The following is a 527,236-nucleotide window of genomic DNA, read 5'->3' on the forward strand; positions in this document are numbered from 1 at the left end:
CCTCCCAGTGCCTCATTTTAAGAAAACCATAAAGCTTAATTTTGAACACCCGGTATATCTAGCCTGTATTGTTTCTTAAAATAAAATTTGGGATGATCTGTCGCAGGTTCGTTATAAACGTGTAAGCACGGGTCCATCTTCGGAGTTCGGTTGGGACACCTTGTTTTCCTTAAGGAGATTCTTGGTGTTCGGCTGAGACACCTTCGTTTGCTTTGGAGCTCCAACGCGGCAACCACTACGCTGGTTGTTTACGATATGCGAATCACCGCGTATGAAGACTCACGACGCCACCTACAAGAAGAACGATGTGGTGTAGTAGCCGAGATCGCGAGCCAGCGTCTTCATGTTTTGTTTCCCACGCGACGTCATCCTTTTACACAAGGCGCGCATCTGCTCCCGTTTCTCTAATCACGCGAGCTGGCGTTGGCCGCTGACGTCACGCTCCCCCATTTCGCAGCCGCTGCTCGAGGTTTCGCCCCGCTCCGCGAGCACGGCCACTCAGATAAACGGATCCGGCGGCTTTGAGCCTCCTATGCTTAATGTACGACAATACAACTGCGAAATTACAATGAAAAACTTGTAGCATACGAACGGTACTGTGCTCGTACTGGATATTGTCAACGTGTAACTACAGTGTAACTGGGATCACAATTGGTGCTACTAAGCTTGTGAGCGAGCTAGCTTTACTTCTACATGGCTGTTACCACTGGTACTCGCGAAAAATAATTTTGAAGAATGCTGGTGGCCATATTTTTTGCGACAGGGCCATCCCCTTGTCAGCGAGGGGGCGATGCAGAAATCTGAGGGGGGGGGGGGGGGGGGTCAGGACATCCGGACATCCCCCCTGGATCCGCGCCTGCCACGTGATCAAACATGGCAGCGCCCATGGGAGCGCCGGGAAAAGGGTCAATACCATGGTCAATACGCAGCAGCCGCCGGAGTAAAGCCCCCCTCCCTCCCCACCCCCTGGTGCCTTGCGCGCGGCGTAAGACGGCGCGCTTTTCCTCCCCACTTTCCTCCCTTGCGCGTATCCTTGCGCACCGACGAAGAGCTAGACATGAGCGCTTGTTGCTCTCACATGAGCTGAATGGACTCCGTGCGTCCGAAACGCCTGAAATTTGGCTGCTAGCGTTCGTGAAGCTGTTGAATTTTGCGGGGACCTGTTGAAATCGTATGTTGTGACTACAGTGCTTGTGAGAACCGCATAAATAGTACTGGCCAAAGTTGGCATGGGGTAGACAAATGTGAGCAAAAACCCTGCGCGCCTCGCCGCCGGTGGCGGAAGCACAATGTAGAGTGTATTAGAAATAGTTCTAGTACACTCTAGTAATCGCTTGAATGAGCTCAACGCCGCGACCGAGAGAGTACATTAGATAAGCAAGCTACTAAGTGATTAAAAAAAAAAAAAAACTGTAACCACATTTCCAGCGTACCACCGTATCCTACCACCTGCTAATCTAAACTCAAACTTCGGTGTAACGGAGCGGCTTTTGGTTTGAATCTAGCGTGAGAGCAGCGCCGCTGCACTGATTGCACGACCACGAACTACAGGCAGGTACGACATTCATCCAGTTCTGCCGGATTGGCCGGAGGCTATACATCTTCAGCCAGCCGGGCAGCCAGTTTAGCGACTCCGCGATTCGCGAGCGCCGTCCTGGCGCTGCTCATCCTGTCACCACTGGGCGGCGATGGCGGAAGGAGGTATTACGTTCCTTTACCTTTCGCTTTACTCTTTGCTAGATATGAATGATTCTTAACTATCTTCGTGGCTCTGAGAGGCGCTTGTCGTGAAAGTTCCACAGAGCGCGGGTTTGAAGCTGCACGCGAATGGGCGTCAGCTACTGCGGTCAAGCAAGCGTAACTTGATTCGCTTCATGTTTTCTTTCTTGGTTTGCTTTCCCGTGTTGTTTACTCAACTTAACAGCACGGTAAACCCAGCGCAGAAGTCAGTAGTGACTTTAATCGTTATTTTTAATTAATGATGCTGTGCAACAGTTTCCTTAATTCGTTGGGATGCAAGGCCTGTCAGTTTCTGTGGATGCACAAGGGTCCGCCTCTTTAGTGGGCCAAGTCTGTTAAATGTGTTAAATGTGTTAATCAGTGTGCAGATTTTACTCATTACTTTCAAAGCACATTGACTGAGAGACAGAAATCATATACAATCCTCCATTCGGTGGAGAATGTATTGAAGAAGGTTGAAGTTTCACATTAGTGGAGCTGCAAAGGCGGGCGTTGCCGAGTGCCTATATATATGCTCTTGCTTATGTAAACGTTAAATTATTAAGTACGTTTCATGTAACTAGTGTCTCTGAGGAAGCGCTACATATGCTGTTGTCTCCATGTATGACGTCATAGGACATAGAGACACCTGTACAATCCATAACACAGTTACTTGTTGCAGTATTCGTCCCCTTAAAAAGCTCTACATGCTACCAAATAAAGTTTTTAAAATATGAGAACCCTCAGCTCTATTTCATTTAGATAACATGTGTGACAAGTACACCACTCACAAGTCTTGTGAATGTGCTCGGATTGCTTTGGTAAGAAGAAATATGAACTCTTGTTAAATTTATACAGCTCACACAGCAATATTCAGTGTGCCACCAGTAAGGGAAGTTTCCAGTAGTGACGATTTTGCAAAGGATGTTCATCTGCTGCATTTATAGAGGATCCCATATAATTTAACTTTTTGAAAAGCTAGCCATTCGTGCAGGTTGCACTGTTCCATTGCCTACAATACTAGGTGAATAATTATAGTTCTATATGCACACTATACAGCTACAAACGGCACATTGTAGCCTGACAGCCTGCCCTCTTTGTTATAAAATAAATATATATATATCAAATGATACCTCTAGTACTGTGGCAGAAAAGTTCACTCAAGGTTAGGGGTTAATCCATGGTTTTGTAGAACCTTTAAAGATAAAAGCACACATACTAATGACAACATGCTTTAATTGTTTTGACTTTATTTTATTGAACACCGCAGTGTAATTTGCTAGGTATGTAAAAAGAGTACTGCAGCACAAAACTGCTGTTCTCTGCATTGAACAGAAGTCTGTTCAGAGTTTTTGTTAACATGTTGTATGAGTGCATAGTGTTTTGGCATGAAGAATTCCACGTTTCAGTTAATACATTACTATGACAGTGTTGTCTAGGGACAGTTGCGTTTAGTCTAGTGGGATATAATTTCTGACAGTAAAAAGGTGTACACACTGGTAGTATGGTGAAAAACAATTTGCATTTACACTTACGTGTTTTTGCTGCTGGTGTCTGTTTCAGTTTGAGCAAAATAGAAGCTTTGATATGATTTGAGATCCCTAACGAACCAAACTGAAGCATACTATGCAATAAATAAACAAATGCTAAAGTAATGAATTGCACAGGAATATTGCAAATACTAATTTGGGAATGTTCTTCGTGACAATTAAGGCATATTAGTGATAGTAAGCCTAAAACTTGCTGCTATCAAAGCCGATGTTGGATGTGGTGCCTATAGTCGGGAGTCAAGCACATGTATATGAGCAATGCAGTGGCTAATGATGTTGTGTTTCAATAATTGACGCTGAAATTGCAAGGGTTGCACTTCGCTCTGATCATATTGAAAAACTGTCCTTGCTAACAGCTAGACTAGTGTATACTTGCCGCTTAACTAGAGACTTATTCTTTATATACACTACTATGCTTTGGTGACTGTTTTGCTCAAGTTTGCTTGGCGAATTCCTGTTAGCGTTTTCTTGTTGTATATTGAGCATAAAACTAAACATAATTAACATCAGCTTAAGTGCATGCTAGAGTGCACCCCCCTTTTACATTCATAACAGACAAATGTCTAAAAATATTTAAATATTTATCAAAAATCTTAAAATTTTAAAAAGCCTTGTATAATATTATGATGAAGTGCCTCAAGTTTTCTTCATTGTTTCTAGTCAGCTTTGTTAGCATTGCATTATCTGGACCCGCCGGGGTGGCTTAGTGGCTATGGTGTTGCGCTGCTAAGCATGAGGTTGCGGGATGAAATCCTGGCACAGCTGCCACATTTCGATGGAGGTGAAATGTAAAAATGCTTGTGTGCTGTGCACTGGGTGCATGGTAAAGATCCCCAGGTGGTCAAAATTTCCGCATTCTCCCACTGCGGCGTGCCTCATAATCATATCCTGGTTTTGGCATGTAAAAACCCAGAATTAAATTTTTGAAAAGTTATCTGTTAGCCGTCAGTTACAATTGCTATTGCTTGTACAATTGTCATATCCTTTTCAGAGGTGGCCAAACTCCAGCGCCATTTGTCCCTACTACGTGAAGAGTACGTTAAGCTGCAGGCACGCTATGCAGACGTTGAGAGGAAATACAATGTGGCCGTGGCAGCATCCGGCAATGCAGGCTCGGACAGCTTTGTCTCTCGCCTGCTCAAAACCGTGGCGAGTCTGTTTGACCAGGAGCTTTACAGGTAAGCGCCATAGACATTATCTTTTGTAATATGCTTTGCACAATTGTGGCACCTCAACCTATACAAGTAGGCTACAATTTTAGTACAAAGTTGCCACACCTTTATATTGATGCAGAGAGAGTCTAGTGATGTTTCGGCAATTGACACTGTATATGTAGGGTTGTTCGCTTTTAGGTTTTATATTTTTTTAATTCGGGGGGTAAAAGTCGAGTGTTATTTTTCAAGCTGATAATCAGGGAGAAATAGGGTTTTTTGTGGAACCATTCCGAAATTCGGGTTTTTACAGGTTAAATTGACAAACGTACTAAGTAATGCATGGCATTCTTTCTTTTTCATCGGAGGGTATCATGAGCTCCTTAACGCTAACGCGTTAAAACTAGGGTTGTGTTTCAAGCTTGTAATTGGGGGGACATCAGGGTTTTCTAGCAAATACTCCTACGTTCGGCGTTTCTTTGGAAATTAAGAAGTACGTGTAGACTGCTTATAATGTAAGTCATCGGATTCGCGAATATCCGCACTATAAGCGGTACCACACTATAACCAAAATAACTATTTTATTGCTATAATGGACACTCCAGGCGCATTTCTGCTGTCACTGTCACCGCGCTCTGGGTCCTCTATTCGCTTACTAAATAAATTAACAAGCATGGTGTCATGCGTGCAGCAAACATGAACACATCTCGCTCGTTGACCGTGTGGGAATCCTCGGGTCCCATAACCGCCGCACGGGCAGCGAACGTCGCGTCAAGCGCATGCGTGCCAGGGAGAGTTGGGAGAGGGGAAACTTTCCTTCCGCGGGCGGCGCGCGGGAATCGCAAGCGCTATCAGCGCCACCGGGTGGGTCACGTGAGATCCCGCTGATATCGCCCAGGTGGTCTCTGGGGTCTCCAGCAAGCGGCGACGGCGGAAGTCTCCGCCGCCGCTCCCGTATTCCCGCACGTGGTTAGTCAACCACGTTCTTGCCGCGGTAAACGCCCCCCCCCCCCCCCCCCCCCCCCCGTATTCCCCAGTTGGTAAGTCGAAAGCCCTTCTTTACCTAGTGTATTATTCTCTTCGAGGGAACCCTCAGCGATGTCAACTATATAGCTAGCTGGCCTGCTCGAAGTGTTAGTTGCAGTCGTAATAAATGCTTTCCGAGTGTACACGTGGTTGTCGTCTATTGTTTCCTCGAGCTTGTACCGGACCGCGGTTGATGCGCAGGCATGCGCCAACCGCGGGGCTCGGTGTGTCGAGGCAGAGGGCCGTTGGCATTCCCCCCATATCCCGACAACCGCCGAAATGAACTGTCAAAACGCTCGAGGGACGAAGCGCGGTGAACAAATTGACCTTCATGCTATCATGCCTCTCGCTTCAACGTGAACTATAAGCGGCGAAAACATGGCGCGCGACGAACTTTCCCCGTCGCAGATTGCTTTCAAGATAGGGCCAAGGCGATCGTATCACCGAAGTGGATCGTCGCAGATTACGTCCTGTTTCGTTCCACTGAAACCGCTCCGCATTGCTTTGCTGGTGAAAATCCTCTCCTTCTGTTTGCGCCAGTCCCGAACGCAAGTTTCGGATTCTCCGAACGCCCGTGATGCGGCCCGATTTCCGTCCGTCTCCGCACACATGATCACTTTCCTTTTAAATGCGGCATCGTGATGAATTCGGTACTTCATGCTGATAGAGCAGACGCAGAGAACGTGAAGACAGACAGTAGAATATTGCCTAAGCATGTGTACTGAAGCACATGGAGGAAGTTACAGTAGCTAGACTCGACACGCGTGCGAGGCGGCCATTTTGAAATGCCAACTGCTATATGGTAACGCAGATTTAGGGTCGTACTCGATTCGAACGCGCACGCAATTTTTTCACCTGTTTTATCGGAAAAAACGTGCACGTTAGATTCCAGTAAATACGGTATTTGTGGCTTGAGGGGAGCGTTTGCCGTCTAGGTTGACTGCCGAACTTCCAGGCAGCCGCACTGTAACCGGTATTTCGTGTCCCACAACTGCACTATAAGCGATACGCGTATACATAGAGTGCTGTGGGAAAATTAACGGGGGTCTGAAAAGACTGTATTATATCCGGTCCTGCACTATAAGTGGTTGCATTATAAGTGGTCTATATTGTAATAATGGACAGTAAAGAACATTGATAACTTCTAGGAAATGAAATATTTTATTCAAGAAAAGCTGGTCATCGATTTTTTACACTGCCGGCCTCCGTAGAATGACACGGTGAGTTACTAACACAGTTAGGCGTGCTCATTGGGCGGTTGTTTGAGTTCCGTTTAGCATCCACAGTGCTGCACGCAGCTTATTAAATAAACTATAGGTCACTGGATTCCACTTCAGCCAACAGGATCTAACTTCATTGTCCCGAGGCAGAGTAACTAGCGCGTGTGCACTGTAAACTCCGTGCAGCGTAAAAAAAGAAAAAGAAAAAGAAAGAAAAAAAAGTTGGGGGGGGGGGGGGGTATGTGGTTTTGGAATTCGGAAAGAAATCGGGTTTAGCCCTATTCTCCTGAAACATGTTTGAGGTGTAAAGATTGGGTACAATCGAGTTTTACCCAAAACGAACAACCCTATGTATATGTTATGTGGCAAATATCCTGTTGTTCAGTAGACTTGAGAGAATCGTTTCTTGTGGCATGGCATAGGCTAAGGTTTGTGCAAGGAATCTGGGCACTTATCACAACATGACTTGCAAGTAGAGTGGCATTTCATATGCTGAGGCACATCAGATATGTAAGCCTAGGTCTACGAGTCGGAATTCTTCTATGGAGGCAGCTGATTGGTGTAAAATTCTGCAGTTTACTTGCATACTGTCAAATGTTTGCCCATTTGAACCCATCAGATTTGTATATTACAAGCACGGTGGAAGAATATTTAGGTGTTGACACTGCGGCGGAGCGAGCGTCCAGATTATGTTCGGCCGCGCGCGGGCGCACAGAGTAGCTCTGCTGCGAGCAGATAGATGGCGCCGCGGCCAGCAGTCCCAGCTTAGCGGCGCCGGCGGCTGGATTCCTCCGCTCAATTTTCGTTCATAGTGGAGTGAGTAAATCTCAAAGCGCGAAAAAAAAATTGTTATTTCACATTAAAGTGATAAGTGTACCAGGCTTCGCTAACATGGAGCTTCCTTGTGCAGGGCGTGGATGACGTAAACACGGATCAATCGCGCAGCACTCAAAGCTCACTGAAGTTACCCTCGCGCGCACAATTTGTTTCGTCCGGTCTAGCCGTTCATCCAAGCATAAAAAAATGAAAGTGTTAGCCCACGTACTACCCCTCGATCAGAAGAAAATAGTGACTGCACCAGAAAATGTATTTCATGCTTATCGCTGCTTCCATTCACACTCAGAAAACCGTTCAATCATCGTTGCGCGTATTCAATGTGGCCACAATATAAATTAAGAAATGAAACGGCGCAAGCTTGCGATATGCAATGCACTAGAGCAAAGTGGCTGTTCATGGCTAGAACTTGAGATGAGAATGCACATCAGCTATGTAAAAACTCTTTCAAATGGGAATGTATTAGGCGGGACGAAGGCAGGCGTCTATCTTGAATTGGAGCATCACTACCACAGTTTACTGATGAAAACCTGAGCAAATGCCTTTTTTATTCCAATTTCACTTAACATAGACCGTGTATATTATTCATTGGGCTTTCGTCCATTGAGGACTGAGTTGCTCTTGCAAGATCTAAAAAAAGAGGTGACTTTCTTTTTTCTTAAATTGCATATGAGAATGTGCCAATGTAAGCGTGTTTGACAATGCATGCTACATCCTGTTCACAAATACACCCACCACACCACCACAGACCACCACATACCATAGACCTTTTTTTGTGCATAGACACAATATGAAAAAAAAAACTTCTGCATGAAGCAGCTCGATAATTTTAATAGGTGATAACCATCCCAGAAGCTTGTGGTCTTATACACTGCCACAATGGAAAAATGTTGTATAAAAACATGCAAGCGTGTAATATACACCGCACGCGCATTGTAAAAAAACAATTCAGTAGCCAGGATGGAACAAATTTGAAAATCAGGCACACATCTGCACAGAAAACAGCAGTATATTACAGGGTGCCCAAATATTTCAAAATATGCAAATGTCACGTAGCTGGACAGAACCATAGTAATGTTGTTGCCGTCCCTTGGAGAGACTCAGTTATTTTTTACATTCCGCCTAATTAGATTATTAGTCTTATTTATTGATGAACTTCCTAATTATTTTAATTAGATTAAAAGTGTCAATGAGAAAATGGTAGAGCAACATGAAAGACTCCCGATACAGCTTTCTATTGCTCAATACGCGCTACGTAGAAGTGTTTTTCCGAGCATGAAAGAAGCTCACGAATACACGCAAAGTGCCTCGAGCGGCCAGTCGCGCGGCAATATTGCTGTATTCGCGGGTTTCGTTCACGCTCGGAAAACACTTTTATGGATCACGTATTGAGCAACAGAAAGGTATAATGGGAGTTTTCCATGCTGCTGTACAATTCTCTCGTTCACACTTTTTATCCAATTATAGCATTAAAAAGTTGATCAATCAATTATGAAAATAATTATGTAATTAAGCGGAATAAAAAATAATCTGAGTATCTCCAAGCGACGGCAGACAACATTACCTTGGTTCTGTCCAGCTACGTGACATTTACATATTTTCAAATCTTGGTGCATGATAGTAAACCACCCAGTATATATCTTGTACATATGCAGCAAAATTTGCACAAACTACTGTGGCACACAGAAGGTTCTCTCTTCCGCAGCGGCTTTCGAGGTTTATTTTACCGTGTGAGGTTCTTTGGACAGTTTGGAAATAAGGCGGGAATCCTTTTATCGAGCGCTCCGCGTAATATGCCATCGATATCGTATCCTCTGAAAAATGGCTGGTGCAGACATGGTCGGTAGGCGTTAGAGTTCGGTCTGCCCTCAGATTTGCACGGCGCCACTGCTCTAGACGACCCCTGTCGGACGGCGCTTTGAATAAAGGCACATGCTCCGCACAAGTCAGGTATCCAGAATTGCAGTTCGGAACGAAGCACTTTCTAGCCATTTCAAACGCCCCTCAGAAGGCCGCTGCCACCTTCATCGAGGGCCCGTGGCGACAATACCCAAGCACAAGCTCATGAAACGAACGCGAACAAAAATCGTGCCTTCAAAACAGTGCAACCGCACATGCAAGCAGAAAGACGAAGCAGCGGCAGGACGCGCCTTGCCGCCGAAGCTGGGACCGCATACCGCAGCGCCCTCTACTACGGCGCCGAACCAGCTGCAACCAAGCCGAACATAATCTGGACGCGAGCGAGCGGCGCTTTCGCGCGCGTTGGGGGGAGAGTGTCAGCACCTCTCCTTATTCTTACACCGTGATTACAAGAAAGAGTCTGAGGGAAAGACAGTGACCCAAATTAAAGGCCTTGGTTTATTTACTCTGGTGGGAAATTTATTGTGAGCTTTTCATTTTTCTGAAAGCATTATTATTGTAACAGTGTTTCTTTTTTAACCTTAGCCTTTAGGACTAGACAAAAAAGTTATTGGTAAGAAATAATGTGGCATGGCAAAGGCTTTATTGTGCATGATGGGGTTGCCATGCACGGTGTCAAGATATTTATTGGAAATCCCTAAAAGATCCTTCACACAGTCGCATGTGCCTGTTTGTCAAGTTGAGTTGCAGATGAAGTGGCAAAATTCTGCACATGAAGGGCCGACTGTAAAAAGCACTGAGTTGTGTTTTTTTTTTTTTTTTTTTTCAGTGACCTGACAGTTCAACTGAATGGCAAGTCAGTACGAGCTCACAAGTTTGTCTTGTCTTGCCGGAGCCAAACATGGGGAGTGGGAAACCTGGCAGATGTTGACGCACTGGACTTGACAGGTTAGCTTTGTCTCTGTGTCCAGAACCATCTATCATTGCTCTGTGCGCACATTCCTAGTGTGGGTCCTGCTCAGCTCTGCTTCAGTATAAGAATGCAGGAAAGGCTTCTCTTCAAAAATCGTGATGTGCCTACTCCTTGTCCCCTTCCTGTGCTTCAAGAAATAGTTCCTTTATAGGTTGCACTGGCATGATGAGGAAGGGAAGTGAAGGTGAAGTACTTCATACGTAATGAGCACACCATGCTCGCGCATCACATGCAAAGCAGCCAAGATCCGCAGCTTTTAGGACGACGAAGACAACTTGCAGTGCAAACAGGTAGTAATAAAGGATTAGGTGAGGGGCCTCCCCGAACTTCTCTCCAGAGTACCCCCTCGGTCCATTTTTATCCCTCCCTGACATTCCCTCCCCTCCCCTACATTCCCTCCCCTCCCCCAGTGTAGATGCACATCAGCCAAGAAGAATGTGCACCATCGAAGGCTATATGGACTGGCTAATTCTTTCACACTAAAATTTTGGGGTCGCACTTGGCAAACGCAATATTCCCCCGGCAGAGTAAGGAGTTTCACAACACTGCTGCACCTGAGCAGTGTTGGGAACATGGATAACTAGGAGATGGAAGGCTAGGGAGAATTGGTACATTAATTCACTGATGCATGCACTTTCCTTTGATCAGCATTTGCCTTTGCATTCTTGGCCTGTCACCGACTTTCCTGATATTATATGATCTGTTGTACTGCCTTTCTGTTTTGTGTACAATGTCTGAGTAACACTGTGGCCAATGCTGAAGCCTCTTTTGCTGACATTCCAGACATCCAGCCAGATGTCGGCTTGGTATTGCTGCGCTGGGTTTACACCGACCAAATGGAGTCTGGGCTTCAGGACAGCTTTCTGCTGGATTTGATGAAGACTGCCAAACGGTTCTCTCTCGACAGCCTTTTGAGCAGGTGCTGATTTTACACAATGTTATTTGTCTGCCTCAGGCACAGAATTAGCCTTCACCAACCTGCATGGTGTGCTAATTTAGCTTGTCTTTTTTTTATGTAGTTTTATTTGCATGAAAAAGCTGTACCAAGGAGCATAGTGTGTTTCTCCTAATGCATTCTGTCATCCTTGAAGCCATTCTAGCTTTTACAAAACTGATCTAGCACAAATATCACTTTAATATTTGCTTTTTTGGGCTATTACATACATGCTGTAGTTTTCGTCTGGTCTTAAGGTAATTGTTTACCATTACAAACTATGTTTAGCCGACTTATGCTAATGTTATTTGTTCCTATTGTTACATAGTGACTTATAAGATGGCAGTGAATACAATAAACTGCTCGACGCCATTCCCACATACTGTGCACCAGGTTTTCAGGCCATTGCTGTTCTTTCCTTGGTTACAACAATGAAGATTTCTTCTACATTTACCAGCGAAAAGATCAGTGATTAGCTCAAATTCTTGGTCTTTATCTTGTGCAAATTAATTTTTCAGGTGCGAAGAAGCCCTCATGTCATCTGTGAATGTCAAGAACTGTGTGAGATACTATCAGCTGGCTGATGAAATTGGTGCTCATAACTTGCAGCATCACTGTTCTGAACTCATTTCTAATCATTGGGTTAGTAAACATCTCTGTTTTCTGCTGAAGAGTTAAAACGCTCTTCCATTCTTTCATCCCAATCTCTCACCTTCATCTAAGCACCTGTATAATGCTAGCAGAAACCTTGTTTGCAATGGCAAGCATACGCAGGCATCCCATGTTGTAATACAGTCGAACCCACTTATAACAATCCCAGATATAATGATCTGTCAGTTGTAACGACCACATTTCAGTGCATTTACGATTTTCCGATCGTGTGTATGCAACCTTTTGTTCGACTGTATACACCACTACTGTATGTAAAGTATGAAATGAACTTCACCAATTAGCCCAAGTTTCTTTACTATGTATTACTATATATTACTATATACACCATAAGGGAACTTTTTGTAATGGGAGTTCTTGCTCTTCGTAGTGCATTTGGGTTGAATAAAATGTTGATTCCGAAAATGTAATAACCTTTTTTATGCATTGCATCTTATTTGGAACAGCGACATGAAATTAATGTGCCAACTACAGTAAGCGTCCAATTTTTCGGTCTCCCTAGGGGCTGTGAAAACCTCCAAAAAATCGGGCAGTCCGAAAAAAACGAATGCATGCCTTTTACTGCCCCTAAGGCTCATATCGCCACAGGCACGTCCGAAATAGTTCTGAAGGCCTGCCAGTACACTTATTAGGCATATCGTAGCTCGTACTGTGATAGGAGACGACGGGTGCATGCGTGTATACTGAAAGAATACGTACCATATCCCGTGCTAATTGCCCCTTCCCGCCCTTGGTATGCTTCACCGCAATACTTCGTGTGTGCTTCACTGCGTAACACTGCTGAATTGAGGTGAAGCTGACTTTTGGAAATCGGCATTATGCAGCGCGATGTGCTTTCCAAGCTTCCGAGAGATTGGCCAGGATTACAAAGGCGGAGTCGGTGCCATTGCTAATAGCGGCGAATTGTTTCGATGAAAAACATTGCACCGAACAGAAGGAAGCTTGGTAGCGAACGTCAAATTAGCTAGGCCTAGTGTTGCCGCAGTGTTGGATACCGCTGCCAGCGAATATGCATGCGAGAGTGCAGGTTCGTGGAGGCGAGATAATCAATATGGCAGCAGTGGTGGCTATGATTAATGCCGTTTCGAACCTGAGGTCATGGCAAAAAGTCCAGAAAATTGGACGGCGAAGGTTTGTTGCATCCGAAATTTCAGATGTTTTTATACGTTTACTCCACAGGGGTACGTGGTGGTGCGATGAAGGCATCCGAATTATCGGGCATGTCCGAAAAATCGGTCGTTGACTGTAATTGCTGAACATATATTATGAATGACCCTGTAATTGAAGCGAGGATCATGTGAACTTAAACTGCAATCTATGGATCATGTGAGCTGCTTACATAAAAACACGCCAATGTATGTGTTCGCTTTCGGATAGACTGTGAATGCTTCATTCTACCATAATAGATCACTATGTTTAGATAAGCGAAGGCTACCACTGCAACTTCAGTTCATGCTGTCCACCCTTGCACATGTTACCTTAGGAGTGAAGAAAGTGCCCAAATTTTGATAAAGCTGTAAACAATTTGTATAGCCCTCCACAGGTAAAATAGGCATCCTGAGGGGATTTCTTTCCTTTTGCATTTTTGAAATTGTGCTATCCTCTATTTTGTGAAGTTTCTCTTGTGAGTAGCGCATCAAGATTCATGACTATTTTTCCCGTTCCTCTTTGTGTAGAATGACTTTGGAAGTGAAGATTTTGCCCACATGAGTGCACCTCTTCTGTACACCATGTTTAAGGCGAAGACACGCTACCCCCTGCACACTGCTATTAGAACTCATCGAGAGGATGTTGTTTTCCTGTACCTCATTGAATTTGATTCATTGGTAAGTCATTTAGCTGCCACACATTGTGCAACATGAATTTCGGCAAGCTTGCTTGTCTGGGAAATGTTGCCAACTGGCCAGAGTGTAGTGCTTGGGGTTAGCGTAGTTTAGAGTTCTAATGGTTATCTGATTTGCATGCTGGGGCTCCAATGTAGTCTGTTGTATATACATCTATAAAAGGAGCTTTTCCTCTTGCAGTACTCAAGTATTGATTATGCATAAAAGTATGTGTGTGCAGGCTGGGGCATCAAGAGTGCCCTTAAGCTGCATATACCATGGGAATTTGGGGCACTGCACTTCATCACATGACTTTTTGTCTTGTTCATTGCTTATGATATGGACAAAGGCTAATTCTGTGAGCCATTGAATAAGTAATTGTTTATTATTGTACTTAAAAACAGTATGAATGCTTTCTTTGTGTGGCTGCTTTCTTCTAAGTGTCATTTATGGGGAAGAAAAAAGAAGTAATAAACAGATTTTAAGTAAAAGCAAACATTGTCACCTTGCACGTATGGGTAGCTGAAATAACAGGCAGCTATGTGGGTTTGAAGGGCCACATTGATTGGCAGTGCAACGACAAGCTTCTTACCTTTACGCAAGGCTGTAGGTTCCATTCCCAGCGTTAGTGGCTGCCTTCTGGTTGGAGGTGAAATGCCGAAAAGCTTTGCATCCCTGTCTCCATCACCACCATTCCAGATAATGCAAGCTTCAAAACAGCCATGCACAATGTACTATGTTAAACTTTATTGGCATATTTGTTATTTGTAATTATTTCTGTAATTACCACCCAATGATAAGTTCCAAGCCGTTTGAATTTAGAAGAAAGCTGAAGGGGGGACTACATTACATCTTCTTCAACCACTTAGTTGTGGCTTTTTTCTATTTCTTTTTTATAATTTTTGCCTTTTGTTAATTACACCGCTATATGAATAAGAATGTTATGGTGCTCTATATTGCATGCACTTCTAAAATGTGCTTATACTTATTGCAACTATTTCTTGTACATAGTGGATGTAATTCCTATTTGTTGTTTCCAGCTTAATGATGTGTTTTATCTTTTGCGTGTATTCATATCTGCTTCATGTTTTTGACATATTTGTCTTTAGCTCATATATTGTTTATAAAATGAAGTGCTCAACTAATAGTATGATTGCTTATGTTTTACTCCTTTCACATTATACTGCTATTTACATTATTACATATCCTTTGTACAGGAGGGCCTATTACTGTCATTGTCTTTGGGACCTCCTCCAGTATATTACTATATATTCTAACATACAAGTTGTGTTAATAAAATTCATTCTGATCCTAATGCCTTCAGGCCTGGAAAGTACCTAAATAAATAAACCAAGCTTTTGAAGCACACTAAATCCTAGGCAGCTAAATTATTACAGAATCTGTCCTAGCATCTGGCCTGCTTTAGGACATTGAAACCCATCAATCAATCTTGACCTCTGCTCACCCAGCTGCCTGGCAAGCTGAATGAACTTGATGACACCGGTCAGCTGCCCCTGGACCTGGCCTTGTCTTCTCGTCAGGAGAGCATTGCCAGCACACTGCTCAACCATCGAGCTGATGTGAATGCCACAGACTTCAAGGGTCACACTCTGCTGCACAAGGCCATCGAAAGGGGTGTGTGTACTGCGGCATGGGCTTGGAATGCGCTGTTGCCTAAGCTGTGGAAGTACTGAGGCTGGAGGGAAAGAATGCGCTGCAGCTGAAGGGAAATAGCAGTTGAACATACCCTTCAAGTTCCATTAAATTCTGTATTCTGTCCGTTAAAACTTTATTGTGAGCATAGCTTTTTTTTTTCACCATATTTAAAAACGGCAGCTGTGAAAATGTTTTCGTTTTATTTACGGGTTAGTGTCAGCTTTGTGCCTGCAACTTATACAATACCGGATTTATTTAAATATAAGGCGAGGTTCTTTCCCAGGCTCCTTAGCCTTAAAGTCTTGTATAGATTTATAAGCAAGAAAAAGTAAAAGTAGAGTGTGGGCTCTAGTGCCATAAAAGGAGTACTGAAACAAAAATTTGAAGTCGAGATAATTTGTAGGGTGTACAGTATTTTCAAGTGCAGTTGCTTGGCTTTGTGCTTCTGACACACTCTAGATTTTACACTATTGCTGTTAACTGTGCATGAAACAGATTCACAGTAGTTTAGCATAATATTCATTGTGCCAACAGAACTGTTTATTTTATCTATGTAGATTTAGTTTTGTAGTAAATGTGTAAGGTGGTCTCAGCGCAGAGTATGGTAGGGAAAATTTTGATGCCATGTGCAGGAGACGAGTTCTCGGCCCTGTTCTTGGTGGAGCACAATGCCTCGGTGGACCTGGCTGTGCCTTTGAAGAAAGAGACTGCCCTGCACATGGTTGCTGGATTTGGAGGCAGCCGCGAGTCGGCGGAAGGCATGGTTCGTGTGGCTGCCTGCCTTCTGAAGCATGGTGCAGACGTCAATGCCCAAGACAGCAATGGAAAGTGAGGAGAACCTGCATTTGGGACTTTGGAGTCTTCAAATTTATGATGACTGTGGGTGCTGGTAACCCACTCATGCAGTTAAAGGAAAAGCAATTTTAAAGAATCTAGCCAATCTTCTATTTTCTTCTGTCATTTGGAAAGCACAGAAAATTAATTTTATTACTGATATTTATGTCCTTTCACCATTTTAAGCAGTCATTTAAGTGTCATGGACCATGGAGATGGTTATACTATGCCCACTTTGTGTCTTAGTGAACTGTGTATAGTATCTATGAGCATGGGATTGTCAACATTTTGACCCCTAGGCCAAGCTCTTTATCTTTGATATTGACAATGTGACTGCAAGCAAGTTGTATTTAGCCAGTTTTTAAGCTTATAATAAATTCGAACACTGCACTGAAGCAGAATTAAATTTAAAGATATGAATTTTTTAAGCCTAAAGACACCTTTTCTTTCAAGAAAGTTATTGCCTGTGAGAATTGGAAAGGTTTCTTTTTCTGAGCAGTGTTAATAATAAATTCTGCCTCTACCGTGGAGTGGCATGTTGCTGAGAAGGGTTGCTTTTCAGCATAGACACATAATTGACATTGTACTAATGTTCTTCATGCAGTACCCCTCTTCACCGAAGCATAGAGGCCAGGAATATGGGCGTTTTCTGCCTGCTGCTTGAAAGTGGAGCTGTGAACCTGGAACTGAGAAACAACGAACAACACACACCGCTTGGCTTTGCGCTTCACTTTGGTGATGGCCCGTATGACAAGGAGAGCTTTGCTGGCCGGTTAGCAGAACGCGGAGCTAGCCTTGATGCTGTGAGCAAAATAACAGGTGACTTGGAGTTGTTTGCATTTCTTGCTTGTATTATATTTTAGTCCTCATTTCAAGTCTCCCAAACCAAACCGTGCAGATCATTAATATCTTGTGTGTTCTGATAATATTAGCCAACATGTGTTTGTTGGCAGAAGCTTTTCTTTGTTATAAGGGCACTAAAGATGTACATACATTCCTTTCAAAGGTATTTTCAAGTGTCCTCAGTGGAGAGGTGGACCATGCAGGAGGGCTGACAAAATTTCTTTTATCTTTTTCCTCTTTGTACAGCATCTATCAACCCAGTAATCCTGCTAGTGTGCCACAATTATATTATTATCCAATGCAAGCTTGTGGAAAATGTGTACCTTTTACGTCGTTACCATTGCAGCAGAAAAAAAATTAAATATTGATGTATTAGTCTGCCCATTGCCTAGTGGCCTTAGACCCCACCGTGCTGCTAAAAGCCAAGTGCTATAAGCCGTCTCCTGTGTTGCAAAATCAGTCCATCCCGTCCTCCTCACTTGGCATGGCGTAATTCTCAACGTGAGGGTTATCTCGTGTAAATTCTCTTTGGGAATTTGCTGCATGCCTCTGAACTTCTTTTCCTGCTCAGTGGCTCCTCTTTTTCCATGGGGTGGACCTTTAAGAACCCTAAGTGGTCACATTTAATATAGAGCCATCCATTACAGAATCTCCCATAGCCCGTGTTGCTTTTGGTCGTTAAAACCCATAAATAAAATAATTTCTTATTCCACATGTAGTGTGAGGAAGCGTTGTGGGGAATAAAAATAGAATAAAAAAATATTGCAGGTTGATTTGGTAGCACTGGGGTTTCAAGGCAATGTGGCGGGAGTCCACTACACTGGGCTGATATCACCTCAGTTTTTCATGGCATTCAAACTGCAGTCCCTGTGATGTTGCTTTAACTTATAATTTGACTTTGTATAAATATTGTTCTAGAATCGTTGTTAGTTTTGAGCTGGTTGCATTATGCGATGGCAGTTATTTATGCTGTAGCAGCCTTGACTTTATTCAGTAATTGGGCCAGCATCTATCCACTAAAAAAATGTGTGAGAGAGAAAATGTTCAGTACTCCTGTAAAGACAGTTGCATTACCTGTGATTTATTTTGTAATCAGTCACTGATGCTGTTACGTTGGCTGCTTGCATCTATTGCAGGGGACTCTCAACTGCATCTAGTAGCTCGTGCTGGCAATGAAGATGCTGGCATCTTTCTTGCCAAACGAGGAGCGCAATGTAATATAAGCAATAATAAGGTGAGTAGAAATAAAATGCGCTCATTAAGCTTTGAGCCACTCCATGCACATGAGAATGCTGGCCCAAATAGTGCTGTGCTTGTGTCGATGTAATGCAATTTTGTTACATGGAAATTGCAGTTTAAAAAGCACACTTCGCACTCTATTTGGCATAAACCCATTTTTCTGTTTACTGCACTGTGCTTCACCACCACATACAGGAGTAATGGCAAGAAGTCAACCCTGAAGCTCACAATGCGCTGTAAGTGAACTTCTATGCAGACACAAGAGGCAGAATAATGCTGTGATGTGAAACGGACCAAGGGCCCAAGTTTTCGTTAGTTTGCATCAGTCATAGTTGGTGAGAAACTAATTAAAACAGATTCATAGGTCAGACACGCTCATTTACTAGCTATTTCTTGCAACAGCTTGTTTAACTTCTCAGCTGACCTTGATGCGCACACAGCCATCATGTCGTTTTAAATCATCATAAAGCTTTTCATTATTTTTGTAGTTGTTAAAACCACTAAAACTTTGTCCCTGTATTATATGTGTGGTCTCACTATATTTGTTAAGAGCAGGGAGTGGTAAGCAGTCACATATTCTGGTTGGCTAATTCCATCAGTAATTCTTTATTTTTCATGATTTTTGGGCACATTCAATTCCGTTGCTTCTGACTGCACCGCTAATAAAGTGGCATGTTGTGCCATGCAGGGAGAGACTCCACTGCACGCCGCATGCCAGGCTGGTTTGGCACGACTAGTGCAAGCTCTTTTGGAGCATGGTGCTGACCCAAACAAGCAGACACTGGGCTCTGCAACTGATGATGATGATGCCCGCTACCTTGAAACACCGCTACATCGTGCAGTGATCAACAAGCACGTTGAAGCGGTCCGTAGCATCCTTCGTCATAAAGGTACGAAATAGCGGGGCATGTTGGAAGAAACTCCCTTTTACAAGTAGGTTCTGCATGCTGTCCTTTCTTGTGCTTCTGCCTCTTAGCACTTGTGTTTGTTTGCACATCCACAGGCAAGAACTAAAGTTTAGCTGCTTTACTACACATAGACAGCAAAGTGCAGCATTTAGTTGCTAAGTCTAGGTGGCAGCGAAGGTCTTTTCATCATTGTTGTGTCACATAAAGTTTTGTTAGTGAGTGAACATGGTTATAGAAGGTGGGTACTCATATGTTAGTGCCCCGCAAGTTGCAAGTCCATTAACCTTCCAAACTTGAAAGTAATTTCCAACCAACGTGCCATGCACAACTCTTGAAATTTTTGTGAGTTTCCAAACACATGCATTTGTCAATGTTTAATGGGCTCCTTATATGTTTTTTTTTGTCTGCTTAAACACCTAAAGAGTCATTTATGTGGGCAGTGTTCCTTCAATCAACAGTTATCAGGTATCTTTACAGTCCTTAAAATGCCAGGTATTTAGTTTATTGCTCTCAGCAGATCTTAAACTGAATGGCCAGATTCTGTATTAACCTAACATGGTAGCGTGTCTTTACTTCAGGCAAAGTTGTTTATATTATGCAATTGTAAAGCTTTTCAATGTTTGCACGCAGACTTGGCAGTGAAGACACCCGGTGCAGGGCTGCTGATAGCCAATTTGAACCTGAAGAACTCCAAAGATGAGACAGCACTGAGCCTGTCCCTTGAGCTGGGCCTTCATGACATGGCTCGCGAGTTACTTGCTACGGGAGCTAGCTTGGATGTGGTGGATGCCGAGGGCCTCTCTCTGCTGCATCGTGCCATTTTGCACCAGGACACGGCAGGCGCCATATTTCTCTTGGACCAGGTGCGTTGCACATTTGGAAAAAAGTGAACCCCAGGTGGTCAAAGTTAATCCGTAGTCCCCCAGTATGGCCTGCCTAATAATCACGTCATGGTTTGGTGTGTAAAACTCCAGAATTTTTAAACCTTTTGAAGGATGGTAGTGTAACACTTGGGTGTGTAGGCACTTACTGGGCCCTGCACTGCTGGTCAGTAGTACTGAAAGTTGGGCTAGTTAGTGTGGGTTTACTTCTGGTATAAAATTAAATTTATTTCTGGTATAATGGAGGTGCACAAAGTAAACATTATGTAATGGACACGAACATCAGCACTTGCCTACGTTTATCCACATCCACAGTGGGTGTGCTAGCAGCACATCAGTTTAGCCTTCAGATGCCACCTTATGGCAAAGCGTGATGCCTTGCTGTGAAGCTGTATCTTGAGCCTAAATTTGTTCATTGACAGCACACTATTTGTGGGTGTTCTGGCCACGACGCAAGTCACACTGTGTGGCAACAGTGCAGCAACGAAGTCAGTGATGACTTAGCATACAGAATAAGGTAGTGTCTGGAGCTTTACTTAGTGACTTGGTTTACATTGTGAGGGTTGCGTGCTGCTCTTTACACTGGCTAGACGTGCGAATTTTGTCCCAGGTTGTTCTTGTGAGTTGCAAAATATGGTTATACTATGCTCAAAGATCAAATATAGTGTTTATAGCACAGCCAATTTTTAAAGTTTCTACACTCTTTGCCACTCTCACAAAAGCATTCTCTAACAGAAGCAATATGGTTATTCTTTTGCCACAGTAAAATGAGTGTTCTGCCTGCTGGTGTAGGTTTCATCCTTAGGAGCAGGAAAGGTGTTTAAATGTAAAAATGCTTTGCAAACATTTAAGAGTGCTCAGCCAGCAGCAGAACTTCTAAATACATGGAAAGTTAGGGCTGTCCACCGTAGCCAATGCAATAACAGCTGCATATTCTTATGTTGTCCACCATGTCACTTTGTATTCTTTAATTGTTTACTGAACTCACTGAGAGGACCTCTGTTGAATCATTATATGACAAGAAGTCTTGTTAAAAATTAAAGGAAGGTGAACATGGTATTGAGATTATGTAAATAGTGTCACGTAGTAGTGACGCTGAAGGAAACAGTCGTAAAACTGTGTACGACGAAACTGGTTGTTTATTGGGCGAACCTGTGCCCACAAAAGCAAGGTACACTCAAAGCACAACGATAGCGGCGAACACAGTCGGCGATCGTCGAAAATCCGATCAGCGGCGAAACGCGTCGGCTTTTATACCTGAGTCATCGAAGGTTCCAGATTAATCCCTGATGCCCGCGTGTCTTCCAGAAAGTTCTAGACAATTCGCGTCGGTCATACAATCAGATAACATAAGCGTCGGTGAAAACGGGCAACGGAAAGAAGCATCCCTAACGTTCTAGAAACTTCCAATACAGGCGCGTCCTGCGCCGAGCGATAACGTTTAAAATTTGTTAGCCGGTGGAAAGCGGCCACCGGTGAAAGATAAACATGTATACGTGTCAATAGTAATTTTTAAGACCATATTGAATATGAATCGAATAGTAGTGCCAAAAGCGAATCAAATCTATTATTGAATACTTTTCAAATACCTTATTTGCAAAATTATAAGGCATCGCCAAATCTAGTGCGAACCCAGTTTTAACAAGCATAATGTAAAAAAAAGAAAAAAGAAAACGGAATGCGTTTACAACATCTGTAAGACCAATATTAGAGTATGCCTGCCGAGTATGAGATCCATCAGAAACCACTTTGATTTATCAAGTAGAATGTATTCAAAGCAGAACCCCCCCTTCCATTGCTGTAATGCCCAAAGTCGATGCCCAGTCATTCTGGAATAAGAAAAAAAAAATGAAAGAAAGAAAATAAAAGTGCACCTTAAGTAATATGCACCCGATTTATAAAAAGAAAATGTAGCATGTCCTCACGTTCACGATCAGAAAAAAAAACGAGACATGCAGAATTCATCTTCACAGACGGGAAAATTTCCTTTTAAATTAGATTTCATAACGATAGCGGTGTACTTTTGTCGCCATTTGCGCTTCATTGGCCACGGATACCAAGCATACAAGGCAGCATTCTTGAGCAATCACTATGGAGATACGACCAAATATCATGACTTGGCAGAATTTGAATGTGAATCCTTGTGGTTTAACTGCAAACGTCTGGCTCCCAGAGCAGCAACGCAGCGTGCTCACTCCCTTCCCATTCTTTATGTCCACTGTGGCAGGGTGAAAGTAGCTTCATTCTTGCTTCAGTTTCATGATTGCGTTTGCATAGCTGGCAATGTGATATAGTCAAACTATTAGAAAAATATTCACATTTGCAAATAGTGATTATTCATTCAAGGACTGAATCAAATAGGACAGTATTCAATTAATTATTTGAAAGTTTCAAATATTTTTACACCCCTGCATAGTATAGGTATACATATTACAACCTGAGGTATTGCCATTGTAAGAAATCCTGAACTGAGGAAATAGATATTGCATAAGTGTAATTCTTAGCGAATGTGCACATTTATGCTGTCCTATGACTGTCAGGGGAAAGTCATAATAACAAACTTTCGATTTTAACCTGTTCAAGTCAATTTAGGTAAATCGACCTTGTTGTGCATGTTTACTAGGGTAGGGGCGCGTAGCTGCAGCATGCAGGTACATGTGTTCCCTTCACAGCAGTGCACAAAAATGCAGGTCCTATCGGCTCTGATAAGGAATCTAAAGTGCAGGGGAACTGTAAGGAAGATTAGGACCCAGCTCAAAAGGGTAAGGCACATGCAAAAGCAGTGTGCAGAGCTGCTGCATTGGTTGCTTTGGTGTCTGTCACGTGAAAATGAGCACAGATAAATCTCAGTGGACCGTTAGAAGGTGCGACAAAGAACTAGATGGGATAGACACCTTGTCTAGCAAGTGTTTCTGGTATGTTGCTTGTTGCCTCATGGGGAGATGTGTATCATTCAGACATTTTGTCATCTGCTCATATTGTAGTTGTTTCGTTGTGCTACTGTTGCTGGATATGTGCTGACCGGCTGAACTATTAGTCCACTATGCAAAACAAACATCATGTTGAGCCTTCTGCTACAGGCTCTCTGATAGCCCTGTCTATCAAACAACTCTTAGTCTTAGCTGTAGTAGTGGCAAAACCACAGCGTTAGTACAGTACATTTGTTACACTACATTTTCCTCAGTGCTTTACAGTGGTGGAACAGCCATTTGACCTCTTGGCACAGATCGTGGCACAGGCAAAAAACTGATTTGGTATAGCAATAAGCACTTTTGGCACAGTGTCAGACATACATCTATGCACAATATGGTCTCATCTATAACTGAAATATTCAGCAAATATAGTAGAGTCTGCCTTATGCATAGCATTGCGGCATTTTTAATAAAAATTACCAGTCTAGTTTCACAAAAATGTTTAATATAATTGGTCTCCCGGTGTGCATTTTGCGCTATAAAGCCACTTCTACAATTTCGATTTGTAGCAGGTGTTTGCACGTTCACCGCACTTCAAACGAAAAAACAAAACAAAATTAGATTGCAGCACAAGGACATGTAAGGCAAACCGCACACTATAGGATGTTCATGGCTAAACCGAAATTGCAGTGAAAACATCCAGTGGCTTGTTTACTTCTAACGTACGAAGTATCTCCTGCATAACAGTGCATTGGGTCATATATAAGGTTTTTAAATTAAAACCGCAGGATCTGCCTTTCTGATCATGGAAGTGTTGCAACAAATGTCCGCACTAAATGGAAATCATTAGCCAGCTCCTCTTCTTTCTAGCCAGCAGTTGAGTGTGCATAATACAAGGCATCTTTAAGGTGGCTCTGTCAACAACTATGCTATACAATGTGCAACCAAACATTATCTGTAACTGTTCTTTGATCCAACAGCCTCCTTGAGCGAACTCCTCGTTATAGTAGTTCGATGAATGCAAAATTGCACCACAAACACGGTAAACAAGACGGCACAGCGGCAGAACTATAAAACCTCTGTCAGAGAGCAATGCAATAAAAGAGCGAAAAAAAAGTAAATGCAGGACCGATGACATCGACTTTAACTGTGGCTATGGTTGCTTGGCTTGGTACACCTCCACGATGACGATGATAGCACTCTTTAGGTTTTGGTTTCAGTTTTACTAGCGAGGCAGCTTTTATGTTTCTCTGGTGCAGGCTTGGCATAATTTTGTGCTGAAATGTCGTTTTGGAGCAGGATGGTGCAAGGGCCTGCCCTCAGTGCAATTTGGCACAATTGGTGCAGCTGTTCCACCACTGTAGCTTATAAAACGTGCTGTCCAGTTTGTGTCATGTTGCCATGTACCAGCTGTGTTTGTGGTTATTCTTCATGTTTTCTCAACAGCATTACTTGGTATCTGCGCAGGGTGCTGACCTCAACCTGCGCACTCAGGACGGGGAGAGCCCCCTTCAGCTCGCCATCAAGCGTCACCTACCGGCAGTGGTCAAGGCTTTGTGTGAGCGAGGTGCTGATATGACAATAACAGACGAAGCCAGTAGCTGCAAGAGTGCTCTCTGGCTTGCCTTAGAAGGTGGCCAGGAAGACGTTGCTTCCGTCCTTGTGAGTACTGCTTAGTCCACAACTGGCACGCATTTTTCTGTTACAGCAAGCACACTGAAGTGGCTGTGCTGAATAAGCTAATAAGTTTGATTCAATTTGCTTTGGGTGTATTACATACAGACAGAAAACTTCAGTGCCTGCCCTGGGCATGAGATTAAAACATGTGCCACATCCACGGCTGTATTCCAATTCTCATTCCAATGAAGACAATTGTTGAAGAGTGCTGTTTGATTGATGCAGAGGAATCAGTGGGGCCCATTCACATGTTACAATAAGTGCAAAAAATCACAGCATATCCACGAAGTGAATGATTATGAGTGGGCGAAGTACCGGGGGATCATTCGGGTAAACCACAGCTACGGACGAGAAAGAAAGAGAGCACGCGTCGGGAACGAGAGAAAGAGAACGCGCGTCGGGAACGAACACCCTTGTGCACCGCAGTGCACCTAGCTACGGACGAGAGAGAAAAACACCGGAAGCGTTCTCCGGAAGCTGGAAGCTGGCTTCTGGAAGCGGAACCGGAAGTGGAAACGGAAGTGGAAGTGGAACCGGAAGCGGAACCAGAAGTGGAAACGGAAGTCGGCTTCCGGTTATACCATACATATACATATATATGTATATATGCGTATACATACATACATACACAGCGGTCTCCATGCCAACCAGAGCTACGAACTTACGCCATCTAGTGAACACTTCATAAAACTACAGGTGGCTACCACTTACGCCATCTATTGAGCAATTCATAAACTAGAGGTGGCTACATACTACTACTACTACTACAGCGGAGGGAACGACCCACACCCTAAGGAGCTTCGCCCCTAAAAACAAGCTTTACGAACATCTATTGCTTTTATGCAGTCAAAACAATTCCATCATTATTTTCACTCTTGTAGCTCTTGCACAAACTATAACAAATGTGCTTTCTGATGCCGGTGCAACACTTGTTGCAGAAGTTGATCAGCTTTGCAAGTGCGCTTAACAGTGACCATACTTATAGGTCACAACATGCATAACTTCTATTGATAGTGAGTACATTGACACATTCATGTCTGAATTGAACTTACTCCTGTGCTCTTGCTGCTTATGTAGACAGACTGTGCTCCAAAGGTTCCCAAACTGTTCAGATTAACAGTGTGTACACATTAGCAGAGATAACCAGTGCAATGTAGCCTAAAGGGAGAAATTTTTCCATATCTTGATTGTATACAGGTTAATAACTGCAATTCTTGTGAGTTACTTTTTATTCAGCAGCATTATTTGATCTCTTGTAACTATTTTAGGTCCAGTATGGCTGTGATACTGACTGCTGGTCGGAGGGCCCTGGGGGTTGCTACCAAACATTACTGCACAGGGCCATTGATGAAAACAATGACTCTGTGGCCTGCTTCCTGGTTAGGAGGTGTGTCTTCTGGCTATGCTGCCATCCTCTGCCTGCTTTTTCATTTAGACAGACTGCACCTTTGCTGGCTTATTTCTTCTATCCCAGTCACACTGATCACTGTCTATAGCGATCAAGCCCGGTCTGGATTGAATTTCTTGACAGCTGTTGGCTCCCTTATGACTGAAACTTGCACAAAGGAGGCAGTTAAGGTTGGGAAATTTGATCCCGATTTGGCTGTATGCTATCAAAAGTGTCCTGTGTGACCAGGCTATAACACTCAATAAGCAGGCAAGGTATTTCATTTTGTATCCAAGATTGCATTTGTCTGATTGTTAGTGCTTCATGTATAGGCTTAGTTTGCTGTTCATTTGCCCATTTTTTGCGCGTTTTGGTTCTAACAGTGCATAAGCATTGTTTAAATTTGCTTATAATTCTGCATGATAAGGTCACATGAAGTAGTACAGTCGACCCTTGATAATTTGAACTCGAAGGGGCCTGAAAATTTGAGTTAAACAGAAGGTCACTGAATGGTGGACTTACTTGCAGCGCTGCGTTAGTCAGCACATTGTGCGCTGAGCTAACACGCGAATGACGAGTTTCGGAAGTGTAGCTTCATGCTCCTGGCTTCACGGGAGCATGAAGCCACATTTCTTGGCGAAATTTTTGCTAATTTGAAGCCGCACCTCAAGGCAAACTTTGCATATAATCTGCAGCCCAACTTCCATTTAATAAGATTTGGTACAGGTTATATGTGGCAAAACATGGTACTTGCAATGGGATATAGGAGCAGCAGCCACTGCGTGGCCGAATCACCGGGTTGGAGAGAGAGAAAAAAACTTTTATTGATTCCTTCATGGGGTCAAATGTGGCCAAAGAGGGGGGAGACAGCCCCTCTCGCCCCCTCCCTTAGACGGCGGCCAGTCCTTCTAGTCTAGCGGCATCCACGGCCATCTTGACGACCCAGAGCTGATGCTCCGGGTCGCTGCTGGAGCGCAGCTGCGTAAGTTGGTGCACTGCCAAGAGCACAGTCACCAGCGTGGTATGTTCAAATAACTGTCGCACACGCTTACACGTTCGAATTACCAGCTATTTTCACACATTGAAATACACACAATTTTGACAGGACCACAGCGTGTGTTCAAGTAAACAGGAAGTTCGAATTAAGCGGGTTTTAATTAGCGAAATTCGACTGTGTCTGTATTTCTTTGTTGCAGAAATACACAAGTAAGTAGACAGAAGCAAAAAGTGCTTTAAGCACCTACAAAGGCTTCTGCAGCCATATTTTGCGACAAATACACATTTTTCACACAAAACACATGATGCATTGTAGAACAACATGAAAGATAAAGTGACATGTTGGTACTTATATAAAACAGTTAAGAATAGACACTTTTTATACAGTAGCAAAGAAAAACACAATGCACTCACACCTACAGGTGATAACAACAGTATATCTTCAATATAAATTCCGAGAAATAGTGCCTAGTGTTATAAATGTTCGCACAATTTGAGGCCTGCAAAGCAATGTTTAGTGCACTGGTGACTGCTGCTGCAGCTTTATGGCACTGCATGCAGACTTCTGTCTGGATTTGCTTCCTCTACAAATTGGAAGCACTCCTTGTTCGCTACTTAATGCCTGATGTATTACGCTTTCCTTGTGTGAAAAATTATTGCAGACATTTTGGCACAACATGTAAGCTTTTTCCATGACCTTTTCAGTGGGTGTGACCTTAACAGTCCTAGAAGACCTGGGCCTCATGGTGAAGGTGACGAAGAAGCATTTGATGGGCAAACCCCACTTCATCTCTCTTGTGCATGGAGCCTGGAGCCAGTGGTTCAAACACTGATTGAGCACAACGCAGACGTAAACGCTCAGGTCAGTGAAACTGGTTGAATAAAGCGCCTAAGACATTGCATGAAACCACATAATGTTCCTGATGATGAAACTACGAATTGGAGCTGCAAATACTTTGTTTGCTGTATTGGTTGGATTATTAAGCTCCGCATGACATTAGTGACTGTTGGCCTAAGTGGGAACACATTTAGATGCACATTATCTTGAAAAATCTGTGCAGCACATGTTGGTGTTTGTTCACAAGTTCAATATGTGTTTAATCTGTGTTCAGTTGAGCTGATAAAAGCTCAAATTCTTATAACTTTCATTTTATGGAATTGTTTTTCAATGGTGTAGCCAGTGATGTTACAGTTTTTGTGAAACTGCCATAACAATAATTTGTGCTTGAGAAAAATTTAAGCTCAAATCAGCAGTGATAGAAGAAAATTGATAAAGGGACATTTATGAATGACCTTAGACTTTGCCTTGTGTGTTTAGTAAAAGCGTTATTTTTATCCTGTCTGTGCACCTGCTCATGTGTTTGAATTTGTCTCTAGGACTCGGAAGGTAGAACACCACTGCATGTTGCCATCAGCAACCAAAACTCTGTTATCATTTCACTGCTTCTGGCTCACCCAGCCATTAATCTAAGTTTGCGGGACAAGCAAGGTTTGACGCCATTTGCTATGGCCATGACCACACGTAACAACAAAGCAGCGGAGACCATTATTGCCCGAGAACCGACTGCACCTGAACAGGCAAGTGACAACCTTTTGATGAAACAGTGCTGTATCGCAAAACACTTCTGCGATTTCATGTAACTACAAGGCGTTTTGGTCACGCTGCTGTGCTGTAGGACCAAGGTTCGATCCCATCATTGAGCAGTAATTAGTTCCTTTATGTATAAACCATTCGGCAAGACAGCAGCACCCAGCTACGATCACGAAAGTCCGAGAATGCTCACAAAGAAAGCTTGATTTTGAAACCGTGGATATAAGATTAAGGCAATAACAGGCTGGAGAGATAACAGGCCGCAAACCTGTTCCTTGTGTAAAGAAATTGTAATAGAGAGAGATAATACGAGCTTTTATATGTTCGTGCGTCCGTGCATGTATACGTTACATTACTTGTAATGTTGTTAAAACTTAAAGTATATTTTTAGTTGCAATGCAGGCATGGGGGCAGGGGGCGCAAGTAGCAACAATTATAGAGAAAGCGTTATGCTTACTGGAATTGAAGGAATTCTGGGAGTGGGAATGGTCCAACTCACCATTTCAAGGAGTCTAAAGTGGAATTAATGTAGATTTCCACTCTCTGGAATGGTGTGGGATTGGAATGGAGGGTCCCACTCCGCAACTCTGCTTTTCATTGGGTCGTAAAATATGTTCCGTGTATTGTGTGTATTACAATATATTATATTTCACAATATATATTACACATTTTGTCATTCTCAACATTCGATAAGAGGAACAGGTTCATAAAGTTATCCGTGCGTGTCTTAAAGGGAGGCCGCACTGGTATGGTGCTTCTTTTTGCAATAGAAAGTGCAAGAATTTGTGTGATCTCTAGTACTCTTGATAACAAAGAATACAGCACGCAATACTGAAAATATATAAAAGGACATTTATTGCTCATTCTATGCAAGAATGTTGGCTAGCCAAATTACCTGCTAGGAATAGTTTCTTGATAAGACAAGCTGAGGAATTAAGGAAGTGTGACTCATCAAGCAAGTATACCAAGTGAATAATTAGACATTCACGAGTGCAGTCCCGAGAACAGAAGCTACCTGAGCTCGCATGTTCATCCATGCCAGTGTTGCACTTCTACGCCAAAAGGGAAGCCTTTCATAGGTCAGTCCCACAGAATGCATCAACAAGTGTGCTTTCATTCTGCATGTACCGACATCCCACAACCAAGGAGAAGGAAGAAATTGTATTTGCACCTGAGTTATCCATGCCGTCAGGTGGCACCTAACATCAGAACACACACACCATCTCCTGTTGCGGCTGAGCTACATCAGACTCCCATTATTGCATGTGTTGTCATGCGGTGAAGCCAAACGTCAGGGGATGTGAGAGCTGTGCTGGGAAGGCGAGAGTCAAATGTCCCCACGAATTCAGTCAATGCTACGTCATCTATTTACCACATGCTTATTAACAATAACAGGGTTATATTGTACTGAACAAATTCTGTGTGAATTTGTTGGTTAATGAAAAATCGGCAGTTATATAGATTCTATAACCAGCTGTGCTTTCCTGTGCAACTTTTTCTTTTTCCCCTACTCATCACTGGTGCTCATATTAGTGTTCATCTGTGGATGATGGCTTAGTTTCTTTTTTGCCTTGTTTCAGTATGACAATCGAGGCCGTAACTTCCTCCATGTTGCCATCCAAAAGAGCGACATTGAAAGTGTGCTCTTCCTTCTGAGCATACATGTCAACATCCACTCGAGGACGCAAGACGCTTCACAGCTCACGCCACTTCACTTGGCCGTTGAAGCAGGTTCCGAAATGATTGTGCGCAACCTGGTAATGTACTGCTATGCTTTATTGCAAATGTCATTAGAGTTGGGATAATGGGTAACTGCCAAGGACAATAACATTTAGGAGTGGCCATATGTACACAAGCTTCGCAGTGATGGAGTTTATATTCTTAGAATAAATTGCCATCTCAGATATTGCTTGCAGTAGCATTTATCTTTTATTAATGTGCATTTATCACGCACATTCATCATCAGCCTATATTTATGTCCACTGCAGCGTGAAGGTCTCTCCCTGCTATCTCCAAATACCCCTGTTTTGCGTCAGTCACACACATTAGGACAGTGCTATATAGAATTCCATGAACAATTTTTGGGGGGATAGTATTATAATACCAATTTGGGGGGATAGTATTTTAATTTTTGTTATCCAGCGGCTGTGATTATACTGTTATTAACTATGTTGGAGCTTGATTGAAATTCGGACCTATAATGTCAAATCAGAATGCACTATCCTGAATTCCATTCAGCTGTTGTAATCACATGTGCCATGTGCTCGTGTTTTCTTAGTACTAGTAATACATCCTGAAGATGTTACTAGTAAAAGATCCTGAGGATGTTACTAGTAATAGATCCTGAGGATATATATATATACACGAGGTGCGACACAAAAAAAACGAGACTGGTCCAATAAATCAGTTCTTCGTGACATTATCACCTTAAAAGTAGTCCCCTTCAGCATTCACACACTTCTGCATTCGGTGCTGCCATTGCTGGTAACTGTTCTGGAATGAGGTTTTTGGAAGGCCCTTCAGGAGATTCTCCATTTTTGCCTGAACCTCTTCAACTGAGGTAAAATGGGTTCCATTTAAGCAAGATTTAACTTTACGAAATAAAAACAAAAAAAAAGGCACATGGAGCCAAATCAGGTGAATAAGGAGGATGCCCCATCACAGTAATGTTTTTGCTGGTCAGAAACTGCTTGACAGATAGGGCTGTGTGAGCGGGTGCATTGTCCTGGTGCAACAGCCATCCATCACTCCAGAGCTGTGGCCTTTTTCCCCCAATTTTTTCACGGTCTTTTTAGTACTTCAATGCAGTAGTGTTGATTAACAGTCGGACCGCTGGTAACCCACTCCAATCATTACAATTCCATTAATGTCGAAGAAGACAATTAACATTGCCTTGAATTTTGATTTTGACATGCATGCTTTTTTGGGTCTTGGGGATCCTGGAGACTTCTACTGCATCGACTGGCGCTTACTTTCTGGGTCATAGGTAAAAATCCTTGTCTCATCGCATGTTACATTAGATTCCAACAAATTTGGCTCGATTGCAATGCAACCTAGCATGTCCACACACACGTCTTTACGGCACTGTTTTTGGTCATCGGACAGAACTTTTGCAACAAGCTTTGCACAATTCTTCCTCACGTGCAATTCGTCAGTTAAAAGGCGTCGAACAGCTTCCCCATCCAAGTTAACCAACTCCGCCACCACACGAACGCCTAATCTTCGGTCACCATGGATCATGTCATGAACTTTGGTAATGTTTTGGTCTGTAATCGCTGACCTTGGGCACCCAGCACACGTTCATCATCTTCCACACTGTCCCTTCCCCGTGAAAACCGATTATGCCATTCAAACACACGTGCACAAGACAAAGTTTCATCTCCATAAGCCTCGGTTAACATTTGAAATGTTTCCATGGCTGATTTCTTAAGTTTCACAAGAAACTTGATGTTGATTCGCTGTGAAGTTTTTACATTAGACGTTTTTCCGGCAGAATGCAGTTGCACGTGTTCACTCAGTGACGCAGCACTCCCAACTGGCGTGATCGGTTAAGTCGAAACTGGCCGCATGAATAGAGGAGGTGTTTGGGATGACGTCAGCAAAACAGTTGTTGCCAACTCCACTCTTTTTTTCAAGCTACACACTTAGTCTCGTTTTTTCTTTTTTTGTGTCGCACCTTGACAGTTCTTGTGTTTAACTTTGTCTCCCTTTTTTCTTTTTCCTTTTTTTTTTGTAGATTCTGGCTGGGGCCAATGTCAATGACTTGACCTTGCAGAAGCAGACTGCATTGCATCTGGCTGCAGCTAAAGATCACAGTGCAATATGCAGCGTACTGATTGAAAATAATATTAATTACGATTTAGCTGACAGCGGCATCAATAATGGTGATTATCTTCTCTTTATAAACTGTGGTTTTGCAGTCTGTACTTTGTGTGATGGTTACTTGTTTTCATGTATGGTATTTATTCGAATATAAGGCGAGGCTTTTCCCAGAATCTTTAGCCTCGAACCCCCGCCTTATACGCAAATTATGCCTTTAGGTGTGGCTTCACGGCAGCTTGACGTTCGCCTTATAGTATGGCTTTACGGCAGCGCGCGCCGCTATGCCGTGAAGCCACATTATAAGGCAATATTCGCTTTGCCGTGAAGCAACACCTAAAGGTAAAAATTCATATAACCCGCACTCAACGTGTTGGAGCTCCCTTCCCCCATATTTCATGGTTGCCATTTTGCATTTTGGCTGTGTTAGTAATTCAATATTTCGAGCAATCCCTGCCGAGTCTGAATAATCCGTCAGCCACTCTATATCGCCTTATATTAGTGTGCATACTTAAGTTTTTTTTTCTTGGACCCTCCAACTGGCACCCCCGCCTTATAATCGTGACCGCCTTATAATCGAATAAATACAGTAGTCATCATAGAACTCGTATATAAAAGGATTCTTAATCAAACAGTTGAACTAAAGGTACTGTTTTATGTTCTTAGAACCCTTAAGCGCAACATGATGTGTGTCCTGTTGCAGTAGTGTGTGCCCTTGAGGGAGAGAACCTATGATTAAGGTCCAGACAGGATAATGACAGATTGTCCATTGTGCTATAGTATTCTAACAGGTCTGCTAATCACTCCCCTGAAAGGCCAGATAAGCATTTGCCGAGGCAGCTCCATTTATGGAGATGAAACTGTGTAGGCGCACAGTGTGATGGTGAACCAGGCTGTTGGACCACCTTGCACTGTTGCCCCCCTTCACCTTTCCAATGCATAAGGAATGTTCTAGAATGTGGTGACCTTGACCACATCGAGTTCACCACACCCTTAAGTAAAAAAAATTGATACATTGCCTCAGGCTTTTGTTTTATAGGGTACATGTCAATGTTTTGTACTGAAGATATCGTGCTGCTTTAATACGTTTAATGAACTGGCCCACAAACTCGCGCTTGGTGAAGATATTGGGCTGTACACCTTGGGCCTTGACAGCATAATATTGCAAGTGTTCTGTATTGCTGCATGAATCATTACTGAAAAATTGCAATATTTCAACCTTTCAGCTCTTCATGTCGCATGCCTGAAAGGGCACTTGGCAACATGCAGGGTGCTACTCACTGAGAGCCGAATAAATGCTGAAGCAGTAAACATGAGGCAAGTGTTTCCATGGAGCCCTATTTTCTTGTACCTTGTTCAGAGTTCAACACTGAAAAATTGTATCATGCTCTTTCCCAACTCCAAAGCTGGGAGATACAGCAGTGCTGCCATCACATTTCTTGCAGACAAAAAGAAAAGTTGTAGCTCTGCTGTAATGAAGTTTTCACAAAAGGCAAGATTGGTGGAAGTGGCTGCATTTTAAGAAGTTACCTAGCAAGGATTCCTGATCAAATCGACGAACTGCGAACGTCTTCAGTGTCAACATTATTGTCTGCTCTTTTTGCCTGTACCATGATTCTTTGTTTGCAAGCATGCAGATTGTCTGTACAGATTTGGGCACAACCAATTTCAACCACAGGCTATAAAGAAAAAGGAAAAAACAAAACAAAAAAACTCTACAATCTTATTCATCGTAGGATTTGATGCTGGGTTTACTGCATGTCAGCGAGGCACAGTACTGCATAGCATAGTTGTATTCCCGAGTCTTGCACTACGATTGAGAAAAAAATGTCACTGCCATTATCATGCAACCTCTGCCCTAGTGCACTGAATAAGAAACATAACTGAGAAAAACTAAACTTCGTTAGTGCACTTCCCTTGATTATCATGCAACACATTGCTCACATGAGCATTGCCCAATGCCGTCTTTGTCCAGGCATGTGTTTGTGGCCCTTGCTGTCATTTAGAAAAATGTCTCCACAGAGAGGGTAACCAAAAACAGCTAAGTCAAAACATGTGAACAAACAATTGAAATGTTTACCCTTTCAGCGTCACTGACATACTAGAACATTCTCGCGTTCTGTCCTGCTGTGTTTCTTTTGACATTCCTTTTGTGTGATAGGACTGTTGGGACCACACCAAGAGAGCATTTGCCCTAATCTGGGTCATTCTATTTCATTTTTGCCCAACAAAAAAAATCGTTGTGTTCATTTTATAGTATCCTAGAAGAAAGCTCACTGCTGGGGGTGCGTCACCTCTGAAGAAAACCCAACACTGATAGGGTTTAAGGCTGTATCTGTCACTTAATGGACTGCGAATTGCACGGGACTGCATGTTGTTTATACTTTTTTTGTATTGTAACAGTTTGTTTATGGTGCGTGACAGTCCTTCCCATGTTGTCCTTGCAGAGGCCAAAATCCACTGCATGTGCTCTGTCAGCATGGCAAAGAGAATGCAGCGGCCATTTTCGAGCTTTTCCTGGAATGCATGCCTCAGTACCCCATCAACAAACCTGACATTGAAGGGAACTCCCGTAAGTCACATTTTGCATTTGCACTTGTGTGTTACTCAATTCGCCTGGGTCTCTGAAAATGTATCAACAGATTCTACAAAGATGCATTCTTTCTTTAGTGTATATTTGGCCACAGAGTTCAATGCATGACAGATGTGCACCATCAGTATCTTTCCTACATGTTACCGCACACATGTTCGCCATGTAAACATGTACAGTGGAATCTCGATGATACGAATCTCACGGGGTCACGAAAAATATTCGTATTAGCCGAAATTCGTATCATCGAAACACAATTAAAACTAGCTAAATTAAAGAGTCGGAGGTGAACTCACTCAGGCACATGCACGTAAAAAGCATTTGCAGTATAGATCATTTATAACGTAACTGTTTATAGTGCAGAACTGGCTACAACGCGACCTTTTCCAACTGCTGTTTACCCTCCCATAGAACTCCATGTATACACATACCGCTTACAGTGCAGCCGCGTGAGACGAAATACTGGTTATAATGCGGCTTCCGCTGGAAAATCTCGCCGACAAGGGCGGTAGCGAGCACGCTTCTCAACGAGGTGCGCCCACCGACGGGAGAGGAGATCAACGTAGGCGATGCGGAGGAGGAGCATGAGACGTGGAGCATGAGTAATGGCGCAAGGGTAACTGGCCACGCAATCTCCCGCGCGATAGGCGCAAAGCAGGAAGGCAGCGCAGGTGGGAGGGAAGGAGGGGGGGGGGGGGCTTCTACTCTGCCAACAAATGCGTTCTTGTACTTTGCGCTTGTGCCGGCTGTCGGGTTGTCGCGCGCACCGTATCTTGAAAGCGATCTCCACACGGCTCTGACGTTTGTATGGGCTGTGCTTACGCCACTCAGTTTCCGTTGAAGCGATAGACCGCACGAACCTTCGCTCGCTGCCCTTCGCTCGCTGCGGTGGCCGCGCTTCCCCACGAAGCGCAAAAGCAAGAAAAGCGCCTCTCTTCGCGCATAGTCGCGGCCTCCGCGCTGTCCAGCGCCGCGTCCGCGCCTCTGCACCAAAAGAGAAAGGGAGAAAGCGCGTGACTGCGCGCTGTTCTCTTTCGTGGCCGTCGGATGGGGCGGCGTTTATTCGTATCAACCGAGGCGGGTCGAAAATCGATTCTTAACAACCGTTCTCTAGCACGTTGCAAAGTAATGGGGCTCGGCCGGGACCACAGAAAAATTCGTATCATCCAGAAATTCATATTAGCCGTGATCGTATCATCGTGATTCCACTGTATGTGGCACAGTATACTAATGTCCCATTTTATCGATATACTATTACTGATGCAGTATTAAACTTTTTTCTTGTATGTGAAACTACTAAGACAGCATAAACAAAAATTACACGTTAAATTTAGCAAAATTTGCATAATTAGTTTAAAGAACAATTAAGGGGTTCTAAAATTTTTGCAATGGCTGAACTTGTACTGATTACAGTGGGTAAATGTTAAGGCACCTTTTTTCGTTGTCTTTTTCTTTTTTTTACATTAGTAGTCAGAAACAAAGTTTTATGGTGAAGTTCATAGCCATTTGGCCCACAATTTTCAGTAGCTTCTCTTCTGGTAGCTAGATATAAACATGTTTTTTTTGTTACAGCCATTTAACTGGTCATAAAAATAAGAACTGACAGGCATCTGCTGCCATTGTATCCTAATTTAGCTCTCTCCATTTGTGCATAAGTCATGAATATGCATCAGCATGCTTAGGTATGTCTGCTTAGTTTCCTTCTCACCAATCTCGCCTTCAAGCTTTGCCTACAAAGAAAACCTTCGAAAATTCAGCCGGAGTCTTGAAAAGCCAAAGGCTGTTTTGTATGTGCCACTTGCATGAATGCAGTCTGTGGCAAGTGAGGATTCAAATACCCGAGTAATGTCTTCTGGTATACTTACCAGACTGGCAGACACATAATATTGCTGTTACTTCAGCCTTGTGTGTCTGTGCCTGGCTTTATATTGCAACTCCAAAGAACAGAGAAATCATGCAAGAGTTTGTTAGTTACTTTGTTGAACACAGCTGATATTGGTGGCGCTTCTTAGGAAAAGCTGACTCTGTGGTCTTTTCGACATTGATTGACGGTTGCCGAAACATGCAACACTTTGTACGCTAATCTACTGTCTTCCACAACGCCACAGTTATGGGAGCTGCAGTCTTTATGAGACTTGTGTTGCTGTTGTTTGCCTTAGTAGTTACTGTTTCTTACTTTGTCACTCTGCTTGCTAGCCGTGCCACATGAATGCGGCAGTGGCACATTGCATCACATTTCTAACACACCACATCTATGTAATTGGCAGCGATGTACTAGGAAGGCAAAGCGCATGAATACACCGGGCAAGGGTAGAACAAGGGTAATCGGCATGTGCAATGCATGTAAACACTCGTGCATCACATCGACGCGGAGAAAAGTGGTGACAGTCACTGGCATGTGCTCTCCTCTACTCACCAGCAAGATGGTACTCATCAGAAGCAGGTTCAAGCTTGTTTTGGATGCCATCACATCACAGGTGATGGCGCGCCATGTTGCATGCTATTACTTTAATGGGCCAAGAAATGTGATAATCGACTGCTGCAGTCCCGTAAACACAGATAGTAAGTACTGTGGCTTCTGTTAAATGTAGGGTGGTGCTGATTGTTGATAATGTCCCAAGGGATTCAGTGTATAGCCATTGGTATACTTGTTCCCATTGAAGATGCACAAACTGGGATCTTGGAAAGGCGCAGGAAGGATAAGCAACTTTTTGAAGGAAATTGTTGGGTCCCTGTTAGGAATAATGTGCCATATGTTCATGGCATTGTCTAGCTTCTGTGTTGGCTTATATTCACCAGGTTCCAAGTATGTCATGTGACCCTTTTAAAGTTTGATTTAGATTTTAGTGAATGAAAAATGACGATGAACAAGATTCAGAACTGCAAATGGCATACAGTTGTCTGTTCACGTAAGTTGGGACAGCCTGTATAAATATCCAAGTAGTGACTCTTTACTACTGTTCTTGTAGCTAACGTGCAACATAAAAGGTATTAAGGTATTCAGCAGAAAGTTTCTGGACTTGAATTACAGATGTGCTTGCCATGGGTGTTTGAAATGTTAACCCTGAACTAATGTAAAAAAAGCTTCTATATTATTTTTTTTTTCGACAGCCTAGTTTCTTCTAAGCCTCTTCTAAGTGCCAACCAAAGACGAGTGCTGTGACCAATGGCCCTATTACGGCAAGAGGGCGTCAGTGTTTACTATCATACATGAAGAAACAAATGAGTATTATCATCAGAGCCTGTAATGTGACTTGGTTCTTTATTAAAACAGCTCATTCATCTTGCAAAAGTCAAAGTGCCATGGTCCGACTACTTTCTGCAGCTCTGCTGCTGGCATACATGCAAGGCAACGGCAACCTGTGCCGGTCGCTCGTACGAGCAGGTTCCTGCTTGGGTGCTTGCAACCAGGCAGGTGTCAACATCTTCAACTACCAGGTGGCCACCAAGCAGCTTCTTGTGCGGCTTCTAGGCAAGTTCAGGCTATATTATCAATTCATGGGAGTGACAGCTGCAGCTGTTATTCCTTTTTTATATATCTTTGGTTGGCAGCGCGACGCTCTACATGGGAAGTAAGAGAAGTGACAGGAAAGAGCACTGACTTAGTTTTTATTGCACACATACCACGCTATGGTACAACAGAAAGTGTAGCTAGGCGACACATGTTCGGAGCTTTGCTTCCAGCAAACATACTGATCATCATGTGTCTAAATACTGCACTTCATCACACAGTGACAATTAAAGGGCGCTTACACAGCGCTCTCCAGAATTGCATGTGCTTCAATAATCTAGTTTGTTTGCTGTTGTGGTAACTGATAATTTGTGTGACTTCAAGTAAAGGTCTGCAATGATGGTTTCTGCAATGGATTCTAAGATGACCAGAAACGGAGTTAAAAACATGATTATTGAGCTCCATTAATTGACCACTCAGACAGCGTGCCATCTGACCAACGTATTTGCGGTTGCAGGAAAGAGGAACGTTGTAAACACCTACTGCACATGCGACAAAGTGGTTCCTATGCTTAGTTCTGCAGCTGCTTTTTCTTTTCTATCGCAGTTAACTATAGCAGGTGCCGAAAACACGACGCCAGCACGCCAACCAACTTTCTTGAGATTATGGGACAATGTGTGGATGTAAGGGATGACAATGACTCTCTTTCTGGGTATGGTAGATTCAGGGCTGCTAGTTTTATCTTGCTTTTGCAAGCTTCCCGCTACTGACATCAGCAGACTGCCTAGGTACCCCAATTGCTGAAGCCTCTGGGCCTGTTTTCCGAAGCTATTTTCCTATTAAATGGTGGCATGACCTTGAAAGAGCATTTTTGAAGCTAGGATAACGATTCCTCCTTTGATGAGCTTAATTGGGCCGAGTTAGGTGTTGAGAGAGGTTTGTTAGCACTGGGTTCATAAGTCCAGCGCAGATGTATCTCTTACTTCCCACGTAGATCATCGCGCTGGTAACCAAAGATGCAAAATTACCAACATGCCCGTTAAGCCACCCTTGCAAAATGCATTTTTTATAGTATATGTGTGCAACTTTCTTTGTCTAGCTTGATGCCAAACCCTGAGTGAAGCAGTGCTATGGAAACTCCCTTGCTGCACTTAATGAAGTAGCCCTGCTGTATTCTGAGGAGCACAGAAGAATAGTATTGTAATTGTAACGGAGTATTGTAACAATGCCGTTGCTGTCATGGGCAGCTGAATGTGGCCACTAAATGTCACACACATAGGTACACAGGGAAAACACAGGGAAGGTGGGAGATGGAAATTCAAGACCGATGTGCAAAACAATAACAAGGTGAAAGCAGGAGCCAATGTTTTGACAAGTGGTCTTGTCTTTTTCAAAGCGACATATGCTCTTCTATGTGCCGAGGAGAGCATTGAAAAGACTCGCCTTGAACATGTCTGTACTTACTGTACTTACTTGCACCAAGTGGTGAAATCTACTGTGGTTGTCATTATGGCCAAACTGTAGCTTTTGGATGTAGAAGCTTATTGATCTGTCTGGTCACATAATGCTGTCTTTGTTACATATGTTTAAGCAGACAAGGGAATTCTATTCTCAACTGATTGGCAAAAGCACTTCAGTCATATTGGTTGCACCACATAGTGGCAGTCACATATTTGTGGTTTGTTCAGTAAAAGTGCACTTTTGTCAAGTGTCATAATAAAATGGAGTATTCTACTGGCTTTATTAGACAGTAGAATACAATTCGTTGTTTACAGTAATAATTAGCAATTCCCTCTTGCTGCATCGTCACCTCCGAATGACAATACGTATGTGTTTCACAGGCCTGCTTCGTGACACCAGTGTTTCTTCTGATAAGAAAGACACATTTCTTTGCAACCTGTTTCACTATGCAACAGCTTGTTTTTCAATTGCACGACACCTGAGCAGTTGCTTTTGCATGTTCCCATAGATTTCCTGCCAAAGGAGCCTCCCTGGTCCGATGGGGACGTGTGCCTGGAGTGTGGCAACAAGTTTGGCATTAAAACAAGGAAGCACCACTGGTGAGTACCTTGACCTGAGGTTTTCATGCGCCATCTCCCAATTGCATTGGATGCTACAAGGTATGCTTTGAGCACTTAAGGCTTCATTCCTGAAAGCGGTGCTCATACTCCATAGTTATCGTTATACCTCATTACTATAATGGGGCACATTGCTTTATTTTATTCCATTTTTTTAATTGGGCATTCAGGCTTTCGTTTAAAAAAAATTTTAGACAGTGTTTTGTACCTGCTGAAAACTCTCTGCAGCCATGCAGCCAAAACTAGAGTTGAGGCAGGACATCTAAGAGCAGTGCTTGGTATTTGCGATAACCCGCCGTGTTCGCTGTAGCACTGCCAAGCATGAGGTCATGGCTTCAATCCTCATCCATGGCGGCCTTACTTTGATGGGGGCAAAATGCAAGAACGTTCATGTACCATGCATTGGGTGCACGTTAAAGAACTCCAGGTGGTGAAAAGAAATCCGTAGTACTCCACTAGGCATGCTTCATAATCCCTTCAGGTGCCGTTTAATCCTGTCCATTGAAACTTTAGTTTTTACCTCACTTGCATGTTCAGAATCTTGAAAAGCGTACAGCTGCAGAAGGGATTAAAAATTTTCAATCCTTCAGCGAGTTTTGTCAAGTTTACAGAAATTGGACTCCATATGACAGCTCTCTACAGGAACATCAGATATGAGAATGTTAACTATTTCATGTTTACTCTTAGAAAGCACACATCTAGCCATGTGACAAATTTTCTTATGTAAAACATTTTGAAAAACAGTAAAAGGAGTGAACCCACTACGTGTCTACATACTGACATCATGAAAACATCCAGTTTATTTTACTAACATAATATACAGATATTACGAAAACTGGCAACACAGGTCTGTTTAGAAGTGTTTCACGATGTGATAATTTATCAGAATTTGATGCACTATCTTGGCGTCCACAATTATGCACAGTGCCTGATGGGTCTAAATCAAATCATGGTTTTGGCATGTAAAACCTCGGAGTTTAATTACTTGTATAGGGTCAGACTCTCCATAGTGATGGCATTCTGCTGCGTTGCGGAATGCCACAGGCTTGATTCCTAGACATGGCAGATGACAGATGGTATTCGCGACTCCAGCAATTCATGCGACACCTAGCGGCGAGCGCCGGAAACCTCGTACGGAGGTCGGAGCGTCGGAGCAGACGCTCCGTCCGTAGCCTTCGCACTGCGATCGGGTGCGCGTCAACCATCAACGAAACTCCACACGGCCGTGGAATTATGCTGCGCTTTGCAGTTTTGCGGCGTCGAAGAGCCACATGGATTGCGAATCTTATCATAAGCTGCGACAATGGCAATTGTTATGTTCGCAACGTCTTGCTCGAGAAAGTTTTTTTCTTTTTTTTTTTTCAGCCGAGTTTCGGTTTGTTGTTTGTGTGAAGAGAACGCGATACTGTTGCTTGTACTATGTTTGCAGTAAAGCGCTATAGCGAACTTCAGGAAGTTTGCGTTGAGGTTGTTACTGCCATCGTGATAACATTCAGCGTATTGCTGCAACATGCAGTTTCATGTGATAGCCGGCGTGGTAATGCAGTTTATGATGCAAATGTCGCCGCGGTACTCAAGCTTTCCTTCATTAAAGCTGTTATATCGGATACATGCGGCGCACAACGTGGAACTACCGAGTATGGTACATCAGCGAAAATCGTTACATCGGAGTTTCAGATACTCCCGGGTAACGTCGGTAAATCGTTCTATGTAAACACATGTACGCGCCAGCGCGTAGAATAACTATGGGATGACATAGCGGTACGCCTTCCTTGCGACCTGGACACGCTACCCGTGTAACTAGTGCAAATTAGTCTGCGCTCATTTTAAAATGCGTAATTATCAAAGCAATTGTATCACTTATCAGTGTCTGAAGGAAATTGGTAGTTCAGAGGCGAACACAGTTTTGGCCACTTAAAGTGCAGGCTACGTAAATTATAGAATAACATGAAAAATTAATTAGATTCCTAATGCAGTAGCTTAGTTAACATTAATTTACACAGATGCATTTGTTTTATTTCATTAGTACACAGCAGCCATAAGCGACGTGTTCGTAGACAGCGGGGAGTAATCAATCATGGTCAGGCCTCGCAGCACAAGCCATACATGTACATGGTGTGCAAATGTGTTTTTATTGTAGTAAGCAGATCTTTCAGTTTCTTATTTATCGTTTTGTTCTCTACAAGAGAAAAAATGGTTCGCCACAGATTCGTAGTGCATGCTGGCGATAAAGTGCAAAGCTTGATTTTAGGTTCGCTTGCTCTCTGGACTGAAGAGAGCATGCAGAGTTTGTGCCTTCGCCGAACGAAAATGTGACAACAACAATGAGAAAGTGCGCTCCGGCTGCGCATTTATCCGCATTTACAGCGGCAACAGCTGATCGAGCAAGTCGGTGCGCTGCTGCGGGCCATGTTAAACGTACCAAACTGAGCAGGTTGTAATATTTCGGCAATCCTGGCGAGGCCAGCGTGACGTATTCAACTTCGCTGGCCGCTGTCTCGCACGCTCGAAACACCGGACTATCTATCCACGCCTTAACAGTGACTCAAAGCAGCAGAAACGTGCTTGTACTTTTCCGGCCATCCAACAGTGCACGAGCACTTCGGTTCCACGACCAATGGGTTCAAGAATCAGAATCTCGTGCGGGTCCGCTGTCACGCCAGATGTTTGCACACATCGTGCGACCACTTCATCCTCATTACCCACTGTGCCTCTCTCAGATCGGCTAAAATGATTTGGCCGGCGTAAGCTACTCGCTTTCCTTCCACAAAACAGCGCAAACCGGCATCACACTGCACGAAAATCATCAAACTACAGTGTACTGTACATCCAACACAGCGGTTGTGGCGACGGGGGGACCTCCGTATAGCCGCCATGTTGCACAGTGTAGCCAGACGCGGCCAGTTTTCGCAGCGCCCCCTGCAGTTCATTTGAGTTGCGAATAAGTTAATCTGGTGCCTCTCGTAGCCAGTGAGTTGCTTTGCAATGTTAAGAACAATAATTTAAATTTTCAAATTTTAATAGGGACATAAACGCCATTATTCCTTGCAAAATGTTTCAAGACCTTTTCAAATGAACGCTAAGCTGGATTTACAGGTCTGGAGTACCTAAACATCTGTATTACTGCGAGTAGTCATGGCAAGCTGAAAATGCTAGGACTAGAGATGGGCTTGAACTTCCCGTTCTTGCTCCTTCTGACGTCATGAGCTTTGGGCAGTGTTTGCTCAATACTAGTTCCAAGATTAACTGTAAACATGATCACATTGTATCCCGACTTTCAACCTAGTGAATTTTAATGTTTTTTTCTTAACATAATCAGCCCAAGTATGTCTGAATACATTGAAATCAGTAATGTATGTACAGGTGACAATTTTGTAGGATCTGAGAGTATTTGCCAATTTGCATTCTAGGGTCCTCTGACAAAAGCAAGCACCTGGTGGTGTCAAGACATCCTTTCATGCTCGTGTGCCTGCCAATACACAATACCTTCATCATCACAATACCTTGCTTCATCAAAGAGCACAGGAATGCAGTTTGGCACACACTTGCAAATCCCGCAAAATATTGTCCCCACCTCTGATAACATGCCAGCACTTCAGGTGCATAATTTGAAAAATAACTTCGCTTTTCATTTGCTCTGCTCATAACCAACCTTAGCTGCCAAATAAATGCAAATGCTTCACCAGTATAAACTTGATGTTGCTCTTTAGTGTCACCAGACAATCCCTTTGACAACTTGATTCACCCACCAACCTGTTTGATTGTAGTGCACTGTTGTTTGCACAACAAAACAGCTGTTAAATGATTAAAAATGCATAGCATATACAGCGGAGTAACCAGCCTCAGTACTTCTACTCTTGTCCACTCGTATATTATGCACTGTTGTATCTTTTCACTGAGCTGAACACTTTTTCTGTTCCAGTCGTCACTGTGGGCGAATTCTGTGTGCCAAGTGTTCGGAGAAAGACATTCCAATTCTTAAGTTCAACCTCAACAAACCGGTGCGTGTATGCGGGGTGTGCTTCGACGTGCTGACATTGGGTGCATCAGCCACCTGACAGCCGGCGAGGGAGACTGTTCGTCAGGCTGTCACAACATTCAAGCCTAGACGGTGGTTCCGTTAGAGAAAAAAAGTCCCGTCGTTGCTCAGTTTAACAGAAGTCACATTCTATTTTTTTGTCCTGGAATAGAGGGCATGTTAAATACTATGCTAAACCATTTGTACAAAGATGTATGCATATAATATGCCCGTTTCTTCTCCGAGGGGCCCCTGGAACTCCCAGTTTTCTGTAACCCATTATTTATACAACTATGCTTTGGCCCCTTCTAGATCGCTCTATAGGAGGGGAAGATGATCACATGGGTCTCCCAATTGTACATGGGACAAAAGAAATAAAAGCGTGTTTTTGTATCTAGGAAGGTTGCATGTTTCGCTGTCGACTCTTGCTAAAATGAACACCCATTTACTCAGTGAGAGTCAGGTGATGCTTCTGTTGATTGGAAACGGCCTCCAATTCTAAGCAGACAAGCTGTTCGAAGAATAAGTCCACTCATCATAAAACCACATCCGACACAAAAAATACCTTAGTTGTATTCATTACATGCCAATATTGGCAAGAAAGATTTAAGGTTCACTCCATCATATCCAATAATTCGTAACGTTGAGGTTCAATATGTAGAAACATCGTGAGCATAAAAATGTCACTTTATTTACACAACTCTGCATTATGATCAAACATGCACACATGCAACATATGTCCTTTCAACTTGCATTGTATGTACATGCAGGATGTGCCTCAGAAATCTGTTCATTAATAACAAAGCTAACTGGATGAAATTTTATTGTATAGAGCTTAATCTGCCATTTTTTAATGTTCTTGGTTTATCAATCTCTTTCCTGTGGCCCCAGAAAGCGTGAAAGGTATGGTCTCTTGAGCAAGTTTTGAGCTTCATATCTTGACTTATAAAATAGTCTACATTGTTCCACACAGAGGACAGATTGCAAGGAAAGTAGTTTCCAAAAATTTGCATGCATTTGATAAACGAAAAAGATACTGTATTCGAAAATTGGAGATCAACCTCACAAAGTCCATCGCATCATTTTTTTTATGCGTAAAAAACCGATTTAAGTGCTGGAAGCCAGCCCATACTAGCGTTGTTATGCTGGAGGGAGCTTTCAGTGCAGGAAATCAATTACTAGGTAATCATCATTTTACTGTTTTCTTCGTAGCAATATATTCTCCAATGCCTGAAATAAACAAACGAGTTGCTTTAAATTTATCTGATATGAAGTCGTGTTTGGGTTTTGGGGTTTAAATTATACAATGCATAAATTTCATCCAGTTAACTTTATTATTAAAGTAGATTTAGATTTCTGAGGAGCATCTCGCCTTCATTATGTTAAAAACGCTTCACTTCTGCAAGGCAATTAATAAATATAGTACATCATGGCAGCTAATTTGTAGCAAAAAAAAAAAACTATGCAGTGTGACACCTTAGAGCACCATCTGCACAATACTGCAATTAACAAACTACTGAATTAGCAATTGTTGTGGTGTGCTTTGTACATTGAAGCTTAGCCACATAACACACAGCTCAGGGCATAGGTGCATTTCTGCAGATCCAAATAAATTGAAGGCACAAAGAAGCTTCAACTAATGCACACTTCTGAAAGTTTGGACTCTGCAACACCTTTCATGCAGCAACAAAAAATAAATTGAAGGCACAAAGGAGCTTCAACTAATGCACACTTCTGAAAGTTTGGACTCTGCAACACCTTTCATGCAGCAACAAAAAATAAATTGAAGGTACAAAGGAGCTTCAACTAATGCACACTTCTGAAAGTTTGGACTCTGCAACACCTTTCATGCAGCAACAAAAAATAAATTGAAGGCACAAAGGAGCTTCAACTAATGCACACTTTTGAAAGTTTGGACTCTGCAACACCTTTCATGCAGCAACAAAATAATGACAAAACAAACAAGAGGGGAAAAAAATAGCACTGCAGGCTAAGTAAGGCCCAGGTTACCAACTATTGCTGCATTCTTGTTTTTTATAAAATCTAACAATCTTATCGCGCATCTAAAACATCTTGAAATACACCTTTGAAAGTGTGAGTGTAAACATGTTTTTCAAGTACAGTACTCAAATTGGTCAGTGCAGAGTGGAGGCATTGTAGCATTTTTGTTGATCTTAAAATTAAAAAAAAGTCATTCAAGGCCACGACCATTATTCCCTACCCAAAAGATTGTAGATACTATGATAAAAAATTTCAGTGAACTTGATTAGCTTTGTACATTTGGCTTCAAGACCGAACAGAAACATCAACACAATCGCCGTCTTCGATGCCCAGATCCTCTGGCGTGCTTCTCAAATCTACTTTTTCACCATCAAACTTGTACACAAGCTTGGAGAAAGGAAGCCCAAGTTTCTGTGCAAACACTCTGGCTCCTACTTGCAAAGGCTCATCCTGCAGAAGACAAAATCATCATAGTTGATAAAAGTGCCTGCACTTGAGAGAGAATGTTGATGGTAGACATGGCACAATACTCGCAACAGAACTCCAATCACCAATATCTAAAGTGCAGAAAAGCACTACTTGTCAAAACACTGTAACCTTCGGGGAGCTGTGGCTTCTAGTGGTCAGAATTGATGGGAAGACACAGGACCCTCGAAGCGAAATAGGCGAGATGGATCACATTAACTTTTCCGCGCGTGGTATTGAGGTGTTGTTGCTGGAATTAAATGCGTCAAAGGCTTGTGGCCCCGACGGCTTGCCAAACAGACTTTTCCAACTCTGTGCAACATCAGTCGCGCCATATTTAAAGATAATTTATGACAAATCTCTAGAACAGTCCTGTCTTCCGGTCGAGTGGAAAGTTGGGAGCGTTGTGCCGATCTATAAGTCAGGCGCACGCAGTGAAGTAGCGAATTACCGGCCAGTGTCCTTGACATGTGTTTCTTGCAAGATTTTAGAGCATATTTTGTATACTACAGTTGTAGCGCATATTAATAAACATTAATTGTTTAATCCAGCTCAGCACTGGTTTCGGAAAGGCCTTTCCTGCGTTACACAATTAACAGAATTTACACACGACATAGCAGAATCCCTCGATCATCGACTCTCAGTAGACTGTGCTTTCTTGGACTTCCAGAAGGCATTTGACACTGTACCTCATGCTTCCTTAATTGAAAAACTTGGAGCTTATAATATACATCCGCAGGTTATATCTTGGATAAGATCATATCTCGCATCACGAAAGCAGTTTGTCATTGTTAACGGGGCTCAATCTCAGATCGGGAGTGTCACGTCCGGTGTACCCCAAGGATCTGTGCTGGGACCACTGTTATTTCTATTATATATAAATGATATAACTGATGGTATCCAGTCTCAGATGCATTTATTTGCCGATGACTGCGTGCTATACAGGGAAGTAAAATGCATTGATGATGTTGCTGTTCTCCAACAAGATCTAGAGAAAATCAACGAGTGGTGTACAAAGTGGCATATGAAGTTAAATGCAAAAAAAACTGTGTACATGACATTTACCAGAAAAAAATATCCACACACGAGCAGTTATAATCTGAACAGCGTACCTTTAAAACAAGTATCAGATTACAAATACCTAGGTGTTTATTTTACATCTTTTCTAAGGTGGCAGAGACACGTTGATTACGTTGCAGCCAAAGCTGGGAAAGTGTTGGGCTTTTTGCGTCGCAACGCCAAAACTTCTCCCGTACCTACTAAAGAATTATTGTACAAAACCAATGTTAGACCACTGCTTGAATATGCCTGCACAGTCTGGGATCCCCCAGCAAAGCGAGATATTGATAAATTGGAAAGCATTCAAAACTTGGCTGCTCGGTTTGTGTCAGGAAATTACTGCAGGACTATTGGGGCGGAAAGTATAAAGGAAACACTGAATTGGGAGCATTTAGATAATCGTCGACGTAAGATGCGATTGAAATTCTTTCATGCTGTTTACCATGGTTGTGTCGGGATTGAAAATACAAAATATTTGCTTGCACCTCACTATGTCTCAGACAGAGTTGATCATATGTTCAAGGTACGGGAAATCGCATGCAAGACTGATTTATTTCGATTGTCTTTTTTTCCTAGAACAATCCGCGAATGGAACCAATTGCCGTCAAACATTGCCTCTTATGTCTAATGATGTTTTCTTTTCTATGTTAGCATAACCGCACTCAAGTTTGTTTCAATGACATCTGTATTTTTGTGACTGATTGTGATTAGTGGTTATTTTTATTAGTTGTGTGACTGACACTGTATGTATTTTTTTTTATCTTTTATGTATACCCTCCCCCACTGTAATGCCTGTTAAGGCGCTGTGGGTAATAAAATAAATAAATAAAAAAAACCTCATAGGCAAGTCTGGGCCACCTACAAAGCGTGAACAGCTGGTCCCTCAGTGAACTAAGCCCATGTATTCTGTGCCTCGCTGAGCCCAAAATTTGTACACCTCCTTGAAATTTTAAAAACCCTTGATTTTGAAAAGAAAGATTCAAGAGCCCTTGAAAACTGTGGTCGGGGACAACTTTTGAACATTCATAGCAGCAAACTCTGCATGGGGGCTATGTCATGCACACTGTCTATCAGGAAACAATCCCACACATTTTATTTTGAAAGTGTGACTAAACGATCGCAATGTGGTGGTTTGCCCACAGACACCAATGACAGGCTTGATTAAATCAACGCTGCCATCGTGGAGCCAGATCAAGCAACCAAGCTCTGCCACCATTTTATTGTTTTGCTAGCTGGTTCATACCAAAGCCATCATATGGCTCCATTTTAAAGCCATAGGCTCTAGAAATGCCTGGCAGAAAGCAGGTTCTAGCCATTTCACTTTAACATGATGAGCATCTTTGGTTGAAGGCAAACACTGCTACAAAGCGATTTACATCATTGCAATGCAGGGTTCGTACAGGTCTCGCAAACAGAAATTCAAGGATATTTAAGTACTTTCAAGGCCCTGCCAAAGCTTTTTCAAGGGTGCAGAGCAGCATCCCATCTAGCAATTTTTACTATAACAATGTTTCCAAGACACTATAGCTAGACTTCGACATAATGAAGTTCGTAAAATTGGCACTTCGTCATATTGAAATTGGACATTTTATGCGAATAAGTAGAGTTGCTGAGATATTTTTCTTGCATGGAAGGGGCCGTAAAGCTTTTCGCATTATCGGACAACCTGAAAAAGAAACTTTCATGAGGAAAAAAGTTTTTTTTATTTGAGAGTCTGCGACCAAATATCGCTTTCATGCCGTGCCGATGCCTTTACATCGATGGTATAAAACGAAGCTTTCGCATCCACTCCGCCACCGCGGCTGATAGCGTCGCCCGTAGTGAGATGAATTTGTACCCACCACAGATTAACTTCAAAGACAAGGCGCAAGGGTCGCTTGAATAAGCAAGAGCGAGCCGCCGCACCCGCTTTTGTGCCATGCACCCAATGCAGCAGAATTTCGCCGCATCGCCAGCCTCGCGCGCCTTTCTCCTGTATCCCTTCCACTCTTCCGAAATACAAGTCCAACAGTGCCGCCGCCGACGACGAAGGGGTGGAATGGAGACGGGAGTGAGCGCGATAGGGTGTGAATGTGACGAAGGCGTGCCGCGCGAGTCAAAGGTGAGTATGGTGAAGGTGTGTGGCACGCAGGTGTGTGCAATGTCTCATTCCCCCCCCCTCCCCCCTTTTTTATTGTACCATTGTTTCTAAAATATAAATGGCAAGTTTGATGGATCCACGTTGATCCATCATAAAAAGCTGGTCACAAAATTGGTCTTGGACTGCATTACTCAAGAAATTCAAGGGTTTTCAAGGGGAAAAAAGAATTACAGGACTTTCAAGGACCTTGAAAACATACTTTTCAATTTCAAGGGTTTCAAGGACCTAAGCACACCTTTGTGAAAGTAAACTTAAGATAGTGACTTTAATACCCTCTTTACACGGGCACTCTCAACTGCCATTGAGCTAATGGCAGTTGATGTCAATGGCACCTTACCGAATTTACACGGCAACTCCAACTGTCATTGACATCTCAACTATCGGCCTCAACGGAGGTCGAGGGTCTCAGTTGACAGTCCCTGAACGGAGACGGGAAGATGGCAGCCTCCGTGGATGAAAACGTGCTACCCGCAGCTGCCGATGCTGCGAAGCGTTTCGTGTGGACAAGGTCCATGACGGACATGTTGCTACACGTGTCTCGCCAACTAAAAAATCTAACGGCTCCGACTGGATCGTCTAGATTCACGTTGAAATTTTTTCCATTAGGTATGTTTTGCAGTCTAAGAAAGAGAAATGTTGCAGCGCAATAATAAATCAAACAGATTTTAAAGATAACCATGCAAAAGTAGCGAGGAAATATGCAATAATTTATCGCAAATTACTCTCGATTCAGCGCGCTCACGTGATAGCAAAATTTAACCCAAAAGTCCGTGTAAGCGCAGTTAACAGTCATTCACTTCAATGCCAGTTTGAAAGTTCAACTGTCGTTGATTTCGATGGTCGTTCAGGGTGACCGTGTAAAGAGGGTATAAGAGCTTAAATGTGTATCCAAACCAGCAGCTGCTTAGCAGCAAGAAATTGTAGCTATAAAGCAAATTTCACTACTTTTCAGTGTATTAGTTGTTCGGTCTCACACGTGCTCTTGGAACAAAGGAACAACATAGTGCAAACAATCAAAAGGGCATTTATTGCACCTTTCATAAACTAATACCTGCTAGCTGAATTACTACGCCGATGGATGCGCGACAAATTAAGGAGGACAGACTCACCACGACTAGATAGAGAGCGAAACCAACGCCTAGTCGTTCGCGCGTACGGTCACGCCACGTGTTCGAACAATCGTGTTCGTCTATCCCGGTGCCCCACTCCCGACGCCTTGCGAGACAGTCTCGCAGAGTGCATCGGCGCACGCGCGGGAAAGGTCCGCACTGCTCGCCGACCCCATGCCAAAGAGCCGCAGACAAAGAGCCCTTTTGCCCCCAAGTAACCCCACCCCGCCATTAGGTGGCGTTAGCAGCGCAACACCCGCGCAATCTCTCGCAATATGCCACAACCACACCGACCGCTGCCGCCGTAAAGCCACGCAGCGAAGCCGGATTACAGGAGATGGGAGCCATTCAGGGAAAATAAACATCAGAGGGCGCGCGAGAGTTGCACATCGCCACATAGTACGAACAAGGTTTGTTTCACCCTCGTATTTTGGCCTTCTGCATCCTTTAATTTTGAGACAACCGTTCTGCATGAATCGTGACTGAACCACTACAGCAGAGTTCTGTTAATTCGATCCCGACCGAAGGTCTCAGCCAGCACCCATACAATACTATGGGTCCAAACTTCCATTATTTCAATCTCAAAATTGGCCTTTGCCGGATAACTCGAACTTCACTTGTCAGCTTCGCCGCAATACAGCCGTGTTATGTGGTGAAGCATATCAAGAATGGAAAGGGGTCACTGTCACAGGACATAGTACAAGTTTCTTAATTATACAGGTGCGCACGCGCCATCTCTGGACACAGTACGAGCACCTAGATGCCTAATAAGCATACTGGCAGTCCAGAGCTGTTTCCGATGTTGCTGTGGCCATTTGAGTGTTTTCCCCGCCATGCATGCCTCGTATAGGAGACCATTAACAAGGCCTAGTACACGTTCGTTAATTATGCACGTGCAAAGGCGCTGTTCACTGAAAAGCAAAGAAGTACGATCTGTGTTTTGGGAAAGCTAGAGAAAAGGAAGGTGATTAGATGAAAAAGCTCCAAAAGTCGAGGGTATGTGTAGCGGCACGCCCTAAGCGTGCTCCTGATTGCAGCACCAGCACGTGTTGCGCAAGACACGCGAAATAAAGACAGATTGCACCTCTGCATTCGTTGCGTGCTGACGTGCATTCCGCCGCTCGTATACACACGGCTGTCTATAGGCGACGTATATCGCGACCACTATAGCTTGGTGACCTGGACATACGCAAGTGCTGGGTCGGCAAACAACGGTACTCAACAGCGACCGCAGTCAACGGTGAGCAACGAGAACCATTTCCTCGCCATTGACATGGAAGCAGTCGCCTACCTCGATGACTTACTTGTGGCTAGCTCATCACCTGAACAGCATGCCGTTCATCTGCGATTGCTTTTTACACGACTCCAGGAACACGGCTTGACCATTAACACAGCAAAGTGTGTTTTCGGCGTCAACAGTATCGAATTTCTCGGCCACCTCGTCACACCTGAAGGAGTCCAGCCCCTGCCGCAAGAGATGGCTGGATGTCTTCGCATCGCACAAAGACGTGACATGATGAAGCAAGGTCTCTGCTTACGACGACATCGTAGTTGGACGGTTGTCGTGTGGGCGTTCGTCTGCGACCAACGCCCACACGACACAGGTGCCGAAGCCGCTCGATGTAGTCAGGCGGTGACAGGCGGGGTGACAGGCAGGCAGGGTGACAGGCAGTCAGGGGTGACAGTCAGGCAGGCGGTGACAGGGCGAAGGGAGGTGCCATACACTGATTCAGCTGCAGTGCACCCGAGGTCTTCTTTAATCGCCGAGCGAATTTCGAGAAGCTCGTCAACCCATGAAGTTCGGGCGTTACGAGCGATGAGTGCAGTGGGGGTCTTTCCAAAACTCTGAATGCCTGCCGGTAAGCTTATTAGGCAATTGGACATGGCGCATGTGCATGTAAAAATTAAGGAACACTTGCTATGTCCCGTAACAGTGGCCCCTTTCCTTAATTGGTATGCTTCACCACATAACACATCTGTGATGCGGAGAAGCTAACTTTAAAAGCAAATACTGTTAAGCGAATCAACCGCACGTTTTAACGCCTTTATCTACCTTTTTTTTAATTCAAAGCACCGGATAATTGGACCTCTTTCGTCAGTCCTGTCAGCATCGATTTAACAGAAATCGACTGTACAATCATCAGACTTCTCAAAAAGAAGAGTGCGTCAGAAAAAAAATGCATAATGTAAATTCAAGGAGCATTAAATCTTGTACTCTAGTGTCGCAAAATATGATGTAATTATTACTTGGCAGGCGTCGCATGTTCAAACCTATTCTGGTGACGTGTTCCTGCAACCAACAGCCACAGCGCACTGCTTGCACTGAGAAAAGTATGTTGCAGACTGTAAACAGAAAGATGCATAAATAATATGCGATTTGATGCAACCGTATGTCCACAAGTTGTAGTTGTAATATATATGATGTAGTTATTCCGCAGAAAGTATCACAGATCGAAAACAGCTGCATTGCAAAACGCTGAGACAACCGCGCTACATGGGTAGCTTCCACAGCATTGCCGACTAAGTAGAAAACTGAGAATATTGCAGGCAATATCAGACGGTAAGCCCTTCTAGCTACCACCACAACACAATGTATAGCACACAATAGCACAGCTGCAGTAAAATGATGGGCAATCTGCTTTGTTCTTGGTTAAATCACCTAGTTCAGACCTCCACAAACAGTTACAAATTATGATGCACTGACAATAAATGCATCAAGGTTACATAATTTTATTCCAAAGTGCTGTCGACTCTATTGAAAGGAGGTCAAGGTGGTAGGATGATCCTTGTGCATTTTCTAGTGAGTTCTTGTAATTGCGAAGAAAATGAATTTCGTCATTGTTTACAATCAGCCACGTTGAGTTGTTTAATAAAATGATCTTGAATCACTGTTCCAAACCACAAGCACAAGTCAATTATTGATACGAGAGCATCAAATGGCCTATTGACCGACAAAGCCAGCGTATGTAGTAGCGAAACAGCACCTAAATTCCCACTGGCTGCGACACCACGTCACGTGTGCGCCTCGACGGAGCAGAGCAGATGAAAGGGACCACCTGCTGCAGCACCAAGTGTGGCGTGAGGGGAGAGGGCATCGCCACGACACCACATCACCCTCGCTCTCGGAAGCCTGTGTTATCCGCTCATTCCTTGTTCGCGTGAGCTCTCGCCTGTGTTCTAACTTCGCCTCGGTAATCCCTATAAAGGAATTAATGTATAAAAAACAGAATAACTTCGAAAAGAAAAACGTTGGCAATAGTGAGTCTCGAACCTACAACACCACGCTCAGAAGCCAAGATTCTTACCCACTGGGCTAAACCAGTGCTTCCCAAATAGCAGGCCTGTGCACTCTGCTTTATGACATCATGCTAGTTGGACCGAAATTTCCATTGCCAAGCCCAGCGTGGCGAAAGCAGTGACGTCAAAATCACTGCGGCTTACTCAGGAAAGTATCCATTATATTTTAGGCAGTCGAGCAAGGCAGCATGACACCGCGAATCGGAGTGCACCAGCCCTGTGATAACTAAGAGGCGTTGGCCAAGCGTTACAACGTGCTTGCTTGCCCGCGAGGCGTTCATATCTCGAAGGACCACTCAATGGCGTTAAATTGGTCATTAATGCTTTCGCATTCACAACTCAAAAGAGGTGCTTAGGTGTCCTCGGCTTTTTAGCTGCAGGCATTACCAGAAAGGAAAGACTTATTGTAGCGAAAGCTACACTGGCCGCATTCTCGCCATTTCGCTGTGGCCGGTGACAGCACCGCGAGCTTAGCCGTTGCCTAGCAACTGCCGCAGCTGGCAGCGTTTCTTTCTCTATGGTCTGACCACCCCGCGGCGTCTTACCAGCGCCTGACCGCGCTGCAAGCGTCTGTTATGAGTCTTTGGCCCGGCGAACTGCTTCACTGGCGAGGGTCCGGAATGCCAGGCGCGCGAAGCTAGCGTCGGAGACTGAGGAAGAGCTAGCCGTTCAGCTCGCAAAACGCTTGGACTTGTCGGCTTATAATTTATACCTGGCTTATATCGATGAGTGTATGCCTAAGTATAATAATTACAGCTAAATCAAAGGCTAACCAAGTGAAACCAAGACTTAACCAGGCTAAACCAAGCTTTCGGTTTGCATATCCAGGGTTAGCTGAGCTAAGCCGCAGCCAATTTTTCCTTCACTATTGCTGACAGAAGATGACGCATGAAACATCCCGTCAAACACGGTTGTGCCTTTTGTAAAGTGGTCATGTGCAGCACTACTCTGCCGTCCCAAGTGAGCTGGAGTCGCATTGGGTAAGCAGAGGTTCAAATGACTCGCAGCTCAATGTTTTAAGCGCGAAGCACTTTAGGGGACCGGGCTGTGGTCGGCGTCCATCACGTGTGATCAGTCGTGATCACGCTCAAAAACAAGCGCTCAAAACAGGATCAAAATAAGTGCAGAATTGATCAAAACCGGTTCAAAATAAACTAACAGGATTCAGAATAATTAAAAAAACAGGAATAATGAAGCATTAAAGTGCACTTATTAACAGATATTCGTCAAGATCGCTTCAAACTATCATCAGCAAAGGCTTTGGCTCCATGTGCACGGTTTCCCACCAGTTGTGCCTTAGCACAGGTGTAAAACGGATGATGGATTGCTAAACACAAGATAAAACAAGATAAACACAAGGAAAACACCGACGCATCACTGCTTCGCACTTCCCCAGATTTCACGCTAGTGGAGCTGCATTAGCGCTGGATTTGAAGTACACAAATGCAGGATGCAGTATTTTCTTCTGTAAATTTCCTTCTCATGATCAGGGTCCTCCGTGAATAATTGACCTAGATAAACATACTTCTCTACACACTATAGAGGTTGACTGGCGATCCTGAATTCTGGTTCCCTTGCCAGGCTATTGAACATTATCTTTGTCTTCTGCATATTAGTCTTCAACCCCACTCTTACACTTTCTCGGTAAGATCCTCAATCATTTGGTGTAATTCGTCCCCATTGTTTTCTTTCTTGCCACTACTGGACTAAACTAGTAAAAGAAATTGCTTACAGAAATGTGTACACCGTTACTGGATGGGACAAAAACTAAATGATAACATTGCCATAGAGGTGTATGTGGTTAAACAATGCAACAGACAAAGGCTTACACAGGATAAGCAATGAGTATAACATGGCACTTGTCTTGGGCAATCTTTTGCTCTTTACCTATCTGATGCACTGTTCAACCTTGATAAATGAAAACCAGCTCTCAGTTCAACTGCACAGATTAGTGACATGACATGTGTCTATAGAAAATTTTGCACCAGTGACGTAGAGGAGAAATGCACATCGCAGAGTTTTTTCATTATGATCTTTTTAGGCGTTAAATGCACAACTTCAGGGAAACCGCAAGTCTGATAAAAAGTCTATCTTCTGAAAATTCTAACACAAAAGAATATTTTTCACAAATTGTAGGATAAGAATTGTAGTATGACTACTGTATTTACTCATATAATGAGCATACTTTAAAAAGTTGTGAAATGATGGGGGTACATTTAATATGCAGGATAAATTTTATGGGAACTTTTTCAAAAGAGCAGAAGTTGAAAAGCAAGACAGTAATGATTAAAAAATTTAGCAAGTGGTGGTATACACATCCCCTAGTACTATTTGCAAACAGTGACAGCTTTCCAGTGTTTAGCTTTTGGAAAGCATAACATGTCCAATTCATAGCAAACAGCTTATGATGCTGCTTCCACCAGTAGCGCAGGCAGACTTCATCAACATCGAAACGCCTTCTGGCCGCGATTCTCATGCTCCACCCCATACTCCACAGCCTTTGACTGACTGTATAACTGGAATTGTGGCCCGTCGCCCACAGAAAAATCCAAGACAGGCAGAAAAGCATGCAACAGACAATGCTGCCCTGCCAGGAAACGATTGCCTTTTGAAGCAAAAAAAAAAAAAAAAAAAATTTAAAGCATGCTCCCACACTGTAGGAATATGTGTTGGAATAGGAATAGGTGAAAGAACGTCTGTCCTGTTCACTTTGTCTCTTCCCTCCCGTAATTCCGCTCAACGACACTACATGATGCACCTACTGGTCCAACAGTCTACGCTTCTGAATAGGTATAAGTTAAGCTTTGATGAGCCAGCAAGGCAAAACGGCACATCAAAAGAGGAAATGTGTGGCGGGCAGACGAAAGTGTCCCGTAACAACAATCTGCCACAGTGGCATGCCCTGCTGAGCAAAGGCAAGTTTTATTCAGGGGCAATATTCTCGAGTGATCACTTTCAGCGATACTACCACCTTTACAAGTTTGCAAGACTTGGAACCGAATGCGTTGAAGGAGACATCTAAAAGTGCTCCTGACATTGTGCAAAGATAGCGAGCTTGGCACAGTGGAAGAAATGCCGTCAGCCATGTATGCAGACACATCTGGTGCGAAGTCGAGCAAAACCTCACAAGAGTGATCATGTCCCTGATAGTGACGTATACTTGGCAAGACAGCCAACGGTGACCACTGCAACCACCGCAAATCGCGGAGAGGTAGGCAAAGAAAGCCTCACTTTAAAATAGGGCTAACATATGGCTTATGGTTCACTCGCTAATAGCTGCGCAACTGTCTATGCATCGCTTTGATGGGCTGTCGCACTGGCACCGTGAGATAACTCCTGGTGGCATGAACTACCATCACCAGCCAGAGTGAGTGAACCAGGAAACTACAGCACAGCAATTTGTTTACGATACTGCACGCGACCAAAGTCGGACATGCAATTATTACGAAGGGGGAAAAAAATTCTAATTTTAAAAGGCAAAGTTGGGGGTGCATATATTACACAAGTAAATATGGTATAACACAATCGAACCTTATAAAACCTTAGCCATGGGATTAGAGTTGTGTGTTTTAGCATAACTTCATTCACAATCAGCCAGAGATATCTACCAAATGTTATCTTTTCACATGTGATGGAGTGTGCATATGCACAAACTAGGATAATAAGACCACGCATCACACTCTGTGCCTTAACGCCCTCCCTCTATTGTGGCACCTTACACTTGATCATCTGACCCACTAGCACACCTCAACAGCTTAGCACCATCGCAGAGTGGAACAAATTACCGGATAGAGTTGTCAGCGAGCGTAACCCCATTATCCTTAAACAGCTGCTTACTGATTACCTCAAACTCTAACCTTATAATGACCGTACTGTGTTTTCCTTCTTTTACAATTGCCGTTTCATATTGGGATTTTTATGTTGATTTGATTTCGCATTGTATTCAGTGAGCCGCCAAGTTTTTATTTTTTTCGTTGTTTTCTTTTTCTTTTTTAGTTGCGTACTTAAACGAAATCAACAGGCTGTAGGAAATTGTAGCCATGTCTTTATTCCTATTCCTACCTTCTGTAACCCCCCCCCCCCCCCACTCCCCTTATGTAATACCCCGACAGGGGTCCTTAAGGGAATATAAATGATGATGATGATGTTCGTATAGAGGTTGGCCTTACTGCACAGCATAGACACCTAGTGGTTAAGTTTCACTGTCTCATGTTATATTCGAAACCATGCTCTAAATATAACATCAGGTGCATTCTTAGGATGGCAATTATACAAAGAAAATAACTATGTTACATTTATGCATTGGGTACCTGGTGCGTTATGAAAATCATTGAGCAACCACAGATTTTAATACATATTATCAGATTAAATCATTCGTCAAATTTGCAAGGAAACTTGGATGAGTAAGCGATGTCTAAACGAAGATTTCTTGCAGCCGCGTACATTTTCTTACATAGGCGTAACACTTGCAGAGTATAATACGTGTGTATTATACTCTGTGTATTAGTCACAAGCACTTACCAGAGCTGTTTGAATGTTTTCTGTGCTGCGTTTGTTGGCGCACTGGAACTTCAATGTGATCATCTTCTTTGCTTTGCTTGAAGGCTCCCCCCCATACTTCCTGACGATGCATTCTGCAGACATCCAGAGTGACAGTACTTCAACATATTGCTTTTTTTTTTTTTAGATGGCAGCTCTTCAAACAAACACAGCCACAACTTTAGAGCTGCAAAGTGCTGCAAGCAATCCCACTCCCTCGTATAAAACCTGTCTCAGAAAAGCACCTTTATGTTTAAAAATATACGAAGGACTGGACCACTTAAAATCCAGCCTGCACAATCCTCTATCGCTCCTCTTTCTCTGGGATTGTGTGTGCAAGGTGGGAACTGATAGTGTGGCACTTTCCTTAGGCTTTCAAGCCAACGCCCCCTGGTAATATTATGATGCCAATCATAATAAATCTTTACCAAGCAGCATCACAGCTTCCACTCTAAAGCTACTTGCTAGAGCACAAGCAGTAATTAAGAAAGAAGGAAGAACAGCTACAACGTTGGAACTAACCTAGGATATCCACTGCTGACAAAGCGAGGCTCTGTGGTGTGTCCTCGGGCTGCACAGGTTGCTCCTTTGCAAGGAGCATCACTTGAGATATTCCCACACTGTACTCTTGAGCCAGCTTCTCCAAGATCTCAGCAAAGGGTGTATGCTGTTTGGAACAATGGACACCAAATACTGCTTTACACTGGTCACACAAGACCACAACCCATAACATGGTACATTCCCCTCCCTCCCTCTTACTCATAACAAAAAGGCAACTATAAATACTAATTAATTTTTTTTTATGGTCCAGTCTTAATGAGATGGATATAAGTAAGCTCCAATGAATATGGTAAGTTCATTTTTTTCTACTGTTTTCCATTACCTAATGCCTACCCTCCATATTTATTCTGACAGTAGATATACTTTCATTGGCCATTGTTTAAACTTATACTTTTGTTACTGTATTTCCTATTATATTTTCTTTAACTTTTCAATAATTAGCTGATGTTCAATGTCTTCATGCCGCCCACCTTATATAGTTTTTTCAGGCACTTAAGGAGAAAATAACATTGTACAAATGAAAAAGTAAAATAATGTGTAAAAGAAGTTAACAGCAGTGCCTGTAAATTTACACTTGCTGCCAACTGTAAGCAATTTCAACACTACACTCGATTAACTGCTGCAGCCCTACTTGAAACTTAACTATGCCCAGACACTTCTAGTAAGAAAGGCAAAAAGCAAGGGTATAAAGAAAACTTACTATAGTTCCCAATTTGAATGTGCCATGTGAAATCCCACTCACATGTAAAAAAATACACAGATAAACCTGACAAATGTATTAAATGACTGCACTGGTGAATATCAACTACCACCAACAATAAAGGTGCCCATTCACCAGTGCACTGATGAATACTGGTTTGCATGCGTAATCACAACTGCACGTGAGCTGCTCAAAGTGTACCATGTCCAATAAAGCAGCTACATTAGTAATACTGCTGTTTCCCTGGCGCTATCAAGATAAGCTTTTTAAGGCTGTTCTTAAAGTGTCACTAAGTGAACTATTGAGTGTAGCTGGATTTGTAGGTCACATTTGTGAAACTTCAAATGGGTTGTTGTCTTGACCTGAGCAGAAATTTGGTACACCAGGAAGGACGTGAAACAAACAAACAATAGAAAAGGCAGTGATGTCACACTGAATTTATGACATCAGTTCATCATTACATCAAAGGGTTGGGCAGGATCTGGTGTAAGCTGACAAGTAAAACACGATGACAAATCATGCAGGAAGCTCCACCGTGTACAATTGAGTTCAGCATCAAATGGAAGTCTCATACATTTATCAGGGGTGGGACTGCCCAAAGTCATTTTGGAGCAATTTTTGGAGCAAGTAAAATTGCATTTTGGAGCAGTTTGTAGCAGGCCAATCTGAATTTTGGCGGAATAATGGAATGTGGCAGCACGCTTCAAAATCCAGATAAAACAGAGAATAAACCAACACAAAGCGCGTAGTAGAAGCACGCTATGTAGCTATAGCGCACTAGAATATGGAAGAATGTGTCGAGTGGCGTCACGGCGTATGTTTTCCTGTAAAGCCGAAAACATTGGTGGTACTACAGTCGAACTATATATTCCCGCGCCGACGCTCATGATGATAGCGGAAATTGTTCTCAAATTATGCGGTCCAATCGACGCGCTTACATAATTTCTGGGTTACCATATGTCACCGCAGACCCAGAGAGCGGCAATCAACCCTGGACCGGTATAATGTAAAACTATTCCAATGTGTCTTTATTACGATAGCAATTATATGGACACTCCAGGCGCATTTCAGCAGTCGTCGCCGTGATGTTCCATATAAAGTCCAGGGGCGATAACATCGTCACCGCATGCCGTATGCTGTATGTGCGAGTGAAAGCGTGCAAGGGTCTGGTGCTCACCCTTGCACTACCCAGTTTCAGTTTTACCCCCAGGTCAACGAGTGAGACGTGTTCATGTTTACCTGTGCGCGCGTGACACCATGCATGCTTGTTAATTTAGTAAGCGAATGTTTACAAGTTTATACGGCCGATAAAACTATTATCCTTACTTCGTATGGCTGTCTACTACTTTGCTATCGCAATTGATGCTTCGCCTTTCAGGCCAAAACTGTGACTTTTTATTCCAAATCTGCCTTTAGCCCTTCACGATATGTCAAATGGCTCAGGCCTAGCCCATGTGGGCATAAAAACAGATAGGAATATTTTTACGGTATACCTGCCCTGGGGACAGATACACCCGCCCGCTGAACCCGCTGCAGCGTGCGCCTCCCTAATATCTAGTTCGCTCGTAGTGCCCTGAGCCCGCATTTTGTTATTTTTCCCTCAATTAGCGCCGCTCGGTCCACTCAACCGTATTCTAGAATACTCTAAATACAGCCACCCTGGCCGTTCCGACAGCAGTGACAACAGCCGAGAGTGGCCGCGCACGTGCCAGCCACTTGCCGGAAGCGCCGAAAAGTTCAGTGTTATAAGAGCGAAAATCACGAGAAACTGCGGGAGGCGCCGCCACGCGGTCTGCGGAGTGTGAACAACAGCACTCTTTTTCAGAGACCGAATCCGCTCGCTGTTTGCAGCCACTACCGGAGCACACGTACATGCCGAAGCCGTTCTGGCATAGCGTGGCGCAATTTCGGTCAATTTTCCGTTTGGCGCAGTTATCTGCATTTGTATCAAAATGACGCAATTGGCACAGGAGTCTCACCCCTGATTTATGTGTATGAAGCATTCTCTTTAACATATATTTCAACACTCCATAACCTCATGGAAGTCCCCTATTTCTTCTTAAATATGTTTAAACTGTGCCTAGAAGGTATCTTTTGTGATAACGGCACACATACCATTCCTTTGTAGATTTTACAGTTGCACAGCACTCACAAATGGTGTAATTAAAGACTGTTCTAGGGCTATGCTGTCCAGAAAACTACAACTAAAACCACAAGAATGCTTTAGCACAAGATTATCAGCTAAACTGTCACCCAGGAGTCACAGATCAGCAGAACAAGGTCCTACAGTATTACTAGTTGGCAGAGTTACATCGAGATTGAGTACACAAATTGCTCAATGAAGGCAGCTTACAGGTGCTATGGAGTATCTCAACATCCTGGACTGGCACTGTACCATGAAGACCAGGTCGTCGTCTTCTTCGTCTACCGGCAGGGAAGGACATTTGTCCAAACACACCACGCTGTCGGATGAGTCGTCGGACAGAAACTCCTCGCAACCGATGCTCTCCAGCATCTCGAGTTTCCTGCAATAAGCAAATGTGCACAGCACAGTGAAGTGTACTGCACAGGCATGAGGTGCCTTCGTATTGTGCATGGAAATATTGGGTGCACTATATCCTCCAGAGACCCCTTCCACGTTATATTGCACAATGCCTTCAACCCTTCTAAAAATAAATACTGTAGTGATTGTGTAACATATTCGTCTTAGAGGTGATGCCAGATGTACACGTAACTGTGTGGAAACGGTTTAGTCATTTCTGCTGCCAGCTTTCGAGAAAATCTACACTAATTTGATCTATATTGTGTCATCACAGGCGACGAAAAGCACCCGTGAAGCGTGCTTTGCATACCTGCCAACCTGTGAAACAATAAGATGGTACAGCGGCAGAATATTGGAATCTCCACCACTGTGAAATGCAACAACAGAGCGAAAACAGCAAATGGAGGAGTGATGGCATTGACTATATCCGCGGCTATGGCCGCTCGATTCAACTCCATTATGATAAGAATGATAGCATGCTTTAGGTTTTTGGTTTCAGTTTTACTAGTGAGGCAGCTCTTATGCTTCTATGACACAGGATGGCGCAAAGGCCTGCTCTCAGTGCAAAGGGTGCAGCTGTTCCACTACTGTTACTTTGCCCACGCGCATAGAAGTGTTGCTTCTGCCATCTGATAGTGGTACTTAAACCCTTAAGCGCTTTATTATTCTGACTAAAAGTGACCTTATTTTGCCTCTTTTTGTTAGGGTATATGTATTTCCCAGCTGCCCTTTTTGCTCAGTACCTCTAAACCATTGTCAATCAATTTACTTCAACTTCATATTTGAAAACCTAATTGAATTCTTCATTAAGCAATAATAATATATATATATATATATATATATATATATATATTACAGTGGAACCTCGTTGCTACGATTCTGCGTAATATGTTTTTCGGGATCATACGTTCTTTTTTTTTTCTTTCCCCTATAATACGATTTGGTTGGATGATACATTGGATGATACGGTTTATTTTCCGGTTTCCGTGATGATCATATCAACAAGGTTCCACTGTATATATGTATATATATATATATATATATATATATATATATATCATTGCTACTAGTAACGATATGGCTGTAAACGAGAAAAAGGCTGTATTTTACGATGCTTCAAAATCAGCTATTCTGTGAAGCGAAGTTTCACACCAAAAAGCTTTCCACCCATTGTTCCACTGCTAAGGCCGATCATGAAGTGCGTAAAATTTCATGAACCATGGAACAGTGCACAGAACTTTGGCACAGGGCTTAGCACCAAGTCCTAGTTTCCTTTCAAAACGTCCCGCTAAAAGTCGGCCAAAGAGTGCAATTTCATAAATGTGATCTTTGAGCACTGACAAAGTGCTGCCACCTATATGTAGCAGACAAAAAATTAAGTGAATGCGCACCGTTCGTCCAGATTGCTTTGAAAACGGAAATACTTTCGTGGACAAGCTGAGCTTGCCCTAAAGCAAGGTTTTCCAGTATTGCATCGACCGCCAAACGCGCTTAAGAAGTCAAAGAAAAATATGTTTTTCATGTTCATAACATATCAGTTAGTACTGAATTGAAAGGCAGTTATGTCCCCGAGGTGTCCCCAGGTTGAAGGAGGATGTGCGTCAAGCCCTGTGTAATGTTTTGCTGCCATATCTGCGTGGGAGACCACACTAGTCCAGTAGTACTGGACAGCTATGGCAAAGTGAAATGTATGTAGTCTGCAGTCTTTTTCCAAGTAGCAGTAAGAACATTAATTTAAAAGCATACAGCAGTCAAGAGGTGGGAGTGAAGTCACTTTCCAGCAAAATGATCTTAGCCAGGCCAAGTATGCATGAAGAGGTGGCCCTGCGACCTCCCTTCGTCCCAGACCTCTCCCCGTGCAATGAGGTGTTGAAGCTCCTTTATACGCTGCAACATGGAGCACTCCTACACAAAGCACAGCCAAATGGAGATTCTGTCTCCAGCCGCAAGTAAGCCTGCTACAATTTATTACAACCATTCTATGTTCAAGTGAATAGCAGCCCCTAATTATTATGGACCCATCGAAAGCTTTTACAACCAGCTGCCCTGACTGATGCTAACCATCCTCATTACATTACAGACTTGAAACTGGCCAGAATGCGAAGCTGATTAGCCTACCCACATAAGAGAACACAAATAAGCGGGTGGCTGACATGGCCAAGTGCAACGACCTAACTGAAGGTATCAGCCTCAACTATAGATGGTGCATAAGATAAGAGTATATAACAGCCTGTTCTTCAAAACTTAATCAAAGTGAACTGCGTACAAGGAATTTTAAATATCTCATGCAGTGGTCAGTTGAAGGGGTCGAGCACATAAAACGATTTCAGGAAATATAAGTGATACTAAATTAATAATGGGAAATTTTGAAATTATGTTTTGTAAATTTGACTAAGTACTGTGTGGGCTTGCCTTTTTACAAGCAATGACACTGGAACCGTTAGAAGCCAAGCACTAGACATTGGTGGCGACATACAGTTATCACTGATCAGGTCCCTTCAAATCACCAGCCATAAAACAAAGCTCGGTGCTTGACACCATTTTCCGACAGAAATGCATGTCCGTGGAAAATGTCCCTACGGTGATGAACTACAGACACCCCCATGCAATAATTTCAGCTTTCCACAAGTAAAAACGTCTGAGCTAGCTATCTGATGGTTCAAAACAGTAGCCTGAGAAAGCAGGCGATGGATCACATACTATTTTATGCACAGCAAGCAACGCCACAAAACACACAGCTTCCGCAACACTTCACACAGTATATGAAACTAGCTACTGCAGGGAACAGACACTGCAGAGAGCAGCAAAAGGATGAGAGGAGAAAACAAGTTTATCTGCAGAGTTTCTCTGCAATTCACGTTAAAAATGGCAGATACAAGTAAGCAATTGTGGTGTCTGCTGCTTTCATCGGCGCATTTTCTACACTAGTAAGTCACAATAGAGGGTTAATATAGGTAATAGGAAGGGGAGAGATGAGAATATTCAATGTTCCAGATAAGAATTGAATACCTCTATTGCAAAGCAAAGTATTCAATTTAAGAATTGTATATTCAAATATGACCAAGTATACAGGGTTACAACTATTCTTGCAGTGCGCCTGACATAAAGAACAATTTATGCATCTGGTCCATCAGCCATTTCAAATGCCCACTATAAGCCAATTGGGTACTCTCAGACCTTTTTCACTTTTTGCTCATTACAAACTTCACAGCCAAACAGACTTCCAAGCAGCACTGCAGGTAATCAAGGAGAAAAACAAAAAGGGAAAAAAATTGGTCAACTTTGCTTTTTATGTTTCTTTTCCGTCTCTAGATGCAAAAAAATCATTTGGTATTCAACTCTATATTCAAAGTGTGTGCTTTTAAAATATTGATATATGGCAAGAATGTTGCATTTAACATACTTTCCCCAAAAATGATAGATGAACCTTACCTTATCTTAGCACAAAGAACTATAAAGGTATTTGAGATGTAATTTTTTCTTGGTAAAATTTGCAGTTGAACTGAAAAAAAAAAAATATACATATATACTGTAAAAGAAAAATTCTTACTTCAACATTTCTTGTGTTTCTTCTGAGGGTGTGACAATCGTTTCATCAGCAGTAGCAGACTTTCCTCTTCGCCTGCAACGCTTCCTTGGACTGCTTCGTGGTGTGCTGCCTTGGGATCTGCGAATGAGACCAGTTGAGGAGTTTAGCATGACGTAGGTTGCTGCACTATGTGCATAAGCATGTTTTAAATAGACTTTGCATTTCAAAAAAGATGGGTGTAAAACTCTATGACATCGCAAGTGCTTCTCACATTTAAAGGGTAGTTATGACAAATTTTGTTAAGCAGTAGCATAAAGAAAAAAAAAACGCTCAACCTTGCACTCGGCCGCGCAACGCTTGAAACAGCGAAGTTGGGCGATCGTAGCCCAGCATTTTCGGAAGTGCGCGCGAACTTTTCATCTTATTACTCATGATGATGATAATTTCTTTTTGTGCGTCTCGGACTTACTGCCATCACTGCGCGTTGCATAGCGCAGCTTGCAACACCGACACCGCGTTCCAGGAGACCCGCTCCGTGAATGCATCTCTCTCTCGCTCTCATAACGCGCAAAACCTCTCCACCTCGCAGAGCAAGAGCGTACGAATGCGCCAGCTGTGGACAAAGACAACAACGCTTGAACGCAATCTAATGGTTTGCATAAATGCATGTTCTGCAAGCGTGGCTGTATAGCCTAGTGGCTACGACGCTCGCTTTGGGACCGGCGGTGCGCAGGTTCTAATCCTGTCTCGGCAAGAAAGTTCATTTTCTTTTCTTTCTTGGTAGTTTCTTGCTATGCACCACAAATTACGGCTGGTTTAAGCAGCTTTGCTGTTAAAAAAGCTCTTGAAAACAGGGGCATGCATGGCACGAAAGTAATTATTTGACAGTCAGAGGTTTCTTTTTGTGTTGTTATGCAAGAACTGGCAATGAACAGATTCATAAAGTGAAGGGTGAATTCAATGAACCTTACACACAGCAACCCCCTTATTTACAAACATGTAGGGGTGTACGAATATACTTTTAACTAACTTGTGCACATCCCGGCTCTTGCCATCTAGTAGTGGCGTGTGTAAGTACGCAGCGCTGATACTCATACAAAATTCACTGATGCTCATATGCAGCATTGGGGCACCGAGCACGATTGCTTCTCTGTTGGAAATTTTTTTCTCCAAATATTGGGCTGCCAAGTTGGGGGTGCGGCCCTTACACCAAGTCTATATGGTAGTTTCTAATTATTTCAAATTGCCAACGGTGCACAATCAAGCATAAAATGAGAGCAAAATTTCATCTCAGCAGCTATAGTAAGCATAAAATACAATATGTTACGAAGTGGAGCCTGCTATGTCGCTGAGGGAGCTAGACTTGGCTAAACTGCCACATTTCACAAACATCTATGATTCCTGAGCATGCGAAAAAGCTGCTTAACTGCTAATGCACCATTTATGCTTTTTATAAACAATGGTTCATAATGTGCAGTGTAAAGACAGACACTTGCTAATGTTGTGAACATACTAGAATGTGAAGATTGTTTTCTATTAATAGTGATAACATAACTTCATTATTCAAGAAATATTCAATTAAATTACCTTGCTATGCAGTATCATTTGATGTTCTACAAAGCATTAGCAGATGCACCAAAGTGTTTGTGCAAGGCGAGCAATTGTGAATGTGGGACATCAGAAGACTGCAGGGAAACAATGACAATGGTGACAATACTAGCATGACGGCAACAGCGTGGCGACCGATTTTTGTGCCCTCCAGCAAAGAAACATTACCTTTTTTTTTTTGCTGCCACGAGTGGCCCTGAAAGCTGTACTAGGTTGCATAGCGTCTACGTAGAGCTAGGTACTACGGGGAAAGGATTGGGGAATGTGAACTGATCCCAAAGGCAGTGCAGTCTAACACAATATCTCAAAGTGCTAGCTGGCGCGAGGGAAGATTGGAAGAAACTAGCAGAAACTAGCACGCTGTTACTTTTAATAAATAAATATTCAACTTCTTGCTATACGATATGACGCATGCAAACAACAGTGGTAAGGTTGGCTATTATTCGCACCTTCCTCTCCATCGTTCGTGCCCTAAAGGAAACTGGCTCACGCACACGTGCTTGTGCTATGCAACGTGATGCATGCACTAGTCATCTTGAAGGAGCTAGTTGGCTGTGCCATGACAGATGCATGTGTGTGTGGCTTAATGGTTCGAGCATTTGGGTGTTGTGCTGGGAGTCTGTGGTTTTATTCCAGCATAAGGGAACATTTTTTTATTGAAGATGCCTAAGACAATGCGAGACAGGAACCTACCTACCTACCGCAGGGTGCCTGGAATTTTGAAAAAAATGCTCCACATTAAATGTGCCTTCTGGCTCCATTGCTCTGCACTGTTACAAGGTGTACCTGCAATTAGCGAACTAGCCCAAATTTGCTCACTGCATAAATTAGTGTCACGAATTAGAGGTGAATAAGAAAAGAAGTACTTACAGAACTATACAGTCGTTATCATCATCTGGACACTGCTCAGACACAGCATTTGCCTTTGTTGTGCTTATGGGTGCACTGGTACGGTTGCCTTGAAACAGATAAATAGGGTTTGTGTGAAACAAGTCCTGTTACTGAATACACTACATGGTTAAAAATCGCATGCAATTCCCGTTTGAATATCCAAAGCCAGCTGCAAGATAACACGCTAAATAAACGTTGACCTGGGCAGGAAATTACAGCGATAGCGGGAAACAGAGACATACTAAAACAAGTGGCAAAATAACTGATCTTATGCGCGTATGTACGTACATATACCTCGAAAGTATGGCGTAATAGCGTTCACATTCAGACATTTCCAGCCGCATTCGTAATGTCTCAACTGCTAAGGTGTATACTTACATGCAGACTCCTGTATCTCATTTTGCATGGCCAATAGCACATCCTTATTGAAGATATTTGACCCAAAAAGATCTCTCTTTTCCATGACAACGTTCTTTATGTCACGAAGGTGGCCTTTCGGCTTGTCCGGCTGTTCTTCTTTGAAGTCAAAGGCGCGTTCGTTCGGAGGGGCAGTTTGCTTTGGCATTTTCCTCTTGCGAGCTAGAACAAAAATCACAGGTGCAATTAACCGACAACGGGAAACGTCTGCCACAAGCGCGCGAAACGGTGCACGGTTGACTGGACCGACCGCATAAACAGCGCGCGCAACTGCTTAATTCAAAACTGTGATGCTCATAACTTACGCATGGTATCAGTTCCGTTGTCTTGATATCGCGCTGATAGTGAGGAAGGGATATCAGTATCTCAGTCAATAATGGCTTTGCATTTACACCAGTTAATGGACGAGAGACGCTACGCTAACCCAACGCACACATATGACCCGCGACGCTGGCCGCGGACGCTGGTCATAGAATAAAGACGCTGGTAACAGACGCTTCCCAGAACGAATACTCCACATACTACCAATGGGCTTCCTCGGAGGATCAGTTGGTGCATTAGCGCCACTACGAACGCTAACGGCGCTATCATCGCATTCGATATAATTTATTAAAATAGTGCGGTAGGAACAAACAATTAAATAAATGCATTATTTGTGCTCATAATCTTAATAAAGCAGTAATAATAACATTTTAAATTTGTACAGATGCAAAACATTTCTGACCACGGGAGCGTTTTTCCACGGAGTCCGAATACTTTCGCTTGCTTTCGGTTATGTTGTGCTCTCAAGGAACAGGAGGCGAGGGAAACGCACGACCACGACCACCGCACCAGCAGCACAGCCTGTAGCACAGCTAACGTTTCGCAGAGCCAGGAAAGCAATGGCCACGCCACTATGGCGCGTAGTGCTAGCTCGAGCTCCAGCTGTGAAGTGAGAAATGTGTGTCGTGGAGGAGTTTCGGTAGCAGATCATCGCTACGAGTGAATCATGACTGCCAGCAGCATGCAATTGAACCGGGAAACGCTGCCCCTCGAAGAGGATGAACTCGCAAGACTGTCCCGGAAGACTCCGACGGAGATCATTCACAGCGGACACTTTATGGTATCCGACATCGACGATACTGACAACACGGACGAGGTGGCTCGCGCCAGTGAGTCGGACTGCGCAACCGAAGTGCCCAACTCGCTGGCTACCCCTCTAAATGAAGTCGACGAAGAAATTACGTTCGACACTGACGAGGTAATGGAAGTGGACAAACATTTCAAGCCCCCATGCCATATAGCCATCGACGGTTCGCTAACCAAGCTCTTCGAGTGCATGACTCTGGCCTACAGGTAAACACGTGAGTCGCGCGTCGCTCTGCTTTGAGCACTGCTCGTGACTTCGAGATCATCGACACGCCACGACCCGCCGTCGTTTCTGTCGGAAGCGTGTGCTCGGGTTGTTCGCGGAGCGCTTCCTCAAGCACAGATTTCGGTGCACATTTTCTGCAGGCTGCACACCGCAGTCTTGCTTGCATGGTCCTGTTTCTGATCCGCATAATCGATGAAGATTGATGACAGTACTTGGTTTCAGTTTCACGCAAAGCCGTGGCCCTGTAAAACGAACTAGGGAACGGCGCGTGAAATTATTCATAAGCTGAAAGAAAGGAAAGGTGTTGCTGGCGACCCCGCTGTTGTCAGGCGTGCTTTTTCAACGGCGCGTCGCGTGTTGACATCAGCGAAATGGCGCATATCGGCTCGTATGTTGCCCTTGATTACAAAGAAAGTTGCTTCGACGCGATAACCCATTAATAGGCATAGACTTAGCGGTGTAGCAGCGCGACATGACGACTCGCCCTTGAATTGTATGGGAATCTGTTCTAGTAAAGCTTCACCTTCGCGATTCCACATTCACTAATGGAAGTGCGCTGAAGAAAAATTGCCGCGACTTCTATTGTCCGTTGCTGTTGTCTTCCATATCACGTTGCTTTTGATGCACCCCTGTGCCAAGTATGAGCGAGTTAGATGTAATCTTTTGATCTGAAAGCGATTCACATCCCTGAGCTCAACGAAAACTGGGTTTCTTCAGCACCTAAGGCTACTCGTGCTGAAGCTTTGCCGTAAGATTGCCTCATAAAGCTGTCATGATAACGAGTATTTACGCAGTGTGTAGAGACCGCAGTAGAATGGTGCAATACATACTTTATGCATAGGAGAACTGTCGTGTTGACCTCAGTGTTACTTTAAATAAATTATCAAATGTTACAGTATTGCACATAATATAGCCTTGTGCACATGCTAACTACTTAAATTAGGCTGTGCATTTGCATTAATGTTGATCCTTCGGTAAATTCGCAATGACCAAATTCTGTCGCAGTACAATTTAACTTACTGCAGGATTTTTGAAAGCCCTGAAACCCCTTGTGACATGTTTAACCTCAGCAGGTGGGAGCAAGAAAGTCTGAAAACATTATTTTAAGCAGCACTGGTTCATGTCAGGATTGTTGGTTCTTCTGGGGAATGAAAGGCAGTGAAAATGTGATAGCAGGATTGGTTTCGCTGAACAAGTCATGTGAGGCTAGGCTCTGCATAGCAATTTGTCATCTAGCATGTATTTGTTGAGACGACACCATTGAAACAGACTAATTCTCTCTGAAATAGAGACCTGAGAGAGAAGGAAATACAGGGGGGGTTAAACTGCATCTGGGGCTTTGTTGTATAGAATCTTGCACCCATAAACCTCAGTGCTAAATGCGCATTTGAAATGAAGGACATCTTAAATTGGTTTAAGCATATGTAAGCGCAACGAGCCCAAAAGCTGTACAGCTTTAGAAAACAGGTCTTCTCTTAAGCATTGCAGTCTTTCTAGCCTCTTTTTTTCTGCTTGCTGTTGATATTGTTACGGTAGGAAAGCAGACAATGTCGACGACAGAGAAGAGAACGAAGTGCTGTGATGGGTGTACCATCAACGTGGACGTCAAGAAGGTTATGTCTCGTAAACAGCGTCAAAGGAGGATTTTGCGGCGAATTCGACATTGCAGCACTACCCCGAGGTGCCGCATTGCCTAATTTTCCGGCTGGGATGATCCTGGGTAGGTCGGCGAGGGCGAGCGGTGAAGCTGGGGTGCACGTGGCTGGCGACAGTTGAGGCGAGGGCGAGCAAGTATAGCAGCGAGGAAGAGGTAGCGTCGTCGGAAGCGTCGTAGAAGCGACGGGGTGAGGAACTACGGGGCGAACTTGAATTCCAGAATGTGTTTCGAGGCGGGGACGGCCAACGGCTACGGCAGTGACGGGAAACGTGACCGATTCGGCTGCAGCAGAAGCAGATCGGCCTGTCATCAGGTGTACGCCAGTCCAATGGATTTCGCGCACTGTAGGGATAACGGGCACTGTAGGGTGAACTATGATAGGACCGAGGCACAGGTGCAGGGCCGGCGTCAGGACGACTCAAGGAGCAGGCGCTGGGGAGACCCATATTAGCGATTTTCTGGCTAACCACGGACTGGATCAGCGATATCGTCTCAGTAGTATTGGTCAAAGACATCTGTTAAGGCGAGACAGGAAACGCTGCTTCGAGTTCGCGGCGCACAATGCGGGTCACATTTTCACTTGGTGGTGGCAAGCTAGATTGGTCGGTTGGTTCGGTGCAAGAAGAGGTCACTGCAGTATTTGGAAGCTGTGTAAACTGATTATGTATACGGCGGCTCTTCGCCTGCTCGAAACAGCGGCATTCCTTCATGATGGCGTTTACAGTCGATAAGTTTCTAAAGACCAGAAGGTTGAATGCGTCGTCCGCGATGCCCTTGATAATGTGCCCAACCTTGTCTGCCTTTGGCATTGACGTGTCGATTTTATGACGGAGGGGCGAGGACGTCCTGAATGTAAGCGACATATGACTCGGTGGCAGTTAGGGCACGCGTGGCAAGTTATTGCTTGGCGGCTAGCTGTCGACTGGTTGGATTGCCAAAAACGTCGGACAGCTTCTCTTTAAACAACTCCTAGCTGGTGAGCTCTTCCTCGTGCGTGTAATACCATGTTCGCGGTGTTCCGTCGAGGTAGAACACGACATTGGCCAGCATTATGGTCGGATCCCACCTGCTCACCTTGCCGACGTGCTCATACATCTTCAACCATTCTTCTACGTCAACACTATTGAGGCCGTTGAACTTGCTGGGGTCTTGCGGCTGAGGTAGAGCGACGCACTGGGTCTGCGTAGGCGACGATGCAGTTGCAGACGCGGTGCCTGCCGCTGGATGCATGTTCCCAGGCTGGGCGAGACTTCCGCTGTGGAGCACCGTGGCGAAGACGCGTACCCAGCACCTCTCACCAAAAATGTCACGGGTATAAACTATTTACAAGGTCTATTCACAGGAGATAGATAAACAGCAGCTGAGAATACAGAGAGGCTGTTTCCATGAACAGCACTTCATTCTCTTCTCCATCGTCGACATTGTCTGCTTTCCTACCGTAACAATATTTAGTTATATATCAAGCTATGACCAGCGCACATTTCAAAATATGAATGTAAATGTGATGGTGCACACAAAGCACTGACTTCCAACAGTGACTTTATTACAATGCAACACATATACGCAAAATAGTGCATCTTGGAGCACCCATGCAGTAAGTCTGCTGCCTCAGGGCAAAACATTACTGAAAAATCTGTATTCGAATGAACAGAATCTGTATTTGAAATCAGTGCTTCACCCTTCTACCAAAAGTATGAATTACCAACACAGTTAATAAAGTTATATCTAGAGTGAGAAATAGGGGATTTCTCTGATCTGACACCCAAACAGTTCTTTCATCTGAACAAAACAGATTTCTAAATAAAATAACATGTTTAATTTTTTTAGATTATTTACAACGTTCCTGAGGTTTTATTTGAATTGCTTCTCTCTTGAACTAGTAATTTTAACTACTGTCACACGTCATGTTTATTTAAATGTATATTATCCAGGAACACAATAACTACGTACAAGAAAACCTGAAATTATTTTGTATTGGTATGCTGCCATTTCAAAACCATGTCTGTATTTCTTGGATGGAAAGGGATTGTTTAGTAGTTGGAGAAGAATTCAAATGTCCCTTATTGATTTTCCTAGCAAGACCATGCCACCACCCTGTGACTTCACTAATTTCTCTGCATTTGTCATGCATTTTGGTAACTTATATGCAAGAAAAGCTCACAGAAGTTGTAAATTTAAGTATTAATTTCTTTTTAATAGCAACTTATAATTGCTCATTCAAATTCTTAGTAAACAATTTTACCTAGCAGTCATTGCTTGATGTCACAGACAGCTGATGCAAAATTGTCAAAGTAATGTCATCACCACTGTTCTTTTATATTTATTTTTTTGTGTCCTGTATGGCATACCAGGCCTTCAGTCACAATAGTCCTGTCCTGTGTACGATTCCATGCCAGTTTACTTTAAATTAATACATATTTTTTGGTAAACTCCTTTAAAAGTTAATTTGTTTGTAAATTGTCATTTGCACATTTGCTTTTACAGCATTAACATAGCACAAATTGTAGGAAAGGGCATTATTCTACTCAAAGCAGTGGCAGTGACTTCCCACGGGCATGCATTAACTTTTCTAGTTTAGCTTATGACATGCATTATGAATAGCTACATTCCTGTGTCAGTGTTTCTCGCACTCTGACTTGCTCACAATATAGAGTTCTTTTCTTGGATGGGGGGGGGGGCAATAACTGTTGTGTGCATTGAATGCAAAAGTGAGTGCATGTTCTCATAGATTTATTTTGTAAAAGCTACTTGCTCTTCTTGGCATGAAGGTTGCCCTCAAGGTTTCTGATTTATGCAGCCACAGTTAAAATATGCAAGGCATGCCAAAGGGTCACAATGAATCCACAGTGTAGCACTCGGGCTTGTCGCATTATCTCATTTTTTTTTTTTTTTTTTTTTGTACAAGGACATGCAGTGGCTATCATAGCAATATGCAGCGAAATGAACGCCGAGTATTCCTACTTGACAAAGATTTCTTGTTTGCTTAGATATATCGTCTTATTTGCTGAGATCAGTCTGGAGGTGGCAGCACCAGTGCTTCATTGGATAGGGAGGCTGACTGCGTACATGGCAATGTACGGCATGTACGGTGGTGCTCCGGTAATATTGATACGGGCCGTTGTGATGGTCAGCTATTCTAATCCTTGAGTCACGCCATAATGTCCTGCATCCTTGAATTTCAAAATTTTTTTTACAAAAATTACTTTTGACACTGATTGCTACTTGATGTAGGCAATATTGTGGGCTCATTGGAGGGATGCTTGTGGCATATTAAGGAAGCAGATCATCATAATTTTCAATGAGCTGTATTAAAATGGATGTGCAGATGTTAGGCAGCATCTGCAATTAATGGTTTATGAAGAAAGCTGTCTACTACTGTAGCATGTTTCCCCACAACCTTCTTTAAATGGCTGGTTGTTAAAAGCCTGACCTGCAATAACATGACATGTTGCTCTTTTGCTCTTGATATATTTCTTCAATCGGGTCACTTTGCAGATGGAGTGGTTTCTTACTGTAAAAGCACCTCAAGCAAATTGAAATGGTTTTGTTCATTTTGAAGGCTCTGTAAAGGCAGACCTCGTATGGTCTGACCAGGCTTCAGGAGGAGGGAAGGACAATACGCATTAATGGAGATCATAGCAGCAGCCCTTCCCCTGCTGTTCATTCTCCAACAAAGACAAAAACAGTGCATGTCGTATGTGCTCTCCTAAGCTCTCTCTCTCTCTCTCAAGACTAAGAAAGGGAAACAAATCAAGGATGTGGCAAGGAGAACTGACATACTTGTTGAGGTACATCTTGTATCCCCAAATCTCATTCTCTAGAGATTGGATTAGGCGGATAGTAAGGGGAACTAAAATTTGTGTTGAGGTGCATCCTGTATCCACAGATCTCATTCTTTGTTGCTAAGTCTACTGCCTGAAGGAATAAAAGAAGGCAAAACGACGTGACAGACCAATCTGTGTGTTTACGTACAACAATGACATGTACTGAGGATGTATTGAACATTCCAAGGTTTGGGGACGTGGCATGATGCCATGAATGTTGTTTAAAATGCAGTAGAAAATATGGAGAGATTTTATTTAGAAAGGCAGAAGGCAACAGATATGGGCATGGCTTGACAAGTTGTCGAAATTAGTCTGGTCTCATGGCAGACATTGTCCACTGATAACCAGTTTGTGTAATACTAATCAGCTGCAACAGGCAATTGCAGCTGATTAAGTAGAGTTCATCAGAGTGCCTGTTAGTATACTATGTTACAAAATATAAAAACCACACGAAAAAGAGAGAAAAGGAAATGGGGGGGGACTCGGTTTTCAACCTTAGTTACAAGTTACAAGTCCATATTTTGTCTCACTGCCTTCTTTGTCTCTCTCATATTTTTTAAAGCTTCCAAGGCTTAATTAATTTTCTTACATTGAGGCATTTTTGAAGAACAGAGCTTGCTTTAGAAATATGAACACTGAAGTAGTAGGATGTCAGCAACTGAAATGGCAATGAAGAACTGCAGAAATAGTGTGTCTAGTCATCATCTCAAGTCTGTATAACTGCAGAAGGAAAGCTTCTGTTGGAAAGGGAGTCTAAGTAAGAATGTGGGCTGAGGGTATCTGCAATAATGATTGATTTAGAATTGTGTGAAAAATTTGATGCTGCAGCAGTGAGTCTTTATTCCTAAATCATCATTGTACACAGCTGTGTTGACGAAGTGACCTTTTTACATCTCTTTTAGACTAATGGCTGGGATCATTCAGCAGCTTAGCACCATTAGAATTGTGTTGTGTGCTACACAGTTGCATCAGTTAACAAACTTATGTAAACTGCCACTGTTTGATGGTAGTGTTGGGTTAGTGTCATTGACACATTGTGACCATAACCTGAAACACAATATTTGTGCTGAATGTGCAAGGACTTGCAGAATGGTGTTGAAAACTATAACATATTTCTTTTATAGCCATTTGGAAAGCCCATACATTAGTTATACAGGGGTCATCTCAGTGAATTACTAACATTTTGTTTCTACCTCTGTCTTGGTGATACAAAATGAAGTTTTACAATTTTGCATGAATGATTCAATTGAATTTTGGTGTATTGACGTTCAAATAAGCACTAACTATAATATAGCACTCATTAAGAGCCGAGAGCATTTAGTCTCACGTCGATTTCATTTATTCATTGCATGTTGCTCCTTTTATTGGTATCTGCACATGTTTATTACAGCATGTGCAATCTTTTATTTTAAAAAAGTAAAAATTCAAGCTCTTATTGCGATGCATTTTTTTGCTTAGTGGCAAGCTGACATCGCCTAAGTGGAAAACATTCAAGGGACTGAAGTTGCGCCTGAAGGACAAGATTCGCCTGAACAACATCATCTGGCGAGCTTGGCACATGCAGTGTGAGTTGTCCTGTTTGCTAGGGCTAAAGATGCATCGCTTGTGTGATTCTCTTTCTGTACTTTTTTTTTCTACCACATAAAGTCAAAATGAACTAATAAATTGCTGGTAAAATGCACCAGATGACTGCAGTATTGATGTTTGAAGTATATTTTTCGATGCGTTCGAAGAGGCAGAAAAAAAAAAAAACACTCTGCCCTCTTTGGCTACATGACTTCGCAGCACAGATGCGCTTCACCAACATTTCATACAATAAAAAGAACTGATAAATCTTGTAAACACTTGCATGCAAGATGTAATGCCAGCCAAACCACACACCCGTCATAGTGGTTTTAGTGTTGGGCTGCTAAATCTAAGGTCGCGGTATTGAATCCCAGCTGCCGCGGCTACATTTCGAAAGGGGTGAAATGCAAAATACCCGTGTACTGGGCATTGGGTGCACGTTCAAGAACCCTAGGTGGTCAAAATTAATATGGAGCCCCCCACTACAGCATACCTCATAATCATATCTTTGTTTTGGCATGTAAAACCCCAGAATTTCATTAATTTAATATAAAACACACTCAAAAACAATTACAAACTTACAATTTCGTGCACTTTCACAGTGTACACAACTGACAACAAAACCCACATAGCAGTGCAGTAGCACTGTGTCCTTTCAATAAATGGTTGTAGTGTGCAAGGCAAAAAATTCAGTCTGATGAACAAAGAATGTGCTATAGGTACAAAGGTAGGAAAGGAAAAGGTGTGGGTTTGTCAAAGGCCAGTCATCATTGCAACATTGGTCTGAAACAGGCCTTTGTACCTTCCTGAAGTCTTCTCAGTTGAAAGTAAATTAGCCGTGTACCAAAGCTTTAGCGCTAGTATAATACTGCTATTAGCCTCTTGCTGTACTGTCTGAACTGCTCAGATGAACTCTTAAGGAGACTCGAAAGTGGGCACACAAAGACACTGTGCACGCAACACACATGTGTGCTCTCTCTCTCTCACTGCTACGCACCAGCTTAGAAAAAAAAAAACAGTATACATGGTTTCCCAATTAACATTAGCCAAGCTGTTAATAATAAAAACTGGTACAATATATGATTATGAGACCTACAGCGTTTGGTCATCATTCCTCTTCCGCTACCACAAAAATTTCTTGTGTAATGATTGGCTGGCTAAGTACAAAAACTAAAATAAAAAGTAATTAAATTCTGGGGTATTGGGTATTGCATGCCAAAACCACCATGTACTTATGAGGCTCACCCTAGTGGGGGACTCGGGATTAATTACCTGGGTTTCTCCAGCGTTCACCTAAAATTTATTTATATATTTATTTATTCATTTATTTATTTATTTATTTATTTATTTATTTATTTATACTGTCGATCCCATCAGGGATAACAGGAAGGGCATGTACACCCGTGAGCAAAAGTACATAGACCAGGGGTTGAGCGATAAAGCCGATTTTTTCCTCTGCCTGTTAACGCAACTTGAAATTGAGAACTGCTGTCCAAACTTGGCATTGTGAACTTTTCAGTGTACTGCGAACTTTTCAGTTTATGCTTGGTAATTAAAAAGAAATTCAGTTTTTTCAGCGACCCTGTGGTCCGTATACTTTTGCTCACGGGTGTACAATAATAATTAGCACAAATTTGATTACGCACAATACATAGGCAATTAGCAAAGGCAATAGACTTGAGAATAAACAATAGGTAAATAAGTAAACAGTTAGCATAAATAAACAATGGTACTCAGTAATGACAAGGTACTACAAGGTATTAAAGTTAGGTTTACACAAGAGGTAATAAAATACGATAGATTTCAAGTGTCAGTAAATCAATTGGGATTATGTATCCAATATAATGAAATAAAATGGCGCATAAATAAACGGTAACACAGGTAGGTCATTATTGTGAAGCATGTAATTCGCTTTCGGGACTAATGTTAATCAAGTAGGTAAGGTTGGGCTGTTTGTAAAAGTAGGGTCTGGCTTGTTCTATTCACGCGTCATTAAAGGGGAAAAAACTAATGCTTATGACTTTCTGTATGAACTGGGTGTTCGTTTAATGATAGTGAGTGTTTATGTCTGGTAGGTCATGTTTGTGTCATATATAAATATTTTATCTTAAGTACACAAGCGCTTCTTGCATATCACCCCCAATGAAATGTGGCCGCTGCAGCCGGGATAACACTCACCACCTTGAGCTCAGCAGTGCATACCTGATAACTTGACTGTGTTGAAGTTTTCATAGCTTGTGAATTTGGGCTTATTCTACAATTTGACGTATTTCGCATAAAGTTTACCAAATAGTAGATTCTGTTCACGAAGACAGCTTTAATGGTGATGAAGTGGCACAAGGTTGAAAAAAAAATTATGCAAGAAATAAATTGAAATGGTATTTGTGCTGTGCATGCTTCAAACAAGTTTATTCAGACATCTGTAGCTAATGAAATCGGTAACAGCAGAGTTGTTGAAAAAGTCACTTCTTTCTAAAAATACTGTGTTTCTTTTCAGTCTCTGCTGTTCTAAATTAGTTGCTTCTAGTGCGCTGCATCTAAATGTAAATAATTGTTAATTAAATGTTTATGTATGCCACAGAAGGTATGTGCTCAAGGCAAATGTTTGAGAAAAAATGTGCGCAACACCCCGGTTTGTCATGTCCGCGGAAATTTTATTACCTTTAAGGTTCACAGATTGGCAGGTACAGCAGTGCAATGCCATTGCCACTAAGCTACCACGGTGGGTTCAGAATTTAAAAATTAGCTTAATTTTTTTTTTTTTAATGGGGGCAATAATTTCTAATGGGGAGGATGTTATTGCGTCCTAAAACATCCGATTCAGTTGTTTTCAGTGCACTATGTCCTCATAATTATTTTTTCCGAGCTTTACTCAAAGCAAGTTAAATACGAAAAGTGCTGCATGTTTATGCGCTCGTGTGCCATTACACCAGTGGCCCCAGAAGTGATTCAAAGGAACTCCACTCATTGCCTGTCGTCTTGTCAACTGTCTGGAAGCGGCAGGCTGTTTGCGTTGGCTTCTGCTGATTGTGAGGTACGTGTTGCGTTCCATGATCGCAGCCTACACGATGACCAGGCATTTGTGAAGTAAGGCAATGAGCGAAGTTAGGTCCTTCGAATCACATTTGGGGCCACTGCTGTCGTGGTGCACTATGAGGAAAGTGCAGAAAAAATAATTATGCAGGACAGAGTAAACACTTAAAAGGACTGAAGAGGATGTTTACTAATTAATAACATCATTCCTATTACAAGTGATGTGCCTAATTAAAAAAAATTCAAAAGTCAAATAACCAATGTTATATAGTTCAATGTACAACTTAAGTTTGTGAGTGGTGGCGCTGGCTAACACTCCCAGGGTTAATTCTAGTTGTAAGACATAAATACTCCACCCGCCGTGGTTGCTCAGTGGCTATGGTGTTGGGCTGCTGAGCACGAGGTCGCGGGATCGAATCCCGGCCACGGCGGCCGCATTTCGATGGGGCCGAAATGCGAAAACACCCGTGTACTTAGATTTAGGTGCACGTTAAAGAACCCCAGGTGGTCCAAATTTTCGGAGTCCCCCACTACGGCGTGCCTCATAATCAGAACTTGTTTTGGCACGTAAAACCCTATAATTTCATTTTAAAGCAGATGGAAAAATGGCACCGCGGTAGCTCAATGGTGAGAGCATCGCACGCGTAATGCGATGACGTGGGTTCGTTCACCACCTGCGACCAGTTGTTTTTTTCATCCATTTTCATTAATTTATCATTTCTTTAATTCATTAGTAAGTACAAGTAATTTTGTCTATGTTGTCCTTGGTGTCACTGTTTGTTGGCTTCTTGTGATATGATTGATAAAAATCGGGCCCCGCGGTTCCCATTCTTCTCGTTCATTACATAATGAGGGCTCGAATCCGGCAACATTGATTATGCCTTCAGTTAGCATATGTGGGTTTATTGACCAGTTGCCTTCACCCAAAAAGATCACGTACTCATGATGCCTGCGGCAGAAAGGATGTTCCACATCCGCCGCCGAGGTTTGTGAGTGGTGGTGCTGGCTAACACTCCCAGGGTTAATTCTCGTTGTAAGACATAAATACCCCAGAAAGTGGATGGAAAAACGGCAATGTGGTAGCTTAATGGTAAGAGCATCGCCTGCGTAATGCGAAGACGTGGGTTCATTCCTCACCTGCAGCCAATTGTATTTTCATTGTCATTTTCATTAATTTATCATTTCTTTAATTCAATTAGTAAGTACAAGTAATATCTCCTATGTTGTCCTTGGTGTCACTGCTGGTTGGCTTCTTGTGATATGATTGATAAAAATCGGGCCCCTCGATTCCCGTTCTTCTTGGTCTACCAATTTAGATGGCACATGTTTATGCACAACACATCTCTTTGTCAGCGTCGATAAATCGAAAGAAAGGAAATGTAGTTACATTCACCTGGGGTAATGAGCTGTTTGAAAAGTTGTGATTTTCACTTAAACATGAAATCAGGAAAGGCATTGCAACTATGTTTGTTTGCGAATTTTCTTCCTCCTTCCTTTATGCCCCTCGGGTAGCAAAAGCGGTGTAGTCATGAAAGTATGTCTTGTGAACTAACATTGACACTTTGGACACTGTGGACTCCCATCTCATGTCCAGGCTGTACAAGTCCTGTCATTGTGATGCAGTTTTGTCATGTAGAAAGGTAATGTGTAACGTGAATGATATGTTTACAGTGCTGCATCAAGGACGCATACAAATAGGATACCTTGTTCGGGTAGTCTAAGCTGAAGAGGAGGCTGTGTGATCACATAGTCTCCTGAATGTTTTACTATAATACTTGGTCCTAGGAACCACTTCCAATTTAGGTACCCAGGTGGTAGATGCATCATGACATCATGAAACTCTGGCTCACTTTGCTTCTGCAATTGCTGCGATTGCCACATGCATGTGAAGCTAGAAGAAACAAGCACAGCACTTGCTTATTTATTTATTTATTTATTTATTTATTTATTTATTTATTTATTTATTTATTTATTTATTAGGACATCGTACTCAGCCTTATTACTGTACAACATAAGCGAATTTTGCTCTGTTTCATGATGTCATGATAATGTATGACACCAGGTCCAGCATTTAAAGACAGACGTTAAGTATCAATTTAACATATCTCCATAACTGCTACCCCACCTTCACAATTGCTGAGTGTAATTCTTTTGTAATATGTGGTGCATGTGGCAGAGTTTCTACAACTTCAAAAATATGTGTCGGCACTCCTTTAAGGTACACAGCTGATGACAACATAAATAAAGGCAGATATTTATTCTGTTTCAATCATTGTGATCCGTAAGGTCAGGCTTAGAGCAAGGTGCACAAAAAATGCTTTGAAATGACCTCTTAAAAAAGATATTATTATGAGGAAACTGCATCATTATTTTGCATGCAGACACTTGTCACAGTATGTTAAGCCTCTGGTCAAATTCTTCTTCATCCAGTTGTGGCCAGAAGAAGTCCTTATGTGTGCCAATTTGCATCACCACTTGAAGGAGACACTCACAACAAACCTGAGGCAAGTGCCTTTTTTATATTTACATTTTGTGGCAGTACCCACTCGCTCAGTGCTACTATGGCTGCTGCTTGTGCAAAACTGTAGGCAGTCATAACCTAAGCCTAATGGATGTTATGTCTCATAAGGAATGGCGTCATTGCAGCGAACATTTTTTCTTAATAGTTGTACTTACCTTGTATCTGTGAGAGTCATGCATAAAAATATGTAGGTAGGTGTCTGTGTTTGACAAAGCGTGCAAAGCTTGATTCCTGTGTAATCCAATTTCCGAGAAGGTCAAATAAGTGCACAATTAGGTTTATACATTATAGTCAGTGTTACAGGTACATTACTTGTGACATAATCTCTTGATTTTTCTTGTTAAGGTTGAGCAAATTTTCACATGCGTTATGAGAGATATGACCTTCTCTAAGCAATGTCTTTGCTTCAGAATTGGCCATATAGGTTGGTTGGTAATAAGCCCAACACATTCACATTTAAGTTTTTTTTTTCTTTCTTTCTTTCTTCATAGGCACGTGTCACCTTGTATATTCATCCGCAACGAGCTAAGCACTTACCATAACAGTTGTAAGCGTATGTCATCTGAGCGTGAACCTTGTATTCACATTTGTCTTTTCCGTTGTCGCTTTATGGCATTTGTTTTGTTTATTCTGGCTACACTTCTTGTTCCAAGTTTATGGCCCTCGTGATGGTTGTCGTCGCCACTCGCGTTGCCTATTCTGATAGCAGGGGACACTTGTGTCGTTCAATCGTGTGCCTAGACTTATCTTGCTTTTCTAGTCCTTTTTATTCATTTTTCCTGATAACTCTTTGCCGCTGTTTCCTTCTGGGCTCTGCATGAACGTGATGTTTCCAATCTGCTCCCGCATATGGTAAATGCTTCCACAAATAACGCCTTTACTCCGCACCAAATTCTGCCTGTGACTGGCCCATCTTGGCTTGGGTCATTGTGACACCCTTCCTGATCCTGGAACGTTGCTGCACTTGTGATGCGTGAGCTTGCGAACGTGGAAATGTACACTACCTGTGTACCAGTGCATTTTGACAACAACCAGCAGTTTTTGCATAACATTTGTTTTCATAGGCAAACAAATAAAAGGGCTGGCAGTATGGGTCAGTGGGACAGCATTTCATAGCTGCTTCCTGGAATGACCTATTGGAATGAGCCATGCCTTAGTTTTGCATGTATCTTTGGGCTGAGATCTTCTGCAAGACAAAGGGTTGCAGATCCGTTGATCAATGGGGAAAAAGGTTGTATTGCTGCCTCTAACCCCTTTGAGGCATACATTTTCATGACAGTTTTGCAGTTCTTTTCTAATGTTGGAAAGCAGCATGCACTTCCTGGAAAGCACTTTTTGTTCTTTTCTTTATAGCATTATGGCATGCCTCAGTTAGTGAGTTTACATGTATGTCCTGGTGATGTGAAAGATTGCATGTACGTATAAAGGGATTTTGCAGTTTATTTTCAAACCTCAGAATGTTTGAAGTGTGCACATACGACATACGTGCTTTCTTAAGGTGGTTTATCAATCATTTCACAAGAACCCTCTTGATACTAATTCTGGCACACTTTTTGAGGAATCTGGCTTTGACTAGTTATGACACAAAATTGCTTGAAGCATTGATTAGGATTAAGATTGATAGATGGCTAGTGACAGTCAGATTCCTTTGTACAAGAAGTTTGTTACATTATGCACAACAACGATTTGTATAATGCAGAGCCTGTCATGCCTATAATGCACCCAAGCATGAACCTAAAGAAGGCATGAAAAGTGCAACACAGACCTGCTCTCTTATTTGAACTGCTCTTGCTCCAGGCCATTGTCATGGAGGGCAAGTACTGGAAGCGCAACTTCAGCAACATCACCGCCGAGTACAAGAAGTGGAGAATGTTCTTCTGCAAAAAGAACTCGCGGTTTAGGACTGTGGATGACTCCAGCACTGTGAGTAATGTCATATTGAGTAATTCGTGTTCAGCAAGTGTAAAGTCAGAAGCTTGCACAGCTTTGCTTCTATTTTCTGATAGCTACAAAAATTAAAAGGCCTGCTGTGAAAGATTTTATTGCATCAGAAGCTACATCTTTTACTCTGATCATTTCACTTGTGCGATATTCTAAATCATACCATAAATAATATTGTTTGTCCACATCATGCCTTCAAACGCACACACTGGGAACGTTTCATATAGCAAAAAATAAAGAGAGTATTCTATATGTAGAATTCTTGCTTGAAAATTGTGACAGTATGAGCGATGTTGTACTGTTATAGCTGGGGCTTCTGCGCATAGACTGCGCATCAGTCTTGCAGTTCTCTTGCAGATAAGTTCATTTATGGGGAAATATTGCAGTCATACAACAGCATAGTTCTTTGTCATAGTTATGCCATGTAAGAATTTTGCTCCTGTACATTTTTTTATATATTAATGTGGCCAAATGGGTGATCGCAGAATCCTGTAGACTTGGACCTTCGTTGGCTGTCTCATGGCGGTTCAATGGACGAGGACTTCTTTATGGACCTTTCAGAGAGCCTCTTAGCAGCTTAAATCAGCCATTCGACTTCCCAAACCCTAGGGAAATAGGTAAGCTTGTGTTCCTTTCGTGAAATAGGTCTTGTTCACGCGGTCAACTGCAGGCTGCCTACAGCACCATCTGCTTTAGCATTCGGCATCGGCACACATCAAGCTGTTTGTGTGGCTGTCTGCGATGTGTGTGGTGCATAGCAGTTATGTGCTGCAGGTGCTTACATGCCCATTGTTACAAAACACGAGCGTATGACAGTAGTTTCACAGTACTTATAGATTTTTTTGCAACATTATTTGGGAATTTTGAATGCTCTATGAACTCACATACTTCAAATGGTGAGAATGATGTCCACCCATATTTAAATTTAATGGCTTTACAAAAAGTTCGTCATTGTATTAAGGGAATTCGTGTACTAGCTGTACTTAAGACAAATTCATTTCAGCAATTAATCTACTTGTTCACTCCCTTCGTGCTGAATCTGAACAGTTGCTGATGTTCTGTACATTTTGCAACCAGGTTCATGTAATTTCAGTGCGCTCACATACCAACTGATCACTTTGTTAGTGGCAGTTAGCCTGTGGAAATATTTCTTGAAGAAGAAACAAATATTAAATTATTTACAAGATATAAATAAAACATTTTCAATATAGTTTCCAAACACTATTTGGGGCTTTCAACAAGTTTCTGAGCATCAAGGATGGATTTATGTTATATTGATTAGATCTTAACATACACAAGATTGCTTGAAGTTGTCGAAGCAAGTGAGCAGCAAATACTGAATCACGTCCTTTTTTTTTTTTTTTTTTTTTTCCACTGCACTGGCCAGCCGCTGACTCTTTAGGTACTATGTCAGAACTTAAAAACACTAAATACACTCAAATGAAACTAAAACACCAGTGATAAAACAAATGTCGGAATGCCCTGGACACTACATCAAATTGTATTGTTGCACTGTTTAATTCTTTCTCAGATATTTTTTTTTTCTTTATTCTTGTGGTGTTATGGCATTAACTATGGTTTCAACTGGTAATTGTGCACTTATGCTTGCCCCTCTGACAGCTACAAGGGCTGGCATAGCTGATTTCATCCAGCCAGGCCTTATCCAGCTGCAGCCAGCATTTGATGACTTTATGGACACGCTGGAACCTCTGTCTGGTGAGCGCCCAACTTAAATGAATCTTCTAGAAGGGCTTTGATTACTTCTGCCTTCTTTGCTCTTTCCTTTTCAACATTTAGGTCCCAGCTCCCCCTCTTTCATTTTAGTCGAAGCCCCTACTTTATATGAAATTAGAGGCTGTTTTTCTTTGCCCAGTACAAAATTATGGTTCAATATTACAGCTGCTTGTGTCTTGTGCCACAGTCTTGTGTCGGAAGTTGTCTGGTCTCAGGCGGGCCCATGGGACAAAGGAACAACAACACAGCAGTGGAAACAAAAGGGCATTTATTGCACCTTCTAAAAATAAGCAAGCTAACTAGCACATACGGGCGACCAGAAAAGCACCCACGGGTCAGCCCTGCAATGCATGCATGCGGTCCATTTGCATGTGCCAAGTTCCTGCAGCCAAATAGGAGAAGTTCCTTTTGCACCCAAGCATCCCAGCTGTCAGGTGGCGTTAGCAATGGAACACTTGCGCCATCTCTCGTACTGCTGTGCAACTGCCGACTATCGGCGCTGCACCTGCTATGCGGGGAAGCCGAATTCCTGGAGATGCGAGAGCTATGCAGGAAAGACAATGTCGAGTCAAGTATCCCCACATAGTCAAGTGTCACAAGTCTAGCATCTGTCAGAAAAATGTGCCCAGATTTGCAGAAAAAGTTCATATGGTCATCTAAAGAATAATTACTGTTAACACTTTTTCATTCACAGACTTTTATACTTCGTTTATTCTTAAGGTCAGGAATATTTCACTCTCGAGTAATAACTCTGCAAGTTAACTTTTGCTACACGTATAAACTGGCTGATTTTTATGACACAGGCGAGAATGGTTCCCTGGATAAACTTTTGACAGGCTGTAGGCAAATTGCAAGAATCATGAAAATGGGGTTTGCATGAAAACTAAGTTGTTTACATTGTGAAGCTGCCTTTGATATGTAATTCGATTTTTGTCAGTTTGCAAGCATATTATGAATACCTCTTCTTCTTGTAGATTACTTCAACTCAAAGCTTCCAACACTGCCGGAAGAAAGCTCTCTCAGCTCTGAAGGTGCTCCTGTTCAGGTTAGCACTTCCTTACTTATACAATCAAACCCACTTGTAAAGATGTCAGTTTTAACAGTATATTAGGTATAGCACTAAGGAGCTTTAGATTAGGGGGCCCCAATGCTTGCGTCCCCCTAATCTAAAACTCTTTAATGAGCAGTTGGTGCACCATCAACTTTTGTATGTGTTCTATGGTAAAATAAACCACTCACTATAATGCTCCCATGTCGCGTTATCGGTTACAACAATTAAATCTTTCTGCAGAGTGTGTGCTTCGAAAGGAAAAAGAATGCAAAATCCTCTGGGGGTGGGTGAACGAGCAGTGTTGCCACATCCTCTGTACTGTGCACCCTGCACGGCATGCCTTAGTCGCCCCCTCTTCCGTCACCTTTCCATCCTCATAAGGGAGACAGACCGGAGAGGGGCGACTAAGGCACGCAGTGCGGGTTGCTTGGCACAAATGTCAGGTGTGCAGCACAAGGGTGGGGAAGTGGCAAAGCTGCTCGCTTCATTTCTTTTTTTCCTCTTAGATTTTGCTTTCCGTTTCTTTTTGGCGCAGACACCCATAAGCCAGATTTAACTGTCATAGCCAATAATGCGGCTTGGGAACATTGAGGTAAGCAGATTATTTTACCATAGAATGTACACAGAAGTTTGGGGTGGGGAAGTTGCTCATTGTTACATTCAAGTATATTATTAAAATCTGTACTAATGCTTTAAGTGGGTTTGACTGTGCTTTCTGTCTAAATAAAATGTTTGGATGTTTGTCCCCTCTGTTTTTTTCCTGCAACCCAATTATAACAATTATCACTTATAACAGTGGGATTTTCTTGGCACTTTAATATTGTTATAAGTGGCTTCGGCTGTAAATATTTTGACTTGTTCAAATAAGTTTGCTGTGAACTGGCATCAGTTCAGCGCTGCTTAATGCAGCTGTGCTATCAATTCTTTGTGTAGGGGGGGGGGGCTAATTCGATCTTGACGTGTGATAAGGTTAATTAATTCGAATAAGAAATAATTAGTTGCAGTGATTCTCACAAACACTTGGGCCAGACCTTATGTGCAAGCATTATTCAGGGGCGGGACTCTTGCGCCAATTGCGCCATTTTCATACAAATGCAGATTCCTGCGCCAAACTGCGCCACACACGGAAAATTGACCAAAATTGCGCCACGCTGCGCCAGAATGGCTTCGGCATATGTGCTCCGGCAGTGCCCGCCGCGGACAGCGAGTGGATTCGTTCTCCGAAAAAGAGTGCAGCCGATCACATTCCGCAGACCTGCGCGACGGCTTCTCCTTCATAGTTTCTCGTGATTTTCGCGCTTAGAACATTGGACTTTGCGGCGCTTACGGCAAGTGGCCAGTGCCCGCGTGGCCACTCCCGGCTGTTCTTACTGCTGTCGGAATGGCCAGGGCGGCTGCATTTACAGAGTGTACTAGAATACGGTTGATTGGGCAGAGCGGCGCGGCGCTTCCTAGCTGAGGCGCAGAACAACGAATAGTAGGCTGAGGGCACTGCGAGCGAACTAGATATTATAGGGAGGCGCAGTGGGTTCAGCGGGTGGGTGTCTCTATCCACAGGGCCAGTATACCGTAAAAATATTCCAATCTGTTTTTAAGCCCATATGGGCGAGGCCTGAACCATTTTGACACATCGCAAAGTGCTAATGGCGGATTCGGAATAAAATGTCGCAGTTTCGCCCGAAAGGCGAAGCATCAATTGCGATAGTACATTAGTACACAGCTATACGTAGTAAGGATAGTAGTTTTATCGGCCGTGTAAACTTGTAAACAATGGATGGGCGAATAGTGAATTTGAGGTTCGAAGCGAATTCGAAGCGAATAGTGTTTTCATCGAATAATTTCGAGTCGAATAGTTCAAATAGTATGTATCACTTATTACAGTAAAACCTAATTAATTCTAATTTCACGGGACCAAAAAAAAAAAGGTCCGAATTAAACGAATGCCGAATTATCAGGGTATCCAGAAAATAATAATCAAAAGTCTATACTTCAGCACGATTTTATTAGTGGAATGGGTGAGCAAGTCCTTTTGCTATTTTGCACAAAAGCAGTGCGGACGCTGCAATTCTCATCATCTCGTGCCTGATTGGCTCTCGCAGCAGCGGTCGAGGCTTCGAGACTTCCTTCGCAGTCCGGCGCGCCTTCAGTTGCGACACTGCTTTGCACTACCGCGTGCACATCCCGATTATTTTTTCGCCAGTAAGCTGATCGCCAACAGATCGCACGTCCATCGCGATGTAGCCGGTGTTCTTCATCCTCTACAGATTTGCACCGAGTCAAACCGAAACAACTGTTCGTCGCAACCGTGGCCGCTACCGACGCGATTATGAACGGCGAATTTGCGGTGCTTAAGGCACGCGGCCGACGCACACACCGAGTCAAATCGAAACTACTGTTCGCTGCAACAACTGCAGACGAAATCGCAGTCGCTATCTATGTGATCATGGATGGCGACTGCGCAGCTTTTTAACCACGTGGCCAACATGCGTATTGAGTCAAAATGAAACTACTTTTTGCTGCAACCGCTGTGGAAGAAGGCCGCTATCAATGTAATCATGGATGGCGACTATGAAATCCCGTGGCCAATGCGTTGTTATGCACGGCGGTAAATGCAATAAACGCACAAATAGGCACGAAGTATTCCGTCGTCGCTGTCATTCACGTACGATTTCCACTGATGACTATGGCGATGCATACTCCGCCGCTTCGTTTTGGCTGTACGCTAGCACCGTTTCTGCTCTGTTGCGTTGCACATTTCCGGCTCTTTAATGCAAAAACATATAACCTTCGAGATTGATGTTTTTCTACCGACTGTCCGTGGCTTCTGGCTGCCTATTCGGGAGTGACGAATTACTTGAAAATATCCAATACCTGAATTTGAATGGTAGCAAATAATGAATATAGAATAATTCGATTGAATATTCGACAATACCGAATATTCGCTCATCCCTACTAAATTAACAAGCATGGTGTCACAAGTGCACAAGCAAACGTGGACACATCGCAGTCGATGACCGCGGAAACTCGCTGTATAAACGCTGGAGTGAGGAAGCGTGGCAGCAGCAGCGAGCTAACTAAGCGGCGAAAACACAGCGCGCACGAAGCTATGAGCACTCGCACTCTGGGTCCATTGCAGACCACTTTCAAGATAGGGCCCGTGCTGCCGCGCCATACGCAGCAGCTCCCCTCCCTCCCTCCATTCCCCACGCTGTGCCTTGTGCGCGATCGAAGGCACGTGCACTTCCTCCCTTGAGTGAGCCGCCATCATTGGCTCACCCTCATACGATTTCACTCACACATATAGCATATGGCGCGCGGCGACCGTGTTACCGCCCCTGGACTTCATACGGAACATGACGGCGACGACAATGACAGAGATGCACCTGAAGTGTCCATGATTGCTATCGCAATAAGGAGATTGGAATAGTTTTATGTTATACCAGCCCAGGGTTGATTGCGGCTTTCTGGGTCTGCGGTGACATATCGTGACCCAGAAATTATGTTAGCGCATCGATGTTAGAAATTATGTTAGCGATTATGTTAGCGCACCATTCACTACAGGTCCACTGCATTTGCTGAAAAGCTCTGGGTAACAGAGGAAACGACATGCATCATAGTGAAAACTCGCAAAGGTGGCATTTATTGATCCTTGTACACAATGCCAGCTGTTCGAAATACAGGGAATACTTCGTCGATGAATCACTCTGGAATCAGAGGATGTTCGACTTATTACACACGGATACCTTGTGAATGCTTCTTGCCCATGTCGTACTCCAATGCCCAAGTCGTCCAGAGCTTACATGCTGTAAATGTAAGCATGTTCACAGGATTATGTTCACCTATGCAGCTGCTGGGCTCCAAAGCTAAGCAGGAAGTATAGGAGCACTTGTGCCATCTCTTGTAATAGCTGCTTAAATGGCAACACTGGCTCCTGCCAATGCGTATGTGCCATGCGGGGAAGCCTAACCAAGAGACAGGAGAGTCGTGCAGGGAAGACCAATGTCAAAGAAATGCAAGAGAGTCGAGCATCTCTGCAAGACTTACCACAAAATGAGACTTCATTCAGACCACATGTTTTTATATTCACTTTAGCATTGAGACACACTATGCTCCTGCCCAAAATGCAGTTTACCTCAAATAAGTATAATTTTTTCCTGCATAAGCATGCACCTGCAAGTTGAGGCTCAAGTCTATGTACAACACATGCAGTGTCTCCCTAAATGGTAGGCTGTATAGCTAGGTCATGAAGAGCTTTTCGTAATGGTACACAGCTGTTATGGATTATTTCTCCACTCAGTGTGCCCACGAGATATGGGGCCATGTCATGCCATAATACTCCATCCATGGGAAATGTGCCTACAGCTGCTCAACCTGCAACTCCCCTTGAACTGCCATCCAACTAATTGAACTTAGCGTTCGTGGCAGTTAAGCTGTGCTAAAGAATATTGATGAAACTAAGTCTAGTAGCCCCAATAAAATTTATCCTTGGATATTGAAGCTATGCACTCATTCCATTTCACTATATCTAATATTCCAAAGATAGTTACATACTGGTCAGTTGCCACAGGACTAGAATGTAGCTAATGTAGTACCACTTCATAAAGGAGGTGCGAAAAAAAAGATGTTTGGACTATAGACCTATTTCGCTTTCATCAATTTCATCTAAATTCATAGAGTACATATTACATTTTATGCAAGGCCATAAGGAACCAGTTAATGGACAATGTGTTCTTAACAAACATTTAATTTCTTGTTTATATTAGTGACATTAATGTAGGCATTAGCTCCAACACATGTCTCTTTGTGGTTGACTACATTTTATGTAAAAAAAAAATAAATAGGGAACATGATGTCACCCAACTCCAGGCTAATCTGCAATGTATTCAGGAGTACAGGTTTTTGGGCTATTTTGTTTGATACAGTTATTGGGATCATAACGCTTAACTAGCACTGACAAGGAAGAATGACAAGCATGTGTGCCAACTTTCGACTGATTTTTATTTTCAGAATTGACATACAGTAAAACCCTGTTAACTTCAAGTTGTAAAAACTGCAAAAAATTTTGAGACAAGCGGAGATTCTAGATAAGTGAATTCACGAAAATATAAGCCCCTGGCCACAATAGACCACACAGAACCTTTTGAAATAGGCACCAGTAGTAGTTAAATTTCAGAAGTTCAATATTCCAAGAGCTATGTTTTAGGTAAATCACTTTTGTGAGATAAATGTGCATGTCGGGCATTTGCGGGCAACGCACAGACGAGGATCGCTGGGCTAGCACAGTAATGGTATACTGTAATCACAAGGTCGCTATCGCCAAAGAAGCCCTCTACGACAACTTCAGAGGCAGTGGTTTTCCGTGTGAAGCTCGCGGTGGTGTGCTCAGAACATGCGTGTTGCGGGCCACGTTCACTGCGGATCTAGGTACAGCTTGCCCTCGATGCCAGGCCCTGGAAGAGACCATCAAGCACGTGGTCCTTGAATGTCCTGGCTTGCATCCCACTGTAGCCTGCACCCAGGGCCCTGCAACGGATAATTGCAGTGATACGATTGTGATGGCGCTCTGCTTCCATGGCACCGGTGAGCCTCCCCGCTGGGATGCAGGGAATCTAAGAAGAGGCGGCTGGAACACTTGTGGAGTGATCAAGCACTGCAGCAGCCGTGGTTTGTGAAAAGTGTGCATCGGCATCGGAAAAGGCATCACTACTTAATCGCGCAACTGAACTTGTTACTCAAGAAAATGCCAAAAACATACCAAACATTCAGCACAGCTGCATCACGAAAGGAGTCAATATAGTTGATTTTCGAGCTGTTTATTGTTGACAGAAGAAACTTGTGATGGTTGCCTGTTTGGTAGTGTTGCTTTGTGTGATGAAAGTGTTATCAAGCTGCCCCACACTTGATGCGAGTTGTTCATCACTGCCACTGCCCTCAACTTTCTTTCTGAGCAGCCGTAACAAATTCCCTGTCTCGGCTAATGTAGCGCGCAATTCCGCAAACATAAAAATGCATAGCATGGCAAATAAGCAAACTGACGACATTTCGCACACACGTAAGCATGCGCATTGTGGAGGTCACTCATACCTTTTTGCACTTATCGTGCTTCATCAGGGGTCAGAGCCACGCTGTGCCTGCATTATCAACGAGATTGCAGCTGGCCGTGTATGATGAATAACAGTGGTGTAGAATAATGCAGAATTCAGCTACAAGCTTGCTGGTCCTGTCGCTTTTTGGCGATATTGCAGCTGTGCACAAAGTATGGAAACCTTTCGGTAGTGACTTTTTCCCAACATTTTCACTAGTCAAGATTTCAAGACATCCGGATTATGGCACAAAAGCATGGAGCTAATACCGAGCCAGGAAAAAATTTTGACTTAACTGATATTTCTAGATTTGAGAGTTCGAGTTTACGAGTGTTTACTGTATTTATATTCGACATAAGCGACACCAAATAGCAACAAACGAAAAGAGACAGTGCAAATCATCGCACACACAAATCAGCAGAGTCGAGATGGGCCATTTCGCTCCTACTCAGAGCTACAGACGGGGCACTGACACAGCTAGCACCCGCTCTTGCAGTCAAGCTTGCTGTCACAATTTCTCACATATCTTTATCCGCACTTCTGTAAAACACTCAGCATTCCTTAAACAATGATTCACAAACACTATCACACAATGCACTGATAAATGCTCATCTCGATACCAGTTCAACTTTTGCTTATGCTCCCTTAATCTGTCATTTAGGCATCTCGCAGTTTGCATGTTCAGTATGAATGACCCTTTTATGGTCAAAAGCTCGAACAAAGTAGTGAAGTTCCTGAGAACCAATCTGGACAAACAGTTGTCGGCCTGCCCCTTCGATGTCAAGGACTTGTATTATTCTATGCCTCAAGATGCCCTAATGTGATGCATTGAAAAATGGCAACGTCGCATTTCAATCTCAGACAGACCTGTCGACCAGCGAGTTCCTAGAGCTTCTAGTGTTTTATCTAATATCAACCTATGTTGATTGTGAGGGGTTTGTTTACCTTCAAATAGAAGGTGTTTGTGTTCGGCCATGCTTGGTGTCTTTCTTGAGCGATCTGATTCTCACCCACCATGACAGACGTCTTAAAAGAAAACATGGAAGCATGAAAAAGTTTTTTTTTTAATTTTAGGTACATGGGTGATTACCTTGTGTTGTATGAATTTAACACAAATAACACTCAGACAGTGACTGATGTGATCGCCTTGTTTTATGATTGTCTTGACAGTCTGGTCTTTATACATGAGCTCCCTTTTAATAAAGCTTATCTAATTTCTAGATATCAGACTTTTCCTCTCAGCTAATGATGTATGTTGAGGATATCACCCTCGGGCAAAGAAGGCTGCTCCTACCGCTCAGCTTCGTCACATTCAAAGGTGGTGAAGCAAGCAATCCCAAGAATGCCTATGCACTCTGGTAATCGTGCCCTCCTGTGATGTCCGGGAGCTTTGCGAAGCAAAAACAGCGTCTCTTAGACACAAAGTACTCTAACCACCTTCTTGTCTCGGTGGCAAAAAATGTTCCGGAAAGGTTAAGAAAACCGAATGGCACATGCGAGCACAATAACGGAAATAGAAAAGAAAAAAAAAGAACAAAAAAAAAATGTCACAGTTTCACCCGAAAGGTGAAGCATCAATTGCAATAGCAAATTCGTAGAGAGCTATACGGAGTAAGGATAGTAGTTTTATCAGCTGTATAAACTTGGACATGCAGCAGCACCAGCAACACACAGAACTGTTGTCAACGCCGTCAGCGTTTTGCTCGCGTTCGCACCGAATGCACGCGGCGTTGGTGACTGTTGCCGGTGCCTCTGGGTTCAGCTCGGAGATTTTCGACGAGATCAGAACGGGACGCTCGTCGAGAAGTGTCCGAAGTCTTTGCCACCTTCTCCCTTCGCAACGTTTTATTGCGATAGCAATTATATGGACACTCAAAGCAGATTTCTGCCATCGTCGTGAGGTTCCGTATGACGTCAAACGGCGATGAAATCCTCACCGCGCACTGTATGCTTTATGTGCAAGTGAAAGCTCACGAGGTACGCGCGCTATCACGGGGAGGGAACGCACGGCGGTGAGCAAACGCACGTTCTGCGCTGTGCTCCCTGAAGGGCTGCAGAATTAAGCGTCTCTTTCCTCCTTTACAATCACCATATATATAGAGCAAACGCAACTTCTTCCGTCACGCGAAAGGCCATGGGGGGATGGGAGGGAGGGAGGGGAGGCAACGTTTAGCTGCTGCACCAAATGCGTATTTATATGAAAATGTTGCAAGGCGAGAAGGTGGTAAAGACTTCGGACGCTGCTCGACGAGTGTCCCGTTCTGATCTCGTCGAAAACCTCTGAGCCGCCCCCAGAGGCATCGGCAACAGTCACCAACGCCGACGGCGTCGACAACTGTTCGGCACGTTGCAAATGTCCAAGTTTATACAGCTGATAAAAATACTATCCTTACTAGAAGCCCCAGTCTCCTTTCGTGCCCTGCGCACAAGGTGTGGTTTATCGCATTCCGTTCTCATATGGGAAAGTATACATAGGAACCACGAGATGCCTAAACAACAGATGAGGAGAGCGTAAGCAAAAGTTATAGATATCATATAGTACATTTGTCATTGAACTGTGATGATTGTAGTTGTGAATCATTGTTTGACAGATGTTGTGTGTTGTACAGAGGTGCGGGTAAAGATGTGCTTTAAATTGTGGAAGCTAGCTTGATCGCAAACGCGGGTGCTAGTGTCTGTAGCTCTGAGTCGAAGCGAAATGGTCGGCCTATGTCGACTCTACTGGTCTGCATGGGCAGTGATTTGCACGGTCTGTTTCCGTTTGTTGCTATCTGGTGTTATTATGTCAGATATAAACATGTAACTTTCATTTGAAGGTTAGAACACGTCCTTGTTCTTTCTTGTCCACATCACTTAAGCGCTATGGTCTCAATAACTAGAACATGTTCTGTACATGGTGTTCCAAATGAAAAATGGAATTAAATACAGAGAAGTGTGTACATGTATACATGTGTGTTATACTAAAAGGAGAAAACAGTACATTATACTATATAGGGACTGGCATTTTAAGTAAGAAATTCACACACAAGTATTTAGGTGTGCTGTTGTCGGATGATTGTTCTTGGAATGCACATTTAGACCATGTGGTTGCTAAATAAAGCAGGTGCACATTCGATTATATTCAAAGGAATTTAATATCTGCTAACTGAAACCTTTGATGACTGAAATCTTTGAAGCATGTCGCATCTAACATGTAATAGACCTAGTTTGGAATATGCTTGTACTCATTGGGATCCATCTCAAATATGCCTTATTGATAAACTTGAAAAATTCAAAACATAGCACCCAGGTTCATCTTTGGTATGTATGGAAGAAACTGCAGTTGTACTTGGGTGAAACAAGTTAAATTCGAAACCACTTTTGTTTCCTAGAAAAAAATTGCGCTTAAAATTATAATACCAAATATTTATAAGCAGACAACTGGAATTGATGTGACAGTTACTTAATATCGCCAAATCATATATCTGTGCATACTGATCACATGTGCAAAATTAGGGAATACTAGACCAAGACAAACTTGTCTGGCATTTTTTTCCTCCCTTGTAAAAAACTACCGCACAGTGAAATCGACTGTCATTTGAGCAAGTGTGCAGTGTGAATCAGAATGCCTTTTTTTTTTTTCAAGCTTGTAACCCCCTTGCTGTAACGCCTTCGGGCAAAGCAAGGAAATGTCTTAAAAATAAAGTTTCAATCCAAAAAGATGGATGGTATGAAAATATCAATAAATTACAAGTGCCATAAATTGAAACAAGTGTTTCTTTTCAGCATGGTTTGCATAAAATTGCTACTATGCACAATTCCTTTTGACTGTAAAAAAATGCATATTTTTTTTTTTTTTTCATTTTTGTTTGCAGTCATTTGGAATGCAGCAGCAGCAGCGGCCCTCATCTGTGTATAGTGCCACCTCCCGACAGCAGCCTGTTGTATCCAATCATCAGCTGCAACAGCCACCCCCACCCGCAAGTGTACAGCCACAGGCACCACAGCAGTCGCCGCAGATGCAGCCACTGCAGGGCCAGGCTGCTCCCTTTGCCCCTGCACTGCCATCTCAGCAGCCAACAACAGCAGTGAGCAGCATCGAAGGACTCATGGCATCAGCTGCACAGCAGCAGCAACAGCAGCAACAGCAGCAGCAACAGCAGCAACAGCAGTCTTCGCCATCCACTGCTGTGCTGGGCGAATATGAATTCCTGAGGCAAGCACCGGCAGAACCTATGATTCTAACTGTGGAACAGGCAGCAGCAGCACCACCGCAGCAGGCACAGGCAAACCCACCAGGATTTGCAGCCCAACAGACAGCACAGGCAAGAACTGGGTCTTGTTTGTGGTGATTTGTGATGCAATCCACGTGGAGGTAGCAGCTTTTGACTGGAAGTTCTGGCTGATCATGGGGTAAATGTCTGGATTCACAGTTTGGCAGAGGACACAAGCGAGATCTTGGTCATGTTCGGAAAAGCATACCACTCATTTACCTGACCTTAAAAGGGGCACAGCTCACATTGGGGAAACCTGGCTTGCCAGCAGTGGCAAGGGCAGAATTTGCAGCTTTGCACATGGCAAAGAATAGAAGAAATTAGTCTGAAAAAAGAGAAATACGCACTGGCTGCTGGTCATTGTGGTATCTGAAAATGCATGTCATGCATGAAAGAAATTGGTAAAGCACTTCTCAGAAGCAAGCTTCTAATTATTTTTTGTTAAGAAGTATTCACTCTGCTAAGCTTTGAACACGAGCCCAGTTGCAATGTTCAGGAGCACAGTTACATGCTCGAGCTGTAGGGTGATCGATAAAATAAATAGTTGCTCGCACTTTGTGTTGGTAGCCATAATATAAATGCAGCTAGTAAGTGCGAGTTCTATACAATGTGCCAAAGCTGACAGCCATGTCACCTTAAAAAATAATGGTCTGTGACAGCCTCCCCGTGCTTAAAAATGCAGTAATAGTTTGTCAAAAATAGTCACAACAAGATAGTTCAGGTTGCAGTCGTAAAAAAAGGTTGTACAGCATTTAAGCCCTTTGTCTGCTTTGAGCACTTTGCTTTTTAACACGCATTCTTAAGCCTAAGATAAGTGTTGTGTATTGTTGGGAGGACATTCTGCACAGCTCTGGTCAAGCACCGTCATCTGTAACCTTCACAAAGATTTTGCTAGAATGTACAGAATTCTACTTTTGTCTGCAGAGCGAGAGACATTTATTATGATAGAAAAGCTGAAAGGTCGGCCTGAATCGAGGTTCTGACCTGCTACTCAGCTTTGGGGAATGGAGACGGGAGTAAGAAGAGACTGAGGCGGAGAGGTGTTGATGATGAGGGTGAAGATGGTGGTGAAATTTGTCTGGAGCTTACCTTGGAAGCTTCCCAAGGTTGGGAGCTGTTGTGGCACTCATGTATACAATAGCACCTTCTTACAAGTTCTGCTTTTCAATGCAATACAGTTCAACCTCAACATACCTAAGTCTGTAAAATTGGCAATTTGCTTCGTTATATTGAAATTTGGTTTTATTGAAATTCGATCTTTTATGCCAATAAGTACAGTCTTCGGTGGACTTTTCCTACGCAGAAAGGGCCACAACATTTTCTGAAATATCGGGCAATTGGAAATAGCAGCTTTGAGTTAGAAAAAAAAAGTCATTTTGTATAATTTGAGTTGGCGACAAAGGATGTAGTTTCATGCTCTGTCGACGATATCTTCACATCGGCAGTACAAAACGAAGCCAGCCATGCTTTTTAAGAAGGATTTCTGTGCAAAATATAAGAGGCACAGTTCTCTAGAGGCACATATTAAGCCTGATTTTGTACATATAATGATGCATAGATTGTTTACACATTTTCAACCATGTTATGCAATTGTTGCTGCACTAAACACTGAATTTTATCTGTCTGGTTGTGCATAACATTGCACTAGCTCTCCTTGTCACTGCTTCATGTTTTGAGCTTAATTATAAATTTCTTCCCCCTTTCCAGCTTCCCTTGGCGATAGCTCCTAGGCCACCGTTAGCCGCCATGGCTTTTGGAGCATGAGGTACCACAGTACGTGCCTAAACAACCATTGCGGCCTCCTCCGAAGCTGATGCCGCGTCCCCCCAACAGTCCATTTCAGCCAACACCTACTGAGCTGCAAGTGTTCCCACGAGCGCCCACATCCACTGTGCCGCATGCTAGCTTGAATGGCCTGCGGCAAGGTGCCAGACTGGTTGTTGAGCACCATGCAGGTGACAAGGTTGTGCAGGGGGGTGCCACAGCCAAGCGGCCGTTGTACCCTGTATCACAAGAAACTACGGAGAGCATGGAAAGCCAGTACAGCAGCAGCAGCAGCAGCAGCAGTAGCCTCATGGGCCAATTGACAGGTGGTTTCATGCCAGCTGAGAGCACAGTCCCTGCTGCTGGCAAGAACATTAACTTCGCCATGCCAAAGGTTGCTACGGTGGGTATTATGTGGCCCCTCTGATCTGAGTGTTCCATAGAAACTCTGTAGAGATTTAATTAGCCTGTTTCAACTGGCTCCATGGTGGCATGATGTAGCTACACCTTTATTGCAATGCGGTGTAATTGAGAAATGCATAAAGAGTTGTCGTTTACACAGCCCTGCTGGATTGCACGTTGCTCAGTGAATTAAATTCATAAGCATGTTATCTTCGGCCTGTCGTCATGACACCCTGTGTTGTTAGCTTGGCAACGTCCCTTTTGCATCTAGATTAAGTTGACAGGTGTTATTAGTGGGGCAGCTTGTATGCCTCTCACCATCTTCTGATGCCTGTACATTTGTTTATGCCACAACATACAGTATAGACCACTTATAACGTAACTCAAGCGTTTTGACAGTTCGTTTCTGCGGTCAACGAGCGAGATGTGTTCATGTTTGCTTGTGCGCGCATGACACCGTGCTTGTTAATTCATTTAGTAAGCAAATACGGAACCTAGAGCACGGTGACAGGGACGGTGGAAATGTGCCTGGAGTGTCCATTATCGCAATAAAATAGTCGTTTTGGTTATAGTGCAGTACCGCTTATAGTGCTGATATTCACGACTCCGGCAACTTACGTTATAAGCGGTCTACACTGTATTCTGAAGGTCAAGGCGCTTGTCTGTAGGAAGTCTATAAATTGTCTGTAGGCAAAATGAAGAATCTATAAAGAGGCAAAGTAGCTTAAAGACGCACCACAGTACGGTTTGTCTGAGCGTTGTTCTCTGTTCTTCTAGTAGGCACACATATTGAAAAGTCCGACAAACAAAAATGTCCATTTGCACCATTGATCATGTGCATAAATAACAGTCATTTGCAGAAGTACGTAGTTAATTAACTGAAGCTTTTGCTTAGGTAGTGCTCATAAAGGAAAAAAAAAAATTCGGCAGAGACACTTAAGACATGCTTATGTGTGGGAATGCGAGAGTATTGTAGTGGCTTTGGTGAAATGTTTTTGCTTATGTATTCATCTGCATGTTGTCTTGCAGATTGTAAATTTGCATGGCGTTCCTTTTTAGACATGAAGGCAGTGGTATACCTCATTTTTACAGTCATGATTTGACGTAGAGAGTGTTGTCGTTGTTTCCTGTCATATATGTGGCTCCTACCCACTATGGGGAATTAGCCAAGAAATGGGTTTACAGAGCGCAGCGGTGCCATTTCGTATTGAAGGATCGTTAACGCATGATAGAAGGCGATGACGACAGTGACCCGCACACCATCAAAAGTGCTGCGTGAGCTTTTGCCTATTGGGAAGACACGATGCTGTGTTGTGTCAGACACCGAGAAATTTGACGTCAATTCAAGAATTTATTGACATGTTTTACTCTTTGCGCCGTCAGCCATTTTTGGTACCATGTTTTCATCATGCGGCCACCGGACTTTTGCGAAATACGGCATATAACGCTTTCGCATTAATAACAATACAATATTACTTAATGGATTTTGTTACACTTAGGTAGTTTTGACTTGAAGTATAGTTAAATAGTCAAAATTGTCCCATAAGAACTTTGTTATGTGTTGTGCTGAGCAAAGCCTACACCTAAATGTTTCTACCACTGTCATTAGTAAATTCAGTTTATCTTTACACTGTGTACTTTGATTTCATAAGTTACATTTTGCTGATGTTAGTGGCATGAAAAAAACAGTTGTGCTACTTATTTGCTACAGATGCACAAAATAACTCTTGTGTTAATCCTATCTGTTACAAACAAGTACCTAATATTGAATAGTTTTGTCGTGGGCCTTATTTTGAGTAAACCAATAACATTGTGTGACACCATACCACTGTTACAGCACTTGTTTGCACATTGCCGTAGTTGCAAAAACTTAGATTAAGATTAACACTGTGGCATCAGTGTCCACTCTGAGATGTGAAATAACCGTTAGCAATAAATAATTCCCGCCATGCTTTCACTGATTGCAACAGTGGTGGTCTTTATTTTCATTCTGCTATAACAACCTTTATTTCCCCTCGTGAATGAGCCAGAAACAGAAGCATAATTGGCAAGGGCATGAATTTGATCATACAGCCATTTGCTTGAGAATAAGGGGGGTATAAAAACAGTAACCTTCCATTAATTTGACTCCGGTTATTTTGATTTTTCGGTTAATTCGATCCCGATCCCCTGCGGGCCCCTGTGCATTTCTATGAGACCAGAATTTGCTTCGATCCTAGAGTTGGCCTTCGCTGGATATTTCAAACTTGGGCAGTCAGCACACACGTGCCCAGCTTTTCTGATGACCCCAATAGCGACCCCATTAGTGGCAGCATCTGTCTCAGCGGAGCTTAGGAGACAGACACAACTAATCTCAAGCCAAAACCCCTATTTTTTTGCATGCCATAGGAATATTTTCACGTACAGTCGAATCTCGATAATTCAAACTCGAAGGGGCTCGAAAATTTGTTCGAAATAAAGGAAGGACATATTTTTCCAACACCATAGCGTGATGCACGCACGGTGTGAGTCGTGAAATATCGTGGCGCGCAAGCACATAAAAAGCGCAACTGCCAATGCCGGCCAAAGCTCGGTTCCCGATAACGGCAGAAAAACTTCAGGGAGCGAACGGCGCTGTCATGGCGAAGGGCGCGAGCGCGCGGGGACCGTGGAATGGGAGGGAGGAGGGCGGCAGGGAAGCGAATTTGGCCTCAGCAACTCCGCCGCTTCGGTGACTCCCCTCGCCCTCTCTCCCAACTCCCTCTCAGCTCCCTCACCTTTGACGGTCTCCGCGCGCGCGCACCACTGTGCCGGCGCCGACCTGGCGCCAGCATAGCTCGCTCCCTGAAGTTTCGTTTTCTGCCGTTATCGGGAAGCGAGCGTTTGCCAGACTGGGCCTCCGCCGCTGCACTAAGGGGTCTCTCCAAAGCTTTTGCTCTATGGCGGTGTCGGAGCTATGCCGGTCGGAGGCGCCGCCGCGTTATTTGGCGCGCTGCTGAGAGCATTGTCGGTCGGTGGTATGTTCGAATTAACCGTAGCAAATGCTTTCGCGTTCGAATTACCGAGTGTTTTCGCCCATTGAAATACACATAACTTTAACGGGACCACAGCGTCAGTTCAAATAAACTGGCAGTTCGAATTAAGCGTGTTCGAATTAACGAGATTCGACTGTAATAACTATGCTCACAATGTCTGATTACGGTATTTACCCGATTATAATGCACGCCTTTTTTAAATTTATTATTATGAGAAATTTGACCAGAAATTGCCTGAGCAGAGCAATTGAATACAAAACCAAAACTGTGTTTGTATGCTTTTCCACATAATAAGAATATATTGCGGCGGAGGTGGCTTTAGGAAACCGGTGCACTTGTGCACACATATCCCTTGTCCTTTTTTTTTTCTTTTTAAACAGGCACACATTTGATTTCTACTTGCTTAGGAGCTTTAATGTCCTGTCTACATTAGCTTTCTCCTTTGTACACACAGAAAGTGGGCGCGCACTTGATATGGGGGCGTGTCATATTCGGGCAAATACTGTCATATGAATAAGCGATGTGTCTTGGTGTTCTTTTTCTGGATCTTATTTAATTAAACTGCCAGACAATTCAGTCATTTTTATTGATTCCATCAAGATCAAATTAACAAAAGTCAACTGTATAAACTTTGTTTCTCCCTTCTAGCAACCAAAGAGCCGGACCAGGTCTCGCAGCATGTCCACACCACAGAGCAACACTAAAATGTCCACTGCAGCAGCTGCCGCCCCGGTTGCCAAGCAGGCTTCGTCCTTAAATCAGCTGCCTCAAGTCAACTCACCACCACAGATGTTGACACCCAAGCTTTCATTGTCGGTATCTTCATTGCCAGGATCCATGCCATCAAACTCAGTATCTCCACCCTTGCAGCAGAGTGCTGTACTCACTCAGCTGTTAACATCAGGTAAGCCTTGTATTTACGAGGTTGCTCAGCAGGAGCATACAATGTTCACTAAAACCTTTTTCCTTGTACCCATGACTATATTAAAGCACACAACTTCAGTTCTGAGGTCAAAGAGTGCAGCAGTCCAGAAATCTTTAATATCCATGACATTTTCTCAATTAAAAGTAGCCAATGTCTCATTCCCAGCCTTTTGACTACGCTGAAAATAGCTGACAGTCTGAAGTCATGTGCTTGAACTAGGCAGAACTCTGCGACACTGCATAGGATGGCATGTGCCTTACTTGTCTTTGTGATCTTGTGGTACAACTGTGCGTGCTGGTGTACTCATTTTTCCACAACTTCGTCTTATCTGCTATAAGGCTGGAATGGAACAAGAGAATAAAGTGTTACAGTCAATCCTGTGCTGCATGTTGCTGTCAACAGATGTCTAAGTGACAAGTTCTATCACATTGGACAAAACTTGTATTGAAAAAACGCTAAACCTTGCACTCGGCCGCGCAACGCTTGAAACAGCGAAGCTGGGCGATCGTAGCCCAGCATTTTCGGAAGTGCGCGCGAACTTTTCATCTTATTACTCATGATGATGATAATTTCTTTTCGCGCGTCTCTGACTTACGGTCCGTCACTGCGGGTTGCATAGCTCTGCTTGCAACACCAACACCGCGTTCCAGGAGACCCGCTCCGTGAATGCGTCTCTCTCTTTCATAGCGCGCAAAACCTATTCACCTCGCAGAGCACGAGCGTACGAACTCACCAGCTGTGGATGAAGAAGACAGCACTCGAACGCAATCATATGGTTCGCATAAATGCATGCCCTACAGGCGTGGCTGTATAGCCTAGTGGTTACGATGCTTGCTTTGGGACTGGGGTTTCGCGAGTTCGAATCCCGCCTCGGCAAGAAAGTTTTTTTTTTTTTTCTTTTCTTGGTAGTTTCTTGCTACGCACCACAAATTACGTCTGGCTTAAACAGCTTCGCTGTTAAAAACTTGATGCCCAGAAGTGACCTAGCCTGGAACGATTTTGTATGCCTGGCATTGAACACTACCAGGGTTGAGTCCATAGGTAACGATAGCTTTCATTGTCATCTGATACCAGTGTAGGCTGCACTTAGTAGCATTGACAAAAGTAGCAGCTCTTCCTGTTCTTAAGGTTTGTAGAATTTTCCTAGCTGACACACATGGCGCACCAGTTAGGAAGCCACCACAACAGGCATGTTGGGCTAGCACAGTTGATAGAGTAATGTGTGACCACAAAATATCACAGCACTCCTCAAAGAAAACTAAAACAGACAATCACCCCAAAAGGTACTTGAACTAGGGTTTCATTCTAACTTTTGTGGTTGTTGTCTTTGTTATTCATCATTACCTTGTCATCATCATTACCATGTTAACTCATTTCGTACCGCTACCATTGGGTATCGTTAGCCCGTTATGGATGGTTTGAAACGGCGCTTTCGAGACCTTCCGCGCCGCTCACGGACACACTGCGCTGTCAGGTGTGAAGGAGGAGAACTATATTTTAGTTTTCTAAGCAGTTTGCTTTTTTCCTGTGAGGCAGTGATTTTTTAACGCGCTCCGAAGTTTCACGATCGTCAAAGTAGAAAGCAAAAATGGCCACCTCAGGGAGCAGTGCACGTGCTTTGAAAGATCGCAGATCTCGTGATTCTGCTTTGTCTGCGACTGATTTTATTGATGGATCGAGCAGCAGCGAGTATGAGGATTCTGCTTTTTCGTCGGACTTTGAGAGCGATGACTACGCAAACCAGCCAGGAACATCGGCAGCCGCAGACCGGCACATCCAACTGTATGCTTGCAGTTAAATTTTTGTAGCGGAATACCTTTTCAATGAAAATTTTTTCGGAGATAGTGCTTATTAGTCAGCAATAAATTTTGTGTTTGTAATTTTTTTTTTCACATTTTTTTCTTACTAGATACAAGCGTGTCTTTATAAACTTTGTTCAGTTTTATCCCACAATCTTGATTTTGGCAATTTATATCTTTTTTTATGACATACATATCGTTAATAAATCTTTTATGCGTGAAAAGTGCATTCATTCTACTTTTTCTTTATGTATTAGATAAAATATTGAGTGCAGTAGTTCCTTCAGAAAAAAAATCTGGCTTAACCTACAAAAAACACATCTTTTCCCCATTGTAGGGAAAGAGTTCAGGGGATCTTTGTTAACTGTGCTGAAGAAGGGGCACACAAGCCAGTGTAGTATGTAATCAAATTTTAAGCTTGGGATTTTTGCAGTGATGAACTATCTAGACAGATAGTGGAGCAAGCTACTGAGATAAGTCGGCATGCATCGCTTACTGCTGTCTTTATGTGCTTGCATAGGCAATGGCTTTTCATGGGAAGCTCAAGCAGCTGGTGGAAGCCCCACTGCAAACAGCACAGGGGGAGCCCCAAGTCCTTCCACAGTCACCATCATCAACTCTGTGGCACCATCGCTACCTGCAACAATCACACAGCCACAGACCTTTGTCATCTCTCCAGTCACACTCTCTCAGGCAAGTTTCATGCATGGTGCTAGAATGGTGACACTCGCCACATGTCTTTGGTTATATCCAGCAATCACAGTCCAGTCCAGTATATCTAGTCACAATGCAGTCACCATTACTGCATTCATTGTTTGAAGCTAAGCGTGCAGTTGCAGGTACTGTTGAACACAGTAGACATCCGTTAATGTGATTTTCGGTTAATTTGATCCCGATCGAAGGTCCTGGCAGGCACCCATACATTTCTATGCGCCCAAAAACTTCCATTATTTCGATCTCAGAATTGGCCTTCACCGGGTAACTTAAACTTGACTGCTCAGATTCAATGCAATATGGTCGTGTTATGGGGTGAAGCATACCAAAAATGGAAAGGGGCCACTGTCACGAGACATAGTATACATTCCTTAATTATACACTCGTGTACAGTCGCCGGTCACAGTATGAGCACTTAGACACCTAGGTCTAGTATGCGTTCCCTAATTATACGTGCGCGCATGCATCGTGCATCGAGAAGTGGAGAAAAATTATTTGGTGTTTCGGTAAAGCTAGCAAAAAGTAATGCGGTAAGAGGAAAAACTCTGAAAGTCCAGGGGACGTTTAGGGCCAACAAAAGAGCGCAAGTTTATCTCAAACTCTGAAGGCCTTCCAGTAAACTGATTAGGCGTCTCGGTGCTAGTACTGTGGCTGTGGAGGGCGCATGTGCGTGTGTAAAATAAAGAACACGTGCTATGCCCTGCAACAGGGGTACATTTTCTTGCTTAATGTTTCACCTCATAACGCGGCTGTATTGCGGCAAAGCTAACTTTAAAGGCAAATACTGCCAACTGAATCAACAACGTGTTCTTTCTGTCTTTTGTTAAATTCGATCCACCGGATAATTTGACCAGTTTCGTCGGTCCCGTCAGGGTCAATGTAACGGAAATCGACGGTAGCAGATTTTAAGCAGCATACACCGAAAGGCTGTATGAACTGCTGCAACGAGGCGTGCTAGAGGACAATTGAGGCAACATTGTGGCGAAGAAAGAGGCTCAAGGTGTGCGTGGGACTAACTGGAGCCAGCAAGGTAGTGTTCGGACCCGGGTCTACCTACAAGGCTGAACAGCAGAGTTGCTTTTTTGTGCTTGACAGCATGCTTTGTATGTCATGAACACATGCATTTGTCAATTGCTGTGAATGCTGACACTAGATGCTAAATTGAGGCATGCCCATTGGCTTGTAGCCATTGCTCAATAAGCCGAGCAGGCTAGTCTAAAAAAAAACTAGGTGTTTACAGGTTAATAACTGACTTTGTGTTTAAAATTACCACATTAATAAGCTTTAAAAAGCTACCTTATGCTGGGGTGCAGCAGAATGTCAAGTTTTGTCAGACATCTGATGCAGTGCAAAGAAGATATATACAGGTCTTTAAAAGACTGCAAGAACAAAGAGTGCATGTGAGCTGAGTTATCCAATGGGCGGAAAAGGTAAATATAAAAAAAATCTTGACCAGAATTAAAGCATTTGACGCCAGCTTCATGCAGTTGTTGAAAGTAGTACAGCACTGGAACCGGGTGACTCAGTATAAGTGTATGTGAGCGCATTAGTGGCTGAGCAGCATTCTCTTTAGTGTAGTGCATGTAAATGATGTAAACAGTTATGAAATTTTTTTAGGACTACTGGATGCAGAATTTTTCTGATGCCATTGAACATGGGAGCTTGAAGTTGATTGAATCTCTTGCTTAGAATTTGTGTGGGCATGTGTAGGTAGTGTGCATTTGGCATCTGCTAGTTTTTGTAACCATTCCTACTGGATTGTGTCTGGTGGTAAAGTGGCAGTGTATAATAAACAAAGCCACCTTTTATAAATGTAGTCTTTTCTGGCTGCACTTAGCAACAGGGTTCATATGACAAGGCCAGAGATGGCTGAAAGTGCAGCAATGCCTGTGTTATTATTAAAAGGGCCCTGAGTATGCCATGTTTGTACCAGACCACACACAAGGAGAAATGTTCTTTTGATGCTGGCAGCACAAAGGATCTATCTAGCCTGGGAGCGACCAATTATGAGCAGCCAAAGGCATATTTAGTCTAATTGTTGGTACCTTATGTTAGGTGGCTTGGTTTTGCTTACAATACACAGTTGAAGGCCTGTGAATCTGCTCTGAAACTGCAAGCTGCAACATTTTAATAATCATATCTTACCATCTCCCTTTCATTTATTTTTTTCCAGATCTCAAGTACAAACAACCTACAGCGCAACCTGATTGTTGGCTCAGCATCCATTATGCCATCATCCATGCCCATAATTCCTTCAAAACAGCTCAGTCCAAGTAAGTAAATGACAATGCCCTGCAGATGTCGTGGACAGTGATGTCCTTAAGGTGTAAGCTTTTAATCATTTCAATTCGGGCGGAGGGGGGCATCACACGAACCTACCATGGTTTCGTGGAACCACGAACCTACAACAACCAGCAAAGGACGCTGAACCCGGCAGTGACAAGGTGGCCATTCGTTACCGACAGAGCTGATCACATTCTGCCTGTGCTGCGCTGACGATTGCATGGAGCGGTGTATGATGCACGATCATCAAGTAGCATGATGTACGACCCTTGCTTTTGTCTATCATGCAGATTGGCCTTAAGAAGCTGATGATAACCCACAGAAACCACCGGCCATAAAGATGGAAAAACACGTCTGCTTTCTGGAAGAAAACTAAAGCAAAACTTTCTAAGCAATAAAAGATTGCAATTGCGCACAGTATGACCCACTATTACACTGGAAACCTGACTGATATTCACCATAACGTAACTTTACTGTTTATTCAGTGTCAAAAGGAAAAAGGCAGTTGATTCTGTTCGACATTCTGTCATTAAAAATTATCTTCCAGGACTTTGTATGTGGACTAGTTATCAGTGCTGGCATACTAATTTGTTCTCTTTAATAAGAGTAGACCAAACTATCATCTTGATTCCTACGTACGTATGTTACTGATAACTAGCAACATTCTTGTTAGGTAATGTGAGCAGACTCCTGATCATGTGCACCAGCATTTTTTTTTTTTTCACATAATTTTAAGCATAAAAACTTTGTGTTAGATTTTATGATATTCAATTTTTTTTTTTCTTGATTCGATTAAGCATTTTATTTAGTTTTCACACACCTCTACTAGTAATAAACTATGCAAAACCCAGATCTGTTGTGTGTTGTGGGAAACAAGTAATAATAAAGGCTTTCGCTTTCCTACATGTCATGCATCTCTCGTAGCGCACTAGTAGTATAAACCTTTTCATCAAGCGAATAGAGCACCTTCTCTGTGGTCCGTGTGGTGATTCGTGTACTGAGCATGAGCATACAAAGGCACGTGCTGCACCCGCTGCAGTGCTTTTGAAAGAGGCTCATGCGTGTTCACAACAAACGAAAGGGCATTCCAGGGAGCTCTCTCCGGAAAAGTTTATATAATGTATTTTGTTTTTTTAGTAAAGTCATCTTGTGTTAGTAATTCAACTTATGCAAATTATGAAACTCTGTTTGAATTCTTTTTACTTGAATAAAATGTGATCTAGTAATGAAAATTATCACTCGGCATTCCAGCTGTTCCAGCAGCAGTTGTGCCACAAGCCAAGACTGCAGATGTCCCTGTGAGTCTTTACTAAATTGAAATCACTAAAAGGGTTTTAGTGTAAATTCCGATTGAAATCTTAGGCACATAGATTGAACTTCAGGTTTACTTAGTTTGATCAAAGGTTCATTCTAATTAAGTTTGAAAGTGCTGTAAATGTAATGTTATGGTAGCACATGTTGCTTCCACTTTCGGCTTTTGGCACGAAGGCTTCTTCATACTGTCCAGCTTACTTTGTTGCACCAACCATGAAGCTCGTAAAATAGCTTTGTACGGACATTTTGCATTGCACAAATGTGTCAGCTTAGTAAACCACTATGCACAATGTTGAGTACTCTTTGCAGCAACAGCCCAGTGTTTCACGATCTCAGTGCTTGCCAGCCTTAAAAAATTGGTCCTTAGAAAATGTTGGAAAAAGTATGAGTTTTAGGGCATCATAGAACTCTTCGTGCAGCAAGTTTGGTAGCATAAAAATAAGGGCTTTTTGAACTTAATTTTACCTTTGTTCACAGGCACCCTCAGTGTCTGCGAGTCCAGCAAAGCCATTTAGGCCCAAGTCTGATGAGGAGCGCTTTCAGTACAAGGAGCACCGGAGGGTGTGCCACATCAATGCAGAGCAGAAACGACGGTTCAACATCAAGGTAAGACTTGTAAAATCTGCAATGTGTGATTTGCAATGATACTATGTATGTGATGTGAGACTAGCAATGGGTGACTTGGCTTACTTGCGCAAAGTATAATGTCACATATAGAACTGCGCTCTGAAGATGATATGCAACCTGTCTTCTTTCTTCCCAATTTCACACTACAAAGTACACTCGAACCTCGTTATAACGAAATTGAAGGGGAGCCAAAATTGCTTCATTATGTTCGTTACTTTGTTATATCCATTATTGCCATTTACTGCAATATATGGCTAATGGGGTGCATAGTCGTGAACGTGGATATAAGCAGACAGCTTTGTGGCCCGCGGACCTGCTAGACAGCCATGCATGCAATGAAATTTGAATAAAACAACAAAAAAATATTCGGCGTGTGCTACACACGACTTAGCACCTGACGCGACAACCTTTAGAGAGATGCGTGCCTTCTGTTCCATTGTGATGGTCTTTAGCGTCCGCTTTCCACTTGGCTCGTCGCGGTCGAGCAGCACGTGGTACACAACACAGCACTCCGCTGTGTGATCGACGAGGCAAGCGAACTTAGTCGCAAAGTTCGCCGCACCCTTCGAGATTGCACCAATGCCAATGCGATCTCGGAGGCCACCCCCAGCTTCCAGGCGGCACGACGCACCGCAGGGAAAGGGAGAAGTGAACACACAGCCTAGGCGTAACCCACAAGATTGCGCCGGGGAGGTCTCTGAGGCCAGGCCCAGCTGCGGCTGCTTGCACGGTGCGCCGTGGAGAAAGAAGTTAATGCACTAACTAATCTTTCGCACCGCGGCGTGTAGCCGTGCAGCATGGTGCAACTCGTGCAGGCTTGTGCATGACTCCCCAAGATTGCGCTGGGTAGATCTCGGAGGTCACGCCCAGCTGCGCATACCTGCTCATTGTGCTGCGCATAAGTCAGTACCCTAATCTTTAGCAATGCCATGCGTGGCCGCGCAGCATGGCACAGCTAGCGCAGCCAACCACGTGCAAGAGAGAGAGAGGTTAGTGGAAAGTGAGCTGCAGCTTGTGTGCAGGCGCGCAGCTACGCGTGGCGGGCAGAAAGACCAGTGTTGCTCGACGACGTATTTGACGCGGGGACGCGATAAGTTTGAACTGCCGCGGCGAACGAGTGCCGAACCCCACGGAAAGCGATGCACTCCGCACGCAACAGTCAGGTACTTTTTTGGTTTCGGAGATGAATTTAGTTCATTATATCCTTTGGCAGAACATTTCACTTTGTTAAAACGAGGTTTTGAATACATGGATCTGTATGGGGATTTCAAGGGATATTTCATTTACTTCGTTATATCCATTATTTCGTTATATCCCGTTTCATTGTAACAAGGTTCGAGTGTATTGCAGTTATCACAGTGTGTTGGATCTGCTTTCTGTTTTTGTTTCCTGAGGGCCGCATGGCCTCTGTGAAAAGTTCTTTGTCGACACAATACCAAATCATGACTTTAGTTGCGAACTCTCAAATCTTTTACGATCCCTTTCCTGTAAAAACGTTGGTTGGCAACTGTAGATCTTTGCATGCAAGGTCAGCCTTCAATGTAGCGAAATTTCGATGTAATGAAGTAACGTGCCAATTTTACTGACTTTATTATGTCGAGGTTCTACCGTATTCTGCCCTGCTTGCGAATAGAAAGAAGCAGATGCACTGAAGGAGCCTTGTAGCTTCTATTAGCTGTGTGTTAGAAGTTGAAGGTCACACAGCAAATGTTGTGGGAGTGGGAGGGAGAGTGGCAGATTCAAAGCATAGATGAATTCTTTGTAAGCATACACTCAGCCACATGGGATGGTGATGTGATTGCAAGCAAATGCAGAAATGCTTTTGGAACTTAAAAAAAGTTTTATCTGTTTTTACGTCGTGCAAATGGGGTAACTGGCAGCTCTCATCATAATGGCACATTCATGGTTTGTCACATGAATGTTAAGCAAACACTACTCATTCCAGAATGGATTTGAATCCCTGCGGCATCTGCTGCCATCTCTCAGCCAGAACCCGGACTCAAAGGTCAGCAAAGCACAGATGCTGCAACAAGGTAACCACAGTTGGGTTGCTTTATGTCAGGTGTTTCAGTGATGATGCTTTTTCATTAATAAAGAATAGAATTTGAGAATAAATGTATTTTATTGGGCAAATTTGCACTATTGGCCAACATCAGAAATTGGGTTATAATCACCAACACGCTCTCTAATTAACAAAACTTCACAAATAACTTATGAATCTGGCAACTTCAGTTTAGATGTTACAGTTGCAAAATTGAATGCAATCAGTGCTCTCTACATGTCCAGTTGGTAGGAATCCTGAAAATTTCACCATTGTCATAGCAACTGTTCCCAAAATTGCAGCAAGATGCACTGGCATCTTATACATCATTTTCCTGCAGAGCCATCGCGCACTGCAGCACAAAACTTTGTGAAACACCCGTGAATCACATTGCTGATTTTGGGAATGAGTGTCTTGAAGCTTTTGCTACTCTTGGGGTTTCCTAGTGGAGCCATTGTGGTAGCTTGGTGGCCATGTGCTGATGAGCATGAGGTCATACGTTTGACTCCCGGGAATCGGAATTGGGCTGGAGTGCAAAAGTTGCTTGTGAATCGAGCCTTGAGTGTATGTTAAGGAACCCCATGCAGTCAAAAATTAATTCAGAGCCAGTCACTATGGTGTGTCTAATCACAGATGTTGCTGTGGGATGTTAAGCTTTATCAATAATCCATTCAGTTAGAAAAACTGCAAGGAAACAAGAGTGTCTGAGCAGTGACCTTAGCTAATGAAACATTTATTCGTGAAACAACGAAGCATAATTATCACATTATATTTATAAATCTCAGTCAAAGGAATTATCACATTGTCCTGATTTCCCTATATAATAATTGGGGACAGTTATTGCTGTAAATTTCTTTATGTCACTGTTCAAATTCTGAGTATACAAAGGAAATGTTGCTCTGTGCATTTTATGCAGCTGGGGAGTACATCCGAACGCTAAAAAATGAGCGTCAGCAGCAGCAGGAAGAAGCAGACAGGTTAAAGAAGCAGATAGAATCCTACAACCAGGCAATCAGGTAAATGCTCAGCTTAATTTCTTTTCCAGCTCTATTATATCATTGCTACTTTCTTACTTGCAGGAGGAATCAGGTGCGAATTGCCCATTTGTGCAAAATAAAATGCAAATTTTATTTTCTTGAAATTTCACCTTTTGATAATGAGCTTTTTCCACTGAAGATTGTGTGCTATCCTTCCTAGTGCATTTACAAAGCAGAATCATTTAATTCCTACAAAATACTCTAAATTTATACTTGTGCATTTGTGTGAATAGCTTTATTGTCTAAATCTTGCAAGCTTTGCATTAAACAGACCTTTAAAATTTGTTTCATCTCGCATTCTCACACGCACAGAGGCTAATTTTATAATTGTTAAATTTTTCATCACATGGCAGCTTGTACCAGAACCAGCTTCCTGCAACGGGTGTTCCATTGCCATGTCAAAGGACAAATCATCTGAAGGAGAGCTTTGAAGAATATGTGCGGACCAGGACGCTTCAGAATTGGAAGTTTTGGATCGTATCCTTTGTTATAAGGGCATGATAGGCCTTGCATGCGTTGAGTTTCCCTTCCAGTGTATCAGAAGGAAATAACATTTAGCTGAAAAGAGGTGGGTGGGGAGAGTGGAGTGAGTGGGGTACTATGAATGCGTTTTTTGAGAATGGTACAGGCTGAGACAGTGTAGGGGTGTGAGTTTATATAAGAGAAACTCCGGCTCTGATGCGTGTCTTGGGTAAAGCCTGACAGTGTCGTATCAGGTTTTCCAGCCCTGTAAAATGAATGCAGCTCAACAAAGAACTATAAGCCTTCTGTCAATGTTCTGTCAGTTCTGGGGAAATCCACTTATTCACCAAAGCAGTGCTTCTGCCATGTTACATGAGAATTTGCTGTTCTTTGATGTTCAAAATGATCTGGGCAACAAAAGGAACACTGACCTTGACATTTCGGCTTTCTTTCTTTCGTTCTTCTTTTTACCCTGCACAGAGTGCCATAAATGATGTTCTTAACCATGAAGCTCAGTGGCAAATTTCTGAGCATGCTTTTAAGTTTTCTTCAAGTTTTATTATATTTTTTTTTTGCTCAGTTTTTTTTTATTGAGCACAACGCATACATTTAGGATGAGCATAAAGGCACTTGTGAAGTCTGTTTGTCTTAACTGAAGTTATACTTACGTGACATGCACTGCCATCTGTAGGAAACCAATGCCATCCTCGACAAGTCACACTGGTGCACATTAGGGCACCCTGAGGCAATGATGATTGAATCAAATGCCGCATTAAGGCGCCCTGGTGCACACTGGTGCAATTTGTCGAGGATGCCATAAGCAAAGGTCCCAAAACTGTTAAGCTTGTCACAGAACTCAGCAGAGTGCATTTTTAGTCAAAAGCATGTGTGTATGTCTTTTGCCACGATGTGTGAATATAGTGTCTGTGCTTGCTCATCCCATCTGTGTGTCACACTTCCATGACTCAATACTGCCACGCACAGTTCAGCCTTCTTCTGGAGCCCTTGTTGGAGTCATACAACCAGACCGTCTCCAAGGCCGGGTTTGATGAAATGTGCAAGACAGTGCTTGTTTGGGTCGAACAAAACTGTTCTCTCAGGGCCCTGAGGCCAGGTAAGTTTTGCTCGCTACACGCCTACGTTTCATATCTCCCTGGTCATTCCTGTTGCGCAATGTCAGCTACTTTACGATGGGACAAACCATCAGTGACTGGAATGTTACCTTCTACAGTGACCTGTTCTAGTCCATAATCTGCTGTGTGAGTTCTGGTATTATCGGCTCTATGGAATATGGTGTGCATGGAAAGCGTGCTAACAAGCGTCCTTGATGTTGAGATTAACCTCATTATTCATAAACTTTTTGAATCTCTTCCTCCACTCTCTTAAATGTCAACCAGTGCTGCTTCTTGAGTGAAGCAGGTGTTAAGCTTCAACAGTTCCTAGCCATTTCCTACAGGGAACACTTGCTTGATAAACGCCTCTCAAATGATTGAATTAGTAACAGGGTTCATACAGCTCCCTAAGATCCTTGAAAACCTTCGAATTTGTAAAAATAGATTCATGGGCCCTTAAAGCTCCTTTAAAGTAAACCTGCTCCGTGAATTCTTTGAAAACTGGGTTTGGGGGCAACTTTTGAACATTCAAACTAACAAACTTCATATCGTGGCTATGCCATGAACACTGTCTATTGGGAAACAATCCTAGCTATTTTCTCTTCAAAGTGTCGCTAAGCGATGCATTGTGGCGTGGCCACAGGCACCAGTGACAGGCATTGCCATCATAGAGCTAGAAGAAGCCAAATCAAGCGACCAAGCTGTCTTACTATTTCTGTTGTTTTTCTAGTTGGTTCATATTGCAGCCATCATGGCTCCGTTTTCAAGCCCTAGGTTCTAGAAATGCCTGGCAGAAACCAAGTTTTATCCATTTGGCTCTAACTCTTTCATTACCGCTATAAATGCGTTCATTTTCGGTGCTGTTATTGTTTTAACATTGTATTTCAAGACGTAGTAGTCATAAGGTATATTTCAATAAATAAAATTATAGCCTGATCACTGTTGCTTTGAATAGATGTATAGCAGTATTAATTGCCCAAATAATTTTTGAGAATTCTTATCTGAAACTTGTGGGGTCTCACACGTGCTCTTGGGACAAAGGAACGACAACACAGTAGTACAAACACTCAAAGGGCATTTATTGCACCTTTCATACACTAATGCCTGCCAGTCGAATTACGACGCCGATGGGCGCATGTCGCACACCTCGTGAACGAGGCGCCAACGCCGGGCCAAATTCCAAAGCCGACTTATCAGCTTCCGAAAACAATCCCACGAAAGCAAGGACAATTAGTAAGGGGCCCTCTGGTGCGCCAGCGAATGCCGGTTGTGGTCCAAATACCGAGTCAGAGCCCAGAGTTCTCAAAACACAACAAAATATATTCTTCCAAACAAGGCTGTTACATACACACGTGCACGCTTAGGCTAGATACTTCACAATGCAATTCAGATGGGTATTCACAAAACAAAGTAAAATAATAAACGACAAGCACTGAATTCAACACGTAAAATACGACATGAACAGGAACACTAAGTGGCCAATCGTATTCACCTGTACTGGTCTTGAGCCAGACGATCTCGGCATAGCTCGAGAGCAAATCTCAAAGAAGGAGCTTCTTCCTGAAATGCGGACGCTCGAAGAACTTGTTGATTAGCTTGCTGGGGAATCCCCTTCTTCCGCAAACGGTTGGTCTTCACGTCACATCTCTTCACCGGCGCGGTCTGATCCCCCTTCCGATTCTCGTCCGGCACTTTTATTCCCTTCGCCGGTGGTTCTGGAAACTTCGGTCGGAGTTGTGATTCCGTAGCATGAACAAAGCCCGAGAATCTTTAGCCATTTCTCGCACATTCGACCACGGCCGTGGTCGTGACGGGTGGTGACTCATATGTAGGCGTGCGCTCACGCTGTAGTACTCCCTCTCTCAACTCGCCGGGTGAGAGGGTGTGTCAGCGTGCGCGCTCTCTCTCTCTCTCTTCTCTCGTTACCATATAGACTCCGTCGGTCGCGTCGGCTGTCTGCGGCGTATGCTCTCTCTCTCGCTCTGTCGAAGCTGCCGTGAGGCCGGCGTGCTTCTTTCGCTGGCTTGCGTGACATGCGGCGCGCGCTTAGATTATGCGCTCTTTTGTGACAGCGCGAGACAAACCAAGGATGTCCGACTCACCGCGACGGGATAGCGAGCGAATATGTTACGCACCATGCTAGACACAACCACCTAGTCGTTCACGTGTATGGTCATGTGAACCACACGCGTTCGAACAATCCGTGTTCGTCCATTCCGTGTTCATTCATTCCGGTGTCATGCTCCGAAGCCTTCTTGGGACGGTCCCGCGAAGCGGGTGGGCGCACGTGCGATGCGTCCGCGCTGCCCGATGACCCACCGTCCAAGGGGAAGCGCCTTCTCCCTCTTGCGCCCAAGTAACCCCGCCGTTAGATGGCGTTGGCCGCACAACACTAGCGCCATCTCCCCTAATACGCCGCAACCACATTGACAGCCGCCGCTGTAAAGCCATGCAGCGAAGCCAGATTACTGGAGACGGGAGCCATGCGGGGAAAACAACATCAGGGGACGTGTGAGAGTCGCGCATCCCCACAAACTTCAAAAAAGCACCTCAAGGAACACAAGTGAAAGTACCAATTTACTCAGAGTAAAAAAATATATATATATTGAAATATACAAAATATACACCTGGTTCATAGTTCCCAACTTTTGTAAGTCAGATCACGCAAAAATTTATTGTGAAGATTTACTCATTCTTTAGGCTCGCGAAGCAATAGTTGTCAGGTCAGGGAGTATGCAGAAACCTCCTCATACTCGATTATTGCGTGCGATCAGCTTTTCTGTGGAAGCGAGGTGGTCTAGTGGGCATTCAACTCCGCATGCTTTGTTCAGTTCCTGTACAGTGTTGTACAGTAATGAATAAGGGCACTTCCACAGGCGTTGTTTAGACAGCTAGTCATGCTTCGGTCAAAGGTCGGTCTGAAATCAACTGCATGCTCTTGCGTGATTGAAAGCCCCCACATGACGGGAAGGATTGCTTGTATTCATTTGTACATACACTGCCAAAATGTTGCACTTGATATTAGTCAAACAGAATTATCAAAATAGCACCCACTTATAAGCATCTACCGTTGTTCGAGACATCATTACGACAGCCTATACGTCAGAACAGAAAACCTATAACCCCGGAGAAGCTTCTGTGTCTTCACTGCTGCTTTCATTCAAAAATTATGTTGCCGAGTCAACCAAAGCACGAATTGCGTCTTTTTATTGAAGTGCTAGGAGCACTGAAGGCTAGTTTCGATGATACTTCCAGTTGATTTATTTTTTCCCAACTCCCCAATGTGCCAAAATTTGTCAAATAGGACAAATAGTTAAAGTTCAGTTGTCATTTCAGACTGTGCATAATGTTGCAAGTACACCAATTCCAGCGTAAATTTTGAACAATGTGTAGAAAAACTCTATCAAATTGATCGATTTGTATAGGCATGGTAACGAAAAAGTTAATGTGACGTGTATCTTTTTCTGAAGCTGGACACTACTAACCATCATGCTAGAAGGCAATTGCCATCATTACAATGGGGAAGTCAACTTTGAAAAGCCACGTGAAGAGCTTGAAGCATGTGCCCAACTCCACAGCTGCTTAGCTGCAAGAAATTTGTAGCTAATAAGGAGATTTCACTAAATTTCATTTTTTCTGTACGAATAATGTTTGTTTCCCCTTCCTTGAATGTTCAACCAAATATTCTGTATGAACTCTGTAGTAAGTACTACCTGCAAGGAGCACCACTTTGTTTTTCTGTCTGTGTACAGATTTGAGAGTTGCCTTTATGATTCAATTGAACGCTATCATTGTTTGCAGAGTAATATGCCCTGTAAAGCTTTGGTTTGGGCTAGTTCATTATGAGACTATAGACAGAGCCACACTTTAATACAGGGACATACAAAAAAGAACGCATAGATTGCATTCTGCATCAGCACTTGTACAACTCAGGCTTCTATACATTGACACATGCGTGTAATATCTTTCACAATTAGGCACCAGAGCAACTGAGAAGCTTGTAAATGATAAACAACTGCTTTCACTTATCTGGGGCATCCTGGCATTGACAGTAATGAAACAAGGGAACAGCATTTTAGCAGATGCACATAGAGTGTTGTGTTCGCTGAAGAAGAAAAGCGTGATACGGTATTACAGCACCACACATAGTTTTAAAGGGATGGCAACATTGTGAGACTGGCTAAATAATAAATCTGAACAAAGTCATAAATAGGCTGCCTAAAAGCAAGCGATTCTTATTTAATAATCTGGAAATTATAGAGCAGAAGTTATTTGCTCTGTGCATTCGCTCTGAAAATGGTGTTATCTGAAACAACCACCACTATCTTGCAGTAGGAGACTCCTATAAATATTTCTACCTCTTATATATTCAAAAGAATAAAATATTTGATGACTTCCAGTAGTAAATTCTCTGACAGAATGTGAATTGAATAGCAAGGACTATTCATTTCATATTCAAAATTTCGTATATTCACGCACCTTTTATTTTATTTTCATTAGGTGTACTGGATTCATTGAGGTACCTCAGCAAATCTACAAACATCCTTTCTGACCCAAGTCGGCTACCAGAAGAAGCCACACAGGCAGTCACCAAGAAGGAGTCAGTGCCACAGTGAGTGAAAATTTGATGTGATATGATGTGATATGAATGTGATATGAACCAGTGGTGACCTGCAGAAACCTCACTGAGGCTAAGATTTTCTTGGTGAAAGGGTTGAACATACTGGTGAGCCATTGAGAAAAGCTCTTTTCTTTAGGTGGCAACTGCTATTACAAAGGTTTGCCCCCCATCCTCCTCTTTTGTCTGCAGGAGCACTGCTCCTTATAGGTGCCAACAAGGCAGTGAGAATGTATATGTACTAGGTAACTCTTGACCTGCATATCCAATGCTCTTCCCGTGCTTGTCAGCTTTCACAAGCTGAATACTAATAATGATAGTGTTCATTTGCTTGTTTTACACCTGGTCTGTATTCATATTCCACTTACTACTAATAATAATAAAATAATAATAATAATAATATACTGTATTCTAAATCGCGCTTCTTTGACACTGCGGGGCCCGGTTGGTCATTAGTAGCAGTATTTTCACTCAAGCTTCCATGCTGACGGATGTTTTTTTTTTTCTTTACGTTTTTGTGTGTCTGTACAAGGTTCAAGTTCTCAACACAGCGTCAAAAAGAAAGGTAGCAGTTCCTGTGAACCCACCGACTGGCAGTGCAAGTAGCAGTCTACAGCAGTCACCCGCTTGTCTATGATTGGGGTCCTTGCTGGGGAACTTAAAGCAGTGGCCTCCTCCTTCAGCTGAGATGTGCTACCTTTCTGCAGTGGCAAAGATAAGTCACTGCAGCTACCTTCAGCCACTTGGGCCACTGTGTGGCTATATTGTATTGTGTGAATTCCGAGAGTGCCCATTCTTTGTGGAGGCAGCTTGCAATGTAAGATTATGTGATTGTGAGAGAGTATCTCTCAACATTCGTGCCTTTTGTCTGTTGCCTTCTGTTCTATTTTGTTGACTTACCTCCTTCCTTTTGTTTGCCCACACATGTGACTCCTTTTTTTTTTTTTTTCTTTGTACACAATGTCATCAACATCATTCGAAGGTGTGGCTTTGTTATATAACTTCTTGCATGAATGATGTGTGTCTTGCTCTCTCTTCATTTTCTTCATTTTCTTCTGACTTTTCAACTTTGCTGTCAACAATACTTTCAAATTTCTTTATTTCTTTATTTCACAGCTCCGACGTGTGTGCAACTGCTCACATTATATAAGTTGTGCAAGGAAAGTAATAGATCCTGGCAGGATTTTACTGTGCACTGCAAAACTTGCTCTCTGATTTTAGCTTCAGTCTAAACTGTGCTGGCAGTCAAATCTAGGGACTGCAGAAGCACATTACTTGGTACGTGACACCACATTCTGTGTTCGTACAGATGCTGGACAAGCATGATTTTAATCCAGGAGAGTTGAGTCCTTTACTGATAGTGTTTTGCTAGCAAAAGCTGCTTATACAGTTTAAAAAACTATTTTTGTACTGTGCTTGCACCAGTTGCAGGAGTGCCCATTTATTTGTCAAATTTGTTCTGCAGATTTGCTAGAACAATGTGGTGTATGTAACATTAAATTTCAGAAGATTCGCGATCAGCTTGGTAGAAAAATTAAAGTGAGTAAGGTGTTGTTGCGTCTAGCATGTATACTTGTGAGGCAAACTGTACATACCTTTTTACTTATGCCTATGAATATGCTATATGTTTCATTTTCTGTAGCTTTGTGCTGCGATTATTTTTCTGCATTAGAACCTGGAGCTGCAGATGCTACTGTAGATATTACACTGGCATAATACTTGTAAGAGGTAGTTAACAGATGCTTCTATGTACATCAGACTTCCATTAATTTGACCACTGCGAGATATACCGTATATACTCGCACAATGAACGCACCCCCCACTTTTCGAATCAAAAAGTGTATTTTTTCTTTCCCTCGCACCCCAAACTTGCTGCCATGAGGGTCGTGTGCTTTGCCCGCTGAACACCGAACCTCATGTAAACTGTGCTGTACACAGCATGGCCTTCGAGATTTTATGCGCTGCCAATCTCAGAGGCCACTTTTGAAAGTTTCCTAGTAAAGTCCCTATATAAGAAAAGTACCGCCATCCTTTGATCAACGCCGCTTCTCTCTCTCTCCTGTATCTCCGATTGGACGATGATAGCGCGCGCTTTTCACTTGTTTATATTTTGTTTTTTTCCGCCTCAGAACCATGTTGAAAGTCCTCTGCGCAGCCGCAGTCGCCGGCGGCGGCGGCGGCGCACGCCCAGCCTTAAAGCTTCAACGTAGACTTTCTAGGTGCGCCACCGTCGACTTGGCTTTCGCAAGCAAAAAGTAAAGAAAAAAGCAAGCGCTTTAGAAGAGGAGGCGGCGGAGGAAAGAGTAGATGGTGGTACTTTTCTTATATAGGGACTTTATTTCCTAGTGCTACCTAGCGCCGCCTGTGGAAAGCCAGTATTCCTCCATGCTTATGTTTCCTTCCTCAATGGCTCCTTGTTTTCTTTGTCAGTTCAGTCACCCCGTTCGTGATGTTCACACATGTGTAAAGTGATCAGGCTGCCTGCATTTATCACGTGCCGCAAGGGGGCAATATGCAAGCTATATATACTGTTTGCTTCAAGCTCAAAGCTGTGGAATGTGCTTTGGAGAATGGCAACCACGCAGCAAGAAGGCACTTTGGCATCGATGAAGTACGCATCCGCTACTAGAGACAGCAACACAAAAAGCTTTTTGAACACATAATATGATCCGACGTCCAAACCGACATGCGGCATACGACGATTCAGGACACATGGGACGTGCATTCAAATGAGCGAGCGGTACATAATACCGCTCTCACATGGCCACTTTCGATCGCGATCAAGCCTGATCCGGATAGAAATTCTAGACCGCGATTGGCTACCTCTTGCAGTTCGCTCATAGGAGCCAATCGTGACCGCAAAATCAATCTCAATTGAAAGTGCACCATGTGACACCCGTATTCATCATCATGATCATCAGCTTGTATGCACTGAAGGCTTCATACCCTGGCCAAGTACAAAACGAACAACTCTGCGCAATGCTGCTTCGCTTTGCACGAACATGTCAATTAAATCATGCCTGCCCGAGCGACAAACACTTCCCAACGGCACGTCATCCACTGATGGCTCCTCCACTGACAGCCAGCAGCCAGTGATAAGGCCGGTAGGCCTAGTTTGGCAGACGCCCCAGCTGCCGGTGCTTGCAATCCAGCTGATCTAGCCTGAGCTCATCAAAGTACGCTTCTTTTTGCCAGTTTCCCGCATAATTAAATGCAATTGGCTTACTCAATTCCGTCAATGCAAAAAGCAAACGTGCAAGCCAATTAAGTAGCCTTGCTCAGACAGTCCTTGTGAGCCGTCCACCTCCGAAATTTCCTCGCATTGCGGCTGCCGATCTTGCCAGTGGCTTAGTACTAAGTGCTAATTTGCAGAACAGGTGCACTTTTGAGATAATTTTATTCAATTAGTAAATTATTTCGTGTCAGAAACAAATTATAGCCTAATTTTGTAACACCATAAGCGACAATACAAGTGAACGTCTCGACCGGAGTGATCAGAGCGACGAGAAACTGGCCCACCGGTGCCACCTCTTTGGAGGGAACAATTGAGAATGTCACAAGCCAGCCGCGCTGTCATTGACTGCGACCAAACCACAGTGCACGCCAGGCGTTCCATCTGGCAGTACGGCATGGCAGAAAGCCTCGGATCCACTGCCATTCCGGCTTATCGGATGCCAAATCGTAACCATGTGTCTCCTACTTTAGAGGTGTCCACGGAGAAAAAATCACTCAAAATTTTACCACATAATGAAAGCAACCCAGCCTTGCGTAAATTTCTCGGAAAAAAGGTATGTTCAATATGAGAGTAAATACGGTATATAGAATTGGTTTGAATTTTCCTAAGTTAAAAAAAGGGGGAAGCATTTTACATGCATGAGTGGCTTTTGAACACAGTTAAGGGACTGGTCAAATTAGTCTATATCAAATTATTGGAAGTCAGCTGTACACCATTTCACAACAGAGCTCCCATGCACTTTATCTTGTACTACCTCTTTGCAGGCCATTGGATCTTGCTGTGCTTTCGCAGCTCCTGGTCTTATTGATGTAATTGTGTTTGCTCCCACCACGCACTTTCACACCAGGGAACTTCATACTCATTTTTCACTTTCATTCTTCATTGCTGTAATCCCACATTGCTCAAATTACTACATCATCATGCACTTTAAACTAGTCCCATGAAGCAGCTTAACAGCTTGCTTAAAGCTTAAGTTAAAAGCAGCATCCAGTACTTGGGGCTAACCTGTCAGTAACATTTATTGAATTCTCCTTATCTTCCTTGTCTGACTCAAAAAAAGTGCAGTAAGCAGTTGACCTCCTTATTTTGTCCAGTCTTCGCATGAAGAAAAAAATATATATAATGCTGGCATTTCCTCTCAGCCTGTTTTTGTTTGGTACTGTTTGTTTTAATCTCAAGCTCTCTTCTGTTCTTCAGAAACATTTGTCACAGCATTTGAGCGGCAATGGAACCTCGTTCTGAATATCCTCTTTAATAATCATGTTGATACTGTCAGTCTCATCACTACTCCAGGCTGTCTTTTGTAAATGCCTTTTTGTTTCATTTGTCCAGCCAGAGGCAGAACTTCTAGCTTCCATCTTCAAGAAAAGCTTTTCATTTCACTGCAAACAGCAGTTGATGAGCTGTGAAATTGACTTAACGTGTACATTCCTTTGTCTGTTCACAAGTCACCACTTGTGCCACCTTGCCGGGGCTCATGACATCAGAGGCATACCGCTTAGAGCTGTGCCAATTCTTTTGGGTGCACAGAACAATGCACAGTAGCCGAAGGAAGGAAATGGCTCTGGCAGGTCAGGCGTGAGATAGCAAGGAACAGCTAAGTAACGTATGCATGCTCCTAAACAACGCCAGGCAGAAGGTGATGCCACTGCAGAAACTCGAAAAGGAGTGACAGTCTTGAGCCTGCAAGTTATGAGCTAGCTTCAGCATGTCTACCTAGGGGACTAATTTAAAGATTGCAGGAGTTCCTTGTAGCTTGGAGATCCGAGGCATTTTCAAGCATGAATGGGCAACTGTGCTGTTCGTGCCGGCTTCCGTTAATTCGACCTTGATAGATCGAATGGGTTAATTTAATCTGATTATCCAGTGGGTTGAATTAAAAGAAAGATAAAAAAGATGTCCAAACACACGGTTGCTTTATATGGCAGTACTTACCCAGTTCTAATGCACCTCTGACTATCATGCATAGCTGCCTGGCAGTTGTGGCTTGAAAGTAGCAAGCACAATGTGCGCTGAAATCCAACATGCACCCGATTTTATAACAAGATAAAAATCATGCGGCTGATTCTGGCAATCGAGAGAAACTGGAACCTGCAGAGTTTGCATTCACAGAATTAAAATTTATTCGCATTCAATGTCTATCATCGTCACTCTGAGGCAGCTCTTTATCACTCTCGCCCTACGAACAGTCCACTGCATTTGATATTCTACATTTTCTTGAACAACTCTGTAACCATCGCAAACAGGATGGCGTTCCGTGCCTAGGCTAACCACTTCGCCAGTTCATCATGCGACGCACAGCAAGACACTGACATGCCAAAAACATGACGGTGATCTGTTGCCTAGTTTAGCACGTAAAATAGCTTCTCTTCTGTATGAGCTTTGGTAATGAAACCAGTGCATCGCCGCCACCTACCTACTTGGAAACTCATTCTGTTTGCCACCTTGTGATTACTATGATGATACCGCTGATAGCGGCAAAAGGTTGTAGTCAACTCCGCAAAAGTGGGCGATTTTCGGATGCATTAGCCTTGGTGCACTTTAAAATGAGGTGAATTCATTGTGGTAAATCATTAATTGGGGTAAATGGAGTAAATCATGCATTGTGAGCTGGTGTGTTCACCTAAAACTCTGTGGAAGGCAGGCCAAAAATTGGCATTTTCAGTGGGAGATTGGCAGGAGATAGCATGTCTTCAACACATTCAATGTCCCCTAGTGCTGCTAAAGCAGATGCTGCAGCCAATGTGGTCACGCTTTGTGTTGCCATTGGTGTCAGGCATGTGCGTGCTGACCAGTGAAGCAAGTATTATCCAGAGAAGGCCAATTTCAGGAGCGAAAAGTAGTGGCCCATAGTATGGGCGCCAACCGTGACTTTCGGTTTGAATTGAATTAAAGGGCCCCTCACCAGGGCCACGTAGGAAATGTTGGTTATATGCTTGAAGTTGTTATGTGCAGTCTAAGGGGTGTTCTACTGCAAGAATTTTTTAATTAGTCCATTCATAGCAGAGATAGAAATACTTGAAGTGCCAGGAATCCATGATTTCAGGAAGCAAGCGTCACCGCCAACATACACGCTCTCTCCACTTGCTTCGTCTAGCCTCCGCAAGCGAAATTCCTTGCGTGTGTACTAGAGCACTGCACAGACCAATTTTTTCAGCTTGGGCCCGGCCCGGGCCCATTTTCACGTTGGGCTGCCCGCCCGAGCCCGACCAAAAGTTTCATGGCGAGACCCGGGCCCAGGCCATAACCTACGTTACCCGCCTGGCCCGGCCCGCCACCCCTTTGCCTTAGGCCTAAACCCGGCTTGAAACCGGCCCGCACCAGGACCGAGACCGAAAAATACATGTTTTTCAGAGTTGGGACGCGCGATGATAACTCGCTGCTCGTTACATGTACACCACCAGAAAGTCCGAGCTCGGCCTGGGCTTTCGGGTCAGCTTGAGCCCATGCAGTGCTCTACTGCGGATACTCCCATACCAGAGCCAGAGGGTCACGTGACAAATATGTCACGGGTCCCACCTTCCTATTTTGTCCCTTTCTCACATTTTTGCTCAGTGGTGCACTTCCGGCAATGGTCTCGCGCGCTATCGGTTTCACTTGTCTTGTTTCTCACAACAGACGATTTTGTGTGCTCTGCACAAAAACACCTGATTATCAGTATAAGTCGGTGCCACAATCACGAGCACTGAAGCAGACGTGAGAGGATGAAAGAGCATGATCACAGCGCTGGAACACGGTAGAAAATGACATAGTTTCGTTCTCTGTGCATGCGACTGCACAGCGTACAAAACCGAAGTACTATCGTGAGCAATATGAGCGGGAACATAGGAGCGCGTGTCTGATAGCCTCGAACCCTGCTATGCGTCATATTCAGCAGCCGCCGTCGGAAACTAAGTGGAAAGGAGGTCACTGTTCTAATAACTGTTGGTACTCCCACCATGGGTATGTTTACACAAAGTGCGTAACTTCACATCACCAGCACACAGTGATAACTGTTTGGTATTGCGGTTATTGGTAACTGTGCGCCGAAGCATGGCCAAAAGTAGCACTGTTTCGATGCGTAAGAAACTCGTCGCGTCGCATGATATAAAATAATTAGTTTAAAATACGAGCCAAGATAAAAACATCCCATCATACGGTTGCTCGAAGAATGAAAAAAAAAAAAAGCGTGAAAGGAAAAACAAAGAACTTATCCTGCAAGTCACTGCGACACATAACCGTCTTGTCAGCTGTCAGCGGACAGTGAAACACCGTAAGCTGCCAATTTTGACAAACGCAGGCGCGGTGGGAGTGCCATCAGTTAGAAGAATAGTGCTCCCCCTTTCCCCTCTGTTTTCGACAGCGCCATCGCCATATCGCTCAAGCTTGGTTTCGAGGCTATTTGGCACACGTCCGCGTGTTCCCGCTCATATTGCTCACGATAGTACATCTCTTTTGCTACTGTACAAAGTAAAACAAAAGTATACAGACATTCCCGTTTGTATGTTTTATTATTCCTCCAAACTTTCATTCATCTATAGAAGCAACAGATTAAACAAAAAATTGATGTTGCCTTCAAGAATTCTCGAAGTCACGTGTGACTGTGAGTGACTTCACTGCAAGGCGCACTTGTGCGATTGACGTCGACTCTTCAGCTGCGAGCGCGGCGCCTGCAAAGACAAAGGCAAATGATGTTTAGTTTGAAATCTTCTGAGGCGCATAGGGATGTAATACTTAGCAGGCACAATCGTTAGCGGGCATTGTATGCACTGCACTTAACAGCTCAAAATGGCCAAACCTGGTGAGGGGCCCTTTAAGTGAAAAACCGAATTAACCAGAGTCGAATTGACGGAAGTCTGCTGTATTGTCTGCATACTTGTTCCGAGTTTCAGACTTGTTGTTTCTCAGAAACTGGGATAGGGGAATAAAAATATCAGTGGAAACTTTTTTCTTTCATTTTTTAGGCATTGTTATCATACAAGGGGTCACGTATAAGAAGTCCACTTCCAGGCATCAATACTGAATCAGGCTTATGGTTCTGTTATGGTATTGAATGCATCTTTTCATGAGACAGTAAAGTTCTAAACTTGTTTACCTTTAAAACAAGCATATTGTAGTTGTACTTCTGTTTTATCCTACTTTCTGGCTTTCCTAGAAGACATTTTATTTGATGCATGTTAAAGATGAGCGAGCAAAATAGTACCTACCAAAATGTCGTACAGTGTAGACCGCTTATAACGTAAGTCGCCAGAGTCGCGAATATCCGCACTATAAGCGGTACCGCACTATAACCAAAGCAATAATTTTCAAGGCCCGCACATATACAAAACATGTGCACCGAGCCGCCACGCGTATGCGACAGTCGAGGAATGCGGCTAGAACATTTGCATTCAATTTATAGTCGAATCTCGTTTAATTCGAACCAAATCACGCGGCGGCGCCTCCGACCGGCATTGCTCCAGCACCGCCATAGAGTAAAAGCTCAGGAGAGACCCCCCAATGTCGCGCGCGAACAAAAAAAAAATAAAAGAAAAATGCGGCGGAAATTTTACCCTCTCTCAAATGGCAAGGTTGCCGATTCTGCATTGCGCCGGAACATGCGTGTACGTGCCGACGTCTCAGCCACACTACCGTAGCCACGCGTAAAAAATGGCAGTGAAGCCTTCTTTCTCCTTTACGCTTCCTCTACTTTTTAGTCGCATGTTGACCTTGCACGCTGCGGCTACAGCGCAGAGGGAAGCAGTGGCGCTGTCCCAGGCCGGCCAACGAAGCTGCCCACGCCGGCAAACGCCTGCTTCCCGATAACGGCAGAAAACGAAACTTCGGGGAGCTGCACCGGGCCGGCTGGAGCGGCGGCACCTGTGGGCGCGCACGGTGACAGTCAAAAGTGAGGGAGCTACGAGAGAGGGCGAGGGGAGCCACCGAAGCGGCGGAGCTGCCGAGGCGAAAACCGCTTCCCCGCTGCCCTCCTCCCTCACATTCCACGGTCTCCGCGTGCGCCCTTCGCCGTGCCGTGTCGGCGCCGTCCGTTCCCTCCCTGAAGTTTCGTTTACTGCCATTATTGTGAAGCGAGCCGTGGCCGGCGTTGGCAGTTTCGTGGCCCTCGCTCGCTATGCGCGCCGTGATATTTTCTCGCACTCAAGGTTCTGGTTTCAGCCTCACTGGCTGTTCGTTCGCACCACGTGCCCTTCTCCTCCACTTCGTCTCTCTTTCTTCCTCGAGCACTCCTTGGGGCGCCCATTTGAGGGGAGCGTTCGCCGTCTCCGCTGACTTCCGTACTCCCAGGCAGCCGAACTGTAACCGGTATTTCGTTTCCCGCAACTGCACTATAAGCGATACGTGTATACATGGAGTGCTATGGGAAAATTAAAGGGAGTCTGGAAAGACCGCAATATATCCGGTCCTGCACCATAAGCGGTTACGTTATAAGTGGTCTATACTGTAACTGTGTTTTATACTGCAGTGCTTTTATGGGCTGAAACATGCGAGGTGCCATTTGGATGCTCTGAGTTTCGCTTTGTTATGTTTAAAATAACGAACCACCTTGTTTTTGTGGAGTATGATCTTAAGAGATGTTTAGAGTCTTACCACTGATTGTGCTCAGTAGTACCATGAGTGCCATGTTGTTATTGCTCTAGTAAGCCCATTTTGTGTAAACGCAGTTTGTTAAAAATTTTGAACCCCAGCATTAGCACTCCATTTAACGCTTCTATTTAGCAACGTTTCTGCTTCTGTATTCTAAATACCGTATAAAATCGTGTAAGGCCCGCATTTTTTTTTTTTCTTTTTTCTACAATTTTGACGAGGTGTGGCCTTTACACCCGAACCTTTTGGTCATAATGGTGCTGGTTCGGCCGGTGACCTGTGCACACTCCGGCTCTTGCCATCTAGTAGCGGCATGCGGAAGTACGCAGTACACGAGAATTCGCCGATGCTCGCGCGCAGCATAGGGGTACCGAATGCAATTGCTTCTTCTTTGCAAATTTTTTTCGCCATATTTCGGGCTGTGAAGTTGGGGGTGTGGCCCTTACACGAGTCTATACGGTAACTTCGATAATGATTACGGAAGCAGCTTTAGACTCCTGTTTTACGAGCCAGTGAAAACGTTTCAAGTCTGCACTTGACTTTTTACAAATTAAGGTGCAATATTCTCTCCTTTGTAACAGAAAATGCTTGTTTTCGTGGTTAATTTAAGTCATGCCAAGCAGTGTTGGGAGCAGCTATAACTTTTTCGAAGATGAAAACTGTGTGTGTGTGCGAGTGTGTACAAGGTCATGTTCTGTCCCCCCCCCCCCCCTCTTTTCCTTTTTTTTTTTCTAGTAGCCATGATTTCATGTGATTTCATCATTTAGCAAATAGCTTCTTTGTCATTTGTTGGAATTTCTGCAGACTTTGCAAGAACTGTTTCTTCAGGGCCTTGATCAGTTTTTTATAAATGGCTTGCGCTTAAAGTAAAAGTAATTGTGACCGCCAAAATAATGTGCTATAAACGCACTGACAACTGACATGCTGGGCTAATCCAAACATCTGCAAACATGGTACAGGAATCTGCTAGTGCTGCTAGCTGTCACATTGGTGGCTTCACGTCAGAGCTGGCCACAAACTCTGCAGTTTTGTAAAGTAAATATTTAGCCAAGTAACCTGGTTACCAGCTACTTTGGGACATTTAATGAAATCCTCAGTCCTTCACTCGGAGTCACAACTAGGCTTAAGCACTGACGCTGTCAATGCTTTACACTTTCCTTTCTTTCGGAGACAGTTTGCTGAATTTCGAGGTAAATGTCTGTTAAGTCTAGTCACTAAATTGTGCCTGACATAGTGTCTTTCTTTATATATATATACTTAGTAGAGCCTTAGATGAAATACAGCAGCATGAATAATGTCAGACGTGCAATTCTACATGATAATAGAAAAGTGCGTGTGTGCCAAACTTAATTTTTTGTCTTAAAGAAAGCAAAATCTGCCTTGGTTTGCAAAAAAGCACAACTGTTGCCCCAATGTATTTAATTAAATGCCTGCTTCTGAGCACAGTGATGTGTTCGGTGATCTGTATATGTCCTGCCTTGTGTTGTCTCTGCCAATAAAGTGCAGACCCAGTTTTTACTCTGCATTCTCATTACATGCATGTGCACACCACTAGACTGCACATATCACTGTTCAATTGAGGCATGGCCTTATATTGGCAAAACATGCTGACATTGTATGGAGCTCAACATAAGTCAGAAAAAGTTTTTTTTTGGGGGGGGGGGTGGGGGGGGGGGGGGGGGGGGGGGGCTACTCAATGCACAATGAATACTAATACATTTGAACCTATATATAACTAATACATTTATAGTGGAAGTAAGTTTAAAATGTTCCTCACAGAGGTGTGCACGGGCTCCTAGTGGCTCGAATGCCTTTACCTGACCCGGCCCGTGGACAAGGCACAAGCCATTGTATTTTATTGTCGGGCCGGCTGGGCCACATGCAGAGTCCGACTCAAGTGATAACTTATAATGTAGTTGTATGTGTTTTGCAAATATAGTAGGCTTTGTGTGTGCATTTAACTAGCTTATTTTTCAACGTAGTAAAGAAAATTTTATTAAACCTAGAAAAACAATATTTTCTCACCGCAACAAAGCCCTGACAGTGGCGGGCTGGGCTCGGGCCTCGTTTTTTTTATGTCGAGCCAGACTGGGTGGGCTTCTTGTGCTTTAGCGTGAGGCTTGGCTGGGCTTTCGAAGTAAATATTGTGACGGGGGTGTCAAATAGATAAAAGTGGGACAGGATTCATAAACAGGGACTGTTGACAGAAATGGCCAAGATGGCTGAACACGCGCAGCGTCCCTCGGCGATGGTCGTCTTCTTCCTTAATGCAAGGAGGCGGCCCGTAACATCTAACCGTCCCGGCGGGCTGAGTGCCGTCTCGGGGCAGGCTAATTGCACGAGGAGGCGACAGAAAAGTACAGCTTCAGTCGGGATACGGGCACGACGTCACGAGATGGCAGGGTAGATGGTGAATAACTGTTCAGTGGGGTGATCTCATAGTTCCATCACTAAATTGCCGTAAAACCTTGTAAGGTCCGGTGTAACGCGATACTAAGAGCTTTTCGGAGAGAACGTCGCGACGAAGAGTCCAGAGAAGCACAAGAGATCCCGGAGAAAAGCAGAGGTGCCAGTGGCTACGGTCATAACAGTCCTTTTAGCATAATTGCGAGTCGGATAGTCGCTCATGAGCGATCTGACGTGCCAGATGGGCGGTAGCATCACGGGCATACTCTGTGGTATGTTGTACAACAGTAGGTAGTAGCATGTCAAAAGGCAATGCAGGGTGGTGACCATACAGGAGGTAAAATGGCGAAAAACTGGCAGTGTCGTGACGGGAGGAGTTGTATGCAAACGTGACATATGGCAAAGCTCTGTCCAAGTCCCGATAATCGTCACACACGTACATCGACAGCATATCTATCGGTTAAGGTGCGGTTCAGCCTTTCGGTGAGCCTGTTGGTCTGCGGGTGGTACGCAGTAGAGAGCTTGTGCTCCACAGAACAGGAACGAAGGAGGTCATCGACAACTTTCAACAAGTAGCGGCCTCGGTCTGTGAGCAGTTGCCGAGGGGCACCATGACGAAGGATGACGTCATGAAGGAAGAAATCGGCGACGTCAGTGACGCCACTAGTCGGCAAAACTCGCGTGATGGCAAAACGCGTAGCGTAGTCGGTCGCAACGGCGATCCACTTGTTCCCTGAAGCAGACGTAAGAAATGGACCAAGGAGGTCAAGACCGATGCGGTAGAATGGCTCCTGGGGTATGTCAATAGGATGCAGAAGGCCTGCAGGCAACCCCGAGGGCCGTTTACGTCGCTGACAAAGGTCACACGCAGCAACGAGCCGCACCTGATCGTATGTGCGGGATATGCCAAGATGGCCAGCGGTCGGAGCATCGTGGAGTTCTTTGAGAACAGTAGCACGAAGATCCTTGGGGAGAACAAGCAGAAGCTCTAGGCCATCGGGAGTGGTACTACAACGGTAAAGAATATCGTCGTGAAGCTCAAACAGACGAAGCGATGGGTCGTGCTGACGAGAATGGAGGCGGCCAATTATAGATTGTAACGTGTCGTCACTTTGCTGTTCAGCGCATATGTTGGCCAGATCTGCAATAGCCATGACGAAGTCGCTGGTATCACGTTCAGCGGTGTCGGGAAGGTCGACAGGGTAGCATGATAAACAGTCAACATCTTGGTGCATCTGGCCAGATTTGTAGAGCACGTCAAAGGTGTACTCCTGTAGTTGTAACGCGCAGCGACCAAGCCTTCCTGTAGGATCCTTCAGCGACGAGAGCCAGCAAAGGGCATGGTGGTCCGTGACGACGGAAAACGTTCGGCCGTACAAATAAGGGCGGAATTTTGCCACAGCCCAGACCAAAGCGAGGCATTCGCGCCCAGTTATCGAATAATTCCGCTTCGACGACGAGAGAAGGCGGTTGGCATAGGCAATGACACGGTCCTGGTCGTTCTGGTGTTGGGCGAGTACTGCACCTATGCCGTGGCCACTAGCATCTGTGCGAACTTCTGTAGGGGCCGACAGGTCATAATGCGCCAAAATGGGTGGTGAAGTCAGTAAACTGACCAAGGTGGTGAATGCAGCAGCTTGTGCATGACCCCAGGAAAAAGAGATGTCCTTCTTGAGTAGGTCAGTAAGCGGCCGGGCAATGTCGGCAAAATTCCTGACAAAGCGGCGGAAGTAGGAACACAGGCCGACAGACAAAACTCCGTACATCGGTAACTAAGCGAGGAACAGGAAAGTCTCGGACGGCACGCACCTTGTCGGGGTCAGGTTGGACACCACTAGCACTAACAAGGTGACCGAGAACGGTGATGTGATGTCGAGCGAAACGACACTTGGAGGAGTTAAGTTGCAGACCAGAGCGGCGAAACACTTCGAGAATGGCTGACAGGCGGGCTAGGTAGTCCTGAAAAGTAGGCGAAAAGACAATCACGTCATCTAGATAGCATAAACACGTAGACCACTTAAAGCCCCGAAGGAGAGAATCCATCATTCGCTCGAAGGTTGCGGGGGCATTACACAATCCAAAAGGCATAACCTTGAATTGGTAAAGTCCATCTGGCGTGATGAACGCAGTCTTTTCGCGGTTCATGGCAGCAACGGTAATCTGCCAGTATCCGGATCGGTACGTGGCGCCATGGAGGCAGTCTAAGGCGTCATCGATTCGGGGCAGGGGGTATACGTCCTTGCGTGTGATGTTGTTCAAGTGTCGGTAGTCAACACAAAAGCGCCAGCTGCCGTCTTTCTTCTTTACTAGTACCACAGGGGACGCCCACTGACTGGAAGAAGGTACAATAACGCCTTTTGTGAGCATTTTGTCAACTTCGCCCAACAGACGTTTGGCTCAGAGGATGATCGTCGAAGTCGAAAATATCGTGGTAAGTCTCCAGGAGGCGGCGAAGGTCAGTAGCTTGATCAGAAGGAAGGTCAGTAGAGATCATTCCGACAAAGACATCGCGCTGTGAACTGCTTGTGGTGCAAATGAAGGACGAACTGGAGGGACTGGCTGGATCCAACGTGCAAATTTCGCAGTCTTCGGCAGCAGTGAGGGCGGCAAGTGACATGCCTGCCGGAATCAGTTGAGGAGAGGCGCTGAAGTTTAAAATACGAATAGCGATGCGATTGCCGATGACAGTCACGAGGGTGTTAGGCACGGCGATGTTCTTGGCGAGCAGAACGTCTGTTACCGGGGATAGCACGTAATTGCCATCAGCGACAGGAGGGATCGAGACCATGGCAATATACATGGCGGCTTGCAGGGGCATGCGCACATAGTCGAGAGAGTAGAGGCGGGCCGAAGGCGTGGTTTGGGCATCGGCTAGGTGAGGTAGTTCGAGCTGCAGGAGGCCAGTTGCACAGTCAGTTAGAGCAGAATGAGTTGCGAGAAAGTCCAGACCAAGTATAACGTCGTACGGACATTGCTCAAGAACGGCAAATAAAACAGAAGTTGAGTGATTGGCAATGGTGATGCGGGCGGTGCACATGCCAAGGATGGTGGGAGTTCCTCCATCGGCCATGCTTACAACGTGTGGAAAAAGCAGGTGTGACCACCTTCTTTAGGCGACGGCGAAGACCAGAGCTCATGACAGAAATAGAAGCCTCGGTGTCGACAAGTGCAGAAATCGTCACGCCATCAACGTCAACGTCCAACACACAGCGTCGAGTCGGCAAAGTAACTAGAGGGTTTTGAGGCATAGTCGTAGATGCAGCGTTACCTCCGGGCGCTGCATCGTTTAGTTTTCCAGAGTGAAAGAGCCACAGTTGCTCGGCAATGGGGCGCGGCGAGGTGGCAGAGAGCGGGAGGACGAACGGCGGTACGGTTGCGACTGGTGACCTCTAGGTGACAGCGAGCAGCTGGACCATGTCGTGGCAGCGTCAGGATTGTAGGGGTATGCCGCAAATAGTGGCTCAAAAGAGCTGCGATCAAGGCGGCGAGCATTGCCAAAAGATGGAGTACGTTGCGGGAACGACCTGCGGTTGTTGCAGTAGCGAGCAACGTGCCCGACATTCGGCTGAAGGTGGCGAAAGGTTAGATTACGGCCGCTCTTCACATGAAGACGTTGCAGTGGTGTTGGGAAGCCGGGCGAATGGTCGTTCAATACAGCAGCTCTTAGCCTGCTCGAAGCGTACACTCCTCGATCATGGCATTGATGGTAGCACAATTTCTGCACATGAGCAAATTGAATGTGTCGTCCACTAACCCTTTCAGGACGCGGCCAACCTTGTCAGACTCTGGCATGTTACTGTCAGCTTTACGGCATAGCGCCAGCACATCCTGTATGTACGACAAATATGATTACGTGGACGTCTGGGCACGAGTTGATGGCTGTTGCTTCGCAGCGATTTTTCGACTGGAGGCCTTACCGAACAGTTCATGGAGCTTTTGTTTGAATGTATCCCAGCTCCCAAAGTCGGCCTCGTGATTGTCATACTACAACTTCGCCGTTCCACTAAGATAAAACACCACATTAGCCAGCATGACTGTCAGGTCCCAGTGGGTGGAATCGCTCATCCATTCGTATAGCGTGAGCCATTCCTCAACATCGATACCGTCACTCCCGTTGAACGTTCCAGGGTCTCGGGGTTGGACTACAGCAATCAGTGTTCGCGGCGCAGAAGCAGATTCCGGTTGGTATGCCATGGTGGTCGCACCGCAGCGCCAACCGCTTCAGAGCTCCGTCGTCTGGCGAGAATACCCCACACCTTCCACTAATGTGTGACGGGGTGTCAAATAGATAAAAGCGGGACAAGATTTATAAACGGGGACTGTTGACAGAGATGGCCAAGATGGCTGAACACACGCAGCATCCCCCGGCGATCGTCGTCTTCTTCCTTAATGCAAGGAGGCGGCCCGTAACAATATTGATGCAAACAGGCCCGCTTCGGGCACGGACTCGGAAATGCGGCCCATGCACAGCTCTGGTTCCTCATCAATGTCAGCATGTAATGAATATATGCTTATAAGAAATACTGGATATAGTACTATAAAAAAGAGCCACATTGGTAAAACATTACAAAAGAAGATTACTTGGATCAGAAAAAAAAAAACGTGGAGTATTTCAATAAAGTCATTTTGTTTTAATTGTCTGTTGTTGTGTCTAATTCAATTACGATATTCTGGAAAAGCAAGTAGCAGAGGTGTGTGCAAAACAGAAGTAGCTCTACTATGAAAGCCAAGTCTGGTGAGTACATGTTTCTTTCACTTAGCAGGCCATAATGAAAAATTTGCTGCAGAAGACATGTATAATAATAATGTATAAGCAATGTTGCAATAGCATTTCAGCATTGCAGTGCATTGTGGTATTTTGCAGGGCTATTTGGTGCATATCGACAGGTTCAGGCAGCATAATGTTACACAGGAACGACGGAAAGTAATATGAGTATCGCACGGCCATTTTTGATCGAGCTTGATACGGATTGAAATTCTCAACAGCGATTGGCTCCCTCCTGCAGCTTCCGCAGAGGAGCCAATCGCAATTGAGAAATTTGATCCCGATCAGAAGTGTGCCTTGTGACACCCACATATCTGAGGACACCGCCATCATGCTTCTCTCGTCCCTGTATAACATTGTGATGGCCATGCCTGTTGGCGAATTACGACCAGATCTACAACATTTAGGGCGATTCTGGCGCTCCAAAGATTATTCATTACCTATGGCAGTGAATAGGGCATGACTTATGCTTAGGTGCATCGCATATCTTACCAATTTCAGATTTCGTATACATCTGGCGAATATGTGATTGATTGTTCCTCCAGTTATTATTAATGCATTAGCATTCTTAGTGTACTTCACACACTTTCCGGTGGCTAGCTATCTATGTATAATTGTATATATTTATGAATGTTTGCATGTAACCGTTTTCCCACCTACCTGGGTCACTGGGTAGACCATGCTCGATTGGCTATAGCGCATCGAGTGGCTGTGCTGAGGGAACAGGGTTCAAAACCAACTTTCGGACCAACTTGGGTCATAGAGTAAGTGGGAATGCTGCCGATCTTCAATGAACCTCTTTGCAAACATGGGTAGCTGTAGATGCGGGACTGGTTTCATATCACGGTTCAGTGAAATTCTTTGACGCCGACTTGAAACACAGGGAATGTGCCACTGGTCATCAAGGAACCTCTGATACCAACTTGGGTCGCTGGGTATGTGCCAATAGGTGTGTGCCGCTCTACAATGACGAAAGAATCCCTTAAATTTATCCGATGCTGAGCAGAATCAAACCCACATCACAAGGGTTCCTCAAGGACAGCCAACTGTAGCAGACAGTGCCGCAAGTGCACCGTGTATGTGACTGGGTGTGCGGAAAGCGAGGGAACAAATTATTCTCGGCGTTCGTACACACCGGTGTGCCATGCTTCTTATCTCTCTTGTTCCCGGCAGTGCCACTAGTAGGCGCAGTGTATTTGGAAAGAAGTGCATGAGAGGAGCCCGGCTGCCGCATGACGCGTTTCTCGGCGTTTGGATGCACCTGTTGCACCAGCGCGCCATGGATTTTGAACGCCATACCATAGAATATAGAGCCAACTTGCCATACGCAGGCTTCACGGCGGCGATGCTAGATGGCGCCGAGTGTTTTTGGGAAGCTCCATGGAGGAGCTCGTCCTGAAAGCTTCCGTTTGTGTTTCTTTCTTTTTTTTTCTTTTTTTTTTCTTTCTGAAACATAATTTTAAGAACGTTGGTCTGAAGGTTCAACTTGCATCACAAAAGAAAGAAATTCATATTTTGTGATGCTGCTTTTAAAGCTCAACGAATCATTACTGAGTTGGACACCTAAAAATTCTGGTTTAAAAGCGGGAAACTTGATGCATAGCCTATAAGTAGCATTTGTGATGCACTTGAGTGAGTTTTCAGTTTAACATAGCCCAGCCATAGCCTCCTATATAATATAGGAGGCTATGGCCCAGCAAACCGACGAAGTAGAACTTATTTTTTTTTTTTTTTTCACAAATGTACTCATGGCCAGAAATAAAGATGAACGGGTTGCTATAACTTTCCTTGAGGCAGGATTGTGGGCATTACATGGTTAATGTGGCCTATTACAACAATTTGTAAACTTAACAGTATTTTTCCTTTTTTTTTTCTTTTTGCTGCAATGCAATTGTGGAGATCTAATAAAATGCCCATTTTGCAGCCGTTGGTTTATTAGAAACCAGCTAATGAGATTCTCGCCGCGTATTTTACGTTAGTGCAACAATTCATAGTCTGTACAATATATATTGAAATTAATAATCTTGACAGAGGGCCTACGATTACTTCATGCTCCTACCATGTAGGTTTAAGATATAAGAAAAAACGTGAAATCACCGCTATCAGCGTAATTAAATGGCAGGGCAGTGACCTTTGCTTACTCGCGCATTACTTCTGTTTGCTTCTGTTATCAGACGCGCCGGACGCTTTAGTTTCGGTTCATGGGCGTTACACGCTTCTTACAAAACCAACTGTTGCAGCGCGTATATTCGCTGTAGGGTCTTGCATTTGACAGCGTAGTTTCAACTAAAGCCCCTGAAAGTTGCATTTATTAGTGGGTGTTGCTGCTAACCATACAGTTAATATAACTCTATGCTGCCAACCGTCAGTTACACGTCAGTACATCGTCAGATGCGAAAGTATTTTTGAGTGATGATGATAGTGTTTGGAAGAAGCCTGACATCTGCCGCCGACATGCACAACTCCCACATTCACCTGACCAAAAACACTCGTGTGTTTAGTCATGTGACCAACCAGCATGGCTAGCATTTTGGAGTACGGTGGTAGTGGTTGCGCATTCCTTTCGTTCAAATGACTGGAAGAAGCCTCGGTATGGAGCTACCATAAGAACGGAAGTGGGCCATGGGTGCGAGAGACTCGAAGCCTTGTTCAATTACCAATGAAGATGCTTCCAAAAGAGGTAATAGTTCGTCTGCGACGGGGCCCATCGGCGTTAAGCCTAAATAGCTTGTCGAAAACGACCGTGATTTTATGTAATAATGTGTGAAAAGTGACCTGCGAGCAAGCAACATCGTTTTTCCTAGTGGCGAATCATCAGGGACAGTCGTACATTTACGCTGGAGTTGACATATGTTTTCCGGCTGCAATAGTGCTACTGTTATCTCGCACGATTGTTTACTCGTTCATTCAGACCGTCCACCTTTTTCGTTTTGTTTTAGTCCCTCTGGTTACGCTCATTATTATTAGCGAGTAGATTGGGGACCGAACACCGGCGTACTTACCAGTGTTTTGACGCGATTTGCTAGAATCGACTATCTCCGGGGCAGCAGACGTGCGCCTGGTTCCGTCAGCTGTTCCACCTTGACGTCTATTAATGGTTAAATCGCTATGAGTAGCTAGGTTTACTTGCTTCATAAACGTATTCTTTCGACTACTGATGATGCACCCGACACCTTCGCAGATAAGCTGTTTTTGCCGGAAGTTAAGGTATTCGCCAACTCAGTTTCGTGCATATTACGCGCGTTCTACGCACGGAAGAAGCCTTGGTTATTAAGCGTTCATCCCATAGTGGTACTGGCGAAATGTCCGTCTGTTTACAGCGCTGAAAGTGCCAACTATTAAAAAAAAACAAAAAAAAAACATTTGGCATTTGGTAGGCGTTACTTGTGTGTTTAGTCAAGAACGAACTGCAACTTTAACGCTTTTATTCTCCGTAGAGTGTATGCTGCCAGAACGGTGGTTTTCTTGAATTTGTCAAATTTATCGTGATTTGCTCAGCTTATTCTTGCTGATAACTGGACATCTAGCAATATATTTAAGTTGTTACGTGTTATCACTGTCATGTGTTCGTATCTGTATGCACCGTTTGCGATTTTGTTTGTCTTCACTGCATTTGCTCTGCAGTGGCCAAAAACAATGTGGTTATGTTGTGCCTTGTGTTCTATTTGCGCTTCCGCTGTGAACAGCATTATTATGCCAAATTTTTGTTCAAGCAGAACTGTTACTCGCAGCAGGGCCAGTGTGCTTGTGAATTAAAATTATGTTCATGAAAAAACAATAGTTTGCGTTGGTCACTACATTCCTACAGCCACTAAACGAGTTCAAGAAGGCGATTTTGGCCTTTTGTGTCTGGATTCGGTACACATTCAGCCATTTTCCTATGGTAGCTGTCACAGTGTTGCAGAATTGCAGTGATATCCTAATCAATTTTTTCGAAGATGGGTGTTTCGTGCAAAAAAAAAATCGGAAGTGTGCACCATTTGCAGTAACACCAGACGGACGATGCACATTTTTATTGTAGGACAAAACAGTGGCACTGTCTGTGATCAGGCTCCTTATTTTGCCCTTTCTAAAGATGTCTTGCCCTGCTGGGCAGACAGTGCCACCGATTCTCTCACTGAGAAAAAATTTCTTCAATCCAGTACAACTGTGCACAACGTGTACTTCCGATTTCATTGTAATCATCATCAGCCCATTTCTTAAACTGCCAGACCAGCTGCAGAGGAAGGTGTCTTCCAGAGATCTCAACCCCTACCTTGTGCTAGCTGATTCCAAGTTATGCTTGCAAATTTCCAAATTTTATCACAGCACCTAATTCTCTGGTGCCCTTGACTGCGCTTACATTCCCTTGCACCCTGTCTGTAAATCTAATATACCACTGGTTATATCTGCCCTATGCATTACTTCTAATTTATTCTCAGCTAAATTGTGAACAAATAGGCCATGCCTCCACAGCATACACAGTATGTGACATCATTGAACAGTTGAAAAGGGTGTCATTGTGTGAAAATTGTGCATCAGAACAGGGTCGATTAAAGGAACACTAAAGGAAAATATTAAGTCGAGCTAGATTGAAAGACTAGGCCTCTGTATAAATGAGTTTACCAGTCGTAGCGAGAATAGAGCTTTTGTAAGCAAGGAAATGAGTAAATCGGAGTGGCGGTACTACGATATCTCAGATCTGAGGTCAGAACTGGCTGACTCGCAGAGTGTGGCAGAGAAGGGGGTCACATGGGGATTACTTCAACTCATCCGTTTTGGCACAGGCTTTTCAAATTGAGGAAGAGCAGTGGGACCTTTGGTTAAAATTTTCTACGCAAGTCATATATTGGTACACAGAAAATGGTGATAAGACTTCTAGACAAATCGTCTGTCAATCTAACTTGGCCTAATAGTTTCCTTTAGTGCCCCTTAAGACACACAATGTGCTTGCTTGTCATATCATTGCCACAAAAAAATTGCTCTTCAAATACCTTGTAGTGTCTTTGCCTTCTTTGACCGGCTACGAAGGAGCTGACATTACTAAAACTGTCTGACCAGCTGTGCCTTGTGTGCATGGCATGGTGGGTTCCTTAAACTTCAATCGGTCGCTTTCTAATAAGTGGCTCATTTTCTCGTTATTGGCTTTTCAATATCACCCTGCTTTTATCTTGCTAAAATCTTATAATTCATTTATAGCTAAATTTTATATGGATTTTCACCACTTTGAACAACAGCATGCCAAGCTTTTACCATGTTCTTCATTGTATACTTGTGGACAGTTTTCTGGCAGTGGAAGGAAAGCTATATAAACAAAGCTTTTGTACATGTATTACTCACATAGCCCAGCAGTGTGTGACAGTGCTTTCTGTTTAGGTTTATTGAAGCAGATACTGAATCGGCATAGCTTGCAACTTGTGTTGGTTTCACATTTGCCAAAAACTTGGGAAGAGCAAAGCAGAAAAAAAAAAATCCTAAATTGAACACTTAGTGGTGTATTTTTATGTCAGGTCCCATAATCCGCAATATAAGCACTGTAGTAAATATTTCATTTTGTTCTCCAGCTTGAACGCGATTGAGGCTTTGGGATTATTTTCAGGAGTGCTGTCAGGTTTGTGCTTATTGCTTCTGTAGAATTTCCTCATATCCACAGAAAGTTGTCTGCGAGTATAGATATCAGAGTTAAAACAGCATGAAAGAAAGGGACAAAGCAAGAACACAAATGATGAAGTGCTGACTTGCAATGAACATTTATTGCATGCTGTTCATGGAATATGCATTGTAAAGATAGAAAAAGCAAGCGGAAAGGAATCTACATGTCACTAATCCAGCGAAATATGCGGTGGTTATATGGGAGCAAGACATTGCGACGTTTTGACACTTGCTGTGGCTCATTTGGTCACCTCCTATGCTGTTATTCGTTGTGAAGGTCGATGTAGCAGCATAGCAGATGACTGAGCAAGCCGGAGCGAGTGCCAAAATGTCTTGATGACCTGCTCCCTGGTTTACCACCTTTTGCGTCATGAAGTCACGACACAGTGGAAACTAAAACGAAACTAACTGTAGAAAAGTCATTATATTAAATTATTTGGGGTGCTCTTAGGCTCGCGAGCATTTTTTCTAAGGTTTAGAAGTGCCGGGCCTTCATTTGATGCAAAAAATGGGGTCAAAAATATCTCAGTACATCGACTATAAGTATAACTCGCCTGCTTTATTGACACACCTCACAGCATTGGGTGTTACAGTTGAGCACTAATGTGCGCTTATGATACAAATAAGCCTTTCTTTGATTGCGCTCAAGGTTTTGCTTGCTTTGAGCTCCTTTGAGGTATTAATTTTTTATTTTCTTTGTGAGAGCTATTTGAACTTGAAATGTTTTTCACAGCATATCTTTTTCTTCATTCCAATGGGATAACATTGCCTCAGTTACTTTCACAGCGCTAAATCTGTGTCAAATGTCTGAAAGAAGGCTGGCATGTATACGTAACATGGTTTTTAAGTGCTTCAAGGTGTGCCTATACACTCGTAATTTAGGACTGTCTTTTCAGCTTGTTGCATTTCCTTTAGGCGCAGATGCTTTCGCCAAGCATACTGAAGAGAAAGGATCCAAAGAACACAAGGGGTTCACAAAGCAGTTGTTGCTTTGGTAAAGACAATGCCCCATGTTGAAACGTTGGCTATAGCCTGAGGGTTCCCTTGTTTGCCCTAACATTATTGATCAAGTAAAGGAGTTACTGAAAAAAAAAAATCTCATGCTCTTAAATCTTACAATAAAAATGTCATGGCTGTTAGGTTTGAAATTTGCATGATCAAATTGTTGTCCCCTGCTATTTTTAGCGAAGGTTCATTGCATCAGCCATCCATCTTCATGGGGGAATGCATGGTTATGATAATGTAGAAATTTTATTACAGTGCTATTTCTTTCTGTGTTTCTTCAGTGGTTTGAGTGGCACTCTTCTTGCTTCTGAGTTATCACCATTATCAGCCAGTCTTGAATGGTTTGACAAGAAAGCAATAGAATCTAGTGGAACAAATCCTTACATTACAGTGTGTAGGAGTGTTGCAAAAGCACTATCCAACTTTTGCTAATCAAAATTGGAAATTTTGACATGTATAAGTGCATCAAATGTGGTAAATCAATGGGGAGTTCTACATGGACCTGTACGAGCATTTATCAGATATCTTTGTTTTGAGTCAACTTATATCTTCAGTGGTTTGAGTGGCACTCTTCTTGCTTCTGTGTTATCACCAATATCGGCCAGTCTTGTATGGTGGCTGACAAGAAAAGAATAGAATCTAGTGGAACAAATCCTTACATTACACTGTGTTAGGAGTGTTGCAAAGGCACTATCAACTTTCACTAATCTGAATCCTGAATTTTGACAGGTATAAGTGCATCACAGGTGGTAAATCAATGGGGAGTTCTACATGGACCTGTACGAGCATTATTTCAAATATCTTTGTTCAGATTTAATGTTTGTTGATTCAGTGGCTCTCGATTACCTTTATTGCCTTCATTGTTCAACTTCTGTATCTTGTACAAATCAGTAGCTGGAGCAGTATTTTGATTTATCATCACAGCAGGGTTTTAAGCCCATAAGCTGTCTTGACGAGCTTGGCTAGTTATGAGCGATTGTTACTTTTTGGCTTTATGACAAGAGTACTTCTCGTAGTAGGCATTCTATTATCATCAATTTTGTTAAACTAGATTTTCTACACTATTTGTAGACATACTTCTGAGTTCTAACCATGTTTAACTCTTTCCACACCATGGGGAAAATAAGTGTTTTTTGTATGTTATGGCAGATGTATTTTTCTGAAGGAATTACTGTACTCAATATTTAATGTAATACATATACAGAAAGCAAAATGAATGCACTTTTTACCCATAAAAGTTTTTTTAAAGAGATGCATGTCATAAAAAAGATATAAACTGTTAAAATCAAGATTGTGTGATAAAATTGAACAACGTTTGTAAAGTCACGTTTGTATCTACTAAGAAAAAAATTTTACGAAAATTATGAGATATGCAAAATGTATTGCCATCTATTAGGCGCTATTTCCGGAAAAAAGAAAAAAAAACATTTTCATTGAACAGGTATTTCGCTACAAATTTTTAACTGCAAGCACTACAGTTAGGTGTACTGGCCTGCGGCCGCCGATATTCCGGGCTGGTTTCTGTCGTCGTCGCTTTCAGACTCAAAGTCCGACGAAAAGTCAGTGTCCTCTGACTCGCCGCATTTCGATCTATCGATAAGATCAGCCTCAGAGGCAGCGGGATCGCGATATCTACGATCTCCCAAAGCGCGTACGCTGTTTCCGGAGCCGGACATTTTTTTTGTTCTGCTTTGACGATTGCAAAACTTTGGAACGCGTTTAAAGATCGCCGCCTCGCGGGAAAAAAACGAACTGCTTAGAAAACTAAAATATAGTTCTCCTCCTTCATGTCCGATAGCACAGTATGACCATGAGCGGTGCGGAAGATCTCAAAAGTGGCGTTTCAAACCATCGATAACCATGCCCAATGGGCGCGGTACGGAACGAGTTAAAGCATATTTCGGAAAATAATTCATTATTGTAGATTTTGCAGGAAAAGAAAGCTCTTAACCCTTTAATGACAGCACATATACATATATGTATATGTATATATAGGCTGATGATGATACCTACCTCCAAAAAAATTTCATTTTCTATCTAAGTGTGCAAAACACATCTAGAATAATCATAATCAAAGAAAATAAATATTTTACGGAAACTTTTTCTGCAATAGGGAGGAAAGACCAGACAAAGCTGGAAGTGGGCTTCACCCCAAGTCACCTATGGCTCCATTTGGAATTCATACAGACAGTTCTCGTCATATGTGAACCATAGGTTTACGATTAATTTGCTTTACAGCACGTGTGGGACACCACTGTAGCTGGAGATATTGCATCGGTCTGTTTCTTCTGAGCGTGCCTTTCAAAATAAAGCAAGTCACGTGCCGCACCTTAGCCTGTGTTCCTGCTCTAATGCACGTTGCCTGTTATTCAGTGTTGACCGAAGACATTTTACCAGAAAATTTGTAGTGAGTACCGAAACTGCAAGAAAATTTTTTTTCTTGTTTGTTGCCTGTAGGCGATACTCGCCATTAAATGGTTAAGGGAATAAAGAAATCACAGCCATATCACTGAGCTGAGCCAAGACATTTCGCTTTTTTTTTTTTTTATGGAGTTTAGTTTTGTTTAAGTGTAAGGAGAGTAAGACAGAGCTGCCAGGCTGGTGTCATTCGTGCATTCTTTCTATTGACACGCAGTGACTGAATCTGAGTTGAAGCGGCTAAGGGATGCCTTCAAGAGGGCATCAAACCTTAGTGGCATCATCACAAGGCAAGCGTTCATCAAGGAAGTGCTTGGTGAATTCGTACCTCTCAAGCTAGCCGAGGTAAGCAAGCCTTTTCAAAAGTGCCCACTTTTTTAAACTGTTTTTCATGTTCACTAGACATTTTGTTCATCTTGGAATAAGCTATGCAAATACCGTGAGGATTTATATGAGGGCCTTGCTTTTAAAGCTTATTTTACTTGTGAGGATAAATTTTAAAAGGCTCAATTTGAATATGTAACATTTTAGAGCGCAGCTCTTAGGCGCCCATTCCTGTGGCGAGTGTCGGCGTAACCGAAGGAACGAGTATAGCAAAAGATGAAAGCAAATGCGGAGCGCTGTGGGTGATGAAAGATGCGTGGAGGAGGAGGGTATAACAAAAGGGGTGAGAAGAAAAGCGTAGTGCGGTGACGATAGCTACAAGATGGCGCCAGTGTAGCGTGCGTAGTCTGGGAGGTCTGTCGGCGGCGGCTGCTGTTAATCGCACTCACGCGTCACCTGCACGCTGGCTTTTGCGATCTCCAGATTAGCGAGGCAGTCGCTCGATACTTCGCGTTTGCAGATTGCCGCCCGAGACGGACTGTCCGTGCCAGCCCATATATCTCGAAATGAAAACACTTATAGAGCTGTGCTCTAATTTTACATTAAGGAGTATTGTAATTGTTGGTGGATTTTTTTAGTACTGCATTATTCTCGTGTAAGGGCCACACTTTTTTTTTTTTGCAATTTTGACAAGTGCTGCGGCTTTTACACAGATCCAGGGACTATTTCGGTATCCCCGTGATTTTCTTTACCAGAAAGTAAATGCTATTGTTATAATAAATTTGTTTGTTCCAATGCACCCCTCTTTCTGTATGGACCACCAGTATATGCATTTTTTGTCCATGCCGACGTTGTGACCAGCTGCACGTCTGCTGTGTTGCTCAGCATATGCCAAAGCCTTCAGCTTGACTGAAGCACCACACGCTGTCAGATGCTTTCTTCCAGCGGCTTTAAGTGGGCCAGCTGACTAGCAGACTAGCTTTAAGCGGGCCATGCAGTTCTTTTCCTTTTTACCTTTTTGAATTTTAGGTGTGAAAGTAGTGGGTGCAGCAGCTCTTGCATGAGTATACGAGGTGTGTTCAAAAAGAAACCGAACTTTTCCTATAACACCTTTACTGCTTATGGTATACAACATTTTAAGTGCTGTCCCCTTCAAAGTAGTCCCCTCTACTGGCAATGCATTCTTCCCATCTTTTCTTCCATTTTTGTTAAGCCTCCCGGAACGCACTTTCCCGAATGGCGCGCAGGTCTCTTCTCGCATTGTCCTGGATCTCCTCTACGGTTTGGAAATGACGTCATTTCAAGGTGGTTTTCAGCTTGGGGAATAGAAAAAAGTCTGCTGGGGCTAGGTCGGGAGAATATGGTGGGTGGGGCACAACAGGAGTGTGGTGTTTCGCTGAGTAGCTGCGGACAAGGAGGGACGCGTGATTCCTTGGTAAACTTTTTTGTTTACCGTCTGGCCATGTGGTACAAATTCCTGATGAACAATGCCTTTGCAGTCAAAAAAACACAACCAACATCACCTTCATTTTTGACCGACTCATGCGTGCTTTTTTGGGACGAGGAAAACCTTTGGCCACCCACTGCGATGACTGCACTTTCGTTTCAACATCATAGCCATGAACCCATGTCTCATCGCCTGTTATGATGTTCTTAAGAAAGTTTTCATCATCATTGGTAGCGGCGAGCAGTTCCTGGCTGATTTCAACACGGGTCTGCTTCTGTTTGTCAGTCAGCAAACGCAGCACGAATTTTGTACTGACACGACGCATCCCAAGTTTGTCACTCAAAATTTCATGACATGATCCGACGCTGATACCCACTTCGTCAGCGACTTCTCGAACAGTCAAATGACGATTTCCATGAATCACAGTTCGAACTCTCTCGACGTGGTCATCATCTGTGGATGTGGAATGTCGTCCAGGCTTGGAATCGTCACCGACCGACATTCTTCCGTCTTCAAAACTCTTGAACCAATCGTAGCACTGCGTGCGACTCATACTGTCCTCCCCGTATGCTTGGCTAAGCAACTGAAATGTCTCTGTGAAAGTTTTCCCAAATTTGTAGCAGAACCTCACACACACACACTGTTCTTCCAATTCCTTCATTGTCACTTTGGCAGCAATCCGAAGAACAGCTTGTTCATGTGCTCACTTCAGCGGCTGTAGCTCGCCAACTAACGGTCGGAGCGAAACGCGGCAAATGGCAGCTTGTTGTCTAAACCTGCCCGCTACATGCGCTCAGTAGCCGCAATGCCGGTTCGTGCGCTATTTCAAAAGTCGGATTTCTTTTTGAGCACACCTCGAATGTGGTATGTTGTTCTTAGTGCACTTGTAAAACTTGGATACGAAACTGCAATTTATAGTGTAGGTAGTGAAGCAAAAGTGAAAGTACTACCTGTCTAGTCCAGCTTCACCACAACAAGCTTTTAGAATAAAATTTCCTGGGAGTAAATCTTATTCGGTATCAGTAATAGAAGCAGAGCTATCACTTGTCCAAATTGAACGAGTCGTTATATTTGTAGTAATGAGAAAATGCAGAAAACTACATGTGTAAGAAAGAGTAATAATTGGCATGTATTCAAATGTATTCTATATGGGAAACATTGTTCTGGAACGATGTGCAACACTGCATGTTAGTCAGTGTATCAAATGTCATCGAAAGGAGCTTGGTATAAACACACAATGCGCTTATACACACTTATATGGAAATTTCATACAGGCATTTTTATTCTTTGGAAAAAACAACCATTCATGATGTATGGGTTGAATACTGCAGAGACACTGGCTGTAAACCATCCACTACAGCTTTGGGTGGAGTTGTGGTTTACTTAGTACAATAGGCATCTCTATTATTCTAGAACATCAGACATAATGAAAATTGTGTGACTAGATCATAGTCTCAATTCTCTGAGAAATACAGGCTGTTACAAAATGGCTTAAGTACCAGAACGGCATTATCACAATGGTTGTAAAACAGATGTGCCATATTTACACATTTGGTTAGACTTTTACTTTCTTTGATTTGATCTGGCTGTTTTTACTGTGTCTGGCATGTACCACGTTGCATGAACTTTTCTTCCTTTTTCTGTATACAGGCCTTGTCTTATTGCTGTTGTCAGCCCACTTATTCATTGCTTTGTCCTGCCTATGCGCAAATTCCTACGGTTTACCGAGTGTCGCCTTATCTTGTTTGCAGTGGACGTAATCTTGCATGTCTTTGTTACTGCACATTCTTTGTGAAACAAGAACTGTTGCATACACTGGGAGATTGTGTCATTCTTAGAATTATTTTGACCTTCTCTTATTTTTTGTGGTATGTACTTACAGCCATTGTCCCTGTAACCTCCGGTAAGGTTCATAAAAGGTGAAAAACAAACATATATGTTGGAGATAATGAAGTAACATGGTATATAGTAATGTGCTAGCATACCTGCCAACTCTCCCGAATTTTTTGTAAAGTCTACGAATTCGTGCTCGTTTTACGATTTTATGAAAGTTGCATCGAATTTTATGAAAAGTACTGTTCGTCACAAGTTTCAGTTCTAAGTCTTCGAAAATATCAGACATCTTCATACGGGGGGGGGGGGGTGAAAGGGCATCAGGGAAAAACTAGCTACGGGGTTTATTCAGACAACTTTCTACACCAGGTAAAATCTGCAACATTAACGTTGCTGCAAAAGTCACTAGTATATCATAAACAATGCACTGCTTGTCAGTTCAATGCTGTTAAAAGTGTTTGTGGTGACTTGGTGTGCTGCGTCCAAAGGTAAACTATTGTAACAAAAAGCGTATGTATCCAACAAAAGGTATGCGCCCAAGGCCCCCCAGACAAATAAAAAGAAAATCCAAATACCCTCCCAGGTCGTTTTTGCGTGATTTTACAAATTTCAAAGTTCACAGGTTGGCAGGTATGGTTTGAATGAAGATATCTCTGCTGCACTATATAGTTCTAGATCTTAGCTTTCAGCACAACAAAGATCAAGACAAGTATTTGTCTTTGTTGTGCTGTAAGCTAAGCTAACATGTACTTCTTGTGCTAGCTTACTAAAGAATGTGTACTACTTAATAGCCTTAGCAACTGTTGTAGTAAGCTTTAACGGAAGAAAATTTTATTTAGAAACCTCCAGGATGCCTGATATCTTCCTTGCTACAGTCTCTGCTTCATTTTAGATGGCTTTGCCAAAACTGCTGTTTTATTGCCACATGTGTATCGTCTGGCTGATATACCTTATAGACTCGTGTAAGGGCAGCTCTTCTTTCTCACAATTTTGTGCGGCATTGGTGCATTGAATGCTTCTCCGTTAGAATTTTTTTTCGCTATATTTTGGGCTACCAAGTTAGGGGTGCGGCTCTTACACGAGTCTATACGGTAGTTCCAACATACAAAGAAAAATGTATTGAGCATCCCGTTTCCTATTTTCTTAACGAATTTGTGTTGTCTTTCTTACATACTTGTCGCTGCAGTTGTGCTCTTGTTCAGCTGAATCATGGCATTTAAAGTCATTATTTATTCTGAGGTTCCTTTTAATTGTGAGCAGCATACCCTCTATAGTGACTGTGGTGTTCTGCTTCTGAGCTTGAGGCTGTGGGGTCGAATCTTGGCCATGGTGGCCAAATTTTCATGGGAGCTGTACCTAAAAGCACTCGTGTGCCCTGATTTATGTGCAAAAGCTCCAGAGTGCCAAAACTAATTGGGTACCATTCACTACAGTGAGCATGTTACCCTGCAATGAAGCTTGCGATGTTAAGTATCAGCAATAATTATATTAAAAACAGCATAATTTACTCTCATTATGAGCATGTAATAACTAAAAACAGATAGCTAGACAGTGTTTTTAAAGCAGTCACACGGTACAGATGACATCTAAGTGGAATGACCACCTCCAAGCAAACATTGAGAGCAGCATTCCAGGCAAGTTGGTAGTCCATTACTAAAGTAATATTTTGCGCTTAGTGTGTTTGTTCTTGTCTGCCGTCCATGTCCTTTTGTTGCGCAATAATACTTTAGTAAAGCAAACATTGTGTGTGTGCTCATAATTCTGATGGCCCACAGCAGGGCTATGCTATGCTATACTATTGCTGTTGCCCATATCAAAAGATAATTGAAGTGTTAAGGGATTCTTCGTGCAGTTTTGTGCAGTGGTACTATGGTTGGTTGGTTGAAAAACTGCATGGTACTACGAGTCTGCCTTAAATAGAGATGATTCAAATACAGATGGTGTGGTATTTGGTCTGCTCCGTTGACTGTGTGCACGTGTTTCACCTACAAGGAAGAAGCTTTGTAACCTTGTATACCCAGACTTATGAAGGGTTTTGTCACCTTTGACTGGTTCATTTTGTGACGGCATCCTGAGCTGCAGACGTTTCTGTCAAATGTGACTGAAAGCAGTTGGTGTTTCTAGGCTTTTATTTGTGCAGTCATTCTTTCAGTGCATAGATGAGGAGCTTTCCAACCCTTCACTGAGGTTCCGCATTGATTCTTATCTGTGTCCAGCACATCTTCCAGGCATGTGGTGGCACGAGCAAGGGCATCACCTTCAAGGACCTCCTCTGTGGCCTGGTGCTGCTCACACGAGGCACCCGCGAGGAGCGCATCCGATGTGTGTATCACTGCACCACTTCCCACCAAATTTCTAAGCCTTTCTTATTTTTTTCTCTCCTTGCTCACCTTCTTTTCATAGTTTACCCATCTGACCTCCTGTATTCAACCTCTCTGATATCACTGCTTCGTTCTGCTCATTCCTTCTTTCATTGTGCTTCATCTGTGTATTGTTTTATGACCCACACACTTAGTGCTGTTCTGCTGGACTAACATGCTTGCTAGCTTTTTGTTCCATTCTTTTTCTTTCCAGTCCCATGAACAGTGCTTTTCTCTCCGCTCTTTAGGCTGGAGACCTTTTTACCACTGTCACGGTCGATGCCTCTCGGGATGCAGCACTGCTACTTTCTGTTCAGACTTTCCAGACATTTCTTGTGTTAAGTGGCTTAGCTTAGCAGCACTTAATGGGGCCTTCATTTAATGTGAATTATCTTGGCACAACATTCCTGGTGCATGTCAAAGCGGTAGGGAGAAGCATGCTGGCTGCACATCCTTTCTCACCTGATCGTTTTGTGGAAAGATAGGCACAAAGATTTGAGTGCTTGCTGGAAAGGTGGCAGTGTGTACATGGTTCTTGGCCCTCCCTCCCCCCTTCCCTTTCTCTCTGTTGTGTTTGCAGTTATTTTCAACCTGTATGCAAACGAAGGAGGTACACACATCCACAAAAATGACATGATCAAGCTGGTGCTTGCCTGCGATGGCGGTTTCATTCCAGAGGCGGTGGCTGACTGCTTTCTAGAGGTGTGGCACCCGTTTCTCTTCTACTCTAGTGTGTTGTGGCTCGTGGCAAAGGTTTTGGGGGGATAGTTGAGTGTTGTCGCATCGTGACAGTTTTCCTCAGTGTAAAGTTTGAACTTGAATGTTTTCTCTGTGTTGTACACTTCATGCAGTGCAGGGTTCTGACAAGCACACATAAGAGCTTGAGAGATGATTTGAAATTTGTGCATAATGTATTGCTATGTGTGGGCTTCTGCGCATTTTTTTTTTTCTTGATCAACCACGATATTGGCAGGTTTTAAATAAGCACTACAGGTTAGGGGGGCTTGCTAACCATGTGATTGCACTGTTACATCGCTGAGCAATAAATTGAACTTAGAATAGTTTCAGAATAGTTATTGCATAATGAACAGTAGTTTTCACAATTACAGTCAGCGTCCGATTATTCGGACTCCCTAGGGGCCGCGAAAACGATCGAAAAATTGGGCAGTTTGAAAAAAATGAATGCATGCCCTTTACTGCCCCCAAGGGCTCAAGTCCCCATAGGCACACCCGAAGTAGCTCCAAAGGCCTGCCAGTACACTTATTAGGCGTATCGGTGCTTGTACTGTAATAGGAGACGGGAGGTGCATGCGGGTGTAATTAAGGAATACATATTGTGTACCGTGACAATTGCCCCATCCCACTGTTGTCATGCTTCACTGCAATACTTTGGTATTCACTGCGTAACACTGCCTGTATCAAGGCGAAGCTGACTTTCGGGAACCAGCATTATGCAACGCGTCGTGCTTTTCAAGCTTCCAAGACATTGGCAAGGATTACAAAGGTGGAGTCGGTGCCATTGCTAACAGTGGCGAATTGTTTCAATAAAAGACATGGCACCGAACAGAAAGAAGCTTGGTAGCGAACGTCGAAGTAGCTAGGCCTAGCGTTGGAATGTGGCTACAGCTACCAGTGGATATGCGTGCAAGAGCGCCGGTTCGAGGAGGCGAGATAATAAAAGGCAGCGGTGGGGGCTACAATTAATGTCGTGTCGTGCCTGCAATCATAGCAAAAAGTCCGGAAAATCGGACTGCAAAGGTTTTTTTTTTTTGCGTCTGAAATTTCAGACTTAAGCATTGACTCTATAGGGTACGTGGCGGTGCCGCGAAGGCATCTGAATTATTGGGCATGTCCAAAAAATTGGTCGTTGACTGTAATATAAAATAGTGTTCAAATTGTAGTTTTAAATGTTAGCAAGTATCTGTCATTACATTGTGCATTATAAGGCATTGTTCATTAAAAGCACAAATGAAATATTTGGAACAAATAAGCAGTTTGTTTGCTTGCGCAGGGCTCCTCAGAGAGTGTGTATGATCGCTGTATAGCTGATAAAGTCTGGCTCCGAGTGATATATCTTGCTTCACTTCATAAGTTCTCATGTATTATGCCTTATGTGCCCGTGGAGACGAAATTTGTCATACTTTTGCTCCAGCATTGTGTCACTGCGCACAGTTGATGCTTTGAAATGTCCAAGAACTTGTCTAAAAATCTTTGTATTTATGAATAATGACTGTTCGATTCAAAGACCGAATCGAATAAGACAGTATACAATTTTCTTAAATGTTTTCGATATTCACACACCCCTAATGATGACACTTCATGCTGAATTTCAGCAGCTAATACAGTAATATAGCCACAGTGGCACTTTGCCATCCATTTCTTTTTTACATCTTTAGTACATATTTCTTTTTATGTTTTGGGATTATGAACAAATTTGCCCATGAACAGCTTCTTGTATATTTGACAAGGTCTTTTTTAGAAACCTATATTAAACTTTTTGTCTACGTGATCTGCTCTTTGCTGACAAGCAAAGCTTGTCGAGCAAGTTGCAGCTTGCAGCAAAGTTTATAATGTCCCTTCCATTTTGTCCTATCAGGGATGCTTACCTGTGACAAAGTGCAGGGTTGTGCTGTGTTATGTATTTCTTTGTAAATTCCCTTTTTCTCTCTTATCCAGAGTGAGAAAGTGACCTTTGAGGAGTTCCAGGAATGGCTCGAACAGCACCCAGACGCCACCTCGCTCACAAGATGGCTTCTAAACGAGCCGTCATCTGTGACCCTGTCAAACGATCTGGAGACACCCACCTTCTACCAGACACTGGCTGGAGTTACTCATTGTGAGTTTGTGCATGACAGGGACCGCTTTAATGCGCCGAACAAAACAGCAAACCTGGCCTTCCCAGGTTTGCTATTTATTTGAAAAACTCCGCACTGCACGAAGGCGTACGGTGCGGGGTGTTTTTTAAGTCGGCATTGGTTGTGCTTCGTCAATTTGCCTCACTTCCTGTGAAATGTGTTTGAAGTTCTTGCGCCCTGCTGTGCAGTGGAAGAGACGGACATCATAGAGCTGGAGAAGCGCTACTGGCAGCTCAAGACTCAATCTCGGACAGGACGCTTTGACCTTGAAATGTTGGGGCCACTCATTTCACCACCCGTGCCTCCTGTTCTTTGCCAAGGTACCTGCTTGCTTGTCTGAGTATTCATTTTGTGCTGTGCCATAAGTTTGAATACTACGTAGCAGTCCACTTGCAACACTATTCACTGAAACCAGAAAAACTTAAGTTTTGAGTTTTGTTGAGAGTCATTTGCTGTAGCTGTATATGTGACACTGTTGTAATTAATTCACAGTGTAAGTTGCACCAGTCTATTTTTTTTAATATGCGACTAAAAGAGTATTTTTACTGTCCTCATGAGCAAGATGAAATTTTTTGTAATGCAGTAATGGAAATGCTGCACCAAACTGCGCCATGAAGGAATTGCTGCACCAAATCGTTGTTTATCGCATGTATTGTGCCACGCCTGCGCTGACACTCACGTTCTCTGAATATTCGAGCATTAAAAGAAAAAAAAACACATTCAACTTAGTCATTGTGGAGAAATCCAAATGATTGGAGCAGATGGGAAAAAAATATGTTGGTGCAGATATTGCAATAGGACGGACCGACACTTCGTCTAGGTGCCTGAAATGCCCCCTCTCCCTCTTTATTTAAAAATTTGTTTCTCTCTCTCTTTCTCGCATTTATTGACGCCAATTTGTTAATGTGTGCACTTCTGTGGCACACAATTTCTCACAGCAAGTGTCAGATATTTGCGGTCGCTTCATGATCCATTAGTGGTATCTACACATCTTTTGATTAGTGTTTTACATCTGCTGTGTTTAGAGATAGAGTTTAGAGATAATTATTTTATATAATTATGGTGACTCACAACTGTGACGGCACAGCTGCTCAATGCGCCTTTGCGTACGACACACTTTATTACGACTAGGCAGCCCGGATATCGGGGGGGAAAATGCGGAAACGGGACAAGGAAGTAGACACGGACGCACAAGCTACAGAACACACACTAATCTATCTATGATGTATGCCTGCGAGGATAACAACAAAAATAGTGTACTTGAATTGGGCTGCTTTAGATATAAACTTGTGGACACAAAACTGCGAATGAGACGCAGTCTCTTGATGACTCGTGCGTCTTATGGTGGTAGAGGAAATGTAATAATACAAAATAAATTTTTGGCAGTGATGTGTCGGGACATGAGATTAGCAGATGAAGCGCTTTAACGGATGAAGTGTATAGCAGATGAAAAGGATAACAAAGCCAATGACAGCTTGGACAAATGATCTCTTTACTGAAATGCAGAACTGTGAATTCAAGTTAAATCTGCATTTATCTTCATCTTTTTATATAATCATCAGAAAATGGAAAGCAAGTTGAAGAAAAAGTTGCATCATAGTATAATACATAATGAATGCAATTTTTCAGAGAGTACCAACTCGTACAACGTCATTTACCGTTAACAACACGCGTAGCTTCCTCTTTGCAGTTGCTGCTTCAAAGCATTGTTCCCTTTTCCTGCTCCAAAAGCATACATTTCTGCTCTGAACTGCAATTTTTTCTGCTCCGAAAACTGCTCCACAAGACCAAGTACCACTTCCATCACTGTACTAATGTCAAGATACCCGTCGTGGTGGAGTAGTGCCTTTGCGCTGCTATGCACGAGGTTGCAAGTTTGATTTCCGGCCACAGTGGCCACATTTCGATGGGGGTGAAATGCAAAAATGCCCGTGTACCGTGCATTGGATGTATGTCAAAGAACCCGGTGGTCAAAATTAATTTGTGTGCCCTACTACGGCATCCCTTATAATCATATTGGGGTTTTGTGACTTACACTGCAGAATTAAATTTTTCATTTCATTTTTTTTATTTCATTTTAATACCTTAAAGACCCCTTGACAGGGGTATTACATAAGGGGTGGCAAATTTTTGTAGTCTAGATCTACTCTAGTAATTTTTAAGTATAGTCAAGCCTACATATAACGGCCCCACTTTAGACGAACTTTCACTTAAAACGAATGAAACCCGCGCGACCGTCAAAATGTACATTATTTCAGTGGCACAAAATCGCACATACAATGAATGTCTTTGAGCCCTGCCGATCGGTTACAGCAAACAGGCGGCGCAAACCTGGTGCCGCGATGCGAGATATGACGACGGCCTCCGACCACTTTGCACGCGCCGACTGTTTTCCCGAGCCTCCTCGCTGGCGAACTAAGCGTTCCCTCTCAAGCGAGCTACCCTCTCTCCGAAGGCACACCCTCTCCCAGCCGACATGTGCCGTCTCCGTGCCGCCCGAGCGACCACGCGTGCCCGCCGGGCAGCAAGGCTTCGGGGGGGAGCCGCGTTGGTTTCGGAACTATGTGCCCCTGCGCTACACGCACAATGCGAAGGTGTGAATGACCCGCAATTTATTGGCTGAGTGGTTGGGCGAGTTTGACCACAAACATGCAGAGGCATGGCAGGCGCGTGCTGCTCGTGCTTAACTGCTCAGCGCACCACATTCTAACTTCTCTGACGGCAGTGACACGACTTTTCCTACCCCCCAATACGACTTCGAAAGTGCAGTAGCTTGATTTAGGCATAATCATCATCATCATCATCAGCCTATATTTTATGTCCACTGCAGGACGAAGGCCTCTCCCTGCGATCTCCAATTACCCCTGTCTTGCGCTAGCGTATTCCAACTTGCGCCTGCAAATTTCCTAACTTCATCATCCCATCTGGTTTTCTGCCGACCTCGACTTGCCTTTAAATACTTGCCTTTAAAGCATCGTATAGGTGCTGCATTGTGGAGCGCTTGCTCATCGCTGTTGACCGCCCGGCCGCCAGCTTGCCACTCTGAGTTTCTTTGTATTCAGCCATTGAGATGGTGAAGGCGGCCTGGGCGCAGGTGACGGCCGCTTGCGTGCGGAACTGTTTCCGCAGTGCCGACTTCGTCGACGTAGTATCTGATGGCGAGTTTGACGCTTCCGAAGAGGATCAGTCCGCTGGCAATTGGTGGCAGCGACTTCGACATGGAGGGCCATGACATTGGCTGGAATGATTTTATTTCTGCTGATGAAGACACTGACATTGCGGAGCCGTGCATGGATGAGGCATCATTCTTGAAGTTTGGACCGAGAGCGACATGGGGGGGGGGGAATTGGATTACAATGAAACTTCAGAGCCAGCACTCGTAAACGTGCGTGTAGCAATGGGCTCATAGAAGGTCTCAGGCAACTTGTCTATGTCAAGGGCCTCGGTGAAGAGCACGCTTTTGCTTCAATATTTTAAGTTGGGGACCGCCCTCATCGGATGTGCACTGCAGAAACAGACTAGCATCACGGACTTTTTTGCAAAAAAACATTTTTAAATTTGTTTTGACTAGCACTTTTTTTTTTTTAGCTGTAGTCCACTTATTACGAACTTCGGGATATAACGAACGGACACCGCTGACGCTCAGGTTCATTATAAGCGAGCTCCACCGTATTCATTTCAAGGCACAAATGCCATTTTCAAAATAGGAGAAAGAGTAAGGGAGTATTAATCACTTTTCTGGTTTACCTCAAGTTATTTTCTGTCAAAACACATTGGACTAGTTTTACATTTCAGATTTTCAGATTCACATTTATTTCAGTAGACTGCACGAACTATTACATACAGTAGGAGGTTCCATGGTTCATTATGGTGGCAAACGGGCACAATCACAGTGTGCTTTGTGATCGTCCCCACAAGGTGCCTCGTGATCGTCCCTGTCTCCTTTTCTTGTCAGTGTTCTCTGGTGTTGTTTACCACTTGCGTTTTGTTCTTCTTGGGCTCTGAAGAGAGCCAGCAAAGTATTAATGAAATGATAAAACTGTGTTTGTGCACGTGAGTATAGGCACTGGCGAGCATGCGATTAATGTAGAAAAAATTGTGGGCTTTTGCGTGCCAGAACCATGATATGATTATGAGGCACTAATATTGTAGAAAGCCCACAAGTTATGCAAAAAAATGACAGCCTGTGCCATTTAAGAACGTCCACACTTACAATTTCATTCAGCAATAAAAGCATCCAGGACTGTATCTGATAAGCTATTAACTTGTGTGCGAAACCAGTTGGAGCTTTTTTTGTTTCATTTTGCCCAGTATTCAGATCTTGTTCATAAGTGCTTGAGAGAGTGTCAATCCAGATGTACGATAAACAAAACATAACAAGAGGGACCTCTAAACACAGACTGGTGCTAGAGCTAGTCAATTGCAAGAATGGCATATACTGGAATAGGTCTTATGAAAGTATTGGCACAGTTCTATAGTGCACAAAGTAAGATCTTGCTGGTCTTAAAATGGAATTCTTGATCATGCCTAGGTTTGGGTGATTGCATAAGCATGTCTTGTTCCAGGGATCTTCAATGCCTTTGACGAGAACAGGGACAACCACATCGACTTCAAGGAAATGGCCTGCGGGGTTTCTGCATGCTGCAGGGGACCACTCACCGAGCGGCAGAAATGTAAGCTGTGATGTCAGTTTTCTTTGAAACTGTAAACTCGGTGGTTAAAAACCTAGACAGCAATGTCTTCTACTATATGATACCACAGTAGAGCATTTTAAAAACCAGCCTGTCTGTCTGGCTTTTTGTGCATGAATAAAATATATAGAGGCAAGCATTCTAGCAATGTGGGCTTCATTTTCTAGCATAAGCTGCCCTTAATTGCTGGGGCTTCTTTTTTCAATTTCACCTTCCTTTTTTTATAGAGTGAGTGTTACTATTATTCTGATTTGGCCTTTTCTGTTGCAAGAAAAATATGCTTTTAAAAATGGGATTTTATATTTTTTTGTTATGGGGGGGGGGGGGGGGGAGGTTGACAATCACACAAGCAACTAAGGCTTCTTGTGTCTCTTTTTTTCCCTCATGCAAAACATAGTTACCTTAAAGCAACTGCTTTGAAAATTTTATCCACTTGCAACGTAAGAAATAGGAATGTGACTAACTTTGCCTATGCCAGGCTGCAAGGCAATTTGGCGGGCAACAGTAAAATGAATTGAATTGTCTTGTCAGCCAACCAGTCGTTTACGCATTCGGTGCGCGTTAAAAACACATAAGGTGGTCATAAATAATCTAGATTCCCCCACTACAACGTGCCTCATAATCAGGTCATGGTTCTGGCACGTCATGGTTCTGGCACCCCAGAATGTAATTTTTTTTATAAGAAAACCAAGATACGAATTCTCTGGAGATAGTCACTCTTCACAAGGAAGTGTCTCAAGCAATCAACGAAATGCCATGTAGCTTAGCATGCACCTTCTATACGTCATTGCTTTTCCATCGTACATTGCAGCAAAGCACATCTCAGTAACTGTAACCCAGCCACCCGGTGTGCAACTTCTTTTTGGCTTTGATGCAAAGCCTAATTGTCAAAAGTGCATATTCAGTGGCTCGCAGCACAGTAGTGTTACAATGCCTGATGTAGTAGTAGGCTAAAGGACTGTCTGTTAGTTCACGATGAAATGGTGTGGCTGACTTCTCGGTTCCTGATGTTGCACAGCTTGAGCGGTGGTTGCAGAAGTGGTAGTGGCATGATGGTAGCTTGCTGGCTAATTTTATTTACTTATTGTTATTTACTTAACGTATATAAAGCAAACATACAAAAATATACAAGGGGAAAAAAAAAAGCGAGAGTCAACAAGATAAGTGGGTGGTTGTAACCAGTGGGAATTTCTAGGCAGGGCATTCCAATCGTTGATTTTTTTTTTAATAAATGAGTATTTAAAAAGGTTTGCTCGTGGAAATATTGGTTTTATATACTGGCTGTGTTTGAGGCGCGATATTCGCGATGTGTCCTTAATAATATAGTCACGCGGTTGTATTCTTAGTTTCCGGTAGTAAAACTGGCGAAAGAAATTTAATCTGCCAGTTTTTCTTCGATCAGTTAGTGGTTCCAAGTTTGCGGTTTCCAGCATACTGGTTGGGGATTGACGTCGTTTGAAGCATTTATAAATGAAGCGAGTGGCTAACCTCCAATTTTTTTCTAGTTTTTCAATACCTACCATTGTGTGAGGATCCCAAATGATACTTGAATATTCTATGAGAGGTTTAACGTACGTTTTATATAAGCTTTCAATCTTAATGAGGATGTGGAGTCACCTAATTTAAATTTCAGAAATCGTAATCTTTTTAGGTGAGAACTGTGAGCCTATCGTTGAATGGCCTGTCACCAGGCTTCATTGAAAATTTTGGTTATACTCTGGAATAAATAAAGTCTCGTGCATTGTATGACAAGAATATTTAGAGAAGGTTAGCACAGTCAATCACATGCCTATGCTACCCGTTCCTGCTGGAAGTGGAGCACACTCTGGAGGTACCATGACAACGAGGAATGGCTCTGTGTTGTGCAATAATTGTTGTGCAGGGGAGATAAGACTTCATTTTTCTTTTTTATGCTTTGCAGTCTGTTTCAAGGTGTTTGACCAAGACATGGATGGCATGCTGTCACGGGAAGAAGTGGGCAGCATGCTGAATCTGCTGATGGTGCTACACCAGGAGGAAAGAAGTGATGAGGTGAGCACTCGGTTCTCTGTCATTGCAGTCTATAGTTATTATTGCAAGCTATGTGAAAGGCAGGGGACCCAACTTTAGCATTGCTGCTCCTTTGGTCTGTGTCTGCAGTGCACAGGTGAGCATGACTTTGTTTTAAGCTAGTCGGTGAACCACTGCTGTATGATTAGTCCTAGGCTGTGTGCTGTAATCCGAGTACAATTGTCAGTGGAATTGGGGGTATTAACATGCTGTCACAGCCGCTGAGCACTGTATATAAATTTATAATCTTCTCAGCTTTCATGCTAATAAACATAAAGGTTCCATGCAGTGCTTTGGAAGCTTTCAGTCATTGTTCAGTTGTACTATTTGCTAACGCTGATGCAGACAATGGCATCACCAGCATGTTGCTAAGTGCATACACATTTTCTCAATTTCCAAGCAGCTTTTACCTTTTCCGTGCCTAACTTTCTTTTCATCAAAATTTTTTATCATGGTTGATTTATTGTGAGCATTGCAATATCAGCAGTTTATTTGTCATTTACTGTTGTCTGTTACCATCATGAATTTGAGTTGCAGATTGGTGGGGCCACAAGAACAGTGTACAGTCAAACGCCTTTATAACGAAGTGCTCGGGACCTCCAAAATCCTTCGTTAGACAAATTGCTTCGTTATAAAGGTCACGCACTGTATCGCTCACAAAAGTGTAAGCTAAGCGCGTTCAACAAAAGAACACCGTTATTTACTATGAATGCAACTGAGACTTAGTGAAATAGGTCGCTATTTTCTCTGGGCACAATTTGATATAATGTGCGACTGCAGCCAACCTTACTGCACCGAGGTTCACAGCATGGTCTCAGGCGAAACACAACATCTACGTAAAAAAAAGCTGCAGATCTTCGAAAGTCAGTATCGCCTTTCTCGGCCATCAAAAATCGTGGTTCGCTTACAGAATTTTCTTCACTGTCGCCTTCGTTGATATTAGCGTCCTTTCCGCCTTAGATTGCTTTCAAGACTTCGTCTTCGTCGGTCATCAGTTACGCTTACATCATCACGTCGTCATCAACTGCGACATATTGGTTAGCCGTCACGAACCTGTTGCGTTAAAATAGGGGAGTGCGAATACAAAATAGATTTCAAATCGAATATCGAACATTGGAAAATGTAATAAAACTTAATGCTTAAAATATTGGGCAAGAAAATGCACTACTGCACATGCTCGGGGGTCTCCTAACATTGCATAGCAAGAATGTAGCAAGCTATCAGTAACTTAGGTTCATAGAAATCAAGATATACAGTACTGTCTACTCTTATTAAAGGATCCCTCACCAGGTCTGGGCATTTTTAGCTGACAAGCACAGTGCATACAATGTCCGCTAACGATCGTGTTTGCAAAGTATTACACCACTATGCACCGCGAAAACAGCTGAAATTTCATACCAACTGCCGTGCACACTTCTCCTCACGGGGGCCGCGTTCCCAGCCGAAGAGTCTGCGTCATTCAAACAAGTGCGCCTACATAGTTCGTAATGCTCTGACGTCGCTCACAGTGACAGCTGACTTTGAGAATTATTCAAGGCAGCAGCAGTTATTTGTTTGCTCTGCTGCTTCAGTAGACGAAGTAAAGTTTAGAGAAATTAAAAAGCATACAAACCGAATGTGTGCATGCCTTTGTTTTACTTTTGCCGTAGCCAGAAAGATGTACTTCTGTTTCGTCTGCTTGTTCCCGCGTCGTGCAGTCGCGTGCAGAAAACGAAACTTGTCATTTTCTACCATGTTCCAGCGCGCGATCATGCTCTATGATCTTGTCGTGTCTACCTCTGTGTAGACTAAGCCTCTGGTACCGCAGAGTCATCCCAGATGACTGTGTGGGATGACTCAATTTTGAGGCATGGGGACTCCAAAACAGCTAACAGCATAAGTGTTGCATTATCCATGAGTGTGCATGTCTTTGGATCAAGCCACCACGAACAAATAGCCACTATTTGTCCTCCCTTACGCTGGTTTTGTATGCCACGATTCTGCATTGCCGAATACTCAATATTGGATTGCTTTGGATTATGTCTGGAACGTTGTGGTACAGTGGAATCTCGTTGATACCATCGTCAGGGGAATCGGGGGAAAAAAGCGTATCATCCGAAAATCGTATCATCCAACGTATTCTTTAACCAAATCGTATTATTGGGAAAAGGGGAAAAAACGTACCTCGAAAAACGTATTACGCAGAATCGTATCAACGAGGTTCCACTGTATTGCAACATCTCAATGTTGTCTTCCAGAATACAGTAGAACTTCGTGGATACGATCCCATTATGTACAATTCCCCGGTGCCACCGTTTGCGAACGACAACACATAAAATGACCTAATAGAGTATCGCTTTTTTACTGGTTCATACGTTCCCAGAAAACACGATTTTCGGCACCAAAGTTCAGCACATCTACAAAATGAGATCGTATGATATATTTTTCGGCTGCCAATCTCATGTAAATGAGAGAAGGTGCGAGGCACACACGATCGAGAACAGTTGCTGCTCGCTGCAGCAGCTTCCCCGTAATACTCGCCCGCCTGTCTCCGTGAAAATGCCAGTGCACACTCGGCTTCCTATTCCAGTCCCAGCAAATCTTCACCTGGGTTGTCGCACGCCACATTCACAGCTATCGCTATTAACCCTATTGCGATAAGCATCTTAACCTATCTGTTTCGGTGCCTGAGGTGTAATGCCATTGGAAGCATACGGCATGCTTTCAATAGGTGATAACCCAAACTTGTTGTCATTCCTTGCTGCAGGAGGCGCGAAGTAAGCATCATGTTTTGCTCTGGCAGAATTGTAGGCATCATATTCCGGTATGGCCCACCAGCGTGATTTGGTACGGCCTCCTGTTGCTGTCCACAATAAGGAAGTGACAACTTACGTCACATGACGGGTCACTCAGGCCCCATCAGCTCGATGCGTGTGGTGTCTTGTGCCGCAACAATTAGTGCTGAATGGGAATTTTTTAATTTTTCCGCTGAGGTGCCCTGCTTGAAGAAGCTGCTGACCCAGCCCGAATACAAGGACCGCAAACCTAAGTTAGTCGAAGCAGCAAAAAGGAGAACCGTGTGTCTCAGCCTCAGGTCCCACCAGCTTGGCATGCATCAGTGTCTCGTGCTGCAACGATTCGAGCAACGCTTCGCATTACTTGGGTGTCAACTATAGTCAAGGCCGGATTTTTCGTACTCCCTAGGGGCTGCGAAAACGTTCAAAAAATTGGGCAGTCTGAAAAAGATGTGCATGCCTTTTTCTGCCCCCAAGGGCTCAAATCGCCACAAGCACGTCCGAAATAGCTCTAAAGGCCTACCATTATACTCATGAGGTGTTCGTACTATGATAGGAGAAAGTGGGTGCGTGAGTGTACAATTAACCCTGTGAGTTACTTTTCCGTATATATACGGTGGCGGTTTTATGTCCCGCAAGGTCTTTACCGTACGGGTACGGTTTCAACCCCTCATTTGAAATTTTGCGCCATAATGACAATGCATGCTCACTGGGAGTTGCTGCCACTCTTGAGGCTTACAAGAAGCATTTGAAAATTGTGCTACCTTCTTGCAGAGATAAGCAGAACTGATTTCTAGCTTCACCGCGTCGCGCAGTCTGCAGCAATGCCCTTATGTGGTTTCGGTTGCACCGCATGATCGCAACGGAGGCATTCGAAACATGTTTATCTTTGTCGGCACTCCCTTGCAGGGGTGGCCGAAGTTGATTTCTACCTTTATTAGCACTGCTCTTAGCTTGTTTATCACCAACGCTCACGAGGTATTCTTGCTCTTTTTGTTTACTGAGTTTTCATCGAGTTCTTCAGATGCACGGCAAAGCGGCGATGCGGCCGAATGCACTGCCCGTTCTCTTGACACCGAACGAGATGACTCTTCCAACTCTGATTTTACTTCATTCACCGAGTCTGAATCAGAAGACAGCTTTTCTTCAGAAGAGGACAGCTCATCTTCGGACGACGAAATGCAGTCAACCAATTCGACCTCCGACCTCAGCACAGCCGCAACATCCCGAAAGCGGGCAAGATGCAACAACGCCCAGTGGGACACTGGTGATTTTTCGCCATCTCTTTTCACCTTTGACGGCTCGCAATCAGGGCAGGTTGCGGCCTCTCTGCTCCTGCCAGAAGTAAGCGATTTGGATTATTTCCAACTGTCTTTCGATGAACAACTTGTGTCGCTCATCGTCACGGAAACAAACAAGTACGGGAGTGAAAAAGTAGGCGCATGTCACTCCAAGATAAACTCCTGGCCGTCCGGAGAGCTCACAACATCTGGAAAGCCTTTGGCCTACCGGTGCCTACGTGGGCGGAGCCACCGACTTAGCCTGGGGGCTTTTGCCCTCGGGCCCTAGTTTCTCTGGACCAAAATAAAGTTCTTGCCATGCCATGCCATGTCACTCCGGCGCATCACGGCTCCGAGCCTGGGCAGTCCTGGACCTCCTGGAGCTTTACTGCTTCTTGGCAATAGTGCTGCTTATGGGCCTGGTGCGGAAGAATGCCCTGCAGGACTGTTGGTTGACGGACCCAATGCTAGTGACCCCATTTTTTTTTTTTTCGGATTTTGTTTTGTGAACCACTTTGTTCTTCTGCTGTGCGTCCTGCACTTCAGTTCGATAACGGAGCAATCCGATCGCCTAGGTGCCATCAGACCGGTTATGGAGGCCATTCAGGAAAAATTTTCCAGACTTTTTCTTCCATACCAAGATTTATGCATAGACGAATCTCTGATGCCTTGGAGAGGCCACCTTTCATTCCAGCAGTACATACCATCCAAAAGACACCAGTTCGGAGTGAAGATGTTCATGATGTGTGACGTGAAAACCAGGTATGTACTGAAGTTTCTAGTTTATACAGGATCTACAGTTAGCCTGGCCAAAAGAAAGGAGCTTGGTTATGCGGCTCTGTTGTTGCTGACCTTCTGGCAGACTTTCTTAGAAAAGGACACTCTCTGTTTGTGGACAATCGGTACACAAGCCCAGTGCTCTTTGAATTTCTGCAGAGCAGCAGAACAAATGTATGCAGAACTGTGCTAATTAACAGGAAGGGCCTACCCTCTTTCAAAAAGATGAAGAAAGGTAAAATACAAAGCTTCGACACAAACACTGTGCTTTCCTTGAAATGGTGTGACAAGCGCAAAGTCACTATGTTGACATCAATGCATGGACCGCAGATGCAAGATTCTGATAAGGTGGACCAAGCAACCGGAGAAGAAAAGGAAAACCCTGCATGCGTACTTGAATACACGAAGAAAATGGGACTCGTCGGCAGAGTAGACATGGGGCTGAGCTTTAGCGAAAGCATCAGGAAAACTCTGAAGTGGAACAAAAAGTTTGTTCCCCTGCTGGACATGACACTGCTGAAGGCATTTATTCTCTACCATGAGAGAACTGTCATCCCGGCGAAGCTTGCTGTGTTCAGAAAGAGTCATGACCCAAATATTGGAACTGTACAAGACCCAGATCCAACGACCAAGGCGCGTAAACGAACCACAGACAACCCACTGCAACTGACGGCGCACCACTTCCCAGAGAGGGTGCCTCAGACCTCTGCCCAAGGCAGCCGCATGCAGAGGAAATGTCGTGTGTGCCAACAAAAGTCGTCGCTCCAAGAGGAGAACAGACACGCATTTTATGTCTGCAGACTGCATAAGGCGCTGTGCGTAGACTCGTGTTTCAAGGAATACCACACTCTGAAATACTATTGAACATTTTGCAATTCTGAGTGATGCTGACACCAAAATACTGTTCCTGATTTTTTTTTTACAATTTTTTCCCGATTTTACACATTTTGTACATTCAAAATCTGCAATAAAGTAATTTGACCATCTGGGAAAGTTTCTTTTTTCAAAAAAAATTCCACCCTCAAAGAGTTAAGGGAAACATACCCTTGGTAATGCTTCATGTATGCTTCACCGCATAACACAGCTGTATTAAGGCGAAGCTGACTTTGGGGAACCGGCATTATGCAATGCGCCTTGCTTTCTGAGCTTCGAAGCCATTGGTGAGGATAACAAAAACGGAGTCGGTGCCATTGCTAATAGCGGCAAGTTGTTTCAATGAAAAACATGGCACCAAACAAAAGGAAGCTTGGTAGCGAACGTCAAAGCAGGTAAGCCTAGCATTACCACGATGGTGGCTACGGCTGCCAACAGATTTGTGTGCGAGGGCGCCGGTTCGAGGTGGCAAGATAATCGAAATGGCAGCAGCGGTGGCTTTGAATAATGCCGTTTGGGACCTGCGGTCCTAGCAGAAATTCCGGAAAATTGGACGACGAAGGCTTTTTGCGTCTGAAATTTCCGACGTTTTATACATTGACTCCATGGAGTAGGTGCGGTGCCACGAAGGCGTCCGAATTATCGGGCATGTCCGAAAAATAGGGTGTCGGAAAAATCGGATGTTGACTGTACAGTTGTCTGTCAATTTTTTTAGTGACTTTGGATCGCACATTTTCCCAGTAGGTACATTTTTTCTCGCGTGTTTTTTTTTTTTTTTTTTCCAGAACGTAGGAACCAGGTTTTACTCTATTGATGTGCCATTGTGTGCCTCCCTTGCCCTCATTGGTGAAAAGCCATGTGTGCTATGCATTGTGCAACCCATTGTTTAAATAACTGATGAACACCAAATTGACGTCATTTTAATGCATACCTCAAACCATACATCTCTGTATGATCAATTGGTACCATTCCACGAGTAAATTATCTGGATTTTTATATTGAGTGCCATGTTGGTATGGTTTCACTGTATTCGGTAGATAGCATGATTCTATCTTCAGGTGGAAACAGGTTAGTACATAGTTATGAGCCCTTTCGCATCTTACTTCAAAGAAGTAGGATTTCTTATAGTAATTTTCAATTGCACCTTGGCCATTTTCAGCTAAGATTTGTCAAAGTAAGTCTTTGATGTTTCTGTAATATAGTAAAAAGGTTTCGTTTTTCTAAGTGCTTTTTCCAATACAGAGTACTGCAGCATCACATACCTGATTGTTTCCAGCTATTCCAGATGCAAATGACTCCTGCAAAGCCAGATGTGGAGCCACTGATTGATGAAATATTTGACAAGCACGACCCTGGAAAGGTTTGTTTTTTGCAGCCTGAAATGCTATAGCCACTTTTTTTTTTGCCCATTTGGTTATGCATTGAACACTGTTTCTTTGTCAGCTTCCTTTTGGCAGTCATGTATTCTTATTTACTTAACTCTTTCCGCACCGCGCCCATTGGGCATCGTTAGCCCGATGGTTTGAAACGCCACTTTGGAGATCTTCCGTGCCGCTCATGGAAATACTGCGCTATCGGACGTAAAGGAGGAGAACTATATTTTAGTTTTCTAAGCAGTTCGCTTTTTTCCCGCGAGGTGGTGATTTTTAAACGTGCTCCGAAGTGTCACGATCGTCAAAGGAGAATGAAAAAATGGCCGCCCGCTATCGATGGCTTGAAACACCCCTTCAAACACTGCTTTCGAGACCTTCCGCGCTGCTCATGGACACACTGTGTCATCGGACATGAAAGAGGCGAAACTATATATATTTTTTTTCTAAGCAGTTCGTTTTTTTCGCGCCAGGCGGTGATTTTTAAACGTGCTCCGAAGTTTCGCGATCATCGAAGCAGAATGCAAAAATCCCTGGCTCCAGGAACGGCGCGTGTGCCTCCAGGAGATCGCAGATATCGTGATTCCGCTGCCTCTGCTACTGTTCTTATCGATACATCGAATAGCAGCAAATCGGAGGACGCTGACTTTTCCTCAGACTTTGAGTCTGAACACGACGACGACGCAAACCAGCCCGGAACATCGGCGGCCGCAGGCCGGCACGCCCAACTATAGTGCTTGCAGTTAAAATTTTGTAGCGAAATACCTGTTCAATTAATTTTTTTTTTTTTCAGAGATAGTGCCTAATAAACGGCAATACATTTTGCATATCTCATAATTTTCGTACCATTTTTTTCTTGGTAGATACAAGTGTGTCTTTACAAACATTGTTCAATTTTATCACACAATGTTGATTTTAACAATTTATATATTTTTTATGACATACATCTCGTTAATAAAACTTTTATGCGTTAAAGTGCATTCATTTTGCTTTCTGTTTATGTGTTACATTAAATATTGAGTGCAGTAGTTTTTTCAGAAAAAGACATCTGTCGTAGCGTACAAAAAACTTTTTTTCCCCATGGTAGAAAGAGTTAATGATGCGTTATAGCTAAGACCTGTCTTGCAGCATACTTGAGTTATTAGTACATAGTATGAGAACACTGCCATGCAATTCATGAGTAAGCTTCCTAACTTTTTTGTGTATATCGTACTTAAAAAATATGTTTCGCTATGTGATGCAGCTTCGTTTTGCTAGATTTTTGCTCACTTTGCGCTCTTTGGCCATATTTGGCCCTTATGCCAATAAACATTAATCAATCCACTTTATATGTGAGGTGCTGATTTTTTGTGTGTGCACGTGCATCTTTGTGCACTTCAACAGACTGGATTCATTACCTTGGACGAGTACCTCGTATGGACTGTTGGCAACAACCTCACTATCAGCCTGCTCAACCTAATGTTTCAAGTGAGTTCAGTCAGATGGCTTTTTTTCTTAAAAACTTGTGTTCAGTTCGACCGCATTAATAGGATATCGAAGAGTTGCATTCATCACTTACATATGTGTACTTTCGGTCACCTCCCAGGTGTGCCATGTTGTATTCGGGCTGCGACCATCTTCAAGGGAGGAAGAAGGCGACATCATCAGGTATACCCATATTGTTGGTAGAGATGCGGATTGGACTTGCAGAATACTATAACCATAAAAAGGCTCACACATGGCAGTTGGCAGAAACGCCATTTTCATTTTATTGTGACCTGGCAGGTTCATGTTACCAGACTTCTTTTTCGCCCATGGGAACTTAGCTCAACTTTGCAGATCGCAGAAGCAGATTACTGCGGAGCACTTCATCACTTGCATTTTTAATTTTAGGATTTTTTATCAGAGCCCTGAGAGAAAATAATGTTTTAGGAACTTGGCCTTGAGCATTCCATCCCAAATAAGCTCGCCATGTGCAGCTGTTACAGGTGGCAAAATGTCAGCTGTGATATCTGGGATAGTTTTCTTGGGAACCAAATGGAAGTTGTATGCTGCTTTTTCCTGCATAGAGATCAGTTTAATTTGTTGACCTCTTGCCTTTTAAAAGCACTCCATCACACGTGCAGTTGCCTTTCTTGCTTATTCTTTTTTATGAATAATATACACTCCTGCATTACTGGCTCACTACTGCTTGCAGTGGAAGTGAAAATAATTTACATTTACAAGCACCGGTTCACAACAACAACACGTACTCTTGTATCTGTCCCATTGTGTTTCAAGTTAGTTTCTGCTGTTTTCTGTAATGCCATTTCTTGCATTTTCAGGAGTTGGCTCAGAAGGGAAGAACGAAGAGGTCTAAAGCCCGGCCAAATGCTCTACCTCATTTCAATGGATTGGTGGAAGTCGTGGAACGACTATGTTGACTGCAAGGTAAGTGTTAATCAGGAGTGGAATTCCTGCTCCATTTGCGCCATTCTGCTCCATTTGAGTTTTCGTGCGCCACCCTGCTCCATCGCCTGCCAATTTCACCAAAAATTAAAGCCTGCACCACACTGCGCCATGCAGGAAATTTTACTACAAATAAGGGCACTTGGGCGAGTTATGGTTTCAGTTACTAGGCAAGCTTGTCTTCTCTCTGGCTAGCGCTATTTAGTCTGCCTACCATTTGGCTGTAGCAATTTGTTTTCATACAAAATGTGAAGTTCGTGGCGACTATCATTGTGCGCCGGGAAGTTCAAGGCCTGAAAAAGGGCATACAGTAAATACTATTCTCCTTTATTTAGTATAACTGCAACTAAGCAGGTGGTCTTGAAAGTGTAAGGGTCGCTTTGAGCAACGTTCTATAAACGTTAGTTGTGAGCACACCAGTTAGCTTGAAGCCAGCCATGCGTCATCGGAAGTGGTCAGAAGCGAGCGGTAGGCCTTTAGCCTTGTCTCTGTACTTGCACGTTTTCGTTACTAGCCGTTGCCGGTATCATGAAGTAGGATAAAGAGGTGTATCGGCTCTGCTTGTAGAGTGCGCGCATAAGAGTTACGGCATTCTAGGGTTTAAGAGGAAGCTTTAGCTCGACGAATCCTATCTAAATACATGGGAAAGAAGAAATCATTTTTCTCAGCAACCACTGCACCAAATTTGATGAGATTTGTTGCATTTAAAAGATAAAGGTAAAATTTAGCAACTCTTTGAAGCTTATTTCCGATTTAGGCCCTAGATTTTTTTCTAAACATTGTCTAACATAGGAACTTTTTAGAAAACGATTCTATGAAGTTTATGACTTTGTAACTCAGCAATGGAAAACGATATCACAATTCTGAAATTTAACTAATAGTACATCTGAAGCGGACAAAATTGATGTATAATACATTGCTATGCAATATACTGTTGTTATGCGAGTGTTACTTTTGCGAAACCCTTGTAAACAATGTAACAAATTCACGTAAGTCATAAATTAATATATAAAATTTGTCCGCTTTGGATGCTCTAACGGTTGCAGTTTATAGAACTATGATATTTGTTTTTGGTGCAGAGCTACAAATTTGGTAAATGTTGTGCTTCTATTTTTTTCGAGCCTACCAATTTTTGAAAATCGCTTTTAAAAGTTTCAGGCTTAAAATCTAAATTTCGCTTCCAACAGTCACTAGAGCTTAAGTTTCTTTTGCAAATGCAACAAATTTCATTAAAATCAGCCCAGTGCCTAGCACATGTGTTCCTTATGTAATAAAATGGTCCAAGGCTATTGAGCCCTTTTTTTTTTTTTTTTTGTTACAATGTTATCAGGTTCAATGTTTTAAGATATGATACATGCTCCTCTAATGCAAAATAAAGTCTGATATGCCCCTTCTGTCTCTTCTGAAACGGTATTTTATTTGCTCCCAGGAGTGCTCCGAGGCACACTGTATCAGTTCCACCCCTGGGTAATGAATCTGCGTGTCTTTCTTTTTGGCTCTCCTTTAGCTGTGATAACAACAAAAAGATCTCAGCCTATAACTGCAGAACAAACACGTTTTACTACTCTTTTTTCCCCAAATCAATTCGACAATGGAATACTTTATCAAATGATATAGTAAATGTGTCAAATAACGAATTATTCTATTCTATGCTGTGATGGTGCTCTTGTAAAACAAATGTGTTTGCTATATATCTTGAAAACCTGTTTGTTTGACATTACTTGTGTCTCTCTCTAAATACTATTGTAGTGCTTCTGTTTGTGAGTATATCTGTGCAAAAGCTTTTCTGTATTACTGGTTATGTTTTGTTCCCCCCTACGTAATGCCTTTATGGCGATGTAGGTACTCTGTAAATAAATAAATAAATAAAATTGGCCCTGGCTGCATTCCAGAATCTATACCTATTGAATATTCATTTTATAGGAGCTTACTTTTCTGTTCTCAACTATGCAAAAAATTTTTGCTTGCTGTAGTGGCGTAGCGACTACAGAGTTCTGTTTGTTAGCACGAGGTCATAGGTTCAATTTCTGGCCATGTCATCTCTATTTTAATATAGGTGCTATGCAAGAATGCTCACATACTATAATTTCAGTGTGGCACATTAAACACCAGGTACTCAGAACTAATCTGTAGTCCTCCTCTACCATGTGAACTGGCTGTAAAGCATAGAGAGGTCTGGTCATCTTTCTGTGCTTCTTGCACATTCTGCATTGAATTTCACCCGCCGCAGTGGCTCAGTCAGCTAAGGCGTTGCGCTGCTGAGCACGAGATCGCGGGATCGAATCCCAGCCGCGGCGGCCGCATTTCGATGGAGGCAAAATGCAACAACGCTTGTGTGCTTGTGTTGTAGTGCACGTTAAAGAACCCCTGGTGATCAAAATTAATCCGGAGCTCTCCACTACGGCGTGCCTCGTAATCATAACAGGTTTTGGCACGTAAAACCCCTTAAAGAAGAAAAAAAGAAGCCATTGTATTTCAGTTCCTCTCCTGCTTGTGACTCTGATACTAAACTTCGACACCTTCACGTACACAGCATGTAAAGTGGATAAATGTAAACGGGCTCACGAAGTTGGCAGTTGCAGGCGGCAGGGAGTAGCACCACATCCTGCGGTGTCAGCGGGGTCAAGGTGACAAGTCGTCTGCAGCGTAAGGTGGAGTCGAGTGTTGCCCGGTCAGCGACTGATGATGGAAGCGTGGTGCTGGCCAGTGTCACCAGCCTCGCCACTGACAGCCACCATCTGCTTGACCCCGTGACTGCATTTGATCCCACTGCCAACTGCCCCAGCGTGCCAGGCTCACCCAAGTGCCCCCGGTTGTCCTCTGCTCTCCAGGTGTGTCACCGTGTCGGGAAAACCCAGTGCCCACCAAGGCACTGGCTCCCTGTCACACCTGGTAATTGGACCAATGATGTGCTAGGACACTGGGTCACTGGTTGCTGGCATGTAGGAGACTGGGGCAGTGCTTACTGGCCATAAATCTGGCTGTCAAACACTTTAAAGAGTGTCCAAAGTGTGCATAAATTCATAAGTATATAATAAGAAGTGATCATCACCAAAAATGTGTTAATAAAGGTAATGGGAAAAAGTCACTTGTAGCAGAACTCAAATTCAGCTCTTTTCATGTAACCAAATGGCCAAACTATAGCAAGGAGGCCACTTGCCAAATTTTTGGAGAACAGGGCAAATTATTAAATTTTTTTTTAATGAGAACATATTCCATAAAAATGTGATTATGTTTAGCACTGGGGCTCACTTGATGTTGGCTTGACTGATTATGAGTTTCCTTGGGAGTTTACCGCTAAAAGACCGTTCAATTTGTCATTAAATGCTCATTGATGGCTGTAACAAAACCAACAACTGAAAGTTGTCTCCCATTTTATGATGGGCATAATTTTTGTGCTGAAGACTGACAGAATATGTCAACTGACCATTGCCCACGTGATCTCTTGGAGATGGGCTACTGAATATAAATTTTTTACCAATAAGATGAGCACCTAGATTTCAGCACTTTCATTCATATGCCAGAGCACAGTTTTGAATTGCAAATCTACACAGTCCAGCACTAACCACTTACCTGCATGTAAATTTAGTGTTGCCATCCTTGGGAATGTTAGGCCCAGTTTGTTATTGATTTTGAGCAGCAGAAAAGCAGTTTGTGTGAATAAAGATTTTTAAGTTTCGTTAATAATGATTCGATGTCAACCATCGTTATGTTGCAAGAGCCACAGAAAAATGCAGGAAGTGGTATTTAATTTGATTTTTGAAGTTATCACTGGAGCACTCCTATCTGTAAGGTTGTCCTGCATTTCTTGTGGGATTGAAATCTTTAAACCCACAAGTGTCATACCCTGTCACAGCACAAGCAATACTTATAGTGACAGGCATCTTTTTCTTAAATGCAGTGTCCAGAGTCATCATGTCCATCATCGTTAAACCCATCTCCAAGTGTGTCTAGAAAAGTGGTTCCTGCGTTTGTGCAGCGACCACCATCAATTGACAATACTGGCCTTGTTGCCCCCAACATCATTAAGGTAAGTGCAAAAACTGTGAATGGCCCTCATTTGACTGTTAACTGTTGGTAATTTTGTAATCCCTAATCTTTTTTACTGGTTTCTTGATGACCTTTTGCTAGCCATTTCCACTTCCACAATGACATCTTCTTTGGCAGGAGGTACAGCCATGACGCTGGGATCAAGTGAAAACATGTTACATAGTTGTATAGTAGAACCCCACTGTTACGTTCCCCGGAGCCTGCATTTTCCCAGCTGTTACGTCGTTTTTGGCCGGTCCCGGCCCAGCTCCCATGGAACCCAATGCAGTGGCAACCCTGCTGTTGCGTCGCAACTGTGAGACCGTTCCCGCATAATACATTGCGAACTGCCACCCTGCGCCGGCCCGAGCAGCCATTTTGACTTTTCATGTCGCTTGGCTTGGTGGCTTGACGATGGCATTGGCCGTCCAAAGTGGCAGGGGCGACACCTATGACGTATATTTTCGGTTTCTGCCAGCATAAGTATGGCCTTTGAGATCCATATTTGCTATCTAAAGATGGGTGTCTATGACGCGTTGTGGCCCTAAAATTAGTTTTGGTGCATAGATGTCCCGCATAAAGTCCAAGCGCAATAATGCCGTCACCGCGCGCCGGATGCTGTATGTGCGAGTGAAAGCGTGCGAGGGGAGCCGATGACCGTGTCTTGATCTTGCGCGCGCTGGAAAGAAAAGCAGGAAGGGAGTGCGCCTTCTTTCGTTGCGCTCGAGGCATCAGCAAGGGGGGAGGGAGGGATAGCGAGCAGCGTTGTACTCTAGCATCAACTGCGTACTCCGCGGCGGCGCGCGGGCCGTATCTTGAAAGCGATCTGTGTTGGGGGCAGAATCTAGGCAGTGTAGGTGCGGCGGCGGCTCGTAGCTTTGTGCGTGCTGTGTGTTCTCGGCGCTCAATTTGCATTGAAGCGATAGACAACAGCACAAAGGTCTCTTCGCTCGCTTCTGCAGCGGCGCTTCCTCACGCCAGTGTTTGACAACGCGTGTCCGCGCTCATCGAGTGTGATGTGTTCGTGTTTGCCTGTGGGCGCTGGCACCATGCTTGTTAATATAGTTCATAATTGAATGTTTACGAGTTTATACGGACGATAAACCTACTATCCTCACTTTGTATAGCTGTCTACTAATTTGCTATCGCAATCGATGCTTCGGTTTTCGAGCGAAACTACGACTTTTTTTCGCACGTAAGAATTAAAATAATGTTGTGTGCAGTTCAACACTACTCCCATTTCTCAAGTTTTCCTGTTTCCTGGCTCTGTTTTATTGCGATAGCAATTATATGGACACTCCAAAGCAGATTTCTGCCGTCGGCGTCGCCGTCGCCGTCGCCGTGAGGTTCCGTATGACGTCAATGGAGATGAAAGGCGACGTTTTGCTGCAGCACCAAGTGCCTATTTATATCAGAGGCTCCGGCAACAGTCACCAACGCCACACGCGTTTTGTGCGAACGCGTTCATAATGCCGACGGCGTCGACAACAGTTCTGCGTGTTGCCGGTGCTGCTGCATGTCCAAGTTTATACAGCTGATAAAGCTACTATCATTACTCCGTATAGCTCTCTAGAAATTTGCTATCGCAATTGATGCTTCACCTTTCAGGTGAAACTGCGACAACTTTTTTTTTATGGTCTCATGAAAAACGTATCAGCGGGGTTCTACTGTAACAAGAAGTGTGAATGTAACTTTGAGGTCATTGAGAAAAGTTTTAAGTGACCTGTTAGGTTCAGTGCTTTACTAATGTTCTTGGCTGCATTTCACACTGCTGTGTCATTTTTAAGTGTTGCATTTTAGCTTTGTGAGCTAAAAGTTTGACAGAGGTGCACACAGCCAGTTGTTGCCATTACGCACCATGCTGTGCTATTTGCCTTGTGGGTATTGAGGTGCCTTCTCGTGCCTTGTCCCCCAGCTCGCGCGTTGTGCTTAGCTCGATCTCCGGGAATCGACCCATCTCCACAGCCTGCAGTTGACGGAACCATGCTGAAGGTAGTATGACAAATTGGAGGTGGGCTGGTTGTTTTATTACAACAGTAAAACCTAGTTAATTCGGAAACTCAGATAATTAGAACTCGTCCTCTGGTACCGGCAGGCGCATGCATTATTTAATGCAATCCAGCTCTCGTTAATTCTGAAGGCTCTTGGAGCTTGGCGAGCGCTGAGCGCCGCTAATGTGTGACGCAAAAGAGTAAAGACAGCACTAGCGTCCAACTGAAACGAAGCGCTGCAGTCCGCATCGCATAGTCATCACCGGAAATCATACATAAATGACAGCAATGCCAGAATGCTTCGTTCCTATTTCTGCCTTTAAGGCCTTCATTTTTGCGTCTATCGCCGTGCATAACACTGTGTTGGCCGCGTGCCTTCATAACTGCGTAGGCATCATCCATGATCGCGTCAATAGCGGCGGCAGTTTCGTCCGCACTGGTTGTTCAAACAGTAGTTTCATTTTGACTCGATGCGCGCGTTGGCCGCATGCCTTCACAGCTGTGTAGTCGCCATTCATGATCACGTCGATTAGCCGCTGTGGTATTGTCCGCAATTGAGGCAAACGGTAGTTTCGTTTTGACTCGGTGCAAAGCTGTTGAGAATGAAGAGTACTGGCTACATCGTGATGGACGGCAATCTGTTGGCGACCAGCTCACTGGTAAAAAGATAATTGGGATGTGTGTGCTGTAGTGAAAAGCGTGTCGCAGATGAAGGCGCATTCCTCAGCCGTGCTGCGAAGGAAGTCGCGAGGCCATCGTCGCTGCGAGAGCGAATCAGTCACGAGATGATGATAATTGCAGCTTCCACACTGCTTTTAATCAAAAGAGAAACAGGATTCGCTCATTCGATCAGTAAATAAAAGGTGTTAGCATAGTAAGCATTTGTTTATTGTTTTCTTAATACCCTTGATAATTCAACATTTGGTAATTCGGACATTTTTTTCTGGGCGGGGGGGGGGGGACTTTGAAATCCGAATTAACAAGGTTTTACTGTACATCTAATTGACAGGCAAGGGTTGTGCACAAAGAAAGCACAGATTAGGCAAGAACAATGACAATTGAACAGTTGTTTACAGTCTGTCAGCCAACTAGCAAGTTGAAACACGATAACTCAAGAGCACAAAGTAGACAAAATATTTATATTGCTCCTTGCGCTTTCTTTATGTATGTGTTCTCTTTACTAAATGAACATTAAATCATTAAATGAAATTTTGTGAGCCGATGTAGTTCCCTTAAAGATTACTTTCACCTTGTGTGTTGTCAGGGTTGCTGCAGCCATTGAATGTTCATATTTACAGTGAGTCATTGTGGTTGCAGATGAGAGTACTGTATAATGTGACAGATTACAATTACTGTTTCTCGTGCAAGCTTTTGTCTCATGTGGCTAAAAGTGATTCTCATGTCATTAACATATGCTCCCACCACCTGTGTGCAGGCGGCCGTCCTGACTGGTGAAGGTGGGCGTCTTGTACGGCCACTGACCCGTGGCCGGGACTTTGAGGCAGTGCCAGAGGCAATTTGGCGGGCGCTGTTCCAGTGGTATGGGGGCTCACCTGCATTGCCTAGACAGTTCATCCGCAGCGGCAGCACTGGTGCCACACCAGAGCTGGAGCTGTACCCACTGTGCCTACGACTGTGGCGCCACCAGCCTGCACAGTCTGGCCCTCGACAGCCGAACAGCAGCAGCTGGACATCTGTAGTTGGGAGTGTGGCGTCTGCCTATGGTGAGCCGCACTCCACACTGAAGTTTGTGCGCACACAGAGATCATGAGGTAAACCTACCAGGTTTACCTTGCAAGCTGCTGATCAATTTCTAAACCACTGGCACTGGTGCTCGTACGCACCAGTGCCAAGCAATTATAATGAAGAATATTTATATAGCCAACCATTGTTAATTACCAATATTCGCGGTTGATATATTACATTTCGTTATTTCGTGAACGTAGTCGCTTTGAAAGCCCTACTTGCGGTTACGTTTAGGGCTGCACTTCAACTAGTTCAGATATAGTGGGGGGTAGCATAAAGAAAATAACTTCCTGGCACCATCAATCATTAATTTTGTTCGTGTGTTGGGAAGTGGATCAACTAAAACTAGCCTGATTTCGCGGCCAGCCAAAACTCAACACAAGTAAAAGTTGGAACACTTTTGGTTTATTCACACATTCGGTACTGGAAAAACACTGACCTCCACGCAGTGCAAAAGTGACAATCTACTGAATCAATTTTCATTCACAACGGAAATTTGTACATAATGAGTAAAAATAGATTCCAGAAGATCCAAACCAATGCGAAAATTATTAACCACCACGGCTGCGTCTTTCTTTCTTTTCTTTATTTTACCCTTGGCTGTGCATGTCGACAAAGAGTGAACAAAAGCCCTTAATTACAAGTATTTCACCGGCAACAGATGGGCTGCCGTCATCACGAATGAGTCGAGCGACACTGCTCTTATGCGAGTCCACTCAGGCTTGCACAGAACTGGTTTACTCATGCAAAATGAATACCTGCTCGGAAAATAGAGTGAAATACTCGTGCTTACCCGTGGTCATTAGGGAACCTGAAAAACTTCGCAGAACTGGAATTCCCGGCGTTCGAACACCACAGAGCCGCATAACACATGTGATGCCCCGATTTAGCCATCTTCGTCTAATGCTTGGTTGACCTGGTTTCCTGCGTTTTCTGTTTGTTGCACTCCTGATCAAGCTTCTCTGTCTTATCTTTCCCATCTTCACACTTGGGAAAACAACCGAAGCAGACGACCAAGCGCGATCTGACTTGTGATATCGCTGAGCGAGTGGCAAGGGTGAGCGGAGGCAAGCTCGACGGACGCACTATGGTTCGTCCGATTTAAAAGTCACAAAAAAAAAATAAGAAAAATAACTAAGATGTCCGGCAACCGCTAGGAGCGCGCATGTTCCTTGAAACCGAAACTAGCTTTACTTTCCGGGGGCTGGCGACAACGGCATCCTTAAACTAAGCAAGGCCGTGAGCCAATTTCTCCACCAGGCCCCACTTCTCTGCGAAACGCCCTCATGACGGTCAATGCACGCGCCGCGTCGGATATGCAAGGGAGAAATTATCCACTTTCGCGTCGTCATCATGGACGCTGTGGAAGCGCCAGAAGCTAGGGGAGCAGGAAACACGTCATGGCCGCCATATTTTTGACGTACGTATCGGTGGCGACTTCAGTCCGTGAAAGATTTGTGCGCTGCACTTTCCATCTGTGGTCTATGCACACGGCAGTTTGTCAATTCCACATTTGCACGCCGAAGAATTAAGTAAGTACTGTGCGCTAACATTTTCGCATATGGTAAGTCACTACGGCTTAAACTGTCGGCCATTACATCAAGTTCAATGGTGACAAGGTGGAGGATTCATTGTGGCTTTATTTAAACCGGAATTGCTTATTAAGTGGGTAGATATTAATAAGGTTTTACTGTGCACTGGTCTGAGCAGAACAGACTGTTGTAAATGCACTGTTAAAAATGTCTGACATCTGTGCATACCAAAACAGTCCTTGCAGCCCGCTGGGAGGACTTTGTTATAGCAAGCTGCAAGGTCTATGCACTGGTGGATCAGCATGATTTTTTTGCTCGCAGTAGGTGGTGTGGCCCCAGGCCAGCCCAGTACAAGTCCAAAGAGGTACCTGGCTTACCAAGCATCCTTTAGCAGGACGTCCACATTGCGGCAGGTGTTCGACTTCCTCTGCACCAGGCTGCGGCTGAGGCCAGAGGACACACGCCTCTGGCAACTGCAGGATGAGGTGAGCTGTCATGTTTATTTCTTTTTCTTCTTAGCTTTAGCTTGCATCACTCATCTGTCACTTTACGTACAAGCAGCTTTTTCATGTCACACAGCTGACAAGTAGGGCATATGTCATAGCCTCATATCTTGTGAACGAGAAGAAATGGAACCTCATATCTTCTGTGCTTTTTACTTGTCTGACGTTTCCATGCCACATTGATCCCTTTTCCACTTCTAATTCTTCTATGGTCGCAAAAGTAACCCGGTTATCTGGCATGCTACTGTACTTGCATGTTCCTAAAATGATTCACAAGCTTTATGTTGGAAAAAAAAAAGTTATGTAACATATTTCTTCACTAAAAATTACTGTGCTCATACAGTAGACACTTGTGAGTTACCTCCTTTCATTTAATAATTTTATTTTGGATAGTTTGCACATTCTAAGACATCAAATGGCCTTTTTCTTGTGTTGATGGTTTTAACTTTTAACCTACCTTGTTCTTCCTCCTGCACACAAGAATAACCTGACTCCTCTTGAAGAAGAAGGCTTTACGTTGGAGCAGCTTGGTATTGACGATGGCGAGCAAATTCTTATTGAAGGTGAGCTTACATTTTACAAAATTCTTATGCTTTGGCTTAGGAGTGTCCATCGGTCGAGGAGTTGCATCACCTTTAATGGTGACTACTGCCTTATGAAACAGGCCAGCAGTCTTTGAAACCAGGAAAGGCATGGGGGAATTGAAATAGTGTAATTGTCAAGGAACACAAATTTTGTTTTACTTGTTTTACAAAAAAAAGTTAAATAAAAAATGTCACCAATGGTGATTGAATCTATAACATGTTAAGGAACCGTATGTTAGTTAGCAGGCTACTTATTTCTCCAGCCTCTTGGTCAAATGGTTTTATTTACCTTACCTTTTTTTTTATGCATTAGCATTAGGGGTGTCAAAGCAGAAAAAAGTGTATGTGTGTGAAATGTGTGAAGCCAGTCACGTGGTAGAGGTAGAGAGGGGATGGGAGAGCTTACAAGAGCTTACCAATGGGATAGCTTAGAAGAGCGTGGGTGGTCTAGGAGCCAGTTTGAGCTGTGAGGAAAGGAGAGAGAGCAGTGCAGCTGGGAACGGGTGCTCGAGACAGAGAAAGGGCAGCGCCGTCGCCTCAGTATGCTCCGCACCACCATAAGTTGCATTTTGCACCTCAGAGAAGCAGGATGTGTATCGAGTGAGCTAAAATGATCTTCAAAGCTAATAAAATGTTGCAGTTTCACCCGAAAGGCGAAGCATCAATTGCGATAGCAAATTAGTAGAGAGCTATACGGAGTAAGGGTAGTACTTTTATCAGCTGTATAAGCTTGGACATTCAGCAGCACCAGCAACGCGCAGAACTGTTGTCGACGCCGTCGGCGTTTTGCTCGCGTTCGCACCAAACGCGGGCGGCGTTGGTGACTGCTGCCGGTGCCTCTGGGGGTGGCTCAGAGGTTTTCAACGAGATCAGAACAGGACACTCGTCAAGCAGCGTCGGAAGTCTTTACCACCTTCTCGCCTCGAAACGTTTTTATATAAATACGCATTTGATGCCGCAGCTAAACGTCGCCTCCCCTGCATACGGTCCCGTTCCCCCACGGCCTTTCGCGCGACAGACGAAGTTGCATTTGCTCTATATATACTATATGGGGATTGTAAGGAGGAAAGAGATGCTTAATTCTGCAGCCCTTCAGGAAACACGGCGCACAACGTGTGTTCGCTCCCCATGATAGCGCGCGTCCCTCGCGCGCTTTCACTCGCACATACAGCATATGGCATGCGGCGAAGATTTCATCGCCATTGACGTCATACGGAACCTGAGGGTGACGCTGACAGCAGAAATACGCTTTGAGTGTCCATATACAGTCGAATCTCGATAATTCGAACTCGAAGGGGCCCGAAAATTTGTTCGAATTAAAAGAAGGACCTGTTTTTGAAGTATTCGAGCACCATAGCACAATGCACGAACGGTGCGAGTCGTGAAATATCGTGGCATGCAAGCGCTTAGCGAGCGTAGCCCACGCCGACCAACGCTCGGTTCCCTATAACGGCAGAGAACTAAACTTCTGGGAGTGGACGGCGCCGGCGCGCCCACGCGGCGACCGTCGAAGGTGAGGGAGGAGGGCGGCAGGGAAGCGGATTTGGCTTCGGCAACTGCTTTAGTGGCAGTGGCTTCAGTGGCTCTCGCAGTTTCCTCACCTTCGACTGTCTCCGCGCGCGCCCGCCGCCGGTACAGCCGGCCCGGCGCAGATTAGCCCGCTCCCTGAGTTATCGGTAAGCGAGCGTTTGCTGGCGTGGGTGCCGGCGCCGCCGGTCCGGCCAGGCCCGGTGCCAGCTTAGCCCCCTCTCTGAACTTTCGTTTTCTGCCATTATCGGGAAGTGAGCGTTTGGCGGCGTGGGGCAGTTTCATTAGCCGGACTGGACCTCCGCCGCTGCATTAAGGGGTCTCTCCTATGCTTTTGCTCTATGGCGGTGTCGGAGCAATGTTGGTCGGAGGCGCTGCTGCGTTATTTGGCACGCTGCTGAGAGCATTGTCTGTCCGTGGTATGTACGAATTAACCGTAGCAAATGCTCTCACGTTCAAATTACCCAGCGTTTTTGCCCATTGAAATACACATAACTTTGTTGGGACCACGGCGTCAGTTCGAATAAACCGGCAGTTCAAATTAACGAGAATCGACTGTAATTGCTATCGCAATAAAAGTTTGACATAATGCCTAACACATTTCTCTCGCATTTAATGCTAAATAAAAATCCACTGTATTATTTATTTTAATTTTTTTTATATCAGTGAGAAATAAAGACCAGACATGGCCAGAAGAAATGTCCTGCATAATCAACTCCAAGGTGGACCAAAAGAACCAAGGTAAGCAGTTTTTTTAATGCACTGTTTAGGAAGCCAGTGCGGTAAACAAATTTACCATCTTTCCTCTTATACTATGGAATTTTTACAGGTGTCATTTCATCAGATCATTGAAATGCACCTAGTGTAAAATTGGACTGCTTGGATCACTATCGCCATTTAAAAGCTACAATTGGAGTGTACCTGACACATAGAATACATTCGTGTTGTGAGTGAAAGTTTAATTTTGTAAATTGTGGGACAGTTTTGTTTTATCTTGCGCCTTCGCATCTCAAAATGAATTTTGCTTTGCCTGTGTTACTACCGTATTTATTCGAATATAAGGCGAAGTTTTTTCCCAGAATATTTAGCCTCGAAGTCACCCCCCCTCCCTGCCATATACACGAATTGTGCCTTCAGCTATGGCTTCACTGCAGCGTGAATTTCGCCATGTTGTGTGGCTTCACGGCAGTGTGACTTTTGCCTTTTTTTGGCTTTGACTTTTGGCTTTACAGCAGTGCACGGCGCGATGCCATGAAGCCACACTATATGACAATATTTTTTTCTTGGTTCCTCCAACTGGCACCCTCGCCTTATAATTGTGACCACCTTATAATCTAATAAATACGGTAGTTCTTGAACAAGTTAAACTGCTTTTCACTACCTTGGTCTATTAGTTCGAGAACACGGTGGGGGCATATTGCTATGATGTCTGCTGTCTGCAGTTCGGCATTGTGCGTGTCGATGCATTTTCCTGCTCAGTAGCTACTGTCATCAGCAGCAATCTTTATCGTAATTTTGTTACAGGCCCCACAGAGAAAGGTGCCACAGGCTTGAACAACCTTGGCAACACATGCTTCATGAACGCTGCCCTTCAGTGTGTCAGTAACACACGGCCACTCACTCAGTATTTCATCAACGAAAAACACCTTTATGAACTAAACAGGTTAGTGGCTGCGTTATAACTCTACGTTTAGGCTGCAGGGACACATACCTAGGTAAAGTCGATGGCATGCAAGGGTGTTTATTTTAAGAGTCTAAAAAATTATGGGGTTTAACTTGCCAAAACCATGATCTGATTATGAGGCACGCGGTAATGGGGGACTCCAGAAATTTGGACCCCCTGGGGTTCTTTAACGTGCACCTAAATCTAAGTACACAGGTGTTTTCGCATTTCACCCCCATCGAAATGCGGCCGCTGTGGCCGGGATTCGATCCCGCGACCTCGTGCTCAGCAGCCCAACACCATAGCCACTGAGCAACCACGGCGGGTATATTAAGAGTATAACCCCAGTGTCTTCAAACGTTCCATTCGACGTCTATGGGCAGTGCTGCACTTTAACATGGTCGCTGTGCTTAAAGGGACACTAAAGAGAAACCGGAAGTTGAGCTTAGATGGTAGATTATCCTATCACGATCACAGACATACCATTCTTACTGCGAACAGAGGTTTAATAATCGATAAAATAGCAAAAAACTGAAGGATAGGTACTGACGCCCCTTGGAATTTCCCGCACTACACGATCGTGACGTCGGAGATCACAAACGCAGCCCGGCCGTGATTGGTCGAGAGCGATTTATCGCTGTTAGTACGCAAAATGAAATACACCTTAAACGTACATAAACAGCATTTGCCAACTTTTTAAACCGTTTCAAGCAAGGACTTATAAGTTTAGCGCAAAATAAATAAGCAATAAGAAAAAATGGCGTGGCGCTACATGCGGTCGTGATAGTTCCGTGGTTTCGTTTTTGCTCCATGCATCATAGCGCGCGCTTGTTCCGCTCTACAGTGTAGTGTTGCAGTGTTTGGTTGCGTGTTGCGTGGCTCGAAAAACGTTGACTTCGCGGGAAACAGCCAGAAAATGCCTCGTGTGTGTAGTGTTGAGGGCTGTATCAAGGGCGCAAGGCATTTGTTCAGGGGCAGCGGCAGTGTTGACCCGACTGTGTCCTTACATGTGGTGCCGCACGATGAGCCCCGGCGTTCGCAATGGCTCAGTGCTCTGCCGATGATAAAACGGCAAAAGAGCCAGGGAAACCGATGGTATGCTCTCTGCATTTCTCGCCCACGGATTATGTATATAATCCTGCTTTCGGAAAGTATCTTGGCGTGCCCCAGAGGCCAGTCCTTTCTCGAGCAGCTGTTTCATCAATGTTGCTTTCATCAAATCCCCTACTGATGCCCCTGCAGCAGCAAACTGGGGGCTCGGTGAGTGCTGAATGTTATTAAAAAATGACACGAAAAAACCATACCGAGCACGCGCGCAAGTTTCTTCGCTTGTTCTGTCGGTAACATCGTCGCCTGGCGGACCGTCTGCCTCATCTTCCGTCGACGAAAACGAGGCTACGCTTTTCGTCGACGCGGCCGGCTGCTCACCGCCATCGTACGCGGAAACACCTACCGCGCGAGCACGGAGGTTCATGTCGTGCTGCGTTTCACTGAAGTCGCTCAAGTGCAGTCCTGCTTCCCTGGCGAGCTCTTCGTTGCAAGGTTCAGCATCAGCAACGGTATTCATCGCGGCCACAGAACACCTTAGCAAAAGTCACAGCGAACGCAAACGCAGCGGCCATACAGCCTATGATGGAGCGAGCGCCTCGGCCGTTTACGCAAGCGGTGACGTATCATGGCGCCCTCTGATTCGCTGACAAGAATTAAATCCGTGACGACACTGCTTCGGCGCCGAATCTGGGGTGAGAAAAATTGAGGAAGAGATATTTGGTCTTTGTTTACGAATTCCTCCGCTATTAACTCATATTTTTGCACCCAACAAAAACTGCATGCATTTCTGAAGGTCCCTCTTTTAGTCCAGCTGAACTTCCTGTTTCTCTTTAGTGTCCCTTTAAGCTGGGCCCGTTGGCTATTCCCCGAGCTGAAATTTAATGAGCAGGCAGTCTCAGCATCTGCTCAAAGTAATGTAGTGGGATGCATTTCTTTTAGCAAATACCCATTGGGAGTTGCTGAGAAATGTTGAAGCACAGTGATTTTGAAGAGAGACTCTGCATAAGGTCCATTTAGGAATACGAGCAAAATGCTGGTTGCTCAGATGTCGTCTGTTCCAATTACCTTTTCTGATGCTTTTCATTCTTCTACTCTTCGTTTTTTTAATTCTAGAATGAACCCTTTAGGAATGAAAGGCCACATTGCCAAACGATATGGTGACCTTGTCCATGACTTGTGGAGCGGAACGTCGAAAACTGTTGCACCTCTCAAGCTAAGGGTAAGCACAGACATCCCTATGCTTTTGGTAGTGACATGCTGGGAGAAACTCGCTTCTGAGACAATAAAATAATTAGTGCATTATTTGCTATCAATTAGCTCGCTGTTCTATGCAGAAGACAAACATGGAAGGTCTCCATAAATGTTTACTCCTGATAACAAAACAATGTTAGATACAGTAAATGAAGCATACGTTATACCACATATGCCTCTACTCATTAAGTTTTGAATCTCACATAAACATTTAATACAGGTAATACACTTCCAACATTTAAATCACTTGAACATGTGCACCTCTTGTAACATGCAAAATATCAAGCGGGTATTCAATCTCTTGCCGCACATTCTGCAAAGTGTCTGGTGTGATTGTGCCAGTGGCATCTCTGATGTGTTGTTGCAATGTCACAATATCAGGAACTGTTCTTTTGTACACAATATCTTTCACATACCCCCAAAGAAAGAAATCTAAGGAGGTAATGTCAGGTGATCTCAGGGGCCATGGAATTGGGCCGTTTCTTCCAATCCACCTGTTGGGGAAGGCTTCATTTAGAAAATCTCGAACTTCTAGAGCCCAATGGGGCGGAGCGCCATCTTGCTGATGATAGTGTCTTGCATATCCTGTAGCTGGGGAACGGCATAATTCACCAACATGTCTAAGTAAACATATCCACTTACATTGTCCTCGTCCAAATTGTTAATCATGTTTTTTGCTAATTTTTCACGTTTTTGGCAATCATCTGGTTGTAATGCCTGAACAACTTGGACCTTGTACGCATACAATTTAAGACGTTTGCGAACCACTTTATGCACTGTACTCTTTGGCACTTGACGCTCCCGCGAAGCTTGTTTAGTCGATTTCTGTGGGGACCTCATGAGTGCAGTATGAACTGCCTGCACAGTCTCCTCCGAAACAGATGGTCTGCTGCTGCTTGTCCGTTTCTGAACCAACCCCGTTGCTAACAAAGTTTTCATCCATGTTCTGATTAACTTGAGATCAAGTGCTATCTTTCTATAATGGAACCTAAACTTTCGCTGCACAGTAATCGGCCATTTGGTTTCTTCTAGCCGCACAACACATTGAGCTTTCTCCTGGGGGCAAGCCATTTTTACGATATTGCTCACAAAGCACTACTTGTGGCAAAAGTGTTGAATGAGACACAGCTGTACAGAAACTTCATGGGTTCCCTTGTAGATCTGTAATAAAAAAAGAAATGTTACCATCATAAATAAAATTAATATTTAATCTTGAAATCAGGGTAAACATTTATGGACACCCCGTATATCTAAGCATTATAATACAGTTCTCTCAGTTTTATAAGTCACAAACTTGTGTTCAGTGACGGTTCAATATGGTATTGCTTCGTGTGATGACACATTGACTGCATTGTCTTGAAGCATTTCTAAACTAAATGCTACATATTATAAGTGTGTCACTTATAAAATTGATAGCTGGCAGTTAATTAGCATGTCTAATAGAGCAGATAAAGCAAAGCTCACTGTCTCACTAGAAAGGCTGACTTAGTTTTGCGAAGAACTTGTGCTTACTCATTTAATTATGTGTCCTTGTCTCTATTATTGGATTCTAAAATAAGCAGTCAATTAAGAACCCATACCTGCCGTGGTGGCTTAACGGCTATAGCATTCCACTGCTAAGCAAGAGGTTGCGGGGTCAAATCCCAGCCGCAGCAGCCGCATTTTGATGAGGGCAAAATGCAAAAACACTCGTGTGTCATGCATAGTGTTTCGCAATGTCCTCCCAATTAGGTGATCAACAATTTTAAGTCTTCCTCATTGGGTGGGGTAAAGGTCTGCATTAGTTCTGGCATTTTGCTTTCTTTTTAATATAAAGCAGTGTGTTATAACTTTGTGTTTAGCTTGTCTGTGAGAACTTGCCACTGGGTAAGCCTCTGTGATCATTGTTAGTGCTTAGATCATAAAATGTATTCTGCTTCCTTTCCAGTGGACAATTGGGAAATATGCACCTAGGTTCAATGGCTTTCAGCAGCATGACTCTCAGGAACTGCTGGCATTTCTCCTTGATGGTCTACATGAGGATCTGAATAGGTGGGTTCAGCACTTTCGAAGCACAGTAGCAAATGTGCATGACCTCTGCTGTAGCTAGTCTTGGAAAGTTTAAACGGCCTTCTAGTCCAAGAAACAAACACTGAAACACATTGATATTGCTGGCCGTGCTTCCTAGTGCAGTGTTGCAACCTCTTTGTAAGATTTGGGAGCCGTGGTCTCTGGGGTCTGGCGTCACACTGAGGGTCGCGCTCTAGCCTAAGCCACCAGTAACTCTCGAAAAGGGTAGCTGGCTTAAGCTACTGAGGCATCCACAGAGGCTAAGCTGACCCATGTTGTCGTCCAAACTTGCATGTCGAGAGTTGCTTTCATGCTGGTGAGTGCAAGAAGACGGGTTTACAGTCAACAATCGATTTTCCGTACGCCTGATTTTTCACACATGCCCGATAACTCGATGCCTTCGCGGCACCACCACGTACCCCATATAGTCAATGTATAAGAATGCCTGAAATATTGGGCACAAAAAACCTTCGCCGTCCGAATTTCCAGACTTCTTGCCATGACTGCAGGTCCGAAACGGCGTTAATCGAAGCCAACACCGCCGCCATTTTAATTTTCTCGCTGCCTCAAACCGGTGCTCTTGCAAGCAGAGCTGCTGGCAGCCATAGCCACCACTGTAGCAAAGCAAGGCCTAGCTACTTCTACGTTCGCTAACAAGCTCCTTGCAGTTCGGTGCCATGCTTTTCATTAAAACTATGCACCGCAGTTAGCAATGGCGCCTGTATTTGCATTCGAAGGCAGACTTGCACAAATACAAAGGCATACTAGTACTGGACAAAGTAGAGCACAATATAATAACTCCTACCACGCAGCTACATGGTCCTCATAGCATAAGTTACTTGATTCTGGAGGAGCGCGCTAAATCATAATGGGATAGCACACACCACACATAGAGAATGTCTCTTCAAAACCCTCAGTCTTCCTTGGATCGCTCGCTTAGGAAATGGGTCATGTCATCATCGGCCAATGTTCGCAGTATGCCGCTCACAATGTCGCTGGACCACCCTGCCGGATTCCACCTCTGACGTTGCACCTTTGCTCACACATATGACGCAATGGTGAGGTAATCCAGAGACAGCAGTCAATGCCGTTCTCTAGGTTGGACTTTGGCTCCCTTGCAGCAGCTAGCTGAGCCAGGCACTGATGGTCGTTACCCCTTTCACAGAATAGGGCATTTGCAGACACCTCAAACAGATGTTATCCTCACTGGTTGACCTGTCAGCAGTCCCATGACCCTTGCATTTTGTCTTTGGCTAATGCGCCAAACGAAACACTGTATGTAAACAACAAAATTGTCATGCAGATGCATTAGTTGCAACTAATAGTTCACATTGCACACTTTGCCTGTTAAATCTGTGCATTTGTGTTTGCTTTCTTCAAAACAGCATTCTTTTTTTGTCTCTAAGGTAATTCAGGTACATGTGCCTTAATTATTGCAAAGGTTGTCTTTTCTTAACTTGGAATCAAGATACTAACATCGGCATGTACTAAAGCAATTGACATGAAACATTTAGCTTGTATTGGAATGTCCAAAGTAATGTGAATAATATTTTTCATTAGTGAATCATTTTACTGTAGCGTGAGCTACTGCACCGTACAAGGTGTGTAGTGCTTTCGAATGCCAGGCCACTTTCCTTACCTTTCTTCTTTCCCTTGCTTTTTTTTGTGCTGAACAGGGTACAAGAAAAGCCATACGTCGAACTGAAAGACAGTGCAGGGCGACCTGACGATGAGGTTGCTCGCGAGGCGTGGGAAAACCACGCTCTGCGCAACCGATCCGTGGTGGTGGACTTGTTCCATGGCCAGCTGCAGTCTACGGTAACCTGCAAGGTGTGCGGCCACACAAGTGTCCGTTTCGACCCTTTCAACTTCCTCTCACTGCCACTGCCCATGGAGAGCTGTGTACACGTTGAGGTGGTCGTAGTGCGGCTAGATGGCAGCATGCCGATCAGGTATGAGGACCTTTCCTCTTATGCTACCCTTCGCACTTCTTTGCACATTTACCAGCACTGTCTATGATTATTTACACTCACAGCAGTTTTTCTGTGTGCGTTGTGTCTGATATTGCTACAAGTACATCACAGAGGCTGTCAACTAAACATGCAGCAGCACTTCCCCACATGTGTTATTTGACACCCTGGCTTGTTACATTCTACTGATGCTTTTAAGTGCGAAGCACTTTAGGGGCCTGGGCTGTTGCCGTGTAATGCTGTGGTCACGCGCAAAAACAGGGTCAAAACAAGTGCAGAATTGATCAAAACCGGTTGAAGATAAACTAATATGATTCAGAATAATTTAAAAGATAGGAATCATCAAGCATTAAGCGCATTAATTAGCAGAAACTCGTGAAAATCGTTAAAATCTTGTAATGTGATCTCATGTCGTCGTGGTCACGCGCAAGAACAAGTTCTCAAAACAGGGTCAGAACAAGTGCTGAATTGATCAAAACCGGTTCAAAATAAACTAACATGATTCAGAATAATTTAAAAGATAAGAATACTCATTAAATATTTGAATTAATTAGAAGCAATTTTAACGAATTTCAGTTCACTGTCATCAGCAAAGCCTTTGGCTCCATGTGCGTGGCGGTTTCCCACCAGTTGTGCCTTAGCACAAGTGTCAAAACGGTTTATGGGTTGCTAAACACAAGATAAACACAGGATAAAACAAGGTAAACACTAGGAAAACACAAGGGAAACACTGGCGAATCACTGCTTCGCACTTCCCCAGCTTTCACATTGAGTGGAAGTGCATTACCACCGAGTTTACAAAGGCCACTCTCCCGGACCGGTACCCAATTTTTTTAGTCTAGCAATAGCTGTGAAATGCCAGCAGACAGAAATCTGGTTTTTGCTAATAAAGTCGAGCGTTTCATTCACTCAAACCCTTCACCTGACACATTCAGAGCACCAGGTCAGCACGTAACCAGGCTTGCAGTATTCCTTTGCATTTCAGTGCACTTTTAGTTAGGGCTGCCAGCAGGTATTAATTGGGTAATGATTAGAATAAATATGTGTATTTTAATATTGTCCTATTCAATTCGGGTTCTTGCTCATGAGTTCTTTCTTCAGCTCAGTTTACTTCTCACTTTTGCAACTTTATTATGTGCTTGAAGTTGTGCCAAATCCAACATTCGTTATTTTATAACTCCTTCACACGGCAATCTCATGCTAGAGTGGCACCATTATTCAGTTACGAACGTTGTATAATTGGACGCACTTTTCAAGATTGCTGCTTTATGATGCCTTAGAACAGCAATTCTGCTGATAAATTTCATGTGGAAATTATAGTATGGAGCACTTTCCAAACTTTTTCTGACAGTTTTATTACCAAAAAAAAGCATTTATGCAGCTGGTGGCACATCGCCCTCGTTTATAAGCTGAACCAAGCCAGTGCTTGTAGCACCACCAATCATTCCCATGTTCAGCATTGCTAATAAACTTGGATAGACACTAATGGCACATTTCCCTTTGTGTAAATTTACCGAAACTCTATGCTATTTACTAGCCTTGTGCAAACAGTGATTTGGGACAAATATTTCCGAATCGAATATCAAACAGCTGTTGTTGAAAACTCATATGCACAGGAACTACAGTCATATGCATGATATACAATGAAATCTCGTTGATACGATCTTCACGGGAGCCGGAAAATAAAATGTATCATCCAAAAATCGTATTATTCGAAAATAATCGCGTATAAGAAAAACAAATCATATGTAAGAAAAAAAAACGTGTTATCCCAAAAAACGTATTATGCAGAATCGTATCAACGAGATGCCCATGTATCAGTTGTAACGATGAGCTGATGAGTATCAACTTATGCATTAGGGCTATGAGAAAAAAAAAAACATATTTGACAGTATTTTATTCACCGCATATCGAATATAAAGATAAAACTTTTGCCATCTGGACGGCGTTTTCCATGCAGAATAATTGTGACATTTGCGTTGCGAAGTTCTCCTTAAACGAACAATGTCTAGACGGGGCCAAAAGTTTGCCTACGCAAGTTCGTATCTGCCGCCATTACCGTGCAGCCCGTCCCGCCCACGCACCGGTTGCAAAAGCCATGGAGAGCATCGCAAGTTGGCACCAGCCACTTCGCATTTGCGTCGCCCGCAATCGTGCTCTACTAAGCTATGAAACTGCTCCAAGCATGAAGAGAAAGAGAAAAAAAAAAGGAATAAACGAAGCGGCGCCTGCCCTTTCTACACCCTCAGCAAGCACGGAAATGCGCCGCATAAGCAGCCCCGAAGCAGTGGACAACCCAGTTAGTTCTAAGATGGTGCCGACAAAGAGCAAAACTGTGTCGCTTGAGACGAAGCTGCAAATTTTGCTAGACTCAAAAGAAGTACAAGCCTGTGCAGGAGTTCTGCGATCATGACAGCTGCGACCAGGGGCCATGCCGATCAACGGGAAAAGCCTGGCTTTGTGTGCCAGGGCGAACCCCCCCCCATGATAGTGAAACCAACCTGGTGGAAACCGCTGACCTTACCGAGCTTTGGGAGCAGGTCGCTACTGACGATGAAACAGGTGGTGCTACAATGGAGTTGTTTCTGAGTGCAGATAGTGCTGCCTCGTTCTCCGAAGAGATATCTGACGAGGCGATCACTGTGGTGACAGACAATGGCGTTGTGTAATGGAGGCAACAATAGCAGCAGTAGTGACGACAAGATTGACCATGGCCACTCCTCGACACCGACCTTGATCAAGTCGCTCATTGATTTTATGCATGCTAAATTTTTGCCGCTAGTGTTCGCGCAGCAACTAAACACAATGCACACTGTGATAGTGAACCTGAAACTTCTGCGAAAGCAAGTGCATATTTCTGACTTACTTTAGCGTTCCTAACGATTGACACACTGTTTAGAGGTATAAATAAATGTTTTACGTCTATTTTTAGCGCAAGTGGCAAATTTGGTTTTGGGGCTTCGAAGGTATGTTTATGGCAGTCCAGATATAGCGATGATCGGTTATAACGATTGGATTTTGCATCCTTCATGATGTCATTATAAGTGGACTGCACTGTACTACATATTGGAATTAATTATTTGTTCTGTAGAAGAATGGGACCAAAATTTAGTGCAGTAGAACTCCTTAACTAAATGTAAAAGATACAAACAGGTTAATGAATAGCAAACCATGATGCAACTGCCTTTGTGCATGTAAGAAGTTAATGAGAACACATTTTTCCTTTGTAGGTATTGTAGCAATTGCTACATTTGGGTGGATGTCTCATTTTCCCTTTAATTACTTCTCTCCACCTAGCAGGTTTCCGCTGAACTATTACATAAAACACTTGCCTTTGCTTCGAGTTGTTAACAAATTCGACTTCGCCCTGCCATCTGCTAGCCGGCTGGTTAGCTCAGATGGTAGAGCAGCAGCCCCGGAAAGGCAGTGGTCCCGGGTTCGAGTCCCGGACCAGGACGAATTTTTCAACTGCGAGGCTTTTCTTTCGAGGAATCCATATGGGTTTCCTTTTTAGCAATTGCTACATTTGGGTGGATGTCTCATTTTCCCTTTAATTACTTCTCTCCACCTAGCGGATTTCCGCTGAACTATTACATCAAACAGAAGTAAAACAATGCATGAAGTGTAAATGTAGAATGTTGCAATCACTAGAGGAAGCGTAAAGGTAATGCTGTACCAATGCATTTATTCTGATTAGACGTCTCAGTTGCACTTATCAGACATCTCAGTGTTCCTACTGTGACTTGAGATGGCGCGTGCACATGTTTTTAAGGAACGCATATTAGGCCCCATTACACTGCACCTTCCCACTTTTGGTATTCTTCACTGCACGTCAGCTATGCTTCGCCGCATAACACAGCTGTATTGTGGCGAAGCTAATTATAGGGAACCGATCTTTATACTTTGAATTTTCTTTCGGACCGAATATCGAATAGCACAATGTACGGAACTACTATTCGAAATTAATATTCGAAGCTACCGTTCATGCTATACGACACTACCACTGTCTTGTAGTAAACGTTGCTATGATGTCAAGAGGCTGAAGCGGGTGAAGGGCTATGGGATAAGACTTCATGTGTTGGTTCTGAACATCGCGTGCAGGTATGGTCTGCAGCTGAACCCGGATGAACGGTACCTTTCGGTGAAGCAGCAGTTGGCTCCCCTTTGTGGGCTGGCCCCACAACAGCTGCTGCTGGCAGAGGTGTGGGGAGCCGTGGTGCGTGCCCTGCTGCCGGATGAGCGTCGAGTGCAGGCCATGGCAGGTGGAGTGGGACTGTACGCTTACCAGGTGGCACCACCTCTGGAGAGCTCGGGCTTCAGTGATGATGGCAGCACATCCACTGTTGCACCTCACGTTCGTGAACCCCAGACACTCACCCAGATCCAAAGGATGGTGGTTACCTGTGAGTGGGATCTCGGCTTTTCCATTTGCGATGGTAATAGAAATAAAGACCATCAAGCTAAAATCACACCAACAGCCACTGTTAAGGCAGAGAGTCGGACTAGATGGAATTTAGACAAAGACCTGTTCCATCGCGTAAGAAAAAGTGCTCTACCTTTTCTGTCATCCTTCTGTCTTAGCACCTCTTTTCATTTTTCTTACACGTTACAACATGTTTTTGTTCAACGGCCACTCTACAGTCATTTCAAATTTTACAGTCATTTCAAATTTCACCTGAAACTGACGTTCCTTGGATCAATGAGCTATTGTAAATTGCGACTAATGTTGCACCAAACAGCTGCCATAGCTCTTGAAGTTGGTGAGCAACGGACTGGTGTTGTGTTCATATGGTATAAAATGGACATACTGACCCAGAATGAGGCTGCACTGAAGCTACATCAGGAATGCATTTTGTTTAGTCAATGTAGTGCTACTAGAAAATGGTGTTGCGTTCTCATTCCTAGTGTTTAAAGGGACGCTATAGCAAAACAATAAATCAACTTAGACTGATAAAGTATTCTTAAAACTCTGCTGTCGTTAATTACACTGCAATAGGTCAATTATTGCAAGAGAAAATGAAGCTCAAAGTTATTTTTTTTTTAATTTGACACGGAAACCCATACGTTGGCACTTTAATGTGACGTCACAACTTCTTAAGTAATTTTTCGTATTTTGGCCGCGTTGGCTCAGTAAAAGTTCGCGAAACTTGCCATATTCAGTCTTGGGCTCCGTTAGAACACAATGTAGGCAATCTTTACCACTAAAGAATTAACTGAGATCTAGAAGACGCTGTCAAAATCCATGACATCACAGTGAGCTGGTGCGGGAACTTCAAGGTGGCGTTGCCATTCGCCTCTGTGTTTTTTGTTTCTTTCTGGCTTACCAAGCAGCTTCTTGCGGTAAGAGTGGTATTTTCGGTATTGTGGGAGGGTAATCTACTGATAAAGAAGAAATTATTTTTCCCTTTAGTGTCCCTTAAAAGAAGCACAGGTGAGGAGTTGTGGAGATGCGCAACTCTCGTGCCTCCCCTGATGTTGTTTTCCCCGCATGGCTCCCGTTTCCTGTAATCCGGCTTCGCCCCGTGGCTTTACGGCCGCGGCGATCGGGGTTATTGCGGCGCATTACGAGAGATGGTGCTAGTGTTGTGCGGCTAGCTCCACCTAACGCCGGGGTTACTTGGGCGTTAAAGGGAGAAGGCGCATCGCATCCTCTTTGGCGTGGGGTTGGCGACCAGGCGCGGACATGTCACGCGTGCGCCAGCCCACCTCGCGGGACCGCCTCGAAGGCTTAAGAGTTCGACAGCGGAATAGATTAACATGGATCGTTCGAACACGCCACTGTTCGCGTGACCGTACACGTGAATGACTAGGTGTTGGTGTCTAGCATGCGGGCAAACATAATCACTCGCTATCCGGTCGCGGTGATTCGGACCTCCTCGATTTGTCGCATGCCCATCGGCGTAGTAATTAGGCTAGCAGGCATTAGTGTATGAAAGGTTGTAAGCTTCGGGGGTCGTGGTCTCGGAGTCTGGCATCAACTGTGGGTCGCTCTCTAGCCTATGTTGCCAGTGCATCTCGTAACGAGTAGCTGGCCTACGCTACCAGTGCGTCACACGGAAGCTTAGCGGGTCCACGCTGTCGTCTGAGCAGACTTGATGAGAGTTGCTTTGTTCTTCAAGAGTACGAGCCTCTAGAGGTAGGTAAACAGTACCAGAGGTATATTTACATAAGCGAGGCAAACTTATTTACAAAACAAGGAAATGCATGTGCTGGCCGGAGCACGAAGCGCTGTACGTTGTAGCATGTCAGCGCTACTACATCTGAGCAGACTGTTCTAGGCGAGCACTTCAGATGAGCCGCAAAAGTCTGCTTAAATGCGCTCTGTCCTCCCTAGATCCCTAGGCCAGGGAAACCTGCGGGCACACCTTCCTCCAACCGGAGCGTCCAAAGTCGCCGAAGGCTCCGCCTTGAGGATGATGGTGCGCATAAACACTCTGGCGCCTTTATTCCCTGAACACATTTCGAAAGGTAGCCTTTGGCACACAGGGCTTACTGTCACAGAGAACAGAGGGGATGCTCATAGACGGGAGGTGTCATGCTTGACCCTATCTGCATAGTCTTGACTCCTGAGATGGCCCAGCAATTAACTGCTTCGTTTGTCGAACAGCCATGGTGGCTAGCAGCACCCATAACGAAACGGCGTAGAACGCACTTTCTTAAGAGTTTCTCGGTTCCATCGTCAAGGTCGGCGATGAAGTGGCATCCAGCAACCACATATTTGTCGAAACGTATCTCACCATGGTGTCGCCACTGGTCTTTTCCCGGGGGACGTATTTTGAACTCCAGGAGACGATTCGTCGCAGGAAAGCAGAGGACGGTTGAAGGTCGCTCCCCTGCTAGCCGTTCGTAACAAGGTGCATTAAATGCCCATTTGATTGTTTGCACTACTGTGTTGTCGTTCCTTTGACCCAAGAGCACGTCTGGAGACCCCACAGAGTGCAACCCTAACTGAAATGCAAAAGAGAGTAGGGAGTAGCAGGAATCTTCAGCCTAGCTTTGCCTAGTGTTGAGGCTCTAGGGTGTCCAAATAACATAGCACTTGACTATTTTTTCTTTTTACTCCAATCACCTGGTGCTCCTTTCTGGTGGTCATTCCCGCCGCCAATAATGTTCATTGCTTATGCTAATGGTGTGGGGTTTCACTTTAACGGGCCCTAGCAATACATTTTATAAAAGTCAAATAACGCATTTGAAGTTAGAATACACTATTTTAAAAAATACTTTGCAGCAATGCGTACTTCAGTGCGTTCAGCAAAAGCGGAGTTATTGGCAATCAAAGATCGCCTTTGATCCTCTTTGCGGTGCTTCCATTCCTTCAATTCCTTGCATTGCGAATGCTATGGGGTGGTGCGGGGTAGTGCTCACAATGCTCCGACTGCTGAACATCACCATGGCCCCCAGTTCAAATGTGATTTTGAATGTTCATGTAGACGCCACTACTTCCGATTTTAGCACTTACAATGTGCCAAACTCGGACGCTATCCTTTAACTTAAAGTTGAGTTCTCGGTGTCTCATCCTTTGCTGTGCTGCAGTATACTAGATAGCTATGCCTGACGGTGTTTTCTCGCACAGAGTGGCATGAGTAGCACATTTCCTTTCACACTTATCTCTTTGGTAATCGCACAATTTTAGAGGGTTGAGCCAAACGTAGTCTTTATGTTCGCTCATGCGCCGGCAGTGCACACATCGGCTAAACGATGGATGTTGCACTCCGGACTTGCGTTGAAAGGATTCCTAACACGACAAGCTTCAGTTGACATGCTTTGAAGGTGTGCAACTCGGGAAGCAGACGACCTGTTCTAGCCAGATGTTGGCGCTCAGGCCAACTCACACACGCACCTGGAACCATGTCACTCAGAGACGAATTGGAACACCCGGTTTTCCTCGGCAAGCCGCAACGAGCTACAGCAAGCAGGCTCGTCGCAGCACCCCGTGGTGGCCACGTTATCTACGCTGCGCCCCTACATGCCACTGTAGTGGCTAACTGTAGTTTATATAGCCAGTATAGCGCAACGTTTGCTATGTGCACAACAGGGCTAGAGTGTGTGCTCGTGTTCATGTGCTCCAGTCTGGCCGTGCTACGTTGTGCAGACAGTCTTTGTCCTATACCAGCTTGATCGATGAGTAGCAGCCACATTCAAATTGTGCATTTTGAAACGCTCTCAGTAGCTGTACACGAAGCGATGTCTACCAAGGCATCTAGCCAGGAGAGGCCAGGAGTGAGCACACGCTGGCAACCGTACATGTGGTCTAAGTGTTGCGTGGTTCAAGGCTAGTTGAGTGTTCAAAACCAATTGAAATTAGCAAGACCCAAAAAAGCAATGTGGTCAAAGTTTCATTCCTACATGAGTGAGCACGGCCGAGCGAAAACAGACGGTAGTCGGTTTCTTCTGGAATTACATGATTTTTATTGAAGTTTGAAACGCAGATTATTGCTTACGTCAGCCTGTTTAGTAAGCTGCATCAATAAATATACACAGTAACAGTAGCAACAAGCGCACTGATCCAAACACCCTTGATAGATGTCAGCTGTCACTCAATAGCAGCCATCTATGGAAATCTTGCATATAACGACATATGCAAGGCGCCGGCAGTTTCAAAATGGATGAGGAGCAGCCCTCTGTTTGAAAGAGGGTGTTTAAGAAAACGGTAACCTTGCACTGCACATGCTAGCTCCACTCACCACACTCAACTGCATAACTTAGCTGAGATGTTCACAGCAGCATATACTAGCCATGGAATGGTTTTCTTGCCAAGCACGAGGGGGGGGGTTCAGGCCCCCTTTAATCATAGTACACATCTGCATGCATCATTAATAGGAGTAAGGCCATACCCTTTTTGACAACTGATGACCTTTAATGGCCAGCGTAATGGCAAAACACTGTAAAATTGGCACTTGTATTACCACGAAAACAAGCTTATTTTCTCATCTGTGAAGTGAATAACAAAGGGGGCAGCATTTGTGCACAAAAAGAAAAAAAATTGTCACAACTAACAGTGGGAAATTCAAGAAAAGTTGCTGAATGGTTTTAAGTCAGTTTCATGAGCAGGGGACGTATTCTGGTTCAGTCACATTTGGGGATATTACTGTCGCATTTAGTGAAGAGTGATTGGATAAGTAGGCTGCCAAAATGTCTGCCACACAAGTGAGGTCTCGCACTGGGGGCTTTGTCACACAAAAGTGAAAGTATCTCCAAAAATGATAATCAAGATTACTGTCCCAGCACTGTGTTCTGTGCACTGTGTTCGACTTATCTTGATGTTTAGGCATTTTTTGGCTGAAAATGGTAACATAAGTTACATAAGCTACCCCTTTACCTTAATGTAGTGGTGCAACATCTTTGCTTTCAACAATGGTCTCAATCAGGTTCATGCGATGCTGCAATGTCACCATCACAAAATACAGTCGAATCTCGTTAATTCGAACACTCTTAATTTGAACTTCCGGTTTATTCAAACTGACCCTGTGGTCCCGTCATAGTTTTGTGTATTCCAATGGGCAAAAACGCCCGGTAATTCGAACGCGCAAGCATTTGCCAGTGGTTAATTCAAACATGCCGCACTCTGACAATGCTCTCGGCAGCACGCCAAATCACGCGGTGGCGCCTCGAACTAGCATTGCTCTGACCCCTTAACGCCGAGCGAGAATTAAAAAAAAAAATGCGGCGGGAATTTCACCCTCTCTCTGGCAAGGTCACCGTTCCTGTGTTGCGCTGGAACATGAGTGTACATGCCTACATCTCAGCCACGCGTAGAAAATGGCAGTGAACCCTTCTCTCTGCTTCATCTATTTTCTGGTCACGTGTTGACCTTGAACCAGCAGCGGAGGCCCAGTCCGGCAAACTGCCCACGCCAGCAAACGCTCTCGTCCCGATAACGGCAGAAAACGAAACTTCAAGGAGCGGCTAAGCTGGTGCTGGAGACAGTCGAAGGTGAGGGAGTTACCAGGGAGGGTGAGGGGAGCCACTGAAGCGGCAGAGTTGCTGAGGCCAAATTCCTTCCGCCCTCCTCGCACATCCTTCGACGGTCTCCGCGCACGCCTGCCCAGCACCAGCTTAGCCCGCTCCCTGAAGTTTTGTTTTCTGCCATTATTGGGAAGCGAGCGTAGTCAGGTGTTAGGCAGTTTCGTGGTCCTCGCTTGCTGCGTGCTTGCGCGTCGCAATATTCACGACTCACACCGTTCATGGATCGTGCTATGGTGCACGAATACTTCAAGAATAAGTCCTTTTAATTCGAATTATCAAGATTCGACTGTACTATCCTGTGGCAATGCACAAGAGGGGCTGAGAAGAATTGTAGAATGGAAGGCTGCAGGAAATTTCGACTTGTTCTCCTGAAGAAACTTCTGGTTTAATTGTGTGGCATTGTTCTACAAATTCATTTCAAACACCAGACTCTGCATGCTGTGGACAAAATTTTGTATCCATAACAAGAGTGCTTGAAGATTACATGTGCCTTCTTGATAATTTTTTCATAAGCAGAATTGTGTGGAAGCTTAAGAATGGCATCAGTTACACTGAAGTTGTGGGGTCTTAGGGTCTCGCAGAAGTACCGACCACCGTGGGTTCGAGCTTAGTGAGCCACAGGGCTGCATTAGCCATCGCCTCCAGCACCTCTGCGTGCGAGCTCAGGCCGCAAGGGGCTACCGAGCGACGCACGCAAGGATACAATATTGCCCTTAGATAACGGAACTCGTTTATTGTCTCCGGTGACACCAGCACTGCACAAACGCCCTGGCGGTGGGGAACCAAAGGTGTCCCATCCCGCACCAAGGGTGAAAATACAGACACGGGCGCCTATAGCACGTCGCTGCAAGAGCACAGGCTCAAGCTGGGACACGCCGCTGGGAAAAGTCCCGGCGGCTATGCTACTTGCTCTGGGGATAACCAGTGGGCCAACTCGCGAGAGCTCGGGCAATCTCCTTCGGCTTGGGCCTTCGGCAAGTGCAGCTCGGCATGGTATGACCTTGCGCGAGCATTTGGCACCGCTCTTCGGCTTAGCATCAGTAAAGGATCAGCATAAGCTCAACGCACAGGCAAAGGCTCCGTGCTGCGAGCTCAATTCCTAGTTGCAAAGACGAGAAGAAAGCATGTACGTACCTTGCGCTGGTCCCGGAGATAAGCGAGCCATATGCTCAGCAGTCAGCAGCCGAACACATCCGCTTCATCACGTCAGCGCTACTACTGAAACCAGTTGCGAGCAAACAGGAGCGGCTTGGAGACGGCAGAGCAGGTGAAGCCCGCGCAATGGTGCCGGCGCATACCTCCATCTCCACAAAGTGCAGATGGTCTTCACAGTAAATCTTTTTTAGTTTTAACACAACATTGCACTGCCAGACACAAGTGTAGCACATCACACAGCAGGACACAGCTTTCAGTGGAGCGTGACTTGTAAACTTTGGAGCTGCTTAGCGTGACTCATTTGCTTGCATGTTGATGGCAGGAAGTCAGCTTCACTGTATTTACATGAATGAGTCTGGCAGGGCTACTAAGGACGGGATCTGAGGTGTTTGCAAGTATGATACAGCCGTCGAACTGAAATTTTGGGGAAAAGTTGTTGATGGTACAGTAAAGCCTCATTATTTCAACCCTCATTAATTCAGAAAATTGGATAATTTGGACTTGCCTTCCGATCCCGGCAAGTGCATGGATTATTTAATGGCATCAATCTTTTTAATTTGCATGTATTTGGCATCACACTGGTTAATAGGGATGACCCTCAAAATGCTCTGAGCGTGGAGTGCTGCATTAGAGCAATAGCGGCGCCAACGTTTTACGGAAACTAAGCAGTGGGGTCCACATTGCCATATTCATTCATTGAATGAATGTGAAGCTGTGGTTGTCACTGCCATCCCACCATTGTGACAAAAAAAAAACAAGAAAAAAAAATATTCGGTCATTGAACACAAGGGTTGGCAAACCTTTGTTTCCCTATGTAGTTCCCATATTGCTTTCTGTGTGTTGGTGGCGATGCTTGCCACTTCCAGCTCTAGTAGCTGACAGTATGTTATTTTCCCCAGCTCACTGAGGGCCTTCTGCATGCTGTACTGCAGGTGCCAATGGGCCGCACAGCAGCAAGCCTGTGGTGAACGGCACTGTCCCGTCAGGAGATGGCCTGGGGCTGTGTGGGTCGCCCATGGACATAGGCAATGCATTGGCGGGTGCCGGGGAGGCCCCCTCTGCCTCTTGCCAGGTGACCACCATGGGGTTGTTTTGCTGCAGCAGACTGGGTGGCAGCCGGTGTGGGCCCCGGGCCGTAAGCAGGGTCGTAAGTGCCGACACCACAACAAGGCCGGACTCTCTCTTGTGTGTGCGTGCGCCTCTGCGCTCAGCCTTGTCCTTGAGCACACCTTCCTTGCATACATGCCTTCAGGTTGTGCGTGTGTAGTACCAGCGCCTCCACTTTCACCTTTTTGTGGTCATCAGTTTTTCGGCATTGTCACCCGCTGCCCCCCACTTGCTGCTGTTGCTGCTGCTCGTCTCTTTTTTGTTTATTTTCTTCCTTGCCTTTTGTGCCGCCGCTGCTGTTGTTGCTGCCTGTTCTTTGACACTGTGGCATCTCCAAGCCATACTCAGTCCAGTTATGCAAGTTCTGAAAGTTATACATTGGTTGTTAGCAATCTTCCTGAGGAACCCATGAAATTTCTTGTGTAGGCTTTCAGCCTTCTGATCTATTGTGATTTTGCCGGGAGTTCGAAAAAGAAAAGTTTTAATTGTACATCATGGATTTGAATTTTTTGACTGAGAAAAATTGCCTTTTGAGTGAGAGCTTGCATTGACATACAACAGGATGCATTGACATACTACCACAACCTGTAGCAACTAGGAGCACATATGCCTGCTGCCATGGACACAGTGTATGAGAGCACAGCTAAACTCACACTTGTCAATTAGACAACTAGATAGCATATTTGCACAATTCAAGCTTGCGCATTTTTTCAAACAATAGTATATGCATTATTCATGCAAACATACTATGAAGAAACAGTGTTAACAGCATCACAGACTGGGCTGGTATAGCGTATAACTATTACAATCTGTTTTTATTCCAAATCGGCCATTAGCCCTCCGTTATAGGTCAAATTGGCTCTAGCTCTGCCCATATGGGCAGCCGCCACGCCCATAGAGTTTCCCACTATATCCTAGATGGAAAACCGGCACTGCTGCGCTGAGGTATCCATGCCGGTATATTGTGACTTCAGATTGGCAACGTTCTCGGAGAGCCAGAAAGCCTTGAAGACATGCCTCACTAGCACCGTTCCGTCTGTCACAATGACTCATTTCCTGCTAAAACAGCACGTAAAAAACTGCTTTATATTACAGAAAAACATGTTTTGTTTAATTTTAAGGACTTACTATTGGATGTACAATTATATGAAACGTAAAAAGTATCAGTTGGCTGCTAAAGTTGGAGGGCAGATAAGATTTTTGCTCGCTTCGGAACAACTTGTCGTCTGTTCTTGCCTTTCTTAGCTTGATTCTGCATTGTAGGTGAGTAAACTTTCTTGAGAGATGTAATATGCATGAATGAAAGCGTTTTATGTAGATTTTATTTTAAGAACGGGTTATTTTTGTAGCCATATCCACGTTTTAGACGAAGCTTCATACAATGCCAGCCAACACAAGCCTCACAGACACATATGCCGTCATTCTCATGACGACACATCGCCCTTTAAGAAACTCGCATAGACGGTGGCGCCAGATTACCCTCTAGGTGTTATAGTGAGAAACTCTATGGCCATGCCCATATGGACAGAGCTGGAGCTGATTGCGCTTTATTGCACTTAATTTTTCTGACCATGAAAGTCTAGAGAACGTATCAATTGGCAGTGCATTAGAATTGTGCAAATATACACCATATTTCTGCACCACAAGCACTGAAGGTGCACAAACGCATCAATTACTTGCAACACTGAATAAGACACTAAATATTTATCATCTAAAGCCAAATAAATTTTTGCTGATGCTGTTCCATGTGTGTTGCATTCTCTTATTGCTCGTCACATCACTGCCCAGTTCGAAATAAGATGTTTTGATGACATCTGCATTGTAAACTACCACAACATGCACTCCTGCAGAGTTTAAGTGCCGTCATGCTTTGCTAATAACTATTACAGTGGAATCTCGATGATACGAATCTCACGGGGTCACGAAAAATATTCGTATTAGCCGAAATTCGTATCATCGAAACACAATTAAAACTAGCTAACTTAAGGGGGGACGCAGGGATCAGATCGCGAAAATTGCGAGAAAAATAGATTTTTGAAAACCACGCGTTTGGGTATCTGCAACGCCTAATCTACGCTGCATCAAAATGGTTTGGCTGAAAACGCACTAAAAGTGCCCGAAAAAGTTTAATTCGTTACTGCGAAGGGCGAGAAAACAGTTTTAAATCGCGCAAAATCACCGCAGTTCACGGAGCCATATCTCGTATTTCCCACCACCGAGTGCCACCATCTTGGTATCGTTCGAAAGCTCAAAGTTTCGCCGTTCCACTTCTCAATTCGTCCGTCGTCGCCATCTTGTAACAAACGCAAAAGAAGCGCGGGTCTGCGATAGGTAGTCACACGGACCTCCGATGAAAGCGGGCCTCCGATTGGCTGCCGTGCTAAAAGGCGTCTCTCCAGTGGTTGCTGCCCTGGCAGGGGCAAGATGGCAACCTTAGTTGTCTGCTTCGTAAACCACGCCGGCGTCTTCACTTGACACACAGAATTCGGATTACTGAGAGCTCCCAGGTTAGTTACGGAGCGACAATGGCGAATAAACTTTGGACGAAGCGGAAGCGCTCCTACGGCAAGAAAAATACGGCGATTAGCGGGAGAAGCGGAGGAGCTCCAGACTGAACGAGCGCAGCCTTGCACCGTGGATTACGTGCCGGAGGCTCCCGCGCCTCGGCGTACGGCCGCGCGAATCAGCGGAGATCGTATCTCGGTAGATATAGCTCACTGCGACTAGGCAAAATGGTGCAAACTCAAAGAACGCGGCCCGAAGCACGGCAGCCACTCCGTCCGATGGCACGCGGAAAAGGAGGAAAAGCACAAAAGCAACAAAAGCGCCACCGCTTCGAACTCTTCGTGCCCAGTCGCGGCCTCCGCGTTGTCCGGCGTCGCGTCCGCGCCTCCGCAGCAAAAGAGAAAGGGAGAAAGCACGTGACTGCGCGCTGTTCTGTTTTGCGGCCGTCGGTGGGGCGGCGTTTATTCGTATCAACCGACGTGGGTCGAAAATCGATTCGTAACAACCGTTTTCTAACACGTTGCAAAGTAATGGGGCTCGGCTGGGACCGCAGAAAAATTTTTATCATCCGGAAATTCGTATTAGCCGTGATCGTATCATCGAGATTCCACTGTATAATATACTATATACTGGGTGCATGAGACATTTGAGGAAACAACTTCGGATTTCCATAGGCACCATTGTTTTGAATATCTGTCCAGATACCTAATTTTGTTGCAGTCAATGCCAATGTCACTTACCTAGCATATTTGTTACAAGCTAGGACTCCAGTCTAAAACAAGAAATTAAAAGGCATGCAGTTGTCATCTTAGCCAATGGTGACATCGGCTTGGAGATAACCATTGAGTTCGGTTGGGTCACTTGGGATGGGATGGGGGGGGGGGGGGGGTGGTCGGGTCTTTCATTTTCATAGTTGTGAAAGAGGTTGTGGCTTCTAACATTGGCACGTAATCCATGGCAAAAATATACAGACACTTCCGGTGGCCAAATATAATAATGAATTCAGAGCTTGTTCAGCAGGTACAGGCTATCACAAGTGACGACACAAAATAAACAGGGCCACTACCAAGCACCTCCAGGTTTCAGAGTCAACAATCAAGTTCGCTGTACACAGAGACGTTAGGTGTCTGTCCCACGTGATGGAATGCAGACTGCCATAGCACATGCCTTTAGCCCTGGCATGGGATCTTGCCTTGACGTGTGTGGTGCTTCTGTATTCACTTAGTATCAATAAATTTTTGTGGGTTATATTCTTCAGTGTTTGGTATGGAAAATGTGATGGGGATTATTTTCTTAGTTCTTTCTTATTCCCCAGTAGCTAACGCTGCTCTAGCCACAAGTTCAGTCTTTCACTCATGCCTGCCCCCAACTGATGGCTGGTCATCTGTCATTCGCATACCAGGGACAGATGGTGGGGAACGAAGGCCCACCTGAGCGACCAGACACCCCAGGTTCAACATCATCGGGAAGTGCTCTTGCCTCGTGGAATGGGGCATACCCAGAGATGCCATCTGGCATGAGCTCCAGCCTCACAAGCAATTGCTCTGCAGCTGACTTGTCTGACCTGCCTCGGCGGCATTTCGTTGTGGCTTACCACCGTAAAATGGTGAGTTGCTGTGCTGATGAACAGCGCTTATAGTTCGAACCTGTCTTGCAGCAAAGGCACATAGCTCTGCAATATAGATGCAAGGAATTTTATTGTTTCTAGTTTCGTGTGAGCATGAAAAAAAAAATTTGTTATTCTGGGATCTACTTTTTTGAAAACGCATCCTCTAGCACAACTTTTCTAGAAAGTAGAAGATATGTTCCCTTTACAATGCAAGTTTTGGCACCTCACATGGTAGTGAAAGTGTTGTGCTGGTTAAATTTTGCTTCGCCCTTTTTTTCTTCTTTCTCCACATGAAAAGGTAATAGGTGTCGTACTATGCTCTGTTGGCTGCTTTTAATAAACTCAAGCATAAATTAAAGCTGAGAATGTATGGCTGTTGCAGGGTAAATTCATTTGCATGTGATAGCTAGTTAGTGAAATCTCTATGTAACGATCTTTGGGGACCGCGGTAAATGGTTTGTTATTATGAAAAGTCGTTATAGTGAAACCCCCAAAATTAACCATTCCTCCCATTAACCCATCAGTTCATAAGTTTTCACCATATGAGCTATCCACGAAGACGTCGCTGTTGGCTCTCAGCCCACACTGTTGCTATTTGCCATAGATTTCGACCCCACACACCACCGAAGCACCGTGTAATAAGAGTGATGCGCTCAAAACAGACGCTAATGCCGAGAAAACTACAGACAAAAAAAACATGTACGTACCCTGCACTGGTCCCGGAGATCAGAGAGCCACGCCCAGCCGTCAACAGCCGAACGCGGCCGATCGTGACGTCAGCGCCCCGCCCTCACCGCAAACCACCGCGACTGGAGCGCCACCGCTGAACCGGTTGGGAGCGGACGGGGAAAGGCGAGGGGACGGCAGAACAGGTGAAGCCCGAGCAATGGTTCCAGCACCTCCCTCAATCCCCACAAGGATCGGCACAAAGTACTGCGCTCCCCGCACGGGCAAAGGCACCGTGCGCAGCTCAAGTCCCAGTCACAAAGGTGTCAGCGGACGTCAGAAAAGCATGTACGTACCGTGCGCTGGTCCCGGAGATAAGAGAGCCATGCCCAGCTGTCAACAGCCGAACGCGGTCGATCGTGACGTCAGCGCGCCGCCCCACCGCAAACCACCACGAGGGGAGCGCCACCACTGAAACTGGTTGGGAGCAGACTGGGATAAGCGCGGGACGGCAGAACAGGTGAAGCCTGCGCAATGGCGCCGGTGCATACCTCAATCCCCACACACTATAATGACTTTTCAGAAAAACGAACCATTTACCGCGGTTCGCTGAAGTTATATCGAGATTTCACTGCATTTGCCCGATTCTGACACACTTTCCAAATCAAACATGTGCTCGCTTTCTGTGGATTCATAGTAGAAAACTAATGTACAAGCATGGCCGCTGGATGAAAAAAAAAAAAAAAAAGTGCAGCCTGCCGCGTGCATCGAACATGATGTCATCCACCGCAGCGCCACCAGTCGGGGGCTGTTGTCTGGGACCGGCATAGAAAATGTGTAACGCGCTTGGAACACCGTCGCACGTGGAAGCGGATGCACATGAAAGCCAACGCATCCCACCCCCGTCAGCTAGCGCCATTCGGCCCGGCCAAGCGCCCGAGAATGCAACTACAGCTGTGACATTCGCTTCCATTGCAGCCCACCTGACACGGCAGGCCGCACTTTTTTTTTTTTTTAATCCAGCGGTCGTGGTAGAAGTGACGTTTCTTAGCAAGAAAAATGGCCAAATGTCTAATATGTGTTGCACAAGAGGTCTGTTTCATAAAGCCAGCTTTGCCACAATACAGCTATGTTATGTGTTAAAGCATATGAGTGCTGGAAGATAGTTTTAGTTTGGTATCCGATTGTATTGCGCAGGCAATTTTCGGCCCAATTTTCTTTGTTAGAATAAATTTTTCGCATTTGAATGGAGTAAGTGCCATAATCACACATGATGAGCTACCGTTATTGCTTGAAAATTTTCCTAGGGCAGGCTGAAAATAGCATTTTCAATGCGAGATGACGTGTGTTCAGTGGATTCGCTGTCTCGTAAGCTCCGCCGAGGCATGCTGCCACTAAAGGGGTGGGGTCGCTATTGAGGTCACCATATTGGTCAGGTGCAGGGCAAGTTTAAATTATCCGACAAAGGCCAGTTTTAGGACAGAAGTAATGAAACCTTGGGCCCCTAGAAATGCATGGGCGCTAACCGGGACTTTTAGTCAGGATTGAATTCACCGGAGTCGAAATAATGGAAGTCGAAAGTATATAGATATTGCTGTGTAGCTTAAAAAAGTGTTAGTCTATCATGGAAGACCTGAGGTATGACTGTCTTGAGTCTTTATCACTGTCAGAACAATAGGTAATTTTCATTCATAGCTGTCTTTATGTTCTGACCTCCTTGAGTGCATGTGGCTATCAGCCACTTGACCAAAGGCTTCTGGTGCCTTCAGAGCTAACTAAATGCACGGTCTCCCATTTACAGATGAGACAGGACGTGTACTTCCTGTCATCCCAAAAGACACGGCCAACACTCTTTGGTCTGCCGCTGGTGTTACCTTGTCACGACGGCACAAGTCGGCAGGACCTGTACAGGCTTGTATGGACACAGGTGGCACGACTGGTCTCTCCACTGCCGCCATCCGAGACCACTGTGCCCAACCATGCCCAGGACTGGTGAGCACTGGCTTCACACAAGGCTCACTGTAGCATTAGGCACATTCTTATCTCCATAGTGCTGCTGTTCAAACATCTGATACCTCTTGTCACATGGGAAGCTGAGTGTGAGGTAGTCAGCTTTTTCCTGGCATCGATAGGTTGGCACAATCGGAGTGTACTCGCACATACTCGCTCACCAATATTTTTGCAGGCTGTTGACGTACTCACCCTCGTCGGTACTCACTCACATTCTTACCCACACCCACTTATACTCACCAACATTCACTCGCGCCCATATAATCTTTTCCATTAACACTTAAAGGGACACTAAAGGCAAATATTATTTCAACGTGGACTGTTAAAATATGGTACCAGAAACCTCGAAACGCTTGTTTCGTGCCAAGAAAAGACTTATTTTAAGAGAAAATTGCGTCTGAAGCGTCCGCGTGCGTACCTCTAACGCAATTCAAATCCGCGCGCCGGAGCGAGGAGTGGTGACGTCATGGCCATATCGTGAGGTTGTGCCACCGGTGAGTAAAACGGCACCCGCCCGCAGATGGTGCTACGGCCTCCCTTTTTTTTTTTTCCTCTCTTTTTTTAGAGCGCAAACGCGCGGCCAGAAACAGAGCCACGACAGAGCCGACGGCAGTGCGCGAAAGCGGAAGTATGGTGGCTAGCCACCATTGGGCGGAAGGTAAAGCGCACGCCGAATTGTCAACACGGTGGTCGTCGACGCTCGTCGCAAAGGACCAACTAGTTGCCGATCCTGACAACAACACATTGGCTTGCGATGTTGGGCTTGATTTTAGTGATTTAAGCTCCGATGAGCGTGACATGCTGCTGAGGGCTCGCGCTGCCGGCGTCGTTGCCTACTACAACGGCGGCCTCGACATCGGCTCTTCCGAGCGCGAAAGCCGCAAGGACTCCTGCAGTGCTACGTCGGGCGACGAAGCTGGTCACCGTCTGAACGTGCCATCGCGACTCTCAATCTGCTAGCAAATTCAAGTGCAAGTTTAGCGAGCCAGCAACACCAGCGCAGTCACGGAAGAAGGAAAAGATTTTCCCCCATGAGCGCAGTATTACGCGATAACGAAACTTCTGAAACTCGAAAGCAAGCGCGGCGCAGAGTCGTGCGAAAACGAAAACCTTTTGACTGCCCGCATCGTTATCAAGTGAAACACCAAAAAGGTATTTTTTTTTTTTTAAGAATCTAAGAGAAGTAGACAAGTAGCATTTTCTTCTGTCTTATAATCCAACGAAACAATCTTTTTAATATGAGTGGTTGAGTACTAGTGACATATTTTTTTTTTTAGGAGTGCCTTCGTCATCGGGTAAGTACCGGAATGTCCCTGGGGAGTCTCTTATCATGTCCTACATTTACCTCAATTTCTCGATTACTGAAGCTCTGTTCGCGATTATATTGACGCCTTAGACGTTCTAGAGCATTGCTCTATCACTTTAGCTTGACTTTTTATTTCACTTTAGTGTTCCTTTAATTGCACTCACTCACGCTCATACTCGCATCCACTCACACTCGCTGACAGTAGCAGATGTTCATATAGAGACACCGATGGAGCTTTCGGACTCCAAAAATTTGGACTTGTTAGATATTCCAGATTTAACAAATGCACCGTCAGAGTTCCCATGGAGCTAATGCATTTTCGGGACCAATTTTTCGGTCGTATTTAGGCCCTGAAGTTCGATTTTCCTATCTAAATTGCTCGTTCCGAGCTGCGCTACCCGATCTTGGAGGCTGCCGTGGATTTTCTGCTGGCTTGGCCAGGCTTGGCTTCCAGTAGCACGCTCTATAGCCGCAACGATTGGAAGGCGCTTGCTATGAATAGAGAGAGCGTGTGCCATCCCCTCATATCGGAGGCCATGCGCACTCTTCCTAAGCTGACAAAACGCTCTAGTGGACGACACTTTTTCTTGTTTCATTTTTTGGTCAGCACTATCTTCATAATCACTGAGTGTGGGATCAGCTTTTTAAAGTTTCGGTTGCTATTTTGCACGTGGTGTCTACAGAGCAGGTGTGTCTCAGAGACGTCGCATCTTTGTGTGTGTTCATGCGGCTTTGCACTTGTGTGATCGGCACTACATCCTGTGCCTTCGCGAGAGCCAAGTAACGGGCAGCAGGGAGGCGCTGTAACGGGGCTCGTTTCTTCGATCGCCAGTTGGCGGTGACACTCTTGTCGATTGTATACGGAGACGACGTCAGTCCTGCACATATCCAAGCAAATCTCATCCCCTTCAAGCGTAGTATGAGGCAGGGCATTATTAGAGATTTTTTATGCCACTCTAAGCCTAATTAATTTTATTTTTTTGTGTGAATAAGTTTTTCGGACTGTTCGATCTTTCGGACTATCTTTCGGTCCCCACGAGGTCCGGAAAATCGGTCGGCGACTGTGCTCACATTGACTTAAGATCACCATCAGTGACTTTCGCTTGTACTAACGTGAGTGAGTATGCCGACCTATAGATGCTGACATTACAGTAGGCACACACAAGCATAGCATCAAGTAACAGCACTTTGTGGGGTTTGGGAATTGACTTTGAGGGGTCTGGGAGTTGACTTTGAGGAATTTATGAAGTTGGATGCGCCACTCAAGGTTACCACCAGGCAAGTGGTTCACCCATGCTTGACACCGGCGCCCAAGTTCTTTGTAAGTGCAGTCCAGCGAACAGAAGCATGTCTGAGCAATTGTATTCTCCCTCGCTGGTGCCACAATTCGAAGCCGTACAGGGAACCTTCAGATAGTTGGTCCCACAGAGCACACTGACGAGTGCATTGTTGGTCCACGCATTGCCGTCTGCAAACCAAACACCAGAAGTCTGTTCTTCTCATGCTACAGTATTCATGCCATCAGGTAGCGATCGCATCGAAACACTCGCGCCTTCTCTTGTAGCTTTATACAGACTCCCATCATCACTTCTGTGTTATGCGGGGAAGCCGAACATCCACAAAGATGTGAGAACCGTACGGTGAAAGCGAACGTCAGGGTACGTGAGAGAGTTGAACATCTGCACAACCTACATTGTCTCCTTTTCATGCAACATTGCAGTTTTACCATTTTAGTGCACGATAAACCCCTTTCAGGTGCTGTGTACACAGTTGTGTACATCAAGATAGTGCATCAACAGCAAAAGCATTGGTGAAAGTAATTATATGTCAAATGTGTCGCATACATCTTGACACTCTTCTGATTGAGATTGTGCTGCAAGTTTGAATAATGGGGGCAAAATGTTTTAGTAAAATGATTTGGAAGGTAGATTTGGTTGTGTGTTTATGCTTGGTGCGAGTATGTCATTGTTTGTAGTGCATTCACTTCTTTCATTGTTTTTCACAGTGTGTAGCACGAGACATAATTTTTAAGTGCCGGGATAGGTGCTTTTCAAGCCTACTTGACATGAAATAGTTGATGTTCTCATATCTAATATTCCTGTAGTGAGTTTTCGCATGGATTTTACATTCTATAAACTTAACAAAGCACACCAAGAAACTGAAAATTCCTAATATATTCTGTAGCTGTACGCTTTTTATGATTCTGAAAATGCAAAAAATGTGGTGAAAGTAATTGGTCAATCAACAAAGTTGATTGGGGCTTACAAATGCGAAAAATGTGGATTTGCCAGATATTGGCCGTGAGATCGAGCGGAGTCGCGTGTCAAGCCACACGGCGATTCTGCCACGCGTTCAAGCGATGAAGTAGTCACAATAACTTGCTGCTTTAACTTCACTGTACAGAAATACACGCATTTTTATAACCAGTGCAAGAATAGAATAATGTTGGGTCCCACAACAGCAGCGCCAACCGCTTAGTGATATCGCTAGTGTGACCACGTCTACATTTCAATATGCTTTATAGATGTCTGAGGTAGTCCTGTGGAAACAATGTTTTTATTCGTAACATGGATTTAAAAAAATTTTCACACAAAACACTGGCCGTAGTGACCTGCTGTTTAAGACATAATGTGACTGAGCATAAGGACTTGAGTTCATTTCCCAGATGCAGCAGCTGCATTTCATGGGGGGTGGAATGCAAGAACACTAATAAATATCAAGCATTAGTTGCATGGTAAAGAACTCCAGGTGATCGAAATTGATCTGGAGCCCTCCAATTCAGTCTCTCTCGTACAGTGCAGTCCACTTAGAACGAGACCACACATAACGATATATTGGTTATAACGATGAGTCGACATAACAGTGTCAACTTATGCATTAGGGCTATGAGAAAAAAACCCACATATAACGATATGTTATTCACTGCATAGCGGATATAACGATCGAAATTTTGCTTTTGGGCAGCGTTTATCATGCAGAATAATCATGAAATTTGTGTTCCTAAGTTGCCGGGGGGGCGAAAGTTTGCCTACGCGAATGCTTATCTGCCGCCATTACCGCGCAGCACATCCCGCCCGCGCGCTGATTGCGAACGGAAGCCACGGAGAACATAGCAAGCTGGCGCAGCGTGCACGAGATGGCGCCAGCTGCTTCGCATCCGCGTGAGTCGCTGGCTGTCGTGCGAGCATCCAGAGAGGAGGGGAAGAAAGCGATAAGTGAGCGGCGCCTGCGCAGCCTACGCTCTCAGCAAGCGCGGAAATGTGCCGGGGAAGCAGCAGGGAGGTGCACCGACGAAGTGCAAAGCTGTATCTCTCAAGACGAAGCTGCAAATTTTGCAAGACTCGAAGAAGTACGAGCTCGCGCAGTCGATGATATTGACGATTATGAAAACCGGGAGCACCACGATTGTGAAGGCTAGAAGCAGTGGCCATGGCGATCAACGGAAAAAAACGGGCCTCGTGCGCCAGGACCAAACCCCCATGGGCTAAACCAACACGGTGGAAGCCGCCGGCATTACCGAACTCTGGGAGCACGTCTCTGCTGACGATGAAATGGGGGGTGCTTCGATGGAGGAGTTTCCAAATGGAGATAGTGCTGCTTCTTTCTGCAAAGAGATCTCTGAAGGGGGCAATCATTGTTGCTACAGACGGCAGCATTGTGCTACGGAGGCAACGACAAAAGAGGCAGTGACAACGAGATTGACAAGAGCCCGTCTTTGACACCGACCCCGATGTTCACCCTAAGTGCACTGTTTTCAATCGAGTCGCTCATTGATTTCATGCACGCTAAATTACAGCCGCCAGTGTTCGCGCAGCAGCTGGACGCTACTCCGTATGGACGCTATGCACACGGCGGTTGCGAATCCGAAACGTCTGCGAAAGCAAGTGCAGCTTTCTATTTCAGCGCACCTAACGATTGAGACGCTATTTAGAGGTATAAATAAATGTTTTAGTTTTCACAGCCTACTTTCTACAACGTCGATTTTTTATCGGAACTGGCAAATTCGGTTTTGGTGTGGCAAATGGATACTCGGCCTTTCTTTTTTTTTAATGGTAGTCCAGATATAGCGATGATCGGTTATAACGATCGGATTTTTCGTTCTTGATATCGTTATAAGTGGACTGCTCTGTAGTTACCATGTTACTTTGGGTCTAACGATGTCAGTCATATTCATTCATAAAAAATGCTTTTTCTATGCAGCTAGCAGATTCTGATATCATCATTCTGATGTTCTTTTTCCCTTTTTAAGTGATGATAGCCTTGGATATGAATACCCGTTCACGTTGAAGGCAGTTCATAAAGATGGATTCATGTGTGCCTGGTGTCCTTGGTACAAGTGAGTGTGCTAAGTCCTTCTTTCTAGCCTAAAATTTAAATTTCAGAACATACTACAAGCTTCATGTAATTTTGCATGGCATGCAATAGATAATATTATGTTCACACTGTTTAAGAAATCACTACTTCATTTGTCAGTCACGTCGCCTATGTTGTAGCACTGTTTCATATGTAAATCAAGTGCTCCATTTTCAGTGCAAAATACATATTTTAGTGAAATTTCTTTGCAGATTTTGTCGTGGCTGCCCAATAGACTGTGATGATGCAGACTTCAACTTCAGCTCTCTGTACCTCTCCATTGACTGGGACCCAACTGCATTGCACCTGAGGTACCAAGCTTCTCAGGAGAGGGTAAGTTCATTCGACACAGCTTATTGAGGATTGCACATCAGCCTTGTGAGCACACATGCAGGACATGTTCATATGCCTAAAAGGAGGGAGTAAGCTCCTTTGTTCCCATCTTTCTTGTCTGTTCATTGATTTCTCATCCAGAGTAGTCTGACTAACCTGTGGCTAGATATTTGCAGTTCATATTAAGGATAGCACCTTTCCCCCTGAATGTTCCTTCTGTTGATAGCCCTCCTGTCAGCTTCACTCCATCTTCGTCACCAAAGGAAAACAAATGTCGCAGTTTCGCCCGAAAGGCAAAGCATCGATTGCAATAGCAAATTAGTGGACAGCTATACGAAGTAAGGATAGTAGTTTTATTGGCTGTATAAACTTGTAAACATAGGCACACTAACTAAATGGTGTCACGCGCACAAGCAAACATGAACACATCTCACTCGATGACCGCGGAAACTTGCTGTCAGAACACAGGAGTGATTCTGCGCGCCAACAGCAGTGAGTGAATGGAGCTTTGCATCAACGTGATCTTAGCCCCAAAAACACAGGGAGGGCGGAGTCCACTGCCGCCGCCACCGCAGATGGCTTTCAAGATACAGCCGCGCAGGCGGGCGCTCGAGGCGCAGAACGGTGCCTCCATCGGAATGCGGCCGCTGCGGCCGGGATTCGATCCCACGACCTCGTGCTCAGCAGCACAACGCCTTTCCTAACTGAGCCACCGTGGCGGGTACTAAAATTGTCCAAGGGCAGGATTCGAACACAGGAACTCTAGCAGAGAGGCCCAGTGTTTAAACCATTACGCCACGGACGCATGCCACGGAAGTTTGCATTTATTGTCTCAATATTCCTTCGTGGTAGCAGTGAATTCGAACCTCGATGTAACGAACACGGATATAACTAAGTAAACAAAATGTGTCTCGTCGATATCAACATATAGCAAATACAGTCGAGCCCGACTGTATCGAACCCGTTTATATCAAATTATCCCGTATATCGAACAATTTCTAAACACGGTAAATTTACATTGAGAATATATAGCAAAAGTTACTGTTACATCGAACGAAAATAGCAACGACAACCGATATATCAAACTCCATGTGCCTCAAAAGTGCCCCAGCAAGTTGGCTTTCCCTCGCGGTGGCGGGGAAAACTGCCGGCGCCACCCTAGAAAAAGTGGTTTAGACCCGGCTGTGCACGGGCGAACACCCCCCTGCAAAAAATTATCCTGGCCTGCTCGCAGCGCTTACAGCCAATCGGAGGCCGTCGTGCTTTCTCCGAGGCGCAGAGGCGGTACAAGTGAGCGCCATTTTTTCTTTCTTCATGCTTGTGTGCCTGTTGCTGCCTCTTTTCCTTGAGTGTTGGCGCTCTGTGAACTTTCTTGGCGCGCTGTCGTCATGGCTTGTGCAAAGAGGCAGAATTTGCCGTTCGCCGTGAAACTCGAAATCATAAATCGAAGTCGAGCACGCTGAGAAGAAGTCCGACGTTGCCGCCGCGTACAAGATTCCAAGGAGCACCTTGAGTACTATCCTGAAGAACAAGGCAGACATCAGGGCCAAGTCGGACAAAAGGCCAGGTGCCCGTGGTGCCCGACGTGTGCGTACTGCTGTGTACGAAGATGTCGAAGCGGCCGTTTACAAATGGTTTGTGGACGTTCGGTCGCAAAACATCCCGGTGTCCGGCCCTATGATCGAGCAGAAAGCCAAGGACCTTGCTTTCTTGCTAGAAGGTTGCTAGAAGGTTGCGGCCTCAGCTGCTCAGACTCGTTGGACAACGTGGAGGCGTGCGCGCTGTCGCAGGCAGCGAAGTCGTTGAAACAGAAGAAAATCCAGGACTATTTTGTTCCAAAGTAGGGCACGCAAGTAAGCCACCATATTAATAGAGTACTTTTCTTATTGGTATGTGCCTTTGCGTCATCAAATCCTATAGCGGGCCTATATCGAATTATGCTATATATCGAACTAATAAACGTTCTTTGGCGAGTTCGATATACCCGGGTTCGACTGTATATTCTTACAACGAATATCAGATATAACGAAGGTATTTCCGTGGCAAGTGCAACTTTGTTAAAATGAGGTTTGGCTGTGTTGAATATCTAGGTTTAGCTGTATAAGCATATATTCGTAACATGCTTATATTCATTTCGTATTTACTTCATTACATACATGATCATTACATTGAGGTTCTACTGTAATTGGACAAAGGCTGACATCACTTGTGACAGGTGTATGTGGACCATCCAAGTGTGGAGCGCACACGACAGCAGAAAGTGGAGCCCATCAGTGTGCACGACTGCTTGGCGGCTTTCACCAAAGAAGAGCAACTGGGTGACCGTGAGAAGTACTACTGCTCACGTTGCAAACAGCACCAGCTGGCCACCAAGAAGCTGCAGATATACCGGCTGCCTCCCATCTTGGTAAGCATCCTGAACAGCATGTTAGACTCTCGTTGCATGGCTCAGACACCTCTCTGCATCACAGAATCTTGAAAGCTAGCAAACAAGCTTGCATTTGGTGGTGTTATCAAAATTTGTTTAACATTCTTGCGAAAAAATTGACTTGTTAAGGTTTGTTCACACTAAGAACAAAATGACAGCATGGGCCTGTGAACTGGGTCTCCAATTTTCGCCAGCCTTGTATTGTCCATGTAAACCGATTTTCAACATTGCTCGAAGTCATATTGCATTTGGAACCTTTAGCAAAAGCTCTCAGAACTACTGCTAGTGTAGTTGAAAATATTAGTCTGGCAGTAGGTGCAAGTTGGAAACAGCTAGCACAAGACAGGGGTAATTGGAGATCGCTGCGAGAGGCCTTCGTCCTGCAGTGGACATAAATATCGGCTGATGATGATGATGGTTTCTTAACCCTTTCGGCCCTGAATTTTCTCCTTTAGGCGGATATTTTTTCGCTTTACATATTTAATGTGAAAAAGCTCACAGAAGAACGATACAATAAGAAAATTTTTAATTTAAAGTTTTAGTGAAGTTACGGATACGGTGCCAAATGACGCCACCAGGGCTCAAAGGTTGTGAATCAACACGTGATGAATTTTTTTGAAAACGTACAGCTTTCTTATATTTTATGTTGCAGGGGCCGAAAAAGTTGGATTTTATTACTGTCAAATGTTACGCTGCCTCTTGTAATGTTCAAACAATCAAATATAACTGTAGCAAATAAAAATAAGCTTATCACAGGTGCTGAGACCTCCTGTTCTTTGTCGCAGTTCGCACTCAGGCCCGGAAGGGTCAAGCTCCTATGCAAGCTATGAGTTAAGTCTTAAACATAGAAACACTTGCCACTGTAAACATGAAACTTCACTACACAACTACCACGGCCATCGCCATCATGCGGGGCCCTGTTTGAATCAGCTGTTGCCTCTTGTGAATGTTTACTGCCAATGAACAGCTTGCAATTTTGCTGTCTTGTGGCAGCAAACCATGATCAACCCTGCCTTGTGAATCCAGCTTGAGGGACTTGTACAGTAGAACCCCGCTGATACGTTTTTCACGGGACCTTTAAAAAAAAAAACGTAAAAGCCGGGAGACGCAAGAGCTGAGAAATAGGAAAAATTGAGCAATACGAGTACTGGTTGAACTGCACATATTATTTTAATTCTTACGTGTGAAAAAAGTCGCCCACAAGCCAAAGCATTATTGTAATAGCAAATTACTAGACAGCTATACAATGTAAGGATAGTAGTTTTATCATCCGTATAAACTTGTAAACATTCGCTTATTAACTATATTAACAAGCATGGTGTCAGCGGCCACAGGCAAACATGAACACATCACACTCGCTATCAAAACACTGGCGTGAGGAAGCAGCGAGCGAAGTGACCTTTGTGCTATTGTCTATTGCTTCTACGCAAACTGAGCGCCGAGAACACACAGCATGCACAAAGCTACGAGCTGCCGATGCAACTACACTGCCTAGACTCTGCCCCCAACACAGATCACTTTCTTGTCAAGATACGGCCCGCGCGCCGCCGTGCAGTACGCAGTTGATGCTAGAGTACAACGCCGCTCGCTATCCCTTCCTCCCCCCTCGCTCCCTCGCCGATGCCTCGAGCGCAACGGAAGAAAGCACACTCCCTTCCTGCTTTTCTTTGCTGCGCGCGCGAGATCTAGACGCGGTCGTCGGCTCCTCTCGCACGCTTTCACTCGCACATACAGCATACGGCGCGCGGTGACGGCATTATCGCGCTTGGACTTTATGCGGAACATCTATGCACCAAAAGTAATTTTAAGGCCACAACGCATCGTAGACACCATCTTTAGATAGCAAATACGGATCTCAAAGGCCATATTTTTGCTGGCGGAAACCGAAAATACATCATAGGGTGTCGCCCCAGGCACTTTGGGCAGCCAATGCCATCGTCAAGCCACCAAGCCAAACGACATGAAAAGTCAAGATGGCCGCTTGGGCCAGCACGGGGTGGCAGTTCACAACGTATGCTGCGAGAACGGTCCCACAGTTGCGACGCAACAGCGGGGTTACCCATGCATTCATTGGGTTCTATGGGAGCTGTGCCGGGACCGGCCGAAAACGATGTAACAGCCAGGAAAACGCAGCACCTGGGAACGTAACAGCGGGGTTCTGCTGTATTAAAACTTGAAATGTCTTGTTTGCTTCACTTTAATCAGCTACTATCTTTTTTATTGTGTCACTACCATCATTATCAGATGACAACATTCAGCTGTCGTGGTTTGTCCATACTGCTTTTCAGTGGTGTAAAACTGAAAACCCATCTGAACTGGTATACTCATATTATAAATTTGAAACTGACAATTGGCTGGAGCAACCAGTGCTGAGCCTTGCACTCTGCTGGTAAGCAGAGATAGTGCCTCTTTTTCTCTATGCAACCTCTCTCTGTATTGAACCAGGTGCAAGAAAATGCATTTGTGGACTGGAACATCTTTTGTCAGTGTTTTCACATCAGCATTGTTGGCTGTACTGACAAAATAGAAAGTGAGTCAATAGAACTATGTCAGCTATTGTGCACTGCTATAGCAAGGAATCAGGCTGTAACGCATGTCATGTGAAGGTATCACTGCAAGTGACGGACCAAGAATGTTCCTTTTTACTGCAGATCATCCACCTGAAGCGATTCCAACTGCTCAATGGCAAGTGGGTCAAGTCACAGAAGATTGTGCGCTTCCCTTTCAAAGATTTCGACCCGACCGACTACCTGTCACCTGTGCCACGCAAGGCAGCACTCAGTTTCCGACGCTACCAGCACACTGCACAGCAGAAGGCCTCCTCCCCTCTTCTAGTCAAGCGGCTGGCCCCCGAGCTACCGTCGCGGTCCAGCATATCCAGCCCGGTCCGCAGCAGGCCCGATGTTGCTGAACTTCGATCAACGTCAGCATTCTCTGCAGCCTCTCAGTCACAGGCAGCAACTGTGGCAGCAGTTGGCTCATCACCTCGTAATGGTGTACCACTGTCCAACGGCGACGTCGACGCTGGCGGTGGTGGTGAGCCTCAAGACCATCACAAGCATCGGCTGCATCCAGGCTACAGCCCACTCGACCTTAAGTACCAGATGTACGCCCTAGCAGTGAGTATTACTTTCCCGTTCCCCTTAGTTGTTCTGAATAATTGTTTTCTGATCATTTAATCATTTAATTTCATTACATGCCGTACTTACTCAGTCTTTGTGTTCTCTTGTGTATAATTTGGAGATACTTTTGTTATATCTTTACCAAATTTGATGAAACTGCACAGATTGTTTAGTTTTTCGTACTGATTTGAAATAAGATTTGAAATAAATGATTTTTCTTGTGGGTCAGTTTGTACAGGAAATCAATAAAAACTGCCACTCCATTTTTATTTCAGACAATAGGAAGACACTGCTCAGCAGAAAGCTAATATTATTAGATGGGTAATGTAGGATTCAGGGGTCAGAGCCTGGCATTACTAAGAGGGTTGCTTTCTAGCCTACGCCACCGGGGCGTCTCGTAAGGGGTAGCTGGCCTATGCTCCCGGGACGTCACATGGAGGCTTAGCGGGCCCAAGCTGTCGTCCGAGCAGACTTGACGAGGGTTCCCTCTTTTGTGACGAATACGAGGTCGAAAGGTAGGGGAAACAGAACAGGGGGTTTATTTTCATAGGAGAGGCAAACTTATTTACAAAGCAAGGAGATACACATAGTGGCTGGAGCACGGAGCTCAGTACATCGTAGCATGTCAGCGCTACTACATTTGAGCAGACTACAGTCGCCAACGGATTTTTCAGACTCCAAAATTCGGATTCGTTGGATATTCCGAACTTCATAAATGCACCGTCAGGGTTCCCATAGAGCTAATGCATAATCGCGACCAATTTTTCGGTCGAATTTAGACCCCAAAGTTCGATTTGCCGGACTAAATCGCTCATTCCGAACCATGCTACCCGATCTTGGAGGCCAATATTGGAGCATCCTCCAGTCTCTGAGACCACGCCCGCTCTTCCTTAGCTGACCAATACTAAATCGCTCATTCCGAACCATGCTACCCGATCTTGGAGGCCAATATTGGAGCATCCTCCGGTCTCTGAGACCACGCCCGCTCTTACTTAGCTGACAATACGCTCCAGGGGACGGCAATTCTTCTTTTTTCTTTCTTTTTTTCGGTCAGCACTATCATCATAATCACTTAATGCGGGATCAGTGTTTTTTTTTAAGTTTCGGTTGCTGTTTTGCACTGTGTCCTCGGAGCAGGGCCGGTATTTTGTAGGGATGCCTTTCCGGATGCTAATGCCTTTTTGCGCTTGGTCAGTGGTCAGAGCGCAGTCCGCTCACGTTATCAATAGGATCAGCCGGCTGTGAGCGGTGAATAATAAGATTGGTATAGAAAAAGTGTCTAAAACGGCGAACACGAGGTGCGCTTGATCCAAAGAACCTCCATTACCCATGTCCGAGTGTCAAAAAGCACATCACAGCGCGTAACAGCAACGCGCGAACTGCGCAATACATACGCAAGCAGCCTTTAGCCACCCAACCTCTGAGAACGGGCAGCGCGCCTAAGCTTTCTCACTTGAATCTCGGAGGCCGTAGCTTGCCGCCTTTCTCCTATTTGTAGATAGGGTAGGTGCCGATAGCGTGCGCACTGACGTATACGTTGGCGGAATTAAAAAAAAAAAAAAAAAAAAAAACGCGGAGCACCGCAAATGCGCGGCGCAGTCCGCATCGCCGTGGCCCTCAGCGACAATCGTACGCGGCACGTGACTGACAGCAACGCCGAAGCGCCTCGTGCCTAATTGTGCCTTTAAAGCCTTTATTCTTGCGTTTATCGCCGCGCGTAACACCGCGTTGGCGGCTAGCCGCGTGCCTCCGTAAGTGCGTAGTCGCTATCTCTGATCGCGTCGATAACCACCGCAGTTTCGTCCGCAGCGGTTGCGGCAAATAGTAGTTTCGTTTTCACTCGATGCGCGCGTCGGCTGCGTGCCTTCACAACTGCGTCGTCGCCTCCCATGGCAGCGTCGGTAGCGACCGCAGTTTTGTCCGCACTTCTTGCAGCGAATTGTAGTTTCGTTTTGCCTTGGTGCGTAATGCATCGCTACAAAATCCTGGCCCAGGTTTGTCTCGGACACGTCGCATCTTAGTGTGTGTTTGTGCGACTTTGCATTTGTGTGATCGGCGCCACCTCCTGTGCCTTTGCAAGAGCTAAGTGGTGCGAAGCAACAGGGCTCGTTTCTTCGATCTCCATGGCGATCTCTGCCAGCCGAGATCGCCAATGCGGTGACGCTCTCGTAGACTGTACGGAGGCGACGTCAGTCTTGCGCTAATGCAAGCGAATCCTATCGCCTCCAAGTGTAGTTTGAGGCAGGGCATTATTAAAGATTTTTGTATGCCACTCTTAGCCTTTTTTATTTATTTTCTTTTTATTTATTATTTTTTTAAAGGGTGAACGAGTTTTGCGGACTGTTCGATTTTTCGGACTATTTTTCGGACCCCGCGAGGTCTGGAAGATCGGTCGGCAACTGTACATCATTCGGGGAGAGCACCAGCTACATCTTAGAGCAGATGGGAGAGCAGTCCAGATGAGCCGCAAAATTCCGCTTAAATGCCTTTGGTCCTCTCAAGATCGCTAGGCCAGGAAAACCTGCGGTCACACCTTCCGCCAACAGGAGTGTCCAAAGTTGATGAAGGCTCCGCCTTGAGGACGAGGGTGCACATAGACACTCCGGTGACTGTTTCCTAAACACACTTGGAAAAGTAGCCTCGGGCACACACGGCTTACTGTCAGAGAATGGAAGGGTGACGCTCGTAGGGAGGTTTCACGCTTGACCCAATCTGAGGCGACTTGGTTCCTGGGATGGCCCAGCCATCAGCGGGGGTGTCTAACGACCTTGGTGGCTAGCAGCGGCCGCAACGAAACAGCATCGAACGCACTTTCCCAGGCATTCCTTGGTCCCAGCATCGTGGCCGGCTGCTGAGTGACATCCAGCAACCACATATTCAACGAAGTGTGTCTCTATGGTGTAGCCATTGGCCTTTCCCGTGGGACGTCTTTTCAGCTTCACAAAGCAATTCGTCACAGGAAATCGGAAGTGGCTGGAAGTTTGCCACACCTGCTGGCCGATCATAACTGTACATACTTGAATATGCAATAAATGCAGTGCTGGAAGCATTTTCCAAATGAAATCATAATTAGTAAATGAATTATTACTAATAAAAGCAACACTAGAACCTTCCTGCTTCATGCAAATTTCTGGTCATTATTTTGTAGGGTTGATTAGTTCTCTGGAATAAAAAGGCACTACATCAACAGCACTATAATCATGTAATCAGGGAATTCATTGCCTTTTGGTTGCCATAGTGCCAGCTTGCCGGAAAACAGGAATTGGTTCTTTGAAGGGACTATGCTAACAAATTGAGGAACTTTGCACACCATGTATGGATATGAAACGAATTTTTATCAATGCCAGCAGTCATTTGTGGATCATACGAGCAGTTGCATTAGCGGATGCCAGTGCTACAGTCTAAACAGAACAGGAAGCCTTAGTAGCCTCTCAAAGTGCACTTGCAAGTGCATGGTTGGTCCATACACCAATGTCCCCAGATCGAAAGAGGAGGAAGGAGAAATTTATCGCACCTGAGATATTCATGCTGTCAGGTGGCACCAGCAGCATAGAGTTCGGGCATTTCTTATCGCAGCTGTACAAATACAATATTTGTTCTGCCATCACGCCTGTGTAATGTAGAGTGAATGCATTGAGTGTCACTGGAGATTCAAGCGTCTCTGTGAACTTTGCAGCGACGCAGTGATCTTATATGCAGGGAATCCCTCTTTTAAGGAGCTTTCGGCAAAAATTTGAGTGAATTGTTTTTTATTTTGCTTTTGATCATTACACTAATGTTGTTTTATGATGTGTGTGTGTGTGTGTGTGTGTGTGTGTGTGTGTGTGTGTGTGTGTGTGTGTGTGTGTGTGTGTGTGTGTGTGTGTGTGTGTGTGTGCCCGTGCAACCAGTATGGTCAGGCTTTTGTGTTTAACTTTCAATTCGCCCTCCTTTTACTGCCACCTAGTTTTTAAGTGTTTGTTGTAACAGTACAGTGCTTTTGAAAATGTTCGTTTTATGTTGATGCAGTTTCAATTGGCAGGGTTGGAAAATTGTAAATGCAGGGAAATGTGGTCATTATAACCAATAAGTCATAAATCTGAAATCATTAGAAATGGGTTCAACTGTATGATGACACTTTCGTAACGTTGCATACGTATACCTGGAACACAAATTTAATTTTGTTATGCCTTCTCTGCTGTTCTGTCTTACAGTGCCATACAGGCATTCTGGGAGGAGGGCATTATGTCTCTTATGCTTGTAATCCAAACAACAAGTGGTACTGTTACAATGACAGCAGTTGCAAGGTGAGTTGGTTCATCTTCATGCATGCATGTGCATGCAGCTGGCCACAAAAGTTCATGGGAACCTGTCGTGTTTACGTAGCGTGATGTCGTGGAATCAAATCCGCACCGCAGTGCCCGCATATCAATGGGGGCAAAGCAAGAATGCCTGTGTGCTGTGTATTCGCTGCACGCAGAACCCCAGGTGGTTAAAATTCATCTGGAACCCCCCACTACTGCATGTCTTATAACCCCATAAAAAAAAAAGCTCAATTTGCACAAACCTTGGTTACATAGCTTCAAATTCAGTCTCAATCAATGCTATAGCTTTTGATTAACCTTCTGATTTGTGGGGTCTCACACGGGCTCTTGGGACAAAGGAACGACAACACAGTAGTGAAAACAGTCAAAAGGGCATTTATTGCACCTTTCATACACTAATGCATGCAAACCGAATTACAACGCATAGAACATTTACATGGGTGCGCGACAAATCAAGGAAGTCCGACTCACTGTGACCGGATAGCGAGCGAATATGTTCGCCCCATGCTATGACACCATCTCCTAGTCGTTCACGTGTTCGTCCATACCACTGCCCTGCTCCTAGCAACACGAGACGGTCTCGCGAAGCGTGGATCGGCGCACGCGCGGTACGTCCACATCGCTCACCGACCCCCAACACGAAGAGGAACAGCCTTCTTCCTTTTGCGCCCGCGTCAAATGTCCACACTTTGACCGTCAGCGACCTCGCCCCCAAAGATCGCTGCAGTTAGTTTTCCCGGCGGGGACTGGGCGACCGCTCGGGAGAACACCGCTGGGGTGGAGGTGAAAATCGTCTCGGAGACGGCGATCACGACTGCCGTCCGGCAGGTGGTGGCAAGCGCTGCTGAGAGAGGTAGTCCTGAATGTCCCAGAGTCGCTGGCCTTTTCAGGGCGGTGGCGAGTATGCGGAAAAGCCGCGAAGCCCAAGGCACCGGTATGGGTACTGGCGGTACAGGTGGTCAGCTTCAAAGCAGTGGAAGCACAGAGGCCGGTGATCGGGTGTGTGCCAAACATCCGACTTCCAAGGAGGTGGGCGTCTGTCGTCGACGTAGTGAACCGCTTGCTCCGAACAATGGGAAAATGGAGCAGCATGAGCAAAGGGTGGCGGCGTGTACCCACCGTCTTCTTACAGTCAAATCTCGTTAATTCGAACACGCTTAATTCGAACTGCCAGTTTATTCGAACTGACGCTCTGGCCCCGTCAAAGTTATGTCTATTTCAATGGGCGAAAACGCTCGGTAATTCGAACGTGAGAAGCATTTGCTACGGTTAATTCGTAACATACCACGGACCGACAATACTCTCAGCAGCGCGCCAAATAACGCGGTGGCGCCTCTGACCGGCATTGCTCCGACACCGCCATAGAGCAAAAGCTTAGGAGAGACCCCTTAATGCAGTGGCGGAGGCTCAGTCCAGCCAACGAAACTGCCCACGCCGGCAGATGCTCTCTTCCCGATAATGGCAGAAAACGAAACTTCAGGCGAGCTAATCTGCGCCGAGCCGGCTGTACCGCCGGTGGGCACGCACGGAGACAGTCGAAGGTAAGGGAGCTGCGAGGGAGTTGAGAGAAGGCGAGGGGAGCCACCGAAGCGACGGAGTTGGCGAGATCAAATTCACTTCCCTGCCGCCCTCCACTCTCACCTTCGACGGTCGTCACGCGTGCCCGCTTGTCGCCATGGCGGCGCCGTCCGCTCCCTAAAGTTTCGTTTTCTATTGTTATCGGGAACCGAGCGTAGGCCGGCGTGGGCGGTTGCGCTCGCTATTCGCTTGCGCGCCGCGATATTACACTCGCACCGTTCGTGCTTCGTGCTATGGTGCTCTAATACTTCAAAAATATGTCCTTCCTTTAATTCGAACTTTTAATTTGAACAAATTTTCGGTCCCCTTGGAGTTCGAATTATCGAGATTCAACTGTACAATATCGGCTGCGCCGACTGAAGTGACACCGTAGGAGGAGCACGAATGAACAGCGGCGGAGAGGAAGCAGGGCGCTTTAAGGCTTCCCCGTAGGTCGCGCGGTGGTAGTCAGGAGGTACTGCCGCAGCGTTATCAGGAGGCAAGGTGTCACGGAGCGCCTGGTGCAGTTCGTCCTTGATAATACTTGCTATGGAGCTTACCTTAAGGTGCGGTGTTACGGCGGCCTTTTGCAACTCTTCACGCACTACAGAGCGGATGAGTTCTCGCAGACAGTCACCGTTGCTTCCTATGGCCATGAAAATGTCAGCAGCAGACATGCTGTTCGCTTGCCGCTCATACTGGTTCGACCGATGCAGAAGCATCTTTTCCATGGTCACGGCCTCGAACAAGAACTCCGTGACCGTCTTCGGAAGGCTCTGTACGAGGCCAGAGTTGCTCCTTGACCCCGCGCATCAGATGACGTAACTTCTTCTCCTCCGTCATACTTGGAACCGCTCATCTGAAGAGGCGCGTCATGTCCTCGATATACGTGGTCACAGTTTCGTTTGGCAACTGGACGCGGGCCTGAATCGCTCGTTCCTGGTGATCAGCACTGGTGTAGGTCTCCAAAAGCTGACGACAAAACTTGCGCCACAACGTCAGTTGCTCCTCGCGGTTCTGAAACCACATACGTGCGCCATCCTCCAGGTAGAAGTAGACGTGTCCGAGTTTTTCTGTGTCATTCCATTCATTCACGGAGGCCACGCGCTCAAAGTCGACCATCCAGTCTTCAACGTCTTTGAACACTGTGACATGAAACGTCGTCGGGACCCATGGGCTCTTAAGCGTGTACTGGTTCGACATCGTGCTTCCCATACTGGTTGGGGTGGTTTGAACGGAAGCACTTGTCGTACCAGTTGATGTGGTGGAAACCGTAGCGTCGACGACTTCTGGGGACAGTCCCCTGATCCTGCGGTTGGCCCAATGCACCAGAGTGTTGACATGCACTGGATTCGTAGGGCGGATCCTTGGAGGGGTCTGCAACATCCGTGAGGACGTGTACCCCGCACCTCCACCAGTTTGTCACGAGCCTTCAGCTGCTCTACGGTTTAATAAACCGTAGAGCAGCTGGCTCCTGGAAAACCTGTCCATTGGGGCTGGCTCTCGAGCAGAAAAGAGGCACGCGGTCTTCTTTGTTCTCTTGGGCTCGGCCCACTCTTGCACTCGACCCACTACCTTCAGGTAGCAATATTCTCCACAAAATATCATCTTAAATGTAGAATAAGGCAAGGGGCTATAAAATATGAGGGGGAGGTGCATTGATCTGTAGATAGACTAAAAACACCTAAAGTTTATTTTGGTCGTATAAGACAACAAAAGGTTTCCTAAAAAAGCCTTCAGTACCCAAGCATAATACAGGAAGCAGATTTAACATGCCAAACCCAGAGGGAAATTTTAACAGCGAAGCTGTTTAAGCCAGCCGTAATTTATGGTTCATGGTGCGTATCAAGAAACTATTATCAAGAAACTATGAAGAAATAAACTTCTTGCCAAGGTGGGATTCGAACCCGCATAGCCCCGTTCCCAAGGCAAGCGTCGTAACCACTAGGCTATACAGCCACGCTTGCAGAACATGCATTTATGCGAACCATATGATTGTGTTTGAGCGTCGTCGTCTTCGTCCACAGCTGGCGCGTTCGCACGCTCGTGCTTTGCGAGGTGAAGAGGTTTTGCGCGCTATGAGAGCAAGAGAGAGAGAGAGACGCATTCACGGAGCCAATCTGCTGGAACACGTTGTCGGCATTGGAACGCGGCATTGGAGCGCGCACTTCCAGGAAATGCTGGGCTACAATCGCCCAGCTTCGCTGTTTCAAGCATTGTGCAGCCGAGTGCAAGGTTATGCGTTTTTATTTCGGCGGGATCTTGCAACGTGTGTATATATGTACAGTCGTCAAAAGTTTGTGTTCTGCGGTTCCCGTGGTGCCCCTGATATGATGCATGGGGGTGGACTGACATAGGGCGCCCTGTCAACAGGAATGCGACCAGTGCATTGCAGCCTGACAACAGTCAGTGTCTGGTGCTACCAGCGCACCAGGGCCTTCTCAACGGCACCGCCAAGGATTGAGCGTCGTATTATCTTCCGCGCTGTGAAAAGCGGTTGCAGCATTCGAGATTTAGCACATTGAAAGTCAATGGAGGGTCAAGACCATAGTATACTGACTCTAGAGGAAACGCTTGGTAAAAAAATTCACCGACGATTATGACACTCCCTAATACGAAATTTGAGCGCAGCTCTATATGTGTTTTCATTTCGGATATATTGGCTGGCGCAGACAATCTTTCTTGTGCGGCACATTGTAAACAGAGCGAAGTGTGACGCAACTGTCTCGCTAATCTGGAGATTGCAAGAGCCGGCATGTGGGGTAAGCGCGTGGGTGAGGCGTGGGAGCGATTCACAGCACCCACCACTGAGACCTCCCAGACGACACACGCTACTGTGGCGCCATCTATTTCATTGTTGCTGCAATACGCTTTCCTGCTCGTGTTTTTCATCTCCCCCTGCCCTCCGCATTGGCTTTCACCTTTCACTGTACGCGTTCACTCAGATACGAGGTACGACACCTAGGCATGCTGACGCTCACTGCAGGAACGGTCACCTAAGAGCTGCAATCTAAATAGTGGCAACCGCAATGACGCCACCATGTTGCTACCTCTCATTTTTGTAATTCTAAAGATAATCAAATATGATGCCAAAACAAGCATTTACACATAGCACGTATTGTATGGATAATGTGTAAAGCTCATTACGTATATTTTTGAGAATGATCCGATGGCTATATTATAAAATAAGTAAAATGTACAGTGCGTGAAAGGCCGCATTTGAAGGCACCTGAACTAGATGATGCCACCTTGCTGAGGGAGGCTCGCGATCGTGTTGATTGCACGTCCTGTCTGAATCGCATCTTGTCGTCTGTGCCTGCGTGCCTGCACAACGTAGCAACATGGTGGCACCCTTGAGGTGACTGATTACAACGCATGGGCTCTGTAGAGAGATTTGCCTCTATAGAGTTGGTGATATATTAGAAAGTCTTAGTGTAACGTTAGCATAATAGCAGGGTTAAGGGAAATAACATTACCGTTCTGCAAACGAACTTTGCAAAAAGAGAGTTTTAGTATAGCTTATAGCATAGTTCACGTGCAGGTCATTGTTCGATTACACTTTGTTTCGCTTACTTAGTGCACCTAAAAGTGATTTTATCTATTCGTCAAGCTTTATCTGTGTGTCCGAAAAGCGCGAGAGGCAGCGCGAGAGGCAGCGCAATGAAAGCAGGGAGCGCATTGTATTTGTGCTTTACATGTCTGCCGATTCGCGGTGAAGTCAATACAAACAGTACAAGCTGTCAACAATGGCCTCCCAATTTCGGAGGCTATATGCTGTCACGCCTATTTTCCTACTTTGCCAATAGGTGGCACCGTCATCCCGGGCGTTTCTCTCATTGGGCCTAAAGGTGTTTGAAACAAGAAGCAGTCTCGAAAACTTCGCAAGGTTATCCATAATACTCTGTCGTCAAAGCGACCCGAGACTAAGCGAAAGCTAAACTGTTTACACAGTCATTTGCTACGGATGAAGTGAATTCTAGAAATTCAGTTCGAACAGGGTTTACATAAACTACGCAAAGACTAACATTAAATCTGAGAAATAGCGTATGTGCACTAAATGCTATGTCATTTAGTGTTCTGCGCATTCGCATTTCGATCCTGCTATTCCGCTAAGCCCACTATTACACTAACCTAAAGCTCTCTTAACTGTATTGCCAGGATTTTGAAAAATTATTAACGGGCTTGGTCATATATTATCAAGATTCTACTTATGATACTTGGCTCTATGAACCACTTTCGGTACCCAACATATAGTGCCTAGATTATATTGACTAGACTAGTGTGCCGAATGCTGGGCATCTAATGGGGGATGGTGGCACTGCCGATGATACCTGGAGACCACCCATGTTGCGTGCCACAGCAACAAAACATACAATCATTCGCTAGTGCAAAAAAGACATTGTTTAATTTTATTGTATAACCCCCAAATTATATGAAAAAACAAGAATTGAAGCCATGCTTTGTGCAAGGGCACATTGTTCCAAAGCGAGCAGTGAGAAGACCCACTTGGTGTGCTTCCTTTGCCATTGCCGGCGGCCTCTGGTGCCACCGCGGCGACGCCTGCGCTCAGCACACTAGTGGCATATTCTAGGCACTATACCCAGCAGCACCATGATGTCGCAGTATATTAACTCACTTCGTTCATGTGATCGCTGTGTCTGCCATGCGTAAGCACATTAAAGAGAAACGTGCCCCCCATATGCAGCCCTCATTTTTTCAACGAGTGTCATACAAAGCCTTAATGCTACAGGGCGTCGGGAAGTTTTGCTGTGTATCACATGTGATAATGTCCGTGATGCCATCTCCCATATTTCGAGACCAACTTAAGTGTGAAATATAAATGATCTATTAAGTGATTTTGAACTTTCATACTTGCTAAGAGTAATCCTTTTGCATGCAAGAAATGTGTGCAACTATTTCTAAAACTCCACATCTTCGAAAAATGTCTGCTCCACTAACATGTAAATTGCAAATCTTGCTACAGTGTTCGGCGATTAATACCTGTGTCACATGGGCACATTTGGAAGGACTTCCGGTCGACGGCCTTCGAAATGCCACAACTCTATCGACTCAAAGGAGTTGTCATGCTGCTACACGGCACTTTTGAAAGGCCGTTGAGTGGTTCAGGCATTTCTTGCAAAATTGTGTGGCGCTACGGATCTTTATTTTCGTTTTCATGTCGCCAAAAGTTAAACAACATTAAAACCACTTAAAAGCACTCTAATTTCTTTTATGTTTGTTTATATGGCGAAATGGCGGCGATACGACGGCCGCCGGCAGCACATGGAGTAGAGGGAGACTGTACTAGACAACATCGAGGAAGGAATGAAGGAGTGCTCCGCGCTGCGGCGTTGGTGGGCGCTACAATTTGTTCTTTCTAACCATGTTCTTTCTAACCAAAGCGCATGTTCGGGCTGTTTCCGCTTCCGTTGCTCAAAGACCATCGAGATTTCGATGGAGTTGTAGGGTGCTCCGTTGACTCGATAGACTATTGACTCGGCGGCCTTCGAAACCGCCTGTGTAGCAGCTCAAAATTGACCTTTGAGTCAACTGACTATCGGTTGGAAAGCCTTCCAAATGCCCATATGACACGGGTATAAAACACAGTAATAGGACTTCATGGCAGCCAGTACTTCTTACGCCACCAAACGGGGCTGGGGATACCGAGCTTATGCATTGTGGTATACTATGAAAGCGAAGGCCCTTGTGTCACATTGTGACTGCATTTGGCCCACCAGTGGTGCAAAAAGCACTGGATGCCATGCAGGCCAGTTATCGCGCGTTAATCACTAATCGCTGTACATCAGCTGTGTTACCTTTTCCTTGAAGAACTGTTTTTGTCTGATTTTCTTATGGAGTACTATTTCATACACGCACACCTGTTGTTTGACTTGTGTGGCTTGCAGACTGACTGGAGGTTGTAAATTATGTACAGTTACTGCTGGGGATCCTAGAAATACTTTATGGTTTACCCCAGTTGCGTGTCTTCTTTTGCCTTGCAGGAAGTTCAACTGGATCAAATAGACTCGGACTCTGCGTACATGCTATTCTACGAGCGAGAAGGCATCAACTACGAGGCATACATGCCAAACACTGAGGGCAAAGTGCCTGACGCGAGAGACATTGACGACGAGTTTGAAAATGACTTCCGCAAAATGTGTGTCTTGCAGTAGGCACTACATCAGCAAGGCTTTATTTCCCCACCCCTTTGCTCCCAGGCCCACTTAAGTGTCGTGGAACTCTCGCAAAGGTCAAAGACTTTCTTAAAGTACCGTGTTCAGGTGTGCCATTCCTGTGAAGGAGACGCACTTGTAACAGGCTCGGATGCGAAGAGCCTTCCAATTTCTTGCATGTTGTGTCTGGCTCAATTTGTATCTTTGAGGAGTAGTGACACTATTGCGTTTTAAACAATAGTTGTGCTATTCCAACACCAGCTGCCCTTCCCAGTTTTCTAAATGCCTTTAAACTCTCTGGACCTCTGCAATATGTGTGCATCAATATATTTTTTTTTTTTTCCTTTTCTTCTGTACAAAGATATGAACATAGAATGTAGTAGAATGCTTGCAGCTGTGCTGGTTCATAAAGCTGACAGGAGTGTGTTGTGGTTGCGGACTTAACTCGTGGAAGGATTTGCCTGTACATTGTGCGTTGGATGGACAAAAGGACTCTTTTTTTTTTTTTTTTTTGTGCACCTTCCCCCTTCCAATAAGCCATCGCAGTCAGTGTGAATGCAAAGGTACAATTTGTGCTGCACAAGGAGGAAATTGCTGGCACGAAAGTCATGCTAGTTGTGTGCTAGGTCATTTTTCTAATCAAAAAGAGTCAGTTTTCAGGTGTTTTTACATTTTTTTTTTTTTAGAAAGTAGCAATGGCAAGGTTTAATATAAAGAGAAACGAATGCTTAATAAATGTACATATATACATATATACTACTATGAAGATTATACATAAATATGCATATCTGTGCTGCCTGTTTTGAAAAGCGAGCCAAGGAAGTGCCCATTGATGTGATATGGCAGACCTTCTGTTTTATTGCGGCTTTAATTCATCCATTGCTTGGAAAAGGCTGTGCAGGTATAGTCTGTTGTGAGTGATGGAAAAAGTATTAAAAATACTCGTTGCCATGGAGAAGGTGTTTTGATTCTCTTTATTTCTGCATGAGAATGACTAGAGGAGAGTAGTTGCAATTTTTCCTCGTCTGAGCACACTTAGTTCTTTTTTTTGTTGTTGTTACAAGAGGAAATGAATGTCAACAATGTGTTCAACTTTGTTTCTTGGAAGACATGACAATGACACAGGGTGGGTGCAGTAGTAGATGTGTGAAGCTGAAATGCTAGCAGAGGACAGCTGCCATTCAGTGTATGCAAACTGAACTTTAAAATTTTGTTTAATTGCTCAAGGACCTTATAGTAATGCATTTGCAGCTCCCACACCAAATTCCTGAAGTTAAATATACAACAGGCTGCCTTATAAGGCAGCAGCTATTGCACTAAAACTATTGCTGTCCTTCGCCCCTGCTAGGTACAGGGAAACAGTGTACAAATGGACTGTATGCAGCAATCTCTACACAGCATTCTGTTTCTCACATCTGCAAGCACTACAATGGAAAGCTCTGTCAAGATCCTGTGAATAGACTGCTCCCAAAACAAGTAACATGTACACACTTGCACACACACATCCCACAATAGACAATCTTCTGTTACATACTTGATGTGCGGTACATCCCGGGTAAAACAGACTGGGTAACATTTGAACAAGTCTCGTGACTGAGCAGCAGAGTGAGGCAAACTAAGAGAAAGACACCATTGGGCGTTATGCATGAACTTTGGTTGCTTTAGGATGTATGTGTCTGGAAATTTTTCTATGTAACATGCAACATGACAACAGTACAGTTTGCTAAGTACGCTTGAAAGACGTGCAACCTCCCCAACAGCACAACCCAACCCAAAAAATTGGATTACTGGCCAATATGGCTATTTGCTGTATGAAAACTAACTCGCTCAATAGTTATGTGCATTTCACATAGGACCATGTCAACCCCTATACATAAAGTGTTTGAGCGTCTCATATAAAATACAGAAAATAGGACAAGTTAGATTCAGCAAAAATGACCCTTTGGCTTTGGCACTATTTGAATGGGCATGGTGAGGCATTACATGGTAATTAAGTGTAATCTATGGTTATTATGCAGCCTGTATTGGGGCTGAACTTTGACATGACCATAGCACAATGAAGTCAAGCACAACTTAAAAAACCTGGCCAGAATCAAATACAGAACTTAATTGTACAATAATAGCTAACTCAAGTGGTTGTGCATTAGTACTGCAGTTACATGAATATAACAGCCTTTGTATGTGTGTGTGTACTTACTGAGCTGAGAAAGCACGGCTGTGCAACTAGCACTACTAAATGCAGTGAGCTCAACCACCAGGCAAATGAGTTTTGCAGAAACGAAAACCTCACACTTTCTAAAGGCAATTGCACACTTGCATAGATGCAAGTGCACAAAAGCGAAGACCCACTCAGAGCAGTCCAATAGCTTAATGCACGCTTGTTATTGGCGTAGCCAGGGGGGGGGGGGGGGTCCAACCCCCCTCATTGCCATGTGTCATGTTTTGTCAAAATGTGTTATGCAAGTGGTGATCTATTGTCACAATGTAGCTCCGGTACAGCAAATATCACGCAGTGGTAAAACATTAATTTTAGTTAAAAGCTCAACTACAGCAATGCAACCAACTGCAATAATTTTTTTAATCTTCGGAAGTTGTCAAATGACCCCCCTCGTATTCACGGCTGTCTTATATTCATGCAAATACAGTACATTTAAACCTCAATATAATGAAGTCAGTAAAATCGGCAACATGCTTCGTTATACTGAAAATTGACCTTTTAAACGACTAAGTACAGTCGCCGATGGATTTTTATTACACTGAAGCGGTTGTGAAATTTCATGCCATGTCGAGGATATCTTCACATCGGTCGGCACTACGAAGTGAAGCCAGCTACGCCTTTGCTCCGTGGCTGATAGCGTTGTCTGCAGTGGAATGACACTATTGTGAGAAGCGGCAGCAGTGGGAAGCTAATGCTTCACCTTCGCCTCACTTCAAGAAATCCTAAACTCAAGATTACGCAACCTCCAGTATATGATGACACGCCATCTCGGCACGCCCACTTTTCTCACATGGGGCAGATTACCTCTAAAACGGCATCTGGGTTGCGTTTGAACAGCCCCTCATGCGGGCTTGGGCGCATTACCGTTACCTTGCTCGCACGCAAAGAAGGCACTCGTCAAAACACCATTCTACTCGGCTCACCCACGCACACTTAACTTGCACTTAAAGCATACAGCGCAGGATGCGATAGGATCTAATAGCAGTTGGACTTATACGAAACATGACACTGCTACGCTTCAGTGGTCGCTCTTGATTGCATGCCACGCAATTTGAGACATGCGTTCGCAAACAGCCGGTTGTAATTTGATCATCTGCGTCCCTGTGAGTTTCCATTTATTGTCTCTGTATTCCTTGGTATTCCTTCGCAGCGACATTGAAATTTCATTATAATGAAATTGTGTATAAACACACTTCATTATATTGAGATTCTAACTACATAGTGTTCTATGGGAAAAAAAACTTACACAAAGTTAAATACTTCATTATATCAAGGTTTGACTATTTCACAATATACACTGCAGAATATGGCCTACATGAAAATATGCATATGGTCTACAAAATTTGCACAACAAAGCCAAAGAACTCATTCCGCTGACTTAATAGACAGAAGTCTGGCTGATAACGTGTACAAGGAAACCTCAACAAATATGCTCCTAGCAGGAACCATTCTTGGGAGTGGGTGCAATCACAGTAGTCGTACACTGAAATAAGGCCACTGCACATATTGTAACTGTTCACTAAAACATTGTAAAATGTGTTTTTTTTTTCTTTTTTTCTTTTTTGCTTTTGCTGCACATATGATGTGCAGACATGCACAACTTTCTATGTACACAGTCAAGCACTCCACTGGATACACAATAACTGGAAATTTTGCTTTAGTTGCACAAGTGTCTCAAATATATTAGATGCTATATCACGTGGAATGGAGTGCGGCTGCTCTGAAACATCACCCAACAAATTCTCCTACAGGCATATAGATGTGAAAGAAGCAGTGCCACAGAGGTGGCTCCCCCAGTTAGTATCATCACAATGGCCTCACCAGCTAGCAGTAAAGTCAAGTTGCTGCTAACCATCATCAAAAAGTAGCACAGGTCCAAAAATACAGAGGAAGGAGTGTAAAACAAGGTTACAAATAAAAGTGATTGCACCATTGTAAAAAGTGTTAAAATATGCCAACACTTCCCAAACAACCTTGGTATGAATTGTTGACAGCTGTATATTCAAATGTCGGAAACTGATCTAATACACTTGTTTGTTCAACATAAACCTACACAATTCAATTTACAGCTGTTCATTACCAGTACACAACAGAATTCTCTTGCCACTGTCATTCAGTTAAGGTATCATGGCTGCGTAAGTGCTTGTCACTAGTTCTCTGGAAAACAACAATGTCCAGGGCTTAAACCTCTGCTGAAGTACTGGCAGTGCTCAGTTTCGTGTCCATTCACCTGACCCCCTCGCGTGCACCGTGCTTGTAGTGTGTTTATGGCAGCAGATGGAATGAAACCAGAAGCACCATATTTGTTTGGTTTTGCCCAAGCAACCTGTTCCTGGAAGCCTGCTTCCAAAAATAATTTAGCAAAAGGACAATTGCCACATATGGAAGCTATCTTCACCATACCTGCAGACACATGTACAGCTGCTGACTTTTTTTGTTTTCTTTCCCTTTTTTTATTGTGTGATGCCACGGAAGATCCAAATTTTTACACAGCCTAAGCATGCCACTGGCAAAGAAAATTTGCGCTCTGCACTTTAGAGGTGCATGCAGAGAGCTTTCCAGTTCTAGGATGCAGTTCGTGGCTTAATACTTATTATGCAAGCACCTGTACATGCAGCAAATTTTTGCTCTGCATTACCATGCGCCGTTCAATTTCCTCTCTCACTGTTTGTGCAAGCAGGCTCCAAGGTTGCACACCACACTGCTTCCACTTCCTTCCTTTCAATAGTAAGTAAATATTAAAATGCAGCAAAGCTCTGGAAGCATCCGGCTGTCAAAATCACGGAGAAAGTCTCTGCCTATGGTAGCTGAGCAGGCGGCATTCGGGCATTTCGTTAGGCTCCTTGCTGCCACCTCGGTGAGCACACTGGTAGTCTGGAAGCTCCATCAGCACCAGAGAGATGGTGACAAGGGGGTCTTCGAACGTCAATGCCCTGAGCACAGGTTAGATCGACCTGTGCGAGAAGGCCAAAAAGTCAACATCAAACAGTCTTTGAAGTTGAAGGCAAGGCAGTTTGTAAGACAAACAGCTTTCAGCACTTTTGAGGATAGCACAGGCGTAACAGATTTAGTAGCTTTTAGCAAGTGTTGGGCTAGACGCTTTGGCCAGCAGTTCTCAATGATACAATTGAGAAACACTACACAAGTAAAAGAGGAGGTCCCTTGTCTGCCTCGCTGTCCCGTATTAAGTTTGCACTTGTTATTCCACGCTAGAAGAGGAGGCAGAGGAACGAAAGGAAGTGCTTGAAGTATGACCAGAAAATAGCTGCTACAGCCATTATTGTAAATTGGATTCAAAATTGAATAGTTCAACAAAACATTAATAATCACCCTACTTGCTAAGGAATGCACAAGCAGTAAATGGGTGTCCGAAATCCTTTTGCCAGAACTGATAATCAAACTTGGCATCTGCTGCATTGAAGGCTTAAATTTAAGGAAAGTACATGAGTGTCATCTTCCTTTTTACAGCTCTGGACATTTTCCAAATGAGTAGGAACAATAATCGATGACTTGATGTACTTGCTGTACACACACGTTGGGACTTGATGTACACATTGGTTGTACTTGGCAACAAACTTGATCTGGCACACATTTCAAGTTATCAGGTCTGTAGAACTACACAATACTCGCTGCTGCAACTAGCCTGCCTTCAGTGTGGTAGACACAGCTGGAATGCCACTGCCATCTGGGCCTGACCACTGCAGGTTTGTTATTGTACATACTATTTTAATATAATAATTTGTGAGAGAAAAGACAAACACATTGGTTAAGGCAGAAAGCTGGGCGAGTTAGTTGCACTGAGCGGCATGTTTACAGCATGCTTATCGGACTTAATTTTCATGTTGTGTTCTACATTTAGAGCAGTAAAGATGTCACACAAGAGGAGGAAACCTGCAAAAAAAATAAAAATTTATTGCAGCATATTTAGGAAGAACAACAGAACGGGTGCCAGGGGAAGGAAAGCAAAGCCAAGGGTGGTAGAGGTTCAGGTGTAGCAATGCAGTTGTGGGCATAGGTTGTATTCAGCTGATGCAGGAGAGTTAACTGGAAATCACAAGAAAAAGCCTTCATACTGCAGTGGACTAGAGAAGTGTTTTAAAGCCTTTTCAATGCACACCATTTTTTTTTTTTTTTTTTTTTTTTTTTTATGGCTTGCATGCAAGTGCACGGCACATGACTTGCACTTATATGGATACATGCACGTTCCAGTCTAACAAAGGTTTCTGGAATGAGTCGGTATCCAGGACGCTATGGTATCAGATTGTGTGCTCCACACAGAAGCTTGATACACTGAAATGTAAGCATGCCACAGTGCATTGTGTAAAGCAGTCACTGCAAACATCCACTAAACAAGCAGCGGCAAAACGCGCAGAGCAAAATCTTCTAGTTTGAGAGCACAAAGCAAAAGCAAAGCATTTGGAATTCCAAGGTGAAGCGGAGCATGAACTTGAAGCAGAATCAATATTCTTCAATGCAGGAAAACTCGCTGTATAGTTTCATTCACGTGGCCAATGCCAGTACCTCCGCTTGCTCAGTGGTGCAAAGGTCTTAGTTTTTTTTATCAATGCAGTTGGGAGTGCACTTTCAGCAAAACCTGTCTTTCTGACTTGGTGTTCCAGAAACATTTCAGAGTCTAATGAGAGTGTAGTTTCTAAAGTGCAAGGATTCCAACATGTCTAGTGACATCATGCCCACCTCCATAGTTATTCCATTGTAGGAAAGGCACATTTCTCAAGAAATTGCAGCAAAGAAATTTAGTTGCCGATACCTACTTGAATGTCATGAATCAAATGCATACATGACTACCCCAATATACTTATAATGGTGCTGTATGCACACAAATTAACTTTTCAATGTTGGTACCTGCAACCTAAATTGTTTTTGTATTTACAGGCAGCACATTTGCAGGCTTTTTGCAAAATTTGAAGTTATGTAGCAAAGTAACATAGTTGTAGACAGAAAGTATAGTAGGTGAACTTCAAAATAAATGTAGCTGGCTGCGTTACAGCTTCTGTAATGCAGCCAGCCAGCCAAGTAAGACAAAGAGCAAAGTTTTATCATAGGAAGGACAGAGAGGTCAGCCCGAGGTACATTCCTATAGGCCGGATACTCTGCATGTACTAGGGGTAGGGAACTGCCAGCCAGGCAATTATAGGGCACAACTTCATTGCCTCGGCAGATCACTTTCTACCATTATCAACGAATTATTTTTGGCTACTGCAAACCACTGTCAATTTCCTCACTTGACGATGATACCTTTTCAATGTCCTGTACTAGAAGGCCAGTAGCCACATGTTACCCCTACTCACTCACTTTGCGCTGCTTTTCCAGTTGCGGGTGTTGTAGATTTCATCCTCAGAGGAAGTGTCATCATGGTACTCTGCCGCCTTGAGCAACTTGCTGTGCACACCGCCACCAGAGGCACTGTTGCTGGCACTTTTGCGCCTCTTCTGTTGTCCTATCCCATCGTCATCGTCGTCATCGTCAAACAATGTTCCCCCATTGCTTTGCACAGGCATGAAGCCTGCTCTCTCAGGCTGTCGCTGGCTCATCACCACAGTGTACAGACACAGGGCACTCACCATCAGCAGCAGCACCAGAGAACCTGCGCAAACAGAGACAACATGGAAAACCATTCATCACGTGGGGGCTGTCTTGAAATGTATGCTGAGACAAACTGCAGCCTGCCTTTAAACCTGTCAAGTGCTACTTTTCTCTTTCTCTGCTTCTTCTATGCCACTACAGAGTTCGGCCAAATGCCATCCTTTGGTAATGTGCTAAAGCTGACAGTGCAAAAAGAGAATTCGGAAATGAAAGCACTGTCCAAGTCTGTCATCATGCTGTTAATTGTGATTAAGTTGCACCACATAGCTACAACTTGTATCTCGTTAAAACTATGTATGCCTTAACATAGAGGTCTGCTACCACTAAACACTAGTTTGGATGAGAAACTAATTACACAGAAACTAATCCTAATCTAGAATAATTTAATTAAAAAATGTACTATTCTTTAGCGAGCAGAAAAGCATAACATGCAAGAACCCTTACTCACCTGTAAGAACAACAAATACATGTTTTGGTAGGCCAGCAATCACAATGTTCTCTTGCAGAAGGAACTCAACCGTTGTGCTACGACCAGCATAAACTTCCACAATCTGCAAAGCATAAAGCAAGAAGCAGGGTTCTGCATCATGATGCATTCATAGTTCTTGCATAAACCTCTCACTGGAGAAAAGCTGTTTTTTTTATCCACTTTAATTTTCGTAAACATTATCATATCTACATTTCAATTAGAACCCTGTAATAATCTCCCCTATGCTTTCCTTGGCTTCATTAACTGTTTGCTTCATGTGGTTGTGTCTAACAAAAAATCCAGCCCCTCGGTTCCCCTTCTTCTGGTAATCACACAATAAGAGCTACAGGGCCCACAGCGTCATACTAGTGCAACTGTATGTAATATAGAGAGCACATGAGTCCCTTGAACACTGTTAATTATGCCAAGCATGCATATCTCTCTTTCCAAACTCTGCCACTCTTCACTATTTCCTATGCTGATTAAATTTAGCGGTAGTGTCACAGCAACACTAAGAGCAGCTACACATGCTGACAAGGTGGTCCATTTGCAGTCTATTGTCTTGCAGACAACACTCAGCGAGTTAATATCCAATATTAACACAGCAGCTGTTTGTGCAGGACTTGTGAAAGCTGTTTCCACACAGCCAGAATTCCCCCTGGCATTTTGAATTTTCATTGATATTGCTTTTGTCACGAACCACTTGGGGAAGTCAGCGTTCGCGACTAGCAGTGAGAGCAACGATAAAGCAGCGAGAGGCAGCACAGCCGATCGAGCACCGAAACAAGGTTGTTGTTGTTGTTTTGTCCTGAGTGGGGTTGTGGCGCATACCCACAGTGGGGGATTGGCCATGAATCGGGTGGTTATATTCGGTGCATAACACTGTATGCTATATATAGTGTACTGTGAAATGAGGAGCAGTGGGGATGTGGCTATGAGAAAAAGAATGACGACGAGAGAGATAGACCAAAACAAGGTCTATCTCTCTCGTCGTCGTTCTTTTTCTCATAGCCACATCCCCACTGCTCCTCATTTCACAGTACACTATATATAGCATACAGTGTTCCAACACAGCAGACTGGTGCATGTCAGCTTTCTTCAATTATCCACACTGTGATAATTGCAAGTATATATGCTCACAGCACAACACCATCAAAATTTCTGAAAAATGTACAGAGAACAAATATTGAGGGCTTGCTCTGCACTGGAAGAGCTGCAGCTGCACACATCAGGCTTAGGATTAAGTAAGCAAAGGGCCAAGCAGACAACATGCCCTGCACCTCGAGGCTGAATTGAAAGGCATGTAGAATGAGCTGCACCAGCACCCTTGGCATTAGGTCCATTCAGTTTGCCTGCACCACTGTGAATTAGTTCATGGTAGGGCACAAGAAGTTCAGAAATTGTGCAGCTCAATTTCAGTGGTGTAGCCACAACACAGCGCTCAAAGCAAATGCCGAGATGCAGATGTGGTGCAGGCGTTCTGTTTTGTCCACCTAAAGTGCGCTGTCCGCAACAGTTTGAAAAGCTCCGAACCACAAGTATGGTCGGTTTTCCGAGGTATAAGCACACCCCACGTCGCGTAGACACAGCAGACGTGCGTAGGTGGGGATTCAACAGTGCCTACGTGCTGCATCGTCTGCTGCACTGCTGCTTCACACCTGCACACCCACACCAAGTTGGCACCATCAGCTGGGAAGGTGCAGAAAAATAATGAATCCACCCTGCACCTTCCTGCATCTTTTGAAACGAACGGTGTAGTTTAGAGGGTACCATTGCTGCACCGCTAAAATGAATGGCAGGGTAGACCACCTCGTGAACTGGTTCAGATGGTGCGAGCAAACCGAATAAACCAATTGTCTGTCGGCATCAGCAACACATGAACTCCTCTGTCTTCCGTGTCATGTACCACCCATGAAGTAACTAAAGCAAAGGTGCAAAAAAAAAGTGTGTGTGTGTGTGTGTGTGGGAAGGGGGGGGGAGGAGCAGGGAGAGCACCAAAAATGGCTTACAGGTTGAGTTCCAGCCATATGTGAGGTATGTGAGACCCGTGCTCATTAGAAAAAAAGAGGGCACCACATTCGCTGATTCTGAAACACCTCTAAGCATGAGGATATAGATGTGAAGCACCCAAAATGCCCTTGCCTTGGTCATGGTGTAGAAGTCGGGGGCGCTGATCACCACCTGGTAGCTTCCCTCTCCCAATGGAACCCAGAACTCGCCTAGCTTGGTACTTGGCCTATGCAGAGGCTGCCCCTCAATGCTGATGTTAGCACCAGAAACGGGATCGCGGCTCTTGGTACGCACGTAACCTACCAGCCCTTGCGTGGCCTGCAACCAAAAAGTCAGAAGAGCAACAAGAACATTTCCCTCTATCCTCTGCCCAGGCACTGTCAAGGAGTATGGACAAATAAGAAAATGCAAGCAGGAGACAGTATTGCTCTTCTGGTAGTATTTTTTTTTTTTTTTCATTTCTCAAGTGACACAGCAGGTGGAAAACATTTGCCTACAAGCTAAAATGCATCACAATGCAGCAGCACACAAATTACCTAAGACAAAAAAAAAAAGTGAAAACTTGCTTAGCATAGCATTCGGGGACAGAATAATTTGTATACTAGAAGAAAACAGAAACAGAGCATGAGTTGCACATGACATCTAAACTGCCATTGTTCTTAACAGTGATGTAATGTGTTGTTACACAATAGCTTGTCTCCATATATATATATATATATATATATATATATATATATATATATATCAAGACAATTCACTCGAACTTTTTTTTTTTTTTAAATGACAGTTCTTTGATTAGGGTATCTGCAAGAAGTTCTGTCTGTTCTACCATACTGACAGAGATCCGCCACTGAAAATTCCCATGGGTTCCAGAGCATTACCATTTTATCTGACCTGATGCAATTATCCTGATTAAGCACAAAGTATTAAATGGGCTGGAATAGAACATTCAAATTTGCATGAACTAGAACACACTCTTTTTTTATCCTTCTACATTCACCAATGTGCAAGACTGATGTGATTTATTCTTGCATAAAAAGGATCATCTACATAATAAAAAAAGGTGAACCATGTCTAATGCTACGTTAGGATGGATAGTTGGGCGTGTTGGTTAAGCATGATCTGAAGTGAAGGCGGGAAAACGACAACGGACGAAGAGAGGGCACACACACACACACAGGGCGCCCTTTGTGTGTGTGTGTGCTCTCTCTTCGTCCGTCGTCGTTTTCCCGCCTTCACTTTAGATCATGTCTAATGCATATTTAGGAAGTGCTGGCACATCAATGTCATATAACGAACTCAAGTATAGTAGCACACAAAATGCTGGCATTACAGTCTGAATTGATAGCACCCCCTGATTCAGTTATACCAATAGTTCTAACAAAATTTATATGCAAGGTACTTTCACAAGTTGATCTGCCAATTGTAGCACCTAGTTACTGACCTGGAGCAGGTAGTTGAGTATTGACTGCTTGTTCTGAACCCAGAGAGCAGAAAACTCGCTAATGTTAGGTGCTGGACAGCAGGAAATGAAGGCTGCTGTCTCATAGGTTCCAGTCTCTCTGTAGCTGAAGTCCTACGAGGAAATAACGAGAAGTTAACAATGATAAATGTAGGAGCAGCTTGTGCAATGCCTTCTTGCCTACAAGGGCTATGATGACATTATTCTCACATGAAAAACACCAGAAAAAAATAAAGGAAATGTAGGGCTCTTATTAAGCCTTGATAAGATGTTTTATATTAAGGCAATACAACATGAGAGCCAGATTTGTTCTAAAAAAAAAGGAAAAAGTGATGCATTTGATGCGTACTCACCATCACAGAACCATTCAGGTGTCCTAGGTCAGCTGAATCGGACAAAATTCCATCAGATGAGTTGTCTGCAAGTGTGAGTGCATGTTTACAACAGTTGCTGCAGCCAGACCACACACGTAGAAAAGAGCAATGACTTGAACATTCATCTCATGACATTCAGCGCAAAAAGACAAGAATAAAATCAACAATGAACAATGTGCATGCAAGTGAAGTAAGTATGGAGCATTTTTCTGAAGCCTTCAAACAAACTGTCTCTTGTAACCTAAGAACATAAACAATGAATTAAGCAAAATAGTGATTCTTTTACTAAAATTTCATTCCTTCCTTGTCATCTCTTAAAGCAAGTGGCAGATTCTAGCAATAATGGTAACACAGTGGTGTGCTTTCCAACCAAAATGAAGGACAGAGAGAATAAAACCTGGACAGAATCATAACCTCAGCCCTGATGCCTTTCCACACACCAAAGATACTGAACAAACTCTCCCTTGTTTTCTGTAAAAATTAACCAACCATATATTGAGACACTTAGCTGATTGCTGAACCATGTCAGTATTCTAGTGCTGAAGTCATGCTTGTAGACTAGACAAAAGTAAGAGCAAGCATTCCTGTACACTCACAGCTCTTTTTCCCACAGGCAAAGGCCCCGTTAAGCATGTCATCATTGTGATACGCATAAGTCTTGGCCAATTTTCTGAGCACTGCCATGTCGATGGCACCAGCACCTCTGGGCAGTGCTAGTGCCAAGCCACCAGTCAACATGTGGAGCGAAGTGACAAAGTGGTACCGTTGTGTCCACTGTTGCACAGCTCGAACCTCCGGACGTGAACTGCTTCCTTGAATGAAAATAGAAAATGGAAGATTTGAACTTTGCTGCCTTGTTTGCCAAATTCAGTGTTTTCATAAAGGTGCCAAGAAAAATGCGCTCCACAAATTAAAATAAAAAATACAACAGAACAGACAAAAATAAAAATGGAGGGGGGGGGGGGGGGGGCGTGGCGTGAAGTACTCCGAAGCATTACTACCACTGCATTTTACAAAATTTAACATATTTGTAGCGCAAATCAGAAAACCGTAGATCAACAAATAAAGAAAGACATAATACTAAGTGTGCCAACTGTTAGTGCAGTGCTGCACCAGCAGTAGCTCCACCGGCTACTAGCACCACCTACTGCTGCGAGCAGGAGGGGAGTCATGAGAGCAGGGCTAGGGCATTCTTGGATCAAGGAATAAACCATCTGTTATGTGTTCGCTGTTGAGCTTGGGTCTCAACTCTAATAGTAGGTGGTGCTACTGCTGATGCACTAAGTATACTAGGTACACTGCTGGTACACTAAGTGCACTAAGAAACCACAAGGGTTCTTTGTTGACTAAGGTACTGTGGCACTAGTGATAGAGGAACTGCCTTGGACTGTCGCCAGTGCATGCACATGCTTAATATACTCAAGCTTTCAGTTTTAAACTGAAAAAAATGTCAAAGGAAAATATTACTGCCAGCTGGAACCGAAGACTATGTTTCTGTGGACCAAATATGTAGACCTACTACTGACAAAGGATGTTCAGCATCCCAGAAAACAACACAATAATTAAAACAAGACAGGTGGCTGCACCAACCCCTCGTCTCATCAGAGACAGTTACGACTCCTGGCTAAGACTGGCTAACTGTTTAGTATTTAAAAAGTTATTACATTGCATTCAAAGACAAATGAAAACTCTAAACGGCACCTTTTGTATACTTTTTCTGAGTAAAAATAGATCAAACACCAGCAGTACGTGAAGACACTGCTAAATTTTTACATCACAGTGACATCATCAAGCCACAGTCGGGGCAAGAAACTCAAATGGAGGATCTTGGCCTTCATTTTTCCACTAACAAGTCATCTTTACCAAAGAAATATAGTAATGGTTAAAAAAAGTTGCAGTGGCTTAGCTCGGCTATGCCAGGATATACGTAGCGTTAGCAAAGCTTCAGCTGATTATTCTTAGCTTATTCTTAAGATTATTCTTATGAGTCAAGCTTCTACGTTCTTGTGCGCTGTTGAGCAGCATTTGCGCTCTCCTTCTCCATGGCTATACCACACTGGCAAACGCCAGTCAAAAGCGCAGCGGCTCCAGCTGCAAAAACGCGCCCGTGTTCTTGCGTTGTAGAGCAGGTTAAAGAACCCCAGGTGGTCAAAATTAGTCCGGAGCCTTCCACTACGGCGTGCCTCATAATCAGAACTAGTTTTGGCACGTAAAACCCCAGAAAGAGGAAGAAGACCTGTAGCGAAGCCAGGTATCGGTTTCTCCGAGCTTATAGGAAAGGACGTTACCCAATACAGCCATGTGCTTGGCGGCTGCGCGTGATAATACAGGGTGTTCAAAACTAAGCTTTATGGTTTTCTTAAAGTTAGGCACTGAGAGGCACGCGAAGACCACCTGTGCAAATAAGTTATATGGCTAGGGGGGGGGGGGGCACAAAGTGAGATGATAATTATCGCTGTGAGCAGCCCAATTAACTAAAATTGAACAATTCTTTTTTGTTAACGGCAGTAAGTGGGTATGTTTGTATTGAAAACTTAGCGACAGTCGAGTTTCTACACAGTATCAGTCGGAAGAATTATTCTAACGTGTCCGTGCTCCGACATATCAGACTCCAAATTTCAATTGTCGTACTGCGCAGAATAATCGAGAATAAAGACGCGACAATTCTCATGAATTCCCGTGAATGATCATGAAGCTCAGTGACCACTTCTGTGGAGGGATGGCGGGGACATCTTCTCTCTTGAGTCGTGGTGGTGTGTTGACTAGAGGAACGTTCTTGAATACGGGTGTAACGGTCCGCTCCAACGCAGCAGCCACTACGCTGGTTGTTTATGATATGCGAATCACCGCGTATGAAGACTCACGACGCCACCTACAAGAATAACGATGTGGTGTAGTAGGCGAGAGTGCGAGCCAGCGTCTTCATGTTTTGTTTCCCACGCGACGTCATCCTTTTACACAAGGCGCGCATCTGCTCCCGTTTCTCTAACCACGCGACGCCATCCTAGGCCCGCGCGCTGGCGTTGGCCGCTGACGTCACTTCGCAGCCGCGGCTCGAGGCTTCGCCCCGCTCCGTGAGAACGCCCACTCAGATAAACGGATCCAGTGGGCTTGAGCCTCCTATGCTTAATGTACGACAATAAAACTGCGAAGTTACAATGAAAAACTTGTAGCGTACGAACGGTACTGTGCTCGAACTGGATATTGTCAACGTGTAACTGTGATCCCAATGAGTGCTACAGTTAAAAAAAGTTGCCTATGCATAGTTCTTAGTTTAGCTGTTAGTTGTTGTTTTTTATATATGAACACTTCAGCAAGAGATCTCTGTCATTAAGCAGGTTGGTCGCGGAACCGATGACAGCTAATGAGGCAACCGATGACACCCCAGGGGGAAACTAAGTTAATCAGGCGCGAAGGCGCTCGAGCGGACCTCGGAGTCTTTGGCAAAAGGGACGTCCCCTCGTTCATTTGACGCCACCGACGAGACGAGTAAGGCCCGGCAGGCGCCAGGAGGTCCAAGGTGTTGATGAGAAAAAATAGCTACGCCAACTTCGCTACACCACACTCCTACGGAATACAACTAAGCTTGTGAGCGAGCTAGCTTTACTTCTACATGGCTGATGCCAGACGGCGACTGCACAGCGAGCGCGCACCGGCGCCAGTGCGTCTACCACGGCTACGACGTCACTCCTCTGGAATGCGCAGACCGGCGGCAGTGAGTCACGCGCTGCGGCGGCGGAGTGCGCGAGAGGTGCCGGCTCCGGTGGCTCCAGTGCGCAAGCCGTGTGACATCACTGATCCTTGCGCATGCGCAGCACGGCTCTTGATGTGCTGCGCGAAACGGGCTTGGCTAGGCCAGTGTAGCTAACGCTACAAAATAGAAAATGAAGCTGTCGGACCAGCCTGATTTCCTGCTAACAATAGTGTTCCTTCAGCATGCTACTTCAGGGCCTACTGTCTTGTAGGTTTAGTTGCTGGCATTAACAGATACAGCAAATGAGAAAAAACAGCTTTTATAAAAGACAAGCATATATTCTCATTAGCAAAAAAATATATACTACCGTATAAACCAGAATATAGGTCGAAATATTTTCATGAAAAAAACAAGCTAAAGTCACCCCTCGTCTTATATACCGATCTTTGCCAAATGCTAATCGTCTTCTGGCAACCTGTGTTTACACAGGCATTTTTTCTTCTTCTCGCTGTGTCCTCTGTGTGTTCCTGCATCCATAGAGTTTCTCACTATATAGTGAGAAACTCTATGCCTAAATCAGATCTATTCGGACTTTTCCATTCCGATCAACGTCGCGTATGATTTGTTAAGCAGTATTTGTACTTTTTCGCCCGTTGAAGGACAAGTAGCGGCACGAGGAGGCAGTTCTCAGCTGCATTTAAGACAAAGGTTGTTGACTTCATCAAGTGAACAGCAACATAGCCAGCTCAGCGCCAGTTTGGCATTTGGGAAAAAAGCGTGCAGTATTGCAGAGCACAGAAAGGAAAGCTGCTGAAGTACAACCTGTGCAAAACGTCATTTCGAGGGTGTACTGCCTCTTATCCATAGCTTTAAGACACACTTGCGGACTTTGTGCTGCTAAGACACACTGTGGGAGGTGGCCAGTGGCAAACGGTTGTCTTCTGATGACAGTGCTGCTACTTCCGACAAATGAGACTGCAGCTCCGATAGTGGGTGAGCAGTGCCGTGTCGAAAAAAAAATGAGTTTTGGCGGTTTTTGGTTGTTTTCTTTTTTTCTTCCTCTTTTTTCCACCTAAACATAGGGGGTCGACCTATATTCCCACTCGACCTAGGTATAATCCGGTTTATACAGTATATACTCCATTAGCTGAAAAGCACCAAGTTTACAAGCACCAAGCTTGCTACATGAAACGATGCTCACCTTCTTTACTCTGGCATGTCTTATTATTACCTTTGCATCTGTTCTTTCTTCACTATAAAATTCGCTTACCGCAGTCCTACAACCAGAGACACACGAACTCAGTGAATTATTTGGCAACAACTGACTTACCATCAAACATATAGAACAAATTGCTGCCACTAGGGGTGGCTTCATTTGCATCACATTTTCCAACAGACGAGTTGGTGATGCCATCAGGATCAAGTATTGGGGCGATGTGAATTCTGGCAGAAGCCATAATCTGCAATGAAATAAGAGCAAACAGGCATTACTTCCGAAGATGGCTACCATAGATGATACATATCTGTGTTATTTGCAAGTCCTGTCTACTTACTCAGATGCCATAATCACTGACTCTGTTGGCAAAGAAAGAATTGTTATTTTGTTACCATTGGCAACCATTATTATGTGCCAAAAAATTTAATGACCTCAATCAGGCCTTCTAGTGCACAAGCACAAAATGGAAAATCACAAAGAAATCAGAAAATTATGTACAGCCCTATCTACCAATCAGTAGCCTATTCTCTTTGGTGCTGCAATGAAGTAAACTGTGGGAGATCGTCAGGAAACAAGGTGGCAAAGGCCATATTAACACGATAGCATTAAAGGCCCCGTGTCGGCGTCACCGCAGTAGCCGGTGTAGGCGTCCCGGGAGCGAAAATGGTCGTGTATATTCTAAACGGCACTTAAGTTCTTAAAGGGAAAATGAGACATCCACCCAAATGTAGCAATTGGTACAAAGGAAAGGAAACCCATACGGATTCCTCGAAAGAAAAGCCTCGCAGTTGAAGAAAAATTCGTCCTGGTCTGGGACTCGAACCCGGGACCACCGTCTTTCCGGGGCAGCCGCTTACGTTGTCTTAGATTCTTTACAAAGTTATTCCTCAGAATTTTGAGAATGACAGCCCACAAACAAATGTCATGAAACAAAACACCAACGGCACATGCTTTTTATGTTAAATCTTCTCAGACCGAAATATTAAAAGTGTGAAACAATAACAGAAGATCGGCCCACACAAGAGGCCGCGTTTATACCAGAAAGCTCTCCTTCGTGCATAGCGTGCGCTGCCAGCGTTTCGCGGTAAACATTACGGTTACATAAGCTGCAGTTGCCGGGTAGCATGAGAAGCAGTCAGGGATCTTTGATTGCTATCGTGTTGCGCTCTTAAAGGCGAAGCTTAAGCAACCTCCAAATGTTTTGATGTTGGTAGACAGCAGAGAATTGTGCAATGGGATCATTTGATAAACGAGATGTCCACATCAACTCTGTTCTACCGTGACATTATCACGCTTATGCTGCTTAACTCCACTCCACTAGCTGTTGTGTTCTTTTTGATCTACCTATTAAAATGGAACCACAATGATGACCGTTACATAATTAGGTTTCACTACAGTGCCATAGGTTCAGGGTGTATAGTTGTTGCCATGTCTGTTGCCATATCTATCTAAATAACATTTCAAAAATATTTTGCATGTATTACTGCTTTGTTATCAAAATTTTCAGTAGGACATTTTACGATGCATTTTAACGATGCATTTTATAGTTTGCATTATAAAATAAAGAAATTGCGTAAGAACATATAAAAAAGTGCACCACGAACAAGTATTCAAAAGGACAGGGGCAAGTCAAAAGAGTTGAGTGAAATAACTGCTCTTTGTCCTGTTTTTCACAGTCCAGTTCTTGTCTTCTACACATAATTTTAACACAACACTCACAATAACATAACAGCGGGCCCCACAACACAACTCCTGTACATAAAGCAGTGACATCTCCTATCCTCTTTCTGATCTCCAAAGTGATGCTCTTGTTTTCTTTTCATGCACACTTGACCTGTCAACAGTGGAACCATTACATAAACACACATAAATAAGACAACAAGCTGACATGTGCCCATATATTGTGAGCCGACAGTGGCACAGGGACAGTGATCAACAGAAAAGCTAACAGAAAAAGAAGTGTGCCCCTTTCTTTCTTATTAAAAAAACACAATTTTTGACAAGACAGCAGCGGGAATGGAGAATATATCATTCTTCAATGGATGCCACAGCATTTGTAGGATGCAGGGACCTTGATGGTCTTCTTCTGAAGTTTGTTAGGAGGCAGTGCATACCTGCGTGATGAGGCTGTTGTGCTTGTAGCGGGTGGCCAGTGTGTGGGCCAAGTGGAGGAGCATCTCGGAGGCAGCCAGCTGGAAGCCCCCGGCCAGGCCGGCCTGCAGCCGTATCTCGGGGACGCCCGGCCGGTGCACCCGGGGGGTAGCACCCAGCACCAGGGCAGGCAGGTCCCGCCCGCCTGCACTGCTGCCCAGGCTGCAGGCAATGGTACATGTTCAAAGGCAGCTCGGTCATGCAATTTTTGATGAACTAATAATGCACTTTGTGGTGCACTCAGTGACACATTTCACAAGTGAAAAAAAAAAAAAAATATGGTGATCTCTTTGTAGAAAAAGCTTCAAAAGTTACACTGCCTCTGCCCCCTCCCCCTGCCCCTTCCTTTTTTTTTCTATTTTTGGGAGACAACAATTTTCAAGGCTACAAGAAAAGAAAAAAAAAAAAAAAGCTGCTAGCCTAATGTCCTGAAACAAGAGAGGGCTGAGGAAAGTCATACAAGTACAATGGTTATCACTGAATTTGCAATAGCACAAGCCAAAGAGGAGCACAAATGAAAGTATTGAAACTGCAGTACATTGGAATTATGCGATGCTGAATTTTCTCTGGTATACTTTATTTTGTGACCATAACCTCTATGAGTAACTGCTTGGTTCACAAACAGTGACTGGCCATCATATCTATGCTTTTGATGGCACAGTAAGCAGATAAAAAGAAGTCTTAGCTTACTCATTTGCACAAGGTTCACGTTAACATGGTTGACATGGCTGCAGAATACCTTTCATAGGCACACTTGGAAGGTGTCATGGTACCCTATGCAAATTCTGATGATGATGATGATTATTATTGTTGTTGTTTATTGGCGCAAGGGCCATATGCAAATTCTCATTCAGTCTAATATTCTGAATGCGAAATTGTGATCAAACATGCAGTACAAATATCAGGTGCATTAGGTGTTAGAGGACATAATGATGACTTCAGGAATATAGCAACATTTTAGGCAAGTTTCAATATATTCGTTCCGAATATTTTAGTGTTGCTTTTCCTGCATTTTTATGTACATTAAATAAAATCATCATCAGCTTCAATTATTGACTCAGTTCAGCTTTGATAATGGCTATATACTTGGATCAGATAGTGCGTGTTGTTGTTGAGCAATTGTTACACAATAGTAGCCTTTAGCAAGTTTTGTAATTGTGTGGCTATTTATTAGCATACCTCTCAGTGACGCTTGTCACACATAGCGGTATACAGGTTTAGATAATCATAACTAGGACGCTACACTGAAGATGACGTGGCCGCAGATGTTCACAACCAGACATTCTTGGGTCATGCAGGAGCTGTCGGAGCAAGCAAATCCATTACTTAGGAGTGGCGCCTAATGAAATCGTGCACAGGGAGCTTGACTGTTCATTCTGCCACTTGAAATCGTTTTGCAATGCCCATAATCAGTTTTATTGCAATATCAATTATATATGGGCACCCCAAGTGCATTTTTGCCGTGGACATGGACGTCGCTGTGAGGTTTCGTATAAAGTTTAAACACAGTAACGTCGTCTGCCGTGCGCCATACGCTGTATGTTCGAGTGAATGCTTGCGACAGTAAGTCGACGATTGGGGCTCAATCTCATACGCACATGGGAGAAAGGCGGGGCGGAAGCACGCTACTTCTGTCACGCGCGAGGCACATGGGGGGGGGGGGGGGGGTTTACTCCGGCAAGTAGGGGAATGTATGGCTTCATCTTCAGCATCAGACAAAAAGCTGATAACCTGAAATAAGTGTGCTAGATAGGTGACAGAGGGGTTGGTGTGGACGAAGTGCCTAGAGAGATAGAATGAGAATACCAATGTCTACAGCGATTCGAAGCCATGACCTCAAATACTTCATGCATCCGGTAAAAACATAGAAACGTAGAAACATATCAACATTTGGTGACGCATGCGTCAGTAAGCCATCAATTTCTTTATCTACAAAAGAACTCGATTATCTTCATTCGCATCGAACACAAACACATTTACCTACCTGCCTAACAATCAGTGTGGCTCCTTCAATCATCGCCTCCTTGCTTTCCTTTCTGCTTCCATTTCAGACAAGTTCAGAGGAACACACACTGTCACATGAACAGCGGCACAGATTCAGCCAGGGCTAATCATGCACTAGCTACAACACAGCGTGCCGCAATAGGTACTTTGTTATCAATTGGCTGCATGCACGGATCCAGGCGGGGGGGATGTCCAGATGTTCTGAACCCCCCCCCCTCATTAACATTTGTGTTTGCAGCCACAGCATACTGCACGTGAAAAATTCATTCAATCCTTCTTCCCAACTGCTACTGTTATTTTGCTCTGGAGAAACAATAAAGGTTTAACGATTATTGAAGAGAAACAGCCAGCACTTAGAAAACTCGTTATCATCATCCATCTCAAAGTCAGACCCCCCCCATGAAAAAGACCTGTATCCCTTCCCGAGTGGCGGCGACTGCATAAAAGGTGCCTCAAGCACAGTATCAAAATTGTTGCGCGAGCGTTGCTTGCGTGAGCTGAGCCGCGCACCATCAAAATTGAAGGACGCTTAAGCTTCGCCTTTAAGAGTGAACGCAATAGTATTCAAAGATACCTGGCTGCTTATCAGGCTATTTTCTCGTATATTCAAATTACAATGCGACGCTATCATGTCTGTAGGTTGTAGTTACGTCGTACTTTCGGATTTTTCTGACAGATTTTACTTTGAGAAATTCAATTTTTTTTCACTAACCCCTTGCGTCACGCGGAGGGCCTGTGTGGTCGGGGTGGTTCGGGATGAATTTCTCCGCCACGGATGCCGATGCTTACGCCGACACCGACGCCAGATTTTCTGCGACACGGGGCCCTTAACGCTATCGCGTTAAAATGGTTCTTGCTGTTTTTAGAGCGCAGCTGTTAGGCGCTCGTTTCTGCAGCGAGCGTCGGTGTGCCTCGGTGTTGTTGTACCTCGTAACCAAGCGAACGAGCCCAGTGAACACGGAGCGCAGCGGGAGCGGAGGGGAGACGGCCTGAGCATGCGCTAAGTTGTCGGCGGCCACGGCATCCGCCGCTGCGTGGGCGATCTCATCTGCGCTTCCGCGGGGGGGGTGACAGGGTAGCGTGAGGTGGGGAGGGCTACTGAGGCTACGCTCGTCCGCGATACTTGCGGACTGTGAGTGTGTGAGTGTCGCCACTGACACTGGTGGCACAATTTCCCTGCGACGAAGTGCCGCTCTCGTCGTTGGTGGAACGAAAGCATGCGAACAAATGTGTAGTGCCGCGCAAGACGGGCTGTGCGGCGACGATGGCTACGATATGGCACCAGAGTAGCGCGCGTCGTCTGTATAAGGAATCAAAGCGCTGCATTAGCAGAGGTCTGTCTGCGGCGGCTGCTGTGAATCACACCCACGCGTCACCCATGCGCTGCCTTCCGCGATCTCTCGATTAGCGAGGCAGTTGCGCCACACTTCGCTCAATGTGCCGCACGAGACAGATTGTCCGCGCAGCTACCCCACTCTTCCTAATATAAACCACGTGCCTATATAATCATAATACAAAATGTTGACACGCGAAATGAAAACGTGCAGAGCTGCGCTCAAATTTCACATTAGGGAATATAGTAATCATCGGTGCATTTTTTGCTCAAATTCGGAGACAACAGTTTGGTTTCAGTACAACATTAGGTTGCAAAAGCTACAGCAAAACTGTCTCAAACCGGTTGTCTTGCATTCAAAAGGGACACCAATTCATTTTCTGGTAACTGTTCCCCATCTCACACATTACCATTGAGTCACCAAGCTATTTCATACTAGCTGTGTAATGAAGAAGAACAGGGAGCAAGCAGTAGCAGGTAGAGTGTACTAGAATACGGTTGAGTGGGATGAGCGGCTGGGGCCGCGCATGCTTTGCAGTGAGGCGCCCGACGTGGAAAAATACTGTGGCAGCGCTGCGATCGACGTGGATTGGGCCGAATCTAGATCGCGCCGTTGGAAACTGCTGCTGATACTGCTCGGCAGAGTCATTCGTACTACTTTGCATGCTGGTATGTGTGTTCAGACCTCTCAAATGGTGTTAACAATTGCATATGACATATATTTATGCTTTAAGAATAAATTCCTTTCATTCTCTTCATCTTGCTTAATTTTTAAGGCCTCTCAGTGATTGCGCGTGCATTGCGGCCGCAGTGTCGGCTTTCATTTTACTATGTTACTGTACGGTTCCCTTTGGAGAACAAATATTTTTCTAGTACTTCAAGCAGCATGCACCTGTCGTGTGTATTGTTGCACATATTGTTTCTTATCAGTAGGTCTTGTGAAACGCAGATGAAGAAACATATGTAACCTTCCTGCTTGCCACTTTAAACAAGTAAAGCATATCTGCCCCATCCGGCGCCTTGTACTCACATTTACGGGAAGTATTGTTATAGATAAAAAAGAGAGTTAACTGCAGCGCAACATTCCATTCAAGTTTCCACCTTCCTCGCATAATAGAATGCAGAGTGTAATTGGTACGGGGTCATATATTGCGGTCGTACCTCGAACGCCGAAAACGGTTTTAGTTACACATTCTATATGCTAATCTTTGGCCATAAGCCGTACGTGGCATATTTTTTTCCAGTCGATATTACAAAAACTAAAGAAAAGAAGGAAAGCCTGTGCAGTAGCCTAATTAGTGGCTATACATATAGTGGATACGGCTTACCGCTGCTAAACTAGAGCTCACGGGTTCAATCCAGGTCGCGGAATTCGATGGGAACAAAATGGAAAAAGACTCGTGTACTTCTATTTAGGTGCACATTAAAGAACCCTAGGTGGTGAAAACTAAACCGGGTGCCTCATAATCATATCATGGTTTTGCCATGTAAAACCGAAGAATTTGTTTAAAATAAAAAAAAAGCTGGCGGCTGCGTTCTTCGGCTTTTTCTAAGGGTGTAAACAAAAATTATTCTCAAGTCTGATTACCGAGAAAAACATGTTACGCTTATCCTATATTTCATACATAAATGCAATGCCGTTCCAAAATGTATGAGAAAATGTATATATATATATATATATATATATATATATATATATATATATATATATATATATGTATGCAAGATGGTTCTGCCTGCTATGAATATTATTTCTGCGAATGAGAGCTTTATGTGCAGTATTCACTAATAAGTGTGTTTGTTACTATAAACAGGTGCGCTTATTCCGGTCGGGAGTTCTCACTTTTTCAATTAGTGCATTTAGAATATTTGTTATTTTTTCCCCTTACACATACACTTTCAAAATTTATTTAAGGTTGCCTGTGGCAGATATCACAATTCTAGTTAATGAGCTGGTCTACTCGAAGAGGCGGACATTACTTGCACAAAAAATTGAAATGCATAATCGGCTAATTAACAAAAATTTACAAATTAAGTTTTTAACTAATTACCTGATGGCCCATATTGCAATTTACAAATTGTAGCTGTGGAGTTCGTGAGGCGGATTGACTTAGAATTAATTCTCAGGATGACACCAGTTTCGAGATATTAATTCCCGAACTTTGCGGAGAAATACATTGGCGTTACAGTTAAATTTGTGCTTCAACGCAAAAAGCGACGTTTTGTTAAGAACCTAACTGAAACGCCAATGCATTTCTCCGCAAAGTTCTGGAATTATTATCTTGAAACTGGTGTCATCCCAAGAATTCGTTCCAAGTGGATCGGCCTTGTGAACTCCACGGCTACAATTTGTAAATTGCAATATGGGCCATTAGGTAATTAGTTAAAAACTGAATTAGTGAATTTCTGTTAATTATTCGATTCTGCATTTCAATTTTTTGTGAAAGTAATGTCCGCCTCTTCGAGTAGACCAGCTCATGAACTAGAATTGTGCTATCTGCTGCAGGCAACCTTTAGGAATTTTTGAAAGTGTTCGCTGAAACACACTGTATATCATAAATATATATCAGTCTATGTACCCTTTGATTTAATTGCCTAGAAATACATTCGCCATTCCTCGCGCCACGCAGTTAATAAGCCTGGTTTATTTCACTCTAATATTGTTTTCTTCGATCATTGTCCCTGCTCAATATCCACCAACAAGAAGCGCGCGTAAAATGACACGATATCAACAAAAAAATTGTCGCAGTTTCACCCAAAAGGCGAAGCATCGATTGCGATAGCAAATTAGTAGAGAGCTATACGGAGTAAGGATAGTAGTTTTATCAGCCGTATAAACTTGGACATGCAGCAGCACCAGCACCGCGCAGAACTGTTGTCGACGCCGTCGGCGTTTTGCCCGCGTTCGCACCGAACGCGCGCGGCGTTGGTGACTGTTGCCGGTGCCTCTGGAGGCTGCTCGGAGGTTTTCGACGAGATCAGAATGGGACACTCGTCGAGCAGCGCCGGAAATCTTACCCACCTTCTCGCCTCGCAACGTTTTTATATAAATACGCATTTGGTGCCGCAGCTAAACGTCCCCTCCCCTCCCTCCCTCCCGTCCCCCGCGGCCTTTCGCGCGACGGAAGAAGTGGCGTTTGCTCTCTATATATGGTGATTGTAAAGGAGGAAAGAGACGCTTAATTCTGCAGCCCTTCAGGGAGCACGGCGCAGAACGCGCGTTTGCTCTCCGACGTGCGTTCGCTCCCCGTGTAGGCGCGCGTCACTCGCGCCCTTTCACTCGCACATACAGCGTCCTGAGCGCGGCGACGATTTCATCGCCGTTGACGTCATACGGAACCTCACGGCGACGGCGACGCCGACGGCATAAATCCGCTTTGGAGTGTCCATATAATTGCTATCGCAATAATAAAATGTTCTTACGTAGCTTCATGTTGCAGAGATACCAGTTACTTCTAAGACAGCGGTAAAAACAGCTTTACTTGGCTAAAACTACATTTGGTACCGGCCGTCAAGTGTCATGGGCGCACCAAAGCAACTAAAACTAAAGTCCCTATATAAGAAAAGTACCGCCATCCTTTGATAAACGCCGCTTCTCTCTCTCCTGTATCTCCGATTGGATGATGATAGCGCGCGCTTTTCACTTCTTTATATTTTCTTTTTTTCCGCCTCAGAGCCATGTTGAAAGTCCTCTGCGCAGCCGCAGTCGCCGCCGGCGGCGCGCGCCCGGCCACGGCCCGGCCTGAAAGCTTCAACGTGGACTTTCTAGGTGCGCCACCGTCGACTTGGCTTTCGCAAGCAAAAAGTAAAGAAAAAAGCAAGCGCTTTAGGAGAGGAGGCGGCGGAGGAAAGAGTAGATGGCGGTACTTTTCTTATATAGGGACTTTAACTAAAACATACAAAAATGTACTGCACAGACGTTCTGCGAGAAAAACTGGGCGTCCGCCAGTGTCCGCGTAGCGAACGCGCGCTCGCTATAGCAGACGGCGCGCTTGACAACGACAGCAAAATTGAAGACGTCGCGTTGTGTAATCTATGCCTCAAATATATATGTTTGGCAAAGGTGTAAACATAAATTTGCAGTGGAAATAAAGCACTATTTTAAGCAATCGGCCTCGGCGCCCGCAAGCGAAAGTACGTAGAATATGCCGCGGAGCGCGTCTCCGCCCCACCCCAGTTCGCTCGCAGCGCCCTCGCACAATTTTTCCACACGCAGCGCCTCAGCGGCAGAGCGCCGTTCATAGAGAAAGAAATTCAACAAGAGGGGACACTCGGCAAAAACTGGCAACAGCAAATTTATGCCTAACGTTAGCTGCCGCGAGCATCGAAAAAAAGAAAGTGAAATTAAGTTAACAGACATTGATTTCTTTTTTAAACTCTTTGCCGCGAAAACTAAAACGTTTTGCGTATAAATGAACTTAAACTTTGCGACTCATGTTTCTTGCCTTACCTAGCGACAGGCCAATGATGCGCCAGATGCATGCGTCATCCGCCAGACACTCCGCCGAGCCGAAGACAGCGAGGACGGCTGCGCGCGCGTATGAGCGCTCGCGCGCGGCGACCCGTCTGTCTCCCTTTCTTTTCTTTTCTTTCTTTTTTTTTTTTTTTTTTTTTTATGGTACGTTCAGCTGAGCCACCCTGGCACCGTGGCAGTGCAGCGGAAATTACGCCAAACACCGCCCGAGTTTCCCGTTTCGCTCCTGCCAGGCGTACGTGCGCCACTACACGCGTGGCGCCCCGACGAACGTGCGACACCGCGCGAGTGCACTGAAAACGGCACGAGTGCCGTCAGCCGAAGGTACCATAAATGTAACCTGGTTTATTGGGTTCTCGGCGTATTATGTTCCTTCTGCACTGGGACAAGACACCACTGCACTATTGGACTACGGCAAGGTGAGAAATCTTGTTTCACAGTCTACGACGAAGTTAGGCTTACGGCACGGGACTGAGGACGCAGTTAGCGAAATACAGCTCGGCCACCCTGGCGCAGTTAATTTGAGTGAATTGTGCTGGGACGTGTTTCCGACGCTTCCTAGGGGATTATTGTAACTTATTTCGGTTTTTGATGCACACTGGCCGCACAGGGTGCTGTATCGCAGTTAGCGAGGACTAACTTGGCCGTGGTGCGTAGTCTAGTGCCATAGAGTTTCGTGGGAAACTATGTCTAGTGCATCTTGCCAGGAGAAGTTTGTGCCGCTTTCTCTGACGCCAGACATTACTGAAAAGTAGAGTGTACTAAACAATGGTTCTAGTACACTCTACTGAAAAGTAATGTCTGCTTTTTGGGGTACTTTTGAGGCACGCTGGCCGCGCAGCGCGCTGTGACGAAATTAGCGATAAGCAGCTCGGCCGTGGTGATAAAGTTTGGCGTGTAATGAATCTGAGGGACAAGTTTGTGGCGTTTTTTGTGGCCCCACAACATATACCTTCTTTCGGTACTCACGCCTGTTGAAAACGCGAGGGGCGATTGCCAAGAGTGATAACATATGGGAGTGTGTTGCTGGCGCGGGATGAACGCGCAAAAGATAACGCCGAGGAACACATCAGAAACTTGTCATTCGAAAATTCTGTCTTCTAAAGGACTGAAAACAGGCTTTGTACCCACGCATTTGTCTTGAGTGCGAATAGAAGGTATTCTGCGAATGTCTAGCATGGTCCGGCTGGGAGCCTCTGTTGCGTCCGTCACTGTGTATGTAGCGGAGGCGTTGATGTAGCGTACTGTCGCGTCGCCCGTGGCCAACGCGTCGCCCGTGGCCAAGTTTTGGAAACGCGAAGTGGCCCGTGTATTTGTGCTGCCAAAGTGCAGGAAATAATGCCCGGAAATGGGGGAACGCTTGGAAATCGGATGTTTTCATATTTTATGGTATTGTTTGGGATGAGTCGGGTACTTTCTACGCCATGTATGTAAAAGCGAATTGCTTTTGTCTGTAATGCCGCCCATTCACCGCTTTCGCACGTTCCGCCTCTACACGCAGTATTCCTATGTCCATAAATACCAAAATGACACATGCAATTGTAACATGCTGTTACGTGCTTGTAAATGTAACATGCTTGTAATTTACTTTTTTTCTTTAGCTGGTGGTCCGGTGGAGCTTCATACGGGAACTACTGCTTACCTGGGGTCACAACGTTGGATGAACGCACAAAGCGCGGAACGAGCTTTTAAATAGAGCAAAATAAATATTTCCACATTTCACAAAAGGTCTTGCGTCTACTTTGTCAAATTGCACGTGGCACAGATTCGATGGGACTTAACGAGATCATTCGCCATCATTTTTACTAAATAATAAACCGATTCCGCACGAAGAGCAGAAAAAAAAAAAAAAATGCGCAGCCGGCGTGCTAGCTTGCGTTCAAAATGCGCGCGCCCAAAACCGAAACCGGAAGTGATTTATGCCGACCACTTGGCTGCCGCCGGGCTCTATGGGAGTGTCCGCTCTTGAATTCCTTTCTCTATGGCCGTTCGGCTTTATTCTATGGTTCGGCCCACTCGACCATTATTGTCTAGTCTAGTACGCTCTAATAGTGGGGCGCTATCATCGATGTGGGGCGCGAGCACAGAACCCGAGCTGTTGGCGCTGAGACCGCTGCTCTCTTGCGACTGTGCTGGTTTTTCGCCTGCCGCCATCCCCTTATTAAAAGCGGTGGAAGTGCTGGGTACCCTCTTCAAACCTGGAGCTCCGAAGCAGGACGTTGCCCACCACCGCTCCGACAAGGCCTGATGACGCCACCCAGCAAGGCGCAGCCCAATCTCCGTCGGTCATTGTGTCAAACGTGCTGCACCAGCGCGATCCCGCTTTCTTTAGCGGCATCGATGACCATGACGTAGAAGAAAGGCTGTCGTCGTTTGAAAGGGTGAGCGCGCTAAAGTGGGACGACGCTACGAAACTACGCAACGTCCTGTTCTGCATGAGAACGATTTTGTGCGCGACGGCGACTGCTTCGAGCGACGAAACGGGCCGTCGCGCGAACAGATCGCTCGTTCTTGTCGCTCGATCGCTTGGTTCTGGAAATCTAGCATTCGTCGCCGGGAAGTGCTATGAGAGCGCGAAGCCGGAACTGGATACATACATACGCTGCCATACATCAGTGAAGTACTACCGGTTGTCGCACGGAACAAGCAAACGACTAAATTTTGATACGTGCGAGGGTAAGAACGTACCTAGTGCAAGACTTTTAAAAATATTTATGCTGCTCTTTACACTAAAACACATCAACTTAAATTAAGAAAGCACGCGTCACGCCAGTCTCGGCGAGTATTTGCTGCCCTCATACCGGCAACACCGGGGAGACGTCACTCAAAGTCGTCGCTCGCATGCGGTACGACTTGTAGGCGACGAGCGAAGGCGAGACATCTCCATCGCGTCGCTTGTCGCTGTCGCGAAAAAGATCGCGTGCATGCGGTTTATACAGTCGGCTAAAGCCCGGGATACATGGAGCGAACTTTCTCGACGAACTTCACGCGTCAATGTTCGCTGTGTCGCGATACATGCGGCGAACGCCGCCGCGCGTTGGCCGCCGTGCTGGCGGCGGTCCCGGCCGCCCGCTTCGAACTGAATTTGGCGTTGTCCTTGTAGAATTCACTTCGTTGGTAGCAAATGACTGCGTAAACGGCTTTCGCTTAGTCTCAGGCCGCTTCGACGACAGAGTATTATGGATAACCTTGAGTAGTTTTCGAGATCGCTTCTCGTTTCGAACGCGTCTAAGCCTAGCGAAAGATGGATGGATGGATGAGGCTGAACCCTTTAAACCGGGCGGTGGCATACGCCACCTAGCCATGACTATTAACATATTTTGTACTTTGTGGCGGGTGAAATTTCACCCCTGCCTTGATTTTATCCACCAATCAGATAACCTCTGTTTGGTTATTTCTACCCGCTTAAAGTCTATTTTGCCTTCACTGTCCCTAAACCCCAATGCTTTGAAAAAATCAGCCCCGTTGCCTTGCACTGTAGGGTTAAGCCCTTTACAGAAAAGTATGAGGTGTTCAGCCGTTTCCTCTTCTTCTCCACACGCACAGCACAACGTGTCTATACCTTGGTACTTGACTTGGTACATCTTAGACCGCAATACTCCCGTCCTGGCTTCAAACAACAAAGAGCTTCCCCTAGAATTATCGTAGATATTTTCTTTGGCAATTTCTTGCTTGAAAGTTCGGTATGTTCCCAGTGCTGATTTCGTCTGCATCCCTGTTTTCCACAGACCCCTCTCTGTTTCCTTAACCTTTTTCTTAACCGCTGTTTCCTGGTTTGCACCCCTACTGCAGTCCAAATATTTGATTGACAGTCTTCTGGTCAGCTTCCTCCATTTTGTATCAACATTCCTCATGTACAAATAACTGAAAACTCTCCTTGCCCACCGCTTTTCTGCCATTTCTCTCAATCGCTCCTCAAATTCTATCTTGCTGCTGGCTTCCCTGCCCTCGAATGACGTCCATCCCATGTCACCCTGTACCCCCTGATTTGGTGTATTTCCGTGTGCTCCCAGAGCCAGTCTACCTACCCTTCGCTGCTTAACTTCCAACCTTGCTCGAACCTCTGATCTCATGCTCAGGACCGCATTGCCGAAAGTCAAACTAGGGACCATCACCCCTTTCCAAATCCCTCTCACCACTTCGTACCTATTGTAATTCCACAGTGCCCTATTTTTCATCACAGCTGCATTTCTGCTACCTTTAGCCGTCACATATTTTTCATGTTCCGTTAGGTACTCAGCCCCATTGTTTATCCGCACTCCAAGATATTTGTACCTATCCACCACCTCCAGCGTAACCTCCTGTATTCTATGCTCGCTGCCCTGATTATCATTAAAAGTCATGACTGCAGATTTTTCTTTACTAAACTTCAAACCTAAGCTATCTCCCTCTTTACCACAGATGTCCATTAATCTCTGCAAGTCTTGCTTGCTGTCAGCCATAAGTACAATGTCATCCGCATACATCAGTCCTGGTAATGACTGTTTAATCCATTCTCCTTGCTTGAAATAGGAAAGGTTGAAGCCAAGTCCGCTCCTCTCTAATTTTTTCTCTAATCCTTGTAAATACAGCATGAACAACAGAGGTGACAGAGGGCACCCCTGCCTAAGCCCCTGCTGGCATCGGAAATATCCGATGCCAGCGCCATCTATCGGGGAAGTCGGGAGATAGGCATGACGACAGCATGTGGCCTCTGAGATCAGAAGATTTCTGTTGAAGGTTGTTGTAGAGAGCTTGCACTGCTTGTCTGTTTCCTCGCAGATCAGCGGATATGGGATGTACAAATACAACGCGATTCCTGAGAGATCATACTAGGAACTATTCAATCGGTGCAGAGACATGCAGACACGGCAACACCAACGCGATTGCAGACGACGCAAAAAGGCGTGCGCGCGCGAAACACCAGCATGCATTGCGACCGGAACTAGTGCCTCCTGATTGGCTGTCGTCCACCGCTGCGCGCTAGACGCTTCCGGCGGCGGCGTTCGCCCGACGAAAATGTTTGGACAGGCAGATCGGCTGCGGACAGCAAATTTCTTGACGCCGGCCGTCGGACGTTCGCCGCCCGACGAAGTTCTTCGCTCGGACGCCGGTTATTCGCTCCATGTATCCCGGCCTTAAATCGAAGGGGGGGGGGGGGGGGGGTCTCTAGTGATTCGAGTAAAGGCGGAGGGGGAAATAAAGAGGGAGAGAAAAAGCGGCTGATAGCTTGTTTTACACATTGTTTTATACAAACGGGCGAAATAATTATTAAGAGTGGTCCTTTCTTTTCCTTCTTTTCCTTTTTGCTCAATTTATGACATAGACAATCCGCACGCTCTGCCAGTGTGCTCGACGGTATCTGACGTAAAACACCTCACAGTGAAACGAAGCGTAGGCACTTCTAATCTATGTAATATATTATTCACGAAACCAATATTTTATACAATATTGACATTAAGGTGGCGGTCCCACTCCGGCGGCACGAGCCCCCCGTTTTCAGTACTTTTGGAGTAACCGTCGCGGCTCTTCTACTTAGGGTATAAAGTTGTGGTATATACCATAAAAAGCTTAATTCTTGTAGATTCCAACTATATATAATATAAGGAAATTGACTCATATGATTTAGAAATAAATGTTCAAGAACAAGCATGAGATATATGGTTTTTGCGAACAGTGTCTCAGTTGTGACCATATTTAGAAGCAACTACCGCACTTACGGCATTGCGGCTTGCTCTGTAGCTTTAGGACATATTTATCTAGTTCCTAGATGTATCAAAATAATTTAGAATTTTTACTTTTTGGATAACTTGCTTTTGAAAATTGCCAAATATCGCAATCTTCTGTTGTAAACAGCCCGGCAACTACATGCTCAAGGAAGCTAAATTTTGGATAAAGTAGAGTTCAAGGAATTTCAATTTAGGACGCAAAATTTCATTCATGTACCTTTATTAGTTTTAAACCGCAGCTTCGTAGCTTTAGTACCTTCCCGCAAAAATGGCCAAAAATAAAACCAGAATTCTAAATATTGCTTAATTTCGGCCACATTATTAGGAAAACTAATAAAGTTACATGAATGAAATTTTGCATCCTAAATGGAAATTCTTTGAACTCTACTTTATCCAAAATTTAGCTTCCTTGAGCATGTAGTTGCCGGGCTGTTTACAACAGAAGATTGCAATATTTGGCAATTTTCAAAAGCAAATTGTCCAAAAAATAAAAATTCAAAATTATTTTTCTACGTCTAGGAACTAGATAAATATGTCCTAAAGCTACAGAGCAAGCCGCAATGCAGTAAGTGCGGTAGTTTATCCTAAATATGGTCACAACTGAGACACAGTCCGCAGAAACCATGTATATCTCATGCTTGTTCTTGAACATTTATTTCTAAATCACATCAATCAATTTCTTTATATTATATATAGTTGGAATCTACAAGAATTAAGCTTTTTATGGTTTATACAACAACTTCATATCTTAAGTAGAAGAGCCGCCACGGTTGCTCCAAAAGTACTGAAAACGGGGGGCTCGTGCCGCCGGAGTGGGACCGCCACCTTAAGGACAAAGGTAGCGTTTCTAAACAGTCTCGATGGCCTACTGCGACGGAGACTGTGTAAAACTAAGTAAATGTAAATAAGTAAACGCAACTGCGCGCGAGTCTAGTGAGGGGGGGGGGGGGTCTGAGACTGCTTGCCTTTGAGACCCCGAGACCCCCCCTGACTTTAAGCACTCGTTTTACCTAACAGACGTCGCAAACCTCTTGTTTCATAACCATGAGTCTGACTTCGCCACTTGGACTACTTTCAAGACGAGCTTCGCAGAAGTGTTCGGTCGCCCCGCAGTGCGCAAGCTTCGTTCTGAACAGCGTCTATGCGGGCGTGTGCAGCAGCAGGGAGATAACTTCACAAGCGAAGACGTCATTAACTTGTGCAAGCGCGTGAATCCTTCAATAGACAGGATTAAGTACATCATGAAAGGCATAGACGACACCTTTCAGATGTTGCTGGCTAAGGACCCGAGCACCGTGTCTGAACTCGTGAGCTTGTGCCAGAGCTTCGACGACGCCAACAGACAATTCCCTCCCTGCATTGACCATCGGCGGCAACCACACTGCACTCCTGTCACAGATCAAGGAACTTGTGCATGAGGAAGTCGCTTGACAACTGTCTTTTTTTCCAGCCATGCAAGTGCCTCCCCGCCCTATGTGACTCCGACCATCCGACAGGTGATACAGGAGCAGGTCACCGAGGCTTTGCCGTCTGCTGCTAGCCGACTCCTGTTATCGCGCCGCCATCATTTGCGGTGCCGTCTGCCTCTCCGCCGGCTCCTGTCGCCGCGTCTCTGGCATATGCAAATGCTGCCATGAAGTCACGTGCTCTGCCAGTACATCCATGGTACGCCGCTTTTCGGGGCGCAGCGCAGTACGCGAATCCTTGGCGCACTGCAGACAACCGCCCGATCTACTACTCTTGCGGGATTCCAGGTCATGTTGCGCGCTGCTGCCGCCCGCACTTCGCGGCGACCACTAGTGCACTGATTACTCCGTCCGACCTCCCTATCGCACACAGCTAGAACGAGGACCTGAAGCATACTCCCATGATCCCTAGCCCACTTCCGATGAATGTACATCATCATCAGCAGCAGACTATATTCATGTCCCACTGCAGGACAAAGGCCTCTCCCTCCGATCTCCAATTACCCCTGTCTTGCGCTAGCTGATTCCAACTTGCGCCTGCAAATTTCCTAACTTCATTACCCCACCTAGTTTTCTACCGTCCTCGACTGCGCTTCCCTTCTCTTGGTATCCATTCTGTAACTCTAATGGTCCACCGGTTATCCATCCTACGCATTACATGGCCTGCCCAGCTCCATTTTTCCCTCTTAATGTCAACTAGAATATTGGCTATCCCCGTTTGCTCTCTGATCCACACCGCTCTCTTAATGTTAGGCCTAACATTTTTCGTTCCATCGCTCTTTGTGCGGTCCTTAACTTGTTCTCGAGCTTCTTTGTTAACCTGCAAGTTTCTGCCCCATATGTTAGCACCAGTAGAATGCAATAATTGCACTTTTCTTTTCAACGACATCGTCGGTGTGTGTGTGTGTGTGTGTGTGTGTGTGCGTGTGCGTGTGCGTGTGTGTGTGTGTGTGCAGTCGTGATCGAAAGCTTAGAGACCACGGCACCAGCAAAAAATTTAAATATATTCAAGCACAGATCCGCGGCGTGGAATTGGTTGAATACATTGTATTGGTGAAACACGTGCGCTCTTGATTTCAGCCGGAATGCCCAGGCTGCAAAACAAAAATAAAAAATCGCGGAACCTTTGGTGCCCAAACTTTTGATCGCGACTGTACATACAACCTTTGCTTCTCGTCGCTCACCCTCACCGCGCCGCCGTTCTCTTTCGCGTCGCCGGTCGGGTGCTCAAGGCGGAAAACTGACTGCCACAACTTCTGAAGCACGATCTGCGCCGTCGTCCACCTGTCTAAGTCCTCGCTTGTCCCCCGACAATGTTATTGAAGTATTTGTTGAAGGCGTTTGAACTCTTGCGCTTGTGGACGCTGGCGCCACTATTTCTGTAATGAGCCATGAGTTTTGCTGCTCCATCCGTAAAGTGACGACGCCACCTTCAGGGTTTTCTCTCCATACTGCGAGCACTTTGACTTATTATGACAACCTACTTCTCCTAGAGGTTCCTACAAAGAATGACTAATGTCGAAAAATTAAGCACAAGAAATGACAAAGAGATAAGGAAGGGGAGACATGAGCACTACGATTCTCTTCCTTACATCCTTGTCTTTGTGCTAAATTTTTTGACACTAATCAATACCAACTAGCTCAATTCGCACTTATTAAAAAAAGACTTTCCCACCAAATGTTACAGGTAGCACAATGACTTTCCCATATGAAATTTCAAATAATTCTGGCTTTAGTAGTTCGTTATAAATACCACCCTGAAGGTGCTATATGTGCATAGTTTCAATGTTCTATTAGAAGCCACTTGCCTGTAGAGGTAGGTGGTGTTGGGATACTTGTGGGCAATGTATCTGAGCAGCTGCAGGGCCTCAGTGTAGCTGTGGTACTTGCGCTCGTATGTGTCCGGCTCAAGTACCAGCACGAGGCTGGTCCCCTCGCCCGCCAACACCGTCACCCGCTCCACCCTCATCTCAAACTCACTAGCAGACGCTGCAAAAAACAGAGGCGCCAATCAGGACGATGCACCAAGCAAACATGCTTTGAGATAAGCTCATGCCACAGGCAACTACCCAGAGCAAGCAAGCTGAGGAACAAGGTGGCAAGTGTTGTGAATCAAGGTCACAAACTAGGCTTATCGCACAGTCAGGCTAGCTGAAAATGACTATAAATACAAAACACGCAGGACCACTGGGATCACTAAGTTTTGGCTTAACAGAAAATTTGGCTAATTAAGAGCACTTTTTTCAACTGTGGGAAACGCAGTGCTCAGTATGCTGATGACTCATGCTTTATCGCATTTACAGCAAAGTTCAGAGTTAAACTGAAATCAAAAGCCTGTTTTTAACATATAGCGTACAGGCCATTTCAATCGAGCCATTTTCTCTGATATCACTAAGAAAGGCAGCCAGAAGTGTTGCAATGAAAGCCCAAAGTTGTATGTAATCTTCAAGTATCACGTGCGACATGTGAGTCTCAGGAGTCAAAGGTAAAACTCATTGTAACTTCCAAGTGAAATTAAGAGTATAATGCAAGTCCACATTTAAAAATGCTACTTTGTGCATGGCTACAAGATTGTAAACCGACAGAGCAGCTCAATGCTGTGGAAAATGCAGCTTACTAGGAACACAGGTTAATCTTTAAAAGGCTTTTCTGAAATATCAACTCATTCAGGAAGATGGCATTTAGAGCACGCCAATTTTATGCAATGGTTCTTGCAGTGGTCTTTGCAATGGTCTTTTCTAGGCAATGGTCTTTGAAACCTATGACATAGCAACATGTAACAAGCGTGCTCATTTCACGCAGCATCATGCCAGCATTCATGCAGTAGAATTTCATGCACATACCACAGCGTGCTAGCTACTCTACACCCCCCCAGCTAGGGTTAGATTTATCAGTAAATTTCAAATAGTTCTGAACAAGATCTCCTACACAAATGACAAAACAGCAACTAGTTATTGCTAGTGGTTACACAGAGAGACTACACATAGGCTGAAATGTAGATTTTACTTACTTTCAACATCACCACCAGTGCTGCATGTTTTGAGAGATGGAGCACTCTTTTTAGAAATTGCTAAAAACGCTCTTAGACTGTGCTCAAACAAGCATATCACAGTACATCACTCAAAGGCAAGTGTTTTGTGTGTACACGTCTTTGTGTAGCTGGAGTAATTCTAAAGACTCTCGTCATGTGCAGTACTGCATAGATGAGTTCCTTTTAAAAATAAGTATGAAGTTACAAGTACCTCTAATCTTTCTTGGGAAACACACATTAATTACATTGTAAACGATGTTAACCTAGCCTTTGGTTATATCAAACAAAACTTCTCTATGATCCCATCAAAGCTTGGACTTTTACTATATAACGCACTTGTTCACTCCAAGTTGGAGTATGCAAACTGTGTTCGAGATTCACATCATGATTATCTCACCAAAAGTCTTGAATCAGTTCAATCGTGGTGCACACTTTATTTTAGCAGACTACCACCTCATGTCTAGTGTCTCAACTATGATACTAAACCTGAACGTTCCACTGCTCTCACTTCGAAGAAAAGCGTAACCACCTGCCTTTATTCTTTAAAATATATCATCAGAACCAGGAACAGAAAACTGTACTTCTTTCAGAGCCATTTTATACTTCTCGCGCAGATCATCAATACAAAATTGGCGTTCCCTTTTATAAGACAAACAAGTTCTTTTACTCAGTTGTTCCTCAGCCAAATCAAGATTGGAACTCTTCGCCCACTTCCATACTGTCAGCAAACCAGCTTGATGGATTTAAAATTGCACTTGACGAATATATGTTGTAATATATGTTTATACTTTGTTACCTATTTATTACTGGACATGAATGCGCATGTTGCAATGTATTTTTACTAATGCATCGAATGTATATGTTGAAATGTATATGTCTTTTGTTCATGCATAAAATACGAATTTCCTGTTATATCTGTACATGTTGCCTAAAACCCTTCTGTTAGCCCTATGGGCCTTGAAGGTATTTCAAGAAATAAATAAATAAGTTGTAAACTAATGCAAAAGTGCGATACAGTGTAGACCACTTATAACGTAACCGCTTATAGTGCAGGACCGGATATAATACGGTCTTTTCAGACTCACATTAATTTTCTGATAGCACTCCATGTATACGCATACCGCTTACAGTGCAGCTGCGTGAGATGAAATACCGGTTATAATGCGGCTTCCGCGAGAAAATCTCGCCGACAAGGGCGGTAGCGAGCACGCTTCTCAATGAGGTGAGCCCACCGATGGGAGAAGAGATCAACGAGGGCGATGCGGAGGAGGAGCATGAAAGGAGGACCATGAGACGTGGAGCATGAGTCCAAGGGCGATAAAATCGTCGCCGCGCGCCGTATGAGCGAGTGAAAGCGCGCGCCTTCACGGAGAACAAACGCACAGCGGAGAGCAAACGCAACTTCCATCGCGTGAAACGCCGTGGGGGTATGGGAGGGGGGGCGACGCTGTGCTGTGGCACCAAATGCGTATCTTGTATGCATATCTTGTATAATCTCAAATGCGTATCTTGTATAATCTCGCACGCGAAACGAGCAAAGCGGGAAGGCAGCACGGGAGGGAGGGGGGGGCGGCTTCTACTCTGCCAATAAATGCGGTGGCACCTGTGCCGGCTGTCGGTGTTGTCGCGCGAATCGTATCTTGAAAGCGATCTCCACACAGCTCTGACCTTTGTATGCGCTGTGCTTACACCGCTCAGTGTCCGTTGAAGCGATAGACCACACGAACCTTCGCTCGCTGCGGCGGCCACGTTTCCTCACGCCCGCGTTTTGACAGTGGTTGTCTGCGGTCATCTAGTCTATTCATGTTTGCTTGTGCCTGTTGACACCCCGCTTGTTAATTCAGTTAGTAAGCGAATGTGTCAAGTTTATGCAGCCGATAAAACTACTATCCCTACTCCTTATAGCTCTCTACTAATTTGCTATCACAATTGATGCTTCGCCTTTCGGGCGAAACTGAGACATATTTTTAAAATTATTACTTTGTCTGCTTCATGCGAAGATCGTGGGTACTTGGACATTAACCTTTCAACGTTCGTAAATTTAAACGGATGAAAAGCTCCCAGTCGCACGCTTCGATTCTCGGATACGCGCGGCTGCTTGGTCTACATGTTTTGTATACGTGCAGGGCTTGAAAAATTGTTGTTTTGGTTATAGTGCGGTACCGCTTATAGTGCAGATATTCACGACTCCGGCGACTTACGTTATAAGCGGTCTACACTGTATTTCAGTAGTTTGGCATTGCATAAAATAATAAATTCACTTTTGTAAACACATACAGAGGAATCTCATTGATACGATTCTGCATAATACGTTTTTCCGGATAATAAGTTTTTTTTCCTTTTCCTGATAATACGAGTTGGTTGGATAATACGATTTTTTGGATGATACGCATTGTTTTCCGGTTCCCATGAAGATCGAATCAACGATATTCCACTGTAATCACAAAGAGAAGTCACAGTCGGAAAAGTTAAAGAAAACATACACATGAGTTAGAAAGATATGTTTTCATTCCTGTCAACCACATACACAAATTTAACAGAACAATAAGGTGTACCTGAGATGCAGTTTGGCCAATCATTACATAAAAGGCATCTGATGTGCATGTAGTGTTTTTGGAATGAGCTGATGATGATAATAAGCATGCAGATGATCACATAAACACAGATGCATGTACGAAGAACCTATGATTTATTGCTAAGAAAATAAATTATGTCAATGGCATAAAAACAAGTATAACATGATGAGTTGCTATAATGTGGACAGAAGACGCGTGCAAGCGGCAGCTAAGACCACGAATAGAGTCCATTCTTTCGAGTGGAGCGCTTGCAGTCCGCAAAATATGCAGACTTGGAGAACTGAAAAAACAGAAAAGGGCGCCCCACACTTGCAAAGACGTATGCAACTGTGGACGCAACAAGGCAACGCAAAGCCACAAATGAGACAACAGCCAGGAAGGCTGACTGTTTCAGCAATTCTGTAAAAAGGTGTCCCAACTATTAAAGCAATGCATAAAACTTGCAGGTCAAGGTTGCACAAATGACAGTATACTGATAGAAAAAGAAAGAAAGAAAAGCAATGATGAAGCGAAAGAAAAATAATGTGTTACACTTCACATTTGCGGCAGCATGAAGTGCTATGTCAAGCTTTAAGTGCTAGTCTTATTCACTTCGCTAACAATATGCATTTGTGAACAGCAAAAGCATCAGGCCATTCTAGCACCTGATGGTATGTTAAAGCTCTGCCAACAAATGACTGACACAGTCTGACATTAGTCTGAGTGTCAAATGGTAATTACAAAACAAGTTAATGCCAATGACTTTAATGTCAGACAGAGTAATGCAGTGTCTCTGAAACTTATGCTGACGAATCAACCAAATGCCAATGAAATAGAATGACCAAACAGGGCAAACAGTCAGTTAGTTGTTCTATGCCTTTTTCTTTCTCCCCAGAGGCAATTAGCCTCAATTTAAGCACAATGCATGGCTGTTCCTGAAGAATGAACCAAGAATCGAAGCACATACCACACAATATTGTAGGTCAGGCCACCTGTGTAACAATTTCAAGACACAAACAGAACACCGCGTTACATTTATATTGCCTTGCTGTCTTTTACATGTGACACTAAGAAAGGGGCAGATCACTGACAGCAGAGCAGCATATTTGATGTCAACAGCTGTCTCTACACTCTGTCCAATATCTTGTGATGCACTCTGTTTCTTTTTCTTAGGTTGGCCAAAAAGAAAGGACACATTAAACCCGGTGTTTCATCATATATGGTGGCTAAGAGAATAATACTGGTCATACTGTGCTTACCTGTGAGCACCACCTTTCCAGGAGGTACAGCAAGACAGAAAGCACCGCTGGTCGTTTCGATAGGACGTTTGCTTGTATGTACGCCGACTGTTGCCTTCGTGAGTGTTGTTCCATACTCATCGGTAACACTGCCATGGATGCCTGGCATTAGCAAAACAAGAAAGAAAAAGAGACGACATTGTATCAGTAATCCTGAAAAGGCTGAAAAGGAAGCACAAAGTTCTTATATTCTGAAAACAATGAGCCAAACAGTCCTTCAGTGCCAATCCAGTAACAATGTGGTGTCTGCAAGAAAGATATTTTTTTGGTGACACCCGTGACACTACTTCAAATGAGGACACTGTTATTGATTACATAGCTTTTTCTATGTCACCCAGTCAGCCACCCATTATTTTCTAACCTTCTTTGTTCTCCTATTATTTCTGTTGGCACACTTTGGCATACCATCATTGTTAATTTGTTGGTGTTCTAGTCCTAGAAAGGCTTACTTTCCCAATTTGCTTCATTAATAAAACAAAAACAAGACAGATGCGCTCGTCACACTTCTGACTTGCTTGTGCTTCTTTAAAAAACAGGATCCCTGTACAGTGAACCAGTTAATTTGTGTTTTTTTTTTCAGTTAATTCGATCCTGACTGCATTTCGATCACAAAATTGGCCTTCGCCGAAGAATTCGAACTTGACTGTTCAGCTTCGCCGCAATACTGCCGGGTTATGCAGTGAAGCATACCAAAAATGGAAAGGGGCCACTGTCACGGGGCATACTACACGTTTCTTAATTATACAGGCGCGCACACGCCGTCTCCAGTCACAGAACGAGCACATAGACGCTTAATAAGCATACTGGAAGCCATTCAGAGCTGTTTCTGACGTTGCTGTGCCAATTTGAGCCCTCATTTTGCCCGCCATGCATGTCTCGTATTGAGACCATTAACTGGGCCTAGTACGCGTTCCTTAATTACACGTGCACGCACACGCCCTGCACCCAGAAGAGGAGAAAAACCATCTGTGTTTTGGGAAAGCTAGCAAAAAGAAAAGTGGTAAGATGAAAAAAAAAATCTGATAGTTGAGGGGACGTCTAAAGCCAAACCGAAGCTGGGGTCTATCTAAATCTCTGAAGGCCTGCCAGTAAACTTACTACGTGTCTCGGTGCTCGTACTGCGACTGGAGACGACGCATGTACGTTTGTAAATTAAGGAACACGTGTTATGTCCCATAACAGTGGCACCTTCTTCCGCTTGGTACGGTTGACCGCACAACACTACTGTATTGCGGCGAAGCGAACTTTAAATCTGAATACTGCCAAGTAAATCAATGGTGTGCTTCGGCGTTTCTTTCTGCCTTTTGTTTAATTCAACCTGCCGGATAATTCTACCAGTTGCGCCGGTCCCTTTAGAATCGAATTAACAAAAGTCGACTGTATATGTCTTGGAATAAACTGTGTGACTGCCGTAATGTAAAGGTGACTTTCCCTTGACTTTATTATTTTTAATAGCTAAGCTGTTTAAGCCAGCCGTAATTTGTGGTGCGTATCAAGAAACTACCAAGAAAAAAAGAAAATAAGCTTTATTGCCGAGGCAGGATTCAAACTCTCGTACCCCCGGTCCTAAGGTGAGCGTCGTAACCACTAGGCTATACAGCCACGCTTGCAGAACATGCATTTATGCGAACCATATGATTGAGTTCGAGCGTCGTCGTCCACAGCTGCCGCATTTGCACGCTCGTGCTCTGCGAGGGGAAGAGGTTTTGCGCGCTATGAGAGCGAGAAAGAGACGCATTCACGGAACGGGTTTCCTGGAACGCGGTGTTGGCATTGGAACGCAGTGTCGGTGTTGCAAGCTGCGCTATGCAACGCGCAGTGACGGCCCTAAGTCCGAGACGCCCGAAAAGAAATTATCATCATCATGAGTAATAAGATGAAAAGTTTGCGCGCACTTCCGGAATATGCTGGGCTACGATCGCCTAGCTTCGCTGTTTCAAGCGTTGCGCGGCCGAGTGCAAGGTTAAGCGTTTTGCGATAGCAATTATATGGACACTCCAGGTGCATTTCTGTAGTCGCCGTGAGGGTCTGCATAAAGTCCAGAGGCGATAAAATCGTCACCGCACGTCGTATGGTCCATGTGCAAGTGAAGGCGTGCGAGGGTGAGCCAGCGATCGCGGATCCCGGCGCACGCAAGGGCGGGAAGGAAGCGCGCCGTCTTCTAGTCGCACACAACGCTCCGGAGGGAGGGAGGGAGGGTAGGGTGGCGGGATTACTTCACGCCACTCGAACGACCGCGCGCACCCGCCGGGCCGCAAGGCTCCGGGTGGTGGGTAGGGAGGGGGGGAGGCCGCGTACTACGCCGCGCGCTTCCGCCCGGGCGGCTGTATCTTGAAAGCCATCTGCGGTGGGGACAGAGTCCTTCCTGCCTGCGCTGTGTTTTAAGTGCGCGTTGATGCGAGCGCCGGCACGAAGCTCAATTCGCTCGCTGCTGCTGCCGCGCTTACTGACTACCGCGTTTTGATAGCGAGTTTCCGCGGTCATCGAGTGAGATGCGTTCATGTTTGCTAACGCGTGCATGACACCATGCTTGTTGATTTAGTTAGTATGCCTATGTTTACAAGTTTATACGGCCGATAAAACTACTATCCTTACTTCATATAGATGTCCACTAGTTTGCTATTGCAATCGATGCTTTGCCTTTCGGGGGAAACTGCGACTTTTTCTTATCATTCATTGCTCACAAGCAGCTGACCCTGCTGATAACAAAGACAGGGCACCATTCGCCCCACTGACAAAGTATTTCGAAAAGGAAAGGAATTAGAATACAGTAGTTAAATTATACTGCACCGAAAACCAAATGGAAAAAAGCGGGCATGTTAGCTCTCGGTCGTGCAAAGCTAAGGCACAGCGAAAGTGTCAATCCTCAACGTTCTGGGCCAGGAGGCATGAGCCTACCAGGAGGCCCGGACTTGGGCTTTAGTTCCTTCGGGGCTAATAAATGTTATTTCTCTCTCTCTCTCTCTCAAGTCTTACTGGCTCCTACTGCTAGGTCTTAACTTGGTTTAACTTCACTACGCATGTAGGGAAGGTATTCTCGAGCGATCATTTTCGGAGGTACCTTTGTTTTCGCGACATTTCGCATGACACCGCTGAACGCATCGGCGCCTACGAACAATGTTCCTGGCATGCCACAAACGCAGGCAAGCAGGCAGGAGCCGTGTCTGTGTCGGGCAAAGCGAGCGCGCACCTGCGCTGGCGGTTACTAGGCAACGCGAGGTGACATAATCGCTACTGTTTCGGTGCATGCGCGGCAAGGCAACGCGGGGGGCGTCGGCAGCAGCTCTGCGCATTGCCTCGTTGGTGCTGCTACAATTTCTTTCTCTATCTCGCTCTCATTTTCTCTTTCCCTCTCCCGAACATTGCACGCGCTGCGTGCATGCTCTCCCTCCCCCTCCTTAACGTCCCACGTCAACTACGTGTGCACGGCACGAAGATGCGAGGCACACGCCGCTCCACAAGGTGGTTGCTAGGCAACGCAGTGACGTCATAGCTAGGCGACGTTTTGCGACAGCAGGCGCCGCTTTTTACGGTTACCTAGAACAGCTTCGCTGTTAAAAGTGCACCGTGCCAACTCCAGTGCAGAGAGAAGTAAATTACTCACTTGTCTTTGCAGCCTCCAGGAATTCAAGAAGTGGGTGCAGTGTGTGCATCCAAAGTTTGGGAATTTCCTTTCTGGCAGGGAAGTCGCAGCAATCCAGAAGCACAGATGCCTGCATGACAAGGGAATTCATTAGCAGATGTTTACAAAGGCAGTCACGCAAACAATAAAATAAGACGTCTCTCTCAATAAATTTTCATGTTACTTATCAAAGACAGAATGGGAAGTGTGTAGATTTGAACTATAAGAATGTAAGCCAAAATGTAGTTGCAATATGTAGACCAATGTCTCGTTACAACACACTGTTCAGACACTCACACCAAAAAATAAGAACTTCTACCATCACCACAGAGGGAATTCCTGAAGAGTATTAAAGCATTCCCAGGAATTAGAATTAGCTTCTGCTGAATGGCTGGAGTGTTGAATGGCTGAAGCAGCAGAAATGGACAAGTTAGCTAAATTGCTATGGGAAGCACCAATGCACTGGGTATTAATGGCAGTGACACATTCTATGGCCCCTCCAATATAGGCCAACAAAACGCCACACTCCTGCAACTTCTGAGCAAACTTCTAAAAGAGAATGTGCCACTGAAAAGTAGGCTCACCGCAGGTAAGCTGGAGCTACAGTCATAAAACTGTTTTCAGAATTGATTTGCTTGCTTGTAAAGAACTGGACATTTAAAACTCATTCTGTTAACAAGCTCTATAGTTATGAAATGCTTCTTGACCTCAATGCAAGACAGCCAACTGTCCACAGAAGGAATGTACTGCAGATGATAAATAACCACAGTAATACAGTAAAACCCCACTGTTACGATCGCAGATGCTGCGTTTTCCCGGCTGTTACGTTGTTTTTGGCCAGTCCTGGCAAAGCTCCCATAGGACCCAATGCATTGGTAACCCCGCTGTTGCGTCGCAACTGTGGGACCATTACCGCATCATGCATTGCGAACTGCCACCCAGCACCGACCCGATCGGCCATGTTCACTTTTTATGTCACTTGGCTTGATGGCTTGACAATGGGATTGGTCGCCCAAAGCGCCGAGGACGACACCAATGACGTATTTTCGGTTTCCGCCAGCAAAAGCATGGCCTTTGATATCCATATTTGCTATATAAAGATGGTGTCTACGACGCGTTTGGGCCATAAAATTGGCTTTGGCGCAATCCAAGGGGGATAACGTCTTCGGCTTTCGGGCGAAACGACGACTTTTTGGCAAACGTAAGAATTCAAATAAAATTGTGTGCAGTTCACCACCACTACTCTCATTTCTCAATTTTTCCTGTTTCACGGCTCTTGCGTTTCCCGGCTCATATGCTTTTTTTTTTTTTTTTTCGATCCCGTGAAATATGTATCAGCAGGGTTCTACTGTATAGAATGTACTATTGGTATGTTCGCATTTTTGTCATATATAAATTACACCCACCACTTCGACTGCATCAGCCTATCAGGCAGCTCTCTTTAGAGATTCTACTTGTAGGAATGGGAGCAATAATATGTAAGTGGCCACAGTATGGTAGCTATTACTGCCAAGCATCAGATATCACAACCATAACTATTATAACTACCAAGAAGTGTCTCTCAACAGTCAGAAGTACCCGACGAAGTTGACACAAAAGCATAATGAACTATAATTAAGAAAAGCTCACATCCACTCGAAAGTAGCTCTAAGCCGCTTGCTTATGTTCCCACATTTTTAGTGTCAGGAGGTCAGAGTGTGCAAACCTACCCAACAAATTTCAGTTCGCTTTGCAAGGCCTGATTCTGCAATGTATGTCCTTCTCAACCTCAGTGGCCATGATCCTAGCTTTCAAAACACTCTACCGCCAGAGATGCTGAGTCAGATGCTTTTTATTCCCTGGCACACTCCATATAACCTACATTTCCTTGTCACTACTAGCTAGCTATCTAGCTGTTAGTTTGGTATACAAGTTTAATACACACTTTTGCATCAACATGTGTCGTTTACTTTGTTCCTGCGAGCACAGCTTACAGTAACTGGCTAGCAACATTGTGCATCTGCAATCATAGTGTAGGGGGTGCTCACTACAAGGCAACTGCAGCCAACAAGTTCAGGTCTCACACTAAGACTCTGCACACAGCAACACAATCCAAATAAATAAGGTCCCATATTATTTTCTTGCTATTGTTATAACGTTGGCAAAGCCATACTGTATCTTAGACAAGAGCCACTAATTAAAACTGGCACAAGGCAGTATCGTAACAGCCATTATGTCACATGGAGATGATAATACAACCACCAAAAAATGTGGTATGTTCTGTGTAGTACAAAATCCGATTTACCATTAGAGTGCCATGCTTGGTGTAGGCATAATGGAGCAAAGAGCCATCTTGAACAGGTCTCAGCTCTTTTCCACACTTGGACAGAGGTATGTACTTGTGGAAGCCAGCTATGAGGCCATCCATAGTCATGTTGTCCAGCAGGCCACTATTTGTATCATTAGCGCAATTCTGCACATCACATCAATATAAACTGGTTACTTCACAGTTGCAACAATTAGTGAAACCCCACTGCTAAAAAACTGGCTATGCACTATGTACGCTTGGTGACTCCTCTCTAAAGCAATGGTGCTGAAATTATGAAAGACAAAATTATCAAATTACCAGGACCAGTGCTCATCCTGTCTTCTTCCTCTCTCATTCGTGTTTTTAGCAGTTTTCTTTGATGGGCATTACATTCATAAGTATGTAGTACTGTGTTTATGAACGGCTGCAAAAAAAAAAAAAAGTCTTTCCCTGCCAAGTGAAACAATAAACTGTACTTCTTGCAGAAAAAAAAAGTTGCACAAAGCCACATGTTATTCCAGTAATTTTTTTTTTCTTCTCACATTTACCCCTACATGCCTGCCAATAGTACACGACAAAAAGACAGACAGTTTGCATACAGCGTTTCTTTCTTTCTTTTTTAATCTACAATGCTTCAAAACACAAAGTATAACAGTACAGGAAGTCTTCCACATTGGAATGAATGTAGTTTATTTCTTTCTATAATTCGCTGCCCAATCATGCAATTTGTACATCATGTTCAGGTAAGATTTTCTGCTTTTCTTCTGACTATTATGAACATTCTCTATCACTTAGTCAAGCTCCTTCTGAGATGGCTATCTATCTGCCTGTTGTTGGCCCAGCGTTATCTCCCCATGCTGTTCCAACACCACCAAAGCAAATATTTTGGGGCTCACCTGACACCAACACCTCCTGTGTCGAGGACAAGACCTGCCACATAGTGTGACACGTCCAGACCCTCTTTGACGGCTTCCACAATGGGGAACTGGCCATTGAACTCGCTGCCGAAGTGGTCCTCCATATTTAGCTCTTCCGAGAGTTGAGAGTCGCATATGCCCTCCTCGGAGTGGCTAAAACCTGCCTTGTCCACCGAGGGGACGATGTGCACCACCACTTTCTCCAGCAGGTCAACTATGCGCTGAGATCTCAACTTGTAGCCTGCACAAAACAAGCGCAACTGTGAGTACAGAGCCTTTCGTCAACCTGGATGGATAGCGGAAGCACCACAAGATAAGGCACACTTAGCTGCTAAGTTTTCAATAACAGGGTTTAAAAGCCAGAAAAATTGACACTTGTATAATGGACAGTGATCATGTGCCACAGCATTGAAAGTGGTCAAAATCGTCAACCCAGAGTAAGACACTATAAGATAACGCCTCCTAAATTCTGCTATGTCATGATGGATAAAACATTATGAAATACACAATAAAATTACAAAATAAATTGTCACAACCCTCCTTTTTCCTTGTGTCTTTACAATGCCACAGACCTTTCAATTTCACTGCATGAACAGTACAAAAGAAATATGGACAGTAGCATTGTCTGGAATATTTTATCTGACAGCTAATTAAGTCGGAGCATATCAGCTGGGCTATGAACTAACTGTGAAAGGGCGTGCTTGCAACATTGATCCAATAGGACAGGCAAAAGTGAGCTTTCGGGAAAGCGAGCCAAAAAATGCCTAATTAAAATTGCACCAACATGGATGTTTATGTAATGCACAATAATGAGCAAAGCACAGAGCTGACATGATGATGTGCTCCATTTTTTTTTTTTTTTTAAGCTCCCAAGACACTTTACGACAGGACAGAATCTGTCACTACGTCCTGGGGGAGAGGGTGGTTGGCCACATGGAATTAGCACAAGATGTTACCTGTGACAAGGTGCCTGGCCAGGCGAATCAACATCTCTCTTCCCGCAGGGCGTCCTCCATTCAGGCCTCCAATGAGGACAACTTCTGGCTTCATTTTTTTGCTCTAGAGTGTAGATCATGGAGGAGAAAAAAAAGAAATTGAAATATGGAAAAGAAGAAAGAAAGCGAACTAGATTCTTCACATTGTGCCCACTTTCCCTTTTCATATGGCATAAATTAGCATAAATTCCGAGAACGGGACAGTATGTTCAACAAGTTAGTACGTACGCATTGCACAGTGCACAAGCAATGGGACAAGGAATCGTGAAAGAATGTCCATGAAAAAAAATTGCACGACGATAATCCCTAATGCGAAATTTGAGCGCAGCTCTATACGTGTTTTCATTCCGCGACATATTGGCTGGCGCAGACAATATGTCTTGTGCGGCACATAGCAAACGGAGTGAAGTGTGGTGCGATTGCTTCGCTAATCGGGTGATCGCGAGAGGCAGCGTGTGGGTGAGGCGTTGGAGTGATTCACAGCAGCAGCCACAGACAGACCTCCGCTCATGCAGCACTTTGTTTTCATATATAGCATCGGTGGCAGGCTCGTCGCATGCCATCGGTGACCAGACGATGACACGCTACTCTGGCGCCATCTCATAGCAGTCGTTGCTGCAGAGCCTGTCTTGCGCGGCACTACGCTTTTCTTCTCGTGCTTTTGCCATACCCTCCTCCTCCGCCGCCTTCCTCCTGTGCTCTCTTCGCTATCGCGGTCTTTCATCCCCTGCTGCACTCCGCGTTTGCTCTTTCATCTTTCGCTGTGCTCATTCGCTTGGTTACGCCGAGGGACGCCAATGCTAAACGCAGAAACAGGAGCCTAAAAGCTGCACTCTAAAAAAGCAACACCTGTTCGGTCTGCGCTTTCAATGCCATCTTTTCTGAGCTACAACACTGTGAATGTTTGTAACTCTGAAAGGGATAAACCAGTAGATAACTGCTAACATTGCTAACACAAACATAACTGCTAACACTGCTTTTAACATGACACATCTTGTCAAAATTGGGAGAATTTCCCCTTTCTTGGACTTTTGATAAGCTCACTGACTGCACTTGTTTGTCTGCAGATGAAGCTTACAATGAAAGCAATATCAATCATGTCGCTTCATAAACATGCGTATCCACTCTATGATAGGGACCATACAATTAGAGTTAAAACAGCAAACATTTGTACAGATCCATGGAGTGAAATGTTTATGTGGATTGGGCTTTGGAGCACTATCTCTATACTAATTTAGTGCTTTCCACTAGAACTAATGCTGCAGCCCAGTTTATCGAAAACACAATACACAGAAACTGTCACTAACACGATGCACCACAACTCCACAATAAAATCTCTATCTACACAAAATATTAAAGAGAAAGTAGACAGATGGAACCAAGCAAAGGGCTTATGCTTTAGTGGAGTATGCTATACTCTATAAGTATAAGCAACACTTCTGCAGCTCGTAATGAACACAGGCCACAATTGATGAATGATAACTGCAGCCATGAGGAATAATCAGGTTGTCTTACCGGCACCGTGATTCGCAGAATTGGAGGGCAGTTTCACCAGGTGGGCCAAAGCTGTCCTTGACCTCAACAATGTCGGAGTAGTTTTGGCGCAGCTGCATCAACAGGTTGGTAAGTTCATCAGCACCCAGATACTTGGGTTCTCCATTTTCACCAATAAGGAAGTCGTGCTCCCGTGACCACTTGGCGTAGCGGCGGTCAACGGTGAAATTTACCCACGTTGCATTGCCTTCCACAACAGTTACCCGTTGTACTGGCAGAGGAAAACTGAAAAGAAAGAAGAGTAAAGTGTAGATTTACCAAGAGCACCATGCAACTAACTGCTGTCCCAAAAAAGAATTCGACTCAATATATTGAGTAATTGTGCATTTGTGGAACCTCAGTGGCACACTAACACAAGGTTAATCAGCTGCCAGATATAAAACCAGATCACCCCTATCAGGTCACAGACAGCACTCACTAATCATGCAGAAATTTTGTGTTCACAAGAACTTACATTATGAAAACTTCAATCAAGTGTTTGCTGATCACACAAGATTTAATATTGCCACAAAAAGATTATAGACAGCCTCCTCAGTTCTTTATTGAGTTGCACAAATTAATGCCAATGTTCATAGATGCACAATATGCAATCTCAAAGGAATAACTCACATGCAGCATCATGTACTTCCTGTGTACATGTATCAGCAATGAGTTCATGTGAAAACCTATGGGAAGTATACATTGTACACAGATGAACCCATGAATTTCTTTATAAATGCTATGGCTAAACAGCTAAATTTTATGCCAAAAGGAATTAAAATTTTGCTAACTATGCATTTTTACCTCTTTTGTGTACAGCTATGAGGACATTACGGCATTCAAGCAAATTCGATTCAATGGCAGATACTGCCATAGAAAACACATTGTGTTTTGCCATTACAATTAAAAATGGCACCGCCAGTCCGTTGCAGTGAAATTAATATTTTTTTTTTCTTTCTGGTGTCAGCACAGATGATGCATACTTCTGTTATACAGTGGAATCTCGTTGACACGATCTTCATGGCAACCGGGAAATAAAATGTATCATCCGAAAATCGTATTATCCATATACATTGCTCCTATAAGACGCTGGCCGGGAAATGAAAAAAAAAAAAACGTATTAACCTGAAAAACGTATTATGCAGAATCGTATCAACAAGATTCCACTGTAGTATGAATGAAACAGCCAAGTAATGCACCCAAACGTGGCACAAAACTACTTGCTAGCGCAGAAACTGAGCATAAAACAAAAACAAGAGAGTCGACTGGACAAGCACCATGAAATGCCACATCTGTGCAAAATTTTGGTAAAAATGAGCAATCTATCCAGCTGGAAGAGTGATGTATACCTGGTGTTTCTATTGGCACAACATTCAGTATGCATTAAAATTATTTATTAAATTATGGGGTTTTATGTGCCAAAACCACGATCTGATTATGAGGCACGCCGTAGTGGGGGACTCAGGAAAATTTCGGCCACCTGGGGTTCTTTAACGTGCACTGTAAATCGGTATGCATTAAAAGGATAGTATGCATTAAAAGCATTATGTGAAAAGGCCCCTCCACTAGACAGGCAACCATACCCATCAACGTAAGCTCGGACAGAGTAGGTCGCAGGCATGAGGAGACGCCAGAAGTCTCCGTCCACAGCCGAGTGTACGTCATGATAAATGCCAAGAACGTGGACTGTGGCATTGGGCACTGGCAGCCCATCCTCGTCCTTGACGAATCCCTTCACACCCTGGTGAACCTGCAAGCATTTTGCCAAGAACAGCGCGATGTACAAGCTCCACACAATCTCCTGCAAAACATGGCATCATAATGCAGAGGGCCGAGCATGTGAGTGGCTCACTAATTGACATACTGTGAAGGCAGCTTATAATAACTCCCCAATAGCCTACCATATGTAGCATTGCCACAATACAGTGGAATCGCATTGATACGATCTTCACGAGAACCAGAAAATAAAGTGTATCATCTGAAAATTGTATTATCCAACGTATAATCAGGAAAATAAAAAGGAACATACTACATATCCTGAAAAACGTATTATAGAGAATTATATCAACGACATTCCACTGTAACTATTACGCATTATGCATTTCAATGCCATTACCCTACCTGCCAACCTGATAGCTCTAGAATTTGTAACAATCCATGGACAAAACACAGGAAATTGGGAGGGGTGAATATCACGCTTCCTTTGTTTTAGTCTCAACTGAGGACACATCTATTGCGTGATACATAAGCACTTAACTGACGATGATTTACTCCTAGACACCACACACAAGCTGCAGCAAGCTTTGAAAAGCACGAACTGACAAGTGACTCGCTGTTTTTAGATCACAGTGACTTTTTTAACAGCATTGCTGTTGCATTATTTCACCCACTCCAGGAAATTGTTAGAACTAATCTTGCTCCAGCCAGGTACTCCTCTGGTGTTCATTCACAATCAGAAGACTTCCAAGGGTATGGTCACAGACCGATCACTGAAACTTTACCGTGAGCAGAATTTATTTTTCGCAGAACTTAATGAAACAATCGTATAATTGTAAAACAAGCCAGAATTATTAAATTTACAAAGAATTTTGGAGAGTTGGCAGGTATGCATTACGTGTGACGGACAAGTTTTCGATAGACTTGTGTGGATACCAGGCTCTTTCTTTCTTAAGTGAAGCTGAATAATTTCAAAGTGAATAGCTTGGCAGCAGTTCAAGGGGTGAAAATGCTTCATTTCACAGAAGCGCTTTATTTGCAAGGTACTCTTAGTAATCCATATATTACCATGTAGAATTGCTATTCGTTCCACATGTGTGGGTGAGGAAGGGGAAATGACTTTGTCCTCTAGAAACATTCATAGTCAGTTAGTCTAACCTAAGAATGCAGTAGAAAGTTCACCTTGAAGGCAATTTGTATGCACATGCACATATGCTATGCTGATGTACGAAATATTCATACAGCCAAGTCTGTTTGTTGTAATTTTAAAAATTTTATGTTGTAGTACTCTCATCATCATCAAGCTACTGTTTCTGTGCAAGACATCCTCTTTATCAGATTTTTTTTGTGCCACGAAAACAGGGTCACTGATTAAACTGTATGTGAAGCAAGTAGTAATAATCGCATTGCTGTGATGGCTAGTGTTTTATCTAGAATGCATGATGATGCGCTAGAAATAGAGACTACATGTAAGTCACTTGACTTTATTGCAATGGCTAACAACTAAAGTTTTCTTCAATAAACAGTTAATGCTTCTTCAGTTCATTGTCATTTGCTACCTTCCTGCTAGCATTCCATTGTGTCTACATGACCATAATTGGTCCTGTATTACAAAAAATTTAACAGTTCAAGTCAGAGTGCCTACTGCCATATGGCACAAACATGTACTACATATCCCCAATTAACCAAAAAACGGTAAGGCAAAATAAAAAATAAAAACTGCATGATCAAAGCATCTTTGTATAGCATCAGGACTATATACTATAAGTGTAAAGGTTTGATAACAATTTGCCCAAGTAGCCATCAAATCATATATTTAAAGCAGCCATTGACTTACCTTTTCCATGAAGGCCACAAGTGCATGCTTGTGTTCATCCCAATATTTTGGCAACTCAGATGCAACTGGGTACTTATAGCAGCCCATTTCAATTGTTAACTCATAACTGTTGCTGTGCAGATAGTTGAAGTCTTGCATTCCACCTGTATACAACAATGAGACCGTCAAATGGTTGTCACACTGTATTTGGCACCTTTTAAAGGGACTCTAAAGGCAAATACTAAGTCAACGTGGACTGTTTAAATACCATTGCAGAAACCTCACAACGCTTGTTTTGTGCCAAGACTTAGTTTACGAGAAAATTGCATATGAAGGGTCCGAATACCTTCATCGCAATTCAAATCTCCCGCCACCCAATCTGGGGGGGCGGGTTGACATTGCATATGCCATCACCACCCTTTGCTGTCGTCGGTGAGTAAAACAGCGCTCGACAGATGGCGGTATGGCTTTTTGCACGAAATGCACAAGCAGGGAAACCAGCGGTGGATTCGCTGCTGCAGCTGCTTTTAGTCAAGTGGCATAAACCGTTCGGGCATCCCGCGACATCACATGGAAGTGGAATTCTCTGCGACTTGCAGTTTGTGCGAGTTTCGTGAGCCAGCAAAACCAGCACAGCACTACGTGATAACGAAACTACTGAAACTCTAAAGCGCGGGGAGCGCAGAGTCGAGCGATAATGAGATCTTTCGACCACCCGCATCGTTGTCAAGGGTTCTTTTTTCTAGAAATGAAATGAAACTGGACAAGTAGCATTTTCTTTCGTCTTGTAATGCAATACAATGATGTTTTTATAACAAGCGGTTGAGTACTAGTGACAGAATTTAAATTAGAAGTGCCTTCGTCATCGGGCAATGTCCCGGGGGAATCTCTAATCGTGTCCTGCATTTACCTCAATTTCTCTATTACTAAGGCTCTGTTCGCGATAATATTGACGCCTTAGAGATTATCGAGCACTAATCTATCACTTTAGCTTGACTTAATATTTGCCTTTAGTGCCCTCTAAGAAAAGGAGTATTACAACTGCAGCATTTTACAGAACATACTGGTCACAAGGAAAATCTAGAAGGGTACACTCTACATTATCGCTCCAGTAAGCTTGTAAGCCTGCACACAAAATTGTAGTGTCACACTAGCATATACTTTCACTCATGCACAAATGCTTTAAATGCATAGTTACATACATTGAGAAAATACAGGAATGATGAAAATGCAGAGGACAGCGCATAATCTATAAAATTTACTCAATAAGAAAAAGCATGTCTCACCATAGACATTGTACCATGCTGCTCCGTTTGTGATTCCATCCTTGAATGCATCATCCATGGGTCCTCTTGGACAAGGCTTTCCTAGACTCATGGTTGGATGAGCCTGAAGAAATCACAAAAGCACCCAAAAATTGTCGGACCCAGCAACAGATTCTTATTCTGAACTTGGAAGCAATGAATCGCTGTACTGCTATCATTCCAAAAAACTGAAAGTTCCAATGCAAATGTAGTTGTATGCACACAAGCAATAAGTATTGTTGAAATAAATAGAAACATGGCTCCGAAGCTATAGCACCAGCACAAACTGTATTAGCCAGCAATATAATTTTTAAGATATTAATTGTAAGTGGCATGAAAAGTTGAGATGCTTGTTCATAGTGTCTTGCAGATCTAATATTTGTGCAGAACATCTTAGGCATTAAGAATAGCTTCTCAAACTGGTATTTGTCATCGCGCTTTGCAAAAAAAAAAGGGACTACGAAAGGGATCCAACAGTAATAGAAACCAATAAATTCAGAAATAGAACTGAGATATGAACTGCCAAAAGAACATTATTACATACTTTAGTTTATATTAAATGTAAAGACAAAGGAAGTAAAGTCGGCAAGGCTGAGCCAACACATAGTTGATAATGTCCTCTAATAAAGAACCACAATTCCCATAAATTCTCTGGTTTCAATTCTTTTGGACGTCATCTGTAGAATTCCCTCAACGAGCGCCTTATTTCCTTTGATTCGTCTGGTATATTGTTAGAAAAGATTAATCAAACAGTCATCTTCTGAGAGCTCCTGGTCAGTGGTGGCACAAACACACTCCCAAATGAGAAACAACAAGCACGCACCCGGGCGTAGACACGAGCCAGGTACCGGAAGAGGGAGTCATCCGGTGTGGCACTGTAGATGCGCTCCACTTTCTCTTTGTTGCCATCATAAGGGTAGTTGGCGACCAGAGCACCTCCGTGCAGGCTGCCCGACAGCACTATGGGCCGCGCCACTATGAAGTTAATCATGGCCCTTGTCTCGGGCTCTCGTGGGTTATGTGCCTTTTCAGGCTGATATTGGTCAGGGAAGTTGCGGTTCAGGTCAACCTTGTGAGCATTGAATCGGCCCACTACACTGCTGTAGTCACCTGAAAGCAAACAACATTTCACATTGTGGGAATCCTCGGGTCCCATAACCGCCGCACGGGCAGCGAACGTCGCGTCAAGCGCATGCGTGCCAGGGAGAGTTGGGAGAGGGGAAACTTTCCTTCCGCGGGCGGCGCACGGGAATCGCAAGCGCTATCAGCGCCACCGGGTGGGTCACGTGAGATCTCGCTGATATTGCCCGGGTCTCTTTTTGGTCCCCAGCAAGCGGCGACGGCGGAAGTCTCCGCCGTCGCTCCCGTATTCCCGCACGTGGTTAGTCAACCACGTTCTTGCCGCGGCAAACGCCGCGGCCCCCCCGTATTCCCCAGTTGGTAAGTCGGAAGCCCTTCTTTACCTAGTGTATTATTCTCTTCGAGGGAACCCTCAGCGATGTCAACTATAGCTAGCTGGCCTGCTCGAAGTGTTAGTTGCAGTCGTAATAAATGCTTTCCGAGTGTACACGTGGTTGTCGTCTATTGTTTTCTCGAGCTTGTACCGGACCGCGGTTGATGCGCAGGCATGCGCCAACCGCGGGGCTCGGTGTGTCGAGGCACAGGGCCGTGGGCGATCCCCACCATATCCCGACAACATTGGTGTCATGTGTAGCACATGCATACACATGTAGAATTGGCAAAGGAAAATTACTACACACAGTCATTGCACCATGCAGTAATTCACCAAGCAGTTATTGCTATGTGATTCTGGTCTGTGATACCACTAAGCTGACAGCAAATAACATGCAACACAACCTTAACTGTGCCACTTGCTCTACCAACAGCTCACATCTCAAATGTAAATAAGTGCCGGTAGTTTGTTAACTTTCATCATTTTATTTTCCACTTAATATATTCACATGTCCTCTAAGACATCAAATTTCTTTCTGCTGCCTTTTTAATTGTCTGCATGCATAAAGCCCAATAAGTTTAATCAATGGCTTGGTTGGCTACGCAATGCTTACATCAGTGACCATGAATTCGTCTTTTCTTTTTCTGGTCAATATGCCTGTATATGACTTCATAAGAGATCAAGAATCATGTGTGAAATAAAGAGCATTGAGTTTACACCATACTAATAAAATGCTTAAGTTTCTCTGAACTTTACACATTTGTGTGGGCAAATGCATCAGGGCTTCCCAATTTAGAGCAAAAAGCTTTTCAACTACAATGTCAAGCTTGTCCTAGGAATGTCTGAGCTTTATTAAATGAGAATCAATAGTAGCAGTAGTAGTTGTAAGAGTGGATGAACAACTACTGAAACATTTGATGAAGGTTCCTTACCGGGGTTGGCCCTTTCATAGCCATCAGGGTTCATTGAGGCCATTAGGAAGATGCGTGTGTTGTTCACAAGAGTTGTCAAGCGGTGAGACTTGCCATACTGCTCACAGAGGAGCTGTGCCAACAGCAGAACAGCTTCACGACCAACCACCTCATTGCCATGAATATTCGCAATATACTTGAACTCTGGTTCACCTGTCATTCAGATAAAAAGTAATATTAACTTTTAGGTATTCAGAAAGAGAGAAGAAGAGGTATGGCAGGGAGGTTTATAAGAGTCAGTATCCAGTTTGTTACTGTTGCTCTGAGGGTAACAAACCCCCAGAAAAGAGTTTGAGAAAATAGTGCAAAGAGAAAGCAGAAGTACATGTTTTAAAGTGATATAAGCAATTGCAGACTACATGTATAAAGTGATGCAGTGAGCCAGTCACACTGCTGTAGATAACTATAAAAGGGCTCTATTATAGATTAAAAACATGCAATGTAATTGGTGGACTTTGACTTAATCTAGGATTCAAATTAAAGATTTTGAAGCAAACACTTCACAAGGCAGTTCATAAATTACGCAAATGCCTAACCAAAAAAGCTCTACAAACACAATTTTCTGCTTGCCAGACCTGCCTTAAGCAACACCGTCGCAGTAGTATTCAAGGCAGGCTTCTTCTGCAAGGTCGTCTCTAACTTGTGCTTAAACCACTACTGTGATTCACTCAGTAATGACACTATGCTTAACAGTGTGTGTCCAGAGTATCTTCAACATCATTGGAACGTCTCTTTTCCATTAAAACAAAGAACAAAAGTCTGAGCCTGTCCCTACCAGTGTTGTCCTGTTTATGCTTCTGAAGCCCTCACTACATTGATGCTGTTTTGAGCATTAGTTACAGTCTTCTAAAGCTGCACAAGGTATTAGGAGTTCAATAGCCTCTGCTATACACAGCTTGCCTCACTGGCCAGACATCACAGCGTGCTTCTGACACAGTGATGCGTGACACCTGCCAATTTAACAAGTTGTAGGCTTGAGCAAGTTGGTAACGCATGGTGATTTAAGGTGTATCTCAATGACGGGCCAAATTCTACAGACGAGCATGATGTGTATGACTCTTAAAGGGGCCCTAAACCACTTTTTATCGAAGCCGAGAAATGCATTTGAAGTTAAAATAGATTATTTTGGAAATACTTTGCCGCAAAAAGTACTTGGAGGCGTTCAGCAGAAGCAGAGTTATTGGCAACTAAACATCCTCTGCACGGTGCTTTCGCTCCTTCTTCGAAGACTTGCACTGCGAAGGCTACGGCAGAAAGAACCTGCCCACAACACTCCGCCTACTGAACGCCACCGTGGCGCGCAGGTTAATTTTGAATTTGGATGTTCACATAGACGCCACTACTTCCCGATTTTGACGCCTACGACACTCCAAATGCAGTTGTCCTCAGTGAGCCGCAGTGCACTCGGCTAGCAGAAGTGTCGCAGCACCTCGCAGCCACTGCAGTAGCTACACTACGTAGCAGACCGCAGCTACAGTAACTGCAACTGTAGTGTGTATGCACAGCACTTGCTTTGAAAGGGCTTGAGTGCACGCTTGCGGCCCAATGCTCCAGTCTAGCCGTGCTACACGGTGCGGACTAGCTTTGTCCTGCAGCTTGACCGACGAGTGGTAGCTACATCCAAATTGCACATTTTGAAGCACTATCAACAGCTCAATACAAAGCGGTGTCTGCCAAGGCATCTAGCCAAGAGTGGCCAGGAGTGAGCACTTGCTGGCAAGCGTGCATGTGGTCTGACCTTAAGTTTCGCGTGATTCAAGGCTAGTTGAGTGTTAAAAAATTGGTTGAAATTAGCGAGACCCAACGGCTACGACACCAATAAAGAGGGTGGCCAAAGTTTAATTCCTACGCGGGCAGCCGCGGCCGAACCTGAAGAGATAATAATCGGCTTCTTCCGGAAGTACATGATTATTATGAAAATTCGAAAGCAGATTTTCGCTTACTTCAGCCTGTATATTAAACTGCATCAATAAATATAGACAGTAACAGTAGGAAGAAGTGCACTGATCCAAACAATCTTCTTGATTGATGTCAGCTATTGGCCAATAGCAGCCGCGTATGGGAACCTGCTATATTACGAAATAAAGCGTCCAGAAAAGAGTGAGGAGCAAGCTTCTGTTAAAAAGAAATTGTGTGAGAAAAAGGTGACTTCGCACTCCACTGAGCTCCATGCGCCATGCACGACTGCAAAACTTTGCTGAGATGTTCACAGCAGCATACGCTATCTGCAGACTGTGTTCTTTCACCAAGCCCAAGGTGTGGTTCAGGACCCCTTTATTGTGCCGTCAGCAGTTTCTCTACTTCACCCTTGTGTGCACAGCGACTGGCATGCACTGAGCCACGCAATGCTCGCTTGCGGAATTCAGTCGGTCATGGGAATCCAGCATTAAATAGGTTAACTTCACATCAAATCATGAGAACATTTGCAGAAGACACAATTTTCAAGTTTAGCCACAGGCTGGGTACATGCTACCAGCAAGTGGTCAGAAAAGCCAAACCACACTGGAAAGTTATTTCAGCTTTTAAATAATTTTCCTAGGATGTGCCAGAGGTAACAAAAAGAAATAATTTATACCTGGTTCATGATGACCAGGATTGTCACTAATCTCAAGGAAGTAGAGGTCTCTGTCCTCCACAGATTTGCCAATGCTGAAGAGTCGAGTGATGGTGGGACATTTCTTGGTAACGTTTGTGAAGATGGCAACCAGTTCCTCGTGGCTGTGGTGCTTGAACTCGGGTTTGGTGGGAAACACAAAGTCTGTATCGAGAGGAGCATGCTGTTTGGGCTGAAATTTAAAGACATTTATGCTTAATACCAATGCATATTGACTTCATTACAGCTTGATTTCAAGCACAAATCTAATTAACTATGTTCAACTTTCTTAATTACACTGCAAGCAGGAATACAATCAAAACAATGTTTGCTTGTCTTTTTTTGTTAACTAAAAAGCTGCAAAAATGAGCACATATATTACAAAAAAGATAAATAAAACATAAGAACAAAGCAATCCATGATGAAATAGTACCATTCATTTTCAGGTAATGCACAATTTCTCCCGATTTTTGCTCCCCAAGCTGAACTAGGCCAGATCTCTTCCCACAAAGCTGTCTTACAGAAAATATTACAATCAAGTGGGAAGTGAAAGAGTAAGCAAATCTCAAATCGAGGCTCTTGGGGACGGCCTTCCCCCATTCCTTAAAAGCACCAAAACTTGAGAATGACACACTTTTTTTATGCCCTACTTCGATCTTCTTACCACCATTAAGCTGCAAAAGGCTTTCGGTGAGCTCCCCCGAATTGAATAAGCCATAGCCGTTTTTTTGTTTTTTTTCCCTGTCGTTGAAAAGTGCCATGATATTTGATAATACTTGCTTAAAAAAAATTTGCTCAGATATGTGTCCTCAATGAGGCAGTACAATGGCATAAATGTCTAATAATTACAGGAAAATCCAACCTAAAACATGAGATTTAGCAGCTATGGAAAGACCACCTGCAAGCTGTTGGGTGATTAAAAGCCTCTTGTTAGCAGTTACCATGTACGTAAGCAAAAATTTGACAGCATTGAATAGAAAAAAAAAAGAAAGACACACAAAAGCTGCAAAAGACTTTTTAGAGCACCATTTTGAAACTTGTTTGTGAGTATGAAATATGTTATGCATTGCAAAAGATGCTCACTATTAAATTAAATTGTGGGGTTTAAGATCCCAAATGCTCACTATTGTCATTGACTTTACTTTAAAGACATAACCGGAGAAAGCATCAACTCAAGAATGGTTTGTAGAATGAACTAGCTCGGCAACTATTCACTATGATGTTGGCGTCCTCGACCACCACCACCACCACAAATTGTCAAGAACATGAAACCTAGAAACAAAGGGCCCCATTCATATGATGTACCTGCTTAGCACAATGCCACGTTATCTGTGCCGAGAAGAGATATCCTTTTTCCACACAGCACTATCTGCTGTCACCAGACAGATGTTCATACCCCCACGCAGCTGGTGATAAGTAAGGGTTTCCCACTAAAGTGTTAAAAATATCCCATCAGCACATCTGTGCTGGACAGCAGACATGGCTTATCAAGTAGCAAATATTTCTGCCTCAGATAATTCATTCACTCACAGTGCTCCATTTCCAAGTAAGCAGTGTCTCTGCAAATGCAAGTCACTTTCTTATGCATTCCACATAGGAACAGTTCTGTCATGATACACACTTCTGAACATTTAGCTCCAAACAAGTAATCAAAGCTTGCTTTCTGTAAAAAGCGTCTTTTTGCAAAACTGCAGTTAATACCATCTAAGGATTTTTAAGGTTTCAGGATTTAAGCTGTAGTAAAAAAAGGGGTGCTCAAGCAATCCCACAAGGTGTTGAAATGCAGAAAAAAAAGCTTCACAATGAGCAGCATTAAACATGTTACTATTTTTTAGTTGCCATGAATAACAATGGAAGAAAAAATTTAATGAAAATATGCTAGCAACAATAAAGGCTACAGAAATATACTGTGCAGTGTAGCTAATCTCAGAGCTATCAGTGGTTACATACACTGCTCTGACTACTAGTGCTACAGAAGCACTGCGTGTGCTACAAAGGGTGCTCACCGGTTTGGAGGTGGATGGCACCGGTGTGAGAATGACATCTACCCATGTCGCAGCTCCAGTCATCACAGTGATATTGTGCCTCACAGTGCTCTCATACCTGAATATAAACAGTAACATAACATTTACTGCATCATTTTCAGATTTACTACTCAAGGTTAAAACAAAAAAAGCAACTGGCTCTTGGTACTCACAAGGCACAAAAGCTTTTAGTAGAGACACACTTGACAAATAGTACCTTGCAGACTTGCAAGCTTCATTAACTAGCATGCATACATCTAAGGGCATGCATAATTAAACTGTGCATGTAATGCACTTACTAGTACTTACTGACAACAGTGCTTTTACTTTAGCTAACCAACATTGCTTTTACTTAAAATTGCAATTAAAAACTTGCTTGCTGCATTCATGGATGCATTGTCATCATGCTGTTTAAAGGAACTGACAATCGATTTTTATGGACCCAGTTTTTTATGGCGCAACAAAAAGCTCACCCTTGGTAGTGTTTACACTTGCAGCGGTTACTTCCAAAAGCGCATGGATATTTTGTAAGCAGAATATTTCGATCTGAGCAGGCTCTAAAAAATTCAGAGTCCCTCCTCCAGCAACGCTGAGAATTGATAGTGATGCCGATAGCCCACTTCGCAAATTGTAAAAGCCGCCCATCGGCCTGCTTTCACTGGAGGGAGTGCAACTGTGGTTAACCACCTATAGTCACCTTTCCAAACACTTTTAAAGGTAAATAGACTGGCACAATAAGATTGCGTTGCTGCATAGACCTTTCTTATAGTTGTACCGCGTTTTTTCCCAAGTACACGCCTACGTCATGGCTGGCTGGCCCCCGGCATCGTTATTCTGTCATTTATTTAGGTCCTGCAGGACGCGCTTAGCGGGTAGCGGGCGTCTCCCACACAGTATTGGAGACGCCCATACTGTGTGGGAGACAGTTAATACCTGGCAGGGAATACCTGGCAGCCCCTTCATGGGCATGTTGGATGGCCCATTGCTTGTCGGCGAGAAGCGAGCTTCTGAGGAACTTCTCCCACTCGTCCGAGGTAGAGTCGGGATGAGCGTTTCTACTCTCCCAGAGCAAGTATGCGAGTGTAGCTGTGTATCCGCCCCTGTATACGCGTCAGGATAGAGAACGTGGAGTTTGGCGGGGTTTGGGTACATGTCTGTTTGTAATAAGCGTAGGGTTAGCGCCTGCGGCCTGTTAAGTTTGGGGTGTGGAGGCGGAAAGATGCGGCGTCCAAGGTAAAAGTGTTTTGTGATTTCGTTGTACGTAATGGGTACATCCCGGTTGGTCTCTATCTCGGCGAGGTGGGGTTGCCCTGGGACGGCGCGGTCAGTAAGTGCACGCGCTGCATCGTGGGTGATCTCGTTGAGGTTTGGCGGGGCACCCGGCCGAGATGGGCGGGGAACCAGATAACGGTGTGGTGGTTGAGGGTACTCTGATCCGCACTGCGGAGGATGCGTAAAGCCTGGTCCGAGACGACGCTGCGTTCGAAGGCTTTGATGGCTGGTTTGGAGTCGCTGTAGATGACTGCCCGTTTGCTGTCGAGCACAGCTAGGGCTATGGCTACTTGCTCCTCTACTTCGGGCTCTCGAGTGAAGATCGTGGCAGAGTTGAGGATCCACTGCGAGGATGAGACCGCGACCGTGGCGAAGGCCGGGTGTTGCGATAGGCAACGGCGTCCACGAACGGACATTGTCCATTTTCATGTCTATGCGCCTGAGAAGGGCGGTCGCTCGCGCAAGGCGCATGCCTCTGTTCAGGTCGGGATGCATATTTCGCGGAATGGCAGCGATCGTGATGAGGTCTCGGATCTCGCGGGGCACCGGCATCAAATCTGGGGGATCCCTGGTCATCTAGGAGAAAAAGCCGAGCTCGCGCAGAATGTGGTGGCCCGCGTTGGTGGTCGTGAGTCGGATCATCTGCGTTCGCTCCTGAGCCTCGGCGATCTCTTCTAGCGTGTTATGCACGCCGAGCTCGAAGAGTTTATACGTGGAGTGGTGATAGGGAGGCCAAGGGCTCATTTCAAAACCTTTCGAATAAGGGTGTTGAGTTTGTCGCGCTCCGCGCGTAGCCAGTTGTGTATGGCGGCGACATAGGTAAAGTGGCAGAGAACAAATGTGTGTACAAGATGCAGTAGGTTGTCTTCTTTCAGGCCGTGGTACCGGTTAGCCACTCTACGTATGAGTCGTATGGCATTGTCAGTCTTAGTCATGAGTTTCTGCACCGTTAGGGTGTTGGTTCCGCGGGACTTGATGATCATACCCAGGACCCTGATGGAGTTTACCCTGGGAACTGTATGACCGTCTCTTATGCGGAATGTGATGTTGTGTTTGGCCGGTGGTTTCCACCCGTTGGGCTTGGCGCCAAGGCGTTTGGGCAAGTATAGCAACAGCTCTAACTTGGTGGGGGAGCACTTGAGACCGGTGTGTTCGAGGTAGGACTCGGCAGTTTCGATGGCCTCCTGCAGGGCGGATTCGATGAAGCCATCCGACCCCGCGGAGCACCAGATGGTTATGTCGTCTGCATAGATGGTGTGGTTTAGCCCGTCGATCTTCGAGAGTCATTCGGAGAGCCCCGATCCTCACTAGGTTGAAGAGCGTCGGCGAGAGGACGGACCCCTGGGGGGTTCCCTGCTGTCCGAGCTCGACTTCTTCCGACACCAGGTCTCTTGCACGGAGGACGGCCCTGCGCCGGGTGAGGAAGGAGCGGACAAAGTCATAGAACTGACGCCCGAGCCCGAGGTCTGCGATCACCTTCAGGATGGACGAGTGTGTGATCATATCGAATGCCTTTTCTAAATCAAGGCTGAGTATGGCACGGATATCCTGAGTGTTTCCTCCGGTGAGAATCTGATGTTTTAAGAGTAACATGGCATCTTGAGTAGATAGCCCGGGTCGGAAGACGATCATGTGGTGTGGGGAAGCAGTCATGATCTTCGAGATGGCAACTGACCCTGTTGAGGACGATGTGCTCCGCTACCTTGCCCACGCACGACCAGGAACCAGGAACCGCGTACACTAGCGGGTCACGTGGTAGACCTCATAAGTATGTTCAGGTTTTTGCCGCATGGCACGCCAAAGGTCATTTTTCGCGACTTTCAGTGAAGAATTGGACTGGACAAACTTTATTTAGGTCCTGCGGGACGCGCTTAGAGCGTAGCGGGCGTCTCCCACGTAGGGACTGACAGTGAATACCTGGCAGCCGCTTCGTGGGCCTGCTGGAAGGCCCATAAAATATAAATTCACGTTTAATAAGAAAAACAGGGCCCATTCTAGCCAATACGATAGACAATCTTTCCATCAGCGGGGTTGTCTCAATTCAGGTTCTGAGCAGTTGCCTGTCCCTTTAATGCACCTACTGATACATGTAATTACTTACAACAATGTATGTACTTTTATCTAACAAACATTGCTTTTACTTAAAATTACAAGTCAAAATTTACTTGCTGCATTCATGTATGCATAGTCATCGTGCCGCTTTATGAAAACAAAGAGTGGCATGTGGCAGCAGCTGCGGAAATAACAGACCAAGGAACATAAGACTTTAGAGACTTCTGCGTCATCAACCTTTCCTATGGCCTATGTAGCACAAGCATCAGACATGCACTCACCCTGGGCTGGACACATGGAGAGCATAGTGGCCAGGAAGCAGAAGCCTCCAAAACTCTCCTCTTTCTGTAGTGGTTATGTTGTGGTCGATGCCTTGCACGATGACCGTAGCTTTAGGAACAGCCTTGCCTGAGCCAAATTCTTTTACTACTCCTTTCACACCCATGTGAACCTTAAATTTTCAGAAAGCACAAAAGGGAACGTAAGCATATAGGACACAATCACATTTAGTAAACACCAAAGGTGTTGCTATGTACAATACCTAGACATTAGTTACATTATTTGGACATTATTCTAGAAATAGAAAAAAAGCTTTTTGCTCACCGCAACACGATAGACACCATATTGCAAGTGCATTGCAAGGTTCTAGAAAAAGTCACTTGGTTACTAGTTGCCCTAAAGTATAGGTGCAACATGCGGTGCTTTTCGCAAAACAGATGGGTCCATTGCCTTCTTTTCTGTATGGTTAGATTGAAGCCCAACAGTAACTTCCTCAGCTCACAACACAGCAAGACATTTTTTAAAGAACATTACTTACTACATTTAAAACAATTAAGTGTGGAAGTTCCTGCGGTCAGCTGGGAAAGTTCCTGCGGTCAGCTGGGCACAGTCATTGCTGCGACTCCGGCTACGGACTCATTCGCTAGTGTGAGGAAAACCCCGAATGCCTGTCCCTCGACCCCGCGCTGTTTGCCCGGGCGCCGCAGGCCGCGTCCCGGGACTAAGTCACACCACACATTAGTCAACCTCAACTAGCTTAAAAGGTTGTCCAGTACACGCAATTTCTAAATAGCTCAAATATGAAACGACCTAAAGAAGAGAGTGTACAAAGTTCTCCATCACCAAACATAACTAAGCACATAACTCAGTATGTACTTTATGGGTTCCTGTTTCTCATACATCCATTGCTCAGTGAATTTCCAGGAACAAGTAATTACAAAAAAAAGTGATGCCAATAAACTTCACTGAATACCAGAGGTAAGAATGTTCATGTGAGTCTGTAACATCTAAAATGTGGAACAAGCTTGTTTTTGGTATGTTACTTTACATACCATCGAGTCTCTTTTGAATTCTGGTGACACCATGAATACATAAATGTCGAGATCTGCTTAAGACAAGTTTTTAAACTCACTGAGATGCTTCGCTGCGGTATCAAGAATTTCACCAAACCATCTCAACCTCTGGTTACCAAATTTTAAAACTTTTGTGCCCCATCAAACAAGTCAGCAAATGGTTGAACCAAGGTTTTCCCCGGGCTTTCCTGAATGAAAATATCCATGACTTGCAGCTAATAGCTCTATTCCAATTTTCACACTAGGCACTCACAATATGAAGCAAATGCAGAAAGAATTAGCAAAGAATGAAAAAAAAAATTATATTATGGGGTTTTACATGCCAAAACCACAACCTGATTAGAGGCACGCTGTAGTATAATTTGGAATTTGGACCACCTGGGGTTCTTTAGTGTGCACCTAAATCTAAGTACATGGGTGTTTTCGCATTTCGCCCCCATCAAAATCTGGGTGCTGTGCCTGGGATTTCACCAGTGCCTGTGTTCAGATGCCTTGTGCCATACAGGAACAAGCAGTTTCCCGCTCCTCACCTCCTGCCTTTTATTTCACACACTGCATTCATGCCTGAGTGAGCAGCCAGCCAACTTCTATGACAGGTATGCACTTCATATTTTCTTTCCAGTGCTCACGACCCACTCTGGCTGCCCAACAACTAGCCCACAGCAAAACCAGTTGAGCAAGGTCTCGAGTGAGTGGTGAAAGAAAGAAAATGGTGCCATAGGCAATTTACACTTGCACCCCTTTCAGTGCAGTTCTGCTCAGGGGATCGGCAGGAAACTGCTGCAGCAATAACCTTTGGTGCCTCACAGATGCAGCTACATCTTTTAAGGAAGTCACTCCTTCTGACTAGCATCTCACATGCTCTGTCACATTAGCACTAAAGAATGCAATTAAAGGTGCTGGTATAGCATAGGTATGCAATCCCCTAAATTCTTTATAAACTGTTGCAGTGGGTATCAGTTTAGCATCTACTTTACTGAAACAGAAAGCAAATTACACCGAGGATACATCTAGCAATAAGAAGGAATTCTGTTGATCTTAACCAGGACCCGATATGGTGCAACCAAATGACACATGAAAACTGTTTAATTCTAGTCAAAGTGCTTCAAAATATCCTTATATCTTCAGCCAAAACTCCGAACAATTTTTTTGACAAATTCATAATAATCTGAAAATTAATTTATGATATCCCAGATAATCACAATTTAATGAACCCAAGACATAACAGACATATACTGCTGCTAAGGGGTGTACTGGACAGGCTGCAACAAATTATGCTCTAATCCTGCATGAAGTCACTGTCAAAAAGGTTTGTCACTGCTGATGATTAGTAACGGCCACAGCAGATACAGCAGAGTGGCAGCAATGTCAGAAATGGACACACATACAAAAAAAGACAAAACATTGAAGCACAGCTGTGCAACAAATTGTGTCCTGGCATCCAACAGGTGCAATAACGATGTTTCATTTATCCTGCAGCTGTTGAAAAAGATGATTGGATCGTGGTGTCACACATCCCCTTGCATTAAAGAACTATGAAAGCAAAGTAAATTAACAATTAATGATAAGCAAACACTACTCAAAGGAGAGCAAATACCTGGAAGCAAGAATTATGCATGTTGTAATGATTCCCCTTATCACTGCTGCTATTGTTATGCAAGAACTAAATTTTGAGAGTTTTTCTCACAGATACTGAGTTGTAATGCTTAATTACTTTGTCCATGAAAGTAAATGTTGGGCAAAACCAGCGATTCAAGAGGAGAAAATGAGAGTGTCATTGTAGCAATGCATAGCAAGCAGGTGGCAACAAAGAATAAACTCTTGTAAGAAGAGGAAACCTTTCGATGTGTCCATGTTCCGTGCTGTGTGTTGTCTTTTTACTTGTGCTTTCTTGTGTCCATGTTCCGTTACACGCTGCATCGAAAGGTTTCCTCATGAATCACCAACAAGCCCCCATCGCTACGCTTGTCTTGTAAGAACACAGCAATGCCAAACATTCTGATCATAGCTGTTTTTATGAAGTACTGAAGCTTGCTGGCACAAATCCTGGTGCAGCAATGTCAATAAGAAGGCAATTCTCCTTACTTCCAAGTTTGTCAAAGCAAAGGATATGGTCAATGCAAACAAAGTACATAGTTTTCTTTTAATGTCCTATCGACTGCATGGTGTCGCCTACCAATAAATGACCTCAGACGGGACACGGTGTATTAAAGCTGGAACTTCAAATAACTGGTAGAGTGCTGTGATCAGAATTGAAGCTTTACAGGCTTTATATGATATTGTAAACAGTGCATTTCAGTCAAGTCAACTAAAATAACGCCCGCAAGTCAATACTCACACAGCACCATCTAACAGGGCCATATGGCACTTTGAGGCAAAAACACCCTCATAGCACTGCAAACACAAGAAGGCCTCCTTACCTGTTCCATGTAGCTCAAGAGGGCATTTTTATTTTTTTCCCATTCGCTGACAAGCGTGTTTGCCATTGGATACTTGCAACAGGATATCTCTAGGGTGACTTCATAGCAATTTGTGTAGATGTAGCTGAAATCCTGCATGCTCCCTATGGCAAGAGAACAATGTAGGCAGTATTACGTGATGCAAGAACACAAGGAAGACGGGTGCAACTTTAATTACCATATTCAGCTAAACAAGGTGCCATGCAAAGCAGCACACGGACAACAAATATGCAGACTTTAAAACGTGCCAAGGACAATGCTTTTTAAACGACATCATTGCAAAAAATGTACTACATGAACAAATGCTTCTATGCCAGTTATCTAAATGGAGCCTAAACTTGGCAACACACCTCAATCACCGTAACAGTGAGGCAAAATAGCTGAACTACCTGGTTTGGCCCACAATGCTGAAAGTTATTAAATTTCACTGAATAATTGGCTCATACGCTACATTTGTTCATGTTAGCCTCATTGCACAGCACAAGACTGCAGGTTCAAATTGTGCTGGCTGTTTTTAGTGTAGCTACAGAGCAAGCAACATGTTATTGATGCCAATCAGTGACTTTTAGCTTCAATATTCCTGACAGTTCATAACATTGCTTTAATATGTGCAATGCCAGTAGTCAGCATTACATAGGGCTGTGGTTCTATGGAATCAGATTCATTTGAACATAGTTCACAGAAAATAACCGCGGCATTACCAGCACCATTTCCTTTTTATTTATTTATTTTGGCTCACTAAAGTTTTCTTTCGCCGCGGATGCGGCAACCGGCACCTGTTGAAATTTGTCTTTCTCTCTCTCTCTCTAATGTTGTGCTTCTTTTTTCTTTATATATAGTGCAGGCGCATTTGTTGGGCGACCGACAAACGCGCACCGAGGCACTAGGCAGAACTTGTAAAATCGCTCTTCGGTTATTCGATTTTCCGAATCCTCAGCAGTCACGTTATCTCCCGCGAAAAAAAAAATAATAATAATAAAGGTGGGTGTTAAAAGAAAAAGGGGGGGGGGGGGGTAGAAACTGATGCAGCTATTCCGCAAGTTTTCGTTTAAGCTGCTCGATAGCAAAACGGGATTATCAAGAAACAACCAAACGCAAATAACCAAAGGGGTGCATTTGGGGCAACTTCATGGTCGTCGATAAATACGGCGCGGGAAACGGGACAAGCTGACGGCACGCGCTGCCTCACTTTATTATCTTCCTCCTACATCCCCATATTCTGGATCAATTAATACGTCAGACTAATCAGCGCTTACGAGGGAACGTCACGTGCACTTCACATTAGGAGCAATCGTAACGGTTTTGTGGGCAGGGAGGACGTCCACATCCTCTGCACCGCAGAACACGACGCTATATATGCGCAGCTGTGACAACGCGCAGCTGAACCATTCAACCTCCACGCACAAATCATTTCTGCAAAACGTTCCCCGTGAAATTTCATGTCTGCTTATTTCACTAGCAACGACAAAAAAAAATAATTTAAAAATGCTGCAAGGCCGTCCAGATTTAAGAAAACGCACGCTCCGCATAGGTTGGTCGCAAGCAGTTTAGAGGCCTATCGTCGCGAGAGCTTGTGCAGAAACAGGAAATGAAATATCTGCGCCAAAGAAATAGAGCAAGAAGCACTTTGAGCACACTACTTTGCCTGCTAGGAACGCGTGCGACAAGCATCAAGGAAAAGAACACCGAGCGATGACTACGCTGCTGGGCAAACCCCCCCGACGACAGCTTCGCTCGGTTTTTGCCGTCAGAGCGGAAGCCGCCCCCTGATTTGGTTCTGCTCGGCTACGCAGGCAGTAACTGGTTTTCCTCCGCGTTCCCCACCGCGTTCCAAGCGAGTCTTTTCGCTCCCCGTTCTGCATTTTTTTTTTTTTTTTTTTTTTTCGGGGACCGCTCCTGACGTCTCCGCTAGCGCAGCCGTAAAAGCAAAAGCGTCGTCGCCCGGGGTCGATAAAGCCCAGGGGCGCGAGGTTCACGTGGTTCAGGGAGCGCGGGGAAAAGCAAAAGCAAAACCTCTCCGCGGACAAGATTGCATTTCGGAGCGGCAACGGATGTTGCGCGCTGCACCTCACAGCACGATGCGAAGCGCCGTCGCCGCTGACGGGTGTGACGGACGTGGAAGTGACCTTTTAAAGCTGCTCTCGCTCGCGCAATCCAAAGAAAGTAAAAACGACCGCTCTACGCGGCAGTTGCCTACCTGACACAGGAATCCATTCGGCACCGTTGGTGATTCCGCCGTCAAAATACTCCTGGCACTGAGGGCTTCGAAACATGTCACTGTGGGTCCTCGCGTAGGTACCCGCCAGATGTCGAAACACGTCGTCATCGGGGGTCAGGTTGGGGCTGTCCATCGGCGCTTCGGGCGAGCGGAAATCATACGGGTACACGGCAACGACCAGTCCGCTGTGCAGACTTCCCGAAAGAACGAAAGGATTGAGAACTGACCATTTCATGATAGCTAAGGTCTCCGGCTCTCTGCCCACTGCCACCGTTGTCAAGTCGGTTTCGCTACCTGGGAAGTTACCGTTCAAGTCCACAGTATGGCTGTTAAAGCGACCCGAGTCTCGACTGGCTCCCTCGCAGTCACCTTCGCTTGCATTCGCGTATCCGTCCGGGTTAAGCGATGGGCAGAAATGCAATTCTGTGTTGTTGACGAGCCGTGTGATGCGGCTGTCGGTGCCATAGTTTTCCAACATGTATTCCACAAGATACAAGAGCAGCTGGCGCCCCAGTGCCTCGTTGCCATGGATGTTGGCCGTGTACCTGAACAGAGGCTTGCCGATGCTCCGTACGTGGACATCGGTGGTGATTTTCAGCGCCCATAGCTCGCGCCCCTTCACACTCTTGCCGATGCTGTAAACAGACGCTAGCGACCGATGCTTGCTGGCGAGTTCGTGCAAGAAAGTTGTGGTCGCATTGTAGTCCAAATACTTGGCCACGGGGAAAGATGCGTCACTCCCACTCACTGCACTCGAATGAAGGAGCGAAACTAGCGCGATCACAAGTGGACACATTAAACACCGAGCGCGACCATACACATCGGGAGCACGGCTCGGCGCCATGTTTGTCGTCAGTTAAAGGCGCCCAGTGTCCCCAGCTGTTGGAGCACAAACCCGCCGATACCTCTGTTGCGCTTTCAGCAAACTGAAAATAAATGTCACTATAGATTGAACTATAATAATGATGCATCTAAAAATACTTTTGTAGCTACCCTCTATTCTTTTTCTTTAGTTTTGAATATTTGCTTACACTAAAAACCGAAACCGAAACTTAAAGGCGCAACTCTTGGAGTTTTTTTGTTTTTTTATTCAGTTATTGCTATTGTATTCTACATAGAGTTTCTAAATATGAAACTCTATGGTATTCTAGTTAACGCCCAGAACGCGCAAAGGTATCTTCAGTAAGTCTCTAGGATGTCGGCATCAGGATATTCGTACATCCTAAGGATGTCCTGCACCAATGCCTCCTTCAGGAGGCGTTGCTTGCAGGTCTTTTTGTCCGTCCCAAGTAGATACTGAGAACATACCAGGTACATAATTGGAGGAGCATTTTATGATAATGTTAGGACGTGTCCCAAGGCACTAATGTTTGACACTGCAATCAAAGGGCAGTTCATTATTTACAAATTGGGTTAATATATGCATGACGCAGCTTGGATATGAGAATCCATGTTGTAGGTCTCCGTTTTGATATTTACATGTGCGTACGCGTGTTCTGAAATCTCAGGAATGTTGCGTCTTTGTTTCTTGCCACTATTAAAAAGCAGTTCGGTATCAAACTAACTACCTCAGGTGCAGCACCACGGCACCACCTATGCATTTACAGTCGCATAGCCTTCGAGATCTGTTTTTGTTACTTCAAGAGAACCGCCAGTGGAAGGTGCACTTTGGCCACCACTACCAATAATAATAATAATAATAATAATAATAATAATAATAATAATAATAATAATAATAATAATAATAATAATAATAATAATAATAATAATAATATAATAATATTATTATTATTATTATTATTATTATTATTATTATTATTATTATTATTATTATTATTATTATTATTATTATATTATTATTATTATTATTATTATTATTATTATTATTATTATTAACCTTTATTGTGTCTGTGTGAGTATTATGATTGGTTTAGACTTTAAACCAATGTTATCTCGCTGTTTTCTTTAGAACATGTGCAAATAGAGTGTCTATTCATGTTATAGTGTGATGTGTTTTGTTTGACAATGCAATATAGCACCTTTTTTCACTCTGTTTAGCGCTTTCTTGGTATTTTGTTTGTAAATGTTATGAAAAATGGGGAAGAGCTTTAGTTTAATTTTGGGAGCATTAGTCATGTTAATATAATATATAATATTATATTATTATTATTATTATATTATTATTATATTATTATTATTATTATTATATTATTATTATTATTATTATTATTATTATTATTTAAAACAAAAGAATCTACAAATAAACGTTTTTTTTTTTTTTTTTTTTTTTTGCAGTGTGCCATTTGCATTTCGTTTTTTGGACAAGGGCATGAAGCTCCCAAATAAACACCAGGAGGCAACGTTCTAGGAATACCCTGCTGTGAATGTTGCTAGGTTCGCAATAAGTCCAGCAGTAGATGTTGTGTTTAAATTTTAACGTGGGCATGGTGCTGTGGACGTTCTTTAGTACCTCTCATAAAAGGCTGGGACGTTCGCATCGTTTCGGGACATCCACGGGATGTTTTTTGTTGTCTGGGGTTAACGTCTGTGCCAGCTACCATCTTGGTAATTCTTAGCTGGTGAATATATTAACCGGTAGCTACATTATGCAAATTCGCCTTTTTAGCATATAATATAGTTGTCTCACAATAGGCTCGTAAAGAATTGATCGTCACCGAATTTTCTAGTGCAATCAAAGCACGATCGAATTAAGCTCACCTCACCGCAACAGGACGCGCACTTGAACATATGACCGTGCAAGCCAACTCAGTATATATATATATATATATATATATATATATATATATATATATATATAAACCTCTTTGGGTATACACGGTCATATTCAATCTGCACCGGCCGCCACCTATATTTAAAGGAGAGCGCTTGATAAACAGTGAAGCTGGGCTAATTGGAGTGATATATATCTCCTGAAAAGAGCGATAAAGGCTATTTTGAAATAAGAATTGAAAATGTATTTCCTGAATTATAAACTAGTAAAATGAAATATAAAAACAGGGCAGAAGTAAACCATCAAAAAGTGCCGCCACAAAAAAAAAAAAAAGCAACAAACGTGATAAATTGGTGTTAATTATATTGCATTGCATTGGGGCATCTCCTGCTGCTGCACCACATGTTCGATGTCTATATTCGTATACCATTTTCTATATTGAATATACACCACCTCCCGCACGGTTTGTTGTAGCTTTCTCCGTATTTCCGGCCTTTCTTTTCTTTTTTATCGTTTGAATAATTTTACGTGAGACCTAATCGTGCACTATATAAACGTTTGCACAGAGCAGATCTTGCGACTATCTGCTGTTTGAAAATAAATGACACGTGCAAGAGCTTTGGTGATAATAAATAAGGTCTCACTTCTTTTACAGCTGCAAATTAATCGACTGTTCATATAAACTTCCCTCTTGCGTATTTACAGTCTTTTTTTTTTTTTTTATGGTTGTTTCAATGTTTTCTCATTCTTTGAAGTATGCTTTGCCGCATTGTCGCCTCATGGTTAGGTGAAGCTAACCTTATAAGGTTTTAAAATTAATTAGCTTCTGGGGTTCTACGCGCTAAAACCAAATGCGGGCGCCGGCGTGGCCGGGATATTTGATGCCGCGCCCTCCCGGTCTTAGCAGCGCAACGTCAGAGCCACTAGGCCACCACGGCGGGTCTAACCTAAAGGCAGCTTTTGGTCTAACCAAAAGCTGCCTTGTAGTCGGAGACCACAATTGAATATCTGATACGGCAATACTCGTATAAAAGCCAGGTAAAGCTGCCTCTACGTGCGTGCGTAACAGCTTTGACAAAAAAAAAAAAAAAAAAAAATTTGTCAAAGCTGGCTTCTCCACAACAAGAGTACTTGTAAGGAGAAGCCTGCGTCGCCGATTTTCTTCGTTTTATTTGCAATTCATTAGTATTAAAAGGACGGAAGCAGACCGAACGCTTTTATTCGGCGAGGTCATTGTTGCCCTTGAGTCGGCGAGTATCACAGAGAGCACTCACTAAGAGGAAGAAGATTTAGGATGATGGAGATTACATACAGATGAAAATATGAGGTGTGCCAAAAACACTCACAGTATTTATTTGTCTGTATGTGTACATCCTTTTTATCAGTAAAGAACATTATATCTCTTTATTTTACTTTCACATGTGTGTAAACCAAAATAGTCAAAGTAAGCTTTCTTATTGATAAATAAATAACAGATTACGGAACACCCGTGGGTAGAAGCTCACTTTCGACTGCATCAGCCAGCCCTAGCTGAACTGACTCATGCCGTCGAAACATCAATTGTGACTGAACTTTGCAACGCACTGATGGCCGCCGTCAATCACGTTTTCATTAGGAAACCGTTGACAGTTGCACATATATTCTGATCAAGTGTGGTTTATTTTCTACCGTTGCTGTCTGCCCTCTCAATTAATATTCGACCCATTCCCCGTTTGGGTTGTGTATTTAATACGAGGCTGCTGCGGACGAATATATCTTGTTGATTCAACTACAGCTTAACAATTAATGTACATTATATCGACTTTGTAACACGTTTCATATTTACTTTCGCATTCCTTTAACTATCGAGTACCTGCAAACCACGACCTCCTCTATAAAATAGAGGAGGTCGTGCTGCAAACGCAACATATGTGGTGCGCGCCCGCCGCACGCTATGAAAGGTGACAAAGCTGAAGCAGCGGTGAATGAAAGCACGCGCGAAAAGACGCACGGACATCTATCGCTTCATTCGTGAACCTCGTTTTATTGCCATAGCAATATACATATGCATCAACACTCAGGCGCAGTTTGCGCAATCGTCGTGCTGTCACGATATCGACGGCGCTCACGCGCGACACGCACGTGTATGGTTAAAATGTATACAGATCGACACGGCGGAAACACGCACACACACACACACGCACGCACGCACGCGCACGCGCTCGGAGACAGAAAAGTGGAACCTGCGTGAGCGCAGGCGAAAAGCGTGCCCCGAGGCTGGGGGCGTTTAGCGCACCGCTTGCCTATCATGTTATATCATGTGTTACATGATACAGGACATGTTCATGTGCTTGTGGTAGAAATCCCAGCATCCCCCCTTTGATTCTCTTCATATTTTCTTTCTTTCTTTCTTTTTTTTTTTTTTTTTTTTGGCTGGGGTTTGATCATGAGTATGCTACCTAACGCTCCATCCTATAGTTTCTTTACTCCACGTGCTAAAACATTGTTTTGTACAATTCCAGTATCTCATTCTACCTTAATTAATTATAGTTAATATATGACGACTTTTGCGATGCTACACATACGCGCTCTCCAGAAACGACGTGCGCGGCGGCACGCACGCTCAGGGCGGAGATTTTAGCAGGAAACTGGCAGGATCAGGCGGCGGGATCAGTGGGTGATAGGGCAGCATCAGGGGACGTATTCTGAAACGTTCCACTTCGGCGATGATTGGCTGTTTTAGCAAAATTGGATGAGCTGATTGGCTGCTGGAGCCCGACGTCATTCAATTTTGCTCAACCAGCCAACCAGGGCGCATCTGAAGGCGAAAAGCAAAATATCGCCTAAGTGGAACGTTTCAGAATACGTCCCCAGTGCGTTATGTTGAAATTAGATATGGCATGTGCGTGCGACGCATGCAGTGCTGCGCGCTCACGCGGTCGAGGTTCAAATGGTTTAAACACAGTTCAAATACCGCGCTGCAACGGTAACGTTGACTGCTTAATTGACCTTGATAAATAGCAGCCTGGCTAAGCTGATCTAGAAATGCAAACTATCTGTTAGACAGCATTTTATTTGTACAAATCTACAGAGCACAGCCTAAAGCACGAGGGTCCAAATTTAGCTGAGCCATTATGAACCATTTCAGTGCGAAGTTGTAGCCGATTGCATCCAGATCAAGATCGTAATGGTTCGCTTTCTGTTTTCGTGGTAGCGTAGTTGCGGGCTTGCTTCGTACCTTCGTTGCTTTTCAGAAGTTGTGAACCAACGTTCTAGGCCAAGCATGTGAATTTAAACGAGCATGTGATACCGTGACATCTTTGTGTGAGTTTGGAAAACTGCTCGCGAGGTAAGCCCTTGCGTGAAATCGTATCATAGTGAGATCTTCTCGGTTGTGTCCAACAGCGTAATATGCTTTTTAATTAACCTTATGTAAACACAGCTATATAAGAACGCGTCGTGACGAACGTGTCGTGACGAGATGTAATCGCGAAACTCCATCTGTTTGATTTACACAACCCTCATCCTATTTAACCGGCAGAACGTCGCGGCAAATTTCATTGCGCTTTCCTTTGCCATCAAGCAGTTTTATCTTACCAGCAACGCAACGCATTTGCTCTTTGTGGTAAATGCAATAACACATATAGGCGCAGCTCTGGGTTACATTTCGTTCACTTTGCATGTGAGCACTGAACGCATGGTGCGGACTCAATATTGAACTTAACAAACACAGACTCGTTTACCATACGTTTATTGAAAGTGTGCTGGATTCGTTACCACTGAATGAGAGAGATCCTGCAAACAATCTGCCGATAGCGTGGCGTGACAATTAATGAACATATTGCAGCACTTGTGACATAATTAATTGCATAATTATATTCAAGCTAAAGCCATATTGTTGATTCCTGTGCATTGAGATTTTCTTTGACATTTTATGACAAGTCTTTTCCCCACATGACAAACCCACAACTGCTTTATGTCAATGTACAAAATGCAACACAGCCAACTTCATTCATAGCTTTGCTCTATGCAAGCATATGTGCTGCAGAAGCACGTGAATACACTGATGCTCAAAGAAATTCGCTTTGTATGCATATTTCTAACACCGAGGAGCACATAGCTACTGCATGCACTCAGCTTAATTGGCCTTCACCTTTTTGTGAAGAGAGCTAGCAGAGACAAAATTACATTTGTTTGTATTTTCCCTAGAGTACACTTATACAAGTGCTGCAGTTTGTGTGAATTGTTGTGTAAAATTTCTGTACACACAACATATATCCTTTGTCTCGTGCGGTGCTTCGTCTCTGACTCGAGCGGCTGCTCGGAAATAAAGGCATCGCATCGGCCGATGTCTCACAATATATATTTTTGCAAACAGGCTTCTTATACTGAATGATTTCAGTTTCCCATGCTCCAGAGCTCCCAATGCAAATTTTAGTGTTCTGAACAGTAGGTTTGCAGAAGTTGTAGCAGTTGCTGGTATTATATCATCATAATGATTGAATAGTGATATATGGTCATCTTGAAACTGCACCGCACACTAAAAAAACGAGGACATAAGACAACGGTAACACACAGGCGCTGTGTTACCACACAGCGCCTGTGTTTTACCTTTGTCTTGTGTCCTCGTTTCTTGTGTGTGCGCTGCAGTTTCAAGATGAATAGCTACCGACTCACCCAACTTTCAGCAGCGCCTGTGTGTTACCTTTGCCTCGTGTCGTCGTTTCTTGTGTGTGCGCTGCAGTGTCAAGTTGAATAACTACCAACTCGCCCAACTTTCAGTACTTTTACAACGTGATATATGGGTCTATATTGTCCTAGTTTCCCCTAATTCTGAAAAGTGCACCTTGCCCTGCTATGACCGGTAACTTGTGTGTGCTGATTAACATTACTGCCACCAGTTCTTGGTGTCACATTGTTGGCTACTTGGCGAATTCTGCCACCGCAAGGTACGCGCAAGACAGGACATGCAGCATTCATGGTAAATACTAAATACCCAACTGCTGTGTTTACATTCATAGCCTTCACGAGTGCAGATTACACACCTCTAGACTTTAAAATGCTCGGACCAGCTCACATTATGCTCACATCATTAATTGCTTCGTGAATGAATGGGGAGGGAGGGAGGCCTCTTAGTGGCAGATTTCACACCGCACTTTACATTCAGTAATTACGTACTCAGCATTATCAGGAGAACATTGCAGTCTGTATTTTGGTGCCTCTACTATGTTAAATGTTATAGACTTTATAGTCCAACTCCTTGATCAATTACCAGCCACATTGGCTCAGTAGCAGCTGTGTTCCACTGCTGAGCAGGAGGTCATAAGTTCAGTTCTTGGCTGCTACAGCCACATTTTAATGAAAGCATGCTTGCATGCATATATTTAAATGCACGTTAACTCCAACATAGTCAAAATTAATCTGAAGCATGCCACTGTATGCATGTCTCATAGCATAGGTGTTGCTGTGGGATGTTAGATTCAAATCAGTCTATGACGTGCACAAAGTATTTTTGTAAAGCAGTTACTCAGCTTTCTCCCTTTGATTATGATTACTGCAAATCTTATCACTTCACTGGACTTTTCTAGAAGATAGCTTTTGGTCATTTGTATAATGATAAAATGCTGGTATCAATTGTGACAGTTCTTTCCCTTTTATTTTCTTCTCTTCCAGCTTTTCAGCTATGACTGTGGGTGTAGTACAAAACCTGCGGGGCTTTGCCCTAAGTCATCCACCGCTGCTGGTGTTCAGCTCGTGTCTGTTGGCTTTTGGAGTCACAATGATCGTCCTGGCCTACATTATTGGAGGCACAGAGCTTCCCAATCCAGACATCGATATGGTGACTAGTATTGTTTTTTTTTTTGTGTGTGTTTTTTCTAAGAGTCAACTCGACCATGCAAAGAGCTCAGGTCTCTTAGTAAAACACATTAGTGCATGGACGTTAGCGCCTTATGTGCGTTTTCTCAACAGCTGCTTGCACTATTTGCAAGCTTATATGGTGCAAGCACTGTGGCTCAGGGTGCACTCCATTTGCGCTTGGAAGAAATGTGCTGCATCACCAGAGCTATGCCATTATGCTGTTGGTATGCCAGTAGAGCTAATTTAACCCCTTCACTGTCCATGACGAGGTAACTTATCATCGCAACAAGCGTACTCTGGTGCCAATCACTAAGTAACTCGTCGTGAACTTCTTGCAATTCTTGCACATGTATATATGTGTAGTTTCTTGTAATCTTGACAAATAAACAAGGTACTTTGACTTTTGCTGTTTTTTTCAACAAGACCGGTAAAAATTCAAAAGGCATTTCTGGTATCACTTTGTAGAAAAAAAATTTGCTCCAAATATGCATGTCTAAAAAAAATTCTAACATTCAAGGGGTTAAGGCATTGTGTTATCATGAGTGCTTATGCAGCACTCATGATGCAGTGGTTTCGGTTAAGGTAAAGATTTTGCTAAGTAGTATGCATTCCTGTGAAATTTTGTTGTGTGGTGTGCTTTTTAATAATTGTCAAAAGTCGTAGTTACTTCCTTTGCAGAGCAAACACATCTCCAATTCTTTTCATTCATCCTTGTCTCAGGCTACGTTCACACTTGTTGTCGAAGCAGGAGAAAGTGGTAAAAGATCCCCAGGAAATCTGACTGCTTTTCTGCCTAAGCAGGTGGAAAACTAGGCGGCGCGAGCCGGATCGCTCTCGGACCAGATTTGTTACCGCGGTGAAAGCATTTCCGGATTGCCGGAAGCTGCACTGGCATGAAAACATTGAACATGGCTCCTAAAGTGTCAGCAGCGATGCTAAAGCTTGCAATCGGAAATTGCCCGGTGCTGTACTGTAAAACTCACAGCCTCTACGAGAACACCTTCCACAAGAGTGAGATATGAATAAAAATTTACGAGGAGCTGGGGATTAGCAGAAGGTGCAGCAGCAACGCGTTCCTCTGTCTCTACTTCTCAGACTTTTGCAGAGCCTGGTGAATCTGTCACCACCGTTTTTGGGGTATCTGTTTCATCAGCTGCTACTTGTGCATATCTGTAAACAACAGGCCAAGTGGATTAGAACTATTTAGTATTTGTCTTCATATTCATCATTCAAATCAGTGGGGGTGAAGTTGCACACAATCACTCCTTTTGATGACCAATGGATCAATGAATGAACATACTGTTTGAAATGGCATGGTGCCTGCCATGGTGGCATAGTGGCTTTGGCGTTGTGCTGCTAAAGCCCGAGGGCACAGGATCGAATCCCAGGCGCAGGGGCTGCATTTTGATGGGATGAAATACAAAAACACCCATGTACCTTGCATTTGGTGCACTTGAACCCCAGCTGGTCAAAATGAATGAGCCCCACTACGGTGTGCCTCATTATCATATCGTGGTTTTGGCACGCAAAGCGCCACAATTTAAAAAAATAAAATGGCATGGTGACAAGTGCCTCACATGGATAAGTGCAGCTGCACAGTAGGTAAATTTGGGGTAACGAATGTGAACATCTTGGACATGTGCAGAAAACAATTTTCACCCGCTTTGGCGTTCTCGCTCTCTTTTTGCTTCCCAAGTGTGAAAGAAGCCTTACACCAGCTTGTGCACTCCCTTTTGGAAATATTCACATAACATGAGGGTTGTCACATTGGAGTCCGATTTTCTGCTTCCAAAGCGCTGCTGAAGATAAGATGGAGTCGAAGGGATCAAATTAAGGCACAGCTTTTTACCATGCTAGTGACATTCCAACGTGGTGACTGTGATATTATGTATGATATGAGGGTAGATGAAATAGAAACAAGATTCTAATTTTGTAACTTTTTTATTTGTAGTAAAAAATAAACTAACTATAGATTATTTTTATACATAATTTCCCGATTTAGAAATGCATTTTTCCCAGCTAATCGGTACCTTTTTCATACCGTCCTCATAAAAAGAAGTGGGTTGTGTCAGCAGCGAGTTGCACACATACTGCTCCACTGCATTGTTGTTGTTGAATTGTTGCCCTCTCAGAGCTTTTTTATGTGGCCCAACAAGATTAAAGTCACAGGGCGATAAGTTAGGGCTATAGAGAGGGTGTTCCATTCATTTCCAACCCATTTCCCTTAATTTTACGCATATGACAGTGGCAGTGTGGTGTCTAATGTTGTAATATAGAAGAATCACTTTACGTATTGATTGATCACTAAAAAAAACCTCACAGCATTGATGGTACAGTGATTGTGCAAGAAATCAATGTGCAAAATGCTACACTGGTCCCAAAAAACAGTTGCAAACACCTTGCCAGCTGACAGTCAATTCATGACTTTGACAGGGGCTACCTCACCTTTCTTTCTCTACTCCATGCTTTCTTGCGCTTTCTTGTTTCGCTGCTGTGTTACTGCTTTCTTGTTTCGGCTCAAGAATGTAGCAGCGTACCAAAGTTTCATCACAGGCAATGATGCTATTTCAAAAACACCCCTTTTTTGTGCAAATTGTGCTGAGAGCTGCTCACACATGTGCAAACATGCCAACTTGTGTTCTGCAGTCAGAAGACATGGTACACATCAAGCTCCCGCTTTCTGTTGTCCTAGGCCCTTTGTGATTATGTATTGTGTGCTTCCATAATTTATGCTTATCTTAGAACAAATTTCGGAAGCGTTGGTCACCCTTCAGAATATCACGAAAGGCTTGAATGTACTGCTGCGAAATGCTTGTCTGGGGCGATGATCATGATCCTTGTTTTCAACCCCTTCAAGGCCTTCCATGAATTCCTGATGCCAGGTGAACACACGTGGATTTGACAGTGTATTATCCCTGCTGTCAGTCGTAGAGTTTTGGTTGGTTTTACATCCTCACTATGTTGCACAATCAATGAGTACTTCTTTGTCAGACATTGTATGATGGACTACTGATGGAATGTATGAGACCACCCGGCTGCTCACGTGATTTCTCACTCGCCTACCTAACATGCCCTCAAGCGGCAGCACGCATAAATCGATAGAATGGGCACTACAATAAGTGTCTTGTTTATATTTGGTCCACCCTCGTAGTATGTCATCACTGCATCTGGTGCTTCTCTTCTTTTTGTACCTGTTCTGTTGCTAAAGTACACCTATGACAGGCATTTTCATTGCTGCTGAGAAAATATGCAAGGTGTAATTGTTCTTCACTGCTGTTGTTGGAGCTTTTTGTTTATTTCTTACCTTTTCCAGGATTGGAATGTGTTTCTTACACATCTCTCTGAGTTGCACTACTGTGTCGGACCTCAATCAAATCCTGGGAATGAGGGGCTACAGTTTGGAGGTGGAAAACGTTCCGTGCCACCACTTGCTGCTCCTAATGTAACTGCTGATGTGCCGGGTGTCAAAGCCGTGGACAGGGCGAAGAGCCTGAGCGCACTGCTTCCAGACTTGGGCTCTGGTGACCCCAAGGACGACAGCCCCAATGTCACTGTTGCTGTGGCAGTGCCGGCGACTTTCTTTCGGGAGGCCCTGTCCAGCCCTGTGTTTTGGCATGGCAATGCTAGGGGGTACATGCTGGGCTTTTCAGGTGAGAATATATTTTTCAGCTCAGTGCAGTAATCACTTCTAATTTTCACATTTCATGTAGCTGTAGTAAAGAGTTTTCGTTATTTTTTCATCTTTGTTTTGGTCAAAGCGTAGCTGCCTAACTATGTCACTGACCCTCTCCATTGCGTGTCTCTGTTATGCGGGGAAGTAGAATCTCGGGAGAAGTGACAGTCATACGGGGAAGACTAGCATTAGTGGATGCAAGAGAGTCGAGTTTCCCTACATTGTGTGCAAACACATTATTTTGTAGCAAAGAGTGCAATATGGGAGAGAATAAGTATAACCCACAGTTTGGTACTCCTAGGTAAACTGCTTTCCTACACCTTGCAAGCACACAAAACGGTTTTCACTTTTAAAAGTTTTTTTCATAATCTTGTATACTTAGTACCTGTTGTCTTTAGAAGTGAAGTCTTTTGAGTGAATGCAAAATACATAACCATATTGCAACCTAATGGCAGTGGAATGTGCTTGTGCAGTGTCATGGAGATAAATTAAAGATATTAGTATGCTGTGAAAAACGGAAATTACATAAAGGGAAATCAACACATTTGCATTAAACTTGATTCAGAGCTAGAATATAGCTGGAATGTGTAAATTACATTTTTTTAAAATATCCCGTCAGTTGTCACGAGCTCCTAAAGCCTGTACCTGGAACTTCTCACATGTTCTGCCTTTTTGTTATCCATTTGGGTCATCACCTGCTTTTGGAGGCCTTGAGGTTGTTCTTGGTCATGCAGTATTCTTTTAAAGCAAAGCTTTCTTTGCATACCTCCCCACTAATTGGTGCGTCATTGTCCTCTTAAAGGTGGTGGTCATTGTTGGCTGTCTCTCTGAGTAGAAGCTCTCACTGTCCGGGATGTCATCACTTTTGCAAGGTTTCGCATGACTCAGCACTGGACACTTCAATGTATATGGGCCCACAGCATCTCTGGCACTCTGCTAAGCTCTCTATCTTCGCACAGTGTCATTCCTGGAACTCTTTTGGCCGTCTACTCTGACACATCTGGTGTCGAGTCATGCGAAATCTTGTGAAAATGATAATAGTATTACGATATCATCAACAGATGCTCAAGAGATGAGCCGCCGCGAGAAAGACGAAGTGTCTGGGCTCTTGGTGTGAGCGTGTGTCTGCCTGGCGGTCTGGCCAGGCAGACACACCTTTTGCACCGACTTGCTCAATTTTACAACTCTTGTACGCCTGTGATGTTTCTTTTCTTGTGCAGGGAAACGAGCGAAGGAGCAGCTCCTGCTCACCATGATCCTGTGGCCTCGCATCAATGATACCACGGCAGCCTGTACTGGCAAGCACTGCCACGTGGATACAGACACCTGCATTATTCTGCAGGGACCTTCGCACCTCCTACCCAAGACTAAGTAAGCTCAGTAAGGTTATTTACCATTGCTTGCCTTGCACAGCTGTATTGAGCCACATTCTGTAATGATCATATACAGGCCTGAGAAGAAAGCACAAAAACAAGGGCAGATGAAGTGGACGAATGAAATGCTGTCACCACTTTGTTTGTCCACCTGGTTTGTGCTGATCTTGCGCTGGTTTTCTTATGTGTGCAATGTTAAACCAAGTCGGTTTTCTCTGCAGCATCATGAAAGTCACTGTGGATGGCAGATTTCCTTTCTTGAATATTCCTAGAGCGTGTTAATTTGTGCAAAAATTATTTACTTAACCATTGAAGCCAGTTTGCAGCATTCCGAGTTAACTAACCCACCACTGGGCTGCCAACTGTTGGAGTTATTATTCTTACATCGCATCGCTACGAAGTGCATTGGCAAGTTCGGCTGCGGGCACATGTTTCAGCAAATCCGACTCATGGCAACAAGCCATCATACTTTTACAGAAGTAAAAATGTTCACATTCAGTCACAAGTATATAATTGTTTCAAAGCTATTACGTACAGGAGGTGGTTCAAGACTAGACGGGGACCCCTCGTATATAGTTAAATCATTATTTAACATAACATTGGCCAGGAAGTGTACAACTAAAAAGAAATTCCGGACAATATAAGCAAAGTAGCTAATGAGAACTTTGAACTTTATGAGGCTGATGCGGAAAATCTTAAATATTTAAAAAAGTGTGTTGATTTCACTTTGGACAGGTTGCCTGAAAAATTGTTATGTACGAAGGCACAGGAATTCACATTTTAATTATTTATTTATTTAGTACATACTGCAGTTCGAAGACAATGCAGGATGGGAGAAAAATGAATATAATGTACAAAAAAGTGTAAAAGGTAAACAACTAAATACAGCAACATTTGTGCACAAACAAAAGCTCACATGTGCTCACGACGGAATCAGATGAAATGTAGTGAAGGAAATCAAAGGAGTGTGGCTTTTACTATTTGATTTCGAATTTGAGGATATGGTGCAGCATCAACAGCAGTAAATTCAATCAAGGCAGAATTAGTTAATTGCCGTGGACATGCAGCTGCCGGAGTTTTCCCAATAACTAGAAGAAAAAAAAAAGGGGAAAAAAAAAACTTTTTTAAGCTTGGCTTCATCTGGATCTAGCAGCCAACGCAAAAGGCTTAGGAAAAAATGCACAAAAATGCTTGTAAAATAAGTACAGGGTCCACCACTTTTCGGTTAACACTTCATTAATATTCAAGAGCTTATAGCAGTTGATGTTCAGCACAAAATAAAGAAAATGATTATTTTATTTATTGGTATCATCATTAGGCGCCGTATTCGACACATTTCCCCAGTGAAATAGAAGGCATGTTGAAGTTATACCAGCTTGAATACTAATGAGACGTTTACTCTTACACTGCATGACCCTGTACTGGCACGTGCACACTAGCGGCAAAACGTGCGCGGTGCGCCGCCGCCGGCAAAATGCAGCTGCGGCAGGGAGGCCACGGCGCGCGTCTTGCCGCCGCCGGCGCGCCGCGTGCGTTTTGCCGCCACTGTGTACGTGCCATACCTGTTAGATGTTCATCGTAATGTGGCAAAATGGTTGGGTTCTTTAGTGCAAAGCATTCCTTGCCTCATGCAGGTATTTTGTATCAGGTAGGTTTCTATCTCGCCTTGTGTCATGCATTTTTAATAAAAAAAAAAAGGTTATGTGTCCGACAGTGGGCTTTGAACCAGTGCCTCCAGCATAATAGCTCAGTGCTCTACCCATTAGGGCATAGACGCATGCATATGTTTATTGTGCAAACGCCAACTAGTTCTTCGAGACAATTCGTGCGGGTATCACATTGCATAGCAACAATTTGATTAGAAAAGTGACAGCCTGTGCACATGTTCCAGTTTCTATTAGGCCACAGGCGCAGGAGTGGACTGCACAAAGAATTGCAAAACTTTACCACTGTCTTTCCCATGTGTCGCATCGCATAGCAACAACTTGCTTACTAAAGTGACTGGTTGTAATATTTCTTCACCGGAATGCAATAAATCACTTGTCATGCCATTGCCTCCATACTATTACCGTCACCGTCATCATTACCTTCCTGCTGTTACACAAACATGTTGGTCCATCTGGCAACGTGTTGCAGAACTTCAAACGATGCTGGATAGTCAGCTACCTGTAAAACACTTCGCATGGCACCGCTTCCCACAGTGCGTGGGATCTGCATCTCTTTGTCAATGGGACCTGAGTCCTCTGTTAAGTTTCACCTGACTAGTTCATGCCAGTGCCGTGCTTGCAGGGAAAATGTTGAGCATGTTAGTTCAGTACCCTCTCCGTCACAAGAGCAAGGAATACTGTGAAGTTGCTCTGACATGAATCGTGGCACTTTTCGATAAATTGTGCTACAAGCGGCAGCTCTGTGACAAAGATAACTGCACCACGTCTTGAACTAGTTCATGAAGTGCTAACAAATTTATACACAGATCTATAGTAGGTCAATGGGAAAGTGTGTATGTATAGTGGGAGGTGTAAGGTTGGCTTTCTTCCTCAGCTTAGGCATTTGGTAGTTGTGACTGATGCACTGAAAAAAAGAAAAAAAAGAAGGTGTTGGGTTTGTTGCAATTCAACACTTATGCTAGCAAATTGCAAAAAAAAAACAAAAAAAACTGCCCATGTTACTGCATCTGTTCTTATGATTTTTTTTTTTTTTTTGTAACTGCTCTTGTTGTGAGTGTATTTTGGGTTAGCCTTGGGTTTGCTGCAATTTAAGTGCTGGGCATCCTCACACTATCCCTCCAAGCCTTATGTAATATTTATGTTTTGTCCCGTACCCACAGGCGGCCCCCTAAGTGCTTTCTGGAGGCTGTGCCACCATCAGTGAGCCGGCAGGTGTTTCTGCAACGCTCAGCTGCTGACACGGGAGGCCGCGTCAACTGCAGTGGTGGCATCTGGACTAGCTTCTTGTACAAGCCGAATCCTGAGCTCACTGTCATGCTCTCTTATGTAAGCAATCACTGTGGCCCAAGAAATGCTTAGACAGTTTGAGTTAGGGCAGTTTCTTTTGACTTACATCACTTTCGAACACTTAATGTCAAGCTGGAAATGCTCAAAATGAAACAGTGAATTTAATTTCATGGCACCTTCTGCTGTTTTGTACATTTTAGATAATCTAATAATGTTTTTACTAGCAGAATTATTGCAATTATAGGTGTAAAGTATAGTGCATGTTTCTGTGCTAGGACTTGCCGTAAAAATGGTGAAACCCCACTCCAAATCACACTGTAGGAAATTGAAGACGTCGCAATAACTCAACAATAAAAACCTAAAATTTTTGTTGACAATAAGGAATGAACAATATTTTAGTCCTAGAATCTTATGTGGCCCACACTACAATTATTACAGTTGCAAAAGGACAAAGAAATCTATGCATATAGCCTGCTCACTGCTTATATAACTGCATGTACCTATCTTCAAATATTGATAAAATTAAATCACCACCATCATATATGTAAAGCAAAACATAGTGACATCACCATTTTTACTGCTGCTCTCTGTTGGTGCACTGTGGGACTCCACAGCAATGAGAAACTAATCTTGCCTTCAAGTATGGCTTCACAGCAGCATGAGCGGTCTTGTCGTGAAATCGCACCTAAAGGCAGTACTTGCATATAATTTGTACTCCCACATTTTATTGAAAATTTCAAAATTTTTGCTACAGGTTATATGCAGAAATGTACGCTGTCCCTTCGGCAGCACATAGAAAGCACCGTATGCTGAAAGGAGTGTTTAGTCATACCAATGTTGCATTTTATCTTCATACCGTTCTTGTTAAAACGTTCACTACAGCTTCAAGGAATTAAAGCGATGCCAAAGACAACATTTGAGATACATTATAAGCTTTTATGTTGATTAGTGGTGGCCACTATTTTGTTTTCTCAATTCTTCTCTCTTGTTCTCTTAACAGGGTGATCGCTCTTTAGTCAACCTACATTTGATCCACACCAGCTACTTCCTTTTCTTCGTGGTGATGACGCTGGCCTGCTATGCCATAATTCGTGGACGCTTCCATAAGGTGACGATGGAGAAGGTGGGAAGACAAGACTGCCTAGCATCTTGCTTTGTGCACTCTGCTTAAATTGTTGTCTCTGATTGAGAAACTTTATTTCTGAATGACTCTTAATCCCAGTAGTTCCTGTTGGATCGTTGACATGTTGTAAAAAGGCCACCATTATTGGCCAAAGTGTAGGGTGTAGCTCTTGCTATAGAGCGATCTAGTTCTTTTACGTGAAGGGAGGGTGATATGTTTGAGCGAATTAAAAAGTGTGGAGAGTAGAGTGCATTAGCAGTAAGTATGGAGTGCATTGGGGTATTTGGCACGTACTTCACATGCCGGTTTACCAGGTCTGTTCGCATTGTTGGGTAGTGCCTGGCAGATTAGTACAGCGTCCTCAATAGTGTGTGTTTGTAATGAGGATGGTAAGATGACTTGGTTGTTTTTGGAGTCCTTGAGCTGATGACGGTGTTGTTTTTGGGGCATTAGGTCTTTGGCCACTTCATGGGGTTGCTTACCCCCCACGGTAAGCAATGGAGTGGAATGGCAGGGCCGCTCCTCGGCAGAAGTGGTCACTGCTCCACGGCAATTCTTTAGGAACATAGAGTCTTTTTCAGTCAAAGGGCGGCACTGTGCTTATCTCGGCTGAGTGGAGGAGGTGCTTTGAGTAGAGGACTGTTTGAAAATACTGTGGTTAGTGTTGGGGGGCACAGTTTGGAGTGGGCATCACCGGCTTCTTAAAACAGACTTAGTGCAGCTTCTGCACTGTTGTGCCCTGTCTCTATGCATTTTACTCTCAATTTTACTTTTTTCTTCGTTTGCCTCTCAGCACAGGTTGCGTCTGAACTTTATGCAAGTTGCAGAAAAAAAAAATAATTTAACTTTTGCACCATTTCACGGGGCCCCTTGTTTGGACCCCTTCACAGTGTGTGCACACATGTGCGGGCACTTGAAAATGTTGCCTTGTTATGTGAGCTACAGGAACATATTTTGCACTAGTCCACGATGCTGTACAGCACTCAAGGTGTGATGGCTGTGGGAAGAAACTTGCCAAGCTTGGAAAAGAATACATGGTTTTCAAGAAATAATTGTATAAATGCAAGATACATGGATTGAAAAATTCGTTTTAATGCATGTTTTGTTTCATGTCTGTTTGCTGTCAGATCTGACTTCATGAGTCAGACATTTTAAGGGCCAGTCTACAAACAACAGGATTAGCCAGCTATTATGCCTTAAGAGCTGGTGAGGGGAAAGATTGGGGATGTACTATACCCCAGTTGGGGTATTGGGGATGTGAGGGGAAGGATTACTATGCCAAAACTTTGCCTTGCAGTTTGCTACCTTTTTAGCAAGCTTTGCTTTCTGTTGGAGACTTTTCTCTCTCTGCTCTTGTATTTGATTATGGCAGACCCATGGATCACACTTACCCGCTTTATTTTTAAAGGTGCCCTAAATTAAGCTGTGTGAAAACCCATTATATGCATGCGACTACATGGCACTGTTAAGTGAACATCCTTCTGCAGGGTTTCTTGGAATACAAGAAGTGATAGCAGAACTATAGCACTATCATGTAATTTGATGCAGCACTGCATTCACCAGCAGACCCACGTGCAATGTGTATCCCTCTACTAATCTGACTGCATTTGCTAGCCAGTTAAGGTAATTGGAGAGATGCAAGTGCATGCGAGCATTTGCGCTTTTGTACTGAACATTTTCTGTCTCTCTCTTTTTTCTTGTTATGTGTTGAATTACTCTGCTGGTTGTAATAAGTTTCTGCATTGGCATTGTCCTTTCACTTCCCACAAGTAGCTACCATGCAAGAAGAGATACGAGTCTAAATGCACAGTATATAGAAATACTTTGCTCATAAAAGGCAAAGTAGATGTCACAAATGTCCACTGGTCACATTGATTGCTTCACCGAGGATAAAATAAAAGCACACCCCATAAGCATCTGCTATATTCAACCAGCGGAATGTGCTCCAGCCCTGGAAAACTTACAACTGTTTGTTCTTGTAGATTTTATCTTTTTATATTTACGTTTTGGATGTAGAAGTGTACCGTAAAGAAGTCACTGCTGCACAAGGTTGAGATTTAGTTAAACTGTTGCATTCTGGTGATGACCTTTGGTGCATGGAGGACACAGACACTGAAAACACAGCGGACGTCAGCTCGATTGGTAAAAGAGACTAGTGCCGGTACCAACAGGAGTGGACATTCTAAGTTTGCATGCTCCTCATAACATCCAAAGTTACAATATTCAGCAAATATATGCTTTTGTGCTTCTCAACTAAAATGTTACATTATGTTCAGGGCCCTTTTGGGAAAGTACACATTGGGAGAAGGACCTGTGCTGAACAGTGCTGCTTGATCCCTACAGCAATAGCTGAATATTTGTGGATTGAATATTTGCTTTCTTGCTTTGATGTAAATGTGTTTGCTTGTTGTCTATAAACAATCTATAAACAAGTGACATGTTTGTAAACTAAGGGGCTTATTGCAGGCAAAATGAGCAGACATATATGTTGGCAATTTTCATGTTTGCTCTTTGCCAATTTAAACAGTAATCTTTGTCAACTAGCTATCTCCTGAAAACTTGGCCATGTCTGTTGATCTAGGTGTCCGAGAAAAGTGACCAGTAAAGCTTGTGTCTTTTTTTTTTTTTTTTTTTCATATGGGATGCTGTACTGTCACAACTTGTGACACCATGCTCGGCAGCGTGTCTATATGGAAAGAGTTTGGTAGGTGGGAGGGTTCAGAAACACATGACTGGTTCCTTACAGAAGCAGGTTGTGTTCATGTGAACAATATGTTGTATGCGAAGCAAGAAAAGTATGCTGGTGTCTTTCTTTCCTTGGTTTGTTGTCTTACATTCACATTTTTCAGTATTGATGTACACGATAGTAGCAATGTTGCCTTTTACCCAGTGTGGCATGACAGTTTGGGCACGGACTCATGATGCACTGTTTGATGTGACTAATTTGAAGCACCCAACACTGCTCTTCGGTAGTGCACTTGGCTGGCAAGCAGTGGATCGATTATTAAATGTTGAGGCTGGCCGATATTCGTTTTCAGCCTGCAGGTGGTGTTGGTTGCATTCATAACATTGTATATAATTCTAGCCCATACCAGTTATCACCATAATATGACTAACATTAATTGGTATAGTGGCTTGCTTAGCAAAGCTGCACTGCAGTGCAGAACATTATGAACTGAAATTGAAGCAATTTTTGCATTATGTGCACAAACCCGATTTCAGGCAAAAACTAATGGTTTAAATACTAAAATTTGTGGTTCTCGTATCACATGCCAGATTTGTCATAGGTAGATTGTGTCTTTCTCTTTTAGCTTTTAGTTGAGGGAGTGCAGCTATAACAGCAAGATGCTTAGGATTAAGGGTGTGCGAATTTTGATTTTTGAAACCGAATTGAATAATGATGGCATTAAGTCGAGTGCAAGTCAAATAGCTTTTCAGTCCGCTTTTCAACCATACATGAATCTGTACAAATGGCAAAAGTACCAGCTCATTTATTCAGACTCACTAAATCTAGCGGAATATTGTATTCTCTATTTTGTAATTTTTGTCTATTTGTACCACATGTTGGATGTTTTTGATACACATGTCAAATATCTGCCTCATTGAAGATCTGTCTGAGACCAGATGTTACACAAACTTCTTACACTATGGTAGCTTCAAGACATTTGGGCATTGTAAAACCTTAAATGTGCATGAAAACATTAGAGATTTATGAATCATTGGTGCACTGCATAGACTCCACTCTTTAAAATAAATTAATTATGCATTTGCAAGGTAGCTTCAAGAGTTTGGTTGGTGTGCTATATGTAAATTCCAGTGCTGCTCTGTCTTCTGCAATCTCACCAAAGTTAAAGCACCTCTACAGAATCTACATAACATCTAACAATCAATCAAAGTGATGACAGCTAATCGGTTTTGGAAAAAAAGCAGTTAGTTCCTTGCTTTATTTGAAGTTTCATATAAAAGCACCAATTTTTGTATCTGCTGTGCTGTCTAATTAGTGTTTACTGTCTGAAAATTTCTCTTTTCAGCAAAAGGTTCTTCACTTTTAGGTGCCTATCCAAGACATGTTAGTACACTTCTCTTTCTGTAAGAGCAGATAATGCATGTCATGTCTAAAGGGTTCATACTTTCATACATTTTTTTTAATTCCTCATAGATTTCTTGAAGAATGTAAGGATGCTATGTTTATAACATGCTTAGACACCTTTGCCTCTCAGTGTTCAAAACATCTCAAATGTTCAGAAGTTTGTATCTGAGTTGATGAAGCATGACACAAAAATAATCACCAGTCACTTTCCCTGGTCTCATGTGTAAGAATGCACATTTGGTGGCCTGCAGTTAAATTCATCACATCTGCAGCACAGAACATCAATGTTTATTGCATTAAGTTGTAGAAATGTTGCGTACATCCTAAATTTTGGTCTCAAGAATCTTGCATGAAAATGCATCATGTACACCTGCCCTCAAAAGTTATTAGAATGCACGAATTTCCAAAAATCCACAAAGCTTCATGGCCTTAGTGTGTAATGAGGACCCATCAGAGTACTTTTTAATTCCAGGTTGCAACAGTAGACTGTAAATTGTTTCAGCTTTTAATGGCAATAGCCATTCTACAGATCACTAAATGACTGCTCTGATGGGTTCATATTGTGTGTGACCTCAAAAAATGATTTTTCAGGTAAAAAAAAAAGAATCACATCTCTGGCAGTGTGATGGTGCCAGCAGGTAGAGATGAGAACACAGAAAAAATAAACTTACAGGACCACGCTGGATTTACTGGACTACCTGCTGGAACCGTCCCACTTTGATTGTGCTCCATCCAACTGGCCCAGAAAACCACCCTACTCATCTTTAGGGGGGGGGGGGGGGGGGTTCAAACTCTTAGCTTTGTTTGTGAGCCCAGGCGTCCTAACTATTACACCATGGCAACTCCGTTGAAGGGACAGAATGGTGGGAGCATGTTATGCAGCTTGACGCATGTGTGGCAAGGCGTATAGATGCGCCATTTGTGCATGCTTTGCAGGTAGGAACTGTAGCTTCACTAAAAAACACTGGAGCAGATGTGATGAGACTTCCCCCAATGTGCATGCTTAGGAGAGATTGAGAATCTGGAGTTTGGAGTTTCACACAGTGGAATGCTTAGTGTGACCAGAACGCATATCTCTTGGAGCATGCAGGCAAGTTCCTCATGCAACGATTGACAATCCTGAACACTTGCCAGATGGAATATCAGTGAATAAGCAGCCTCTACTCCTAATATGGGGTTCAGCATGTTGTAAATGACTTAACGTGTTGCGGTGTGCTTATGTAAATGCATTTGTAAGAGGAAACATGGGTTTCCCTTGGCTGTTGCCGTTGCATCTCATTTGCTCTCAAAAGTAAAGGGTTTAATAGCTTTTCAGTTTTCATATTCAACTATAGGTGGGTGTACTTTTAATTGTACTCTTAAGTGATTTTGTATTGAAAAGCAAATAATTTACAAGGTGCCTTCAAATAGCACAAGGGATGTACATACACTGGTGACTACGCTCATTGCATGGCGTTAATGCGAGCTTTGCAATAATCAACCATAACGTAGTCATGGCCAATGCTAACGGTGAGACACGAAGGCTAAAAATTGACTGGTAGATATTTTTATACATCAGATTGTCAGTCTTGCATTATCAACCAAGCAAGAGTGTATCGGCTGCAGTAACTCAGTGAGATCATTTGTTAGTTCTCATTTTCCGTTTGTATCTGTACTTTTGTGGGTGTTGTTGTTGCTCTCCATTTATTGTTTTATGCTTAGGTGGAGGACACCTGTAAATAAATATAATTAGGACTCTTGCACAGCACAATTTCAGGCACTTTAATGAGAAGAATTGTTCACTGCTGGATGAGGATTTAGTATGTGGTGGAAATGCAACACAGGACACGCATGTAGATGAGATGGGTGTTTATTTGCAACTCGTATAATATTAAATATTGCACCTATGAGAACATATGTGCCAACAGCAGAAAGACAAGGGAAATTGACTTTGTGAATGGCTGTATTACTGGAGCACTAACAAGAAACCAAAAAGACTAGAGAGATGAATGTGTCTGTGGTTTCTAGCTGCACTGCTTGGTGTATGCCATTACAGCTAATATTCTGACAGCAGAAGCATCTGCCATGTGTGTTCCTGTTTGAATGAGTAGGATAACTTAATCCCACTGGCTGCAACATTGCAAAATTCTCATAGTAACAGCCCACTGTCGAAGTAGGTAGCGCCTATGTGAAAACTAAAATGGTATGTATACTGCTTGCCTGCAGGTTGTACACGCTTGACACAAGCTTCAACATTCACCTACCAAGACGAATTTCGCAACATTCCAAAGAGCAGTGGAGCACAACTATGGCTGCTGAAAGATAAGAGTGCTGCACCTGCGAAGGCTGCACACCTCGCCATGCACCAAGTTGGCTTGTCTGCCAATGACCGCATCACAGAACTGTGGACATCGTTGCTTTGAGGTGTCACCTTTGCTGGCTGATCATCACATATGGTTGCTGTGCACAGATGCCATTTTGAGCATATTGCTGAGCTGGTCATTTTATTTGTGAATAAAGAAAGCAAGAAGCCAGCCTAGCACATAAAGTTTTTTATACCAACAATATGGTGCCGTGTTAAATGTTATGTGCTACTTGCATGGTACTGAGGACACTTTGGACTCCTGTGGATGGTTGCTGACATTGTTTTCTCAGTCATCATGAGAAATGTGACATGGTAGTTCGGCATGCCCTTGGAGAGGACGCTGTGTAAAATAATTTACAGGAAATGCTGCATCACCCTGGTCCTGCACAACTGGTACAGTTTCTGCACTGGTTTTCGTAAGTCATGAAAAATAAATTCTGTAAATAACTTCATGAATAGTTTTTTCTGGTTTGTAAATACGTTGTTAAATATGCCTGTTCATGCGCCCGGAAAAAAAAAAGAAAAGAATTATTAAACACACAAACTGACAGTTGCCAGAGTCCTTGTTATTTCGGCGAATAAAACTGCTACATAGCTTGTAATGTAGCGAGATAAAAAACGAATCTCGCGGCTTACGTAACAGGTATTACGGGTGATGCAACCGTAAAAGCCATAGATTTGCAGGCAGGGAAAAAAAAAAAAAAAAAAAAAGCGTTCCACGTTTGGTTACATCACAAACAATATCCGGCATGACTCCTCCGTCCGGACGGTACGAATTGCCACGACATCGAACATCTAGCCCTAAGCAGCTGAGGACGCCCCTTTTTTATCGCAATGCTGCTACACCATGAGAACTAAACATGCCAACATATCGGCTGCGTGAGCTTACACAACTGGCCACATACTGTGCTGACGCGCAAACTTGGACGTGTTCTCTGCCCAGTCCTGAATCTAATTACAGCTGCAGCCTGCGTGTCATATCCCAAGTGCAACTTTCCGGTTAGGGTTCATGACCCCATTTAAGGCGAGCTTTTCACGCCGTGGACTCACTCCTACGCTCATATGGCCAAACACGCCCCGGCCGCCCGTATCCACAGGACCACCGAATTTGTTTGATAGCCAAAATACCCCTCAGTGACGGGCCAACAGCAGAAACACCTTCTTTTGAGTAAAGGTCGGCCAGTTGTCATGCTCGTACCGCGGAAAAAACATCCACAACAACACGTGATTTTGTAGCTCCACCCACTAGCTATGTTTTCTCGCTACGCGATTGGTCAACACGTGACGTATCAAATGTTTCATCCCAAGTGTCCTAATACTTCTATCTAAAAGGCATGCACATTTTAGCTGAATATGTGGCAGTAAAATTGCGTGCATGTATTTTACACGTGATTTGTAACATGTATCTCTTTTCGTGAGCGTAAAAAAAATTATGTAGACACTTTGCAGCTTTTAAACGCAGAAATCGGAAATAAATCACAATTTAGACATCCTCAAGACTTTAGTCTGCAAATTCTCTTCTTTAGCTCACCATTCTCCTCTAAAAACATTGCAGACCTCCTAAATCTACGCAAAACTTGCAAACAATGCGATTATTGTTTCACACGCGCAAAACAATACAAATTTGCAACTCGTGAACTGCGATCGCGACATAAGGCCGCGTTCGAGTGGCACGTCAATCACAGTTACCACGTGGTGCGTCGGCATACTACAGGAGTGTTCTGCGAGTGTTTTGATGAGCTCCCGCCATCTTGGGAGGAAAGTGTTCTACTTTGGTGTGGAAAAAGACGTGTAGCTCGCCAAATCCACCTCCGAGATTGACGCCAATCGTGTGCGGGATTCATCGGGAACTGCTCTACGACATGAGTTTAGATACCCTGCTTGAAGCCGCCAAATACATCGAATATAGATCGGAAGCAAAAGCACGTGGTAAGGATATTTCGTTCCGGATTACCATCGGTAGCCTCGGATATGTGTCTCGATGATCGCGAACGGGTACCCCTCCGGTGTTTCTCGTTCCGTGGGCGATCGCGCTGGACCCTGGCCTCGAATCAGGCACCGGGTGTGTCCGCGATCGGGCCAGGAAGCGAGCGGATGGGAGCTCGTCGGCGAACAATGTCGCTCCTTGTCTGCTGTTGCGGCGTCGATCTAATACGCGGTCGGCCGAATAAGGGTCGCATCGGGTACGCATGTGTCAGCGGACTCGAAAACAACGTCCTCTAAGCTCTCGCGGTCGTATCGGCTTTGCTCGGACCCGCTCGGGCTTTGATGTGCTGCGAAAATAGCGGCCGTGTGCAGGGCGAAGGTTGAAGATGGCTTCGGCGCACTTTAATGTAAATAACCGGATGAGAGTGCCGTCAGTGACCACTTATGGGTGGGGTGGTGCTTTTTGCTGCTCGGCGCCGTCGTCAAATGCCTCGGCTGCACCAGGACAGCCTCGCAGATGCTTTCGTTTGTGCTACGAGCCAGTTACCGGGGTAATTTTCGCTGTGCCTTTTTCCGCTTGCTGCATTTGGGTTTCTTGTTCTGTTTTTTTTTATTATTTATGGCCCTACGCGTGCGCTGCAGCGCGGTGCGGTTTGTGACCGCTCGAGCACAACTCGTATGCGCCAGGCGGCCCCGGGCTGCAGCTTTTGTCTTATCCTAGCTTTAACATTTTCGCTGCGATGCCCGTTTACACACCCGATGACGCAGAACCATCATTCCTCTGTCCAGTGCAATGCATGAAAAAAAAAAAAAAAATGTTGCGAAAATGTGGAGCGTTCGCGATCCCGCCTGCGCAGGCCGGCGCTACTAGTTGTGTGCTGCCTATTACGTATCTTTAGTGCATTGCCTCGATCAACATCTTTGGCACACGCGTGGTCGACGTGCGTGCCTCACGAGGGCACCTCCCCCTCTCGCGAGTGTGACGCATTGAGAGGTCCACCTGACACTCCTCATTGGGCTAAAGCGGCCGCCGTGGCCGCTGTTTTTGTTTCCTCCCTCCCCGCGCGAGCGTTGGCGGGCGTCGTGCGCGTGTGCCATGCGCGGCGCACATGCGTGAGAAGAACGCATGCGGCCTCCTCCGGTCGGGCATGTGTGACGTGTGCCCTCCCTCTCATCCTCCGCTCCTCCTCCTCCCCGTAAGACAGAGAGAAAAAAAAAAAAAAAAAAACGCGTGGGGTGCCTAAAAAAAATCTGCGGCGCATGCGTTTCATAAACGGGCAGCGATCATTCCGTTGCGTCGGGGTAGCTGCACTGTAGCGCTTTGCGCACGTAGTTGTCAACTGTCGGTTCAAACGCTAGTGCGAATGCGCGGTGCGGTTGGAGCTCGTTCGGCCACGTAGCGCTCTGTGAGCCGCCGGCCCCTCGCGCGTGTTCTTGTTGTTGTTAAACACACTGTTCGACCTCCTCTCCATCTGCTCTTGACTCGCGCCTTGTCTCTCTCCCGCTCCCTCCTCTGTCCTGTGTGCCGGCCGCCGTGCGGGGAATTCCCAGGCGAGATCCCGCAGGATTACCAGACGTTTGCTCTGCAGAGCAAAGCCATCGCAGCGGCTGACGAGTTTCGGATCCAGGCGAGGCAGCAGCTGCACAACGCATCGCGGTGCGACAATTCTTCGGACTCCTACTCGTCGAATCACTGCGACGATGGCCGGGAGAAGAGGCGGTCGGGCGGGTGCGTAAACCGTCCGCCTCCTCCTCATCTGTTTCACCTCTCACCCCAGTTTCAGCTTAATAAAACTCAAAACGCACTTACTGGTTGTATTGCGATGCAAGTGAAATTTTATTCCGCGCGCCTGGAACTGCCGTTATACGCATGTTGCCGGCAAAAGTGGCCATAAACTTAGCAGAAGAAAAAAAGGTTTAATGTAAGCTCTCTCATGATTATTATTGGCGGTGCATGAAACAAAACGTGCTCTTGAGAAGCCTCAACTGGCTGGAGCCATAAGAATAAAGGGAACCTAGGATCTCGAGTTTTATTTAGCGAAGTCAGCGTGCACCGAATCCAGGGAGAGTGTAATGCTGTAGTTGACAGGACATTACTAGCTCACATTGCAATGTAAGTGTTGGTTAAGTGTCACAGTCAACACTTGGAAAAACAAATGGAAAAAAAGAAAAACGCCTTCCTTGATCATTTGACTCTGAGCAAAACAGGGCCTCGTGAAGCAGTTAACAAGCTAGGATGAGTGTTCACATGGAGTTAACACAGTCAAAATGCTCATTTCCTTGCAAGTCCATAACATTGTGTGAGTGAGAAATGCAGCCTGTAGTTCTTTTGCTGTGCTCAAGTACTTCGATTGATGGCTGCAGTAATCTGTGGCTTGGGAGCATATTTTGTTTGTTTAAATGCAATGAGAAGCTTAGCTTCTCATAGAAAATTGTCACACAACTTCCAGATCTGGTTCGTCTCTTGTTTCTGATTTAGTGGTTCAGAGGAGCCCTATACTTTTGTGTGTCTGTCATGGCCTTGCCTGGGTGAGGTGGTCAGACTACTATAACCACAAATGTGTGTGACATATTTTTTATGTCTCATTGATGAATGGTTGATTAACGTGACAATTAATGCAATAATTCATGAGTGAACTTGTCGCTCAGATAAGGGTCATGAAACTAGATCTTGGGTGGCTTCATTGTATCTTAAGCAATTGCCAGTGCATCATTGACTCGCTCAAGCCTAGTATGTAGGTATCAGTAACTTGGCAATTAGCTGAAAGACAAATGTTACATATGTGAATAAAAATTCCCTGTAAAGTCTGACTGGAATAATAAGTTACTGGGTGACTCTTACTGGGTGACTCTGCACATATTTATTCTCAGCATTTCCTTCCGCTGCCAGCTGTTGCATTTGAATGTACACAATAAAATAGTAAAATGAAGGAAATTTATGTTGATAGGAGGTACTGTGCACCATTGCTATGTTAATCAATTGAAGATGTAGAGACATTTGGAGTTCCATCTGTTGTTAAAGAAAAGCTGTCATTGAGAAAAGAAAAGTCATTGTTAAGAAAAGTCATTGAGCATCATCTAGAATTTCAGAGTAAGCTTCAATTTTATTTGATTGCTATTAAAAAACTTTTATTAGCGGTTACAGTTTTGGTTTCTCAATAGGTTGTGCAGGTCACAAAAGAGTGACCCGACATATAGGGTATATTTTTTTTAGCTGCGCCAGATTTTTAAAAATTGCCTGTGGCAAATAGCAGAATTCTAACCCTTGAGCTAAATTACTTGATGAAGTGTCCATTACTTCCATGAGAAATGCAAATGCTTAATTGGATAATTAACATGATTAAATTGTTTTCATTAGTAACTTTATGGCACATATTTCAATCTACAAATTGTAGCTAGTGAGTTTGCAAGTAATAGTAACTTGGAACGAATTCTGAAGATGGCACCAGCATCTAGATACGCGCAGTGAAAGTTGCGATAAAAATGCACTGGTTCCACTTACTTTTTAAAGAAAAAGCTGTTTTATGCATGGAAGCACTCGGAGAGTGCTTTGTTTGATGCAGACACTTTGAAAATTAATCTCAAAACTGGTGTAATTCCAAGTGGATATGTCGCCTTGTGAACTTACTGCATACAATTTGTAGATTGAAATATGTGCCGTAAGGTAATTAATTGAAAAGCTAAAGCATAATTACGTTAATTATTCAATTAAGTATTCTGATTTTTCACAGAAGTAATGGGCCACCTCATAGAATAATTTAGGTCTAGTTACAATTGTGCTATCTGCAACAAGCTATTTTTAGAAATGTGGTCTAGCTAAAAAAAAACAAAAAACATCTGGTATAATGTTTTGCAGCTGGTCGCAAGAAGCAATGTTTTGTTGAAGTTGCAGCAAATGGCTTGCAAATTCAAAGACTTTGCATATTTGAGGTAAAACGTTTCTCCTTGCCGTACTTCTTCTATATAAACTTCGAGAAGTGAGAAAGCTCGATTATGACAAGTGCAGAATCTGGAAATAATGACACCTTGGCGTATGTATAGCAGCCGGCTTATGAAACTATTGACAAAACACATGTGTTCGCTATAACAGATTATCATTATACCTGGACTGACCATGAAGCTATTGCCCATGGCTACCAGCACACTTGTGTAAGGGCAGTAGTCCACTATCTTAGCATTATGCAATGTCAAAGAGCATACTTTTATAATCGAGTCCTGAAGCTAAACATTTCGACAGAATTGCCTGTCTGGTTGGGAAAATTGATAAAGACTTGGAGAGTGACTCCAACGAAATAAGGGAATTTATTAGCCTGACATTACAGCACCGACATCGCCACCTCCGAAAAATACCCCCTGAACAAGGAGCCGAATTGGCTCCGAAATTCGGGCTAATAAATTCCCTTATTTGGTTGGAGTCTCATTCTCTAAGTCTTTATAATCGAGTCCTATACCAATCTCCTGTTTTGTGGAACTCAGAATAAAAAAAAAAAAAAAAAGGATTGCAATTTTTTAAAGTAACAATTGAATTGTGCATTCAGTATTATGCAAGCTGAGCATTACCTGAAATCAATGGTTGCTTTGGTAGTAGGCTAGATGTGATTGCACATACTATGTAGCACCCATGTGTTTCATGTGCACTAATGATGGAAGTTGGGTCTGTACGCCATTGCATGGTTATAACATCACCCTTGATAACACCAGCCATGTCGACGTTGTTGAACCCAATATGCTTTGATGATAATGCCATCTAGATAAATTTTTGCATGCATCTAATGCAGAAGTTGGTAATGCTTGTTAGTAATTTTGAGCAGTGTATCATAATCTGTGGTATCATTATATCTGTTTTACTTTGTCCTTTTGCCCACTGGTCTACATACCCAATTAAAAATTAAATTATGGGGTTTTACGTGCCAAAACCACGATCTGATTATGAGGCACTAGTGGGGGACTCCGGAAATTTGGACCACGTGGGGTTCTTTAACGTGCACCAAAATCTAAGTACGCGGGTGTTTTCGCAATTCGCCCCCATCGAAATGCGGCCGTCGTGGCCAGGATTCGATCCCGTGACCTCGTGCTCAGCAGCCCAACACCACTGAGCAACCACGGCGGGTACTGGTCTACATACTATGGTGCAATCATCCTTCCGTCTGCTTCACAGCATCATGCACAAACTTTAGTGAAATTTGCGTGAAGCTTACAGCCTTGCAGAAATCGTGATTTTGCGCCTGCTGTCAGGCTCAGACTTAAATGATATGGCAGCAGTCTTGTTACCATTTGTGGGATAACTTCATCACTCTTATAGACTTGCTACATTGCAAAAAAAATCTTAAAAGACCCCCTCACCTATTGCAAATTTTTTTTATACATTGGAAGTTGTAAGGCGCTGTCTAGGGAACGTCTCAAGAAATAATTTTTGAAGTTGGTTCATGGTTGGAGGAGACAGAACAAATTGAACTGTCTTGTTATTATGGTCGCCAAAAGGCAAGTGTCACTGTCAATAGACACACTTTCCTCCTTTGCCTCGACTAGCATCCCCAAGAGGCGTTCCTTCCCTGCCTTCTCTCATACACTAGCTGAGAGACTGCATGACGTTCACATGACAAATCCCGCCTCCCATACAATTGTCATTTTCCCCCTTCTCTTTCTTTTATTGCTGTGCGGTGCATTTCCAGTGGCAGCATTTTGCGTTCTGCATTGGATGAATAACCGAAGTCGTGTGCCATGGTCAATAACATTGCAAGCAATGTGTCTTGCGTAGAGGCATCTGTGCATGTAACCTTGGCTCCCTCGAGATGAAGGGCACGCCGCCTTCTGTTTGACATTTCAATCAGTCTCGCGCCATGCAACCGTTTCATACTTTACAGACAAGGTCGCCACCGCACAATCTGTGCATCGCGCTTGTTTGTTTGCAATGAAATGCCCAAACCTGCTGAGGGGTCCTTTAAACTGTAAGATTATTACTGGCAGACTAGGTTATCATGCAGCCATCACTTGCTTAAAAATGCGAGAAGATAGAACTGCAGTACGTACTATCAACCAAAAAAGTTTACGGACCACGGGATCTCAGAAAACGCTAAATATCCAAGCAGCTTTTAAAAGTAGCCAGTAAAACCGTAGATCACAACGTTGTTCGCATATACTAGAGGCTGGAAATAGGAGTATCAGGCTGCGTTTTGAGGCTGCGAAGATATTCAGCTTTTTTGTCAGATCCATTGGTTCGTAAACTTTTTTGGTAGATAGCACATATATATACATTAAAATGTGCACTAAATTATCGCATTTCTGTGTGTAAAACCTGGACAAAATTTGAAACCTGTTTCAAAATTGTAATGCTAGCTCTGCTGCGATGCAGTTTGTCAAGCTAATGGTAGGGTGGTAGTTTCCTTTTTGAAATCGGTGTGTAGACATGGCTAATGTGATGAAACAATGTGCAAGAGATAAGCCCCAGCATGTGCAGCTAGCACATCACCTTCATTTGAGCCATGACCGCTGCCCTCACTAGTTGGGCAAATGTTCAAAGCAGAGCAACACACTTGCGAATTAGTAAAAGTGTCTAATTTTGCCTTCAGGTGGGGCTTCACAGCAGTGCACTTCAAAATGGCTTGAAGCTGCGCCTCACAAAATTCTCGTTCATATCCGGGCTCTGCTTTGTGCTTAGGCAGTGGGGAGGTGACAGCTGAACTATTCCACTTGTAATGAAGCAGACACACTGTAAATCAAACCTTATTACCCACTGCAGAAGGGGATGACATCAGCACTCTTGATTCTTGCCTTCCCAAGGGCTGATTGAGCACATTGCTGCTTAGTTTTAATAATCTGGCAAGAACCAGTGTATTTAGCATTGCATTGAATGCGCTGCACTTTTCTCTGAAGCCGTGTCGTACTTCGACAGACAAGAGCAGTTAGCCGATTTCTGAATGTACAGAACAAGACTGCCTTTGGAGCTCTGCCCCGTTGTGCCAAGTTGATTTTATAAAGATTTGAATACTGTTGAATGCAGTGCAATAATTATTTCTGTGGTTTTTTAGAAGCAGGAATTGTTTGTATGCCCAAAACCGTGCTAATGCACTGTGCTTACTCAAATTTAAGCGCCCCTCTCCCTTTTTATTATTATTATTTTTTTAATGATAGCCGAAATACGAAACAAATACATTAAAGTCTATGACATACTGGCATACTAGCGCTGGGGTTTCGCCACAGTATAAAAAAAATGTAGTTTGACCTTCATTTTCTTCTTTAATAAAGAACCTATCAACACAAAATTAACAAAGTGAGACATTTGAGAGAATACCTTATCAGTCTAAACTGATTTAGTGTTTCTGTTTAGTGTCCCTTTAATTAGAAAATATATCGTTGTTGCAAAGTAGGTTGTACTTTGTCAGCTAATTCTGGATGTGGAAGGGATTGTTGGCTCCCACCTTGATGTAAGAAAAAAAATGCAAGAGAGGCAACCCTTACAGAATCTTAATAAGGAAGCTTTGTAGTTGAAGAAAAATTTGTCCTGGTCACTGAATCAAGAGATGTCTTACATGTTTCCTATCTGATTTGAAAATAATTTTTGTTTTAGCCTGTCCCCCTCTTCTTTTTTCCTTAGTAGTTGCTTACACTGCTAGAAACTGTATCTGATTTCGTTCTTATATGACATTGAAGAAAATGTAGTTTTGTGGTGCAATCTTGCTAATTGATGTCCACATTCAATTGTTAACACTGTGAATGGAGTTCTTTTTTTTTATGAATTTGCATATTTGTTGTGCTTTTAATTAAAGTTGTGTAAATATTTGACCTGCGATCTCCAATTACCTCTGTCTTGCGCTAGCTGTACAGACTCTAGAGAGACTTTTGTCACATAAAGATAGGCTTATGATGATGAAATATTTGACACTTGCAGTACTATTCGAATACATTTTGTTAATTTGTGTTCATAAAGATTGATATTTAAATTTGTAATATTTCCCTTTGGCCAAAACATATGGGTGTACTGTACTGCAATTACTTGAGCAGGTGTTGGGCAAATACTTAAGGGGTTTAGACACCAAATTTTGAGGCTATAAAAAAGCCTGCTGTAGGTTCCTCTGTATGCAAGGACACTCAACGTGAAGTGTGGGACACACCAAAAGTTTAAAACATATTTTAATTCGCTTCCAAAGAGTGCCTAAATGCTTGTTCTTGCGATCGAGACCCATCGCTACCACGATTGACACCGACGTCACTGTGCTGGAAGTGTAACAAAAGTGTTATACCCTCTTTACACGGTCACCCTGAACGACCATCGAAGTCAACGACAGTTGAACTTTCAAACTGGCATTGAAGTGAATGACTGTTAACTGCGCTTACACGGACTTTCGGGTTAAATTTTGCTATCACATGAGCGCACTGAATCGATAGTAATATGCGATAGATTACTGCATATTTCCTCGCTACTTTTGCATGGTTATCTTTCAAATCTGTTTTATTTATTATTGCGCTGTAACATTTCTTTTTCGTTCTGGCGCATTGTAAGCCCAGATCAGGACCACAATAACATTTCTTTGCACAACAATAACAACACTCCCCTTCCAGATATTCACTGCGCATCTACTTTCAATACTTATTTTTCTTCTATATTCACCACAGAAGATCAGTCTGATCTGCCGGATGTACCGGAATTAAACTACCGATATATGTCACCTATAGAAATAACAGTTGAAGGTGTCGCATCCCTGATAAATAACCTAAAGTTAACCACATCCTGTGGCGTCGACGACATTAATTCTAAAATTCTCAAAAACACCGTAACAGTATCAAGTAAAATTCTTTCTCACATCTTCAGGCAATCATTAGAGACTTGGCTGCTGCCCTCGGACTGGAAGATAGCAAAAGTCATACCCATATTTAAGTCAGGCAATAAATACGCGGCTGAAAACTACCGTCCAATATCATTAACATCTATATGTTGCAAAATGCTTGAACATGTCATTGCTTCAAATGTCTACAGCCACCTGGAAGCCAATAAATTTTTCTTTACTAATCAACACGGATTTCGCAGAAATTTCTCATGTGAGACGCAATTATTCGAATTAACAACTGATTTACACTCTAACATGGAAGAGGATGTACAAACTGACTGTGCTTTTCTAGATTTTTCGAAAGCGTTTGACCTTGTAGCACATTGCCGCTTGATTTTGAAATTAACTGCTCTTAAATTAAATTCTCTTACAGTAAAATGGATTCGCAGTTTCCTATCTAATCGTCAGCAATGCACAGCAATTAACAACTGTTCCTCTCCTCTTTCACACGTTACTTCAGGTGTACCACAAGGCAGCGTTCTTGGACCATTACTATTTCTAATATACATTAATGACTTACCGAATAACATTTCCTCACACGTGCGCATTTTTGCGGATGACTGCATTCTTTATCGTTCCATTAAGAGTGCCGATGATCACGAAACCCTCCAAAAAGATCTTGAACTTATTTCTTTTTGGTGTAACACTTGGCTAATGAAGCTTAACGTTTCTAAATGTAAAATTATTTCTTTTAGCCGCAAGCATACTAACTCTACGTTTTCTTATCACATAGATAACAACACTATTTTGCATGACACTCAATATAAATATCTTGTTGTTAACCTAACTTCTACTCTTTCGTGGTCAACGCACATTGCATGCATATGCGCCAGTTCTTCGAGATCATTAGGGTACTTACGCCGTAAGTTACATAATTCTACTATAGATATTCGTAAACTAGCTTACCTAACATTTGTTCGACCTCAGCTTGAATATGCTGCATCCGTCTGGTCTCCCCATCAAAAGTATTTGATTGAAAAACTCGAAGCGATTCAGAATAGGGCCGCGCGTTTTATCTCGCGTTGTTATGACTATACTAAAAGCATTACACAAATTAAACTTGACCTCTCACTACAGCCCTTGCATGATCGCCGTGATATAGCCCTGCTATCCTTATTTCATAAATACGTCCATAACACAGCACCATCAGTTCTGCCTCTTGAAACTCCTCATTACAGGTCACAGTGATTGTACAATATGTCCAATTTCATGCGCATCTACGGAAAGACTAATTCATTTAATTACTCCGCTCTTCCAAGAGCCATTCGTCTGGAGCCGTTAGATTTTTTAGTTGGCGAGACACGTGTAGCAACATGTCCGTCATGAACCTTGTCCACATGAAACGATTCGCAGCATCGGCAGCTGCGGGTGGCACGTTTTCATCCACCCAGGCTGCCATCTTTCCGTCTCCGTTCAGGGACTGTCAGCTGAGACCCTCGACCTCCGTTGAGGCCAACGATCGTTGAGATGTAAATGACAGTTGGAGCTGCCGTGTGAATTCGGTAAACTGCCATTGACATCAACTGCCATCAGCTCAATGGCAGTTGAGAGTGCCCGTGTAAAGAGGGTATTAGTGACGTCATACCACATTAGAGTGACGTACAATGAGTGGTGATCCACAGCACCGGGCAAGCCTAGAGAGCCTCGAGTCTAGAGTGTAGGTAGCCGCATCGGACGCAGACGTAGAGTCGGAATCGGAGGTGCCGCAGCTAGCCATGATAACTGTCGGCGTGGTTTTGTTTGCCTGCGCTGGTGCAGAATGTGTGTGCGAGAGCGGACGATCACAGCTTTGTGGGCCCACGTGACCAAGCTAGACAGTGATGTCACTGTCCAATTCGGCGCCCAGAAACTGAAACTGAAATCGTTCACACAAATAGTGCAATATCAAATTATTTACCGAGAATATATGAATCTTCGAGCATGTAGCATGCATTTTGGAGCAATAAGAAACGTTTGAAACAAAGAATGCGGAAGCCACAAATTTGATGTCTCAATCCCTTTCAGCTAGTGGTTGCTGGGTACTGGTCACGCTGTATAACAGCTGCTTATTACAAAGCAAATGTTTCTTGTAGACTCGTACTGAGTATGGATGTCTGATGTTTAGTATTTTTCCCATCACACAGTCGCAAGCAAATGCACCCACATACACTAGAGTAATTGGAACTGACGCAGGGTCAAGAACTCTGTTAGTGGCAGCTGTCTATACAGTGGGAAAAAGTAACATGCCCTGAATCTTGTCTGGTTAATCTGACTGCTCTGGGTACTGGCTGTCTAGAATGGGTATTATTTCTAATTTATGCTCAGTAAGTCTGATATACCTGATCTTTATTTGAATGCGGCTGAATAAGGAAAGGTATTGTGATTATCACAGCCTGTATGGGGCAGAGACTCATGAGTGGAGGCTGTTTACTTTATTGCAATGTGTACCTGTCATTAAGCAAGCCCTACCAGGGATACTTCGATAATTCTTCAATATTTCCAAATGAAAAGTACATTCTGATGCACAAAGCATGAAAGGAGTCTGCATGAAAGGATTGTTAACTGTACGACCAATGGGAAGAGATAATTTTATTCCGTGACAAATAGCCTGACTAAAGAGTGAAAAATCTTGACTTGAGACAATTTGTGCATTTATGCAAATCCATGTTTGATTTTCGTGGCTCAACATATTTCTGCAACAAGAGGCTTGTTACTGTGTGGCATTTAGATTTTTTTTTTTTTTGTCGATAACAATAATTTTTTTTGGCTTTGGATATTAAGAACTGCACTTCTTTTGCACATCTACCCATGTGCAGTTTTGCTAATTGCATTCATCGCACACCCTTGTGGCTTGCTCAGTGCATCCAGTTCACCGCACTTTTATATATCTGCATTTGCACATGTGGAATTCCATTTTTTTCCCACTCGTTTGCCTATTCTTTGTTTGCCAACATTATTCAAAAAAAAAAAAAAGTTTAGTGCTGCATGACACTATAGCATTAACTTATGTGATAAAGGGATCATCATTGTGAGTAGACATATCTGTACGTTGTATAGCCTCATTTTAATAACTTTTAACCTTATGCTTAGCGTAGTTTACCATGTAGTCATATGTGAAAATTGAATTCTCATTAGATTATTGTTTGCTGCTTTTAAGTCACAATTCATTCTCAATACCGTGCCAAGCTGCTTTGAACATGCCAGTGACCCTGCATCATTCATTTTTTTTTTCTTTGCTCTTTGTTCCTTGTCTCACTCAGGGCGGGCACACGTGAAGTCCACAATAAGCTTGAAAAAAATAGGTGAGTGCTATTTTTGCGAGCTATTTTCTTTTCTTCATTTGGTTCGCCATTGTTATGACTACGCTCGCTTTGTAGCAAAGCCGCACACATGCTGCAATGCCCTTCTAATGCTAACAATAAACCCGCAGATTTTTTTTTTATGCAAGGCTACCCCCTCTTTCCCCCTTTGCAATTTCCAACTGCTATAGGGTTGGTGTTCTCAGGCTATAAGAGGTTTAAATGGTGTAATCTCAACCAACATATTTTCACTGTTCTCAGAGGCAGGGTTCGTAGTGGTCTTTGAAACCATTGAAAACCCATGAATGTAAAACTGACATTTTCAAGGCCTTGAAAGCCTTTAAGTTTCACGGAGCTTTTATAAATCCTTGAATAGGTTATGTCCAAATCCAGCGTCCAGTGTCAGCCGCCTTGAAGTAACTAAGGCTAATCTCGAAGGCGATTCTTTTGTGGATTGGATGAGCTGGAAAGCTATTGCAGAACTGGGGGGGGGGAAACATGTTATGGAAGCCATGTTTTAGAAATCACCTATTTTGCTTTCTACTGAGCTTAGTTGATTTTATTTGTGTATTTGGTCACAAGGTTTATGAAGCCAAAGTCAAGACTGTCCAATCCAATCAGCCTCTGTGTGGTAGGGAGCCATTTTGTTTGTGGTGGCAGGTGATGGCTTATGTTTAAAAAAAAAATAAAAAAAAAACTTAGTGGGCATTCATGTGCAATAAAAAAACATTTGCTCTTTGTTTAAGACATTGTTTGGCTTTCACGCTGTCAGGCATCATGGTGCTTCATTCCTTGAAAATTCCTTCATTCCTTGTCAAGGCCTTGAAAGCCATTGAAAACCTTTGAATTTTTCTCCCAAAAGCTGCACTGAACCTACACAGAGGTTATTATTGTAAAGTCGACTTGTATATTCAGAATAAGTGAAGGTATTGAAGACCAGATACAAGCAAATTGATGTACAAAAGTGAGTAGGTGGACACCAGCTAATTTAATGATAAAGAGAGAAGAGGTAGACACCAGAGGTGCAAATGCACCAGTGGGTCAGAGTCAGCTATTTGTAGTGACACCGGGGAACAAACCTTTCAGCCTGAATAACAACACGGGCACATTTTTCCTATTCCTGCTTTATAAATGTTCTTTCATGAGCCTGTTTTTGGTACTGTTGTTCTGCCCTGGGCAGCCAAAAAGCTTGAATAAACAAAAAGCATTGTTTGAATACAGCCTCTTTAAAGTGCACTGTGTGAACGAGCGAACAAAGCCTTTGAGACTTATTTGAATGAACTTGAATTTTGAATTATTTGAGTTTTAATTATTATGAGCTGTCTGTAGTCATCGTAAACAAATATTATTCTTTCAGTGGGGTGTCTAGATATCACAGCATATACATAATATTCCTTAGTAAAGGCATTGCACATGTATCATAGCTACACAATTTTCTTACATTTTTTTTTTTCGTTTTTGTAATTGCGGGCTTGAGCTATGATATTATACCAATTATATTGTGCTACATTTTCTTTTCATTTGTTTCTCAATGCGTTAACTGCACGCCATGCAGCAGGCCTTTGTAGGAAAGCCAACCTGCTAATACAGGCATGGATGTGCTAAATACGGCATGCTTTTCCTAGGAAGTGATAGGATGAACAGAAGAGGGGTGATGGCACGAAGGCAGATTGGCTGCTTAATCTGGTCGGTGTTTGCATCATGGCTGCCACAGGGGTGTTGGCCTACTTTAGTAGATTTGAGGAGATTTGTGCTACAAGGCAAATGCACTTACTGGTGCACACTAAGCTGGTGCTTCTTTCTATTGGCTTCTGTGCCATGCTGAGGTGACTCGTATAACAACATGCTGTATATTCCTTGCCGGCTTGAGTCTGCCACAATGCAGCTCACGAATAAAAATATTTTTGAAGCATATCTGCACTGTCACTTATGACGTTAGGCTTGATGCATAAGCACAACTTCATAGCTGTGTTCCATGATACATACTGGGCTTTCACATCCCATAGCAATCGTTGCACCATCAAGCATGCTCTAGCGGATGATGTCTAACAAATTTTTGGCCTGTGAATTACAAAAGATGCACAAGAGCACTATTTAAATAAAGCTTTTGAAATCACAGTTTTATCTTCTGGCTGTTGCAAGACCTGATTCCACCTGTTCTTTTATACATTTTATTATTAATTTGTTATTACTAGTCTTCAGGATGTGCATTACTCTGGCTCTAAGACCATGTGCAACTTGTCTAAATTACCGTATCCTGATATTACACACCTATAATATAAAGAAATTTAAATTGTGGGGCTTAATGTTCCAAAACTGGAGAGTGGTTTATGAGGGGCACTGGTAATGGACGGTTCCTGATTAGTTTTGACCGCCTGATGTTCTTCAGCCAGCACTCAAAGCACAATTACACGAGCATTGTTGCATTCTACCCCCATCGGAATGCAGTCTCCGCTGCCAGAATCAAACCTGTGACCTAGTGCTGAGCAGCGCAATGCCATAGCCACTGACCCACCGCTGTGGGCACACAATTATAATGTAAAAAACTTAAACTGCAAACGTTTTTTTTTTTTTTTTCTGGAGTATTTCCATTGCTGAATGCTTGTTTGTTGTCATACTGGCAACATATAGAAACAAAGGCAGCAGCCAGGCTAGCTGTGAAAAGTGATTGCCAGCAACACAAAATTTTTTTGACATTGTAACACATTTTTCTTTTGTTTCACCAGGCTGCCAGTAGCAGGCAACTAAAAGCCTATTATACTGCTGCCACCAACTAGCTTTCCAATTATGCAAGCTACAGATGGCGTAGTGAATTATCATGCATCCTTTCAAATTTGCCATTTTCCAGCAGGTGAAATGCAGTTGAACACCAGTGTTTATGTTTGTGCAGCTAGTGTACATTTAGCCGTTGCGAGTGCAATGACGCAAAAGGCATAAAAATTATTTAACAAATTTTGGTGGTGAGTCTTTTAGATGAGTTGGTGCAGTGCAGTAGTTTTGCCTACTTCCTCTTTAAGATATATTAAAATCCTCTTATTAGGAGTTTTTAATGTTTAGCCATTTTTTACATAGACAGTATCTGGCTACAATAAGCTTCCACTACAGCGTTGTATGCATTAGCGGAAGCAGATGTCCTGTGTTAGTGTTCCTGCATCTATATTTCGTAATTATGTTTGGAACAGAGCTGTCACATGCTTGGCATGCCAATTTGGTTTGAAGATTTAAGAGGCTGTAACAGACTAATGCTTGTATTCTTTTGTGGCATATTGTGTCCTGTCATTTTATTACCTTCACAGTGTTCACAGCTGTGTATTCATGTTATTTAGCTTGCAAGCTTTGCAATTTAGATGCTTCCTCTTTCCTCGCAGGAGAGCCCACCTGAAGGAGTGCTTTGAAACACTGAAAAGACAGCTTCCAAACATGGATGATCGGAAAACGTCCAACTTGACCATTCTCAGGGGTGCCCTGCGCTACATACAGGTGAACCTCGACTCAACTCTGTTTTTGACTGACAAACAAGGATGTCAGTCTTGTGAACTGGGGTAATCGAAGTGCAATGTTTTAACAGTGAAGCAAATTATTATTCGTTTAAGTACTGCCGGCCTGTAGTTCAGGTTCGGTCTTAGGCAGGAGTGGGTATTAAATATAATTCAAAGTAGTGCTAAAAAAAAAAAAAGAGAGGTTGCACAACAGAACATATGTGAAAATCCAGTACAAGCATAAGAATAGAAGAATTTGCCATCACGTACACTGTGAGGAATATACATGTTAAATACAAGAAAGAAAGAGCAGCACAAGTTTTAAAATACAATCTTTGAAAAATGCTGATCACACATTTGAGTACAATTTTTACGACACAAAGCCTGAAAAGTGCTAATTGCTGTAATAATATTGATTAAACTATGTAGGTAAAATAAAATTGCAAGTATGAACAACAATAGTATTACAAATAAGAATGATCAAATTAAGTAATGCAAAAACATTTGGAAGAACACGAAGCTTTGTAGTAATATATTTTACTGGATGCCATGTGAAGAAGTATTAGCAGAAAGTTCACAGTTCAATACTTCTAAGTGCTTTCAAAAATACATCATTCGTTGGACTCGTAACCACATCTGCAGGCAGTACGTTTCTGTCGGAGATAGTACGACGAAGGAATGGGGTTTTTAAAGTTTTTGTTTCGCATGAGTACTCGGCAATTTTTTCGGGGTGGTAAGAACATTTAGTGTGTCAGGTTACACGTTCGATGAGCGTGTTTTGGCCAATTTGTAACATGTCATTGTATAATTGGTAGAGAAGTTTTATACAGTCAAATACAGTTTTTATACAGTCAAACTACAACTGTTTGATTGGAACAGCATTGTTTAAATGCGTAACCTTGGGATGATGGCTTATAAGCAGCAAGCAGTACCAAGTGTTGAACGCTGCTTTCACATTGTTTTGATCTATAGCTGAGTTCATCATCCATTGTTTAAATGCGTAACCTTGGGATGATGGCTTATAAGCAGCAAGCAGTACCAAGTGTTGAAAGGTGCTTTCACATTGTGTGTATCTATAGCTGAGTTCATCATCCATTTTTCAAAACATGATAGTTCTTTCCGCTTTCCGAGTCTCTTTCAATAACAATATAAAATAACCATTTCAGTTCTGGTAGCATTGGTAGTGTGTAAAATGTTTGTTGAGTGTGCTTGAACACGTGCAATGGCTGTACTTGGTGCATGCGCCCCCCGCCCACACAATGTTTGGTGAAGTCGCAACTGCTCTGACAACCTCATGCCTGCTAGCTGGAAGCAATGCACTTAAACTTTGGTTACTGTGGCGAGTTATCTTTTCATCCACTTTCATTTCCCTTTACTGTGTTTTTTTCTTCATTTCAATTAAGCAATAATTTCTCCTACGCTTCCTGTGTTGTTTTCTATTTCTTTGTATGGTTGTGACTAACAAAAACTCGAGCCTCACAGGTCTCGTTAATAAATAATTCCTACATAGCAACAGAGTGTTTCAAACTTTTTATGCAATAGCAGTTGGGGGGGCTTATTTGTAGTTCAATTATTGTGTCTGTGCCTCCTGCTCTCGCAGGAGAGCTTTAAGTTCACCATCTATTGTTTCGTTCACCTCACAGGAAAATTCATGATGCTTCATGTGCAAGGGATGAGCAGGCAAAGAAAAATCTGATAAGTGCAGGCAGCAGCATGTGTTTGTGTGTTTTTGTACTTTTTCTTTCTCCATCCTTTGGTCACAAATGCAGACATATGCCAACTGGTCCAATTTTCAGTTTGTCTTCATGATTTCATAACCCAAAGTAGCATCTAAACATGACAATTCGCCAAAAGGATTCTTGTGTATCGTGTGCAATATGAGTGAATCTCTATGGTGTAGGACTGTAGGTGCATGAGCACATGCCAATCTGTCTAGTGACATATTTTGAAGATGTTCTCTCTGATTCTGTTCATGCCCCAACATGTGAAATGTAAACTGTTAAAGGCCATACAGTTAAATTGAGCGAGCCGTGGCCTTAACTTCAACTTTCTCACTAGTGGATAACTCGAGTGATGTACATTCATGGGTGCCTGGAACCTGTTGCTGGAAAAGCTGATGTGTTGGAATTTCTGCATGTGCAGAGCCTGAAGCGGCGTGAGCGGGAGTATGAGCACGAGATGGAACGCCTGGCTCGAGAAAAGATAGCAGCACAGCAGCGGCTGGCCACACTCAAGAAGGACCTGTCCTTGCAGCTTGACTACCTCGACATGAGTGCCCTGCTGCCCGAGAAGGACAATGAGACTACCACAACTGCCTCTGGTATGCTACTCCTTATCATGTCTCACAGCTCTCGAAGGATTCATCTAATCCTTCTTGAAGCATAAATGTAGTTTGTCATTTTTTGCACAAAAATGCATCTCATACTTTCAAGTAGATCTCTCCCTTGATAAAAACCGAAGCCTTGGTAGTGATGGGATGGGGCAAAAGACAGCTATGTGAACCAAGACCTGATGTGTTGTTTACGGGACCACAATAGCAGAACTTAGTAGCAGGGAGAGCTCTTGCATGAACCTGCTGTGTTGACTATTGTAGTGAAACTAAAAGCTTTACGTCTATTGTGGTAAGAGGAGTCACTTTTGGCCACATTATCTTGGAATAGGCAGTGCCTGTTCTACCATGGTGACATAGGCACAGTAGCCACAGTTAGACGGAATATTAATTACAGCGTACTGCAATTGTGCAGCATTACATGAGAAATTCACCCACATTTGCTCCATTAACTGCAGTGATGACAAACGTAAATGTGTTGAGATGTTCCCTACCACTGCTGTGGCGACTCACATGTGCTCTTGGGACAAAGGAACGACAACACAGTAGGGGAAACAATCAAAAGGGCATTTATTGCACCTTTCATACACTAATACATGCTAGCCGAATTACTACACATAGAACAATTGCATGGGCGAGCGATAAATCAATAAGTCCGACTCACCGCGACCGGGTAGCGAGCGAATATGTTCGCTCGCATGCTAGACACCAACGCCTAATCGTTCACGTGTACGGTCATGCGAACGGTGGTGCATGCGCGGAACGTCCGCATCGCTCATCAACTCCACTTCGAAGAGGAAGCGCCTTCTTCCTTTTGCGCCCAAGTAACCCCGCCGTTAGGTGGCATTAGCAGCGCAACAGTCGCGCCATCTCTCGTGATACGCCACAACCACACCGACCTTTGCCGCCGTAAAGCCACGCGGCGAAGCCGGATTACAGGAGACGGGAGCCATGCAGGGAAAACAACATCAGGGGACGCGTCAGAGTTGCGCATCCCCACAAGCGAGGCAAGGTGCCCATAGAATTTGATTTCAATAGTACTTTTTTTAAGCGTGGGGAAGTGAAAAATCTTGAAGGCATGGCACGGTGCCACCTTGGTAAGCACAGGGTGTCTTCTGTTTGAAATGCAGAGTGTGGCAACTACAGCGACTTGGATGAGGACCTGGATGAGAAACCTCGTCTTCAGCCGCCGTCGGTGTCCCCCGCCAGCTCACCCAAGCCAGCGCTATCTTTTCTATGTGACGTAGCAGGTGGGTATGCAGTCATCTGGAGCCATGTGTGCTCTTATTTTTTTCTTTTTTCTTTTACACCTTTCTTTGTACGGTAGACTTCGGTTAACCCTTTCCGCCCTAGTGTCCTATAAAAAGGACACAAAGAGAAATTGCTCTAAATTGTGACGCAAACGGTTACCATACTGAAAAAAAAAAAAAAGAATTTGAGCTATTCTCCATACACCTCCGCCAGTATACGCGACAGTTTCTTCATCCTTGTCTTCCTCAGAAAGCCCTAGAGGTGAAATCAAAATGGCGGAAGGCAAGAAACACAACTGCAGCAGTATCCACGTCTTTTGATAATATTTTACTCAATAAATGTTGTCTCGGTAGCGATCATAATTTTGTGTGTTGTTTCTGATATACTTAGGGGTGTATTTATATCGGGAAGTTCTGCCTATTATTTGCGCATAGCCCACAGCACGCCATAATCTGCGTGTCCTAAATATAGGACACCAGGGCTCAGTGGTTGTCATAGGCACTACATGAGTGAAATGTACAGTGAAGACGCTATTGCTTGTAACAGCTTCCGATTTCTTGTGCTGTTATTCCAGAGGCGCTAAGTCAGCTTGAAATGCTGTATTCAGGGGTAAGGGGACTTATATAGTCAAATGTCCGTGTATCAAGGACGCAAATAAGTTTGCTCCACTATAGGAAGTGTGCGTGTTTGAGGTAGAAGACGATGACGATGAAAAGCAGGAAATACAGTTTGCTTTTGCAGGCTAAGGTAGCAGTAATTGCTGTACAGCAGATGAATAATTCGCCGTCTATTGCGAAGATACATCGTACAAAGCAACTATCAAGTAGATGGAGGTCATTCAAGTGCAATGATAAAGTAAGTGTGCTTATTGGAGGTAGAAGGCGATGACGATGAAAACCAGGATACAGATGTCCAGTACCGAGGCAACAACAACAAGCGAGGGGTTGCAGCGGAGCGCCAGAACAAGAGGACCATCGCAGCAGGCTTTCAGAACGGAGTAGCGCGTGCCATTGCTTACGCATCGAGCAAGCGCCGGCCAACTTTATTTTTGTCGTGTTTTGCAGCGAGAGCGCCGACCTATAAGGTTTGCGGCGTCGGTGGGCGCTACTCACGGTTTGCTTTTGCACGCTTGGGGAGCAGTAATTGCTGCACAATAGCAGAAGATTTGGTCATCTATGACAAAAATACATCCGATAAAGCAACTATCAAGTAGATGGAGGCCATTCAAGTGCAATGATGAAGGACGTCTGCGTGTCGGAGGTAGAAGACGATGACAATGAAAAGCGGTATATAAGTTTGCTTTTACAGGCTTGGGGAGTGGTAATTTCTGTGCAGTAGAAGAATTGGCCATCTATGACGAGAATAGATCCGACAAAGCGACTATCAAGTAGATAGAGGCCGTTCAAGTGTAATGATGAGCCGTGTATAACGAGCACGAAGATTATTTTTGAAACCTTTGACGCACAAGAACCACTGTAATATTGCGATCATGCAAATTTTTCTACACTTAAATCTGTGGTACTGCTGAGAATAATATGCAACTTCGAAATACTTCGAATTGCTTTCTACAACCACTAAGCCCTGGTGTCCTATATATATAGGACATGACGCCATATCTCATACTGATGTGGTACTTTGAATATAATAATTATTTTGGGGTTTCTTAAGCAGTAGTAAATGAATACAAAACGATGAAAAAACATTCTGAATGTTAAAAAAAATTCAGGGCTGAAAGGGCTTATAGACTCCACTTAATTTGATCACAACCAGAGGTCTCGGTCAGTATCCGTGCATTTATATGGCACAAAACTTTTGTTATTTTGATCATAAAATTGGCTTTCACTGGCACGCACGCACCTGACCCAAAATGGTGACCGCAATGGCTGCAATTACCATCTTGAGTGTGCTTAGGGACAGTGAATGCGTCAAACATGTTATTTTTAGGGGTGTGCGAATATCAATTATCACAGAATCAAATCGAATAGTGAACGTTCAAATAATTCGATTCGCAAATCGAATATCTGCTTTGTGATTTTTCGAATATTATATTCGGTGTAGAGAACCGCACAGTGCCACATGTCGTGTGCACCGCGGAGCCCCTCGTGCTCGATGCAGCTCAAGCGAACGTTTCACTTTGTTTTCGGTGCAAAAGGAGCGCTGCGAACGGGACGTGGTAGTAGACTTTGTCACTGCAAGCGCTCCTCTACATTGGCCCGATGCTGTGATCACACAGCACCCGAACACTGCAATTACAATCGAATCTCATTAATTCGAACATGCTTAATTCGAACTTCCAGTTTATTTGAACTGACGCTGTGGTCTCGTCAAAGTTATGTGTACAGTAAAAGCTCGTTAGTAGCAAAACTCATTAATTTGAAATATTGGATAATTCGAAGTAGCCTCTGCGGTCTGTACAACAATGTATTGAAAGCAATATGTAACGCATCCTGCTTATTCACACTGAAAGCTATGCTATGCTATGCTGCTTGTGCTGCGCCAGCGAATCAAGGCGTCCAATGTTCTCGGCGCGTGGGCGAGCATCGCTTGTGGCCAGTCAGGCTACGCCACTTGCGCTGCGCCAGCCGAAATGCCGTCCCCTCTAAACTTAGACGCGCGCTCCGTCGGCCGCTCTCTTCGGAGCATGCGCAGAACGATCCCCAACCTGTGCGCCACTTTGAATGGCTATGTGTGACCATCGGCGAAGCGGTGGGGGCACCTTTTTTCGTCGCGCAATGTATTGTGGGTTGGCGCAGACGGCGCGAAGAACGTGCGGATGGAGCAAGAGCCATCTCGACGTCGGACTGCATTGGGCGAGTCCGGTTACATTGGCTGCACCAGTGCGTCGAACTAAAGAGTTGTTCTCGCCAACATGATGTAGTACTTGCTCGCGCACGCTCACGCTATGTCGGGACTATATACGCGCCTTAACCGACCGATTAGTTCGAATTTTGTATAATTTGAATTTTCATAGTATCCCCACGGAATTAGAATTAACGAGCTTTTATTGTATTCTAATGGGCAAAAACGCCTGGTAATTCGAACGCATAATCATTTGTGACGATTAATTCGAACATACCATGCTCCGACAATGCTCTCAGCAGTGCGCCAAATCACGTGGCGACGCCACCGACCAGCATTGCTCCGACACTGCCATAGAGCAAAAGCTCAGGAGACCCCTCAAGGCAGCTCGCGAAAAAAAAGAAAATGTGGAGGAAATTTCACTCTCTTTCAAAAGGCAAGGTCGCCGTTTCTGCGTCACCCTGGAACACGCATGTACATGCCTACGTCTCAGCCATGTGGAGAAAATGGCAGTGAACCCTTCTCCTTTCTGCTTCCTCTATTTTCCGGTTGCGTGTTGACATTGAAAGCTGCGGCTGCGGCGCAGAGGGAAGCAGCAGCCGAAGCCCAGTCCGACCAACACTCGCTTCCCGATAACGGCAGAAAACAAAACTTCAGGGAGTGGGTGCGTACATAGACAGTTGGAAGTGAGTGAGTTACGAGGGAGGGCGAGGGGAGCCACCACTGCTACTGAAGCGCCGGAGTTGCCGAAGTCAAATCCGATTCCCTCTCGCCCTCCTCCCTCACCTTCGACAGACTTCGCGCGCACCCGTCGCTGACCCGGCGCCAGCTTAGCCCGCTCCCTGAAGTTTCGTTTTGTGCCGTTATCGGGAAGCGAGCGTTGGCCGGCGTGGGCAGTTTGTTTCATGGTCCTCCCTTGCTGTGTGCTTGCGCGCCGCACTATTTCACGACTTGCACCGTTTGGGCATTGTGCACGAATACTTCAAGAATAAGTCCTTCTTTTAATTCGAACAAATTTTCGGGCTCTTTCGCGTTCGAATTATCGAGATTCGACTGTAGCAGAGTGGCACCGACAGGGGTGCCTCTGTTGGTAAAAAATTCGTAGAGGTCGACAGGACCGTTCGAAATGATAAAGCGATGTGGACGGAAGAAACGGCAACATAAGCAGAGTGTGTTTTGTAAAGTGCAAAAGCATGTGAGAAGATCGGGCCGATAACCACTGATAGGCATACAGATCGTGTTGGGTACGCGTGCCGACGAAATTCACCTCCCCCCCCCCCTTCGAGAGCCGTCAATCCAACCCTTATGCTTTATCTTGGGACCGATCACTGATGAGCCACGCGTACAAACATTTTATTGGCATGCATTCAGCGACGGCTGGCGGCCGTCGCTGAATTATGGCATTTTGGCTTAAATTATGGGAGTTCATTCAAAGACAGTTATTTTCCATGCTAAGCTAGTGAAAACAGCATCGTGTCATGTGTTTTACATGTTCTGGAAACTTGTATGCGTTGCTAGGTGAACTGATGAACTGGTTAATCCAGAAGTAGGCCAATATCCCATTTGCGGTTGTGTCTGGTGGAGTGGTTTGAGAAATGCGGAATGTAAACTCAGTGGACTGCAAGAAAGGTCTCCCTGTCGTGAAACATAGTGATAAAAAGCTGTCAGAGATTGACGATGATAGGCATTATGTGCAAATGCATTTTCATTCTTTGAAGGTAAAAACTGCAGAGTTGATCACATTTCTTATTGCCAGAATCAGAGGCATGCTAACTTTACGTGTTATAGAATCAGGCATGCATTTAGTGTGATTGCACATTGTTTTCTACTACAGACACGTAAGAACTTGGTGTACTTCATATTTTGGGGCACATTAGAAAACATTAGAATCAGGTAAGCACTGCCTAATGAAACGCTTTGGATGTTTCTGCCTCTTCTTTTAATTCGACCCACCAAATAATTCATTTAATTACGTCGATCCCATCAAGGTATAATTAACAGAAGGCACAGCGTGCCATGTCAGGTCTGTCCAGCAAAAGCCTATTGAGACCAAACAGCCCTGCTATCCAAGTGAAAATGGTTGACAGTGTCTGTAATAACCTTAACCAGTAAGTCTGGGTTCATTTGGGCTAATTGAGCAGGAGTGTGTGCCTTTACTTTATACAGTCAAACGTCGATAGACCGAACCTCTGTTTAACGAAAGTCGTGATGTACAGTAATTACTTTTGTTTCCCCATCTTAGTTGTATCGAATTAACGAAACCTCGATATAATGAAATTCTTGAAATAACAAAGTTTTTCGCTGCAAGTACAACTTCGTTATCTCGGGGTTTGACTGCATCTGAAAATTAAATTGCTTTGTTGATTCTCTTCATATGCACAGATAGTACAACGCTGTATGTGCTCCAGCTGGCATCGCCTTATGTTCATTCATTCTTGTCAGATGCTTAGAGCCTGTGCTCTGATGAAAAGAGGTACCATGAGCACTGTCTAGGAGCTAGCTCCTTTTTTTTCCATCCCTTTTCTATCTTTTCAGTTTTTCTTTTCATCCCCTCCTCCCCCCCCTCCCCCCCCCCCCTTTTTTTTGGCAAGGCTCAATCTTTATACTACCTATATAATGTGTTTTCCATTTGCAGGTAACTCTGAAAATGGCAAGCCTCCCATTTTTCCCACAAACCACAAGTTGATTGACACGCTAAATGGTGCTGCAAATACCAGCATTGTCAATATCAGCAGTAACAGTGCTGTCAACAACATTACCACCAACATCGCCACTGTGTTCACCTCCTCGACTGGCCACATTGCGACCAATAGCAGCTGTGGTGCTACCCCTGTGGTGGTCACTGGTGGCCGGGTCACTGCACCCAGGGCGTCGCCAGGGAAAGGCATAACCCCTATGGCAACACCGATGCTGTCGATGGCTAACAGCAGCAAGATGGTTGTGACCCCAGCTACCCCTCTGGCCACGAGCACCAGTTTGGCCAGCCTGGTTTCACAGCAACAGGTGTGTAGGTTGCGTTTCCATGTGTTATTGCAATGTTGAATAAATTGCACCAACAGCCGTACAAAAGCGTTTTGTTCTTGGTCTTGTTTCCGTGATGACAACCTGGAGGTGGCATCACATAAATTGCTGTAGCTCTTTGCCAGTTGTCAAATTCTATCCGCAATATTGAATAAGAGAAAAGTAGTTTTCCTTCTTTTTTTCTATTGGTCACCCAAAAATACGAGCGCCGTTTCACTTGTGCAGTCTTTGTCCTGCGACCTTTAGATTATCTTGAAGCATTATAACCATATTGTGATGAACTTTGCAGAATACAGTTGAAAGGCTTGCATTTGTGTGTTCAGTGAAATATATATAGTATATAGTGCTCACGTAGCGCTCAAGCCCCCATCTCCACCACTTATAAATATGACGTCGGCCAATGCAATGTTTTTATGTTAGAGCAGCCGCACAAGACAAGCCCCGTGATAATGAGTATACAGTCGAACCCACTTGTAACAATATTCAAGTGCCACAAATATTCCATTGTTATAACCAATAATTGTTATATCCAGGTTGCATGAAAAAACAAAAACAAAAAAAAACAGAGCTGTTCTGAGAAAACTATAATGGCGAAGAGGTACACCCGGCTGCTGATTGTGTTGACTCATTCAACTGTTTAACTCTGCTTCCTGCGCACTCTGATCGCGTATGACAAGTTGCGGCTGTCGGCGTTTAAGAATGGCACTGCTATAGTAAATCCTGGATTTCACGGGACCGAAAAAATGTCCGAATTAACCGAATGTTGAATTATCAGCGGGTAGGAAGAAAACAAATGCTTCCTACGTCAACATGCTTTTATTTACTGAATGAAGCAGCAGAATCATATTTCTATTTTGCACAAAGGCAGTGTGAAAGCTGCAATTCTCATCATCTCGTAACTGATAAGCGCTCGCAGCAGTGAATGCCTTGCGACTTCTTTCACAGCACGGCCGCGACACGCGTCATCTGAGACCCCCTTAGCACTACCGCACGCACACCCGATTATTTTTTCGCCAGGTTGCCACCCATTGCAATGTAGACATTGTTCTTCATCCTCGTCAGCTTGGTGCGCACCGAGTGAAAACGAAACTATTGTTTGCCGCAACCACAGCCACTGTCGACGTGCAGCCGACGGACGCACTGAGTCAAAACGAAACTACTGTTTGCCGCAACCGCTGCGAACAAAATCACGGCAGCTGTCGTCGCGATCATGGCGACTCCGCCAGTGGGCCTCTTCGATTTTCAGAGTTCTGGCAGCCCGCTGGCAGCCAGACGGCAGCCAGCTAGTTCCGGTCCTGATAGGAAGTCACGTGGTTTGGGATCCCAAGACAACCCGAAGCTGCCCGAAGTTTGCAAAATCGAACGCCGGGACAGCACTGGCCGCGGGATAAATGTAAATATGTTACCAGCATGGCAGCAACCAGTGTGGGCGGCACGCGCTCAGCGTAGTCGGCCTTTGTCTGCGTTGCCAGCTTGAAAATATATAGTTGCATTTGGGAATACGATCACTTGTGCGAGATTTCACGCGACTTGGCACAGGACGTGTCGGATGCAAAATGCAAAATTGCACGTACGTGATAGCGAAAGCGATCGCTTGAGGGATGCCTGCTTGCAGCGATCACGTCGGCCACCGGCGACAATTGAAATCATTTGACAACACACGAAAATGCAGAATATTGGGTACGTCTTATACACATAAAATTTTGTGCCGACATGCTTGAATTTGATTTCAGAAAGTTTGTTTCGGCTGTTCTGTTCCTGTGCCGAAGGATCTGGGGCTGCGGCTGGCGCACAAAAATGCACGTCGCCTGTGACCAGTGAAAAGCTTCACACGAAAAATAGTATTCGTCGATCATGAGAGCAATAATTAAGCTAATGTTCGTGTGGCTATTACTCATCTCAACCAGTGCATTCCTTTAACATCAATGGCCTATACAGTGTAGACCGCTTATAACGTAAGTCGCCAGAGTCGCGAATATCCACACAATAAGCGGTACCGCACTATAACCAAAACAACTATTTTATTGCAATAATGGACACTCCAGGCGCATTTCTGCCGTTGCTGTCACCGTGATGTAAGTTCCGTATTCACTTACTAAATAAATTACCAAGCACGGTGTCACGCGCGCACAAGCAAACATGAACACATCTTGCTCGTTGACTGCGGAAACGATCTGTCAAAACGCTCGAGTGACGAAGTGCAGCGAGCAAATTGACCTTCGTGCTATCATGCCTCTCGCTTCAACGCGACCTATAAGCCGCGAAAACCGGGCGCGCGGCGTACTTTCCCCGTCGCAGATTGCTTTCAAGATAGGACCAAGGCGATCATATCTCTGAAGTGGATCGTCGCAGATTACGTCCTGCTTCGATCCACTGAAACCGTTCCGCATTGCGTTGCTGGCGAAAATTCCTTCCTTCTGTTTGCGCTAGTCCCGAACACCCGTGATGCGGCCCGATTTCCGTCCATCTCCGCACACATGATCACTTTCCTTTTAAATGCGGCATCATGATGAACTCGGTACTTCATGCTGATAGAGCAGACGCAGAGAACGTAAAGACAGATGGTAGACTATTGCCTAAGCACGTGCACTGCAGCACCTGGAGGAAGCTACGGTAGCTAGGCTCGAGAGTAGCTAGGCTCGTCACGCGTGCGAGGCGGCCATTTTTAAATGCTGACACCTATATAGTAACGCAGATTTAGGGTCGTACTCGATTCTAAAGCGCACGCAATTTTTATACCTGTTTTATTGAAAGAAAGTGCGCGTTAGATTCAAGTAAATATGGTATTTGTGGCTTGAGGGGAGCGTTTGCCATCTAGGTTGACTGCCGAACTTCCAGGCAGCCGCACTGTAACCAGTATTTCGTGTCCCGCAACTGCACTATAAGCGATACGCGTTAATCTGCAAGGTAAACCACGCTGGTCTGCAAGGTAAACCACGCAAGGTAAACCAGAACAAGGTCTGCAAGGTAAATCACGCTGCAAGGTCTGCAAGAACATGACTTCAACCTGTCTTGCTAAGGCTACTTCCTCTGATTTTACATTCAAAATTAAGGAGCCTCTAAATTGTGACAGCACCAATGTGGTCTACATGCTCCATTGTGAAGTCTGCGACCAACAGTATATAGGCCAGACTGGAACCGCATTCAGACTCCGTCTAAATAACCACAGAGCTCACACCCGCGCACTACCACATCTGCCATTTTCAAAACATATCAGTCTGCCAGAGCATTCATTTGACAAAATACGTGTGACTCTTCTCCAGTCAGGCTTCCGCTCTTCTCGTGAATGGGAACAAAGAGAGTCCTATTTTATCCACAAATTTAGAACAATCACGCACGGCATAAATGAACACATGGGAAACCTCTCGTTTCTTTGTCCATAAGTTAAATTAGCTAAATAAGAACTGAATCCCCACATAGGCAAGCAGAACACGTGTGTGATGTTGAAAGCCCACTACTCCAGTGGGGGAGCGAACTAAACCACCCACATTATTGTGCCTTGCTCTTTTATGCTTATTTTGCCACGCTGTTATTATATTTGCAGTTTAGTTCTTCTTCTCTCGCGTTTCTTGTGCTTTTCCCTTTTCTTTGTCTGGCACGACCAGGTCTTAGTCTCTTTCTTTTTTTCCACATTCAGCTCAAAATGGCAGGCGTGCCCGTCAATCATGTATGTCAAATACGCTAACAGCGACCTTGTCAATGAAATGTCCACTGCCGCTGGTGAAGGGAATGCGCCGTGCATCGTTGTCGATCATGTAAAAGCACCTGTAATGGGGACAGTGTCAAAGGCCTGTCCGGTGCCAATGATGATTCACGTGTAAAAGCACGCATAATGGGGACCCTATCAAGCACCTGTCCACTGCCAATGATGACAGGTTATGTCGTGAAGAACCCCGTTACCTACAAGTAATATCCCTGGCCATCAGCTCTCTCCCTTGTATTTTTTTATTTTATATATTTTTCTTTTTTATATTTTTTATCTATTTATTTATTGTTCTGCACGCTCAGCTCAAAATGGCCGGCGTGCTCATCAATCATGTGTGTCAAAGCACGCTTAACTGCGACCGTGTCAATGACATGTCCACTGCCACTGTTGATGGGAATGTGCCGTGCTTCGTTGTCGATTAGGTAAAAGCGCGTGCAAGGGGGACCTATCAAATACCTGTCCACTGCTAATGATGACAGGAACGCGTCATGCAGAACCAACAAGTAATCTCTCTGGCCATTGGCTCTCTCCCTCATGTTTTTTTTTTTTTTTTTTCGTCTTCTTTCGCTACCTGAAGATATAAAAAGACTGTTGCGAGAATTTCCTGTATCCCTTGAAAAAGGTCGGTCCACCGACCGAAACTGTTGGGTAAATAAACCTAAGATAACCGCAAAGTTGTGCTTCTCATTTTTCTGAATACGCTTGGCCCATTGAACAATCTAGTTACACTATATATATATATGCCTGTGGCAGATAGCACAATTCTAGCAGGTCTTCTCGGAAGAGGCGGACATTATTTCGCAAGAAAATTGAAATGCATAATAGACTGATTTAAAAAAATTTACTAATTAAGTTTTTAACTAATCACCTTATGGGCCATATTGCAATTTACAAATTCTAGCGTGGAGTTCACAAGGTGGATCCACTTGGAACGAACTCTCAGGACGACACCAGTTTCTAGATATTAATTACCGAACCTTGCGGAGGAATGCATTTGCATTCCAGTTACTTTTGTGCATCAGTGCATAAAACGATGTTTTGTTAAGAAAGAAGCTGGAATGCCAATTTTGATACAATTGCATATTTCTGTGCCAAGCTCCACCAAAAGCGTGAAATTTGATGAAATTGCACCTGCTGCGTCAAAATGCCCTAACTTGCCGCAAATGTTGTCAGTTGCACTAGTTTTAGCAGAAAATAAAAAGCTGTGTTGGCAATCTGCACTTTTTGCCATCCTCGTTCATGTGTCAGATTTTGTTGGCCCAATCCAGTCGCGAAAACGCAGTAATGGAGAGGCGCGAATGTGCGTTGTGGTGTTGGGTGCCCAGAGAGTTGCTTTTGGAATGCTGCTTTCTGGTTGCAACACTGCTGTTTGCGATGCAGCTTTTAAAGCGAATAGCTTTCTCTGGCATAGGCGAGGGTTCCGCCAAAGGGTTCCTACGGCGTAGACGCTGACGCACCAAAGACGGCAAGAAGTGGGCGCATGCGCTCCCCACGGGTGCAATGAAGGAACTCTGGGAAGGCGAGGAAGGCACTGAGGGCGTTTTGTAACAAATGTTTTGCTGTTGTTATCATAAGCTGCTTTTACATGGACGCGGCAGCGGGGCTTCGCTTCATCCATCAGCTTTCTTAGCATTTCTTCGCAGTCTCCTCAGCCAATACTTAATGTTCACCCGTGATGCATCATCTGTTTGGCATCTGTTTGGCCTTTACGGCATTCCACATTGTCAGCGCATCACCGGTGTTAATGTTGTGGTACCATCTGCCTAACTGGATATCAAACTACCTTTATGGCTTGACACTGCCTCTTAGTCCTAGCAGCGTCAAACCAACAGCTGATCTGAATAATTGCGATGAAACCTGCCTGATGCTTTGCCTTCAGTGTGAGATGAGACTAAGCAATGACGGATTTTACCATTTAATTTCTTGCTCTCAGGGCAGAAAGCCAGTAACAGGCATGAATTCGGATCGAAGCGAGTAGTCTGGGCTGCATGGACCATGTTGCTATGTAATCACAGTTAGGGTGGCTATTATGTTGCCGACGGTAACTGCCACAGTAATTTGTGGTATACGATATGCATGTGCAAAGGGTCTAAAAGGTCATGTATTGCTGTAACGTATCATGTACCAAGCAAACATAAAATTATCTTATCCTGCCAATAATTTGACAGTTGTTTTCAGAACTATATTCCACTGCCGCATGGATATTCCTGTGTACACCTTCCACCTTTGGCAGTGCAAGTTACATGTGAGATAGAGTATAGATGTCAACTACAGTTGAGTCTGTCAACCTTTTTTGTGACTTTTGGTCATTCATTTTCCCGGTTAGTGTGTTTTTTCTCACTGTTTCTTTCAGAAAATGTATGAACGAGGTTCTACTGTACCTAGGTTATCAGGCTGCACTAGCATAAGAGTGCTTGGGCCATCTCTTATTGCAGCTTTATAACTACGATGCCTGCTCCCGTCATTGCATGTGTCATGCAGGGAAGTCGAGCATCAGGGCACAGTTGTCTCTGATTTTATTATACGTAGGAGTCTCACCTAACTATTTGAGATTTCATGTGTCATTCGAAGGTTATTGAACGTACATTTTTTATGACTACATTTCCAGTCGCAGGTGACAACACCAGCAAGTCTAGGCCTTGTCTCAGCAAGCCCTACCTCTGTAAGTGGTACTTCTGCCATGGGACCTAGCATCCCAGCAGGTGCAGTGCAAGTGGTGGCCAGCCCCAGTGGCACAGTGAAAGTGATTGGTGTGGCAACAGCCGCAAGTGGACCCACAGCAACTGCATCCACTCCTGGTACCGGTTCTGCTCCGGGTATAGGTGGTAGTCCCCTTGTGGCTTTGGCTGTGGCAGCTTCTACAGCAGCAGGGCCTGCAGCGCAGCCGACAGTAGCCAAGTCACTGGTGCGCGTAGCAACCAGTGCAGCACCATCTGGTGTAGGTCGGCCAACACCTGCAGCAGGCCCTGCTCCTGTCACCTTGGTCACGGCAGCAAAGTCTCTCTTTCTTGGTGGGCCACAAGGTGGGGTGGCCGCAACAGTGGCGGCTGTGGGTTCGAACCCCCAACCCATTGTGGCAGTGGCTGGGCCACCCACAGCCACTGTGGTGACAACACCCACCGTACGACGAGGCCTGCCGCAAATCCTGACACCTCGCGTGACTGGTGCAACAGTGCTGTCCAACTCTACAGGTGAGTTCAAATTATGCAGCAGCACTAGTGTGATTCATGGTAACGTTTTATATGAATAGCATTACAGGCACTTTCCTGCTACATCTGCGCTGGCGTGATTGCCATCACCACTGTAATGTACTAGAAACTCCCGTTTTCTTTTTTTTAAATTATTATTCTGGTATTTCAAGCCAAGAAAAAAGAAAAGCAGATCTTGTAGCTTTCAGTTCCATGTGTTGTTAGCCAAGGTAGGATAAAAGGCATGCGTGAAAGAGGAAATAATTTGTCAGACCTTCAGATCCTCCTTGATTTCACAACATTTTGCAAAAAAATATTCCAACAGGGCATGCAGAGAAATTTGAATAACAATGATAATTGTGCAGGACGGCATACAGCGAGCACTTTACCGCAGGTTGCCCATGCAGCCATTGTTCAGCGCATGCACTGGTCTTGGGCTCTTACATTGCCCACCTGCTTTTTGGCTTTGGTTGACTCAACATTATGCACACACATCAGGCTTGTGCCACCTGACTTCTTTGTCTTGGGCTCAAGGTGGCCTTGGATCAGAGTACAGTAAATCTTCACTATAAGTAGTATTCGGTTAAAAGCAGAGAGGCCCTAAAAGAGATACAACACTCCAGCAGCTCGGAAACTTGCGAAATTTGTATTGAAGTAAAGCCGTGCTTGACAGTGGCGGGGGGGGGACATAGCAGTGACACGATTCTGTTTCTAGCTTGTCTGTGGGTTATCATTATGTAATACAGCCACAGTCCAGAGCAGCTAACATCATGTAGTGGAATGGCCTTTGGAATGATATATGTATCTCCAGGTTAATATGAAGAAAAGCAGAGAGACACTTTCTATGCTGCACTGCAGTGGTGCTGTGCACATTTCACATTTTATACTAAGCGAAGTTTGACACCACTCCTTTTCAAATAATCCAATCTGAAATGTGTGCACTGTAGTAGGAACCATGAAAAAAGCAATTTTGTTATCACAAAATTTCAGTGTACTGTCAGCATAAATTCAAAAACAAGCAAGTTGAAAAGGACTAGAGTGTATAGTTGTGTTTCCAGGTTCGTCTGCGTCTGTAACCATGGCTTAATAGGCTCGAAAGCATGCACCTTCTACTGCATCCCGCTTAGGAAACGGTTGTGGAGTGATTGCATGTTGCAATCCTATGTAATTGTGCGTAACATGTGTTCTGATAAGTATATTTCTGCTCGCATTTAAATTTACGCTGATGGTATGCCATGTTAGATAGGCAGGCTGCATAGAATGTTTCAGAAGGACAGTGATTTGTTGTGCTTCACTACAAATTTTTTACTGCAGTTGATACTGCACAGCACACCTTGAGTTTTCCTGCATGCAGTTGTGCCACAGCTGTTGTTGTCACTGCTTTGCACATTGCATGAGACTGTGAAATTCTTTTATCTTTCACTTGGTGTAATGCTTATTGCTTATCAGAGACAGCAGAAACAACATCTGACAGAGCATTTACAACTGCCGTATATACTCGCATAATGAACACACTTTTTTCTTTAAAAATCAAAGCAAAGTTAGGGGGTTTATTATGAGGGTTAAAATTTATGGGAACCTTTTTGAAACAGCAAAAATTGAAAACTAATATGGTAATTATTTGAAAAATGCATTAGATAACTTTGCAGTAAAAATAGATGTAAGCTTTTTGCAAACCGTAGCAGCATTTTTATTACACTTCACCACGCATCGAAACCACCAGACCTGTCGTCCAGGTTGCTAGCTGCTTCATCCACATTGTGGTTCATTATACAGGCATGGACCATTCATTATACAGGCATCCCCACATGGCAGCGATATCAACTGCTATAACCAATGTATAATGACATGCAAATATTCGACATCTGTTACGTGAATATTGCTTTAATAAACTTCATAAACACTACTGCTTGTTCGTGGCGCAGAACATTGTTGCTGCAACCATATATAGCAAGTACCTGTTCACAGCATTCCTACTGAACAAAGCCTGCTAATCTTTAATAAGCAGTAAGTATATTGAATAAGCAAATATTTTTTGTATTTTTCAATGAATATTAGTATTTTTTGCCTTCCACTGTAGTGTCTTTCGAATTCCAAATTTAGAATGTCCGTGTGCCTCATTTCAAACAATCCTCCATTTTATTATCATTATTTGTATTGTGTCATCAAGGTATTTAGAAGTGCAAAATTCGTTTCAATAGCTTGAGCAGCTGGTAGTGTTGTTGTGGTTTTTTACTTGTTCTGGAGGACACATGTCACACTGCTAGGAGATTACCCCACTATCTTTGCATAGCTGAAAGAAGAGTGTTGGCAGTGCAATCCTTCCTATTGCACGTGTTGCAGCACTGTCTTCTTGTTCAATTTTTGCTAATCCAAGTATTCAAAGCTGCAGTTTTGTTGTAAAGCAACAGAGAAGGCCGTATTTTCACACATTTAACCCACACAACAGAACACCACACGTTTGCACCAGAACTCGCATACATAGCATGCACCAAAACACAAGAAATAAAGAAACCAGTGTGCGGAGGTGCAGGCTATGCACAAATTTTGAGCCGAGATGCAGCTTCGTGGCAATGCACTACGCATTGTTGTGAAACCGCACCTGGCGATAAAATTTACATATACTGTAAAAACTGGAATATAGGTTGTAACGGAATATAGGTTGTCCACCCAAACTTTCTAAATTCTAAAAAAGAAAGAGAAAAAAAAAGGGGGGGTAAAAATGTATAAACCAATAAGAATGACTGGTATATAAGACAGGGGATAACTTTTTGTCGCGGTTTCATGAAAAGAAACTTTGACCTATATTCCAGTTCTTACAGTATGCAAATGCTTTTCTTATTGCTGTGAAACTGCGCTGTTTTGACGCAGAGCTGCAGTGAAAGTTAGGATGATTGCTTATGAAGTTCAGCTTTCTGCTGCCAGTGGTGCCGTGTCTTTTGTAAATATTTGAACATTGTCAACATTGTCACAGCAGTTGTTTGTGCAGAGAATAATACGTATGTGAATATGCCTTTTTTTCTTTCTTTCCTTTATCCACACACAACACACACACATAGCACAAATGTTTGTACTATCGTTAATTCAGTGATTATCATGCTTCATTTGCCATTCCATGTTAATCTGTCCTTCCTAATGTTACTTTACATAATCAGTGGTGTGTTGTTGGCACTAAGGTGTACCTTTTTTTTTTTTTTTTTTTTGTACTCTTCCTGGAAATGCAGTGGGCACCCTGAAACCAGTGCGGGGTAGCAGTCCAGCCCTCTCCCAGCTGGCAGCCCATGTGACCCATGTGGCCGCAGCCACTGCACCCACGGGACAGATTCCACTTATGGCCCCCATCTCAGTTGTGGGTCACCTGCCCACATTGCTGAGTCAGCAGTTCCTCTCTCCGGGTCTCGGTCCCCTGGCAGCAGCTGCAGCCTCTGCTGGTGGCAACGCGCACCACCACCACCACCACCATCACACCGGCGCCACTGCAGTCGTTAAGCCCCTCGTAGTCGTCAGCCTTCCCAACGTGGTGGCCCAACCAGCAACCTCGTCTAGCGTTGGCACAGCCCAGTGACACCCCCTCCCTCCTGTTTGGCGATGACTTCTTGCAGTGGTGGCTTGCAGTTTTGTTCCCCATATTTTTTTTTTTTTTCCCCACATGTGTTGCCTTCTTACGAGCACCCCACCGCCTCTGTTGTGTTGCCTGCCCAAAGAAAGTTCTGTGCTGTGCTTAAAGCTGCAGCACAGAGCTGTAGCAGACCCTCTCACCTCTGTTTCATCGTTATTGTAGAAGAAGACTTATTCACCATTAACGCATGCATACGTGGAAACAGAAAAACTTGCATAACTTCTGCATTGACAGCATTTTCCTGTCGTGGTTGATGTCCTTGTTTCGGCCAGCTTCTTCCTTCTCCTGAATATCACAGGCCTGCAAGAGTCTGTCATGCTTGACTTTACCGTGGCTGGTGTGGTAGATGTTCCATTCCGCACTGAAGAGCTCTACTTGTCATGGATGCAAGAAAGAGAAAGCAAGTATGCTTTCTTACCACCGTGTTCTCCTATGTTGACGATGCTTGCTGGCTGATTCATACCTCTTTCCTCGACTGCTTGTGGTTCATGAAAAGGTGTTATGTAAAGATTTCACACGATTCCCACACTGAAGAGCATGATGTTGTTAAGCTCTGCAAGAAAGGCAGTGTTTATTTTCTTTTTTTTTTTTTCTCATCTGTGTTCTTTGCTTGTTTTTTAGCAGCCGTTCTGTCCATTTAATTTCGTTTATCAGTGACACATTTCTCAGTGTAGAATTTGCTTGACAAGAAAGAAGAAAATCTGTGGCAAGCTCTATTTTTCTCTACTCTGCAGTGGCATTCACTATGAGGCATGCTGGTTTGTAATGCCACTTATTTTGCACATGGCACTGATGTCTAAGTTGCTGTGCTTATTGCTTCATGTAGTCATCGTTATGCATTCTTTGTCAGCACCTATGACATGGCAGGCTGTCGGAATATATTACATTTCTGTCCAGACTTTTCTCTCTCTCTTTTTCCAGTCATAGCCGCACTTACAACCCTTCCCCCACTTTTTTTTTCTTGGTGTTCATTAACACTCCCTGAGGTAAGCATTGATTTAAGCTCAGAGACTTTTGCATGTGCACTTGGTGCACAGTGAATCTATGCCTGCCATTTCATTGTCTGAACTGTTATAACCTGCAGACAAACGAGTCTTTGGCATGGCCATAACATCCGCCTTGTTCCCTAACAAGAGATGCAAGAAATTTGCAGTTCTATTACATGAAGTACACTGTTCAAGCTTACTGTCCTCCCTCTCTGCAGTCAGTGTGCTTTGCACTCTTTGGTCTGCTTGTGAAATGACAAGAGCCTTGCTGCTGCTCTTCTTAGCTGTACTTGTGCCCCCATCTATCGTTTTGACAAACACATTGACAAAGGAGCTTCTCATGGTGTGGCGAGTTGAGCATCCTGGGACATCACATGTCTTCCTTACTCTTACAAAGAAGTGTACCCATGTTTTCTGCTGCCTTTGACAATTCATTCCATTGCTGAAGCTTCCAAGAAAGTGGGCTGCTATGTATGTGTTCTGTGCATGAACTGTTCTGGTTTTGTTGCTGTTGCCCTTTTGTCCTTGTTTTCTGTTCGTGTTATAGAACCCTGTCAACTGTGAATGTTGTGACGTGTCGCACCTGCTCAGCGATTTCTGTTTTCTACGTTATGTTATCCAGTGAGCAGAATTGAGATGTGTGTTGGGGGGGGGGGGGGGGGGCAGTGTTTGTGCTTCAGGAACTAGACAGGATGCACCTTTCTGGCCTCGTGAGCTGTGTCACCCTTAAAATGCTCTGACTTCACTTTTGTGTGTTCTGCTTTCTAAACGCTTTATAGCTTCCCAAGTGTAAAGGAGTGACGCCACTTCTTAAGCCTGGGCACATTTTACTGCGCATGTTAACTATGTTTATTTTGCAATTATGAGACAGTTTGCTGGCTTGGCAATGGAGAGGGGCAGACTGTGCAGCCTCTCACAAAGCTCAGTGCCACTAAGCATAACTGAAGCTATCTTTGAAGTGTTCTCACCATTCACTGTGGTGGGATTGTGCTTGTCGCATGCGAGACGCGGGAGCAGTGCTCCTAAGTGAAGATCTCCTCCGGGGTCCAAAGAGAGTTACAAGTGGTGATGACGTTTACACGTGTGCGCAGAGACAACAGAAACCTGATGCAGCTTTTGTGTACGTCTGTTCACATAAGTGCTTGGACATGTGATTTCCAGCAACCCCATGCAAAGATGGCTCTCAATAGGCCATTGTAATGCAACTTGATTAGAAAGCGTTTGCTTTTGAGAAATGAAAGCTCAGCCTTGCCTTTTTTATTTTTCTCCCTGTGTTTTTTTTTTTTTTTTGGACACTGTCTGACTTTACTATCTGCCCTTTAAGCTTTTTGCACTTGTGGTACCTGACAGATGAAAGGTTTAAGTAATTGTTTTCTGGTTTTGTCCTGGAGGAACTTATTGATTTATTGTCTTTTTTTATTTGTTTTTTAAAGAGAGGAACAAAGTGTGTGATTCTCAGCTCAAATCTTTATACTTACATCCTTTTTTCTTTTCTTCTCCGGGTTTTGTAATGTCTGTAAATGTGAAATGGAAATAGTACATTATTTTACAAAACTTGGGAGTGCTTAAAGATGGCTATGTTTGCCTTGCGAGAACTAATCATTTGGCATACATGCATTTTTATGAAATGGGAGTTTTGCGTTTTATCTTAGTGCAAACATTTTTGTTCAACTTTTTCTCAAAATAATCCTATCTTAATTAGCTGTGGCTGCTATGACACCAAAGGTGGCACTGGTGTGTTACAGAAATATTAGTGCCCATTGTCTGTGGTTTGCAGCAGAAGCCGTAATAGAAGCCGGAGAGAAAAAAAAAAAGTAGTGAATTAGATGAGGTCCTGCAATTTTTACATTGCTACAACTATGCTTCTAAAATGGGCACTTTACATGCTTTCTCGAGGCTTTATAGAGTGCGATGGTAAAGATTTGAAGCCAGCAGTTCTCCGTAAAAACGTATTTTCTGTTTTTCACCAACATTGGTTTAAACCTACACTGAACACTGAAACAGGCCAGCATTTTTCTTCCACCTTTGATTGCTGTGACACTTAGACTGTTGTGCCTCAAGTCATCGTAGCATCTGTGGACCTCTGTACTGACCCTTTAATTGATGCATGCAACATCTGTCTGTCTGCCTTCGCTTCTGGAACGAAACAAGCAGCTTCATGGGGCATAGACTGACTGCTCATTCAAAGTCCAAGTTCAAATGTGCGCATGTGTGGATTGTGGAGATGATGTGATTGATTGTAGTCATGTTCTTCCCCATACCTAGTGCATATTTTAAAAAAGATCCTCGTTTCCTAAAATTGTTTCCTCGCCAGGTGGCCATGGCATTGTTTCTCAAACTTAAATTCAAGTATCCCTGAGGTGGGCCAAAGAAGGTGTTCTTTAGAAACTGCTCTGCAGTGTGCACTAAATGTTCTGTGACAAATTGATCAATCAGTGGAGGTAGCAAATTTCCTCTGAAAAGCTATACAGAGAACATTATGTGCACTGTATATTTCAAAGTTTTCACTGCTGGTGTAACCACTTTAAAAGCTTGGCATAAAGAAAAACATTTGAATCTACTTGCAGGCACTTGTATGCAAGATAAGGGTGTCCAAAATTATGGTACATTCGACTGGTTCCTACCGCACTCCGAATTTGCAGCGATGTGGAGACCTCTTGACATTGGAGGTAGAGAAAGTATGCGCATGCCGAGCATTCAGTTGCTCCCAGAGCAATCATATGAGCCAGAAAATAGGAATTCTGTCTATATTTAGGCCGCGATCTCAGTGCTCCCAGCTTGAGAGTGAGATCGCCCTCAACCAATGAGACGGAGCGCGCCACTCTGAATCAACCAGTCGAATGTATGCCGAGCACTCGATTTCAACCAGCCGAATGTAAACTGCGCCGCAAGAGCGCTCGAAAGCGCTTGAAAATGACCAGTAAAATGTACCATTAGTTCCATACCCTATTTTTACCCAGAGGTGAAATTTGTCAGCCAATTTATATAGACTTGAATCGGGCATCTAGCTTGAAAGAATGCCTTTACATTAACACGTTTTCTCACTGTGCATTCTATGACTTGAAAGGCAAACTGTCTCGCATCTTATAGCAACCTATAAAATAGACGCTCTTGGCAGAGATGACTAAGTTGCGCAGCTGAATGGAAGCAGCCGCACCTGTTTTATGGGTTATTGTCTCCTGGAAGCTTGTGTATGCAGAGGAGCATTGTTTTCTAAGTTAAAGATAGTGTCAAGCCAACAGATTTTGTTGGACAACTAGACATTATGTCAGAATCTGTCTTTCTCCTGCTTGAGTGTCTCTTTCCAATTTCATAGCTCAGAACCGGTATGTTGCAGAGTTGTGACAACTGGCTAGAATGAACTAAAGCATGAACTTGTTCAACGTCCAATGAGTAGTTTGATTAGTAGTTGAGGACTTGCTATTTTAATATTTGTAAATGACTGTATTAAATATAATGATGCTAAGTGGATACGATGGGACAGCTGTAGTACTTTAGTGAGGGGTGTATTTCAGTGAGTATTTCTACATGGTAACTTGCACACTTGTGCGTATGAAGTTCTTTTATAGTGTGATTAGTTGGACCTGGGAAAGCCCTTTTCTGTTATAAATGCCCATGGGTCAATTTCTGCAGTCATTCTAGCATATATTGATCAAAAAATGAAATTTAATTTCTCATAGACCTGAGTAATTGGTAAGGGCATCATTTTCTTCGTGTCATTGAACCACCGACTGACTCTCTTGCCCCTGATGTATCTCTGGGGACATTGACTCAGATATCTTGATGTTATCAGTGTTACAGCATGCCTTACTTGTGACGAGTTTCATCTCTAAAAAAGACCTTGTAGGGATGGTTAGCAGCACTGAATGCTGCATCACTTGCTTAAATTTATGCTAAATTAAGTAGAAAAAAGGTTAATTGGGCTCTTGGCATAGAAAATAGAGGAGTGAACATGGAAGAAAGTAAAAGATTAAAAATTATCTCTGAAAATTTTGTATTGCTACAGCTATCTACAGACTTTTGATGCACCCTGTAGAGAGATAGTACTATTGATCAGTATTGATGATAAACAGAGCAGCAAGACATCGGGTGAGGCAATCATGATCATCCATCTCTGTGAAGCCAACATTTTTGTCACTGATTGAGGTCAAATCAAATGTAAGCAACAAAGTTGCTGCCTGAACCAGACTTCAATTGCTCCAAAATTTAACTCTTGCAGATTTAGACTAACATATTCTCATTTGATTGTAGCACCAACACTGTCTAGTTATGTTTTCTCTCTCTGTCTTTTTATTTCTTTAATATTATATATATATATATATATATATATATATATATATTTTTTTTTTTTTTTTAAGTTTTCAAATGTATTAGAAGCAGCCACTGAAGTACCTGTGATTGGGTCAAAGGGTTCACGACAGATAAAGGTTTGGGAGCTACTGGGCTATGGTATAACACTGATCACAGCACAGCAGTCCTGGTAAGCATTGCAGACTATAGCAGTGCAAAAATCAAATGAAGAAAATAAAATAAACACATAAACAAACAGTTGGTCGTTACTCTTACATATACCTTTGCTTTTACTCTTTGGTTATGTGTTGCTTTGGTCTTAAATGCATGCCAACTTCAGTGCTCTATTTTTGTAAGACACATTTGTCCATATTTTGTCTTTACATAGAAGCATCTTCCTCTAATGTGTTGCCTCGATTTTAGAATCTAATTTTCCTTTTCCTTTTTTCCTTCTGATGCCATAGGAGAGATAAAAATGTTTTTCTAGCATTGTAAGGCTGTTAAAGATGTATGTGCATTGAACGTACATTGAACCTGTGATGGGCAAATGTCCTTGAATGAATTCAATTTGTCTTGTATCAGACTCTGGGAGTGGACGAAGCGGTCAATTAGTGTCAATTTGGTGAGCTGGAACATTCTTTGTCGAGTGTTTTAAATGCCCTCAAGAGTGCAGGATCAGGCAAGTGATGAATTTCATATCAAGTGGTGTGTTATGCTGACTTTTTGGCACCACCTGAGTAGCGACGCCTGACATCCGACACTTTTTTTTTTTTTTTTGTAACTGCGCTGATGGAAAAGAAAGGGGGGGGGGGGGGGGAGGCAAGGAAACAAGCAAGTTAGAAAGCAGAAAATTGTCTCTATGTTATCTGCTGTCTTCTAAAGCACTCTCAAGTCAAGATGTATTAATATCAAGATCCAGTTTTATTTGCATGTCTCAGGATGCCTTCAGAATTTCTCGATGGTTCTAAAAGGAAGGCGTCCAGCAATATTTTGTGCACTTTTGAGGTAGTGTGCTCCTCTACATTCGTGCAGGATGGCCTCTTATTTTCTTTCACTGTGCACGATGAACATTGAACAACAGACGTGAGGTTTGGGAGAACAGTCGAGACAACTTCGCTGTGCTGCAGTCTCTTTTTTGCGCAGCATGCTTTCTAAAAGCAATGTGCGTGATGGCTTTCGACTGCATGTTGACCTCTCATATATTGTATAATTTATTGTGTGCACCTATTTTTCAATATTTTTTCTTTGGCACATATACATATGTATGTAGATAACGCATAATTTATTTGTGTGGATGTGAAACAGTGGCTGCAAACTGCTTAATCCAAGGAAGCGGCGTGATGCGAATGAAGTACTGCTGCCTCACATGTTGGTTCCTCTGCTTGTACATGTTTAGGAAATGGATCTGCTGCCCCTACAACAGTCGCCTTGCTTTTTGTATCTTGTTATTGGCTGTCGAGGTGCTTTTCTAAATTTTTTTTTTGTAAACAGCATGAGAGTTCCCCCTCCTCCTCGAGTTTCCTTTTTTTTTTCTCCGACTTCTATCAACCAATTTCTGAGACCCATTCTATTCATGGTACTAAGCTTTGTGGAGGCGACCAGTTGCTGTGCGAATATATTTAATGGTTCTGCTATTTAGGCCGCCACTCTTCGGACATTGTTGTCTGTCATTTTTTCTAGTGCATGGAAGCACTGATCCCTCATTGTGATGGTTATTAAGATTCACTTGTGTGCCGAAACGACCTCCACTTTTATGTAGAGGGCTGTCCGGTGTTTTGTATTGTGCACATTGGTGGGAGTCCAAAGCTTTCTGCAGAGAATGTGCGACTCATGGTTTTCAGACCATCATCAGCTGTTGGATGTTGCATTGCAAGAAAAAAAAAAAAAAGCTAATGTCAAATGGAACTGAGGAGGAGAGAAAGCTAGCTGTTTTCAAGTCAAATAAATGAATTGCTGCCTAACATGCTTATAGATATGTGCAGATTTCACAACACTGACAAGGCATTGTAATATACTGTGTGGTCTCATGAATGTGCTGAAGTTTGGTACTTTTTGTATAGTGTTTGTTGGACAATGACTGGTGACATTCGGGTCTCTGCTAACCAGCTGATTTTTTTTTTTTTTTTTGAAATCTTTAAAAGACAATGCGAATGTTTTCCAGCTCTTGTTTGTTGTGTGTTCCTTTCACACTGAACTGTTATTTTCATTTTTTTTTTTTAAGGGATATGCCAAATGCATTCTGTGTAACCTTGGCCATTCATTCTCTTAGTGATAATCTTGGATTCATACCTTACTGTTAATGCTTTACACGGACATGTTTATGTTGCTGTGATCTGAGAGACTCATTTGTGAAAATGGAATTTGTATGTTGTACGGAACTTGCATGTTATGGTGCAAAAGTCTTGTATTACTATGCAGTCAGTCATTTGAGATGAAACCAAATGCGTCAAAGACAATTGTGCAAGCTCAGACAAAAATTTATTGGACATCTGGTCACGGGTATCTGAGCATGGGATGTGTGTGCTGCCTGTTATTTATGTTCAAGGGGACTGGAAATACAAGTTTAGTACAGGAATGGATGTAAAAAGCTACAGTGACATTCAATGTGTTGTGCTGGTTTTTCCTGCTTGTCTGGCCTTCACAAACGGAGTCGAGAGACCCGAGATGTGCGGCTTGGGGACAAAAGCTATAAATTTGTCCCGCCCTCCTGACAAGTAATGAGTGTGTACATTACTTCTCTTCGTTGACTGCTTTCATGCCTGCCTTGATGGGGGGCATTGTTGAAAAAGAAAAAAAAAAGTATGTCATCCTCATCTTCATCCCATACAAACACATACACCTCCTTTTCATATGTCCAAAGGAGCAATATTAAGTTATTGCAACTCTGCTGTAAGATATATTTCTGCATTGTGTGTGCATGCTTGAAGTAACCAGTGCGTGTGTTTGTTGTGACATGTATACATTTGTTGCATGAGTGCAAAATTCCTCTCTACTTTATTATTTTTTTTTAATGGCTGAAAGCGTAACTTATTTTTCACTGTTCTACTGCCTGACTTCTTTTTTTTTTTTTTTTAGTATTAGAGGATGGCATGCATTGTTAGGTTATTTATGGATGCAAGCCTAGTTTGTTTGAATATACAGATTTTTCTTCTTTTGTGAATGGTGGTGTGTACACATACATTTGTGTAGATGAATGTTGACATTCCATGTACATATTTGTGTAATATAAAAAAATGCTTTGTTTACCATTTGAACGAGTCCAATGTGTGTTTTCTTTTGAAAAAATGCAGCAAGATCTTGTACACTTCAGTACGGCACGTAGCAGTTTTGGCTCTGGATAATCAGTTTCAGGAGCATGCAAATTCGTAAAGCTTTATATACCTACAGTAGCGGAGGGTGTGGGTTAGACTCCCACCGTCGGCAAGTTGCTTTTTCGTCCTTTTAAATTTTTTTTTTTTACCTTGTCAATTCTACTCTTCATCTAAAACAACAAATAAATTTCCCTATGATTTCCTTTGGTTTCATTACCTGTTGCTTCATATGGTTCTGACTAACAAAAATTGGGCCCCTCAGTTACCTTTCTTCTCATTCATTACATATAGTTTCAGAAAGACATGGGGAAAAGAAGAATGTAGATCGAGTCCACCTTTCTTCCCTATCCCAATGTCGTTCCCCACATCTCGCAAAATGAACCAACTCGCTCAGTCACCCTTTTGCAGTTTCAGAAAGTTGTCTTGGATACAGTCAAGCCACAGTCAACTAGCTGTATATTGTTATACAGGGTGTCCCAGCTATCACGCAGCACGATTTAAAAAAAGAGGAACGGCGTTAGTTAGGCGAAGCAAACCTAGTGCGTATTGTTTCCAGTACAGTGGAGTAGCTGCCAGTAATATTTTCGTTACTGAAATTTAATTAGGTAATTGTAATTATTTAACTCGAAAAATACTGTCCTAATTATCAAAATGTCAATGAGGAAATTGTAGAGCAACATCAAAAATTCCCGATACAGCTTTCTGCTGCTCAATACGTGCTACATAAAAGTGTTTTTCCGAGCGTGAAAGAAGCCCACGAATACACGCAAAGTGCCTCGAGCGGCCAGTCGTGCAGCAATTCTGCGTGTATTCACGGGCTCCTTTCACACACAGAAAAACACATTTATGTGGCACAATCGTCTCATTGACAGTTTGATAATTAGGACAGTACTTCTTGAGTCAGATAATTAATTACAATTAGCTAGTTAAATATGCACTAGGTTTGCTTCGCGTAACACCATACCTCTTTTTTAAGATCGTGCTGCGTGATAGCTGGGACACCCTGTATATTGAAGCTGCCATGTTTTGTAGTGCAAGTAATATTATCTGTTCCTGTAGCACTTTGTTTGCTGGCATGTTGGGTATTTGTGCTTTCAATAGGATTATGATGGAGATTTAGTTACAATGACATTGCTTAAGAGCTCAGTTTGTCATTTTGAGCTGTCATGAGAGCCAAATTCTCCCATGTATCGATGAAGTTAGATTTGTAGAAGGAAAGACTACTACGCACAATAGTGGGACGCTGCGTCTTGGAGCATCTTGGATATTCGTATGGAAGACCAGCGCACTGACCAAAATCCCAACACGAATACAGGAAACTATGCACGTCTCACCAATTTCCAGGAACATGCACCCGAACTTCCACATCGGACGGAGACAAGCCCGAGTGCAGGCGCTCAGCGAGAAAGTATGGAAACCACCCCAATGTCTTGTACGTTGACGCGGCCAGCACCGCAAGAAGCACTGCATTCGTCACCAGCGTAGTCGACAATCAAGGGACCGAAATAAATGCGTCGTCGGTTTCCAGAGTGAGCGCTGCGGAGGCAGAGGAACTAGCGATAGCGTTGGCCATCACGACGAGACCGCACTGGGATTGTGTCATAGTTCTGACGGACTCTCAGACGGCATGCAGAAATTATTCCAGGGCCAAAATTTCCAGGGCCGCACAACGCATTCTGAATGGAGCGCACCAGCTGCCACCATACATACAAATTGTGTGGACTCAGGGGCATGAGTCCTTACGCGGCAATCAGCAGGCACACACCTACGCCCGAGCGCACGCACACCGGGAGCCGCGAGATGACCGCGCCGAGCAGTTCCAACCAGAGCCCATACCATTAACCTACACGCACATCCTACAACACTATCGCCTTTCACGAAGAACACTACCCCCACCGAATAATGCTCCGACGCGAAAGGAAGCCGTAATATGGTGAAAACTCCAAACAAACACATATCCACATTTGAGTCTTTACCACGCCATACACCCTGCGCTGTATTCCTATAAATGTCCACACTGCAATCAATGTGCAACACTTTACCACATGGTGTGGGCTTGCGCAAACACACCACAGCTCACACCCATAACACACCCCACCACATGGCAATGGGAGGCAGCGCTGTCCAGCTCCGACTCTACGGACCAGCTCAACCTGGTCAACCGAGCGAGAAGGGCAGCTAAAGCGGTTGGACTCCTGGACTGAGGGGACCACCCACTGCAGAGCGAAGGAGCTACCTATGCTCGCGTGCTCGTTTGATTAAAGTTTGTTCTCTCTCTCTGTCTAGATTTGTAGACTTTGCTATCTCAAAATTTGACAATTTTCACCAGTTTGTGTAAGTTATTTCATAACATTAATGACATTTTTTTTTCTTTCTTAGTACAGTAGAATTTTGTGTACTATGGACTGGAACCATCAAACAGGTTCAGCAGGCACCTAGTAAGAGCATTTCTGTCTAGCATTTTCTTGAGTCCCGTATGGAAATTGTGCAAGATTTGCTAAAGGAACAATTTGTGCAGTTCCAATGCACATGTTGGAATTTATGTGAAGCAAAGTTTTAATGCAGCGGTTAATAAAATGCATTTTAAGTAAACGTGGTGCATATGATTGGACACAAATGTGCACATACCCAATAGCCCATTTATGAGAAATTTAAGGAAATCAAGGAAGCCATTAAATATCATGTGCAATTCGATTAGGAGGCCTGTTCCTCCTTTAAGATACTTATTATGCAACATTGCATGTACAGGTTTTATGTGGTGATTATAATCATTTTATTAGGCAGAACAGAGGTGTGCTCATTGGTGCTACGTGTCAGTAGAAAATTTGCACTATATACGCAACCTGTCCTGTTTATATACACACATCCTACAACATTGCAACACATCCGTTGCATCTATTTCCCTCTAAACTTAAACCATGGACCCCACTTCAACTTCTCGTACTCACGTATCCCTCCGCAGCGCAACCGTTTTCAACCTTTCTGTGCTGGAATGTGTCTTCTCTTCTTAACACTGGAAGACCTTGCGTGACACTGCTTGGGATGACACACCAACAAAATGTGATACCTGAGGAAAACAAGTTTAGTTTTTATAAATCTCTGAAGAACTTAGTTTTTTTAATGTAGTTGGAGACACACCAACCAGAGCATTGTGAACAGAGCTGTCATTGGCGGAAAGTTGTGTATACTCTAATGCATTTCACCCTTATACAGTGAAACCTCAATATAACGGCACATATATTAACAGATATAACAAATTACCGGATATAACAAAGTAAATATAAAATGTTTCGTCAATATTGGCACTTAATGAATAGATGCTTATAGTTAATGTTGGATATAATGAAGACATTTTTGTGTCGGCAGAAGCTTCATTATAACATGGCCCAACTGTATTATGGTTGATCAGGTTAGGTTGAAAAGAGTTTGACAAAAGGTAAGTAAACCAACATTTCAGTTTTTCACATGTTCAAAATATTTAACCAAGGTAAAAGGTAAGAAAAAAAAGAAAAAAAGGTAAGAAAAGAAAGAAAAAAAAGGTAAGAAAAAAAAGGTAAGAAAAAAAGGAATAAAAAAAGTTTGATTCCCAGTCATGGTGGTGGTGGTGGGGGGGCATTGCAAGAGCGCTCATGTACCAAGTATTGCGTGCACATTATTGATCCCCTCATGGTCGAAATTAATGTGGAGCCCTTCCCCCAACTATGGTGTTTCTCATAGACTGCAAGTTGTTTTCAGATGTTAAGCCCCATAATTTGTAGATTGGTTAGAACTTCCAAGCTTTCAATTACACAGGCACGTGCACCTGCAGGTTAGTGCGTGAGAGCTGGTTTCAACGTTTTCCACATATTATTTGCAATGTAGCTACACACCAGATTCAAGCTCGAGCAAATTGAACTCTTCAACCCTCTATCAATACTAATGGTGACTCCTATCTCCAAGGTCATGCTTGCTACCTAATTCCTGCTAACAAGTAATCTATCAACATGCCAAGACCAGGGGTGGCTTGCACAAACATTTAATAACGAAAATAATAACGAATTTAACAATGTGTTCTAGTGCGGACTAGGAGTTGTCTAGGGATCATTTAAGGATACGCTCTTAAATTCGTTATTGTTTTCGTTATTAAATGTTCGTGCAAGCCACCCCAGTACTGCATCAGTTTTTTTACAAATTGTCTTTTAGATTTCGCACTTCAATTTTTTTACCCTTTCCTTATTGACAACTGCACTATTTTCTTTCTGGCATGTTATACTGGCTGGCTCCTTGTATTGAGGAGCTCAGTATTTCATCTATCCATGCTTCTCTTCCCGGCCAACTCTAAAACAAATTTGCAGCTAAGAGCATAATCCCTCAGCTGTAGTCTATCCATTAGCCCACTTGCACTGTTGCGATAAGCCAAGGCGGACACTTGAATTCAGCATTCCTCAATGTATAGCAGTTTCTCTTTGCAGATATAAGGTTATTTTTGGCATTTATTAGCAAATACCAAAAACTTCAACACTATAGTCGGTGAAAACCTGACAATTACAAACAAGCTCCTCCCATAAAAATGCAGTGCACCTGACTTTCACCTCTAAAAGAAAGCCGGGCCTGCTGGAGTCTGGTCACAGATTAATGTCCTTGCTCTGCCAATGTAAATGCTACGATAAATGGAAAATAAAGGATAGTTGTTTGAAGCTAAAATGTTAATTATGGTTAAGCAGCGATATCCAGATCACCAATAAAATTCTCCCTATACATTCAGGTTTCATCCTGAAACCAGTGACACAAAGGCCGATTTGCACGGAAAAAAATAGTTCTCGAACACAGGAAACCACTTGACGTCAGGTAAATAAGCGAACCGAATTGGCTGGCGCATCTATGCGAGTTCTGTTCCGAGTTGGACAGCGTACATATAATCTTGTAATTCTTAGGTTGTCACAAACTATAGAGCATATGGTGCACTGCTGGTTCTCAGCTGTGTGTCATTAGAGTAGGGCCTTAAGAGAAACAACTCTTTTAAAGCATTGACTATAACTCACTTTCCTTCCAGTTAAACTTAAGGTGCAATGAGTGCAAAATGATTGTAGGCAATTATGACTAACTGCTACGCAGCAAACCCCGGAAGCCAAATAGCATTTTGAGTGTAAAGTAACAAGCGCAATATATTTACGTTTTCACTCACGAGCTTGGACTGCAGAGTTGCATCATGTAGATGTGGAAATAAGTGTACAGACAGGAGAGTCAACTGAAAGAGTCACAAGAACTTCCAGCCAACAATCACATTTTATATGCTCGAGTATTAATGGAGGACTCAACACAGTTGTGCTACTAATGCCTATGACCAAAGCATGTAACTGAAATGTTTATCCGTTATTGCATCAGCATGTTTGGCTGGAGTGAACCGCTGAATGTGAAGTGCGTGCACATAAACCACTGTTTATGTGCATTTTTTTTCCTTGTAACCCTGTCGAACTGATGCCACACTGCCATTATTCTAATAAAGGGAATCTATCAATCAATGCATTATTGGAGACATGAAGTAATGCATACTCTAGCAGTTGCCATGCAATGGTTTGGTTATATTTTTGTTTAGTCAGGTGTAAATTTGAGCTGGGATTCATAGCGCTAAAACGACACAAGGACGAGGAAGAACACGGGACGAGCGCTCGTCCGTGCTCGTCCCGTGTTCTTCCTCGTCCTTGTGTCGTTTTAGCGCTATGAATCCCAGTTAAGATTACAATGACCCACCAACACGCCCAAACTTCTTCCCTGCTAACGTAAATTTGAGTGAGGCACTCCAGTGGAGTTTTCCTATCATTCTCAATGACACAATAATTTTTGGTGGCAGCCATAAACGGGAACAGTGCTGATGCACTGCAGGCTGCCCAAGATTAAGGAGCTGACCTGGTGTGTCCTGCCAAAGTCGCCATGTGCGAGTTGCAGCCAGTGCAGTGCCGTCACACTGTTGCATCCTCCTGACTCATATTTTCTTACCTATTTGTTATCTCCCTATGAATTACTAAGAGCTGACATAAGCTCCTTAATTGAGGTCACACGATGTATCAGTGTGTGGCAAAGAGTTGGTACATGCAATGGGCTCACCTTGTTGGCACCAGTATATCATTCTTCTCCGATTATAACATGTGGGGCCATATTTTGTAACAAGTCTCATCTTCCATGCTTGGCCTTACTCATAAGCTTGCGTGAATCCTGCACTCTCGCTATTACCGAGATTGGCCACTCAAAGGTCAGGATGGTATGAAGTGAATTGATTTGGAGGAGAAGAATCATTACAAAATATGGCCCTTGCTAGTGCGCTTTTTATTGTGGTAGGAATCCGCAAATAAAAGTGCAAATAGTGGGTAAGTTCACCTAAGCTTTATCACACCTTGGCCAAAAAAGGATGCACATTTTCAGCAGATCATGTATGCAAGATAAAACTTGCAGACATTCATACTGATATATGGAAAAATTTTTCGACCAATTCTAATGCTATTACATAGCATGCTGAAATGTATCAGTCTCACTGCAGGTTCCTTGTATCCGCACTATGAAGTACTAGAACTACATAGGAGGCCTCAGCTCAGTGGCGCACTGACGGGGGGGGGGGGGGGTTCTAACCCCCCCCCCCTGAGGCCGAGTTAACCACGCTATTACTGACATTCGCGAGTTATCCCACTCCATCAGTCATAAGTGACCTCCTCAGACAGTGCCATCTGAGACTCACTGCTGCCACGACCATTTAGGTAAGAGCTTCAACAGATAACCACGTGCACTGCTCTGCAGATCAGCTTGTTAGCCCCTATCAAGCTGTTTCAAAACTTTCGAGTAAAACCTTGGTGTCATAATTATTATAATTATTAGCATTTTATTTGCTGCTGGATTCCTCTAGATAAAGCAAGGAAATTGCATATTATGTAAAGTGCTTGCTCCCCCCCTCCCCCGAAAAAAAGTTCCACCCCCCCTATGGCAGAGATCCTGGGTGCACTACTGCCTCAGGTCCATATGCAGGGCTTTGTAAAGAGTCAATAGGTTAACTCTAACAGAGCTCAAGCTCTATATATTTTAAAGGTTGCAATGAATTGTGGATGACGACAGAAGTATTAAGCTAAATAGGTTACATTGATGCAGGGCAACTGCTACCTTATGGAATGGCATGAAGTGCGCATCTGTGGAACCTCCAAAGAGAAGGCTGCCAATAACTCTGAACTATGTCCGACGTCTACCAGTCCTATGTCATAATCCTGACGCACCACTGTGCCACGTATTAAAGAGAAGGCTGCCAATAACTCTGAACTATGTCTGACGTCTACCAGTCCTATGTCATAATCCTGATGCACCACTGTGCCATGTATTGTGCTAAGAGCAGTGAAGGCTATGTGTGTAGAAATATAAGTGTGACAGTTAAAGGTAGCTATTCATATAAATGAGTGAACAATTATTTATTATGTATGTCATACACGCCCAGTCCAAGAAATTTCTCATAAAAGACAAGATGATTGGACCAGATTGCAAAGTGTTGGCTTTGCTCAGCAGTTGATGCATTTTGTGCCTGTCCCAATTTTCAGTGAGGGTAAAATAGTGCCTGTGTTGACAGACTAGATAACTGCCCTTTCCATGCAATAGCATCAATATACCTTACGTAGTGCCCATTGCAAGTTGGTGTTGCATACTTGTATAAAATGTGAAACACTCAAGAAGGGGGCAGACCGAAAAAAAGACATGCTGCACTGTGTGTGCCCTACATTGTCTGTGTCATTGTGCAGCACAATTTCTCAATGATGCTTCATCCAGCAAGTTTTGCTGACAGCAATTATAAGTTTAATATACAAAGCACCCATTATGATGCGTAGTTCTGCACTTCTTAAGACTGATGGCGAATAATGTTACGATTTCCAGTGGCACGCCAACATGTATGCACGTAAAACCAGTTTGCAATGTGCATGTGCGTCCACAGAATAGCATTAATAAACCTTTGTCCCTGTACTATGGATCTGAACGCAGCTGTTCATAACAAATTCCAAGACCAATTTAGGTTTGCACACTAGGATTCAAGGATGCTCCAAGAACAGAAGTCTTTAATGTGAGGTCTCCTTATGTCTGGCGTTTCGTGGAGTCCGTGACATCTTTCCTGTCCTCGTCGTCACTTATGTACTCCGCCAAGCTATCCGTGGACTGGTTTCCAGTCTCTTGCTGCGTTGTTTTTACAGGGTGGGTGAGGTTCTTGTAGATGGCCATGGCCTGGACCACAGACGACGACACGTCACCTGTGTTGGCAGGTAGGATGATGGTGTTGCCTTCCTTAGCGAGACTCTTGAAGGCTTGCACGTATTGCTCGGCCACCATAAATGACGCGGCATTGCCACCGACTGGTTGTTGCAGGGAGCCGGCTATTCTGCTAAGGGCCTTGGCCTTGGCTTCAGCTTTAGCCAGCGTGGCATTAGCCTCTCCCTGCGCCTTGTTAATGAGCTCCATCTTCTCCGCCTCCGAGGCCAGTATACGCGCACGGCGCTGTCCCTCAGCTACGTTGATATCCGCTTCTCGGATCCCTTCCGACTCTAAAACTGCTGCTCTCTTCTTTCGCTCAGCCTCAACCTGCATCTGCATCGCTTCGTGGACCCGCTGTGGTAGACGGATGTCGCGGATCTCGTAGCGCAGGCAGACGATGCCCCAGGCACCGCTCGCCTTGTTGATGGCATCCACAATGGCAATGTTGAGCGACTCCCGTTCCTTGAAGACACTATCGAGGGCTATCTTGCCCAGCTCAGAACGCATCGTCGTCTGCGCGAGCTGTGTGATGGCAAATTCGGGGTCTTCGACACCGTAGCTCGCCCGGTACGGGTCGACCACTTTCAGGTAGAGAACTCCGTCGATGTTGAGCGTCACGTTGTCCAGCGTGATGGCAGACTGCTGCGGGATGTCGATGGCTATTTCTTTGAGAGACTGGACATAGCGAACGCGATCTACCACTGGAAGCAGCAAGTTCAAGCCGGGTTCCAATATTCGCGAGAACTTTCCCATCCTCTCGACCACCCATGCTTCTTGTTGAGGTACAAACATAATCACAGTGTTGATGGGAGTAGTGGACCTCTGTCGCGAGCAACGAGCAGTCGCTGACACGACGTTGCGCAGGAGAGTTCTGCAGGATGTTGCTCTAACCACGGAATACATGCTTGTGGGCTTGAATAATCGCAGACGACCACTTAATGACTACCACAACAGCAGGACGTCGGCTCGGTCACCGGCAAGACATCACGCCGCAAAATGCCTTTTCTTGCTTGCACAATGTTGCTCGTTGTGAACTTCCGAAGACCGACGTTAGCGAGGGTAATGAGACAATAGCATTGACCTCCGTGGCATTGACAATAGACACTTACTTCTTTAACCAGTAAAACCGTGGCTACTGTTTTCATTTTAAGTTTTTTTTTCACTACCTAATTTGTTTTGCTTTGATCACTGATGTATTTAGACAAGGCTCTCTCATTCACCGGTAGCACCGGTCATAGGCACCGGCAGGTAGAAAATGCATGGAAAATGTGCTATGCAGAGAAGCAGGGCGTACGTTTTGTTTCTCACGATGCTTTGTGCTCTTTAATGCTGCTTCATAGCACCGTTCTCTAGCATTTGAAAACTTTAACAGAAAGATAATGAGCTCGGAGGCGCGTCGCCGAGCCTCATTTAGCCACCAGTGCTGCAGTTTCTAGTATTTAGGGATGGGCCCGAAAAACAAACGGGCGCCCATTCGTCGGGAGTACAAGTCTCTCACTAAGGATGCGCTGCGTCAAGAACTGAAATACCGAGGCATAAAATCGTCGGGCAAGAAATCAGACATGGTCAGTGGCATGTCAGAGCGCTGTCAGAGACACCGCAACGCATGAAGTCATTGCCTGCTTTCATTGACCGTCTAATTTGATTGGATACGCCTCACTTTAGCATATGGCAGTTTTGGTGCCCCGTCCTGCATGGCTTTGCTACACTTGGTATGATGAATTACACCGTTTCGCTTTGTCCTATTTTTTCCGCGTCGGTGTTCAATATCAGCGCAGCAGCCGACACTGGAACGCCACTCTACTAAGACATTATACTAGGGGAATACTTAAGTGGTTGTGCATATACTCTGTCCTGTCGAGTGGAGGCCACTTCAACAGTTGCTTCTTCATCTCCGAAGGAGGAAAAAAAAAAAAAGTTCTTAGATAATTTAATCGGTCATATCCGGAAAGGAGAAGACGTGCCTGAACCACTAAAATACAAGCATTTGTATCTTATTTGCTCGTTAATTGCGTTTCTGGACACGTACGGCAAGCATTATTTTAAATTTATTTACTGAAACTGTAAATGAAATAATGGTTCTGACCCATATCGTATCACTATAGAATGCCAGAACTGCTGATTCAGCGACAACGGCATCCGGGATCAGCTTTCAGCAAGAGATAACGGCGACTCGTATCGACAAACTAAGGACGCCGCTCGCTGCCTTGGCGACGGATAAACTTGCGGATGTTACGCACCGGCACGCTCGGATACGCACGCGTAGCATGCGCGTAGGTGTCCGAGAACTTCCGTTAGAGTAAAGGATGTCACGTGCTCGCGCTAATAGGGTAAAAGAAGAAAGAATGGATGAGAAAAATGAGTGCGTGGTCGGCGTGGTGTGATAGCAGCGCAACGCGGCTACGGCAAGTGCACCTGTCGCGCTAGTTTCGCTCTTTGGGTTCACCGCTTTCCGTAGAAACAGCTGTGCATCCTGCCTCTATCACACGCTGTGTGTCAGAGTGGAGCACACGCTACGTGCGTGATCGCGTCACCTTCAAATGGACTAGTGAACGCGCTGTGAGTGGTGTCCTTTCACTCTACTCTTCGTCTTCTCATTTGGCTGCGGTTACTATTTGTTGTTTTCCACGGAGCCAACTTGCGGGATTTTCCTGCTGGCTGCGAAACCGCGCTTTAGGAATCTGGGCGCTCACCGCCCGGAAAGAAAAGTCGTCTGCCACGTCGCCATAGAAAAGTGTTGTAGCGCTTTGCATTGTGATGCCGAAATGTTTTCTTGTGCGAGGAATCTTCGTCGTTATATGTGACACAACTCTGAAGATTTCTTGATTCCGGGACTTTTTGCTGGCAGGCTGTGCTGAGGTAAAATCACTCTGGCTGAAGCGCATGCTCACTTCCCCCTTTGTTCAAGGTAGCGCGCTCCGGGTCTCGGGCGAGCTTCTCATTGCCGCAATCACGCTCTACTCTGATCGTGCCGTTCGTTGTAGTCACGCGCTGGTGTGCCTAGGGCTTAGTGGACCGTGGGCTCACACGCAGTGTCGTGCGCAGCGTGGCGATTACAGAAGCGTTTCCAGCTTTTGGTGGCGACCGTCGAAGTTGCGTTGCGTATCGCAAGACGCCATGGTAAATCCTCCTCTAGTAAGTATGAGCTAGAAGCACAATAGACCGAAACTAGTATGCCATTGTTTGAGCAGATGTGGTTTAGCTCTACCGAAAGGTGACTGACCCGGTGTCGTTGGCCGCTCATCGCTCGGTAACCGTGTACTACACTCCCAATACGCCGTCACATGGCGTGATCGAATGAATCGGATTCGCGTCACATTCAGCACTCACCTTCAGCATGGATGGTCGACGCGAACTGCCCGTATTCGTATTGAGTGGCCCTATTGATGACCTTGCGCGTCACGTGCGACTATTCCATAGATGATGCGCCGTGCTTGGAGAGCACCGCAGTTAGTGCATGGAAGACTACGCACTTGGTTACCGACCGGTGTTCTAGTGTGAAGTAATTGCTTGTTTTGGATACATCTGTCGAAAAAAAGAAGTACTTGGCAGATGGAGCGACTGGATTTACTGGGAGGAAGTAATTGCCGGTGATGGCCATGACACGTAGAGTGGTGTAAAGTGTTGCGACGGTTTTCGAATTGTGCCGTTAGTCATTGCTGTGCTGACTTTGTTTTGTAAACAAATTTTGGCTAAAGGAGAACGTGAATGGGCTACTGGACTGTTCCGTGCGCAGCTCGTTGCAGGTCTTGCGCATAACACACGAAACTATCGCAGGAAGAAGACAGACGAAGGCTACAGGAACGCTAGTTAGCGTTTGTCCTTTTGCCGTCTAAACTCAGCCGGTGCGTTTTTATTTCGCATTTTCGGTGCATAGCCTAACGACAGGCTCTGCAACCCGCCCGTCACAAGTCTTCCTCCGTAGTTGCCAGTGAAGTGTACCACTGACCTAGAACATGTCGCCTAGGTCACTGTCTTGCATTACTTTTCGCATATATATGAGTAGCATTCGTTTCGCATTCATATTGCACCAGTTTAATGGTTTAACATCAATTAGCTAGCCCATGGACCTCTCACATCATAAGCACTTTTTATGCACGTAATTTAAGTATGAAAAGTGTGTGATGCATGTGTGATGCTAGTGTGCTAGGAATAGGATTTATTCACATGAAACTTAGCACCTTGATTAAAGAGCTTGGAGTTTGGAAAAAGGCAGCAGGCCAAAATAAATGTTCCTGATAGTGGCATAGAGAAAGTGGAAAAATCCAGTGCTGTCTTGACCAATAGCCTTTATGCTGTCTCCATAGGAGTGAGGTGACCTCTTGTAGCTAATTTCCTGTGCCAGATTTCTAAGGCTTTACATTAATGCATTACTTTGCTACGAACTTGAAAATCTCACATTTATTCTGCTGTGGTGTCTGCAGTTGCACTCTTGTTCATTCGAGCTTCTTGCTGGTTGACTTAAGGGTTGTCAATCAGAAAATAGATTAAATTTGAACTTAGTGTTGAATTGCAATTATGTGTCAACGTAGTCTTCCCAGGTGTATATTATAGGGGGCATGAATAAAACATCTAACCATCATTCAAACAATAACTGGGAAAGTATGGATTAGAATGGAAATTGGATGATGCTTGCTTACATTAAAAGTGCTACATTGAACATTTTTTCACCATAAGTACACTAGTTGGGTGTTCCCTTTCATATGAGCCTCCATTATTGACGGAACATTTGGCATGCAAAGTTAGTTCGAAGGAAATTCAGTCATTTCTGTATTGCGAACAAGTCATACTTGTTGTGGCGAATTGTGCCAGTACAGATAGTAGTACTCGTAAGATAAAACCGATTTTGCAGGGAAGCAATAACAACAGCTATGTTCATCATTTTACTTTTAGCCATACAGTTGACGTTGCTAATTTAACAAATGTAATTGGGTTTCTTGTTCACCTATGGTATATTGAAAGGCCCTCAGCCATCAGTGGCACATCTCTGCAGGGAAAGCTTGGGCTGTTTTTCTAATTCCTTACGTTGAGCTGATTCTGCATGCCGTATCGATGTGTTGTGTTGTACTTTCCTGAGCAAAGGTGTCTGCAATAAATCCTTTTTGCAATGAGTTTCACTGCACTATGCTGTCGCAAAAGATGCTGGTAGTAGTAGTCCTTAGCAGGCTGAAGGGCAGCTATGATAAGCGTTTGTACCATGACAAACCCGCTTAGCCCTGGAGATCAAAACATGAGTTGAAAATAAAAACTGGCGGCGCATCCTTCCTTTGGAGATAATTAGTGATGTTAATGCAATTAGCAATCTGTCCTATGATGAGTGTAATTGGTGTAAATGGTGCACTTATGTTTCCTTACCAGTGGCACACACCCAGTGCTAGGAAGTGAGGTTGTCGCCCATGGGCAATAAGAACTTGCACGCGACCTAGTTCTAAGTGACCGAAGTTGACATCAAAGAAGTTCATTGAAGAGCAGCACATAACCAGTGGCACATGCCCATGGGAGACTTAGCCAAAGGTGGTTGGTTTTGGTCCCGGTTCCCTCAGCACAGCAGCCCGATGCTCTACCCATTAGACCATGAACTACGTACTGTACCCTGTGGCCCAAGTTAACAAGAAAGAGGTTAGTCGAGGACAAACAGACATACTGCAAACTGGGTGAAGTTCCCAAAGAATGCTAATCACATTAGAAGGTTCCAATATAGGAGTGGGATCGAGGAGATCTGCGTGACAACTTTCACCTAAAATTGACTGGAAACATACACAATGGTGTTCTCCTAAGCATTCCCCATAATGTTGCCTTGAACCCAAGTGCAGCAGAAAATTGGGGAAAATGGGTACTAAGGTGCCGTTATCATGGTGCCGGCAGGGTTGCTGCATATGCGCTCTGAACGTGGTATAATAGGCCTATTCTTCTGTTCGATTAAACATTGCATGTCTTCCTCACGTTGCTTGTCAGCCTGATAGCACGATTGTGCAGTAATATTTGGCTATATCGGTATCTGTTCTTTCAGTAAGGGTTAATGAAATGTTGCCTACCGTCTGGTAGATAAGCTTAGTGTGCATGTTTATGGGCCCTGCCAGGTGAAGCGTCTGGAAAAGTGGGACCAGGACCAGATGGCAGCCGATGCAAGTGATTCCACCAAGGTGGAGTTGGCGGTACGCCAGCGCAAGACCTCGGAGTCCCTAGGTGGAGTGGCCAATGGGGGCCTGGCCTCTTCTGCCAGCTCGCAAAAGGAGGCCCTGCGCATGGAGCTGCTGGCTGGCTGTGTGGACCGCAAGAGCCTGGTGCTCTGGCGGAGGCCCATCATGACATTGCGCTATTTCTTGAGTGAGCTCTTTGTGCTTGCCCTTGACATGGGTGTCAGGTGAGTAAACATACTCTCTCCCTGCATCCATCACTGGCATTGTCATTTGCAGAACATTTATTTACAGGCTTAAGGGGACGCTAAATTACTTAAGACTAATTGTCTGTTGCTATTGAACTCTATTTGTGGCTTTCTCAGAGAACTAAAGTTATAACTAGACTTCCATTGTAGAATTTCATGCCCAGGCTGCACTGCCAATGACATCGGCATGACTCTATGAGAGTACGAAATGAGGCTAGTTGGGGGTTTGCATTTACCATAGCAAACAGTGTTGATGACAGGGAAGAAATACAAAGCAGATATGCTGGCTATCAAATGATGATTTTATGTAACATTGAGTTATTGAGAAAGAATGCACCATAAGAAAAAAGAATAAGGCACAAGGAGGCATTCAATGGTGAACAGGCACATCGACTAGCCAGAAACAGGCAGTCGACTAGCCTGGTTTTGCATACTACAGGCTATCTGGTGCTCACGGGATTTCTGCAAAGCGGCTCGGAGGCAGTGCATTGCTATTCCCCTTTTCACTATCTTAGGGGGAGCCAAATTATAGTTGAGAGGTTTTTTGGATCGGAGACAATACGTCCAGCAAAGTAGACTGTCATTGAAGCTGATACGGAGATCTAGGAGATATAGTCGACTGCATACTGCTGGGTTGCCTGAAGACACAATAGTGTCTGCAGCTGAGAACCTCATTTATGAGGTCTAGCAACACCGACAGCCCACTGGGCGATGTGAACAATGGCACCAGGTGCGTCCAGTGCCGGTGCCCTACATGCACAATATGTTGCACCGCCTCAATAAGGTAGCGGGAAAGTGGTGTTCCCGTCGTTTTCTTGGTGCCCACAGAAACTATCGAGAATGTGCCGCATGTTGAAGGAAGGTGAACGTACTGACGCTTGTTTGAAAAAGAATGCCACGCGCCTTGTTGACTGCCATGTGGCTGTAGTTTACATGATTCCGATATCGTGCGGCAAGTGCTATATTGGCTAAACGGGTCAACAATCACTTGTGGGAACATAAGGCAGCTGTCAGTGCCTTAGGCGACTGGTGGTCATATGACTGATCATTGTCGTAGGTGTTCATGTGCCACACAGTTTCAAAGCACTCGTGTGCCCAGGTGGCTCCAGAGGTAGGTCGATAGAGAAATATTCTAAACATTTTGTATCAAAAAGCGGGTGATAGGTGCGTAAGCACCCCTTCCCTGGCTCTCACCAAGAAAGAGTGTTTGTATTTGGTAAATAACCTGTTCATTGGCTTGTTCAGATAACTCATGTGTTAGAAAGGGTAAAGGGAAAATTGAATGTTGCCTTTTGCATGTAGGTTCTGCGAATACCATGAATCCTATGTTTCGTTGTAGTAAAAATTCAGTTGAAGTCTAGCGTTCTGTCCTGTGTGCTTCTCGCTGTCGTTCGGTGTCTTTTTCGCGCTAGGGAATGATGTCTCAAGTCTGTAATAAGCACCAACTAGCCCAACTATCTTCTCTAATTGTGCATAATCTGTGTTTGCCGTTGTGCTTTCTCTTGTTTGTCTGCTGGTGTAGACGACGTTGTACTTCCATGCAGGCTGTGGCGGAATAGGAAACAAGTCATGGCTGCATTGTTAGTGTTCCTTCTATGCACTATTGCCTACTACATTGAAGGATCTCATCAAAAGGTAAGCAGCGCTTGTATAAACGTTCCTTTAATGTTGTTAAAACTGAAAGAAAAGGCCAATGCATTGCTTTTATTGCTCGTCTTTCTATCATTCATGCTGAGAAAGGAGTGTTAGGCAAAGTCATGGAGAAAAGTGTAATTGCATGAAAAACTTGTAGCCTGTTCATTGCTGTACCTTGTGGAAAAATTCTTGCCCAAGAACATTCTTTGGTCTGTGCCTTGGAATTAGTGGTGGGAAAAAAGGGGGGGGGGGGGGGGGAGGGCTAATGGAAGTAGGCACAACGGTGGACATGAAACTATTGCAACTGTTGCATTTGGCTTTACACAATATTTTAAGCAAGCTTAGGGGCTTGCTTGTCACTAGAAGCAACGAGACAATGGGCTACCCCTATTTACTGTGCAATTCTCTGTATCAGTTTTATAGGCAAAAATTAAAATTAAGCATCGCTCATTTCTATTTGAGGCAATTTGTTCTGTTTTATTAGGCTTAAGTGTATATCACTGTGTGAGAGGTATGTAAAGTGTGCATTATTTTGCTTTTTTTAATGAAATGTGTGTAGGAGAGGTTGGAATCGTGGGCGATAATTTTGCTTTTCTTTGCAGTACATACTGCTCATAGAGAAGAAAATGCTCTGGTGTGCCTATTGGGTGGGCCTTGGAGTTCTGTCTTCTGTTGGCTTGGGGACAGGTCTACACACATTTCTGTTATACCTGGTAGGTATACCTTGTCCCAAATATATTTTTTGTTGGGGGCAAGCAATGATGAAATAATGACTGCTTTATTGATGAGGCTCATGCTTTGCCCCTGTGGAGTTTGGGCTATGCAAAAACGTGATGTACAAGATGATGCATTATAACATTTCAAGCTTGGTCATTTTCATGTGGTGAGCACTAGGTAAACAGCCTGCATTTGCTTTTCTGCATCCTCCTCCTTGCTAAGTGCTTGCCGTCTTTATGTTGGTCTCTGTGAAGCTTGTGCCATGCAGTCCACCATACCAACTTTGTTTATCGAGCTTTGAAGCCACTTTTAACATGTGAGGGGACATGTTTTTAGGCTATGTACTGGCACCAATCTAAAAATTTGGTTCACAGGCCCAGAGTTTGGGAATGTGTTCAGGGGTGGGGGAACAGTGTTGCTCACTCGCCTGAACCTCGGTGTGTACGTGCCAGGCATGTTACAGCCATGCAGCTGAGCCTGGCGACAGATCATGTCACTTTTGGAGTAAGTTGCTTTGAAACTTTTGACAAATGTTGTACTCGAACATGCTCATTCTTTAATCTTCTGAATCGTAAGGTCAGGGACCATGGGACATATTCATGCCATATCTTGCTACGGGGCAAACTGAAACATCTTTCATGTCTGAATTTTTCAGTAAGATGAAGTGCCTATGTACATTCTTGCTTTAGTTTTGTAGTTGACATTTATGTGCACTCACATCCCATAGCATTCACTTTACAGCTGCGCGACTTGTCAGCCTGCTTTTGTCTGACAACTCTGATTCTGCCACAAAATAGTCCCCGAGATTGCAGAACACAACCCGATATCTGTATCCAGATGCTCTGTCTTCCCATTTTGTTAAATCTGTCATACCTTTTCGTGCATGTCTCATATCACATTTAGCTAATGTTGGTTCACATTGTACAACCTATCGTTCCTATTCCCCCAGGGCCCTTACATAGCTGGAGTAACATTAGCAGCTCATGAGTGTGGCACGGTGGATTTTCCTGAACCTCCTTACCCTGATGAGTAAGTACACAACATGTCCATTGTGCCATGACATCAACTATTGTTGATATTGTTAGCTACAATAAACCGTGCGTAGTCCAAGTAGCAGTTGTAGTGAGTGTAGAAGGATCTTGTGCTCAGTCAGTATATTTAATGTGTGCCACAATAGTGCTGGGTTCCTCAGTAGGCAGTGCGAAGTATGAAATGATAGATTGAGCAGAATTGTGCATGGTAACATTTAGTAAGTGTGCTTGCCTATAAGTTGCTTTCTTTTGTAGCTTAAGTTGTAAAAGCTCTGTCAGAAATGTATGCTAATTTCACTTTGAGCAAGTCCTATTTTGGTGGCTCATTGCTACATGGTGAAACAAAGTGTCATGCAGAATTGAGAGCAGTAGCGATTGGATGCTACTAAAAGTGCTACAACAGCACTTGAAACAGTTATTTGTGTCTGTAAAGCTTTTTTATTGTGAAAAACATATTAAATGGCATTTGCATAAACTGCTTGGGCAGAAATATCCTCGCACACCAGAGCCATTGTCTGATTTGCAGCAGAGCAAAATGTGGTGATGATGACTGCTTAAATCACTGATCTCTACTATGTTTTGCTGGATGCCGCTTCGCCGCTCGCAGAGCCGGGCGCAGGTGAAGCCAGTGAAAGCGCGCTACCGTGCGGCATGTCCTGGAAGCAGGGCATATGCTGCACTTGTACGTTTGGTCAGATAATACTGTAGATGCACCAATTTTTGTTTGTGGTTTTCCGGGTTTAGGTTGTGTTCTTGTCTGTGCAATGTCCGGTAAGAACATATACGATAATCTGAGTCCGTACGTGATAGTTTTTTTTTTTTTTTCTTACATAAAACTTTTTCTCAATCACCAGTGTTTCCAGTGTGTGCCACTCATATTAGCGACGGTGCAGGCGCTGCGATGGAAAATTCTGTACGTCTTCCCAAAAGACTTCTCTGGCTTACTACAGTAGTTTATGGCACAACAAGCAGCTATTTTAGGGCAAGAAAAGAATAAATGCTGTACTCCCATGCACGCAAAGTGCCGCTGCAAAGGCGCCAAACGCCAACTTTTGGGACAAGGCTGGCTTCAGTCAAAGGTGCTCGATGCACTATCCAGCCCTCTATAGTAGAGATCAGTGGCTTAAATTGTATGTTGGACATGCAGTACGGTTCTTCTGATGATTGAAACAAACAGCTTGAATACCATATTTACTCGTGTAAGGCCCTCACTTTTCTTTAATGGCTATTTTACAGGGTGCGCGTTTTGCACACGGCAGGTTGTTACTCATTGAAGCTCGAACTGTGCTTAGACTACAATACAGCATAATGCAACCACTGGCGAGCGACTATGAACACTTGTTCAGTTGTTCTCGTTGCTTCCGCTGCCCTCAACGTTTGAAGAGTTTGCCTCATCGGTGCTCCCCCAAAGCTAGTCCTGCCATCCATTAATGTTTGAGATTCCCATCGCCTTGAAGGCTCTTGACGACATTATTAATGAAACGGCATGTCAGGCATTCAGAATTTACACACATGCGACCAAAAGCACGATGCAGCTAAACCTGACAGACAACGCACCTCAACACAGCCAATACCATTGAAGCACAATTAATCTATGGCTCTAACCAGTTTATGCTGATTGGGCATGATAGGGATCTAGTGGGATATGGTGACAAGGACGATGCCATTGTTGGCATGTCAGTAACTAGTGCCATTCAGTAATGGCTTGTGGAAATTAACCAGCATGCATGCGTGGCCTCCGACATTGCTAAGGCACCCTGCTGCGATTTCGGAGGCCATGCATGCAAGTATGTTTGTGATGCTCAGTGAAGCTTCCTTTCCCAAATTTTTGCACTCCAAAATGAGGTGTGGGCCTTGCACGAGTAAATACGATACTGTTTATCTCTAAAGTTTCCCATGCGACAGCGTCCAAGTGATCCTACTGCCTAGTGACACCCACGCGAAGTGGCACCTAATTTACCCATGTGGTTCGGGCACTATGAATGACTGGATTTCCTATATCAGCATTAATGCTCATGAGCAGTGAACATGGCCAATTGTGCTTGCAGGATAATCTGCCCTGAGGAGTCTAGTCCTGGTGCCCATGTAGGCATCTTGAAAGTGATGAGCAAAGTGAGACTAGAAGCATTTATGTGGGTGAGTGAAATGTATGCATTGTTTATCTTCTAGTTGAATGGTATTTGTTGAAACTCTTATTTAGTGCTGGGTTACCCATATAGTTCTTGTGATCTGTGAGTGCTGTGTGTGGGTCTCTTCGATTTGTCATCCTGGACTATTCAGGACTGCCTGAGACATGTACAGTTGGCATCACCCTTGTGCAGAGCCGGGGGAACGGCAGCTGCCGGGGTGCTCTGGAGCTAGCCAACGACAGACGTCACTGGCTGCCTCCCGAGCGCCCCGGAGGCTGCCATTCCCGCGCTGACACAAGGGTGACGCTGACTGTACACCAGTCCTCATTGGCTGCAAGCAGCGCCTTTGGCATCCCTGGGCACCCCAGGAGGACAAATTGAAGGCAACCCTATATAGTGACGCGTGTTATTCCCTTAGCGCTTACCGCTGCTTCGTTTTGGCTCTTGTTTCACAGTGAGATCACATTGTATGGTTGGGATTGTTAAGTACTATAGCACTTTTACATGCTTCGTTTGTCAAGGAAAATAATGTGAAGTTGCCTTCATCTGTGCCTCTCGCAATGAGTGATGTCCAAAACATGGTGACTATGACATTTCCTTGTCACTTAAAGCTTCTGCAGCATGGCTAAGCATGACCTTCAAAATTAGTTTTTATTAACCCCTTAACAGCCAATGATGAGATAACTCGCCATCACAATGAACGTCCTCTGGTGCTGATGACGTGCTAACTCGTTGTTTAACTTGCGATTTTGACAGGATTGACTTTTGGCAACTTTTTTTTTTTTTGCACTTCTAAAAATTTTTTCGGAATTTGTCACGGCAGTTAAGGGGTTGATCACTGGGAGGTGTGATGTGGACACCAAGAAGGGTGCAGATCGAGGCAACTTCACATTATTTTCTTGACAAATTGGGTAAGAAACAGTGCCAAGTGCATTGAATGATCCAGACCATGAAATATAGACTTGCCGTGAAATTTGAGCAATTGGTAAGTGCGCAAAAGTTATTTAAGAAGGTTTAGAGGAAAAAATGCAAGTCGCTGCCTTTGTTTTCGAGTAAAGCTAAATTTTTGCACGCCGAATCAGTTCTGTAGAAATTCATGTTAGAAAAAACTTAGGCGCGCAGACAGACACAATAAGAGGAAAACGAACAACGCAAACGGCGTTTGTGTTGTCCGTTTCTCTGTTATTGTGTCTGTGTCTGCATGCCTAACTTTTATTCTAACATGAATTCCTACCAAGTAGCTCAACTTCCTGTTGTTCCAGTTTTACAGGAGTTCAGTTGAACCTGATTTACTTCCTACTATCTCTGAACTAAGATTTTTGCTGTGTGATGGTCTGTAGCAATTTGTAGTAGTGTTTACAAGCCTGGCAATAAAGTTGATTAAGCCAGGTAGCCCAGTTTCTGGACTCGCTATGTTCAAAACTAAGAGCCAAAATTACCCAGGTGTTGAAATGAAAATTTATTTAGTGGTACGAAGTGGGTACGGTAGAACTTCATACATACGTTATGAAAAAAAAAAAAAACGAGGAAACGCGCACGGAAAACGCATACCAACCAAGAAACCTTGGGATTCGAAGTCACTAAAAATTTGGCAGACTCGACTGTAGCTGACATCTACGTAATGTGAAGCGTTGCGCAAATCGTTGCAGTGTGAGACACCAACGGGCTTGAGCGGCCTGGGGCGCAGGTTATTGTCTTTGCGGCTTTGGCAAGCTTACATTTATGCTCTTTGAACTCTGCCTGGGTCAGCAGCTTTTTACAGGCAGGGCAGTCTGCAGGAAATGACGTGCGCGCTCGGCGAGAATCGTTGTGGCAAAAGACATAGACGCTCGTTGAGCTGGTGTGGCTTGAGTGACCCCAGGCATGCTTTGCCGTTTTCCCATTTCTTTGTGCTTTAAGACGACGTCGGGAAACAAACAAAATCAAGCTGGTTGGCGACGCTGAAACACGATGCTGTTAGAGCGAAACAAGATGCTCATTTCGCACTGGCTGCAGCAGGGAACAATGGCGTGTTTTAGTTATCGCTTATTAAACGCGTGCAGTATGCTTTGTGGGGTCTCGCACGTGCTCTTGGGACAAAGGAACGACAACACAGTAGTGTAAACAATCAAAAGGGCATTTATTGCACCTTTCATACACTAATGCACGATAGAACATTCACATGGGCGCGTGACAAATCAAGGAAGTCCGACTCACCGCGACCAGATCGCGAGCGAAATGTTCGCCCCATGCTATGACACCATCGCCTAGTCGTTCACGTGTACGGTCACGCGAACGGTGGCGCGTTCGAACGATCCGTGTTCATCTATACCGGTGTCCTGCTCCTAACCTCGCGAGACTGTCTCGTGAAGCGTGGATCGGCGCACGTGCGGAATGTCCGCATTGCTCACCGACCCCCACGTCAAGAGAGCAGCACCTTCTTTCTTTTGCGCCCAAGTAACTCCGCCGTTAGGTGGCGTTAGCAGCGCGACACTCGCCCCATCTCTCGCAATGCGGCGCAACTCCGCTGCCGTTAGGTTATGCGACAAAGCCGGATTACAGAAGACGGGAGCCATGCGGGGAAAACAACATCAGGGGACGCGTGAGTCACGCATCTGCATAGCTTCCAACAGCACTACGCCACACACACTGTGAAACAGATAGGTCAAGATGCTTATCACAATAGGGTTGGCGGCAATGGCTGTGAATGCTACGATCCCCAAGAAGATTTGCTGGCACCGGAAGAGAATACTGAGTGCGTGCAAGCATTCTGACGGGACAAGGGCAGGCGTGTACTGCGGGAAAGCTGCCCTGGCGGGCCCCTACTGCTCTGTCGTGCATGCCTCGTGCTTTTTCTTGTTCTAATGGGATCTAGCAGCCAGAAAACGGATCATATAAACGCACTTTGGCGATGTACTGAACTTTGGTGCTGAGAGACTGTGTTTACTGGGAACATATTAACTGGTGACAAAGAAGCGTAATTGTATTGGGTCGTTCTTTGTGTTCTCTATCGTGGATGTTGGCTCCGGAAAATGGTACAAACAGGCCTTGCAGGGACACAAATATGCTCTGAGCACAGATAAAATGTGCATGAGCAAAAGTTGAAGAAACAAAAGGGTTGCACGAGTTGGAAAAGACCAAAACACATGCATGCAACCAACCAACCAAACATACTAGAATAATCAACCTTAAGGTTAACCGTTCACATGCCCCTCTCAGAAAACATCAACACGGGGGGCCCCAACCCCATCCAAGTAAGCTGGTTGGTAAGGCTTTCAGATGTTTACAAATTTTAAAGGCATTCTTTTAAACTTGCGTTGGATTTAGATTCTCTAACTGCTTTGTAATACTTATTCTCTTGAAAGGTGCTTCAGAGAGAGAGAAAGTGATCAAGTGTGAACTACTTTTTGCAGGGTGCAGGCACCGCTTTGGGAGAACTGCCACCATATTTCATGGCAAGAGCCGGTGAGTTTCTGTAGATTGTGTAATGACTACAGTATCCTGTTGCATTGTGCCTGTGTCATTATCCGAGACTAATGGCGCCAAACAATGGTTTTATTTTTAAGCGAGGTTATCTGGCAATGAGGACCTTGAAGATCTTGAGGAGTTAGAGGAACTCATGGAGAAAGAGAAGACTAAAGACCTGGTAAGCATTCACTGCTGCATTCTTTTTTTTTTTTTGCTTTATTTGCACTGGAAATTTGCCCTGACTGAGTACACAATTTCAGTCTGTCCTGGACAAGGCAAAGCTGGCCGTGGAAAAATTAGTGGAAAGAGTTGGCTTCCTTGGTATCCTTGCCTGTGCCTCGGTACGTTCATTTCTTGTTACTATACTCTTGTGCAGTTTTGTTAGCCCAACAAGCTCAATTCTGTTTATAATAAGTGAAACTGATCAGTCTGCTGTGTGAAATGAACAGTGAAAGAATCCCCAGTCAAGTTCAACTAAATGTTTTGCTGTAACCTTGGTGTGAACTCGCCTGCTGCTTCTGGAGTGAATGCAGTGGTGCAGACATGATTTTCATATACTGGCAATTTGCTGCCTACATTTGCATGATCCACGACTAATTGTGCTTGTCATTTTCTGTTGTTGCGACTTGTGGGTCATGGAAGTGGCTCCGAGATGCCCAAGAGTGGCCCTGAGATGCTCGAGGGCATCTCACAAGGTGCAGCTTGGGGTACACTATTTTGTGTTTACTTTTGGTGTTCATGCTATGTCTTTATTTCCTTGTAACCTTGTTCTACTGCAGATCCCCAATCCACTATTTGACCTGGCTGGCATCACTTGTGGACACTTTCTAGTTCCCTTCTGGACCTTCTTTGGGGCCACCCTGATTGGCAAGGCCATCATCAAAATGCACATTCAGAAGCTCTTTGTCATCATTGCCTTCAATGAGAACCATGTTGAACTCTTGCTCAAGATGCTCAGGTTGGCTTTTAACTTATCTCCTGTGGTGTGTGTGCTGTGCGTTATGCATCTGTCTGTCAATGAGGAACCTTTGCTATAGGACACTTGTTTTTTTGTTTTTGTTTTTTTTTCTTTTTAACCTTGGTGCTGACTTTCACTTTCACTTATTACCTTAAAGACCCTGGTTAGGGGGTATTACATAAGGGGTGGGTTTACAAATAAAGGTTACAGAGAGGGATCTTCATGACAAACAATATGCAGTTAAGTTGTCCGCAAAGGTTGATGAACGCGTGATGGCTGCAATGTCACGGGGAAGGCCATTCCAGTCCACTGCTGTGCGAATAAAAAATGAGGCCGCAAAAATAGTGGTGCGAGCATGTGCGTGTGCAATTGAATAAAGATGGGACGTACGGTGAGATATGGGGGTTATGTTCGATCATTGGGGTTATACTAACATGAGAATAACGAGCTGTGAGCGTAACATATGGCTGACGTCTTCAAGATCGCAAAAGTTGAAATTGCAGTAGAACCTTGTTGATACGATCCCGTTTTGAACGTCTTCTCAGCGCCAAGTTTCGAACGTCTTCCCCGCGCCAGTGTTCATGAACGAGAACACAAAAAATGGCCCAATATAGTTACTCTTCTTTTACCGGTTAATATGTTCCCAGAAAGGACAATCTTTTGGCACCAACGTTCAGCACATCGCCAAACTGCGATCGTATCATACATTTTCTGGCCACTAGATCCCATGTGAGCCAGAAATGGTGCTGTAGGAGGTGCATGTGAGAGCAGTAGGCGCCCACCATGGCAGTTTCCTCTAAGTACTGCACATGTGCAGTACTTCCTCACAGTACAGCATGTGTGGTGTAGTGCTGTTAAAAGCGTACTACACACTTAATAGGCGATAATCCAAATGCACCACTGTTCCATGCTGCAGGCGGCGTGATGTGAGTGTCAGTTTTACTCTGGCAGCATCGTATTCTGGTGTCGCGCACGAGCATGGTTTCGTTTGTTTCCCATAGCTGTCTTAAAAGAAAGTATGCAATCGGAAAATGACAAAGCGCATCTCGGGCTGCTCGGGCCCCATCAGTTCGATGCACATTGGCATCTAGTGCCGCAACGATTCTCGCCCAGTTATCACGTCAAAACTTCCCGCCAATATGTCCCGCCCGAACAAGATGCTGACCCAGGCTGAATATGAGGAGCACAAACGTAAGCTTGTCGGTCAAAACTGCAAGAACGACTACATGCGTCTTTCGTAGGTCGCACCAGCTTGGCATGCGTCAGCTTCGTTCTGTCCACTTGCTAGTGTTTTGTAGCGTTAGCTACACTGGCCTAGCCAAGCCCGTTTCGCGCGGCACATCAAGAGCCGTGCTGCGCATGCGCAAGGATCAGTGATGTCACACGGCTTGCGCACCGAAGCCACCGGAGCCGGCACCTCTCGCGCACTCCGCCGCCGCCGCGCGCGCGACTCACCGCCGCCGGTCTGCGCATTTCAGAGGAGTGACGTCGTAGCGTGTGGTAGACGCACTGGCGCCGGCGCGCGCTCGCTGTGCAGTCGCCGTCTGACACTGCGCTGGAGCCGCTGCGCTTCTGACTGGCGTTTGCCAGTGTGGTATAGCCATGGAGAAGGAGAGCGCAAATGCTGCTCAACAGCGCAGAAGAACGGAGAAGCTTGACTCATAAGAATAATCTTATCTTAAGAATAATCTTAAGAATAAGCTAAGAATAATCAGCTGAACCTTTGCTAACGCTACGTATATCCTGGCATCAGTAGCGCACCCAGGATTTCTGCCAGGGGGGGGTTGACAGTTTGCCAATATACCATCTAAACAGCACTAATTTCGATTTCTTCACAGGAAATTGTCAAAAAAATGCGCTTTTTGCGAGTGTGCAGGCGATTGCGCGTCTTACATCTTATTTACAGTACTCAAATGCGTAAGGAAAGAAAAGGGGTTAAACAAAAGGGGGTTTTAAGTCGGCCTCAGGGGGGGGTTACAACCCCCGAATCCCCCCCCGTCGGTGCGCCACTGCCTGGCATAGCCGAGCTAAGCCACTGCAACTTTTTTCACTGGCAATTCTTATGCACTTATCGGGTTGTACATTGCCCCGGTATGGATGTTATTTCTCACATTTCTTTTTTCAAAATGTATGAACAAAGTTCTACTGTATATGATGTGATATAATGATAGATCTAGCAACCACAGGCAAGGAGGGACATAAAGAAGTGGAAGGCAGGCACAAATACACAAGTTGCTGTTGGCTTTTCACTTCAGTCAATTGTCGCTGCTTATCTTGGCCGTACTGTAGCAGTGCTCGTGGTGCTTTCAGAGTCTTGACAACAAGATTATGACTTCTTTGCATTTGTCCACAGTGAGTGCAGTGGGCTTTCTTCTATACACTCAAACCTTGTTATAACACACTTGTATCCACCATGAAATACCTTCATTATATTTGATATTTGTTAAAAGCATATATTTTTTGCATGCCAATATCGGTGAGAAACATTTTAGATTTATTTTGTTATATGTGTGTTTGTTATATCGACGTTTGATCAACCAAGGTCGCATACAATGTGGTTGATATAATCTTGACAGATGATGCAAGTGTGAGTGTGTTCCACTGCTCATAAAATTTCCTGAAATGAGAAAAGGTAAATTTTGTAGACATAGTAAATATTGTAGAACATAGTGCTGTAGCTTCAGAGGCAGCCAGCCAGGCAGCCAAGAGCTGTGAAGACTGACAAGGCAGGGAAGCAAGCTGCGTTTGAGCACCTCTCCTAACCATGCACTGCTAGACTACTGAGCTGTCCCTGGGCAAGCATAGGTGTGTGCCTACGATGGTGTGGTGGCCATGTGGATGGTAACATTGCGTGCAGCTTCCTCATGAGGTTTATTAGTGGACACATTTATGCTGCCACATTTAGGCTGTTGACTTTGCCAGACGTTCTGTGTATTGTAGTGAGGGTGTTCGTTTTGGAAGCGGCAGCATGGTACTTAACCGAGGCCCACTTCAGTGGGTCATTCCTGAAAATCAAGTGAGCGCAAGGCAAAAGGTTCACCAACATCTTTCTCTTTCGCTGTGTATAGTGTCTGTTGGCGCTGATGTTCTTCTGTACAATATACTGTACTTACTCGATTTCAATGCACACTTCTTTGAGGAACGATTCACTAAAATATGACACGCACATTAGAATTGAGTATGAAACCAAAACTGTAACGGGTGGTGTTCAAATCCCCTCGCCCTCCAATTTAATATCCCACCTTCTAATCCGAACAGTTGCAATGAGTGATGTCCCGGTCCTCTTCATCTTGGACACAATAAATTTTCTTTTTCCAAGTGATTGCTATTTGCTATTTCTCTCTCTTACCAAGAAAATCTGGCGAGGCAGCAATCAAGGGCATTGCATTGTGCATTTTTTGGGGTGCATGTTAAATATGAAAATTGGGGTGCATGTTAAAATCAAGGGTGCTTTAGAATGCAGTAAATGCGGTATATTTCTTTGTATGTGTTTCTAGTTTGAGACTTGCCTTCTTGATAAAAATTGGGAAGCCTTTCTTGCACTGTTATGTTGGAGTACAAATTTTATCTTTATCTTTGCAGATACATCCCCTATGTGGGCCGCTACCTGCAGGCCCCCTTCAAGGAATTCCTGGCCAAGCAAAAGGCCAAGCTGCACCGCAAAGTGGGCTCCCACGTGGCTCAGGTTGTGCAGCATCGCTTTTTTCCGTTCTTGGCACAAAAAATAGTGTTCCTTTGTGCACCAAGGAATAGCCGCTGTGGTCATTTCATTCAGCTACTCACTCGGCGAGTGTGCATTATCCTGAATGAAATTGTTTCAGTTCACGTGGCATGGGAAGCAAACTAGTTAGCAGGACTATTTCAGCGTTCAAATTTTCAATTTTTGAAATTGGCGCAATCTATATGTATATATATTTATTTTTTTCCTCAGAAGTTTGCCCAATGGCATAAACTATTAAATATATAAATATAGGGTTGTTTCAATGGTGTGCATCAATAGTGCTCAATGGTTGGTCCCATAGAGCAAGAATCGTAGTGCAGTGGTCTTGTGGCACAATATATTGATGAGAATTTCTCTTGCGTTACCATGGTGCGATACATACTGACGAACGCGATATGTGTGCAGTGCCTTGACAATTACCATTGACCAGTCAACAAAATAGAGCGTCTAAAGTAGATGATAATGCATCATAGGTGTGAACGAAACTTTTGTTCATGTCTGTAAGGATACCAAGGCTATGAATTGCATTCATGCCACAGTTGAGAAATCCAACTTGATCGCTTGTCACCACATTGCCCTAAACACCCAGGTGAACTGGCTACACATGAGAAGTGTTCAAAGTCAGTCGGCACAGAGCCTGCAAGGTGCTGAGAGAACACTTTTTCTTTTATTAGTTTGTTTAGCTGTTAGCCTGGCACTGTCCTTGTCCACTTAGTTCTGCTTTCTCCATTTCCAGTCTGCTGGCCGTACATGTAGTGTTTTCATTCTGCATGCCCCTTCCTCTATTTTGAGTCATTGGATGTTACTAACGGTGTCATATTTATAGGCTTTGAATAATGGCTTATGTGTATGCATAGTATTCAACCAAGGGCTGTATTTTCGGGCAATAAATTTTGGAGATAGTTTCATTTACTCGAGACTTGGCTTGACGTGGCACCAGACGTGTTCACATATACAGCCAACAAGTTTCATTTACTCGAGACTTGGCTTGACGCGGCACCAGACGTGTTCACATATACAGCGAACAGCATTTCTGGCGATGTGCCTTGCGAGTCTCGTGAAAATGAAACTGTCTCCGAAAGTAATCGCCCAAGAATACCGTCTTGAGTGTCAAAAACGTTTAGGGAATGCTTGTGTGAAGTGTTTGCCTTCAGTCAAGTACAACATCACTATAAGGAGTTGCAGAAGTTATGGCAGTAGATTGCTTATTTTTGGCAGCTCTGTGATGTCTGTGAATTGGACTCGAACATAGCGTCTGATGCTTTGTGCAACTTTGCTGTAGACCTTTTATCCACACTGTGGCAGCAGTGTCTTCGTGACCCCAGAAAAATTGCGTGCGGTTTGGCCAGTCAAATTTGCAACAAAAACTAATTACTGTTCCACTGTCGACTTCTTGATGATCTTGATGCATTCAAATATTAAAACAATAAGCCCCATGTGCCGAGCTCATGTATGAGCCTTCTTGTGCATTTCAGAGTAAACTTAATTTATCAACAATGGTCTATCTGCATAGCAAAATTGGTGCCAGCTAGAGAGTCCTACATTTGCAGGCCATTAAAGCTTTCATGGTCTTCGTTACTGGCTAAATTTAGCGGGCTGTTTGAGAGGGCATTACTGGAAGTCCTTAGGGACTTGTCTTAGCAAGTTGCTTCAGAGCGCCAAAGAACACACATTATGCAGTCACACAAACAAACAGCCGAAAATGCATGTGTGTATATGTGAGTGTGTTCTTTTGCACTCTAAGCAGCTTACTAAGATGAATTACTACCAACTAGCCTAGCTAACGACTTACAGACTTCTTTGTGTGTGTAAATGTTAAAAGGGTCTATAATGTATTTGCTCCTCATTTGATTTCGTTCATACTGATGTCTTTGCCTGCACTGTCTTTGTAGGAGAGTTCACTGCTGGCTTGGCTCTTTGAGAAGCTGGTCCTGTGCATGATTGTCTACTTTGTCCTCTCCATCATCAACTCGATGGCCCAGAGCTACCACCGGCGACTCTCCAAGGGCCAGAAAGCGATGTCGGCACCACGCGGCAAGGTGGCAGTCAGTTGAGCTTGGATTGTGTGCCGCTCTTCTGTGCGAGGTGCTCAGTTACGGAGGTTGATGCCGTGTGTGTGCACTGCGGACAACAGTGTGCCAGATGAAACAGAAACATAAAAGGACTGCTAGACAAAAAGACTGCACTCACCTTCCCTCTCCCCACCTCCTCCCCGTTTGACATTGCTTGTAAACATTTGCGCCTTCTTTTCAGCCGTCCGAGTGTTTTCTTTTTCAATATACAAATATGGTGAAAAGAGAGAATGTACCATTTCTTTTTCTGTGCACCTCTCCACCTAGCCACCGCAACAAACTTTTTATTTCTTTATGGCAGGAGCTCCTTTATATTTTGTTGTGCTTTGCAGTTTTTTGTTGTTGCCAGCATAAACGTGTCTTGCTTACACAGCTTGTACATAGGAGTGTGTAATAACATTGAATGGCATCTGCAAGAAGTTTCATGTGAAGCACAGACTCCTGTTCCTCAAATGGTGCTTTCTTTTTCCCCCTTAGTTACACCTTGTCTGTTTCCAAGTGGCATGTGCCTGGCTCTGCTAAAAAACTATGGACATGTAATTAAATCAGCACAGTGCAAAAGGTGACGGTGTGAATCTGGTTGCGTTGTACATATTGACGGTATTGGAATTCCTGTATTGCCAGATTATGGTGTGTACATTTTAAGTTAGCAAAAAAAAAAAAAAGGTATTAGTCACTTCTGCCCTGTCTGAAGTCGGCACAATCTGTACAAGGTCTTCCCTGCTGTCTTGTTCATGATTCGACCACATCAGGGCTAGAATTTTTCAGAAAAAGATCTTGTTTGATGGGCTTCTGCAGCTGTATTATTGCTTTGAGGCATCAACTCTTTTAGGTTCATTTGCATCACCTGCAAGGCATAGTGGGATTATCAGTGTAGTGGCGACTACAAGGGTGACAAATAAGAGCTGGTCTTCGCATTTTAAGTGTAGAGTGGTTGTGCAGAAAAACAAGGCACCATTTCTTTTTCCTCACAGACAAGCCTGTTACATAAAGTAAGCACCATGTTTGCAGCCAAAACAATGCTTTTGAACATGGAGCAGGCTGTAATATTGTGCTTGTAGGCTGTGGTGTCAATAGAATGATACAGACGGTGGGACTTGTTCGCCTGAATGGCTGCCGATTATCCTGTGACCCTAACCAGTGCAATCTTGGAGGCATCTTTGTTTAGTGCGATCATTGTATTTGTCAAAGTGATAGGTAAAGCAAGGCTTGTAAATTGCATTTGTTTGAGATGTGAATGTTGACGAGCCTTTTGACATCGCAAAGGCATGCAACTAGCTGAGCTTTGAGGCTGTGAACACACACAGGGCGCTACATTAGTGCCCGCTAATCGCAATTGTAAGTGTGAGCTATCAACACATTGTGTGTGTGTCCAACTCTGGCCAAGGGACTCTTCTAGAGCTGCCATCGCATGTAGCTGCAGAGCTTATCTGAATGATTGTCTTTCCTCATTTCAAGCTGTCCAACTGACATTCCCTAATCACCTGGAGGACCCCCTTGGCTTTTCTGTTACGAGTGAATGTTTTATTTCACATTGTATGTGTGGGAGACAGCTTCAACAAACCTTTTGCAAATATCAATTTGTGGGTGAGCGTGACTGATCAACCAGGAATGTTGTGCTTGGCACTAGAGCAAGTTGGGAAGAATTTCCTTAGGTCATGGTGTATTAATCAGACTGGTCTCGACACTCCCAATCTGTAAAAAGTTATATATATTTAATAAAGAAAACTATACAGATTGCCACTGGAATCTTCTCTCATTAGCACAACATATCAGAGTGCTGTTTTTGAAGCAAGGGGCATATTCTGTACACGTGAAGCTTTAAGCTGAAGCAATAAGCATCCTATTTAAAAACATTGATATATAATTTAGCATAATTGATTTCAATGTCATTCACAGGAAAAGCCTACATGCACACACAGCAGGTTACAATGCAAAAGAAATCCCTTAAACAGAACTACACTGCCAAACAGGTTGTTGCATAGGAAAGAACAGGTGATGTCCAGTTGTGACCAGTCTAGGTTTTCACAAGCTTCAGATGTGAAGCAAAGTGGAACGTTGTTGGGCACGAAAAATCACAATATGGTTTTACTAAACCTACAGTTGCTTGTGCCCAACAATACGACTTGCCAAGCGACACCTAAACTTGTATTGAGCGCGGAAATACAATCAATATCTGTGGGCTTCCAAGCGCTAAGAGCCAACCCTACTCAAAGCAAGCAATGCGCTCTTTACATGCCTTAACTACGGCGATATTAAGGGCCTAAATAGGGCAGTATATAGCTGACTCGGCTCGGAATGTCTGCCGCTTAAAACAGGTTTTCAGGGAAAACTTCCTCTCGTTTGACTATTTCTTCACTAGGCAGGCTAACCGAACGGCAATTCTAGAGAGCCGTGTCTTTGGGCTCTGGGTGACCCGCGAGGCGACACTGTTACAGCCGAGAACTTTAGTAGTAGACCGAGTCGAAGGTAAGCTTGGACGTTTCCCTCACATCCTCCTTGAACGTCAGGAACTGATCCATGCTGACAGGCGCAAAACGCTTTACCCTGTACTGAGCGAGCTGCTTAGCGCCTTCAGAGAACTCTGACATCTCGAGCAGTGCATCCTTAAGAGCCAGCTTCGTCTCCTGGGGCAGCGCCTTCCTAACAACTATGGGGTACGGGGGAAGCGACCCCCACGACTCGATCACGAACACCTGATCTTTATATGACGGGTTCCGGTCGAAAAACAACGCCAAGCAGTTCGCGTCTACGGCGGCGGCATCCACTTGTTTGTTGAGGACCATGTAGATGGAGTCCAGATGCGACTTGGCACGCAGTTTGTTGCCGAAAAATGTGGCGGTCTCGCCGCGTCGCTTGAGCACCTGGAGCGTTATCTGGTTGCCGCTGAAGGACTCCGGGCCGGTGTAGGCCCACCGGCAGCCGCGTAGCTTCTCGAAAGAGTCAACGCTGGCCTCCTTCAAGTCGGCGTTGATAATTACGTCTGCGAAGTGTCCCGTATCGCCGCTGCCTTTGCGATGCTCGTGCACGGAAGAAACCGGTAGCAGTTCGACGTGCTCGTTGCCGGAATCGTGCATGCGGACGAAAGCGAGGGGGCTCATGAATGCGATGTCGACATCTCCGTGAGCAAAAGGGTCGCGCCGGTCAGCCGGAGGTCCAAACCAACGGGACTCGTAAATCAACGTGGTGTGGACATCGAGCCTACGCTCGAGGTACTCCAACACGGCCTCAAAGAACTCTACAGGGATTCCGGGGCTAAGGTAGGTCGCGGCGCGTATCACTTGCGGAGCCATTTTCTTCGCAGTCGTCGGAACTCCTATCTGTAATCGTGAGAAGGTCTTCGGTGGCGTGCCAACAGCAGCAAATGACGCCGGACGTCGGCACTCGTCGAGAACTCTGCGTATCGCCTATCATCCAACAGATGGGCATCCGTTCAACGACGCACGCGTCGCAAAACAATACCACAACAACTCATACATTTCTTGCTGTAACCACCTTCATGGTAAGGTGCGTATCAATCCTGCCTAATGTAGTGCACTCTATGCTGTATGTTTAACCGCCAACCTCTTGTGGCGCTAGCTACATAATAATCGTTACCATTTGTAAGTTAATGGTTAAAATTATAGACTTAATTAAATGAATTATTGAACGTATTTACTGTTTATTAATACAGTTAAAATATAAGGTGCATAAGTGAACACACATTTGTCCCTAATATTACGTTCGACCCGTTCCACCAATGAAATGCAAGACTGATAGCGCCCTCGTGCTCCTAAAGGTTGCTGATAAACGACCGGAGACAGACAGGCGTTTTTCATTTATGCCGTGGTTACCGTGGTTCATAGACCACAATAGACCACACGTGACCGTGGTTCCGTAATATATACTGCGTAAACAACCAATAAATTCTACCTTGTTTTCTTTTTTTTAACCCTTAGTCGAATAAATATGTGCAGTCGTATGGCTCTAACTTTTTTTTTTAATTTTGTCGCTTTAACTTTGTTTACATTCTTATGCAATCGTGCGTACCGATCGGTACCGTCGTTGTTGCGATTGGCCATACAGTTGGTTCTTTATGCAATGATTGTATGAAATTATGTGCGACTGGCCTTGTAAGTAGATTAGTAGACGTTCAACCAGCGGCGTCATTTAAGAATCGTATGTTCAATATTACTGTTTCGTTTGAAGCAGCTATGTCGTAGCGAAAGAGCTCGGCTGCGGCACGTAGGAACGAGAGAAGCCGCTTGTCGTCTGCTGCAGCGTCCGCACGTTCAATGTGACCGACCACGAGGCTGACTTTAATTTCGCGAGAATTAACGTTCGATTGGAAGCGACATGGCATGTGCTTTAGTCAGGCGTGGGTGTTACGGGCTTGAATGGCTCAAATCGTCTCCCATTATTTCGGCCACAATGAAATACTCGACGCAAGGTGAGAATACATTATTCATGCCTGAACAATGCGACTTTGCTGATATTACGATATGCAAGAGTGTCAAGCTGCTTTTATTTTCTTTTTATGTCGCTTAAATATAGGACAGAAAAGCTACGACCTGATTGTCATCGGTGGAGGGTCAGGCGGTCTTGCATGTGCAAAGGAAGGTAAGCGTTCTATCATGCCGCTCGCGACGAGAAAGAAAACATGTCAGCGGCGTTAATAGTTTTCTGGTGTCGTGCTTTGTTGCTGCCACTTGTCTTGGTACATTTTCTGTAGTGTAGTACAATGCATTTAACGCGAACATATACGCATAGCAGGTAGCACGCTAAAGAATTTATATCTTGTCTAGACGTAACCCGGGTTACCGGAGACGTAAATACAAGTGGTCGGATTGGTGGCGCCACCTGGCATCACAGTGTTTAATTGGAGAGTACGTATAATTAGTATGTATTGCAGTTCACAGTATGCAACCGATGCACTTAGCTGCTGATGCAAAGTGTTCAGCTACGTAGCTTATTAACATGTAGCCTTTTTGAATTTTTCTTTACAAGAGTACCCATGTAACATGAAAACATTTGTGTAAGTTGTGGTTGGACAAAACGTCACAAGATATTGAAACCAGCGTTTTTGCTGCTGTCCACATCTCGGGTAAATTGGTATTCTGTGAATTTTAGTACCTTATGGACAAGTTTCAGGGAACACTTTCAAAATTTATTTAAGGTTGTCTCTGGCAGATAGCCCAATTATAAATAATGAGCTGGTCTACTCGAAGAAGCGGACATTACTTGCACAAAAATTGAAATGCATAATAGACTAATTAACAGAAATTCACTAATTAAGTTATTAACTAATTACCTGATGGCCCATATTGCAATTTACAAATTGTAGCCGTGGAAATCGCAAGGCGGATTCACTTGGAATTAATTCTCAGGATGACACCAGTTTCCAGATATTAATTCCCGAACTTTGCGGAGAAATGCATTGGTGTTGTAGTTACTGGCTTAAAAGCATCGCTTTATGCATTGAAGCACAAAACTAACTGGAACGCCCAATGCATTTCTCCGCAATGTTCGGGAATTAATATCTCGAAGCTGGTGTCATCCTGAGAATTCGTTCCAAGTGGATCCGCCTTGCGAACTCCACGGCTACAATTTGTAAATTGCAATATGGGCCATCAGGTAATTAGTTAAAAACTTAATTAGTGAATTTTTGTTAATTATTCGATTATGCATGTCAATTTCTTGTGCAAATAGTGTCCGCCTCTTCGAGTAGACCAGCTCATGAACTAGAATTGTGCTATCTGCCACAGGCAACCTTTAAGAATTTTCGAAAGTGTTCGCTGAAACACCCTGTATATTGTCCACTGTGCCTGATCATTGAAAGCATCACACTGACATCCCGACAAATGCTCAGTTTGTGGTTGACTTTGAGCTTATCAAGATTGGCATTTATAAGCTTGCTCTAGATTCTATGTGTGAAGACAAAACTTATTATTGTGATCATATAGTATGCACTTGCTAGGGTGCATCTCTCCAGACCTTCCTATCTTTCCCTCTTCTGCCCTGTGCCTTCTGCCTCGCAGTCCAGCTGCGAAGCCAACTTTCTAAACAGCTGCTTCTAAACAGCTGCTTAAAATTTCAATAAAAATTTCTGTTTGTACTACATAAGAATTATAAGTCCAATAGCAAAATGTACAGGTCCCATAGATACTTCGGCCGGTCCTGTAGCCTCTTCTACAGGGCAATACAGTGTTCTATAAAGGAAATAAAATGCTTTATAAGTTCCAATTAAAGCAATAGAAGTAGTGATGATGATACGAACATGTATTGGTAAATATTGCTTGGCAAGAAGCCGACGGAGCAGAGATGCCAAACATCAAGAATCATGGCTTTGCTTGAATAAAGGAATTGATGTGTAGTAAGCTGTATATTTGTTGCACTGAGAATATTTAGGTACCGTTCGTTGCTTCACTGCGTAATTTCATAGAGGACAGAGCTGGCCGCTGGCACATCTGTAAGGGTAGTACAGATATATATATATATATATAGGTATGATTCGTTGTATGAATGCTGTCCTGCAGGTGAGCTATTTGGAAAGACATCTGCAGCAACCACGGTTAGCAAAGTCCAGGAGGGTTCGCCTAGAAAGCGTCTTTTTTAAAATGAACAATATGCCTTTGTAGAACAAACCACTTTGGTACAGAGTGCTCCTGTCTACACCAATACATTTATAATCTAATAGATAAAAACAGGCTATCAGTGTATTAGGTCTATTGTTTCGTAGGCCAATACTGGCTATCTGTTTTATCAGTGTATCAAGTCTATTTCATAATCCAATAGACCAATACAGACATATCTGTTTTACCAGTATATCATAGATGAAACCAATAAAATTCCACTGTTGAAATTTTTTGTAGGGAGGAAAGCAAAGCTCACATTACATTCTTACATTATAAATGAAGGCATAGGCATACCTGTAAATTTTTATGATTTTATAGTAAAATGCTGGAGATTTAGACCTTATTTAGGGTTGTATTGACACCATTAATTAAAATTTTTTTTGTTTATGTCTTGTTTAGAGCAAAACTGATATCGAAAGAACACAAACACAGTTCCTGACAGATTTTTTTATAGCCTGACTTTTCAAGCCTGTCAATTATTTGGACCTACCCGATACAGCGATGAGTGGGGTTGAAGATTAATACGCAGAAAACAAAGGTAATGTTCAATAGCCTGGCGAGGGAACAAGAATTCAGGATCGCCAGTCAGCCTTTAGAGTCTGTAAATGAGTATGTTTATGTAGGTCAATTACTCACAGGGGACTCTGGTCATGATAAGGAAATTTACAGAAGAATAAAATTGGGGTTGGTGTGCATACGGCAGGCATTGCCAAATCCTGATTGGGAGCTTACCTCTGTCACTGAAAAGAAAAGTGTACAATCATTGCATTCTACTGGTGCTAACATATGGGGCAGAAACTTGGAGCTTAACAAAGAAGCTCGAGAACAAGTTAAGGACCGCACAAAGAGCGATGTAACGAAAAATGTTAGGCTTAACGTTAAGAGACAGGAAGAGAGCGGTGTAGATCAGAAAGCAAACGGGGATAACCGATATTCTGGCTGAAATTAAGAAGAAAAACTGAAGCTGGGGCAGGCCATGTAATGCGTAGGGTAGAGTTACAGAATAGGTGCCAAGAGAAGGGAAGCACAGTTGAGGACGGCAGAAAACTAGGTGGGGTGATGAAGTTAGGAAATTTGCAGGCCCAAGTTGGAATCGGCTAGCGCAAGATGGTAGTAATTGGAGATCGCAGGGAGAGGCCTTCGTCCTGCAGTGGACATAAATATTGACCCTTTTCGCGGAGCAGTTTGTTCCCGAGAAACGAGATGGCGCTTTCGACGGCGCGCCATACGTTGCCTCAGTGAAAGTGCATGAATACGAAACCATTGGCGCTTCTGCCCTGTTTCCGTGCGACCAGCTCTCGCAAATGCGACTGGGTGTTTGCTCACGCACTGTGCTCCATTCATGCTGCAAAATGTGGAGCGGTGGATTGAAGACGTCTGCAGTAGCTGGCTGCAAAAATAGTGACTGGCATATTAAGGAATGGAATGAATATGTGTGTCCAATTTCACGGACCGTTGCTACATACGGACAGCCTCTGTTGCTGGCCCTTCTCAATGTACGACTTTCTCGTGGGTAAAAAAAAAAAAAAAAGCACTTTTCACAAAAATTATACAAAATTTACGTCAGCATTGTATCGCTAACCTCCAAAGACTTCAACCCCGGAACGTCGGCAAGAGTGAGTACTGCTCGTTAAACAATGACAGAGGGAGTAGCGCCGCTTCCTGACATAGTAAGTTTCATGCACATTGTCTACACACATCTACCCCAACTCTCACGCAAGCTTGCGCACACTCCATCACGAATGTATTAAACATATGTGAATGGGCGCACACTTGAATCAATGCACCAAAGCATGGATAACAGCAACTACACCAACATACCCATCGTGGTTGCTTAGTGGCTATGGTGTTGGGCTGTTAAGTACGAGGTCGCAGGATCGAATCCCGGCCACGGCGGCCGCTTTTTGATGGGGGCGAAATGCGAAAACACCAGTGTACTTTCATTTAGGTGCACGTTAAAGAACCCCAGGAGGTCGAAAGTTTTCGGAGTCCCCCACTACGGGCGTGCCTCGTAATGATATGGTGGTTTTGGCATGTAAAACCCCATAATTTTTTTTTACTACACTGACAGCACATGAATGGTCGAAGCTGAATGTTTCGTGATGGTTCACAGGCGTATGCGAGTTACTAGCAATACTATGTATTTGCTACAAGCTATTTCAAATAACCGAACAGAAACGTTCCAAGCCTTGTGTGTAGCAAGAACACATCTGTTGCAACTGAGCATACCCGCTAGTGATTAGGCAGAAAATAATCAGATAGTGACTGGCACCGATGAACTTAACTGAGTCAGAAACGTGACAAGCCGCTGCTTCTAAGTATTTGTCAAATAAGGAACGAAGAGCAAAGCACACTGATCCTGATTCAATTCCTAAGCGGAAAGCTTGGCTAGCTTGGAATACATTTTTAGCCTCGTTTTTAGAACAAGCACCATATACGTTGCTACCATTTGGACAAAGCTTAATGAGCTTCAAAAGTGCTTTTACATGTCCTCTGAAGCTGTGGCTAAAGCTTTGTGTCGACCACCCAATCAGCGTCTACGATATCTCCCAAAACAGAGGTTTCCTGAGCCAAACCGGGCATCATGCACATCCATTGTAAACACGGAGGCGACAGAGTCAGCTGAGGCAAGCAATGGACGCTTGACCATGTGATAAAATATGGCAGCGCCCACGGGATCACCGCGAAAAGGGTCAATAGGCTGATGATGATGATACAGAGATACCCACCTAATCAATGTATCAAGGCAACAAAAATTTTGGCTGTATTACGTGAATATCTCATCAGTAAACTCTTTAGTAAAAGATCCACCAACACATGTTGAGTAACCAAAAGGTTTTAGTATATTTTGTCAAATATTAGTATTCTTTGGCTTTGATTGTCATATTTTTCAAATTCTGAGATTTGCAGATTGGTCAACAGTGCTCCAAATTACTTGTCTTTCACAGGTGTGTGTGGCTTCATTGCTCCAATTCGAACACATTAACACTAGCCTGGCACTCTTTGGCCATACTTGGCCCTTGCGCCACAAAACACTGCATTCATCATCATCATGGCTTCTGCAGGCACCAAACATTATAACAAAAATTGGCACCTCCTATAGTGGGCTGTGGTGATCTGGGGTAAGACATTGCCCCTGTTACCTCCTGTGTGTGCATGCCTGTGATTGTAAAATGTGCCCTCTGACTGGTGTTTGAATGCAGCACAGGCATGCGGCATGAAAGTGGCTGTGCTGGACGCTGTGTCGCCTTCGCCTCGAGGCAGCCGGTGGGGACTTGGGGGCACCTGTGTCAATGTTGGCTGCATACCCAAGAAGCTCTTCCACCAGGCAGCACTGCTGGGTGAAGCCCTGAAGGATGCCCCACTCTACGGCTGGCAGCTGCCTGGCCAAGTTTCAACAGGCCAGGACAGTGGAGCGAAATCCAGGCAGAACCATGACTGGGCCACTCTGAGAAACGCAGTGCAAGCACATGTGCGGTCTCTTAACTGGGGACACCGAGTGCAGCTGAACAAGAAGTGTGTCCCTTTGATCACACCTTGATTAAACACAGATGTGCACACTGTAAAACAAATCATGTGGTAGGAAAATTGGCTGTAGAACGAGCCCATCAGAAACTCCCAGAAAGTTTAAAGCAATCTATCAAGTGATAAACCAGAGCTCTTGGACAGCAGATTTATATATGCATCAGCACTTACAAGAAGGTACCTAATTGTTAAATGATAAATGGTGCTTTCTGTGTGCTGCTGTTATTTATGCAGATATGTTGCCTTGACTTCCTCAGACTATTTTGCGTGATTATATTGTTATGGTGCAACCAAGAGTGGCAGAAGAAGACGATTTGACAGGTAGAGGTAGAATTGGTCTCGCCAACCATCTTGTTGATGTATCGTTGCCTCTCTTATATATATTGTAAATGCACCTGTATATGTGACTTCCTCAATGTAACAATATATTGAATTTAGTATAGTCAAGTTTCTGGCAGTTTCACAGGCAACAGCAAAAGGCAGTGTAGTCGTATCTTAGCCTAGAGAATTTTACGCGCCCCAATATTATGTCAAGTTTTTTCATCCTTGAGCTGGAGCTTCAAAGTGCAATGATGGAGCATAGTGGTTCGTTGTAAGAAAGAACTGCTTCTGCTGTTTGCCATGAGGAAGGCCAGTGGTGCTGTACAGAGGCCACAATCTGTTTCCTATATTAGTAGACAGCCGTATACAAGCTATGCTTGTGATTTAATGGTGACAGATGTAATTGCTATCAGCAGCAGGCACATCACTACAAGGGAATCTGCGTGACCACTTAATTAATTTGGCCCTCCATGATTTTGCCCCTTTGATACCACCACTGTAGTGGCATAAAGCTGTGCACGTCATGTTTCTGCTGTTTTGTTGTAAACAATAGCCTTAACTGGACACAGGAGAAGGACAAACTACATTAGACCAGTCACATGAAATACAACCAACTATACATATATATGTTAATTTATACGTTCAATACAACTTTTCAGAGTTGTTTTGACTACTTTATCAAAGATGACTTTGAGCTTTGCCACCTGCTTACATACTGAGTCTTTTTCAATTTTGCCATATGTAAAAACTACTTCCAAAGTTGCATGTTGGATCTGTGAAAAAGTTACTGTTAAAAAGATCTGTTAAAAGTTACCAAAGTCAACCCTGATGACACAGTTGCTTGGGCAGACACTATCAACGGGACAGGTGGGAACCTACCTGCTATATACTATCGCTCCCTATGTCACTTCTTGGTATAAAAACGACAAACTCCTCTTGTCTGCCTTAATGTGACCAAGGATCCCGTATCGGCTTTGCTCTGTGTTTTTCACCGTGACTTAGTCAGTGACCGGGGTAAAAAAAAGAAAAAAAAAAGAAAACCCTGGGCAAGATGTAACCATGATTTGCCAGTTCATTACACTCACATCTAAAGCAGCCACCTTCAACTGCCACCTTTCCTTCTAGCGAAAGTGCAAAGTGGATGACCTTATCCCAAAAAATCTGCACTTGAAGACATTGGTTGCATCAGTCACAAGATAATTTGGCAAGCCGAGAAGAAATTAATGGCAGCATGAGTACTTGGTCTAATTTCAAAAAGGAAACATACATGCACTGACTGTTATACACAGAACTAGCACTACCTATGTGTGTGTATGTTTACATTCTTGCCTGTCTAGTTCATATTAAGGTTTGCAACAGCACAGACCACCAGCTCACCCAAACTGTCACTCTATTTTTTTTCTTGAGGCTGTAGAAAAGTTTTATTAGCTCTTCATAATAGGCCTTCTCCTTGCAGTAAATAATGCTGATGACTCAAGCTTTTTTCTTTGCTGTCCCTTCAAACACTTTTGATTGTAGCTATGCTTTGTTTTCTTTTACATCAGGAAGGTGGACTACTATAATGCTCATGGAAGGTTTCTTGAGCACCAGAAGATTGTCGCCCAGGCTCCCGATGGCAAAGAGGTTGGTTTTTGTCTTGGAAAGTAGTGTGTTTGGACTAACACGCTATTAAAGCAAAGCTGTTATTGTGGCCAGGACCCGACGAAAGCTTATGTGCCTGAACTGTCAACACTGGAAGTGCAATGTTGAAAATGTTTGCTTCAATCCAAGGAATAGCAAGTTGTAGCGTGCAAAAAATTGGAAGGGATAGAGAGGGTGATGGGTACGGGGAAGGCTACAAGCATGTGCGAGTTAATTATATCTGTTTATTGTGAGATAATTATAAAAGTTGCATTAATTGATTACCAGAGCCATTGCCCAGCATCAAAGGAATTGGAGTCTGGGAGAGGAATTTGTTTTACTAGAAGCTTAAAAAATTAGGTTGTGATTTTGCAAGGTTCCAAAAATCTGATGGCATTTTTTAATTTTTTTTGCTTCAGCACAAGCTCATATAATAAGCAGCTCATTTTAGTGATTGCACAATGAAATTTAAGAAGTCTCGGTGAACATAATTTCTTTTTCTTTTTTTTTTCTTCGTTTTGGTAATTCTCATGGACAGGAAATCCTCGTGGCCAACAAGTTTGTGATTGCTGTGGGGGGCAGGCCAATCATTCCGACAGATATACATGGTCTCTCAGACCATGCCATTACATCAGATGACATATTCTCCCTCGAGAACCCACCAGGAAAAACGTGAGCATTTATCTCTGCTCTCTTTTTAGCTCTATGTGTTTCTCACACTCACTAACTGTGGACATTTAGTTACTACCTTCTCTTTATTTATTGACCTTAGCTGTGTTTTAGGGATTACTGTTTGACCATCTGGTAGTTTTATGAACTTGAGTGTTTGGTGAAAGCTTGTCTGGTCAGGAATAAACTACAGCCGAAGAAAATTAAGGACGCTAACCACAGTCAATATACATTGACAAAGTTGGCTATTTTGGAAGCAGGCTGAAGCAGCATATTTATGATGTAAGAAAGAAAAACGCTGGCTGTTGTCAACATTTTTACTCTGTTTGTGCCACTTGTAGTCAAGCCACTGATCAAAGCTTTCTCTAAAGTAGAGCAGTGGTGGGGGGAAAGGGGGCAGTGATCTGCGTTAGGTACCAAAATCCACTCTTTGTGTTTTGCGTTGACAACCTGGGAATAGTTTTGAGGAATTGTCAGACATCTGAAACAGCTTTGAGCATCAGTGCCTTTGCTCAGGTATACGTCATGAAACATTGCTGTTCTTTGAGACCTACCACACAAGTGTGCGGTAAAGCTGGTTCTTTATTTGAAGGCTTGTTAAATAATGTAACCTGTTAAAACATGGTTACTTAGCTTGAGTAGACAAAGTGTGCAATATGTTATTGCTCATACGCAGCACCACGTGGCGCATTTTTTTACATGACAGCTTGATTCTTGCTTTTTCAGACTGGTGATTGGTGCGAGCTGTATCCTTCTTGTGGTAGCTGTGTGGCACACCAAGCCTACTATATTTGATATCTGATCTCCTCACACTTTGTGTGATGCTTCTTTGAATGTCATGCCTTGATTAGGTTAACAGATGTTGCATTAGAATGTGCTGGCTTCTTGAATGGACTGGGCTATGACACATCTGTGATGGTGAGGTCCATTTGCCTACGTGGGTTTGACCAGGTAAATTTATTGTTTTCTATCTCAGATAGAAAAACGTAACACACCTTTCTAATTCATTTACTGGCAACTTTTTGGCATCCATTATATATAGAAAAAAATGGCAAATGTCGGCAGCGTTAGCTCAAATGTTAGTGTAACTCCGTAATTATTCCTTTTCCAAAACAACGACTCTATTAATCGCTTTTCATTTAGAACACTCAGCGTTCATCTGCTACCCAGCTCATGGCGTAGGGTAGAAAGGCTGAATGTTCTATTTAACAAGTTAAACAACTGTAGGGAGGCCAACATCATTAAAAAAAAAAAGAAAAGTACGCACCACTGCATCATGTATGTACAGTCGAATCCCCCTACAACGAATGCCGCTACAACGAAATTCCCGCCACAACGAAGATTTTCCGATTCCCCGTCAGCTGCCCATAGAAACTAATACAAAAAAGTCTCTCCATAACGAAGGTGTTTTAATCGCTATTTCCACTTCAACGAACTTTTCGAGAACGAAACTGGGACTGAATTGAAATTGGAACTGCCGAGTAGTCAAATTAGAAGGCCTTTCCAAAGCTGTGACGATCGTATGTCCACTCGAACGAGGTTTTCGCGAAGGAAATCAAGTTCTAAGTACCGATTTACGCCACTGCAATCCATAGCCACGCGTTGTCGTCACGCGCCTGCGCGAGACTGCACACGATCACCACAATCACTGCCGTTTTCTGTGGCGTGTGTCCGGTTGAAATGGCTACGCCAACGAAGAAGCGTAAATTTCTCTCTCGGGGGGGGGGGGGGGGGGCAATGAGAAGGCACATATGATCGCCTGCGGCAGAAAGCGGAAGGAAACAATTTCACAGTTTCGCCCGAAAGGCGAAGCATCGATTGTTATATCAGATTAGTAGACAGCTTTACGAATAAAGGATCGTAGTTTTATCAACCGTATGAACTTGTAAACATTCGCTTACTGACTAAATTACCAAGCACGGTGTCACGCTCGCACAGGTAAACATGAACACATCTCGCTCAATGACCACGGAAACTCGGTGTCAACATGCTGGAATGAGAAGGCGCGGCAATAGCAGCGAGCGAATTGAGCTTCGTGCCGTCTCTCGCTTCAACGCGAACTAAACGTCCAAAGCACAGCGCACACGACTCTACCGGCAATAATGTGCACTTTGCCCACATCGCAGATCGCTTTGAGATGAGGCCCACCCGAGCACGCACTTTGTGCACGGCGCAGATTGCTTTCAAGATATGGCGGCCGTGACGCATCCGCTGTTGTCAACATGATGCCAACGTCTCGTCGTCTGGGGAAAATGACAACCCGCCTAGACACACTGACTCCGGCGACTGCTTTGAAAGTAATGGATCCTTTTGACCTTATCTTAAATGTTATCAGAGCCCATGACAATGACATTGTGATGGCTCTTTTAACGGACTGTGAAACTCGCGTAACGCCTTTGCTTGCCGTCTTACAATCCAGGCTGACCGACTTCTGGAAATAAAACTTCTGGTAAGGGCAAGCTTGTCAAATTTGCTGACTTCGTCATTGATATGCCATTATATTGTGATAATTCAAACCGCTTCGTTGCGACGGTGCATGTGCCGCAAAATGAGTAAGCGGTGCAAAATGCATTCTCTCGTTTGACACTTTATTGACCTGCCTTCGGTACAGTCGCAACCTTTGCCCCCATGCCATCGCGAAGATTTCCTGGCACGATGGTTTCGGTTTCGTATGCCTGCTTTGCCGTTTGGCGTACGTATATAGTACATACTAATTTCGCGTCAACGAAGTTCCGCCATAACAAAATGTTTTCGCGTGTCCCATGAATTTCGTTGTAGCGGTATTCGACTGTAATAAAGAGAGGCTCAACATCCTCATGAAAATACACGATGACTGTGAGAGCTTTAAATTTGAATATTGTTGCTGTCATATACTGCTATGCACTTCATGGCATGATTTGAAACAGGCTTGTATATATCAATTCTCTTAAGATGTTTAATTTTTTGTCCTTTTGATGAAGAACAGTGTGAAAAGTTTAATGACATAATTTCATATGGCTTAGAAAAACTTTCTGTGGGCCTAGTTGGTGCATACTTGATAAACTGTTTAAAACGCAAACAAGAGACAAGGCACAAAAGGAGGGTCAGACACAGGACAGGCGCTGTCCTTTGTCTGACCTCCTTTTGTGCCTTGTTGCTTGTTTGCGCTTTAAAAAGTTTATCAAGACATAATTTCATTTTACTTCTGGTGTTTAAGTTTCAGCCTAATTATGTACATTCAAAGCTAAGTGAACTTAACAAATGCTCCATGTATAGCTGTTAAATTGACCCTGAGATAGTGCCTTGAAAGACAAAGTGAGCATAGCAAGTTTAACACGTTAGTTGCAACTCGGCAAACCATTATCATTCTAAGGGCAGCACACTTGTTGAGACATAGATGAATACTAGATCACACGAACGTGAACATTTGTGTTTGTGTGAGTGCTAATGTTTCTGTGATTTAGTGTTTGTCCATGCCTCAACAAGTTCTGTTTGTGTGACTACTAACGCTTGTACGATTTAGCGTTTGTCCATGTCTCAACAAGTGCGCAGCCTTTAGAATGGTAATGGCCAATTAACTAGCCCACAAATACTTCCCGAGTCAGAAAACCTAAAAAAATATGGGGTTTTATGTTCCACAACCATGACCTGATTATGACTATTAGGATCCTCGCCTCTCTATTCATTTGGTCACACCCTGTTATTCTGTTATTCTTGGTTGTCAGCTCTGTACATGAATTCTTTCCCATTTAGCAAATGGCCAAGCTAGTGACTGACCACATGACGTTAGAAGGAACAAAGTTCCTCTGGAAGTGCCTGCCCAAGGAGGTGACCAAACTGCCAGATGGCAAGCTGAAGGTTAAGTGGTGCAGTTCTGATGAGCAAAATCCAGGAGGACATCTTTGACACCATCTTGGTAGCTGTTGGTGAGTTGCAACTCAGGTCTACATGCACATATTTGCACTATCAATTGTAGGATCGTTCACCGGTATTTACAAGCAAAACCAAGGACTTGTCCGCTTAACAAGTTGTAGCTCTTCCGTCTTTTCATCTGAACACATGCAGTCATTTAAATGCTTTTGTAGTTGTAAGTTTGCCCGACACATGCACATGTTTTTGGCCAAACAAGGTTATGGCACATTGTCTCATTGGCTTTTGCATTGCACATTTGGCATGAAGAGACGTGGGAAACAGTGTGTCACTTCATCAGTTCATGTTCAACTGCAGATGTGTGTGAAAAGGAAGGTAGCTGTTTGTGTGGCATAGGGATGAACTGCAGATTACATGCTTATTGAATTAGACCGAGAAAAGCTGTGCTGCGTGTGTTTACATGCGTGTGCATGTATGTGTTTGCTTATCACTAGTGGGGTCCATAGTAGTATAACATGTATGGCGTGAAGGAGTTCTAGATTTCCTTTTACAGCTCCCATCTGTTGAAAGAGTGTGCACACACTGAAACATGTATAGAAGCAGACTAGTATTTAGCACTAGTTGTTACGATTTTATTGTGTGATGGCTGCTTGAAAGGGCAAGCTCCTCTTCCTTACATTTTCAGCATGAATGTGTACGGTATAGATGCTCCATGGTGATATTCTAGGTAGACTGTGTTTGTGTGTTGAAGCTTCAGTGCACAGCAGGTATGTTTTAGCAAAAAAATATATGTATGCTGTGTGCAGAGTAAGATTGAGCTCTTGTCCTCTTGATTTTGAGTCACTAATAGAGTCATAAGAACACAAGCAACAGCATGTATTGATGTCATCCACACCACATAACATTAAAACACACACATATGCTTAGTGGCTGGCGTAATTCTAGCATCCACTGGCCATATATTTTCTCAGTGTGTTGCAGGTTCTGACACCACATATAGAAGGAAAACAAACTGTTCTCAGGTGGTGCATTGGGCACACAGTGAAAATGAAGGAGACTGCCCTTCTACATGTCACATAGGTACACTTTAGTTGTTTAAATTGAAGGCGCAAATAATGTCTGCATTTTAGCAAGCTTTTATATGTTGAACATATCTGTAATTTGGTTGTTGGCTGTGTATGGCTACATTTGTGCATAAGGATTAGGGTAACTTCCTCTCAAAAAAAGTGCAAGGGAGCAAAAAAGTTTGTTTTTCTTTCTTATAAGAAATATTTGCAAGAGAAGTTTGCCAGCAAAAGCCTATGCTGCTGCTGCTGCTTCATCTGATAGAAGCTTCCTGACAGCTCACATTTCATTAGATGTCAACTGTAAAAACATTTCACTTTGGCAATATTTGTTATATTAAGCAGTCTGTACTATCGAAACAATCTTGGCAAAGCTACAGTGTTGGTAATTGTTTAATGTCATTATTAACAGGCTTTAAGTAGCACTTAAGCAGGTGATGCGCGCACCTGGTATAGTCAGCAGCTATGATATGCTGATTTGAGATCATGACTTCTAAGATTTTCAGTGCGTGCCCAGGCACCGTCTAATCTCGGAGGTCATGCTGAGTCATGTGCTGGTTCTCAACATTCTAAGTTCTGCATCATGCTCTTGCTTTGAATGTGCAGGGCGACAAGCAGAAACATCACGTCTTAACCTGGATGCCGTCAAAGTTAATGTGAATCCCAAGAATAAGAAGATTGTTGTTGACAAGAATGAGCAGTCATCTGTCAGCAACGTCTATGCCATTGGTGATGTGATAGACGTGAGTGTGCATGCTCTTTGGGTAGTATTAATTTGCCACCTTGTGAAACCACAAAATTTAGCAGCACTGCCTTTTTCTTGCTTCAAGATTTTTCAGCGTGTTTTGATTGTGACGCTTAACACTACGTTACTGTTCATAGCGGCGTGTGCACGTGCATTTGTGTGTGCGTGTGTGTGTGTTGGCAGTGGTAGCGGTATTCTAGATGTCCATACTTTCATCTTTCTGTTTCAGGACAAAGTTCCCTGTCCCTCATTTTTTTTCTCTATCTTGCTCCAAACCAAGCAATAGAAAAATTGGTTGCTACATATTTGCAGACAACTGTCAGTGCAATGAAGGGAAAACTACAGAGGCGAAGCGCGCACAAGCGAGAGCGCTTCTGAAAAAACTCCCACATTTTCATCCATGTTAGTTTAGGCTGGGGAAGAGAAAACATAAACACCTTATTTACAACACCTAATAAGACAAAACGCATGACTGAGTATCGAGTTGACTTATTTTGTGGCCTTTCCCTACCGTGTCCGGACAAATGCGAAACCCTTGCACGTGAAAGCTGCGTTGATCCAGCGTCTCTTCAAAGAAATGAAAAGTGTGCAGAAGCTCTGGGCATCTAGCTTTCCTTTCATTGCCACAGAAAGTTGTCCGCAAGTGAAGTATGTTTTTTTCTTCTTCTTTTTTCCTACTTTTTTTCTTTTTTACAAATCTCAAGTATTTGTATCCCATGAGTTGTGAAACCTAAAATTATTATTCTCTGCTATATTCCTTGGAAGATATGAAGCTGAACTAAATAATGGAATAACCTATAGCTCGCCAATGTTCAAATGGGAGGGACGCTTAGAATCAAAACCTTTTATCACTGGCATAAAAAAGACAAAGATGTTTTATCTTTTATACCTCTTGCCAGTATTCCTTCCCATGATTTCTATTGTCATCATATTCAATCAATGACATGTTTTATAATATTGAGGGTTGTTACGATTCACTTAGAGCAGCCATGCCCCGACCACATGCAAACGCGTGGGAATCGGCGTGCCTAACAATCTTGCTTGTCAACATGAATAGACGTGTCCGTCGTGAGGGTCAGAGACAAAACATCCCCCACTGAGGACGTTCACCCCGTTACTGTCACCCACCATCTCTACTTCGTCTGGTTTGCCCTGTCCTGCAGTGGGGGAGAGGAGAGGGGGAGACTGCCCGGATGGTGGAGGTTATAAGAAGCCACTCAGCAGCCACGTGGGAGAACACTTTTTCTTTGCCCTAGCGTGCAGGTGCATGCATGCTGAACGTTTCTTGTATGTTTTCTTTGGAGCACACCGTTCACCCGTAACCACGTATTAAACTTCTGTTACTTATTTTTACGTCACCTCGTCTTCCCTGCCGGACCCTCTCCGATTGTCAACCTGGTTCGAGCTCCAAGCAGACGCTGCTGAAGGTTCACCAAACCCCGGCCCGTAACAGGGTGTAGGGGGCACAGCATATTGAAGTTAAATTTCATTTTTTTTTAAATTTGCTAGGGTCTGCAAATAATTGGCTGCATGAGCACCTTGCACTCTACATTGGTATCCTATTCAGTGACACTGTATTTTCTTGCATCCGATGAAATTTAGAGTCTGAAAATTACTTAGATATTTCAGGTTGGGTCAAACACACAAATTATCAAGCTTGCTGTAAAGTGTAATTTACAGTGAGTCCTCTGGAAAGGCATGGCACACATCACTTCTACAAGATGCAATGCCTGAAATGTCCAAGTTCTGAACATAAATTGACTTATTAAAGCAATGCCAATTGAGTTATTTAAATTGACAAAAACACATAACATGTATCCAAGCTACATCTAAAACAAAGCAGTTTTCAATTCTCAAATTTCGGTTAGAAAGTCATCATAAGGATGTGTTACATGGTTTATGTCCAGGGAAAACCTGAGCTTACACCTGTCGCCATTCATGCTGGTAAGCTTCTGGCACGACGCCTTGCTGGAGTATCATCCGAGTACATGGACTACAACAGCGTAAGTCCCCTAACACACACATAGTTTTTTTATTATGTTTTGGTTTATTTTTTGGCTGTGTAGTGTTATGTCAGTGGTTGATGTATGGCTAATGTAACCTGCAGCCGATAAACAATGCTCTAGGGGGAAAAAATTGTGTTAGAAATATCTGGAATTGTTTTGTGTTGGAAGCATCTATTAACAAAAAGTTACTTCGTAGTCATACGGCAGGCACTCACAAAGTAAACAAGGTCTGCAAGTTGTAGTCAGCATACATGCTCGCGAGATATGTTCCCGGACATGAGCCTGATGTTCACTAGGCTCCTTTTAGGCAGTAGTTTTTGCTCGTCTGACACGCTTTTAATATTAAAAATGTTATGGCCTCAGTTAACATTAAGTGCGATATATTACATTTAGTAACAGAGGCTACACTCACTGCATTTACGCTACAGATGTGCCAGCATACAAAATAGTGTTGCAGTTATGAGAGATAGCTTTACATATTTTTCTTGTTTCATCATGCAGACACTGACTTTCATTGGCGTAGGCAGAGGTGGGGTTCGAGGGTTTGAACACCCGGGGGCCCCCCTTCAGAAATATTCTGACGAAACCTTCCCTCCTCCTTCTGACAGATAAGAAAAATTCAGGAGGCAGGCTGTTAGAGTGAAGGCGTGGATGAAAAGCAAGAGTTGAATGTGAAAGCATGGCAGGGGCCAGTGTTGGTCCCAATTGGGGGTGGGCATGGAGTGGTGAAAAGAAGAGAGGGGCTATTCAATATATTTAACCCTTTAACCGATTCAGAGGAACACAGCTCGTCTTTGGTGAACTGTCCCAAAACTGTTTTGGACGAGTCTCGTCCGCTCGAGATAATATCTCCTTTTGAGCGTTTTAAACGAGACACGCTCATTTGCAGGCTAGTTGATGTGTCGCTTCGCAGATGGCAGCACTGGGCCGGTAATTTCTGTTTTTTGAACCGCTGTTTCACATTTCTTTCGGGGGAAACTCGCATTTAAAAAATGATGTCCGGTGGAGGCGACGCATTTGTTTCTGGTCCGTCGTCGCGGAAAAGAAGCATTTCACCGTTGTCCAGCTCTTTAGACGATAGTGATTCAGAAACCGAATTTTAATTCGTTTCTCGAAGCAAAACAATAGCGATGACTTTGAAACTAGCAGTTCATCAGATGAAGAAGACTGCTCAGAAGACACTATTGCAGGTGCACGTCGTTGGCGGAGCATCGACATCCCCATGAAGGCTCCTTCCTCAGTTCCTGTTTTCGGGTGTCTTTAGTAAGGCATTCAATATAACGTTGCCTGATGACTTGATAAAACTTTTCAAGCAGCGTCTTGCTCTGTTCATTATTGTTTATTACCATCAGGTAGCTGGCCTCCTTTATCTTGAGAATAATAAACTTTGATATGCTAATTTGACTTAGTGTGTGCTTGAATTTTTTTTTTCAACACTGAAAGCTTGCTTTTTAGAAGGAAAATATTCAATATGAAATTTTTTTTTAAATAAGCAGTTTGGGCACAGAAATTGTCAAGATAATAAAGCAGTTAAGGGGTTAAAGTATTTAACTTAACACCTATTAGAGCAATTTAGTCGGGCAATTTCAACTCCTGTGCAAGAAGCATTATGAAGGCAAGCAGGCTAGTGGGTAGGGTAAACCGTTGTGGCCATTGGCAATTGTGAATGCACTGCTATTCAAGAAATTTGGTGGGTCCCGATCTTTGCACATGGGCGAGTGTGCAGGTGTTCATGAAGTGGGCACACAACTTGCCCTCACCTCCACCCACGTACCTGGTGCGTATGCTGATATGTGGCATGTACTACCGACCAAAAAAGTTTACGGACCATGGGATCTCAGAAAACACTAAATATTCTAGCAGCCTTTAAAAGTAGCCAGTAAAACCGTACATCACAATGTTGTTCGCATATACCAGTAGAGGCTGGAAATGGGAATACCAGGCTGCGTTTTGAGGCTGCGGAGATATTCAGTTTTTTTTCAGATCCCTTGGTCCGTAAACTCTTTTGGTCGATAGTACATATATGTATCAGGGAACTAAAAGATGGTATTTTCCTTTTGGGGTCCTTTGAGCTAAACTGTTCAGAAAGTTTGTGCTGCACTATGCCTGACCATTAGCCTTGGGCAAGAGCCTCTTGAACGCTCTGTGGCTTGTTATGCTATTTGCATCGTATAGCCAAACGATTGTGCACGCAACCTGCGCATCCCATGGATGTATTACAAGAAAACAATATACATCAACCAGCATGAGAAAATATGTACGCATGGGTGAGATAAATTTTAATAATAACTGGAGAGGTTAACTAAGCAAAAGGCTTGGCATGCTACAACAGGCCACTACTACAGCAGCTGCAGCTGGTGGAGAACCCCTCGCAAAATAAATCTCTGGCAAAGCCACTGCTGCCTTTGCATGAGAAAGTATGTATAGTTGTATTGTTAGGCAGCATATGCATTGTTATAAAAAAAAAAAAGTGACAACACTTGCATTTTATGGTTGTTCTTTTTTGAGATTCATTTATGTATCTGGGGGGTTCTTAGTAGTAGTAGTAGTTGTGTTAAGGGTCAAAAGGAGGGAGGAAATGAAGGACTGCGGGCGTCTTAACTGTCACAGTTCCCATTGGACACCTGAACTGTCTTGTAACCATGCGAAAATAAAAATAAAATAACAGGCTATAAGAAAAGATAGGGGAGAGTAAAGTTACATTTGTCTGTGAGAACCCCAAAGGTCTGTCACTGATTTCTTACCTTGTATCAAGTGGCTTGGCAAGTGTCTGTGTTACTTTTATTGCTGTATTGAAAAGATAAAGTTGTTGTGTGTCTTTAACTTAGGTTCCTACAACAGTCTTCACACCACTTGAATATGGTTGTGTTGGCATATCTGAAGAGCATGCCATTGAGACGGTTGGCAAAGAAAACATAGATGTGCTGCATGCCTTCTACAAGCCACTGGAGTACACTGTGCCTCAGAGGGATGCCAGCCATTGCTACATCAAGGTATGTTAACTTCCGCAAGCTTTCACATCGAAGTTGTAAATGCTGCTAGAATCACATCTTACACCCAGACTAGAGCGTGTGCACTGGAAAACATACTAAAGAAAATGTGTCCAGAGTAACTGCAAGAGAACTAAAAATCTGATGGAGATGAAACTTCGTGAGCGTAAGGGGGACATCACATATAGTATGCACAGGGAGTTATTAAGGTAGGGGTTACTTATGAAAGTCACAAGATATTATCAGTCTTGCTAATTACATGTAATCAATACACGCTGGGACATTTGAAACGATTGCTGTAAGCGAAGTAAAATTTCAACCGAAATATGAAGGAGTAGAAAAAGTACTTTGCAGAAGATATTGGAGAAAGTTAAAGATAAGACACTGTTCAGGGAGCCATAAGAAATTCTGAGTATCACTAATTGGAGTGCATTGCGCCAATTTCGAAGAGGATAATATGGTAGCTGAATGATAATTAGAAATCTCATTGAAATTTTACGTGAGAATACAGTCCACATTGCATAGTGTCTATGGAGAAAAGTATGTGGGTCAATTACGTTAGTCACAAAAAGTCAACAAAGTACTGTCGGGCTCACTAAAATCCCTTACCAAAGGGCAAAATTTTAAAAAGCTATTGCTGTAGTCAGGGGAATAAAAATATAGAGCTGAAACATTGCTCTTGAATAGTTAAATTCCTCTGCAAGATAATGGTGGCATCAAAAATTACTTTACAAAATGAGAAATATTTAAGGAAGTTTGATAATCAGAGCTGGGTGCACACAGTGGTGGTGGCAGTGGCGCAGGAGGTATCCCGTTAACAGCGCATGTTGTGTGTATGAAATAGTCTCCAAAGGCATGGTGGCATGATCCTCTTAAGCAGCACAATGTGACAGCTTTGCTATAGTCTTTGGTCAGTTATTCTGTAAAGTGGCATAGGTCTGTCAAAAACTTTTTTTCTGTGCATGACAGATGAGTGAGTTTTGGGTTCTTGACAGTTGGAGGAAGTGTCCCCCATTTGTTCTTTCTCTCTTGTAGGCCATTGTGAAACTGTCAGAACCACAGACTGTGCTGGGACTACACATGACAGGGCCCCATGCTGGGGAGGTCATCCAAGGCTTCGCTGCTGCATTTAAGTATGGAGCTGCAAAACTACAGCATTTTATTGCTTTTAGCTCTGGCAGAACAATGAAAAACATATCTTGCCTTTGGTTTACGCTCCTGCTATGGTTTTGAAATATATCTCTCCTTTCTCTCTCTTTTACACGCTGTGGTGGCTTAGTGGCTATGGCATTTCTCTGCTTAGCTCGAGGTCGCAGGTTCGATGCCCGACTGCGGCGGCCACATTTCGACGGGGATTAAATGCAAAAATGCTCGTGTACTTAGGTTTACATGCACATTAAAGAATCCTGATTGGTCAAAATTAATTTGGAGCATTCGACTATGGCGTCTCTCATTGCCCCAGTGCCGCTTTGGGACGTTAAACTTGTAGAATCAATCAAGAAATCTTTATGTCCTGGTAGATATATGTTATGGCTAGATATAAACATGGATGAACTAACATGGATAACTAACCTAAACATGGATGAACCAACCTAAACTAACATGAATGAAAATGTGGGAGTTTTTTCAGGAGACAGAAGGTTGGGGAGCAAATGAGGGATGCAAAGGTAAAAATAAAGTGAAAGGGCCAGAAGGTAGAATCCAAGTGAAAACATTTTCTCAGCAGGACATCCGAATCATGTCCCAATGTCCATGTATGTGAGACATGTATGGGAGACAAATAGAACATCCGCTAGTTTCAGATGTCCTACCACAGACATCCCAAGGATATTAGGATATTGTGCGCATTACATTGTGCCTTTTACAGCGAAGCTGTATGTGGCTAGCCGATTCGTCCGTCTGTCGCCTGCACGCCGAAAACTATCATCATCAGCAAGGGCTCGAGTGTCATCTTCTTCCACAGCTGGCTGCGTTGCCGCTCATCATTCCAGCGCTGATCTCTTCTGTCGTCGTAATGGGGAGGCTGCGTTTATGGTGGTATGAGCCATTACTTAAAGGGGTATGAGCCATTCATTGTCTTACGTGATGGACAGATTTAATTTTGAAGCAATTTAATTTTGAAGAATCGCAAGCGGCAATGCGACAACGGCGGACTGCGGGCATACCGTCAGTGATGTCGTTCTCTCCGTTGCAACCGAACGTGTGTGTAACCTCACTTAGAAACACAAAGACGTAACCAATAACTGAGAAAGACTTTAATGAACCATCGGGATTAACCCAGTGATAAACACTGGGGCCGCATGTTTCAGCTTCGCTGATTAACCATCTGTACGGAGTGCTTGGGCAGTGATTTTTTCAGCTTACACTTGAATAGTAGTCCTCCAAGAGGCTTTGTCATTGCGTTCTCTTGTAACAGGATGATGTTTTTTTTTTGTAAATTCAAATTATAATCTGAAGGTATCATGTCTGTCTGTGGCTCATGTTTACATCATACTTTGTAAATTTTCTGAGGCAGTTTACTTTGACAACTTGTTAGCTTAATACGCCACTTGTGCTTGGAGAAAGGCTAAGAAGAATGAAGAGTATAGTGCACTTCTGCATGTTCTGCACTTCTGCATGTTCTGCACACATGCAGCATGTGCACGTAATGTATCTGTTCTTGATGCATTGGCACTCTGCCTGTGGTATATGTCGCACAGCGTGTGCTACGAACATATTCTATATAGCAAACACTGTGCAAAAGGCCCTGATATTTTTGTAAAATGTATGTAACATGTCCCCATGATGTCCCTCGTGGACATCATTGGACACGGAAAGTGCAGGACACGGTAAGTGTGACCGAACCATTGTGTGAGAGACATCCGTAGGACATATTCAGCACATCCCGAGCATATCCATCTTCTGGCAGTGGATGTCCATAGGATATTCACTTGATGTCAGTGCAGTCGCTGGGATGTAGTCATGCAGTGTGCATGTAGTGTGCAAAAGACTTTCAAGCTTAGGAATTTGCCGTCACTTTTTCCTCCAGCGCTGTTCTTGCATGTCATTTCGCCAGTTAGTCCACATTCACTTGTCCTTTATGTGAAATTGTGATGTTAACACGGACAGATATGGTAAATACATAATGAAACTAAGCATCTAGCAGTGGGAAGGAAAAGTGCCAGGTGACACCTTTTTGAACACAATTGCCACTCAGCACGCATCGGCAGGTCATGTTTGAACTGTAACGTCTGCATTTACAATTACATAACAAAAGTTTATATTGCAATTTTACATTGAAATTGAATGTGTTATGAAAAGCATGCAAAAATATATGTTTTTGACATTGAAACTGACGAATGCAATACTATTACTGCTTGCTGGAAGTGGCGCATGACCCAGGACCTGTGTGGCTCCTTGGCATCACCTCTAAGACTAGGGAATGCTTGCGGCTGCCTTTGGTGCTAAAAAATCGCAAAGGTGACTTGCCTCTAACCATTGTCTGCATAGATGCAATTTAAAGGCTGCTAATAAGAAAATGATACAAATGTCAGCCCTGCAGCTATCCCATAATTACTTTAATATCATATACACATTACGTTTATAACGAATTTAGCCAAAGCGAAATGTCATTGTTACTGGACTTTAGAGGAATGCAGACATATTGAGGCTGGAAAATAACAATTTACTTTGCCTAAATTGAGATAACAAATTTGTAAGCTGTCTAAGAGCTAGGCATTCTTATTGAATGACTGAAAGTTGTTCTGCAGAAGTTGCCTGCCTCTTGCATTCGCCAGGAACTGGTGCCTGTGTGCAACAACCACTGCTTTTCTGCAGCAGAATCGTCCAGAATAGCCTCCACTTGAATCTGTCTTTCTTCCCATGAGGTTCAAACAAGTGCTCTTATCCCTTATATTTAATCAGAAATGAGTATTGGACAATTTAAAATAGTAATTTCTCTAATTGAGTACAAATCGAATAGCCAAGACTATTTTAAGTACTAGCTTAAGTACTTGAAATTTCGAATATTTACACAATCCTTGATTTTAGACCACCTGCGGTGATTTAATGTTCTTGTTGCAGTATAGAAAATGTTAGGCATTGTTTCAGGTGTGGTATGACAAGACAGACCCTGGAGCAGACCATAGGCATCCATCCAACTGTGGCTGAGGAAGTCGTCAAGTTATGGATAACAAAGCAGTCTGGGGAGGACCCGCAGGTCACGGGCTGCTGAGGTTAAGCGGAACGGCTGTGCTTGTAGAGCAGCTTGATCAGTATTGAGATGGCTGATTGCCTGCTCAAACAAAGAGCACAGACGTTCCATGCACACATAGGAGCTACTTAAGTTGCAGTTGTCTCTGCTGTGATGATGCTGAACCCTTAAAAGCCAGACGTTGGTTTGGGCTTAGCTGATGAAGCAGTGACCGCACTGCACTCTTACAGATTACTTACAGTTATTATATTGTGAAGATGAAAACATATTGTGAAGATATATATATACATATTGCTTAGCTGGGGTGTGGTTTTATCCTCTTAACTGTAATATTGTTTATTATGATTGCAATAAATTTGTAATTATGATTGATATGTTTTTGTGGAATGAATGTTCTGTTGGCTGCAGACATTTCTGCAGAGCTTTACTGCTACTGCTGAGCCTGCTGAGCAGTAACACCATGGCACTTTGAAATCTGCTATGCAAAGCAAGAAAAAAAAAAAAAAAAGTGTACTGGTGCTGTACCATAGGGAGGATAGGAAACTTTTCCTATATATTTCCCCTATTATTATGAGACAATAAACAACTAGCACACATGCTTCACTAAATGACAAGTGCACAGAAATACTTGTGAGACGCAGTATAGAATCAAATAAACATATTGGCGGCACAATTAATCTTGCAGTACTTTGATTTGCTCTGCATTCTAGTTGTGTGGTCCATTTATTTCCTTTCTCTCTCATATTTTCTTGAATACTGTTCTTCAGTGGCTATTGAGTGCACCGGGTGGCACACTCAGTGATGGTTCAAGCTCTTTGGCATTTTTTAATGTGCCCAACTGGTGCGAAAATATGCGAAAGCATTACACATGCAATTGGTACCTGTATATTCGGTTAAAAAAAAAAAAGTTGAAGTACTGCATGAATTCCCAGTGTTATGCCAGTGAGGCTGTCACTTTGAGTCTCGGTGTTGAACATAACTAGGTGGTACATGACGCCAAATTATTAGCAAAGCGAAATAGCTACAAGCACGTAAGTGCCTGTATCATAGTGCTCCTCCCCCCTCTTGGGTATCAGAATCGTTCTCTATAGTTCTGTTTTCTCCTTGGTCACTACGAGTCGAGATTCAAACAAAATTCTAAAACAAGATGAAAAGTGTGCTAAGCAAGATTTTCCCTCAGTCTGTGTTTCATTACTAAAAGAGTACAAGTCCACAAACACGTGTCCGCAAATGACAATGACAAACTTCTAATCGCCCGCGTGAACCGGAACCGAAACCGAAACACGTTATACGTTCAACTAGTTTCAAACAAGTGCTGTATAGTATTTAGCAAAAAAAAAAAAACGTTTTATGCTTAAATTTTTTAGTTATATTGCGTTTATAGCTGAAGATATTTTTACAGTTGACCAGTTTTTTTTTCTTTAGTTTTGTTGGGTTTCGAAATCGATTCTACTGATCGTGCGCAACCACGTGTTGCAGCGTTCAGTGGTTGAGTCACGTGTTTCCGCTTTCTCGAGTTTTTGTTCTGAAAATCGACAAAATGGTTTTCGCTTTCGGTTGTCATTGCTGCTTGCATGTCTCGTGTGATGCGAGGTAATACACAGCGAGGAAACGTCAAAACGGGTAGACTTTCTGTGTCGTGCCCACCTGCGTTTGCAGCTGCGCGAACGAAGCAATGACACCGAACGGTGCTCGTATTCGCGCGCAATCTAGGAGGGAAGTGTACGACAGGCTCCACAAGATACGCCTGGTAAGTGGCTGGGCGCAAACGATTAATCCCGTGCCTTGCGGCGTTATGAAAGCGCAGCATGCTGAAATAGTTTTTCTGTGTGCGCATGTCACCTGTTAGGAACTTGAAGACTTGCGGCGTCACTGCGGGCGAAGTGACGGCGAAGCTCTCGAGGCCCTCAAGCGGACTTGTAAAGAGCAGGAAGAAGAAATCGCGCGTTTGAAGAAGACTCACAAGGTATTTGTAGAGAGATTTTTAACGATAGCTGAGCACATGACAAGTGCAGATGCAACGCGCATAGTGCAGTTCGTCCCATGTCACTGCTGTTTCCTTCTTTCCGTGTTTTGCACTTTTACGCGAATTTTAAACAGTACAGTGTTGAGTTTTTCTCGACTCCTCCCCTCCCATGGAGCGCTGACTTATAGCCTAGCGTGACATCAAACAAAACAGTCTTCTTCCAGGAACGAACATTCTCAAATACAGTAACATCTTTCCAGCAAATGAATGGCTGGAACGTTGTTGGGCAGAGTCAGCAAATTAACATATTTTATTAATAACTAATATGCAGATGATGTAAGAGCGTCTTGCAGGTTTTGCTGAGCTAACAACAGTTAGTTGCAGTTACAGTCGACTGTTATGTAGTATCATCATCTAGTATCAGGGTCAGTCGAGTTAACACACAGCAGGTCATTCCATCTGAACTTTGTCAATTTGAAACTTACAATTGGTCTACTAGGCAACGTTTCATGCTATCATAGCTCTTAACAGTGACATTACTTGTGACGCAGAAAATAATTGAGATATCTTAGTCTTTAATGCCTAGTGCTCATTGATTGTTTGCAGGAAGCCCAAGAACAAATAGAGTACTTGAAGATACTGCTATCTGCAAAGGGAGCAGACCAAACTGACTTGGATGAGGCTGAAACTTGCGTTGATCACAATGCCAATTCACAGGTAACCAATAGTTCTGTATTGAAAGGCAGCAGTTTGCCATACCCACCCTCAGCCTCAGTTCCATGCATTGATGACTATGATGAGACCATATAGCTTGCAAAGCCATTAAATGTGACTCGCAGCTCTTTGCTATCCTAGGCACAATTATAGGTGAATTTAAACTCTGCGTTAAAAAAGAGGTGTTAACTGCTGGTTACAGAATTTTTAATAGGCCCTTAGTTTATGAGGTAAATTACTGACTATTACAAGAGAGAGATAAACAAATGAAAGGTAGAAAAAGTCCAGTTTGCTGCCTTGCACGGAGGAAAAAGGATTTCAGGAGATAAGATGGGAGAAACATGAGTTGGCGAAATGGAAATTATTCGCGGCAGTTGCTCTGCTTAAACATTTCGGGTTATTACAACTAATCGTATTATTAATTTTTGTTGAAAAGATGGCTTGAAAATGTAAAATTCTGAGGTACTGTGATTTTTGCATCTGACAGAACATTTGAGAACCACTTATATAAACACATTTATTATATCCCTTTCGTACTGCCATTCCACTATTCCACAAGTGGAAGAAGTCAGGTACCTTGGAATTATTGATGATGGAAATCTTAACTGGCATCATCATATGGAACATATAACTTCAAAAGCTTCTCATGCAATGGGGATATTGAGAAGGATAAGCAATAATTGATGGGGCATGCGCAGAGACACATAATGATTTACCGCATGTATATCTGACCTATACTAGAGTTTGGCTGTGTGTTATTCTCTGGCTCCCTTGCTTATATCCTACATCCACTAGTTTTGTTGGAACAGGAAGCGCTTCGCTTATGTCTGGGGCTGCCAAAGTTTGTAGCAAACGCCGTGCTCTACAAGAAATAATGACTTCCTTCCCTAGAAATTAGATTTAAAATACTCGCCGTTCAAACATCATAAGGCTCTATGAATCTCCAATAAGAAGGTCCCAGTCGATCTTTATCAGTCAACCAGCTTTATTTTTTGGAGTCTCGCGGCCTCTGTTTCACATGCCACAGGTGAATATAACACTATCGTTATTGAGTCCGTTAAATGTACGTATAAATGAAATAATTACGGTAAGCAGTATCCCTAATTTATTGGTTATTACTTATGATGACATATACCCCAACAATGCAAAGCAGCTTCCCTGGAATATTCTTAACGGCTTACTCAAGGATCACTGGAATAGTGAGGAAAAGGCCGGAGTTGGAATTTTTTCATCGCCATTAGATTGGTCTTTTTCTGTTCGGCTCCCCGACTACACTCCAATATTCCTAGCAGAATTCCCAGCTGTTGTCCTAGCTTTGCAAAAGCTACAGCCTTCCACACAACCGTGGTAATAATAACAGTCTGTTTATACTTGTGCACCTCACTTACTGCTCCCAGCGAGTTGCATATAGTAAAAACTTTGTACTCATTGGCTCCAAGTCAGCGGAGTTTGCGATTAGTATGGGTACCTGGTCACAAAGGCATATTTATGAATGAAGCTGCAGATAGCTTGGCCAAGGCGTCTTTTAGAGGTCCTGTGTTTTCCCTTCTTCCAACAATGGGTCTTATCACATCTGTCAGGTTTAGAACACAAACCTTTTTAACATCAAGATCAAATCTAGCATCATCCATGGAACTGCACCACTTACCCTTGGAGCAGGAAATTTTGCAAAACCAGACAGACAGAAGTGACATTAACAAGGCTGCGATGTCGAGTCCAACACCTAAATTTATATACGCACCGATCTGGTCTGAGAATTTCCCCTTTGTGCCATTTCTGTAATGCATTAGAAACGATCGACCATTACGTACTGGACTGCCAGCGTTTGTCCTTCCTGAGAAAAAGGACATTGCAAATTTCAATGCAACAGCTCGGCCTGCCTTGAACACTCCGGTACTGCTGTCTTTCGGAGCGTCTGTGCTTGGACACTCACACAGAAATCACCATCACCATAGAGAAATTCATTGTTGAATCAAACCGATTTCATTGTTAATCATATTATTCCATTCATCTTTAGCTTATTGGCTCATGTATAAGTATATATACTTTTTTTTGTATATTGAATGACTGTCCACTGAATCATCTTGGTATTTACTCGCTTTAATTTATTCCCCCAAATTATATATTTTCTAAATTTATTTACTTTGCATATATGTAAAATCTGCCCGACTCTTTGCCAATCCCCGTGAGTGGGTATGTGCCAAAGACATTAAGGTCATTATCATCAGCATTTACTTGCATCTTGATCAGCGTAGCATTCATTGCCAAGTTAAGATGGTTTATGCATTCTGATACACCTTCAATGCTGAGCTTTTGTTATAGTTCCCTTTTACTGTCAAGATAGAAAATTATTAAGCATGCTGCACAGTGGAGAATTCATGTGCTGAAAAGGTTTATTGTACCAGCAGTTGTAGGTGAACTCGCATATCTGAAAGCTTATGTTGCTATGTGTTTTCATTACTAGTCAGTAGTCACGATTCATGGCTATTATGACTATGTAACGAAAACCTATTGTTTTACTTTTCACAGTAGTTTGTGTGGCATGCAAATTTGGTTCATAAAAGGTATAAATACATTTGAATTAACATAAACATCTATACCAAACATTTCTAGTTGCCATTTATTTTTTTGCTTAATATGATCTGTGGCAGTCTCTTGCTTCTAACGGAAATGAATCTTGTCTCAACCAGTTGCTTCAAGGACAACTTTTGGACAGATTGTGGGCTGCTGAGAAGCATGCTTGGTCCATGGAAGCAGAAAGAAATGACCTGAACATTTTGCTTTCAAAAAAGGTGCTTGAGCTGAACAAGCTGCAGCTCCTCTACTCTGAACAATCAAAGGTACTTCTTTCTCTTTTGCAGTATGTGTGGGTGTTGGGATTTGATATGGCCATGGTACTTTTACATGGCCCCCACTGTCACATGAGGTTTTGTTACGACAGGTTTAATTCTTAAATAGTACTCTCTGGCCCACCATTTGCATGTGCCTCCTCCCTGGTAATAAAAAATTTCAGCTGTTTGTTTGAATGCTGCTATTATAAAGACGGAATCATTGTTTTGAATGTCTATAATAAAATTTTTGGCTATAATTAAAAACTGTGGCAAAGAGGCCCGACGTGCTATAATCTAAAATACACGGCCTTATTGGTTAGCTATTTCACATCAAAACAGCAAAAGGGTAACTGGCGCCTTAACGGGCATGTTTAACTGTTGGCAGCATTTCAAACATTACAGACATCAGGTCACCCCACTTTCGAAAATCCGCTGGAGAATGTATAATCTGTGTACATGCAACTGATATATCAGTAAATACTGTTGTGATTTGGGCGACGATGGCCGAAGTCGGGATACCCAAACCTACAATGATTCTTATGGGACATGACCTTCACTAGTCCTTTCTTCATATAGTTTGACCTTGGCGTACTCGCGAAGCTGTCTGCCGCCCAAGTCTCGTGCCTGTCTAGAACTGGTTTGTGGCGACTGCCATTAGTCTTAGTATGAGGCGGATCATCTGTAGTTGTATCCAGGCACCAATGTATTATCCTTTCTGTAGGGTGTTTGCTGGGCCCTGGCAAATCCACGAGGTAGTATAACTGTGCCTATCCGTCAAAAACGGTAGGCGACCCTAATCTTTGATTTAGGTGTCTCTTAGTGGCACTCGCACCCCGATAATCAGTGATTTCTAATTAATTCTAGTTGTTCCAGACATTTCAGTAACTCAAATTGTAACTAAACTTGTGCTTTGATACTATAATGAAGCGCATGAATTTTGTACTGTACTTTTTTTCTATGTTTTCTGATTTATTTTGAATTTCATCACCGGTCGTCTCGGATGAACCAGAAGTGTGATTTTTTCTAATTATTCCAGACGCTTAAGTAACTCAACTTCTAACCAAACTTATGCTCTGATATATCTATAATAAAACCCGTGAATTTTGTACTGTACTATTTTTTTCTATTTTTTCTGATTTATTTTGAATTTCGTCCCTGGACGTCTCCGGAGGTGAACTGGAAGTGCAAGAAACAAGTGTGTCACTTGATGCTCGTGCCACTAAAAAGTGAGAGTCTTAGCGTAAACGAGAGGCAGACGGTTGAGGTTCTAATATTCACAGGTGTAGGAATAATTCTCGCAGTTTTCATACATGTTAAAATGCCATTCGAGCTATGTATATCGCGAAACTATAAATGCTTAGCTTCTTTACTTCTTCTACGAATTATTCACTTGACCATGCTATTATAAATGACAATTGTAATTGACCTTCTGTTTTCAAGAAACTGCTGGAGGCAGCACGAGCCCTCTCAACGCCAAGTTCGTCCAGACAGACCTCCAGCTGCGACGTATCCTACAAATGATGTGCGACAACAGCGTGTGCCACTTGTGCATTTAAAGTGCGGTCCTTTTGTTCAAATGGACAGCAGGGAATAATTCTCAGGCATGCATCTGCTTTCTGCATTGCAGTAACTGTGCCAAATAATGGTGTCTCAAGGATTTTAATGAAACACACCTTTCTTTTTTGAAGGGAGGGGGATTTTGTGGTTTGTGGAACAAATAGTATGATTGTTGATTGCATGGGCATTTTCTGTTGCCCAGTGCTGGACCCGCCACTAGTGTCACATGGTGCTGTATCATGCCGTCTAGCTTTTGTGCTACAAAAGTTCAGACTAGCATTGCAGCATATTCTACTCAATCTTTGATGCTTGTTGTGTTTTTTGAAGGCATTTATCGAGTTTGTTCACAAATTTACTGAGATATATGGCCGACTTGTTTTAGATTGAATTTTCTTTAATAAAGAGCATTTAAATTTCAAAGTCTTCTGCACTTTCCTTTTGTGTACTGCACGAAGTGGCGGGAACACTGGATGCCATGTATCAGCATCTGACCTTGAGGCCGTAAGCAGCGGCAGTCGCCAGCAATGTCACAATGCAAAGGACTGTACACTGTGACAGTGGTGTCACTCTCATCCCCAGGGCAGCAGCCATGCAGGCAACACAGTCCGGATCCTGGACAATACGTGTTGCAGCTGTGTATCACCACACAACGCATTTTTTCGCTGGGTTCATTTCTTCATTGGGGCTGCACTGGAAGGCTTTCGCGAACTCGACCATGTTCTCGACAGCCACGTTGCAGCGGTATTCCTCCAGCGAGTGGGAGTCCGAGTTCATGATCATCTTGACAGCCTTGGGGTTGATGTCGGCGCACCACTTGTACGCGCTGCTGATGAAGAAGAGCTGGTCTGGAGTGAACTCTTCGAGGCCCTCCAGGGGTATGTTCTCCTCCTTGCCGCCAGGATGCTCGTCGACGTGCAACCGGTACGCGTGGAATGACTGCCTGAGGCCGCCATTGTCCGCTATGTTCTCCGACAGGGTCTGCTTGCCATTGAGGTAACGCTTGCTGTGCGGCTCGTAAATGCTGTTGTACTGTAGCACAAAGCAGTAGTTCTTGAGGATGAAGTTGCTCTTTGTCTCCTTAGTCCACCAGTTGCGCAGGTTTCCGCTGTCATCAAAGTGGCTTCCGAGGGTGTCGAAAGCATGACTAATCTCGTGGCCAATGATGGCGCCAATGCTGCCGTAGTTCATGGCAGGGGGCAGACCGTAGGAGTAGAAGGGAAAGTTTAGGATAGCAGCCGGTATGGTGATACTGTTGGTAGAGTGCTCGTAGAATGCGTTCAGCGTAGCCGGACTGAAAGTCCAGTACTCTTCATCTCTGGTGTTCGTTTGGCGGAGCAGCGACAGTGATCTAAACGTGTAGACCTCTTTGAGGTCCATGAGAATCTTGATGTAGGGACCCTCTATATCGGGAATGTCGGCATGGGATTCATCTAGTTCTGTTTTGTTCTTTATCCAGTCGGGGTAGGCGACGTGCGAGACGATTCTCTGTACTTTGGCCATTGCCCTCGTTCTCGTCTGGTCGTCCATCCACGTGTTCAGCCTCAGTGCGTAGGCGAAAGCCAACTTGATGTGATCGACGACGACCTTAGCGTCGTCCTTTATGTAGTCTGGTGTGTAAGACTGAACAAAAATGGCACCGTACGGCATCGGCAAGTAATCTTCGACGTCCTTCCTGCAGAGCTTTTCCTTGTCTATGTCAGTGAAGTCCATGCCGACTTCTTGGCCGTATGCACTGACGGCTTCTCTGATTTCTCTCGATGAAAGGGGTCCCAGAAGAAAGGCAATGGACCAACCAATGAAATCGTGGAACATCTTAATGGTATTATTCTGATGTAGCAAGCTTGTCACTAGCCACAGATATCCTGGGCTCATGACAATAATTTCGTCAGTTTCTCGTACCTGGACGTTTGCTGGCAGGTATTTGTTTATGACTGACATCCAGCGCGTAGAGTTCACTTGCGGCGTCAAGTTTTCTAAGTGTTTGATCTGGTACTTCTTCGGCGGCCATGCATCGGACCTTCCCAGCACCTCGAAGTGGAAGTGTTTTACTGAGGCGATGACAATGGGCGCCATAACAACGTTCTCGGCGAGCGATTTGTAGTTTGTGTTGTTGTTACCCATGATGGAGGCGATTTTCTGCACCATCTTCATGAATAGGATGTCCTGCGTGTCGTTTTTAGTCTGATTGTTTGACTGGAGCTGGTGAAAGCCCATTTCAAGGTTTTCCATGGTGTTAATAACCAGAATGTTAGTCTTAGTGTCCTCCGGGTCCGGGATAACTGAGATGCTGAAAAGGCTCGGGATGGACCAGCGCAACGAAAGTTGCACAATAATCTCAAACAGGTCCACAGTGTGGTTTGCATCCAGCGAAGGCCACGGCATGTGCAAGTAGCGAAGCAGCTCCATGAGGACCTTCATAGATCGTGTCGAGTTGGTCATGTCGTAATTATTAAGACACTCGTGATACATAACGGCTGCTTTTTCCAAGGCGCCCTGCTTCTTGCCCGTGATGGAGACTTTGTTCAGCGCTTTCTTGATAACGGTGTCCAACTCCTTGCCGACGAGTGAGAATGGGCTGCTTCGTACCTCGTTGCGGCGCACAGGGTGTTTACGCTTCCAACCGTCGCAGACGAACCGGTAGAAGTTCTTGCATGGGTCCACACTTCGGTTGAGAGAGCGAGCGATGCTTCGCGCCACCTCCTTGCAGACCTGATTGCGGCAGACCTTTTTGTTGGTGGCGTCCTTCGCGAACAGCCGGTGCTGGTACGATGCCACGTAGCCGGTCATGTAGGCCGTGCAGGCCACGATCATGCCGGCCGCCAGGAAGAGCATGTAGACCGTGTTGACGCACAACTTGGGCTCCCTGTTGAGGAGCCATCGTGTGCCTGTGGAAGACGACCGTCGCGCCGCCGGCCGCTTTCTGCTGTCGGCGCCCCGTTCCCTGCTGTGCTCGCCGCGCCTGTGCCGTCTCTGCGAGTGCCCTTCTTCGCTGGCCAAGGCGTTGGTGCTGCGGCTATTTGAGATGCTGTCGGTGTCACTACTGGCTGCGGAAAAACGAGTGCATGTCAGGACATTATTGGCATGTGACAGGTCAGGCCTAGTTTGTAGATTATTACACTTCTGAAGGAACGAAAGGAGAACATTTACAGAGAGGGGACTCCGCATACCAAATAAGGACTCAAATGTGATAGATTAAGCTAAATTCTGAGGTATTGCGTGCCAGACTTTATCGGAATGTGGCCGGGATCGAACCAGCGACCTCGTACTCAACAGCACAGCGCCATACCCTACGGTAGTAATGAGGATCGAGTTAAGGACAGGTGGCGACGCCATCTGCTGGTGATTGCCAATATACCAGCCGCCAGCTAGCATCGTCAATAAGAATAAATTCGATTGGGGGCTTTCGTTAAGTACTTTACGTACGTGCATGGGTTCACGTGATGCGGAATTTTTGTAGACTATTTAAATCGATCTCGCTCGTAGTTCTCCATTTAGATTAGTTACTTTTCTTTGTAGTTGTATGCAAGGACCTGTACTTTGTCCAGAAGTGCACGCCTAGTCCGGAAGCATCGGAGCTCACGTTTGCAAGAGCGAATGTCCCCAGAAAGTTTAGAATAGGATATCCTTGTGATTGCTTCGAGTCTGCCGACGTGCGAGAGCTTTAGAAGGACGGACTTCCCAGGTGTTGCGATTCATCCCTTCATATATGCATTGACGCTATCACGTAAGTAAGAGCATGTTAAGTACTTTGTATCTACCTTTGCAGCGTCACTATATGCTAGAAAGTCAAAGTTAGCAAAACAGATTGCGCCACTTGTGCCTCTTTGCATTGTGCATAGTAAAACACAGCTGTAAATAGCAAGCGCCAACACGTTACAAAATAGTTTACTTCACCTAACTCTAGAGTACGAGGTCTCGGGTTTAGTCGCGGCGACTGCAAACCGATGGGGGAGAGTGCAAACACGTTGTGTATCTTGCATTGGGTGCAAGAACCTTAGGTGGTCAAGATTAATTTAGAACTAGCCTCCCATTGCCGCGTGCCTCATAATCAAGTCGTGGTTTTTGCACTTGAAACCCCAGAATAAGGCATTTTTATAGTTCACTGGGATATTTCAGTTTTGTGAAGTGGTGCAGTGTGCTAGATACGAGGTGTTTTCTGAAATTTCGACACTAGTTCTGTTTTCAATAGTTATGTACGTTCAAACACTGTCAACGTGAAAAGGGCCCCCTTGAGCAGAAATACAGCGTCACAGTTTTCTTGCCACCTTATACGTCCTGGAAGTCTTCTTACCTGTACAGGTAGAGTGCCTTCTGCGATTCGCGCTTGATTTCAGAAATCGTGTCAAAACGGCGATCATTGAGCTGGGTTCTTAATTTTGGAAAGACCGAAATCGGCGTAAGCGAATCCTTATTCGAATGACTTGCCGCATATCGATAGGGGGGAAATGCAAAAGCACCCGTGGGCCATTCATTGGTGCACGTTGAAGAACGCCAGGTAGTCAAAATTAACCCGGAGTTCCCCCACTACGGCGTTCCTCATAATCATATCGTGGTTTTGGTACGTAAAACTCCAGAATGTTTAAAATTATTTCTTAGGGACGCCGTTTGGAGAAAACGGCCCCATCTGGGGCGCACGAGAAACTGGATGCTGCACGATGACAATGCACTCTATCACAGAGCAGGCCACACGCGAGTTTTTTGCCAGAAACATTATTTCTACCCTGTACTCGTCAGATTTGGTTAAATACCCTGGTCGAAAGTCGCCATTTTGGTACGATTACCTTAATCAAGCTCTAATAGCAGAAGGGTGCTCGACTCGATCCTTCCGGTAAAAAGACGTCCATGCAGATATTCGCAAGTTGCAGGAGCGACATGGAAGCGCTGTATTGCTGTACAACGGGACTATGTTTCAAATGTGACATTGTTTGAATGCACATAAATAAAGTACTTTCTTCAAAAGAGAGCCAGTTGAAACGTTTTGATACCACCATGTAATATCGCTGCTTCTCCTATAGACGGACTAAGGAGGGTTCGATCTTGCTTGTGAACTGAACTGTACCGCAGTAAGTCGCTCTGTATGCACTTCAATAGCGCGGAAAGCTAACACGTTAGCAGTTGACTTTATTAATGGCTTGCACAGAACAACACTAAGGCAGTTTAAACAAATAAAGCTATATTTCAGAATCTTGTTTCTCATTCATTAGCGGGGAAAAGGTACTAGCGTAAGAAAAGAAGACAATTTTCTTGAATTTCGCGCTGAAACTAAGGTGCTGATACATTAGGCAAAACGTATTTCAAGGTATATTGTACGCTGACCATTTTGGTGTAGGAAAAGTTGTGGAAATTTGTTAGGATGAGTCTTCAGATCCTTTAGAATGCGAGTATCCCTTTTTTACTAATGAATTAAATTCTGGAGTTTTATGTGCCTTAACCACTATTTGATTATGAGGAACGTCGTAGTGGGGACCTCCGATTAATTTTGATCGCCTGGGGTTCTTTAATGTATACCCAAATATAAGTGCACAAGCGCTTTCGCATTTCGCCCCCATCGAAATGCGGATGCCGCGGCCGGGATGGAACCCGCGACCTCCAGCAGCGCCACGCCATGGCACTAAGCTCTCTCTTAGAAAATATATGACGTCAGGACGCACTGGTGCGGGAGTGGTGACGTCACACATGGTGACGTTGCCACCTTTGTTTCATTGCCGCGTTTTTTCTAGCTTGCCAAGTCTTCTCTTACGGAAAGAGTGGTGCATTTACTGCTACAGAAGCGTAATTCATTAACACAGCTCAGCTTACTATTCATATTTAGTATTCCTTCAACTGACGTTATACTGCGAAGATAACGGCCATCAGGGGTGAATTACGTATGACTGTAGCTCCGTCAGCAACACACTGCACTTGCTAAATCCTACTAGCTAGGTCACGACTAGATGCACAAACAAGTACTCCGCTATGGTGATTTGTACTTTTACTGCATCTAAATGCCCATGAGCACCTTGTTGAGGCAGACCACGGTTTGATATTCGTCGAGCGCGTCGCCTGCGAACCTCAGAATGGTATTCAACTGAGATAGTTAATTCATGGCTGAGGCGAGTTTTTACCACCGAGCTGGAACACTGGAAAAAGAGACATAAAAAAGGACGTCCCTGAAATGTCAACTGAGCTTCCTTCTCGCGCATGCGGCTGCATTAATATAGGACATGCATAAGTAAGGGATATGAATGAACGGACTATTGACCCTTTTCGCGGAGCAGTTTGTTCTAGAGAAACGAGATGGCGCTCACGGCGGCGCGCCATACCTCTCCTCAGCGACCGCGCACGAATACGAAACCATTGCCGCTTCTACCTTGCTTCTGTGCGACCAGCTGTCGGAAATCCACCGAGTTTTCGCTAACACACTGTGCTCCAATCATGCTAGTTTGAATCAAGTGGATTGAAGACGTGTGCAGTAGTTGGCTGCAAAAATAATGACTGGCATGTTAAGGAATAGAATGAACCTGTGTGTCCAAGTTCGCGGACCGCTGCTGCAACTGTCCGTACGGGTTACCGGCACTTCGTGATGTACGGCTTTCCTCGAGGATACAGAAGTTTCCTCATCCGCCATCGTTGTATCGCTAACCTTCAAAGAAAGGGCTTCAGCCCCTGAACGTCGGCAAGAGTGAGTACCGCTCGTTAAACAATGACAAAGGGAGTAGCGCCGCTTCCTGTCATAGTAAGTTTCGCGCACAGTATCTGCACACTTCTATCTCAACTGGCATGGAAACTTACGCCCGCTCTATTGTCAACGTGTCAAGAGTAAGGGAATGGGTGCACACTTGAATATATGCGCACTATATATATACGCACAATAAATGGCGGACTGCAGCGATAGCGAACGAATGGTCGAAGCTGAATGTTTCGTGACGGTCTACAAGAGTAAGCGAGTTGCTAGCGGTAATACATCTTTGTTACAAGGTATTCCAATGTACAAAACAGCGACGTTTCAAGCCTTGCACACCCGCGAGCGATTAGGCAGTAAATATTCTGATAGTGACCGCCCCGAGAAAGTTTACTGAGTCAGAAACGTGACAAGCCGCTGCTTCAAAATATTTGCCAAATTAAGAACGAAGAGCAAAGCACATTAATCCTGATTCAATTCATGAGCGGGAAGTTTGGATAGCTTGGAATACATATTTAGCCCCGCTTTTAGAACAAGCACCATATACGCTGCTCGTGCCGTTTGGACATAGCTTAATCAGCTCCGAAATCGCTTTTGCATGTTCTCTGAAGCTGTGGCCAAAGCTTCCTGTCGTCCACCATGCAGTCAGCGTCTACGACATCTCCCGAAACAGAGGTTTGCTAAGCCGCACCGGCGCCATACACATCCATTGTAAACATGGAGACGGAGGCAGTTGAGGCACGCAATGGACGCGTCACCACGTGATGAAAAACATGGCATCGCCCACGGGATCGCCGCAAAAAGAGTCTATAGAGAACATGCCACCTCACTCAAAGCAGTCCCTGTGAACACCTAGCGGCTCATTGCAGATATTGCGCATTCCAAACCCATTTTTACTAGATCAGCGTTTTAAGAAAAAACAACAAGCAAAAGCGGGAAGTCCTGGAAGCCATTGACCATGCTAAAGAAAGTCACAGTTTCACCCGAATGGCGAAGCATTATTGCGATAGCAAATGATTAGACAGCTATACGAGTAAGGTTGGTCGTTTTATCCGCATAAACTTCTGTAAACATTCGCTAACTGAATAAAAAAAAAAACACGTTCTCACGTGCGTACGGACAATTACAAATGAACACATCTTACTCGATGACCGCGCACACTCGCAATCAGAACGCTGGCACGATAAAGAAAGGCAGCAGCGGCGAGCGAATTCCCCTTCGTGCTGCCTCTCACTTCAACGCGAACTATAGATGCGCGAGAACACAGCCCACGCGAAGCCATCAGCTATCGCATGTCAGCTAGCCTTCGACCACAGCACACGTTGCCTCCAAGATTGGACGCGCGCTTGCGCGCTCAGCCACTGCAGCTAGAGTAGAAGAGGAGATGTGCACTAACCTGCGCCCATCCACCTCTTCCCTCCCAGCTCGCGCACCCTCCACGCCTTCCTCCCTTGCGAACGCGAGAAGACACCCCCGCCGCAACAAGCCACCATACTTCTCGGCTCACGCTCGCAAGTTTTCGCTCGCACCTACAGCATACGGCACACGGCCGCTGTGTTATCACACTTGGACTTTGTACTGAAAATCACGCGACGCCGACGGCGGAAATTCGCCTGGAGTGTCCATATAATTGCTATCGCAATATAAGGGGCGCACGTGCGTCAGCACTGTCTCAGCAGCTCTGACTATACGTACCTAATCTAGTACACTATATATAGCTCTGACAACTTAGAGCAGACTTTGCGTCATGTGACGTCCGATCGTGTATCGGCCCCCTTGTGTGGCCAATACGGGGCGCGGGCGCTAGGTATTTGTTTAGTTTTTTTTTTTTTTTTTTTGGCGCTTACACTGCTATGTAATTATGTAGCCCTATGCGCGCAAATAAACCTCAGTATATAGTTCAGCGACGTCCTTGTCCCGTGTTTCAGTTCAGCTGTTAAAGCTTGCCTTAGCCCGCGAAGTTGGAACCCTTATAAAATTTGCATGCTGCTGTTGGCGTCAAAAGCTGGTTATACCGGCCAAGTGTGGCGTGTGTCCAAGACCTTGTGGTCCGCGACGACAGAGAGCTCACCGTTGGCATCCGCGTCCTGCTGGCTCCAGAACGTGCTTTGTTGGCTTGGCTGACTCCAGTAGGAGGACTCTGCAGACGACGCCGGCGCCGACATGGGGCCTGGCGCCTGCAAGGGAACCCTTGGCTTGCGCGCTGTTACGGCCGTACCTGCAGCGCCCTCTGCCTGATAATAATGATGATGACGGTGATGACGAACCCAAACTATGGCCCCTACCCACTAAGGGGATTTTGCCAAGAATGGAATGGAGAATGGAATGATTAAAGCTCAATAAATGACGCGAAAAAGAGCGCGATTCAAAATTTAGATGCGAATGATGTAATTTATGTATTTTAATTTAGAAAAAAGGAAGGAAAAATACCTACCTATGACTACTAGATAGAAAAAGAAATGAATAAAAGAATAATGTTAAAGATTTAGTCGGCGGGGGTCGCAAAGGAATTTTTCTGTGGCGAATGCATCCCTGTGAGCATGCCTCAGTATGGAGCTTTGTAAGCATAACAGTACTGCAACATGTAAGGAGAGGGTATACGCTGGTGCAGTGAAATTTCCAATACTCTCCTCCTCAGAGAGGAGAAACGCAATCAAGTCAGAAAGAAATGATCAACTGTTCGAATTTCGTTGCAATACAGCCATAGTGAAGAGAGCGCCAGACCGCCTAAATGAAATTACCAATGCAAGAACGACGACAATTTCTTACCCCTGTCATTTCTTTATATTAGGAAGCGTTGCTAGCTGTTAGTACAACATTATTTTGAAACTGCATTAACTGGTCCTGCAGTAAGCCTTTAAGAATTTGCCAAGGAAGTTGTTTCGAAGTTATCGACGAAGATTTCATCATAAGTAATTTCTAACACGGCAATGTATTTCTGTTTACCACAATGATATAAGAAAGCATATCCGCATGATCTTAAAAGAACTTGCCCTATAAGGAGTCGAAACCACATCTCCATAGAAGGGAAACGTGCTTCCAGGTACAGCACAACGTTTGCAACTTCAGTATCCCCAGGCATAGGCGAAGTGCCTCTCGTTCTAACAGAACCAGGAGACGCAGCTTATAAGCAGGAGAAGCGAACAAAACGCACTCGCACTCTGCGATGGGATGTGTGTACCACGTACACATCTGGTAAATCATTATCGGTGTGTTCCTCCGCACGCCTTCGACTATACTGTATACTGATGGGAAGCACACGCTTGACCCGGGAGGGGTAGGAAGAGGGGCTGGGAAGGCCGCATGCTAAACAAATTTCGGGAGAGTGGGGGATGTGCCCGGTGTGCCACCCACTGGCCACGCCACTGTAACAAAAGTTGCTGCAGTCTACTAGGGAGAAAGAGGAGTGGTTCTTTGCAGTACGTTACAGAAGGGCCTGCCTCATCTTTCGCGCTTCTTTCTGCGGGAAGGAATTTAGGTTGATTGCGTAATTTAGACCTATTATATCATTTAGCACGCGAATATAAACATGGTACCGACAAATGGAGGCCTCGGCAGAGCGTCCGAGGACGGCGCTAGATCTTCAGGGCACACAATGGTCAGCGGGAGGATCAAAGCTGGAACCAGGCGGTTCCTGGGTTGGGGCCTCGGCGAGCCTGCAACCCACCGACCAGTCGATGTTCCAGCTTTGGTGTCCCCGTTGCTCTTTTGATGTCCTGGAGGCGCCCGCCAACCAACGTACTCAAAATAATGACACCTTGTTTGCACTTGGTATTTTCACAAATTTTCGCTTCCCTCGCGGCCTGCCAGAGGGGATTTATTTAATCGCATGTGCTCTCCCGAGGCCTCCGTTTGCCCGTATTATATTGATATTCGCATGATAAATGATCTCATAGGACCAAATCGCACACAGTATGAACGTAAATTCCTTCCCGTAAAAGAAACGTGAAAGAAAGAAGTGGTGCGCGCATAGAGAAGGGAACAAGCGGGTCCTGCAAAGAACCGCTCCTCGAAACAGATAGACTCCCCCCCCCCCCCCCCCCTCCCCCCGTCGAAAAACAAAAAGAACAACATTTCTGACTACGACACTGCGCAGCGGCAATAAATGCTGACCGCATACTCGCTGACCGCGAAAGAAATTATGGCCTCAAAGTCACCATGGCTTGTACTTCTTAATGACGCTTGACCCTTCACCATTTTTGTTGTGGCCCCCGAAAAATGGCACAAGTTAACCGTGGGGGATAGGCGGTATTAGAAATAGAAAAGGTGCAGTGCAGGTACAGAGGATGCGGATGACTAGCGAAAAAAAAAAAAAGTATGTTTCGAAAAGATTTCAGGTTTGAAAGAGCAGTAAGAAGAGGCGCTGTGAAAAAAGGGGAGATATATTAAATATTTGGGCACAGAATATAGAAATTGAAAATAGAAAGGAAGAAACAATCACTGGATATAGAAGAGTCTGCCTGTGGTGCTTTCTTTCTTTCTTTCTTTTTACCCTCCGCGGTGGCTTAGCGGCTGTGGTGTTGCGCTGCTAAGCACGAGGTCGCGGGATCGAATCCCGGCCGCGGCTGCCGCATGTCGATGAGGGCGAAATGCGATAACGCCCCTGCCCCGTGCATTGGGGTCACGTTAAAGATCCCCTAGTGATCAAAATGAATCCGGAGTCCCCAACAACGGCATGCCTCAAAATCAAATCGTGGTTTTGGCACGTAAGACCTCAGAACTCAATTCTTTCTTTCTTCCTCTTTCTTTTCTTGAGAGACGAGGGGGTTATTTGTTGTTTCACCAAGTAAACAATGAACTTTCCGTCGAAAAAAAAAAAAAAAGCAAACTCAAGAAAACATTGAATCACCTTGATGCTGTAGCACAGTAGCACTCCAATAAGAGACTACGTCGGGAACCCCTAACAACGGCGAATGACAGCTATGCTCAGGAATATTGCCACGCACGAAGGTTCGCAGGAGCTAGTAGCACATCATCATCATCAGCCTATATTTTATGTCCACTGCAGGACGAAGGCCTCTCCCTGCGATCTCCAGTTAACCCTGTCTGTCGGAGTCATGAGGGAGGTAGTGGCCGAATACTGCACCAGGGAGGCCAATTCCTGTTCTGGTGAGGGAGTGACTTTGATGAAGCTTAGTGGGCCTTCCTAGTTTGGTTGCACCTGAACTAGTATAGCCCCACTAGCTCTCGGCGATATATTTTTTTTCTTGCCGGTGTCAGGCACCACTCCATGCCTGAAATAGTAGCACATACATAGAGTTATATACTAGCACACACACACACACACACACACACACACACACACACACACACACACACACACACACACACACACACACACACACACACACACACACACACACACACACACACACACATATATATATATATATATATATATATATATATATATATATATATATATCACTTCTATGACCATAGAAGTTCTCACTGATAGCTACCGAAGTATCCTTGCAGGTCGCTGAAAATTACCTATATATCGAACTTTTGTGATCCCCTTCAGATTCAATACATCCGGGTTCGACTGTATTCCTCATCAGCTGGATGACACTCCGTGCATATCGTCGTTCTAACTTTAGTTCTTTTTTCCCCTGTGCTCCTTTAGGAAGACTTCAAAAATATTGATGACGGAGAAACTTTCTGGCTGCCCTATTGAGGAACCAGTTACGACGTCATTGCCCATGTTGACGCCGCGCTATACGTGACGCTGTATTGACGCGCGAAAAAAAAAAATAATAACGCGTCACGTGGTTGACGATTTAGCGTCACCTAAGAGCAGTCCTCCGGAGGTGTACTCCTTTATTGGCATCAGTCTTCCGGAGGCGGCGGAGGCACGTAGCAGTCTTGCGGGGCGTCGTATCCCGGCAGGGATGGCGGGCAGTACACGTCGCCACCCGGTGCGGCGGGCGGCGCGTACGTGTCGCCGGCGCTGCTTCCGCTGTAGAAGGCCGGCTCGCTGGGCGGCTGGTAGCTATCGCCGGGGTACGCAGGCGGCACGTAGGTGCTGCCTGACGTGTACTCTGCGCTGTGCGGCTGGTAGCTGCTGCGCAGGGAAGACAAATGCGCATGGTCGGTAAGCAGGGATTGACATCAGAGTGTACCAATCATCGTCGTCATCATCATAATCATCATATAGAGGTTCCCACAACAAATTACCAGGGGGAGCTCTGTCACTGCGATCCTTCAGTCACCGTAGGAATGATATTGCGTTGATTTGTCTAGTCATCGTGCTGGTGGCTCCAGGGGAGGTATTCTGGAAGAGTCCATGCACCTAGCGGACTTGTCCATTTCGTCTGCTGCTGAAGTGCTGATTGGCTGTGACGCCTGCCCCCTGCGGACGCCGAGCTCAGCCCAGCCAATAAGTTCAACAGCAGACGAAATGGCCAAGTCCACTAGGTGGACTCTTGCAGAAGTACTTGAATTCTGTTAATTATTGCGCCCTATAAAATATCCATGCAATTAAATATTTCTCTGGACACAACAAGGCAATGAGTTTCTGCGCACGCATGACGAAATGTTTTGTTGAAAGCGATGAATTTGCAAAGTCGGAAAGGCGCTTGAGGCCGGAAGGACGACGTTTAGGCTAATACATACATGTGCTGGCTGAACCGACATACTTAGCTCCCGTACACACTAGCGCTAGGTTTTCGCTGGTAACTTTTGTAGGAAGCTTTATAGCAGGTTGTATTTGTTTAGATTATACATCATTTTTAAAGATCGCTTATGGAAGATGGCAAAATTCTAATCCATTAGCTGGATTACCCAAAGGGGCGGACGTTACTTCCACGAGAAATAATGTCCAATTAGTTTAAAATTTGTTTACTTTGCTTACACCGAAGCACGCTTGCTCCAAGAATAATTAAGTCTTCCACTAGGTGCTCGCAAAAGTGAAAGTCGCAGCCGCCTCCATGATTAGTGCGCGAAAAACTTGGAAACTTGTGCATGTGAAGTTCGTGTGTGCGGAAATAGCGACTGTAAAAAAAAAAAAGAAAAAAAAAAAAAAACGCAGTGTGAGATTGCCAATTTGAAACAGGCTGTGCGCTAGACAGAACAAACGATAGCTACCACGACGAATAGTCACCGAGTGTAGCGTTTTCGTTTCCAAAGGAGCGCCATACTTTTCAGCGTCATATAGGAATGACAAGGATAGAAGGAAATGATCGAAAATGGATAAGGTCAGCATTTGGCGCATGGAACTGCCTTATAGAGGTACAAGGAGCTTTGAAATAATCACTAGGTGGATGGGACGCGCGAAGTGCGGTGTCAACCACCGGACATATTGAGGCTTCCAAATATATGTTGCCAGATGCCCCTTAGAGTTCAGGGCACTTCAATTATGCATCGTAACTTAATCAATCTTATAAAAGAGAAGTGGTCTTGGTGGAGGTTTATGCTTTGCTATATAATTTGCTACGGCCGCTGGCCGCACCAAGCGCGTTTTGCCGTTATGACCACTGGGGAGGTGGAATCTCTCGGTGTTATCTTTACTCTCAAAAACTAAATTCGAGCGTTACTGTACATGCGAGATTGATTTTATTTTATTACATTCTTATTTCTACGAAATCACAAGTAAGGAAGTAACACGCTGTATATGGTGACTAGCATCGTCCTTTCATTTCAACTTCAGTAACATCTTCACCCCCTCTCCCCAACCATTACCCAAATATGCCGAAGTGTCACCCCTTTAATAAATCACTGATGCGCTTACTTAATTTTAGCAAATAGGAGCTTCACTGACAGAGTTTATTTCGCATTCCGGTTCTTACTAAGACAAAATGCCAGGACTGGAGCAAAAAGCTGCTTTCCAGCAGCTTGACAAGGGATCCGGCCCTGATTGTATCTGGCAGTGAAGATTTTAAGGAGAAAAAGAAAAACATACATGATGTACATGAAACATATACAAGATACCTGTCATTGTAATAACTAGATATAAAATAACATATGAAAATGTATTTAGATTGTAATCATAATATCTACTCGTGATTGTTACCTAGTACAATACATTGATAACAATATTACTTCAGACACAATGCACATATCACAGTCACATATAAACGTCTTTAACGTGTGTCGAACAACAATCCACGAAAAAGAAGATGTAAAGAGAGAAATACGTATTAAGGAGCATGCGACCATTTGAAAACCGCAATGCTCTAGTTTCATAAATAGCGTGATATGATTAATCTTATTGAATGCTTTGGAGAAATCTACAAAAACACCTAGTGTTATTTTCTTTTCCTCAAACGCTGTCAATATGAGATCTTTTTGCGTTAACAGAGCCATTTCTGTTCACATGCCTCGACGAAAGCCGTATTGATGCTCAGTTAACAGAGAATGATTTTCGCAAAATGACACAACCCGCTTACAGATTATTTTCTCGAGTCCTTTTGAAATTATTGGAAGTACCGACACGGGCCAATAATTGGAAAGGCTGTTTTCCGTCACCAGATTTAAACAACACAGTAAATTTTGCACATTACATGCCTGACGGAAATACTCCAGTAGACAGACAAACATTGTATATGTATATTGTATATGTGGGTGGGCACTGGGGGGAGGGTGTCGATAACAAATTTAATCGGCTTCATCTGAAGTCCATCAATATCGCGTGCATGGGTGTTTTTTAGAGAGATAAAAATTCGCGCAAGGACATTTCGAATGTCCCTGGGTCGCAGATGTCTCTCGGGAACACACAGCCGAGTGCTTACAAAGTGGGCGGCTGGTAGGTGGCCGCTGAGTCCACGGTGTCCGGTGCCGGTGGTGGGCAGTAGGCGGTTCCCACGGGTGCCTGGTAGCTGTCTACCTGGTCGGATGGCGGAGGCGGTGGCACGTACTGGTCGCTACCGGGTGGCGGAGGAGGCTGGTACGTGGACATGGCTGCTCGGCTGTCTACCTCTGCGGCAGTGTAAGGCATTTGGAAAAGAGTGCGGCTATATATGATGGATAGTGTTTCTTACATATCGGTTGATCAATGACAGTACTGCACAATGCCGTGAACGTTTGTTGGTTTACCGAGCTACCTCGATCTTGGGACAATCGCTCGTGCCTCAGTCGGCCCTTATTATATAATCCATTTACTTTAACCTTGTAGAGCCGTGCATCGTTACGCTAAACTTTTCTTAGGTGAAGTACACTGTTTGCACTGGCGGCGTTTGAGAAGAGACGCAGTACATGTGCTGCGACAGCCGCTCGTGTACCGTGAAATCGGACGCGAGTGGAACCATGAAATGCTTGTCTGGGCACTGTCGTGATCATCATAACTTATTAGTCTCGTATAGAGGTCCCGAAAGGGGCATGACGTGAGAGGGGAGCAGTGAAGGCAAATAAACAGCGTGAGGGTCAAACTATTGCAGCGGGATCCAAGAAAGTTTAAAGTTTAGCGACATACAACAGTTGGTAACGATCATTAAAGTATCGTGCGCTGCACAACATCAACACGGTCGATATTCACAACTTACAGCCAGCAAGTGTCGGAATTTGTCAGGATTGCGCTCGTTGAAAATGAAATCGGGGCGTTCTGTGACGCTGGGAGAGTCGAGAAAGTGAGTTTCTATGCAGGCGGGGATCTTTGTCCCGCCCGCTGTGCCCGTCTCGCTAATGGCGGACGTCTGAACTGTACTCCGTCACAGAGGACGAGCCGTCAATATTGGGCCTATTGCACGTAGCAATAGGCCCAATACTTCGCTAACTTCTTTCACACTCGGAAAAACACTTTTATGAAGCACATATTAAGCAACAGAAAGCTGCATCGAGGGTTTTTCATGTTGCTCTACAATTTTCTCACTTACTCTTTTCATCTAATTATAACATTTGAGAAGCTGACTAATTAATTAAGACTAATTGTGTAATTAGGCGGAATGCAAAGAAAAATAAGCAGAGTATCTCCGAGCGACCGCAAACAGCATCACCTTTGGTTTTGTCCAGCTACGTGGCGTTTGCATATTTTTAATGTTTGGCTAAAGTTACGTGGGACGCTTTGTATAGTTGCCCTTTATCATCTTGCACTGCCTTTTCTCTGTTTCCATTTCTACGTCATACGGCCAGGGTGGACAGTGTGTACACAAGAGTCGAAAACAGTGCGCAATAGTTCAACAATCAGAGCAGCGCGTCCAATAGTCCGGTTTGCCTAGCGGATACCCAGGCCTGAGCTCGCAGCGATTCGTTGCTTGCCATTCACAATTTCGTGCGTTGCTCATTTCTGCATAACGGCCACCCGGCGATGTACAGTTGAGCACTAAGGCCAGGTATAGTACATCCTGTTCCTCCTATCTTCTGAGAGGGGGAGGAAAGGCTCAGCAATAGTTTACTTCCGCTTCTGCTATCTATTGTACACGAAGGGCCTGTATTCTTTGCCACCGTGGTTCCCCTGAGCTGCAAGTGTGGAACAGGCGTTGTAGCTTTTTGTATGTAAAGGTACGCATCGCCTGGCAGTCGGGTAACGGCCTCTCTATACGCCAGCTCTTGCACAGCCAAGCGCCTACGAGAACTCATATTTTCTGCACGTGGGGGCCGTGTACCTACGCTATCTTATCGCAAAGACTAAAGGTGGGCAGTGTTTTGAACTCATGCGTCGCTGCACTTGTGCGGATAGGTATATCGATAAGCACACCGCCACGTTCTGCCCCTGAAATGTGCGTCGGCCGGAGTTCTTTGCCACATTTTTTGTCCCAACCGCGCACCACTTTCGTAGCCGGTTTTTCTAACCTGCAAGGTTCACGCGATGGAGGCATACTTGATTTCATGCTACAAAAAAAAAAAAAAAAAAAAAAAAAAGGTTAGACGATCAAAATTTTACACCTGATTCTGTGACGTGTTCAGCGCATTGAACCCATAGCCGTACCACCCGACCAGAGCGCGCAGGATAGTCACTGTGCCCTATCTATACCATGCAGTTCCTCCACCTTTATGCACATCTGTACGAGGGGATCAGAGTATAGTATTGCAAAATATGTAGCTATCACGTGTTCTTGGATACGATGCTACACATACCATGAACTCGCGGGCCCAATAATTAATTAAATTTTGGGGGTTTTACGTGCCAAAACCACCATCTGATTATGAGGCACGCCGTAGTGGGGGACTCCGGATTAATTTGGACCATCTGGGGTTCTTTAACGTGCACCTAAATCTAAGTAAACGGGCGTTTTCACTTGATATCTTCCGTGCAGTATAGCTCAGTGCGCACTTATCGGTCAAGCGCCGGCAAATGCCAAGTCAGCTTCTTGTCGCACCTCGGAAATTGTGTAACAGAATGCACACCTTGCTGTAAACTCTTATGCGAAAAGTTAACGATCTCGTGAGAGTTAGGTTACGCGGATGAAACAATACGTGTTGTGCGTGGACAGGCAGTGGCGTAGCCAGAATTTATTGTTATTATTATCATCATCATCATCATCATCATCATCATCATCATCATCATCATGATCATCATGCTCATCATCATCATCTCATTTTTCGAGGGAGGGCATTCTTTTGGCTGGGGCCGGGGACGGGAAGGGAAGTTTAGGCAGGCTGCATGCAAACACAGAAATTTCGCGAGGGGCAAGTGCCTGGTGTGTGCGCCCCCCCTCCCCCCCCCCCCCTTTTTTTTTTTTTCTGTAGAGGGACGCCGGAATCTTCCGCGATAGCTCTTTGTCAGACTTCGCTGCCCGTACAATATATTTACACCGCTAATTAATTCGTTTAGGCTGTTTTGTCACGCTATAAGAATGCAACTAGAACGACCATGGCTTTATGTTGCATATTACATGGCACAAAACAAGGTGGAAGAAGGTATATTCGCCCGATGAGCCGCAATGTTGCCCGTACCGTCTGCGTCACAAGACTCAACGCATCCCATGTGCACCGATGAGGTGCACGTCGCTGTTCACGTCGCGTCGGCGACCGCGTAGACCGTCCTCGGAGGCGACGCTGCTTCAGCGGGAGCAACGGGCAGTGCGTCCTTGACGATACAGGCAAAGTGACGCCAGCTGACGTCCCTCACAGCGCAATCTGGGAGTGGCTGCGGGGCGGGAAAGTGTGATGTTGCCGAGGTGAACGTCTTTTATAGAGACAACCTTCGAACTATACTGCATTCCACCTCTGGTTCTGCGCTTAGTATGTACGTGCATCTACGCTTTGCGTATCAAACGGGGGACATTTGAAATGTTTAGTGAGATTGCGTGCCTCCTCTGTGCAGGAACTTCAGGACACGTCAAAACACATCAAAACGTAATAGGAAACTGGCAGTGCTGCACAAGGGGATACGATCTTGTAATGACAGTGTAATGGACGGTGCGTGGCACAGCCAACGTTGAAATAATGAGAAATAAAGAAGAAAAAAATCGAGAAGTGTCGCTGTCATTGCGAGAAAGCTTTACTATAGGCCAGAACTGCCAGCATTGGAACTATATCGTATACGTAAAGGCGGAAGCTGAGAGCTGTGTAACAGGGCCAAGTTAAAATGTGCCTCACTGCAACCGATTCGTCAAATGGATTAAATTTTTCACAATTGATTCAACAAGTCTGTTGCTCAAATAAAGCTCCTGATCATTTACTTCTGGGGCAAATAGCAATCGTTCAAATGGCAGCTGTCAGCAGTTCCCGGAAAAGATGTGGTACAGCAAGTGCAAGAACAGCGACACATGAAAGAATTGCACAAGAGGGGGGGCATCATTCTGACAAACGAATCTCTCAGTGCTGCGATGTTTAAGTCACGCGTAAGATGATGTACGTCGAGGGTGAAAAGTAGGAATGAGCGCTGCATCACGCCAGGTCCACTCACTCTTTGACGTCCGCCTGGTTCAGCTATAGACGAGCGCCGACGCAGGGAAATGTGCACGTTTGTGCGGCAAGGAGATTACGTTGGGGCGAAACGGCGCCGTCAGTGAGAGCGACAGCCCGGAATAGGTGCCCAGAGTTTTATCTTGCCGGCTTGACAATAGCTCCACTCTCATGCGAGTAGGTGGGCGGTATATAGGCGCTCTGTGTATCGTGTGCTTGCGAGCAACTTTTGTAACGCGTATACGTGCACGATATAGGTGGGCGTACTGCAATTCCCCTTACAGGCGACGCTGTTGCCTCGCGATTTCTTTCCAGCCGCTGCTGGTTACGTCCATATTAACGCGACAGCGTTAAGGGACCCGTGTCGCAGAAAATCCGGTGTCGGCGTCGGCGGCGTTGTCCGTTAGAGAAAATCGTCCCCTATATATTTAGGTATACGTATATGCCACGCCTTGCTATATGACACGCGCTATATGCGGGTTATATATTGCCGCACCATTCTATCAGTATAATGTTGCTCATACCTTGTCTTACATCCTTGACAAAGTTATTCCTCAGAATTTTGAGGATGAGAACCCACAAACAAATTGTCATGAAACAAGACACCGACGGCGCATACCTTTTATGTTAAATCTTCTCAGACTGAAATATTAAAAGTGCGAAACAAATAACGGAAGATCGGTCCCCGCAAGAGGCCACGTTTCTACCAGAAAGCTCGCCTTCGTGCATAGCTTTCGCCGCCAGCGTTTCCCGGTAAACATTACGGTTACATAAGCTACAGTTGCCGGGAAGCGTGGGAAGCAGTCAGGAATCTTTGAACGCTGCGCACAAATGAAGCAAAGATATAGTACAACAATTTTGCGAGAAAACCTTAACTGGCCGTTCGCATGAAATTTGTGAGTGTTGTATTTTTTTCCTTTGCTGGGAGAGACCAATAAGCGCGCATTGAGATGGCGAAGAAGTCCATGATTGCATTTTAAGATTGTCAAAACTTTTTGTTGTTGTTCACCAGCTAACCGGATACGTTTTATGACTGCGCTCATTGCACCTACGTCCGCACAAACTTAGGTTGGTGGTAGCGTTTATACGTTGTTATGTAGTACATTTAATGACAACCACTGGGTCTCCAGACTGTGAGGCATGACATGTGATTTAATATATACGGGGTGTTTCACCAAACATTAAAACAAATTTAAAGGTGGCCTTTGGCAGATAGCGCAATACTAGTTCATGAGCTGTGTGGGGATCGAGGTGCCTTCCCGCGCCTCGTCGCCCAGCTCGCGCGTTGCGCTTAGCCAACGCCACCTAGAAAAATTGGCTTCGCTCGATCTCCGGGAACCGCCGCCGTAACGGCAACATGGCGGACACGGCTAGCGCGCGGAGCTAGTTTCCCGCGCAAACCGTGTTTCTCTCTCCCCGGGATTGAGTTTCCGCGCGAGAACACGTCACCGGGACGCGCCCTGATTGGCCTCCCGAGTGACGGCCCGCGGGCGCCCTCTCCACCCGAGCTCTCTTCCGCTGAGCGCTTCCTCGCCGCGACAGATGCTCACTGGCGCTGAGCCGTGCTCCCGCAAGGGCTGCTGAAGATAGCGCCAACCTTTCCCTTTCCACACGAACCACTTACTACTACTACAGATGCTCACGGGCCCGCAACGAGTTGGTTACGCGAGACCTTTGCTCTCGCGATTCCTTGTTATCTCGCTTGGTGGACCGCTACCCGGTTAGACCTAGCGCAGCGGGCGCGCGTACTTGATCGGTCTTGCGGTGAGCCTTTGCCCGTAAGCGCCGTGACTGTCGCACTGTGCTGTATCTTGGGTGAATAAACCCGTGTCTGTTGGCGAACTGACTCCGGAGCCTTCTCTGCGCCGTGTCGGAGAGTCGACGAACTCTGCCGTATCGCCTTTGTGCGTTGCGGAGTGGAGGAGCGTCGTGCCCTTTCCTTACCGTCGCTCGTAGGGTGAGCATTGTGCCAACCCATTTCCACAGCTGATGGTCTACTCGAAGAGGCGAACATCACTTGCAAAAAAAAAAAAAGAAAGGAAAAGAAATGCATAATTGACTAATTATCAAAAATTCACTAATAAATGTTTTTAACTAATTACCTTCGGGCCCATATTGCAATTTACAAAATCTAGCCGCGGAGTTCGCAAGGCGGATCCACTTGGAACGAATTCTCAGGATGATGCCAGTTTCGAGATATTAATTCCCGAACATTACGGAGAAATGCATTGGCGTTCCAGTTACTTTTGTGCTTCAATGCATAAGCGACGTTTTGTTATGAAAGTAACTGGAACGCGAATGCATTTCTCCACAAAGTTCGGGAATTAGTATCTCGAAACTGGTGTCATCCTGAGAATTCGTTCTAAGATCGCCTTGCGAACTACACGGCTAGATTTTGTAAATTGCAATATAAGCCAAAATGCAATTATTTAAAAACTTAATTAGCAATTTTTGGTAATTAGTCGATTATGCTTTTCAATTTTTTGTCCAACTAATGTCCGCCTCTTCGAGTAGACCAGCTCATGAACGAGAATTGTGCTATCTACCACAGGCAACCTTTGAAAATGTTTGAAAATGTTCGGTGAAACACCCTATATAGACTATGTAACCATGTAACTGCTCTCAACACGTGCACGAGCGGCAGATGTTGGCTGCTGCTTTTGCCCGTTTCGAGAGCCTCACGCTGAACTTTCTCTTCTTTTCTATCTCTCAGTGACCACGCGCGTTGTCAAGTGCGCCGTAGCTTTATATTGATACCTCAGCTTTTGCAACCGTGCAAGCAGAACAAGATAGAGAGAGAGAGAGAGAGAGAGAGAGAGAGAGAGAGAGAAAAGAAGACATTCCGGCTGTCGCTGCCGAAACGTACTGAAAAGCAGAGTACCTAGGCTTGTTGTCGATACGAGCGATGGAGCTTCACGCGCCGTGCATAAACGTCGCACGTAATGGTAGCCTAGGCTAAGTGTCTGCGTTTTGTATTTTCAGTCCGGCCACTTCGAATTGCTCGCATAAAGCCGTTTGCCTGTGCAGACGTGCTTGGCACTTGTCTGCTAGAAGGCTGGTTCACCAGCCACGTGTCAGCGCGTCCTTAGGCGATTTTATTGCCGCCGCGGCTTGTTGAAGGGCACCTGGTTACTTGGCTATGTATCTGCTATATTTGGCTGCGTGCGTGGGAGCAGCACGTGTTTAACATACAGCCTTGCCTCGTGCTCTTCATTTCCAAATAGATGCAGAAAGCAATAAAAAAAGACCCTGTTGTTTGATTATATCTGGGTGAACTTAAAGGAATTCGCATGATTAAAAAAAGATTTCAGAGTTTAGAAACTGTTGAGAGCGCATTTATTTTGTTTAAGTCCTCGACCTTTTTTTTTAATTATCAGAACATTTTAACCCTTTAAAAAACTTTATGCACCGAGTCTTCAACTCTGTGACACTCTTATTTTTGTGGAAGCTTTCTGGCATAAATCAAAATTGGGCTCCCAACTGTTGCTGGAATTGAAGTTTCTGCTTTAAATGCAAGAAAATTATTAATATTGGCTTAGCAGTTGTGTCTAGGGTATCGCAGCTCAGTGAGATCCGCTGTAACCGACGTTGATCTTTGTGCCGCAGTTACTGGCTGACGTGGGTTAGATACAAGGTATACGCTCCCCAAAGTACGTGCAGTACGTTAAAAAATATTGCGGCAGAACCCATCCCACGATGACTGTCGACGATAATGCGTCAGCGTCGAAACAATATATTGAGAAAACGTATTGCCACCGTCGAAACGAGTTATGTATGAGGAATGTACTGCGGAGGGACTCCCCTTTCGCGCTCCCCAAGCACACTTGGCGCCATCTAGTGCCGCCATTGCGAAGCCTGCGTGTGGCCTCCGAAATGCATGGCGCGCCGGTGCCTGCGAACGCTGAGAAACGCGCCATGCGGCAACCGGGATCCTCTCTCGCGCTTCTTTCGGGACACGTTGCGCCATCTAGTTGTGCTGCCGAGAAGTCCGCGCGTTGCCTCCGAGACAAAAAGCGTGGTACGCCGGTGCCTGCGAACGCTGAGAATTGTTCACTCGCTTGCCGCACACTCAGTGGCCCATAACCCAAGCTGGCGAGAGGCTCATTGAAGAGCGGCGCATACCCAGTGCATTCATGGCGCAGCCTGCTAATGCATTGGCTTGCTGTCCTTAAGGAACCCTTGTGATGTGGGTTTGATTCCGCTGAGCATGGGAGAATATTATGGAATCTTGTCGTTGTAGAGTGGCACATACTTGTAGTTACTCAAGTTGGCGTCAAAGACGTTCATTGAAGAGCGGGGCACACCTACTGGCACATACGCAGTGGCCCAAGCTGGCATCAAACGTGTTCATTGAAAACCAGCACAGACCGAGTGGCACATACCCAGTACTCCAAGTCGGAGTACATAAGTTTCTTAGAAGATCGATGCCTATACAATCTCGCGTCTGCAGTGACGCATGTCGGCGTGAGAGAGCTTCGTTCAAGAGAGGCGCGTGTGTACATACACATTGGCACATACGAAGTGACCCAAGTCGATCCGATAGTTAGCTTCCAACTCTGTTACCTCAGCACAGCAGCCCGATGCGCCCACCATTCGACCACTGACTACCAAGTGACCAAAGTAGGCGGGAAAACGGTTAGATACAAACATAGATACACACATAGATGAATGGATAGATAGATAGATAGATAGATAGATAGATAGATAGATAGATAGATAGATAGATAGATAGATAGATAGATAGATAGATAGATAGATAGATAGAATGGCCCCGGTAAGTACGTGAAGTACCCAAAGAACGCCAACCCAAAAAAATGCCAACGCATTAAAAATCAGAAGCTTTTACATACGTCAATGTGGTCACCTTCAAAACACTCCCCATTAGACACAATACACTGGTTCCACCTCTTCCATTCTTAGAAGCACCGTTGGAAGTCCTCTTCTATTAAGCGCTTCAGCAGCAATGTCGTTTACTTCGCCAAAATCTGTCCTGGAGCACCAGCTCGCACTTGGAGAAAAATAAATAAAAAAGTGGTCGCAGTTTCACCTGAAAGGCGAAGCATCAATTGCGATAGCAAATTTGTAGAGAGCTATACGGAGTAATGATAGTAGCTTTATCAGCTGTATAAACTTGGACATGCAGCAGCACCGGCAACACGCAGAACTGTTGTCGACGCCGTCGGCGTTTTGCCCACGTTCGCACAAAATGCGTGCGGCGTTGGTGACTGTTGCCGGAGCCTGTGATATAAATAGGTACTTGGTGCCGCAGCTAAACGTCCCCCCCCCCCCCCCCCCCCCCCCACGGCCTTTCGTGCGTCAGAAGAAGGCGCGTTTGCTCTACATATATGGTGATTGTAAAGGAGGAAAGAGACGCCTACTTCTGCAGCCCTTAAGGGAGCACGGCACAGAACGCGCGTTTGTTCTCCGCCGTGCGTTCACTCCCCGTGAAAGCGCGCGTCCCTCGCGCCCTTTCACTCGCACATACAGCGTTCGGCGGCGCGCGGCGACGATTTCATCTCCATTGACGTCATACGGAACCTCACGGCGACGGCGACGGCAACGGCGACGCCGACGGCAGAAATCTGCTTTGGAGTGTCCATATAATTGCTATCGCAATAATAAAAAAGTCGTAGGGGTTCCAGCAGAGTGTTGGAAATGTGTGCGAAAAACTCACGGACTATCAATGCTGAGTGCTGATAGGGGCATTATTGCAGTGCAGAATCAGCGCCCTTCTTTCCGCAAATTTGGTCTAACGCGGCGCACACGATCTCTCAGACGTTTCAGGACCTTCAGGTACAACTTGCGGTGCACAATTTCATGGCAGTCAAAAACACGACCAACAGGAGTTTGATTTTTACTTTGCTCTCACGCGCTTTTTTTTATTTTCTTCAAATTTATTTTTTTGGCCTTGGCTAATCTTTCTTTTTGTATACTCCTTGCTCGCGACTTCAGCTCGATGTCGTATTCGTGAATCCAAGTTTCTTCGCCGGTGACGACGCTTTGCAAGAATTCGTCGCTGTCTTCTGAAGTTTTCCAATCAATGCAACATTCTTTCCGTCGTAACGTTTGCTGTTTCGGCATTATATTCACGCAAATCTTTTTGCCAATTCCGAATTTTCGGTCAAAATTCGGCGAACGGACGACTTTCTCAAACCAAGTGCTTCTGATAAAATTTTAATAGTCATTCGGTGGTCGCTGAGCACAAGATAATGCACACGATCGATGCTTTCTCCTTCGCACAAGGTGGAAAGGCGTCCTGATCTTGCGTCGTACTTATTGGGGTCTTCGCGGCCTTCACGAAAACGCTGGATCGACTTGTATACGGTTGTTTCATTTAGGACATCCGTTACATAGGCATTTTGCAACATCTGATGAGTTCCCACACCATTCGTGCCCAATTTCACAAGAAATTTGGAATTTGATCATTTCGTCGATATCTCCATTTCGACAGACTAAAAATGGGTTTCACAAAAAGTGCACGCATAAAATTTTGCTTCGTCATACAAACAGCCCAGCTTGTACTAAAGGTCAACATGGTTCTTTTGAGTGGAGAGAGCGAGAGAGCATCGCCGCTACCTCCCACTTTTTTTTTTTTTTTTTTTTTTTGCTGTCTCACTGCATGAACTTAACAAACCTCGATATCATAGGCCTCTTGGAATTCGAAAGATTACCACGAGAGATAGTGGGGCACCGAAATTGCTTTCAAGAGGCCACAGTGGCGAATCACAGATATCTAGAAAAAGTTTAGTGAGAGTAAATGTGCAACAAGAAAAGAAAGCCATTTGGTACGTATTAACACATTAGAATTGAATGCGGACAATCACAAATAATAGCTCTCGGGAACAAACTCGGTGTAATCTGGCTTTGCTTACGACGGCGCATAAAGTTTAGCAATGGTGAAGCATCGGGGCTGCCGCTGTGGGGAACCCGGATTAGGAACCTACCGTCGGACGTGTAATTTTTATTGATCGACAGCTTGTGCTGAGCCATCGAGACCAGAAAAAGACCGAGCGAGGCACGCCAGTCGTTTCTCATCGAGAAATACGATGATGACATGGCAAGCCCCGGAAAGATAGGTAAAGAATGCTTTGCCTAAAAAAATTCACCGACGATTACGATACTCCTTAATGCGAAATTTGAGCTGCAGCTCTATGCGTGTTTTCACCTCGCGATATATTGGCTTGCGCGGACAATCTGTCTCGTGCGGCTCGTTGCAAACGGAGCGAAGTGTGGCGCAAATGGCTCGCTGATCGGGAGATCGCGTGGGCGTGATTCACAGCAGCCGCCGCAGACTTCCGCTCATGCAGTGACACACGCGCCCCGCTGACGTCATGAAAATGAACAGTTAAACCTACCAAGCTGGAAGTGACGGCACACAGGAAAATGTGAGCTGGCCGCTTATCGAAAGAAATAGACTCATCAGCAATGCACCACACTTTACAATCGTTATCTGTTCACGATATATTGTATGGTTACTGGCAGCGCGAACTTGACATGGACACAGGAAAGATCACGAGCAATGTGATAGGTCATGTGTCCGTGTCAAGTTCTTGCTACCTGTAACCATGGGATTGCAACAACTAACCCGAGTGCATCGTTTGTTTCGTGAGATTGCACACGAGTCTAGCGTACGTGACGGTTTTCTGCAGCCTATTGCATGTGGCGGCGTCATGACTGATGCGAAGAGAGAGCGCCAAGCGCGTGTTTCTCTGATAAGACATTCACAAGTGGCTCCTAACCAAGTATGGGAGCTCTAGCCACTGCGACCTCTTACCTTTATCAAACATCTGTGCGACCATTCTTACCATGTCTAAGTTTCAAAAATAAAAAAAGACGTTGCATTCACTGATGTGTGGAACGCTCGATAAAAACGCGCTCGCAAATACAGTGATTGCCTGCTTTCGTACAGTCCTTGTTAAGAGATATAGGGCGGATTTACTCTGCAGCCAAAATCCGACATGGAGACGTGCAGAAGTGCACTGTGCATTCTTGGCACCCCCTATAAGTTCCGAGGTTTTGTAAGGTGAGGAGGAGTGATAGCGTCTTACTACATTCACGGTGGGCCACGTGACGCTGAACACCGCGCGCGTTCTCACGCGGGAAGCCCTCGGTAAGGCGAAGGAAGGAGTGTGTCTATTGCATCCAAAGAAGCAAGAACCGGGTGTTCACGTTATCAGGGAAGAGCCAAGAGAAACGATATCTTAGCACTACAGGAGATATCAGCACCGCTTCTGAGCAAGCACTTCCTACTCGACACCTTCTAGCCCATATCCTTGAAAGGAAAGTTGTACACGGGCTGTCATAGAGCTTCGCGAAAGAGGCAGCGGATGACTGCGCAACTGGAAATGATGAGCGCCGCTTGTAGACACGAAAGTTGTATGTCGGGCATCTCGTCCTTTGACAACTTTCGAAGCCCTCTTCCAGATGACTACTCCAAAGACACCTTAGAATTGAACTCAACACACCCTAAGAGGTCACTAAAGCGATCAGCTCTAAAAGCCTTAATAACTTTCTTTAATGAAATGTATATTGTATCATTTTATCTTGGCACCTTCTCCTTTGTTACTGAAAAGTGATATTGTATTTATGTATTAACTCTAAGTATGTCCTTGTTAAAAATGTTAGGCCTAACGTTAAGAGACAGGAAGAGAGCGGAGTGGATCACAGAGTAAACGGGGATAGCCGATATTCTAGTTGACATTAAGAGGGAAAAAATGGAGCTGAGCAGACCATGTAATGCGTACGGTAGATAACCGGTGGACCATTAGAGTTACAGAATGGGTGACAAGAGAAGGGAAGCGGTAGTTTAGGACGGCAGAAAGCCAGGTGGGGTGATGAAGTTAGGAAATTTGCAGGTGCAAGTTGGAATCAGCTAGCGCAAGACAGGGGTAATTGTGGATCACAGGGAGAGGCCTTCGTCCTGCAGTGGACATAAATATAGGCTGATGATGATGATAAACTCCTTGTGTGCTTTCATTTATTTATTTTGTGCAATGCGATTGAAATGATCGATTCCCTTGTGTTTAATAGCAGAAATTTCAGAATGTGCTGTTTTATGGTTGTTTTTATATTCACTGTTTAAGCATGCTTATGAAATGGGCTTTATTGACGTAACGTTTGTCATGTCGCCTCATGTTATCATTATTCGGTCGGTGAACAATTTAATGTTTGTTGAGAAACCGGTGACGCAATAGTTGCCAACATCTTGAGTTTCATTGAAGTGAATCGCTTACTCGCACTCGGAGATGGCACAATCCGTTGGACAACTCAATCCAACAAATCGATAAGACAAACTGAAAACCGAGCTCATCTAAAGTCACAATGAAGAAACGTCACGCTCTCAATTCCAATGGTGTCGGCGCTCCACCAACAAAACATCAAAAACAGAAGCGAGAAGGTGTGATTTATCCTAATAATGCTACGAACACGCGTTCTAGCTCGTTCAATATCCTGCCTGATGAAACGTATATATAAATTTTTCTTCCAACCAAGTTACGAATTTCACGCGGCTAAGAGCAAAAATCAGTATCAGGAAAAATGCAAGTAACAAAAACAAAAAAAAAACAAAAAAAAAACAAGTGGGCGTAAAATGTAAAAAAAGAAAGAAAAAAAAAGAAAATCAAAATCGAGAGAAGCCTCCCGAATTGGCTACTGACTTTAGCTATACTACTCTTCCATTACAATGTTATGCTACAAGCATTAATTGGGCGAAAGTGCATGTGGACAGTATTTGTCCGTGGTTTATCAAAGAAATCGGTGGATCCTACGCAGTATGCGGGAATCAGTCAGAGCGACGCTTTCTCGGATGTTTACCTCCATATGTTCCCCTCCACTTCTTCCCGTCTATTTAGCTAAACGCTTCTCGCTCTTTGCATGCTCTTGTCCTATTTTGTTCACTTTCTCTCTCTCCACACTAGTGTTGTGACTCCTTCATTTCTGTGCAGCCGATTACTTTATTTCTTGCCTTCTGTTCTGCATGTCTCTTCGGGAACCTATACCAGCGGTATATACCCATTCTGGGTGATCGGCCAACAATGTTAACATACCCAGTACCACATTCTCCAGTTTCACATACCGACCCAAGTTATATAATCGGCAAGGCAGTAGCACTCGCAGAGTGTGGAGAAGGTGACAACGAAAGCTTCGCTTTAATGTGTTCGATCAACCTGACGTGATCAGTTTGTTTGTGTGCACTATGGTGTGGCACGAATGTCCTTTGCAAAAGAGTGCCAGGAAGCTGTTTCTTCTTGTATACATCCGGATACTGTCCCCTGTTTTAGGTAGCAAGGTTTTCCTGTTTTCAATGACAAAATTCAGCGTGTGGCATTCAGAGTGACAAGTGGTAACTTCTACACCCGAGGTCAGTTTGATTGTAATTTAGCCGTAGAAAAGTCAACTTCACAATCTGCCGCTAGCGCTTCGAGCGCACTGCTCTTCTCTTTAAAGTATAAGCTTTATCCACATGCTGCTATACAGAGAGACGAAACTTATCCCAGTGTCAGCCATGTTGAAGCAAGTTTGGGAAAGGCTTCGCGCGCCAGACGAATACGTCCCATGCCGGTCTTGGGCTTGCTCGCCAAATTACATCGTTTTACTGCGTATGACAGAAAAAAAAAAAGTGGAAGCTTACGTGATTCCCCTCGGCGGTGAAGTCTTCAGATGAGGTAAGCAGACCTCTTGTCGGCCTAGCGTGAAGTCTTCGCGTTGACACGACTCTTGCCAACTGTTTCGGTCGCGTTTGCACCGGTGCGCTATCTCCGTCTCTCTCACCCGTTCATTCTGCTATGTCCCCGTTATCAGACAAGCTTTTCCTAGGTATGAAGACTTGAACAGCCGGCACGTAGCAGCCCCATGCCATAAAGATTGGATCCATAGCAACGGGTCATCGAAGAATGGCCACAGGCCGCACTGTGTGTGCACTGTTTTTTTTTTTTAACTATGGTTTGTAACCCGAGAGCTATAACACTTTCGATTGCAGCAGTCATTTATTTATTCTGCACGTTTACGGTGTTGGATATGTTTCCAGCCAACAGAAAGGGTTTAAATTGTCTACGTTCCCGTCAGGTTGGTGTGTCATGCTCATTAAAACGGAGCTTATATATATATATATATATATATATATATATATATATATATATATATATATATATATATATAAGGAGCCAGCAAACAAAGACACCAAGGACAACATCGGGTAAATTACTTGCACTTACTAATTGAATTAAAGACATGATAAATTAATGGACATGTACATTGATGAAAAAAACAACTGGCCGCAGGTGGGGAACGAACCCACGTCTTCGCATTACGCGTGCGATGCTCTCACCATTGATCTACCGCGGCGCCGTTTTCCCATCAACTTTCTGGGGTATTTACACCTTACAACTAGAACTAACCTTGGGAGTGTTAGCCAGCGCTACACATTCGGCAACATTGCTGCCTTCAGGTAGCATGTGTGGGTTTATTGACCAGTTGCCTTCACCTAAAAAGGTCACGTACTCGTGACGCCTGCGGCAGAAAGGATGTTCCACATCCGCCGCCTAGGTTTGTGAGTGGTGGCGCTGGCTAACACTCCCAAGGTTAGTTCTAGTTGTTCGCAACCTTCCCGGCGGAGCAGAGTGCGAACGCTGAGCGGTCGCTTCTTTGAGCACCCTATGATCCAAGAACACTATTCTATACTTCCATAATAACACAGCCTCATAGGTGTCTCCAAAGCACACATACATCTTCATAGAACAGCGCTCAGTATTAACGCAATAGCATTAAGGGCCACGTGTCGCAGAAAATCCGGCGTCGGCGTGGATGTCGGCGTCCGTGGCGGAGAAAATTATGCCCAACCACCCCGACTGCGCAGGCCCTCCGCGCGACGTAAGGTGTTAGCGAAGTAGTAAATCATCCCGAACCACCCCGACCGCGCAGGCCCTCCACGTGGTGCAAGGTTTTGGTGAACAAAAATTGAATTTCTCACAGTGAAATCCGCCAGAAAAATGGTAAAGCACGATTTAACCACAGCCTACAGACATGGTGGCGTTGGATTGTAATTTGAATGTATGAGCAAACATAATTCTGTTACGAGGAAACTCAAACACAAACCCTTTTTCCAGCATTTCTACCATACCAACACCGGCACGCTCGGGTAGTTTACTTGCGAAAATGCTATCTAGATGGCGCTCGCATCCTTGGCAGGTCAAATTGGGACTTCGCCTGCCTAATGCGTTTAGGACACACGCGCGCGTCGGGGCAATAGCAAACAATTAATAAAATAATTAAAAAATGTGCTAGGGCCTTCACATTTTAGTATAAGACGACTTATATTGCCCCTGGAAAAATGTCTTCCCAGCAATGTATTTCTCTTTAAAAGTGAAGCCGACTTTAAGGGGATCGGTGTAAGCTTGGTCTTTGTAAGCTGGTTTTTCCCCGTTCTGTGTTGCAGTGAAGCCCACTGAAAGAAAAATGCGATGCGAACGGGACCCGGTAACGCCATCGTGTTCCACTCAAGCTTAAGCGCCCCCCCATTTTTGAACGGCTTATTTAATTTTCGTAATTTGGGCTACCGTATATTTAAAAGCTGTGTATGTACGATCGGAATTATATAGCCGTGAACGTCTACAACAACATACGCCGAAACGAAGATCCACTGCCTGCAGGCTTGTCGCGTGCGTGTCAAGTACTCGTGCACAAGGCCCGCACCGGCACTGCACTGACACCGGATGTACTTGCACACTGGCGTGCACACGAGGAAAGAAGACGCCCTTCGGGCAACACTATGGAAGAGCTACCACCTACACAGACAAGTTGCCCAGCGTGTAAAACGGCAACTGCGCCAACCATCAGGCACTTGTTGTGGGAGTGCCCAATGTATGCCGCCCTCCGACGAAAGCACCGGGGGCAAGTGGCCAGCTTTGAGGAGTGGATCCGTCCCTCGGCGGAGGCCGACACTGTCCTGCGAGCGCTGTTCGCCTTTGCTGCGGAATCGGGAATTCTCCGCATGGTGTAACCATGCGGGGAAGCATTCCTCGGTGGCTGGCCTTGTCCTCATCTCCCGATTCCCCAACTCCATTACCCTTAATAGGCCGATGAGCCATCCCTATCTCAATAAAGCTTTACCATACCATACCATATAATATAACAATCCATCTCTCTATATGGCTTTCATAGATTATGAAAAAGCATTTGATTCAGTAGAGATACCAGCAGTCATAGAGGCATTGCGTAATCAAGGAGTGCAGGAGGCATACGTGGATATCTCGACAAATATCTACAAGGATTGCACAGCAAACTTGGTTCCCCACAAAAAAAGTAGAAAGATACCTATCAAGAAAGGGGTCAGGCAAAAAGACACAATCTCTCCAATGCTATTCACTGCATGCTTAGAAGAAGTATTCAAGCTCTTAGACTGGCAAGGCTTAGGAATGTGGATCAACGGCGAATATATCAGCAACCTTCGGTTTGCAGGTGACATTATCCTATTCAGCGACAATGAGGACGAATTACAGCGAATGATTGAGGACCATAACCGAGAAAGTGTAAGAGTAGAATTGAAGATTAATATGCAGAAGACAAAGATAATGTTAAATAGCCTGGCAAGGGAACAAGAATTCAGGATCGCCAGTCAGCTTCTAGAGTCTGTAAAGGAGTACGTTTATCTAGGTCAATTACTCAAAGGGGACCCTGATCATGAGAAAGAAATTTACAGAAGAATAAAATTGGGTTGGAGTGCATACGGCAGGAATCGCCAAATCCGGACTGGGTGCTTACCACTGTCGTTGAAAAGAAATGTGTACAATCATTACATTCTGCCGGTGCTAACATATGGGGCAGAAACTTGGAGGTTAATTAAGAAAGAAGCTCGAGAACAAGTTAAGGACCGCACAAAGAGCGATGGAACGAAAAATGTTAGGCCTAGCGTTAAGAGACAGGAAGAGAGCGGAGTGAATCACAGAGTAAACGGGGATAACCGATATTCTAGTTGACATTAAGCGGAAAAAATAATGGAGCTGAGCAGACCATGTAATGCGTACGGTAGATAACCGGTGGGCCCTTAGAGTTACAGAATGGGTGCCAAGAGAAGGGAAGCGGCAGTCGAGGACGGCAGAAAACTAGGTGGGTTGATGAAGTTAGGAAATTTGCAAACCCAAGTTGGGATCAGCTAGCGCAAGACAGGGGTAATTGGAGATCCTTCGTCCTGCAGTGGACATAAATATAGGCTGATGATGATGATGACCATATAACAAGGGATTTCAACCATAAAAACAGTGCGAGTGAGTGCTCATATGAACCACGTTATCAAACAACAAAATTACTACATAAAGCCTGTGGACCAATGGGATAGACTACACAAGAAGTCATTTGCCATAGTAATTAAATTGGTGCAATAACCTGACGAGATGAAAACACTTGTGTCATCTGCTGTGGATCCTTTGGATCGCTTTGGAGAAGGCGCTACAGCGTTTGACGGGAGCTGTGACGTGGGAGGTTTCTGTAGCAATTGCGAAAGAATTTGTTTGCCTTTAAGGTGCGAAGCTCTTTATGCGCCCGGGCTGTCTGCGTCTCCTGTCGTAATCACTGTAAGCAAGCGGCTCGTGCTCGCGCTCGTGCCACGTACCGCTCCCGCGTTCGCCGTCGTCTTCCACAGCTGGCTGTGTTGCCGCTCATCATTCCTGCGTAGAATTTCACTTCTCTTCTGTCGTCGTAATGGGGAGGCCGCGTTTACGGGGTTATGAGCCATTGCTTAAGGCAGTATGAATCCATTAGCGGTGCATCACTGCATGCTTCGCAGCTCCCCAGGTTTCACGTCAGTGGAGCTGCATTTCGCTCAATGGGTCATTCGAGCACCGAGTTTTTTTAGTAATGCTTACAACCAATAATTACATTTTCCAAGTAATTCGCGCTAGTGATACAATTCTTTTTTATGAACAAATTTTTGATTATGAGTACGCAACAATTAGATACTTAATCACTCGGTAATTATGGTGACTCATCCTAAAATCCAGAAAGAGTTATTCTACCACCTTGACTTTCTCGTAATGGAGTCTGCAGCACCTTGGCGTAAAATTATGTAAATTTCGTACATTTATCGACAGTCGATCATAATTCGTGACTGAAGGGGATATAGGATCGCACGATCGTACTCATCGCATTTAGTTTCATAGCCTTTAATAACCACTTCGCGAAAGCTTCGCTTCTCATCGATTGATGATGATGACTTATTAGGCATCCCCTTTGAAACGGGGCGGGGGGAAATCGTCACCTAGCCTGCTTGAGTTACTCAGGTATGCTATCAATGCTTTTCGTTCTATAGCATTCTTGTAAACACCTCTCTAATTTGTGCAACCTTGTGCAACGTGTGCAACCGTCCTCCAGTTTGCGGGCTTCCGCAGAACTGATTTTTGTATCTGATGCACTAACTGATACATTGGATCTGCGTATCTTTTTTATTTATTGGCTTTCTATAACTATACATAACTTTCTATAACTCTTCAACCGTTCTAAAACGGTTGAACTTTCTTTTTCATATATAACTACGCAAAGAGTCGTTTTAGTGGGTCCAATATGCACTTCTTGAGCAGAATAACCATTGTCGACCGGACACGTTCAGCCGATCTTATATGAAAACACCGGAGTACACAAAAGTACCGATAGGACCATGACATCAACAGGGCGTCAGTGGCGCCCCGATTCAGGCGTGAAATTCAAAAATAAAAGTTCGGCCATCGTTCTCTCAGCTAATAAGCTGTCGTTCCTCGTCGGATAAATGCAGAAGTTTTCTTGCAGTCTAGGCTTATTTAGTGGACAGTAGTGTTGCTGTCATGTTCGTATTTACTGACTGACTGAAATAACTGACTGACTGACTCATTCGGTTTAACATTCCAGAATAACAAATGTGCTACAAGAGACGACGTAGAGGCAGCGGCTCCGGATTAATTTTTGCCATATTTGGTTCTTAACCCAAACCGTGGTGCACGAGCGTTTTTGCATACCTGCCCATTGGCCGGGAATCGAACTACCGACGAATGCTGCTTGCCGTGATAAAAAAAAAGAGATAATTAGAAAGGAAACGTGGAATTCGCATCCGGGTGTACTGATAACAGCATGTGGCGGATACGCACTTTGGCCACCATGTTTTTTTCTGATAAAGACTATACGCTTGTCAGTTCGCGCTGTTTACAAGTCGAGCGGGTTGCCGCGCTTTTGTCTCTCGGTTTCACCTACGCAGCCTTTTCGAACGGCCTGGCACCTTACAAACAGATCTGTCCAGGCACGTGCTTGAGAGTGAGACGTTGCACGACTGCACCACTCTTTTCTGAAAAACTTGTGCAAGCGTAGCCGGACGGAAAAAAGTAGGAAACAACGGAAACGTTTACACGCTCAAACGAGCAGGAGAATATATATATATATATATATATATATATATATATATATATATATATATACGAGCGTGATTTGAGCTAGAACGGGACAAGCCGATTGCTGTCTGCTTTAACCTCTTCCAGCCTGTTGCCGCGCTTTCGCGACATATCGAATCAGAGCTACCAAATCCTTCTTTCTGTGGTATTACGTGCCAAAACCAGATTTGATAATGAGGCACGCCGTAGTGGGGGGCTCCGGATTAATTTTGACCACCTGGGGTTCTTTACCGTGCACTACAACGCAAGCACATGGGCGTTTTTGCATTTCGCATCCATCGAAATGCGGCCGCCGCGGCCGGGACTCGATCCCGCGACCTGGCTAGAGTGACCTAGAATATGTAGGTCACTCTAACCTGGCGCTCTGCAGCGCAACGCCTTAGCTAACTGATCCACCGCGGCGGGTAGCTACCAAATCCTAACGGGACGCTTAAGCGACAAAATTGCTGATTTTGACGGTATGTGTAGTCATTCAGTAAGACATATGTTGGCGTGTTTCCACCTATGATTCGGGAAACACTGGTGATTCCGACGACGGCGAACAACCCAAGAATTGAACTCACGGGAATGCACCCATACAGGTGCACAAATTGCAGTCGTCGTCGTCTCCTTATGACACCTTATGGCAGTCGTCGCTGTCATAAGGTGCGAGACGGCTCACTTGCCGAGTCAGGGTTCGAACAGTGCGAAAAAGCGATTTGTAGACGGCTCGTACCTTTGTGCGTGCTGTGTTCTCGCCGTTCAGTTTGCGTTGAAGCCATAGACAGCCCGAAGGTCACTTCGTTCGCTGCTGGAGCCACGCTTCCTCACGCCAGCGTTTTGACAGCAAGTGCCCGCGGTCATCGAGTGTTATGGGTTCATGTTTGCCTGTGCGCGCTGACACCATGCTTGTTAATTTAATTAGTAAGCGAATGTTCCCAAGTTTATACGGCCGATAAAACTACTATCCTTACTCGTATATAGCTGTCTACTAATTTTCTGTCGCAATCGATGCTTCGCTTTTCGGGCGAAACTGCGACTTTTTTAAGTGCGAAGCATTTCTTGGCGAACATTTGCTACTTTGCCAGTATCTATCTATCTATCTATCTGTCTGTCTGTCTGTCTGTCTGTCTGTCTGTCTGTCTGTCTGTCTGTCTGTCTGTCTGTCTGTCTGTCTGTCTGTCTGTCTGTCTGTCTGTCTGTCTGTCTGTCTGTCTGTCTGTCTGTCTGTCTGTCTGTCTGTCTGTCTGTCTGTCTGTCTGTCTGTCTGTCTGTCTGTCTGTCTGTCTGTCTGTCTGTCTGTCTGTCTGTCTGTCTGTCTGTCTGTCTGTCTGTCTGTCTGTCTGTCTGTCTGTCTGTCTGTCTGTCTGTCTGTCTGTCTGTCTGTCTGTCTGTCTGTCTGTCTGTCTGTCTGTCTGTCTGTCTGTCTGTCTGTCTGTCTGTCTGTCTGTCTGTCTGTCTGTCTGTCTGTCTGTCTGTCTGTCTGTCTGTCTGTCTGTCTGTCTGTCTGTCTGTCTGTCTGTCTGTCTGTCTGTCTGTCTGTCTGTCTGTCTGTCTGTCTGTCTGTCTGTCTGTCTGTCTGTCTGTCTGTCTGTCTGTCTGTCTGTCTGTCTGTCTGTCTGTCTGTCTGTCTGTCTGTCTGTCTGTCTGTCTGTCTGTCTGTCTGTCTGTCTGTCTGTCTGTCTGTCTGTCTGTCTGTCTGTCTGTCTGTCTGTCTGTCTGTCTGTCTGTCTGTCTGTCTGTCTGTCTGTCTGTCTGTCTGTCTGTCTGTCTGTCTGTCTGTCTGTCTGTCTGTCTGTCTGTCTGTCTGTCTGTCTGTCTGTCTGTCTGTCTGTCTGTCTGTCTGTCTGTCTGTCTGTCTGTCTGTCTGTCTGTCTGTCTGTCTGTCTGTCTGTCTGTCTGTCTGTCTGTCTGTCTGTCTGTCTGTCTGTCTGTCTGTCTGTCTGTCTGTCTGTCTGTCTGTCTGTCTGTCTGTCTGTCTGTCTGTCTGTCTGTCTGTCTGTCTGTCTGTCTGTCTGTCTGTCTGTCTGTCTGTCTGTCTGTCTGTCTGTCTGTCTGTCTGTCTGTCTGTCTGTCTGTCTGTCTGTCTGTCTGTCTGTCTGTCTGTCTGTCTGTCTGTCTGTCTGTCTGTCTGTCTGTCTGTCTGTCTGTCTGTCTGTCTGTCTGTCTGTCTGTCTGTCTGTCTGTCTGTCTGTCTGTCTGTCTGTCTGTCTGTCTGTCTGTCTGTCTGTCTGTCTGTCTGTCTGTCTGTCTGTCTGTCTGTCTGTCTGTCTGTCTGTCTGTCTGTCTGTCTGTCTGTCTGTCTGTCTGTCTGTCTGTCTGTCTGTCTGTCTGTCTGTCTGTCTGTCTGTCTGTCTGTCTGTCTGTCTGTCTGTCTGTCTGTCTGTCTGTCTGTCTGTCTGTCTGTCTGTCTGTCTGTCTGTCTGTCTGTCTGTCTGTCTGTCTGTCTGTCTGTCTGTCTGTCTGTCTGTCTGTCTGTCTGTCTGTCTGTCTGTCTGTCTGTCTGTCTGTCTGTCTGTCTGTCTGTCTGTCTGTCTGTCTGTCTGTCTGTCTGTCTGTCTCTCTGTCTGTCTGTCTGTCTGTCTGTCTGTCTGTCTGTCTGTCTGTCTGTCTGTCTGTCTGTCTGTCTTATCTATCTATCTATCTATCTATCTATCTATCTATCTATCTATCTATCTATCATCTATCTATCTATCTATCTATCTATCTATCTATCTATCTATCTATCTATCTATCTATCTATCTATCTATCTAGCCGCCTACGTCATTGTGATCTCATGGTCGTTTCGTTAACTTGGTATGAACAAAAATTGCCATACTATGACAACAGTATATGACGAACATAAATGATAGGTGATGACATAAATGTCATGACATGCGTGTCATGTAGGTCATGACAATGACCCAGCGAAAAAGATTAGCACTCAGAAACCACTGAAATGGGTTCGGACGTGGGCACTAAGTGGGCACAGAGACGCAACAGCTCTTCGACTACGTCGGCCACGAACTGGCGACCGCGATCGCTCACAATAACACGAGGGGGTCCATGACGCAGTATAACGGAGGACAGGAGGAAGCTCGAAACATCAAGAGCCGTGGCCGTTGGCATCGCTGCGGTTTCAGCATGACGCGTCAGGTGGTCGACGCAGACTATAATCCAACTGCTGTCGTTGGGTGAGCGCGGGAATGGGCCGAGAAGATCAACTCCAACCGTCCTTCCGTAGCTTTAGCGTAACAATATATAAAACCCAAAACGAACAACCCTACCGGTATATTCTACCTGAGGATGCCATGCTCGAAGTACTCAAGGAGCACGGTATACATTATTTTTATTGCGATAAATACTTGCCCTTAAGGCATAATTCTTGATGTGTATGTGGACATTATATGCGTGCTGTGAGGCCTGTGTTGTGTATCAATTGAAGCAGTGTTTTGTGGAATCTGTTATCATGTATCCAGCGGTCATAGCTGGTTGTGACACTGTAGAGGAGGCCGGCTTGCAGTAGGAGACGCGAGCGTTCCCATTGTAAGCCTGGACATGTCCATATTAGGTGGTACGCATCTGCCCCCATCACTGGGATGGAACAGTATGGACACGTAGCACCCAGTGGTAAGTGCGACCAGTTCCACGTTGAGATCACAGCCGGTGTAAGGGCCACCCCAGCCCGAAGCCTCCTAAGCACAATTTCCTCCGCCCTAGTAAGGTGAAGGGGGAGAGAGCAGACACACGGTGGGATATAAGAGCACATGTGTCCTGCCGGAGAAAATTTTTACGGGCTCGGAGTGAGTTAAGGGGTTGAGGTGGGAGGGGAATAGACGGAAGATCTGGATCAGGAAGGCAGTGTGCCTGCTGGTCAGCAATGTTGTGAGGTTTCGCAGCATGGCCTTGAATCGAGTGTACCTTGACGCAAGTAGCTGTTTTACTATTCATAGTGTGTATCGTCTCGCAGATTTCCATCGCCTTGTAAACCTTCTTGAGTTCTTTAATATCCACTAAAAATCTGTGAAGATATCTAGTTGTTTGATTGTAGGCAGCTTAGATGTGGCATCTTGCACAGCGTCGTGGATGTCTTGAAGCTGCATTACTAGAGCGCTGGCTTCCGTAGATAAATAACGCTGGTGACCGCTGATGAAGTTATGCGTAGTACTGAGGAATTATGTCCTCCCGCCGTCTGGTAGGATAGCAGCATCCGTATAGACTTTGCAGGTGGTAGCGCATGATGCATCGATGATATTGTGTTCGTCAATAATACCTGTTGTATCGCTGTGTCGTAACTTCGTTGGCTTATTAGTTGTGATGCTGGTGAATTTCCAGGGACGCATTGGATAGGGCTGATTGTCAATCCGAGAGCCACGCTGAAAATGAGCATGCAACGCAGCGACAACCGGAAGAAGTCGCTTTTCGATTTCACGTACTTTTTCACGTTGCAAAATTAGCTCTGTAATTGTGTTGAGCTGGGCATGTTTCTATAAGGTTGGTGTTGTAGTGATGCGGGGTAGTGCTGTGATTGTACGCATAGCATCGCGGTTCATTGTCTCCAACTGTGCCAAATGTGCCAAAGTCAGCCGTTGAAATCGTGCCTGATATAAAATTCGTGGCTGTATGACGACACGTACCAGCCGTCGAGCTACGTCAGTACGAGCTCCAGCTGCTTTTGCTGCAATGCGACGAATATGAGGTGAAGTGTTTTTGTCCAAACGAAGCCAGTGGGCACCACTGCCGGAGCGGTGAATATCAAGACCCAGTATGCGTTCCTCAGAAGCATCAGGGATTATCACTGCGCCGAGTGTAAATGTAAAGGGGTGCTGCAGGATCCTTGTGCGCCCTGTCTTGTTGGCCATCACAACTTGATTTTTGGGTGGAAATGTCCAACCCGGCTTGCCGAGCGTAGTTGTCCATAACATCAAGGGCTTCTTGAAGCTGTTGAGTTTGTCTAGAGACATCTTTATGCACGGACCACAAAGTGATGTCGTCCGCATAGATTTGAAGCTTCACATCTGGAATCCGGTGTAGTTGCCAGGCTAGAGGTATTAGAGCAACGTTGAAGTGAAGACGAGCCAAATCCGAACCTTGTGGGACTCCTCTGTTCGATGTGAAGCACCCTTCTTGCCTTCCATCTACGCTAATCGCGAAGTTGCGATTCTGAAGAAATGAGTAGATAAAGCTTATGACCCGCGGTGGAAGTCCCAGTTCCAGGAGGTTGGCAATAACAATTTCATGGTCTATATATTGTCAAGTTTTCGTTATGCCCGTTGCTACTACCGTGCGTACAGCGTGACTGTGTGGTGAAACCTGTAAAACATCGTCTGAAAAGATAGAAAGTCCGTCTTCGGTGTATACTTGAGCACGGCAAACGTTTCTGGAACTTTGGCAAGGACGTTTTACGAAAAAATAATTATTATTGCTGGCCTTGCGACCTGTCTGCGAAATCACCCTTAGTCGAATTAAAGTGTGCATAATATTCTTGCTGTTTTTGGATAGCTTTATACAATACTTCTCTCTCCTACGTGTCCATCTATTTCTGTGCGCAAGAATTGCACGAATTTGTTCTTCGCGCATCACTAAACTTACATTTCGTCTTGTTCAGAAATCTAGCTTGTCGAGTGCGGGCGAGTAGTATCGTAATTGTGCCAAGCAGCCTCTGGCTAGAGGTCCAGGGTGTTGCTTGGATTTTATGTACCCTCATTCGCTGGTTTACCTGTCTTTATACTGTCGCAACGTCAAAAACAGAGGTCGCACAGCCCTGATCAAGAGGGATAGCAGCAGGTCGCCTTTTTAATACAGCGCGCTACTGCGACTTCTTCGCCGCGTCTTGATAGAAACGCGCATGCCTGCTCGTATAGTCCTCTCTTCATCAGAGTACAGGCGCGGCATTTGCAGTCCCTCCGAAGGAAGCATCGTCCCGATGCGCATATGATGGCGGTGTACAAATGGCACAGAGTAAGACACGCAAAACAAAACCACAAAAACAACAGAAAAGAACAAACGAAACTTAGTTCGACAGATACGGCTTCATCCGCACCATATGCACCACTTCGGGTAAGTTCTTGCGGCGACTGGAGCTACTGTCATTGTCAGGAACGACCTCGTATAGGTCACGTCGCTCAGGCGTCGAATCACTCTGTACGGCCCAAAGTACCGTCTTAGCAGTTTTTCAGAAAGTCCGCGACGGCGTATGGGTATCGAAACCCATATCACATTTGGTGGAAGGTGCTGCAATCCCCGACCTCACCCTGGAACTTCGAAGCCGCACGTTGCGGACTGCTTCAGCCGCTACCATGCTCGAGCCTATACCGACAATCCGCCTGCAGCTTCCGCCGCTCCCATCATTTGCGGCGCCGTCCAGCGGCAGCGGGACCCTCCTATCTTTAGCGGAGCCGGTGAGACTGACGTGGAAGATTGGCTCTCTACCTATGAGCGCGGCAGTGATCACAACAAGTGGGATGACTCGACGATACGTAAAAAAAAAAAAGAAAGAAAGAAACGTTGCGACTGCTTGCGGGAGCTTTTCGTCCATGTCGATCGTTGTGTTAGTGTCGCCGTATATCAGGGGGGGGGGGGGCACTTCTCTGCCAACAACCGCGCTCGTCGCTCCGCACAGTCTCTTATCTCTCCCACGCGCAAGCCAGGAAGCGGGAAGCCAGCGCCGGAGGGAGCATGGGGGGGGGGGGGGGGGGGGGGCGCACTTCTACGCTTCCAACAACCGCGCTCGTCGTTCGTTCGACCGCACCGCCTCTTATCTCCACACGGCTCCGACCTTTATGCCGCTCAGTTTCCGTTGATAGAGCGCACGTACCTTCGCCCGCGCGGCGAAGGTATGTACGTTGCGCTGCCAGCGTTTTGACAGTCGTTGGCTGCAGTCATTCAGTGTGATCTATTCATGTTTGTTTGTGCGCGCTCACACCACGCTTGTTCATTCAGTTAGTAATAGTCGGGCCACATTTTCCAACGCACGCTACACATGCAATGCTGCCCAGATCGGCAGTGCAGTACTACAGGTGTGTCCCTTCGCACGCGCTGCCCACGGGAAGCGCTTCTCATCAACACCATACTTTGACTAAAGTACTGTTATGACCGATGAAACTACTATAGTGGCACTTTGAGATAAAAAAAATAAGGGTTGAAGTATAGGAGCACGCAAAGAAATAAAATAATAGACGTTGCTTTAAAATGATCCGCTGTGGTGGCTCAGTGGCTATGGCGTTTTGCTGCTGAGCACGAGGTCCCGAGTTCGATTCCCGGCCGCGGCGGCTGCATTCTGAATGTAGTGGAATCCACTACGGTGCCCCTCAACACCTAGTGGGAAATTTAGAGACGTCAAACAGCATAGTTTGAATTTGAATACCCTCTCGGTGACCTTCGATGCCTCGGATGTTCGGTTCGATGAACGACGTCTGTTGCAACTCGGGCCCTTGGGGCGTACGACCGAGCGGCTCTCTCAATAGCTCGTTTGTTAACTGAGAGGAAAACAGGACTGGTTCGTTAGCCGCAGCAAGAAGCAGCAGCCCATTCACCATTTTGCACAATCAACCACCGAACGCCACCTTTTGTTCTTGCATTACTGTATGAAGAGCTGCTAACAACAATGACATCGTTACTATACTATTTCAAGCAGATGCCCATTCACATTCATGTCCACATTTTAGAATGAATTTACACTGCTTACAATCTGACATAAGCAGTGAAGACGTCAACCTTTACGTTCGCTTCAACGCCGCGTGACTTCGGGTGATGTTTTCTACGACTGCCGCGGAGGTACGCTCGAACGCTGTGCCTGTGAGTAAGATACGCTCTCGGTGACCTTCAATGCCTCGCGTGTTCGGTGCGACGAACGATTTCTGATGCAACTCGGGCCCTCGGGACGTACAACCGAGCGGCTCTCTCAATAGCTCGTTTGTTCACTGAGAGGAAAACAGGACTGGATCATTAGCCGCAGCAAGAAGCAGCAGCCCGTTCACCATTTTGCCCAATCAGCCACTGAATGCCACCTTTTTGTTCTTTGCATTCCTATATAAACAGCTGCTAACCACAATGACATCGTTACTATACTATTTCACATTCCTGTCCACATTTTAGTTAAAATGTGCGCGTTTGTGTGTTTGCGTTCGTTTCAGGGAAGAAATAATTAAAAGCTTTCATTTTTGCGCCATGACACGCTGAGTAGCTGTTATGCACATAATCATAACAAAAACAATTCCATCACCACCAAGGCTGGGAGGAGGTGGGTCTGATGAGTTCTTAATTTCTAAACAGCTTGCTTTTTTAAAGCTGTTAGCTTTCTTACCCGAATGCGATAGGGTATTTTTCTCACTTTCACCAGAGAACATCTTGTCCAGTGTTTCAGAGCCTCATAATTCGACAAATATGTGCCGACTTCCGGGCTCACATGTCTTATGGTTACTATTTCACTCGATATTGTTCTCGTTGTTATCGATAATCTTAAATGTCATTTTTGTTTCGCTTGACTTGTTTATTGCCCGAAATGATGCTCAACAGTTGGTTGATTGATTGATGGGTTAACTGATCCTGATCTATCGATCAAGTTTAGGAGGAGGAGGAAAGAGAAAAGCAGAAGGCAGAGAGGTTAACCAGAATAACGTCCGCTTGGCTACCTTACACCGGGGGAATTGGGTAAGGGGAACACAAAGATGACAGGGAGAGAGAGGAGGGAAGGAAAGAAGGAAATTAGCGGTGAATCCGCAGACGCGTGTGGTATTGCACTAATAGTCACAGACGTTCACACAAGCCCGTCGTCCTCAAGAAGCACAAAAATGCCTTCACCGCTTTACGGGCCGACGAGCGATGGGGGCGGTGTTCCAGCAGCACCTGCGTGGAAAGCGGCCGATTTTTCAGTTTTTGTAGCGCTTTAGCAAGTTCTTGTCTTTCTGGGACATATCGTGGACAGTGACACAGTTCAGGATATGACACAGTTCACAGTTCACAGGTCGATAGTTTCGTCGGTGCCGAAGACCTCGCATGCTGCACTGTCGGTCACTCCAATTAATGTAGAGTATGCCTTTTTGAAGGCAACTCCTAACCAAAGGCGACAGAGAAGCGAAGCTTCACGTCGAGGAAGTCCGAATGGAGGTCGGAGTTGCAGTGAGGGGTTTATTCGATGCAGTCGTGTAAGTCTTAAGTTTGGCGAGTTTCACTCGGTCAGTGAGAGACTGCGTGCCAGGTGTCCAAGCTGCCTTGCGGCGTCTGTCCTCGAAAGCGGAATTGGAACGCTGTGCTCTTCTTGATGTGATGCGCGAGCAGCGTTATCTGCGGAATCATTGCCACTGATTCCGCAATGACCAGGTACTCATTGAAAGACAACCTCGTGGCCTTTTTGTTGGACGTGATGGTGAAGTTTCACGATTTCGTATGTCAGCTGTTCATGACATCCACTTCGGAGAACTGACTGCGTGCACTGTAATGCCGGTTTTGAGTCAGAAAACACAGCCCTTATTCTAGGTCTTTCAGAATCCACGAATTCCAGTGCACGGCGCAGAGCCGTTAGTTCTGCCGCCGTCGAGGTCGTGACATGCGATGTCTTGAACCGCAGTGTTATTCCTCGCGTTGATATAACCACCGCACCACCAGAACTGGACGACGTAGTCGATCCATCGGTATAGATGTGCACGTGGTCGCTGTACTTTTCATACAAGAGGAATAAGCTCAGTTGTTTTAGAGCAGGGCTTGGGCTTGAGGGCTTGGGCTTGAATGTTCCGAATCGTACGCAGGTTAGTCTTGCAGGTGTCGGATATTGCAGGCAAGCTGTACCGCAGGAATCCAACGAACAACACCATGTACAGCTGTAATATAGCGTGTATAGATACTCCCCAACTTTTTCCTGCAAGGAACCTGAACAGGTGACAGATAGCAGTCAGCCGCTTTTTCACGTAATTCACGTGCGGAGTCCAAGACAGGTCTCTGTCAATTACGACTCCCAAGAACCTGTGACTTCTGCTGTATGGTATAAGTTGTCCGTTAATTGATATGTCGTAAGCAGACATTGGCTTCTTGGTGAATGCCACCATTGCACACTTTCCGCATGAAATTTGAAGTCCTTGTTGACGAAGGTAGCAAGTTGTCATTGTGGCTGCCTTCTGAGGCCGAGCGTGAACCTGAAGTCGTGTTACACCTGATGCCCAAATGCAGATGTCGTCCGCATAGATGGAAAGCTGTACGGTCTTGGCAGGTTTTCAACTAATCCAATGAGAATTAGATTGAAAAGCGTCGGGCTAAGCACTCCGCCTTGTGGCTCTCCTCGGCTACCGTAATGCTCGGATGTGCGACCAATTTCTGTGTGCGCGTAGAATGTCCTCCTCTGTAAGTAGCTGCACACACACACATATATCTTACCACCAAGTCCTACTGCCTCTAACACGCTAAGGATAGCTTCATGGGTGACATTATCGTAAGCCCCTTTAACGTCTAGAAACAGAGCAGCAGATAGTCATTTAGAGGCCTTTTGGTGTTGCACAAATGTTACCAAGTCAACAACGTTGTCTGTGGATGAACGGCCACGCCTGAATCGGGCCATAGCGTCTGGTTAGATTTTATAGTACTCTAAGTACCATTCCAGACGTGTTAAAATCATTCTTTTCATTGTTTTTCTGACACAGCTGGCAAGTGCGATCGGACGGTATGAGGAAATGTCCAAAGGCGACTTACCAGCTTTGAGAAGTGGAATGAGGCGACTTGACTTGCATTCCTGCGGAACCGTACCCGTCTGCCAGGAGTCATTGTATAGGAGCAAGAGTTCCTTCCGAGCTTGGTCTCCTAGGTTACACAGGGCACGGTACCTAATGCCGTCAGGTCCTGGCGCTGAAGAACGCCTGCACAAAGCCAGCGCAGCTTCTAGTTCTTCCATGTAAAACGGGCACTCCATGCATGCGGGGATCGCGTGAGAACAGTGGGCGGTCGAGCGTCCCCGTTCCCGTTCCATCGGAATTTGCCTCGCCAGCAATCTTTCTGCAGAAAGGTTCAGTGACGTCAATCTCTCTACATTGTAGATGGAGTGCCAGAGATTTAAACGGGTGGCGCTGACCAAAGGTTGTGCGAAGGCCACGAACAGTTATCCATATAAGCGACAAAGGTTTTCGTGGATTCAGGGACTTGCAAAAGGATCCCCATTGTCGCAAAGCTAGCTTGTTCATGTGACGCTGTATTTTCTTTTGTGTTCGTCGAGCCAATCTCAAATCATGATTGGACATCGTGCGTCTATATCTTCGTTCTGCGCGACGGCGAATTGCTCGAAGTTTCTCGAGTTCGATGTCGAAATCGGTGCGGGCAGAACTCTTCAAAAGGGAATGCGTGGTTGTTTGTATGGCATCCTTTATGGTGCCCTCTAGGTTATAGGAGGTGCCGTCACGACAACAGTCTTGCATGATTATTTTGTATTCAGGCCAATCGGTGCACTGGACTTGGAGCTAGTCAGACGTTCAATCTTCAAATAAGTTGGGATGTGGTCGCTACCCCGCGTTTCTAAATCCGAAAACCAGTGCACTCTTCTCGTAAACGAACGTGAAACGAAGGTAAGGTCCAGGCAGCTATACTATACGCTGATCCACGCAGATAAGTAGGGCTTTCATCATTTGACAGGCAAAGTTCGCGTTCAGAGGCAAAGGACACCAATGTTCCGCCTCTTGAGTTCACTTTGGAGCTTCCCCATAGGTAATGGTGGGCATTAAAGTCGCCAGTGATCACCCACAGCTGTGGAGTCGATGTCAAAATTCCCCGTAAGCGCTCACAATCTAGACGCCTTGTTGGAGATAAGTAGGCTCCAATAATTATGAACGTGAGCATTTTCTTCTTCACTGTTAAGCAAACGTATTGATTTACTTCGTCAGGTGGCACAGGGTGATGCACGATGGGACGTTTTTAATGTGTGCGTGGTAACGCTTGCTCAAGACGCTGATCGTCAACATGTGGGCGTGCGTGCGTGCGTGCGTGCGCGCGCGTTAGACTAAAGGCCCGACCACATGGAGCACGGAATACGCGTCTCACTAAGCGTGTACGTGATCGTATGCGTTTGCGAGTCCATACGCATGTGACGAAGGGACTAGGCGACCAGCCACACCATACGCGCACTATATAGAGCGCACTTAATCGAGCGTAGCACAGTGCTGCTAGATAACTTTCAGAGGAAACGTTTGGATTTGAGGACAGTTTATTCTTAACTTGCGCAAAGGCGTTAGGCAATCGCGATCGAGAAATCTGATCACGATCGCGAGCTTGATCGCGATTGAAAGTGCTCCGTATGACACCCGTATAAAATTCTGTATGCTTGCCTGTTACGGCAGCATTGGAGGTCACATTTTTCGCCGCCTCGGTCCACAAGCACCTCGTCACGGGCTTATTCTTATGATTTATTTTTATTTTAATCATACTGTCAACCCTCTGTTGAGGGTTCTTACAGGGAGGGTTTTAAATACAGACAAATCATATATACAGGTACATCAAGTAGAAGCGAAATCACAGAAATACGTGTTTAACGATTTTTCAAATTCACAAACATCACTGGCATTTGCCACAAAGCTTGGTAACGCATTCCAAAGTTCAATCACGGCGGGGAAAAAAGAATAGCGGAACACATCACTGTGGGCAAAGTATGGTCGCAAAATATATTGGTGATTGACACGACTGCTTCGTTTCCCTGGTAGTTGCACGTACTCATCTTTGTTAATTTTCAAGTGACCATGTAGTATCCTGAAAAACACTTTGAGCCGATTCGTTTTCCTTCGTGTTTCTAGTGTTTCCAATTCACAGGACTGCAACATCTGTGTGACAGAATCTAATCTGCGGTACTTTGCGCATATGAAGCGCGCAGCACGACGTTGAACTTTTTCTAGCCTTGTAGTTAATGCGTTCTGATGAGGGCTCCAGATGACTGAGGCATATTCAAGTAACGGCCTAACAAAAGTTTTGTAAGCTATCAGCTTTACATCTCGCGAAGCTTGATGTAGTTTTTGCCTTAAGAAACCTAGTTTCTGGTTCGCTTTCGAGCACACATTTTCTATGTGCGTATGCCATGTCAGATTGTGCGTGACTTTAACACCCAAATATTTAAACTGGTTAGCACGAACTAACAAATTACCATCGATGTAATAGTTAAAAAGTAGGACGTTTACTTTTCTTGTCATATGTGTGTATGTTGATTTAGAGTAATTTATTTTAATTCCCCATAAATTACACCATTGACTGAAATTTTCTAAACAACGACTAATTCTGAGTTGATCCTGAACATTGGTTACGGTAGAATAAATTAGACAGTCATCTGCAAAAAGCTTCAGTTTTACCGGTTGTTCAACAACACATGAGATATCGTTGATATATATAAGAAATAACAGTGGACCCAATACCGATCCCTGAGGAACACCTGATAGCACTTGGAGTGGACTCGACAAACTGCCATCTAAACTTACGGTCTGTTTGCGATCACTTAAGTATTCTTTTATCCAAAGCACTAGCCTTTCATCGATACCTATCTCTCTCAGTTTAAAGATCAGCTTATCATGCGGCACTTTATCAAAGGCTTTTGCAAAATCTATACAAATGACGTCAATCTGGTGCTTCTCGTCTAAGGCTGCAGCGAGATCATGAACCACTTCGATTAATTGTGTAATGGTGGATAGTCCAGCACGGAAGCCATGCTGGTATGAGTAAAGTAATCTATTCTCTTCTAGAAATTTTAAGATGTGTTTTGCGATGATGTGCTCGAGAAGTTTACAACTGATACATGTGAGTGAAATGGGACGGTAATTATTTACAAGCGTGCGATCACCGCCTTTGTACACTGGTATAACTACGGCCCTGCGCCAGTCCCTGGGTAATGAATGCGTATGTAATGATTTCTCGAAAATTATCGTTAGGTAGTAGGACATCCATTCAGCATAGCGTTTCAGAAAATCAGCAGAAACCCTGTCGGGTCCACTAGATTTTTTTGCATCTAAATTCAGCAGCAATTCGAATACTCCCTCTTGTTTGATTACAAGATTTTCCATTGGATAATGTATAATATACTGTAAATGCTCGCCTGTATTCGCGTTTGTGTTGTTAGTAAACACAGACTGAAAGAAGTAATTGAAATGCTCAGCAATGTCGGCAGTCTTTGTTAACGTTCCAGTGCCTTTTACGATTTCTTCAATTTTATCTTTCCTACTGCTGAGATATCTCCAGAATTTTTGTGGAGAACTTTTTAGGAACCCTGTCAGTGTTTTTTCAAAGAACTGCTTTTTGGATTGTGTCAGAGTACGTCTTAATTCTGCACGAAGTCTCGCTATTTCGTCCGAACCCTTTTTCTTTTTACGCAGTCGTTTTAGTTTTCTTTTCATGTGAATAATACCGCGGGTAATCCAAGGACGGCGTTGTTTAGACTTTTTTTTTTTTTGAGTTGGCACAAATCGGTCCACACAATGGTTTACTACATCCTTAAATTCATTCCATAGCTCATCTACAGATTTTTCCTTTGCGTGGTGCTCAAATTGGCCGAACGAAAATTCCAAAAAAATCTAAAATTGAATTGTCATCAGCAAGTTTGTAGTTTTTTATCGTAATTACAGTAGAGTATTTCTTATGGGGCACATTGCTAGCGGTCACATTCACTACAATCATTTTGTGATCAGAAATACCGTCCTCAATTGTCAACAAATGATTTTCTATATTATTGGATAGGAACACTAGGTCCAACAATGACCGCGACCTAGAAGTTATTCTTGTATCCTGTTGAACGATTTGATTCAGATTAAAAGAAAACATTAAATCTAGTAGTTTATCAGCGCTGGATGCTTCAACGCCGCTGCAAGCTAGGTCCTGCCAGTTAATGTGCGGTAAATTGAAGTCTCCGGCCATAATTAACCGTGTGTTCCTATGTACATTGTTGCACAAGAATGCGCTCAGTTGGTTTAGCATGTCCAGGGAAGTCGAAGGTGGCCGATATATTGCACCGACAAGATAAACAACACCTTGAAAAGAAATCCTGCACCAAACTGTTTCAGGGATGTCACTATCAATTAGGGTCGCATGGACAGAATTTTTTATTATGATACACACTCCTCCGCCACGTGAATCGCGGTCCTTCCTAAACATTTGGAATGATGCTTGTGCTTCGCCGGCCAAAGTGCAGGCGGAGCCTCAACGCAGGCGACCAGCGTTTCATTAGTGATAGCTTCCATCGTCTTGTGCGACAAAGAACCAGCGGTGAATTCCGGCGTCTCAGCACGATTCCGAAACCGCGACAACCTGTGTCAAAACCAGCGCTATAGGAGTTAATGCCGGCCGCGTGATGTCGGCGCACTAGCGGCCGTTTCCGTCGCGTACGATTAGTCGCGTGTGGTTGGGCCTTATGCGTCGCAACGCCGCTTTGTTTACGAACGTTCAGAATGATAACTACTATTGTCGTTGGACATACATACTCGTACATATATAGTTAAAAAAATAGAAGCACGTAGGAAAAACATATAACAGGACTTTACTGACGTTAAGGCCGGACAGTAAAGTCCTGTTACATGTTTTTCCTATACGTGCTTCTATTTTCTGAACTATTCCTGTACCGGCTCCTGTGATTCCTTGCTTCGCTGATATATATATATATATATATATATATATATATATATATATATATATATATATATATATATATATATATATTGTGAGCGCATTTTCGGCATGTCGTCGTCGTCATCTGTACATACGACTCATCATCATCTTTTGTCTCGCGCGGTGCTTCGTCTCTGCTTCGGGCGGCTGCTCGCAAGGCATCGCATCGGTCGACGTCTCTCAAGTGGTGGAGTGTGCTTCCGATTCCCACGTCCTCTTACTTTCCCGATTCCCCTGGAGCTCCGGTCCGGTCGTCGTTTGCTCTCGCCTACCACGGTGATGGACGAAACCAACGCATCCACCAGTGCTGCTACCACCAGTGCGGCTACCACCACTGCTCAGCCAGCTGGGCATATACCTGGACGGTGAACACCAAACACCGCGATCCTCCCGTCTTTGCCGGCCTCCGCGGCGATGACGTGGAAGATTGGCTCGATCACTACAACAGAGCCAGCGACGTCAACCATTGGGACGACACGCACAAGTTGCGGTATGTCTCCTTTTACCTAACCGAAGTTGCGAAGACGTGGTTTTTTAACCACGAAAGTGACTTTTTCGGATTGGCCATCATTCACCCAGCAATTTCGCCAGATATTCGGCAGGTCGTCTGGACGCTCCGAAATCGCGAAACAGAGGCTGGCAACGCGCATACAAGAACAGGACGAGTCCTATACATCCTACATTGAGGACGTCCTCGCTCTCTGCCGCCGCGCACAGAGTGACATGGCGGAGGCTGACCGCGTTCGCCACATACTGAAGGGCATCAACACAGTCGCCTTTAATGCTCTCGTCATGCAGAGCCCAAACTGCGTTGGTGATATTATCACAGCATGCCAACGTCTAGACACGCTCCAGTCTATTCGCCTGCCACGCGCCTCTTGCGACCCTCGTCTCAACGGTGATGCTGAGTTGCGAGCCCTGCTTCGCACTCTCATCAGGGAGGAACTTCACGGACATCTTTCGGGACCTGCGACGCTTGCGACCGCGTTGCGACCGACGCTTGCGACAAATAGCGCTCACACAAGATGATGAGTCGTTTGTACAGATGACGACGACGATATGCCCAAAATGCGCTCACAATATATATATATATATATATATATATATATATATATATATATATATATATATATATATATATATACCCTAGACGGTGTAACTGTTATGTGTGAAGGCCTGGTTCCGTGCATGCAAACATGTTGAAAGCGGCTGACTTGCGAACGTGCCAAGCTTCTCGTCTTGTTTACGCTGTCCCCATATATGGCCGGTACGCGCCCTTCCGTGCGATATCGCTTATCTCGCGTATGTGCGCCTCGAACGCACTACCCACGAACCTCTGTGAGTGCGGATGTCCGACACTCTTTATTTGCGACCGCTATATTTCACGTTTTGCTTGCTTGTGAAACGAGCGTACGAGACTTATGTTAGGATAAGAAGGCGTACGGCCTTCTTATCTTGCGGATGTGTCTTCTTCCATATGTTATTTGTAGACGCAACGTTAACTACAGGACGCTCTCAGTGCATCACACGCATTAAACTGTGTATCTCTGGCAGTGTATAACACTTTGTCTCTCGTTATCTATTTTATCATGCTTTAGATTGTTTTCTATCTCTTTGAATTTCTAAAAAATGTTACTGAAATCGAGGCGTCGGCGGAGAGATATTCGCACACTCTTATTTCCACAGAATCTATAAATTACTCACGGAGGACCGCGCGCACGGCGCTTGTCCAATGTGAACTGACAGTTCGCGCGGGTGCTCCCGCTGACCCTTAACTTTTCCTTTGAGGATAAACCTTAGCTGTGTTTGAGACAATATTGGAGCCGATATTATTCAAGCATACCATTGCAGCAGGCGCAGTCAAAGTTCGCGTCATGAGTGAGTTAGCGAGACAGAAAGGAGGACTATATTGGTGGATGGATGTCTCGGATGCTCTGTGGATAGCTTGCAAATATTCCCGCCCCGTTTCTCATGAGTTACGCTGCACGTACACGGCAAGAATTCGGCGAAGGTTTCGTGTGCAACTTTGGCGCACTGCTTGTCATAAGAAGGTGCGACAGAAGTGCACGTCGCTATCTCCTGGTGCAAGTTAAGAGATCGTGAAATAGCTCCAAAAGCGGTGACGACGTGTTGCTGCTCGAATGATACGCGAATAGCATGCGTAACTCGTATACTCGCGTGTTGTTAGGAAAGAGCGGCCTCGCTTGCCAACTTTGGCTTCTGCATTCCAACTACGGCAGAAGGCAAACACGGCATGGGTGTCAACGTTCCGCTGCGTGTGGGTGAAGAAGAATCGCAAATGTAATCTGCATCAGTTCGGCCGGGATTCGAGGTCACGGGATCGAATCCCGGCCGCGGCGGCCGCATTTCGATTGAGGGGAAATGCAAGAACGCCCGTGTGCTTGCGTTGTAGTGCACGTTAAAGAACCCCAGGTGGTCAAAATTAATCCGGAGCTCTCCACTACGGCGTGCCTCATAATCAGAACTGGTTTTGACACCTAAAAACCCCAGGATAAGGAAGAAGTCAGCATACGTCGTAAAGTACCATGTTCGGTGCTCTCGAGAGTTGTCTAGTAGATCACGTACAGCACTCTAGTATTCCCCTGACACACGGACACTCTAAAGTCCTTTAGGCAAGGGGGCATCTGCTGGAAAGGCGTTCAAGCGCAGTGACACACGACAAAGGAGTATCTCCCTCCCGGCAAAGTTCCTTTGCGGGAAAGAAGATCGGGCATCTACTTTTCGAGCGGAAAGGTGTACTCTCGCATAAAGCGTGCACAACTCATCAATAGAAGAAAACCTTTTACATAACTAAGGTGCCCTGTAAGTATTTGTTTTACGTTGGAAAATGTTTTAAATTTTAGCGGTGATGCGATTTGTCGAACAGTGAAGATTTACTCTAGCTATACTCTCAAACGCCCGCACAACGTCGCTAGCGCCGCCATGTTAAATTCCAAATATGCGCATTATAAGCCATCAAAAATGGGGAAAAATCTTTTTAGGTTCTGCAATCACTAAATGTAATCTATGTGCGCAGCTTCTTGTAAATGTTTTCTCTCTTGCTGCTTTAACGAGCAGAGCTCCCCCCCCCCCCCCCCTTTTTTTTTTTTTTTTTTTTTTGCGGCGTTCATTTGAGGAACCACCTAAAGAAGTTAGTGCGCTGCCGTGTGTCATCGGCGCAACTCCTTTCTGCAGAGGGTCCTTCGGAGTAACAAAAGGTGTTTCCTGCAAAGGACTTTACTTTTGCCCGTGTGTCAGGGGTGACGCTGCGCGCCCCGTACTTCCAGGTCACGAACGACATGCGCGTTGTCAGCGAGACATATCATTCTCGAAAGGAAAGTATATAGCGAGCGCAGAGTTTTCAAGATAGAAAACGCAAGCAAGGCCGATTACGATTATTGTTCTGATACAGGATAAGCCCCAAAGCGTGCAAACGTTTTTAAGAGTGACGGCTGACTGTTATATTTGCCGCACATAATTCTCACTTTTATGCCTCGCTATAAATTTGCATATGAACTATAAATTTTATATAAAACGTATAAATTTATTTGCAGAGAGAATTGCGCAAAGTTCGGCAGTGGTTGATGGATTGCTGTGAGACAATTTGTATGCTACCTGTTCCTCGTAAACTGGAATCTAGAACGCTGCAGTACAAATTTGATCAGCGATTGATCGATCTGTACATACTTGAATACGGGCTTGGTGCTCAGTGTAAATGTGTGACAGTGTTAGATATTTCGAGTATATTACCGGCAGCTTAGATTTACACGCAATTCTTGGCATTGAAGGGTAAATATTTGGAGCGTGGAGAAGCCAAAAGGGACGCGGATAGCATTGCACTTGTGTCAGAGCTTATGAACTTGGATTGTGAACCAGTGTTTTTTGTGCCACGACTTGGGAACTACTCGCGGGAACTCGTTGAGTGCTTTTCTGGTGTTATGGCTTTGTTAGTCCAAGAGTGTTCATCTTCTTAATGCACGACGGAGCAGAGCAGAGTGGCCGGCGCCCACTACGAGGCTCCAAAATCTCCTTACATACATTTAATGATAATAACACAGAGAGCGGAAGTTTAAGAAGTGGCTCGAAAACGTGAAGCAAGGCTGAATTCACTCGAAAGCGCCCGACCCGAAGTGCTGCGGGAGCAAGACACCGCAGTGGAAATACAGCAACACGCTCGCAACTCCATGATGCCGGAGTATAGTTATACTGTTTTTGCCATGTTTCACTCCGTATTTGACATTTCCAGTACTTACCTTTGGAGCACAATCACTGTGTTTGTTCCCAAAATACCGCACTGGAAACTGCGATAACTCTAGAGAAAATAACCTTGAATTTCTTATGCTCTGCTGCCCTGGCAAAAAAAGCTCCCAGCATTCCCTTAGCTCTTTAAGGGATAATAACCCTGCAATGCCCAAGCATAGTTCCACATGAAGAAAAATTTCAACAAATTGTCCATCTTTGTTTCTGGCTATGGAAGGTACATGTGTACAAAAAACAAACAAACAATTCAATGTTGTTTGATGTAAAACGTGGTTAGCAGAGTAATTATTCGATTAGTAAATGGTTTGTTGAGTTATCCACAGCAGCATGTTTGACGAGTAGAAACTTTAAGCCGCTTAAATAATAACTAAAGGTGGACGAATAAGAATCGAATACAAATCGTAAGTATCGAATATTGAATCAAATATTAAAAAAATTAAATTCTGGGGTTTTACGTGCCAAAACCGCGATCTGATTATGAGGCACGCCGTAGTGGGGGACTTCGGAAATTTGGACCACCTGGGGTTCTTTAACATGTTTTCGCGTTTCGTCCCCATCGAAATGCGGCCGCCGTGGCCGGGATTCGATCCCGCGACCTCGTGCTCAGCAGCCCAACACCATAGCATCTGAGCAACCACGGCGGATCAAATATTCAAAAGTGTTCCAAATTTTGGAACCTGTGAGATAAATGTATAAATGTATTAGTAAATAAAGCAGCATGTTGAGACACTGAAGGGTTAGAGGAAAACACTAAACCAGTATACACAGATAAAGTACTCCTCCGAAGCTCTATTTTCCTTAATCTAGCAGTAAGAAGTTGATTACGAGACGAAAACTAAAGCACAGACAACCATTTTTTTTTTTTTTCATTTTGCATCTAAACCACAGTGCCAGTGCGTCAGTGCGACGTCGCGGATTTTAAACTATCTTCGCGTATTTTAGTCCTTTCGGGCGCAGTAAAAGTTTTAGAAACTCGCTAAGTTTAGTCTTTGGCTCAATTAGAATACAATGTAGTCCATCTTTACTGATAAAAAAATAGAAATAACTAGGCGAGCCGACGCCGTCAACATAAAGTCACGTCGAGCTGCTGCACGAACTTGAGCTTTAACCAAAGCTCTTCTCACGGTAAGCGTGGCCTTTTTTGGTTTTTGTAGAAGGGTTTTTCTACCGATACAGCTCAAGTGAGCTTTCTCTCTAGTGTCTCTTTAACGAGCAGCACCAGTGAGCGCACGGTGGAAGTTTCCGTTACTGTCTTGGTCAAAAAGCAAAGAGTTGTAGAGCGTGTCGGGGATAAGTGTACGACTGTGTGTAGATAATAAATTGATGAACGTGCTAGTCGCAAGGTCAACTGTCTCCTGTTCACAGGTTATCGCATACATCTTCTGGCATTTGCGAGGTTACGTATGTAACCTCGCTGTACCGGAAGATGTAAGGTACGTGTCGTTGCGTTTCTTTCTTATTCTAATCTATGTGATATAGGAGGGTAGATATGCGATACGCGAATTCTGCGGAAATACTTGCACACCGGAAGGATCAGTTCAGTGAAAGCGTGGAATAGGGGACGATAGCAGAGAGTTAAAGGTCGGGTGCTGCGAGATCCCAGCAGCCTCCAGGGGGCCGTGAAGGCAATTAAGCGACTGGTTTCTCGACCGCCAAGGCCGTAGTCTGCCCGTGCTTGTTCTTTGTTGCGGTCGTTGGTAATGACTGGCTGGTTTAGGTGTTACGGTTTAACCTGGCAGGTGGGAAGGTACTCTGCCCTGAGGGTCTCCTTCAGCTATTCGGTATCACGTTTCCATCAGGTCAATGTCGCGTGGATAGGCGAGTAAAAGAACGCGAAACATCTTTTCGTACTGACTTCGGTCCCTTCGGACAACACATACGCATTTGGAAAGACTATACTTTGCAAGTTGTCAAACATTTGGTCCCGCTAACGCTTCTACACTGAAGCGTTAGCGGGAGACCAAATTAAATGTGGCCACATCAACAATTTTGTTTCATTGTGCGAATGATGAAGAGGAAGCTCAACGCGCTATAGCCAGAGTGCATAGGCCGACCTTGTTTGTGTTACTGTTTTCTAGTGTTGTCGCTGTGATTGTATGATAATTTTATGTCACGCGGTGTATTTCCATCAGAGACGTATCCATCAACTTTAAAGTCAATTCTCGTTGCTTGGAACACACTGGTACAAATAATTAGTTTTGCCAAGCGTACTGACTCTGCCTATCATTTGCCTATCCTCTATCAATCAAACATCATATAACTTTAAATATCCGCATTCGCTTACGTATCGCAGTTCCTGCATCAAAATTTCTGAGTGACTTATACACAGTCCATTACATCTGTACTTGCCGCAGTACTGAACAAGAACCTCATTTCCCGTTGTTAGCTGTTTCTCGTGACAGTACAAATTATGGAACGCTTTCATTCACAAACTGTCGCTAATCTCTTGAACACAATTTCTGGTGACATAATTTCGTCATCCTTCATTCAATATTTTATAATTCATTATGCCAGTATTTCTCACAGATTTCTTCTTCTTCTTCTTCATCATCATCATCATATATTTATGTCCACTGCAGGACGAAGGCCTCTCCCTGCGATCTCCAATTTAATAAATCATGAAATCATGAAAGTACATTACTTTCTTGCACATACGCGTGTTGTAAAACGCAATGCGAGATGTACTATTTATGCATCCTTAAAAAATCTAAATCTACTTTTTCTCTTTTCACTTGCGCACAACTTTTATGCAGAACTTTTTTCTTCCTAGCTATTCAATCATATTGTGTATAAGTGATCTTTATCTGTCGTGTGGTGTCCTTTCGACGGAAAGGAGAGCACACGACACAAGCGCTAAATAACATCTGAGCATTTATTTTTGAAAAATAGGTCAGTTGTTATAGTCAGCGCTGGTGTCACGTGGCTTCCTTTATGTCATTGCCTACTTTTCACGCTCAAATTTCAACATGAATAATTACCAACTCGCTCAGCTTCTTCTGAGTGTCTAGTAAGCCTAATGTGCTAAGACCCTGGCATGATCGAGGCAGGCTCGTGATACCTTTCAGTCACGTGTGCTTTAAATAACATTGTGATGCAGTATTTCGCCCACACAATGTTAAGTGAAGCATACTTCATTCATAAAATATGTCATTTTCTCCCAATTGTTAACTTTGCAATAGAGCGACGGTACCTTTCACCTGACAGAAGAATCCTCAGATCTGTATCGTCCGTGTTAAAAAAGAATGATAGGAACGCAATGAAGAGAAATTATAAGCAATAAATCAATGTGACAGAAAAATATACAGACGTCGCGTGCTACCCAGGTTGCTACTTAATAATAGGGAATCGCTCGCAGACAGCGTTCCGAAAGGGCCTTGGAAGGTGCACGTATCTTTACGTAATTCGTCGTCGCCGGTCTGGGTCGTTAGTCGCGTAATTTCTTTTTTTTTCCTCGAATACATTTTCCTTATTTTCTCCAGCGATTACGCTCTAACTTCCACCGTTTGCCAGTGTCTTTATTTTTTGTGGTTTCCATAATTATATCTGTGTGTGATGCAATGATATTGGCGAGTGAGAGGCTCACATACAGTGCTGACATACTTGCTCTACCGCTCAGTTATTAACCGCCGCGATAGCCTATAGTGGCTATAACGTTGCGTTGCTCTGCTCGAGGTAGCGGTTTTTGATCACGGCCACGGCGACCCCGTTTAGATGCGGTGCAAAATGTAAAAACGCTCGTGTGCTTAGATTTAGGTTCACGCTGAAGAACCACCAAGTGGTCAAAATTATACCGAAGTCTCCCACTACGGCGTGCCTCATAATTATATCGTGGTTTTGACACGTAAGACTCCTCTGAGTCGCCTCTGATTCATCTGTCCGTCTGTCTCATCATACACACTGTCGGCAAATATGAGAACCTAATACATAACAAAAACAAAGCAGTGTAATTGTCAGATACAAAACAGAACACAGATTAATTACCTACATCAAAAGGCTCCTGTCAGAAAGTTCGCGTCAAAAAGAAATACGGGTGATTTTTTTCTTTACTGCGGCGACATTGCTCTCCAATACCGCAATGTTCGGGGGAAATATAGCATGGTTCAAGAGATCTTTCTCGCCAAATTCGAGAAACTCCATCAGCACTTTTTAAATTTTCTTGAACTGCATTCGAAAGACAATGTACGAGCGAACCATAAAATCAATTAATGAAAGAATTAATGAATAATTGTATGAATGAGATGAATGGCTACTTGACATGAAATTTTCACCACCGAGAGAGAGAGAAAGGTAAAGGAAAGACAGGGAGGTTAACCAGAGGTTAACCTCCCTGAGCGTCTCAACTAAACAGCGGACGTAGATCTACGTTGGATGAACCAAATTTATCCTGGAAGCAGTTGCAAATCCTAGTCGTTCGTCAGTGTTTCTCAATGTTCAATACTTAATAATTAATTAGGGCTAATTAGCCGATGTAACATTTGCGCCTTACTACACTGGCGTCAAGTGGAATGCACAATTGAGCGTTGGATAGCACCCGAAGCAACTGTTTCGAAAGCTCTAATTTTGATCTTGCGTATTTATTTTGAAGTGGTCAGAAAAACCGGATGCCCTCACCAAGAAAAGGTTATCGGAAGTAATTGGTTGAGATACTTCTACCCAATCCGAGGTACTTTCAAAACAAGGCTGCCGTCATTAAACAGTAGTGAATGATTGAGCAACACGTTTCGATAAATTTGCTGGCGAATAACAACTGTCCACTCGCGTGCGCTCCTTGGCGAAAACAGCTTTTGCCAAGCTGAGCCAATGCTCTTTCTAAGCGTCAATCAATTTCTTCGTAATGCTTGAGCCCGCTTATGATGGAGCGTGCATGGAGCAACGCGCTGCATAGTTCCTTCATGTACACTGTTATAGCCCGTCGTTTCTCTATACGAACGTAGAGGTTAAGCCTTGTTGAATTTAGTGCTTTCTATGTTCACATGCTTCGTCCGTGTCCTCTATTGCGCTTGAGCGTTTCTGGGTATGCCGTTTATGGTCTGTTAATCCACGTCTTACCTCGGTGCGGACAAGCAAGGCGATAGCACATTTCTCGATGTACATTATAAATTTCCCCTTCCCACCTCACCCACCTTTCTTTATTCTTGAGCGCATTACGAGCACTGTTCAGGTGTTGCCCAGTTCACGCAGCTGTGCAACCGTAATGCAATCGCTGCCCAATGGAAAAAGCACTTCAGTCGTGCAGTCAACGCACGCGCGACGCTTTGAGTGATGAGAAAGGAGAAATAAATGAGAGAAACGCATCAGGGTGTGATCCGACTCGCGCTTTCCTGCTTACGAACAGAAGTGCCACAGCGACGGGACCGCTGGAGCACTGCGCCGCAGTTCAGCAATGGTACCGGCCTACGGAGCTTCGCTCGCCACTTTTTATTCTTTGCTCTGTTTGTGAAGCTCTTACGACTACTATAGAAGAGGAAAAAAACGATAATAACAGTTATGATTGGCGATTGATTGTGTTTGACGTCTCAAAAGCTTACGCGTGAGCTATGAGGGGCGCGGTTTTTTAAGGGAGGAATAAATTCAGCTATGTGAAGTTTTTTTTTTTTTTATGTAAAGTTAGCACCTACATGAAGGTCGCATGAACCTAGAAAGAAAATTGATACGGATTCCTTGGAAACAAAGCTTCGAAGTCGAGGAAAATTTCGCGCTTGCCCAAGGCGTCTCCGCGTCGATGATTTATTCATTTAATAGAGATCTTTCATGACAGCTGAAGCCTTAATACACGGAAGTTTTACGTACTCGATCCCCAACGACATGTGTCCGAGGATCGAAGGTGTGAGGCCCTGACGAGAAGGCATTATAAGCAGGGAGCAGGAAGCCTGAGGATCTTAAATCAGAGTATGTTGTGTGCGAATCTCCTGCCCGTCATCAAAGCCTGCAAGCCGAGATTTCAAGCCAAGGTACGCCGACATCACCATGGTGCAGACAGCCTCTACTTTAACGCGTATTGTCATGGGCGATGACTTTGGGCGTTGATGCAATGTGCGAATTTGACGCGTATATAGCGACAGTTTTAGAGACGGATTTAATAGCGCCGCCATCTTTTTTTTTCTTTCGCTCCTTGGTCCTTGTCTTACTTGGAGATCAGGCGTGTCCACTGCCCGACCTTGAGCAGCGTAAGAGGTTGATGTGCGGAAAGTCACCGTCCCCCACGTGCAATGAATTCCGTGATGGCACATAGGCTCACCTCTATGCAAGTATCTCGAATCACCGCGTCGCTGTAACTGCTAGATGCATGTACTGAAGAAATGGCTTACAAAGTCTAGCCATCTTAACCTAGCGTTTGATCAATATCGATTCTGTTTCAGTGGCTCGGTGAAGCCACGCAACCCAGAACACTGCAGAAACAAGGTCAGGCTGATAGAACCATCAAACGAGCAAATGAAAAGAAAGAAAGAATGAAAGTCTAGCTAGGTTCTCCAGACGCCGACAGGTCTGACATAACAGGGCTTTTGGGCCGATAAGCTCTGCAAGCTTAAACTACGCTGCAAAGCCCTTTCAACACGGCGAGCTGTCTAACCAGAATTGTATTTCTCCCTGTGTACGCATCAGTGCGTTTCTTTCTTTCTCTCTCTCTCTCTCTCTCTCTCTTTTTTTTTTTTTTTTTTTCACCTTCGTGAAAGGTGCTGCGTACGGTATAGGTGAAAGGAAGATCATGGTTTAATGCGACCTTGGGGCGGCAGCCGCGGGCGATTGTTGACCGCCCGCCATCGATGAACGGATCGCACAAAGGCCGACACGAGGAAACGGAGGTCCGTATGTCCGTATGTCCAGCACGTGCCGGCGCCTTCTTTCCCCCTGTGCGCGTGTGTGCGCGCCGCGCTGAGAAAGGGCTGCAGAAAATGGCGCTTCCTCCTCTCCACAATGGCTCTCTCACGTCGTGTTTACATCCGACGCTGCCGCCAATTGTCGCAGTTTCATCATCGCGCCGCAACTGAGCCGAGGCTCATATCTATCCCTTCTCGGCCGCCTCCCGCTCCCCCTCCCCACCCGTGAGACGTCTCTCGCTCGGCGTCGCGGGCTCTTCCAAACATTTCAGCGGGTCGCACTCGAAGTCGCGTGCGCTTTACTCCGGTTGTACTGTGCGTCAGTTAATTCTGGAACCGCAGTCAGTTTCATGTCCGGATTGTTGGTTTATATTGGAGGGTCGTACGTCGCGTTTCTTCGTATAAGGCAAGCCTGTACGTTAAAGAAGTGAAAGTTGACGCACGCTGATTGTTTGTGGACTGACGAAAAGTGCCTTTAGTTTTTTATTTTATGTGTTCTTCAGTGTTTCTTTATCAGCACTAAACTTAATTTCAGCTACATGTTTTGGAGGCTGCGTATGCCACTTTTTGGTGTAGCCGTACCTCAGTCGAAGCGTATACACTGCTAACTTTTCTCGGCCGTTATTTAAGGTGGCGCAAATGCCAGCTGAGTCGTCGTGAGGTTGTTGTTGCGCAGGCCAAATATTCCGAGTAATCCTCGAAGAACGCGTCCGTTGACTGAATGTGTCTAGGTTGCGCAGTTTAACGGACTGTTATTGTGACAGTGGCACTCTTGAGCTGAAGCGTTATAACACTCGGCGCCCGCAGGACCGGCGAAAATACCACCAACGTTTTAGTCAAACCAGAGTTAAGCAGCTACAAAAAGATACCCTTGCAGAGTCCGCACCTGAGAGGATGAGGTAAGGGGTTGCAGAGTTTGGAAGGAGGAAAATCGAAAACTTTCAGAAAGCGAGGAGGTTCAGGTTCTCCGAACAGCCGACGAGTGTCGAGTCCTTCTCAAACGGAATACTGAGTGTTCCAGCGATGGATGTCCTGCGGCAAGCCGGCGCGATGCCAGTGAACGTTGCGCTCGTGTTGTTGGCATCCGTCTTAGTTCCGCTGGTGGCGTTAAGCTGGAACCATGTTGCGATGCTCATCCGTGCCTGGAGGATGCTCAGGACTGTTCCAGGACCCCCGGATTGGCTACCCATGGCCTATGTGACGTCAGTGAAGAATGCGATCTCTAGAGTCTCGTCTACTCCCGAAGAATTCAATTTTCGTAAGTCGGCTCTGCCAAACTCCCTCTGCTAGTGATCTTACGTTCTAGTGTCGGAAACCGTAAGTGTACAGCGCGAAGGTTAAACGTGGACGTGATAAGGACAAGTCTGAGCTTGTCCTTGTCACTTGTCTCGTCCACGTTTAACCTTCGCGCTGTACTCTTACGATTATGAATCACCAACTTTCCCAATCAGCCATTCTGCGTAGGAAGCCATTTGCCTGCATCTAACCACATATGATCAAGTCGTCACAGCTAACGCTGCTAATCGCACGGCGGCATAGCGTCGACAATAACATCACGTGTCCAATGCCCTCAGGGAGCTTACACGTAGGACGCAATGTCGAACTCAGCTAGTCGAGCTTAAAGAAAAATCTTAATGTGTAGGCCACACCAGTGACGTCACTCGGCTTCCCGGTACAAGGTGCGGCTGCTGGGCGTGTCAACCCCCCTTCCCCTCCTCTTTCTCTTGCCACTCCCCCATATTTCATAACGCACATTTTGTATACTGAATGTAAAATAATTTGAAAATGCAATTCTCCTATTATTGCCTGTAATTCACTATTTATTTCTGTAAAAATAAGAACAGACAATGTGGTGGCAGTTTGACATGTCACATGTCCGCCTCCCCCATATTGAACCACGTGACATCCAACATTTGACGCGTGGGAAGACGGCGCGCATCAAGTCACCGTCGTTTTCGGCTCACCCTCGCACGCTTTCCCTCGCTAATACACTGCACCCTCGAACTCGCAGCATACGTCGCGCGGCAGCTCACTTTCCTCGCGGTGACGGCGATGGCGAAAGGTCGCCTGTAGTGTCCATGTAATTGGTGTCGCAATAAAAGCAACGTTTTCTAATGAAAAGTTTACTGAAAGAGCTTTCACTCGACTGCACGTATGACGTTACTCTACGTCATACGTACAGTCGAGTGCAAATGTCTAGAGACCCCGGCACCACCAAAAAAATTTAATTTCTTCTAGCACAGCCGTGCAACGTAAAATTGTGTTAATGCATGACGCTGGTCAAACAGGCGCACGTAGGCAGTACCACTTGATTTCAGCCTTTATGCCTAGACTGCGAAGAAGAAAATAATTTTAGCGGCACCTTTGGTCCTTAAACTTTTGCACTCGACTGTACGTTTGTGATTTATCAACCAGTGTTCTGCGGCTAGCTAAACTTCGCACATTTCAGAATATGCGTTAGGTTTTACTTCCACCAGAAAGGAGACCAGAAATTGAAGAGCTGCTATCCCGGCCGCGGCTGCTGTGTTTCGATGGCGGCGAAATACAAAAACGCCCCAGCACCGTGTATTGGGTGCACGTCCAAGAACCCCAGGTGGTCAAAATTAATCCGGAGTCTCCCACTACGGCGTGCCTCGTAAACATATCGTGGTTTTGACATGTAAAATATACATGCACTCTTTCTGTCAAATCAACAAGTTTCTTCAAGTACAGATTGTTTGTTAGCACTTGCCTCTCTCGTCGCGGGTAAATTTAACAAGGCATCGTTTCCAACCTTGTTCAACCCTTGCGGGATTAGGCAACAAGTGGGCATACTGTTTTAGCATTATGGAGAGCTTCATTCTGGACTCCAAACTAAGAGCAACTGTTACTGAAATTTATAAAAAAAATGTCCGGAGGACAGCAGTATTTCTTAATTTTTCTCGGCAGCTGTCTCATAAAGCCACACTTAGGTTGGCAGAGCAAGAGGATACTCACTCGATCATACTCACTCACCAGTATTTATAAGGGCCATGTTCTCACTCATGTGCACTCGCAGTCGTCGGCACTCACTCAAGTTCCTAGTCATGCTCACCAATACTCACTCGCGTTCATAGTCGCCTCGATTGATTCACACTTACCGATAAGCACTAACGCTCATGTACTGGCGTTCCCTGCCACTCACCCGCACTCACTCACATACATACGTCCACTCACACCCGCTGACAGTCACTCCCGTTCATACTCATATCCCCTCACACCCTTCAGTAACACTTTATCTCACTCCTATAGGAAATGAACGAGAAGAAAGGGAACCGAGGGGCCCGATTTTTATTAATCATATTGTTACGGTGAAGGGAAAGAAGAAGGGGACACTAACGAGAGGAAGACGAACACTCTGGCCGTTGCCTGAACGCCATATACTTCGTTTGTAGAAGAATGTATATTTACAAACGCAAGCTTCTCAACGGCGACGCTACGACCTTCGGCACCGAGACCACCATTTTTCACCTGGTTTCCTTGTCCTTCCCTGGACGCCTTCACGTCGCGTCGGCTTGTCGGAAAAAAATACTTTCCCGTTATTCTGGTCCGTACCAGATCTTACGACAACTGTCCGACGTGAACAATATCATAAGAAGCCAACAAACAACGACACCAAGGACAACATAAAGAGTGTGACGCGAGTACGAGTCAGTGTACTCATGAGTGTGTACGCCGACCTAAAGCAATTGGCAGCGAACTAGGAGGCCGTGCGGTTCAGCATGCTCGCTAGCTTCTTGCAATGCCCGTGCGTATGCACTATGCAGCTCTTGCATTCTTCGCTCAGGTGTAAACTTCTTCAATAGTCTTAAAACTAGTAAGTATTCCAGGTGTTTCTGCGAAGAAATTGAGCAATTTTTAGAACTCGCCTGTAGCAGATAGCACAATTCTAGTCCTTGACCTGGTCTTTTCGAAGAGGCTGACATTGCTTGCACGTGAGATCGAAATGCATAATGGGCTAATTAACAAAAAATCAATAATTAGTAAATTTTTATTAATTGGCACATTATTAACTATCCGTTAAAAACTTCATTAATGAAGTTTTTAACTAATTACACTGCGGCACATATTAAAATTTACAAATTGCTGCTGGTGAGGAAGCAGGGCATATCCACTTGAAAAGAATTCTGTGGATGGCACCATTTTCGAGACATGCACCATCAAACTTGCGGTCAAAATGCATTGTCGTTCCATTTACTATTTTAACAAAACGCTGTTTCATGCATGGAAGCACAAAGTAACTGGACCACCAGTGTATTTCTTTGCAAAGTTGGGGAATTCAATTCAATTTATTTTATTTATTTCTTATACAAGAAAGGGCAGCAAGAGCAAAAGGCCATGGGGCCTGACAGAGGTTCTTGCTCCTGTTTGGCATACAGTTACATATCACATTTGATGCAGGCATGTTTACATGCATTGTACGCACATTTTCTGACATACTTTCTTCATGCGCCTTGCATACTAAAACATCATTCACATGAATTATACATCTTGCAAACTTGAAAAGCAACACAAAGTGATAGATATATAAAAATCAAAAATTTTTCCTGCTAGCTTTACAGTACAGAAATCATATTTATTTGTCGGAAATGACATGATTCAACAAAAAGGTTTTTATATAATGTTCAATAGGGGGCGCATAAGAATCAATTTCCGGCTCAACAATATCTAATAGTCGGGGTATTTGATAGTCTAGGTATTGACGTCCATAATTTGTGCGGGTGAATGGTGGTGTTCTCGTTTGCGCAGTGGGTAACGTAATGGAGAAGTAGGTGTGCTAACGATCTGAAGAGTATTGCTTTTATATATGAAAGTAATTGGTATTGAAATATCTGGCTGGCTCGGAGCAGTGAGTGCTTGCCGAACAGGTTGCATGTCGGTGGATCTTACGGCCTACCTGTGATAATTTACAAACATTCGTATTACCCTTTTTTTGTAAAGGTATCAATTTTTCGTAATTTCTTGCAGGCGTTGTTCCCCAAAATATTACACTCTAATGAAGCATACAGTAAAGAAGGGCGTAGTACATTGCTTTAGTTAGCCATAATGGAACAAGAGCATTAATCCTATGCATACAACCCACTACTTTACTAAGCTCATTGGTTAGCTTATTGAGACGAGTGTCCTAAGAGTGGTTATTTTGTAACCAGACCGCAAGATTTTTTTGTGCTTTTACTTGATCTAGGCACTCCCTTTGAAATAAAAGTTGTATTACTAAGCAATTGCTTGTTTGCTGGTTTGAATATTATATGCTTCATTTCATAAACATTTAATTGCAGCTTGTTTATGTACAACTAGTCAGCCAATAAATTTAAATACTCATTAATTTCTTTCTCGACGTATTGCAGGGAAGCGTTCGCGATAAAAAAAAAGAATTGTGTCGTCGGCGTACATGATTACGTTAGGTGTAGAATGAATCTTTGGTAGGTAGTTTCATCATCATTAGCCTATTAAGTGCGAAGCACTTTAGGGGCCCGGGCTGTCGGCGTTAATGCGATGTCATGTCGTCGTGGTCATGCGCAAGAACAAGATATCAAAACAGGGTCAGAACAAGTGCAGAATTGATCAAGACCGGTTCAAAATAAACTAACATGATTCAGAATAATTTAAAAGACAGGAATAATCAAGCATTAAGCGCATTAACAGAAATTCGTTAAAATCGCTTCTCACTATCATCAGCAAAGGTTTTGGCTCCATGTGCGTGATGGTTTGGCTCCATGTGCGTGGCGGTTTCCCACCAGTTGTGCCTTAGCTCAGGTGTCAAAACGGATGATGGATTGCTAAACACAAGATAAACACAGGATAAAACAAGATAAATACAAGGAAAACAAGGGAAACACCGGCGCATCACTGCTTCGCACTTCCCCAGGTTTCACGTTAGTGGAGCTGCATTAGCACTGGATTTGATCTACACAAGCGCAGGATGCACAATTTTCATGTCCTGAACTTGCTTTTTTTAATGTCCACTGCATGACGAAGACCTCTCCCTGTGATCTCCAGTTACCCCTGTCTTGCGCTAGCTGATTCCAGCTAGCGTAAGAAATTTGCGCCTGCAAATTTCCTAACTTCATCACCTCACCTAGTTTTCTGCCGTCTCGACTGCGCTTCCCTCCTCTTGGTATCCATTCTGTAACTCTAATTGTCCACCGGTTAACCATCCCACGCATTACATGGCGTACCCAGCTCCACTTTTTTTCTCTTAATGTCCATTAGAATATCGTCTATCCCAGTTTGCTCTCTGATCCACACCGCTCTCTTCCTGTCTCTTAACGCTAGGCCTAACACTTTTCGTTCCATCGCTCTTTGTGTGATCCTTAACTTGTTCTCGAGCTTCTTTGTTACCTCCAAGTTTCTGCCCCATATGTTAGCACCGGTAGAATGCAATGCTTGTACACTTTTCTTTTCAACGACAGTGGTATATATATATATATATATATATATATATATATATATATAGTAGGATATATGTCTGCCGTATATGCACTCCAACCCAATTTTATTCTTCTGTAAGTTTCCTTCTCGTGATCATGGTCCCGTGATTAATTGACCTAAATAAACGTACTCCTTTACAGACTCTAGAGGCCGACTGGCGATCCTGAATTCTTGTTCTCTTGCCAGGCAATTGAACATTATATTTGTCTTCTGCATATAGGTCGTTTATGTAGAGGTTAAATAATAAGGGACCCAGTATGGAATCCTGCGGGACGCCAGTCTTTACTTTGAGAAGAGACGAGATGAACTCATTAAATGAAACAAATTGATAGCGCTTTGTCAAGTAACCTTTCATTAGCTCCAGTGGCGTCAGGAGTAAAGTTCAGACAGTAGTATACCATGGTTCTCACTATTGAATGCTTTACGCAGGTCCAAGAATGAGCCTATCGTGTATAATTCTCTCAATATTTTGTAGTATTTTATGTTTGACATTTAAGAACGCATGTTCATAAGACTTATTTTATGAAAATCATATTGTGCCTCACTAATTATAGCACATTTACTCACAAAACCTTCCTATCGTGTATTTATAACAGTTTGCAAAAACTTTGAAAGAAGTGGTAATATCGATATCTGTCTGAAATTGTTTCCAGTGCGGTCAGCAGCGCCTTTGTGAACTGGGCAAACTCTTGGCTATGTTAAGTTTGTTTGAGAAAATTCCTGATTCAAACACTCTATTGACAATCTGGGCTAAGACTTTTGAAATTGTATTAGATACATATTTTATCAGAGATGTCGTAATACTTTGGAATCCTGCAGGAGTATTGTTCTTAAAGCCAGCGATCACATTTTATACTTCAGCAGATGCCATTGGAATTGAAAGGATTCGGTAGAGGCTGTTATGGTACAGCAAATGTTATCTCATCTCGTTTATTTATTTATTTATTTATTTATTTATTTATTTATTTATTTATTTATTTATTTATTTATTTATTTATTTATTTATTTATTTATTTATTTATTTATTTATTTATTTATTTATTTATTTATTTATTTATTTTTGTAGCGGCGTTGCTGCAACATTGACCAAAGCGGCTGCTTCAGGCGGTGGCTGCTTCAACTTCAGCAAGGGTGCCATTTACAGAGGAGATACGGGGACTTTCAGAGTTCTCTTTCTTTCCAGTCAGATTTCTAACTTTGTACCAAATTTTCCTCCGATTGGTATAAATACTTGTTTATCCACGGCTTTCTTATTTTCTTATATCGTTTTGTGCCATCGATGTGGGAAGGCCTTATCGTAGCAAGCAACCAGTTTATCAAAAAAAAAAATGAATTGTATGCCTTATTTGGGCCGCTCTCTAGGAGTTCAGTTTCCGAATTGATTTCACTGATAAGACAGCGAAAGTGTGTTAGCGCAGTTGTGTCAATGAGGCAATAAGAATATTCAAGCGCACTGTGCTTGAATGTTTGAGGGCATAACAAAAAGCAGGAGATTGGGATATGATCGCTTATGTCCACGGACACGAAGCCCGTTCTCAAAGTAGGGGTTTGTAGATTGGCGATACAAACATCTAATAAAGTGGCACAGTGTGCTGTCACACGTGTGGGCAAGGTTATGATGTTAAAACATGCATAAAAGTGCCGCAACTGGTCAAATCAAATGCTCTACTAATTGTGTCCTCAGCCACCATATTTATATTCACGTCACCTAGCATTGCAAACATTCTGCCTGTTCTGCAGATGTAAAGTAGCAGCCTACCCATATACGAGAGGAATTCCCTTTTATTTCCATAAGGTGGTCTGTAGACTTCTGCAACTTAAAGTCACTTTCCAGTGACATTACTACAACTGTTCCTGTTTTAAGAAGGATGGTAAGGCGCTCGACATTTTCATTAAGTAGTGAAAAATCTCTATTTTTCACTGTAAACCGCTGTAATGCTCTTGGACCGAATACGGGTTTTTGTAATAAATAAAAAATCTCTATTTGCCTCCGAATGAAGACCCTAGGTTCCGCACATAGTCCGCTTCCTCGCCATCGCGTGCACAGCTATTCCGTAGTACGTGTAATGATCGAACCATAAATGACTGTCGGCATCAGATATCCATATTTCACCAAATGGCAAGACGTCTGAGTATCGATCTGTCTTAATAATTTATCTATGTTTTCGTGCTTATTCCTTATACGTTGGACGTTTAAATGAAAAATTAAAAAATGCTTTTGAAAAACATTTGTTTCGATTTAATAGCTCGAAAATGCTGCTATCAAGAGAATTCGTTCGAAGTGGATCCGCTTTCCGAACTCCCCAGCTAAAATTTGTAAATTTCGATATAAGCCGTAAGTCATTAGTTAAAAATTTAATCAGGAAGTTTTGTTAATTAGTTGATTATAGATTTCGCTTTCTTGTGCGAATAATGTCCGCCTCTTTGAGCAGTCAAGTTCAAGGGTTAAAATTTTGCTATCTGCCACAGGTGATTTAAAGAAAAAAATTACTAGGGGTCCTTATGCTACAACTAAGACGACTTGAAGACGAAAGCCCGAGCGCTGCTAACTCAATGACCCGACGACCACTTTTTACGCTTTGTGAAATTTCTTTCGGCATTTTCTTTGTTTGCTTTATTCACATTTTTTACACATTTGAACAATCATTATTGCAAGTCATCCTTATTTCACCAAACTCGGATCGTGACTCAGCACTTTTGTTTTTCTGAGTCATCGTCACTCTGAACCAATATTTTGCAGTCATTTTTGCTAGTCATCCTTTATTCACCAAATTGGAACGTGACTCAGCACTTTCTTTCTGCTGAGTCATCATTACTGAAACCACAATTTAGTCATTTTTGCAAGTAGTCATCATGTTTTTTTGCAAGTCACCCTTCCTATGATTCACCAAACTTGAACCGTGACTCAGCACTTTTTTTCTTCGCAGTCACTCTCTCTTGGACCCTCAAATCTTTGGACCCTCAAAAACATAAATGTTTTTTACAAGTCACTCCCCCATTCCATAACCCCTTGATTCACTCTTAATTCACACTTGCTTCACTCTTGATTCACCCTATCACTGCTTGGTTTACCTTCATTCACTCTATCATCTCGGCTTTACTTTCATCACACTTGGTTCGCTCTATTACTCCAAATTTCCAATTTTCATCACTCTTGATTCACCCTATCACCACTTGATTCACCTTCATTCACCCTTAATTCACTCTCATTTACTCTTCATTATCCTTTGCTCACTCTATAATTCCCCATCAATTCACTCTTAATTCACCTCTGTATACCCATTATCGGTTCAGTTCACTTGCTTAATCATTCTTCCACCCTTAATCGCGGTTTTGTACGCATTATCGCCTCGTATCCTAAGAGGACCATTTCGGATCGATGACGTGGTTTTAAAACGGCCTGGAAACTGAGACCTCACCATGAGATATATAAGGCTTTCGCCTTAATAATACACGCAAACCTGAATCTCTGCGTCTTTTTGTTTTACTTCGCACCGCAAGCGAAGAGAGATGTACTTCCGTTCCGTCTGCTTGTTCCCACGTCGTTCAGTCGCGCGCGCCGACAGCGAAACTATGTCATTTTCTACCGTGTTCCACCGCGCGATCATGCTCTATGATCCGCTTGCGTCTGCATCAGTGTTCGAGCAGTCAGGTGTTCTCGTGCACAGCGTGCAAAATTGTGCGCTGCGCGAAACAAGACAAACGCAACAGCTTGCGCTCGAGGCTGTCACCGGAAGTGCGCCTCGCCGAAAAAAAAAGACCCAGGCGGGGCTCGTGACGTCAACGTTAGTAGAACCAACTCGTTGCGTGACGTTATGTGTCACGCGATTTTCCAGCTGCGGCGTGGGAAAACGCAGGGAAGGAATTTCGCTTGCGGAAGTGACGGGGCAAGTGGAGAGAGTGTGTCTCTTGGGGCTCGTGACGTCAACGTAGTTAGAACCAACTCGTTGCGTGACGTTATGTGTCACGCGATTTTCCAGCTGCGGCGTGGGAAAACGCAGGGAAGGAATTTCGCTTGCGGAAGTGACGGGGCAAGTGGAGAGAGTGTGTCTCTTGGCAGTGGAGCTCGCCTCCTGAAATCATCGGTTCGCGGCACTGAAATATTTATATCTCGGCTATTAATGAACCAATTTGTAAAATTCTTGTGGTGGTCTCTTGGCAGTGGAGCTCGCCTCCTGAAATCATCGGTTCGCGGCACTGAAATATTTATATCTCGGCTATTAATGAACCAATTTGTAAAATTCTTGTGGTAGAGCGCTCCCTAGAGGGCACGTAATAACTTCAAGCGTATAAGCAAAATTTGCTATGTGGCCTGGTGAGGGGTCCTTTAACAGTCCCTAATGCTACCAAGACAGAGGCTACACAGAGCGCCACCGCCCCACCAACTTGCAAGCTGAGCTGTCGGGACCGATTGTGCTGCACAGTGTGTAAATGTTGAATTGGGCGCAGGATAGCACGTTGAGAAGCGTTCTAGCTGCATGACCTACCAACCTGAGCGTTACATTGAGTAGCGTTAGTGCGTACAAAACTATTGATACTATGGACGACAAAAGTGGATTCGCACAGCTGTACCCTAGATGCAGTGTCCTCCTCTTGCAAGAAGGGCTACTGCGTCACGTGGTCGTCGGTAATCATTCCATGCGTTCGGCCGTGCCGTTGACGTACCTTTAAAGTTGGAAGTTTATTCACAGTCTTATTAAGTTTACAGAATTTGGTCATTATTGACCACATAGCCGTAAATGCTAGTACGGGTTCAAAGACATAAATAATAGAAGTATATGATAAGTAGTAGTTTCACATATCATAAGGAAAATAACACAACAAAAGAGTGTTAAAATTGCAAACTCTCATTACAGCACATGTGGTACTGTTTCACAAACGCGACTCTGCTTGATAATTTAACACAATTTTTTAAAACGAAAAATAAAAATTAGTTTTAATTTTTAGATTAGTCGGCACATAATTCCCGATAAGCGCTCCCTCAGATTCAATCTTTTTCCATATGTGTTTCTTACACAAGGCAGACTAAAACACATATTAACTGCAGCTCTTGTGCTACGCGCTGGCAGCGTAAATAATGTAATGGGTAGCGGTGCATCATTCATCACTATTCGATGTGTGAGCTGAGCTGTCTTTAAAGTGTAAATTAAGTCGAACGGAAGCACGCGAATATACTGAAATAGAAGACGGCCGCTATCGGTACGCTTAGAAAAAGTTATTGTTAATAAATACGTAGTATACGTGTTGCCTCAATACTCGATGCAGTAATTCATTGACATTCCCCATAAGAACGAGCGTTGTTCTCACGCAAGTTGCCTGACTTGAAAAACATGAAACGGTGAAAACTGAGATCATGCTTGGACCGGTTGCTCGCCGAAAGGGTGATCCAGTCATTTTATAATTGGCCGCAGCGACACAAAACTAATGGCGTCCGCTTTTACAATTCAAGTATAGTGTCGCCGCACGTGTGTCGACCACTACCATGGAGTTATGCATTCGGGCTATCGAAGCCGTGATGTTGGGCTCGGCAGTAGAGAACTACTATCCGCCGAACCACCGTATTCGTCGGTATACATGCAACACTCTGTGACTTTGCCTTCAGGATGAAAGAAAAGAACAGCGAAAACTTTTCAATTTTCATTTCTTTTATTGCTTGAGCGTACGTCACTGCCATCTCCGCAAAAGCGAACCGTGCGTCATTTGTGCATTTGTCTTCCCCTCGCTGTGCGCGCGTGCCGGCACGCGCGCACGCACAGCGAGGGGAAGATAATTCCGCGTTCCGCGTTTCTGCTGTGTTCGCGTAATGCTAGAGCAAGAAGCCAGGGATGCCTGTGCACGATGATACTGTCCTAACTTGCACGGGCTTTTCTCGCGTGCATCCGTTGATTGATTATTTACATTTCCCTAAAAAAAGAAGAAAAAACACGAGAAAAAAAGAACGGCAGGTGCAACTCGTCTCAAGCTGTGTTGAATATCACAATGTCGCGATGAGTGATTGTTTACGTAGTCAGCGAGAACATAATAAAGGCAGCTTTCGTATGTGACGCAGCGCCTTATCGAACAGACCTACATTTGAAAACCCTAAAGAAAACCCATGCACGAGGCGCCATCTATTTTCTTAAGGCGCAAGTGTGCGCCTGTGTCCCCTCCCAAGGTAACATATGACCGCCATTACGACACGAGCGATAACAACCGTGATAACAACACACAAACGGTTTAGTCCTTTCTGGTGCTTTCCAGTTGAGATGCGCGCCTTTCTTGTGCCGCAATTGCTTCCTGCTTACTGTTGTATACGTACAATACGGTGTTTTCGTTCGAACACAATAAAATGTTGCGCTGGATAAGAGAAACAAGCTTATCGCTAGCTGTAGATTCGACTATGCCGCGCCATTGCTCCGACATTATAGCGAATGTTGAAGATCATGCATAAATCAGCAAGAAGAACGAACTACATCATTTCTGTGGCATTAGTTAACGCAGCGATTAGCGGAATAATATGTTTGAGAACACGCAAGGAAACAGGGGACTGGTGAGAAATGTTAAATATAAATGCTGGCTTATAACTCAGTTTTCGTGACGAAAATCCACGCAGGTTAACTTTCTTAACAAACCTGTGATTACGCAAACAAACAAACAAACAAACAAACAAACAAACAAACAAACAAACAAACAAACAAACAAACAAACAAACAAACAAACAAACAAACAAACAAACAAACAAACAAAAGAAGAACGAAAGAAAAGAAAGAAACATGCGTGGGTCGCATTTCTGAAATTAAGTGCGCTTGTCAACTCTAAACGCGAAAGGCTACAATTTGGGAAACTGTCACCGGATGTGAAACTGTCAGGCTTCAGTATATTTATCAGTCTTCTTGCTGAATCATAAAAAAAGGAGAAAACACGTATGCACAAAGTGATTCACTTTCGTTTCGTGACGCGGTCACTGTGGGTGTTTCCAAATATTTTATCATCTTGTCTTATCATCGCCTGCAGCTGCCTTTACTGTTACAGATCTCTTGACCTGAACGGACTGTGCTTTCTCGATATGAAGCATCAACATTCAGTGATTTGATTATCATAACGAGGGAGCATCTAATTTATAATCATCCAATCCGTGATTTTCTAATGTAGCGTAGAAATTATAACCTGATTTTCAAGACACATGAACTACTTGTGCGAAGCACCCTATGGGGAAATGAAGTTTACTTTCATTGTGTGCCCGAGGGAGTTCCTATCGCTTATAATTTTACGGGGTGGAACATTTATTTTTCATCCAAGGGAAAGTTTTCCCCGGCATTTTTACTTGCATGAAATTTCCCCCACCTTGCGGGGTTCCACAGAACGGCTTTGCCAATTATTTTCATGCGCTCGTCCAGTTCATTGCGTGACAATCACCTGACGTCACACTGTCCTACTGCCTCCCGCTAGTTTTATCGTGCCACGAAAGAAGCAGCAACTTTAAGAGCTCTCGATCGACCGAATCCAAAGGCCATGGGCGTCGTCGCATCGCACTGTTCTTAACCACAGCCTATCTCCCAGCCGGCATCCCGCGAGGTCGTTTATCTCTGACGGCCGATGATTGCTAAGCAACCTTATCAGCCGCAATTGCGGGTCCGCACACAGACAAGCCCGCTCTTCCAAAATGGACCCCGCTTCGAAGTAACCGCCAGGCTGCCGTCGCCGCCGCATTGGTTCCGGAAATGCGCTGGTGTGTTCGTGTTCCGCTGCTGCTCGTCGCCTCGTGCTTGTGTGGCTCTGTGGTGGCCCAAGGTAACGTCGTACTTCGTCGCAACGGTTACACGGGCGTCACCATTGCCGTCTCACCGAGGATATCGCAAGCAAGTCTGCCTGACGACTTTGCGCACACCGTCGCCGAACTCGTCGAGTTGGCATCGAAGAAAGTGTACCAAGAGCTGGGTCCAGGCCGTGCCTTTTTCCAAGAGGTGACTCTGCTCGTTCCCAGTTCACTCAGCGCTTCGACCATCGTCGACAGCAACCGCAGCAGTCACGACTATAAAATCACGGTGAGCTCCAGGCCCAGCTTCAGCTCATCGCACTTCGTGATCGAGCCCGACAAAGGCGCCCTTTTCGGTGAGCACCCGTACACCCTGCAGTATGGCTCGTGTGGTGTCCAAGGCCTGCGAACGGTGCTGCCTTTCTCCTCTGTCGTCAAGATCGACGGCGAAGCGATGGCCGCGGAATGGCTCCGTCTCAGGTACGGCGTCTTCAGCGAAGAGCTTGTGCCGGATGACCCTCTGTACTCGCCCGAGGCGGCCGTCACGAAGCAGGCCGTTCTTTGTGAAACGCGAAGCGCTCGGGACGTGATTTACCAGTCTGATGATTTTCGTGGTGTCAATCTAAGGGGCGAATCTCCCTACGAGCGCGCCAAGTTGAATATCGTCCAAGAGGCTCCGCTGCACCTAGTCGTCGTCTGGAATGTCGAATCGAGAGATCTGTCCACTCCCACGCCGTACGCGACGACACTCACTGCGCTCAGGAAGTTTGCTCAGACACTGGTCCCAGAGCGCTCGATGATGGCGTTGGTGGCCTACAGTACGAGCGTGTTTTATGCCGACAGTGGGCTCATTGACATGAATACCAAGGAACAGAGAGAACAGTTCGCCAAAAGCTATCCGACATCTCGTCGTGTCACTTCAACTCTTGAGCGGGCAGTTGTCAAGGCTTTGGAACTCCTGGGCGCAAATGCACAAGAATGGACAGGACTACAGGGCTCTATTCTTTTAATATCTCACGACGAAATTCGTTTTGAGGACCTCAACGCTGCCAGGAAAACGTTGGCCGGTAAACAAGTCAGAGTTAACGCTCTGCTTCTTTCTAAAAGCGGCGCTGAAAACAACGTTGAAAAGCTCTGCTCTGAATACGATGGCAACGTGTTTTTAGCCCAGTCTTACAAGAAAAGAGCGCTGGCTTACACGCAGCAGACGAACGCAATCGCTGCTTTGGCATTCAGCAAGACATCTTACGCGGAGACTAAGGCCCCGATAATCTTGAAACAGAAAGTAATAGACCCAGTTCAACAAGGTGAGGAAACTACTGAGGTATTTTATGTTGACTCACAAGGCATGATGACGCTTGGAGTGGACATCGTATTCGAGGAAGCAGATGAAGCGTCTTATTATACAAACTACATTGTACTCCATTCACCGACAGATAAGGTTTATGATGTAGACAGCCCAGAACTAACAGCTCAGCCGTTTAATGTCCAGCAATTCAAGATACAGAATGCTTCTGCCGGTCAGTGGACGTTGCGGATTAAGCCTGAGACTTCTATGCCCAATCCAGTGAAGCTTGAAGTTTGGCTTCAGACGTCTTCGATTGCCGATCCGCCAGTTACGATCAGTGCCTGGCTTAGCTCCGAATTTTCGAATGTAGACCCTTCGAAGCCGTTTCTAATTTACGCCGAAGTTCGGAAAGGCTCAAACCCTATTCGATTCGTTAGTGTCACTGCAACAGTGGTCGATCCAGAGGGAAACCTGACTGAATTACTTCTTGTGGACAACGGGGCGGGGATCCCCGACATCACCGCTGGAGACGGTATCTATAGCCGATACTTCACTGGATTTTCTAAGAAGGGTCTATATACCTTGTCAGTGCGTGCCGAAGGGTCCGATCAGAGCGTCATAGTCGGTGGCGCCGCGTGGAACGAAGCGTCGACATCACCGCCAGCTCAGTGCTGTGGAAGTCAGTTTCCAAAAGAAGGGTCAGTGTTGTCGGGACCGTTCTTGCGTTATTTCGAATACGGATCGTTCTTCAGCATCGCTGACAGGCCTCGAGGTGACATATACCCGCCAAGTCGCGTTACCGACCTGACAGCGAGCCGCGTCGGCGATCGTGTTACACTCGAATGGACTGCACCGGGAAACGACTACGATCACGGTACGGCAAAGAGCTACGAAATCAGATTTTTTGACACCGCCGTAGACTTCACGCAGCTGTTTGAAACGTCCGGAAAGAAAATCGAGGAATACGATATCGACAATCTTGCTCACTCGCCGAAACCCTTCGGCGAACGCGAAACGTGCGCGTTCAATTTTAACCACGGTGATCGCGGTGGGAGCTACTACTTCGCTATCCGGGCCGACGACGATTCGAACAAGGGTCCCGTGTCCAATGTGGTGGAAGTGACTTTCCCGGCGCCTACACCTCCCGCGGTTGTTCCAGGAGGAGATGGCACGCAAGACACAATCGTAACCGGTACGGAGACCAACGACCGCAATTACCTGAGGGGTGGTTTGACGTCCCTTCAGCTTGCCTTAGCCATCGTGCTTCCACTGCTGTTTCTGTTGATTCTGATCATCATCATCGTGCTGGTCGTGTGCTTTAGGAGACGAGGAAAACCGAGCAAGGGGGGCTCGCAAGAAGGTTCGCCGCCGCCACCGCCCACGAGGGCGCGGCCCATCATCTCGGCTCCCATCGCACAGAACGGTTCGACGACTCCAAAGAAGGAGGACAGTGACGACAAAGCGAGCCCGTACGCGACGTCGCTCTTCAACGGCAGCAGCATCAGCCCCATTAACTCCTACTCGGCCGACTACCTATTGGACCAATATGAACACGAGAAAGCCAAGAAGGCGCCACAAAATGGAACCCGGAGGACGCCGTCGGCTCCGCAGCGCGCTGACCTGTCCTCCTCTTCAGGTGCACCCTCGGAAGACCAGTCTTATCGTCCGGCACAGGTATGGACGACGCCGCAGGGCAGGGACGATCGGGACGACATCGGCCTGCCGGCCGTAAAGCCGTACGTGACCAAACTGAGTCCCGTGCAGAGCCCGCCGTGTGACCCAGGATCGCGTCGCTTGCCTCCAGACTTCTCGACTGTGCCCAGGAGACAGACGTTTGTGTAACTGCGAAGGAGCGAGGCGTGGGAGCCTACAAGTGCGTTTTTACAAGTGCTACGGGCTTCTGTGTAGTGGTTCGGCCCCTCAACCGCGTTCTGCCCGTGCGAGCTTTGTCGGTCTGAAAGCAGACGAACGGTTTTGTTGTGAGGGGAAGGTGGCATACATATACTGCACAGTGTGTGTAGCTGCAACTTTCGATAAGACAAGAGGCCGGTTCCGGCACACTTGAGTGACAATCGCGTGTGTCCTTGTTTACAGCTTGAGAAAGTAGTTTTGCATTGCTTGTGCAGCTGCCCTAACAGTTCTCTTCCTAAACAGAGAATCCCTAAAGCATGTGAGTACTATCGGCGTCAGATGAAACGCGAACAGAGGAGCGCGTGGCAGAAGCATAACTGAAGGTATAGTGCGCGTCGTCCTGTCCTCACCATTGACAGGCGCGCACATCCGGTTTGACCGCACTGCGAGGTGATGGTGCCATTACTGCTTCTTTTCGTTTCTGTTCTGGTTCTCTTTTACTTGAAGGCTAGAAAATAAAAATCGAAGAATGCAGATACTAAAATATCGCAGAATAGGGCGAGTATTATCGCACAGTGCGGTGAAACCGTAAGTGCTATCGGTTTCAAGTGAAACGCGAACAGCGGTGCGCGTGGTACGGTTCGCGCCATCATCATAACTGCGCCAGTATCTTTTCTTGCTTGGAGCTAAAAGAGAACCAGAACAGGGGGAAACGAAAAGGGGGAGCATAACCTCGCAGTGCGGTCAAACCGGATGTACGCGCCTGTCAATGGACTGGACGATGCGCACTGTACCAACTGTACCTTCCGTTATGCTTCGGCCACGCGCTTTGTTGTTCGCGTTTCATTTGACGACGATAGTACATGCTCCATTTTACCGACGATTTAATTCACCTTCGACATGAGCCTGTAAGGAAAGTTAAGCAGCCTCCCATTTTTTTTTTAACTTCACAACAGTATAGATGCTTCCTCCGACGAATGTTTCCGTTGCTGATTTGCTTGAACTTGCACGTCACCTTTCCTATCGTGCCCGCGAGTGCGTGGTGTTGGTCACTCGAACAGATGTACAAAATAGTATCGTCTATTTTTTGTTTTAGTATTGCACTGCGTTTTACATTGCCAAGATTTTTACTCTTTGTAAATACACTCATAAGCTGACACTGCATTGTTTTATTGTGTTCACTGTAATGCGATCATAGCTAGAAATTTTTTAGCGTCATTGCGTGTGTGGTGTTTTCACCGTATGAATGCTGCGAGAACCAAATTCAAGAGAAGCCAAGAGACAACGTCGCGTTCTTCCCATACCTGCATGTAGTTTTTATATGCTCAGTTTCTTGTTTGCGGTAAACGCATCTAGCTGCTTGTAGTCCGTCGTATGAAATGTGTGAAACGAAAGCTGAATAAAACAATTTATTCAGCGAATAACAGGACATGTATCTCGCTTGGTGCTGGCAATTTTCATTATCTCTTTCGTGAATCATCTCGCAAAAGCATCAAAGCTTTACTGAATCGCCTTTGTTGAACTGTGTGTGTTCCTGAGATTATGCTGTTCTAATGCGAAATTTCGCGTTCGTTTGAGTACGAGTACAACGCGAAATATCGCTGAAGCTGTTTCGTCCTTATCGATTTAAATCACTTCCCATATCCCTCTCAGAAGTTTATGTCGAGTTTAATCTCGGAAATGTCGAGATTACTGTATAAACGTCCTTTATATGTATCGTTCAATAGTACTTGCTTGTGCGTGCAAGATGTCGTTAAGGGAACAATAAACCTCGCTGTTGCACACGTCTCCTTAATTTTCGGCAGCTTCGTAGCCACAAACCGTGGCAGTCGCTGTTCGTAGAGCGTAAACGGCTGTCTAGCTCATATTATTGTTCCTTGAACTCATAGCGGGTTGAGGGTGTCGATTCGGCCACGTGGTCGAATGATGACGTAGTGACCACTTCACCAAAATACCTGCGCGCGCATCAGCATTGCTGAAAGCCAGCTCACTGTTCTGCTTTAGAAAAGAGAAGAACTTGGGCGGAACATGCGTTATATAATTTTTTTCTCCTTTATCTGTAAAACGTCCTGTGCCAGACACCTTACGCCATGTGGCCTGCCTTTTTTCGGCAAGGCTGCCAGCCGCGCTCAACATTAGCTTTTATCCGGACTTCGTTACTCCTTTATTGCTAACGTAATCTCATAGAAAGGCCAGAATCTTGGCGGTGGCCTTCTTCTTGAAGGATGTCGGCCCACTGTAACACTGGTGGAAGTAAAAAACTACTATCCCTACCTCGTGTAGCTCTCTACTAATTTGCTATCGCAACTAATGCTTCGCCTTTCGGGCGAAACTGCGACTTTTTTTAACATGCGTGAAGTTTCACGCTGATTATTGTATAGATGTCGTGAAGATGCGTGTGTGTTTCCCTTAAAACATCATGCCGGAAGCAATCATCATGGTTCTCTACATCGCTACATTCTTTCCCGGTTACAGAAACGCGTTCGTGAGGATTGAGATCACAGCTATCATTACACAGGCACTGAACTCTGTGGTGGCATTGGCATTCTTCTGCAGACCACCAGGTCGCGGATTTGATTCCCTGCCGCGACAGTCGTATCCTTGCGGCGTCTCTTGTGGAGTATGTCCCGCGAGTAGCTTTCCCTATTGACTAAAAAAAAAAAAAAAAAAAAAAAAAAAAAAAAAAAAAAAAAAAGCCATGTGCACTGTATGTTCCATATTCATAACCCATGATCATCAAATGGGATCCTGTATAAAAATTCCAAGCAGACTCAAGTCGAGTTGCCATATACATAATGCTAAGCATTACGTAGATATTGGTTGTTGTCGTAATGATACCTACTGACACTGGCGTCAAAGAGGTTCGTTGAAGGACGGAACATGCGCAGTGGCGCTTACCCAGTGGCCCATACGTAGTGGATCCCGTAGCACACACCCAGTGGCACAGCACAAGTTGTCGTCAAAGAGGTTCATTGAAGAGCGGGACACACCTAGTGCACATAACCACGTAGCACATACCCATGCGGTGGCACATACCATGGGGTACATACCCAAAATTGGCCCAGAGGCACGTATTTTTAGACTGCGCTATCTAGATACATGACAGTAGCCAGATAAACGACAAGAAGTGGGTTGACCGAATAAGAAGGTTTTGCATTAAAACTTGTAGGAAGGAAGGAAGGAAAATAAGAGGCGAAAGGCAGAGAGGTTAACCAGGATAAGTGTCCGGTTGGCTACTCTGCACGGGGGGATGGGGTAAGGGCAGTAAAGATGAGAAAACCAGAGAAGATTAAAAAGGAAGAAAACAAAAACAAAAAAGAAAAAAAAAACACGTCTGTCCGCACAATTCTATAGTTTTTCATGAAGTCCTGTTTCTTTCAAAAAGCGTACTAGCGCTTTTAAAGCAGTTCGTTCCGACGTCGGCTGGGACCATGGACCAAGAATTCTGGCTTCCGTAAGGGGACGGCTGTCTATCTTGTCGAGCGTGGTTCTGAGGACTTTCCTTTGTGCACTAAAACGACTACAATCACACAGAAGATGTGCTATCGTCTCTTTGCACCCGCAAGTTTCACAATCTGGACTTGTGGCCATTCCCATCAGGTAGGAGTACGCGTTGGCGAATGCTACTCCAAGTCTTAGGCGACAAATGAGAGTTACCTCCCGTCGTGGTAAGCCATGTGGAAGGCGGAACTTCAGATCAGGATCCAGGGAACAGAGGCGCTGGTTATTAAAGTCCGTTGAATTCCAGTGGGCTAACGTAAGCTCGCGAGCAAGCGCACGGAGCTTTCTTGCTGCGTCTGTTCTGGACATAGGATAGCGACGCAATCGGTACTGGTATGTGAAGATCGAGCGGCTGCGTCCGCTTGCTCGTTTCCAAAGATACCACAGTGACTTGGCAGCCATTGAAAGAAAATGTTATGTCCTTTGTCAACTGCCTGATGGTAAATTTCGCGTGTGTCCGCGACAAGTCGTTCGTGGGGTCCACGGCGTAGTGCAGAGAGCAAACTCTGGAGGGCGGCCTTGGAATCGCAGAAGATAGACCATTTCTGGGGCGGTTCCTGTTCAATAAATTTCATTGCTGCACACAGAGCTGTAAGTTCGACAGCCGTCGTCGATGTCAAGTGCGATGTCCGGAATTTTATTACTGTAGATTTTGCTGGGACAAATACTGCAGCTGCTGAACTGGAGTGCATGACCGACCCATCTGTGTAAACATGTAAGCGGTCACTGTGGACTTCACGTAGTAGCAATAATGCTGCCTGCTTCAATGCTGCTGACGGCATTTGTGCCTTCTTATTCACGCCTGGAATGGTGAGGCATATTCGAGGTGAATGCAGAGACCACAGTGGTAACGAAGGCCATGCTGCAGGGACGTAATTCGATGGTAGCGATGCTCCGTGTATAGTCAGGAGACGGCTAAAACTCGTATGCGGCCTAGTTGTTGGCAGGCAAGCAAGATGGTGAAAGGGCGTCCTTGCGACATGTCGAATGTGCACTCTTAGAGCGTCGACTGCAAAGTATGTTGATACAGGGTGGTCACATGCTATGGCGATTGTGGCCGCTGTGGATGCACACTTAGGGAGGCCGAGGCACGTCCGTAGAACTTGGGCTTGCATACTCTGGAGTGTTCGAAGGTTCGTTTTACTGGTGCTTCCCAGCACGGGCAGGCTGTATCTTAGGAAGCCCATAAATAATGCATGGTACAGCTGTAGCATCGATTGCACAGACGCACCCCAAGACTTTCCGCCGACAAATTTGAATACATGTGCTATTGCAGTCAACCTCTTTTTCATATATGAAATATGTGGCGTCCAAGACAAATCACGATCGATGATGACTCCAAGGAAACGGTGTTTTGTTTCGTAAGCAATTCCTTGTCCATTTATGCGTATAACATATGGAGTCATTGTTTTGCGCGTAAATGCGACTAATCGGCACTTTTCGGAGGATAATTCTAGGCCTTTCATACGCAGATAGGACGACGTTTGTGTGACCGCCTTCTGCAGTCTCGCTCGTATCTGCGGACGAGTTACGCCGGCTGCCCAGATGCAGATATCATCTGCATAGATGGATATATGAACCGTCCTTGGCAATGATCCAACAAGGCCTAGCAGTGCTACGTTGAAGAGCGTGGGGCTTAACACTCCGCCTTGTGGCACACCTTTGCTGGTGACATGGTGGGATGTCATTCCATCTTCTGTAAGTACGAAGAAGGATCTATCCTCCAAATAGCTGTGAATCCAGCGCAGTGCACGGCCACCAATGCCCACATCGATCAAAGCATCGAGGATTGCTTGGTGCGCTACATTATCATATGCGCCTTTCACATCAAGAAACATCGCCACAGTTAAACGTTTCATGCTCTTTTGGTGTTGAATAGATGTTACCAAATCAAGCACGTTATCGACCGATGACCGACCGCGCCGGAAGCCCGCCATTGCATTGGGATATACCTCATTGTGTTCCAAATACCATTCAAGACGCGTCAACACCATCCTTTCCATTAGTTTCCCAACGCAACTGGCAAGAGCGATGGGACGGTACGATGCCAAGTCTAATGGAGATTTAGAGCTCTTAAGTAAAGGTATTAGGCGGCTGACTTTCCACTCACAAGGAATCAATCCTTCGCGCCAGGATTCGTTGTATCTCTCCAAGAGTACACTGCGGGCTTTGTGGCCAAGGTTTCCAAGTGCCTTGTATGTGACACCGTCGGGCCCAGGCGATGATGACTTCCTACAAGTCGCCAGCGCAGCTTCGAGCTCCTCCATAGAGAACAAGAGATCCATGCGAGAGTCCTTGGATGCCGCAACATCACTTGCTAATGGTACAGGTCGTGATGGCAAGCCAGCGATTCTTGCGCAGAAATCCTCAGCAACGTCGATCTCACGTCGTCCTTGATGCAGGGCAAGAGACTTAAAAGGGTGGCGCTGTTGTGGAGACGATTGCAGGCCACGCAGAGTTCTCCATATGTGGGACAGAGGCTTTCGAGGATCCAAGGACTCGCAAAAGGATTTCCACTTCTGAGATTGTAGCGTATCGATGCGGCGCTGGATTTTCTTTTGGATCCGCCTCGCCTCCCTCAGATCATGAATACATTTTGTGCGCCTGTATCTTCTTTCCGCGCGTCGGCGAATCGCTCGAAGCCTTTCCAATTCACCTTCATATTCATTATACTTTGGAGAAGGCCTAAAAGTGAACATAGCCTCTTGCAGTGCATTTCTAATCTGATTCTCCAGAGATGATGGGTGGCCTTCTTGACATTCGTCTTCCATTAGCGATCTGAACTTCGTCCAGTCTGTTCTACAGAGGGCAGTAGATAGAGACTTGGCCACTCCCTTGATCTTCAAATAGGTAGGAACGTGATCACTTCCATGGGTTTCTATGTCTGTGAACCACTTTATACTGCTTCGAAGACACTGAGAGACGA

General features: G+C 44.3%; 15 protein-coding genes across 32 annotated transcripts; 9 read left to right on the plus strand and 6 right to left on the minus strand.

Moving 5' to 3' along the window:
* Positions 1-1,548: 1,548 nt before the first annotated feature.
* On the plus strand, positions 1,549-45,040 carry LOC119446684 (rabankyrin-5). The gene is made up of 23 exons (XM_037711185.2): positions 1,549-1,701; positions 4,261-4,447; positions 10,190-10,308; positions 11,117-11,252; positions 11,786-11,909; positions 13,613-13,762; positions 15,229-15,394; positions 16,048-16,243; positions 16,854-17,068; positions 18,229-18,326; positions 19,020-19,221; positions 19,870-20,102; positions 24,500-24,694; positions 25,978-26,096; positions 27,798-27,954; positions 28,470-28,670; positions 30,264-30,440; positions 32,420-32,567; positions 33,729-33,819; positions 34,950-35,074; positions 38,418-38,564; positions 40,513-40,603; positions 44,544-45,040. The coding sequence occupies exons 1-23, from the start codon at positions 1,689-1,691 to the stop codon at positions 44,677-44,679; spliced, it is 3,426 nt and encodes a 1,141-aa protein (XP_037567113.1). The 5' UTR covers positions 1,549-1,688; the 3' UTR covers positions 44,680-45,040.
* Positions 45,041-46,821: 1,781 nt separating this feature from the next.
* Positions 46,822-70,007, minus strand: LOC119446685 (NFATC2-interacting protein). 2 transcript variants are annotated; one of them, XM_037711186.2, is made up of 8 exons: positions 69,803-70,006; positions 69,459-69,659; positions 69,060-69,147; positions 66,603-66,719; positions 62,864-63,035; positions 59,772-59,916; positions 59,232-59,344; positions 46,822-47,090 (listed from the first exon to the last, which is right to left on the minus strand). In XM_037711186.2, the coding sequence occupies exons 1-8, from the start codon at positions 69,804-69,806 to the stop codon at positions 46,926-46,928; spliced, it is 1,005 nt and encodes a 334-aa protein (XP_037567114.1). In that variant the 5' UTR covers positions 69,807-70,006; the 3' UTR covers positions 46,822-46,925. The 2 variants fall into 2 exon arrangements, with proteins under 2 accessions (XP_037567114.1, XP_049520288.1); XM_049664331.1 differs by lacking the exon at positions 59,232-59,344 and having other exon boundaries at positions 46,956-47,090; positions 69,803-70,007.
* Positions 70,008-70,211: 204 nt separating this feature from the next.
* LOC119445226 (carbohydrate-responsive element-binding protein-like) lies at positions 70,212-131,943 on the plus strand. Its single transcript, XM_037709548.2, is given in 21 exon segments — positions 70,212-70,832; positions 77,791-77,897; positions 83,362-83,435; positions 85,250-85,375; positions 85,879-85,960; positions 85,963-86,010; positions 87,014-87,109; positions 88,102-88,172; positions 98,116-98,565; positions 100,280-100,681; positions 104,343-104,598; positions 106,939-107,111; positions 109,306-109,405; positions 110,667-110,713; positions 111,207-111,335; positions 113,302-113,389; positions 114,314-114,413; positions 114,788-114,911; positions 115,881-116,010; positions 120,509-120,620; positions 121,159-131,943. Coding segments are annotated over 21 exon segments (3,099 nt in total). The 5' UTR covers positions 70,212-70,485; the 3' UTR covers positions 121,196-131,943.
* Positions 131,944-140,080: 8,137 nt separating this feature from the next.
* On the plus strand, positions 140,081-235,157 carry LOC119446683 (ubiquitin carboxyl-terminal hydrolase 32-like). Of its 8 annotated transcripts, none has more exons than XM_049664332.1 (32): positions 140,081-140,276; positions 146,868-146,995; positions 152,471-152,576; positions 153,195-153,316; positions 155,291-155,450; positions 155,658-155,789; positions 160,035-160,142; positions 162,082-162,191; positions 169,190-169,273; positions 170,667-170,750; positions 170,869-170,930; positions 171,587-171,692; positions 174,287-174,541; positions 175,612-175,740; positions 179,166-179,454; positions 181,333-181,493; positions 181,993-182,074; positions 184,289-184,363; positions 185,147-185,285; positions 187,449-187,554; positions 189,514-189,617; positions 191,312-191,587; positions 195,707-196,008; positions 203,659-203,873; positions 207,741-207,944; positions 210,415-210,605; positions 216,179-216,265; positions 216,495-216,615; positions 218,831-219,022; positions 221,695-222,162; positions 226,359-226,451; positions 234,029-235,157. In XM_049664332.1, the coding sequence occupies exons 1-32, from the start codon at positions 140,219-140,221 to the stop codon at positions 234,197-234,199; spliced, it is 4,920 nt and encodes a 1,639-aa protein (XP_049520289.1). In that variant the 5' UTR covers positions 140,081-140,218; the 3' UTR covers positions 234,200-235,157. The 8 variants fall into 8 exon arrangements, with proteins under 8 accessions (XP_049520289.1, XP_037567107.1, XP_037567108.1 ...); XM_037711179.2 differs by having other exon boundaries at positions 174,293-174,541; positions 181,330-181,493; XM_037711180.2 differs by having other exon boundaries at positions 169,199-169,273; positions 181,330-181,493.
* LOC119446686 (carboxypeptidase D-like) lies at positions 235,155-306,712 on the minus strand. The gene is made up of 27 exons (XM_037711187.2): positions 305,830-306,712; positions 303,594-303,736; positions 300,103-300,272; positions 296,480-296,576; positions 294,456-294,666; positions 291,842-292,033; positions 290,280-290,566; positions 289,439-289,541; positions 288,174-288,316; positions 286,204-286,370; positions 284,603-284,866; positions 283,049-283,149; positions 282,072-282,333; positions 281,834-281,840; positions 281,173-281,340; positions 278,871-278,979; positions 275,228-275,368; positions 270,191-270,371; positions 253,361-253,559; positions 251,361-251,490; positions 246,933-247,148; positions 246,316-246,380; positions 245,945-246,076; positions 244,633-244,818; positions 242,470-242,572; positions 241,731-242,022; positions 235,155-239,371 (listed from the first exon to the last, which is right to left on the minus strand). The coding sequence occupies exons 1-27, from the start codon at positions 306,692-306,694 to the stop codon at positions 239,362-239,364; spliced, it is 4,944 nt and encodes a 1,647-aa protein (XP_037567115.1). The 5' UTR covers positions 306,695-306,712; the 3' UTR covers positions 235,155-239,361.
* A 4,981-nt stretch (positions 306,713-311,693) lies between these two features.
* LOC119446691 (transmembrane protein 248-like) lies at positions 311,694-330,428 on the plus strand. Of its 3 annotated transcripts, XM_037711196.2 has the most exons (8): positions 311,704-311,909; positions 314,234-314,399; positions 317,733-318,069; positions 319,313-319,463; positions 322,293-322,458; positions 323,420-323,542; positions 327,574-327,611; positions 329,838-330,428. In XM_037711196.2, exons 2-7 carry the CDS (start codon positions 314,244-314,246, stop codon positions 327,592-327,594), a joined length of 954 nt encoding a protein of 317 aa, XP_037567124.1. In that variant the 5' UTR covers positions 311,704-311,909; positions 314,234-314,243; the 3' UTR covers positions 327,595-327,611; positions 329,838-330,428. The 3 variants fall into 3 exon arrangements, with proteins under 3 accessions (XP_049520291.1, XP_037567125.1, XP_037567124.1); XM_049664334.1 differs by lacking the exon at positions 323,420-323,542 and having other exon boundaries at positions 311,694-311,909; XM_037711197.2 differs by lacking the exon at positions 327,574-327,611 and having other exon boundaries at positions 311,701-311,909.
* A 1,250-nt stretch (positions 330,429-331,678) lies between these two features.
* LOC119446688 (max-binding protein MNT-like) lies at positions 331,679-375,927 on the plus strand. Its single transcript, XM_037711188.2, has 9 exons — positions 331,679-331,905; positions 333,454-333,631; positions 343,967-344,008; positions 347,374-347,485; positions 349,627-349,804; positions 350,944-351,063; positions 356,499-356,866; positions 363,199-363,781; positions 367,003-375,927. Exons 1-9 carry the CDS (start codon positions 331,839-331,841, stop codon positions 367,341-367,343), a joined length of 1,989 nt encoding a protein of 662 aa, XP_037567116.1. The 5' UTR covers positions 331,679-331,838; the 3' UTR covers positions 367,344-375,927.
* Positions 375,928-384,024: 8,097 nt separating this feature from the next.
* LOC119446690 (stomatin-like protein 2, mitochondrial) lies at positions 384,025-385,263 on the minus strand. The gene has a single exon (XM_037711195.2). The coding sequence runs from the start codon at positions 385,135-385,137 to the stop codon at positions 384,061-384,063; it is 1,077 nt and encodes a 358-aa protein (XP_037567123.1). The 5' UTR covers positions 385,138-385,263; the 3' UTR covers positions 384,025-384,060.
* A 242-nt stretch (positions 385,264-385,505) lies between these two features.
* LOC119446689 (vacuole membrane protein 1) lies at positions 385,506-408,070 on the plus strand. Of its 4 annotated transcripts, none has more exons than XM_037711192.2 (12): positions 385,506-385,799; positions 390,315-390,598; positions 392,164-392,254; positions 392,857-392,967; positions 393,921-394,000; positions 396,051-396,138; positions 399,524-399,575; positions 399,677-399,756; positions 399,839-399,919; positions 400,358-400,536; positions 404,119-404,221; positions 406,150-408,070. In XM_037711192.2, the coding sequence occupies exons 1-12, from the start codon at positions 385,680-385,682 to the stop codon at positions 406,309-406,311; spliced, it is 1,431 nt and encodes a 476-aa protein (XP_037567120.1). In that variant the 5' UTR covers positions 385,506-385,679; the 3' UTR covers positions 406,312-408,070. The 4 variants fall into 4 exon arrangements, with proteins under 4 accessions (XP_037567120.1, XP_037567119.2, XP_037567121.1 ...); XM_037711191.2 differs by lacking the exon at positions 385,506-385,799 and adding an exon at positions 386,569-386,793; XM_037711193.2 differs by lacking the exon at positions 385,506-385,799 and adding an exon at positions 386,837-387,093.
* Positions 408,026-409,847, minus strand: LOC119446692 (uncharacterized). Its single transcript, XM_037711198.2, has one exon. The coding sequence runs from the start codon at positions 409,620-409,622 to the stop codon at positions 408,777-408,779; it is 846 nt and encodes a 281-aa protein (XP_037567126.1). The 5' UTR covers positions 409,623-409,847; the 3' UTR covers positions 408,026-408,776.
* A 508-nt stretch (positions 409,848-410,355) lies between these two features.
* Positions 410,356-434,339, plus strand: LOC119446695 (thioredoxin reductase 2, mitochondrial-like). Its single transcript, XM_037711199.2, is given in 14 exon segments — positions 410,356-410,758; positions 410,863-410,928; positions 416,147-416,459; positions 418,334-418,412; positions 418,948-419,081; positions 419,805-419,824; positions 419,938-420,029; positions 422,811-422,944; positions 422,946-422,983; positions 424,598-424,734; positions 426,644-426,739; positions 429,571-429,735; positions 430,768-430,865; positions 433,822-434,339. Coding segments are annotated over 14 exon segments (1,590 nt in total). The 5' UTR covers positions 410,356-410,664; the 3' UTR covers positions 433,946-434,339.
* Positions 434,340-435,408: 1,069 nt separating this feature from the next.
* Positions 435,409-441,120, plus strand: LOC119446697 (uncharacterized). The gene is made up of 5 exons (XM_037711203.2): positions 435,409-435,674; positions 435,774-435,890; positions 436,497-436,607; positions 439,295-439,444; positions 440,876-441,120. The coding sequence occupies exons 1-5, from the start codon at positions 435,600-435,602 to the stop codon at positions 440,954-440,956; spliced, it is 534 nt and encodes a 177-aa protein (XP_037567131.1). The 5' UTR covers positions 435,409-435,599; the 3' UTR covers positions 440,957-441,120.
* A 41-nt stretch (positions 441,121-441,161) lies between these two features.
* Positions 441,162-449,858, minus strand: LOC119446696 (neprilysin-1). The gene is made up of 2 exons (XM_037711200.2): positions 449,725-449,858; positions 441,162-444,036 (listed from the first exon to the last, which is right to left on the minus strand). Exons 1-2 carry the CDS (start codon positions 449,816-449,818, stop codon positions 441,632-441,634), a joined length of 2,499 nt encoding a protein of 832 aa, XP_037567128.1. The 5' UTR covers positions 449,819-449,858; the 3' UTR covers positions 441,162-441,631.
* Positions 449,859-453,464: 3,606 nt separating this feature from the next.
* LOC119446698 (uncharacterized) lies at positions 453,465-471,224 on the minus strand. Of its 5 annotated transcripts, none has more exons than XM_037711206.2 (4): positions 471,067-471,216; positions 459,483-459,675; positions 456,383-456,569; positions 453,465-453,714 (listed from the first exon to the last, which is right to left on the minus strand). In XM_037711206.2, exons 2-4 carry the CDS (start codon positions 459,511-459,513, stop codon positions 453,483-453,485), a joined length of 450 nt encoding a protein of 149 aa, XP_037567134.1. In that variant the 5' UTR covers positions 459,514-459,675; positions 471,067-471,216; the 3' UTR covers positions 453,465-453,482. The 5 variants fall into 5 exon arrangements, with proteins under 5 accessions (XP_037567134.1, XP_037567132.1, XP_037567133.1 ...); XM_037711204.2 differs by having other exon boundaries at positions 453,465-453,717; XM_037711205.2 differs by lacking the exon at positions 471,067-471,216 and adding an exon at positions 460,438-460,612 and having other exon boundaries at positions 453,465-453,717.
* A 45,866-nt stretch (positions 471,225-517,090) lies between these two features.
* LOC119446699 (calcium-activated chloride channel regulator 4A) lies at positions 517,091-523,136 on the plus strand. The gene has a single exon (XM_037711209.2). It carries the CDS (start codon positions 517,636-517,638, stop codon positions 520,798-520,800), a length of 3,165 nt encoding a protein of 1,054 aa, XP_037567137.1. The 5' UTR covers positions 517,091-517,635; the 3' UTR covers positions 520,801-523,136.
* The last annotated feature ends 4,100 nt before the right edge of the window (positions 523,137-527,236 follow it).

Source organism: Dermacentor silvarum, chromosome 3, assembly GCF_013339745.2.
Source record: "Dermacentor silvarum isolate Dsil-2018 chromosome 3, BIME_Dsil_1.4, whole genome shotgun sequence".
NCBI lineage: Eukaryota > Metazoa > Arthropoda > Arachnida > Ixodida > Ixodidae > Dermacentor > Dermacentor silvarum.

Coding starts and splice junctions, on each gene's coding strand:
- LOC119446696 (XM_037711200.2), bottom strand. CDS start 449,818: ATGTCGGCGCCGGCGTCGTCTGCAGAGTCCTCCTACTGGAGTCAGCCA. Junction 444,037..449,724: donor GCAGGACGCGGATGCCAACG/GTGAGCTCTCTG, acceptor GTTTTTCCGCAG/CCAGTAGTGACACCGACAGC.
- LOC119446691 (XM_037711196.2), top strand. CDS start 314,244: ATGACTGTGGGTGTAGTACAAAACCTGCGGGGCTTTGCCCTAAGTCAT. Junction 318,070..319,312: donor GTACATGCTGGGCTTTTCAG/GTGAGAATATAT, acceptor TTTCTTGTGCAG/GGAAACGAGCGAAGGAGCAG. Junction 319,464..322,292: donor CACCTCCTACCCAAGACTAA/GTAAGCTCAGTA, acceptor CCGTACCCACAG/GCGGCCCCCTAAGTGCTTTC.
- LOC119446692 (XM_037711198.2), bottom strand. CDS start 409,622: ATGGCTCCGCAAGTGATACGCGCCGCGACCTACCTTAGCCCCGGAATC.
- LOC119446698 (XM_037711204.2), bottom strand. CDS start 459,513: ATGGGATGCGTTGAGTCTTGTGACGCAGACG. Junction 456,570..459,482: donor TGAGTCTTGTGACGCAGACG/GTACGGGCAACA, acceptor ACACTGCCGCAG/AGGTAGACAGCCGAGCAGCC. Junction 453,718..456,382: donor ACCTACCAGCCGCCCACTTT/GTAAGCACTCGG, acceptor TTCCCTGCGCAG/CAGCTACCAGCCGCACAGCG.
- LOC119446689 (XM_037711192.2), top strand. CDS start 385,680: ATGGGCCCGAAAAACAAACGGGCGCCCATTCGTCGGGAGTACAAGTCT. Junction 385,800..390,314: donor CGGGCAAGAAATCAGACATG/GTCAGTGGCATG, acceptor GGGCCCTGCCAG/GTGAAGCGTCTGGAAAAGTG. Junction 399,920..400,357: donor GTATCCTTGCCTGTGCCTCG/GTACGTTCATTT, acceptor GTTCTACTGCAG/ATCCCCAATCCACTATTTGA.
- LOC119446685 (XM_037711186.2), bottom strand. Junction 63,036..66,602: donor GAAACACAAGAAATGTTGAA/GTAAGAATTTTT, acceptor TGCTTATTGCAG/GAAACTCGAGATGCTGGAGA. Junction 47,091..59,231: donor AAAACATTCAAACAGCTCTG/GTAAGTGCTTGT, acceptor TGTCTTCTGCAG/GATGAGCCTTTGCAAGTAGG.
- LOC119446688 (XM_037711188.2), top strand. CDS start 331,839: ATGAGTTTAGATACCCTGCTTGAAGCCGCCAAATACATCGAATATAGA. Junction 331,906..333,453: donor ATCGGAAGCAAAAGCACGTG/GTAAGGATATTT, acceptor GGGAATTCCCAG/GCGAGATCCCGCAGGATTAC. Junction 349,805..350,943: donor GACTACCACAACTGCCTCTG/GTATGCTACTCC, acceptor TTTGAAATGCAG/AGTGTGGCAACTACAGCGAC.
- LOC119446686 (XM_037711187.2), bottom strand. CDS start 306,694: ATGGCGCCGAGCCGTGCTCCCGATGTGTATGGTCGCGCTCGGTGTTTA. Junction 288,317..289,438: donor AGCATGGTACAATGTCTATG/GTGAGACATGCT, acceptor TGTTGTATACAG/GTGGAATGCAAGACTTCAAC. Junction 286,371..288,173: donor TTGTGGCCTTCATGGAAAAG/GTAAGTCAATGG, acceptor AAATGCTTGCAG/GTTCACCAGGGTGTGAAGGG.
- LOC119446684 (XM_037711185.2), top strand. Junction 4,448..10,189: donor TTTGACCAGGAGCTTTACAG/GTAAGCGCCATA, acceptor TTTTTTTTTCAG/TGACCTGACAGTTCAACTGA. Junction 40,604..44,543: donor AAAACAAGGAAGCACCACTG/GTGAGTACCTTG, acceptor TTTCTGTTCCAG/TCGTCACTGTGGGCGAATTC.
- LOC119446683 (XM_037711178.2), top strand. CDS start 140,219: ATGGGTGCGAGAGACTCGAAGCCTTGTTCAATTACCAATGAAGATGCT. Junction 181,494..181,992: donor TCTGGCAACTGCAGGATGAG/GTGAGCTGTCAT, acceptor CCTGCACACAAG/AATAACCTGACTCCTCTTGA. Junction 207,945..210,414: donor TGGCTTACCACCGTAAAATG/GTGAGTTGCTGT, acceptor TCCCATTTACAG/ATGAGACAGGACGTGTACTT.
- LOC119446690 (XM_037711195.2), bottom strand. CDS start 385,137: ATGTATTCCGTGGTTAGAGCAACATCCTGCAGAACTCTCCTGCGCAAC.
- LOC119446697 (XM_037711203.2), top strand. CDS start 435,600: ATGACACCGAACGGTGCTCGTATTCGCGCGCAATCTAGGAGGGAAGTG. Junction 435,891..436,496: donor GTTTGAAGAAGACTCACAAG/GTATTTGTAGAG, acceptor GATTGTTTGCAG/GAAGCCCAAGAACAAATAGA. Junction 439,445..440,875: donor TCTACTCTGAACAATCAAAG/GTACTTCTTTCT, acceptor TCTGTTTTCAAG/AAACTGCTGGAGGCAGCACG.
- LOC119446699 (XM_037711209.2), top strand. CDS start 517,636: ATGCGCTGGTGTGTTCGTGTTCCGCTGCTGCTCGTCGCCTCGTGCTTG.